Raw genomic sequence first — 576,716 nt, 5'->3', positions numbered from 1 at the left:
CCGCAGCTTGCGAGTTACGGATGATATAAAATATTTAAAAAGGAGCAAAGGAGCAACGGTAGACAGCGTCTCACAATCAAGCTAAGTATGTGGTGGTCTGTACTTAACTAAATGAGAACAGAGCTGTGCAGAGACCACAGTTTGACCTCCAACACTCCGCATTTATTTTCCCCAACATGTGTTGGCTATTTCGCCCGGCTCTGGACTGTGAAACTGAGACAGGAGGTAGAGAGGTCTGTGGTGCGTGTGAGTATGATCTAACTGGCTGTGCATACGGGGGAGATCGGAGCAGCGGTTAGCCGTCGGGGTGGAACTTCTTGAGAACGTGAGTGACATGTTTGGGTGATCCGATGCAGATTTTTGTTTTTTTTTTTTGGAGTCGAGCCGTATGAGAGGGGGCCGGGGGGGATAACCTCGAATTGTTCCTAAACGTTCATGAGCACGTTTTAGGCACAGCTCTGCGTAATTACACCACCAATCCCCACTTGCATAAACACTGGTAAGACGCGGCTGTTCTACTGTGTCAGATATTAGCTGACAAGGTAACATGGTGGCCACCTGAGAGGTGAGGCCTCTGCAGTCTGTTCTCTCCAGCGCCAAGGGGAACTTTAGTCAAGCAGAGCAGCAGTCATTTCCCCACCCTGCCCTGTTCTCTTCCCATTGCCTCCCAGTTTGCCTTCAAGTCAGCACCAGTTACTGGATTAGTCTGTCTGGACGAAAGTGGAGGGGTACAGCAGCATCCTCGAGTATTACCCCACTTTGGTATTCCCTCTGTTTTGTGACTTTTTTTGGTCACTTTTAAGTGTTACAGATCATCAAACTAATTTTAACGTCAGACAAAAATAACCTAACAAGTACAAAGTGTATTTTTCAAAGGGTTTAAATTATTCAAGGTATTATTTTTCCAATCTTTCCAAGTGAAAACTAGTCTGGACATTATCTTCCCAAGCAATCCTGCTCTATTCTAATCTCCCTGATTGCTCCGTCAGAGATTTCTCCCATTTACTTGGATTTCTCCGGTAGAATTTCAATCATCGAAGAGGAGAAGTTATGAACAGTGACGTTGATTTTCTGCGCTGTTTTAGAATTGCGGTCTGCCTCTAGTTTTACCAACGGTAGCAGAGACAGTGAACGAAGCTGTTCAGTCTAGGGCCGAAACTATTAATGGGATTAATCGATTATTGAAGTAATAACTAGACTTTTGCTGAAAGTCAACATATTCAGAGCCATAATTAAGCAAAAACTATACAAAGAATATAGACATTTGCATTTAAGAAGAAAAAAACCCAACTTTGTCTGTAAATACGTTTTACCCAAAACTCCCCAAGTGGCGTAATTTTAGCTTCACCAGGCTCAAATTATGTGAAAAATCCTCAGTTTAGGCACCTTTTGCCATCTAATTATGAATTATATTGAATCGACAGTAACAGCCATCTTGTTCGGATCGGTACTTCTCTCTTCGCAGTAGAGGATTTTTTATTTTATTTATTTCCTTTATTTAACCAGTTAAAACCCCATTCAGATCTAGATCTCATTGTCAAGAGGGACCCTGAGCAATGCACCTCTTGAAAAGGATGAATGTTTACAGCGAATTAAATTTCTATTAAGGGTCTTGGTATCAAACCGGTGCAATGCAGACGTCACAGAAAAGTTAGCGATTGGGTAAAAATGTTAAACCTTAACAGAGTCAACGCCTCCAGGAAGAAATCGTTTCTCAATCGCCGACAGTCCAGACAGTTCTGGACGAAGCAGAGCGTAGAAAAAGGGGGCTGGCTTAACCAGGCTGGGTGAAAAAGCAGTTACCCCCTACTGCCACAGAAGTATTTAAAATTGCTGGCTACTAGTTTTCTACAAAACTGTGGAGAAATTTTGCTTAACTTTTCTTTCTTTTTCAGAATTATTTTCATTCTGCCACATTGCAAGGTTTTCAATCATTCCACAGCATCTCGATCTCACAACTTTGACTTAGCCACTCCAAAATCTTCACTTTTTTTTTTTCATGCAGACTCTGACTGTGTGCTTTAGATCATTGTCCTCCCGCATAACCCATGTGTCTGAGCTTAAGGGTTATGAACTGATGTCCATATGTCAGGGTTTTCAGGCAGAGCAGAATTAATGGGCAAAGAGGAAGTCCCATTTTCACTTAAGGCCGTCCAGATTTCGAAATCAGTAATGGGGGGGGAAAAACTTTTATTTTATTTTCCTTTTTTTGTTTTAATGCACTGCATGTCCATGCTAGCCCGGGCAGTTTCCACTGCAGCGTGCTACGAGCGTTTTCCAGGATATTGATGTGCTGCATATTAGGCAGCGGACTGAATCGGCTCCAAGTGCTGTAAATATTCTATTGTCACTTTAATGCCTTGGTCAATGGCTTTGTCCAGGGTAATTCAGGCTGCTGGTGTTTCTGTCCCCTGTAGCCTCCGCCGACAAATGGGCTCACACACATGTGGACACACACACACTGAAACGGAGAAAATGAGGGGTGGAGAGGAGAGCCAGTGAGGGCACTCGCCTCTCAAACACACACAGGCACACGCACGCACAAACCCACTTCGCCTCGGGTTTTCTCTTGCCGTCACAGATGATCAGGCCCCGTTTTGGCTTTAGCTCATCTCTGACCAACCCTTGGTCCTGGAGCCAAACTGTTAAAAGACATTAAGTCAGCACAGAGATGCGCCACTGCTTCCTCTCTCTGCTAACCACAGGACACTAAAAGTGTGTGTGCGTGTGGAGGGGTGTTTCGGTGTGTGCAAGATGGAAACAGGGTGATTGCAGGGCCAAAAGAAAAGAAAAAAAAATTACACATGTGTTTCCTAAATGAGCCTCTGCACTCTCCTTGGTGAGGTCAGATAAAGAGGTGGGGAGCAGAATATTTCGGAGCGAGTCTTTTCGGTCTCTCTTGGCACGCCGCATGCCTGTCGCAGCTCAGTGAGCAGACTGTGAAAAGCTTATGTAAATGACGAACCGCTCAGATGTGAAATCAGCTCTGTATTAAATTGTTTTGTTCCACTTGTCAGAGCTGATTAGTCTAAAAGCTCTCCAAAAAGCGGCGCAGGTATTGTGTTGATTGTGCCCGTATGCGAGCACGCACGAGGAGAAGTCTACGGATCACCTCGGGAAAGAGCATCTGCGCAGGTGGCGGGGTGCAATTGCTCCGTGAAGTGTGATCGGTTATCCCGTGGCAGATTAGCGTGGTGGGTTTTGAAGATGCTGGCCGGCCCTCGTAGATGCACACTGATTGAAATCTGCCCCCGTGTGCAGCGAGATCCACTCCACCTGTCGGTTTAATAAGAGGCCAAATCAAAGGTGCAATAAGTTTAAGGTCAGCGCTCTATCTGAATGTCACAACCGGGACCGAGTGTTGTATGACCGACACTTTTTTTCTTCACATTTGGTCGCTTTACTACCACAAACTTTAAAGCTGGGGTATGTGACTTTTTAAATATTTGTTAAGACGCTCACTGTCATGACAGTGACAAACATGACCAGAATCTTTGCGAGAATCTTTGCAAGGACTGCTCTAAGCTGCTTTTTATATTGACAGCATGTTATATTTTATTTTTATTTTGTCTACAATTGCTACTCAGTGGTGGTTGTTGTGTGTCTTGTCTCTATGCTGCTGTAACTGCAAAATAATTTCCCTGCTGGGATGAATAAAGTACTTCTATTCTATTCTATTCTATGACTGCATGGTATCGAGACGGATAATTTGTAAAAAAAAAACAAAAAAAACAATTGAGCTCTGCTGCCTTCTTCCAGTGCTAACTATAGCAATACACAGCTAGGTCAGAAACAACCAATCTGAGCCAGGAGGAGGGTCTTAGTGCTGTCAATCACTCTCGTGCTTGCTCTTTGCTAAGCTATTGCTTGCTTACTGCAATGTAGCCTGCCTTGAATGCTCAGGCTAATTAGAATGGCCACCGATGATAGCAGATACACAAGATTGATTGACAGCGCTACGCTAAGACGCACCTCCTTATTCTGATTTGGCTGTTTTTGACCGGGAGTGATGCATTTCTCCAGACGGCAATAATAGCACCGGCTCAAGCTTTTCCACTGGGTCACAGTTGAATTTAGGTCTGGACTTTGACTAGGCCATTCTGACACATGAAAATGATTTGATCTAAAGCAGGGGTCTCAAACTCCAGTCCTCGAGGGCCGCAGTCCTGCAACTTTTAGATGTGCCTCTGCTGCACCACACCTGAATAGAATAATTAGGTCATTAGCAAGGGTCTGGAGAACTGATCCACACAAGGAGGAGGTAATTAAGCAATTTCATTCCAGTGTTTTGTACCTGTGGCACATCTAAAAACTGCAGGATAGCGGCCCTCGAGGACTGGAGTTTGAGACTCCTGATCTAAACTGTTCGTTGTACACACGTCTATTTGTTTGGGATAATAAACATCATCCCAGGGTCTGCCTTTATTTGGCTCCACCCATCTTATCAACTCTGTGTTGACCCCGCAGCATGATGCAGCCACCACCATGTTTTAGTGTGGGAATATGTCTCCTACATGGCTTTGTCAAACTAAAAACATGACTTTTAATAACTTTCTCTCCCCAATGGATTTATTGGTGAGCGAATAAATGGCACTTATGTTTTGGATCTCTCTTCTACCTCCCAACTACAGACTAATTTGTGAAGGTTTACGATGTAAAGTCCCAACTGTAAATATCCCAAATGTTAAAAAGTTCAAGGGGTTGAAAGAAGTTTACATCTAATTGAAAATGGTTCAAATCCATTGAACCATGGATTTACTCCCTGATCAAAGGGAGTAAAAGATTAGAAATATGTTGTTTTATCGCATCATTCTTGAGAAGCAGTATGCGCGTACGAAAATAATTTTTTGGGATTTAAGGGTAGGGTTTCAGATTTTAAAAGCAGAACGCACTTAAGGATCTGATCAGCACAAAAACAGAATTCCAGCGTCTTTAAGTGCACTGGAAGGAAAATATTTGGAGCCTTTTTTTCCCCCTCCTCCCCTAAGTTTCAGTCTTATCTTCGCAGTTGGCCCACACACTTAACATGCTTTGACCAGTCACCGTGAAACGACTACATTAGCAAATCGTGCCGCCAAAGCAAACATGCTTTTTGTTGCAGCTGACAGGCTGTGATTGTTATTACAAGCTTCTGAAAGCATTACAGGAAGTATCTCTGTTGAAATCTCTCCCGAGAAAAAGCTCCTGCTCCGGGAACGTCTTGCCAGGACTACACATGTATGTGAGAAGTGGTTTTTTTCTTTTTGTTTCTGGGTGAAGGTGCTGAAGTTGGTCATGTTTCTGCCTGGTCAGAGCTGAGGAGGCAAAATGTTCAGGCGCGCTTTGAAGAGATTTCACAGACCGATTTTCCTGAGTCTGGCACGTCGTCAAGCGCTAGTTGAGCCACAAATGTAAACACTCCCTGACTTAATGTGGACTTAATGACTGGAGTGAGAACCATGGCAAGAAATCTTAAACTAAAGCATCCTCTTTCTGGTAAAAAATGTTACACCAATTATAGGGGGACTTGTTGTGATCTGTGATTATTCTGTTAATTGAAGCACATCCTTCTCTGACTTTTGACAGGCGCACTTCCTCATCCTCCCTTCAGCTTTTTTCTTCAATTCTCGTACCTCACTCCTAAAAATAAAAAAAAAAGTCTGACAATTTCAGATGGCTAACTAGAGTAACATCATCTTTTCTATATTCAATACAGAAAAATTCTATAATCCTAAAATAACGTGATTAAATGTATTACTACAGTCATTAAATTATTAAATATTGCTAAATAATGTTGGTATATTTGGTGTTAGATTATAGAATGCAGGTCTAAACAGAATAAACTCAGTAAAAGATTTAAAATCCAATGCTTTGTTTTGCTGCCGTTCTGCTCTTTCCAACATTACACAAGTAGAACAAGTCAATATTAGCTGAGTATTTAGTTGAGCAATCTACACAAATAGCCGGCCAGAGTTTGGTTGTTTAACATTCATGCTCAATGGTTGCCAAGTAAAGCTTTAAAACAGCATTACGTTGATAAGAGTGACGGGCGGCACCACCTTAGTTTCCAGACAATGACTGTCTGTCAAACGTGGAAATATTTCCAGTCTAGTTTGTCTTCCTAAGCCAAATTAAAGCTTTAGAATTAAAGTAGTGCTTTAGAAATTTACCAGAATCTTTATTTATTATATATATTTATTTTTTTGCAAAATAAAGTCCCTTAACAAACACTTTGTTATCCACATTGTATGAGTCAATGTGGTGAGATTATGGGCCGTCTGTGCCTCCAAAGCATGCAACAGTCAGACTCCATCATTAATGCCCGGGGTTGTCAATAACAAAGTACGATTGTGTGACATCAATCAATTTTGAGGTAGCACAGTTAAGCTTCCATTTCCACTGCCCTCTAGATGCTGCCGCTGATGTTCGATCAAACGATCACCGAGGCCGGCAACAACAGTCTCCACGGCACACGTGCTTTGTCCTGTTTTCCTGAAAACAAAAATCAACATCGAACAAACAGATTAAAGTCTGAGAATGATCTAATCGACATGTTTAAAGGCAATGTCAAGAGTTGTCAAAACAGCATTTCAATATAATCGACACCAAAACGCTCTTGTTCAGAAGGTAGTCACTTCCATCAAAATGTATACAAATTGAATCATTTCCACCTCCCTTATTTGGGATCTTAAAGACTAGGATTCTGACGTTAATGAGGAATTTAAAAAGATTTCACAACGCCAAAAGTTAATGTTAGCATTTACATATTAGCAACTTGCTAAAAGCCACGTCAGCGCACTTGAAGGGCCCATTTGGACACATGGTTGGAATGAAACGTCTGGCGGCAGACAGCTACAGCCGTAGCAGAATCATCAAACGACAATGAAGCAGCTTTTATTTTCTCTTTACGAAAATCCAGGCTAAAAACCTGAAACTAGTCAGAAGAAACGGCAACTTACCTTTCCAACTTACCAGAAATACTGAAACTGAAAATGCCTTGCTCTGAAAACATTTACAAGGATCACATTCTTGTTCACACTGTTGAAAAAGCTGAATAAATGCTGTGTACTAGCTATAAAGCGCTACCTCGTGTAATCTTTTGTTGATAAGGAAACACATGCTTAAGTTCATATCTTGTATCTAAACAGCTGCTGAGCTCCCTACTTCTTATTGGTTTTAAAATAATAAAGGCAATAAAACGCTGGCCTGCTGTCACCAATTTTATTTAACTCACTTATTAATACTTCTTTACTAATCAAATAGAAAGAACACAATACCTTCAAAGCCTTCAAAGATGAGTCTTTTTCTTGTTTTATTTTGGTGTTAAACTTGATATTTTAGTATTGTGAAAAACTTTCTGGTTTTTGGAGATCAAGATTTTGTCAAAGGTACTCAAAGAAACTGAGACGCTATAATCACAAACTTGCACAAGCCCACCTACCTGGAAACCGGCAGCTACTCACCAGCTAGCTTAACGTTAGATCATTTTATAAGCAGTGTATTTATTAATTGATTATATTTGCTTCCTATGTTTAATTTCACATTTGACTGGAACTGTTTGTAACTTTAAAAATACTGGATTTACACTGTGAGGGAGCAATTACGACTAATGTCGGTAAACTCTCCCTCATGTAGAAACATAAGCGATTTATATTGTGTTACCTGGCAAAATGTTTCCCAAAAATTAGAGAGGTACCACAGGTAAAAAATAAAGTGATTCTATAAATCACTAGCTCCGGTGTTACAGCTTTATTCCACCACAGAAGCCGCATTACTGCAGTGAGGATTTTTGTTTCACACTTAAACAGATTTCATTTGCCTAATCTACTGTTTACCTCAGACCACAGAGGAAAATGAGAAGATCCAGTGCTGAAAAAAAATCTGTTAGCTCACTGGAAAAATCCCCCAGGACATTTGGGCTCTGTGTAGTTATGGTTGAAATGCTCCTAGTATCCGAAAACAATGCCTCTGTTTGGAAAGGGCAAAGGTTAGAAATGAAAATTTGCTGCACATCACTTTATCAGGCAGAACTAATTCTAAATGCAAGAACTGAGAGGGAAAAATATATTGCTTAAATGCAGAAGTAAAGAATATTTTAGGTTTATTTGACAGAAGTTTAGCAGTACCTTCTTCAGGGTCAACTACACAATTATATCTCCGATAAAGCATTGATTTTATTTTTCATCTGAATCAACAGTATGGTTTTCTCTTAACTTGTTGTACCACAACACAACCAGTTAAGAACAGTTACGGTCTTTGTGGTCGTATCTGGGTGGGACAATGCAAGACAATCCTCCATTTATAAAATAAAATGAAGGCTCACTTTTTTTTCCTTCTCTCACACAGGACATTTTGACCCATAATCAAATTTCAAGAATATGTGACCTGCAGGGGTCATGAGAATAACTGTGTGGGGAGCTGTCAGAATATCGTCTGTTGTTACGGCCTGGCACGGCACAAAAGTTTCACTTTTGCCCTCCTGGTGACCTTTTTCTCACCCTCGGATTTGGTTTATATACACAACCTCCTGGCTTTGCTGAATCAACCAGGAAATGAGAAATATGTTTATGTTAAGTAGATTTAGACACAAAGCGAAGCACCAGGGGAGCACCTTTTTCCATACGTTTTCCGTTTCTGCTGCATGACGTGGTAAACTCTGAACTCGCTCTGGGTTTTTATGGCTTTCTTTCAACGCAGGCTTGGATTGGATTTATGAAGCGCATTGTTAATGGTTTTCGCGGCAGCAGACTCTCCGACCTGAGCTGTGGATCTTTGCACGTCCTCCAGAGTTGCCACTGGACTCTTGCGTTCTCCTAGAACAACATCAGTTTTTGATTCATGGATTGAACTGCACTCCGTGCTAAAAGCTTTGGATATTGTTTTATAAAAAACACCCTGCTCTACACTTCTCCACAGCTGACTTCTTGGTTTGTATTGGTTGCAACTCAATTCATTTGGGGATATCAGAAGAATGAGGTTTAGATACAAATAAACTCCACACTTTTCAAATTCTCCCAACTATATTATGTCCCACCGCGTTAGGCTATCGCATAAAGTCAATATAAAAATCATCAATTAGTATGAGAAAAAGGGTGCGAATACTTTTGCGAGGCACTTTAAATTTCAAAACCCATTCTTTAAAAAAGCAAACCAAAAAAGCAGTTTATCTTCTATACTAGAGGTACTACTTTCCTGCTGCAGCTGTAGTTTACAGAGTGCAAGCATGTTTGTATTCAAAGAGGTGAACAAACTATCATAAATGATGGTATTAAATTTGTTGATTATTCCATGTTAAGCAAAAAAAAAAAAAAAAAAAAAAGAAAAACGCATATCACAGATGAGCTGTTTTTCTCCGGGAAGACCTTCGGAAGATGAAACAAAACAACAATCTGAAGGTATTACCGCAGCATCAGGTGATAAAATAGCCCAGCTGACAGCAGCCCAGGGCTGCCATCGCCTGAATGAATTTCACCAGTTATGAAACAAAGAAATGCAACAGAGAGTAGCTTACCTCCATATTAAGCAAAAGTGGGATAACATTTCACTTTCAAAATCACAGCAATTACTCTCGCTAGCTCCCAAACGCTTGTAGGGTGCTAACAGTGTGGTGATGCAACACGGTGGTAAACATCCACTCCATCACCAGCCACGATTCAGGTGTCAAATAAGGAAGAAAAATTGTTGAGAATTCACATCAGAAGTTTTGCACACAGCACTGAGTGAAAAGCTCATACCTGACTGAATGTGTTAAGGAAATGTGTACAAGAAAAACTACACATTGCGATATCCCTTGAAGATTTGGAAGCAAATGTGGAAGAGCTGGGAGGGGGAAGAGTTACCAAATTATCAGAATATTTCAGTCACAGCCATCCATGTTGGAAGTCATTTGAAATGATAATGCCAACTGCAGTCAATTATGGCCATATCTAAAAATAAAACTTTTTTGGAAAGACATTAACAAAGAAATGAGATATATTCTTGGATGTATTTTGTTTTTGATTGTGTCTGTTCGGACACAATCTCCTTTATACGTTCGCTGGAAAAACAGCGAACGTATAAAGGAGAAATATAGAAATTGCTCTTAAGAATAAGTAACAAGAAAATGGAAGCAGGCAGAGACCACAACCAATGGTCTTATATTGTAGAGGTATTGATATTTCTCTGCGGTGTTAGGGGTGCCTCATTTGTCATCTTCAAACTAATGCATTAAATAACAAAGGTCATTTGGACAAAATTGGAGACCTATTTGAAGGTGCTCAGTGATGAAGGATGAGCATAGTGACAACAGTGAAAACATCTAGGCCTCGATCCCAGAGAGGGAATTCCCCCTGACCAGAAGAGGCTGATCTCTGATGGTTAGCAGATGGAGGATGGCAGCACCCCTTTTAGACTATAACAACCAAAAGAGAGTGCAAAGTCTAGCTGATCCTGCATCTGAAGTATTGCGTGTTGTAAGCCCTCACTTGTAAGACCCTCTTCGTAGAAGTGGAGCCAATTGGAGACGACAGAGACCGCGCAAGCCAAGACATTACCTCTGACCAGCAGAGGCTGATCTTTTCCTGTAAACAGCTATAAAAGGGCAGCATAATCTCCAAGTTCAGCTTCCAGAAGGAGTCCATTAACCCTTGTTTGAAGGGAAACAGGCAGATCTTTGTTAAGACCACCACCATGGATGAGGAGCCATGCAGATCACAGAGAATATGTAGGCCTATATCCAGGACAAGAAAGACTTTTTGCCTGACCAGAAGAAACTGCTCCTTTTATGACAAGAGCTTCGATGTATGTTGCATCATCCAGGAGCAGCGACCCTCCACGTGGTTCTTCGTCGCTGTTGGTAAATGTTTCCATGAATTTCCTCAAATAGCATAATAAATGCACCTAAAGTACAAAGTAAAAAAGAGAGATCGAAGAAGACCGAAATGAAAGGCAAATGGAAGAAATGAGCAAGATATGGAAAGTTGGTTAGCAGTACACAGGACTGGAAGGCAATGTACTGTGACACTTAAATCAACCTTTCTGTCAATTGAGAAATACTTAAAACACTGTTCAAAAAAAGCTTTTTTAATAGTCAATTTCCTTTTTCACTCTATTATTTGAGATATGGAAGTATCCTGATGCCAGCTGTCTTCATATATTAAATTCTGGTTTGGGATTGTGTGGGGAATATTAGAGTAGAACAAAGTTGGATGTATGAGGCTGTGCTTGGGAGTGCGACAGAAAGCGAGAAAGTTAGTCCTGTGGATGTGTGGTCAGAAAGAAAGAGAGAGGGGGAAGGAAAGAAAAGAGAGGCAGTAAAGAGATTGGAGTACTACGTCTGGAGGGCTCCCAGCATAAAGCAGGTCTTTGAAAAGGGCAGACAAAGAGAAAAGGTCTCGGCCAAATACCTGAAAGAATGTTGAGAGGAAAGAGGAGCGCGGCCAGAAGGAGATAAGGCAGTTAGCCGCACACCGAGGCAGCTCCTGTATCATTGGATCAGGTTACCTTGGCCCTCATGAGTGTCTTTGCTTGTGCTCATCTGTGCACTGGTCCATCTAAGGTCGGGACTGGCTCTGCCGACATTCCACAGTGGTCTACCTCCGTTCACGGTCCAGCGAGGCCGTTGACAAAGCCGCGATGGGCGAGGCGATGTGTGGCGCCTATCGGGCGAGCCCGGGTTGCTGTGACAGGACACTGACCGTCGACCTGATCCGCAAGTTTCAGGCCCCAGACTTCAGGGTCGAAGAAGGATAAACGCCAGGCCTTGAAGAATGCCAGTCCCCATGTACCGATTTTCCAAGCTCCTCTCCTGGGCTTCAAAGCATCCCCAGATGAGAGGCTGCTTTGAAAGTGCTTTCGAGTCTGGGCTTTATCTCCATTTTGGGAAATCACCCTGAAGCTATTTTGTGAGCTCAGGTGCTTTTCAATAGAGTAACAGAGCCTCGGGAAAAAGACTTCCTAAGAGCTGTTGCAGCAACAAAACCAAAACGAGGTTTCAAGCAGCTTCTTCCTACATCAGTATGACAACGCCAAGAAACCTTTTAGGATATTAAAAGTGGATCATATGAGCATCGAAACAAATCTGAGCAGTTATTAGTTGTGATTGAGGTCTGATAGCAATTAGTCTCGCTCCGCCACACAGACTGACTACTCTAATGATGTCATTGGCCTTGCCACCTCCCAGAGGTCAAAGTGTCCATGTTAAACCATGCGTAATGGTTCCGTGTTTAGACTACAAGGGCCTGTCTGGCTAAATGGAGATGGATCGCTTCTTTTTTGTGTGTTTTTTCTGCCAGCGGTGGTGTGTGTTGCATCAGATGATACGGCCCTCAACATGATATTCGGTTGATTAAATCAATACTCCAAGGAAATGTGCGGTGGGCTCAATTTCAGTTCAATAACACGACGGGATTCAGGTCTGCAAGCACACACCCATGTTCCTGTCCACGCGCAACCGCCCCCAAGGGGAGGTTGCACATAATAAGGGACAAGGATGGCGGGTTTGTTTGCAATATGCCTCTAAAATGGGGTCATCAGGAGGAAATGCATGCCTTCACAGAGGTTTCCCTGATCATCTGAATCTCGTAAAAAAGAAGAAAAAAAATCAGAAATCTCTTCCCCTATCAGTGATGACAGACTAGATGATTGTGGTCATTTAGCACCCGCGGTTTCCAAATTATAAGGGAGGATTGAAAATCACAGACAGCTCGGTAGGCTCATGCAAAAACAGAGGGCATATGTTTCCATTTTCCTCGGCTCTCACTTCAAATTTGGTCAATGAAGAAGCACAAACAGCTGCTGTAATGTTGGCGGAGACGTGACGTGAAAGCAGCTCTAGGTGGAGGGAGGAAATTATGAAATTATTGCAGAGCAAACGGACAACGCTTTGTGTTGTATGTTAAATGTGTTAGCAGGACAGGTGCGCCCCTTAGGCAGCGTGTGTTAACAAATGCCGTATCTCAGACACACACACACAAAAAATGGGGCAGACCTCAGAACAAGGAGAATTTATGCTTTTTTATTACCTACCTGTTTTGTGGGGTTTTTTTCCTCTCCTTCCAGCATTTGCTCCTTTCTTTCTTCTTTGTCTCACCCCTGCAGTGACCCATAGCAACCCCAAGTCTAATGACCGCTGCAGTTTGCCACTTATTAAAGGTGGTCAATTAACCAGAGGAGCCAGAGTCACTTTCATTAGATGAATTGTAAAGGTCTATTTTAGTCTGGCTCTTAAACAGAAACACAAGGGAGGCAGACAGAGCGGGCGCTCGGTGCTGGACCCCAAAAGGCTTTCGCAGAGCCTTGCAAAAGTATCAAACTTTTGTCTTTTACATTTTATCACATCACAATTTTGTACTTTGATGCACTTCATCCTAATTTAAACAGTCAAACACATTGGGGGGGCATACTTGTGAACTGGAAGGACAGTTTTCAAAATTATTTATCGTGTGGCAGACACACCATTGTGCTCAGCTCCCTCTCACTCTGATGCATCCCATTAACTTCAGAAGTCCTGGAATAAGTAAAAAAAGACGCCACCTGCACTTCATTTAAAGTCAAAGAATAACATATTCTTTGAAGGTTTCAGAAGTTTGTTGGAGGACATTAGTGAACAAAACAGCATCGTGAATATTTACGGCAGCGTTATAAAACAATATGACACATCTACAAACTTAACAAGACATTGCATTCCACTTACACTGACAGGCTGCACAAGGAGAGCAACAGTAAGAGAAGCCGCCACGAGACACATCGGAGCTCTAGAGGAGCTGCAAAGATCCGTAGCTCAGGTTGGAGCGTTTGCTGCCATTATAACTTTTAGCTGACCAACAATTCTGGCTTTTATGGAAGAGTGGTAAGAAGAAAAAAATACATAATAAGGCCCATTTATAATTTGATACAAGCCATCCAGGAAAATGTGGAAAAAAGTTTGAAAGCAATTATGTGCAAAACATGTGGTAGCAAACCAACACTGCACATCACCATGAATGCACCAGGGGTAGGAAAGCTGGTCAGAGCTGAACGGAAAGATGGATGGAGCGAAAACGTCAATCATGGAAGGAAAATTGTCGAAAGTTGCCAAAATCTTGAGACTGGAGTATAAAAGTTCACCCTTTAGCAGGACAACCCTAAAACACATAGCCAAAGCTGCAAAAGAATAGCTCAAACAAAAGCATATAGGATGATACAAAGTCCAGAGAATATGTGCCAAAACTTTTTTTTTTTTAAATGATGTTTGCAAGCTTCCTCTTGGTGAGCTGCACAGTGGCATAGATGTATAGCAATGTTGCAACAAGGAGATCTGGATTTGGGTTCTGGTGTGAGGTCTGCCTGCATTGAGTTGCATGTCTCTTTACATTGTCGATATTTTTCATGCATATTTTTCAAAGAATGTGGGGGAAAAAATGTGCAAAACAAATGGATAATTCCATAAAAGAACTGCTGCTGTAATTGCCTTAAAAAGTGGTTGTATAACATGTTGATTTAGTGAGGATTGACTACAAATGGGGTAACTTTACTATAAGTTTACAACTGTGCATTATTTTGAGCTAGGTCCTTTACAGAATCCAATGAAATGTGTGGTTGCAATCTGAAGAAGTGGAAGGAACAGGCACACGAATGCTTTCGCAAGGCACAGCACATCCTAAGAGCGGAAGACGAACCTACAGAGACTTGTTTATTTTGCTTATTTGTTTTGTTGAAAGGGAATCTGCTGGTAGTTTAGGGAGACAAAAACAAATGGTTGTGGGGGGTGGAGGGTGAGGGAGAAAAAATTTTGAAATTGCTGAACAGAGCACAGAAAATGAGATCTCATGAGGGGAGAAGATGAAAAACAGAGCCATCTGCATGGAAGGGGTTGGCTCTCCGAAGACAGTCTGGTCCCGTTTCAGTCCTCTACGTCACTCCCTCTTTACTGTAAATCAACCCAGAGTGTTCCTTCCCCCTCCAACCCCTTTGCCTTTGGATTTCATGCGCGCGCACGTGTGCAAACACCAGCAGTGAGTGCGCGGAAGAAGAAGACAACGAAGAAGAAGAAGAAGAAGAAGAAGAAGAAGGGGGGAATGTTTTTCCCATTTCTGTAACGTATCAGCGTGTGTGCGTGTCTGGTTTTAAGCGGAAAGCGTCTGCCTGGTCCCAGGCCTCTGGAGTCATCAGCCTGTGAAGGTCAAGTCTGATTCAGATAGAGACAAGGCAGATTGGCATGGAAATGGAATCCGCTGTCTCCGTGCCAAACGTCCAGACTGACTGACTGCCTGCCTGCCCTCAGCCCCTCTCATCGCATCCAAGCCCTATCCTCTCATCACACCGTCCACTCCTCCTCCGCCTTCTCGTGTGGGCTGCCTTTGCATACCAATATCGGAATAACACAGCAGAGGTGGGGGGGAGGGGGTGAAACAGCTCTGTTTGATGATCGTAATGTCAAACAATGTCTCTGTGAAGAGGAAGCATGAATCCAGCTGTTAGTTGCTACAAGGAACCATCTGCTTGAATCAGGGCTGTCTCTTCTCGTTGCTTCTCCATGTGTGGCAGATTCTGCTTTGAGTCAAGTTGAAGAAGCGATTTTGCACCAGAAAAACATAAAATAAAATAAAATAATGCTCTCGCTGAACTAATTGATTCATAAACAGCTGCTTTTAAGAGATATTATTCTCATCTTCTGAAAATCGTTGTGGGAGAAGTCATCAGTGGTGGTTAACATACGGAGGATATGGCTCATTGTCCAGGGTGTCATTGTGCTAACGGGCAGAATAAGCATTTGAAAAATACATATTTTATTGCCTATTGTGATTTTTATTATAGTCTAAGCGCTGGTAAAATAAATAAATAAATCACTGCACGGATCGGCTGGCTAATGAAGTTGGCATCTGATACTTTTTCGGCTTTCAATTAAAGCTCGACTGCGTTTGATCAGCTCTCGGTCAAAAACTCACACACTTCTCATTATTTTCCCATGACACACTGGTCCTCTCTTAAGCCACTTTTAAGCAGTCATTACACAATGAAAAAATTAAAAAGAAATGCAGCCACTGAGCCAATCAATTTACAAACAGTAGCATTTATATGAAATATTTAGATGCTTTCTAAACCTTTTTGGAAGAAGTCGAGTCACGTGATGCTTCAGGGCTCTCTGCACAGGGCGCCATTTTCCTGCGCAATGTTAGCTCTGTACATCGTGGCTAATGCAGATTCAGGATCCTATTCTATGCTACTCTAAACATGAACTGCATTTCTAGATCAATATCATGATTTCCGAGGTCTGTTTGTACCACACATGCAAATTTGTCAAGCTGAAAGTAGTAGATTAAATGAAAAAATAATAATAAACATTTGGTTAAAAAAAAAAAAAAAAAAGACAAATAACTTTGTGTTACAACTTTCATGTTTTTAATTGTCGATCGGCATCAGAGGGCAAATTCTGTACCGGCTTTTGAATTGTGGTCAAAACCGGCGGACCACACTTTGAAAAGCCCTAACCCAGACTGAATCCAATCTGGGAAAAAAAAAAAAAAAACAACATTCCTCCAGTGAACACTGAACTGTTTTGAATTTATAAAACCTTAATTCTGTTTGTGAAATCACAGGAGAAAAATAAAATCTCATTCTCGTGAATCCAACATGGTGTTCTGGACATGAGGAAAGAGACGGAGGGGCTCGCCCCGGGCAGCAGTCTCACTAGATCTGCCACTGAGCCTAATGGCTGTGCTTGTTTGCGTGGGGGTGTGTGTGTGTGTCTGTGTGTGTATCGGCTATAATGAGCATGCGCTTCTGATGTGAATGAGAGCAACGAAGCGTGAGATGAATATGTGCTTGCTGGTATGGAACGAGTCCTTGCACTTCCTCGAGTGTTCGGGATTTTGTGACAGGACGATGTGTGTGTGAGGTGGAGTAAGAGGAGTGTTCACCACGCTCAAATGGCTCCCTGCCCTTCATGAATATTCACTCCCCCCCTCCCTCACCCTCAAAGTCCCACTGACATCCCACTGATGTTAGCTCGCGAATGAGAAAGCGAGTTGCCCCAGCAACATTTATTCCCTCAAAGCTTTCCCTACTGTTGCTAAAAAAGATAAAACAAGGACTATACTGGAGGTCATCCTTTAAATGCAAAGCATTGTTGGTCTGGAGCCAGTTACAAAGTGCAGATGAGTGAAATGGTTTTGAGCTCATGTGGCATTCTCAGAACTAGGCCAGCACTTAGGTCACATGTTTAGGTCAGTCACCCTTCACTAAGGGATTCTCTAATGCATCCTGTCAACCGCTGTGTAGCCACAGCGTCGCACGGAGCAGGAGGAGAGGAGGGGGGAGAGAAAGGAAAGAATATAAAGAAAGCACTTGTGATGTTTCCCGGCTGCTCCTTCTTGGTTTTAATTTCTCAGCTGGGCGTTCGCTGTGAATTTGTTCCCAATAAAATACATTAAAAAAAAAAAAGCTCGAGTCGGGGTGACATTGAGAGATTCCTTCGCAACGCCACCGGCTGAGAGACGTTGTTATTCTGTCATTACCGTTGTCAAGAAACATTTCCAGGCCAATGTGATTTCACGAATACACACACACACACACACACACACACACACACGAATGATGCACAAACTCTGTGAGCATCGTTCTGCTCTTCTCCCCCCACCCCACAGATGTTACGCAGTATTTAGGTCAGTTGGTTTGCAGATGGGTGGTCAGCGACGCCTGCGTCAGCTTGGGTTTCCACACACTGAGACAATAGACCAATCAGCGCACAGCGGCCACCCTGGTGGGACCGGAAGGGCCGCTGTTGGTAATCAAACTGGACAGCGCTAACTCAAGGACACCAAAGAGCATTAAGGTCCGGTTTCCGTATGCGAACTGTAGCTGTGTGGGCCTGAGATAATCCAGGATATGAGTAAAATACCTCTGAGATAAGATTTGTCTTGGATTATTACGGTGCCGTCTGTAATTGTTCATTTCCCTGGCAATTTCTTTGTCACATTTTGGTGTGCCACAGCTACAAACTCCAGAAACATTTCATTTTGGATTTTATGCAATAGGCCAATAGAGAATTGTTCGTAGAAGTTCTGTGGAAGGAAGATAATTTAGTTTACTTTACAAATGTTTTTGCAAATAGGTCTGACGGATGGAGAGTCTGTGGTTGTAATGTGAAAAAATTTAAATGATTGCCAACTCCCTGAATGCGTCAGACCCCAGACGCTAGCATACACTACTGTATGACAAAGATGACTAAATATGTTAACAGTTAAACCCTCTGAGCCCTACGTTTTAAGTCTCCGTCTGGATATTTTTGCGTACTTTAATTGTAGGAAGTTTTTTAAACTTTGTGGGAAAATATATCCTGAACAACTGGAACTTTCAATATCTAGCGAGTTATTTTCGCAGTTTACTATCTATTCAAAGAGTGTCCCTCAGATTAATTTCACTCTCTGCTATGGCGGGGGTTAAATTACCATAATAAGACGATATCGACTGGAAAGCGCAACATCTCCCCTTTCAAAAGCCGTTGGAATTTTTCAGATAGCACAAAGAGCGGCGAAATTACAGTACTGCAAATCTGGCTGTCGTTGCCGACTAGAAGGGTTTGAAACACTTCATCTTAGTACGTGGATTAGGTCAGCTTTTATTTTTATTTAGTGTGCTCAGTTTACCTTTGCTTTACCTTGACGATGTCAAAAATCATTTTTACAACAAAAAGTGCCAAGCACATTTGAAAATCAATAGGAAAAAGGCACACAATAGTTTAGAAAGCAAACACAGGAACAATGCTGCAAAAGACAAAGGAGCTTTCAGAAGCAAATTGTTTTATGGTTTGTCACCGTTTATGAACTTCATTGAGTTTCAGGCTTCATGTGAATTTCAGTTTTTACTAAATAATATTTTCTCATGTAAATGGTTGCATTTTCTGTTTTTCTTATTGACATTGAAGTAACTTAAGGCTGAATATGCCTCTTTTCAGTCATTTTCCTCCTGTACATGCATGTCAAACATTTCAAATGTTTTTGTTAAATTTTCATGTTATGTTTTTGTTTTTTTTTCACTCCAGCTCTTGTTTCAAGAATGTCACCAAGTCGTGTTTGGTTTTAATTTACAATTTTAGTTTTCTTACAAAATCTTGGAATCTTTATTTTGCTTGGAGTAAATGTTTTCTCCTTTTATTATAAGGCAGTGTTATTGTTTGTTTCTGAGTTTTTCCATTTCTGTTTTGTTATTTAGATGTTCCTGGTTTTTTTTACTGTCATGACGCAGTCCCAAAAATGTTCAGCTTTTTGAGTCAATCTCTTCCAATTTAATTTCAGCCTGAATTTCTTGTTCTTTTTACAAACCCGTCGCTCAAAAAGGTCAGAACATAAACGGCGCACAGCCTCAAAACAATTGAGAACAAAGTTTCGTAAACACCAATAATCCCTAAGGGAACAAAGGATTATTACTTAAAAAGTATAAATGTGCGCCTCTATTTTTCTTTTATAGTGTTAAACATCAAGGGCAGCTTGAGTGAAAGGTAGGAAATGAGAGCGACAGAGAGAACCAGAGCTTCAAGGCATAATACTGTAATTGGAAAATTGTGCAAATGCATTTTGGAGTCATGTTATATAAATGGCCCGTGCAGATAATGCCTGAGATTCGAGGCAACGGCCTAATTGAGAGTAGGAGACGGGGGGGCAGGAGAGAGGGGAAGCCGAAGGGGGCGAATCGGCTGCGGGTTTCTTGAAATTGGGTGAAGGAAATGTGGATGGAAATGGGATGTTTTCAAAGACGTGGGTGGGAGGGGGCCGTATTTCTTTAAAACGGAAGGAGGGGTTATGGGAGAAAGGGTGAGAAAGAGAAAAAAAAAAAAGCAGGGAAATAATTCCCACTTTCCTTCACACCTGTGACCCAGCAGCCAGGCGCCGTTTGCTGTTTCTCCGGCATGTTCGTTCTTTCGTGCGTTTTTTTTTTTTTTTTTCCGCCTTCGTGTGTGCAAGACTCTCTGCTTCTTCTCTCTCAGACTCTGCATGATTGATGAGTTGCGGTTCGACCTGGATCCCTGCCACGGCCCGGGCCTGATCAGGCATGTTCTGGTCATAACAATGCCATCAATATGTTCCTGACGGCTGGGAGCGATCATATACAGTATATATGTGGGTATATGTGTGTGTGATGGAAAAAAAAAATAATAAAAATTTGAAAGACATGCAGCGGAGGGTGGAATTTCCACTTCCTGCTCCTCTTGAAGGGATTAAAGCGGAGTGCTGTTTAGATATGGTCCCCCCTCGCTGATTGGGATTTGAAACACATTAATTAGCCCTTTCAAGAATGATCTACAGTATATGTCGCTGCTTGACTGATGAACTCACTTCTTGTGGTTTTTCCTGCACTCGGTTTCCATTTTCTTCGTGCCATCTCAGGTTCCCCCCCCCCAACATCCCCTTGCGAGCTCAGAGATTGACCAAAAATCTGCTTGATATTTGATGAGCAGCACTTGATGAAAGGCATTAGCAGGCCTGCATTATTTATGAACGGCCGAGTGATGCATTAACTCATTAAATATGTATATGTACATTACATGAGAAAGAACATGCCCCCATCGCATGTCATATTGATTCTGGTGTGAGTTACAGGCCTCCTGGACGGACTTTATGAGAAAAGCACGCCAGGAGGTCGAACACTTAAGAGGCCGACCTGACAGACCTTCCCCCATGATGCTCGGGAGCTGCACAGGTTTAAAGTTACTCACCTCCGCGGATCAAGAGCGGCGTCTGTGACGCGCAGGCAGATTTTTTTGCGTCGGGTGTGTGAAGTAACGTGACGGGGGTGAGACGGCGTGGGGGGAGGCTGGAACCAGCGCCAGCTACCAGTGCTCTTAAATTCTTTTCCCTCATCTGGTTTGCTGTATTCCATTTGTGGCTTCGCAAGCTGTGCCAGCCCTGTCAAAACAGAAAACGCAAGCCATGCAATGGGAGATAATGGACAACCTGTTGCCAATACAAAAAATAAATAAATAAAAGCAGCAGAAGACGACGCTGTAATTTTTGCTTCCTGGCCCCAAAAGTTCCGACTTTAAAAGGAACCTACTTTGCTTCCTTGAAAAGGTTAGCATAAGTTTATGGGCTATACAAAACATGTTTATTGCATGTTTTGCACAAAATCTTGCTTAAATAATGACATTTCAGTTTGCTCGATTCTGTCTATTTTGCGCTCCTTACAGAATGAGTCTCTTGTTTCTTTAAATCCAAATAAGCTGCTGCTCGCCACGTCGCCCCCAACTCAACGTTCACACTCGCGCATGAAAATGGCTGCAAACAGAAGCGAAATTATGCAATTGTAGATATTTGAAAAGCAGAAGTGGAGCCTTCTGTACAATCATCAAGAATGCATTCAGTGGTTTCTGAGTGGTAGGTCAACAACAAAACACTTGTCTTTTCCAGCAACCATTGTACAGCCCATACAACGGTAAAACCAGGTGAACAAATGTGATAGAGATGGCTTTGGTTGCTATGGTAACACTGCAGTGCCTGAAGATTGTGACTTAGCAATCGTGATAGATTTTTTGAAAGGGCACCTTTTCCAGACATTTACTTATTGCCAAAAAAATGTCTGGGTGTTTTTTTTTTTTTTAAGTGCTTACGTTGGTATATTGCAGTATAAAAGCAATGTTAAAGTGTGTAAAACTTTGCATAAAAAATCCCCTTTAGGCTTTCATACACTGGTTTTGATAGTTGAAAAGGAAAGTGCAAATTCTGCTCACATAAAAGAATGTAGCTTTGCTTGTTTTGGAGGCCCTAATGCCTGCAAAGAGAACAAATTTGTCTTTTTTCCTAAAAAAAAAAAAAAAAAATGAACAGAAAGATAGAAGAGCTTTCTTGGTTCTTAGATGGTATTCACTATCATGGAAAAAAAATATAAAATTGTCTTCAGAAAAACAGTGGCAGCTGTTGCTTTCCCAAGTGACTTGTTTCCTCTATGAAGACATGAGAGCCATTAAGTTGTGGGGTTTTAAAAAAAGCCCGTGCAATATATATATATATATACATTGTATATATATATATATATATATTTTTACCCCTCCAGGGGGTCTCTTTGTGGGCTCTAGTGGCCCTTATATGATAGTAGGCTGACAGGAAACGGGGAAGGAGAGGGGGGAAGACATGCGGCAAATGTCGTCGGGTCCGGGAGTCGAACCCGCGACGGCCGCGTTGAGGACTGACTCAAGGCCTCCAAATGCTATCCCCTACGCCACCACGGCACGCCCCCATATACTGTATATATACACATACATGTATAAGAACATTGTTGTTTTGGTCTATCAATTAAAATTGATAGACCAAAACAACAACAAAAAATCTGCAAAGTAGCTGTTAGTCCTCTCCTTTTGTTCATGTTTTTATCAGGTTTGTGCATCTAGACACTAAAATATTCACTCATTTTATTTAGTAAAATGACTCAACCTTGGATGGAGAGTGTCTATGAAGAGTCCACAGATTCTACGTTGGGAGCTACATTTAGCTCTGGACCGAACCGTTTTATGAATGTGCTCTGATCCTAAGCAGGGGCCTCAAACTCCAGTCATTGAAGATCCGTATCCTAGAGCTTTAAATGTCCGCTGCTCCAAATACACCTGAATCCGATGACGAGAACAGCCTCCTCAGCGTGCGTTCAGGTATTACAGAGTCCTGCTTATGGCATAATTCTTAGACTCCAGTCTGTAAAAGCTGAGCATCAGAAAGTTATAAAAAAGTTCCCCTCAGTTTTGAGACCCACTATTTGAGTCGTTCCATTTTAGGTCTGTCTGTGTGTCCAGAAGTATTGTCCAGTTGCAAAGTAAACCTCCACACCTATTTTACGTCTTTTGAAGCTGCAGCGAGTTTTTGTTGAAAGAATATTCCAAATTTAGCTTCATCCAGTCTTCCCATCTGATGCGAACAACTTCACTGTCAGTGCTGAAGAAAAGCATCCCTCACAGCGTGACGCGGCCACCGTGCTTCTCGGCGCTGAGTGTTGTTTGGTTTTCCGCCAGATGAAGTGAGTTGCATGTCGGCCAAAACTGGTCTCATGTGTTGCACATATTTATCATCTTCCCTTAATTCTTTTCTTAATTTTCTTCATTAAACACCTTACTTGTGGAGCGCACAATCGCAACTAATAGTTGTCTTAACATATTCTGAAGTGCGTCACTCTGCAGCTCCTCCAGAGTTACCAAGAACTTCTTGTCTACTTCTCTGATTAATGCTCTTCTTACCGGCGGGTGTCCAGGCATATAAATCGCCATATCTTGGAAGGTAGACACTTGTGCCATATGGTTTTTATTTTTGAATGTTGGGTTGTTTGCTACACAGTCACTCTGTGCTGGTCTGTCACAAGAGTGACAGACCCAAGAAAATAGGTCATGGTTTCAATACGACAGGATGCAAATAGGTTCACAGGGAAGCAATGCTTTTGCTGTTATGTAGCGGCTCTAGGTTATGAGAATTATTAAATAATTTACAGAGTAATCTGGGGGATGCATTTTGCTGTTGCAACTCTCGTCTGTTATGTTTCCTCAAAAACACACTTGCAGTCTGAGATGTAAGTGAAAATAGCAAGCCGTCACACACAGAAGCCCAATGGGGGGCGGGAAGGTTTTAATAAATCCACAGCAATGTAGGTCTGTGGGGGCGTCTCAGGACGGAGCCAGGAAACCAGATGAACGTATACCCACCCTGGGGCGCATACAGAAACAGCGAGGATGGAGGGGGCTTGGACAGGAGGAAGAGGGTGGGTGAGTGGAAGAGGGTGGGTGAGTGGGGAGGGAGTGTGGGATTTGTGAAGCCACAGGCACATTATGTCTCTCATTGCCCTGACTTCTTCTCTCCCCTGCCATCAGTCTCTTCTCTCGCCTACTCTGTCTCTGCTCACATCATCATCAGCATGAAAGCCAGGCCCACAAACACTGATGTGTTTGTCAGAGGAAAAAATGCCCCGTCACTTTAATAGCATTTCATGCCATCTCCGCTTTCACCGAGGACTTGGCGTTTGCTCTTCAGTCGCGCGCACAAAAAAAAAGAAACACAGACTGTAATTTCAGACAAACGCAATGCAAATGCCGAGTGCGGCCAATCAGATTTAATCATGTATGGAGAAATGTAATTTTGGAGGACACTGGGGCAGAGAGTGGGGCTGATGCGGGTATTGGTTACGCCGCTAAAAAAGCCGTGTCCGCATTCCGCAAATATGGATGTATGGAAGTCTGCTTGTGATTTCAATCTGACTAATGTATCAGAACAAAGCCATCTGCGCTACACTGACCCCTGAGGTGAGGGTCTGGGGTGAGTGTTGGGGCGGTAGGGGGATTTCAAGCGTGGGCGTCCGGCATTTGCTCCGAGACGGCCAGGGAGACAGGAAGTGCAGTCATGCCCCCGGAACTTTCTCCAAATTTTGTCAAGGTAGCAGATAATGTGAAACAAAGTAAAAATGTAGATACTCAGTTGAGCTCAGCTCTCTATACCGTCATGCTCCTTAGTTCAATCCATTATTAACTGCTGGAGAGAGATATACTGTAGAAAAACAAAACTAAGGCTGTTGTAAACTAATATTTTAATAATCGAGTATTCTATTGATTATTCTTATTTAATTGAGTAATCGGATAAAAAAAATTATAAAATAAAACATTGGTAACATAACAGCAGTGTTAACGGATATAGACATCAGTCCAATTTTTCACATTTGAGCTTCAATACCAATAACTTTTACACAGTTTAGAAAATGAACAACAATAGCTCACTTTTAAATTAACCTGAAGTTATACAAAAATCTGAAATTATATTCAATCTAATAAATAGAGGCAGGCTCACAAATACGCTTATAATAAAATGTACATCCTCCAACTTTTAGTCAATTTAAATTCAATTCAATGTGATAGATGAACTCTCACCTTGCCCAGCCATTTTGTGTCCATATTAGCGACGGGATTTTATACCTTCGTTCGTCACACACAGAAACACATCTATGTACCATCACGATGCGCTGCGCCGCCAATTTGCTGAGACCGGGATGATATGAAATTAATTTTCCGGTTCTTCCGTAAAGCTACGCATTCAAAGCACAGCCGCCAGCAGTGCTCAGTCTATCCGCTCACCTGTATAAATATTCCCGCCGCTCGCTCTGAACACCGGCCACCAGGAAGCAGCTCCGGGACGGAAAAGGCTGTCGTACTCCAGGCATCGCTCCAGTCATGTTAAGTATGCTTATTGGTCCCCGGAAAAACGACAACAACCCGGACATTATCATCAGTCAATTAAATCCAAAGTTGAAAATTAGATGTTATGCTGTTAGCACTTAGCTTTCGTCAACAACTCATAGGCCGGAAGTCAGAGCCCTGCGCAACGCAAATAACGACCCGGCTGGAACACGGCGCGCTAAGTATTGAAACATAATTTACCGAAGCTTCGGGGCAGATACATTTTCCTCGAGAAATGTTAATAATCGAGGTACTCGAATCATTCGAGTAATTGCTACAGCCCTAAAAAAAAAAGAAGCTTTTTTTCCTGACTGGCATTATATAGCATTAAACATTGACTGTTTTAGGTAAATTGGGATTGCTTCCATTTGAGAAAATTGGGAAAAAATCAACAGATATGAGCAGAATTATCAGGAAAGGAAACATGGACTCCCAAAGCCTTGGGTACAATTTTCAGGTGCATGGTGATGTAGCGCTCATCTATTGAAACGTGTATGTATCTGCAAATCCAGCAATCATAAAGTGAAGGAATGGAGATGGACTCAGAAGTGACGTTGTTTTGTTTTGAAATGTGTTGAAATGTGTGATTCAGCCCCAGAATAATCTCACATGACCTTCTAAATATGTTCGCTAAAGCTCGCAAGAGAGTCATTATCCACAGAGAGTCCTGTACTGACGTCATCACAAAGGTCAATCAGCGAAGAAGAAGCCTTTACTCTGTAAGCGACAGTCTGCAAATGCTCTCAAGCAAGAAAACTAATGTTCAATTTCTGGTTTTCAGTAATCACCTTGACTATGCTCGCTAAATTGAGGAGAAGGCTTGCATCTAAAGCCTGAGGACACCATACTAGCTGTGAAGTCCGGAGGAGGCCGCGTCACGTTGTGGGGGTGTCTTGCGGGACAACAGACTGATGCAGCTCTCAAATTAGATGGCGTTATGAGAAGAGAACAATACTTCACGTGGAAGTACTGAAGCCAAATCTCAAGTCATCAGCGAGGAAGTTCAAGCTTGGACACAAATTGGTCATCGAAATGGACAATGACTCTGTGCATGCCAAAAAAAATTCTCACAAAGTGACTTAAGGACAGGAAGGACAGTTACTTGGAGTGGCCATTACAAAGTCCTGATTTAGAAAATTTGGCAGCCTAGATGTAAGTGTAAGCAAGGTGGCGTACGAAGGTGACTCATTTACACCAGTTCTGTCAGAAGGAATGGAGTTAATATTCAATAGTGTCACACAGTTTAAAATGCAATTCTACGCAAGACTAAGGAAATTTACATAAACCTTAGAATCTTGAGATTTTCTTTCTAAAAGAATATGTTCCTTCTTATTCTAGCATAGAAATAATTTTAGTAATTGACCAAAGCACTCAGCACATTCAGCTAATTCTTCCTCTAAAATACATTTGGACACTTCACCCAGAGCTGAGTTCAAAAGACCTTCGTATAATCTGAGAGATAATTTAAGTGCAATAAGACAGGCCGTCATCCGCCTCCTCAGTCTACAGCTTTGTTGAACCTGGAACCAAAATGAAAAATACACAGCCGTTTTCAATCGCCTCATTCCACTCATAAAACAAACATCTTCCTGTAAAACTTGCAGCGTTAGCATGCTTTACCTTTAGACTACCAGAGATACGTACATGAACACCTTCATTTTGAAATTTGTAACGTAGACCTTAAAGACACTGTCTCACAAGCATCTAAATAAACAAATACTTATTCAGCCGTTTATTACTATAGGAAGTAATCATTTTTATTTGAGTTAAAAATGGCACCAATTTAAATGATGTATTGAACTTCAGGTGTTTTCAGTTGACTGCTTTTCTTTTCTTCTTTCTACTTCTAAGCACCTTCATTATTCAAACCAGCAACATTTTCAGAGTGTGTCAATGTCACCTGAAGATGACCTTCGTCTTCTTTTTACCTTTTACTCTCTATAGATTTGCATTGTTTACACATTTTGTGTGGTGAACCACGGTGCGTGTGACTAAGCTTATTCACCAATTGTTCATGTCATGTGATTTTGGCACATGACTGTCACACATTAATGTTATTGTCTAATGAAGAGCGGTGCGGTGGAGACGTCACCTCGGCTTTACAGAGAACAATAGATGATCTAGAAATGAATAATAAACCGGGATTACTCAGAGAAGCAGCAAAGAGTCACATTGTCACACTGGAGGAGCTGCTGAACCCCGCAACCCAGGTGGGAGAACAACAAGAGAGCCATTCTTGAGAGAAAAAAAAAAATCATTGCTCACAAGCCCTGTAGGGAAGTGAAAGTTGAGATGAAACCAAAAGTCAACGCGATGTCATGTGTGAAAGAAGGGAATCTGGTCAGAGTTTAGTTTATCGAAGAGAGAACATCACGCCAGACCAAGTTCCATGGGAAAAATTTTATTTATCAATATACTGTAGTTTCCAAACTGGTGGAACGTTGTTTCCATTGTAGCTGGTGCCGACAGGTTACGCTGAGAAGTGGTAGATAAGTGAATGACAAGAAGAAGAAACAAAATAACATTGTGATTCGAACAAAAGGAAAGTAAATTCAACAGGTTTTTGCTTTCACATGCAGATTGAGAGAAAAATAAATCATAATACTGTGGCTTTGAAGAAAAAAAAACCCCAGCAGAAACCACCTTACAGCATCCTTGTGCTAAATTAGGAAGGAGGGGACGACAAAGGAGAAGGGCAGCGGGAGGAGAGGGAACATCTTTAAAACAAAAGACCGCCTGGGAGATAATGAGTGGTGTAAACCAGATGATTTATTGGCGAGCGCGCCACTGTCACGCTTTCATACGTGGCCTCGTTCTTTTCTCCGCTTCTCCTTCTCCCTCCTTCCCTCCTTCCCTGCGACCTTCCCCTTTCCGGCCCTCTGGACTTATAAAAACTGAAATCAGACTCTTCTTTTTGGGACCAACATCTTTTCGCTTTTGGCATCGCCATGGGTGAAGGAGGCTCAAATGGAGCGAAATAACACAGTCTTCATATGCAGAGTTAAGCCGTGCCTCCAACATCATCATTATCATCATCATCATCATCATCATCATTCCAGCAACCTATCCCGTTTCAAAGCCACTCGGTGACAAAGGTTCAGTCTGAAGATGTAAAAATTCCTGTTGAACGGCAACATTAAAAAAAGCAACCCCCCCCCTCTCTGAATCCTAATTTTATTTTATTATTATTAATATTAATATTTTTAAAACACGTGTGGTAACAAAGACTTTTTCGACAATACTGGATGCTGCGTAAAAGACAGCACATGTTGCAATATTCAGTTAAAAGTCTAAAGGAAAAAGAAAATGAAAACAAAAAAAAACAAAGAAATTGCAAGGATTCATACAAAACACACTTTAGAAAGACGGCTATTTACAAACATCCTCCATTACAAAAATCTAATCTTAAATTCTTCTTATGAGCAGTGTTCAGGTGGAAATTAAATCTTAAACTGGGCTCTATCCATATATTTACATTTCTCTGCTTACTCTTTTTTTTTTTTATTATTATTTTTATTTGATTTTTTTTCATAATTCCTCCCGAAATTGAATAACACTAAGCGGTCGCTAGAATGAATGAAAATGAGATATGCTTTGTGGTAATTTGGTAATGACTCCCTAAGCTGGTGTAGATGAATAGAGGCGCGGTGATCCGAAACAAAAATATATGCTCTAGATGAGTTTTGCAGATGGGCGCATGCTGAGTTAAAACACAGGGACACACACACACACACAAAAAAAATCACCGGCAGCTGCTGAGGTTGTTAACTCAAGAGGTTAACGACACGCAAGAGCCACCGGAGTCCTCACCGAGTCTTCAAGCCGGGGTCGCCTTTTAACCCTGCAGCGCCTGTCCGAGGGTGATGTCAGCGCTGGTTGATGATGGGCTGGACTCTGTCGCTGAGTAAACGCTACGCACCCTAACCCTGACCGGAAACAAACCTGGACCCGTCAGTCTGGACGTGTTTGTGTTGGCGTGTGGGCGCAAACAACAGCTTGTCGTCACGTATGGCCCTCCCTATTTCCTTTTTAATATGGCAAGACATGAGTGCCAAATATTGGTACGCTGCAAAACCACAAAACCTTACCAAGTAATTTTGGTGTAGTTTCTAGTGCAAATATCTTAGTGCGCTTGACATAGGACAAAAACGGACTCACAAGCATCGTTTAAGCAAGATGTACGGGCTTGTTTTACGTCAATAATTCCTTAATATTTATGAAAAAATACTAGTTATAAGCTAAATAATCAGCCAGTGAAGCTAGTAATTCTTCATCAATGATAAGAAGTTATGTATTAATTTAAATTAAGCCCATAATTCTCGCTGAAAAGTTGTTTATTATTTAGCCTTATTTCAAATATACCAAGATATTTACCCTAAAAACTAGAACAAAAATGGTAAGATTTTATGTTTTTTTCAGTACATACAAATTGCTGCTTAAAAAGTCAGAATGATTAAAAGTTGCCAGGGAAGCCACTTTTTAAGTCAAGCCTGATGATGAGCGACTAAAAAAGTGGCGTTCCCAAGATCCAGGGGCAATTTTTTCTCCCGTGTTCATTTGGCATGAAAAGTTTTGATGACTTGATCGAACCGTACAGGGTGAGAAGGAGGCGTTCAAAACGCTGTGACTTGCTGGTGTAAAATATGGCCTTCTGTTCGGGGGGAGGTGTTCGCCTACTTTACAGCGCACGCCGCTTTTTACTTCATTCGTTCGTGTCATGCAGATGTGCAGCGGCTGTATGTTTATGACAAGGCAAAAAAAAAAAAGTGACGTTCTATGATCTGATAGAACGTTTTCCTTGGCTTTTCATAAACAGGCAACGAGATCAATGAGGAAGGAGGTGCTCAAAATACGACTTGCTGGTGTAAAATACAAAGTTTTCACTGACATTTTCCTGACTGACTAAACATCGCAGCTTTGCCGATATTTGGCACTAGTGGCTTGCCGTATATCAGACATCATTAGCTTTGACTGCAGTGCTGTATGCTCCATTAGAGGAGATGCTCAGTCCCAAAAAAAGAAAAAAACCTGTCTGTCACAGCAGCAGACGAAACTTGCACACATCCACTGAGTGAAAACTGCAAATATAAGCACAAATAAGCACCTATGTGTGCACACACAAAAACATCCGCCTCTCCCTCCATCTATCTCCCTGCCACTCCACACTCGTGCAGCTGCAGTAAAATCCCGCCTTGCTGCTGTCGCCCTGGGCTGTGTGATAGCTGGGCTGCAGTGTCCTCGCTGAATATTCCACGCAGCATTTTTATTCACAGCACAGCCGGTGAGAGAGGCCTGCGAAAACGAAAGCGCCTCGGCCAGCCCTGCCTCACCCGTTCCCACCTCCATTATCCTCTCAGGTTAAGGCCGAATCACGGGAACAATTTTTCTCCCCTTTGTTCTCCCCCCCCCAATCGGTTGGCGAGAGTGGGCATGAAGATGGCACGTAGATTAGTCACAAGCTGACTCATCTGCAGATGGCGGCCAATTGGAATGTGATGATACTGTATTCCGGCTCTCCGTCCAAACCTATATGTGGGGCATCATACCTCTGTAGGCCAGCCAATCAGGGAGAGCCATCTGACCGACGCCCCTCAAACTAACATTTTTTTTAGATGCTTCAACTGTGGCTCCAGGAGATCAAGCGAACAAATAGCAACCTGCCTGCCTGTCTGAAAGCCGATCCGACGGTAAGATCTCCGATCGGTGCCAACTGGAGCACTCAAGAGTGTTTGTTAGATCTTGTCTGTCTATCAGTCGGCGCATCACCCTCTATTTTTTATTTGTCATGCTTAGGATACAGTATCTCAACGTCAAATCCAATAAAGTCTCCACACTTCTTAGAGAAACCGGTCTGGACATGTCCAACCGCACTCAACGAGGACACACCCTGAAATACACACACACACACAAATGTGTCAGAGCAACGCTGGAGCTCATTTCAACCGAGCAGGAGGGGAGGAATTCCACGTGCGCAACACACACACACACACACACACACCTGCAAACATACACACCTCAACAGCTAAGAGTCCAGGTTAAAGTCCGTCTTAACAGATTATAAGCGGCGAGATGGTATGGGCAGTGAGGGGATGGGAGTCGTTATGACAATGGGTTTAGCTCTATACATTGTGCACTCGTAGGAAAAGTCTAACAAAATACAACTGCTTTGTGAACTTAATCAGGGTTCGAGGAAATCTCCTCCATCAAAAATAGTAAGTAAGGCAAACATCAGAGGTGCGTAAGGGAGAGGAGCACATTTTTCCACACACTGTGTAAAGATACCTGAGCTATCTGGAGAGTTTCCCTGGCCCAGCAACGGCGGGAGGGTGGGGAGGTAGGGCCCCCCACACGAAACGCGCACAGTGGCGCACACGTATACACACGTTGATGTTGGTTTTTTTTCCTTTCTTACTTGCTCACCAGCGGCAACCCCCGCCCTGCCTGCCTGCTTCCCGGCCGGTTGTGTGCTGGGATGGTGTGTTTAATTGGGCGTAGCACAAGCTGTACTTCGGGGAGCCGAGATAAGTTATATCCTGTCCATTAGCAGGGACAGGGAAGCTAAAGGTCCATCTGTTGGTCCAGTCCAGAGTCTCCGGGAGTGGTTGGGGTCGGAGGGGAGATGCATACTGGTGGGGAGGTGAGGGAGGTGAGGGAGGAGAGGAACGACGGTCGGGGTCTCTCATCAGTCAGCTCCCAACCCGCTGGTGACTGCTCAGTACGTGTTTCTCCAGATTTGTGCAGCAGGTGGTACAAATAACAAGGAGGGGGGGTGGCTTCAAGTCCCCGCACTCCCCCCCTCAAAAAAAATTCCAAGGAAAACATTCTTCCTAAGAACGTAAATCAAGCGCTCCTCTCTCCTGGCCGTCGCCGCTGGCTCCCCCGGAGCGCGTCAAACCTTGTAGTAGATGTTGGCAGGGCTCTGCGGCGGCATCTCCTGGACGATGTAGACCGGGTGACCGTAGTCCCCGCTCACCTTCTCGTAGTGGGGGCAGTAGTTGTTCTCTGTCCGCAGGGGGATGATGATGTCGCTGGGCTCGGTGCCGGCCGTGCCGCCGGGCAGCTTGGGGTTGGACAGCGTGCTGAGCGACAGCGCCGACGGGCGGGCCTGCGAGTGCGCGTTTTTCCTGGAGCGCTTGCGCATCTTGATGAGGAGGATGACGAGGAGCAGGATGAGCACGAGGAAGATGATGCATCCGATGGCGATGGAGGAGAACACGGCCACCTTGGAGCTCAAGAAGCCGTCGGTGCTGGAGGAGGATCCGGGATCATCTTGGATCTTGGGGCCTGCAGAGAGAGAGACAGAGAGAGAGAGAGAAAGAGAGAGCTTAAGGAGAGGAAGGTCACCAAAAAGCAGAGATAATTTATTCCTTTTCTGAGCTGCACAGAGGAAAGATTTTTGATGAACGGCAAACTATCATTCAGTTGTTTCCTGATGTACGTCTCTCCTTATTCCATGACTTGGACTTTACAGATTTATGTGAGCAACGCTTAAAGAATTTGATTAAATGAAAAAATCTATTTCACCATATGTTTTGCAAACAAACACATAACAGGGCTGCAAGTAACAAGTAATTAAGTTGTCTATCAATTCTTCTGACAATTAATCAATTAGTAAATTAGTGGACGATTACTTCAATAATCAATTCATCATGATTAATCCGATTAATCGTCTCAGCAGTACAGATAACCCACTAAGTTTTCTGCATTTTATCACTTTACAGTTACAAACTTTAGTGTGTTTTGTTATAGATGCGAAATACTAATAATTCGTTTAGTTATCGATTAATCTATTGATTATTATGATGATTAATCAGATAAAAATAAGCATATCCTGCTGATATTTCCTTTTATTCAATGTTAGAAATATATTTGTTGACTATTTTTGGATTAACCAATTAATAATTGGATAGCAAAAGGTACCTAAAAGGAGATTTTGCTTTTACAGCATTTGAACTGGGTGAAGATAAAACCATGTCACATATTTAACAAAGGTTTTGTTTTTATTTTAAATGCACAAATTATATATATTTTTGTACCTTTTTGGCTTAATTATGGCTCAGAATATGTTGTTCTTTCAGTAGTTGACCTTTTTTTTTTGAGTCTGTATACTCTACTTATGATTACGAAACTAGTGGACGATTATTTCAATAATCGATTCATAATGATTTTTCCGATTAATCGTGTCAGCCCTACACATAATCCCATTATGTTTTCTGCATTTTGTCACATTAAACCTGCAAGCTTTACCATATTTTATAAAGATTTTATATGCTATGCTAACACAAGGCATTGAATAATCAGAAGGTGGATAGAAATGGACCAAAGCAGATTCTGTTTAGGGTGAAAATCTTCCAGCTTTGTAGACGTAGAGACAGAAAAATTCTCCAGTTCCTTTTTTCTTTTCTTTTTTTCTGTAGCTCCAGCTCAGCCAGACAGGATGGAGAGCATCTGTTGCCACAGATCCCTAAATGGATTCAGGTCTGGATTTTGACTGGGTCACTCAAGCACATGGGTATGCTTTGATCTAAATCATTCCAGTTTGCGGCGTCAAACAGTATTTACTGCCTGTATGTCTGAGCAGCCTCACTATTCGTGCTGAAGACGAGCATCCCAACATGACGCTGCCACCGCCATGTTTTGCAAACACTGTACTTCGTGTAAAACTCATAGTTAGCTGAGTTGTGTTCATATTTTGGGATTTTTTTCATAAATATAGACAATATTCAAGTATTGGAACAATTATTAAGGTATATTCAATTTCATTCATCATCTTCTTCACACTGCTTTATTTATTTGCAAACTGCACAAAAAGAAACATCTAATTGCTGTTTTCTCGGATCGCCTCCACGAAGGCCGGATTTGTCGAGTGTACGGCTAATTGTTGCATCAACAGATTCTCCCACCTGAACGGTGCATCTTTCCAGCTCTTTTGACATCTTGGCTGCTTCTCTGATCAAGTCGTCAGTTCAGGTGTGCAATGGTGTCTTTGTAGGTTTGCCAAAATGCTTAAAATCTTAGGATATTGTTGTATAATCTATCCGTTCCATACCCCTTCACAATTATGGAGAACTCTGGTTTTGATCTAGAAGCCTGTGGTCGTAACGTGGAAAAAAGTGAAAAGGCATCAAGGGGATGTGAAGACTTTTTGCAAGGCACTGAGGAGTTGCCGTAAAAAGTGCAGCGTGCATAAAAGCTATCTGTTCTTTGTTTCCTTAATGTTGCATTTTAGCGGAAATATATGGAACGACTGAAGAAAGAGGTCGCATCACCGTTTGCTGGGTTGTGTTGCCAGTTAAATCTAACGTACCCAGAGAACTTTGATTGTTTGCTAGAAGAGACAATGCCTCTTTCCCCCCACCTGTTCCTTGTACTCCTTTATGAGTAACTTTCAAGAAGTCCCTTAGACCTCGCAGCCTCGCATTCATGGTCAGTCTGTCCTGACATGTACAGACCATACTGAATCAACTCTGAGTGCATCCCACTGAGCCCCCTTGATGTAATCTAATTGCATAAGCTCAATCAAAGCAGCCCCCCAAGCACACAGACCCAGTTCCCTCACCAATAAAATCCGAAGTCGACACTCAGCACCACAAAGATTCCCGCTCTGATCTTTTTCCCCTTTTCTTTTTCCTTTTTATTTCGGGGGAGCGATGTGAGCGAGGGGCAAGTTGTTCGACATGTTTTGCGTGTCAGAGGCCAAGCGAGCGATGGAAAAACCAAATGTGGAGGGCACATCTGAACATCTGATTTTATTTTATCCTTTTGCTCGGGGGGTGAGGGGGTGGGGGGTTCAGGATGGGATGGGAAAGGGAATGACTGGCTCCGCCGGTGACTGAAATCCGAGAGGAACCAAATCTGTTTTCCATGTATGCATGCAGCTGCTGCCAAAGACCAGCACTCACCCCCCACACCAACCCCTCGCCTCAGCCATCACTCTTTTACTGTCCGTGACCCCTCCTCACCCTTGACACCCCCGCCGCCCCCCTCTTACTTCCACAGGCACACAAAAGTCTCATACCTCAGGAGCCTGCCAGCCCCGTAATGACTGTGTCTCCACACTCTGCCGGCCCCCGTTTGCACTTAACCATTTATTGATAAGGGGATAATCGTGCCTTGAGCCTCTATCGCAGCCGAACACCGTGATTGAAGGCTACCAATTCTGCTCTTATCGGGAGAAATCGGAGGCTGAGGGAACTTCGTACATTCTGAGAGAGCCGGGGATGGAGGCTGTCAAGAAATTTCATTCCTGAAATATCAGCCCCCTCCACCCCGCCACCACTCGTCCTTCATTCCACCCTCACTTGACATAATAACTGATCCAACAGTGGCAGGCAGGTGAAAAGCCCCAAGAATACAGGGAAAAGTGACATAGGGACATCTTTTTTTTAGAGCAGCTAATATCAAATAAGCAACTATTAAGAAAAGCGCCTCTTATCACATCGGGACAGGCGGAACAGTGTGAACTTTTGAGGGCAGAGGGGGAGTTTGTGGTGCACAAAGTTGTGGAGTAAGTCCAAAAAGTTCCCTGCAAAGCAGCCACTCTTTGGAGAAAAGAAGAAGAAGGAGAAGTGGTTCCTGTGGAGGGAGGCAGTGGTGAAGAAGATGCAGGTAAGAAATAAGAAACAGAGGCAGCTCAGATGAGATAAGCTTATCTTCATTTTGGGCCATACCAAGACAATGAGTGTTCTCAAACGGCCGGAGGCGCCTGAATGCATGACATACATGTAAAACCCCTTTAAAAGACTGTTAAAATACAAATAAATATCAGTGTCTGCATTCAATAAGTATGTCTTAGAGGGGCAGTTTTGTGTAAAATCAACGTTTTTGAGCTTCACATCAAGTTAAGATGTTATTCCCTCATCAAAAACGCACCTGGATTCTTCCATGCATGCTTGAAAAAAATACTTTAATCTCCATGGCAACCATTCAGTGGAAAATGCCTGGTTGGACCCAGCGCCCGCTTTGGCCTGCAAAGGTTCCAAGCTTCTGCCTCACAGATCACCCCTCCCCCACGACTCCACTCCTTCAGACTAGCCACCAGCAATTAGCAAACGCCTGATGGAACTACGAATCTGCTGAGATTATTATATGAGCTACTTCCCAGTGCGGCGCTGGTAAAACTTTGTTAAAGAGTTAATAGAGGAGCCATGTTGTGATGACTTTCTGAAGGCGATGTTTCAGAAAGGGCAGGAGTTTTTAAAGAGACAGAGACCCAGTTTCAAGGCATTATATTAGGAAGTAAAATTTCATGGACTATAAGCTGATATCAAGTAAGGCTGAGTATGAAATACTGCCACCTGCAGGTGAGAGTTAGCACTTAAAGCCAATGTTTTTACACTTTACACAGAAAATTAGAAATACCCTCAAAACTAAGCATTAGCTCGAAAAAATGCGGGGATTTGTTGATTTTGTGAGATTTTCCGCGACCTCAAAAAATGTGGAGTGACTGGTCGATGTCAACAGATAGCAACTGCTTTGATTAGACTGATTTAAGTGCCTCTCTAATGAGATTTAAGGCAGGTAATGTAATAAAAAGGTCTGTCGTCAAGTCTCCCAGCATGCAGCACACTCCCCGTGTGACTCAGGGCGAGCTGTTTGTTTAGGGTGTGGTTTTATGTCTTTTCATCACAACCTGCATTTTGGAGAGTTTCACTCTATCCTGTCAGCAACTCTGGCTTTGCAAACACTCCAGCCTGCTGAGTTAAGAGTTGCCTGAAGCGTGTCAGAGCCATATGAGGAATAGCATACTTTGAAAGGCTAAACTATTATTTTTAATTTTCTCCCTGGAGACCGAATGTGATGAATTACTAGCGCAGGCTTCAGGATGTAGGTATTCTGTTTGAAAGGTTTTTTGATTTTTTTTCTTTTACGTTTGCTCGCTAAGCTGAATGATGTCATGTATTTATGACAGAAGTGAACAGATGAAGGGGAAACAGTTAAAAATGAGAGCGGCAGCCGAGATATCCGTGGTAACGGTTGGGAGGACCTGCCGGGATCCGACGCTCAGGTGGAAGAATCCGTTGCCACAGCAACTAGATATGCACGTCATAAATCTGGCCTGCATAGAGGAGTGGCTAAATGAAAGCTAAAATATTCAGCATATGATTTGCAACAACACGTGAAAGAGTAGAAATAAGGGTGGTGGCAGTATTATGATGTGGGGAGATGTTAACTGGGAAAAGGAAGTTACTCATGGGAAGCAGACATGTTTAAATCTGCAAAAGGAAAGCGATGTCAAACTGGGGCAGAGGTTCAAATTTCAGCAGAACAACAAACCCTGAAAAACAAAAAAACAGCTTGTGCTGAAAACAATGTAAATCTAGTAGTAGACAGAATTTAGCCCTTTGGAGTCATATTAAGCCAAATTAAGTCTGGTCTTAGTTAAATCTTGTTGCATTTCTGACTCACCAATGAAGTCATAGAGCAATGCTTCATGGGCTCTTATGTCTTTAAGGAAGCTCTTCTTACCCCTGGTTGACATATTTATCTACGGAAGTGAATTAAAGTTTCATTTTGATATGCACAAACACTGATTGCCTTTTGTTGCTTGAAAGAAAACCCTAAATAGGACGTTCATCGCTAGAGACGATGAAATGTTTTCAACTTGTCTTACGTCTCCAACTCAAAATTAGATCTGATTAGGGCTGAGACGATTAATGCGATTAATCGTCAATCAATTTAGCAATCAGTAAATCATTCACTGGAGTATACGGACTCAAAAATATATCTTTTCTGAAAGAACAACACCGTCAGAGCAGTAATCAATACACAACATATGTAGAATTTACATTTAAGATAAAGAAAAACACCTCTGTATGTAAATTTGTTCCACCAAGAGCTCCTCAAGTGGCATAGTTTTAGCATAACCTGGATTAAATTCGGTAATTGTCGGATTAAGCGCCTTTTGCTTCACTGTACGGATGTTAAGTCGAGACAAAGGGAGTGAGTTTTTCACATGTTGATGTTGACAAGTCTTTCTTTAGCTACAGATGCAGATACAAAGAATAAAGTGTGCATGAATGCTATGTTATTGCATTTTGGGCAACAAAAGACTTATTTTTTTTATTTAAAGGAATTGAGTTATTTGCATTTCTTATGTATTTCGAATATTGTATAAAAAGGCTTAAGTGGTTAAGTGAAAAATGTGCAAAATGTTCACTTTTTTTCAGATCAATTCATCAATCGTCAGAATAATTGATAGAATAATTGACAGTCTACAATAACGATTACAATAATCAGTAGTTTCAGTTCAGATCTGGGGGCAGAAGGTGGGTGACCAATACTCTGATACAGGATCAGGGGATTCCTGCAGTAAAACATGGTAGTGGCAGCATCATGTTGTGGGCACTGACGAGAGGACAGTACCCAAAGACTTGATACAGGCAGAGAAACAATTATATGGTTTAGATTAACACATACTCGTGTGTCAGTAAGGCCTAGTCAAAGTCCAGCAACAAATCCAGCCAAGAATCCGTGAAAATGTGTCGCCGTGGACGCTCTCCATCCAATCTGACCCAACTGGAGTTACTCAGCTCAGAAAAATGGGCAAATATTTCAGTTCCTTGACAGCGAAAGCTAATGGCTGGGGTGTGTGTGACTGCGCTCACCAGGGATTCCTGGCATCACAGGCCCAGTCTTACTCGGGTCGGGCAGACCGGAACTGCTGGTCTCTGGTATTGAGTTGTCCTCCGGGGTTTCCGGAGCCTCCGGGTTCGCTGCGTCTGGGTCTGTGGGAAAACAGAGAAGAAAAGGAAAAGAAAGAGAGAGAGAGAGAGAGAACACAAAAAAAAGTCAGCCTTGGAAAGCCGCATGCGATGAATTACAATGACTTGTTCCTCTGCTACAGCAAAGGATTATGCTTATTATCTTTTGATATATCTTTTATACACAGAGACGGTTATCTTCGCCTGTGTCGAAACTGTGTCAGAAGGGAAGATGAAAGCAGGAAAAAAAGAGAGGAAGGTTTTGGTGGGGGGTGTAGGGGGGATTTGCGAACGGCTGTGAAACACGCACATATCCCTGTCCTGTTGTAAAAAAAAAAAAAAAAAGTGAGCTCACATCTACATCAGCAGCTCCTTCAGCAAACACTCAGACAGGCATTTCCAACACCGACACACTCATGAGAGCCTCCCACACACACACACACACCCACACACACACACACACACACACACACACACACACACACACACCCGCCCACCCCTACACACACACACACAAACACACACCTTCAATATACTTACAATACACTCAGGCCTGGCAGAATGGGGGTAAAGTAGTTATATATTAACTTTTTATTGTTTTACATTATTCATCACGTTAAAAGGCCATAATATGCCTTATTTATTGCCCTGGCTTTAACTCTGCTAGAAGAGGCACACTTCACAGGGGGCAGGGGGGGAGTGGGGGTAATAAGAGGACCAGAAAAAAGGACGTTGTGGTAGATGAGGAGAGAAGAAGAAGGAGAAGGAGAAGAGGAGGGGCGGGATTGTATGAGCTCTGAGGGGAGCGCAGAGGAAACAGACAGTTTATCTGACTGTCTGTTGTGATTTCAGCACACACACTTTGAATGCTTGGCTGCAGCAAACAGTGGAGGGTCTTCCAGCGGGGTTTTTCTTCTTCTTTTTTTTTTTTACAAGGGGTAGAAGACAGTCAGACACTATTAAAAGATGGATTCCACAGGAGTCCATCAGATATTTCTGCCACGCCGCGGACCTTATCTGCATCTGCCCCAAGGCCCACTCAGAGGGCTGTGAGGAGAGAGAGAGAGAGAGAGAAAGAGGAGGGGGCAGAAAAAGGGGGCTCGTGGGGAGGCAATTTGTATTCGAGTCCCCCGTGGGAAGTGTGTGTGGCCAAGCACGGGCGGATGATAGGAAGGGGGCCAGTCATTCTGGCAGGAAATTTTCTATTTCCAAGCAATTATGGCTAAATCCTGAGTCGAAATGAGAAATGATTTGGGTGTGGATGGGAAGATAAAAAAAAAGGAATTGAACTATGGTGTCTCTTTCTTCTTCTTCTTCTTTTTTTATGCTGTTGCATGGGATGGTGGAGGCTCCTCTGCAGCTCCATCTTCTCCATGTCCCGACCGCAGCCTCAGCTCGGCGCTGCTGCAATCAGCGCCGAACTTAGCCGTGAGCTGTTGTGCCTTGTCAATAATTGATGAGAGAAAGACAGGAGTGAGAAGTGGGAACATTCACGCATGACAGAAAGGCGGAGGGGTGGAGGTGGGGGGTTATGCGTGCGGACAGCACTGATCTGACTCACTACGAAGCGCGCACGCGCCCAGGCACTGAGCATGTGCATGCCGCGGCCTAATGTTCTGACCCCCCCCTTTTTTTTTTTTTTTTCCCTGTGCGTGCTGTTTGACATTTTTCTTAGCTAGGCAGACAAGCAACTAACTCAGAAGTGCCAAGCTACCAAAAGGAGGGGAGAGGCTGAGGGGAGGAGGGGAGACGATGATGATGGAGTGACAGAGCGGAGAGACAGGGATGTCGGGAGACGTAGATGGAGGGAAAAACACGAGGAGGGAGAGATGCATGCGTGGCAGTGAGTCAACATATTTCTAATGAGGAAGGTGACATGGGAGAGAGGCTGCTGAACAGCAGAGGATTTATAAATGATGAGCTTCCCATTCAGGCACTTTCTCGTCCTTTTTAGTGTTTGCTTTTTTGGGGGGGGGGTTTGCAGAAAAGAAAAACAACAGCAAAAAAATATATACCCAGACATTTAAATAAGTGACATAAACAGCATGATTTTTACCATTTAATGCGATACACCAACGCATGTTTGTGCGCAACGGTGAATTGGAACCAAGGCTAATGCAGGGTTTTCGATCATTTACAAAGAAATCTTTGAAGTTTGGTGTGCAGATGTTATTCTGGCCCCCTCATCTGCTACAAAAAATAGCATTACATTTCAGCTTTCAAGTTTTCTTTTTTCTAAGGGTTTTCTAGGAATTGGTCACCGTTACTCAATGGTGACTGGACAGGAAATACACACCAAAAACACAAAATCTAAAAGTATTTTTGCCCAGATTCAAGAGCAAATATGTCTGTACTCCTGAAATAAGACAAAACTAGTCTACAAGTAATTTTTCAGCAAGATATTAGATGGTGCTTTAAGTCAATAATCTCTTCAAAATGGTGAAAAAGTTTCAGTTCACCTGGTAGATTATTTCACTCATAAAGTGGGAACAATGTCTTATTATAAGTGAGAAAAAATCTGGAACCTGACCTAAAATCAGCTCCTATATCTTGCTTAAAAGTTACTTGCGAGATAGTTTTCTTTCATTTCAAGAGTACTAAAGTATTTACGCTGGAAACTAGACAAACCTACTTGGTAGGATTTTGTGTTTTTGCAGTGTATGACCCAAAACCAGGAATAGGACCGAGGAGAACCAGATTGAGGACTTTGGCCTCTACAAACTGAGTTTTGAACAATCTGCATTTCTCTCACAATTATGCACTACTTATTTATTTTTTTCCCCCCCTGTCAAATCACCAAACATCGAAGCTTCCTTGACGTCAAAATGCTAAAAAGACAAATACTGGCAAACACACATGCATCATAAATGTGTCTCTAAAAGAATCGGTGCACATTTTATACTGGAATCAATCTCCAAAGTACACAGCACAATGTGCAGAAAGATTGGAAGCGGACTCAGGAGAGAGGGGCGGGGGATGGAGGGCGATCTTGGCGAGCAGAAGGCACTGAGCTGCGGAGACGGAGGATGTTTGAATCGAACACACAATAACATCTGGGGTCAGAACCGAGCGGGGCTTTGGTTTTTATTGTGTTTGCTAAGACAAAACACAGTGTGGCTGCAGAAGGAAGCGCCTCGGGGGGGGAGTGAATAATGTCTGTTTTCATTATTGATTAGTCTAGTGAGGGTTTTTATGTGTAATTTTAGAGAAGAGACGAAAAAAATATGCAGAAATATTGCCCTGAGGCGCGACTTTTTTAAGTTTCATCAAATAGCTAATAAAAGAGAGAAAAGCCTCAACTACCAGAACTCTCTCTTAAAATATGCATTTTATTTATATATATTATTTGTTAATGTTTTATCTGTACTAACACTGCATTAAAAAGAGAATGCTAGCAGAAAGGAAGTGCAGCCGCTCGTAAAGTGGAAATAGTGAGGAAAAGTCCCCTGAAATGCATAATGTCAAAGTACTTTCTTATATGCCACCTATTCTGTGTTAAAGTAGGCCCTCATTCTGGGAATTATATTTGACATTTTCAGCACTTTCTGCACTTACAGCAGCCAGCTGAACAGCAAGAGTAGGGTAAAGAAAAATCCAAACTCTTACATGTGGAGGATGGCCACCCTTGAAACTTATTGGAAGAAAAAACAACAACAAAACAATCTCTTAAAAGAAGCCAAATCAACGCCCTGCTTCTAATAGCCCAGTGGGCTGGACAGGCGCATTACGCATCCCAGCCCCAGAAACCGACTTTTTGAAAGTAGCGGCAGCTTGCATCTTTCCAAAAAAGGGTTTTTAGGGCACATCAACTGTGAGTGACAGCTCCGGCGGGGGAGCGTTTTTGGGTAACGAACGCACGGCTCTGCCGAAGTTGAGGAACAGCCGGGAGCCACGGCAGCAGACCCCGACTGAGAGGAACTTTCCTGGAAGTTTCCTCGAAAACGAGCCCCCTCACCCCCACGAACCCATTTCGTTTTCAGCTCCTGTTAGCCAGAGAATATGGAACTGTTTCTCCTTGATAGCTCTATGTTGCCCCGCCTGTGCTCACGCAGCGTTGTTGTCAGCCCCCGCCACGCAAGAGTCGCAATCCCAGGCCATCGGCTGCTCAAAATGACCTACATGGAGAGCAGACGCAGAGGCTGTCTGTCTCTGAGATAGCTGTGGGTATTTTTTTCAACGCATCTGCTGAATTTGTTCCCGCTCAAACCTTGCTAGCATCAGCAGCTTGTTAGTTTCTACTCCCCCACATTCTGCACAGGATACAATGTTGTCATCTCACTCTCTGGCACATCCACAGATTCCCACACACGCTTCATTTTCAATTTTTTTAATTTTTTTTTAAAGTGTCTCTTCAGTTTATTTCTGATTCAGTGAGATCCAACTCTTAGTCTGGAATCGGATCGTCGTGGTGGGCAGATGTTCCTCTTACTGTCTGTTTGGGTCAAAACAAACCCCTCTGACTGTTTACACAGCAACACATCTGTGTACTGTACTCTGTCAAAGCCGGGATGTAGAGGTCCGGATCGCGAAGCGGAGCAGCGTGGAAAAGAAAAATGCGTGATGCGAACCAAATGCCGCGTCCAAGAATATCTAAACAAAACTTGCCTGTTTACCTCCAGCGTTTTTAAGATGACGTACGCCCCGGGCCGCGCACTTACGTGGAAAATTTCAAACACGCGTTCGCAGGGCGAGAATCACAGCCGAGGAACATCAGAGGGCAACTCCTGCAACTTGGAAGTGGAGTTATTCCACGCAAGTCATCAGTCATTTGTTTGTTATTTCTTTTCTATACAACTTGCGCGTGCTATTCATTGGTATATGAGAGTCATTCAACGTGTCTCGATTCCCCCCGTGGGGCTGGGTGGGCAACGTGGATACGATCATCTGTCATAATACGGCCCTATGTAATCGTATATCGCGGCGTACACAGCGGCGGCCCGTTTTCCATCAGTGCAACTCGAAACTTTACATCCAAAATTCCTGGCCAGGAATTCGATGGCGAGCTAATCGGTTCACTTCATCACGCTGCAGAGCTGCAGAAATTGAACAGCGCGGTGCATGCAGGGGTCCTGAGTAGTGGTCGCTTCCCACAAACAGAAACCCCCACGAGTAAACCGATAATTATCGTCTCTCACTTTTAATTATGATCAAGCAGTTTTACCGCACTTGACATCTGTGAGTTACACTGTGAGCTGCTTCGTTTTTGGTTAAAGTTTCTGTTTTTCTTAGAAGTCTGGCTGCATGGAGTTTCCATGTTCTGCTTGTTCAAGCATTAGTTCTCTCCAGGTACTCCATCTTCCTCCTGCAGTCCAAAAACATGGCTGTTGGGTTAATTAGTAACTCCAAATTGTCTTTAAAGTACATAATTTTTGATACAAGTGTGTAGAACGACGTTCAAATAAATATTTTAATACAAAAGAGCAAAATTACGCTGAAATATTTTGAAAAGGGTAACTTTAATTTAAAAACATTAAATAGGTGGGGGGAAAATCTGCCATATTTGTTTGTCAAATTTGGCACATCACACCAGGGAGAGACATTACTTTTACTTTTCTCTGTCACTAAAAGTTTTTAATTAACAGACCATGGAAAATATTGAATAACTGCAGAAGTCAAGTTATCTAAGGTGCTCTTCAAAATAGGAAAATCTAGAAAACATGCCATTCCAGGACGGTAATGTGAAATGTGTGTTCCTAAGTCAGGAAATGGCTACATGAAAGTAACTACTTGTCTAAACTTGTCTATCTAGACCAGGGGTGGGCAATCCTGGTCCTCGAGGGCCGGTGTCCTGCAACTCTTAGATGTCTCCCTGGTCCAACACACTTGAATCCAACAGCTGAATCACCTCAACGAGTGCAGTCAAGTTCTCCAGAGTCCTGCTAATGACCTCATTATTTGACTCAGGTGTGTGGAAGTAGAGATGCATCTAAAAGTTGCAGGAGACCGGCCCTCGAGGCCTGGAGTTGCCCACCCCTGATCTAGACTGTCAGTGCAATAATTAAAAGGCTTAAAGGCAACTGAGGTAAACATGGCTAGACAAGGACCCATATTTATCTCACTGCCACACTCAGGAGGAAGAATATCTCCAAAGCAGGGAATTAGTTACATCCTAGAGCCATAAAGTCTCCACAGTTAGTTAAAGGGTTTTGAACATATCTTTACCAAATCTTGCCAATAATTGTAGAAGATCCTGTAGTTATTGAGAAAAAAAAATCTTATAAAGAATTCATGAAACCCAAAGTGGTCCTTGAACTTTATATGAAGATGAATTACCTTGGTTTTGTAATTGTAATATCTGAGTTTCTGCTCATTTGTATAATATTTGATATGGATTTATTCATGAACACTTTACCTATCTCCACTTCGGAGTAGATAAATCCAATTGACTGTGACACTATCATCAGATAATATGAGCAAAAAGCTCAGAAAGCAGTTAATTGTAAAAATATTGTAAGCGAGACACATTTCAGCTGCCTCATTTATGAGCCAATTATAAAATCTCAAAATGAACAATGAATTAGAGAAGGAAAAAACATGGATTCTTTGTTTCTCCAATCTTCCTCCGGACTCTGGTACTTTGATTTTCCAAATAAAAAAATAATGCACTTCTTTTTTTTCTTCTTTACTTTCATGTGAAAAGATAAATTTGAACCACTAAGCAGTGGTTCTGTCCTTTCTCTCCTTAACCCAGTGAAGACGGTTCTGACATTGCCACTGGTTCAGGAGTACTAACACGAGGAATGTGACAGTTTAAGTCTTCATTCTGAAAATTTGTCCGTCATAGTTTTTGAAGCTCTGACATTAAACACCACCCACACTTTGTGAATCTCCCCCAAATTCTTGAATTTTCTTTGCTACATAATGCTGTGATTATCCCAGTTGATTGTGCACCCTTTTCTACAGTTATTTCTTTCCCTCAGATCTCTAATAATTGTATGCTTGGAAACACACCACTGTGAGCAGCCAGCTTCTTTAGAAATAGTCTGAAAAAAAGCCATGAGCTTTAAGTGACATTCATCAAAATTAACAGATATCAACAGAAATAAATGCTTAAACTACTTCACTATATTACAGAAATGAATTTCACATTTTAGTTTTACTTTCTGAATTGAACTGCCAATTAATTGATTTCAGACGTTCAAATTTATTGTAATGCATTCGTACATCCCGGACGAGCCCCCACTGATTGAAAAATATGGCTGAATGTTGCCAATGAAAGAGAAATATCAACTCATATAACACCAAGAATGAGTGAGACGTGTCAGAGGGTGCAGATAATTTGGGTAATGGCATTTATGGTTGTTATTACATTTATGAATAACACAGTACACTGTAAAAGGAACCAGCTAACTAATTAGATTAATTATGTAACCTTACAGAAATTGGCTTTATAGCTTTCTGCCCTCCTACTCATAAGGGCTATGGCATAAGCTATAATATCACTGTAATTGCCATGTAATGACTTCAATTCTAAAACCCACACTTCTATTTTGACAGAAGGGCAACACAGTTTGACAGAAATCAAACTGTCTGTTTTTCAAAACACTTCAAAAATTTGATGAAAGTATTTCTTTAACATCAAAAGCCTGTCAACTTCATTATTTTATTCAAATTTAAATGTGATATAGAGGTCGGTAACAATTTTGAAAGAAAAATTGGAGAAAGCCTGCTGGCAAGTGTATTACGCAGAGCAGCTTTACAGTTCCAGAGATCGCGTCTCGTCGGACGCTGCTGGCGGACATAGTCACGACAGGCACACACGGCGTTAAATGGAAATGTCACACCAAAGTGAAACATGGCTTCAAGGCAGCAGCGCTTTTCTTTGTGTTCTACATGTGAGGTGAGCGCACATTTACCTTGCCCGACTTTCATGATGACTTTCATGGCTCGGCTCTTGCACACGCCTCCCTCGCGGTTCTCCAGGCCCTCGATGGTGCCGTTGGAGGTTGCTGGAGGGCAGAGGTGCGGGGGGTGGGATGGAGGAGGCAGGGTGAAGGGAAGGGTGAAGGGAAGAAGGAAAGCAGAAGAAAGAGGAGAGATGATGACACGTTGGTTAATGAGCACGTCCATAACGCACAGAACTAATCAATATTTACGACAAGCTCTGATTAGCTGTTCCAGTGATTAGCAGTTCTCACCCTCAATCAGTGGCCAGCCCTTCTCAACGCCACCTCTTATTAACATAAGATAGTGAAGTCAAATGAAAAGGAACAACATTACAGTCCACTGAGGTGGCGAAGAGGAACTTGGTCAGACCTCAAACAGTGTGTGCGAGTTTGTGTGTGTTTTCTGTTTAGTTTAGCAGTGAGGCACGGCTGCGAAAGCTCCAGCTGCCTGCTCAGTCCTTCGAGCAGCTAACTCCCTCTGGGCCACATGTGTCACCACTTGCTGGTAGTGCAGCGAGCTAAATGCCTCGCTCAAAGTTCTTGCTGCATCCATTTCGAAATTAGTGCACGGACACGCGGAGTGTCTCTGCTCGTTTCAAAGCCCAGCTCTGATCCGGCCGAGGAAGGAGAGTTTAGGGGTCCGGCGTTGTTTATCCAATGTCACGGTCTCTTCACGCGCCGCGACACAATTGGCTGTCTATTTTCAGGCCCATGATAATGACCCGGGGAGACAGAGTGTGACTCCGACCTTAGCACTGAGCAGTTAAGCACGAGGCTGTATATGTGTGTGCGTTGGGACATGAGACGATTGGCTCTAAGTTTGGAATTCCCCAAATGATCTCCATGTCCGCTTACTCTGCTACTTTCCTTCCTCTCAATTGCTTTTGTTTCTCTTCCCCGCCTTATCCATCTAGGTCTCAAATCATTCCACTTTTTATATATACATATCTGCAATGTCTGCCTCTCCCCTCCCTTTCCCTCCCTCTTAACTCAATAACCATCTCCCAGGGTGATTGCTTCAGATGGCACCATCATTATGATGACATTGTCTTGGAGAGGATGCTTATCTAATGACAGCACAAAGAGAAGCAAACTTGGCTACTGGGCAGAGGAAAGAGGGGAGGGGATGTGGGTCCAAACAATGCCCGACAAACACTGGAATACTTACTGGCATGGCTGAATCAATGATTCTATATAAGATTACTTGCTATAAACTCCTGTATCAAGCTGTTGAAATGTGGCTGTGGAGCTACGGAAAAACACACACACGCACAAGAAAAGAAAGGCTCATCTAGTTTATTCATGTCCTGTCATTCCTAAGTGTTATTAATGCTGACATTTTGTCACCTCCCCCCATCCCGAGGGATTCCAGCCTTTTTACTTCAGAGAAATTGAACAAAACGAAATAATGAACAGCACTAATATTGTGTTACGCTATCAGATGGCGCTCGGCCTCTAAATTACGAGGGCAAGCACAACATTTTGCTAGCGTAGCCGGAGTGCGTGATAATTTGCGAGGCTCACTGTGATAACATCTTGTCAGGAGCTCTTTGCCGAAATCAACCAAGCCCCCGTTTCCCCCCCTTAAATTCTGGTGTAGACTCAACACAGCTGAGTGAAGCGGACACTGAAATATACAGGAGGGGCCGGGACAACTAAGTGCCGTGCACGAACAGAACAACATTTCAAATTTATGTGCAGCATCAATGTGAACGAGCACTCCAGGCTTAGAGAGCCCGGTGAGTTATCTACATCCTATAATGTATAAAAGCTGCGGCATTATTTCTTTTAAGTAAATGTTAAGTAGCTTTACCTAAACAATACATCAAACTAAATTTGTTGGATGAGATTTGGTATGTCTGTAAGATTTTAAACAGCTGTGAGTCACTAAAGTGTTTTATCTGAATGAGCATTAAAAGACAGCTTCAGTTTTTTACATGTATTTAATTTACAATAAAAAGTGAACCTAGAGCAGGATGTTCATCACAAAAACTGACACAATTTTCAAGTTTTACCAGACATTACCAGGAAATTTAGCTTTATTGTGAAAAATTTGAGTCAAGTGATAATTTATTAGCAAGAAAATGACAATAACCCTGGCCAAGGAATTGTTGAATAAAAACAATACAGAATCTGAGATTTTTTGGTGATATAAACCACCAAACAGGACTCTTGCATATTTCTTATTACAAAATTCTGCACTTTTCTAGACTTCAGCTAAAAGATATTTGTGCATTTGATTTATATGAATATTGTTTGAATCACATTATTTTCAAATTACATGCAGCCCAAGTCCTGGATATAACCACTGAAGCCGTGGTAACAGGTATAAAGTAAGAATTGAAAATGGCGGGAAGGAAATACTTTTTTAGTAAACTAAGTTCTTTGGCAAGAGTCGGTTTATTATTTTTATTATTTTGGCCTGAATCTAGGTTGTTTTTATCCCAGCAGTGTAACCAACCAGCCGTGACTTGTTTAAAGCGATCATCCAATGACAGAGAGGTGAACAGGCCTGCCCCCGGTTGTGATAGACCGGGTGCTGATACAAGCACTATAACCTGATCTGTGATTTTACACCCAGTTTCCTCTCCTCTTTCCATTTTTTTTCTCCGTTTCCAGGGGAAAGTTACACCAGAAAAAAAAAAAAGTAGAACCTCTTTGAAGCTCAAGCTCAAAGGCGCTTGAATAATCTCACTAAGAGTGAATTTTATATCCACTCAGGGAGAGCAAATCTTCTCAGTGTTAACTTACTCCTGTCGTCTAAATTAACCATTCCTTCAGGCTGGCTGAATGGGGCCTCTGCATCGCTGATGTGGCATAATGATAAGTTGGCCCTTTGAGGCTCCTGTTTAGCCCAACGACTGAAAGGGAGCTGGATTTATAAAGATGATCGCTTCACATGTTGTTTGCATTCAGACCATGTACAACGTCACATAATTCAAGCCATTACTGTACCGCTGGAACTTCATAATCTGATTAACTGTGTCCGATCATAACCACATTTCCTTCTGCGAATCCATCGTTTAAGCGCTGCTCAAGATGGAAATCAACTGCAGGAACCAACTGTTGCGCGCACTCAAAAAATGCGCTGCAAATCTTCAAACGGACCTGGAGACTCTGCCTCGGCTGACTTCGGTTTACTCACATCTATCGTGTCAAGAGATCACGCTAAAACTGTGCCAGCTACGTTTGTCAAACTCCCTAACCCCACTCGACAACAAGGACGCACTGCCAGATTTTTTTTTTTTCATTTTTTTTTTTTTTTGGTACTTTAATCTAAAAGCCTCTCACTCCATCTTCTCTTCCTCTCTTTCAATTTTTCCCTCGTCTCTCTCTCTCTCTCTCGTTTCATCCCCGAGCGCTGACGTTAATCCAAATCTGGATTTCCAGATATTAAAAGGCCAAAAGTCATGACGCGTCTTGGAGGGAGGAAAGTGGGGAATTGGGTCTTCCTGTGTGTCTCGGCAGAGATAAAAACACAAGGGAGGGATGAAGGAATGACAGGACGAAGAACAAAGACAGGACCGGTCCGCCGCTAATGATTGAGTGGAACAAACTCAGCGGTCCAGAATACCCAAAAGAAGTGGTCATTGCATGAAGGAATGCTGCGTTTTTGAAAGAAAGCGGCTGGCTCCATAAGAGGGGGTTTGTGTGATTTAAGACCCTCTTTGTGGGTGTGGATCGTTGGCCACAGAGTGACTAGTGGGAGAACAAAAGATCTACAGCTGCTGAAGTCATAAGAGAAACCAGGTGCCAAATGTTGATGTTGGGAAATATCTACAGTACAACTACGTGAGCCAAGAGCAAAGCTCCTGTTCCAGTGCTACATATGTTCTTCTACTGTATTTTTACCTACAAGAAAACATATTAAAGGAGGTTGTTTTAAAGTAAAGTTCTGTTGAAACATTGTAAGTCAATGATATTGTACCTGCAGTAGTTAACTCGTGTAGTATAAATTCAGATTCGTTGGTAGTGGAGCCTGAAGCCAGTAGCTAAGCCCCATGAGCAAAATTTCAAAAGATGATGATGCCTTTCTTCTAATTAATGTGAAAAAGTGCAAGAAAAGCCAAAAGTGAAAATTCTGCTGCATAAAGACATCTACAGATGTCTAAATCTGGCTGAAAAGGGGGAGTGAGGTTGATCCACTGTGCAAACTGATTTTAAACATCTTTGTTCAGGCTAAATTTAGACGTGTGGGTTAAAAAGAAGTCAAATTTTCATCATATTTTTCAGGGTTGAATAAAGGCGTCCTAAAAACCCCACACTGATGTTGATGTTTGGTGGGAAGTCTGACAGGAGAAAAAGCAAACTTCCACACTCTTAAAGCAACTCCAGGCTTAAACGCAGCTGTTTATGCTAACTGTGTTTTGCTAGTTTTTTGGTCCACATCAGAGTTCATGCAAGTATTCACACCTCCCCAAATGAACCAGAGTTTCCAGGCAAATGAATTAGCGTTTGAATAAAGCAGCCTAAACAAGGGTGGTGCGAACAAATGGACTTTTTGTCTTGGTCCGATCCAAACTAGTCGTTAGCTTTAGCCTCTGCGACAAACCAACTTGGATTTATGCTAAGTAACAATACAAAAAGAGTTGCCTCTTCGACAGAGGGCTATGAAAATCCCAGAAATGTCCATTTTAACATTCATATTCGAGTGGAGACCTTCACAATCGACTAAAGAAACCCAGATTTCGCAAGGACATTTGGGGTGGAGAGGAAGGACTGCTCCCCACGGCGCTCTGGGGAGAGTAGTGGGAGACATGTTGCGGGATACTGGCGCTGAGTGGTCCAGACAACATATGCTAAGGCTAGAGCGCGGTGCAGCGGTCTATATTTATTCTCAGGTCTGCTAAATGAGGTCACTCAGGTGGTCCTGCTGAATACATCCCCACACCCGCCCCATATCCATCATGAATCATCTACTGCTTATTATTCCTGTTCGGCCCAGGAGAAGTGGGGACGAGGGGAGAGAGGAGGGGAAGCTTTCACACAGAGCAATAGGCTCAGTGTGGAGCTAGCCGCGGCGTGCACGTTTGCGTGCGCAACATCTGCCCAGAGCACAAGCGCGGGGATGGATACAGCCCAAGTGACAGACAGAGAGCAGGTTGTTTAATGAGAATGTGGATGAGAGGTGACATTCATTGGCTGCCTCTCACCCACAGCATTCAGACTCCCTCTCAGAAGAGCAAAAGCAGGGAAAACGGTAGGCGCGGTAACCACCGCCAATAATGTCTACATTTCCCCCCCAAAAAGAGAAATGGGAGATAAATACATAAGCGGGCAACAACCACCATCGGATCACTCTCGGTTAGCGTCAAGGCGGGAAGAAGAAAACGCCGCCACCGCGCAGAGCCGCTTCATTGCGCTTTTTGAGCAAAGCAGGGCACCAAACGACACACTCCATTCCAGTCAGTGTGTTTACGTATCAAACAGAGCATCGCAATAAAAATGTCCATTTCTCAGAGCTGCGATTTCCCTATCTGGGTTTTTGTTTACATTAGTCGGGCAGAACTGAAGTGCTGAGAAGCAAAAGAGAGCCTATTTGCACAAAATATTTCAATCCTGAACGAGCACAGGGAGGGTTAGATTAGGTTTATGTGCCTGATTCCAGAGATAACCCTCCCCGGCAGACCTGGCGCGCGCACAGGGGAAGCATGCGCACCCACATACACACAGACACCCCCCCCACGCACACCCCCACCCCCACACACACATGTGGACGAAAAAACACATACAGACCGGGGTTGACAGACTGGAATAATACTGGGGGGATCTGGATGTTTGCACTTTGAACCTTTTCTAATCCTGAGTATTAGGGCATGGCTAAAGCCTGATTATAGTGGAATGAAATGGATCTAAATAGATGTCCCAGCCCATCACACTTCCATTTCTTTTGTCCCAGAAATAGGAATGGAAATCAGTAATCAACCTCCAGCCCTCCCGCTCGCCGTCTCTCTCCCACGTAGCCTCGTCTGTAGGTTTGGCATCAGCCAAGAAGATTCGTTTAGACTTTTTTTATCATCTGAGATGAGTTGAGCGCTCTCGGCTTGGCTGATGCTCTTCCTCTCCTCTCTGCCTCATGCTTCTATGTCGTAATAGAACCTGGCAGACAATATAAAATTGTCACAGCTTCAACGCTTGACACGCAAATTTCTTTATGCTAGTTTGTATATCCAATATTGAATTTGGGTCAGAACAAATGTGGTTTTGAGTAATGAGGGTGGACACAGCTGATTTTCTCATCTCTCTCTGCTGCTCTGCTGCCTTTCTTTTTTCGTGGGGGGGGGAAGGTCGCTTAAAGCTTCGCCACGCGGTATCTCTGATGTTACCGCGTGCCGTCTGCTCCCAGGAGCCGCTTGGCCGCGGTGTAACGGTAAGCAGGGTAAGGGGTCAAGGTTTGCAGCGCTTAGCTGCCCGGCGTGAATGCAACTGTTGCTCTGCTCCCCTGCGTCACTCCACAGCCAGAGGGGGAGCTCCTCTCCCACATCCCGATTAGTCTGCACCATCTCACTCACACACACACACACACACACACACACCGGCTCACATTTTGTCTTGTTACAAACATCGTTGTATTTCGAAAGGCATTTTTCAACGATACAGAGGATAATTCCTAAGTGGATGTATGCTTGGGATTGGATTAATAGGTTATTTTTACATTTTTCTTTGCAGCCCCTCTCCCCTTTACTCTGATATCTCTAAATAAAAACAAGCGTCAGTGCAGTACAACTGTGTGTACTTGTTATCTCACCGTAACCGCATCGCTTCGGTGGAAGGCCTTTTGTTAGGGAATAGTAGCGAGCAAACGCCATCGTGAAGAACAAGGAACACAGCAAACAGCCAGGGGAGGATGTTTTAGAGGTCAGGTTAAAAACCAATATCCCAAAATATATTACACAGCACTGCTTACTCCATTAAGGGAAAACAGAGAGAGTATGGAGCAGCTGTAGCCACCCAAACTGACAGGCTAGGACAGGGTGTCCAAACCTTTTGTCTCTTGGACCAAAATTGTCGAGTCGAGAGGATGTGAGGGCCAGAAAGATGTCACAGATTTAATAAACACTTGTACGATGATGTTTTGTTTTTGTTTTTTTAAACTGACCCGATGATGTAATTGTGTAATTAAACAAATGAAACAGTCGGATTTTTCTGTTGTTGTTGGAAGGAAATGTGTAAACTATCGTAGAGCCAAAACTTGAGGTTTTTTTTTTTGTTTTGTATTTATTTTATTCTCTCTCTTTTTTTGCAGATTTACCTTATTAAAAGAAACATTTGTCAAGTGTTTATTAAAATGTAGTCAGCTTGGAGCAGTGTAAGCTGGGCCTGGGGCCACTCTGTGTTTGGAGCTGGACACATTTTGTCCTTGCAAAAGAATGCAAAAATGTGCAGTTATGTAAAGATTAGTACTTTGTATTTGAATAAGATTTCGGTTTGTTTCTAATCTTTCTGCCCCAATTAAAAATTTTAAAAAGCTTCCACCTGGATCAAACTGGAGTAAATAACCTGTATTAATCTGTTGTAAGGGGTCACACTTTGGACACCACTTTAAGCAAAGTAGTCAGGGCCTTGCTGTCTTATACATCAAAAATAATATGTAAGGCTGGAAATTAATGTTAGACATCAACTTGAACACTCTGTTCCCATGGTGATAGATGGTGGTGGCAGCATCATGCTATGGGGATACTCCTAACCAGAAGGCGATCCTGGAAGTCAGGCAGTCAGAGTGTAATGGGGTGGTTTAGATTTAATTATATTCACATCCAACAATGTCCCAGTCAAAGTCCACACCTCAGATCCAACTGAGAATCTGTTCTCCATCCAGCCTGACTGAAGCTACCTTACAGGTGCGACTGCAGACTAAAGATGGTCCTAGAAATAGACTAAAAAAATTTGACTTCTATTATTAAAGAAATTCTTTTAAACCACAAATAACTATCCTTGTCCTAACAATTACATGAAAGGCTATTTTGTGTTGTTTTATCACATGAAGTCCTGGTAAATTGTATTGTGGTTATAACATCAAAAAATGTTAAAAGGTTTACTGCTTATTCACACCTTTGCAAGAAACAGAAAGAACCCCTCCAGCCCAGAAAGGTCAGCAGACAGCAACATGGGCATGCAGACAAACAAATACTTGTTCACACACACACACACACATGCACCCACACACGCAGGCTGCCTGCATAGGCAGAAGATCAGGCAGGACTTAAAAGCTCCTGCAGCAGTAAAATTACAGGGTACCTCTAAATCCTCCCGGCAGAAAGCACTATGCTATAGCGCGGGGTGGAGTGAGGGGAGAGGGTGAGGTAAAATAGAGGTGTGTGTTTTTTTGCATGCGTGCGTGCATGCATGTGTGAATGTTTGTAAGCGAGGTAAAAGTGTGTGGAGCACAGGGCGAGGGAGGCCAAAAGAAGATGCAGATGCATGAGATTATTATTTTTTTCTTCTCCAGAAAAAAGTGCAGGAACAGCAGATGAGTGAGACCTGATCTGCCTGATGTGTGCTGGCATAACTGCATGTGTGTGTGGGCGTGGGCGTGCGTGTGTGCACATAGGACAGTCGTGCGTGCATATGCCTGTGAGGGGAATATGGAAGGAGGTGATGAAGTGTGGGGTTGAGGGGAGGAGGGACCGCCGAGCTGAGTTTGGAAAGAGGAGGTGGGAGGTGATCGCTCTCTGTTTAAGTGGAGGAAGCATATGTGCTTTGGATTGCATGCAGGGGTGCGTGCGTGTGTGAGAGTGTGTGTATGCCGGCTTTCTTCTCTCACTCACACTCAGAATTTCTCTTAAACGCTCCATTAGACTCCTTAAATGTGTGTACTTTGGATTCTGTGTACATCTGAATAACTCTGCTGAAAGTTGCGACGTGTGGGCAAGTGCACTTATCGCGATGCGTGTGCATGGCCCGCGAAATATGTGAGCGACTTTAAAAAAAGTGTCTTTATGCTCACAAATATTCATGAACAAATCCGTTCTCCCTTTTTTTATCTTTTTTTTTTACCGTGGATGTGCTTGGATGTGTGTGGTCCGTGGACATCAGTCAAAAAAGCAGCTCCGCATTGCCAAGTAAAAGGCTTGGGCATTAAGGCCCTGCACAGCCAGCACCACTGGGCTGGTGCTTCAAGTCTACTTATGACAGCTTTTAACCTCTGCAGAGGACCTGTCAGCAGCTCCCAAAGTGTCTTTGTGTGTAGCTCAAAGACAGGGAGTGTCTGTGCCAGCCTCCCAGTCTGCAGCCAGAGAGAGAGAGAAAGAGAGAGTGATTTGGCATCTCTCTCTCTCTCCGTGGGTGTCTGTTGTGTCACCTCCACATTGGATCCAGCGGGGACAGAGCTTTTACCTTTCCACTCTCCATTTCCTTATCCCTCAACAGGCCGCAAACCACGATCTCCCATGAGGAAGCACAAACGCTTCGCCCACGTACTGGGTTTGGACGATATCTTCAAGAGACCATTTTTTTATTATTATTTTTTTATTGAAGATCTTGAGAGGTTACATATGTGTGCCGAATTTCACAAACCTCGATCAAAGCAGCAGCCGGAGCTGACTGTTTGAAATCTCCTAGAGGGAGCGGTGGATACGTTTAGACACAGCCGCAAAGATTTCACGTGGATGTTCCCTGTTGTTGTTGTTGGACTGATGTCCAGCTATGTCCGATGTAGAGCAGACTCAATGACACAGTGCCTGTTGTTAGACTAGAGCTTCATTAGTTGAAACTGTGTGGTAATAAAATCAAAAGCCACAGCTACACCCTATTAAGCCGTCATAGTTTTGTTTAGCAATATCTACGGTGGCCCTGAGGTGCAAACCACTACAACATTAACGAAATGGAAAGGGTATGTCCCAGTTGGAGACCTGAGAGATCGCTGATTGAACAACAGTGCTTTTGATGTAATTATTGTGCCCCAAAACAATGAAATAATCACATCAAAAAGTTCGAAACGTTGTCCTGTTTTTTGTTTTTCATTTCTATATATAATAATGTGTGAGCGGTTGTGTCAGTGGCATTCATTAACTTAAAATGCTTTGCAGAACGGCACTTCACGAAGTTCGGTCCATTTACTTGTATGAGCTTGCTGGTAGATAAGCCACTTTCAATATTGCGGACGCTACAACGTATTGCAACAACGGGCCGCTCAAACGATAACTTCCTGTTCAAAAGTGCTGTCGTCCAATCAGCGATCTCTCAGGTCTCCAACTGGGACATACCCTTTCTGTTTTGTTAATGTTGTAGTGCTTTGCACCTCAGGGCCCCCGTAAATATCAGATTAGTTTTACACTGATATGGACAAAAAGGGTCAAACAGTGCTGGATATCAGTAAAATGTGCCACTCTGTCTTATCAGTGGGGATGTCACATTTTTTTCCCATGTTGTTTTTGTTTCCAACCTGATTACCACCAACTGAGGTTTATTGCATCATTTTTTGTTTTATCGCAAATATTAAGAGTTTGAGGTCTGGCCCCGCCCACTTCCTTTGGTACATTTCACCCTCTAATATCAAAATAATAAGCTGTAAGCTGTTACATAACAAATGTCAAAATGGCAGCTTTGACCCAGAGTGGGGTTTTTTGGGTGAATGTTCAAGGTTTTAAGAATCAGTACATCTGACCTAGAAGAAACTTAACACTTTTAACTTTCTGCAGCTCCAGGGCCCAAGAAATGGATGGAGGTTTTAAGCACGATTGCTCTTCAGTGTACATGCCCTGTTTAAGTGAAGAACATTGTCAAGCAAGTAGTGGATCATGAAAATGCAAACTCTGAATCATTTAGTAAACTGCATCTGGAATATTGTGTGTTCAGAGGAACAAAAACGGGGACAGAGAAAGTGGGGGGGGAAGTCATTACCATACATAAAGTCAAAATGATGATTGTGGCCCGACATGGCCAACAATCTGTTGGGTTTAGGGCATACCTCCAATAATTACTTTGTCCGTCTTGATGAGTTCTGCATGTGCACCAAATTTTATAGCTTTATGTGCCATGATCCAAGGTGGTGAAGTTTATGGGTGAGCAATTAAAACCCTTCTTTTTTTTTTTTCTCTACCTGCATCAACAACATAAATTTTCTACTCCTTTAACAGTCAAAAACTTTCTAGGAGTTTTTGAGAGAATGGCAAGGCCTCAAAAAAAAAACAAACAAACAAAGTAACTTCATCTAACTTAGGAAGAGACCAAATAAATTACACAGGCAGTTCTTAAGCCCCAAAGCCGCTTTTGCTTCTCTCAACTAATTAAAGTTTCAAGAACCTTGGCGGTACTGCGCCCTGCGTCGTTATGGGCAATACTACGTCAACAAGTTAGCACCCAGGTTCATTGGGGACGTTGTCAATCAGAGGCACATAAAAACACACACTCCTGCAAGTGCCTGTTGAAATTGCATCATTTGGCGAACAGAAGCTGACATGTTGTGTTGAGAGGAATAAGTTCAAGAGAAACTGGGTCAGACAGAGGGGGGAAAATGCATTTCACTTCTCTGTTGCCGTGAGCTAAATACGGGTGTAAAATGTCAAAATGGTGGTTTCCAGCTTTCTGTTGGGTTTAGGGCATATCTCCAAGAGACTTTCTTGTGCATCTTGAAGAGTTCTGCATGTGTGCCGTTTTTCACAACTCCACGTGAAACCGGTCCGAGACGCTGACGATGTGGAGCAATTTTTACGTCCAAAGTTGAGAGAGTTTCTGGGTACGTTCCGGCCCTACGCCGATTTATTTGAGGTAGGAAGGAAAAAATAGAATAAAAAAAAAAGAAGCACTCCAATGCATTCACATCCTTGCTCACAATAAAGTGGAAGACAATGTCCTGCATGATGCAGTCAAAGCACACACACACCCCGGCACAGACAAGTAAAGACGCACATACACACATGGTGTGGGCCGCGTGTCGGATCAGTTGGAGATAAAGGATGCAGAATAACAGGGGGACCTTGGGGAGCGGAGCAAGTCATCTGTCTCAAACATGAACAGACTGAGCGCGCTCCAACATGACATGATGTGGACAGACTCATTTTAAAGCACATCGCTTCCCGAGTCTCTCTCCAGTGACTCCTGCTCAGCCCTGCCTTCACCTAATCACTCACACATCCACTGAGCGCTCACACACACACACACACCCTCACATATACAAATGCAAGCGAGGTGTGCGAGCGGTCCTCTCGGCTGAAACCCACACGACCTGACAGGTGCACACCGAGGGAGCGCAGAGTTTTGAAAGTGGTCGATTGGTGCATTAAAACTCTGTAACCTGCTGGGGGGGCGTGGGGTGTGAGGAGCTACTGCTGGTAATGCTTTAAGCTGATGCAAATAATTTTTAAAATATGCGACGCAACGCCAGCACCCAACGCTATTCCAATATTAATTCCAGAACCATAACGACCGCCTGTAAAATTAAAGCCTGCGAAGACTGAACCGCTGCCGATGTGGAACGTTTTTAGAAGGCAGTTTCAACTTTACCAGCTATTTTAGCTGTAACGTAGTCCGTTGTGTGGAGAGTTTTGCCAGTAGCCCACACAGTAACTCCCTAATGACAGAGTAGCTAATTGGCAGTAATGGCTCTTTTCACCGATATCATCGAGCTGCAGCCCCGGAAAAAAACCCCAACAGTTTAGTGCAAATCACTTGCAGGCTAAAAACTGGGAAAGGAGCCTGAGGAAGTGACAGCGGCAGGCTTCTTTTCCCTCACATCAGCCAGTAGTTCGGCTGAAAAGGAAGAAGCGCTGGTTTAATCATACAATAACTTCAGAAGCGCGTTGTTTTTCTTTGTTCGCTATAAATGTCGCTCCTCATTTGTTAGATTATTGTTGTTGTTTTTTTTAAAAGCGGCGCTGCCGACTTCAGCACACAAGCATTAACACCCCTTAAGCGCACAAAACAAACAGGTGAACAAACACTTCTAGAGCGACACACACACACACACACATAGAGAGTTGCTCCTGTAGTCCCACTCTCTGATGCTGCATCATTTGACAAACAGCAGCTGAAATGTTGCGTGTTGAGAGGAGTAAGTCAAGGAGAAACTGGGTCAGAGAGAGAGTCAGAAAGAGAGAAAGAGAGGGAGGGAAAAAATGGCATTTCACCTTCTGATTGGTGCAAGTTAAAGGTTAGGGGAAGATGCAACACATGCTGCGGTGCAGACGCACCCACAAACACAAGCTCAAAAAGCTAAAGGTTAATATTGTTCATGTGGGAGTTGCTGCGTCGCTGTTTGTCTCGCTTCCAACCATTATGTATGTGTGCGCAAGGCTTGTTTTTGGCCAACAATGTGTGCCGCTGACCAGGAGCACACAGTTTCATCCTTGTTAAAATAAGGGGTGGGGAATCTCTGCATTAGTGTTTCATTAATCCCATCTTGCTTCCTTTTTCTTCTTCTTCTTCTCCCTTGTCACAGCTACAGTGGGCGAGATGCCCACTGTTCCTTTTATTTTTTTTCTCACAACTGCCCATTAATCTGCATCGACAATCAGTCAACATGACTTTTAAACCTGCACTCCAGCTTCGACTTTCATCCCCGTCTCCCGCCGATCCATCCTCATTTGTTAGAAGGATCTTTGGCGAGATGACTGATGGTCTTCTGTCGCTTATATCAAATTAAAAAATCCATCCAGCAGGTTTCGCCGTACACGGTGTCCTGCGAGAGCATTTATAGGCCTACCAGTCGAAGTTTTTCATATGTTGTCACTTTGCAGCCACAAGCTTCACTGTGTTTCACTGGGATTGTAGTGTGACAAAGTAGTAAATCATTTTAAGGGCAAGACAGATTATTGGTTTTTAAGCCTTTTTTTTTTTTTAGAAACGTGCACTGAAAAGTGTCGTCTATTTGTATGCGATTTCAGTAATTGCCGCCTTATTTTGGGAGGGGGAAAATGTTTCTGCTTTGCACAGATACAGACTAGCTGTAGCCACTTTGCCATTCTCTGTTAAACAGCTCAAGCTCGGTTGGTGTGGATGCGAATTGTCTGTGAATATCAATTTCAAGTCCCAGGCCAGGGCTTAATTAATTCCACTGTAGCTAATGTTTATCCAATTGTCTCTTGCAAACACCAGCAGCTTTCCTTGATTCTTCTGCATTTATGTCTATCCATTTCTCCAGTTTATCCTTGACCAGCTTACCTGTCAAGGTAAGCTTGCCAGAAGCTTGCCTTTTTGTCTTCAGAAGAAAAAAAACATCCCCACACCATGATGCCACCAACACCCTGCTTTGCTCTTGACAGGGTGTGTTCGGGTTAATATGTTCTGCAGGTTTTCTGCATATCGCATGCAGGCCAGAAAGTTCAATATTTGGGTGTCGTCTGCTTGCCTCAACACATCATGTCCACAGAAAGAAAAAAAAAAAGTTAGCCCTGCTCTGGATAAAATGTGTGGAATGCCCCTATTGGCAAAAAAAAAAAAAAAATACTTTGGAATCCCATCTGACTTTCATAAAAGGAAAATCGGTCTACTCTCAGAAACTTTAAACATCATGAAAAACGTGCATCCATTTTCATTCTATTATACTAATTGTATATCCTTCAGAGGAAGGCTTGGAGCCGGAGCCGCTGAACAACTTCATGTTTCTGATGATCTGCAGAGAGAGGGCTCCCTCTAAATGTCTTTTTTTGTTGTTTTTTTTTTGTTGTTATTTTTTTATAGTATGCCATTATGGTAGGAGATAATTAGTAAGTCACTCATGTTCGACGGAAAACTACCGTTGTCTCTTTGTTTGCACCGCTATTAAGTAAATGAGGGGTGCATGCACCATGTAGTTAGCCTAAAATGTCTATTTCAACTGACATTTAACTTTCACTGTAAAGCAAAGTGCCTGCTAACAGAGAGTACAGCTCGTATTATCCTATTACATTGCCCCTTTTGTGAATGCCTTTGTATGAAGCTTAGCAAATGATAAATCCCGGTAGTTATTTCCTAAGTATTGGTGGGTGGTACTGATATCGTCAGGTTACACATGTGCAAAAATCAGCTGACAGATGTACACAGAAGGCCTCTTTAGCGAGCTTGTTTCTCAGCGGGAGGCTCATTGAAGTTTTCGTCTTGCTTTGTCTGCAGTGATAATCGCACGAGGTGAACCTCGGTTCACCCGCTAACTCCCAGCTGTTGATTAAAAAAAAAAAAAAAAAAAAACGGGCCCACCTCCGTCCATCCATCCATCCTAGCTCGTCTTTTTTTTCTTTTTCTACCAGCCTTTCTTGTGGCTGTCGAGAGGAAAGGTGATTTGGGACTCTGGACTCCAGAGAGGAGTCGATCCACCTACAGAGTGGCGAGCCACAAATCAGCGTGATAAAAGAACCGCTGGGATGGATCGGAATGTGTTGAGATAGCGGTGGCATGTCAAAGGGCACGAGGGCTCTGAAAACCTCAACTGACTGAGGAGGTAATTTGCGAGTGAACTCCCTCCTGAGGGAAACCAGAGCTGAGGAATTGGAACAAATCAACAAGCCCGAACGGTGGCAGACGAAGTATCTGGAGCTCCCCGCCTTTCCTGCCGGTCGGTACATGTAAAATATGATCAGAAAGAAGGATGGGAGCGGGTGGGGTTTTGCATTTGCGCAAATGTTTTAAGATGATTTAGTGCGCGCGCGCCGAGTCCATCCATCGTCCACAACGAGAGCGGCTTCATTTTCACTGACCTTTTCAATCCGGCCTCCGGAGGAGAGTTACGACAACTGAGCCGGCCTTGTGTTGCACGGCACAATAACACACATCGGCGATGGCGAAACAAACAAACAAACAAACGATAACTCCTGCCGCAGGCTCGCTGAGCTACTCATCTCGAACAGGTGATGCAAAGCAAAATAAGATGAGGCGTTCGAAAGGCAAGGGGAGAGGCTTGTGCAGTGGAGTGGATGCAACACTCTCTGCTGAACTTTTTCAACCAAACACGTAGGTGAACGAGGGGATATTACGAGGGGAAGGATATCAGCGAAATCCTCACAATCTGAGCGATGGAAAACAGTCGATGGCAATCAATGACATTTATGCCTGCAGTAGCCCATGAACAAATAGCCGCCTAATTGCCCGAGCACTAGATTAGAGCAGAGAGCCCAGTACGGCTGGGGAGAGAGACAGAGGGTGTACTTGTTATGGAAGAGAGAGAGTTGATGTCAGCCCATCTGTTGTCCACTGAATCAAAATCTGCAACAAAAAAAAAGAACGACAAACAAAGACAGGGATAGGTGTGTGGGCGCACAAGTGTCCCTTGCGTGTGGTTTGATTATTTTATTTTTGGACGTGGACACCTGTGTGTACCCAAAACCCCCCTGGAGGGGGGTTTCTCTGGTACCTGCTAACATGTTAGGGGACCTGACTGGAGCCAACATTGTTTCCGGTCAGTGCAGTCCTAATGCACAGTGACACACACGTACACAGACACATGTTGACACAGAGGTGGATGTAAAAAAAAAATAAAAAAATGCTGTGGGGGATACAAGGGGAAGGGTGCAATGAAGCTAATGTGTAAAGCACCAGAGATTCCCACACAGCGGTGAGGCTTCTCCAGCCCTGACACGCAGGAAGCAGGAAAAGAGAAACTCTCCCTCCTCTCCGGTACTCGCCAAATTCCCAGTCAGGGAGCAGAAGCGGACCGCAGAGAATAAGGGCCGCTGATTGCGTCCTAATGCGCACAAAGCCCGCACATCCACCCGTGTGCGTTCACACACTGATTGCGTCCCAACCAGCTCAGCCCGGGTCTTTTCGGGCCGCTCCTCTCTCCTCGCCTCTTATATCACTTACACGGTAAACCCGCGCTGATCGGGGATCAGTGTTTTTTTTTGGCACAAGATGGTTAAAAAAAAAAAAGAGAGAGTTCAGGAGCTTAACCTCCTCTTGGAGAGAAAGAGAGAGAGGATCCGGACGCCCTGTTCTCTAACCGACCCAACCTAAACACAAATAAACAGCTACAGGAGAAAAATGTCTGGCAGACTCGAAACAATTTCCTGAAGGATCCGTCACTGCGGAGCAAAGAGACGGGAGGAGGAGGCGAACGGAGATGTGAGGATGAGAGGAAACTAGATGGTAGGGAGTAGGTTGGTTTTTAGATCACGTCGTCGTTTTGCCTTCTACGGTTTGACGTCGTCCTGTTAGGGACACAAGACCAATCCAACGCAGCACCACGCCTCCCCCATTCGATGCTGCACACTGCTGCTCAGTCGGCTGAAGAACGGCACTAAAGGAGCACCGCTATCCCAAACGCCATTTCAAAACAATTGGCAAGCAACGACGGGCAGCCGTCTGCAGGCTCTGTTCAAGCTCTTGACAGACGAGAGAGATGTGGTTTGAGCTCAGCTATTGGCCGGATAAGAAGTACACTGAGAATATGTGTTTTTGGCAGAAACCAAAGGGGAACAACCTCAAGATGTCTCGGATCGAAATGGAAAACTGCATGTGGAGATTGTTTGAGATTATGGGCTGCATTGTTTAATTTTGCACTCTTGTGTTCTGGCATTCCTAGGAAACAATACAATCCTCAAAACTCCCTGTATGGAGAGTTGAGGAGCCCAGGACTTATCTTCTCTCTCTCGTTGCTGCTGAATACTGGCGGGTAATTGGCTGAAAGAAGGTTTCCTGCACTGACATGGGGCTGGGTAATCAATCAACAACAATATATATTCCGATAGACACGTGATCAATGTAAACAGAAAGTACTACGGGTAGAATTTTCAAGAATTTCATTAAACTCCGATTCAGAACCGCACAGCATCCTGGGGGACGTAGGCAGAGGAGGAAAGGCTTTAGCTGCTCAACTTCTCACAGCCAGCTACGCGAGGTTGGTGGCATCAATTACCTCACTCTCTCTGTGGTTACCTAGCGACAACCTTGTTTTGTGTTTCAACGCCTGTGAATGTGTACAATGGCTCAAGAGGAAACTGTAGATAAAACAGGAATCACTTTGGCTGTATTTCAGATATTAAAAATAAAAAAAGCTGATTAATGATTATCAAAATTGACTGTTATATCAGCCACATTGTCCAGCCCAACACTCAATTCAGCCTTTTTGCATTATTTCTCCTCAGACCACCATGGCGTGAAAAGACTCACTAACGTGTTATACTTATGTTGATCTATGCTAGGAGCTCAACTACAACTAAAGCAGGTATTTCGTCTATATTTTTGCCCAAGTCCATATCTCAAGACCTCTCATTATGGAGTTTATGCGTTATTCCCCTAGCATAAATGAGTTCTCTTTGGGTGCTCTGGCATTCCCCACAGTCCAAAAATATGCAGGTTTGGCTAATTGGTCTCTCTAAATTGTCAGAAGGACGGAGTGTGTGTATGCATGGCTGCATCTTGGTGTTGATCTGTGAAGCACTGGCGACCTGCCTGGGGCGTACTCGGCTTAGAATGACCCTGCAAGGGTAAATGGGTGTACAGAAAAGATGGATGGAAGGACAGATGGGATAATTGTTGCTTTTTTTTGCTGCTTTTGGTTTTAAATCATTGAGTTAACAAAATGATGCTATGAAACCCTGGTGTCCTGGCTCTTGCCTAACGGGGAGAAAGACGAAGTTGCAGGAAGAAAAATTAGGAGAGTGGGAATAGAGGAAGCAAAATGCAAGTCCTGAACACTGAACCGCGGCGTCGCGGTGGGCCCGAACTACACGGCACATATTTATTTAAAGACATGTTTCTTCCCGGCATCCATCCATCACATGCGCGCGTGCTGCACCTGTGGGACTGCTGACTGAAAAGATCCTGTACTCAGCTCAGTCGTGCCTCTCTTAAAGGTGCGCTAACAAATGCACAGTGCTTACGGCAGCTCCTATTAACGCCGGCAATTCTGCGGAGGGAGGATGAGTGAGGCCACATTATGTGTTTGTTTTTTTTATGTGTGCATCTATGTGCATGCTTCTGTGAGCATATGAGTATATATATATATATATATATATATATATATTTGAATTTGCTTATGTGGCTTTGTGCTTATTTATGCCTGCGTTTTTGCGCGCGCGCACACACACGCCACATTGTGTGTTTGTCGACTCCTGTTACTGTGTTTGTGCGCCTGTGGTCGCGTTGGAATGGACCACGGACATTTTGCCACCGAGCTGAATTCACAGAAACGGGCTCGGCCCTGGCCCTGCAGAGTAGTATTTAGACTCTGTATTTATGCGTCGGACGACCACAGTAATCTCTATCACCGCCTCGTGATTCATGTTTGCTTGCTTAACTCGGAGCTGATTCGATCCCATCGAAAAAGCACCCCCCCTCCGTCCCCTCCGTCCTCTCCCACCCCGTCTCAGAAACGCTCTCTGCAGAAAAGTTCACGCCATTCTCGGTCAGAGTTTCATCAGCCACCCTTCATCGAAGCTGACCAAGCATGCGGTTGTTTTTTTTGTTTTTTCTTCCCCCTTCAACTGAGAGGATGCAACATTAAAACTAACAACCTCTATAATTATATATCCACATTTCTCCGATGAGTTTGTGTAAACAGGCCCGGGCTCCAGCTCGGGGGAGTGGACGGGGGGAGGCGGACTTCTTTTTGGCAGGCCCTGGCTCAGAGTGCCGCTGAATGGCTGTCGGAAAACAAAGCCATTTCAGAGCGTGCCTTGGAAAAGACAAAACCACGGTTCCAGACCTGGGAGAGAGGGAGAGCGAGCTCCAATCTGACAGACAGAGAGAGAGCTTGTGTGATTTGAGCTCAGCTATTGGCCGAAGAAGAAATGCGCCGAGATTATGTGTTGTCGGCAAAAGAGGAGGGAGAGCAACCTCAAGACGTCTCTGATGGAAATGGAAAAATACATGTGCCGGGTGTTTTAGATTACGGCCTGCATTGTTTTGTTCTGTTCTTGTTGCTTTTTTTTTTTTTTAAGTAGAAGAAGAACCACACACAATCGTCTCAGTCAACTCCCATCATGCACCGGGCATGGAGTGCTTAATGATGTCAAGGTATACCAAAGTTTTATAAAGTTCCAGTTTTAAAATGTTCATTTTTGCTGTTCCTGAGATTTAATGTATGTTTACTGAAAGACCAGCAAAATAGTCGGAGTGATGGGAGTTTTTACCGATTCTGTAGAGCGTTGAATAAAAACTGCTGCAGAGACCGACCATTGTGCTCAATTAACATTACATTAAATTCAAATATCACAACCTATATAGAAATAAAACCTATGGTAAAACATCTGTTTGAAGTTTTTTTTTTTTTTAGCTAATTAGATCACTTTTTTGTTTTAAATATTACTTTGTAAAAGTTACGCAACCATGTAGAAACTTTGCAACAACTACAATGATATTCAGTGGGTTTATGTTTTTGCTCAAGCTTATATATCAAAATAAATAAAAAAAAATCACATAATATCCTTAAAAATCCAGCTTGTGTTGGGAGCAGTAAGAATTTTTGCAGTTTTTCTGTTTCTAACGGTTCATGTTATACATTTTTGTTTAAAATTGTTGTGGATATACTGAGATCCGGTAAAAACGGTGCTGTTTTATTTTGATTTTTTTTCCACTTTGGGCCCTGTGACACTGACAATCCCATCCTGGCCCATCATGGAGACTCATGCTCATTCTGCAGGCCTACCTCTTAATCATCACTAACTCCAAACATGCCCTCATCGAGCAGCCTTCAGACGTCTCTGCCGCTTTCGTTTGAAGCAGCGTTGGACTTGCTTAAGAACAGAGGCGGTTTCAGCTCAGCAGATGGATTTAAAGAAAACCAGTACGAGACTCACATTCAACAACTGTGAGTCGCCTTTGGAGAGGTGGAAGAGGAAGAGGAGGAGGAGGGTTAGTCAGCAAATAACTTTGTGTTAGCAAAGAGCAGGAAACAAAAATCAACATTGTTGTTTCTCTCCGAGTTTGCTTTGCGGTCTCTCGTGGTCTGCGTGCTGAGAGGAGATCTGAGTAATCAACCAAAATGACTTGAGCACAGACCTCCCACCGCACCTTCACACACACACACACAAACTCAGAAACATAAGGGCAGAATAATATAGGTTTTTTTTTTTGGAGAGTGGAAACAAGAGTTGACATGGTGTGCAAGAGAGTGAGGGAGGTCTTGCATGCAGGATCAAATATTCTAATAAGATAAGCACGGAGCACAGCCGAGGAAGGGATGAGTGTCTGCGTTTGGAGCCGACTAATTGAGATGAATACATGAATATATCAGCTTCATCTAGAAGCGGTGGGGTGAGCCGTAACCAATGGTTACCATTCACTTGCACAGCCATGTGAGCGGCCCACTCTCGGAGGCAGAGTCCTCGTACCCCACCGCGCCCCTCCTCCCCCTCTAAACAAACTCCCCCCCCTGTAATAAACGAAAGGCAATAACCAGCGACAATAACGCTGTGCCTGCTAACCCTCAGCGAATGAAATATCCAAAGGAGAAGTAGCAGAGGCAGCCTGGATAGATTTGCAAAGCAAGCAGAAAGCCATATATTACACTGGCACACTAATAAACACAGGGCTGCATTCACTCACGAGGGGGTTAAATCCCCTTATCCCTGGCCAGACTCCTCCACCGGCGCTAGCCTGACCTGTTGGCTGGGTGCGCTTTGAAAACTAAATCCGTTAAAGGTTGCTGATTAGCTGCTTTAAGCGCAGACCAGCAACACAAATAACACCTATTGAGATCAGATCCTCAGCTACTACGGATTTTTTTTAAGTGAACTTCCTTTGATGTTAAACATTGATCATATCCAGCTCTAGAAACAAAACATTAAGAGCCCACTGCACTGAACCCCATTGGAAACCTCATGGTTATTCCACCAAATATTGATTTCTGAACTCTTCCTGAGTTAAAACATTGGTGTTGTTGTTTCTAAATGAATATGAACTTGCTTTCTTTGCATTATTTGAGTTCTGAAAGCGCTGCATTTCTCATTTTCTGCAAATAAATACTAAACTTTAGCTGGGAATTTCAGAGACATGTTGTCAGTACTTCATGGAATTAAAGAACAATGTTCATTTTACTGCGACATAAAAGTAAAATCAGAGAAACTGATTATTTTAAGTGTTCTCTTAATTTTTTTCCATAGCTGTATTTAAACATTAACATGAATAAGTAGCAGTGCCAGGCTAAGGTAGTCACATTTTGTGAAAAGTTTCACACTTTGTCTCATTATACTCACATGTATTCTGTACAATAATTTACTGCACGTGTCGTTTTAAAGAGCAAGGGAAAGGCTAAACGGGCTTCAAAATGCTTTACAAGTTAAGATTTGTAAGTGTGCCATGCATGTGTCTTTGGCCAACACCTAGTATAATTATCATGAATAAAACAAAGTCTTTTCTGACAGATTTGTGCAACTAAAGATGGAAATTTTTGCTCCTGCTCTCTTCGCAAAATAGGTCAAGGAGAAAGTGTATTTACAGATTCTCCGTTTGATGGAGAATCTGTAAATAAGTGTAAGACTGGGCCGTTCTTACACATGCATAAGCTTGGATGCAAACCAAAGTCCCTGTCCTTCTGGAAGGCGATACTCCACTCCAGTCTCAAATCTCTCTCTTCCACGATTGTAATGTTAACTTCATTCATCTTCTCATCAACTCTGACCAGCTTTCATGTTCCTGTCAAAGATAAACATCTGCACAGCATGCTGCCATTACAATGTTTCAATATGGGGATGGTGAACAAACATTCCAGGCCTCCACAGAACAGACATGTTTATACTGACATTAAAATTACGCATAGAGGCTCTTTACAGCATTCAGTATTTGAGATACGTCTTAAGGCAACTGGTTGCAATAGACTTTTTAAGGTGATTCAGATTAAGTGGATCCTGAGAGTAAAAGCACAACACACTTTCCATATTTATATGTATAAAACATTTTGATCATGCTCCTTCCACTCCATAATTATGCGCTACTTTCTGTTGGTCTATTAAACACTTTCATAGAAACTTTAGTATCTACTAAAGTTTGTGGTTGCAACTCGAAATGGAAAAGTTTGAGGAGCTGCACTGCGTACAGGGATGGTTGTCCTGAGCACAAATAATAATCTCAAGGCTATTTCATTATTATTCATTTTGTCTTTCAAAGACTACTTTCTGACCATTGCTCAATAAGGTAAAATGTCTTCGGTTCTCCACTTACATCAAGCATGCGTAAGCCTCTCTTTCCTCTCGTCAAAATGTTTCTGTGCTCTTTCACAAAGACGGGTTAGCAGATGGTAACTGTTAGCTCTTCACAACAAAGAACTTATGTAATTGCCAGTTAAAAATGTGCGAGTTATTTGCATCCCTGTAATCTGAAAATCCACATGTCTTCGACCTGACAGCTGCATTCCCCTTCCCCCGCCAAATAGTTGCGATTTAATTATGGTAATCTGATGTTATCTCTAAAAGATGACATTTAACGCTTTTTCTAATGAAATTACTGGTATTGTGCTGCATCTCAGGCTAAATGCCTTTGCGGCGTTTAATTATTTGCCTCAGATGAGCGCGTGCTTCTTTGCAGCATTAAAGCTAGGACCTGCGTGGGAGCACGCGCACGTATGATGGAGGGCCCCTGTAAATGGGAGGATCCGATGATCGGCGGCAGCAAGAGGCAGAAATTTTAAGCCCCGACCTTCAACTCCGTGCCGGGTGGACGAGGAGTGACTTGTACAGCCAGGCAACATAGCTGTTGCACTCTGTATGCATGTAGCGTACCTTCAGGGGACGTTTAGATGGAAGAGGTGTGCCATGTGGGGCTGAGGAGAAAATACCAATGATAAGACAGCACAGCATTTTCCACCAAACTCATGTGTGTCTCACAAAGCTCTGTCTAGTTGCTGTCAGCTTGTGTTCGGTAAATTAAGTGTAAACTATAATTATGAGCCTAAAATACGAAGGTGCTTTAAGCTCAACACCTTGTTGGATCTATGTTTGAGACAGGTATTTGGACCATGACAAAATCAGTCTTGCTTTTTAAAATAAACCTTGAAATCCAAGATGTATGTCATAATAAATACTTAGCTAATACACCAATGCCATTTATTCTGTTGATTTTTTGTGCTTAAAACTGTTACGTTGAAGTCAGGAAGGACGTGTCTACTGAGCTACTGTTGTGACCACAATTGGCTAATAAAGACTTCTCATCTGGCTATCTGACAAATCTTCAAACCTTTAAAGATACGAATAATTTGTAAGCACCTTAAAATGCAGTAAGCGGCTAGCTATAAGTCGCTAGCAATGCTGAAAGTAACATTTTCTCTAGCGTTTCCTCTTTCCACCTTAGTGCTACAGATAAAAATGATTTTCAGGTAGAACAAAATTATGACTGGCTAACCATGAGCAGGTAGGATCTGCTTCGGAGCATCCAATCAGCATTAAGCTTAAGATAAAGAAGATTTGTATGCAATATCTTGATATCTGTGAGCTGCTAATGATGCAGCTAGCAGTTAGCATCTGCTTCAAAACTTTCTCAAGGAGTCAAACTAAAGATACAGAAAATTTGCAACAGTTTTAAAATAGCTAGCAAAGCTGAATTTTAGCATCTGTATTAATCATTCCAACTAATGTGAAATTAAAGGGATATTTAACAGCTTCAAATGGGTCCTAAAGTGAACATCTCTAAAATAGTTTGATCAAAACTATATTTGTATATTGAACAGCGATTAACAATAACACAAAAAGCAGATTTTTAGTCCAAATATTTAAAACAAACTTGTAGTCCTTCTATTTTATCTGTGGAAACAAAAACAAAATGGGGGATCTCTTAGTATTCTGCAAAAGAATTTATAAACTATCATCTCTTCATTCTTGTGAACCAAAGATTGTCTCATCACATTAGCTGGACGTATCAGTACAACCCGAGACACTGATATCCAACATGCTTCCTAACCACAATCTGAGGAGGTGAGCACAGCAAAGAAGGTCACATCCAGCTAGTCAGATATCTTCTTCAACTTTGTTTTTTAAAAGCTGGGTCAGCACCCAGTGACTCAGAAAAATGAGCACAGCTTTTTTTCATTACTGACTTATATGCAGATGTCAAAACACATAAACGGCAACGAAGGAAATTTCACAGCATTCGCCGGAAAGTCAACCAAGCTGAGACCCAAGAACAAACTCGACCTCAGCGTTTGCTGCGAGCCAGCGTTATGTTATTTACAGAGGTGAGACGGCGTCTGCTAGTCTGTCGCGGAACTCTGGCGAGGAAGTCGGCAACGTGTCAGAGTCCGGGACGGTGCGCCGCGATGCAGAGTGACAGCTGTCAGGAGGGATCAGGCCTACTCCTGCCCGATCCTCAGGAAAATCAAGACAGGGGAGAGGTGCATGTCGAAAGGCTGTCTCTGTCTCCCGCTGCGCAGCCTCAACTTTTTATGTGGAACAGAGACTCAGCTAACCACAGCCAGCCAATCACGAAGCGAGTCATGCAACATTATGTCAATTGGTGGGCGACAGGGAAAGAAAATGGAGGCTCTGTGATGTATTGCGACTGTCTGTGTAGATATTCATTATTTGTCCCTTTGCTCGTTTTTCCTCACTCCGTTGCTCATTTTTCCCATTATATTTTCCCTTCCTGAAAGCCTCCTGTCCGGAATCACCTCGCCACTCACTTCGAGCCCCAAACACACCCCGGCCATTTTCCACACAAACAGCTCATTCGATATCCTGTGTTTAGACAACGCTATGAAATATAACCAGTTTGTTCACTTAGGCAGCAGAGGGCTTAGAAAGTGTGTGTATATATACATGTTTACATTTATGTGTGTGTGTGGGCATGTGTGGGCGCGTACATGTGTGTGTGTGCGTAAAAGGTTTTTATATCCGTATGGGAACCTATTTCTGTCTGTAATGTGGGGTTATGGGGACCATTGCTCCTTGTGGGGACATTTTCTTGGTCCATGAGGGAAATTGTTGTTTTTGGGTTAATGGTTAGGTCTGAGATGGTTAGGTTTAGAGTTAGGATTATGGTAAGGGTTAGGCTGTAGAAATTAATGGAAGTCAATGTGAAAATACAACTGTGTGTGTGTGTGCAGGCGTGTGGGTGTGTGTGTGTGTGTGCACAGGGGACATGGGGTGCTGATAGACAGCACAAGCTGGTGCTGGTCTGGACTTTAGATCAGTGCAAAGTTATCATAGCTGACCCTCCTGTGGTGTTTCCGTGACCCTCCCCGACTTTGCATTGTGACCTTTGACCCCTACCGACACTCCTGTCAGAGTAGGGTCAGGATGAACGGGACCAAGTGAACGGGGGTCCCCCACGGTGACACATACTCATACAAACACACGACACACACACACATACCATTTGCTGTTTACATCAACCCGCAACTTTTGTTGCCTCTTCTACCCCTCGTAAAAGAACCGGATCGCTGGTCAGAGGGAGCAGGCAGTCCACTGGACAAAAAAAGAGACTTCTGGAGGGTTCAGAGGAATGTCCACTCCTTATGCATCTTCTTCTCGTCTCAGATGGTGTCTGCCACGCCGGGCCATTAATCAGAGCAGATAAGCCGGTTCTTTATGGGCAGAGCAGATTTACGCCGCTCTGCTGGCTGACCGGACCCCATTCCCAGCAGAGGCGGCGGGATAACTCACTCACATCTTCCATGAACGGATAAGCCAGGGGGGCAGGAGGGGGCCTCAACAAAGACACACATCCACTCTGGACATCATGACCCGGACAGGATTCGCTCCTGAAATAGGTTTACTCAGTTTACACCTCGATCTTGTGAAGGTTTACGCAACACTTAAAACTTCAAGTTGTATCTTTAATTTGGTTTAAACTGTCCTTTTAATGGGAAGCCAGAGTGATGCAGGGCTGCCGAAAGAAGGCTATTTTCCGTCACTTGCCGGAAAAACAAATTAGCCTGCTTGACACTAAAAACACGGACCGCCCTGGAGTGGAAACTACAAGAGCACCACCCTCCACCATTACAATGCTGTTAAAATAGGCAGTGATTCTCCAGTCGGCAAGCAACAAACTGCTTGTTAAACAACCGACTGCAGCATCGCCCAGCTAAAAGCTAACCAGCTAATCCTAGCTTGTGATATTTTAGTGACTCCACTACCAGCAGACTAAGCAGAAGTTTATTCTATGCTGTTGTTTAAGTGCTTTAATCAAAAACCATACAAGAACTGAATGTAATGGATACCATTATTCATCAGTATGTTACTTTAACAGCATTTGAAACAACTGGTTTTGACATAATCTCACGTTTATCTCCTATGTAAAGCTGGAAAGGTGCTTAGCGGCGGTTCCTACAGCAGCCACACATGGCCATTAACTAAATGATAGTGTGTGCGCAGGCCGCAGCAGTATAGATAAAACATGATCCTCCTGTTGCAAAGAACAACAACATTAATGTAACACCTAGACGGACGCCACATCCGATTACGGCTGACATGCAAACGTTACAGTGTATGAGCTAATAATGATCCCCCATCAGCCGGGCTCCTGTGAGACGGAGCCGCCTCATGAAGGATTTACAACTAGCTATGAATTCACGGTCTGAAACACAGTGGAGGAAGTGTAAAGTATTCCTCTAGTTTGCATAAAACAAACATCGGTTAGACCGCCGTTGCACAGAAGAGAAAAGAGAGCGCCGCATAAAAATTAGAAGCAGCCGGAGATAAAGCTGACTTTTTTTTTTTTTTTTTGCTTTAATGTCGGAGTTAGCGGCTATCAGAATGCCAGCCCACGCACATGTCAGGAATAAAGTTAGTTAAAATATTTATGATGTAATCAGCAGACAATATGCCGAGCAGCCCCGCGAAGGAGGGAAAGGCGAAGAAAGTGACAAGAATGCCCAAGGTGGGTTTTCTTTTCCTTTTTTTTTTTTTTTTTTTGGGTGAAAAACATGTGGGCGCATTAAAAGTTCAGAGAAATATTTCCTTGAAGCCCCCCTGACATGCCGCCAGAGGAGCGACCACGAAAACTGTCGCCATGATAACATCTCAAGCTTCACGCTTCTCTGCGTTCTCCCTGCGAGGGAGACTTCACAAATATTGATTGAACTGCAACAGATGAAAAGAAAAATTTATGTGGGATTTAATTTATTTAATTTAAGCTGCACTTGTGTTTTGTTGTTTGTTCTTTTTTCATTTCAGAGGAGGATGTAAAAGAGCTGCTTTAAAGCAGAGAAGCTGCAGTCGCATTAATGTTTTTGAATACTTTACAGACTTAAAATGAGACGCGAGGAGATTAAATCTCTCAAGTGATTTATTGATATTCCCAAAATATTAGCTTAATTTGGCCACGTTTGATGGAGCGATGTAATAAGCCAAGCTTCATTAGCCGATACTGGCGGTGGGTTCATTTTTGTCTCGTGGCCTGCAGAGCATCTATTGATTTCTCACTGTGCCAGCCATTCTTTGGCATGACGCAGCTTGTTGCATATTAGTTCAGGCACTGCCTCCGTAATTTGAGGATCATCTCTAATAATTTTTACTGATTTACTGAAGAATCAATTGGAAATGTGGATGTGGTATAGAGCCGCGGTGTCCTGGGACGAGCTTAACGACACGCTGTAATTTTTAAAAAAAGAAGAAAAAATGAGCTCAGCTTGGAAGAAATAATTAAAATGAGCAAAAGTTAGATAAAGCCTTCCCAATACTGCAAAAAACCTTGTAGTATAAATTAACAGCATGGTTCTCCATGCTCATTTGCTTCCCTCTGAACATGGAAACTATGAATGTTTAGAAAGAGTATTTCCATTTTAAGCTTGGATGGGTCTAACAAGAGCCGCCGTTTGGAAACTCAAAAATACGACCTCTTTTGCAATCAGTGGACGCGCCAAACTTAATGCTAACATTCTTCGGTATCTGCAAGGTGTCTAAGCATGAAGTCAGAAGTAGCACAAAACATCCAAGAAGCTATTAAGGAAGAAGCGTGCCGAGGCATGTCGTGCTTGTTCAGACTGTGCGAGAGCAAGAACGCAAGAAGTTCAACAGATAACAAGAAGGCTGATCGGAATAAAGCGTATCAAGTAGCAAGCTGAATTTCAAAGTGCTGGCAGCCTTTCAGGGAATCTTAGGGTTAAAGCAAGGTCTACACTAGGAGTATGACACTCTGTCCTGTAACACAGAGATGTGTACTTGAACCAAAACATCTCAATCAAATGGCTGAGTCACTTCATCAGTATGCAGTCAGGTTCTCCAGTGTACTGCTAATGACCTTATTTTGACCTTATTGTTCAACTTATGCCAACATATTGCCAGGTTAAAGCTCCACGAAAACTAGAGGTTGGTAATCAGCTACAAAATTCCTGCCAGTGTATTTGTCTTTAAGAAACATTAATACATCCTTAAATTTAAAAACTCGGAGTGAGACTGAGGAGTTTTGTGGTTTGAACCTTCTTGAATCCGTCTTCTACAAAGTTGCAGCTTGTTGATTTAAGGTGCACGACAAGAGTTTTATTCAAACTCACTCTGTTCATTTATGCTGAATGATCAAATGCGTTTTACCCCTGAGTCTATCTTAAAGAAAATCTGTTCCTTCAACAGTTTTTTCTTTTTTTTTTACTTTGTTCTGTCAACCAAAGTAGTCTAGACTCCCAACGACGGTATGAGAGAGGTGGAATTTTAATTGCAGTTACACAATGGCATATTCTCATGTTTTCTCAAGTGCTGGTTCAAACTTATGACTCACATTTCCTCTTGTCAATCAGAACGGTTGTTTAACACAACCTCATGTGAGAGAGAGCTGCAGGTTAGCCAGAGTATCAACAAGTAGATGTCAGGTATGGCGACCCAAAGCAAACACCAGCGCACAGTTTGGGATCTTTCTTAATAAACTGTGACTTATGTGTACGGTTTTACGTTGCTCTGCTCACGGAGCTCCTCAGACTTCAGTAATGACACCCAGACCCCATCTCGGACGTCTGCTGGAGATACCATCAACCTTTTGTTTGAGCAGAGGAACAATCTGACTGACAAAAGAGGTTTACTCAAACAGCTCTGTATGCCTCAAACAGTCAGAAGTGAAAGCAGAGATAAAAATGGGCCTTTTTTTTTTTTGTTTCCGTTTTCAGCTTGCGGGAGTTTGAGCTAGAGGGCTTTGATGAGGAGAAAACCGAGGCTCCTCTCCTGCCGATAAAGCCAGAATCCTTTGAAGGCTGAATTATTATGCAATGTTTGATTCTGTTTCCAGTTTATGTGAGACGTTCCCCATAAACTTGATGTCTTGTTTTAAGACGTGGACAGTAAACATGAGCCCCGTCACACCATGAGGTTGTTGGGTGGACTGAATGGGCAAACGGACGGATTACATTTTTGTCAAACAGCAGGAGCGAAAGCATAATTTCTCAAACATAATTTGGTACCTTTGCAGGTTGGATGGCGGGGTGGAGAGGATTACTTTCCTAGGCACAGTCCAGGACAGAATTGCTTAGGGTTTTCATTATAGATAGCCAAAACTGAAATCAGAACATGTCTGCTCATTGCATATTTATCATCGGAAGTACTCATCTGTATGCTCTCGAGTTGCAAAGGTTTATCGATTGCATAAAATTGCATTATTGCATGTCTGGCTGCTCTCAAAAGAGCTACTATCAAGGTTGTATTTACAGCTCAGTGATCTTAAATTTTATAAATTATTTATGCTCTTTAGTCCCACTGGCTTGATCCAAGATACTGCTACTGGACTTTTAGGTTTATGTTCTGATTTTACAAAACAACAACAAAAAAGAAAACAAGGCCTCATCAATTATGCCTTAACAATGAAGCAAAAATAAGATAATTGTTGAGGCATCGCTAATTATGATCACGTTCAATCTTTTTTAAAGCGCAACATAAGATGAACAGAAAGTAAAACAGCTTGAAAACCCAAACAAAACGCTCAAGTTTCCCCGTTTGCATCCTACAGTGATAGGGAATATTTAACACCGTAATCACTTCTGACCGCTTTGCCTTAAGCAAGGCACAGAAACTCCGGTCGTTGCTATGGGGCTGCCACGGCAGCCATTAAAATGCAATTTAACAAGGAAACTCCCGGGTGTGACTGTGTGTAACTGAGTGTGAAGCACAGAGATTATTACCCCTGTTGTTCAGTCAGGCTTCTTCGGCTGAACGAAAGTGAAAACGCCAAACGTCAACAAATCGACGCGTCTTTTTGTTCCCCCCTCCACTCCACGCCGACAAACTTACAGGTGATGTAGTAGTTGACGTTCCTCTTGAACTCCAGGCCCATGTAGTTGGGGCTGAACTCCTGGAACTTGATGGTGAACTTGATGTTCTTCCCGGGCTTGTTGCAGTTCACCAGCACGTTGGGGTCGAGTACCGTGCTGCAGCTCTCCGCCTGCTCTCTCTTCACCAGATACAGCTTGTAGAACTCGTAATCTCGGCCCTGGTCCGCGCTGGGACAGATGATATCCAGCTTGTCCCCGATGTCCGGGTAGATCACGAGACCCTTTCCAGGAAGAAACCTGGGGGGAGGCAAAAAAAAAAGACAAATTGTTACTTCCAGATAAAAGGGATGGCCTGTGCAAGCAGCCACATATATCAAGCAGAGTTTATATAGTGTTAATACTTTTAGCCGAGGGAATTACGGGTTTAGATTCGTCTGAGACGGCCTGCGAGGCAAAAACACTTGCGTGTTGCGGCTTGACACGGCCTCCGAACAAGTCAAGAGTGTTTCACACAAATTCTCTGAAGATTTTTCTCATACTTGGATGTGACTCAAAGCATAGCGAAAGTTAGCAAGAAAGGAGAGAGAGAGAGAGAGAAAGAGAGAGGTGCCGTAACACAAAATGGCCGCTTCGTACCAGATTCTGCAGAAGGAATGCAACAGATTTCTTTTTCATACTCTCGGAGTTTGGGGTAAGACCTGCGCTTTAGCGTAATAACAACGATGCTGCTACTTAAGAAGGCTGTTTCTGGAGGAAAAACAGCACGCAGCGGTCAGCTGAGAGGGTTAAGGCTTCTTGGTACATCCACCAATGTCCCGCCCCACCACCACTACCACCACCCGTCATGATCATCTACTGGAGGATTAAGATAATCCATCTGACCTTACAGTACCTCTTCACGTCGATTCTGCTGCCAACTCAATCAGATCGGCTTTTGTTCTCTTTTTATTCACCGAAGGTGGGGGACAGGAGGAGGCCCGGTGTGTGTAAATGCGTGTGAAGACCGGGGGCAAAGGTACACGAGTTTGCAACGGCAGTGTGTTTGGCCAGTGCTGGAGTGTGTGTGAGTGCTGGAGCGTCAACAGAAAGGGCTGAGGTTGCACTCCTATTGGGGGTGAGGGGTTGAAATGCACGGTGGGGGCAGATGGGCTGAATCATTGTTCTGGACTTGTTTGGGGCTTAAAACGTCAACATGGTTCAGCTCTGTTGTCCCAGTTAGCCAAGCATTAACCCAGACAGCCGGACTGACCACGGGTGTGTTCATGTATAAGCGCATGTACTTGTGTGTGTGTGTTGCGATCGCAGACAGTGAGCCCAGCAGCGGGGCTATCTGCTAGATCTGCCCATGCCAGCGGATTTAGGGAGGATTTAGCAATGCGTGATGCATTTGTTGTTCTTTCTGATCCCTCATGGTATAACAAGACATCAGCGGCTGAAAGGGGTGTGGGGGGTCCCTCTCTCTGTCTGTGTCAGTGTCTCCCCTCTTTCTCCCTCTCAGAGTATAATCTCACCTTATCTGCAGCCCCTCATTTCATCATCGCACACGTCGTTTCACCACTAAATAACCTGCTCTTCAGACAAGCAGAAGAAAAAGTCACGACCTCTCCCCGGAAGAGACTAATAGAGGAGTATGTGGAGGGTAGAAATGAGCAGACAAATTGTCCCGTGGCTGGAATGAGACAATTTTACGCTTAATCGATCCTGATCTGGGATTCAGAGGATTCAAATATATTATCTTTTTTGTGTGTGTGTGTGTGTGTGTGTGTGTGTGAATGCACCACACATAACCTACCACTACTGACAGCAACACTCCTCACTGTGGAAGTTGTTACAGAAGAAAACTATATTCACTATAAGTGTGACTGCTTCCTCTAAGTCAGGGGTCTCAAACTCCAGTCCTCGAGGGCCGCTGTCCTGCAACGTTTAGATGTGCCTCTTCTGCACCACACCTGAATAGAATAATTAGGTCAATAAGACTCTGGAGAACTGATCTACACAAGGAGGAGGTAATTAAGCCATTTCATTCCAGTGTTTTGTACCTGTGGCACATCTAAAAACTGTAGGTCTGCGGCCCTCGAGGACTGGAGTTTGAGACCCCTGCTCTAAGTGGAGTTTGAGAAAACAAAAAAGCTGCAAGAAGCTTCGATCAGGTTCCTCGAACATGGAATTGCATGTCAGGAGACACGAGAAAGCTGAATGTATGACAGCAAAGTTGTTTGGTTAGAATTCAATTCTGTGTCACAGAACATCCTGAATCAGGATATATTTATAAATCTCACAGTTAAAATTAGGTTCTATGTTCTCTAGAGCGAATACACTCAAAATTGCAAATGCTAATCCTGCTAGCATTGTGTTTACCATGCAAAGTAGATGTTAAAGATGCTTCATAATTATTCTTTGTTTTGAAATAAACTGAAATCCTGTTTAAATGTAGGGCTGTGTACAGCTGACTGCTGTCCCTCACATAAACACAGTGTGACATCACCTCTGGCCTTGATGCTAATGATTAATAATGTCAGAAAGGCTTCTTAAGACTCCTGTATAGTTACAATAAATGAAAGGAATGAACAATCTAAGACATTATTTTTTTCCCCCAAAGAAGATTAATTTGAAGTTCTTTTAAGTTTTGTTTTATACCAGTTACACATCTAAGTTTTAAATGGACTAAGTTTCAGAGTTATCATTGACCTCCAGCTTTTCAGTAATTCCACCACACATCTTTAAAACCAACCAGGAAGTTGACAGATGGAGGTATAACATGAATGTGGCCAAGTGCTCCATGGGGCCCTCTGCTGGCCTGGAGACTCTAAGCAGCTGCCTCTGTAGCATGACGTCTGTTAGCTACGCAAAAGTAATTGTACTGTATTACTATTATTTACCATTAAGGCCATAAAGAGCAAAATTAGAAAATAATATTTGTCCTGGAGGAAAAACTCAGCAGATCAAAGCTTCGAGGAATCTCCCACAAAATCTATGGTTGCTACAGCTCTAGAGGGACCTCAAGGTTTTCTCATCTAATGATGTTAAACGCTGGCAAGGAGTCAGGCATTGTTCTAAAAGATTCTCAAAGAGTCCTCTTCTTCCTAGGAAAAAACCCCCATGAAAATGAACATGACCGGATTAACATTCATGGCCATTCTTCACGGAGGGGCATCACCAGCCAGATGACTCCATTCACAGAGGATAGATGTGATAAGAAAACTACAGAAAACAGTCCTTCCCGTCACCCGTATGATTATGATGCCATGATGACAGCATGTGTGGAAAGCAGGCCCCCCTCTCCCATTCCAGGGCTTGGGCGCGGGTGAGACGTTATTTCCCCGCTATTGTCTGACGCTCGCGGGTTTGAAGGGAAGTGGGGAGGCCGGTGGAGGGTTGAGGGGACGCGGGTTGCGCTAATTCAAGAGGCCGATAAGAGCGAGAACATGGGGTATCCCTTTGTCCTACTTCTAATAATTTGCTAGTGCTCAGCAGCAGCACTCTGCTTATGCCTGCTTGTTTTTTCGTGTGTGTTTAAGCAGACATATGTTTTCGTGTGGTGGTGGTGTGTGTGTGTGTGTGTGTATCTAAACGCACGCCGGGCCTGGATACACGTGCATATGTCTATGAAGACACAGACACAATCAGTCTCTAATTGGATCTACAAGATGCATCAATGAGGCATAAACATGTCTCCATAGCAACCGCAGGCTTTGTTGCTGACCCCCCACACCTCCTCCATCCCTCCATTCGTCCCCCCGATCCCACCCCCCCTCTATTTCCACTCAGCAATCTCATTCTCCCCTCCTTTATCCTTTTCCTCTTATTCATCTCCTCAACATTTCCCTCATTTGGTTTTTCTCTCATCCCCACCCGTCTCCATCCTCCCCCTCACTTTACAAACACGCACAAAAAAGAAAGAAAAAAAAAACCACCTACGGAAAACACAGGAAAGGGGCAAAAAATAAATAAATTAAAAATCAGATCTCCACTCGTCTCATTCAACAAGTAGGTTTTGTATTATTTGCTTTGCAGGTTTCTCCTTTTTGTCAAAAACCCCTCCACATAATTGCTTCAACGTTAAAAAAGACTGGCTCTGGAATATAACAACGAGCCTCATGTCCCACTCACTCCATTGTCAGAGTCGCAATAATTTAGATGAACAATTAAGATTCTCAAAATCTTAATATCCTAATATCCTTGAAGGATTTATCGCAAGCCGGCTCCTGTCATTGATTCAATTTTCCGAAGCAGGCCTCATGGTTGGCGGTTAGATAGCTATCCTAAGTGAATTCTCTGCTTCTGTTTCCCAGCCTTTGTTAACTGTCTGCTATAATGAGGCTCTGGCTGCTGTGGAGGTCTGGAAGCGCCATCGCAGATGGGAAAGAAGCGGCATAAAAGAAATAGGGCAGCAATTAGTGTTTAGCCCAGTTTAAAAGCCCTCCACTTGGCAAGCTGCAGCCCAGCTCCAGTCCAGGATGTGAAACTAAACTGGTGGGCAGGGACTTTGTCTCCTGTTTGTCTCTCTGTGGGCTTAATCAGCACCACTCCGGTGAAACACACAGCCACGCCATGGAGAGGAGGAGACGAGTGACTGAACGTTATTGTACTTCTGAAGAGGTCGAAAAGGGAAAAAAGGGAGTTTGGGGGAGGAAGGGTGGATAAAAAAGGGGAGGTTGAATTGCATCTTTCATTCTCGTTGTCTGGAGACCCATAAGACCTGTTGATGAAAGAAGTTGGAGCGCACAGAGGAAGAGCTGTGCAGATACAAATAATGTTTCTGGGAAATGACCCCGAACGTGAGAGAGAGAACCTCTATCCCCCTCGTGTCAAACGAGGTGGATCTGCCGGCACCAAGCAAAATAGAACGGAGTCATTTTCAAAACAACCAAATGAGGTTTGGTTTTGTTTCATCTGGACAGCACCGCAGCATGCTCAATCCTGTAAAGAGCTTATCCAAACAGACCTACGCTGCAGCACAGTGGAGAGAGAACAGAAAACAACGAAGCAAAAACGAGAGGAGATCCCCTCCAGCCCCCCCGGCCACCCCTCTTCTTTCTTTTTACATTCCACTGGTGAATATGAGCACATGATCTCACATATGCTACACCCCACACACACACACACCCTCACATTCACACACATATATACATGTGGAGGCACACAAAAGCACCGTGGGGTGCATCCTGGACCTTCCCAGCCCAACTTCCCAGCCACCCCCTATTCAAGCGTCCTGCCCTCGCCGACTTTCGGATAAAACGCCGCCTACACTCAGGCCCACTCAAAGCCCCTTACAGAGCCTCAATCCACCCCTTCCCCCTGTGTTTTCAACCCCCGTCCGGTCGACTCAAGCCCCTGCCCTGAGCCGCACTGGCAGGCAGCCTCTGCTGCCGGATGAATGGACCCGGGACCCGGGACCCGGGGAACCTGGGGAGAAAGAGGCTGGGATAGCGCATATCAACTGAATGGTCTTAAATTGATTTGTTCCTCCTGAGCACCATCAGCGGCATGCTGTACATTTTAATTAAAATATATTTTATCAAACTACGTACTCCGCCTCCTCCAGAAGATATATAGCCTCCGGTTCCTGCAACAGGCTGTGTTTCTGTTTTCCTCTTGCGTTTCATGTTAGAACAAGCTCACGTACGCAAGCTCCCGTCCTTACATGATCGCCAGCACAACAGGTACTTTATCCCCTCGATATTACCATGGTAATTATCACACCAGGAGAAGTGTTGCAGCACCAATTATTATTCCTCTCCTACATTATCCACAAAAAAAAATCACGCTGGCTGCTTCCCCCTGTTATTAGAGATGACACTTTCCATAAGGCAGAGATATTTCTGGCCATTTCAATCAATACATCATAGACCACTACACCCACCAATCTACTGCAACCATGCAGCAAGGTTACAATGGAGTCAGAGAGGAACAAAGGATTGTTTTATGCAAGTGTTATGCCGCTAATACACAGCATCTTACAAGAGTATTTACCTCAAACTTTTTTTTTTTAACATTTTGGCACACTACAACCAACATATTTTATTAGAATTTTACAGGATGGAATAACACAAACTCGAGCAATTGGTAAGTCAAAAGAAAGCTATACACAATTTTCCATATTTTTACCAAGAAAAAAACTAAAGAAAAGTGTACCGTGCACGGATGTTATTTCTACAATGCCACTAAATAATTCACTATCCTTACACATCTGCAAACTGACATTTTTGCATGTTCAACAATCACGGAAACTCAGTCGGACTGGACAGAAAGTGTCAGTGAACAGCAATTTTGAATTTTTGCAACTCAATTTTCACTGGACCTCCCCTCGATCCTCAAGTCTTATGAAGTCTTCCAGCTGTCCGCCAGCATTGGCCTGTATCCAGTTTTATTTACAGCGATGTGTTTTGATAATGTTCCATCGCACATAATGTGTTTTTTCTTTGCCAAATTTGTGGAGTGTCTAGCAAACAAAATTACACACTACGACGCATTGACCTGTCAAAGAAAATAACTAAAATTTGTGGTTGCAACATGAAAACATGAGAAAGTTAATACTTTTGCTTCTACTTAACAGGACACGTTTTTAAACCAATGATTACCGACTTGCTTGATCGTCTCATGCCGGTCACACTGGCTTCCAGCTCTCAATCAAGTCTGTAAATGTTAAAACGTCTGTCTCCAAGCAGGAACTGTTTAAGCCCAGAACCGCTTTTTCAGATCCAGCGAGGTAGATCCACAAAGCCTCAGATTGGAAATACTCAAACAGCAGCTTCTGAAATGGCTCCGCTCTCTCATATGTAGCTGAGATCCATTGAGCCCGGACACAGTGTACCCGTTTCATACAAGGGAGAAACACACGTAGCACTAAACTGTCACTGTTTGCACAGACCCAGCACCAGCCTGAACCGTCTCGCGAGAAGGTAGGTTGGTCAAAGGGTCTGTTCTCGTCGCCTGCAGCTAAAACGCTATTGCTTGTATACATAGCTGGCTTCTGTCAGGCCGTTGCAAGGGCAGATGTTCTTAAGGAGGCCTGACTATAAACATACACACATAAACACACACCCCGCAGTGTACACACACTGATTTCCTCACATGTCAAACACAGTAAACAAGTCGCCCCGGCGCGCACGGGCCACACACACATTAGCGAGGCGTACCAACAAACATAGGCATCCTGAAATTAAGCAAAACAAGATCCATCTGGCTCCTGAATTGTTTAGCAAAGCAGGAAGGATTTGACCCTTATTATAGAAATGGAGCAAAAACTGGTGGCAGTGGATAAACTAAGCTGGGGCCACATTGCATTTTAACTCCAGAAGGCCCCTGCCAGAAGGCTGCAGCGACTTGCTGAAAAGCGAATCACTCGGAATTTCCCCCCTCGGGCCGTCCTCGCTGGAGAGACACAAACGACGACTTCAGAAGCAAGAAGGGAAGACTGAGAATGCTGAGTTCCACCCCGCTGAGAGCCGCTTTTGTACGTGTGAACACAGACGCCCTCTCGCTCTCACAGGGTAATGCTCGCTAGCTCCCGATGGCTCAGTCAGCAGGCTGGCATGCAGAGCAGATCAGATTCAGTGTGACTCATAGCAGTTGCACACCGGCGAGCTAGAACACAGACGCGAGCGCGGCTGACACACACCTCTCATGTTCACCAAACAAGCTCAGTATGCTCGCCCTCTATCACTGTCACATGAAGGGCTAGCATCGCACAATCAGAGGCTGTAACGAGCTAACGAGATGACGTCCAGATGGCCTTGTCACGAGGAGGACAGAAGTGGACCTTGTTAAGGGGGGAACAAGCTGAAGAGGACTGTCGAGCGAGAGGGGTTGCGAGAAGTCATTAGGGAGGAGAAAGAGTATAATCTGTTTCTTCTTATGGCCTCCGTGGTTTCTGTCAGTGCCGAGTTCATCCCTCTTTAAGAGCAGGGGAGTTTAAGCGAGCGGGGGTGTGCGTGGTTGTGATTGAGTGTCATCCCTGGTATTGGTGACAGAGAGAGGAAGCCCAGACTGCTGCTCTTTGGGTCCCCAGTTATTCATCCAGGAGCCCAGGGACTGAGCTTTTCCAGCTGGGCTGCAAGGAAAGGAGGAAAGGAAAGGAGAAGAGTAGAGGAAAGATGATGTTGGCTTGGCTTGAGACAAAACCATTTGGGTCAGTTTCAGCCTGAGTTTAGCCCTCGTTATGGGACTGTTCCATGACCTAAAGACACACAAAGTCTCTCTTCCCTCCTCCTCCTTGGTTTCTTCTCTGACACACCCGCACAAACTCGAACAAACGCCTTCACACACACACACACACACATAGCCAGCTGCCTCCCATCACAGAGGAGCAGCCACAGATGGCCCCTGCTTGCTCCATAAAGATCTCTCCACAGGCCCAGTCTACAGTCACAGCCAAACCCGCCTGGCCTGAGCTCACTGTCTATGTGTGATGTGCGTGATGCATGTAGGCACACAGGCCTGAGTGGGTGAGCACGAGTGTGTGTTGTCATGCCAGCCACCCCCCGCCCCCCCAAGTCGAGCCAAATTTTGATGTCCAACAGTCATAGAGAGAGGAATCCCCGAGGACTGGGCACTGCTGAGCCTGAATATCTGTATTCAGGAAGGCAAGAGAACATGAACCAAAAGATTCCTCTAGCAAACAATACCCCCATCCTCCCTTCTTCACCTAATATTACCCACAACCACCTGGAGGAGCGGGTGGAGTAACTAAAGAGAAAAAGAATCATAATCATCATCAAACCCACACAGCTTGTGCAGATTGCTACAGAGGACATTTTATGGTCTGTATCTCCAATTCCCTTAATAGGCTCACAAAAGGCATTCAAAAGACCCTCTTTAATGTTGCATTCAATCAGACTCAACAATAAACAGGGACAAAAGCTGAAATCACAGATATTTTATCCCAATTATTTTCATTCTTTCTGACACAGATAGAACCAGTCAGAGTTGAATTCATTTTGAACAATTGTCCTTCCATCTCAGCATGCCGGAGCTGGAGGGATCGGGTTTTCTGACTGATCAGCAAAACAAAGGGAGAGAAAACTCATTGGGGGAAGAGAGGTTTGTTGCACTTTAGAGCCACAATTCGGTGATTTTTTTTCTTCTCTCTTTTCAAAGTCTTCACAACTCTCAGAAGTGGGGTGGGGGAGTGGTTCAGGCTGACCTGCCCAGCAGTATATTTTGGCACCGACACATCTGGGAATTAAATCAGTCGGTGATCAGGAAGGGGGCGTGGGGTGGGGGGAACTCCAAAACAAACCTGACACCCATTCCTAATGAGGTTTTTCTTTGAGGAATTGGTTTGACATTTAGGGAAATATGTTTATTTGCTTTCTTCTCGGGAAAAAATATTGGTTCCAGTCACATGTTTGTGCAGTCAAAATTGGACGCTAGCTAGCAAGAACATTGATTATTTAGATTAGTTTAGGCATTTTTACTTTAGTTTAGCTTAAAGCCTGCATAGAAACCATGTAAGGGAGTAAACAGCTAGCACAAGTTACTAATGTTAGCTTGTAACACCAAAATTCAAGATTTATTTACTAAGCTGGGATTTTTTTATTCATTTATTTATTTTTTCAGAATTTAAAACATTTACAAATGCTAAAAACAACATTTTGTTCTCTTTTACCAGGACAAAATAGACTTCAGTAAACAAATATTTTGATTAAAAAAACAGCTAAATTATTAGCCATTTTCAACTGAGCTTTCCCTTTACTCAGAATATCGTACCTTTTTGCAACACAATAAGCTATAAGCTAACATTAGGTAGCTAGCTCCTCAGGCTAGCTGCTTGGATACAAGCTAACAGTCATACAAATCCTAACTTACCAATTGAAATTTTAATTCAGTTCAGTCATTTCCTTCAGTTAGTTGAGCCACTCTGTTTGCCATGATTACACATGTCTCTGTACTGTCATTTGTTTGTTATTTTAGCCAGAAGTGCCTTAGCAGCAGGTTAGCACTTCTTTGCCAACAGACACAGATTGGAGCAACTCTGTCTGACTGGTTGCTTCAGTGAGATACTACGGTCAAAGAGACTGCATGAAAAATGTAAGCAATGTTTACAACTAACTTTTGAAAACCTTGTTGTACCCTAATACTTGATAATTGGAAGGTTTCCTAGCGAGAATACATGAAGCAGAAGCTCTACTACAAATACATAAATGACACCATATAGGAGATACATTAACAGTAAATAATATTTGGTCCCTCTGAGCGCATATTTGCTCTGTCTCATAATATAGGCATTAGCTACTTCCTTTTAGGACTTTATGTGAACCCTTTACGATTTAAATGGAGCTGAGTGCGTATTTTATAAGGCTGCTTGTTGTTAACAGGTGTTAATATGACACAGCCAGACAATCTGGAGAGAAACCAAAGCCTTCCTGGAAGAACAAAGGGAAGACACGGTTACGGCAGAAAGCAAATCAATCAATCTCTGCCAGAGCACGTCTGGCTCTGACAGCACAGCTCTGAACCCAGATGCAAAAAGATCGTACGCTGCAAAGTTCAGAATACTTCCATTGTTCATCTGTCAGCGTGAGAGACAATTGCAAGGGAGCGGGAGGGAAAAATGCTAACACAATATTTATCTTGTGTCCACCTTCCCTCCTGACTAGCTCTTTTTTAATATATTCCTGCTATTGTCAGGAGCGCCTCGAGATGGATGGCCAGAGGAGTCCGGTAGGTGACACGTGTCGGCTACAGGCACGGCGCAGACGCCCGCGCCTTTCCAGAGTCTCCGATCTCAGACAACGGCAATAATTCAGTCACCAACAAACAGCAGCCATTGCCGTCTTTTTTCCTTTGTGGCAGTTCAGTTTGTCGTTGGTTGGCGGCTTGTCTTCTGCAATGTTCTTAAAACAGCTTCCCTGGGAAACGGGGGGAAAAGTCAAACAGCTGACGAGATGTCGCCTCGTGAACCCTCTCCTCCTTTCACCCACTCAGCCACACTGGCAATGTGACACACGCTCTCCCTCTTACCCATTCTCTTATTTCTCCTTATCCACACAATTCTTAACATCCCTCATCAGGCTCTTGTCAGGCGTCACGCCACGCAACCCCTGTCTAAACAGGCTGCGAGCGTCTGCGTCTCGCGTACACTGACTGCCGCCTTTCAAGGCCGGCGACTCTTGATCATTTCACGTCAAGACATCTGAGGCCCCGCGACGGCCGCCGGCCTTCACTCACTCCGCTCAAAAGTCGAAAGGAGAAAACTCTCTGAAAGTCTGACACATTTCTGCAGCATGGACACATTCCTCCTAACTTAGTTTTCACTTAGCCCAAGGCAAATGAGAGCTAAAAAAGACCATGTGTGGCGCAATAAAATGAAGCTATAACAGTCTACTCCCTGTGGCAATACCTGTTCAGGATGCATGTCTGTACCTGGGCCTCACTTGAGCCTGTTGCGACTGGTCATGCGGTGCAATATGAGGCGCACGTATGACCGAGGGGAATCATCAAGTGCTCGAACAGGGACATATGCATGCATGAGAGCTCACGAAAATACAACCGCTCCCGCATAGCATGCACGCTATATAGACACGGGCATTCTTTAAAAGCCAACAGTAGCGAAACAAGAGAAGATGGGCCTCTCTGTGTGCAAGTGACAGAGTGAATTACACGCACAGCTAAAACACAGGCTTCCTGTCTAACACAGCCGCGCTGGATGGCTTTCAGATGGATTTTGGCGAGTCTTGTGCAAACAGTGAGTCAATATCGGGAGAATGGCCGATCGTTGAGGAAGAACAATTCGCAGGCGATTTGGGAAGAACATGTGTGTTTGCAGGGCACTTTGCACCACGGGCTTGTCACCGAGCCATCACCGAGGTGGCGCCTGGCCAACATGTTCCATTACCGGAGGCCTGTCAGCACGAACAGCGCCGAGATATTTGCGCGTTTCCAAGCGAGCCGTGACTGCGTGGTTCTCCTCTGCAATAATTTGCAATAATGACAAATTTTGCGTTACGAGCAAACAACAAGATTTTAAACCGTCACCACTTTGACTGATATTTATGTCTGTCGCTGGCTCTTTCATTACCATTAAGCATGTTTAATGTTTCTCAGCTGCGTGAGGGGGCTTGCCACACAACAGATGAGTGCACTAGATTTAGTGCGTCTCTCTCTCTCTCTCTCTGCTTCTCGGGCTCTTTTAACAGCTGTGTCCGCGCACTTCAGGACATACCCACATGACCGAGTGGACTGAGAGAGAGGGCAAAAGAGGGAAGAAAAGAGGGGAGCCGGAGAAAGGGAGGGGGGAGCAAAGAACGTGGTGCCAACTAGAGAGGCCCACCGTGCCTCAGTTCCATCCCTCCAGCTGAGGGCTTTGATTCACCTGATTGTCTCCAATATTGAGACACACAATAAACACAACACTTGGCCACCATTTGCAATTCTAATCAGTCCCTCTCAACCAGCCTGGACAACTCAGCCAGAGCCCTCTGGGATATCACTCATCTGACTGCAAAATAATGACACAATCATCGCCATGGCTACGCTCCGGCGACATCCCATGAGCGGCCAGCACTGAGAGGATATTAAAACATAGGAGTACTTGGGAGGACTAAATGAATTAGCCAGGAGATTAGTTGGATACCAGGTTAATGAATGTGCCCCCCCCACCCCCAATCCCACAAATATTCAAGCCCCCACCTTCTTAAAAAGAAAAAATGTAGAAGCAGCCAGTAGCCAAGCTAACAGGTCTACACCTGCGTCTGTGGAGCATGCTCCAACAGGATTTCAATAAACCATCTTCTTTCAACATAATAATTCAGACTGTGTAAACTTGGCTTGATGGTTCGACGATAAGTCAGTCAGTTGCAAACTTTAATTTGATCTGATGTAACATAAAGAGAAAGAGCTTCTGAAAAAAAAAAAGCGATACCATCATCCCACAAGCATGTTTGTGTTCATGCTTAAATTGAGCAAAAAGTTGATTTCCAGACTGTGAGCTTGAGCGTGAAGATAAAGGAGGTGTGATGTTTAACAAACTTTCCCCAGAAATCCAACATATGTGAACCTGAAAAGCCCATCTGTTTGCTGGTTTCACTCACTTGACAGCCTGACGGTAATGGATGCACGCAGATAAACGAGAGCAAAAGCGACGCGCAATCATCCACGTTTTAGTAGCTTTGATGCATCTGCTTTAGAAGTCGCCCGGAAGATGAGCGCCTCAAATTTCTCCAGGAAAAATAATAGACACATCTTATGAAAAAAATAATAAAAAATACAAAATTTGACTTGCAAATCACTCTGGTGAGTCATAACGGTGAGCATGCTCGTCTGCCCTCATTTTCGAGCTAGCTGCAAGTGTGTTTAGTCGATCCGTGCGCACACGTGGGGGTGTACCTGTGTGTGTGGGCGTGTGTGTGTGTGGGTGTGTGCGTGTGTGTGTGTGTGCTGGTTGCTTGTGCAGGCATGTGAATGACAGCCTGTCAGTGAAAGGGATGTCATTATCTGGCTGATGTCTGTGTGTGAGCTATGACCGGGGGCAGGGTCACATCAGTGGTGCGGGCCCAACACTGTCCAGACAGGAAGCATTACTTTATGATTTCTCTCCAGGACAGAAGCACTCGTCACAATCTGCAACGCTGCAGTTTGACCTCATTTCAAGAGGTTATTGCAATACACACAACGGAGAAGTGCGGGCGCTTGTGTGCATGTGGTACATTCATGACAATAGCATGATGGATGGCTATCTCCAAAGTCTTATTTCTGTACCAGGGCTATTACTTTAGAATAACAAAGTGGGGATTTTTTTTTTTTTTTTTTTGCTTTGTTCTCAGGGCCTTGAAGAGAGGAGCTCTGGTAAACCTCTCCCCTCCCTGTCCTTACCCTTTGACTTTTTCTGTGTTGCAACAATGCAGGGGGGTTTAGTTCAGTGTCCTGCAGTCTATCTGTTAGGGCGCTGATAAGAGAGGCTGATGGATAGGTTTAATCAGCCAAGCCCAAGGATCAAGACCATGGGACAGATCAATCAAAAGCTGTGTGGCTTATAAAAGAAATGGCTTTTATCAGTGTCAAGGGGCTCTAGGTTTTTTTTTTATTCCACAAAAGAATAAAACCAACATTGGCACCAAAAAAAGTGAGTAGTTCAAACAAGGGGTAGGCTGGTTACTGGCAATGTATATCATGGTTTTAAAAAGGTACAATTTCCAAACCCTTGAAAATACCAAACTTTTAATAAGATTCCAGAGAAAGCACAGGGAGTGACCAGAGTATTCTCTAGCTGTACGTGGGATATGGCAAAACCATGGCTGCACCTTCATGTGCCAGATTTCTTGACAGAATTCAGATGTGAGTTATGTCCCTTTGTCCCTTTTTAAGCCTCAGTTTGAGGTGCACAGCATTGACTGCAGCTTCTACTTTAAACAGTACAGCTGCAGGTCAAGTCTGAAGAACTTTATAGAAGAAGAAGAATCTTTAGAGGAAGCAGATTCTTAGCAAACAACTACAAGGTTTTACCTTAAATTTTTGGATTTTTCCTTTTCAACATGTTTAGAATTCCTCGCCCTGGTTAGGTAGCCAAAGAAATGCTACCACACTTTTCCCTCACTTATAAGAAAATGACATCCAGCTGTTTGACAATATTTCTGATAGCAAAAGACACGGACCGCCATGTTAAGGGAACCACTACCTCTTACTACAGCCGCCGGTAAGCTACAAGTCTCTAGCCTGTTAAGCAGCTGTCTTCAGACTAGCCATCTGAGCAGATCAACTCAATCATTAATGCTGTGCTTGATTTGTATCTGAAGTCGGAGTTTGAATCTGGAAAAGATGCTGCACCTCAGCGGAGCGTGTTCTAGTTGTACGAGAGAAAACCAGTGGGATTTGTTGATCGTTGCACTCCAAGACAATGGCAGTGGGTTTCTTTTAAACAGAGAAGGAATACGGCACCACATATATAAATAGTACCGTGCCCCACTGATTGAATGTGATCCAAGCCATCAAAAATACATACCAACAGATTGTACGGGCAACTTTCCCTACGTTTTATAAATGAGAAGGCTGGATAATGAATTGAGAGTTGGTAGGCGCGCTCCAAATTTAGCATTTTCTTGTATTTCTGTCTGACAACACACACAATAAATAAATAAAATAAATCACCAGAGCTGATTGTTACCTTGTTATATTCACAATGGAGAAAGTGGCAAAAATGTACAATATTTTCTAAACAAAGCACTTAACAACTACTACCAAATTTAGAGGATGGTTATCAAAATGTTGCTTTAGTTCATGTATTAAAATAAAAACAACATTAAACATTAATAAGAACATTATTGTGAAAACTATCAAAATAATTACTACTTAAAACATTATGTTTTATGCTTTTTAAGTTGTTTCATACATAGCATGGTATTTTGACTTAGTTATTAGGCTAAGAAAATCCTATATTAGCCATTGCAGAGACATTGGACTACACAAACAAAGGGGAACATGCATGAAAAGCTATATATATATATATATACATATATATATATATATATATGATAAAAGTGGTAGAAAAATGTCCATATTATCATAGCTGGAGATGAATCAGTCAGACATTGATCAGAATTAGCCAAAAATTCCCTTAATCGACTATAACTCATCAATGGCAAGTCAAATCCTAAACCCTACGCATTGAAACAAGGAAATCCAAGCCAATGTGCAGCATGTACTTTGAGGCACATTTTTCAGTAAATGAGAAATGGAAATGAATATCAGTCAGGAAATCCCCAATTGGTGCATCTCCAGTCAAAACAAATTGATGCTTGAACTGAAGCAAATTTCTGTATGAAGCTATAACAGCGGTCAAAACGTTCACACCAGATGCAAGAAGAACTAAAATACTATTAAGAATGATGGAGACAGCAGTGCATATGGAACAAGATAACTCACTGCTACAAGTAGGGCACAGTGATTTTAATACACAGCTGCCTTCTGTGCCTTAAAAGCAGCTTCTTATCAGAAAATGTGACTGACAAGTCTATTCTCTGCTTACAATCCTAGCTCATGATTGTAAAAGACAGCTACACATGTCCCATCAAATCCAAGACAAATTAGTAGCTCTTTCTTTTCTTCCCCCCCGCCCCCTCCTCCCTGGATGGAAGATCTTATCCAGGCAGACATGCTTAAGTTGTCAGTGAATCTCTATAACCCATACTGAACAACATATTGACTGATGCAATCAGAGAGACACACATCATTAGGCTCATTAACGGTGAACGTAAAAAGGGGAGGACGGCCTAACTGGTGCAGCGGGAGTCTCTGTCTGTTCTGATAACGGCCCGCCTTTAACAGGCGGGAGCCGGGCGAGACGCAGGCTGTATGAAGCGTGTGCTAATAAATAGCTCGTCTGGCACGACGCTGTTCTCTCGTCCGCCGTAACCGGGCCGGGCTGTGGCCTCGTAAAAGACGCTCCACGTGTTGTTTTAGGAAGCTATTACAAACTGGGCTATCTCCATTACGAGGGCTATCCGATCGTTATTACAGCCATCTGCAAACACACACTCAAACCATAATCGGCACAAGCAGACCACAGCTGACTCCTGAGTTGTTGCACAACACGCATCCATAATAACTTCTGCTTCCGAGAGTGTGTGGAGGTGTGTGTGTGGATGTTCCCAGTTGCTGCCCTCATCACCATTGCCACTTTTGGTCCAACACGTATACATCGGCTCACTTCGCTGACACTGATGCCATCCCGGCGTTGCCACCAAATAGTGAGGCCTATTTTTTTTTTTTTACTTTTTTTTTTTTTTTTTGCAGGGCTCAATCCGTGCAATGCCACTGCAATCTCCCGGCCGGAGCAGCTCACACCCTTCAAAGGCTCATCACAGGACGCAGATCTAATGCGGAGAGATGGTGGGTTAAAGCCTCAGCTAGGCATGCTGCTTTGAAGCGACTGCCCACCCCCCAAACCCCTCCAGTAGGAGCCAAATCATTTCCCTTCCATTGTGGGAGAGGCGCACTAGCAGTTCTATTTGATGGCAAGAATCACGCCACTCCATTCCAGGACAGGAAAAAAGCAAAAATGAATGAGAGTCGACCCCGGATGTAAAAAAAAGGGGGTTCTTCTCCATGATAAATACGTTCATGTATATTTGAAATCCGAATCAGCCCTGCATAATGCACAGGCAGGGCTCAGGCTTGAGATTCTTGACAGGCAAGAGGTGCTACAATCAGGGGTGTATAAATAAATCAGTAAAAACGCGGCAAACAGAGCTCCTTAAAAGCGGGGACGCCTGGCCTGTGCTCGGCGCGCAGAAGGAAAAGGATTCGCTGAGGTTTGTCTGCAAAGAAAAGCTTTCATCTTTCCAGACAGGAGAAGGAGAAGAGAGGAGTGATGTGTTGGAGGTTCGGGCCTGTCATGTTTCACAGTGGGGGGACTTGAAAGACGGATGAGAATAGCTAAAAGCTGTTGAAGTTTTTCAGTGCGCGGGTGAAAGCTGGAGATGAGATAGGAGAACGTGGAAGGAGCACCGCACATTACGATTAGCGGGCTAAAACATCACAGGGCGACAGATTACACTGCAGGGACCGGAGAGGGAGAAACCCACCCTCGGATACTCATTAAATCAAGCCAACGCGGGGCGCTCACTCTTATTCTCTCCATAGTTCATAAAGCGAGCCGAGAGGTTCTTTTTTTTTTTTTTTTTTCCTTCGGATATTGTGTTTGCTTTAGCAGCCCCCTTTCGCCGCTTTTTCCAATATCGGGGAAGATGAGAGGCTTCCACGGCCGAGCACATCATGTGGGAGAATAAACACGCACCTAATGGGGAACATGTGTGCGAGGGAGATGAAACGGGGGGTGGAGGGGGAGGCCTCCCTTCATATGAAAAAGGATGAAATATAGACCCGCGTCCCAGCGAGCTCCGATCCCGGCGGTAGGAACGCGGCGTGAAGGGGAAGCGGCGGACCCCCTGACGGGCTCCTGCACACACAAGCCGTCAATGTGGGCCTTTCTGGAGCGGGCTCCTGCAGAGGCAAGAGTCTGACAGTGACATCTCCATTCACTCTTGAATTCTTTTTCTCTTCCAAACATGCATGAACACACACCCCTATATAGCGCCAGAGGCCATGGGAGGAGGAGCAGCAGTAGGGGCATTTAAAAAAAAAAAAACGCCTTTCTCCCTTACCATGGGTCTCTGCGGGGTTTAGCATTGCATTATGGGAAGATTAGAATTAGGGGTGCCGTACTATCTGATGTCATTGTTGCTTTTGCATTGTCTGGACGGATTGTGGAACTGGGACCTGACGGCAGGCAGATTTCTCGCCCGACGTGGAAAAAAAAAAAAAAAAAGCTCAGGTTTGCAGTTGTGATTGATTAGAGGTTCCTATTGTATCTGTCTGGTATGTCTCCATTGGAAGAAGAATCAGTCAGACAATAAAAGACAAAAAGAAAAAAAAAAACTCACGGCAAACGCTCCACATATGACTCCATCCATCAAGTCAGCAATCAAAATAATTCAATTAAGAGACTTAAATCCCACTGGCTTGCAAGTCCCTGCTCCAATAGCCCAGAAGCAAACTCAATTTGCAGACAATCTATACATGATGGCATTAACTCCACTTTAAAGCTCCAATCTTTTTCTCCCTCCCCCCCTACTTACATGTCCCAAATATCAGGGGAAATTCAAAGGAAATAGCAAAGTTATGGTGTTTACTTAGAGACAGGACGACTTGGAAGACATTAAATAAACAAGAGCAACTTCAGATGCAGAATGGAATTCCAGACGGGCTGTCCAGACGACTAAGCTAATTTGCAAGTTGTTCGAAACACAAGAAACTTTGCAAATGTTTTTTTATAGCTCTGGTAAATGGCCATACATCAGAGTTGCAGGATTGTGGACATAAGACGAGGGGGAGGTTGCTGAATATGTGTGTAATTGTCCCCCCCCCCCCCCTCTACCCCCACTCACCCGTTTCCGAGGTGTGAAAGGGAATGCGGGGTTTGCGCCGGGACATCCCAGGGAGAGGCGATTGAAGCGTCAGTCACAGCTGCCACACGGGGCCCCGGCACGGACCAAATCCCAGACCCGGGCCTTTGCGGGGCGGAGTGGCCGCGGACCGGGCCTGGGAGCAGCGGGAGTCCCACAGGGCCTTTTATTCTGGCTTCTCTCAGCAGCACAAGGGGGGACCAGGATCAAGCTGGGAGTTTGCTTAGAAAAGGCTGAGCTAAGGCTCGGCAGAATGGGTTAAAAAAGGCCCGAATTTGCGCACACACACACACACACATATACACCAACACAAGCTGAAATGCTTTTCTTTGGGACTGTCTGTCTTGCCTGTGGGCATGGTGGGAAATAAGTGAAGTTTGGAGGGGAGGGGGGAAGAAAAAACTAAACTTCCAGTTAGCATCGGGAAATTTGGGACACACACACACACACACACACTCGCGGAGACCAGCACGAACAGACAGAGAACAAGAACGTATTCCCCGAGCGCCACGAGAAACATTCTATTATGGAGAAATGGGTGATTTATATTTCATGCCTTGGAAATCTAACAGTGGCAAAGACTCGAGGATTATACGCCGTGCCATTTCCACACTCTCCCTAATAGTCTCCATGTCCTGGCTCTGTGTGCCATAGATGGATTATGATGCTTTATAATTAACGTGGGGGAAGTTGGGGGGGTGGGGAGGAGGGGAGGAGGGGTCCCTTGCAGACCGCCCATCTGCCATGCTGACACACTTACTGGGGGCATCCCTTGGGAAGAGCTGGCTGCTGCCACACTATTCCATTACTTTATCATTCTATCATTCTATTATCCTACCACTCGATTCAATTACCCCGTCACTCCATTAGTGTACTCATAACACTGAACAAAGGGCTGCATGATGATCATTAATGATATGTTCAGAGCTGCTTTGGTGTGGTCATACTTCATCCAGGCTCTTCTTGGAAAAAAGAAAAATATCATCTATTGTGTAAGTAAGGCTCACTTTGGTTTCAATTAGAAAGCCAAAGGTAAAGAAAACCATGTAATATGCTACTTAATAATATAACATAGTAAAATATAATATGATGATAAAATAAGCTTTTAATTCATTGTTATGTTACCTATGTTTTTTGTATCGTAAGTTAGTTAGTTAATTAGCTAGCTAGCTAGTTTTTGTTGTAAAAGTAAAACAGCTAAAGCAAAACTTTTAAATTGTTAGTTTTAAATTACTTTCATATGTACAGGTAAATCGCCAATAGCTGGTGAATGTCTTCTTAAAGCGATAAAATTGTTTCCTACATTTCTAATAATTCTGAAAACTAAACGTCAAGCCCAATACGTACGTTTATCCTTAGTTTTAACTTCTGCAAATATCGACACAAAACAGAAAATTTGAAGAATTCCATTTTCATCTTATCTTTTTATTTTCTAAAGCAGCTATATTAAAGTAACGGAGCTGTAAGTTTTCACGTCTGCGTCTTGATTTATATTCCCACCTCAGTGCTTTCTCCAATTTTATTTGTTAATAAACATGCACTTCCTGCCCCGTCCCACATCTTTTTGCCATTAGTTGTTGGAATCCGTCAGTCCTTCCCACAAAGACCTGGCACACTTAATTCAAACCTTTCCGTGAAAGTCTTTGGAGTGCCACAAACTGGAGGGAAACAGATCCCAGGTTGCTTGTATACCAGTGACAACTCCTGACGTCTTGAAAGTTGCTGCAGTGCAGCTGGCCTTTAAAGTGGCCTGCCCGCTGTTTGGGACTGGCATCTGAGGAGGCCTGCCTCCTCCGCACACAGAGGGGTTCTGTGAGAAAGAGTTAAGTCTCCGAGGTCAGACTGGAGGAGGAGGTTACGAGTTCCCCGAGTCTGAGCTGTCGGGGTAATGGTTTTAGAGATGGCTGTCACACAGATCCGTTCCACTGTCCAACGCCGCCGCTGATCTCCACCAATCCCGGTCTGCTCGCTTTTCAGTCGCTCAACTTCTCCCTGCCTGTCCTCCTTTTTTCTTTTACTCGCTCTCTGTCTCCCTCGCACTGACACATGGAAGTAATCTAGGAGCTCCATTCTGGACTGAAAGGATGTGTGGTTGAGCCCAAGGCTGAGTTTCAACGCTCTACATTAGCTTCCTTTCCTCTTCGTTTTAATCCCCTTATTATGAACTGCTCTTATGTAAAAGACCTAAGACAGCAAACAAAAGGCAGACTTTGCCCATTCAACTTTTTTTTTCCTCCACTTCCTGTAACTCTGCATCCCTTGATTTTTTTTTTTTCCTTTTCTGTTTTTTTCTTGATTCAGCTAAATGCGCAGCCGAAGCGGCTAGGCAGGCAGTAGAAATCCCAAGGGAAGGTTTCCAGCCCTACTGGCTGTGTCTCTCTGCTTGGCAGAGCCGGAGTCGATGGGAACTTCCCGGCCGGTGCCAGCCGGGCCCTTCGTCTATTAAAGCCGGGTCGCTAACTGCCTGCAAGTCGGCCACCGTTCAGCCACTCCACACTCATCCACCACTCAGGCCCTCAACACTTTCACAGGGGCACACTGGCACGCTCCTAACACTTCCTTAATGCTCTGCTGTGGCTGGACAAAGAACAATGGGACAACCGCACGCACTTAAAGCACTCACTCACTTCTATAAGCTCAAACTTGCCCTTTCACACGAGCCAACAATTGCCGTGTGAAGAGCGAAACTAAGGCGAAGGCTCGACAATTTTCACGTTTATGTGCAATTTATTTGACATCCAATTAAACTTGCAGCAAACTGCACAAGACGGAGACCGCAAATCCAATAATGTGCAACTGTTTTGGCACTCCTCTGTCGTAAATTAATGCGGATTTCACTCTTAAAGAATTGTGGCTGTGTAATAAGCTTGGCATCGCACTGTTTGTCATAGCTTTGGGTGACTCACCACACACACTCACACACACACACACACAGGCTAATCTCATGAACTGTCACGCCTTAATGAGAGAGTACGGTGAGGTAATTCTAAAAACACTCATAGTTTGGACAGCCAGAGTGTTTGTTCAAGGGCCACAATATATAATCATTTATCAGCGACAAAGTGACATGATTAGGGCTGGGCAATGTAAGGATAAACTATGCGGAAATATTATTTTTGTAAACAGTGATTTTCTTTTCTGTGTGATCTTTACATCATTCCACCCACTGACAGCTTGAGTATTGCAACAATAGCTCTACTGGGATTACTTAGGCTTCGCTGACTTTTTAATAAATTGGTAGTTAAACATCTTAACTGGAAGGATCCGGCATGTGCTTAAAGAGAACTCACGTATAAAGTTTTAGTGGTAAAGTTGTTTCTTTTCTCAAGGGCCAATTTTAGAACCAATTTCCTGTTTTTTATAGTATAAAAATACTCTTTGCATATGTCTTGAACTATCGACAGTTCACTTCTATGTAGATGATAGATGTGTTTATACACTGGACAGTTTGTTAGTTTCTTTAAGACAAGCTAAAATTGCTACATAATGTTAAAAAAAACACATTGGATATGTCTAGGTTCAGGTAAAATTAACACCCAATGTCAAATGACTCTCCAAATAAGTCATAGTTCACGTCTTTGCAGACAACACAGTTATTTATGAACTTGTATCCTCTTTAAGCAACGTCCAAGCTCTTCAATCAAGATAAAGTAGGGACTCAAAGCAAAAGAAATGACCTCGATAAATCTAGATTCTGCTTTGGTTTACTTCTACGCAGATGACACAGGGATGAGCGTTACACTTTTTTTTTACTTGTTAGGCCAAATTAAAATATATTTTTGCTATTATAGATCCAGATGTTGCTCACTTCTATGCAGATGACACAAATATGAATACAGCAACATCATGAAATACTGAGCAAGTACTTTAGGTAAGACAGCATTGGTACTTCGACTGACTTAAAGATAACTTAAAGAAATTAAGAAATATTTTTTCAAACACATGCACCTTATAAATGGAAGAATCTTCAGAACATACTTAAATGGCGTTCATTAACCTCACTGGGTAATGTAAAAACATTTAGAAACCGTTTTAATACAATAGTGTCAAAAATGTACATTTTACAATTTTGTTCTGTTTTAGTCTTGTGTATTTCTTTATTTAGTCTTTACGTGTTTAGTCTTGTATTTTCCCAATCTATTTTCACATACATCATTTTTGTTGGCAACGAGACACATCTCAAATAGGGGCTGGTATTATACTGTCATTATCTGAAAGTTACACTGCATGATCTCATTTAAACAAAAAGTTAAAATAAAATATATGACATGTTCTAACGGTTTGTATTTAAAACAGAAAAGTAACAACTGTTTCTACCTCCGGTAAAATACCGTGTTGCTTCTTGTGGTTATGATGACGCTTTCTCTGCTATACTTTGTATTTATTGTTTTAATTTTAATACATTAGTACATAAAGACATGACTCTTTGAGTTCCGAATGATTAAAAATATGCTGAAATGGCCAAATTTGTCATCCTAGTAGATTTGGGATAAGTGTAGTAGCCAGCTGACTCACAGTGTGCAGCAACAAAAGGGGTAGCTACTTTATGTCGAACGCAGAACACTCCAATTACTCTGACATCTCGTTAAAAACAACATTGAACCACAGGAATGACAGGAAGTTTCAGAAGTTTTGAAATCGTCCAACATCAGCAATGAGCCTCGACGAGACATTCCAGGTTGAATTAAAAAGTGCCTCAAAGTATGCGAGAAGAACTGTGTCGTGGAAACAGAAACGTTTCATCAGTGCTGCAGATATTAATAGACTGAAATGAGCTTGAGTCCTTACGTCCGACTGAAAGAACAATCCTGTCAGAGCTCGCCACATTTTTCCACATGATTCATTGCATTTAGGTGTTCTCGCTGCAATATGTCCTGAAAGAATAACAACTGCAACTGTGGTGAGAACCATTAGAGAAAAAAAAATAAAATCATACAAGCATGAAAGATAACCACCCCTCACCCTCCCAAACACAGAAGTAAAAAAAAAAAAAAAAATCAGCTGCCAATCCCACTCGACCCATTTCTGGGGAATGCAGCTTGGTTTCATGTGCACCACTGCTTGAATATAAAGAAATGAATGCATCAGCGACACACAAAAAACAGAATGATCAGCTTTCAGCGACCAGGCAGCCAAAACCACCAGTGGATAAAGTGAGTCCATCTGGTTGGAACCGAGAAAAAAAACAAAACACACTGAATGAAAATGCTGCATCCCCCCCCTCTCCACTAAAATAACCTTAACACACACACACACACACACACGGCACCCAGTGCTTTTCTGAGGGGCCAGGTGCCTCATGTAGATAAACCAAATGAAGAATCTGTCGTTACACACCGCTGAAACAACAGTCACGGCGGCGGCGCAGGAGCGCCACACACACGAGGAGGGCAAACGCAGCTGTCCTCCTTTCCACCGAGACACAGGGCGCATTTACAGGGCCGAGGGCCAGTTGCTTTGCCGAGGTATTTCTTATTGGTCGGAGCGTCCCTGCTCCTCTCTGAGTGGGGATCGGGCTCTAAGTCCTCTCTGTGTGTAATGAGATCTCTATCAGAGGGGAAACATGATAGGAGTCTGAAGGAGGGTTGGGTTGAGGGGTGTGGGGTGGGGGGGCAATCTGGGAGGCAGAGACTGGGAAGGTGAGTTTCGGCAAGAAAGAATCAGGGAGGGAAAATAGGAGTGCAGCGTCACCCCGGAAGAAAAAAAAACAACCTTTTTTTTCTTCCAGTCCCCAAAGTTTCGTCCAGGCTCTCTCGCTCAACAGGTTGCGTCGGTTTCTCGCTTTCCTGCTGTTGTTTTAAGACCTGCCACTGAAATCAGTGCTACATTAAGACGGCGTCACCGTGGATCTCAGAGGCGACACCAAAGAAACCTTTAAATATTTGGCTTTGACAACAAAGGCAGAAACTCATTCTGTTTTTATAAATCCAAAGCAAAAATAATGCCGTAATGATAGCAGTTATTCTATTTACGGGACGGAAAAAACTAATAACGAAACAAAACTAACAGAGACTAATTATAGCTAAACTGCTCCAGAGCAGAGCTAACAGTAAACTTGCAGCCACATCAACCCAGAAATGACACAATATTATTTTTTCTGGTCTGGGGGAGGGAAAAAAGTAAACAGGGCTTGATAAATATCAGAGCACTAATCAAGTTCAGCTTAATCTCCAAGCCACTGGAGCAAAAGCAAAAAAAAGCAACTGATGCAAAAGCACCAGATGAGGTCAACGGCAAACACACACAGCAGAGAAGGGGAAGAAACCCACAGCGAGCGTCTGTAAGCGACGCCAAAACGCGTCCGTCTACTCGTTAGTTTTCGTTCCTCTGTGGGGCCTCGAAACCAAAAAGTGCCTGCAAACCGTTCCCGGGTTTTACAGACGTGTGAGGAGGTCAAAGCTAGAGCAGGAGGCTTTTTAAAAAAATTTTTAAAAAACTGCAGAGGTGTGTCGCCTCCCTGTTCACTGTCTGCTGATCTGCCGCCGACAGGCCGAGGCAGCCGAGGGGTCATGAGGTAAATATTAGCCGAGGAGGGTTAGAGGACTGAGCAGGAGCCCCTCTCGGCGACCTTGTCAGATTATTGTTAAATTGGCATCACTGTGACATTCCTGAGGACGCCGAGAGAGAGAGAGAACGAGTCAGTGTGTGTGTGCGTGTGTGTGTTTACGTCGTCGCTCACAGAGGGCTCCGACCCAAACGGATGGGACGTGATTAGTCATAACAAAGTGACATTTTCTGGGGTAATCCCACTCAGCTAAATGAGAGCTAATCCGATTTGTTCCGATCAAATGTTGGGGGCGCTTCTTTTACCGGCTTGGGAAAGTTGACACATCCAGTCTTCTTCTCCACGCCTGCACCCCTCTCCCCCTTTCTCCACTCTCCCCCTACTCCTCTAGTCACTCATCCAAAGTCAAATTAAATATGAGAAAGGTCTCATGCATCCTGCAGCCAAACGAAAAGTCTACAACGTTACTTCTTATTATGTTTTTCTTTCAAGTCAGCAGCGCCGCGGCGAAGATATATGTTGCCTGTTCAAGCATGCTGGGGGGAAAATCAATTAAGCAAGCCCCAGTCATTGATAATGCTGCTGCTGAAGCTGGAGTGATTGCATCCTCACATGAAAATCCATAAAGGAGATGCACATGTGAAAAAGTGCACACACACATATATATATGTATGCACACACCCCAGTGGCCTGAACCTGCTCCTGCTGCTGCTTCCCAATACTTTGCCTCATAACTCAAGGCCTGCAGGGAAGCGCTGGTATTGTTAGACCGTGCGTGCATGTGGCACAGCGCACATGCAGAGGAGCTAAGTTAATTTATTAGCTGAGGCAGCAGAGCTCCCCAAAGCAGGAACAGGAAGTGAGGCGTCGTAAATCTGGATAAGTCGCCAGATAGCGCGGCGCGCTGTACGTTTCTATAGGTGTTCTCCTCCTATTATCACCACAGAGCAACACAAGCAGAGGAGACGGAGGGGGGGGGGAGTTTGCAGCAGCAAGCAGGGAAGACTGATGCTGATTGCGGCGCATGTATCCCGCTCCTTTATTGCCTTCTCGCGGCGTCTAGCTGATGGATACGTTTCACAAGGAAAACAGGTTTGTCTTTTTTTTTTGTTGTTGTTATTGTAACGTACTCCAAGCAAACACACACACACACACACACACACACACACTGAGAGAGAGAGAGAGAGAGAGAGAGAGAGAGCAAGATAATTGTCTATTGTTTTCTGAGCGGAGCAGCAGCAGGATAATTAGCTTGAGAGAACACTTTGCAGAGTGCATTATTGTTCCACTGTGAACTTTATGAAATATTCAGCCGGCGTTGGGGGATTTTTACAAGGAGCAGAGAGAGAGAGAGAACAGATGGAGAAATGATCTTCAATATCCTCCTCAAAAGCAGCGTGGTAACCTTCGGAGACATTCTCTCCAGGTGACATCATCAATCAATAAATGTCTCCTCTCTTCCTTTCTTTCTTTTTTTTTGATTAAAAGTTTGTGGCAGCGTGTGGCTGTGTGTGTGTGTGTGTGTGTGTGTATGTATATATATATATGTGTGTGTGTTACAGGCATGGGCTACCCTGACGTTTTCCATCCTATAATTAGTTTTATTCCAAATCCGCAACAATTGAAAACAAACACAAAAGAAAAAGATCAAAATGCCTTGATTTGAAACATAAAAGACAACAATTATTCATGCTGATGCAAATTAAGCAGAACATTAAAGTCGTACTATTTAATGGTTGCTTTCATTTAGATGCATAGATTTATGGAAAAACAGACAGAAACACCCATTTAAATTCGGAGTAGTTTTCAAATTAAAGAGCTTAATGTGCAGAGCTGTGAGTGATTCATAGAGCAGTGGCTCTTCAAGTCTGAAGGTCCAAACCTGATTGGGTCGGCTCGTGTTGAACACGTCCTTTTGCTTTACATTTGACTGCAGACTTACAAAACGACCCAAACTGCACTTTTTTTAACAACACTTGGTGACCCCAGGCGCCTCCATTTCCTGACAGAAAATTCCAATTTTAAATGAAATTTACTGAACTTAAATTAAGTTAAACAACTTTTCATGCCTCAACAAATAAAAGTGCCTTTTTTCTTTGCACACGATGTAATAACGAGAAATGAGCCACAAGACACTGTTACAGCAAGAGTGAAAAATGGCTCCCTCAAAGACGGCTGAGTAAACCTTGGCCCCAATGAAATCTTTTTTCTTCTTCTCCTTTTTAATTCCACTTTCATTTTTCCACAAATCACATTTTGCTCGACATGCCATTATTTTCCGTAGCAAGATTTTCAGGACCTTTTGTGACTGAGAGTACTTCCAGCGAGTCGAGTCTGCCTGTCTGTTTGTCTGTCTCATGGGAGTCTCGTACCTTCCTATCGGCCAGCTGACCGGCAGTACGTAGCAACAGGTGGGCTCCATACTCCTCAGGGCCAGACTCTCTCTGACCTCTCATTTAAAAAAAGGATTTTTAAGCTGCATGCATCCAAGCTGGTTTAGCTTCAGGCTCACAATGTAACAGAGTTAAGACTCGTGACCCCAACTTAGCCGAGTATATTCCTAAATCGTTAAAATCACAGCACAAACAGACAATATATTGATTTTTTTTTTATCTGCAGATTGGTAGAGTTAAGGACCTTTCCAAGAGAAGAATCAATATGAGGAAGTCAGGATTGAACCCACAACTTTCTAACTGCAAGATAATAACTCTCCCTACCGAAATCAAGCAGGATAAATATTCTGGATATTTAATTGAATTCCTGAAGCGAAGCTCCAGCAGTTCCAAAAGCATCCGTCCAATACAAACTTGTTCCAAGTTGGCGCTAAAAATCTGGTGAACTGCTACTTTAAACCATTTTAAAATCCCCTGAATTCACGCTGGACGGCTTTTAAAACGTACGCAAATTCTATAAACGCAGATTAAAGCTCAACTTATCTGTACAGCGCCAAATTCCACAAAAATGGTGCGCTTGGGCGCTTTCCAAGTCACATTCAGCTACACAGAATTCAGATTCAAATAAAATTCCCTCCAATGCGGTCCAGAGCGTGCAGTCAGATTGAGATCAGTTCACAAACGGTCCAGTTCAATCCAACTTGTAGTACGGATCATGAAACACCAATCGGCAAATAAATCGTCTAGGTGACTATCTGAACTCCGACGTTTTATCAAGAAGCGGGAACAGAGCTGAGGGCCTGTTGCAACAACGAAGTGCTTCTGGATACGAGGGAAAACTTTAGCTTATGAGAAAACTCAAGTGGGAATCGGTGACATCTTAAAACCTCAATACACCACAGTACTCCACATCTAGTGTGTGTATATATATATATATATATATATATATATATATATATATATATATATATATATATATATACATACTTTAGTGTATGTATATACGCGCTGCAGCCAGAGTCAAATAAAAGCTGATGGGCCGTAGTCTTGCCATTAGAGCGGTGGCCACACACACACATATATATATACGCAGCCCAGTGAACATGGCAGCAATATTCCTACTCGCTGGCTGCACAACGAGCCCCTATGACATCTGACATTTGGGGGATAAATCGTGGATTCACTTGAATGACTAAGTTCCAGTTAGAAGCCGGCCAAAGCTACTCTCCGTCTCTACAGTCCCCTGGCCTGCTTTGAGCTCAGATGAAGGTCACATACATTTTTTTTTTTTTTTTTTGTTGCAGTTTACCCTCCCCTCCCGTCTCCCGTTCTCTTTATGAACGCTTTCCAACATCATGCAAAACGCAGGAGTCACGTCTAAGTGGGTGATAATTGTTGCCAGAGCATAATGTGCTATCAGAAGTCTGGGCTCCGCTCTGCTTCTTTTTGGTGGGAATAATGGGAATTTTAAGGAGGAGGAGAAGGAGGTAAACTTGCCTTTTGCTTTCAGAAAATAAGCCTGGTACCCAGCCAGAGCAATTAAGAAAATTTTATTTTATTTTATTTTTTTAAACCATTTGCCTCTTATAAGTGAATCTCATCTTGGATTCTCTGTTGTGGGGAGTGGAAAACTGTGAGATCTAAAATACGAGGTGGCCCTCTTGTTTCAAGGCTTATATGAAAAAAGAAAGCGAAAAACAAAAAGAGAAAGAGAGAGAGAGAGAGAGAGAAATGACTGCTTCACCTTGACACATTTAGAACAGTTTACATGACTCACCCCCCACCCAAGCCCCCCTCCAACCCCTCTTTTTAGCAAATAACACCAATTACAAGGCTGTGCGAGGAAATTAAGGATAAACTTCCCAACTTCTGGAGACTGGAGTCTGAAAATAAAAGCTGCATGTAATATTGTCATAAATTACTATAATCAACTATCCATTATTGTGATTAAAGTGAAGGCCTGCATGCTGGATATTGTTTGAGCTGTGGTTGTTGGTGTTTGGGAAATTCCCCCCACTGTGGAGTAAATATATATAAACACACACCTCCCAGTGTGCAGGACTGGTAATTATCACCAAGCAAATTATGTAGAAAAAGAAAAATTATACATATATATATATATATATATATAATTTACAATATTTAGCAGAACCTCGATGCAATTTCCAACTTTTTTCCCCAGCAATTGCAGCTCCCACCCGTGCTTGTACGAAGGACTTGGGACTTACTTGGGATTCTGCGAGCTCCAAATTATAGTCTCCAGCGACTTGGCCGAGGGTAGCGCCGACCTGCACATTAGAATAAACATCCAGAGGTAATACTTCCAACATCCGAGCCCCGCCATGCTGAGGGAATTCACGCCGAGGAGAGTGAGCCGAGAAGCCGGAGCGACGGGGGCGCTGCGTCGCGCCTGACGAGCCTGAGTGCGCGCTTCGGCCCGTGGGAAGGTGAGCTCGGGATCAGTCGGGAGCATGCGAGGTCGCTGTCAGATACATGTCCCCCTGTCCGACTTCTTCTTCAGATCGTCTTCAGATCTTCCCCTTATCCAGCTATCAATATATCTATCAATCCTCTCTCTCCCCCCCCGCCGCCACCTACTTCTGCTTGTTTCGTCCTTGACTGATCTGAACCGATGTGTGCGCAGGATGATCTGGAGGAAATGAGCGTCCTGTATGACCTGTGGCAGTTTTTCTTTTCTTTCTCTTTAACCCCGTTGGGGAGGAGAGGAAAAACAAACAAAACCCAAAACAAAACGAAAAAAGAAAAACTCCAACGATTCGATCCGGTCGAGCCAATCGGTTCAAAGCTCCCCCGCTGGTGTCCGTACCTGTCGCCCGTTTTTAGCCTACAGATGACCACATTCATCCATCAGTCACAACTCCGCAGCACGCCAGGAATCTTGGAGGTCCTCCTCATTCCAGTGTTATCTTTCACTCCTCCTCCTCCTTCTTTTTTTTTCCCTATTCTTCTCCGCAAAGGAATCGGGAGTTTCTATTGTAAATATCCCTCCTGGCTCGCAGCGTGAGAGGATTGCGCTGCGAGCAGTCTCGGTCCGCCTTCCCGGAGCGATATGCCCAGTGCGTAAAAATGCACGCCGCTCTTTGGACCGAAAGTGTAGAGGAGGATGGATCCGACCTGCGTCTGTTGGGGGTCGAGGAGTAGATCTCAATCAGCTCGGCTACATTCCCATCTTTCCGCGTTCATTTTTTCCCCCCCTCTCCTTTTCTGTTTTACCCCCCTCAAAAAAGAAAAAAAAAAATCATCTCCTTGAAAAGACTCGGGTGGACGCTTGTATGTATGTATGTGTGTGGAGTGTGTGCGTGTGTATGTGTGTATATGCAACAGCCCGAGCTCGGCTTGGTAACTCGAGCCGAGCGGAGTCGCAGGCAGGCAAAGGCGGGCGGGGACGGCCCACAGCGTGCGTTGTGGCCAATCACGGCGCTCTGTCCGAAGTTGGAAGCAGGAAGCGGAGGCATTTATGGGGACGTGGAGGGTTGGATTGGAGAAGGAGGAGGAGGAGGAAAATGGGTTAGGGAATGGTGGCGGCGGCGGCGGCGGTGTGGGAGGGTGTTATTAAGTTGACCCTCCCGCTTTTCACCCCCCAACCAGCCGCTTCGGCCGGAGCCATTGACCCGAACTGAAACGGACTTTGGAGTTATTCGTCAAAACTGAAAGCAGAAGCGAGTGGTGGGATAGGCTACTGGAGTAAAAAAAAAAAAAAAAACAAGAAAAAACTTTGGCCCCATTTAAATAAGAGAGGGGAATTGATCATAAACGAGCTACTTATGTCATAAACGTCTCAGTTATATTGTTTAATGGCTCTGATTGTGCTGACCTTGATCATCACCATCATCATAAAAAAAAAGGCAAATGTGTTTATGATTTTTTTTTTTTTTTTTTTTTTTGGCGCATATAAAGCAACTTTACAGTTTGCAGTGCAGGGGTTACAGTACCTGTTAGTTTGATTGCCTCTTTTCTCCTCTCTGAAGGGAATGATGATTAATGGCCTCTTTGGCTCTCTCGCTGTTTGTCCTCTTTGGGGGATAATGAACTGCATGAGAACTTCGTCTCCCAGCGTCAATAGACAATAGGCGGCCGGTAGCCCTGTAGTCACCGAGCCATTCATTCACTGAGGAAGAAATGCTTGACACATAATTGATCATGTCCATGTCTGTGCCCCCTTTGTGTGTGCGATTCTTTCTGTTGCCTTGCATTTATGCAAACAATGCCGCCCCCTAACGGTGGCAACAAAAACGCGTCGGGGCTCCCACAGAGAGAGGAGAGAGATTTGGAGAGGAGGGGAGAAGGGAGGGCTGGGATATTTTGTAATTGGGAGGAAAACAGACATTTTTAAGAGGTGCTCTATGCTTCCTAAAATTATGCTTCTTTTTTTTTTTCTTCCAACATCCTGTTGTCTGCAGACAGCCCATAAATCTTTGTGAGACAATAAGCTCAACACATGCTTCACGCTCCATACACTATAATTATCTGAGGGTATTTATATTTGTGTGTTTTTCCAGTGTGGGAGACCTGCTAGATTCTGTTATAGATTCTTTACCTCAGGGTAGCTGTTGAATCCACAGCAGAATCGAACAGGTTGCTGGACAGCGTGGCATTTCCTGACTACGGGGATACGCGGTACGGCGCCTTGCCAAAGCAGTTGGACCCCAACTGAGAATTTCATCAGGGTTTTACCTGACAGACAGCAAGAGACCATTCCGAAGTGAAAGGAAAAGGTCTGAAGGATTCTTTTACCAAGTAAAAACACATAAATGTGTACTTAGGAACATAGCAAGCGTGGGGACGATAATGGATGGAGCTAATGCTGCATTCCAGTTGCCTTGGAAGCTGGAACCCGAAGTTGGTTTGACGTCATACCCGAGGTAACAGCTTTCTAATTAAGATGTCAGAATTTCGACATGGCGACGCCCATAAACATTGTTTGCAGTATCTCTTGCAAACATCATTTTAGGCTTTACTTTTCATACACAAACATCCCTTTAATTTGCTCCGTTTATTGTTGCAGACGCTACATGCAACACTGATTATAGACACACTCTTACATGTGTGTCTTGTAAAATAAACACTTTTCCACCACATCAGCTCACCATTGTTGATGGAAGGAAGAGGAAAAGCTGAAACGAAGCGAAGTGGACTCTAGTCGGAGTTGCTCCCAGTTTCCCAGTGGGAAACCTGACTATGGAGGGCGATTCGGTTGATTCTTTTTCGACTGGGAAGTCGGAATTTCCCAACTGGAGCGCAGCATTAATACGTGCCAATAATGGAAGAAAATTTGTTCAAGGCTGCAACAGACTAGAAAGTCCTGTGACCAGAACTGCAAAAGAATTGCTTCGATGGCCCAGTCAAAGCAGTCAAATGAATCGAGTTGAACATCTAAGGGCAGATCTTAAAATGTACTGTGTGGTTCATCGATGCTCTCCATCTAATCTGATTGAGTTTGCAAGGGAAAAAAAGGACACTGTAGATGTCTAAAGCCCTAAAGATTTGTAGTTGCAACCACAACAATAGCTGGCTTTAGAAAGTATTGACTGAGAGGGGATTACAAATGTACGCCGCAGATTTTCAGATTAAATTTGTAAAAAAATAAATTGAAAACCTTGTGCCCTTATCCTTTTTCTTACCAATCTTGCACGACTTCTTTTGGTCTTTCACATTATACCCCAAACAACTACAATGGAAGTTGGTGGATGGAATTGCCCCAGCGTATTTATACTTTTAGGTTTCACTTGCAGTGGGAGCATCCACGGTTCGCCGCGCCGGCGACTGCTGTATCATGGCTGCATCCACAGCAGTGGCAAAACACAGTCCGGTTGCCACAGAGCGAGACGTTCACAGAACTTCTGGGATTCCTGATAACTCATCGGCCAATCAGTTAGTCACAGTTGGACACCTGATCTGCCGTGACCCAAAGAGATACCTCCGGTTTTGGGGCTCTGATGTGATGCCACAGCTGCAGCCGAAGCTCCCCAACCGATTGGGACACGACTTCAACAGGGATGGTGATGTACGCGAGTTTCCGTTTGTCAGGAGTGGTACCAAACAGCAGCTTCGTAGTCCAGAAACAGCTCAGCGGCAGTGTGCAATTTTACAGAGATTTGCCTCGGGAACAAGTGAGAGTGATCTGCAGCAGCAGTGTGGCAGTAGCACCGCAAACATCTAAGGACAAAATACCAGCACAGTCACTACAAGAGGATTATAGCAAGTGACAGATGGACTGTTCATGTATTTTTCAGAACTGTATACTACAGGCTTTATTAAACAGGGGAAACAACACAGAAGATGTGAGGACAAGCGGGGCTATTGTCCACACTCAGTCCCATTAGGAAGCTTCTTTCCACCCTTCAGACTCTCTATAGTAGCCGGTGCATTTTCAAAGAGTGAGATCATCATGTTAATTTATCTTTATGCCCCTATAAATAGCCAGGTTGCACTTTAATATCGCTGCTGCCTGAAGAGCGCAGCTGTTTGGGTCCGTTGGGGGAGGAGGGGGTTCACGATGGAAAGTTTTGTGTGCTTCTGCCCAAACGATGAGAAAACATGCCTTTGGACGAGAAATCCAACAGCTAAAACATGCCGACTGCCAGCGGCCAGATGCTAGGCAGACCTGGTGTTTGCTGACTTTTTGACCTTTGATTTATAGTTACAGAGTGCAGCTGAGGGTGATTAGAGTGTCACCATTTTGGGCATTATTTTTAATCCAAAGTGCACGGGGTTTGCTCCGTATATTGGATGAACGTTAGCACTGGTGGAAGCGATCATCCCGAGAGGGACATAAATATGCAGAGGCTATTATTATTATTATTATTATTATTATTTTTTGGTCTTGGCTCAAGGCAAGTAGATAAATGGCCGTCGAGAGTCACGAACGTCAAAAGTCTAACAGTCTTGGCTGAACTCGGCGACGACTGTATCTGTTGCAGATTTTTGGGGCGCTTCGTCCAAGACTTGTCAAGCCGTTTCGCTATAAGCCAAAAAGAAAAAAGAAAATAGTGTTCTTTTTCCTCCATGGAGAACCAGAGAGGCCGGGAGAAGAGGTGACGAGGGGGTTAGGACACACTTGTTTAAACAAGTTAAAGATTAAGATGCGTTAATGATGAACATCCTGATGATACTGTGATAGGAAATGGTAAATCTTCTCTAGTAACTGTTATCTTAGTCGCTGATGTTTAACTTTCTGGATCCTTTTTTAATTCTCTTTAATGCCCCTCGCTCAAAATTTGAACAGTCCTACTCATGCTCACAACTCTATTTTAGACCAGATTAATTTATCTGAAACACCAGTTTTCTCAATCGTCTGTATTGTTCTAATGAGGCCACTGTCTCTTCCAAAACAGCCCCTGCATGAAATGTCCACTTTACCCAAGCTGGTCGTCCTGCAGGGTTAAAAATTGCTCAGAGCAGGCAGCTGCTAAGTCTTTGTTTGTGGTGTGCATAAATGGTCACTGTGTGAGGATTACACTGAAGAGTTTCAGGATGATAAAGATAAGTTAAAGTAGAAAAGCCAAGAGCTTAAACAAGGGTTTGCAATTCACGCTCTGGGCTTAGGGAGTTATTTTCGGCGAGGGCTTAGCAACTCTAAATGTTTTTCATGTTCACAAAAAGCAACATAATACAAGTGGAGAGGAAATGCGCGATGCTTTTTATATGTTTTCATAGTGACGACCCTACAAGGAAGAGGGTACAGACACTGTAAGGCTGGAGGTTTTAGAAGCAGTTGATCATTTTTGTATGTTTATGGTCACAAACTTCCCCTCCCTGTAACTTTGTTTGCAGGGATCATATCCAAAAAGATTTTAAAAAGACATCCAAGTGGGAGGAACTAACAATCCCATAATTTTTAGGAGCTTTACAGTAAAATGTTTCTTTAAAAAAAACAACTATAAAACCTTTTTTTTTTTTTTTTACCATTTCACATTGTTATTATGACGAAGTAACACTTTAGTTTAAGGGTTTCCACGCTTGCCCAACCAGGTTTCTGTGCCGTTTTTCATAAGAAATTGGTTTGTTTTTCTGTTGAAATGTCATCTTTGATAAAAGTCTATCAGCAGCCCACATCTCAGGTTGAGATATTTGCTCAACCTACTTACCCAAATCCCTCACATTGTGAGGACATCCCATGTCCACACAACCCTCTTCAGGTAAGCTCAGATTTTGTCAGATGTAGTTCCGCTCTTGCCTGAAGCTTTCCACAGCACGGTAGTCTTCAGGTTGCATTATGGATTTTGATTCAAGCTCACTCTCACTGTGTGACGCTGCAAAACGCCTAAAATCTCGCGTTAGTAGAAATTATCACAGCGTCTTGTGTGAAGCCACACAAGACGCTGTGTTCTCGAGTTCATTGCTTATTTTCTCAGTCAAGCTATTTCTGTGTTCGTAACGTTACGTTGGTGGAGGCAGCCAGGAGTGCCTGTCTGTCGGGTCACCTGTCCCATCTCCATTGATTATCTGTCAAATGAGATCTGAAATAACTCCAAAATTAACAACTTTATTCCCTCGTTTCTTTAGTTAAGTCTTTTTAAAATACAGCATAGTAGTAGCATCTACTAGAAAAGGATTCTAGTAGATGCTACTACTTCCTCAGATCAAAATGTTTTGGCCTAACACTATCTTTTGTGCGTCATTCGTCGACTTTCTTAGACTTGTAATTGCAAAATATGTCACTTGTCATGTTACTTGTCATGTTTTAAAAATGTATGTAGATCAAATACACAAAGAACAAAGTGTAAACCAAAGTGAATGTTCAGAATGACGTCCAGTCCACTACCTTTAGTTAGCTTTGGCATATTCAGAGATATGAGTCACTGACCAGAAGCTGACGTTCAATAAAAATGCAAAAAAGTACATCAGAGATTGTATTTCCTCCACAAATTCATTCAAGTTGGTGTGTCTAAAAAGCTGATGATCATTGTCTACAATTCTGTGATGGAATCTGCCCCTGCATTTGCTTCTATCACCTGGTTTGGCAACATAAGAGCAGGAGGCAAAAGCAGGACAAAACAAATGGTAAAAAGGCAAAATTTTCTGAACCAAAGTACCTGATTAAACAGGAAAATCTTTAATAAACGTTGTCACACAGAAGGCAAATAACCACTTCACTCAATCACCCATTTCATGGCGCATTTGAGCTCCTGCCATCTGGAAAGAGATTCAGACAGCCTAAATCAAGGACCAAACAGATGGAAAAACTCTTCTCTTACTCAGGCCATTATTCAAATTACATCTAAACTGTGATTGGGTGAGACTGCGTTGTCTTTTTAGTCAGATCACTTTTTGAGGGGATATTTGTGCAGAAATTTTCCCGGCGCTCTATTTTGGGCTTTTGCCAATGTTGTAGAGTGATTGCGTTCATGATTTTCCCCTGACTGCGAGGAAAATTTCCCAACGGAAACAACAATAAAGTCATTCTGATACTGATGAAGGTTGATTATGATGTGATAGGACAAGGGCTGACAGCTATATGTGGAAGATAAGTAGTGCATAAAGTTCCTCTTGCTTTGTTGGACATCAGCTTTCACAGATGGGATGGTTTCTTAAATTACAGCGAGTCAATTCAAGTATTGGTGCTTTTAAAAAGATGGATGGAGAATGTTCTGGTGTGGATTTGCTACTTGTTGTAACTAGTAACAATACTTCCTAATAACAGTCTATCTCTCCATATTTCCCACTAGAAAATGTGATCCAGCCCAGTGTGGATTGATAATGTGTCACTTCTTTATCAAGACTCAGAGTGTCTGCGTTCCCATTAACCTTAAAATTGCGCAGTTTGACATTTCGAAAATAAATTTGCCTAGTAGAAACGTGGCAATTTCGTAAAAACTCTTGTTTTTCTATGTAAAGTTTTGGCACTAAGACGAGGTTGTTTTACGACCGTATCGAAATTAGTGTGTTTTGCAAAACTGAAATGGAAACATTTTTTTCGTCTCCAATGAGTCAACCAACAACAGGATGTTACTACTGACGGAAATGACTAAGAAGATGACAAGAAGTGAGGATGATGTGTTTTTTTTTTTTGATGACTTACTCACATAAACGAGTGTATTTACATCTGATTTTAATTGCATTTCTTTTTTAATGGAAAAACCACAATTGAGAATTTTTTTCAACAAGGTTTTACGCACATTTGTAATGGAAACATAGCTACTGACGTGTCATACATCGCCAGCAATACTGATCACTATTCCTACTTTACTGGGTATTTTTATGGCATTTCCAATAATGAGCTCAGAATATCCGACTTCTGAATACGAGGAGAATGCGGTTTCACAACAAGATGGGCTGATTGTCACGACCGAGACGAAACAATCAGGCAACTGCAAGAGAGGAACACTGATCCTACAGACACCATGCTGTTGAGTGGTGAATAACCTGCAGGTGTGACATCTCACAAGGAGTCAACCCCGCTGCTGTGAAAACGGGAAAACAGAATCAACCACCTCAGGATTATAACATCACAAGGCTTCAACAGAAAATGAATAAAAAGCCAAAGTCTAAAAAGGAAAAAAAAAAAAAAGACTTTGAAAGAACTTTAGAAAGCCTGAAAAAGTATTGATCAAAACAACTTTCAAAGATTCCCAGCATGCCTGGCTCATTGGGAGCAAAATCTAAGGAAATGAGTCGTTTCAACCATATTATGCTTGTAACAGAAACCTTCTTAGCCATATATATCCAACAGTTTCACAGACAGAGGGACACTAAAACTAAACTTGCCAGATGTTAGCCTCCCAGAAAAGTACTTAATAATAATATACAGCACTGAAACGGGAAATCCTCTCCATCTGGGATTGATAACACAGATATTTCACTTTTTTTCTTTTTTGCAAGATCTCCAACTAGCTACCAAAAATATTCCGCAACAATGTTTAGTTCGCTCAATAGTCTTTTGCCATGACTCCTAAAGCAACACAAGTCTGCTGTGTTCTCAACTTCAAGTCCAAATTGAACCCTGCTGAGGACACGGATGCTTCTCATTTTGATATTTACTCTGAAGCCATGATGACATCATTATTCCTGGATGAAGCCTCTGTTTGGCGTGTTGTTAGTCCAGCAACCACAAAGTGAAAATAAATCACAGCTGAAGTGTTTCGCTCTTGTTCTTAATCTGCTCCTAATGAATTCTGGCCCGTTTCCCTCTGTGATCCTCGGGCCAGGCGTGGTAGGAACTGAAAGTGCTGCGGCCTTGGTGGCGTTACGGGGGCCTATCGACGGGCCGTGGATTCAGGAGTGAGTGGGGACGGTCTGGCATGCACGGGGTTCAAGTGGTCAGCCATCATTATCTGAAAAACGATGGGAGGATCCGGATGCGATCAATACCCAGCAGCCATTAACCAGAGAGACTACACAAACCCCGCAGAATCGCACAAACAGAATATGACTCCCGTCCGGCTTCACGGCCGGCGAAATCTCGGCTGAAGGGAAACGCGAGGAGCATAAAGACAAACAAGTCAGATCCATTCCAAACACCAGCACCAGCTGAGGCAGTGGGAAAAGGCGGCTAATGTAAACGGGCTATTTTGGGAAGGGCTGACACTTGAAGGCTGCTGTATGAGCCGTTCATGCTGCTTTTGATTTAACAGCAACATCAGCGAGGCCAAACACAACAGCCGGGGCATCCGCAGACTTACATTTCCTGTTTGCGGTTGGCTTGATTGCTGCCCAGACGTCTTCCTCCTCTCTCCCTCATCTCTTTTATTCGTCTCAGTCATTATGACTGACAGGAAAGCTCTGATTACAGACAAATAACAGTCTGTGCTAAACAAGTCCTGCCTGATTTAACAACCCAGCCTTCTTCTTCTTCTTTTCTCCTCTCCGCTCTCCCTTTAACGAGAAGAGATGTTTCATGTGGCAGTTCTTGTTGACACATAAACACAGGGGAATGTTGATAAGAATGCTGATTAGTAGAGGAATGGGCTCCTCCTATCTTAAGCTGCCACATTATACCATCCCAGCTTATCAGATTAGATTTGATTTTAGGGAGAAATTGTGTTAGTCACTGAAGAACAAGGCAACTCTCTGTGGAAAAGAAAGTCAGAACACAGATGGTGTACATACAGTGCCACGTAGTTTTCAACATTTTGTCAAAACTTTAATATCTACTGAGGATCTTCTGAAAACATTTGAAAACAATTTTCAAAATGTCTTTCAAATTAAAACCTGAAAAGTGTGGCATGCATTTGCACTCAGCTGCTTTTACTCCGCTCTCTCCCTAAATAAAAATCAACAAACTGCCTTCAGAACTCAACTAATAAGTACATTTCTGTGCAATTTATCCTTATTATAGAAGTACGACTTAAGCCTTAGGTCAGGGTTAGGCCGTAAATAAGCATCCCAAGCTCTGAACATCTCACAGAGAACTGTTCAATCCATCATCTGAATATGGAACCTGCCAAGACATGGCTGTCCATCTGGACAGATATACTGCTCAGGTGGAACATTCTCTCCATCCAACTGTTAACTCTGCACTCTTAAAACATAATTTAAGACTGGAAAATATTAAATCAAGATTTTTTTTTAAATCATTTTTATTCCAAGTTACAAGATGTCCAATTTGGTACAAGTTACGTAAAGAAGACATGTGAAACAAGGTCCTCTAGTCAGACAAGAACAGAACATTACAAATAAATCTGAACATACCATTCACATTGTGTAGACTTTTGTTTATAGTTTTGTTTTTTGTTTTTTGGTTGAGGCGTTGCATGTTAATAATTGTTCCATCTGGAAAAGGATGCTGTGCAGCTGGAGGGATTTTTGCTCCTGCTTTTATATTTTCTGACAGTTGTTATGATGCCTAATTGTGGCAACAAGGTATATTTACAACTGGAAGCAGTTGATTAGCATCTCAAAAGCTCAAACATTACCTGAAGTGTGGCCACAAATCCCAGTGGATTTGACAGAAGGCTTTATGGATGCAGAGCAAGATCAAAGAGCAGCGAAAGAAGAAGTTCAAACTCTCTCTTCCATCGATTATTATGGGAAAACATCATGTTAACAGCTTCAACATCTCTCTGCCCGGCTTTTTAACTATGGTGCATTCACACCAGCCCTGTTTAGTCTGCTTCAACCGAACTCTAGTTCCTTTACCGAGAAAGGTAAAGGAACCTTTCTAGCCTCCACAAACGCCTCATTTGTGGAGCCGTGAATCCGCAATCGAACTCTAGTTGCAGACCAAAAACACAAACGCTGGTTCACCTAAAACGTTTTTAGGTCTCGATTCGGTTAAATGAACTCTAGCTCAGTTGCATATGTGAATACAAGCAGACCGGTGACCTCCCTAAAAGCAGGAAGAGACTATAGCGCAGGGCATTCTGGGTAAATACAACCTAAACAAACAAACAACTCTAGCAATCGCGGTAGGTAGAAATGGCTAGTACTGTTTTACCAAAGTCAAAAGAGAAATCCTGCAACCACTAAAATCTGATGCTACTCCATTTTTGTTTTCAATTTGTGAAGAAGGAAGTTGTTGTTCTTCCGAGCTTTTTGTGTCGTTTATTTCAGTGGTTGCAGCGCCACCACAAGTAGGGAGGTCAACAAGTTTTTTTAAAGGATTAGGTTTTTTTGACAATGCAATATGAAAGCGAACAGCACCAGATGAAAGTGCAACAAATGTAATTTTGGTGTCCAACTGAACTGAGTTTACTGGACTGTCAGGTGTGATAACACAAAAGAGAAGCAACAAACGCAAATGAGGTGGAACAGCAGCACTTACCAACAACCGATGGAGTAATTCAGGACATGTTACTGTAGAATATTGTTTCTGCTGAATGGATCCTGAACTATTGAGCTGTTAGGTTGTCAAGTTATTGTCAGCAGCAGTCTTCAGTCAGAGGCTTCTTCTTCTTCCTGCCCACAGCATCACCATCCACAGGGACTCTAAAGATGCTGTAAGACATCAGTTACACTATTTAATTTTCCTTTGGGATGAACAACATATTTGTAAGTTGAATTTGAACTGAACTGACAGCGATGCGCAATGTTAGTAAGTAAGCAAACTTTTTTTTTCATAAGGCATCTTTCAAAGGTAAAAAACTAACGTTTCATAGTAAAATTAGACTTTAAAATAAAAACACTGAAGCTAAAACAGAAAAGCTTAAAAGTAGAAATAAAACAGCATACAAATACATACAGCTGAAAAACAGTTTAATGATATTAAAAACCTATTTAGCCAGTTAAAAACCTCGCAGAGTTCTACAATCTCTTTTTATAGAGGGACCTAGCAACACTGTTTACAAGTATCAGCACTTACATTCATGCAGGTGACAAGACCTGACTAGTTTTAAAAGCATCAAAGAATAAATCACATTTTAAAAAACTGCTAATAAAAAAAATTGCCTGTCTGAATAAATTTGTCTTTATAAAACAGCTGCTTTTTAAAAGAATAGACAGAATCAATATAGTACAAAGATGGAAGCAATGCGTCCACAGAGTTGGGTCCAGTGCTCTAAAAGATTTAGTAGATCTTGTCAGACCTGATGGGAAGACAGATGAAACTAAATCCAATTGAATCTTCGAAGAAAGCCTGTAAGAGGCTGCAAAAGACACAGTCAGAGCTAACATGGAATGATTTAAGTCAAACTATATTGATTTCTAAAAATGGCCCAGTCAAAATTTGGGACCAAATCTAGTTGAGAGTCTCTGGTAAGATGTTGGCATTGCTCTTTTCATAGAACCTCCCCATTCAGTCTGACCGAGATTAAGGTCTTTTGCAAAGAAGAATGGGAGAACGTTTCTGTCTGGTCAAATTTATGCCATTTTCCTCCCCAGAATGTTGAAAACCATCATTTTCCTTCCAAATTCCACCACATTGTCTCACCCAAAATCCCAATAAAAACACATAGAAGTTTGTGATTGTAAAAGTGAAAAAGACAGACTTGTACTTCTTCTGGCCGCTGCATGTTGTCAACTCACTCACTTGGTTATTTGTTGGTATTTTGTAGACCTACTGCCTGGAGGCTTAGAAGAAGAGCTAAACGGATAGAGATAATATGCCAAATGTTGGCCTGAAGGTGGGAGGGGGGGTTGTTCTGTCCATCCTAATAGAATTACAAACCACTGATAGATGAGTTCTTTCTCCGGGCTGCTTGTCTGTCAAACATTAGGTCACACTCGGCTTCTAGACTCAGAGGGGTGGTTGGGTAGGAAGGAGGATGGTGGGGGATGGGAGGGAGCTAATGGCATGTAGAAGAAAACGTCTGGAGAGGTGCCCCACTCCCTGCCAAGAAAATGAGGGCAACAAAAGTGGGAAAAGGGTCTAGAAAGCAAGAGGAAAGGGTGAAAAAGAGAGGGTGGGAGTTGGTGAAAGAGAGCAAAATGAGTGAGGGTGGGGGGTTAAAGAAAGAGAGGAGAGTGAGAAGGGTACAAAAGGGTGCATTTGAATCGGCTCTAATTAAAGCCTGTGTGATGGACAGGACCTGCAGACGTGCTTGCTTTTTCTTTTTCAGCGTGTGTGTGCGTGAGCAGGGAGACGGTGTGATGATGGGAGGGGCCCGGCCCCAAGTAGAGATGTCTACTGCCAGCAGCCTGAATGGGACAAAGACCTGAATAGAAACTTCAAAGCGACCTCTGTGAGCTCACCCTCCAACTCTCTCCCTCTCCTTCGCAGTCCCTTGGCTCGGCGTTGGTCAACAAGCTCCCGTTGGAGCAGACGCCGCCTGTGTGATTCTGTTTGCCGGCCTGTTATTTTTCTTGACAGCTACAGGCGATCCCTGGCAGCTAGTTTAGATTTCAAAGCGTGTCTTATGTGGGGATGTGTGCGCCGGCTGGAAAGAGCAAACTGCAGGGATGCAGATATAATTGGAGCTGAGGATCTGACTCATTGCTCTCCCCTTTTTGAACCGAGCACTGGCTCTCTTAATGCAGCGCTGGAACCGGAACAAGTAGCCCACAGCGCTGACACGCTGAAGAAATTATTGTTGCTAAATGATACAGAGAGGTTTAGCGTCTAATTTCATCCCAGTGTCCTTACCGATTTCGCCCCGCGTTATGATCCCGCGGTGTGCGTCATCTCATTTGGCTCTGGCTCAGGGCTTGTAATGATCTCCCACTTATCACCTCTCTCGCTACAATAGATTCCCGAAGTGTCTAAGGGTGCATTCGCACCGGCCCTGTTTGGTCCGCTTTCATCGAACTCTAGTTTGATTGCCTGGAAAGTCTGGCTCGCTTGGGCAAGTGTGAATGCGCAATCAAACTCTGATGCAGACCAAAAAAGCAAATCCTGGTCTGCCCAAAAATCCAGGTCTTGATTTGGTTGAAGTGAACTTTAGTGCGATTCAATGTGGATCCAAGCGGACAAGAGACCGCTCCAAAAGTAGGAAGCAAAGGCATTCTGGGTAAATACAAATCAACAAACGTGAGAGTTTAGTGCTATCAAGAAAAATGGCTAGTAATCTTTTACCAAAGACAAAAGAGAAATTCTACAATGGCTAAAATCTGACGCCACTCCATTTTTGTTTACATATTGCGAAGAAGGTAGTTTCGGTCATGTCTTCTTCATTGGTTTTCTTGGAGTGGCACCACAGGCAAGAGCTGAACAGGTTTTTCAAAAAGTTTGCTTCATTTGACACAATGCAGTGTTAAAGCAAACCACACCAGCTGAAAATGTAACAGACGTCGTCATTTTGGTCCCCAATACACTGGATTATCAAGTGTGAAAAGACTCTAAGAGACAAGGGCCTCTGAAAATCCAGGAATTTATCCTCCCTCAGAGAAGAAGCAACTTCCTAGGAATAAGCAGGAAGAGCTAAAATTGAGGGCCAGGGCAGGGCTGAGATAAGATTTGCTTGTTTGTTTGGATATCCGTCCTGTCTGAACCCTCTTGTACCAGTCAAGCGTCAGGTCAACCATCCAAAGCTCGTGGGATCAACATGTCATTGTTGCCGCCTGGTGTTCCTGACATGTCCTCAGTGGCGTCATCACAGCAGAACATAGAACAGATTGCTCAGATCTCGGCTGAAGACCCACCAGCATCCACCTCTAATCAGAGCACCGCCCCACCGAACAACCTCATCAGGGGGCTTTTATCCCCCCCTCCTGCCGGCGGGTGCTTTGGGAAATTGTACAGGCTGTTGCAACTTTGATCACATATTTATATTCCGAGTGTAACCCCAGCAGGCAAGTCTCGCGCTCCTGCAAATGAAACATCATCTGATTGCGCTTTCATTTCACGCGAAGCGGACGAGAGCCTTTATTCTATGAAAATAAGCTTATATTCGGAGCTGTAGATAACTCTATCTGCAGACAGAATGTTATCTGTCAGCCTGATTATGTCATAGCTTTTTCAGCTGAGCGTGATTCTGTGCAGGCTATAAATAAAGAGGCTGTAAAAAAAAACCTGGAGGAGGCCCCCTCTGGCACATACACACCCCGTCACGGTGGCATGGCCTTAGAAACAAAGAGATGAGCATTATAACGCCTAATGTACGCATGCATGATTTCACAATCGGAACAAAAAAGAAAAGAAAAAAAAAGAGGCATTAGATCTGAGCACGCATTGTTGCACAAACATGTCCACAGTGTAGGTCAGAGGTTAGCTCACACTAATCACGGGCAGGAATTACACATTAAGTTTAGGCCTCCTTGCTGCCATCAGCAATCTTTAGACACAAATCTGGCTTGATCGTTCACTGCACTTCATGGCAAAACTAGCAAATTAAAGTTTATTTAATATAGCTGGTTTTAATGGAACTCTGTGCATTTTTTTTTATTAGGCTTGAGGTCCGGATTATTCCAGAAGGTTCCAGATTACTTAGTTGTGTGTAAAGTTCAGTCATCTGACCCTAAATTCAGAAGAAACAAGTTCAGAAAAAGCCTGCACGGTGATGCAGTTTGTAGAGCAGGTAGGTCCTGGGTTCGAATCCCGGGCCAGGTTCTTTCTGCACAAAGTTTTCATGTAGATAGGTATCAGCTGCCCCTGTAATTCTATAGAGATAGGTGGGTATAGACGATGAATGGAGGCAGCAAAAGTACAAAACCCTCACCGTTCATGCTCACCACGCACTGGAAACTGATGGAACACTGGTGTCCCTAGTCAGGTTTAAGCAAGTTTTACATTGCTTTGGACTGAGAGAGTCCAAGAAATAAGAACCTGCTCCAAAATGAACACCCTTACCCTTGACTGAAATATTTTTTTTATCAAACAATCATCGTGCTGGGTGATGTTTTGCCCAAACTAGCTTAAACAAAGGGAGGACTGATTTTCCTCAACTTGAGAGTTCGATGGTTGAAACTTGGACAACTGGGACAACAATGATCTCAAACATAAAGTAGACAAACATGAGGCCTTAACCATACTAAAATTTGTAGATCAATGTTTCAAATCTAAAAGAGCTTTACCAATTCTACCAAGAGGAGACAAACATCCATCTAAAAAGATACCAGAGGCCCATAGATGATGTGTGGTCAAGGTACATCTATGCAAATATTAATGGGAGTGTATGCATAAATCTGGGTCTGCATGAATAAATTCCTGATTAAATTCAGACTTGTCTGTCCAGTTTTAGCTTTGGCAATTTTTTCATGTCCAAGAACAGTTCAAATTCATCACAAAACTCCCCAAATTTATGTGACATTCATGGACATGAAGAGTGCATGTACACGTTTTCAGACTATTTCAAACCTGAAGGGACGGGGGCGGGGAAAAATCCCAAATATGAGGACGTCCTTGTTAGTAAGCAGAGCTCTCGGCTGGGATCATCAAAGCCACAGCAATTACTCCCATGCTCCTTAACTCGGGCATCAATCTGCTCTTATCTCAGCTCAATGCAGGATCAGGGAATATCAGCTCCAGCATCTGCTCCATCCGCAAACCAAGCCACTAAAAGCACAACAAAGTAGCTCTGCAGGCATAAATAGCGAAAGGAGGGGGGCCCCCGGAAGACGGACACATAACAAAAAGCAGGGTGATGAAAGATAGGCCGAGGGAGACACAGGTGTGTGTGCGTGCTGGCGTGGGTGTGTGTGTGTACGTGTGTTCTTGTTTGTCTTATTTGCCTTGAGCATTTGGGTTCAATCAAACTGGAATCTGTCCATCAGCCAGAAGAGAGAGAAAAGAAAAAGCTTCATTCAGACGGATTTCCAAGCAGTTCGCCTCGGCTCATGAGAGATTCTTCAAGGGAAATGAAGACATACGGAGAGAAGGAAAGTCAACAGCATGGGTCACGGAAAAAGGTCAAAGTTGAGCCACAACAGGCAGGAGCAGATATGAAGTTAAGACAGGCATGTCATATTTATTTGAGGGGTTAAGATATCCCCCGACTGTTTGTCTTATGAGCTTTGAGGGAACCCTCACATCAAAGCCCAGAGACACGTTTTTTACATTATGAAGCCGTTTTGCTTGGAAAAGTCAGGCGATCCTGATTCTGTTATGGGGAGCAAAGCTGCTCCAACACCTGGCTGGAGTGAGAGCTGGGCTGCATGAAGTGGACAGCAAACTATTTTTAGGGAGGATGTTTATTTTCCTCCCTGTCCGACCGAAGCAACATCTTTCATTCCGACCTCTTTATCGCAGCTGTGACCCTGACTTCCCTCCTCCTCCTCTTTCTTCTCCGACTGTTCCATCTCCTGTACCTCCTTGCCCTCTTTTGATTCCCCTTTTTTCTCTCTCCCACCTTGCCCTCGTTTGAGCCGGAATAGTCGGTCGTGGCGCTTCCTCTGAATTCAAATGCTGCCACATCTAAAGACATCTCAGTTCCTCACTTGTGTCGAGGCCTCGGCCCTTCTAGCTGCGAATCAATAATAAAGGAGTTAACGTTATGAGGAAATACCTCAGCTCCAGGTGCTGGCTGCGGGGGTCAGGGGTGAAAGGTGACCGGTCACACACCGAGCCTTGGGGCTCCCTGAACCCTGACCCCCACAAGACTGATGAACAGCGCGCTAACGAGTACCAGCTCCCCTTCTCCGTGTCTGCACTCTCTCTTCTCGTCTTTGACCACCTCTGATTCCTCTCCCTCTTCTTCCTTCTCCCCCACTTTTCTGATTGGAGACAGCAAAGAAATGCCCTGTAAAATGTCTCGTACTCCTTAAATTTGCTTAATCTAAACCTTGCAAAAGTGTTTGTACCTGGTGTTTTTTATTATGATTTTTAATTGTTGCAGTCAGAAGACAGTCAGCGCCACCCTTAACAAGGAGGGTAGAAAAAAGGTAATTGCTCAAGACGGTGGTAGTTTATAGAGTCCTGTGTCCAAACATGCATGAAAACTGAATGACAGGAACAAGAGTGGTAGGAAAAGGTGCACCAGTAACAAGGAGAACCACATTCTTGAGAAGATTGTCAAGCGAAATCTATTGCAGACACACAGACGAATACTAGATATGGACTACAAATGTCGCATTAGCCCCGTCAGGCCACGTCTGAACCAGAGTCTTACCTGGGCAAAGGAGAAAACAAACTGGACTTTTGTGCAACGGTCAAGAGTCCTGTTTTCAGATTAATGTAAATTCTGTATTTTATTTGGATATCAAGGTCTCAGGGTTTTGGAGGAAGAGTGGGGAGGCACAGAATCCACTTTGCTCAAGGTCCAGTGTGACATTTTCACAGTCAGTGGTGGTTTGGGGTGCCATGTCATCTGTTGGTGTTGATCCACTGGGTTTTCTGAAGTCCGTGGTCAATGCAGCCGTCTGCCAAGAAATTTGACAGCACCTCACACCTCCCTCTACCGACAAGCTGTATGAAGATGCTGAATTTATTTTCCAGTAGGACTTGACACACTTCCAAAGGCACCAAAAGCTGATTCAATGACCATGGTGTTCCTGTTCTTGATTGGCCAGCAAACGTCCCCGACCCGAACCCCATAGGAAATCTACGGGCTGTTGTTAAGAGGAAGATGAGAGACACTAAATCCAACAAAGCAGGTGATCTGAAGGCCACTATTAAAGCAATCTGGGCTTCCTTTACACCTACACAGTGCCACAAGCCGATCACTTCAATGCCACGGCGCATTGATGCAGTAATTCATGCAAATAGGAGACCCAGCCAAGTATTGAGTGATTAGAAATGTAGATACTTTTCAGAACCATGTTTTCCTCACACTGCGCAGTGCTCTGTCATGGTCTATCACATGGCATCTCAAATAAAACACAGCACATACAGTTTTGAGGTTCAGCCTCTGCACCTGATGAACTTTTAAAGTAGCTCACCATCTGCAGCTTCCTTAGATTAATAATCATCACCATACCACATTCAGACAAGTCACTGTTGCACCCTTACATAACCTAACCCCTATCTAGCAGTGCATGCAATACTTAAGAATAGATTGAATAAATTATGATTGGGTAAGGTGTTAAATCATGGCCAGCAGTAGAAGTGCTCTCCTACTAATGAGGCTGCTCATCCTCCGCTCTGGAGGAGGAAGGGAAGTGAGAAATCTAATAACGGGAACATTCATGAGCTTCCACCCACACGGGCACATTAAAGAAGCACATGCATGCACAAAACGGACCCGGTTCAGACAGGGTCGATACGCACACACGCATTCATCGCGCACGCGGCCGCACGCCGGTGTCATTTGGGCAGCCGCACCATAAAGCCAATTAAAGAGATGAGTCTTATTAGCAGAGGTGTCCCGGGCCTCGTACATCACGGGGCTTTCCTGGCAGGGGCCGGTGACGTGCAGGGGGCTCTCCGTCATCTTTATGAGACCTGTCTCATCACGCCCTTATGAGACACTCATCCAAACTTTTACAGACTCATGATTCAACTGGTGCTGGCTCGGCCCAGAAACCCATCTAGCCATCCGCAGGTCACCTCTGAATGGGCTCGGGGGGGCAAGGAGGAGCATATAACGTCAACAAATTTTCAACTGTCTACAAGCATAAAAATTTACATGTTTACCCCTCAGATCATATGTTTGTCATATTTCCCATTAGCCACTAGAATTTTGAAATGGTAGCCATTTTTCAAGACGGCTGCCATGACAACCAGGGTGACCATGTCAATGTAAATCGGTGAACATAATTTCTGTGGATTTAATTATGTATGGTTTGACACTAAAAGTATTTATCTGTGATAAATATTCCTAGTTTCAGTGCAAAAAATGCCTTTTCTTTGACTTCCATTTTGAAAAATGGCCACCATAAAATATTTTTGCTGAAATATTCAGCTCTCTGCTGCACCAGTGGAAGTGGAAGAGCAGAGATGCTGGCCTTGTTTGGAGCAGCACTGCATGTTTTCAGTGCGAGTCCCTCTAATTGAAAAACCGTAATCTTGTTTTCTTTCTACCTGCAGTTAAAAGCATTATTACACTCGCTGCAAAGCTCTGGCCCCTTTGCGGGGACAAGCGTGGGTCGGGTGGGGAGGAGTGGCGGCACAACCACGATGAGAGTAGAGGTGAGGAGCTAAGGTATAGAGAATCGGATTCCAGGGCAACTCAGGGTAAACATCACCCCGCTCCCAGCTGAAAACCCCACTTGTTTTCTTGCTCGAGCCCCCCTGCTCCGAGCCGTGGACCACCTGCAGCTCCGCTGATGACAGATTCCCTCCACACTGAGGACCATCAGTGCCAAAAGGAGACTAATCCTCCTGCTCCTATCCTCCAACTACAATAGGCCTGTCACTCGTTCGCTCATTCAGCATACCTTTAGCCGTTCTGCCCGTGTGTCAATACGAAGAAAACCGACAGGAGGCAGACAGTAGGTTCCCACGGCGCTCTATTCATAGCGTTCCGCAGGAATCTGCAACCTGTTCGGGCCTGTTTTGGTGAAACCTGCTCCTTATAATGAAAGGCATTGATGCTTCTTCTCATTTCACATTCACCTTGACATCTCTCTTACAGCCCACACGGCGTCTCGTCTTAATCCAGGAGTGCTTATCTTTCGCTTTTTATTCCGTTACCAGATACTGCACTGGAAGCGGAGTACAGTGCTGGAATGACATGAGAAAAGAAAGAAAATAAAAGCAACAGTTTAAATTTAGTGCAGGATGAGTATGAATTTTGGACATCTGACAGTTATTGGCCTGGAGGTTTGTCTGTCTGTGTGCTTAACTCCCGGTGCTTAATCTAATGAAGGGTCGGGTAAATAATTTAACAGGGTCAGCTGCTTTTTTTTTCTTTTTTCCTGCCTTTACAACCCGAGCAGACTATAACCAGTACTTTCATTAATGATTTATTCATGGCATAAACATTGTTGCTTCATCTCATCTCAGGAGACTATTCAGGTTTGATTCTGTCTGTAAAGAGGTTCTTTTAAAACGCGTATAAAAAACTCCAGCTACAGAGCCTCGTGCTCATATTTCTTAAGCTTCAGCATATTTTGCTCGGATTTTATGTGGCAGGCAAACACAAAGCAGTGCTTAAATGTGAATCAGAAGAAAAATGCAACTTTTCTTTTGCAAAGCTTTATAACAAACATCTGAAACTAGTGGCATGCAATTGTATACAGACTCCTTTTAGCCTGATATTCCTAAACAAAACCTTTCTGCCTTCATAAATTAGATAATTAGCAAACAGATGAACATCCATCTTGACTGTTTAGCCGTCAAGCTAAAGAGGGAATGTGATAACTCTGGAGGAGCTACACAGAGCAACAACTCAGGTGGGAGAATAGTTGTTGGTTAGTACAACCATAAGTTGTTGTCTCCATAAATCAGTCCTTTAAAGCAATTGTGTTTGCTGTGACTCTATTTTGTCACAGCATTTCAACGCAAGTTGAAGGTGCTGCACAGAACCTTCACAGAAACAACAGGATTTTAACACAGTTAATATTTCAAGAGAAAATAGCCTTTCCAAGTACCTTCTTGAAATATCACCCTTAATCCACATAAAATCATGTCCCGAGGAGTTGTCAAAATGCAAAAGAGGAGTTTCATATTGGTCAATCAAGTTAACATGAACTGCTTGCACCTCAAAAACATGCAGATGTCACCATTTAGCATCACACAGGAAGTTAAAATAAAAGGGGACAAAAAAGATTGATCAAAATTCATCTGAGTTGTAGTGATTGGTCAGAAAAAAGGGAAACACAGAAAACGTTAAGGCCAGATTTCCGAAAGAGTTACGATGACTGGTGAAACTCACAAGTCCCTGCAAAATTTGTGGACGAGTGAATTTGAATTTGCTTTTTTTTTTTTTTTTTTTTTACAGATTCTCTCCATCAAAGCTGACTTATCTTCAGCTATTTCACAACAAAAGTATGGGCAGAGATTTCAGTTTTTCTTTTGCAAATCCGGTAAAAAAAAACAAACCTGCAGCTCTAATCGCAACAAAAGGAGGTCTATAAAAAGTATAGACTCAGGGGAGCTGAATACAAACACATGCTGCATTTCTTTCAGATTTTCTCTCAAAATTATATATAAAACTATATATAGTTTACCTTCCACTTCACAATCATGAGCTACGTTGTGTTTGTGTATCCCATAAGACCTAAATAAAACACATCACGGCTTTTGGCCGGAACATGCGAAGGGCGCTCAGTTTAAAGCAAGTTCAGTAGTCATGTCACATGCTTTAACTTGACCACCCTTGTGATAATTATCCATCGTATCCATTTACAAGCATGTGAGGATTTTGGAGGACCAGTCCCTCCTGGAAGCCTCAGAGGTTTCAACATGAAGCCGGGCTGATGAAAATGAGGACGTGGAGGTTATCAGAGGTAAATAGAAGCTGGAAGCCCCAGCTGGGTCTGTGGTTGTGATTAAAACCCGGCAGCACCCTGACCTCAGCCACACAATTTAACCCAAGTCATCTAAACAAATGCACTGCCGTGGAAACAAAAGCAGGAGGGGGGGGGGAGAGAGAGAGAGAAAAAAAAATCATTATTTTGGCACAGAAAGAAGACACGTGGAATTAACTATGAGTGAAACTGGTTCAGGAGCTAGGACCGACAGCTCAAAGGACAAATCAAACAGAGCAGCAGAGGGAAGTGCCTTTCTGCACCTCTTGTACGCCCCGACAGCCGACATGTGACAGGCAGCCTGACGCGGTGATGGACGAGCCTCTTCATGTGTTATGAGATGCAACATGAAACATGAAGGGGAGCTCTCTGCCAGGTCCCATTCTGGTGCTCCTGCATTGATCTGAGGCCCCCTGTATTAATCATGCACTTAAAAAAAAAAAAAAAAAAGAAGTCTCTGCAGCTTTCATCCTTTCTTCTGCCACCTCGTGAGCCCACTTTTATCAAATAACTAACAGCGCTGTGTGTCTGAGCACAACAAAGCATCGCTCCTGCTAAAAGGCGCCTTTGAGATGGAGACTGGGTGTCTGAAAGCACATTTTCACCAACTGCAAAAGATCCATGTAATAGAGAGCAACATCATCTGTGGGAGCGTTGAATGTCAGCAGGGGCTTGGAGTGCACTGCCTCCATGCGTCGAGAATGTAAATTACATCAGAGCGGCCTGGTACAGGTACTAAATCTGGGTTTGAAACGAAAAAAAAAACTGTTTATCCATGAGTAAAGCATGCTAGAATAAAATATGTTTACTATTTGCGAACTAGGAAGTTGTGAGATAAAAGATCAAATCTAATATCGCTGCGGTGCATATAAAACTTACTGATAGGTGCACCAAAATAGGATTTGCATCTAATTAAATGTTTCACATGACCAATTTAGCAAATATAAAGTGCGAAATAAAGGGAGAGATCCATTGTTTTAAAATTATAGTGCTAAATATTTTTATTTTAGCCTGACTATTGAGCACATCAATTGGACATCCTGGTTGGTCGGGCAGCTCTTTGGCGAGTGGCTGCTGGACAACTGTCAGGTTAGCAACCTTCCCCGTGATTATCTAAGCCATTTCAATGTCAAAAACAATATTTTATTAGAGTTTACATTTTAATTCTTTGAAATTTGAGTTTTCATTTTTCAGTTACGTCGTGTAGTTTCAGTTACCAGAATAAAAGCAGTTGAAATATATCATTGGGGGCAAAATTTCTAGTTTTTTTTTTTTTTTTGCTAAATATTAGCAGTGCGTTTGAAACTTACAATTTGAGCAGCTTTAATTTCCACACATATTTCCAAGTGCATTGGAAATGTCACATTCTGTAGACGACTATAGAGGCATTATGGCTTTCTACAGTCCACAGTGCCAAGCTTTTTTTTCCGTGTATCATGATATTATTTGGCAACAGAAGCGAACCGCTGGCAACCGGCGATAAATGCGCACTTACCCGTGATGGACGCACAAAGCTAACCAGTTAGCGCATATTAGCAGCTAGTTAGCAGTAGCCTCAACCGCCGTTAGTCACAGAACGAAGTCAAGATGTCCGCGTGTGACTCAAGTCGTTGCCCGACAGGAAAGTCAAACTGGAGGTTTACAAAACTACTTAAAGATTAAATAGTCCTGCCACAACAGAATTTAAGACCTGTGATTAACGCATCAACTAATTTTTTAAATCCAAGACATTTTAAGGCTTTAATTTCAGAGACATGAATTTCATGCTTTTTAAGACTTTTCAAGGACACAGCGGGCACTCTTGCACAATCACGACCGGTGGGAATAGACACCAGGCCCCACAGCTCAGCACAGATAAGTTGACATGGATTTAATGAATGCATAAAACTGAAAATGCTTGAAGATTTAGCCTCTCTGCAAGTCACTAAACCAACTTGTGCAAAGCCGTTTCTGGGCCTTAAATTTCTGTTGCATGAAGTGTTTCATTTTCTGTTACCTGTAAACAGACATTTCAGCTCAGGAGTATGATAGGATTACAGTTCAGTCTTGTGGGGGTTTTTTAAAAAAGATGCTTGCTTACTGGTGTCTTCAGAAAGTCCGTCTCGCTGAAATGGCCATTTCAAAGGAACTTCCTATTGAGCACAAGGTGACAAAGATGTAATCAAACTGATGAGCATGTTTTAAATAGGCCAGACACCTCCTTATGAGGAAACCTCACCATACCACGATGCCTGCGCCACCATACCTCAGTGTTTGGCAGCGCCATCTGACATTTCTTTGTTTTCCTTCCTCCAACTTTCTTTATTTTTTAATTAATTTGATGTTCTGTATATTTGGAACAAACCATATCGCACCGATGAAATAAAACTGCCTTCTTAAATAGCTACAAGATTTTACCTGGAGTTATTGTCCACACACTGCTTTCCGTTAGAATTGATTAAATGAAGTCAGTAGGACAAGTCATGACTGAGTCTGATGGTTTACTGTAACTCTGCCACTCCTAGCAAATTAAATAACATATACAGAAATATTTGTTGCTTAAAAATAGTGAATGATAAGGTTGCTGTTGGATTGTGGTCATTATTTTTAACAAAACCTTTTGAAGCGTTTTTTCCCCAACGATATTCTAATTTACTGGAATGCACTTGTACGTCTGTGAATTTGTTGGCTAACAAACGGTCTCAGAATTTCTTCCACTAAAGGCAGGCCCGGTTCCAACCCGATAGCAGCTTACAAAAACGGAACGAGAACCATTTAAAAAGTAAGATGTACCACAGAAGAAATGTGTTGATTTTTATTCAAAAGTTACTGTCTCCAGACAAGTACAAATCAGAAAAAAAAAACAAACAAAAAAACAAACAAACAAGAGTGACTGAAAAGGAGGATGGGATAATAGACGATAACTCGAGACTGTAGGCAAGAGTGCAGGAGAATAAAACAGAAATGTCCAAAAAAGCAAGGAGAGAAATTAAATTTTGTATATGTACACATGATCTAATAAGGATTTATACCGATGTAGTGGTAAGTAACAAACAATAAACAGTACTTTTTTTTTTTGTTTCCTTAAAAGAGTTTTGTTTTTTACTTACATAAAATAATTAGGCAAAAACACGTATAGGCTGTTTATCTACTTTATCACATTACATCCGACCACCTCATAGTTCATGTTCTAAAAGCCAATTTATCCACCTCGGACATGGAAGATTACTGTGAGAGAAGGTGACCTCCACGAGCATGTGTTGTTTTTTGTTTTTTTTTTGTTGTTTTTTTTTAAGGCTTAAGCATGGAATGACTATAAAATAAACGACCTCAGTAGACAAAACATTTCATTGAAACTCGTGTTGACAAATATATGTCAAAATCTAAGCTTTTTGTCTAGCTGCCACAGCGCTGCTGAATAACGTCGGAGTTCAGTACTGTCTGAGTGACCGCCTTACAGGTTGAGACGTTTGAAATCTAGAAGCAACTTTTTTTTTTTTTTTCCTCCATTATTATTATTATCATCATCATTTGTGACAGGACTCTTTTCAATGCTGAGAAAAAACCTTAAAAGCTCAATTTCACAAGTTCTTTTTCATTAGTTATATCCAAACTAATTTACACGTAGGAAAAAAGGTAGAAATTCAAAGACGGTATCAAGACAAAGAAGAAAGGAAAAAAATATATAGGAACTTAAAAATACAAATTTAAAAATCTTCCTCGACGCATGGCTTCACATGCTTTCTTTTCTTCTTTTTTTTGTTTGTTTTTTTAAAGTTTTACTTATACATTTCTCAAACTTTCGGGCTTAAGATTTGGAAAAAAAGAACAAAAAAACAAAAACAAAAGCACATATATAAAATCAGCACCGATTCATATATAACTTTTATTTAAAATGCGGAGATACCCATTTTAAACATTATGCTGTGAGAATTTAGTTAAGAAAAAAAACAAAAACAAAGAGGTTCGGGGCCGGGGGTGTTTTCTTTGAGCTACCTTCCACAGCGACACTACTCTTTCTTCAAGAGGGGAGGGCAGATTTTTCCATTTTCCTAATAAGGAGCGAGCAAAACCTCTGATTGTTTAACAGGGAGTCTGGAACTCGGGAGTCTGGGAATCTTCACAGCATGAAAGGGATCTGAACTGATTCTACGCGGCATCTCGACATCTTTAACCACCAGTGGTTATCAGGACCTCAACTCAGACCCAACAACGGGGAGAGGGGAAAAAACAAAAACTGAAGAGATAAGAGGAAAATAAACTTATAAACAAAAAGCGGAGGGGGGAGAGGAAGAAAAGCACAAACAGAAGGACCTCCATCCACTTGGCTAACACAGTACAAGCAAGCTACTACAGTCTGTTTATAAATTACTACTTCACACCTGGTAACTTACTACAATTGTAAAAAGGGTTAGACATTAAAAAAAAAAAAAAAAGGTTTCTTAAGTTAAAAACACACCAATTCATCCCCATGTTTAAAAAAAATAAAAGAAAAAAAACAAAGGAGGGATAAGAAAAGCTATTGATTTTTTTTTTTTTTCCTCTTCAGACACGTCTTGCTTTCTACTAAGTTTTGGAAGTGGCCTGTTTAACACTAGCTTCGAACAGGAAGAGCTCACCCAAGATTATAAAAGTAAAAGTTTCTGAAACAAAGTCCTCTCTGAGCAAGCAACACTGAGTGTGGGTTGTCATTGGTCCACGTGGAGTACAAGCCAGAATGTGTTTGTATTTTTTTTTCTTCTTTTTTTTGTGTGTGTGTTTTGTTTTGTTTCTCTTTTTTTTTTCTCCGTTATTTTTATTTTATTTTTTCTTACAGAAAACACTTCTGTTTTCGCATCTAATAATTCTCTTTAAATACAAAGCGTCTCTTCTGCAATCCCAGCGTCAGAATCCTCTGGAGTTTAGCTTAAAACATGGACACCCCGAGGACCTAGGAGAAACACATACACACAAGGGTTATTTCTTTCCAGATGTTGGTTTTTTTTTGTTTTTTAAACTATATCGTTGCAACCACAAAAGCGATTGTGTTTTATGTGACATACCAACTCAAAGGAGATTCTAATTAGAAGGAAGAGGAAGCAAATGCTCCATTTTTCTTTCCAAAATAAATCAAAATCATTATAAAACACTTTCATATCAAATGTTGTAACTTCGCTTCAAATTGTTGTTGTAGATGCTGAAAACTGTAGGCAGGAACTATCTCCCCTGTAGCAGTCCGCCTTACGGCGACTCTGAAGAAGCCTCTGACTGAAGACTGGTCTTATGAAGAGGATTCTCAGGGTTGTTCTTCATTGGAGCTGGAGAGCGTGTGAATGGTACTTTTTTCTTTTTTTTTAAACCGCACCATGGATTCTCAATTTGGTTGCAGCCTGAATTTTAACTAGGCCATTTTAACAGACTTTTTAAAAAAAAGTTAAAAAAAAACAAAAAAAGGTAGGATACAAACAGTCGGAGGTTTTTTTAAGATGCACAAAATCTGACATAAATTTAATGAGAGATATGACGAAAACTATAACATGAGTAAGAGAGAAATAAAAACTATTTAAAAATTAGACTGTGCAATAATGTGAACAGGAGCAACTTCTGCCTCTATCCAGGAACCTGGATTTATCTTCTTCCCATCAATTCTAAAGAGCCTCTCTGTCACAAAAGTCTCTAGTTTGGTTGCTTCCGAAACTCCACTTCTTGGAGTTTTATTTTGAGCCACCAGAGTAAAATAGGGCCTAAATATCAAAGCATGTTAGCATCATCAAATGTTGGTAAATACATTTTGAAAACCAGGCATCCTTGTGATGCTCTACTTTATGTTTGTAAGTCACATAAAACCCTGATAAAACACAATGAAGTTTGTAGCATGAAACAAACTTTTGCTAGGCACTACATATTCAACAGCTCTGCCACAAAATAAGAAAAAAAAAAAAAAACACGGTTAGATGCGACTTTCTGACTGAACAGACTAGTAGAGTTGTCAGAGTTCTTCTAGGGTTAAATCTGGCTCCCGCTGTTTGTTTTTGAAAACCCAAAACTACACAAAAAAAGAAGTAATGACTTTAGAGGAACGATACCGTTAACGTTTTCATGACTGCAACTGGCAAACGTTTGTCATAGTTACAGTTTGTTTCTTTCTCTTTTGTGTCCCTCTAAACTGATTACGTTCAATTTGTGCTTAAAAAAAATAAAATATAACCTCCCCCACACCCCTGCCTTTTTTTTTTTTTTTTTTTTGCAGCCACAACAGAAAGAAAAACTGAAGCAAAGAGAACTTATTTGCTGATGTGATTTTAAAGATTCAGTTTTAGATGAAACTAACAAAAAAAAAACCCCTCTACATTAAGTCCCCATGTTCCCTTTCTGCCAGCTAAAAGGAGAATTGCAGTCTGTAGGTTGTTTGCACTAGCATTAATCGCAGCACCGAGACGCCCAATAATGTTGCACTTGGCCACCAGCTGGTCAAATGAACTTTTCCGAAGGTTTCAGAAGACATCGCTCAGCGCCGGGAGTGTGGCCAAAAAAAACGACTCCACTCCGCTGGACGTTGTCCAATCAAACTTCTCGTTTACAAGCCACTAATTTCAGCTTCGCATAATGAAAATACTGGGATTCGTTTGCCAAGCGATAAATAAAACACAGTCTAGAGGGGATGGGAGTGGGGGGCTGGGGGGGAACTCTTAAAAGTTTACCGATTCATCCATGATAGAAGCGGGGTCAAAGTAGTCCGGCTTGAGCTCAGACCTCTCGCGGCGGTTCTTAGACGGCGGCTGAAAGAGGAGAAACGTCGAGTTTTAGAGAGAGGTGGGGAGGGAGGGGAGAATCAAGGCGAGCTCTGCGTCAAACCTCCTTACTCATGAGGAAAAAAATTTTCAGAATCAATTTAGACAATATTTAGAGCTGGAATGCACTTACCGCTTGATGCAGCTCTTCCCAGCAAACAGAAATATTTACGCAGGGTGAAACTTAGATGTGGGTTTTAAAGTAAATCTGCATGCTCTCTGTGGCTCTGCTATCAATCTTAATGTTGTACCAACAGCTGCTACTGCCAGCACACAACATAAATCAGTGCTTCTCTACAAGTCAGCCGCTTCTTGAAGGGGTTTCTGTTGGAAAATGTTGCAGTCGGTACACCGAACAAAAACATTTCCATCAGAGGAGCTGATGGAAATGAAGAAAGGACAAATGTTGTCAGGTTTTAACACGCTAGGAATATTTTTTATGCAATTTTTTTCACCGTTTCCGAGGATCTCTGACGTGCCAGTAGGTGGCAGCAACAACAACAAAAGTTCAAGAAGCCATTTGTGGCTGAGGTTTGAAGTTCAATATCAGCAAAGAAAAAAATAATAATAATTTGAAAAACCTGACAGCAGCTTGGTGCTAAAATGGTTTAATCTCCAGAAATGTTCAGAAATATTTTATGGGTGTTTTTTTTACTTTTAAAGTTTCTCAATAGACCAACCAAGAAAAAGTGGATGATTAAAAGTTCTTGCTTTTAAGAATTTGCACTTCTTTTCATAGACTAACTACATCTGTGTTCAGCCGAGTCTGGTGTCGGTGCATTCAAGTACTGGCTCCGACGAAGCAGCGTTGAGGTGGTTTCCTCAACATTTATGATTGGAGCTGCAGTGGTCAGACTTTTATGGCTCATTTTTGATCTCTGTGCTGCTTTTGCCTCATTTGTCCTGAAGAAATATAGTGCAGGAGGATATAAAAATGTTTTCTAAAGCCTTCCTGCCAAACATTTTGCAGACTAAACCGTTCAAATTAGAGCTGAGCGATAAATTGATAAATTAAAGTTTTGGTTTAATTTTAGGAAAGTCTGGGTTTTTCCCCCCCTCCCAAGCAACAAACTCCTTGGGTTTCCACAGTTCAGAGTTATGTCAGAACACCCAGGGCGGCCATCTTGTTTGACAAACAATTTTTACAGCTTCTAATTATTTGGACTTGGAAATCAGATCAAGTCTATGACAAAATACAAATTGGACTAAGATTTTTCTTTTTTTAATAAAAAATAAAGTCATAATGTTATAGCTGTAGTAACAGGAGAATAAAGTCACAATGTTAGAAGAATGAAGTACCAAAAAAAATGTAATCAAATGAACTTTCTGTTTCTCCTGAAAACAACTTTTTCTCACAATTAAAAAGAAATATTGTAGTCTGGCTTTCATTCTCTGCTACAACTCACAGGAGGGACAATTGAAATAAAGGCTCCTTTTTGAAGACATGTTCTCTCTCATTTGTAATTTATTTTTTTTAGAAAACAAAAAAAAACATCTAAATCACATCTGGTGTGAAAAAGAAATAAAAATCTGACTTTTTTTTTTAAGCCATATCCTCCAGTCCTGGTCCACAGACAGCACAGCTTTGCTGTACTCGCCTTTAACCTTCCTGTCATCTGCAGAAAGTCTCGCTCTCTTGCACAACAGGGGAAACCTGTGGTAATACTGAACAGAAAACCCATTTAAACTTTTTAAAGTTTGTCTCTGCTTCCTGTATCTCACTGATACTGAAAACGGCTTTCAGTCTTCTTCCTTCAAGTTAGTGTGGTGCATTCATGGATCACCAATCAGGCTAAAAGTCAGATATTTTCTTATGGAATTTCTTTGAATAAAAGTCTAATACAGATTCGGGTCACTTACTGAAGGGAATTTTTAAAAAAAAACAAATGCTACTAGAAAGCAGCAATGTGGGAAAAAAAAAAATCGTAAAAATAAATCTCTCAAGTTCAGTTTATTTCTACACTGTCAGCAACTCTTTCCTTGCGTCTTACCAGATCGATGTCCATGGTGTCAAAGTCCATGTCTTCGTTGAGGTCGTCCATCCGCCCCTCCGATGACATCATCACGTCCTCCACGATGGGCTCTTCATCCTCCTCCATGAGCCCGGTGCCGCGCCGACTGCTGGACAAAAAAAGAAAAGAAGGAAAAAAAAGTCACATGGTTAGCAAACCACAGCGGCGACCTGCGCCTTTCCGCCCAGCAGCTGGCCTTCGGGGGGGGGGTCTTACATGGCATGCTGCAGATTGGTCCTGAGCTTCACGTAGTTCATGGCTCTCTCTTGCTGCTGGCGCGCCTCTTCCTGCTGCCTCTGGGCCAGCATCCACGTCACCTGGGAACTGGACGCACAAGGGCGGATGAGTTCCTCTTACCTCTGGCGCTTTAACTGGAGATGGCACTAAATGTGTCAGGCGCGGCTTCAATTTCCCGTTGGCCGTGCGCCCGCGAGGCGTTCGAGGCAAATAAATAAGCAGAGCGGGGGCCGGCCGCTTGGCAGGCGGCGGAGTGCAAACAGTTTTGCGATCGGTTTTGGCCTCTGAATTAAAAAGCGCGGACAGGGAATGACTGAGCAGAGTCCTAATGCATCCTGGCTCCGTCCGCTCGGCCAGCGAGCGAACCACCAAACTGAATCGCTGCCCTGGACGCAAGCCTGGGTGAATTAATAAGGAAAACTTGCGGTATTGAAGGGTTGGGTTTCTGCACTGTGGATATGGTGAATTTATTTATTTTTTTTGGTGAGCACAAACAAACCGCTGCTGAAAGGTGATGTTTGTGGCTGAACGTTTGGGACAGAGTCTTTTATTTGAACTGGAAGCAACAGCACAGATCAGACTACTCCCTCCTCCCATCACCCCCCGACCTCTGCCTGAGCCTTTTACATTACAGACCGTTATCTGTTATCAACCCTGTTTAGACAGCGTCAAGCCACGGAAACTTCTGACAGTTTGACTGCAGGAATAACCTTTAACTCTGTGATTTTAGAAGGAACAGACGTACACGAGTAAATAAATACTTAAAGTCGGCTGGAAGAAGGCGTGGATCAGGAATCTAATAAGAGATTTACGTGGACTAATTTTCTTAACTGTATTTAGAAAAATTACATTACCTTTGACAGGTTTATTCATTTTCCCACACCCAGGGGGATTTTTAGTTTCCACTGATTCGATGAAATGCACCCAAGTGGCACAGGATTATAGATTTGTTAAAAGTGTCTGAGAACGTCTGATCCTACGTTGAGCTCTGTCCCACTATAGTCGGGGGTCTGTTTTTATTTGATCTTTCCTAGATTCAGATTTGCAACTTCACTTCAAATTCATGTGAGACTTTTTCACACTGAGCAGGCTTAAAACATGGAACCTGAAAATGTTGTGGAGGAAAAGGAAGTGGAAGGAAGGAAGAAAGAAAAGAAAGAGAAAAAGAAAGGAAGAGACTAGGAAGAGAGCTGAAAGGAAGGAAGGAAGGAAGGAAGGAAGGAAGGAAGGAAGGAAGGAAGGAAGGAAGGAAGGAAGGAAGGAAGGAAGGAAGGAAGGAAGGAAGGAAGGAAGGAAGGAAGGAAGGAAGGAAGGAAGGAAGGAAGGAAGGAAGGAAGGAAGGAAGGAAGGAAGGAAGGAAGGAAGGAAGGAAGGAAGGAAGGAAGGAAGGAAGGAAGGGGAAAGAAGAAACGAGACAAGAAAGGAAGACAAGAAAGAAAGGAAAAACAGGCAGTTAAGACAGAAGGAAAAAAGGAGACGGGGAGAGAAAGAGAGAAAAGAAGGCGACAAAGTAGAATTTTCCTTCTTCCCTATCCCTATCCAGAGCAGGAAACCATCACATCCATACTTTTCCACCCTGATACATACTTTGCATAACGTCATAATGGTTTATATTTTCCAAACTCAGAGCGACTCCTCCCATGTGGGACAGCGATCGCAGGACGGCGCGTGAAACAGAAAGCAAACCAGCAGTGGGAGGTGGAGGAAGTGAGGGGTGTGTACTTGTAATCCATTGGAGTCTGGTGGTGCTGAGGCGTCTGCGGATGGTGCTGTTGGTGCGGGTGAGGGTGGGGTGGCGGCTGCTGCTCATGGGGGAGCGCGTAGCCCCCCATGTAGCTGTCATCCCGCCCCCTCTTGGGGTCCCGCATGGCAGTGGAGGTGAGATGAGGGGAAGGCAACATGACGGGGGTCTGAATGCTCTGCTGCCAGACATCGCCGCTGCTGCTCTCCTCTGGAACGAGAAAACCGCCACATGCTCGACCCCGGTCAACATTTAGAGGTCAGCGAACGCTAATCGATAAAAGTTGGCATTCTCAAACCTTCCGGCAGCTTCCTCTTTGCCGCCGACGTTCCGGCTGTCGCCGCCGGGGGCTTCACCTTCTTGGAGCGGACCGAGGAGCCCCGGCTGGAGTAGCCGCTCATCACAGACATGGTGTCGTCGTCGCCGCCCGCCTGCAGCGAATTCCTGTAGGAGATCAGCGGAAGCCAGCAGTCCTCTCGCTGCAGAGCCATCTGGAACGTCATGAAGCGCTCCAGGTACATGTGGCTGACGGGGGAAAACAGGAAGGGCATGTCAGACGCATTGAGAGCGACCAACTTGACACACAAGACCAGGTGCAGGTTCCACCAACTGGGGCAGCAGAACGCCAGTTGCTCTGTTTGTCAAAGACATCTGCTGCGCTCCGTATCTAGAGCTGCAGATCTGGAACGCAGCAGCAGCAGCAGCAGCCCGACGTTCAGCGGGAAAACAAGCAGCGAACTCTTACACAGTCCTTTTGTCTTGTCTCATCAGCTTGGAGGAGAACTCGCTGAGGATGTCTAAGAAGGCCAAGTTGAGGGGAGGGCCTCCCTCTCCCTGAGGACTGGGCTCCTTGAACGCAAACTCTATACCGTCCCTGGAAAATAAAACGCAGGGAGAGGGAAAAATACAACGCTGTGAGCAAGAAATATAATAAAAACAACTGCTCTTATATAATAATAAAAAAAAAAACAGTATCACTAAAAACATTGCTTTTCACTTAAGTGAAGATACTCACGGCTAAAATTTTATAAACATCTAGAAATTACATTCAAATAACTCAAATTAAAAGTGCTTACTCGACTACTGAAATGCTAGTCAACTCATTTAGTCAAGTGATCATTAACTGGAGTAAACAGACTAAAAATGGCTATTTGCTGAAAGAACAAACACCATCAGAGAAGCAAGTAAGTTGGGTTGAAACAATTAATCGTGATTAATCGATTGTTGAAATAATTGCCAACTAATTTAGTAATTGATTAATCATTAACTGGAGTACACAGACTCTAAAAACGGCCATTTGCTGAAGGAACACCACCCTCAACAGTGATTACACTGAAACTACACAGAAAAAAAATATAGAAATAATAATTTAAAAAATTACAAATAACTTTCTGAAAATATGATATACCCAGACTTCCTTAAATGACATAGTTTTAGCTTTTATGTGTTCAAAATCTGAAAAAAATAAATAATAAAAATCCCATTAGGCTCCTTTTGCTGTTTAATTTTTAATCAAATAAACATTAGATGACAAAATTTCTTTAGCTGCAGATGCATCCTTTGCATATAATAAAGGAATGTTATGTAATTGTAATAATTATGTATGCATTGTAGGCAATAAAATTTGTATTTTTTTTATTTAAAAAAGTATTTGAATTATTTGCTTATTTGCATAGTTGAATGCATTTCTAAACTGTTGTAAAAAAAAAAAAAGAAAGAAAAAGTCTCAAATAAAAATAAAGCTGCAGAATGAGCCAAAAAATTATTTTTTCTGACTCAACTAATCGCAAGAATAAGCCATAGAATAATTTATTACAAAATAATCATTAGTTGCAGTCCCCATAAAAAGGTCTGGTTCTTTTTATGCGAACCTTCAATGATAAATTCTGTTGGAATAAATAAAACACACAGTTCATCCTTCACTATAAAGACCAGACTGTTTTTGAAAAGTGCATTTGAAAAGTCAGCCTCGGTTTTACACGACACAAACCTCTCCAATACTTTATAGGGAGCTTAATAAACCAGACGTGGATTCCCAGCTAGCGGTGCTCAGAACCGCTCATATTTTAGACACGTTTACAAGCCGCTTAAAACCAAAGTATTTTAAGCCGAGCATTCCTACAAAGAATAATCTCCTTTTTATACTCTTTGTTTATAAACTCCAACTCCCTGTAATTCTATATTTATTGAAGAGGTCTGGGCATTTATCACTTTGGTTCGGATTACCGTGATTCCACTTTATAGGGCTCAGCTGTCCTATTACATTGTAAAATGAATTTTGTTATGTACTGGACTGCATTCTACTAGTTGCTGGGATTTCCTTTGAGTGTTGGCCTGAATGTTACACTGAGAAGCTAAATAATCCACAGCAAAAGACAAGGTGTAGGAAACCCTTTTCTGATTCTGAGCACACCGCTAACCTAACAACAGACTATCGTACAAGACAAGATTCCTATGTGTGTTTCAAGTCAAAATGTCAAACTGCTTGAGGCTCAGATTTTCTTCCCCCCCCCCCCCCTTCCAAGTTAACTATGAATTCATAATAGATATTTTTACAGATTCAAATGTGGGATCTGTAAAAACCAAAGAAATCAAAGACGAATGGAACGTGAGGCAAATTGATGGATGCAAGACCCAATGAAATTTCTTTCATTATTTACCGAATTCCGTTTTATTTTTCTGAATTCAATTTAAATCATGTTTATTGACCTAAAAGGTACGTAATTATGGCATGACTGAAAAAAACAACACAAAAACAAAAAAAACGAACAAATCAATAGCTAGAGTTCACCATTTACTGTTTTTCTGTTTCACAGTCTAATGTGGTCCAATATGGTTCAACAGAATATTGTTTTTACAAAACACTATGTGCAAAACTAAAATTGTTTTATAGTAAAAAAAAAAATGCTTTAGAATTAACTTAAACAACATATTTGTCCCATAAAAACCTATGATAGTGAAAATGCGTGGAAACTTCCATGATGATCTGGACGTTTGTTCATGTTTTATTTATTCAATTCGTCACAGAAATCTCCATTAAAACTAATGTTTCTTGCCGTTACAGTGATAAATTATTGAAATAATCATCAACTAATTTAGGAATTGCAATTAATTACTGAAAACATTAACAACTAAATTGTTAGTTATCGATTAATCGTCAAGTAGTGTGGCGTTTCCCAACCCTGGTCCTCAAGGCACACTGCCCAGCAAGTTTCAGATGCTTCCCTGATTTAAGACACCTGATTCAGACATTTGCAGTTCAGTAACAGCCTGTTAGTCAGCCATCAATTGAAATCATGTGTGCTTGAAGCAGAGAAACACCTAAATCAGGGGTGCCCAAAGTCAGTCCTCGAGGCCTCCTGCAGGTTTTAGTTCTCTCCCTGGTGGTAGTAACAACCTTTTCAGCATGTCAATGTTCTCTTTAGGTCTTCTGATGAGCCATCATTGGATCCAGCTGCGTTAAACCAGGGAGGGAACTAAAACATGCAGGATGCCGGCCCTTGAGGACCGACTTTGGGCACCACTGATCTAAAACATGCAGAGCAGTATGCCTGGATGACCAGGGTTGGGAAACACTGAACTAGAGTATAATAACTCAAAAAAAGAAAAGAAGAAAACCTGCATTGCAAAAGGTAACACAGCAGAAGGCGACATTTGTTGAACTTTCACATACAGAATCAACAAGAGCGAAGCAGCAAGGACAGAACGACGCCTTACTTGTGGAGCATGGCGATGGCGTCTCGGGTTTTCACTTGGTCGAGGCCGAAGGTCAGGGAGAACCGGCGCGCCAACTCTTTGATCCCGCAGAACGAGGAGGAGGAGCGGTCGAACCCGTGACCCAGTTCAGACAGCATTTCGTTAAACAGCTGCAGCCAGAGTACACACGAGCAAACAAACATTGAACATGTCCAAATGTTAGATAAAATACTGAAAATTAGAAAAACTGACTAAACGTTTCGAATCGGTTTAATAACAATTGCCGAGCCAAACCGAGCTTGTTCACCGACCTGCTGCAGACTAAGAATCAACGTCTTGGCACACTGGATCTTATCAATTTGTCGAGTCTTACTCATGGTCTCCTTGATGATGTCACCATAATCGTTGTAATACTGAGACACAGAAAACCAAACACCACTGATTCAGCTTTTGTTCTTGCAAATTCACATTATTATTATTATTATTATTACTATTACGATGAAGAACAAAGTAAAACTCACTCTCATGTACTGCTTGAAGATGTCCGCTCCAGTCCTCATTTCTACCACACAGTAGATGATGAGCTTACAATAGGCAGCCAGGAGGTTCCTCCTCTTGTGCAGAGCTTCGATCTTTACCGCCTCGTCGTCCTGCTGGCCATCTAAAAGCAAAAAACACCAGAAGATCATAGGTGAGGAGTTCACCGCGGCAGCTGCAGGTGATCTAGAAACTCGGATCTTAATTCGTACCTGTGCTGTTTGTGTCGTCGTCCTGGTCGATGAAGACGTGGTTCAGGATGAAAGACAGCAGTTCCGACTGTAAGGAGTCCTCTGGCGAATAAACCAAAGGCTCCAGGTGTTCCCTGCCTCCCGAGACCATCTGATGGCTGAAGATGAGCAGAAGATCACACAGGATGGTGAACGCCTGTTGGAGCAGGATGAGAAAATGTTACGCACAAGAACATCTACAAGTCGAGCGGAGTTTATGTTGCAGGTTTTCCTCCCGCCCCGCGTCACCTGTTCTTTGACGGCCGTGTTTACGTTGGTGAGGTAGCGCTGGCACATCATACAGAAAGCCCTCATCTGCTTCCTGAGGTTGACCATGTCATCCTGACAGCAAAATAGACCCACTTTATTAAAGATGTTCAACATGTTTTTCCTCAATTTAACTTCAAAACAGAGACTGAAAGTCCTCACCTTTCTGGAACTGCCCTCGGACAACTTAGCCAGCTGCCACAGAATGACGTAGTGGGTGCACTGCAGCGAATGGATGACTATCTGCTCAGGAGAACAAAAGAGGCAATAAAAGACAAAGATGATCAATAATATTGTATTTAGACTCCATAGCACCTTGTAAAAGTATTAATAACTCTTAAATCTTTTCACATTTTGCTACAAGAGCACAAACTTCAAGGTACGTCAGCAGAATTATCATCTTTGAGAATCTACAGACTCATCCTTTTCAAAAGAGCTCAAGTGAAGTCAGATCACATGAAGAGCGTTCTGGTGCCTTGGTTTTCAAGGCCTACCACACATGCTCAGTTGGATTTATACCTGGACTTTGACTGTGCCACTTGAAAATATGAGTTAGCCTTAGGTCGGACTCTATGATTAGGATCATTGTCCTGCTGAAAACTGAACCTCCATCAAGTCTGCCGCACGACAAATTAAAATGAGTTGATCATTTTCATTCTGATGATTAATATTTTTACAGGGAGATTTTGTTTACAGCGACATTACAATCCATTTTCATTTATGGTTTCAGTTGTGTGTTTTTGTTTCTTTTTATTTATCATTTTCAGTTATTTTATTTTGGACATTTTAAAGGTCTTCCATTTAAAATGGAAGACATTTTAAATGGACTCTTAAGTGTTAAGAGTTGTTTACAAAGTTAAGTTTGTTAGTCTTTGAGAGGGCAAACTTGCATCATTATGCCATTATCAATATATTACTTGAAAACTGTATCAAAACGTCAATATTATCGTTTATCAAAATAATTTCTTGGACTATTTATCGTCTAGCAAAATGCTTTGTCATAATTTGAGTCATATTCCAGCCTCTAGTTATGCCAAGTTTTTTGGTTTACCTGCCTTCTCGCCTGGGTTAACTGTGTCTTACTAGCTTCATTTTTGAAAACCATTTCACAATTATGCGCTGCTTTGTGTTGGACCATCACATAAAAATGCATTACAGCTCGATAAAAACGGGAAAAACGTAGTGGAGTGTGAATACTTTTGAGACACGCTGTGAGCGGCTGTGGATGTTTCATTACCTGCTCAGGCATGTCTCCATTCTCTATACCCGTGTTGAGCAGCTTGAAGTTGCTTGTAAAGAGGTCCCACCCTGACAGGTCGTGGGCACTGCGACAAATAAAACACCACCGTATGTTAACGATGCTCTAAGATGGAGGAAAGTCGCATCGGTACGGCGATGTGGTGATGGGTTCATACTTGTGAAACGCGGTGATCCTCTTTAGAGTCGACAAAACCTGATAAGCATCATCTTCATCCGCATCTTCACCCTGGAGAGAGATTTATTATTATAATTAAACTATGTAGAGAGAGAGAAAAACAAAAACAAACAAAAGAAAGGACTAAATCGTGTGTAAACTCGAGGCATGGGGATCAAATCTGGCCCGCCGTAGCTTGTACCTCCAGAATGCAATCAGATAATTGTTTGCTAAAATATTAGTCTCTTAATCAAATCAAAGCCATTTTAACTATATACTGCCGAATTACGTCAATCCATGATAACGGAAATTCGCGCAAAATGAACACATTACCGCACTTCTTCACGCAAAAGCATGATTGTGAGATTATTGGAAATTTTCTGCAAAAATGATCAAAAACATTGGGTTTAAGTGACTGCCAACTCCAACCTGCAGGTGGCAGTATTAATTCTACGATGCTGCCGTTTTACTAAAAGTGAACTTTTCATCCGCCATCAATACGGGGAGTAACGAGGAGTGACATCTACCAACATGCATAAGTGCTAAATTTGTTGAAGATATTTCTATTTTAGCTCCACAAAAATCAATGATTCTGATTGAAAATCTTTTAAATAAAATTCACAGAAACAATTTCAAAATTCTAGAGGAACTGATCAATGTGAAAAAATGTCGTTTATTAATATTTTAGCAGTTTGTTCATGGATTTTTAATCCATATGTTTGAGAACATTCATGAGCTGGATGTGGCCCAAAATGAAAATGAAAGTTTGACTCCAAAAGCTCTAGATGCTGATAAAAACCGCCGCCAGGTAGACGCGGCTCCCACCTCTTGTAGAAAGTCCTCCAGTAGCCGGCTGAACTTGTCCACCAGCTCGTCCAGGAGCTGCGAGCGAGCGATGTCTACCCTGTTGAAGATTGTGAACTCCTCGTTGCAGAGGGCGTGGTACGTCTTGGAGCACGACTCCAAAACTTCAGTGTCTGTGTGCTTCTCCACTATTTCCTTGATCTGACGCAGCAGGGCCTCCAGGTGCTGAGGAGAGCGGTAAACAGATCAATAGCCGACGCTAACCGCATTTTCTGGAGGAAGAATCTATTAGTAACAATAACAAGAGGGAAGCTGGAACAATTCGCCTCGGGCCCGGCGGTACAAAGCAGGATTATTGGATCGGTGAGATAACACGAGCCCGCGTGTTTTCAGTGTCCCAAACCATCGGAGTGATCGTTTATCCTGGAAAACAAACCTGCCCCGGAGGAGGCTGGGTTTTTATTAAAAAGGAAGGGATCGATACATGTAAAGCGGAGCCGCCCGGGCATCTTTCTTGGAGTAATAAAAAGATACAAATGCTTTGATAAACAGGTTGGTCCGTTCTCCCCTTCCAGGCTAATACGGTTAAATTTGACCTTTGCGGGGAAATCTGATGAGAAACGATTCAGCAGGAAGAGCTGAGAGATTCCCACACACTTGCTGCTGATGAATTTTAATGCAGTAAAGTGGAGTGATGTAAAATACCAACAAAATATTGGGTCTCGAGTTGAACCTAAAGTTTTTATTTTGAAGCTCATGATAAAGATTACTAAGAAAAGCACAACTGGGATGAATAAAATGTTTTTTGTAAACACTGGCAGAAAAATTAAACAATACACGGTTACAAACATAGTTAAATTAGAAAAAAAAAGTTGGATATTGTTGACATCTGTTTTTTTAACACTTAGGGTAGACGTGTCCTGTTTTCCCACATATTTTTTTATACATGACATAAAAAAACTAGCATTCTGGTTCTCACCGATTAATCATCTCATCTTTTGTGCATAGATTAACACATTAAAGTTGTACAGCTGATGAAGCTGATGTTGTGACATTTTGTTAAAGTCACATAAGCCAGAAAGTCTAAATAATTCTCCTTCGTCTTACCTTCTCCAGACGTCCTGTGGTGTAAATCTCCAGGTCAAAGTACTGAGGCAGCTGTAACAAGTTAGTCACCTTCTCTGCGTCGACAGCGTACTGCAAGGAGGGGGTAGAGATACATTCCAGGATATTGTTATTATTTTTTGCAACGTTTGTCGGAATCATTCTTGATAGAAACAAAAGTTGGATGCGGAGCTACCTTGGCAAGTAGAGGCGGCAAAGCCACGGCGAAGAGCTCTGTTATTCGTGTCCGATCGTCCAGCTGGGTTTTCTTCTCTTTCGCCGTCATTACCTGATCAAGAGTTGGAAACTAGTTAGAAGACTGTCCATGACACTGGTTTGCTTTTCTACAACCGTAAAAGCTTTGGATGGAAAGTCAAAGCAACTAAAGATGGCGGCAAGCGTGACATGTTTAAAGTGTACAAAGAGCCACTCTTTGTGTCCATTCGCCACATTTTAATAGACTGAGATTAGCAGCATTCCTGGACCTTTACAAAAATATGAAAGAAAAAGAAAAGACAGAAAATGGAGGGAAGGAAAGAATGAAGGCAAGGGAAAATAAAAACTGAAGGAAGGCAAAAGGGGAAGGAAAGAGCAGAAAATTAAGAAAGGGAGAAGGAAGGAAATCAAGGGAAAGTAAAAGTGGAAGGAAGGCAAAAAGGAAGTTAAAACAAAGGTAAAAATGAAAAAAAGAGAAGTAAAAAAAAGAAGGAAAGAGGAAGGTAGGAAGCCAAAGGAATAATGGCAAGCAAAAAGTGAAGTAAAAAGAGAAGGAAGGAAAAAAAAGAAGGCAGTAAAATAGGAAAAAGAAAAATCAAGGCAGAAAAAGGAAGAAGAAAAGGAGGTAAAAAAAGGAAGAATGGTCCAAAAAATGAAGGAAGTTTTAGAGCTTACAAAAAATTAAAGAATGTCCAGAAAACAAATATTCCACATGCTATTATTTTCCCACATGTGTATTCATGTCTAGAAAATACAGAATCATAATCTATTGTCAGGAATATGAAAGAAAGCATCCCTCCTACCCTCTTGCCTGTTCCTCTTCCAACAGGTGGATGGCATTCAGCAGCTTGACGCACAGTGCACAGCATGATTTCAATCAAAGCTGTTTCTTGTCTATCTGTAAGAGCTACACGCACCCAAACAATCAGCTTCATTTGGACGACATTTCTGCTTTATAAATGCTTTTAGTGCAGGACGTTGTGAAGGAAAAGGAGGCGTACCTTCCTCTCCTGGCATGGGGTCGTCCAGCAGTAAGCTGATCATACACTCCCAGTCTTTCAGTAGCTCTGCACCACATTCCCAGAGGGAGTCCACCAGGTAAGCCGCGTGCTCATGGAGCTGAAGGACGGAGAGAGTCAGCCCCGCACGAAGCGGATAAATGTGCTGCGACCAGAGAACGGGAAGTGAGAAGCTTACCTCGCTCTCCAGGAAGAAAAAGACAGTGGTCTTAATGAGGTTGGCATTGGGGCTTTGCCGGCCTCTCCTTTTCGGGGCGCCCTCCTCCTCTGGTTCTCGCTGACTGAACAATCTGCAAGGAAAATCCTTCGTTAACAGCAGCGAGAGTCTCGTATCTGTTTTTTTTTATATATATATATTTTATAAATACAGAAAAACAAGCTCAATAAGTTCTGACGTACTTCTTGTAGAGGAATTCTCCAGCTGCGACTGCAACCGGCCTGTGTGCCGAGTAGACCAGGTGGTAGACGCTCTCGCAGTCCTCGGGCGTCAAGACCTCATCCGTACTACTGCAGAGACGAACACGAGCAGCTTTACCAAACAGCTCACAGCTACCCGAAGCTGCAAGTTTTAAAAAACTTTTTCCACAACTTTAAGTCCTTTTACCAACATGCCAGCAAGACAGGAGTTTTATTTCCATGTGTGGAATGGTTTCTACTTAAATGTAAGACTTTTTAAGAACGTTAAGAATGGAATTCTGCGCCAGAGATGCAGAACATTCTGTGGTGACATTCTGCATTGCCACAGAAACGTGCAAACTTCGTCCGGCCAACTGAGAAATAAATTCACACTTATCCACGATGGACGCAAAAACGCTAACAAGCTGGCTAGCTAAAAAGGGAAGCCGTCTCGAGCCACAGAACGCAATAATGTCTGAGTGTGACTCAAACTTTTGCCTGACAGAAACGATCCACAATTTGAAAATAAATAAAAACATAAAACAGAATGTACAAGATGGTATAGTCCTGCCATGACAAATTTAGGACCTGTGTGACTTTGTTTGATTGAATTTAAGACATTTTAAGGCCATTTGAGTGGATGGCCCAGAATTGCATCAATTAATTGGTCAGATATCAGAATCAGTAAAAACTTTCCTTGATTTACTCAGACAGGTTAAACACTGAAAAATCTGATTTTTCCCCTCTTCATTAAACGCATCAAAACAAAGCCTGGTTGCTGTGATTATTAATAAAGAGCAAGAATACAAAAATATTCTCAGCAATACTAATTTGGAAATGACTAATAATCTTTGTTGGTATTTACTCTCTGTTCTTGCTTCAATCTTTACACCAAAATAAAAACAAATCAAAGTCCAATAATAATTTTAACATTTAAACAGCTGCAGGAATAACTGATGTTTTTCTGTTTTAAATAACAAAAAATAAATAACATGACAGAATTTTTGTTTGAAACTTATGTAAACCAATTAATTTATTTCACACCTGCCCATCCCTACATGTTAAAACTAACAGACTTACTTTAAGACTAGTGTGAGCAGTTTAATCGCTTGTACTGCAACATCATATTCCTTATCAAGAGTCATGGAGACGATCCGATCCTAAAAACAAATTAACATAAAGAGAAAAATCTGGTTTAATAAGTCATTCATCACAATAAAAACACAGCAACATGTGCTGTGTTTTTATTTTCCCCATTCTTAGGAAAACTAAAATCATCACTGCAGTTTTAAATTCGTCCAGCAGGTGGTGCTGACCTTAAAGCGGCTGGTGAAGAGCTCCAGTCTTGCATTGAGTTCTCTGTTGTGGTAGAGGCCCTGCAGAGCTGTCAGACACTTCAGACGTACCTCCCCTTGCTGGAATCAAGTCAGAAACAGCGCGGGATATTCAAACTTTTTTTTTTTTAAATACACACGTGAAAAACATATTTAAACCTACAGTCGACAAGTTTACCAATAACAGCAGCAAAGATGAATCTGAAGAGCACGGTACCTTATCATGCATCGTCCATCCCACGTACTTCAGATAGCTGTCGTTGAGGAAGGCATCGCTGTACAGTTTCATCCACACACCGATCTCCTCTATGCAGATGGCCCTGATTTCTGCTATCGAGTCTCTGTGGGCACGAGAAGCCGTTCAGGAAAGTGGATGTCTAGATTTTGAGTTTGTCTTCTCTGCGACAAAAAGTTTTATTCAGAGACGTACCGATATCGATGAACGAACACTCCTTTGAAAATTGCATTCATCATGTTCTCGATTTCGTCCTGATTTTCTTGGAGCTGAAATAAAACAGAAGAATTTTTTTTTTTTAAAGTAAACAACAGCAAGTCAAATGGGAATCCTAAACAACGATAACTGGAGGGATTGAAACAAACCATGTGTGACGGTTCGCAATGTCACACCTCTGCAAGCTGAGCTAACAGATGGGTGCCTGGTTGTATGGACGCTGTTGTATAACAAACTGGAATCGTACGCTAAATAACCCTGCAGAGCAGCTCAGCTCTAACACCGACTGAGTTACAGTTTTGATCTGGGGGGAGGGGAAAAAAAAACTTCATCCAGTCAGCAACAGGCTTTTATAAATAGAATCACTCTCCACTTCCTGGTTGATCAGAACAGTAGCATTTGTTTTTGCTCATGCCTCTAAACTGATTGCAAAGGTAAACAGGCACTTCAGCACCAACTAAAGAGCTGGAAGAGCGCTAACGGAGATGGACAACCAATCAAAACGTTGAACTCCTGAATTAGTTTTGTTCCTAATCTGCCTAGTTCATGGCCAAAAACGTTTCCAAACTGGAAATTAATAACATAAAAGATCCTCCAGCCTGGATATCTGGCTGTGGAAAACCACACATCTTCTTTTTAGCAGTGGGACTGAGTTGGTGGGAAAACCTCACAAAGGTTTTTTGCTTTTTAGATGTCTTTAGCAAACGTCCATCACCAAATGTCAGAGGAAATGTGATAAAGTTTAACTGGTGAAACTCAACTCATGATTCACGAGCTGATCTATAGCGTCCGCAGTAAGAGAGAAACGAGTAAATGTTGCATTAGTATTAACACATTGCTAGGAGAAGAGTAGTACACGACCGCACTTTATTATTCACCCACACACTTACTCTCAAATTACAGCTCCACATTAGGGCTGCAACAACTACTCAACATGAATGATGCCAACTGCAAAATAAAAAAATACATTGATGCAAAATATAACAGTAAATTCATCTTATATGAGTATATAGAGTTTCGGGGGACGAGATCATCTTAACAGCAAGGGAAATTCACTCCTTCAATAGCAGCACTGCATTTCAACAATATCACATGATCAAATAACTACTACATGACCACCGAGCTCCCCACTCTCCCACAAAAAGTTGGAAATAAATATTAGGGAGGTATTTTATTTCTCCAATCAGACTGATACCGATATATTTTTTAAAATCACTAGTATCGGTCGATACAGATGTTGGTGCCGATATATCATGCATCACATTTTTGTCTTTCTGGAAATGTTGCTGAATATTTTCTTTCGTTATCAACTACAGCAGCAGGGTAGGTTGCAATGTTGGTTTTTTTTTTTCTTCCCCACCAACAACTGGTGTCATCATGAGCCAAATTAGCATATGGAGGGGTAATGAAGGGAGGGTTCACTGGTTTGTCATGTTGCTTCAGTATTTAGTAGCCGACTGAGGCGTCACGCTAATTTGTCCATAGGAGAACACGGTGAAGCTAATATGTACATAGACAGCATTAGCTTGTATCCTTCCGGTGGTTTACTGCTTCACTGTGGCAGATGCAGGAGTACTACTGACCTTCTAAAGTTGCTGTTAAACATCAGTGTTGCAGCCTTAGCTTGTAGCATTAGAGCAGCTAGCATGCGGCATCGTTTAGCATCTCATACCCCGACCCACTGGTGGGTGACTCAATGAATCACACAGGGAATCACCCAGAAAACTTGCTGAGTCTGGTGGTAGGGGAGCTAAGGAAGTCCACCAGCGAACCACAGAGTTTAGAGTAAAAATGTTAAAAGCTGACAGGAAATTTGATGAGGCAACGATGCATTATTGACGATACTTAAATATTTGTTGTATTAAGTCTTGTGTTTTCCCAAATCCTAATAATCTGTTTAGTAATGTTTTGCTTTTCTAGTGATGATTGATTATCCAAGTGAATGCAGTATTTGAAAGAAATACTCTGGATGAAAAAGACCTGTCTGTATGTGGCTCATCGGTATTAACTTGACCAAATAGCAAAAGCAGCCACAGAGCCAGAACAAGACTCATTATACTTTGGTCAGAAAGATGTATGAGTTCACTTCAGTCTCAAGCTCTCAAAGCGAAACTCTAATGCGCGACTATAACTTGGCCGGTATATGGATGCGCTTTTGAAAGTTCTCGTTGAGCGTGCGTGAGCAAAGCCAGTGGTGAGGTTTTTATACTTGACACGTACGTTGGCGCCCAAGCGCCCAGTTCAATATCTCAACTATAAACCTAGCTGTGTGGCCACACTTTCCGAGGTTCATGCTGAGCGTACAGGAGCAGAGAGAACGATGAGGCTTTTCTGTTTTACATTTACGTTGGTGCAGTATTTGCTGAAAGGAGAGCCTTCATACTTGCACAACTGCTCTGGACGAACACCTTCCAAACAGACCATTTTGAATGAAAGGTGACCAGCTACAATCCACACCTAGGTCGGTGTGTCAACTATAAACTTAGTTTAACCAACCTTTACCATCACTGTTAGTGGTGTATTACAAAACATTTTATAAACAAACAAGTGATGTTTAGCCTGACAGGGCAAGTAACGTCTGCCATGCCTATAATGGAGGAAACCCAAGCACAAAATACATGCAAAACGAAACTTCCCGAACAACAAGAAGTAACATTGAAACAAACTGTTTACTATTCTATTGTACAGTGTTTTACCTATTGCTACTTCACCAACAACTACTACTAATATTATTAATTATGTGGTCTTATATTTGCATCTAAACACCTGGTGAGTCTGCGGTGCTCACCTCTTTACGCTTTTGAAGGAGAAGCTCCAGCCTGTCGTTTGCTCTTTTAGCAACTATTTTATTCCTCTCTGCTTCATACTGGCGCTGGGTGTTGTCCATGTTAATGCTCAGGTTTAGAGCTACATTCACCAGGGCGGTCATCAGCTTCATAGCTGTCAGGAAAGACATAAATGACAGAGACAAAAGTTGATGCAAAGCAATGTGTGTGAATCGCTGTAGAAACACCAAAACTCTTTCTGTACAACACCAACTGTGAGCCATGAAACACCTTGTGTATATGAAAGGAACAGCAACTTACAGATGTATATAGAAAAAACCGGTGACGGGACTAGGCCAATTTTCAGTTTGATTGGCTCGGATCAGTGAGAATCTCAAGAATGGCATCTTTAAGCTCCGCCAGGTTGTGCTGACAACTCTTGTATGTGGAAGTTTAAAGAAGTGATTTAAAAAGTTAGCTATTTTCAATGTCAGTTATGTGTTTAAAAATTAAGTTAGACATAACAAAGGCAAAAAGGAAGTTGTAATTTGTACTAGTCGAGTCAATTCTGTAGTTCACTCAGGCTACGAGAGTGAGGACTTCAGCAGATAGCATTAAGGCTGAGTGTTTTATAACAGTGCTTCCATGTTGTGTTTATGAGTTTTAGTCGTCGTCTGTAGAGGTAGAAAAGTTTAACTTTTGGGAAATCTATACATTTAAATATAGATACCAATGCTTTTGTTGCTAAACTGTGCTAACAGCTAAAAATTATCCTAAAGCAAGTTCAGAATGTGAACTCCATAATTATTTTGTGTTTGTGTTAAACCAGTAGTGCCAACAGTTGGTCAACAACATGTTCTACATGTTTTAAACGTCTCTTTGGTTCTGCAAGTCTGAATCGAATGAATGGGTCATTAGCAGGCTCCAACAGAACTTGATGGTATGATGAGAAGAGTTAATTAATTTATCTTAATCAGCTGCAGCAGGGTCATGTCAGTCTGTGGGACTGATGTTAAGACGCCTCTGCGTCTTATTAGTAAATCCCTGCTTTCCAACATCTGCTTTCACACACCAGGTGAGATGTCTTCCCTATTCTTTATGCAAAGATGAGTTGACCAATAGTGGGAGAAAAAAAAATATTCTGAATGTTAATTTTATATGTTTTTCATATTATTCTCAATAAAAAAAATCAAAATTGTAAAAATTATTACTCCATATTGACAAGTCAAACCTTCACAGAAACCAGAGGTCAGAAAACTGTCAAAAGCTTTGGTGCAAAATGTAAATAAATCAGTTCCTACACAAAACAAAACAACAAAAAAGCTTAATGTAGGGAACTTGTTGCTTTGATTTTCTTTTCCTTTTTCCAATGGCTAGATAAGTATTGCAGTTTCAATCATTTCAATAATCAGGTCAACATAAGCCGAGCAATACACTTAAACTATATTTTAATGTTATGTGCACAAATAGATTTCTCTCGGTATGTCCAGAAATGTCAATATGTTTATTTTCGTTGTTAGCATTTCGAGTAATAATAAAACTAGCTAAAAACAAAAATAGTTAAATTTTCTTTTTGCATTTTAAATCCAGCAAAGCAAAGTTGGTTGATGTTAAACAAACATCAACCAACAGCAAGTACTGTGATGCACTTTTAAGGTATGACAAAAAAAGAAATCGGCTTAGGGACATACGAATTAATGTGTTAATGGGGATGATCTAAATTTTGCTTTATTTTTAGTCAGAAACTGGACTTCAAACTGTGTTTTACATCAAAGTACCTGCAGCTCATTGTTTTTTCCATGCATTAACAGTCTTTAAAACAAAGGAAACAAAAATCATGAGACCAGACTATTTTAAACCTGAAATAGCATCAATCAGAAAAGGCCTGACTGGTGCATCTCTGCTTCCGTTTCATCACTTTGGCTTTTAGAAGAAACTAATTTCACCATAGCAAAAATCAAGCTTACTTGCAATTTTGTAAAAAATGAAAGTGTATATTTTTTTAAACTTACCTGCCAGCGTTGAGGTGTGTCTGAAGGCTCGGACTTGGGAATCTGATAGTCCAGTGAGGAGGGAGATGACCGTGTCCATCATGTACTCATCATAGATGATACTGTATTGACACTGACGCACTAGCACGGAAATGAATTCACAAAAGTTTGTTTTGAACTTCTTCCACTGGGGCCCGGCTATGGTGAGAGGATAGTCGCCGCTGTCCTACAAGGGAGACCAGCAAAACAAACATAATTAAAAACTACAAAAGAAAATCGGTTTTCTGCTCATCTTGGGGGGGAACAACAAAAACAACAACATATAAATTAGTGGAAAAAAAAACTATAGTAATGATATCTGAGATGCTTTACCTCGTCGAATTCCTCTGTCATTCGTCGAATGATCTCAGAGTTCTGCATATTGCGAAACATTTCACCACTCACCACGCCTGATGGATAAAGACTAGTTAGAGCACATTTACTACGCTGCCAAAGGGAGGAATAATTTAGGAAACGTATATTTGGCATTTAATGACTTTTGAACTTAAATACCTTTACATCCTGAGCACTGGATGAAAAAATTGATGAGATCTAGCAATGCAACATCTCTGTCATGTTTGTAGGACTCAATCCACTCATCAACAACAGACTGGGGATAAAGAGGAATAAATACATTTAAAAACATTAAAATACTGCCAGAAAACAGTAACTATTATTGTTCTACTATCATATCAGGGGTTTTTTTTTTTACCTGCATTGCACTCCTGCCCACTTTCACCACCTCAAACAGCATCATGTTTTCCATGCCATTCTCCTGATGGTGGCCATTTATGCGGCCTGCTCCCTTTCCACCTTTGCCCTTCTCCCCTGCCGCCTTCTTCCCTTTCTTCCCACCCTGCAGAAAGAACAGAGCACCAAAATGAGGTACGTTTACAAATACAACTCTACACTTTTGCTAATATCTAATGAAAAATCTGTGCTTTCCATACCTTTCCTTTAGCTGTAGTTCCACTTCTTCCATCAGGATCCTCAGAGAAGTCTGTGTCTGAGGAGAATCTGGTATCTGTGTCCCTGGAAGAGGCAGAAAAAGTAACAGATTAAACATTTATATCAACTTCAACATTGCCTGTAGGTTTGGGCTAGTCACCACTACAAAGACATACCAAGGTTTTAAAAAGGCAGTTTCAAATTTCCAATTAGATTGTTTCTAAAGTTGCATACTGTGCATTAGCTCAGTATGCAACTAAGCTAATGCACAGTTGCATACTGTGCATTAGCTCAGTATGCAACTAAGCTAATGCACAGTTGCATACTGTGCATTAGTATGCGACTGTGCATACTGTTGCAATTCATCACTGATAACCGAATGTAGCTTTAAACTGCATTTGGCTACATGGTTGCTATTCTACAGTGGAACTGTAGTGTATGTTTGTTAATTAGTGAGCATCATACACCAGCCCAAGTCAAATTGTGTGTATATATGACAAACAAAAAGTAGTTACTTACTGAGGGTAGGCGAACTCTGGTTGTATCTCTGGTGCTGCTATCATTTCTGTAACATCTTCTGGTTAACGTCAACTTTACAACTGACTTAAGATTATTCTCAAAAAGTGAGACGGGGGAGGTTGCATGTGACCTAGAAAATAGTCAAAAGAAAAAGCTTCAAAAAAAGCTATTTAAGCAATATTAAGAAACACTTCAATAAATAGCGTCAAATCAAGAGAAAACTATAATGTGATAACATTAATCGGTCTCTGTAGAGAGAAACCAATTCTTAAAGAGGAGGGGAAAAAAAAGTTTCACATGGTAACAGGGGGCGGACACAAACTCTACTGTCACGCTTGCTGTCCTCCTATTGGCTGCTCTTTCCTCGGTTCTTTTGGTTTAGGGATAACGTCATGCAGGCAAGCAGAGAGTTTCATCCTCAAAGACCAAATATGGTGCTGTCCATTCCGCCCAATACATATGTAAACCAATGAAAGGGCAGGCTCAACATCAACAGGCCGCATTGCACGGTTGTGAAATAGACATCCATACATATCACCTTGAAAAGTAGGCAGAACTTTTTGGGTGTTTTGATTTTTTTTCTTTTTCCCTAACAATGCAAAGAAATGCAAACGCGTCCTTTGCAATGAAGGGCTGGAATTAAAACGCCAAGAGAGACAAAAATGTTCAGTCCTGGGAAACGCAAACAAACTCCACCCGTGCAATTTGCCGCTCTGGGAGAAGGTCCAGTGCAACTTACATGAGGTATATAAATTACATAAACAGGATCTGAACAATTTAATGAAACGATTGGAATCAACTCAGAAGATGTCGATGTTCTACAGCCGCAAAGCGGCGCTTATAAGAAGATATGTTCCTTAGAAAATACGAGTAAACATCCAAAAAAAGAAAGAAAAGCGCAGGGCAAACTATTGAAAACATGCGTTTGGTAGCAACTTATCTCAAAACAGTATTTCTTCAGGTGTTACGATTACGTGCGTTTCCCCGCTCGTGATGGGATCGTACCTGACAAGTCGACACGGTTTTATGGGTGTAGACTGAAAAAGTGGCGCCAAATCGGGCTGCGCCGCTTACAAAGTTGTAACAGAGAAGCAACAGAGTATCACGTCGAGAGAGGCGAAGCCTTGAACCAGGTCTATGTGAATGGAGGCTAACAGCGATTTCAAAAAATCACCGTCTCAATTCTCTCCAACCACGCCGACGCAGCTGCGCTCTTCGTCGGCTCCTGTCAAAATTGACACCGGTGCGCCGCTGGTGCTAGCGCCACCAGCTAAGGAACCGAGGATCTCGGTGTCTTTTCCTCGACGTCAGCTAGTTCAGATCTGATGAACTAAGCATGCACGACTCGGCAAAAACTGGCTGCTTGTTGTCGAACAAGCAAGGCGGCGAACATTTACGAATTATTTCAGACAGATTTGTCACCTAGAAACTCGGTCGCTACGTCTGTAAGACCACATCATAACAACAAAACAGCGTAAGCTCTACTGTACTAGCCTAAGCTAAAAAAAAAAAATTAGCCAATACACAATGACGCTAATCAACCATTTGAACGTGAGAATAAAGTCCGCTTTTCCCACATAACACTTACAGATAAAACGGGTCCCAAAGTAAGCACATATTAATAGTTAAACGGCATTTAACAAGCGGATAACAAGTACCGCTAGTTAGCCATGTTAACAGCTAGCGCTAGCCTTACCTAAAAAAAACATCACGTCCTTGCGTCCTCCATCTTGCCTCGGGAGTTCCAGTACCGTATTGCATAAGCACCAAACACTTTGTTTACAAATAAATTGCGGGTAAATGTGTACGTAAAAACAACAGAGCGCTCTTTTGTGCTACAAACTGTGTAATTTCAGCAGTTGTGCCGAAAATTAACTCCGCTAGCCAGCTAGCGACCAAATTAGCTCTGTACGGCGAGCTAGCGCAGCGACTCGGTTCACGCAGACATCCGCGCTCTGTGCTCCTCCACAGCTAGCCTGGCTAGCAAAATACAAATCAACTAAGTTCCACATAGCTCTCCGCCATTTTACAGCTAACTTACCTTGTTGTAAAATGTAGTCGGGGCACAATCGTAACTTTTATTATTCTTAACCAGTCTCTCGCCCAATCCCGCTACTAATCTGTTAAAAAAAGAGTTTAAAAGTCGCGGTCAGAGGCAGTTTCGGACGTTCTCTCACCCCGCTCGCTCCGTAGTTCGGTTTGTTGTTTCGACGACCTAGGAGGAGGAAATCCTGGTGCAGAGCTACCACCTAGCGGCCACATCGACCCCTTTAGCAACAAAGCCGATGGCCTGACATCTAGTGGCCACCGATAGGTACTGCACCCGTATTTCAACGGGGGCCTGCACAGACAGGAAAATTTAAAGCGCACAATTGAACAGAATGAATATAGACAGGCTTTTAACTGATTATAGCTATTTCAAACCAGTAAGACTGGTTATGTACTGGATCACCTGTATCACCCCCTTTAAAACAAACTAGAATTTTAAAAGGTCCACAACAATATTAGGAATATACAAAAATATCACAACTCATCAGCTCTTCATTCAATGTATGTAAATCAGCTTACAACACAGATTGCAATAAATTTACTATCAATTAATTTTGCTGACCTTATGTCTGCACTCCAGTCAGAGTAAAAGGTCAGTTTATGCCACTAAGCAGCTTTAATGAATTTGCTGCCCATGCCCATATTATATCAAAGCATCTAATTTCAAATCTCATGTGTTCAAATCAACATATTAATATATCCTATTTGGAATAGTTGTCACATCTCCTGCCCAATAGGCGCACGTTGGCTTGGAGTTGTTTGAAACTGCAATCACAGTAAATAAGTTGAAATTGAAGCTATAAAAAAAAAAAAAAAAAAAAAAAAAAAAACACAAATGCATCTCAAGTCAGATTATTAAAGATTTATTTAGTTCATTTACAGAAAAGATTGCATGATGAAAAATTGACATCTAAAATCCCATAATGTCTTGATAAAATCCCATCTCAGTCTTCAAATCCCACCTCAGTCTGTGCAGTAGCTTATGCGATGTGAGAGGAATGAAAGTGAATGAAACCCCTCAGCCACTTAACTTAGGATAAAGCAAAATTAGAGTCGTCACACAAAACTAGAGAAAGGAAGAAAACCATGATTGCCCAAAACGTGTATTTACATGCATGTTACACCGATTAAAACAAAGACACAACAACATGTATGTATAGTACAATATACAACTATTTACTATCCAAGCGATTGTGAAAATATTGGTTTCTTAAAATATATATGTATAATTAAAATGCATTTACAACAGTAAGTATATTACAGGGAATCTAATATACACGTATCATCAACTAGTACATTAATTTATTTGTTTCACAACCCCTCATATGCATACATATACATTCATACACATATACACACACTTTTTTAGGCCAACTAGGTGCTAAAGCATAGTTTCCTTATGAGTGGGAAAAAGGGGGAACGCAAAGCCATCTACACATATAGGTAGTCAAACTGTCAGTTAAAAAAAAAAGAAGTAATAACCACCTTTTAACCCATTGTGTCTATGTTGCTATTCTTCGTGAAATCTAGAAATTCCCTCCTAGAAGAACTTACCTACCACACCTGCTTTAAATTATAACATTTAGAACATAAAGCAGCATCCATGATAGACAGCAGCTTATATTTTCCCTTAAGCGATGTAGGCTTTGATTTTTTGTGTGATGGCTCCGCAGCAGATCGGACACTTGACGAGTGACTCCGAGCACTGCTTGCAGCTGACCAGATGGCCGCACGGGATGAAGACGATGCAAATATCTCTGTCCATGCAGATTTTGCACCGTTTTTCCCTCTGCAGCTTCATTAGTTTCTCCATTGGGTCCTCATCTAAACAAAACGGGTTAAAGAAATTATACGATGGCCAACTACTTGCATGAAATTCTACTACAAATCAGTACATTCTCTGTTGTACAAAAAGAGAAATCCACAGAATTGCAAGTAATAGCACGGGGTTCCAAAAAATAATAATAATAAAAATAGTATGGTGATTTAAAAATATTTTCTACCGGCAGTTATTATTGAAGAATCTAATTCATTTCAATGGATAGTAACAATCTAGTTTTTAGGTTTTTAATTAATTTTCAGGCTTTCAAATTAAATTGCACTATATAAACAATTACCTTTTTCATTGGTTGAAAATCCATTCTGGTGACTTGAAGCCTAGAAGAAAAAATAGGAAGTCATTTTCAGCACATGACTAAATTGATGCAGAGAAACAAAAATAGTGCAGATAATAATAAAACCATTCACATACATAAAGAGATGCAAGGATCAGTAATTTATTTTGTTTCAAAAAGAACACGCTAGATAGTAACAATGCTACGCTAGACAGTATCAATGCAGCATAGTGTTCAGGAATGCGTTAAAGTAGCAGTAAAGTTGCTAATGACAACGCGTTCCAAATAACTCGTACTGGGAGCTAACCAATAGCATTAGATACGCATAAGAAAATGTACAAGATTTACTAAAACCCAACTACAGCAATAAAAGTTACATTTAAAACTAATATTACAGTATTGTTAATATTTTCCAATCCAAAATTTCATTCTTTGCCCAACTCAAATTTCAAGGTCTTGTAACATCTGGGACATCTAGGAACAAAACATTTACGTACTTGGCTTTTACTATCTGTACATTTCACTAAACTAGCACAATGCTTGTTAGCATCCATTGGACAATGTGGTGGGATTATTTTACGAAATTGAATGGCGTTAGGACCTTTAATGAAAAATCTAGTCCCGAGTTATCCTAATCTCTAAAGCACAACTGTGATACCTTTGTTTTTACATTTGTTTTGCAAAAAAAAAAAAAAAAAAAAAAAAAAGACAAAATTAGAAATCTGCTTTGTATTAAGAACCAAAAGTCCAGTTTAAAATCCTGAACTAAGATAACCTAGACAATAAAATTTAGTTAATGACTAATTTATGAATTTTGACAGTAACTTAAAAACCCAAGTTGTGATGTGAAATTGAAATTAAACATAATTTATAGATGTATTAACATGAAAAGCTTAATTCTTTAGAAATTCAAACAGTTTTTTTGACACTGTCATACAAGATAAGGTTTGGAAGCTCAAACATATGTCATCAAAGAGTGCTTTTTTCCCCTCACAAATTTATCCAAACATGGAAAATAATAAAATATCAAGCCAGCGTTCATGTTGTATCAGATAATCAAACACAAAATGGAAAATGAATAAATAAATACTCACAGCACTACTTTGTTCATGTCTTTTTAGGTGAATGCTGTTGACAAATGCAGCTCCCTTTTCTTCCAACAAGAAGCTGCATCTAATCGAAAGAGAAAAAAGAAAACACATTTAAGCATTAACAGAAAGACAGCAACAAGATTATCACTGTGGATGGTAGGAATACAGCCAGAAATAAAACGTTTGAATTTACCCTGGGTATTCTTTAGCATGTTCTTCCCATGGGTCTTCATCGGGCTGCCAGCCTTTTAGACCTCCACCACAGCGGAAGCATAACACCTGGTCTTCTTGCCCTAAGAAAATAAAAAATTAATTTTTTTTTTTTAAAAAAAGACAACATTTCTATGTCAAAGCCACAAAAGCATTAAAACACTTTCTCTGTTAATATTTCATATCTGTGCTCTACCTGTGCTGTAGAAACCAGCTCTCGCGAGCCTCTCGTGGTCGACGGGGTGCCGAACATGAGCGAAGCTACTGAGCCTCCCCTCGAAAGTCTCCATATTTCCCCCCTGGTTCACGTTTTGATCTTCCCACATCGGCTCATCTGCGTTGTCCAGCAGCGGGGCGTTCCCTACGTCGTGGCCGAGGATGAAAAAGCAGTTGGGGAAGTGTTTGGCGTGTTCTTCCCAAGGGCGATCTCCGTTTTCCCAGTTGTTCAGCTTGTTGCCGCAGCAGAAACACTCCACCCGGTCGGCCTGTCCCAAGTAGTAGAAGCCGGCTTGAGCCAGGTCTCTGGGTCTTACGAGCACATTGGAGGGCCAAGAAGAAAAGCTGTCCAGACGGGCCTGTTCACTCTTCATGTGAGGTATCCTAGGGTAGAGGGTCTCGTCAACCACTTCACCGGTGGACACCCGGTACTGCATATCCTCTGCAACTTCGTCGTAGATGAGAGGGGTAATATAATTCGGCTTCATGCTGTTTGGGTGGCAGCACACGAGGAACCGGCATGATGGAGAAACCTGCACAAGCAAGAAACATATGGCTACAATATCAAAAATGAGACAAAAAAAAAACAAACAAGTTGTTCTTACTGTAACCAATAAATATATTTACCTCCTTGTGCCTTTGCACAGGTGTGTCTCCACTATGCCAGTTCTCCACAGTCTGATTGCAGCTGAAACACTGGACGCGGTCTGCGTTGCCGGTGAAGTAAAAGCCCGCCCTCGCCAACCGTTCAGGCGGGACTTGCCCAGCCAGGGTGGATCCCCGGAAAGACTGGAAGCGATTGTCAAACTTTGAGAAGTCAGGACAGCCGTCTGACTCCAAATTGCTGTAGTTGCCTTGCTCAGACATAATTGGGCGAGGAAATCGCTGGGTGGGTCAAAGTTTGAGAGGGGCAGGATGTCTGAGGAGGAAAAACACAAAGTGTTGGGTAATATGTAGGCTTTGAAATGTGCCCTTTAAGAGAGGCAGCTGAGCGTTCATCACATGCAGACGCTGAATAGACCACGTGTGGGATGGGCATTCCAAAGGGAGTAACTCTATTACAAGGCAGTAATAATAACTTTTCTCAAAGGGCAACACCAGCACCGAGGGAAACCTTAAACACTTTTCCTTTCCAGGAATACATATGCAAATAGTTACCATGATGAGCACACAACATATTTTATGGACGGAACGGTACACTGTGTTCTTGACACTCAGGAAGCTGGAAAACATGTTAGGAATTCCTGGCAACAATTACGTAATTACGTTAGAGGCACGAGGACATGCCTCTAAATCATGATGAGACGGTCAAACCTATTAATTATACACAAGCATTGATCAGTTTGGGGATGGTGAGAAGCTGCTGTAAGAGGCGGTGTGTTTACTTTATTGATTGTGATCTTTGCCCTGCATACGTGTCGAAATTCCTCTCAAGAAAGCTGTGATCAGATCAGGAAGCTGTCGGCGACGCACTTAGATTCTCCTGCCCTCCCCACCTACGCTTTGTTAAAACCGAAAATCGAAACTTTTAAAAGGTACTTTACCACCATGTGCCAGTAAACGCACGCCCACATTTTTGAATGGACATTAGCTTTAAAACCGTTTTACCGTTTTAATTTTGAAGTCGGAGACGAAAGCAAACTTAATCACCGTCACCTTAATCCCGTTCCACGGGACATATTACGCAAACTCTGAATTATGTGAAACAAAGCAGAATATCCTCTTAAAAGTATTCACAGCAATGCGTTCAGCTGAAGTTCTCTGTTTGGACTTTAACCTTGGCTCCCGTTTCTAACAGTGCCCTTCAAACCGGAGTGGCAACAGCAGCTATGTTTGCTAGTTAGATTAGCATGATGCTACTTTACGCAAGTACGCAGTTCCGAAGAAAATCTCAATATCTACCTTTTTCACGTCTTTGGGACGCGTCCGTAGTTCCTTACTTCACTCGGTCTTAATGATATCACCACCCACAGCGAAGAAAAAGGACTGCTGGAGGCCGTTTAATTTATAACCCCCTCTGATCGTGAGGAACAAGGTATGCAGTTCCTCCCTTTCCAGAGCGCGGCAGCGTGATGACGTCATGAGAACCGTTTGAGTGGAGTTTTTATGCTTTCATTATTTTAAGCGAGCGCATTTACTCAGGACCAAAACTGACCGCACTCAAAAGATGAGAGAAATGTTTGACATTAAGTTTGCATATAACTGAAAATAAAATTTAAAAAAAATATATATATAAAATATTTCAGAAATTCAAACAGTAAAACACATTATGTAGATTCACTATAAAGTGACATATTTAAAATAGTGATGCACCGATATGACAATATGGCTGATAATCAATATGTACCGAGATTGTTTATATATTTCACTACGCTTTTGAAACCTTGAAAAAAAATACCACCACTAACTTCACCACAGCGTCTCTGCTTCAGTTAAACAGTAACTGCATTTAATCATATTTTCAAATGTGATATTTATTAGATGTGTCAGAGTACACCTTTAATTGATAAAATTAACCATTTCAAAAATTTCGTCAGTTTTTGGGGTGTTTAAACATCAGGTGGAATTTATCATGACAACGATTAATCTAAATCTTATTGTGACGAAAAAAATATCATGATAAATGGTAAATGACCTGCTAAAATATTTATCCTTATTACCCTACCCCTCCAGAAACAAACAGCAACAAGATGGAAGTAAATAGTGGTTGATAATATTGGCCCAATGTTATTCATCGGACCAATACTGATATGGTAAAAAAAAAAAATACAATGCAGGGTTGCATCATTGCAGATTGTTGTAAAGTGAGTCTGTGAAATATTTAATTAGACAAAACATAAAAAAAAAAAAAATTCTGTTTCTGAATAAAATTATATGAAAATGGCTTTTTGCATTGTTTAGGTCTGATAATAAAACTCGTTTCAAGATGTGAAATATTTAAGCATGACGACAAAGGAAAAATACCATTTTACACCAATGTATATTTCAGCCCTCTAACAGAACCTGAGTTTATTTAAATTCGACCATAAATGCAATCTAACTACACACATATTTAGTCCAGTTATACTTTATTAAAAAGCTGTACTTTTTCCTCTCCTTTCAAATTCAAATAGTAGTTATAGATTTGTCTGTGCCTGTGGGGGACGATTCTTGACATCTGTGTGAAACTAACACCTGCTGTATAAATTTCACTGAGATGACTTCATGAGCTTTCTTAGAACAAATAGTTTCGGTTACAGGGAACATTCACAGCATTCTTAAAATTTTTATTCATTGCCACACTTTCTAAAGGCTGTAGAAACAGATATGTGGTGGACGGTGGCCATGAGGTTGAAATCGATGAGGCAACACCCATTTTGTCACCGGCTAAAAGTCATTCATGGCCGTTTCCCACTAACGCCTGTTTGGAGTGTCTTGACTCAACTATGCACTAAGTTGTTATAAGGGTCTTCCACTTATCGCGATAACTGATGTTTGAAAAACCTTCATAGGTATTACTAGTAAGACAGGCATTGACACTCCCGCTGTTCAAATCACAATACATCCATTGTCTACCGAAACAGCTCTTCAGGTACGGCCTTGATAAAAAATGTTTAGGTTTCAGGTTGTATTAAAACAAAAGTACAAAATAAAGAAATGCAAGTTTTTTATTCTGTTGTTAGAACGATACGTTGGTTAATACAGTTAGTACTGTACAGTATAATCTTACTTGGAACATCTTTGTTATTTTAATTCTAAGGCAGATTGATGCAAAAATGTAGAAAAAAATACCTGTTACGCTCCCACACCTGTACACTGGTGGGAGCATAGGGGCCATGGCAAAAAATGGCACTTTTTGTTCCTTCCAGAGTAACAGAAGTCTAACAAGCTAATATAGGCTGGTAAGTTAGTCATAGCTTGCCAGTTGTAGTTTCAGCTGAAGTTTGTATGTTTTTCTAAGCAAAACTAAATAAATAAATAAAAAAACACAGAAAAAGTGTTAGTCATCTTTTAGCCAGCTGACCAACAGTGCACAGCAGTAAGAGGGGGAGGGACAACATTGCGGACCATTACTCTTTGCTCTGTACGTCCAAGGGAAATGCCATTCATGCTGGGATTTCTCTCAACGAAAGGACTTTAACCACAGGGAACATTCTGACAGAAAATATGCAGTCCTGAAACCGAAACTTAGCAAAACCACAGGATACCTTAATACTGGTGATGAATGAAACCCGCATTTACTTTTCAAATTGTAAAGTAAGTTTTACCTTTAAGCTCTGGCTGTATTTGATAAGCAATCTAAAGACAAAAAGACAACACCTTTTGATAGTTGCCACCCACTGCTGGGTGGTCAGAGAGTTAAAACTACAGATTTTAGCACATTACGATACATAGCAGTAGATGTATCTGGATAAAACAAAAACTGATGTTCTTTGACAACTTTTGAGCTGCCCTTAATGCAGTCATATTACTGCATTAAGTAATAAGACTTACTTAATGCTTGTAATATGACTGAATGGTGCTGCATGCAATACATAATTCCCACAAGTCTGAACAGGAGGTGAGCTGTGTCACTGAACGGCCATCTTGGTAGGCAAGCACAGCGTAAAACATGATGGACCATGGCTTCGAGACAAAAAAAAAAGGAAGTATAGTAACACTTGATTTTGTTGACATATTAACAAAATCGCAGGTGTAGGGATTGACCCCAATGAGACGGCAAATGTGGCTTGTTTATTGTTGTCATAGCAACCCCATAGTAGCACTGTCATGTTAGGTAGACACCTACAAAGATGGCCGTCAACTACAAAGTTCCCGGATGTGTGACGTCAATTTTAATTGAGTGGAATTTCAATAGATTGCGTTGGATTAATTGAGACTGAATTTGGACCAAACTGGATTCCATAGCTGTTTGTTGTACATTCTACCTTATTGATGTGTTTATGGTCAACCTTGACTTCAGAAGCTGTACTGTAAGTCACCAGGAGTTAAATTTAGTACTTTGCTGAACAAGAAACTTAAGACAATATACTTTAGAAATTGCCCCTTGAAGATATTTAAAAAAAGAATGGCACCGAGCACAAAGCCATGTGTGACTCCATTACAAAATAGAGTAATAAAGACTGAGGAAAAAAACAGCCTCAACAATCACAAAGTCACATTTTTTTTTATTTAGGTACAACAAATTTATTCCAACCAGATTTCATCGCCACTTGATGTTTCGTTTTTGCCATTTCTACACTTTAACTTTCACAGAAAACGCACTGTGCTGCTGCAAAAACTGTGCTTAGACACGTCAGTCTCAAAGCCCCAACAGGAGGTACTGATCAGCCTCAAAAACAGTCCAATCCCTTTTCAACACCAATGCCTCTTTCACATGTCACCGACCACACCAAATAACAATGGGCCTGCTCAAGTAGGACTGAGTGAGATGATGGTTTTCATCGGAATGCGACGGTAGCGGTTTGAACCAAACCACGACCAGCGAGTCAGAGAAAGCATCACCCCTCCACGATCCGGCGGAGTATGTTCCCCAAGCCACCCTTGGCTATCTGGAGGGGGGTCTTCTCCTCCTTGTTCTCGATATAAATGCTGGCACCGTGTTCTACCAGCAACTTGGCTGCTTCCAAACGCTCTTCATCACACGCAAGATGGCTGTAAGAGAAAAGATATACAAATTGGTGCCTTCATGTTTTCATAAAAGTCAGGTAAAAAACTTCAACTGATGACATATTGGTCTGGCACATGTTACGGCTTTCGTTCTACATATTTAAATCCACGCCGGCTGCGACAATTTTGGACAAATGCGTTTGCACACGTACAGCGCCGTGTTGCCCTGCGAGTCCTGGATGTTCGTTGAGGCACTCTGCTTGAGAAGCAGCTGGATGAGACGGTAGTTGCCCTTGGCCGATGCTCTGTGCAGGGGAGTGGAGGCCAACTTGTCCGTGGCATTGGGGTCCGCTCCATTTTCCAGCAGCATTAAGGCGATCTGCAAACAGGAGACAGAATTGTCTCGCATGCCAGTCGCAGGTAACCCCGTTGTAAACTTTGCTTCCCGTTAAACGCGAGAAGCCCGTTTCCTCATCTAAAGTCTTGGCGCCCTCAAGAGCCTCTTTCGAGCGCCACTTCCTAGAGGAAATTTTAACCAACAGCGTAGGATGTGAGAGCAAAACTAGAAGGTGGCTTGGCCGAGACCAATGGGAAACTATACGAGAAGTTTTCCACTGGTAGTAATGGAAAAAAAAAAAAAAGTACCTTACATAATGTCACTAATTTATTCAATTTACTTTATAATGTGTTTTTTTTCTTTAAGCTGTCGGAATGTCGTTTGGAACTGGAAGGAAAACTTTACAATGTTTTGCTACAAAAATAACTCCAGGTCTTTTCGGGTGAACATCGATTTTCAAGTTCTGCAGATTTCTCACTGGATTTAAGTCTGGACTTTGACTAGGTCATTTTAACAAAAACATGCTTTGATCTAAACTTTAAACCATTTTAGTGTATTTATATGCATGTTTGGAGTAATTCTCATAGTCCTGCTGCAGCAAGAGAATATTTTCGAGTCCTTCTCTAAAACCATCCTATATTTAGCTCTGCCTACCACATCATGATGCTGCCACCACTGACTCACTGCGGCACTGTGTCCACAGGATGATGTGGAGTGCTGGTTTATCTTTGTCCCATCTGATCAGAGCACTTCCTTCCACAGTGACTGCTGGTTCCTCTAAATCTCAGCAGGATTTGTTTTGGTTTGGCACACACTAAAGGCCAGAATCTTTTTCCTTTTTTTTACCCCATCCAGGGGGTCTTTTTGTGGGCTCTAGTGTCCCTTTTTACGAAAGTAGGCTGACAGGAATGGGGAAGGAGAGGAGGGAAGATATGCGGCAAATGTCACAGGGGCCGGGAGTCGAACCCGCGACGGCCACGTCGAGGACTCAAGGCCTCCAAATATGGGTGGCGCTAACCGCTACGCCACCACGGCACGCCCGCCAGATTCTTTTTAAATGAACTAACTCGGCTGTGGATCTCAGCAACTCTTCCGGTTACCACAAGCTGTCTGTTCGTCTCCTGGCTTGTCATTTTGAGAGGGTGGCAATATATTGATAGGCTCTCACTTTTATTTCCGGACGAAGGAGAGCGCACCTTATCGACATCGTCTCTCTATTGTGTGCATTTGTGGCATTTATTTGACCCAACACAATGCTATTTTTAACTTGATTTTCTATTTTTTCTTTTTTTGCTTACAGATTGCTTTCTCTACACACTCATCAGTTCCATTAGTAAGGAAGGACAGGAGAACTAAAATATTTAAGCCGATTCAAAACAAACAAAAGTGAATATATTTTAAATAAGGCCTTTGCGTTCTTACTGTTCAATTTGGAACTGATTTTTACAATCATTCTCATCACATTCGAGACTTTCACACGGCACAGTAACCTGGTGGAACTGTAAGCTGTTAATGGTTCAATCCCAGAGAGAACACCTTCCATTTAAAACGGTGAGAGTTTTAAATTGTGTATTTCTCCTGTGATTCTTTAAATTGCACCGAAGGATAAAAGTTACTTGTCGTCTTCATGCCTGCGTTACAAAATCCCACACAGTTCACATTACAAAGGTGTGGCTGGACTACCTGCATTATTAACCCAAACATAATAGAAGCTGCTTTGTTCACTTCATGGAATGTGAATTCAAAATAATTGTACTCAAATCTAAAACATTTAATCTGTCTGCATCTCGTCTTTCAAGTGCTGCCAGATGTACAGTAGCAGAATGATTACAACATGATGGAAGCTTACAGTCTCATTTTGTTCCTGTATACAATAACTGACAGGTTGGAGCTTTTTTTTTTTTTTTTACAAACTAAGTAGGCAAAACAAAATGTTCATAACTAGTGTTTATAATATGCAAAAAGAAGTTAAACAGATGTCTTTCTCACTCTTTATTTAAGTGTTGACTTTTGAGAACTTCACTATCCACAGTGACACTTTAACAATATTTGGGTGATATGATTTACAACATTTAATTCCCCTTTGGGATGAAAAAAGTATTTGAATTACATTGAATTTCCCTCACATCCTGATTTATGGTTGTGGTTAATCATAAGAACTGGTGCAGGGAGGCCTGTATCAGACATAGCTGTAAACTCACCTCAGCCGTAACGTGATTAATAGGATTATTTTTGACCCCTGATGGGTCAGCCCAGAGGCCTTGTCAGGAAACATCAGGGACTTAACCCAGCCTAGAAATAATTGGGCTGGGTTACATTTTAATACACAAATAGAATGCCTTTACAATGGTTTAGAGTAAAGCCTTTTCCATGTCTTGAGTCCAGATGTAAACCCAATTAAGAATCTGTGACAAAACTTTAAAAGATACACAAATAAATACATGCTGGTAGAGACGCACGAGAGGCTGTAAATGTAGCATTTGGCTCAAAATGCATGCCACACTTTTTGGATTTTTATTGAGAACCACTTCAGTTACTCTATTTTAAGTTGAGCCATCACACCCAACCCCAACAAAATACAATCAAGACTGCAGCTGACTAAACGTGACAAGACAAAGAATGCAAAGGCATAAAATTACACTCCCATACACAAGTATGGAGTCTTTCGCATTTTTTGCAACTGTTAGTGCACAAACGACACTGTACCTCGTATCTGCCTTTGGAGGCGGCATAGTGCAGAGGGGTGCATCCATTTTGATTAACTGAATTCAGCTGGGCTCCACTGCCTATCAGAGATCTCACTATGTCCTCTCTTCCTGCAGATGCAGCAATGTGCAGAGGACTCCACAGGGCCTGGGGAGTGGAGAACACATCACGCTGTAATAACATCCATTTACGTCAACTTAACGGTAACCCGTCACTGGGGGGGGGGGGGGGGGGTGTGAGGGACGCGGAGAGAATGCATCACAATTTAAAGCTTAGCTCACATCATCCTGCAGGTTGACCTCAACTCCCAGGCTGAGTAGGAACTCCACGATGTTGGTGTGTCCAGCAGAACAAGCCCAGTGGAGAGCGGTCCTGCCGTCCTGAAACCACAGACAGCCGTCATTAGCTCCATTCCCTCGCTAGTCACAAACGATGCAGCCCAACAGAGTACATAAAGACGGGGACGCTGACCTGGTCCGTTTTTCTGACAAGTGTTTTGTCGGACAGCATGGACTGTTTTAATTTGTCGAACTGCCCGCTGAAGGCTAAATTGCAGACCTCCACGTTAGACACGGAGCTCTCCATCACTCAGTGTGTTTGAATGCGACGGGAAAGTTGTTGAACGCCGTGCAGGTGACCGAAGTTGTTGCGTTTGAAAGCTGGAGGATGACTCAGGAAATCATGAGCCTCACATCCGATGTGGGTGCACGTCGGTCTCTTCAAAATAAAAGATAAAAATCAAGCCTGATGAGACGCTGATCTTCTACACGCTTGTCGTTTTAATAGGCTTGTAGATAAATTTGATTTGATAAACGTAGAATGTATCGATTCTACATCTATAAATGTAAAAAAAAAAAATTGGTTATTATTATTAATTATTCCTCGTAAAGCATATTTATTCATAGAAACATTAATAATTGGGTCAGGGGAGGGGAGGCCTCTAAGGGTGGGGGGTTTATGGAGTGGCCAGATGGCAGCCACTGATAATTGGACTGCGACGCCAAAAACTAAGACACTATAATAAAAATATATACATAAGTATATTCTAATAAAGAAAATTCAATAGTCTTTTCACAACTAAATAAACACAATTGATCAAAAATGAATAAATAAATGAAGAGAATAAATAAACAAAATATCATTCCTCAAATATCTTTTTTTCTACATTTTTTAAAAATAAATAATTGTCAATATGTTTAAAAGACAATTTACCGGCACCCTCGAACCATCCACTCTAGGTGGCGCTACTGACTTTGGCTAAAGCGCACATCTTATTTTGGTAGTCACGAAATTTGCTAGGCGGAAGTAAAACATGTAAGATGGACGCACTGTTAGCTGAATAAATCAGAGGGGGGGAAAGATAATATACAATTAATACGTATAAACTCTTACCGTTTCCCCTTGTTATTTGTTTCGCTTTATATATGAGCAGACATGGCGAGCACTCTGGTAGGTTTATCAACATGTCTACAAGTTTATTTTAATTTCTTTTTAGTCAAACCGCTAACTAGCTAGCTGTTTTTCTGTGCGCGTGCTCCTTTTTTTTTTTTTTTAAATATATATATAATTTTTTTTTTTGACAAGTCTAATAAGTACTACATTCATCGTGCTTACTTACTTCTTAATGTGTTTACTTCGCCTTGTCTCTGTAGGATTTCCGGACCCATGCTGACCAGTCTTGCAGATATGCCGAGGAGTTTGTTAACATTTACTACGACTGTGTGGACAAGAAAAGGAGGGTGGGCATTTTGTTCCCAGAATGAAAAATTCACGCATGTCCCCTCGAGTTATAGTATACCCTGCATGCCGACGTGTGGGTATGTTTCCGGTGGAAAAACTGCAGTCTAGAGACGTGTTTGTAATCAGTTAAATCTGCTGTTATCCCTCAGTGGGGAGCAGCGGCGTCCACTACTCATCTTTGTTTCAGATCTGTTAACAGACAAACGGACAAAATCTTTGTGTATAAAGAAACAAACATTGAAATAAGTTAATCTTTTGTTGCTGCATTATTATTTCACACAAAAAATATGATGAAATTTCCATCTATATAAGCTCTCTGTACTTTGTTTAAATCCTTTTCCCCTTTAGGATGCCACTACAAGTTTACAGCAGGATAGATTGACTTTTCCTCTTAGCACAATCTAGCAAAATATATATTTTTTCAAAACTGATTTAGGTCTGGGGAGTGAAATAGCAGTGGTAGAAGTTTATTTTTTGTCTATGATTAACTATTTCTGTATTTATATTTGCCATGTTTTGAGTCATTTTCAATTGATCAACACAGTCCAACAGATTTTTTTATTTGAAATCTCACATTTCAAAGAGTTGATGATGGTACACCCTCCATTAAAGTGACTTGCACCCTTTTTATTAGTCCCATTTGAATTGGCAAACAACTCACATTGACATTTATTATGGTAGAGCAGGCCTTTTTTTTTCCAGGCATGAAAAAGGTAGCATCTGATAAATATGGCTCCTCACCTAGCCAAGTTGCAAAAAAGACTCTTTGTGCGCCATCAGATTTATACCTATGAGGAAACAGGAAATTATAAATTACAAGTTAGATGTTAATAAAAAATTGTAAAAATTAAAATGTGTCAATTACATTTATTTTGTAGAGATTAACTGTGCTACTGCTGAATTTGTTCAAAAAAATTTTTTTACATTGAATAAATGTGCTAATTTATTGGATGTTGAATATAAGTAGCTATTAGAGTCGCATAAAAAAAATCAAATTCAATAGCAACACAGAAAACCAGTGGTTCAGTCCTGTTTAATAATTCTGGATTCAAATTCATTTTTAGCATTATTATCTTGAGATTACCAACACTTTCAGACCCAGTGCAACAGAGGAGACCAATTTCTGTTTTAAGATGGTGCGGGTCGCTCGTGGCTGCTGTTATTGACTGACTTGTGTGTTCCAGAACCTGACCCGGCTCTACCTGGACAAAGCCACGTTGGTGTGGAACGGCAATGCGGTTTCAGGACAGGACGCTCTGGGAGAGTTCTTCGAGTCGCTGCCGTCCAGCGAGTTCCAGGTTCAGACTCTGGACTGCCAGCCGGTTCACGGTCAGCGAAGTTTAAATAATTTTAGGTAAAAAAAAACAACAACAAATAACGTAACATCCTCATAACATTGTCTTTTCTCAGAGCAAGCAACCCAAGGCCAGACCACGTTGCTGGTAGTGACTGGTGGGATCGTCAAGTTCGAAGGGAACAAACAACGATTCTTCAACCAGAATTTCCTCCTCACAGCTCAGGCCTCACCAAACAGCGATCAGCCCGTCTGGAAGATCGCCAGCGACTGTTTCCGATTTCAAGACTGGAATAGCTGAGCCTCGAAGTTCTGTGTTTCTAAACTCGGACTCTCGGCAGCAGCTACGTTTTCATGAGGCTTTTGTACTTTCTGTAAAGTAAAACTGTATAAATTGAGTGCCAATAATTTTATCTTGAAAAGTCAGACACGACAATAAAGAACCTTGAAATGTTTTAATTTCAAACATTTGAAACCACAAATTACTGCAAAAATTCAAGATGCTTAGCAGCCTGAATCAGGATATATTCTATTTCAGGAGGATTTCTTTGAGTGTGATAATAATGCAGATTCGTTTTCCCACTGTGATTAGGGTTCTGTCAGAGTCTGTGTGAATGTAGCTTTCATCAAAAACAATCTGTACTTGGATTTACACTTGGACTATTAATATTGTGTGAAAAAACCATTTACACAAAATAAAGTGTAAGTTTTATATTATTGTTTTTATTGTCCTTAATTCTGCAATGTTGTTGAGTTCAAAGTTTTCTAACTTGCAGGGCATTATAACTCCAGCTCACCTCAGCTGCTTTTGCTTTGGGTCTGTAGGATTGTGTCCTGACCTTTATTTATTTATTTTTTTATCTTTTCACTGTTCTAAGAAACTAAATACCAGTTTCCTCTGTAATTGATTACAATCAAAATGCTGAGGAAACAAATCCAGACTTGTGAGGAAACCCACTATAGCAGTGCTTGTTGCTCTTTGCCAGGAAATACCAGCAACTTTTAATAAAAAGCAGGTGGTTATTAGATATTTTTGTTGTTTTTCTATGAGTATATGCAAAATAAAATATGCTCTTTTTGGGTGTATAAATTGTAACTTAAGTAAAATGTATGATAAACAAAACGTAAATTTAGTGTTACACACTTAAAAGTTACTGACATTATGAGAATGCCTGGAGTTGTTATTCACAGGAAAGGCTGAGTGATGTTAAAAATTATTTAAGAATTAATTTTGTTTAAGTATTTTAGATTGTAGCTTAAGTATCTTAGACAAATCAATTTGAAGAGACACGTCAAGTTTGAGTTCTGAATGTTGTGATCTCAGGTTTTAGCACCAACATTTCCTCATTTTATAGCCTCACTTTTTGTTATATTTCAGATTGTTTGCAGATAATCATGTTGAGTTTGTAAATAGATATTCAGTCCAACATGTGTTCTTCTCTTAAAACTTTACAAAAGCTCAGATTTTAGCCCAAAACTATCGGCTAGCCTTACTTAAGTAAAATCACAACAGGATTGTGTTGCCACCAGTGCAGAGTTTGTCTAACTGAGCAGCAGGATTTGTAACAAAGAAGCTGCTTCTGCTAAAAAAAATTTTTTTTTAAAAAAGTTTCTTCTGTACGGCAGAACTATCCCTCTGATTTCACCGCAGAAGCTCTATTCTAACTCATGTGAGTCAATACCAACGCATCCTGTTGCATCGATGTTTACAGAAGCTTCTGCTCCGAGGGAGTGGGCTTATAAACATTTCCATGAATAATGTTACATCTCCCAAAAGCAACAATCCAGGCTTTATGCAGCATCTGATTATTTTCCATCATGACGCAAAAGATCTATCGTCTTAGGAAACTTCCTGAATAATAATAACTTCTCTTGGAAGTCATGGTCAGTTCTCAAAAATTGAAACAGAAGCCAGCGAATTACTGGACCTCACAAGCACTAGGAAAAGATTTGTGCCACCAGTGACACAGGAATTTCCACAGAAAAACCACAAACTATTCCAACTACTCTAGAGACATGTACAGAAGAAATCTATAAAAATAAAACAGTATCACTTCCAAAACATCTGATAATAACTACACAGCACAGCCTGTTTGTTCCTGATGAATGCTCCTGCTTACCGTTCACCTGATCTGGTCCACACAGTTTATTTAGACCAAAAGATAGATCAAGTTGAGCTTAAGCTTGGAAACGTGAGCCAGTGGCTTCTCAACATTCAGTTGAAAGTATGCATATTCTTCAAATTCATCAACATTTTGCCCTTTTACGACCAACGAGAACGGCACATTTTATTGGGAGTTAAATAAATTGGGTCAGGTCGACACAAAGTAACACGCGGTTGTGAGGTGGAAGCAAAATGTGAGGTGGTTAATTATTTTTAATTTTATTTGGCAACAATGCACATGTTTTCAGTCTCCCTGCATCAATGCTTTATAGAACAATGTTGCAACTTTTCTTTTCAGTACGTCAAATGTACTACCAAATGTTTCTTGTATTTATGAGTTTTGGTGACTCATGAATACAATCATCCTGTGCCAAGTGAATAAAGCATTAAAATAGTAGTGAATGACACAATGTTCGACTACTTAAACACATAGATACCAGTTGCTTTCTTCCTTGATATATAAAGTTAACTTGTGGAATATTTCAATATTTTATGATTGCTAGGGGGGGAAAAAAATCCTGTGTGAAAGAGTGGAAAAATACCAAAACACAAATATGAAAAAAAAAGTGTTTATTTCTGAAATGCTGAACACACACAATGTGGTCATGATTGGAATAACAAATGTAAGTTGGCCTAACAAACATCTGGAAAGTATTTGCCATCGTCTTAAAGTCCCAACGACGAAAACCGTCAATACAACAATAATTGGTAAATATGTAGAAAAACACTCCGATGATGATGAAGTGAAACAAGACTTCTGATCCGCTTCATACCAAGTGTATATATTGAACTGTTACGATACACAGACTATTACAGTAGGCCAGTTGGGACTATTGCCAAGAAGTGTCTTCATGTTAAGCACATCAGCTCTTAAATAAATTAGGTGCCCACAAGAATTTTGTCATTTTAATATTCCTATGGAAGCAAAACCCGCTCATTTGACAATTCATTTCACGCTTTATTATATTTACTTGTCTTCCTGAGTGACCTTGTTTACATATTTTGGTCTTTACAAAAAGAAGCAACAGTAGTTGACCAAAAAAAAGGACAAAAAACTCCCCAAACAAAACAAGATAAGCAGACGTGATCATTAGCGTAAAAAAAAACAACTACCCCAACAACAACAAAAAAAACAATGATCATTGTCTGTTTATCTCTAACTGGGCATAATATTCAATAAATATGTAAACTTAACATGGCAGTAAAGTTGTTTTTGAAACATTGGTTTTTTTTTCATATTTGGCTCTTCCTACAGTTCTACCACACAAGTACTGCAGACTGAAGGCACAGTAACGGCAATACTCCAGTTGTACAAAAGCGCACACTAAGCCTCTTGGAGGATGACCTATTTGTATTGGAAATCACAGCGATTAATTAGAAACATATGGACAACAGTGGGGTTTTTTTTTATCACCTAAACCCCAGATGGCGGTAGATTTAAGCAGATGGCAGTATAGTGCTGTGAAAGTCTCTGACCCTTTTGATGAAATTAGACCCGCTACTTCAGTGCATCTCTTAAGACAGCTGTAGATCCTACACTCATAAATAAAAAGCAGTACATATGGATCGACAGTAACGACTATGTACAGGTCCAGATTATTCCTTTCCTCTTAAGTCCTGTGGTACGCCAGCAGCTTGAAACTGGGTAGAAAACCGAACCAAAGTGTGCAGAACAGAGCCTTTCAGGCACTTTGCTAAACAACCAACATGGCTGCTTCCGACATGGAAACCCCCCCCCACAGAACCTTGAATCTCCTAATGCGTCAGAAAGAGATGGACGGAAATCATTTTGGAACACGGTAGCCTGCAGTAGCGCACGTTTTTAAATCAGATGTTAGGGACTGGGGATATTTCCTGCAAGCCGAAAAGTGAACTCTTCCAGATTCGTTTCCCTTTGTGCATTGGTCTGGCAAAGCTAGGCTAACTATTTACAGGAACAAATATTGACTACTGTGGTATTTAAACATGTCTATTTCCTCCCATACATTCTTTCTATATCGTTGAGATAGTGGTTCTTCAGCTCTTTCCTCTTCAGCTTGAACGCGTCTGTGACCAGACCGGTCTCTGGGGTCCACGGCTCGGGACTCAAATGCACCTTTACCGGAACTTCAAACCGCTGGAGTTTAACTAAAAAAAAACAAAACAAAAAAATTCATGTTTTAGCCACTCTCCTAGCCATAAAACCACATTTTACACAGCTAATAAAATTGTAAAAAGCCCATTTTGGTTTGCTGGCCTGAGAAGCAAGAGGAAGAAAACATATTTTTCCCCTTTTTGTCTGCATATAATAGCATAGAAATGATCAAGGAGTCATATCAAAACAGCGAAAAAAAAAATGCAAGTCTGTAGTTATAAATGTCAAATCACAAACAACTTAGATTCAGCAAATTTCTATTCTTATGAGTTGGATTTGTATCAGGAACCAAAATAAAAAAATAATGAATCCAGACTCAGACATCCTGTCAGCTAACTCTTACTTTTAGCTGCGGCCTCCGTGATCTCCCTCAGAACTTCTTTTTCCATTTCAGGATGGTTGCAGATTTCCTCCCACTTTCCCCCGATGCCTCTCTGCTTGGCCAGCTCCGTCAACTTTTTCTGGTTAGGAACCACAAAGCCGATCACGTAGTTCTGCTCACTGCAGGAACAAACGGCAGGAACAGGGTTAAAGTGAAGGTCGCCGTTTCATTTTCATACAATAGCCGTCCAACGGCACAAACACTGAAAGATCAAGCCACTGAAAATTATAAACATATTTGTTGGGGGGGAAAAAAAACAAAAAAAACTTCCATTTATTTTTCAAACACTACTCTGCTATAAAAAGTGCTTTACACAATATTTTCACCATACACAGAGTTTAAAGATATAGGCTATGTTTTCATTTGCTTTTACTACCGTTATCTCTGCATCTACATTTGTGTATGCAAACGTACTAGGAGTCAATCGGGATTTCTGTGTGCCGTTCTGGCAGCAGAGGGACGACTGTTCCAAGAGAACGTCACATCTAAGTGAGGTTAATGGCTCATTCAGCCATTTTATCATGAATGAGGCTCTGTTTGAGCCAGGGTAGATCAACCAGACACAGAATCTGCTCCGGCAGGTTGTGTGTCAGTATTATACGAATAAACCAAAGCTCTACAGTATAAAGTTAATGTCAACCTAAAACAACAGGTCTTTAACTTATCTATTTGACCAATAGGGCTGCAATAACAATATATATCATGACAGATCACCATCGATAGAATAATTTAATAATTTCACTGAACTCCGATCCAGAACCGCATAGCATTCTGGGGGATGTAGGCAGAGGAAAGACTTTAGCTGCTCAACTGCTCACGGTCAGCTAAGCAAAGTTGGTGGCATCAACTAACTCACTCGCTCTTTGGTTACCTAGCAACAACTTGAATAACTTGCAGCACCGGTTTAAGGTTTCTGCTTGAAGAGGAAAGGTCATGGCGACAGTTTGGCAGTATTTCAGATATTTAAAACTAATCAATAATCATGGATATCGACTTATGAAATGCGTTTCTCAGCGTCGTCCAGCCCCATTAACCAACTGACTATTTTTAAATTCAATTTAAGCCCCAGTATTTCAATATTGCTGGTTGAATCTTCACCCATGACATAGTTGAGCAGTTTCCATGTTCTGCTCTGTTATGCGGCTCTTTTCATGTGAACGTACAAAGAGCCTGAAGCTTTTTCACGACCGGTTACACAGGACACCTGGGTTACACAGGACACAGCTAAACCTGTTTATTGTAAACACAAAAAGTCCTAAAAGATATGACACCATGGAAACATACCAAGAAAAAAAACAACTGTCTTGTTTGCAGCTAACAGGTACATAATGTTCCTGTGTGCAGATCTGATATCAGCACACATCAGATCTGTAGCTCACCTGTTGGCGTAAGCGCAGATGTTGTCGATGAAAGCGCAGGTTTTCAGAGCAGATTCCACTTTACCGAGAGACACGTACTCCCCCGCCTGCAGCTTCACCAAATCTTTTTTGCGATCTTCAGAAACAAACATTGGGTGTAAAAGTCCAGCTTCTCTTTTCACAAATCAATAAGCGGTGTGTGTGTGTGTTTTGCAAACAGAACCGTTGAGTGAAGCAGACTGGGCAACATACACACCTACAATCATCAGACAGCCATCCGGGTAAACCTCTCCAATGTCTCCGGTGCAGAACCACCTCTGACCGTTCTCGTCAGTAAAGTAGTCCTGATCGTTGCCGTCTTGCCTGAAGTAACCCATGGTAACGTTGGGACCGCCAATCAGGATTTCCCCTCTTGGATGTGGCTTGTCTTTGCTGGTGTAGCCCCCTGAGAGGTAAAACAGAGCAGGCAGATTGTAACGCGTCATTCTCCTGCATTGAAAAATAGTTTCTGTTGTGCCGATAACAGCATGTAGCAACATGCTTCAGAGTTCTACCTTCAGCCCAGTCTCTGAGCTTGATCTCACAGCAAATCAGCGGAGCTCCAACACGGCCGGTGCTGATGTCTGCGACTGCAAAACCAGATAGTTACTGGGTTACTCGTTTGTCTTCTTCTCAAGCCAGTCATACATAAGAAACTATTTTATCTGTCAATTACTGCAAAAACATGAATCTCAATACAGATGGCAAATGAATTTCAAATAATGGGATTTCTGAAGAGTTACCAGCCAATCGCGCCTGCTCTGCCATCTGTTCCACAATTATATCCCTGCTATCTTCCTTAGATTCCATGATCCCATTCAGTCAGTAAACACTACTGAGATTACATTCCGCACAACTGGAATGTAATCTTGTGCGGATTCTCAGTGAATTTAGGGGTTCGCTGAGAAATCAGCACGAATTTTCTTAATATTTCTTCATTTTGGGAAATCGGACGATGCATGTGAAACAGATCTTATCCAACAATCTTTTCTAACTGTGCAAATGTCTGAAAAATCAGCCACTGATTGACTGACAGACCCGTTCACAAGGTCACGTCTTCAAGTGTCTGATTAACAACAGACACCCCACTGTTAGCAACTTTGTCGCCACATTTTGCATTTTTTCCCAAAAAGAAAAAAAATGGCATTGGTTAAAATTGGAATCATCCAGAAAACGGCCATCATTGCACCACTACCAACACCATGACTTCTGAAAGTGAGTAGTTGCAGTTGATTTTATTTAGAGCAGTCAGAGTAAAAGGGGGCTAACATCAGCAGTATTCAGTTTCCATGCACCACAAATCTGGAAGAAACTTCCAGAAAGCTGCAAAAACAACCAATCAGTTCTGTCACTGTTTTTGATGATGACACTCGATAAAATGTCATGCTTGTTCTCAAATTGGTGACTGACTTTTGTGTTTGTGACATTTTGGTTTTGTGTTTTTATGATGTAAAGCACTTTGAAGTGGCTTCTTGCTGAAATATGCCATACAAATGAACTGGACTGATGAAATCCAACTAAATGCCATCGTGGTTTGTTGCTGAATACATGAAAAACACTTTTGTACGTTACTTTACATCTTTGCTTGTAGTAAATTTTGTTATTGAACATATTCCTAATTTTTCCACAATTAGTGTAGTGCATTTGGATGAAGGCTCCAAAGCCTGACCAGTACTTAATGCTGCGTTATGTTCTTTTCCATTCCACATTGTGTCCATGTTTCTTTTTTTTAATGATTTCTGGCCAAACACCAGCCTCTGTTGTAAAAAACCAAAAACAAAACAACAACATACCTTCCGTGATGGTGCCGGCTCCACAGGTTTCGGTGAGGCCGTAGCCCTGGCCCACCGGACAACAGAAGCACACGTTCATAAACCTCTGAGTGGCCGAGGACAGGGGAGCTCCGCCGGACAGCATCATCCTCACTCGCCCACCCAGCAGTTTCTTCACTTTCCGGAACAGCAACCTGCATAGACGCGTTACGGACCGTTTGGATTTGAGGCTAAACAACCACCACATCATGTGCCAGGAAAAAAACGCACCGATAAGGGTGAGGGGGGATGGGGGGGAGAAGCGGTGTTTAGGTTTCTTACATGTTGCAGAGAGGTGCGTCATGGCCCCTCTTGACCTGCTCCAGTTTGTATTTGTAGCCCAGAGTAAACAGTGTCTTCTGAAGGTAGCTCATTTCCTGCACTTTGCTCATTACATTCTTGTTGATCCGATCCATGATTTCCTGTTTCAGCGGAAAAATGAGCGAATTAATTTTGTTGGAAAATGAAGAATTAAAACAACAACAAAAAAAACAAACTGGAAAATAAAGCTGTAGATTCTTACCGGCACCGCTGCCATCAGAGTGGGTTTGAGGACAGAGGAGTCTCCTTTACTTCCTTTCTTTATTCTGGTGGACTAAAGGCGACAGAGGCCAATGAACTGACAAGATCAGCAGGAATTTTCTGACTCAAAACGGGCGAGACTACTCCTAGAAACGACCTTTCACATGATTACGAGATAAAGCACACAGCTGCGTCACACTGCGAGCCATTTTTACCTGATCTGACAAAGTCTGGGGGGATGAGTAACCAATCCGGCAGCCGTATGTTACACAAGAGATTTCCGCTGTCATTTCCAGAACATGAGCCAGGGGCAGATACGCGATGTAAGTGTCATCAGGTCTGTCGAAACACACACAGGTTAAATCCAGTCGTTACTGATCATCCTCTCTTCCACTTATTTATCTTAACAATGAGGAACTTTGACCTCCAGTTCCCTAGCTAGCCGGTGGTTTGAAATGCACGCTGTCACAATAATGCAACGTTTGAAATCAGCTGAGTGGTAAACAGGGGTCACTCTAGGGCAGTTCACCAGATCTGCCACTCTGAAACATCAACATATTCGGAAGCCTGAAAATGAGTGATGGTGATGATAACTGGTGAAACTTACCCAAGTCCAGGGATGCGTTCACACTGGCCTGTCATCCCCGCGATCAGGTTGCTGTGGACTATCATGACCCCTTTGGGTCTGCCTGTGGAACCGCTGGTGTACATCACCACGGCCAGATCGGAGGGCTGTGGCGTCACAATTTCTCTCTCCGCTGCAGGAGAAGTAAAGCAATCACTGTCTTTTACAGGCAGAAATTTAAAAGAAAAAAAAAGAAAAAGAAGTGTAACAACTTGAGTAAGTTGAAGAAATGCATACTGTTCTCTGGCAGGACGCCCAGGTCCCGCACCGCCTGCATGCTGTGGATGGAAAGACCTTCTGGGTAGCCTTCTGTGTTCACCTTCTTCTGGTCCACATAGATGATGTGCTTCAGTTTGGAGATCTGCGGTAGTACTTTCTGTAGAAACAAAAATATAACAATCAATGCGAGTCATTCAACATAAACGTTAGTCTATTTTCATTGGCGCAACCCTAATAATCATTGGCCGATTTATGTCGCCCGGTGATCTCTGATCGACCCCTGATTGACTCTCTGCACTGAAACTCCCAATTCAGCGTTAAGGCCTCGATCAGACGTTAGTCCCACTTTGAAGCACAACCCTCTTTGCAACCCGAGTCGTTTGGTTTACTTTACAACTGGACCTGTTTGGTCAATCGCAACCAGTTCTTCTATGATCCATCGCTATCCTCACTTGGCACATTTCCAGACCACAAAAAACAACCAACTGTTGGCATTTCTACCTGGGGAAAGTACAGCATGTTACAGGCGTCGGTGTCCAGCGCCGTTTGGAGAGTTCTGTGCCGTTGTGTACAAATCAACATCCTGCATCTCTGATCCAGGGTTTCCACTAATTTAAAGTTTAAGACTTTTAATACTGTAATAGTGTAAACTTAGAACATGAATTAGTTATGATAATTTACTTTAATAACTTCTATTTCATTCAATCGATCATTTAAGAAAATTGAAATCCAAGCACTTTATTTTAATATCTTTCTGTGGCATGGAGAAACCTTCATAAAAGTTATAGGTTTTAGCCAATTACTGATTTCCCTGTTTTAAGGCCAAATCTGGTAATATCTGATATGATGATAATGTTTAGATTTTAATAATGTAAACACACAACAAGCCAGTTTCAGAAACACAATTCTTCTGCAGGTTGGAGTTGAGGGCTTACTTTCCTGCATTATGGTTTAATAGCAGTGTGGCAACACACCACTTTCGATTAAATACTACAAATAATGGAACAAAATTAACGTCACCTGTGAAATCCCCCGCCCCCAAAAAGCAACAAAATTTCTGAAATCCTTTGTGTATTTCAGATTTTTTTATGGGTCAAAACTGAGCTAAATAAATGTAAGACTTTCTGAATTTGCAAAACCCGTTTGAGTAAAAAGTGACTAAAACAGCTGACGTATTCCAAATTATTTAGAAATGTCACTACAATATTAATTTTTGTGATTTCAGAAAGGAATGCAATATTTGTTATCCCTGAATAAATCCACTCAAACTCTTCCTAGACTGAAGCCCCACTTGTTTTGGAATATGGTTATAGAGTTGCTAAATCCCCCCTAGAGTGATGTGAACATTCTGATATCATGCTTGGAGAAAACCCTTACAATCAAGAACAGTTTAGGACCTTTATTTAAAGTCACGACTAATCTCACTTCCGCACATACTAAAGTGTCTTCAATTAATTTATGCACAATAAACCACATTATACTCCTGTTTTCTTCTAGGTCTCATGAAGATCTCCTGATGGCCTTTAAAACCACCTAATTAGACACACATATTTTCAAGCACGGCTTTAAACGAATCAACTCACTTTAAGTTTGCTTTCAAGCAGCTCCATGCTGGTGACCAAGTGAGTGACTCCAGTTTCGTTCAGTCCATATGCAATTGCATCTTCTCCCAGCGTGGCGTAGAACGTCACCACTGCAAACACGGTGAGTTAAATACAGCTCGGTCCCCCCCCCTATTATTTGTATGCATTTTTCATGACATCAGCTTGCAGTGGGCTTTCCTTACATGGGAAGTTGTGCCTGAAGCATGCCTGAGCAGTTATCATCCACTCCGCTCTGGTTTCGCAGAAAATGGCGATGGTGTTTTTGGGCTGCTGTCCCAGAGCTGCCAGTCCGTTGCCAAACTCGCTCGCTACAGAGTCCAGCTCGTTGTAGGACAGCCACCTGTACTCTCCCAGTATCAGCTACACGGGGAAACAATTAAATGAAACTTTAGAGACGTCTCCGAACAGCTAACAGTGGAAAAATTAGACAGTCTGACCTTTTTAAACACTTTGCCGTTGGGCTGGATCTCGTTCTCTTCGCTCAGCACCTCCCTGGTGCCGAGACAATCGGCTGGTCCGAAGCGCTTCACTGCATGCTTGAACAACTTGTCCAGCGTGTCCTTCCCTTGGAAGTCCTCTGTGGCCAGGGAATCAAAGTGGTCCACAGAGCGGTACGGCCCCTCTGGGGACCCTGTGGTGGAGCGGGCCTTCATTCTCGCAGACTGCGTCCTTTTTTGGCCGGCTCCGGTGATGAAGTACCAGGGTAAGAAGGATATGAGGGAGTACAGCCAGATCACAAGGTGGACTGGAAAGAGGAGGATTGACTTGAGGGTTGAGTCTGACTGGGCGCCCATGATGCTCTCTGGGTGCGTTTAGAAGGGAACTGAAAATCAGACCTTGGTTTATCAACCGCGACTGGACGTTCCTCCTGGCACAGGAAAGGACCGCAGACAGATTTTCCACAAGGTCTCACAGGCGCAGAATGAAGGTTTCTGGTCCAATGTCCCCACAGATTCAGCTAAAACCAGAAACAAAAGGAGACAAGAACAAGAAAACACTTCAATATGAAAATAAAATGTAATTTAAATGCTAAAAAGTCTGATTTAGTTTGCATCATTACAAAGTCTTATCTTATTTGTCTTTACTGAGGTAGCAAAATAAAAATAAAAAAACTGTAGTATGGGTAACTTATTCGTATTAAAATTGGTCAAATTTCCCCCCCACCATCGCTGGGCATTACTGACCAGCTATTTAAAAGCACGCTCCTAATTTCTCTTGTTTTTAAAGACATTTTTTTTTTTTCCAAACTTCCAGAAACTATAAAGGAACGCCACCCATGTCTCCAATTAAAGTAACGCTGTCATAAAATGAGAGTTCACAAACTCAAAGCAGCATGTCTGTAAAGCTGTTGCCTGCAGGCCAGCCGCTGGAACGAAATGATAATCATCAGCTGATATCAGTTTATGAGTTGTGCCACTTTATAAAAAAAAACAGCAAAATGTTAAAAGGTCATCATATCCTTCAAAACACGAACTTGACAACTATTTCTAAATGTAACTGTTTTTTTTGCTACGAGTCTGTGGACCAAAGTTTTAAAAACCCTGCTACTTCTACATTAAATTAGAAGCATTCAAGCTACGTTACTTTGTCAGCACTTGGGATAGTCGGTTCATTTGAACAGTTTGAGTAAATGCAGTAATGCTGTTATTTTTACACAAGATTATTATATTGAGAGATTCTTGCACTGACCCATATCTAGATTTAGTAAAGTGCAATCATTATTTTTCGATAAACTGATGATGTCCAACGCCTCCACCGCATCGACCAGTAAAAAAAGGGGAAGTTTTCAACGATGCCAGTTCTATTTTTTTTCCAAAAAAAAAATAGAACTCCAAAAAAGAACTTTGTTTTAAAATCCAAGAAGTGAGAAACTCACTACAAGTTACCAACAAACCTAACACAACTACAAGCAGAAAAGACGGTTCTACATTTTTCACAACAATCAGTGTCATCACTTACCAGATTCTTCCCTCACTCTGTAAAAATCAGTCAACCTCTAGCTTTAAGTAAAGCCTTCTTGAGTCACAATTGATCCCTCCCTTTCACTCAAACACCTGCTGTCTTTCATGAACTAAAGAGGCGGGGGTCGTCTGAAAGGTCATAGAGGGATGAAGCAGTGTGGACACGTCGCCCCCCACTGGCCTGCCTGGCTGCCGTCCAATGACAACAGCCCTGCGGGCTATGCTGGAGGGGATAGAGCGACAGACAACCAATGACGATGCTCTGGAGGCTCACCCCACTCGGTGGTCAGTGGAAGGGTCACTATAGGTCAAGCTCAGCTTGACAATGACCTCACCAAAGCGGATATAGAGGAGATAAAAACCAATGAAAGGGTGATTTAAAAAAAAAAAAAAAGGCTGAACACACAACTAGGATGGGCAAACATAAAAATGCGTGCTGGAATCTGTTTAAACAAAGGGTTAATTGTAACGTGTAGTATTCATGTGGTTGCTAAGGGTGGAGTGGTGTGTGCTTCCAACTGCTTGGAAACGTTATCTTGAAATTTGCAAATTTCCACACAGTTATTGCTTCGACGCAATATCTGGTAAGCTATTGTACGTTAGGTTCCCTAAAATCATAACCGGCTTTAAATATTATATTAAAAGAGTTCTGCACAGACTCTCGTTGTTCTTGATGCTCACTACTGAAACAGAGCTCACAGAGAGCGCTGCGGACATTGGTGTGGAAAATGTAGCTTAGCTGCAACCAGCGTCGTCATCATAACTTGAGGTTTTTTCTGTATTTTAAAAATAAATGTCGCCGACACACATTTTGAGACCACATGTTGAAGATGTTTATTAGAGATTTGAATCAGATTTCCCCTCAATTAGATTTTTAAAAAAAAAAATAAAAAGTATTAAATAAATGCATCAAAAACTAAGACTGTTTCAAAGATTTTTACACAACTGGGAGCGTCCATTTTTCTGTGGCACGGGAAGTGAAGCTGGGGCAGCTGCTTTGCAGAACTCAGCCTCTATACATGTGGTGCATTGATGCCACCACTGGTTTCGCACTAGCACAGATATCAAACAGAAAGCACTTGTGCTTATGTTTTTAGATGTAAACATAATCATAGTTTGAAAATTAGCTTAACAAATTAATTCAGTTTCAAACAGAAATAACCTAACTGATTTAGCTTTAATGTTAACATGGCAAAAATGACCTCTGACATATTTTGTTCTTAAAGTGAATAACAAAAAAAAAAAAGTTGAGTCTTGCCACCATTTCAACCCCTTTGACCAATGCTCTACCTTTAATAACGCGTGCCCACTCCAATGTGGATCATCATTTCATAAGAAATGATATGGATCTGTTCTTGCAGCATCAGCCTGCACAAACTGTGATCCACATTTCAGTGAATCACACCTCTAATGTACGTCAAACAACATTAGAGGTTGCCTGACCTCTAATCAAACAAGGTCAAACAATTCCTTAAAAAATTAAGGAATTTTTTAATTCCTTAAAATAAAAATGGCTGAGAGATACATGTGCAAAAACTGCAACATTCAAATTCCAGAATCGTATTTGTCTCATTTTCTGACCCATATTATAGCACATTTAATTTTCTTACACTTAAATATAGACAGCATACTCATTTTAATGCTAAAATCAACAGGAGAGATGGGCAGGTGGGGGTGGGGCGGGGGGAACCTACGCAATGATGGGACGTGTTCATTTTTGGAGAATGACGCACCTGTGGAAACAGCATGTTGTTTAGCGTCAGCCTTTGGTTTCCTGGCGACTGATACCGTAATATTTAAATAAGCTCGTTAACATTATAATATTCTGTTACATCAGTCTCTTCACTGACATAATACCTGACGAGTGATTTAAAACTGTACATAACTGCAACACAACAGGAGCGCGTGAATAAGCCCTCACCACTGTAATATCTGTTATCCGTTTTAGACGAATATAGTCCAGAAAAATAAGACTTTTAAAAAAATATATATATATTATTTCTCTAAATGGTGGTTACGAGTTGCTGCGTTGTTTCCGCCTAAACCCAATCTAGTTCAACATCCTCATAAAGTTGCTAGTACAATAAGGTCTATTAAAAGAAAAAGCTGTGGAAATTGGGAACATTTTTGACCAACAATAGGGAAGCAGCAGACAAAACGTTGACCAAAAAAAAAAAAAAAAAAGCCGCCTCATGTTACTGGTACCATTGAGCAACCCAATTGCAAGTTTATACCGAGGAAGTGTTTAAAAGCTGGCCAGTGTGGCCCTTACAAATCACCCCAAACACGATTCAACAAACGGATAAAGGCAATAATGAGCTTACGGTTTCAGTTTGAGAGACTGATATCCCGCTTAACCCGGCATGTTCGGCACGGTCTTACCTCGCCGGCGGCAGCGGTACACAAGGCGTCCGTCCGGTCCTTGTCTGAACCAGAAATGACCGAAAGTTACCTTTTTCCTTTGACGCCTACGTCATCTGATTCCATATTTCTGAACCAATCAGAGACGGCGGCGGAATTTGCCCCAGTTTGTGTCTGTTACGTCTTGCGAGAAGATAAATACAACAGGAAGTCGGTCTGGCCTTAGTCAAATGTTGACACTGAAGATGTTATTTCATACGGTTCTTATGAAGTCGTCATTATTTATATTGACGTACAAGCGAAACGTTGATAGCCAGTTTTAACCTATTTTACGTCTGTAAATTCAAGTCACAACCACATTAGAAAATGTGAAGTTCCCCAAATGACCCAAAATGTGTATATTTATGTTTCCATAATTGTTTTGTATTCTACATTTAGCCTATATACATTTACAAATACGTTAATTACTGGCTATGAATTCTTATATTACTCATTTCCTTTCTCACAGCCTTATAGTCATACAATCTACTTTAATTTTTCACTAAGATATGAATATGTGTATTCTGATTTTTTATAAAGTGTTGTTCATTACCACTGATAGCGAATAAAAAAAATTAATTATTAAAATGCTTGGATTAATATATGCCTTTGTGAAAAAAAATCTGACTTCAATTTAACATTTCTGCATCTCATCGGGTTAGGGGGAAAACACACAGCAGAAAAATTTATATTACGTAATAATTACAGAATTATTCAAATGGGCTCAAATTTGGTCAGGACAACGTCGCCCCCCAGTGGTTGGCAAGTACAAGCACTTTTTTTCCTGGAAGCCAGGAAGGAAGTGTTTGAAAGCAACACCGAAGAGCATTTCCTAATCTCATTTTCAAGACTCAGAGCAAAAGTAGACATTGAAATCAAATCCAGTGTTTAATATTTCCACACCAAACAGCGCTTCGCCTCCATTCTTCTGTATAGTTAATGTTTACAAAAAACAATATTTGGTGTGTTTACCCAGCTTAGAAAGCCTTCAACTGTCCCTATCACGGATTTACAAAACAGATGAAGTCAAAAGGAAAACTGCAGTTGAGTCTAAAAAAAAAAAAAAGGTATTGGTATTTTTTCCCCCCTGTAACACAGCAATTAAATATTTAAAAATGAATTTAAAAATGACTTAGATTCTTATGACACATCCTTAGTTTGTATACAAAACAAAGTTTGTTAGTGTCCCGTTCAGCTCAGTTCTGCAGTGCCACCGAGCCACTAGAGAAACACGTCACAAATAGAGGTGACTCATGTACGTGATGTTGATGAGAGTTTAGAAACAACTGCGATGAGAGCTTCGTGAGAAACGTATCCCCTCCTTGGCCCAAGACCATATGCTATATATGCTATAAGTGCATCACAGGCAGGGGGCAGTGTTACCGCTTATAATTGAGAATATGACGAGGAGATGCGCTTCTTTTTATACCAGCAAAGCCCGGAGAGCAGCGGACCATGACCAGCCACCACATAACTAGTCGTAGGCCAAAAAAAAAAAAACAACTTCCAGTCAAACTAACCACCCACAATCCACCAAAGCATCATCAATATTCGTTAGGTATTGTATTTGATAGCATCTCACAATCAGTTTTCTTCACCCTCACATTAATCACAACATTAATACATTCAGACAACCTTATTTCTGTGGCCTTATTTGGTTCGAGGTAAAGCTTTCAAGTGAGTAAAGTGTTGAAGGAAGAGGTGATTACAAGTGGAGCACTGGCGGCCATTTATTGAGATTACCATCGATAGTAAACCTGCATGTATGTTTATGTTCAAACAAAGTGGTGATCCGGTGCATCTCCAAGTCCCCCTCCAGAAGTGCTACACCGCCCTCGCAGGCTGCCCTGCACAATAAAACGTTCGCACCTAATAACTGTAGCCCACACGTGTCACAGAGTCGCTGCACAAAAACATCAAGTCTGGCTGCTGCAGCTGCGTGGGCTCCAAACGCAGCACATGGTCCCGTCTGCGAGCTCCTTCGGGCGACGGAAACCTATAGGCACTTAAATCTGAACTTGTTTCATCGTTTGCTTTACGACTTTTAAATTAAGTTCGGCCACAGCAAGCTGCAGTATTGACGCTGTTCTTTTGTTGTTGTTGTTTTTTGTTTTTTACCGTGCGGAAAGCTGAGAGGAGGTAAAGCTGCGACTCAAACTTAGCTGCTACGTTTAAACCGAACATGTCGACTGGTACGAAACAAGTGAAGAGCTGCCCCATCCCGACCAGGGTCCTCACCCTGAAGGACTGGTCCCAGCTGCCCGACTGTTACAGCCAGACACCCGGGGGGACCCTCTTCTCTACCACGCCCGGAGGTAAGAAAACTGATTTCAGCTGCTGTGTTTTCTCACGTTGCTTTTATTTGTAACTGTTACAAAGTGCAAATGTATCCCCCTCTAGAAAAATGACACTTAACTTGAATAATTTAAGTATTAATCTCGCTCATTCGGTTTTTACTCAGTTTTTTTTCTTCCTATGTGCTCTCGCGATAACACAATTAATGCAAAACACTCGTGGAATGAAAGCAAAACATAATTCTGACAAATGCAGACGCTTGTCATAAGCAACTGTCCTAAAATCTTTTCTCTGCACACTTAACAGTTTTCTTTATCTGTTATATCTTTCTGGCTAACGTCATCCAAACATTTTAATACAGCCTTTCTACTTAAAAATGCTTAATCTTAAAGTATTCTTCTCAAACGCGTTTGCTTTCACGTATTTAAGCAATCGGATGCTTAAATATGACTCGTTTCCTCCTGCACAGGTCCTTTTAAAACGGCTCATAAACCGTCCTCCAGCATGAAAACAAAAGGAAGTTTCAAACTCGTGACTTGCAGAGGGTGTACATTTGCGGCTCAGATCAGAGCCATTTGATTGGCCTTTGCGTCTATGGTGCAGCTGGAGGCCGTCCAATCTTTTGAGTTAGAAGTGCATAAAGAACATACTGTACGACTTGAAAAGAAGGGGAAGTGCAGTAAATGTTTAATGCGCAGAGGAGCCATTTTTGCGTGGACGGCACAAGTTGTGCAAGAGATTCCACCACTGTGTTTTGACTTGCATTCCATCTCATATTTCTTCTTCTTCTTCTACACAGTCTTGTCATAAACTATATGCTGAACAGTCTCCTCCTCTGCTTTTTTTTCCGTTTTTTTTTTTTTTGTCCAGGATGAACGGTCCAAGCCCCATTACATAACATGTTTTCTCTCAGCCGGGCTGATACTTCGCAGAACAGTTCAAACTCCAGAATAACACCAGCTGCAGACCGCTCCCAACGCCACATGGTGCAAGTTTTCAAAACAGGTCATCTATGACATAATCCGTGGGCGCCTTTGACCCTTAATGTACAGCTCTGTCATAGGTTGTCAACATGTTACTTTTTCATTAAGCTGGAGGGTTTTTGAAAAGAAATTTGTGGATTTGACTGCTTAGGGGGTTAAAAAAAAATGCAAGGGAAGCGAGCAGCAGCATGTTTTCCACTTTTCTTTTTGCCTCAAAGACGACATAAATCCACATTCCCTGCTTGCAAAGATGCGGCGCAAGTCGACTCGTCGCCAGTGCGAACTTCCACCACAAGGTCATTATTTATGCCAAAATGTCCCCCCTCTCTCTCTCGTCTCTGCCAAACGCAGGCACCCGCATCATCTACGACAGGAAGTTCCTCCTGGACTGTCGGAACTCCCCCCTCGCCAGGACGCCGCCGTGCTGCCTGCCGCAGATCCCGGGAGTGACCGTACCGGCCACACACGCGCACCACACGGGGAAACTGCAGGACCTCAAAGAGGAGGCCGAGGAGGAAGAGAAAGATATCGGAGGTAAATATTTGCCCGTTTAGCTTCTGTTTTCTGAACGCGTGTGTGCCCTTTTTTTTTTTTTTTTTTCGGCTCCGGAGGAGAAGCAGCTCATAAAAACAGGATTACTGTTCTGAGCTGTTGACTTTGAAGGTAAATACAGTGATGGTTTATCTAAGATGTTGAGATGCTTTCAGGTTAAATGTGGTTCGGTGCTTTGAAGGTTTTCAAATGGTTAAAGTATCAAAATTCACTTTTATTCCCCTCCCTTCTGTCTGTTGGTAAACACAGCATGCTGATAAGTTCTACAGTGTCTCGCCTCTCTGTTGTCCAGTAGGGCGTGACTGCATGGGGTGATTTTATCTGATGCAACCTCTTTTTTTTTAAAAATGCTAATTGTTTTTTTTTTTTTTTGTCCGTTTCTTTGCAGATGACAGCCAGTTTGAGATGGACATCTGAGTCAGCAGTACTACCTCCTGTGGAGCGTTGAGTTAAAACGCCTTATAAGTTGTAAAGGACTGTAAAGCATTACATACAAAGCTTTTTTTTTTTTTCACTTTTTTTTTATTTTTATTAAAAACCGAGGAACCTACAATGGAAAAAGTAACCAAACGTAAGGCGTTTTTCACCTTATAAAATTGGGTGTAAATTGTCTAACCTCGGATGGATTGGTTGGTCGCTTGTTTCAAAGAAACTATGGAATCAAGTATGAAATCTGTTTTGATTGAAACTTTTTTTTATCTTTTGTAAATAAGAAACTTGTACTACGTTTTAAGTTCAAGGATTATGGTTATTTGATCAAAGCATGTATAAAAGAGGTGTTTGATACATGGATCAGTTTGCTTTTGTTGAATTCCCTCCAAAAAAAAAAAGAAGGGTGGGCTATCAGTACATGCCATGCATCTCCCTTACAATTGGGAGGGGGGTTGGGTTTCTACTGAAAAAAAATCAGCTCTTACTTTGTTTTGTATGGACACGATGTGTGAAAAATAAATGAGTAAGCTGTCATCTTGTGTGTGTTTTCTGTTTGCAAGACTGATTTTCCCAGTTACATTAAAAATGGAAGGTCATTAATAGGAGTATTTACTGTCGTGGTTAAGCTGAACACCAGTGTACATAACTCTGTCCTGAACTTCCCTCAAACACATTTCTAAGGCCTTCCTTGAATACAATATCTCATTGATTTGTCATGGCTTGATTTGGAACATGGCGACTTCTCCAATATTTTGGGGGTTGTTTTATGCACGTGTGAAACCCAGACGGGCTGAGTCAGTGTAACAATGTTGGCTTTATTAGGAGGTAGACGCTTAAGGCTAAACATAAATATTGGTGCCAAATCTGATGCAGTTCTTCGGAAAAGTATTTGCACGCTTTGAACTCATTGACATCTAGTCAAGTTACAACAGCAAACCTGAATTTATTTTTCTCTTCCGCCACGATTCTGTCCAGTTTCACATCTGATATGCGCACACAGTTGTGCTTAATTTTAAAGTGGAATATATAGGAGTTTCTTTTGTTGTTGCTTTTTCCAGATTTCTTGCAACATCTAGTTTTATTGCACAACATATATTTCCCTTCACATACTGCTTTTAGTAGCTTATGTGACCATCCTTCCAAAGTGTCATGAAATATGAGCTACTGTGACATTGAACTTTCAATCCTTGCTTCCACATATCATATATGCATTGATTGGTCCAAGCAAACAGCTATTTGCCAGAGTATTGATTTATACAAATCTGGGTCAACGGGTACCGTACATTATCTACAGTTACTCATTCTACTATGATATTTCTTTTACACTTGGGCATGTTTCAACCACTCGCTCCAGTGTGTTTCATCGGGATTCAGTGTGATAGACCAAAGTAAAACTAAAATGGGAGAAAGCTAATGATTTCCCTGTATTTAACTGTCTTTTCATCATAATTAAACAGCATCTCCCTTGCTGTTTCTTAAAAAAAAAAAGCATTCACACTGGTTCATCTGATCAGAGGACTTTTTTTTTTAAGCAATCACTTTTCTATAAACACATCGACTGGCCCTGGTTAATGCCCTTTTAGCCTTTTATTAAGCATATGGTGGCAAAATACAAATGCACACCAGACTTTTTCAGATTTTTATTTAAACAAATCTCTATTTTTGTCACCACTATACACTATACTCTGTCGGTTTATCACATAAAATCCAATTCAAACACAGCAAAGTTTGCAGCTGTGGTAAGCCAATGGAAAAGTTCAAAAGGTAGGAACGTTAATGCAAATGAGCGCACGCTCTCTATGAAATTTAAGTGGTTCAGCTTCGAACTCCCCATTATCAGACATATCTAAGAGATGAGATACAGCGTGGCGTCTGTGTGGCAGATCATGGACTTAGTTGAAAGAGCATTTTTAGGCACCTTGGACACACCCAGGCCCGTCTGTGCCACGGATTCTGCTGCTGACCTCGAATCGTCGACACGATCAAGGCCGGGCCTCCTCGCTTGTCCCAGATCTGTAGATCATATGCACCGACAGAGAGGGGAAGGTCGGGTCTTTAGGAATGTGAGCAGCTGCTGCCTGCGAGCCAGACATGACCACAACGCAATCTTTAGGCTGTTTCACCTCTCAGCTGTCTCAGATTTGTAATGACACACCACCTATTCTAGCATTAATATTTAATTCAGCTCCATCGAGGCAGCTGTGTGGATTTTGTCGAGGTCCATCCCTGGGCTAGTGGAAGCAGACAGGCGCACTCCTGCATCATGTGACTTGGTGATATACGTCAGGCTGCCCAGCTGCTCCTGCCTCATGGCCTTACAGGCCTCACCCCTAAGCAAAATTACAGCTAACAAGTGACTCGCGATTCAATATTTTCATGCTTCGTAACAAGATTAAAAAAAAAACTCCACTTAGAATTTTACCATCATGGGAATTATTTGGAGTTGAGAAGTCATTTTACATGTGCTGTACTGCTATTTTATTCAGTGAGAATGCAGGAATGAAGCAAAGGAAAGGGTCAAAATCCACTTTCATTAGCCAAAGTTTGGGTTTGTTTGGCATGTGAACAAAAAAAACATCCGATGCCAGTTGACTTCGATAAAGACCATGAGATGCTGATTTGTGCACTTCTTCGTGCACAAATGTATGAAACTGCAAATGTAAGAAAAGCCCCTTATGTTCTGGTGCACAGCATAGCAAGACTACCTCTGCAGTAATTATTGGCACAGATTGAAGAGATTTTGTTTGTGTTGTTTTTTGGCAGAACAAACCTTTTCTCCTGATCTCCTGTAATGTAAAATGCCCTGAAGTTGTCCTCTACATATAGACATGTAGACATGCTGACAGACAAGACACATGGAAGCTTATAAATTGGATTTATCATCTAGATTCACATGCCTGGTTCAAAATCCCATGCATATGTTCCCTTATAGCAAGCTCAATGTTTGTGCTGTTTCTGGCCACATGCAGATTACTTTTTAAAAAAAAATTGTTTGTACAATTTGGTTTTGAATTCTTTGGGCTGAAAGAGAGAAGATCGAAATCCAAATCATAAATAATGTAGATAAATATACCTTGTTCCAGTATAATCATTCAGTTAAAACCGATGTGTCAATTTTCTCTGAGCATACATATTTATCTAATTTGTTGTAATAACATAAGGACTTACAGTCTCTTCATTAAAATAAGTTACCCAACAAGTTGATTATTGCTAGATTTGAGGTTGGTAGGAAAGTTATAGATTTTGTTAGAGACTGATAAACGTTTTTTAGCAGAAATATAATTGATCTGCCCCTTTTGTGAGCCTTTCGAACATTCCTAAACTAGAATCATAGATGAATATGCTCTGCTTTAATGTTCAGAGAAACCAGCTCCACATGTGCTACAAAGGTTACCATCGATCAGAGACACGTGGCCAAATCTAAACTTCCAGAAAAAAGTTGTACTTTACTTTGTGGATGTTCAAAGTGCAAATAAATTTACACAAAAACTAACTCGTCAAAGTCATTCATAGCATTTATTATCTAAGTTAACATTGCTTTGTTTTTGTTTGTTTGTTTTTTTTTCTTTCGTTGCAAAGTCATGCATGATATGCCCACATTTTTTCTGGAGCAGCTGTGAGGGGCTGCTGAAAGTAGGAGGGCCTCAGCCTGTGTCCGTTTCACCGACCCTATGTCGGCGACACATGAGCTTATCAGTGCCCACACAAACTAGAGCAGCAAAGAAACACTCAAGTTCCGACTTTATGTAGTTTAAGATGACGATTTACATCATGAAGAATATGAAAACCAGCTGTACACTTGGATTATTTTGGTCTTGATCATGCAGCGTACTGCCAAGGAAACATTTCAATCCCGCACTTTCACAACATGTTTTGGAAAAATCTCTGCCTCGTACTACTGTAAACAACACTGGAGATGACCATGTGTTTCTCTCCATCCCCGCCCCCCATGATGAGTCTAAACGAACCCCTTAAACTCAGGTTCCTTTGGTTGGGTAAAGTACGGCTTAGTCGAGTAGGCTCTATTTTCGTCGGCCCCTCCGTGTTGAGGCTCAGGAAGTGGGGTCAGGCTGGGTTGCCGGGGCAACGTTACAAACAGGCACTGGAAATACACAGCCTGCTCCGTGATCTCCACAGGGGGAGGGGATGGGGACTTGAAGCGGAGCACATGCTGGATTCTATAGACGAACACATTCCACCTTACGCCCAGTGATCAAGCACGCTCCTGGGAGCTCAGCCAGTGGGGCTGCGCTCTGACTTTAGCTTGCGAAAACATTTCAGAGAATAAAGCGATTCCTCGATTACCGCTGCACTTTGAAATCGAACCCAAGAGACAAGCTGACCACAGAAACTTGGATGGCAGATTTGTTTTTGAACAGCAAAATGTTTTCCCATTTTTTACGTCCCTGGCCTCCCCTCACACACAAGTTGATATCTACAATATCTAAAGAAAAGAAATATGACACACACAACTTTTTAAGGAAATACTTTGCTAGAATTGCATCACTTTGGCATAGTTACTCGCTTGGTGAAACAGTCTCCCTGGCCGTTGCACAATCTCTGTTTTGCTGCACAGGGTACAGTGAGACATGTTATTGCTTAATATGCAAAGAGCGCCTTTGACCATCATCTTCCCCTTTCATGAGATTACCTATTGGACAGTCTAGTGTCATAACTTTAGGTTTAGGTACAAAACAGATTCTATAAAATGTATATTACCCATGTTTATTGTGCAACTTTATCATGTATTGCAACATCGTCTGGTGTTATTGCAGAACAGACATTTTCCTGCCTGCACGATCCTCTTTCAGGAGCTTCTGCCTGTTAGCAGCATGTTACACACACGGACGAAAAATGTTGCTTCGCCTCTGACCAAAAAGCCCACAACAGTCATTGAAATAACTAGAAATGGAGACAATAAATACAAATTTAAAGAAAATTAACTGATGAAAATCAGACGCTGTGTTTTAACAGAATCATTAAAAACCCCCCAAAAACTAATGAAACAGGACTGGGTGAAAATGACGATAGCTGTAACTTGATATTTTCCCACGCAATCTTTTGAGGAAGACGCTTCAATTAGGTGAATTTTGTAGCCTCTCCTGTAGGAGAGGTATTTTGGACTTCGAGGGCAAACTGCTCCAGTTGTATCACGTTTGAAGGATTCCTTCCCCAGATATTTCAGTTCATTCCACAGATGTTCAACAGGATTTAGAGCTGAGCTCAGATCAGAATAGTCCAAGTTATTCCTGAATGTTGCGTGTTTTTGGTCATTGCCCTGTGGCAAGATTCACAACCTGCAACTGAAACCAAGCTTTCTGACACTGGACATCACATTTTCCCCCTCAATGCCTTGATAGTCTTGACATTTCATCGCACCCTGCACAGATTCAAGATACCCTGTGCCAGAAGCAGAACATAACCAAGCCTTTGCTTTGAAAAGTTACTGTTCTTGTCTTTCAGTTTCACAATTATACACAACTTCTTGTTTGTCTATTACATAAAAATAATCAAGAAAAACACACAGAATTTTGGTGTAACTAGACATGCTAAAAAAACACCTTCACAAGAGACTAGTCATAAATCCATACCAGAGTCTCATTTATCATAATCAACAGGTAAATTTAACAGGTGGCTATTTTCTGTATGTTTTGCATCCATATCAGTGTTAAGATTCATTTTGGGAGAAATAACTCTTGTCTTTTAGGATGTATTTCACTATGTACATATAAAAAAAAGGAAAAATACAGAAGAACCTGCTTTGTTCTACTTCCCTTCCAACCAAAAATACAGTAGAAAAATACTGTAGAATATACCTGGATTTATTTCAGCAACATCTTTTTGTAATATTTTAAAGAAAAACAAACTTTAATGTCAACAACAATAATCTAATCTTACTGTTTCGCCATAATGTGTCTGAGTAACTTCCAACCAATAATGTATAGAACATAAAAATAGCAAAACATGTTTTGCTGCAAGCTGTGAATGTGCACCTTTGACACTTGGACTTCACTGTGCTGACACTGTAGTTAATGTAGGTCAATAAAGTGTCAACACTTCAGTATTATTTCTTCCAGACCGGGTTGACATCCTGTATATGTGAAATCACATGAGTGTTTACTTTAGATGAGTCTCTGCAAATATGCACAGGTCTCCTTCACTCTAACTGTGAGCTGCCAGCTCCAAATAAAAGAGCACACACACACACACACACACACACACACACACACACACTGACAAATTTCAGCTCAGCACTGAGGCCCATGGGCGATCACTCTGCTGTCATAGCAAAAAATAAGAATGGCATCTAAACAGGCTGCTCCTTTCCAAGCAAAACATAGAAACCTTTGCAGAGACACTGGAGAATCAGGAGCCCAAATTTATGTAGAGACATTCTAGGTCTCTTCGTTGATGTCACATCATCTTACTTTATGTTTAATTATTTCCATGTTTGAAAAAGATTTTTCAGTTCTGTGTGATGTTCAGGAAAACAATATTCAACAAGTGTTTTAGCTGTACTGCACATACTCAGTATATGCACAGAAAACCCTCGTCTGTTAAGTGTGAAACTGAAAAGTTAAACAGCAACCACAAAGCATATCTGACAACCTTACATGAGGAACGGCTGCTTCTTGTTCGCGATTCAATGGAAAGCTCACCTGGACAAGGCTGACCTCTGCTGGTAAAGAAGCGGTAGTGCATGTTACTCAAGCAACTCAACTGTGACAGTCCTCGTCCTGCGATTTGGGAAAAAGTATTCTTATTCTCCCTAGTAGACATTACTCTGATACAAACTAATTAAATTTAATTGAACTGAAAAGGACTCTCTGAGACTGTGACGTTTAATATGTACTAAGTCCAAAATACTCCTGAATATGTTGCAGAAATAGACACAATGGACAAGAATACAAGATGTCGTATTCTCAGAGTAAAAATTTTTAAACTGATATTTTCTTCTACTTCGTCAGTGGTTTAGAAGATAGTGATAACGTGCAGGAAAACAAATCTTTCTTCCTTGCAATAGTTCCCAGGCCAGAGGAGATAATATTGTTTCTCTGGCGACACCCCATGGAGGAAGCTAGGTTCATTCGCTTCTGTATCCTTCTATACTTTCTGACCTGATCAACGTCGAACCACCAAGTTGAAATTTGAAATCTCCTTTGACTTGATTAAAAAAAAAGGAGCACTAGGTTCATATCACTAACCCACACTAAACTCTTTACATGGAGTTTATCATTCGGTAAATTTCTACCTCACATATAAAACTATATTCTCTACTTGAAGCAAAACTATCATTGAATGGTTTATCTCAGAAAAAATTAGGATTCAGACGTAGAGTTGTTAATTGTGTTTCACTTGGCTGAAACACAATTAATAGGTAGGGTATATCAGAAAATAAATATCCTACCAGTTTTTTTTAAGTTAAAATACACAGAATTAGAAATGACTTTTGATCATAGACTGGACATCTGAGGACGTAGACAAACACAATCGTTGATACCCACCTGGACACAAGGCTCCAGCCTTTTACCTCGCATAGGCAATACGAGAAAGGAGGTCTGCTTGTTAGCTCCACGACTGCAACGCTAGGATCAATGAACTCAAATGATGCCATTATAATATAAAAATTTAAGATAGGTAAAGGGTCCAATAGAACTTTCCTCTGGGAATCAGACCAAGAATTTGCAAAAGGATATTTGCAAATGTATTTGTAAAGATATCTGTAAAACTACTCCAGTGCTGAACTGGTTCGAATCTTACATAAAGAACAGGGATTTCTTTGTTTCAATAGGAAACTTCTCATCGAAGCGGACAGAAGTCACATGTGGGGTACCCCAAGGCTCAATCCTAGGACCCCTCTTATTCAATATTTATTTGCTCCCACTAGCTCATGCTATAGCAAGAAATAAGATTAGCTACTATAACTACGTGGACGATACACAGCTCTACATTACAATGTCACCAGGTGACTCTGAACCCATCCAATCACTGAACAGATGCTTAGAACAGATAAATGTGTGGATGTGCCAAAACTTTCTACAGTTGAACAGAAACAAAACTGAAGTTATTATCTTTGGATCTAAAGAGGAACGATCTAGAGTCAATGCACAGCTTCAGTTATTACAACTAAAACCTAGCGATCAGGCCCAAAACATTTCCAAGACAGAAGACTTATGTCTCAGCCAAATCTAGAGAAACTCATCCATGCGTTTATCTTCAGTCACACTGATTACTGCAACAGCGTCTTCACAGGTCTGTCCAACAAATCAATCAAACAGCTGCAGCTGATCCAGAATGCTGCTGCTCGCGTTCTCACCAAAACCAGGAAGATAGAGCACATAACACCAGTTTTAAAGTCCCTCCACTGGCTCCCTGTAGCTCAAAGAATAGACTTTAAAATACTGTTGTTAGTTTATAAATCACTGAACGGCTTAGCACCACAATACATTAAAGATCTGCTGTTGTTGTATCAACCTTCCAGACCTCTCAGGTCTTCTGGTTCTGGTTCTGTTCTGCATCCACAGAACCAGAACCAAACATGAAGAAGCAGCTTTCAGCTTCTATGCACCACAAATCTGGAACAAAAAAACCCTGCAAAACAGCAGAAACACTGAGTTTCTTTAAATCTAGACTAAAGACTCAGCTGTTAAGAGTTGCTTTTGAAACCTAATCCTGTGTTGGACTCATTTTTTCCCTAGTTGTGAACATCTGCTAAACTGGCTAACATAGTCCTCTAATGGTTCTAATTAAAACTTATTGACTGGATGAGACATAGAGCCTCTGCTCCATATGTGAAGTAGAAGAAAGTGTTATTGTTTTTTATGCTGAAAACCTATTATATGCAGCCAGCAATACAGCAACAAAAGGTCATGGGTATGTTCCTCCTATGAGGAATGTAATTAGAGGAAATCATATCAGCCTTGATTACCCTTGAACTCTCTGCTGGAGTCCTGACTGAGTAATTCTCCAAAATTTCTCTAGTTTTTTGTAATTTTTGGAGAAGAAAAAAAACCTCATTGTGTGCATTGTCGATTTCTTTTGCCCTTCGTCCTGTCTTCTCTAACCTTTCTAAATCTTTCCCTTTCAGTGGTTGTGGTGACGGAAAATAAAGATGACACCACAGAAAAGAGCTGCCTGAAGAAACTCTGTTGCCGCTGCATCTTGGAATTGCTGTGTTCTGCATTGGATGAGTCTTAGTCTCCCGTAAACCAAAAACTTAATCTATCTTTACCCCTTATCTGCCTTAAAACCGGGCTCTGTTCCCAAATGTCACCAAGACCTCAGCTGCTATTTAGCCACGGAGGCTGATGTTTAGAAGCTTGAAATATATCAGTTTTATTTTTCACACTTTTTTTTGTTTCACTCCTTTTGTCTTTTATTAAAATAAGTTTTTGCTATAATTATTTACATGGTCATTTCTAATTATTTGGTGGATTGCAGTATTATGCATAAATGTAAGTGGAGTGTGCAAGAAGCATGCTGGGCAGAGACTATAGATCAGTACCAACTTTAGAAACCCCGATTTGTTGAACTTTCGTTCAGCAGTTCCTGGCCAAACTTCATCTGGTAAAAATGTGTCATGCAGCCAGCAATACAGCAGTACACAATCATTAAAAACAAATGAATATTTTATTGTAGACGTGCTTGTCTCACACTGAGAATATGTAGAAAAATCTAATCTTTAATTTGAGGGTAGTGAGCAAAAGATTAAGAGCTAAGAACTCTTCCTATAGGCTACGTGTAAACGGTCTAATTCATAGATCTTCAAAGGAGCGATTGCGACCTCTAATGGAGTCAGTGAGACACTGCAAGGTGACAGTGAGAATTCAGATTAATTACACATTTTTTGTGAAAAGTTCTATGTTATGTCTTTAAATACACATCAACATGAATGCAACAAATAAAAGGTTGGTAAAAGAAGGCATAAAATCATACATTTCAGAAATCCACAAATTCACCCAGTGAGCAAAAATTGGTTCACGGTTCCCAGGATGAAAAATGTTGGTGGCCCCTGTTCTAGAGAGTTCTCATTTTGCATAGTCTCATGCAAAATGAAAAAATGCAAAATTTCTCATGCAAAAATTTTGCGTTTTAATTATGCAAAATGAGAGTTCTCATTTTGCATAATAAAATTGAAAATTAAATATTTTATTCGATTATCCAATTGTCAGAACAAGTCATAGATTACCCGACTAAAATAATCATTTGCAACAGCCCTAATTACACAAATGGCGTATGGAGCCCTGGCGTCCTCTTCTGGACAGCATCACGATCATCAGTTCCTCTCAACCACAATTTGAAGATGTTTGGCTGAACAATGAGGACATTTTGAAGGTTACAGAACAGATCTTAGCAGGGTTTTAATGAAAATATGTTGAAAGCTAATGCTGAACTGTTGTTTTAAATTTACCAATGTCCAACATAAGTTGTGTTTTATTCTCGTAATTTTATTAATTGTTATATACAGTACAGACCAAAAGTTTGGACACACCTTTTAATTCAATGAGTTTCCTTTATTTTCATGACTATTGACATTGTAGATTCACACTGAAGGCATCAAAACTATGAATAACACATGTGGAAATATGCACTAAACAAAAAAGTGTAAAACAACTGAAAATACCCCTTATATTCTAGTTTCTTCAAAGTAGCAACCTTTTGCTGTGATTACTGCTTTGCACACACTCTGCATTTTCTTGATGAGCTTCAAGAGGTCGTCACCTGAAATGGTTTTCACTTCATAGTTGTGCCCTGTCAGGTTAATAAGCGGGATTTCTTGCCTTATAAATAGTCATGAAAATAAAGAAAACCCATTGAATTAGAAGGTGTGTCCAAACTTTTGGTCTGTACTGTATATATATATATATATATATATATATATATATATATATATACACTAACAAATATTAGTACTAATACTAATATTAGTAACAAATATTAGTACTAATATTTGTTAGTACTAATATTTGTTAGTACTATTTGCTAATATTTGTTAATATTAGTACTAAGTAATATTACTACTAATATTTGTTAGTACTATATAGTGTACTAACAAATACAAGTAAGATATAGGAGCTTGTCGTAAGTCACCAATTCCTTAATATTAACTAAAGTAGTAGTTCCACTGGCAGATTTTGTCCATACATGATGTAGGAAAGATGGCTTATGAGTAAAATAATCTGCCAGGGGACTTTTTTTTTAACAGCTATGTATGCAATTTGTGTCAAAATACTAATGAAACTAATACTAATATTAATACTAATTAGTATTAGTATTAATGATATTAATACTAATGATGCCAAATTTCTATTACCCTTATATTTAAATCTACAGAGGCAAAAGCAAGAAAGTGAGCTTCTACTGATTAACACAAATGAGTCACTCATCTCCGCTTTTTCCTCCCGTGGTGTTTGCATCGTCATCCACAGGATGCTGTGGATGTGGGTCTGTTTAATCTTTCATCAAGTCAAATGATCAGGAGTCACAGGAGTTTCTTCTTCCTGACGTTCGTTCAGTCATCGTCCACGTTTTTGATTGGACGCTGTGACCAAGGGCCGTGTCAACCGCCAATCATGTGATTTTTCTATCAGAGCTTTTTTTTTTCTATTATTGTTAGGCACGCCCTTCTAAATGACGTCACGTCCAGCCACGGCTGTACGCACTGGGCTTCAGGAGGAGGGGTCGCTCATTGCGGTAAAAATAGTAAAGAAAACAGCACGGGAGAGTGAGTTTGCTGCTAAGCTAACACCACTGCGTTCATAGAAATATCGGAGCCGTTTTGTTTCAAGGTAAGCGGTTCATTGTTTCCGTTAACTTCAATATTTATGTGTTTAGGAGCCTTTTGAATTTGAACCTCTGGGCAGGGTTATGGCCTGGATATGCCGTGTTATGCATGTCTAATATTGACAGGCTAGCTTAATATTTGATACGGGGCTTAAATGTGATTATTAGCTAGAAATACAAACAAAGCTAACATGGAGACATTGTATAAGCGCATTTTTAGCAATTTTCAGTCAAATTAGTGTTGCTAAGCAGCTAAACAGAACAATATCATATATCTTGGTTTCGTTTATCTTAAATGTTTTATTAGTAGATTAATTATAGTGAGTGAGCAAATGGTGAAATGTGCTCACCCACTTGTGTGAAAAAATATCTGTGGTGATGCCTCCTAATGAGCTCCAAAGGGGTGTCTTGAAATACAGCTTACCTTGTGCCTTCATGTCCCTGGAGACTGGGAAAAGAAAACATGGGCTGCTAAGTTACAGTAGCTGCTCTATTTCATGGGAAGCTCTGGCTTTGTTGTAAAAGGAAACTGCCTCAGCTTTTACCTGGGTACCATGGACCTGGGTTTATCAGTTTCAGTGATGACAGTATCGGCTATGACTGGGCCTATTCCAGACGGCTTCACAGATCCCCCAGATGAACGTTCCTCTCTGTGTGTATGTGTCTTTTTGTGATCTTATCACCAAGATCCTGTTGTGAAAACATGGTTTGAGGTAACCTACACACACCTGCTGTTCGGAGTGGAAAGACATAAAACAGGTGACACCCATGCAAATGAAGACGAGACCAGTCACGTAGATTAGATACGCAAACAAAAAGCAGTACTTTGTTTTAGTCAAGAGTACTGAATGAATTCAACCTTTTTTTTTTTTAGCCAAATTTACTTACTTATTTTATTTGACCTTTTTGTAACCAGGAAAGTCCCACTGAGATTAAAAACTCCTTATTCTTTCTTAAGAGAGTGCTGGCCAAGAGGCAGCAAAGGCTATAAATCAATTGCAAATAGTTACACGTCATACAAATAATTATTAAACATAGTCACAAATTAAAGAAGTCATCTCTAGTGCTCTCAGTCTGGACTTAAATGGGCTCAGTAAAATAAATTCAGTTAATTTCTAGTCCCTTTGCAACATATATTCTTGACTTGAACCATTTTTATGTAAGACACAAAACAGTGGGCCAAGAGACAAACTTTAGTGTTGGCACAGATCCTCATTGGTTTCAGATATTAGGTCTTTCTTTTGAATGAAGCTCCACCTCAGTGTTTAGCCTGTAATCTAACACCAGAAGATGACCAGTGTTTTTGTTTTTCTTTTGTTTTCTGCATTTGACTTGTTGGCATAGCGAAAGCAGGAATTTTGTGTAATACTGTCACTGTGGTGTGAAAAATAAATAATCAGAGAATTTCTTTGGATACAGTTTGAGGTTTTTTCCAGCAACACTTTGGTGCTGAAATGTTGAAACTGGACTTGTGCTTGTTATTAGTATCAAGGAGCACCAGTATGGAGTAAGATAACTGTCAAAAAGATGTACGCGTCTGAATCTAACATTCATATTTATATTAGTATTTCAATGAAAGCAGACAATGTCGATCAAGATGAGACTTTTATTGATTTTATTAATTGCGTCTTGTAGTGTATAAATCTGTCCATCACTAATCGTTATCGGTCATGCGCGTTTGACTTTTAGTTTAGCTTTTTAAGAAGCTGACAAGAAATCGATTCATGTATCTATGAAAAACCTTATTTATCATATATGATGCTATAATATGTGTACTTATACATTCTTCTGTAAACAAGCGAATGTGTCGCGGCAGTAGAGACATGAGCAGTAGAGACGTGAGCTGGGACACTGGTGGAAGACAGCGACTTCATTCCTCCCTGTAAAAAGTTACAATTATTTATTTAACCATCACTGTTAGACTTTCAACAATTTTTTGATGTTGGAAGTTGTTACTCCTGAGAAACAACTAAAATGCAACTATTTTTTGCATCAATGTTGGGGAAAGAAGAGTAAGAAATGTCCAGTAACAAAACTGTATTTCATGCAACACATTGAGACGCTGCATAGCTTTTTCAGGCTGACAAAGAGAGCGAGATTTTCAGCACATAATAATAGAAAGGCTAAATGTATCGCAGAGTAGTTTCATATAAAAAGAGTGCCATTTGAGTTTTCAACTTAAATGACTGAAAGCCTTTGTCTGTGTGATTTGGGAATGATTGAGTTTAGGAAATCTCGGAGCCAGCGCTTTGTTTCTTGGGAATACACACATGGGCTGCTGCTCTAGTAATGTCAGGAGCGCTACGATGTGTTTATTTTTAATATAAAATGCTAACACCAGTTTTGAGTCATTTTGCAAAATCCTTGTACATATATATATATATATATATATATATACTGAATGCTCATAGACAGAAAGCCTAGAGAGAATATTTTGTATGCTCTTCTTACATCTTTTTATATCAGCTTTATAGAGAAATATGAATTGACTATAATCAGAGATTGGTAGTCAACTCCAAATTTCAGGTTGTGTATCTCCAATCAATGTCAAAATGACAATCTATAAACGCTCTAAGCATTATTAGTGCAACAGTGATGATTTACATATTTTGGTATCAATAAAAGACGTTTAATCGTTTTTAAAATATTTGTTTTTGTGTCTTTTACCTCTTATAAACACCATACCTACTCCAAACATTGATTATGTTTGGAGTAGGTATGGTGTTTTTGGAAAACGCCACCCTGTTTTCCATTACATGACTTCATGTTTCACAGACGTACCGTGTTTAAGAGATAAGCATGTATTGTACCAATCATCTTGGGATATTTCCCAACAGCCACAATAAAACTAGTAGCTGATAATACGTAAGAAGTAATTAGAAATTGTATTTTGAGCTAAATATTAGCAGTGTTAATTTTTCCAAAGCAGAAAACAAATACACACACACACACACAAAAATAAGGGTTTTCTTTCACTATCTTTATTTATGTAACTCCTGACACAGACAGTAGGTGGTTAAGATAACCAGGAGGTGTTTACAGTGTACATACAATGTGACGAAGAAATCCCAGGAGGAGAGGCAGAGATTCAGATTACCATCTACCCCCATTTCTTCCATTGTTATTATTGTTGTACATAAATGTGGCGACGGACATCATGGTGGCTTGTGATGGTCCTCGGATCTATTTCATCGCAAGCGATTAGCGGTTAGCTATAAAAATCTACTTGCCTTCAACCTTTGTTCCACTCGAACAAAGGTTTTTCATTCACGTGGAACGAAAAACCTTCAGGTGTTTGTTGGACTCGCCAAGTAAAGCTTAATCATTAAAAACCTTTACCTGGAATCGTGTTTATGAGTTTTCTCCCTCATTTGCACAACGTTTCACACAGCCCTCGTAATGCGAAATGTGTGATCTAGTTGGACTTCTCACATTTGTGTGTGAACGAAGAGGGAAAATGAGGTGCGAAAGTGGAACCGGTGAAGGCCGTCTATTTTCACATTCTTTTTTTTTTTTTTTTTTAGTCCCTCCTGTTCTATATGGTTCATTTCAGCAGCCTCATTTTCTATGCTGAAGTCTTTGTGAAGCGTAAACTAATGGTACTTATCTCTGGTGGAGTTGTGATTGACCACTGAGCTGTGAGACGCCTTCTGCAGTCGTGAAAACAATCTGCAGGGATTTTCTCTGCTGCATGTGGCTGAGTTTTCATTCTGTGCAGGAGGAAACTGGTCAGAGAAAAGGTAGTCGGTGATCATAATGTGTACTTTTTTCTGTGCTGGGAAACGGTTTCATCATTTTTGTCCCTTCCTGAGAATGGTAAGATGTCTTATCTGGGCTCAGGAGAATTCATTACCTAATGTGTCTCTGGAGGTTTCCTAACAATCCTACAGGAAGACAGGGCAACGGAGACAGCTGATACTCGTGTTTGCTTTACTCCCATTGTTTACAGCAGAATGTACAGTAGGTCTAGGTGGAATCATGTCTCTCAAGTCTTGCATAAGAATGCTTGAAGTTCTAACAGATTTTTTAAACAATGTTTTAATATATCACAAGTGTAGTTGCAAAAAATAATATCTAGTAGTTTTGTGATGTATATTATCGCTGACTATTTGGTTCCATACAATGATAAGTTGTATTTTATTGGGATTTGATGCGACAGGTGTCTAGGAAAATAAAACTTTGGCGTATTTACTGGGAAGACTGAACTGATAATGAAGGTTTCTGAGCAAGTGCTTTTCTTATGGAACTGATAACGGAAGTTTCAGAGGAGATCTCTGGACCTTATCAAAACCGAAACTCTTTTGAACTGAGTTTGATTTAGGGGTAGAAGTACCAATTAACCAGAGTGGGAGAAACAAAGAGAAACTCCCTACAAGGGAGAGATGGGCACCAGACATCGTGTACATGGAAGGAGCATTGTAAGTTTCACTTATTCTTCCGTCTTCTTCCTCTGTCTTCTCTATCTCTCTCTCTAGCCTGATCTGATTTTTCAAAATAAATATCTAAAGACAAATGCACATTTCTCTGATTGACTCAGTGTTTCACTAATTATCAAAAGAATTTTCCTAAACACAGACCAACACTAAGTTGTGTTTACTTGTGAAGTGGAAGAAAATCAATTCTGAGCAGGCAGAGACTGAAATGTTGGCCCATTCTTCTTTGCCAAATAGCTCAATCACAGTCTGATTGGCTGGATATTTACTGGGTGGGTACAACAAAATGTGAAGTCTTGCCACAGATTTGTAATTGGATTTGGGTCTTGACTTTGACTGGGCTCTTTTAACCTAGCATGAGAATGCTCTTTGTTGTGCGTTTCGGGTCATTGTGCTGCTGGAATGTGAACCCCAGTCTTATGCAGATTCTGCACCAGTCCGCATGCCACTGGGGACCAGGCCCGCCCATTCACGTATCCTGGTCCTGCCGAGTCAGACTACACCGAGGAGTGGTTATGTCTGAGCCGTCTTTAAATGCAACGTGAGCATTCACATGCTAACGTCTGTTTTACACCTGTGGCCCAGCGAGAGGAGGTGATGCAAAGAAGGATTTTACATAAAATCAAGAAAATTGTAGACAACCTTTAGCATCCTCTTCAAGAGACAGAGTCTTTAGTGAGAGGCTTCTTCAAATTGGCTGTAATACAGACTGCTACAGGAGATCTTTCCTCCCCATCTCAACATCTACAATCACTCTGAAGAATTTTGAATTAACGTGTTGCAACATTGAATTCAATAATCAGATCAATAATCTTTTTGAATTGAATTAAGTTATGCTGTTGAATTCAAATAATGTTAGCTAAATGATTACCAGTTAATCCATGCCGTTATGTCATGCTAATCTTCGTAACAAGCTTATTAATTTTCTTATCTATGTTACATCCCTTGCTGGTAATTTACTGCCAGGAATAAACACAATCCTGTTGCCTTTCTCTGAAGAACTATGGAAAAAGAAGTTACTTTTTTTTGTTACAATAGAGCAAAGTAAGGGAGGCGACATCAGAGCAGAGGCCAGCAGCAGGGACAATGACTCAGGGTGTTCAAGGGTGAGGAGGAATTAAAACCTGCCGAGAAAAAGAAAACGTCTGTTGGAGGAAAAACCAGCGAGGTAACAAGGATAGGGTTTTTACAGACATTTCAGGATTGCTCTCATTCACACCCCAACATATGTTTTGTACCTTGCATAGGCAGCATACTGTTCCTGTTCAGGCTCTGCCATTAGTTTAAATGGGTGAGCTGGCCCTTTAAGAATACTAGGAAATAACTGTTCAGCCAGTGTGTTGCAGAGGTGGCATAGTATGCTGCAAGAGACTGAGACAGCAAGATGTTGTGTTCTGTATCTGTGGTCAGATTAAGAAGTATTCCTTTAAGTACTAACTAAATTCATAACTGGATAACAGATTGAATTTAAAGTGGAATTATTTACAGTATTTTGCAGTGGACATTTATTTTATAATGATGTAGTAGGATATTTACAGGTTTCATATTGAGGGAGAGTTATTGCATTCCTGTTTGTATGCCGAGTTTGTTTATTTCAGTTTCAAACCTGCCATATTAAAAAACAAGTCCAATCCATTGAGGCGTTTCTGACTTTTAGCATGGGGTGTTTAACCGACCGGATCGTACGAAAGGTTTCCTGAAGCCAGTACTGTACAGTTTCCTTTGCAGTTTATTTCTCACAACATCGTCTGATTTAGCATTTAAAGAAATGGACGTCAGAGGTCAGAAACATTAGATTAGTAGATTTCTGCTATCAGTGAGCTAAAGTTTATTCTAATATGAGCGTAATTACTCAGCATTTTCTGGTGACACATGTACATGTCACTGTTTACGTAATTGTTCTTGTATTATTAAACAATGTTATTTTACTTGAAAGGTTACATAAATGTTTATTTATGTATTTTATTAAATAAAAAGCCTGTTTACTATGTGACCCCAATGTAAGCCACAGCAACCCCAGCTAAATCCCTCTGGAACTGGACCTAGTCTTTAGTTTTCTGCAGTTTCCAACTCTAACTAACTTCCACATTGTGGACAGAGAAAAGCGTCAAGTTAGCATGTTGTCAGCATGTGTTTCTTAATGGGGATGGTGTGTTACCTGTTTTCTGAGTACCGTAAACGTTGAACTGGACTTCTAGTGGTTTTCTTCTTTCGACAAATTTGTATTATACTGGGGCAGCAGTAACAGCCTCACTTTTCAAACATTTACTTACAAAACATGATGAGAGTCTTGTATCATTTTCCTTCCACTTTATAGGTCGAGCATGTGTCAACCTATCACATAGAATCCCAAAGAGACACCAAATTTTGTGGTTGTAATGTGTACTACATGTGGTCTAAAAAGTTTGTCTTATTTTTAAAAAGTGACTCTTCAGCCCAGAGATGAATTTCGAGCAGCCGCCTCCGTACCCAGGCAGTGGACCTTCTGCTCCAGGCTACCCAGGGCAGGGCCCACCTCCTCAGGGCTACCCACCCCAGGGTTATCCTCCACAGGGATACCCAGTAAACATGGACCAGCCCAACTCAGCCTACCCTAACTACCCCGCTGGTCCTGGAGGTCCCTATCCTGGCCCAGGACAGCCCCCATTCCAGGGATATCCAGGCCAGCCACAGTATGCCTGGCAGGGTGGACCCCCTCCTGCACCCATGTATGGGGAAGCCCCAAAAAACACAGGTGAGTGGTGTGCAACAACTGCTATAGTGTATATGGGATGTATTGTACTGTAATAGTCTACAGAAGATATTTGATACCATTGATGATATAGGAAGCACAGAGCTGAGTGGACTAGCATGTTAAAGGCTCTGTGATCGCTTAGATGACTGTTTTAGAGAAAGTAAAGTGGACACAAACAAAATGTATAAATCATATTAATAATGTAGGCTATTAAATATTACCATCCCTTCATTTTTCCTGCATGATTTTACTTAAATTGCATTCCTGCAGTACGTTTCAGCCAGGAACATTAGCGTTTTGTCTCTAGTGTGATTAAAGGGCATGTTTGGCCCTTTTTCCACATTTGTTGCACCTTCTTGGGCAAATGGGACATTTTCATTAGGCTGCCGCTGTTTCCCTTTAGTTATCCACCGAACAGGCTGCGCAGCACCACATTAATGAGCGCTGGTGCTGCGGAGCCCTCCGAGTCACAACAGCGTTATTAGTTCGAATGGAGCGTTGCACATGCCATGTCTCATTTTACATATGCTCACCAATATGGCCCTGCGACTGCACCTGTTGCTACTGCAGAGACGTATTAATGGCAGAACGACAGCATCGCCCTCTAGCTCACCTTTTCTAGTTTTCATGTATGCAGAGAGACAGAAGGCCTAACCTGGAGCCTTTTAAAGAGGGTTCTTATGTCAAATGACTATATGACACATGATGACATATAGCTGGACAAGACACATTTTTTCCATTTTCTTCTAACAGCCAAAGTGTTAGATGTATTTAAGCCTTGTCAGTGATTTTTATTTTTCAGATCATAAATTTTGACAAAGAAAACAATCCTTGATTGAAACGTTGCGATTGTGATCAAGAACATGAACAATTAGAACTAGGATGTTTCAACTCGTCTGCAGAACACAGAAAAGATAACTTGTTTTTATTACCCATCATACAGTGTGGGGTGGGACTTAATTGAAGATGCTAAATAAAACTTTAAAAAGCTACTCGTACCATTTTTCAGGAAATGGCTCAAACCGTTTCCTGGAGCATTTCATCAATCTTCTGGAGCAAATGCAGTTAATTTGTTGTACTTTACTTTCTTTCTTAAGTTACATCCTTAGTTATTCGAGTCACCCATTACAGCTTTTTGTAGTATGTTGTGTTTCTAAACTCGTAACTTTGAAACAAGGGGCTATCAATAATCGGCCTGCTGATGTGGAACCGATCTCATCTACTTCCACAAAGGTCTGAGAATAAGTGATAAATTAATAAGTTGACAATTATCACCCCACTGTTGCCAACGTAGTGTCTAAACAGTGTCTAAAAAAAAAATTGGTTCAAATTGAAATTGGTGGGTCAAAAGTAAAATTAGAAAACTAGGGTGCACCCCTATCTGAAACAAGTACGTATTAAATGATAAAGCCAATAAAATAGATTAACTTCTGTATCTGAGCATAAAAATCAGGTCAACAATTCAGATTTAATGTTCTTTTCTAATTATATCTTTACTCTCTGCTAAAGAGTTTAAAAGCTCCTTAAGAATCAGTTTATTGGTGGATTTTCTCTAATCCACACATGATCAAACAGGCCCAGATATATACCATATTTTCCAGACTACAAGTTGCACAAGTCAAAAAAATTGTCATGAAAAGTTAAAAGACAAATAAGTCACACCTGTCATATGACCAGCCAATCTGGAAATTTAAAACGTGCTGCTTATAGTCTGGAAAATACGGTACACAAATCCCCACTATTGTCATTCAGGTGAAACTCACCTTGATTGTGTGATTTTTGTAGCCATCAGCAGACTTCTGACATCATTCTGACTGGACATGGATCGCTTTTCATGGCAGACGGTTTTAGGTTTTTCTCAGCCGGTGTGTTTAATTGCTTACACCTGGCTTTTAGACATAGTCCGCTGAATTTTAATAGGTTTGATGTCAGAGCTTTGGGAACGCCATTTCAGGAGCTTATTATTAACCTTCAGCTTAATGTTGAACTCTATTTATTCCTACAGTCTCACTTCATTAAATTTAATCTGTCGCAGAAGGGTAAAGCATTGTTAAACAATGGAACAAATTGTTTCATTTAGCTGTTTGGAGCTCCAATACTTAAACATTTTTTTTATAAATGCAAAACAGAAAAATAAAAATCTCAAAGGTACATTTAATTATACAGTTTATGGATCGTCTATGAATAACTGTTTCAGCTCCACCAAAACGTTTAAACTGCTCACAGAGTGCAGGTAGTCGGGGATCCTCCGTGTGTAGTCAGGCTTGAGTTTAGAATCAAGGTAAGTTAATTCATCGTCCCCAGTGTTAGAACAATATGTGCAACATAAAGTTCACCGTAAAATATCCCAAAGAGAACAGAGAGCATAATTAACAGTGAGACGTTTTATAAAAGGGAGTGGGGGTGTAACTGCGTATGCAGTTAAGTCAAGATAAGCATTCTCTGGTTGATCAGGCTTCTCGCTGTGAGACATTTAGTTCAAGACAGGAGTTGTTAAATATTGGCCTGGCACTAATAAGATCGTTGCGTCGTTATCAGAGCCGCTTTCCGTTTACGGTCTGACCTGAGGTGGATCAGGCTGTTAAAGGCTGGATGACTGTTTGGCTCTACATAAATGATTAATCGCACAAACAAGGACGGGGAGATGCATTTATTCAGCACCTGTGTTGGATTTTTTTTAGTTCCCTGTTGGGAACATCTGTTAACTTCATACATGTCTAATAGTCTCCTCTAATGTTTCTGATTAAAAACTGTTGACTAGATGAGACGGAAAGCCTCTGCTGTACATGTGGAGTAAAGGAAAGTTTTACTGTTTTATGCTGAAAACTCATTATATGTGGCCAGAGGTACAAAGAGTACTCTGCTCCTGCTGGATTGTGGATCTCAGCTGCTATGGTATTGCCATGGAGATGTGCCTCCTTTGAGGAATGTAATTAGAGGAAATCATATCGGCCCTTGAACTCGCTGCCCGAGTCCTGACAGAGTAATTCTTGGAAATATCTCTGGTTTTCTGCTATTTTTTGGGAGGAATGGGGAAATAAAAATAAATCACCAATTGCATTCTCGATTTCCTTTGCCCTTCCTTATCGTCTCTAACCTTCCGCGTATCTTTCCCTCCCAGTGTATGTGGTGGAGGACAGGAGAAGGGAAAACACAGCGGACACCTGCCTGACTGCCTGCTGGACGGCGCTGTGCTGCTGCTGCCTCTGGGACATGCTGACATAATGTCCTCCTTCATTTGCTCGGCCTTATTAGTCTCCTGTAAGCCGAAAAACCCCATCAACCTTTCCTCCTTTCTTCTTCTGCCTTAAAACCTGGCTCCGTCTCATCTCTTCCCCCTCACCTCATCGTCTCTAATATTTCTCAATAAACAACAGCTCCAGTCTCATAGGGAAGTCTTTCTGCTTGGGCTCTGGTCGACTTGTCCAGAACTTGCCTTGTAGCGGTCTGTAACGGAGCTTCTTAACACCAACATTGTATCTGAGGCTCTTGTTTTTTTAAATTGCGCACCTACACACAACCTTCACACACACACACACACACACACACATTGAGAAAGATGCACATTGTACGTGCTTGTTCCTTCAGTACACACGGATCTCAGGCGTAACTAGTGTGATGCTCTTTGGCACTTTACAATGATTACCTCTGCAAGAAAGAAATCCTGCCTGCCTGCCTGTTGAACCCTGACCCCTTCCCCTTCGTCACTACTCCTCAGCTACCTTAGCAAACAAAGGACTACTCTCCCATCAAGGGGCTCTGTTCCCAAATTTCACCCAGACCCTGGCTGCTAATGAGCTACGGGGGGATTGATGTTTAGAAGCTTGAAATGTATCAGTTTTATTTTAACTTTCTTTTTTTTTTGGCTTTTGTGAAAGTAAGTGAAATGCATTTTTAAACACAAAGGTAATTTTTTGTTGGATGCCTGTTAACTTTTTAATGGCTACAATGTAATGTTGTGCTTTTATTATTATGAAAAAATATTCTAATATTATTTGTCATTTGGACCTTGGAAATATATCTGGAAATATCGTTAAAAAAAACAAAACAACTGTACTTGCTCAACAGAAGAAACTATTAGTCTGTGGATGCCTTTTTTTTTTTTGCTTTGGATGAGATTATTTCATTAAAATAATTTATTGCTATAATTAAAGACTTTGTCGTTTCCAATTATTGGGTGGATTGCAGCAATATGTATGGATGTAAGTGGAGTGTGCAAGAAGCAAGCTGGGCAGAGACTATAGATCAATACCAGCTGTAGAAACCTGGAAATGTTGAGCTTATGTTCGGCGTGCACTTCCTGGTCACACTTAATACATCTGGTAAAAAAATTTCAAAAGCATTAAGAATAAATTATTTTACTGTAGATGCATAGGTATCTAGAAAAATCAAATCTTTAATTTGAGGGTTCAGGTTTGGACTGATAAATTGCAATAGAAAGAGGTTCATTTTTAGTCAGGTGAACCATTCCTGTGTAGAGTTGACCAGTCATGATAACTCATTTTCTTTAGGGTTACGTCAAAGGCCTTTTGCAGCACTTTGATTTTGTTTGGCCCCTGACCACAATTCATTAATGCAGGAAATCTGGCCTGCAGCTACAACCGTTTGATTCAACTGCACCTTTTGTTGATTTTTAGGATGAAATTTGCACTAAATTTTTTTTTCTTTAAAATATATCTTTTTAAAACGTTACGTACAACACTAAGTATCTTATCTTCCGAAAGTCCCTGTCGCTTATTGATAACCAGTTTTGCTGTAAATAAAAGGTGTGTGTGTTTTTGTCACGTCTCTGGGTAACTGAAGCTTGACACAATAGATTAACAGAGTGTAAAACTCATCATCATGCTGTGGAGATTCTTCAGCAAGGACAGGAAAGCTGGTCAAAGTTAATGCGAAGATGGATGGAGCTAAATTAAGGGACCATCCTGACAAAAACAAATACAGACTGCAAGAGTGTGTGCCGACTTTAAACATCCTCAGAATTATATTGGAAAAGTTTAGAACAAAGCAGACTGGGTAGTCCCTAGATATATTGAGTAACTTTTTTGGGAAAAAATTTACTTTTATGTGTGCGCAAATAACATTGCTTCTCTTGCTAGACTAAACTTTACTGAATCAACGTTTTATCTAAAAATGCCAGATACAGACACACGTTTACGGTTTATGTTTAAGTGAGACTTCTTGTCTGTACGCCAGCTTCATTGTATTAATGTTATTTTCTTTCTGCTGAACCTGTTGGAGAACAAGTCAGGATACAGTAAACAGTATATGTTGTGACTAGAAGCGTTTCTCCTGGCTTTAGCATGCTAAAGCCAGGAGAAACACTACCCACTAGAAACACTGCCCACTAGAAACACTGCCCACTAGAAACACTACCCACTAGAAACACTACCCACTAGAAGCATTTATTTGATACGTTTTGTTTTGGAAAAGTGTTTCTTCCTAAATTTACTTTATAATTTTATAAATTTAAATTTTTTTTTAGTCTCTAAGATATCAGACTTTGCACCTAATCCATAATTTTAAAATTTCACATTAGAGGTTATGATCAGTTACTCATTACTTTAGTACTTTTTTAAACTCATACTTAAGTAATTTCTTGGACTTTTTAGCAACTTGTAACTTTCACTTGAGTAAAAATATGTTCGAGTAGAGCTGCTCTTATAAATAAATCTTTTGTACTCTACCCACCTCTGTTGGTAGCAGTGTGGCATTGCAGCAAGAAGGTCCTGTGTTCAAATCCCAACTTGAATGGCCCAGTCAAAGACCACACATAAGCACACCTGTAAATCTGTAGCAAGACTCAAAGCTGATTTTCACCAACACTCTCCCTCCAATCTGACTGAGTTTGAGCTACTGTCCATGAATGTAGAAATGGATTAAAATTTAAATTGCAACACACATTGTTGGAGACATATCCCGAAAAACAAGTAGCTGCAGCAAAAGGAGGCTATATAATTGACACATGTACCCCAGATTGTTCACGTTTATTTGTAAAGACTGCTGAAACCAGTACATTGTTTTCTTTCCACTTATGCACCAAATGTGTGTTGTTCCATCCACATAGTTCCTGAGAACAGAAGTTGGGGGCTACTGTTTGCTAGAACACGTTCTCCTTGTTTTAAAGGGGCAGTGTTATGTTCTTTGAGCTTTACATCACATTATAATGTTATTCCGTCATCAAAAACATACCTGGAGTGTCGCTTTGAATCTCTCATGAATGTTTCAGAAATTTTTAATCTCCCATGGTAACCATTCAGCTCACCCTAGGAGGTGCAGCTTCCGAGCTTCCGCCTCTGTGAGGCCAGCAGCCATTAGCTGCTTACAGGAATTAGCTAAGCTCACTACTTGCATTATAGGAGCTACGGTACTTCTCAGGGAAACGCTGGTAAAAAACGTTGTGATGACTTCCTGGATGCGGAGTTTCAGAAAGAGCAGGACCTTCTTAAAGAGACAGAGGCCCAATTTCGTTATAAAATCAAATTTCTTTTAAGTGATATTTGATATTTAGCATTTTATAACTGAAGGTAACACAGTTACTTGATTGTGGTATAAAATGCCACAATGTGCAGGGAAAACACATAACACTGTCTCCCTTTAAGGAAAACCGACTCAAAAATCTATCGTTTCGTTGACTATGATGCATAATTAACAAAGACAGAAAACTCTGGCTTGCGAGCGCATCACCGGCGTTTCAAAGATTGCTTTTGAAAAGCAACTAATGAGAGTGGACTGCTGGTGCCTGAATGACGATGGTGCTCCGTCCTCGGACACAAGAGATGAGATGAAAGCTCAGTTGAAGTAAACAATTATGTTTTATTGATAAGGTTCTCAGAAGAGTCTCGTTTCAGTGAATGTATAAGATTCATCCTCTGATAATACTGATTTGGTACATTATGACATCCAGCACGAGTCTCCTCACAGTGAGAGGGATCCATTACTGCTACTGCTGTTGGGATCTAGGACAGAAAGAATCTGCTTCCAAACAACAAACAAACAAACAAACAGTAAATAAAAAGAATAAGAAAAACAAACTTTGGACCGATATCGTAGATAATGGAGTATCAGAGTGCCACAAAACTCTAGAGTAGTAAGAGCAGCTAAAGGTTTCGCACATTACAAGCCACTTCCTCTTAGAAATATAAAACTTGATATTCTGAACAATATTCTACTGTGCTGCATAAAGGTAAGTCTATACACTGTACATCGAAATATACTTCGAAAAAACAGATTTCACAGTTTTAAAGACTTTATTTAAAGTATAAACTGCTTTTTAAAACACCTCATTACATAAATTACTCTTTTTGCCAGTTGACTATTGTTTCCCTGTCAGCAAACCAAAAACAAATACAAAAACCAAAAAAAAAAACAACCCAAAAACAAAACATTTATTAAATATCTTACAAAACAAAAGAAGCTCGTCCATCGATGTTCGTCTCGATAAGAACTGGTGACTCATTCATGATTGTCATTTAGTACTAAGAATAAATAAATAAAAAAAGAAACGAACCAAATAAATACTAACTCAGCATGTCTGTCGGACTTGGTGAGTGGTGTGTGTGTGTGTGTTTGATCGCGCTGTACAGAAGTGCCTTGGTGAAAATCTCACAATTCTACCGCGACTGAAACGTACAAAACTACGGCATCTACGGTATACGCAACATCCTGAAGTTTTTAAGTGTAGTCTGACACATATGTATGGGGGGTGGGGAGGGTGTGTGTGATTCTGCTCCCCACCCACCCCCCCGGTTGCAAAAGAAACAACGTGGTGCTATGCCACTTTCCACAGATATAGCTGTCGTTTTTTTTTGTTTTTTTTTTAACTTTTTGTTGGGTTTGTTTTCTTTCTCTCTCTTTTTTTCTTTCTTTTTGAGTTTAGGCTTCAGCTCATCATCAGCTTGGATGTTCATGGATGCCGTTGTCCTGTTGCTTGGCTGATCGGCGGCGGAACTGGACTGGTGGTGGACGGACAATGGGAGGCCTGAGACAGGGAGACGGCTCGCGTTGGCGTCGCTGTTTTGTGATGCATGTCGGGTGATGGCTGCGCTCTGATGAGGCTCGGTCTCTGCTTTGGTCCCTTCGCCTTCAGTTTCTTTATTGGAGACGAGACAAGCCGCGATTAGCGGAGGCCGCCGCGGCGCGACCCCGCCCTTCCCTTCTCCCTGCGTTATCGTGGCTGTTCTCGATGTGACCCAATAAATATGGGCGAAAATATCACTATCTTTTTTAAAAAGGGGAATATTCTTATTGGGTAAGCAACAGTTATTAGAGTTCTTCAGTGCTTTTCTTTTTTTTTTTTTGTCAGTTGATCAAAGTTTTTTTTTTTTTTTTCCAAAAAGCAAAAAAATTGACTAAACGTTTGTTTTTGTAGTTTTTTTTTTTGCCTGTGGCAGTAAAATTAACAATACGTTTTTCATTCTTTTTAAAAGTCCCTGCAGCGTTCCGTGAGTAACCCCGTTTGTTGGTTAGTTCTCCGTAGGTTTTCAGAGGAGTAAGGTTAAGGAGGCTGGGTAGGAAAAAAAAAGGGACAAAATTCGGAGGTGTCGGGAGAGATGGGAAGAGTCAGCGGGGTTCGGGTGGGCTGTTACCTCCTGCCCATCTCGTTCTGTCTGAGAAACTGGACGTTGTTGCTGCTGTCGGCCAGTTCTGGGTATTGCTCCACCGGCAGCACGTAGTAGCCGTCGTAGCCTTGGACCCGACCCGTCGTTAGAAGCTGCTGCCTCTCCCCTTCGGTCCACAGGCGACTGCCGCCTTTCCCGTCCCTCGTGCGCTGCTGCTCCTTGGCCCAGGCCCCCGCCAGGGCCCTCTGTCGGGCCAGCTCCAGCAGTCTTACCTTCTCTTCGTCCACCACATCCACAGAGAGCCCGTAGCGAATGCTCAGCACTAGCGACGGGACGGCGAACTCCACGGTCACGCCTCTCCTCGACCGGCCGCTCACAGTCACGTTGATGCCACTCTCCAGAGACTTCCGCCCGTTCGTGAGCCCCAGGGCCAAAAGGTCGCTGTCGGCAGACCCCACTTTCACAAAGTAGTGGCAGTCCTTCCCGTCCTGAGTGTAGTGAGTGCCCTCCAGGTACTGGGCGCCGTTGAGCACCAGAGCTATTTTGCGGCTGTCGTCACTGGCCAGCGGCGACACGCCGGCCACAACGCGGCCCTCCTTCAGCGCCAGCATCACTCCGCGGCCGATAATGGGGGTGCTGGTGCCGAACCAGTGGCCGGGCTTGTCTTTACGTCTGCGGCGCTCTTTGTTGAGAAGGCGGCCCTCGAGGGCCATGAAGGCCTGGTTGTGGCGCTCTGCCGCCTGCTGCACGCCAGTGATGAGCTAAATGACCAAGAAACAAAAACGGTTACTGGAACCTAACATTACAACTCAGAGCAACTTCGAGACAAATGGACTTTACATCACTTTGTGATGCCAACACCACAAAATGAAATGTATTAGATTCAACTAAAAGAAGAGCAAAATTGCGAAGGAAACAATAATCTATGGTTTTCTACAAACACCAAATGTAGGGAAAGTATTTTTGATATTTGCTTTGATATTCCGAAACAAATCCAGTCCAATCAAATGTTTTCAGAGAATTTAGGTTTCTACAGAACAGTGGCTGGAAGAAAGCTAAGCCATAATCAGTCAAATGAGACAACTATTGAAATTCTTGGTCAAAATTCAAATTGCTATGTGAGATAGAAAACTTGTCACTCCAATGCCTGAACGCGACGCCAACATCTCCTCTGATGGCAGATTATGGGGATGAGTACCGTGGCTGAAATATCAATATATCTCATGCAAGTGTTTACATCCGTCACCGCCATGTTTTGTTTTTAACCGATGAATAACGGTGAACAAGAATATCCACATGTGATTTTAATCACACTTCTTATTTAATGGAAACAGTGCAGTTGTAAAATCGTGTTTTTCCAACATTAGCAGAATATCGAAAAAGATTTGTACGCATTTGTGACGGAAACGCAGCTAATAAAAAGGTTTAGAACCAAAGCATAGGTTAGTCAGAGTCCAAAAACTAAATTCAATTGAATATCTTTGGTATGAGTTAAACGTCACTATTCATCCAACCGGATTGAGCTTAAAGTTATTTTCAAAGAAGACAGCAGAATGTTCACTCTAGATGTCGGCACAAAACAAAGCGCAAAAACATTTTAGCTGTAATTGCAGCAAAAGGTGGTTTAGAGTATAAATGCACAGCACACTTTTAAGATTTTTATTAAAAACAAAAATACAACCATTTATCCTTTAGCTTCCACTTCATTATTTTGCATTAGTTTACAACATAAAATCTGGAATAAAACAGTCATTTCTGTGGTTGCAATCAAACAAAATGTGAGTAGTGTTTTAAGAAACAATTTTTTTTACTCAAAATTTGGTGAAAAGAAAAGTTGTATTTTACAGTTACTGTAAAAATATGCATCCATTTAGTTTTTGGATGGTTGACTTTACCTGCCCATTCTCACAGTGCTGGGTGGCCTGCAGCTCATACGGCGGCTCCACAAAGTAGAGCGAGTGTCGAGGGAATCCTGGGATTATGTTGCTGAGCTGAAAGCCAAACATCACCAACCAGCTCTTCACATCTACAGCAGCAGACGAGACACAAAACACGCTCTGCTAAATGACACAGTTAAACATGATAGGAAAGGAATCATCAGTTTTATCATTTAAAAACCCCACAAAAACTCAGAGTGTCGTCTCTGTGACTCACACAGAAACCGCTGTGTATTCCTGCAGATTACTGACGTTATCAAAGCTGAAGTAAAGTTCAGTTTATGTTTAGTGAACTGAAATTAAAAGCCCCCCAGAGTTAAATATCCCAAGATGAACCTAACAGATCTGAGGCATGTCTGAACGTTACATTGCAGAGAAAAATGCCTCGTTATCCCAGAAAAGGATAACGAGGCATCGACACCCAACAACATTCTCTACCTGTGACGTAGTTTTTGACATCCAGCATGTCGCTGAGGGGGTTGTTGTTTTTGAACATGTACAGATTAAACGGGGAGAGGTCTTTTCCTATCTTGGGCCACATGCTGTAGTCGGGCGAGGTCCAGCGTCCGGCCAACACGTCGTAGTCTCGTTGGGTGAAGTGAACCAGCTTGGTCAATGGGTCGTACAGACCGCCGTGGAAACCCACCACCAGCTGGAACTCTGGGTTAGAGTCGAGGTACACCTCACCATAGGCTGTGTACTGCACCTGGGTGAAGTGAACAGGAGAAACGTTACTTTGTGACGGAAATACAGTATAAGGATGAAAAAACCCCAACAGATTAAACAATGTGGAGTTGTACCTGTTTGATCATCTGCCCGTTGCTGCTGAAAACTGCCAGTGGGGTTCCTGTGTTGTCGGATGCAATGTAATATTCCTCTCCACTGCTCACCTCCATTGCAAACAAGTGGCCCTAATGAAGAGACGATTCAATGTTTAAGTCACAATGCTCCTCCAAAGATAAAACGAAATGAAATAAAATAAAACAGATGGGGCTACATTGTTCAGCCTGCGTATCCCAGAGAGCCATTATCAGAATTCCCTGATACTTAGCATCCTGGAACCTCTGGTAAAGATGTGCAAAAAGCCTTAAAATGATTTCATGCTTATGTGTATTTTAACCCTACAGTAAATCCATTTAATTGGGAAAGAAATCTCATGCTTAAAAAATATATAGAACTGCAAGCTACTGTTGTGTAGCTTGCACACAACAGTTATAAGTCTGGTGAACCATTTTTCCTGTTAATTTGGTAGTTTGACCCAAAAACCCAATCTCTGTTTTCTAGATTTTAGTAAAAAAACCCCCAAAAACTAGTATTTTAAAAACTTCATCATGTCAGGCACTCTCAGGATATCAGAGTACTTAGAAGAGAAAAAGGCCCACAGCATCATAGGTCCTCTACTATACTTAACTACGGCATGAGGTGTTTTCAAAAATTCATCATTTGTTCAAGACAGTAGATTTTGTTGCTGAAAAGCTAAATCTTATTCACCAGATTATAAAGTTTCAATAAAAGTCCAAGCACTAGTTTGGTAGTTGCAGACCTTTACGTTTGTGACTGAATGACAGACGAGGCTTTTCCCCGACATACAGGTAGGATCTAGTGGTTGCTATGGCGACCTTAAGAGGCCACTCTTTACTGCAGTGAAGAACTCTAAGAACTCTTAAGGTTATAGTTGTTCTAAACTTTTTAACTTTTGCTTTAGCCAATTTTAAGCAAAACAATGTTTTCTTGAAGACATTACTTAATTCATGAAGCTGTACATTTATTGGCTTTACTTGAATGCTAATGTTTTGTAGTCTTTCATATTTTAAAGACTGGCAAAGAGAAATGAGCCTATGTCACATTTATTACCCAGGGAAACAGCAAGTTGAGGATTACAAATGAACACCTCCCAACACCTTTGATCAACCTATAAGACTAAAAAACTCCAAATTAAAAAATTTTTTTGTTGCCTTTATCTGTAGGGTTGATCAGGCCGGCAAATTACTTTGACACTTGGGATTTTTGTCACCTCCAAAGATGATGCTTATGCACCAACAGACATTCAACGTAAAGACTTTTAGGTCTTTAAGTCGCACATTTACAATGCGTGCTAATTGTTGCACATGGTGCTGTACTGAAATACAAAGACACATACTGACATTTCAAACATACCTGCAGGTCATAGTAGAGCGATGAAATGTCAGAGCTGGAGTGGTTGAAGATATGCGTCACCCTGGTCGGATGGTTCAGGTCAGCGTAGAAGAACTGGAGATGCTGTCCCAGGCTGTTCCGCGTGGACACCCTACGGCCAAGCCCGTCGTAGTGGTACACCACGCTCCAGCCTCCTGGTCCTCTGTTGTAGGCCCTCAGGAGCTGGCCTTTGGAATTGTAGTCGAAAACGTCCGAGCCGCGCTGGCTGAGGAAACCGTCCTCGTCCAGGCGGTACTGGACGTCTCCTAGGCGGGTGATGCGGTCCCTGAGGTCGTAGCGGAGGGGAAGGATCCGGGCACTGTTGCCCGGATTCAGCAGGTGGAGGTTGCCGTTCAGGTCGTAGCTGTAGCGCCAGGTGGACCAGTCATTCACCTGTGCAAAACGGTGAATTATTCAACAGCTTTTAGCAACATTGCAGGCGTAATTTTCCCTGGAAACATAAGGGGGAAGAAACTCAATATGAGCAAACAGAAATTCACCTTGACACCGCTGAGCTGTCCATCTCCATCATAGTCATAGCGGTACTGAGTGGTGTTGGCGTAGGGCCCAATCTTTAGCTCTCTCTTCACAACCCGGCCCATGCTGTCATACTGCACCGTCATCCAGTACATGAGTGAACGAAAGATCTCGTACTGGACCTCCTTGATGCGACCGTGGGTGTCGAAATGCTTACTCAGCGTCATTACAGCTGTGGTGATGATTTGATTAATGTCATAATAGATGACCCCGAATTTCCCAAAGTGCTCCACCTGTGGGAAAGAGGGAACTAGTTAGGGAAGAGTCCGCAGAAGGACAAAAGACACATTTGGTGCCTAAAGAAAGACAAAGATGCCAAGCTGGTGATAGACGCACACCTTTCCAGAGATCTCATCGTATCGGTAGAGGTCAACAGGCAGCGGGGTCTCGCTGATGACGGGCTTCATGCTGGCAATGCGGAAGCTGTTGTCATGGTAGGTGTAGTCGAACCTCGCGTTCACCATGCCCTCCTCGCTGAAGCGGTAGATCTGCTTGTCGATAAGGGGGCCCATCTTGCGATAGCGGATGGTGCAAGAGAAGCCGCCGCTCTGCAGGTTGACCATCTTGAGGACCCCGGCCGTCTCGTCGTACCCGAACGTGACGACGGTGCTGTCGTACACAATCTCCGACAGCTTGGCCAGCTTGCCGTACTTGTAGAGGACGCGGCGGCCGGTGCCCATGTAGTGCGTGGCCTGCGGCCGGCCATCCTCGCTGAAGTCGTGGATGATGGAGGCGTTGCTCTCTGGGGGGTTGTAGGTGTTGCGGATGTAGCCGACAGACACGTGGGTGAACATGGTGTGGCGCGCAACGCTGGGCATGGTGACAGCTGTGACCCGACCTGAGGCGTCAAACTCAAAGACGTACTGTCTTTGGCTCTGCAGCAGCAGCACCATGGACTGGAGGAAAAGAGCAGAGCGTTGAAATACAGATTAATATAATAGCATTATCAATGGATGACTTGCCTCCTGTGAAATAGCACAGGGGGTAATTTGCACCTTGGTGACCATAAAAATGATGTATTATTTCATTCAATTCCCCAATTCAAATTACTGTTGCTATTGCCTTTCTTGGCAAAACCTAACTCCTGCGTGACTCCTTTAAAGATAAATGTTCTTACTTTATCAAGGTAACTGTAGCTCCAGATCTTCCCGTCCACAAACGACCGGGACAGGATGCGACCCTGGGAGTCAAACTCGGTCTTCTCACTCATGCTACCCCTCTGCAGACCCACAAGCTGTCCAGTGGGCGAATAGGAAACGTTGACGACTGCCAAGCTGCTGCTTGGCAGCCACATGGCCGGGCGGCCCTGAGTGTCGTACATGATGCGCAGAGTGAACTTGCGGTGATCGTCGTAAATCTTCTCAGTGCGGGTGTTGCGGTCGAAGTCGATGGAGAGAAGATTGCGTCCGTGAGCCTAAAAGAAAAGCAATCAACTCACTCCAGCAGATGTTTTTGAGGTTCGAAAACAAGCAAAGTTTTGTCCAAAAGTTTTATATCGCTTCACTATTTCACAAAAACACCTGGAATTACATCGTAATTAGTAATTGTGGCATGACAAAAATATCTAAAAGTTTAAGAGTTGTGAATACCTGGGCACTGAGTGTTTAAATCAACCAATCATTCACTTTACAAAATTAGCAATTACCCTCAGCTTCCTCCCAAACACGGTGATCCGGCCCTTGGTCTGCTCTTTGCGCAGACGCCACTCAATGGAGTTGAGGCCGTTGTCGGTGGGCAGGGTGATGTTCCTCCGGCCGATAGTGGGGCTGACGGAACCTGCCAGGATGTGGGGCTCAGTGTGGAAGCTGATGCCCATTCCGTTGGCATACATCACTCTCAGGGTGCCGTTGTTGCACAGCTGATAGCTGTTCCTCACCTGGTCTGTAGGGAGAGATCAACAAAACAGAGTTTAGGAGCAAGGACTACATTCTGCAACCAGGGGTTCTTGGAACTCGCCGCAAACACATCTAGCATATCAAACGGCAAATATTGATTGCGGTTAAACGTGGCCCGAAATGGAATGAGAAAAAACGACCAATATTTACGGTTAGAAAACACATCTTGATTAGATGAGAGGAAAAATCACATTTGATAAGGCTAAAGGATTTATAAATTAAACATTACAGGATCTTGTAAATGTGAAAATGGTGTTCATTGCTTAATTATTATAATTTTTTCTTAAACCACAGACGTTTAGTTTGTTTTCACACAAAGAAATGTATGGTTGTTTACAGAACTCAGGTATTGGGTCAATTCTGTTGGGACAGAAGTTGGATTGTGCTAACAAATCCGTTTGGTCAAAGAAATAAAAAAGATCCTCTCATCTTTTTATAACCTGACAGTTTGGACTCCATGATAAGATTTCATGATAAAATAATAAAATTGTACTGTGTACTAATGTTAATGTCAGTTGGTTGTGTTAATTACTCCAATTCACACTAGAAATAACTATTTTGTTGAGTAAAGTTAACAGATTTTTACCTACCAAGTATTTATCACAAGCTACTTCTAGCTATATTAACATTTACACTTTGACCAAAGAATTGACCATAACATCAATATAAACAGGTAAAGAAGCTTTGTTTAGAGCCCCACTTTATGCTTTCTTACAACAGTTTTTTTAACATTGTATATATTTTTTTGTCTGTATTAATTTAAATTTGGTGCTTAGATCAAGCTAATGCTAGCTCTGATTAGCAATGACACAATGAAAATTGTTTGTAAAGTCAGTACGCGAAATACCCCTATACACTGAGTATGAATTTGGTTCAAATTCAAATGGTTACATGGTCATTTTATTTTAATGTGATACTTTAAATGTAGAATAAAACTAGAAATAAAAATGATTCAGTTCTGAACAGTTTGAACTGTTGCCAAGGAGCAAGATTGTCCTAGATTAGAATCCTGGCTGGGATTAACATACTGGGATCTTTCCTCCCACCTTAGAAAGACATGCATGTTTTCTACCTTTAAGTCTGAGTGTGTCTGGTTATTCTGTCTCTGTTATACTTTGATTAACTGTCCAGGATAAACTCTCCTCCCACAACCTTCACCAAATGCTGCTTTTTTTCTTTCTTTCTTATAACGTTACATTGGTCACGTCTTCATATTTTCAGGTGTAGCACCTGACCTAATATATTGGCTCAAACCCAGAAGCTGGCGTATCAAACAAACCAGGAATGTATCGTTCCATACCTGAGCCAGATAATAAAAGTCACTTTTTTTTTTTAACCCAGCAGTTTTCAAAGTTTAAACCTTTTTTGATAAAAGCAGCCGTAATCAATCGCTGCTTTTAGGTTAGCTTAAGTGGGTTCATATTAAGCAAGAGGACTTGTTTTCGCGCGCCTAAGCAACCAATCAGAAATGATCACACAGAAAAAGGCCCTTTACGTCTGCTGGTATCTGGTGCAAGATTTTCAGTTAAGGCTCATGTCAAAAAGAAGACGATCCAGTCTACAAAACAGATGGGTTTCCATGATTGTGTCCTTTAAAGTGAAAAATAATTTGAATGAGAGCCTTCATGCTGAACTGATGTCCTTATATAATCTCTTCATCTTTACAATTTATTGTCTTTCTCACAAGAAAGGAATGAGATAAGCCCGTCCCTAATGCTGAGGCTAATTTTCCCCTCTGATGTTTGGAAACAGACGTCTTGATGACAATGATGGAGATAAAATTGTTTTCAGCTGATTTCTCCCGGAGATGCAGAGTTTGGATTTTTCTTTATTCAATTTACAGAAAGGTGAGAAGTTTTTTTTTTATTTGACACTCTGCCATAAATGACAGTAATCCATAAGGCCAATTTGTAATAAAGCTCCAGGCACACTTTAACAATGCCTCAAACAGACAAGTGAAGCGGGGTTTTTTTTTTTTCCACTGACTTGGCAGCACCAGCCTTTTAGATAAATCTTTCCTGCTCGCTCTGTCTGAACAACCTCGTAATAAAACGGCGGCGAGGTTGAGGGAAAGACAGAGAGGGGGTGAAATGAGAGCCTGAGGGGCCGGGGAGAATTCACTGCGCAGGAGTTAATGAAGAGCGCGAGGAAGAGCGGAAAGCGAGGGGAGACGGTTAAGTGAGGATGTCAGCGGAGAGCTGAGCTGAAAACCCACACAGTGTGGAGGAAACCCTAAATGACTTAAAAGCGCGGCGAACAACACTCCGCCGGCCGCCGAAACGCAGGTGGAGCGCTGCTGACTGCATCTTCAACCGATCCGGCTCGGCGTCCGCGCTAGCAGCATCACCATGGCTCGCGCCGGTCAAGGGGAAGAACACAATTATTCTTCTTCCTCCTCTTTTCTAAACACACCAAATAAGCTCAGGGATCATGGGGACCGGCTGAGTGCGCGTGTGAAGAGAGAGAGAGAGAGACAGAGAGAGAGCTTGAGGGATGAGGAGGATTCACTCAACGTGAGTTAATGAATTTTGCTGGGATGACATTCAAAAGCTGGATGACCCAGATGGGATTAACAACTTATATATTGGTAATTTTTTTTTTCCACCATAAGAGGGACTGAGAGGAGAAAGACGGGGCGGAGGGGAGGAAAATAATCTCCCGGAGCGCGCACATAAATGAATAGAAATTAAAATGGGAGGCCAGCATATTTACCATCACAGAGGGGAGGCTGCGATTGTGAAAGAACAACTCTGTGTGACTCGTCGTTACTTAATTAAAGTCTTCTGATTGGACTTTTTAAGGCTTGAAAGAAATAAATCTGAAGACAGAAAAAGAGAATTCCTGCTGCTGCGTTTAATCGGTGTACCTTGCACCACTATGTACGAGGCTTCGACCGAGGACAGGTTGGTGATGACGGTGACGTCGTCGTCTCGGCTCGAGCTCTCGATGTCTATGTTGATGGAGCGCTCGATCTCGCGGTGGAGACTCGTCACCATGCCCGTCGGGTACGTCACGTTGGTCAGGCGGCCCTCGCTGTCGTACCTGGGGGGAAAAGGATATGATTTAAAGGTGTTGGCAAAAAAAATGTACTGCTGAAGGAAGTGTTGGTAAAGGTTTTAGATGTAGTATTCAAAGCGAACACTAGGGGGCAGCAGGATAACATGTGAAATTTCAAAGGAAAACTGAACACACACCAGAGCAGGGCATGCACATTTACTTTAGATCCTCTGCTGAGACTTACTGATAGAATGTTGTCCATCCGGTTTCATCAGCCTTGGTGGCCAGCAGGCCCGTGTTCCCGCTGTAGCCCATCAAAGCCACCTCCTGGCCCATGGCGGACACGCTGCGCAGCCCCCCGGTCGGGTCCAATCCGAGGGTCACCACCTGATTCTCGGGCAGCAGCACCAGCCTGAGCAGGCCTGCTCCTCCTCCCTGTCCTTGGCCGTCTCTCCTGACCTTGACAGTGTTGTTGCAGTTGTCCACCAGCATGACCAGCTCGCCGTCCGAGCCGTAGGTGAAGTTATAAAGGGGCTCCCCGGTCACGAGGCTGACCGTCTGGATGTGAAGCCCCTCGCCGTCGAAGACGTACAGCTCCTGTTCCCTCGGTGACGCCACCTCGTACTGTGCTGACCCAGCGAACCCCACGCTCGAGAGGGCCGGGCCCGGCCGGTTCGCCCGCACTGCCCTGATGCGTATGTTGTTGAGGTCGGCGATGAAGAGGGTGCCATCGGGGGACACGGCGAGGGACGTCGGGGAGTTCAAACCCGCATCGGGGGCGTAGCCGTCGTCGCCGTAGAAGCAGTTGCAGTTGACGTCGTTCTTGCAGTCGCAGTCGGAGGCGGCGCCGGCCAGGAGAGAGATCTCTCCGTTGGTGTTCACCTGAACCCGAACAGAGAACAGAAGAGAGCTGCGTGATCAAACGGAACGTTCTGCCAAAAGCAAGGTTCAGTTTGAGGTAAAGTGAAGTAGGAGTACTGTAATCTGGAAATCTCAGCTTGAACCAGAGGAGCTGCCAGGTTTAGCAGCCAAAAATATCTTGAAAGAAGCAAATTTATTCTAAACCAGCAGGAAAGACAAACAACAGAGCTCAAGGTTTCTCCAGGGCATACCTGTCTGACTCGATTAATCTTCTTCTCGTCTGTCTCAGCGATGTAGAGAGTGCCGGTGTGGGACAGGGCGATGGCTGTGGCACTCTCCAGGGCTGCGTGTATAGCCAGCTTACTGAGGCTGTAGTCAATGCCTGGCACTTGGCAATGCATGGGCCGGCCAGCAATAATGCTCACCTACGGGAAACAACATAAGAAAGAAGACTCAGTTATGGGGTTGTAGTAAAATGCAAAAGTATTCATATTCCTTCATCTATGTGTCAGTTTACCTCATCACGACCAGAACCATTGTTGGAACTTTATTTGGTAGAAAGCATATTTCGTTTTCAAACATTTTTACAAATAAATCCCCCCCCAAATATCTACATATGGGCTGCATTTCATGTATTTTGACATACTGTAGGTCTGAACCATCTCTACCTTTGCACATTTAAAAACGTCACTCCAGAATTGCTCAATCTTAGTCGCTTTGGATGAAGAGTGTCGGTGAACATCAATTTACACGTCTTGTCACAGATTCTCGATTAGATTTGGGTCTGTATTTTGCCAACACATGAATATGCTTTGATCTAAACCATGCCATTGTAACTCTGGCTGTGTGTTTTGTGTTGCTATCCTACTGGGAAGTGAGCCTTTGCCTCCCAGTGTATAGTCAATCTCTATCTTCCAATTATATGGCAAAGAAAAGTCTCCCCACTGTGATGTTTGTTCTGGAAAAGGTTCTGTTTTGATCTCATCTGACCACAGTACTTTCTTCCATGGGTTTGTCCCTTAAAAGGCTTGTGGTAAAGTTTAGGACTTTCTTTTAGCAGGGACTTTTTTACACACTATTAGATGTGTGCAATGCATTTCTTAAGTGCATAACCAATAGTTGTCCTTTTGACAGATTGTTTCTCTGAAACTATTCCAGACTTATCATAGGCTTCTTACCCCTTTCTCTGAGTCATGCATTGATCTCTGTGAAGTACAACTGGTTTGGATTGAATTTCATGCAGGTGGACTCTATTTATTAAAATATCAACTATACTAACTGCACTGAATTTTGTTTAGGAGTAAAAGAGTTACAGCAGTAAATAATACATGCCGCTCTTTCTTTAAAAAAAATTCTAATCCATTTATCCTATTCGTCCTACAGTCATACACTTCTCTGTCTCGACTTCTTAAATGGCTGTAATGTCAAACAGTTCAAGAGCTTTGAGTGTTACTACAAAGCTCTGTACATCGAGGGAGGTTGAAGGTTCTTGGAACTAATAAAGGGGTTATTTTGCCAATGCTGCAAAACTTGGAACTTTTACTTCTAAATTGGCCCGAGAAAGCCTAATTGGAACAAAATCTTGTCAGGACACTGTGGTGAGTGTTCATCCTTAGGGGCTTCTATGGCCATGTTAGCACAGACCTGGTGGTTCTCAGTGATGCGTAAGATGACATTGTTTTCCAGGACGTAGAGAGAGTTGTCCATGGGGTTCACTGCCAAGTCCGTGGGCCACTCCAGACGGACCTGTTAGGAAGAAACAGAGTATATGTATGTATATATATATGCATGAGACGGTCACTAAAGCCAAGATTGAGCAAAGTTTCTTAATTTTTCTAAGTGACTGCAGACGGGTTCTCTTTCTTCTCATCCCTTCATTGATCCATGGACTCCTTAATCCCTCCCTATATCAGTCTCCCCCCTGACCCCCCGGGTTGGCTCGCGTCCACAGAGCCTCACAGCTCAGCACTCAGGGGACGCTACATCATCGTCTATCACGGCCATCAATCACCTTCACTCTCTCCTCACCTGGCTGACGTCCATGCTGGTGTCACAGCTCAGCGGCCGGACGGCAGTTAGATCGTTGGCGCCAAGCAGAGTGGAGATGATGCCATTCTGGTCCACCTTGCGGATCATGGTGGCGTCCACGAAATACATCAGGCCATTTTTATCCACAGCGATGCCTGTCGAGCGCAGAGATGAACACCCCGTGAGTGACGACTCATAACTCAACCCCGGCAGACATTTTAAGTCAATTAAACTCCACTCGGTGTGGCAGCCGGGAAACGGATGGCAGCCCTGGCAGCTGGATCGCTCGCTGCTTCAGCGGATGAGGAGGGATGGGGGTGGAGTGGGGGCTGGAAGGGGGTTAGCGATGGAACGGGCGCTGAACTGTCAAGAAGTGTTCGTTTTCGAGGATGAGTCATCAGGATGCAGAGATGAGCCCAGGCCCCCTCTCAGAGGGCAATTGCGGGTTGTGAGCGGGGTCGTCTGGAGTGGAAAGCGGTTTTTAGTGCACTTTTGCCTGCCCTGCTTTTTCAGTCGGTGCGTTTTTTTTTTTAGTGACCTTGCCATCTGTTCCTACCTCTAGATTTTATTTTTTGCTGTTTCCTGAGCACCTTGCTTGTGTGACATGGGGAACACCACATGAGTTGTACACCAAAATAACTTTTAGATGCAATGAGATGTAAAACTGGTGAGTGGCAGTAAAGCATAGACTGTTAAGTATTGGGCGAAATACAAACAAGAGTTCCTGCACAGTCTGGAAAACTATGGATTTTGATTTTAAGGTTTTCTGGATAAATATGTAAAAAGAAATGAGGACAAGGCAAAAATATTAGAATTTCAAGACTGTTTTGTAGATTATATGTTTTTCAATTTCTGCCCTTTTTATTACCTTCCTTCTTTCTTTTCAGTTTTCTATCTTAATACAACCTACTTTTCTTTATTGCATATTTCCTTCCTTTTTTCCTCCTTCTCTCCTTCCTGTCCTAACTTTCTTATATCATTGTCATTCACTTTTTCTCGCTGTTCTTTCTTGTGCCCTTATTGCTTTAGTCATATTTGTGTTTCCTTACTTCCTTCTGTCTTTTCATTCTTGTATCTTACAACCTTCAGAGGGAGGCAGCACACATTTCTCTGTGTGCTGCCTCCCTCTGTTTTGTTCCTTTTTTGAATCCGTCCTTTATTTCCTTACTTGTGTCATATCTTAGTCTTTAGTTTCCTGCACCCAACACCCATTCCTCTTCCTTAATACTTTCCTTTCTTTCTTTCTATGTAATTGCTTCCTCCCTTGGGTTCTTCTTTCCTTTTAAGATTATTGCAGGTTCCACGTTAAAATCATATCAAACTTCAGACCTCTAGATATCCAAAGATCTGGAATTTGTAAATGGAAAATATGTAGGAACTGCTTAAGACGGAAAAAAATTTGACGAACAAAAATGAAGTTGATGTTTGGTTTATGACAGGTAAAACAGAGCGACTGTTGTCCCTCCCACGCACTCAAACATACACATACTGTAGAGTGGAAGCATCCTGCAACCCCACATTACACACTCTGGTGTCGCTGACGAGAAATGTTACAGCGTGACACGTTTGACAGTTTGGTGTCACAGAGTGCCGAGATCCACTGATCCACAAAAATAATTCCATTATAAGTTTAACATTAACCTGGTTTATAAACCGCTTCAGTCTCTGTCCTGCTTTCGTCGAGTCACAAGGCGGTGCTTTCATGTGAAAATATAGGAGGATGTCATTTCTTCTGAACTGAACTACAGATCACTGCATAAGCCAATGTTTCCCTAAGCCAAATCATTTGTGGGGTATTTTTTGAAAAAAAAAAAAAAATCTAGATTCCTACGAAGGAATGGAATTACTGAAGCAAATATGAAATGAAGATGTTTGTAAAAAGTGGCCAGGTATGGGTTCTACCTTTGGGGCTCATTAGCGTAGCTTCAGTGGCTTTTCCACCGTCACCGCAGCGCTCGTCGAAGGGTAAGCACTGCTCCCCCGTCCCCGCCACCACCTCGGCGTTGTCCGACAGCAGCCGGCCGCCCGTCAACGAGCGAACCCTGTAAATCCGCCTGGAGTTGGTGTCCGAGATGAACAGCGCCCCGGATACCGGATCCACCGCCAGGAAGTACTTATGGGTTGGATTATTGCTGAAGGGAGAGGAAATATAATATAACAGGACAGCTTTTAGCTGAACGTTTTCAGCTGTACTTTTCAGCTCTTTGCCCACTTCACAAAAAGAAAATGTGGTAACACTTTATTTGAATGGGGTGTGAATAAGACTGACATGACATCTGTCATGAACATGACGAAGTCTTCATGAATGTTTATGACTGATGTCATGAAGTGTCATTCAGTAAATAATGACACTTTTAATGCAAAGTTGGCACTTTTAATGGACTTTTAATTCATCTTTCAAAGCAACGGTTTATGTATTTTCTTGGGATTTTAAATCACAGTCAAATGTAAAGTGTAATAGGAGGTGAAGGGAAAACTAAAAGCGTTTTTCAAATTGCTTCACCCAAAACCTTTGCAATGTTCCACCTGCTGTAACACTTTGTAGAACCACCATTCCCTACAAGACTTTTACGGTACGTCTCTGACCACATCTAGAATGACTATTTCTGCCCAATATTCATTAGAAAAGTAGTTTGACGACAAGCATTTGTGAGCACATAGGTTTTCGATTCATTTAGATTGATCTCTGGACTTTGACTGGAACCTCCACTCCATTCTCAAGTCTTCCAAGTTTCCTTTCAGGATTGTCCTGCGCTTAGCTCCATCTGTCTCCCTGTCAACTTTGACCTCTCTTTGTTACAGTGTTTTTTTTCCAGGTGATGTGTACGGATAATTTCCCATCATACAATTTGAGCGTCGGATAGAAAGCTGCTATTGTCTGAACAGAGCTTTGTCCCCTAATGGCAGACAACAAGTGGGACTTATTGGAGCTTTTTTGTTGCCCCAACAATGGCTGCCTTCTTTGCTCTTTTTCCAAGAAGGCCCTTTTTTTTCACCTAAGCTGTGGATCCCTGTAGCTCCTCCAAAGATACCGCAGTTATTTTTTGCAGCGCTCAGAACATCCATCGTCTTGGTAGGTTTGTAGTTGTGTCGTACTCTTTTTCTTGTTAATCCATTGTGAGATGTTCAAAGCTTCGGATATTGCTTGACATTTTTAATCCTTCACTGTCTGCTGTGCTCCTAACAAGCCTCTGGGTTATAATACACGTTAAAGACAATTGGTTGACCTCAATTTTAGTTAGGGGTGTTAAGAGTAAAACTACACTAACACAAAACTAAAAAGCAAGTAAAATTTTCCCTCACAGCTATGCACTAGTTTTTGTTGATATATCACATGAAACAAATATAAAACACACACAAGTTTGTAGTTCTGGTTTGACAAAAATGTGGAAAATTTCAAGGGGTGCAGGCATTTTTATTTACAAGACACTGCATGCATTCCTCAGTATAAGCTATAAGTTTTAATTTCTTGACAGAAGTGTCTCACCTGTGTCTGAAGTCTTTGTTCCTTTAAGAAAGAAGGCAGAAAAACACAAGAGAATGTATATTACTTCACACAATCTGCCGAGAGTTTCCAAAGCCGAAGGTGGTGCGAACGACGAGATTGCAAACATGTAACAGCGCTCTGGAGGAATGGCATCAAGCAGCGTTTATAATGAAGCTCACGACTTCCTATCCGCTAGTTCTCGCCTTTTTAGCCGTCATGCTAAACAACACACATTAGGTGCTAAGCCCTCTTTGCCTTCCGCTTCTTTTCTTCCATGTAACGGGGTCGTGTTGATTTTTTCTTTCTTTCTCACACTTCTCCTCTGCGGGCGTCGGATTTTTACCTCAACTCCAGGATTCCCGTCGTGTTCATCGACGGGTAGACCCGACGCACGAAGTTGAGGTCGCCGACGTACAGGCTGCCGTCGGTGCCCATCGCCAAGGCGACCGGTGCCAGCAGCTTGTTGCCGTCCGCGAGGCCGTTGCAGCTCGGGCACGAGATGCTGCGCCTGCGTCCATTTCCCATGATGCTCGTGATGACCGGGGGCTGCTCTGTCACAAACACGTTCTCGCCGCTGCCTTTGTGCAGGATGCCTGAAAGAAACAAAGGCGCAATAAATAAATCCCACTTTTAATCTGAATGCATTCATTCGGTGTGGTGGAAGATCGGGGAGGAGGGAATCCAATGTTATGGAATAAAAAACAGTTTCTGCTAAAATCCCTAGTGGTACAATTACTTCCGCCCATGCAATCTACTTAAAAAGTTTCCAGGAACTCCTAATTAGTAATCCGTCACTTTCTGTTTCCCTGGGGCATAAATAAGTCATGACACAGAGGCTCATTTCTTTTAGCCACTGCCAAGTAGGCTGGATGAGGACCCATATTTATCGTGCCACACGCAGAGAGCAGGACGGCGAAGGAGGCAAACAAATCTTCAACGCTTACTGTTGGAGAACGGCGGCGTACAGTGGCGTCTGAGAGTCACCGGTTCTCCATGGCGACCGGTGGACGAGATCTACGATGTCTTCCAAACTCCACAGAGTCTTTTATCAAACTTTTTTAACAAGAAACTCTTAACTCAACTGGAGTAAAACACGATAAATATGTGGAAAAGTAAATCTTGGTGACCGTTAAGTACAGTGAAGGGTCTGTGATGCTGTGGGCCTGTTTCCGTTCCAAAGCAGAGAGGCCATTTTAGAGAACATTTCATTATGAACCCTGGAATCCCATGGTATTTAAAATAAATATCTGCTGGATTCTAACAGAGAACTAAAAATCAGTCACTATTGACATTTGAGTGTGATACGGATCCCAAATATGTGAAAAAATCAACACAAAATCCTCCTCCTTTCATGGCCATCTCAGTCACCAGACCTAAATTCTGCAGGAAGCCGCTGCATGTGAGCAAAAAAAAAAAAAAGTCTGTGGAGATTTGGATGATCTACTTAAAGATTCCTTCCTTTGTACACTCCAACCCAGTGAAATGTTTTTAGCAGAACAGCTGTTGTTTTAAATCAAAAGCATCGGGCTGCCAGCATGCCAGTAAATCTACCCTCAGTAAAAAATAAAAACAACAGTTTTTTATTAACATGCTGCTGGATTTTTCTTACCATTTTTTAGCAAGAGATGACGCTTTTGCAATAACAACCTTTAATTTAAATCAAGGAATTGTGCATATCTTTGCCATAAATTTGTTCAACACTCAGATTGATTTACAAAACCTGAAACTGAATATGGCTGGATTGCTTTGCACCGATTCTATCACATATTTTTGCATGGGATTAGGCTTGTCATGATGACAAATTTTTGCCAAACGATAAATTGTGCCAGGAGTTATTGCGAAGAACGATAACATTGTTGTCTTGAGACCATGTTCACATTCTTAAAGATCAACAAACTTTAAAATTTAACTGGATGACACCTTAAGTATCCAAAATAAATAAAGAAAACTACAAAAGCAAAGAATAAAATGAATTATGAAACCTCTATAAACAAAAAATGTTGAGACCAAACCAGACCGAAGACTTTTGTCATCCAGAAAAGAGAAAAACAATAAATCACGTACATGAAAATTATCTTTTAATTTATCGTGCGATTAGTTGATTTATTGCTTATTGTGACGTATTATATCCATTTTTACTTTTTTAAATCTTGTATATTATATTAAAACAAACTCCGAATTGGCACTTCATTAATAAACTAACTCCCTCATGCATGAAAACGACTCTCCTGATTGGCTGTTGAACAGCATTAGCTCGGAAGGAGTTTGACTGGGAGAGACAAATGCAAGCACCTCCTGTGAAAACCCTCACTGAAAATAAAAGAGGCATCGTGAAATCTAATGTGAATCACGCGAAGCAACATCCAAGACAAGAAGGCACACAGTGATGAAAACCTCCAACGCAGGCGGGAAGCGGCTCAATATAACCGAAAGACCAAAAAGGAGAGAAACATCGTCTGCAAAGCCTGAAGTCGAGGGTAAAGCCGAGGCGCGTGTGCTTCCACGTACCGCTGCGGGTGTTCAGTATGTGGTGCTTGTCGAGCGACCAGCCGCCCAAATTGGTGGGGTCCAGTTCGTAGCCCTGCAGGATGGTGGTCCTCTTCTCCCAGAGGATCAGGCTCGCACACGACTCGTACTCGTAGCCCACCGACACTGCTTGCGAGACACACACACACAAACACACACAAAAAAGAGACTTTACAGGTATGTAATTATGAGATTAAAAAAAGAGCAAAAAAGACCAACACTGTGAAGGAAGCAGGAAATATTATCCACCAACTTCATTCGAGCAAACTATTCCGAGTTCACTTAAAAGGTGAAACACACACACACACACACACACACAAAAAGGCTAGTTAGCGCCCGCACCCAAACCTGTTCTCACACCTAGCTAACACCCTGTCATGTTGATAAAACCTTGTTAATTGGGAAATATGGCCCTGCAGGCTTGGAAAACCTCGAGGCCAGGGTTTGTCGCTGCGGTGAAGACTCCGCTTATAGAAGCACTACATCCAAAGCCCTGCCCAGAACTCATTTGAATATAAGCAGCAACCGTATGGGAAATAAGTTGAGATCAGGCAGATACATTCAGATTGCTCATAAAGGTGTTTTGGTGCGAGTGTGCATGTGGTGTGTGTGTGTGTGTATGTGTGTGTTCCTGCTTGTTAAACAGAAAAGTCTGTTAACACATCAACTCCCTCTTGAGTCACAGTCAGAGTACTATTTCCAGCACATTTTCAGGTTCGCCACAAACAATGCTGATGCGCGGTGCCTTGCAGAAACTCTTCACACCACTTGAACTTTTTTCCACATTATGTCACCTTTCAGCCTTAAACTACAAAGCATTTTTCTACCAAGTATCTACAGAAAGTAGTGCATAAAGAGAGAGGATAATAGTAACAAAAAAACTGGACCAAACTCCTGTTGAGCTGTTCTCGACGACTTTCTGAAGAGGTTGTAAGGATGTGGGGATGTTTTTATCAGACTTTACTTCCTTTGATATGCAGCTTCTCCTCATTGGACCTTCAGATCTTATTATATCATTGCTGGATAAATGACAGCAAAAGGAAAGAAGTGCTTAGTTTTGGGGTTGGGAAGATTTGTGAGAATCATAACTTCGGTGCAAAACTAAAAGAAAAAACACAAATCAAAGCCAACGAGGCCCTCCCAAATAGTGAAAAAAGAAAATAAAAAGATGCACAAATATATCCTGACAAGTGACTCTTCATATCCTAATCATGTTTGTTTTGTTTAATTTGGGCAGCAATTTAATCTTGCTTCCCAATCTTTAGTCCTTTCAAAACCAAAAATCAAATCTGAAACCAACAATCTAATCTGAAACATGTGGCATGCATCTATGTGCAGTCTTCAACAGGCTTTGTTTGAGATTTTTTTTGTCGTCCAGTGAACCCATTAACCAGCTTCATGCTGAAGAAAAGCTTCCACACAGCATGATGTCGCCGCCACCGTGTTTAATACGGGTGTTGTTAGAGTTACAGATGTCTGAAGGTCTGTGACTCTAAATGCTAATTTAGGTGACTCATGAATAACAACTAGTTGCACTAAATTTTATTGAGGGGCTTACGAACAAAGAGGCTGAATAGAAATACACAGCACATGCTCATATTTTTATTAGAAAAAGTTAAAACAACATAAGGTGTATTCTCTATATTTAGCCACTACTTTGTGGTGGTCTGCTGCGTGAAGCCTGGTCATATACATTGAAGCGCGTGGCTGTAAAATGGCAAAAAGTTACAAACTAACTGCTGCAGGACACTGCATCTTCACAGTTTAAAAGAAACAAAACCCGACCTCATCTTCTGCAGGAAAAGCAAAAAAAGATTTTTTCTCTCCCTTTTTTCTTTTCTTTTCTTTTTTTGACTGAATCCAATTTCCCAAACAGCACGCCTGCCATGCCACTACAGTCCGCAGCGAAGCCCCCGGATGTCCGCGGCTCCCGCGTCTTGACAGTCGTGTTTGGCTGACGGCGCCTGTGAGTGACTGTGACAGCAGAAAGTAATAGCGGCGAGGCTCCCCTGGACTCCTGCTTGCTGCTCCAGTAGTTAGCGGCTAACTCGCCCTGATGGCTAATAACCCTTCACCACAGTTACGGCTGGCTGACTGAACTAAAAGCAGCTTCAACGGAAGAAATAGACGTATGGAAGAGGGGAAAAGGAAGAAAGAAAGAAAGAAAGAAAAAAGAGCCATTTCTACTGTGGCCATGCTGCTGTACTTTACTGGCTTTACTTGCTGTATTATCTCTCCTTCAGGCTTCCTAATTAGCTCCTCTCCTTCCATCACCGCCGGTGGCCCCCTTCATGTTAAACCGTTTAATGTATTCAACGAGTGCCGGGAGAGAGAGAGAAAGAGTGAGACAGAAAGCCGCCTGTGCCACTCACCGACGGCTTCGGCCAGACCGTAGACCCTCTGCCCGTACGCGTCCGTCTTGTCCCAGATGTAGGTGTAGGCCAAGTTCGGGGAGGCGTGGAACCACTTCTGGAAGAGGTGGCCCTCCACGGCCACCATCAGGTGCACCTTCAGCAGGCCCATCGGCACTACGGCCGGGGTCATGGTGACCTTGAGGAGGGAGCGGTAGCCCTGTGTGCGGGAGCTTAGGTAGCACAGCTTGAGGCCCGTGCCGGGCACCTCGATCTGCTCATGCAGCACCTGGGGAAACAAAAGGGAAAAACCACAGGAAAGAGGGGGGGATTAAAAGGATTAGACGACGGGAGAGTAATGGGGGTCGCGCTTCCAGTGATGGCTGAAGGACAAAGCGAGGGATGAAATAAAGAAACTGGAAAGAAGGGAAGAAATGAAGGGGATGGAGGCTAGGGAGAGGAGGGGAGAGAGCGGGGGGGGGGAGACGATGGAAGTGGGTGGCAGGGAGGTAGGAGCTACAAGAGACAAGCGTATAGAGGAGAGCAGGAGGAGCGCGAGGGGACCAGGAGGGAGATTAGCCGGCAGCCAGAGGTCAGTGGTACTGCACCTGTGTCTCCGGTATGATGGGTTTCTCCCCTGGCTTGGAGCTGAAGAAGGAGGAGAGAGGGGATGCAATCACAACAGGGTCAGGCCTGACGAAGCCGCTCAGATCGCAGCCTGGGATCGTGTTCTCCTCTGTCTTAAGCACCACCGTGTCCATTGCATAAAACTGGCTCCAGGGCAGCCACACGGTGCGCTCCTGGCTCAGGAAGGGCGCACGCTCGAACCGCAGGGTCAGAGAGGCGCCGCCGTTAGCTATCAGGTCAAACCTGGAGAGGTTCGTGAAAACAGGATGGGAATGAGGCACAGATGGGGAGCGCTGTGGTTGTGGTGAACAGTCATCTGAGCTCAAAAACAAAATCGGGGGTTTTCTTCTTCTTCTTTCAATATAGTTTGAGAAAATCGACAACAAACAGACCTGAAATGGAGACCTAGTGTTGTTTTGAAAGGCAACAAAGTCAGCTTGGACTAAGAAGAGACAAAAGAAAGTAGAGACCCAGAGATGGCTTTAGTCTAAAAAGTTAAAAATGTGAAGTTAGAAGACTATATAGAGTGAAACAAGCATTTTGTCAAAGCTATAAAAGAAATCTGCAGGATGACAGGTATTAGGGTCAAAAAAGGTCGTACACATTTCTACTGGGAAATATCGAGAGCTTTCAAAAGTCTGGAACTGCTGAAAGAAAACCGGCGCCCAGACAGAAACCAGGCCGGACAGAGAGGTTAGAGCACATGGTCATTCAAGTAACAAGTCCATGAAACTAATCACTGCTGCTGCTCCTGCTGCTGCTGAAACGCAAGCTGTGGCAAGATGTTAGCACGCTGTCGGCTGCGTCTGGAAGGAAACACTGGGAGGAAAGGAGAACGGGAACACGGACACAAAACAACAGTGCAAAGACGGGCACAGAAGCATAGTCTCCAAAAACAAGAGTTCCTGCAGAGGGAAGAGAGAGACACGTGAGACAAGAGGACTTTTCTCTAAAGCACTCTGAGCCGTTTACTGCACGAAATGTGCTGTACAGATAAATTTGCCTCGCCTAAATGAGCTCATAATGATTTTACGTCATAAAAGCCCAGATTTCTAATTGAAGTGCATATAATTGTTACCTACAATGCAAAAAAAGGGGAAAACCTTACCAAGTGTTTTTAGTGCAAACATCTTTGTATGGTTGAAATAAGACAAAACTAACCAATAAGTAGATGTTCAGCAAGATATAGGAGCTTGTTTTAAGTCAGTAATTCCTTAAAATAGATGAAAAATGACTAGTTCCACTGGCAGATGTTTTCACTTATAACATGGGAAAAACATCTTATTAGTGAAATTATCTACAAATAGAAGTAGTTCTTTTTCATCACTATTATGGAATTATTGACTAAAAACAAGTTCATGTACCATTAAGAACATCTACTTATAAGTTAGTTTAGTCTAATTTTAAGTGTACTAAGATATTTATACTAGAAGCTGAACCAAAAACAATTAAGATTTTTTTTTTTGCTATGTATTTATTTTCTCATAATATATCGATCAGATATTTGCTGTTTTCCCAATAGAGACTGTTTTCTTACTACCTGAGTCTTAAGTATCCTAGTCTCCTCATAAGATCAGTACTCTAATCCAGCATAATCCAATCTAATCTAATCTAATCTAATCTGGTCACACTGACAATGTGAGGTAGATTCCGGATTTGAACGGCGCTGCTGTCGTACATACATTCCGTCCTGCCGCGTCAGCGTGTATCCGTAGTGTGGATAGTTGACAAAAGACACGTTGACCCCCACCAGTGGGGTTCCGTCTGTGGTCAGCACCTGACCCCGGATGAGGGACGCCAAGCTGGACGGGGGACAAGAAAGGGACAGAGTGAGGAGGGAACCTTCACCCCCCCCATCCTTACACTCCCATTAATCTGATTGGATTAGCACGGCTATCCTTCAATCATTCAATTTACTCCACCACTTGCTGCTCTGGTCCTTCCTCTACTCGTTAATTATGCACAGTCAGCGGCCCCTCTCCTCCCCCCAGCCCACCACTCCGTGTGTCAATCACAGAAACAAACCGTGACGCTGCGAATTAATACGTGTGCGCACGCAGAATAACCTCTAAACATTTTTTATTTATTTTTCTTTTACTTTGATGTGTTATTTCCACTGTTTTAATCCGCGGATAAGAATCAGGACCACGGACAGCGCTTCTACTCCACTCATCAGCGAGATCAGCGAGAGGTTTCTGTTTGATATCCGAACGACGGAGCGGAGAGTGTCGTTTCCATGTGGCACAGCTATTCACTTTCATGTCTGGCCTTTTAAGAGAGTCACTGTTGTAGCCTTGATCTCGCTGATGAAAAGTCTTTTCATCCAAATAATTAATGCTGACAATAAAGAAAAAAGAAATGTCTAAATAACGCGATGCTCGCCATAGCTGTGGGCAGTTATGCGGCGCCTTGTACAAACGACCCACAAGCTCTAATGGGTCTTATTAGGATTTTTACATAGCAGGAGAAAAAAAAGTGGATAATTAATAGTCCACTTTTGGTGACTTCAGCTGCGATTTGTTGCGCCTGGTTTAATAACAACATACTTTTCAGATATTTATTTTCAAAAAAAGCTATGTATTCACAATGTGTGGAATTTCTGTTTCATTAAATAAAATCCCTCAAATATACATTAGAGTTTATGGTTGTAAGGTGACAAAATGCTAATTAGTTCACATGGCATGGATATTTCTGCGAGACACTATATAGAGTGTCAGTATATAATATATTATATAACTCGTATATATGTAACTTGTGATAAATTAAGTTTGATTTTCCAAATTTGTGGAACATAGCAACCTCGAAAATGTGCTTTTTACTGGGCCTGTCGTGATAAGCAATAAATCGATTAATTGCACAATAAGTTTATAAACACAATAATTTCCATTTGCATGATTTAACATTTTTCTCTTTCTGCCAAAACCTGGAAGACAAAAGTCTTCAGTCTTCAGTCTGGTGCTTTGGTCTCAACTAATAATTATTATTATAATTTTTTTTTTTTTGGAAGGACAATTTGGTTTTCAGAGACTTCTTGACTTACTTTACTTTGTTATTTTGTTTATTTATGTGTTTATTTATTTAGGATATTCCAAATGTGTTTTGGTTTTTCCGGTGTTAAACGTTCAATAGAATCTAAGGTTCATTGATCTTTGAGGACGTGTTTTTACATTACTATGCCGTTACCATTGCATTGCTTGAAAATGGTCTCAAAACAACAATTATATTGTTGATTGCAATAACTTGAGACAATTTATCGATCAGCTAAATTTGTTATCGTGACAGTTCTACTTTTTACATACTTGGTTTTTAAGCTGATCACTTTCTTTTGGTGAAGAAAAGAAAGTAGAAATAGCATAAAATATTTTTATCCCCTATTTTTAGCATGAAAATAGGGGATTTTTATACTAATAAAAATCCCCTATTTTCATTAGCATGAAGCAAAAAATATTTCCTTTCTGCCACTTATTGGGGTTAAACATATTTCGCTTGGGCTCCCTGCCGTACCTGGAGTTGAACGGGTTTTCCCCGGGGATGATGTGGGTGCTGTCCCGTCCCACCAGCATCTTGACGCGGTCGTAGAAAGATCTAACTCGAGGCTGGGACATGGGGTTCTGCTGGATGACCAACAGGGGGTCCCGGGAGCCCCGACACAGGGGGCTGTTCTGACAGGGACTCTGGATGCAGCAGTCTGGATCCATGCAGTCCGTCAGTCCGTCTGAAAGAGGGGCAGAGGGAGCCGTGAGGTCGGCAAAGAGCATTAAGCTTTCATGAATCCTTCGTTAAATATTCTTGTAATCTAACGCTGGTCTCTCTGCAAAAAAAAAAAAAAAGTTTACGTTTGTCGTCCCTAGAGACGACGCCTCTCCTGAGATCTCTATCTTTGACCCATTTCTTTTGTCATTTATTTATTTTCTCTCTATCATCCATTCTTTTTCTCGATATCTTTATTTATTTATTTTCCTTCTTGTAGGGGCACTTACGAACCGCTTCACCGCAAAATTTTCTACCGCCGCTCTTTAATTCACCTCCTTCGTTGTCCTTGTTGTCAGCGCAGGAGGTTTCCATGGCAACGCTGCATCCGGGGCCCCTCCAGCCTGTCTGGCACTCGCAGTGCCAGCTCTGCTGACCCATGGTGCACTGGCCGTTCCCGTTACACAAGTTGGGACAGCCGTCTGGGTGAAGACGACAGGAGGAACGAGGGGTTGAGGGGGGGAGAGGTAGGAGAAGAGAGAGAGAGAGAGACAACAGAAGGATACTTGTTTCATAATTAACGACACACGGATGAACAACCGTCGAGATGCCGGCTGGTTAGGAATCCGTTTAAGTCAGCGGGTCAGGCTTTTACATTTTTTTTTTTAACTTACGTCTTTCGTTGCGGCTCTAAACCGAAAGGAACGGCTGCTAATGTCCGTCCGTGTGCGGACCGAGGTGGATAGATGACTTTATTCGCTTACTGGATGGCACCCCACCCGATCATCACTCTCCTCCCTCTATTTATGATTCAGTGTGGGTAATGGGATTCTGATGGCCTGAGAGTAATGCTTTCTCATGAGAGAATGAGATTATGTTTGACGATGTGTGTGTGTGTTTGTGCGTGTCTGAGAGTTGGGGTGCATGTGTGTGTGTGCAGTCTATGAACTAATAAACCTTTACTTAAGCTTATGCAAAAGAACCCCCTCCATCCCCTCCGCCCCCACCGCAGAATCAGAGGCCCGAGAGCCAAGCAAGTCTGGAACCAGCAAGGCGAGAGCTCTCCAAACTCAACAGTGACTTTGAGGCAAATAAAGAAGGCAATTACAGAGGACAGTAATATCTTCCTCATAGTCACACTATCTGCTATGCTCTGGTTTTAATAGAGGACAAATATGGAAATTATATTTCATCACAAGACACTTTATTAGAAGAAGAAATGATACCAAAAGCATGGGCTTAATCTTCTTTTTTTTTTTTTTTCCTTTTTAGTTCCTGCTCAACTTGGTTAAGCATAAAGACTGAAATCAGGTGAAGCACCACTCTGGATGTAACGTATTAGAATGCTATTAAAACACAAATCAGAAGTGTAGCTGGGGAAACTTTGTAGATTTAATCAATGGTACGTTGGGGACCGTTTGTTTTACCCTCTGCAGTAACTCCTTTGACTTCTGTTACTCTCTGCAGGCAAACCAGAAGAAAACATCACGAGATGTTAACTCAGTGTCCTGCATGTAATCGGTCTTGTTTGTGCTATATCGGGCGGGGTTGTGTTGAGCAGCTTTAAATAGTCGGCAAGCAGAATCGAGAACAACGCCGCCTTTGATTTACCGCAGCAGTTACAAGATGGAGAGCCAATGGGATTTGCTCAGTCACAATTACTGTAAAACAAAATCCAAACTACGCAAAAATGCTTAAAAGATCATTTACTCAACAGATCAATGAAGCTTCGAGGTTGAATTATTTTAAATCAAATGTCAAACTCGATGTCCGGCCTGCCATCGCATTTCATGTGACCCTCTAAACTCCAGAGAGACGCATAAATAAAACCTTTAAGGTAACAGTTGTGTGTATAGATGTTATTTTATCAGATCAAAGAAGCTTTTCAAAATTCAAATTGAGAAATACTGTATTGATCACAAAGGGAAATTATGTAAGTCATCTTTATATTGCCAAATTACATCAATCAATTTTTTAGTTCACATAAATTCACGCAAATCAACTGATCCCTGCACCTTTTTGATCTAATGCGTAATTGAGTTTAATGCAAATTGTTTCTAAATTAGCTCAACAAATCAGTGATTTGATAAAAAAAAAACAATAAAAAAAAACCATGAAATCCTGAACAGACTCATCAGTCTGAGAAGATGTTAAACATTATTTAACTTTAAGAAGTACTTATCAATTCACTTTAATACTTTAATGTAATTTAACATTTAATAATAACAAAATCTAATATTTTAATATTAGATTTAATATTATTAATAGAAACCCATTAAGCTATTTTGACAGCTTAACGGGTTTCTATCAGTTTGTTCTGACACAACCGGCCCTTTGTGCACCTTCGCGATGTTGATATATCCCAGAAAGAAAAGAAGTTTGACTTTCTTGTTTTAAATGAACATTTTCTATCTTAGAGCTCTGTTAGTACAAATCTGTTTGCTTGATACCAAAATAATAATACCACTAATAATCCCCGAGATTATTTAGGACTTGTCTACCGGAGTTAAAATAATGCCTAAAAAGCAGTCTGCAGAAGCGGCACTTCAAAAACCAAGCAATCCTTTTAAAACAAACTTGCTGTTCTTCACCTTGAGCACTTTTATGGCTTTGGCAAGTCTCTTTCTCCCTGTTTTTAGTCTATATGCTAATCTAAGCAGCCTAACTGCTGGCTCCAACTTGATGCAGACAGATATGAGATTGCATCAATGTTTCTGTCGAACTCGTGGCAGCGTATCAGCTAAAGCATATCCCCAAATGTTAATTTAGTCAGTCAAGATTAGTCATGTATTAATTTCACTTGGCTATGTCCGTAGAGGACCTGCTAAATGACGTGAAATAAATACTCGGAGCTATGAAAGCCCAACAGGAAAGTGTTTAAGTTCGGTTTAATAATTTGACTGCAGGCCCAGACAGCGACAGACAGAATTTTTTTTTTTTTTTAAATAAAAGAAAGCTTTCAATACTTGCTTGGCCTGTCTAAATCAAACATTTTTACCACTGCGCATTTCCCTCATTAGAATTTTTCAAGGACAGATGTGACACAATGTCAATGTTTTATTTTTTCTTCCCCCCTTAAAAAAAATAATAGAGCCCTAAACAAACTTGTCATAGTGATTTCCTCACCAATAAATGAAGGAACGGGACGCAGCACTCCAAAGTCCACCCATGGGAGATGAAGTGCACAGACAAGGTTGACTGATAAAACAATACACACATGCACAAAACGCACTCAACTCACACACACACACACACACACCTGGGAGATATGACCCGGCATTTCTCACTCTGTGGCGTCGCGCCCGCCACCGAGCGAGGACGGACAAAATAACCCAGTGAGAGATTATGAATATGAAATGCTTTTTACCGAGTCCTGCTCAGTAGATTAATGAACATATTTTCACTCAAGTTGCGCTGCAGGATTTTGCCCTCCGACAAATCGCTGCATCAATAAAGCCATGCATTATGAATACAAATAGCGCAATCTAAACCAAGGCAGCGGCTAAATTAACAGGAGTTTCATCCCGATTGGCGCTTTATCACGTCTCAAACCGGCCGGGGCGGCTGATGGGGGAGGCGAGTGGGCGGGGGAAAGTCAAGAGAAAAGGGGCTTCGACAATAACTGCCATCTTGTTTTGTGGGGTGGGAAGGCCCGGAGCGGCGGAAGCGGAGCGGCTCCAGCCGGGGTTTCAGCTCAAAAAGAGGAATCAAATCAAAGGTTTTATCTTTAATTATTAGCATTCTCGGCATCAGGGGACCGCTCATGATGGTGCATTAACAGTCAGGCTGGAATAGATTGTCCCCGAGTATTGAGCTCAGGGAACAAAGGCAGTTAGCAGTGATTGCCTGTTAAATGGAGTTGCCATTTAAAGCAGCCAAATACTTATGAAGCACCCGGACAGGACAATCCATAGCGGGCATTGATTGGCTTGCCTGGGCAGGCCTCGCATAAGGCTCCTCTCTCTTTAATGTCAGGACCCAGTCAATACTCCCCCCATACTAAGTAGAATAAAGTGGGATTTCAGAAACTATTAAGCCCACCCTCCTCAGTAATGTAGTTGGACTCTGATGAAATCCCCTTAAAAAGGAGAAGAAATTGCCTTGGGTTATGGGTCAGCGCACACACACGAGCACACACACACTTGTTTGGTATGCAGTATCTGTGGGACTGGATGATGGGGTATATAACTGGATAGATATTATGTGAGAATGAAGGGGGTGATTGAGGAAGAGAAAGGCTAGCAGAGAAAAGAGTGAAGGAGAAGAAAGAAACTAAGTCGAGACGTTGTAGTAAAAAGTTGCGGTATCCCCCCCCACAGTCCCTTTGCGCCCAACTCCGTCTGCTCTAAAGGTCACCCAGTAGAAGGTTACTGCTATAAATCCACCGTCGCATCCCATAGACGGGCTGGATAACTTCTAAAACAAACCTCCGCTCATCTACTTCTCCTGTCCTTAATAAGCTACCCTAAGAACCTCAAGAATGTCCCTTTGTGTTTTGTTTCTGTTTTTTTCCCCCTCCGTCGTTCCGTGTCCTGCTCCATCTTTAACCCGGCAATTTACCTTTTTCTCTGAGCTGGCTCTTCATAAAACAATGAGAGCTGTTCCATTAAGTGCAGAGGGTTGAGAGGACACTCTCAACGTTGCTCCAGGGATCCGCGCAACCTGACGGAGGTTCAGCTGCGGGGCTATCTCATAAGCATTCTCGCTGAGAGAGTGTGAGAAAAGTCACTCTGGACTCGCAGTCTTCTCTGTTTGCCTCGATTTCTCGACCTTACGCTGTTGCTCCGAGTATCCCTTTGTGTGATCTGACGGACTACGTAACCTGTAGTTTTTTTTGCTTCGACCTGGCTTGATGAAACAAATCGAAGGGCTGGAATTAACGCCAACGAAGCGAGCCGACACACATGCAAGTGGGGTGAATTTATTAGCCGCTCCACCATGGCTGCTGCCACAAATACTCAAAATGTAAACACACACACACACACACTTAACAGCTCTGCAGTTTTTTTTTTCTGACACCACGTTAACGCCTTGCATCAGTGGCCTATGAAATTTACCAATTACCTCAAAAGTTCGCCACGACTTTGATCGTTTTCTCCTTATGTGTGAAGCACTTGTGTTTACGCGATACAAGGCTGGAATAGCTGAGTGTTTGGTGCTTGGTTTGTTCAGGGTTTCACACTGGACACACAAGTGTGTCTCAATACGTTTGAGTATCATTGAAGAGTTTATTTACATCACTAACTTAATTCAGAATGTAAACCTCATTCATACTTTACAGTTCCACTGTGTATTTCAGCTTATTTTGATCATTATGGCTCATAGCTAAGAATATTCTTTTTAGAAAATTACCTAAGACCTTTAAAGAAAACTTTTTGGCCTACAAAATCACAGGGATTATGGCTGATTTAATAGTTGCCCCAAATAATTGATTCTCTCAGGCAGAACGTGAGAACCAAATATTGTTGCAAAAGAAGTTGGCTACGCACACGGTGCTGTAGCCTAGCTCATTATGGGAAAGTTTTGTGGAAGGAAAGAATGTGCCCATTTAAAAGTTTGAGTTAGATTCATCGGGTATAGGCTGTGCTTCAAGACTCACCATACACAAAAGTAACAAGGACTTGAGCCATAAATGTTCAGTTCCTTGTGTTAAGTCAATCCCAAAGTAGAGACAACATAAGACTTGTCATAGCTTAGCAAAGGAAAGAAAATAACTTAACTGTTGCTCAGTGGTCTAAAGCAATCTTTTCAGATGGAATTAAACGTTGCAGAGTGGGGAAGCACCGAATTTGAGCTGCTCGAGGTCCAATGCGACATCCCCACTGTCGGTAATGATTTGAGGAGCCAAGTTATCTGCTGGTGTTGATTGGTCCAATAGTAGAAGGACCAACACAAGTCAGTGCAGCCACCTGCCAGAGTCTTTTAGAGTACTTCATGCTTCCCATGGCTGACACGCTTTACTGAGAGAAGGACTTCACACCTTCCACCTGGTTTGATCACCATGTTTTCACCCTACATGCCAAAAACAACAATATGTTCAGTTCAGAGACGATGAACCAAAAAATTGAGAAACAGCAGACCCAACAATGCAGACAAGCTCAAGGCCTGAGCTTGTTTAGAGCTGATAGCCTTAATGCTCGTTGATTGTGGGGCCTTGATTTTCCAAATGAAATGCAAATTTCGCTTTTATCTGAAAAGAGAACTTTGGATCACTGAGTTCAATCCCTTTTACTCTTTAGCCCCCGGTAAGATGTTTCTGAACATCTGGTTCAGACGTGGCTTGACATAAGGAATGCTTCAGTGGCACCAGATGTTCTAGAGACTTCTGCATGTGCTCTTGAATCAGAAGCAAGTATGATAGAAGCAGCATTCAGCTTCTAGGCACATTAAATCTGTAACAAACTTCAGCAAAACTTAAATTAAGACTAAAAACTCACCTGTTTAGAGTTACTTTTGAACCAAGATAAATGGAACATTTGACGTGTATTGATGATTCTAATGATGACACGTGTATAGATCATAATCTGATATGATATATGTTATATGTTGTGTTTATGATGGGTTTTTACAATATAAAGCACTTTGAAATGCTATATTGCTGATGTATGCTATACAAATAAACTTGATAGATTGACTGATTCGATTACTACAACTGCAGTCCAGATGTTTGAATCTCCCACAAACTCTTTAGTGGGTTTTAATTACCTATCCCTATTGCATGTTCAAACTTTTTCTTTCCATTTAGCTTCCAATTGGATTCGGCACCATGTGAACAGCTGGCTTCCTTAGCAACCACCTTTGGCTTCGTCGCTGTGTAGGTCAGCAGTCTTCCCAGTGATTGTTGAGGCCATAAAACAACATTTCCACAAAGTCTTTGTTATTCGTCTCATATAATTTCCACAGAAGCTGAATTTTTGAGGTTTTTTTATTAGCTATGAGCCATAACTATCAAGTTGAAATGAAACGAACACTAAAACTATATCACCCTGCGTGTAATGAATCCATACAACATCTGAGGTTCACGTTTTGAATTGAATTACTGAAATGAATTGGCTTCTTAACGACACCCCAACGTAATGAGATGCACCCGTACCGGGGGGTGGACACACGCCCCACACACATGCACAACCACACACCCACGGCACAGGCCCCCCTCGGCACTTTTGGGACCACCACACCAGGGCTCTACGGTCACCCCACGACACACGAAGGGCTCAATGACAGCTTGGACCCTGCTGCAGTGCACTGCGAGAAAACAAAAGAGGGGTGGGAGAGGGGTAGTGCACCGCACGGAGGGGAGTCGTCATTGAGGCAGGCACCTCTGGTCTACCACGGACAGATAAGCACCACAGAGTCTACGGAGCCAAGCCAGGCCAATGCAGCAGCTAGCTTCTACCACCACAGGCTAAGAAACAGAAACACCAGAGTCAGATACGGTACCTGCTTTGTCAACCATGCTCCCATGGTCTGCAGTGGGAGAAAACGTGCAGAAGGTAAATGTCGAGAGGGAGAGTATGTTGTCTTTCTATTATTATTATTTTTTTTTTGCTTTTAATTTTAAAATAAATGCAAGCAACATCATGCAGAGCTGAAATACAGAACAGGCAGGCTGCGATAAGTTAACACTGAGGATGTCTGGTGCTGGTGAAAGTGTGCTTTTTGCGCTCAAGCTGAGGCCTGACAACTCTTTCATCTCAGGCTGATGCTGCAGTCAAAGCTGCCCTACTTTCTGATAGGGGGGTGGGATGGAAACGGGGAGATCATAAACCGCTATTCCCCCGTGCATATGTATGTGCTGGGGCGTGCGTGCGTGCGTGTATGTAGGTGTGTGTTTTGGTGTTTGTTTGGCGGGCTGCAATCACAGCGCCTCTGGTGACAGGGGAAAGGAGACTTTGTGTCTCGGAGTACTGTGGAGGAATCAAAGGGATCTGACAGTCATCCATCCAAAGTGACATTGATGTCAATATGAGACAGTGATTGACTGACAAAAAAAAACACACACACACACACACACACCCTACGATGACTCTGCACACACACGTACCCACGCGGAGAATCTGAGAGTTATTTTTTGATCACAGTATGTTGCAGAGTTTTGCCTTTCATAACACAACTTTGGTTTTTCAAAGGCCATAGAAGAACTAAAACTCCTGGGTGTGCAGTTGAGAGGCAGACTATAAACAACTAAACCCTGCTCTTTTGTAATCCTCCCACCCTCACTCCTCAGAAGTTTATTCCTCTCCGCTTCGTTTCACCCGCCCCTCTCTACATCAGCCTTCTCCTTGAATTCCCTGTAGCTTTTGCTTGCGCCTCCACCTCTCATTTCCAAATCCCTCTAACAAAATGGAAGGAAAGAAAAAAATAATAAGGAAGCTGCCACTTCAGTCTGACTGGATGTTTTCTGTGTTCACCCACGGTGTTGGAACAGACCAAAACAACCCCCCCAAAAAACAAAACAAAAACGAACACACACTCTTGGGGTGAGGAGGTACAGGAAACACCTACCGATGGTGCAGTGCTCTCCGTTCCAGCCCTGGTGGCACTGGCACTTGCCATCCTTGCAGGTCCCGTGTTTGATGCACAGCGGGTTGCAGACGCGTTGGTCGCAGCCGGCCCCGGTCCAGCCTTCCTCGCAGCGACACGCCCCGCCCATGCACACGCCGTGGGTCCCGCAGTCGACTGAGCAAACCTCTGGAAGCGGATGAGACAAATTTGGGTCGCACACGCACAACTTTTCAGGTTGCATTTTGTGCATTACGATGTTTTTTTTTTTATTTTGATCATGAGTCTTTTCGGCTACCCAGAACAGAGCTGGAATTGACGCCCTATGAGACAGCGGTCACCGAAACCAAATTCATTTCTCCTTTCTTCTGTTTTTCAATGAACATAGGGGGGTAAAAAAAAGAACCCTAAAATGATCTCAAAAAGAGTCAAAAATAAGCCAAGTTAGCTGCTGATTAAATCTCCCGTCCCGCACCTTTAATCAAAATGGGCGATAATATCTTTAAGATAACGTTTTATGTTCCAAGCCTCTTGTCTGCGATGTCGCAGGCAGCGGCGGTGCGTGCGGTGAGATGTGACGATTCCGTCTGTGTGCTCGGGACCCCCCCGGTGAGCAGACGTTTTGATACACGTCTGCGGAGGAGTCCCGCGGTGGCAGACGCTGCTGTCTGTGTTAAAGTTAAGCAGTGCCACTCACGACGAACGTCGGGGAGCTCTGTTTGTGAGAAGCGAGCGGCGTTCTCACGCTGCCGCCGAGGAGCAGGCAGCAGCATCTGTTTCAGTGGAAGCTTTTACCGCTGGCTTTACTGAGAGAGAAATGTGGCTGCTTTCCCAAAAAAAAAAAAAGTACAGTGCCTTTATTGTGTGACAAACCAGCAGAAAATAATTAGAAATTTTACATATATAAATCTGAAAAGTGTGGCATGCATTTGTAGTTAACCCGCTGTACTCCATTGCCTTAAATAAAATCCAGCGGTTTATTTACTGCAGTTGTTTGAGGTTTGTCTCTGCTAGTTTTGCGTAAGCTTATCGCTTAAACTGGATCAACATTTCAAATATTTCCATGTATTCTTAAAGGGACAGTGTTATCTACTTGAAGGCTCATAGTGCCATTGCATACCACGATCAAGTAACTGTGCTATAATAATGCTGTGTATGTCAAACCTGACTTTATACAAGCTGGAGATCGCAATTTGACATCTTGAAATTGGGCCTCTGTCTCTTTAAGAAGCACCTGAGCTCAGCTCAGTTCCACCAGGTGTTTGCTAATCGCTGCTGCTGCTAGTCTGGAGGAGCTGAGTGACAGATTCACAGAGGACGGGTGCTTTGTGAGGTATGTCATCTTTCTATGAAGAATAATATTATAACATAACATAACATTGATTTTACTTAATATGTAATAAAGTAATGGGATTCAATGGGATTTGACTAGGTCATTATAACACAAGTATAAGTGTGGAACGGATTAAATCTAATCAGTTCCACAGCAGCTCAAGCTGTGTGATTTGGGTCAATGTATTGCTGGAGGTTGAACCTCTACTTCAGTCTCAATTCTTTTACAGCTGATGAAGAAAAACATCCCCACAACATGATGCTGCCACCACCATGTTTCACAGTCAGAATATGTTTACTGTGACACATTTACCTACAGGTGGACTCTTTGTAGTAATTAAAAAAGTCCTGGAAACAATTGGTTGCATCTTACTTTGGGTGTTCAGACAAGAAAATAGAGGCGGGGCAGAGATGAATCTCAATTCACAAAGCAAACACGTACTGCACTGGATAAGTCTAAGTCTAAAATCTTCACTTTCCCCACTTTAAAGTAGTGATTTAAAAGTTTTGCACAAGTTAATTTCCTTCCCTACTTTAAGATTTGGAAGGGCACCATATTAATAACACAAACATCCCCCGTCTCCATACTGTTACTGTCAGTGAAACAAAAAAAAAAAAACTTCCCACATTGTGTTCCAACATGCTCCAACTTGGCTTGATCGTTGTAACAGTTGCTGATTTCTATTTCGCAGCATGTTTTAATTTCAGTGGACTGCATCCAAGCCCAATTTGAAAACCAGAACAGCATGGTATAAAATGACTAATAGTCAAGTACCCTGGGAGCGGGGAAAAAAAAAAAAAAAAAAAAAAAATTCGAGACGTCGGGACTGAGTAGGCGGTTTCCTAAAAACCCTGACCCCTCAGTCTTCGCTTGGAGCGCCAGTCTCTTTCAGCCGTTCGGCGCTGCTGCGGCGGCTCCTACTCACCCATGGAGCAGTCGGGCCCCATCCAGTTGGGGTCGCAGCTACACAAGCCGGTGTCTGGGATGAAGGCGCCGTGGCCGTGGCACTGGTCCGGGCACTGTGCCCTGGGCAGTTCGCAGTGGAGCCCTCCCCACCCCGGCTTGCAGTGGCACTCTCCGTTCACGCAGATGCCGTTGTTGGAACACGTCGGGTCCAGGCAATCCACTGCATTAAAATGCCAAAAAGATACGACGGCGTTGGAAAAGGGAAGAAAAAAAGGGAACAAACAGATGAAGGGAAACTGAGACAAGCTGCGAAATCGCACACCAGGGCAGATAGTAAAATGAGTTATCAAAGAAAAGGCTTGAACAAGGCGAGAATTTAATTGGTTAGGCACAGAAGAGGATTATAAAAATGAAGGAAAACATCAGCAGATGTTTTAATAAAGCAATTAAGGCGCACAGTAAAGAACAGCTAAAAGTATAATGGGAGCACGGGAGGGAAAATCTTATTCTGTGGAAAAAAACCCCTGACATTACTCAGACAGAGGGGATGCATTTCTGACTGTATGCGGGTGTGTGTGTGTGTGTGTGGCAGTACACAGGGGAAAATGTGACACTGTCAGTCTGCCAGGTTGACGGGCAGCTGTGAGTTTGAGCAGTGAGTGAAAACCAATTTGACAAATTACCTCCTCTCGGCACAGCGCCCACCCACCCCTCTCCGGGCCGGCTGTCATTGCTCTGTCCCGGTCACACTTTTTCTTTTTCTATTTCTCTCCCCTCCTTGTCTTGTTGTGTGTGACACCAACCCGCCCCCCACTGTCTTTCTCCCTCTCTCCTCTCACCTCAGGCATAGCTGACCCGGCTGCACCCTTTTTTTTCTCTTTGTACACAAATTAATAAAAACACAAGCCCGCACATAACCTCCGGCCTCTCCATTTCTGTTTGCCCGGCAGAAACGGCGGATCACACTTATCGATTTTCATGTCGCCGGCACTTCAGGTAAATTGTTTGAGGGACTCTGCCGTGATGAATATCAGATATGAGAGGAGTGGAGTGGGGGGGGCAGGGGAGGCTGGATGGATGAAGAAGACGCTGCAAAGTCGCTGACCTTGTTCTCGGGCCCTCTAAGGTTTCTTTTGACTCCTTTTGTCATTTGACTTGCTTCCTCTTTTCTTCATCTTCAGCCTCAAAAACTCACTTTTTTCTCTCACTTCTTAGATATTCACCTTTCGCCGCCCCGACTCGCCTTTCTCATCCCTCTCCTTTGCCTCCGATGATGGAGAATGTGCCATGCAGATCCATCTTAACAAGGATCAATAGAAGCGAATTCAGCTCTTAATAAAACCTCTGATGTGTTCAGCTGCAGTGTGATACTTCATCTTTACGTATAGCGGGAACGAACACTTGCTCAGCACAAGATTATGCTGTAATTTGCAGACTATCTTTAGTTAGAAGGGGTCACTGGTTGAACTTGAAGTTAGCAGGAAGGCTTTTCTGCTCACTTTAGATGCAGATAACACATCGTGATCAGTTGCTCTCGTTTTTTGTGTTGTTGTAGATTGTTGCTCAGACGTTAATTTGCAACGTTGCTGCTTCAGAGTCTGTCAAAAATGTGTTATTTGCTAATGCTTTGCTAGTAACACCTGATTCGCTCAGTGGTTATGATGTCATCAACGCAAACCCGACCAAAGCATTGGGTCCTTCGAAGGTCGATGTAGGTCGGGTCCTTTGTAGAGCGGCTATGAAAGTAGTTGATCTGGCCTTCTGATTAATTGCCCTGCTTATATTTCCTGTCACCTAGCAACCGTAACAAATGCTGGTAAAAATGGAGCTCGAAATCTTGCTGAATTTCTTTTATTACTTCTTGAAGTCTTTTTAATTAAATAAATAATTGCAATAATTAAATTAAGTTTTTACAACGTTATGCTAAAAAACATGTCTTTGCAGATGACAAAAGCCTAACAGCACAATTTCTTAAGCTCTTAATTTGCAGATTTGAATGCACTTGTACTTAAATCTAAAGTCCCGTTCTGCTTGGGACAGGAAAGTCTTCAAATAGGTTTTAATAACTCAAATTTAAGACTTTTAAAGACCATTATTGATGAAATTTAAGAACTTCATCAGGAAATTACCAGCAGAAAATCAGATAGTTTGCAAAGCAACCTGGACCCCCATGCTAAGGTTTTTGCACAGAATGCTAGTAGCCTCATATGGTTTGGCAACAGAAGTGAACCGATGGCAAAGACTAATGTCATTCAATCACCTGGTGTTAAATTTGTACTTACCACATCTTTGATAGACGCAAAAGAACTTGCTAGCTAGCTAGCAAGGCCATATTAGCGGCTTGTTACCAGTAGCCTCAACAGTCTCGAGAAGATGTTTGCACGTGACTCAAACTTTTGCCTGAGAAAAATGTTCCCAAGGTAAAAAATAAAAAACTGCATAAAGCATGAGACTAAATAGTCGTGCCGCCATAAAATTTAAGACCCGTGACTGTCGTATTTGAGATTCATTTACATTTCAAAGAAATGAATCTAAGACCTTTGAAGGCCTCAATTTTAGATGCATGAGTTCACAACACTTTTAAGGATGAGCGGACACCTTGTCCAAAGACGCGCCAGATCCTTCCTTCAAATGGGTGGTGAAAGAAGGATAAATTGTTGGGCCGCATTTTGGTGGGTCCTTCGAATTTGTTCTCAGCATCGCTGTTGTGTCATCAGCCTTCAAATGAAGCCTTCGAGGGATGCAGACTCTAAATCTGGACACAGCCTTTATCAGTTTTCTTAGGGACCTATTATTTGTGACATACTGCTGCGAGACATATTTTCATTTTCAAAGATCTTTGAAATAACCCAAGTTCCTTTCAAACGTTCAAACAGATTATGCACATTAGAAGACAAAGTGCCCACCCTCACCCTCTGCACAGTTCGGCCCCTTGTAGCCGATGGAGCACACGCAGTTTCCATCGGTGCAGGTGCCGTGGCCGCTGCAAAGAGGGTCTATGCATTGCGTGACGGGGATGTCACACTCGGGTCCCTTCCAACCACTGTAACACACACAGGAACCCTTGTCGTATTGGCCGTTGCCGCTGCACAGCACCGGGCAAGCAGCTGGAGGAGAAGAAGAGAAAATGAAGAAGAAGGAGGAGGAGAAGAGAAAGAAGGAGGAGGAGGAAAGATTAAATCATGCATATGAGGAAAGAAAGAGACAATTAGCAAGCCTTTTTGTTGTTGCTGCTGGTTTGCGGGGCAAATCCACACTCAAGCACACAGGAGCGTGAATAGAGTGGTTAAAGGGGGCGGAGAGCGCCAATGACATAAAGAGTAATTACAAGTAGAGGTAACTAAACTATTCATCAGAGCTGTCTATCCCAGGTAAGCGCAGAGCCGGGGAGTCGTTAGCTCGGGGAGCTGCCATTCGTCATCAGTCATCTTGTCTGAGCTTCACCTAAGGCCATGCGCCATGTTGCTGCTCTTAATCCTCTTTCGGCTCTCGCACGGAGACCGAGGATGTGTCTTCACATCTAATTAGGCGGCGGAAATGACAAGATCTTCCCTGACGGGATTTGTACACAACTAATACCTTTGGAGCAGTCCATGCCGTGGAATCCGGGGAAGCAGTGGCACACGCCCGAGTTGCACTCTCCGTTGCCATGGCAATTGCGCGGGCACTCTTGCACCGAATCTGTGAGGAAGACGAAGTGAGACAGAGAGAAAGAGGGGAGGGTTCAGAGAGTTCGATGCCAAGCATCAAAGCATTTCATTAAATCATTGGCACCGTTCATTCTTCAGCGCACTACGAAACTGAAGGCGCGCCAAGTCACCATGTTGCACAGACATCAAACGCAAACACACTCCTCCAGGATTCCCCGCGTTGCCTTCCCCCCCTCTCTCTGTTTCTCGTCGGACTGTATGGCGAGAATACACTTCGAATCATTTTCTAAAGACGACCTCCATGAACCCTTCGCCTCGGCTCCACAGGCTGCGTCAGAAAAAAAATAACATAAAAAAATTTAATCCAGCCAAGTTTCACCAGGAACTACTTTCACAACTCTCGAACTTCCCTTTGATTGTGAGAAGACCGACCCAGACGGGCTGGAAGGTCAGATGCGTCTTGATTCGCTCGTCCAATCGAGGACGCTAAGAAGTTTCTCCCAAAAGATTCTTTTTCGGAAAGTGTTTGGAACCGAGTTGGAGGAGGCAAAAATCATTTCTCGTCACTTAACTGCTCGTCCCTGGCCACTGTCCACTGACATAAATTTGGTTAATTTCAGACTTATTATATGAATTTGTAAGGACTCTACTTCCTCACTTGGAGACGAATGCATTGGAGCGTCAGTTTGGTGTGCTTCCCAGGGGAAGTTCTTGTGGTGAAAATGCTTCCTACATGCAATTTCTTTTTCTCTAACTTGCAACAAGAGGAACAAAAAAAAAGTGGTTTGCTTTCTCGCCATTCCGGCTTTGCCTTTCTTACTGCGTTTATGCCTGACTCCTGTCTGGATTTGGTTCATTGATGCTTCGTCCAGGTTTGGCCATTTGGCACTGACGGGCAGAGTCAGCCGGACTCGGAAGCCGCGGTGTGTCACACACGACTCCAGCTGCTCTCCACCGCCTTTTAGTGCCTCTTAACCCACTTACGGGAGGAGAACCGTTTTGGTGGGAAGTCGCAGAGTCGATGGTAATCACGAAGAGGGTGTTTTGGACTTTCATCCGTCTCTTCTTCCTCTCCATTTTTTCCAGTTCGCACTCCTCCAACAAATATGAGTACTCAGCCCTTCCACGCTTCCCCTCCTCTGTGTCCCAAACCTTTTTTGCCCCCCTAAATGTGAACCCCTTGTCTTCCTCTTACTCTAATGCCACCCTCTCCTTCACGCCACTCCAAAGCCCCTCCTCCCTCCTCTCCTTCAATCCACTTCACTGCATTCAGGTTTCTCCCCCTGCCATTATGTCTCCCCCCGCCCACCTCCCATTCTTACTACTTGCTCTAATTCCGTCCCTGCCACCTCTCCATCTCTTCATCTTTCCACTACACTCCTGCAGCAGAGAGCACTCTCTCTCTCCTTTATATTGACAGTGAAGGATTCTTTCAGTCTATCCGCCCCCCTTGTTCTCACACTCATGGCTCCCTACACATATGAAATCATTTTGGAAGCTCTGAAACCAAATTCGTTCACTTTGCACAGTTTCATATTCTCTTTTCACATCGTACCGGCTGATCGGACGATACGGCTCATCACAGGCAAGCCTAATAGCGAACGAGGCGATTAATATCTTATATCTAAACACCTGTGGGTGTCCTTATTTTTTCTGAATGCATATGTTGGTTAGAGTATGTTTTCTTGGCAAAAAAAAAAGGGAAAGAAAAATCTCTCCAACTCACTAAGTGGTCCATCCTACGTAGTAATGCTACTGTAGGTCTATAGCTTTGGCAGTATTTTGCAACATGCTGCTGCTGGTGAGTGTTTTTTACACACTCGAAATGTGTGAAGTCATTCAGGCATTGCAGTGTCACTGGAATTAAAGCTATCTCCTAAATTGTGACTGTTAGTCACGTTTCAGCTCCCAAACAGCTGCGCTACATTGCGACATTTCCCCACCGCCCTCCCTCCACCTTCTGCCCACAGCAGTAAGACGTCGACTCTCTCTCTCTCTCTTTGTCTCACCCATGACGTTTGTGCTGAAGGAGACCGACTCTCTCTCCCGGCCGTCGTTGTAGAAGGCCAGGTGCCAGGCGCCGGCGTCCAGGTACTGGACAAACACCGCCTCGTTCAGGACCACGGTCTGGATGCTCCTCCTCTCCCGCGGGGACTCCACCACGCTCCACTTCTCCTTCCCGTCGAGGCGCTCCATGTAGTCATACTGCGAAGAGGTTTTTGTTGACGAACGGTTACGTTCAGTTCAAGCGAAATCTGTTTTACGAGCGTTTTTGTTTCTTTTTTTTTTCGTGATTTGACAAAAGGTTATAAGCAGTAAATAACTCATCTGAAGTAGATAACTGTTTTTTGGTGTCTTCGTTTAGCACGAATCCAAATTAGGCGCTCTCAGAGGCTGAAGTCAAACGCTTAGGGGCTTAGAGGGGCTAACACCAAAGCGGACTTCTATTATCCTCAAGCAATTCCAGCGTCAAAGCTGTTTGTTTAAGCGCTATTTTGAGACCTTTTGTCACATTTCTTTAAGCTGTAATTTACATAAAAACCAAGGATTATTTATATAGGAAATGGAAGTTGGAGGTGATGTGCCACTAATGATCTGCCTGCGAGAAACGCGTCCTGAAAGCGGAATATGAAAAGGATTTTCCGTCAGTGAAGCTGTTAGATATAAAAGTGCTCTAACTGGAGACTAATTGATTGATTTTTACATCGCCGTACGTATCTATCAGAGGTTCTCTGACAGGATGCGCTTTATATGTTCCCCTCTCTCAATTTGTGTTTAACATAGGAAGATAATTGGAGACGCACTCCCTCCAGTGACCAATCGATTTGCAAAAATAAAGACAGCTTAAAGCGTTATATATTAGCATTTGCATTTACTGCTATGACGTCAATACACCGGTATTGATTTAGGACGGTAAACTCCTCTTTAGTCAATTAGAGCAGCCTTAAACTTTAGCTGTCAGAACACAACTAATCTGGATTTATACTAACTGAAGAAACTTAAGACACTAACTATTCATTGCAATCATTTTTTATGTTTAAAAACATGCAACATACACTGGCTGTGTTTTGATTTCCCCACCTTTTTGTGTGTTTTAATCCAAGTTATTTAAGGACATCTTCTCCCAAATCCCAATCTGCTCTGTTTGGTCAACTGATTCATCAAAAAAATAAAAAATAAAAAAATAAAAAGCCCTGAGCCACCTGCTCGTTTCATTCGTTACAGTTTAACAGGCCAGCTGCTTGGTGGGCATGATGAAAACGTGTTACATGCTGTAAACATGTAAGCCTAAACTACGTACAAGGGGTTTCGGTTGCGTTAGGAGAAAGGAGAAGACTCGGTACGATGCGGGGCCTTGTTCTCTCTGGAAAACTGTTCTTACTTCAGTGCAATGGACTCAAACTTAAGCTATGTCAGGCAATCAAGCAGTTAACCGAGGGAAATTATCCCTATGCTATAAAATCTATTTAGAAAGGAGCAGCCACTAATTAACAAGAGACAGTTGAAGTTACATTACTGTGAAACCTAATTAAGCGCAAATCTTTTCTCTCAATTATTTAGCTTTCGGAGTTCATAGCTAATGTTTTAAACGGCAAAGGCAACAAAAAATGTTTTTAATGAGCATTTATTTTATTAAACAAGCTCAATACCCTAAGGAGACCCACTGTGAAGTTTCCGTAATGAGTAAAGGAACAGTTGCATCCCCAGAAAGGTGCTCAGGATGAGTTCGATCGAGCGGATCGTACCTGCGCGTGCGATGGGGGCAGGCCCTTGCGAATGTAAACTCCGAAGAGGGCGTCCTTCCCGAGGGAGATGTTGAACTTGAGGAACTGCGGCTGGCTGAGATAGAGGAGGGATCTCCAAAACACTCCTGGGGGGACATCCTGGGTCACCCGCCTGCCCACCTCGATGTTCCCGGTGTCTATGCTGCTGTTTCTGCCTGCCCACGAACCTGGACGGGAGAGAGGACAAAAAAAAAACCGGGGTTGTTTCATCTGTCATGACAAGCGCAATTTAATGGACGGCTGATGTAATATGTGATATCAGAGTTTATGGAAACACCATTCTTTCCCAGAAGAAGATTTGAAGAAAAACTGACCTAAAGCATAGAGTTCCACGTTAGAGACAGAATGTTTTTAGTACTTGAGTAATGGTAATGAAAATGTCCGTTTTATTTATATCTTGAGCCTTTTCAGATTTCGTCACGTTACCTCCACACTGCAAAAACACCAAGTATTTCTGGTCTAGCTTCCAGTACAATTGAAATAAGACAAAACTAACTCACAAATATCTTTTCAGCACAATATAGGAGTTGTTTTAATGCAGTAATTTCTTAATATTGATTAAAAAAAATAACACTAGTTCCACTGGCAAATTCTTTCAGTTATAAAAACTATTTTCCCCACGTTAGAAGTGAAATAATCTGCCAGTGTAACTAGCACTATTTCATCGATATTAAAGAATTATTGACTTCGAACAAGCCCCTATATCTTGCTGAAAAGTTACTTGTAAGTTAGTTTAGTCTTATTTCAAAACTACTGAGATATTTCCACTAGAAACTTGACAAAATTACTCAGTAAGGTTTGGTGCTTAGCTGTGCAAAACCTGCAATGTATTTCAGCGCGATCTCATGTATGGACCAACACACAGTTTCACTTAATTGTTAAGTGAAACTGTGCTAAAATAAACCAATTCATTTTTATTTTTTTTTGTAATTTCTTCACTAAATACAAAAAGTGAAGCGTTTCGAGGTTGTTCAGCTTTTTATGTCGAGAGACTGAAAGTTTTGTAAATTGTTTGTTGGTCTTTGCTCGAGCACCGGTCAGAACGGATGAAGAGATGTCTGTGAAAATCGCATTTCAGGTTTCAAGTCTGAACTTTGACTGGGCCGTTCTAATACATGGCAACGCTTTGACGTAAACAATTCTGTTGTAGCTCTCGGTGCATAATCAGAGTCATGAGGTTCAATTTTGCTCCATTTGTCTTCTCAAGAAAAAAAACAAAAAACTGACCAGCATTCCAGCAGCATGATCTGTGTTGTGTTCACAACATTATATTCAGCATCATCTTGGTTTCTTCTCTTTATGCAGATCTAAAAAGAAGCGGATTCCACACTTTTTACGTATTTGTTTGCAAAAACAAATTTTAGCAAATCAGGCATTATTTTTTCCTTCACTGTTACCCAATACTTTGTGTTGGTCCATCACTTAAATTCTCCACAACGCTGAAGCCTGAGGTTGCAGGATGACAGAATATGAAAAATTCAACATATCACACAAAAACCTTTTATTCTGTCACTTTTGACTCCCCAAGTCTCGTGTAAAAGAAAAACAAGTCAAAATTCCCAGAAATGTTGTAAGCAAACACCGCTTATGCTAGCACGCAAGTAGGATGACAGCTGTAGGAATGTGTTTTACACAAAAACACCAGATATGTTAACTTCCTATATGCTTTCTGTCTTCTGAAGAGTTGTATTGCTCACGTCTTTCATATGAAGCATTAAATCAAATATTATCTGCTGCTTTTCTAACATCCTGCTGCAGCTAGATGTGCCACACGGCTAGTGCTGGTTTGCTTATGAACAGGAACGTTGTTCGTTTTTTTAACTCCTGCGACTTTTGTCCTCTATTGCAGTGTTACTACTGAAAACGTCCCTGCTGTGAAAACACCAGCAAAATAGGAAATTGCTTAAAAGCACACTTGAAATCCTCAACAGTCTCTCTCAACAGGTCACAGGCGGAATGATTCGTAACTGTCCCTCAGCGTCGCAAGACCTCAATATTGTCAAGAATGTAAGGAAAGCCCTTTAACGCATATGAGAGAAGCCTCATAAGCCTTTTGAAGGATGAATGGCAGAAACCTCCCTAAGCAAAACAACTGGAAAACCCTGAAGTTGTTTAAAGCAGCAGAAGTCTCTCAGTACCTACCAGTATTTTGTATCTAAAATAATGAAATAAAACTATTTTTATGCTAATATCTGATTTTATTTTTAGCTTTTTAAAATTGCAGTGTTGTGTGTTACAGACTTCTTCTGTTTTTGATTGATTTATTTTTTTTGACACACTGAAGGGTTTTGAATGAAACCAATTTTTAAATTCATAAAAGATAATTTTGAAGTACTTAAATGATTACAAAGAAAATTTCAAGCCAACAAAAGGAAATCCTCCAAATCATGGATTAACGGTGATCAACCACATACTTTGGCTCAGGTTTACTAGCTAAACCCAGGCGTGTTTAATGAGAAATAAATATACCTCAATAGAACCTTATTGACAACATGAAGTAGGGTGCGGAGCCTCAAACAGCAGCACATCCTGCTCCGATTTAAAGAAATTGAAGAAAAGACGAGAAACGAAGTCCGTCTGGGAAGACTTACAATTTCATCTGTAAGGCTGAGTGACTCCAGAAAACTACACTGACAGCCATTATCCACAAAATGGAGGAAATAGGGTGAACCTTCCCAGGAGCAGTCAAATTATCAAAGAGCACATCAACAACTTCACCAAAGAACCAAGAACAAGATCTATAGCACAGAATGTCTCACTTGCCTCAGGGTCAGTGTTCATGATTCAAGGACAACAAAGACAAAAGAGCATCGTGGTCGGATTCACAGGCCCACAATTCTGTGATATTAAAGACTCAAAACTTCTTATTACAACTCATCAATTGAAAACATTTTTTGCTATTTATTCAAGTTAGCAGAAATTTGTAAGAGGGCAAGAATACTCTTTCCATCACACTGTAGGTTTTCTTTATGCTTGTTCACCAGTTAGCAGCAATTTTGATCTTTGGATTCTCAGCTCTCCCCACGCAATCTTTTGCATCTGGGCCCAACATACAACTTTTTTCCTCAAAGCCCTGCAGGACCCGTCGCCTTCGCCATCTGGGGCTGAAATGACAGAGGGCTGACGGAACCTCAGCGAAAAGACTTCAGAGCGCGCCGAAAAAACACAGGAAAACACACTCGGCATCCTGCAATCGGGTCAGCCATCTAAGGGAGGAGTGTCAGAGTGCAGCCAGAAAAAGACGGAGTGTGAGAGCAAGTGTGCGCGTGTGAAGAAATGAAAGTAGCAGCGAGTATAGAGCGGCAACAGCAGCAACAGCAGCACCTGGCCTAGATGGCTGGGGAACGGAGCACGACAAGCTGCTCATTAATGCCGACTGTACAGACACGGAGCAAGAAGCCCCCTGAACACATCTACACGCGCGCGTGCTTCAGAGCCACATCGAGCAAAGCGAGAGAAGAACTGATAGGAAGCCGCATGGGGCCCTTTAAAGAGAGAGGAGGAGAGAGAGGGTAGTTTTTACGTTCTCCGCCGAGTGAGAAGACAAACTGGGCTCGACACAAACTCGCTGTGTTTAAAAAACAGGACGGCGCATCCAGTGCTGCGTCACCGGCCGCATCAATATTTCAGATGCGGGTGTGTTTGAGTGGAAGAAGAAGAAGAAGAAAAAAATCTATCGAATTGTGTGTTACCAAGCAAATACGGCTTTTTTAGGTACCTCACTCCCCCAACTCCCCGTCTATATTTCTCTCGTTTCTAACTGTAGTGAAAATGTGGCCAAATACCGGCTCAAGCCAGTTTATTCATGCAGAAGACGGATTTATGTTTTTTTTTTTTTAAATGGGTCGAAATATGATTCTTGAAGAGGACTGCTAAGGACAGGACCGATTGGAGCTCCTCACAAGAAAGCAGTGCGCATGTTCAGTAATTAATGTAGCACATTGAAAATATTGCCACAACAACAACAAAACACATTTTTAAGGGGGAAAAGAATCATCTCCATCCTTCCCTTCCCCCTCTTCTGCGCTTCTCGTTGGTGTCGTGGTGTGCTGCGGGCAGTTCATACCTCTGCCTCCAGAGGGCAGTGTGGCCACGTCACTGTTGACAGGCAGACCGGCTCCCAGTCCGTTGTTTAACAGAGGGCCGTCAGAGGGCTTCAGCTGCCACGTCAGACCCAGCAAGTTGATCGCTGCACACAGAGACACGGAGGGGAGGAGAAGCAGAGAAACATGTGAGCGAGGCCAGAGAGGAGGACCGGAGGAGGACTGGCAACAAACGACAAAAGCTCATCAGCAGAACAACCTTCTTTTAAGAGGGAAGCTCCCTTGACTTGGGATGCCGTCAAAAGGTACCTTTATTTCAGGAATCCAACTCGAAAAGGTGGGGAAACTCAGATATTACATCGACTTATTTCACACAGGCTGATGCGTTTCGAGCTTTTGCCGCTGTGAATTTCGATGACTGTGGCTTACAGCTAATGAAAACCCCCAATTCAGCTTTCTGGAAAATTAGAATATTACATAAGAATGATTAAAAAAAAAAAAAAAAAAGGACTTTGATAACAGAAATGTAAGCCAAGTGAGAAGTATTTCCATGTACTGCACAGTATCTAGTCAATACTTGGAAGTCGTGCTGGGAAATGAAATGTCCATACTGCTTGACAGACGTGATCTCTAAGATGCCCTGGACTTTGGACTCTCGACTCTCGGCTAAATGTTTAAATTTCACGCCGTTCCTCGAGCACCTTGGATTCTGTCTGACATTTGATGACGACATTTATCCAATAAGTGGACTTTAAAACACAGCCACTGGTTCAGGTAGACAATCCGAGTCCAGCTCTGCCCCATCTCCAGCTGCACCTTATGAAACTACATCAATCGGTTTTACTTCCTAGCTCTTTCAAGGCTCCAGCTGTTTCTGTTAGTTGTGCACATTTTTTCCTTCCACTTAACTATCCATTCTTGGATGTAGTTCTGTATAAAGAGCCAGCTTCTTTGGCATAACGTAACGCAACATAACATAACATAATGTCACAACACAGCATTTTTTCCCCCCTTTTTTATTGGTCTTATGTAATATTCTAATTTTATGAGAAGCTATATTCCGGGATTTTTTCCTGCGAGCCATAAATATCAAAATTAACGAAACAAACCCCTCAAGTTTTATGGCTTTACAAACGAGTTCCGCTTTTTGACTTGAAAGACTAAAATAAATAAATTTTTCCGACTTATGGAGACGCACCTGTATGTGACGGTGCAACACGTTTCACAGTGCGCGCACACACACACACACACACACCGCAATTAATGAAACACGGCGGAACGCAGAAGCTGAGTCTGTAGAGATCACACAATTAAGGAATCTCAAACGTCTCCTTTCTGTCGAGTTCCTTCCCTGCCTCAGCCTCTCTTTCTCACTCTCTCTCCCAGAGCGTCCTTCGGCGTCTGTTGCATTTTTCTTTTTTTTCCCCACTTTTTTTTACATTTTGGAACCTTTTGCACCGTCTCGGAGGGAGCGGGTGACAGATTCCTCTCTGAAGGGAACACTCCATGGCTCTCCTCTACATTCTCCTCTCCCTTTGTCCTCTGTTGTGTTATTGTGTGTGCTGCATGGTGGCACGAGGCTCCTCGAGTGGGTTCGCTCTTCACTTTGTCAGCTCTTTACTCTCCCCATGTCTCTTCCCTCATCGCTCCCCACCACCCCCAAACCCTGCAAAACCTCTCCTCCCACCACAAACTACGAGATGAGTGAGGGGGAAAAAGAAAAGAAAAAACAAAACGCCAAGCATTCTGTCGCCTTACTAGTTCAATAATGTCCTCAGTGAGAGGTATGTTTCTTTTCTTTTAGGAATGACTGTTTTGATCTCCAAAGCTCAGTTGATTGAGATGCATTGTTTGAAAGTGACTCAGCATTAAAAGGCACCTCCAGCTCTGTGAGTCCTGTGGGCTCGGAGGGCATGCGGAGACGTGAATGCGCGGCGGCGATAGAATGCGATACTGCGCCTCTTCTCGGGATGGGAGCAGATTCACAGCACCTGCATGTGGAGCCCGGGAATCAATTTCCGTCTTGTCAAAATCCTATCTGCACTTGCCGAGAGGTTTGCACACACCGGGAGGAGCGTAAAAGTTTCAGGAGGCGGGGATGCAGATTCGGGATTTGCTATGGGGGGAAAAACTCCTTTCTTTCTTCTCTCTCTTGGTTCAGTGTTTTTTTGTTTCCTCCTATTTTGTGTGTTTCATCACCCTCTCTCCACTTCTCTCCCCTCCCCTGCTTCCCGGTCAAAGGAAAGCGCTGACACCTTGGCTGCTTCCCGGCCTACACTGTCAGCTCTTTTTTTAAATTTATTTATTTTTTTATGGAGTGCTGGGAGATTGGAGGGGTTGCGAGTGGAGAGGTGGGTTTGGATAGAAAACAAGAAACAGAGAGGGTGAGGCGAGAGCGCCCCCTGTCTCTGTTCTCTCACATCCAAACTTTGACCTCTCCTTTTTAATCGCACCGGCCTTCTTTCCTTTCCATCTTTTTTCTTTGTATTCCACCCTTTTCTTCTTATCTTTGCCCTGTCCTTCCTTATAGATAACACACACTCATACACCCCCACACACACGCACACACACACACACACACAGATGGTATCACAGAGAGCCGTCGATAGAAAGATTGCCTATTGAATCAGTTGGAGACAGTAAGCAATTGTGAATCTATTGTGACGCCGTTCTCATTCTAGGTCACCTCCAAGAACACAACAGGCAGACAGCTCACTGTGTGCGTGTGTGGGTGTGTGTGTCTGTGTGTGTGTGTTCGTCTGGTTTATGTCTCGGCGACGCTACGAATACACATGTATTTTCTAAAAAGAACACTGATATTTTTTTTACTCCTCTTTCAGAGCCTTGCAGACATTCATGCCTCCAGGACAATTTGGAAACAGTCAGTGATGAAAGCGTGGAGAATTAGTTTAAAAGCGGAGTTAGAAAATAAACACAAGTGCCAAGCTTTAAACATCTAACAGGGAACTGACACGGCAGTCAAAGGGATGATTAATCAGAGATGCAGGTAAACTCTGAAGGAGATGCAGAGATGCACGACTCGCGTTAGAGAATCTCGGCAGGAAAACGTTTTGTCCGGTCTTTATGGAAGCCTGCCCAAGAAGAGCGCCGTTTGAAAAAATAAAAATAAATCTAAAAGTTATGTGAGTAGTTTGCCACAGGCCATGAAAGAGGCAAGGCTAGCATGTTCAGGAAGGTGATCTGGTCAGATGAGACCAGAATTGATCTACATGCAGAAAAACAAAAACTGCACATCAACCCTTCAGACATCATCCTCACCATTAAACACGATGATGGCAGCATCATGCGTTGTGGAGGATATTGATGGGAAGATGGATGGAGATAAAGACAGTAAAAACCTATAGCACCGAGACGAGGTTCCTTGTTTGCACAGCTCTACAGATATGCAGCCGAAGCCACAGCATGCGCTCGGACGGTCTGGTCAAAGTCCACAATGCAAGTCTAGTCGAGAAACTTGGAAAAATGAGTTTTCAAAAACTTTGACAGCCCTTGAGCAACGACGCAGGGAAGAAAAGGTCAAAGTTTCAGTCTCAAGTTTTGCGAAGCTGCTTGAGACAAGGATGGTTCCACAAAGTATTTATATTTATACTTTCAAGCTTTTTGTTTGTGAACCCCCCCCAAAAAAATCCCTGTCAAAAACCATTTATTGTTTTCCTTGAACTTCAACATTATCCGCCACTTTCTGTTTGTCACGTAAAATCCCCCATGAATCCCATCAAGGTTTGGAAGCCACAGAATTCCTTGTTGTTTGCTTTGGGAAGGCAGCAGCAGCAGCAGCAGCAGCAGCAGAAGAAGGTTGACCAACAGATGGCACACTTACTCCTCCGTGACAAAAGCGCCAAACCCAACGCTCCGTCAACAGGTTTCTTTGCAGCAAGACACAAGAAAGACAAAGAGAGACCAGACACTTGTTATCATCTTTACCATCCTCCTCCTCCATGGTTGCAGCAACATGTCTGACGACGTCTGAGCGTAATTTAAGAAAATAAAAAAATAAATAAAAACCCCCTACAGAAACTCATGTATTTAGCTGTGTGCCGACGTAATTTTAAGCATTTTTCTTGCTGGTTGTAATTGCCATAATTACTGTTTTCCTGCTGCATTTCGAGCCTTTATTAAGTGCAGTGCCAGTAAAGCCCATCTCAGTTCAAATCCACTGAACAGGGGATTCAAACTGTCTTATCACGAGTCTCTCTTTTCAAACTCTGCCTTCTTCATGTATTCAGCTCAACAGATGAGGACACAGCACAAAAAAACAACACATGTGTACACGCAGGCATACGGGGGCAGATCACCGAGCAGCAGGTATAGCAAGCAAGCGTGTTGGATTAAAAATAGATCAGCTACTTCATGGAGAGTTTTATTTTATTTTTTATTTTTTTATGTTTTCCCGATTTATAATTCAGCAAGGCAAAGTGCTTGGCCTGTATCATCTGCAGAAGGCAGAATTTGAAGGAAAGAAAAAAAAAAAAACTATGGCACACCGGGACCTGTGACAAAAAAAAGAAGAAAAAAGAGAGAAGACAGATGATGGTGCGGATGAGGGAGGAAGGAGGTGGCGGATCGTGAGCTGGCAGAGAGGTTAGTGGTCAAGGATTCTAGGAAAAAACTAGAGATGATGCGGCAAAGAGATGAAGGTGCAGCCTCCTCCCCCGTCGATGACCAAGAGGGGAATTACCGACTTTTTTCTCCTGTAACAGATCAGAGGATGATGACACAAATCCAGCTCACCTGTGCATGTCCCAGCAATATTTGTATGTTTCAAAGTTAAGGGGTGTAAATTGATTTCTGCTTGAGTGAGGGGGGAGCAAACGAGAACCAGTGACAGAGAGAGGTGACTTTGTGCACTGGAAGTCCACCAGGTGGAAAATATTGTATCATCATCGTCATCATCATCGTCGTCATCGTCGTCATCATTCTGTTCTCTGGAAAATGTGGAAATGCTCAAACTCTTCTCTCGTCTGTCGCCTTTCTTCTGCTGCTGCCTCTTTACACGGCTGATCCAACTGAACTACTTGTGATGCTGCTAATTGCGCCAAAGATACAGCGCGGCCTCTTGCATGTATTTATATGTAATCTCTTGCATTGCATGTAGAATTACACAAAAGGCACACTTACGCATGCACACTCACACCCACACGAAGAGCATGTTTCCATTCTCTCCTGGCCATCCAGATAAATGCATATTAACTGTTCTAATTCACCAGTAAATTAACAACTCTGACCTCAATTAGGACGGTAATTGTAGCACAGACCGGCCCCTCCCACTCTCAGCCTGGCTTCTAATTGGTCCAATGCTCCACCCCTTCCTTCCTATCTCTTAGGGGCTCTCTATTCTTGGCTGGTTCAGTTTGTTTGCAACCTAAACCACACACACACCCACCCATACACCCACCCCACACACAGAAACTAAAAGAGCTCACCTGGAGAGACCGACTGATGAAATGGATGGATGAACAGATGCAGGGCTAAGAAAGGATAGACATATTGATGAATGGAACTGGGGGAGGAGGGGGTGTGGATGGATGGATGGATAAATAGATGGATAAAAGAATGATTAGATGATTGGATGGATGATTAATGCATTGATTGATGGATGGATCGATGGATGATTGGGTTGACTGACTGGATGGATGGATGGATATTCGATGGATGATTGGATGGATGGACGGATGATTGGATAGACTGATTGACAGATAGATGGATGTATCGATGAATCTAATCCTTAGACGATGCGATTGGGAATGATCTTTGTAAATATTAACATCTTATCCAGACCTGACATGCAGAAATCAATTTCCCTCCAATAGCAGCGGCTCCCGCTGCCGATATCAGAGGAAGGAAAGGAGAAAAAAAAACAACACGCTGGGCCAGGTTGTCAACAGTCAGGCCTTTTGGGATATTACGTAAAATTTACCTCATGAAATCCACTCATGTAACCTATAAATAAGTCAGCCCTCACTGTCGACTGAGCTCTGAAGACGCTCCTCTTGCTGAGATCAGTTAGAGTCTCAGACAAAAGGACGGGGGCGGCTGACGGCTGCCTGCTGCCCTTGGGGGGTCACATCGACTCCGAGAGACAAACTGTCTGCCAGCGTATACATGTGTGTGTGGGGGTGTGTGTGTGCATCAGCGTATGCATCCCGCAAATTGCACGGTATTAACAACAAGCGCGCAAAGCTGCGAGGCCCGATGGGACCTCCTCACCCAGCTGATGCAACTGAACTGTAATTGACTGCAACACAAAAGGTTATGTGAGTCGCTGGCAGCTCTTACCTGCACAAAACGAGAAGAAAGCAACTTAGTAAATCACAGCTGAAAAATGGCTTCTTTACCGGCGCTGAAATATTGACAGGACCCGCCACCACGGCTGTAGCCACATGCGTGCAAGCATGCATGCATGCGTGTGTGTGTGTGTCTGTGGGTGATTGGTTAAATGAAAAGAGATGTGCATCTGAGTGATGTCCTCCTTTCTGAATCCTCATTTCCTTTTCACATATCTGCTCCGTGACGCTCCCCCCCTCCCCACATCAAGCCGCTCTGCCTCACCTCATCCCAGCCCACCTCCAGTCCTCTCTCTCTCATCGATCTGTATTAGAAACAGGATATGAGGAACTATGCTATCTTATCACACATCAGAAAGCGGCAGAGAATGAGTGAGGACGAAAAGACAGAGTGCGTCTTGGAAGGCCAGGAGACGGAGGAGCTGAAGAGAAACTGAGGGAAGGGACGGAGAACAAGCAAGTGGGGAAGAAAAAAAAATCTTCATTCGTCTTCTGTTTTAAACACAGAACAAGTCGAGCACCGTGGGGGCCTAATTGGACTAACGATCGGGCCCAGATAAGACCTGTAGAAAATGGAAAAAGTGAATTAGGAAATAAATGAATGAAGCAAGCTGAGGCACGGTGGTTTAAGAACCGCAAAAGCAAAGGAAAAATAAAAAAGCTGCAAACTTATCTAAAAAAGTAAAAGTCAAGAGATGAATGTTAGAACCCAAAACAACTGTGCACCCTACGTTGTATCCCCTGACCAGAGCAGATGACCCATTTATCCCTCGCGGTGCAGATGGTGTAGCACCTTGCGCCGTGCCCTGCCCCTTTTTCCTGGACTGGCAGCGCGCCGTACGATCCTAACCTTTATCAGCGCGACAGGCCCCGCTGCTGCTGACACACGCTCCACGTAAAGATCCGTATGCCCCGATCCCCGCGTCCCGCCATATGCCCCAGCAGTGCCTTCACCTCCCAAAAATAAAAAATAAAAAAAGAAGCCAAACACGTGGCCCGCACACGCCAAAGATGCACATGTACACGGACACCTACGCTGGCATGAGCGACACATCCTGACCTCTCACTGTTCCACCTTGGATCAGCAGAAGGGAAGCCGCATGCGACGTGAGAGGGGACGGAGGGGTCAAGGAGCCGGCTTTGGAGAGGAGCCACGGACTCGACAGAGCTCCGCTAGCGGACACATATTCCGGAGATTTGTTTTTTTTTCTTTTTGGCTGAAACCTTGAGAGGATAATAATAATACAAATAAAAGGCAGTATAAAAAGTTTGCCTTTAACAAAGTGGCTGCACTTTTCCCTTAATGTTTATTGCTTTTATACACGTCTAAAAAAGGGATATAATATCATCAGCTACAGAGGTTTGCTTCACGGAAAAAATAAATAAATTAAAAAGCTGACAAATTTAATAAAAAAAAATGTCTGAAAGAAAATATTATTTAGTTGGACTTCTAATAAGATGCAACAATAGGGTACTACCGTAGTGAGAGAAATTCAATTATTTGGCGACATCAGCTTAAAATCCTTTTACAAAAGTAATTATGTGACTGATAAAACTCTTGATAAAGTTGAAACGGTTAAGTATTTCTCTTTAAAAACCCGTTGATATTAGAACGTGTAAAAACACGTTATAAATTTGGTCATTATATTTTCTAAATATTAGTGTCATTTTTTTTAACCGGACAATTATCACATTACTATATCTTCTTCTCACATGCAGCATAAGCAGCATGTGATTAAAAATGACCCAAAAACTGCATTTTTATTCTGCTCTTTATTTCTTGTAACCAGCTGCTACTGCAACTGATTACATATAATAACATTGCTAATAAATTACACGAGATTAAACAATTTTTACACTTTTGCTGTCAAACATCTAAAGTATTGCTAATATCTCAAAACAAACTGTTACTTACTTGGAATAACTTGCCAAATTACGCTAACAGAAGACTGTATGTAGACTACTCCACTACTAATAGCTCATTATAAACAGCTGTCTAAGGGTAATAATATAATTTAGTAATGGCATCACATTATGCAAAAACTACAATTTTGGTGTTGATAAATAGCTTATTGTGAGCAGCTACTGTAAACAATAACACTAGTAATTGCATAATATGAACAAAACTCAGGCACTTTACCCAAATGAACAACTGCTGTTAAAATCCTTGCTGCCACTGCAACTGTTGACTTGCTACAACTTTAGCAACAAACCATTCATCTGTTTTTGATATCCAACAAAAAGTTGTTGCTTCTCGGCCATTTTTATGTAGTTATTTAGTAGCAAAACGTTACTTAAATATCAGTTTTCTTTACAATCAAAGAAGTACCTTCATTGTTAACAATTAATTAAAAGCTGGTGCTACTAGGACATGACATGTAATTTAGCTAATCACTTAAAATTATTACAAAATTATGATCAAGTCGTTACTGTCCCATTGCCAAGCATATGCTATGCTAATAGTAAGACTGCACAAATGCTGCCTATATTTCCAATTCAACTACCCAGAGGAGTCAAGGTTTTATTTACGGCTCTACCTATAATAACTGTGACATTAATATCGATACATACTGTACCTACCAAAACAAACTCAGTCATTTGCTTTGAAAATACTTTGAAAGGCACTTTTAATACAATAGTTAGTAATATATGTATTATTTTGGATAGAAATGTTCATCTTTAATCTTTTTTTCTTCTCTCTCCCTGTTTCTTACACTTGACTGAGTTGCTCTGCTTAACCCAGCACGCGTGTGCGAGACCTCTGAGTTGCGGATCTGAATTTGATTATTATGTATTTACTTTGCTAACTGCACAGCTGTGAACGATAAAGCCATTAGCATGTTATTACGGGAAGGAAACGGTGATGGGAACTCGCCCGAGTGAGGCACTTCTCGCCGGGAGGAGCGGCGGGGCAAGTAAGCGATTGTGATCAGTCTGGAGCAACCAAGACGGCGGTGATGGATGGGAAGTGGTCGGCTTCAAGGCGTGAAGGTCACACTCGATGACAGTGTTTGTGCGCGTGTGGCTCTATTTAATCAACACACGGAGGAGGCGGGAGAAAGAGAAAGAGAGAGAGAGAGAGAGAGAGAGAGAGAAGCCTTTAAAAAAATAAATAAAATAAATAAATACGTGGTGTGAATGCACGCGCGCGCGGGGCCCTCTCATTCATCAGCGTCGACGGTGCCATGTTGGGGGTACACCACGGAGCCGGACAAATTCACCAGTCACACATTCATTTGAAACACTCCCGCAAAAGGTGACACCGGCGCCCGCTAGCAGGAGTTTACTCATAGAAGTCAAGGGCGCACCTGTACCTGTGTGTGCGTGTGATTGTGTGCATATGTATGGGAATGTGAAAACAGTCCACCCGGACTCAACTAGCCTGACAAGCCTGTCATCTATCACACCTTTTTTTCCCCCTTTTTTTTTGTTTACACACTCCGTCTTCCAAGACTCCTATTCTTTCTCCCCCCTTTATTTTGTTTTTTTTATCCTTCCCAACTTGTTTTGACGTAACTGCTTCTCTCCCCCCCGCCCCGTCCGTCCTCTGCAGTCTCCCTCCGTCCTTTCATCCCGCCGTCGTTGCCGTCCCTCTGTTCTCTGCTGGCTGTGATCAATTAGGAGACATTAGCACCACAGTTATTCCAGGTGACAGAAGCCCTGGGGAGGCCGCGTTCTCCTTCATCTCTCCTCTGTCTGCCTCTCCCCCTGGTTTCTCCTCTCCACACCCCGGCCTGTCCCGTCACTCACGCTACGCGTCCTCCTTCTTCTCATCATCATCATCACCACCACCATCTTCCTCTTCCGTCTGCAGTGCAAACAACACCTCCCTAACACTTGAGCAATCTTGCGACCTCACGGCTCAGGGAGCAGACAGCTGCGGATCAGCCCGCGACCCTCTCTCCGTCTGGCTCTCGGGGCGATCTGTCCTCCATTTCCTATCCGTGTTTACGCTCACCCCTGACCTCCAGTGTGCGCTTCATCCCTCTCTACCTCTCATCTCCCTCCTTTACATTCTCCGGGTTGCCATTCACAATGATGGACCCGTCTCCTCGCCTATATGCCAACCGTTCACCTGTATCCTAGCAACCACCTCTCCTTTTGGCAGGGGTCCTCCACGCGGAGCGAGCAAACAAGACGCCGAGGGAATGAGGAACAAGCGCTCTCGTTTATCCTCCTCCCTCCATCCGTTCAGTCATTCCTTCATACGTAAAAGAGGAAGGCCACACTCCACTGGAGTTTGGAGCGAGAAAAAAAGAAGAAGTACGTCTGCAGGTCCTCTCGAGTTCTCTGTAATGCTGTAATGATGGAACGAACAAACTCAGAGTTCTTTTTCTCTCTCTCTCTCTCTCTCTTTGCAGTGTATGTGTGTATGTTTATCTCAATCCCATGGCTCCATCTGAAGCAGCAGGGTTGTGCCTCAAAGAAGTGTTGTCGACTGTACACTTGAAGCACACCTTTCAGAAAAGTCCCTCGGCGCATCTGGGGAAGCTTCTTGGACAGATTATTTACAGTAGAGCATAACTGTGAAGCAAATCTAAAAGAACTGAATCCGTTTCCTACGTGTCGGCCGGTGTTTAGAGCTTTCCATCCGGGTTTGTGCTGGGGGGGGAGGAACCCCCACAGCATGATGCGGCTACCACCGTGTTTCATGGTTCTTAGTTGTGTCAATTATCAGATCAGGTTGAATTCAGTTGTTTGACTTCGACCTCTGTAAAAGCAAAACTGCACTTAAAGAATTGTGATGGTCGCTTCTTCCACTGTTATATATTCCATTAGTACTTTGTAGATGTGTCTTTACTCTTTCTATTTGATTCTATCTCATAAATTTATGATCGCCTGATGAACGATTGTATTATATATTTTTTCTGTACTATTTAGGTGGAGGCTTCATGTAGGCCCATTGGGATTTAACCTCTTCTCACGTTGTTATTATTTTCATTAATATCTTTGATCTGCATTTCATTTGTGCAAAATGAACTAAACTAACCAAAATCATGAATTTTCTCCCCTAAGAATCAATTTGCAGATAGATTAAAAAGTTTCTTTTGTCCAAATCACTTTATTGCTCATTTGTGTTGCGTTAATCTTCTGAGCTTCGATGGATTCCCAGGTTTTGATAGGTTTGTGATTACTGAACGTAATGGGTTGGACTGGATTTTATTTCGAAGTATCAGAGGAAGGAGGGAAGATGAACAGAAACACACAGAACTCTGATATTTATCTGCAAAAAAAAAACACTATTTCTACTAGTGGGCGTATCACGAAAAATCCCAAGGAAACACGTTGAAGTTTGCGGCTGTCGCATGACAACATGTAAAAAAAGTTAAAAGGGTGTACGAATACTTTTAAAAGGTGTGGATTTGAAAAATAAGAAGGAAAAGAAATCCAGACTATGAGGGGATGTGAAACATCGCGCGCGCACGCCAACACACACACACACACACGCACACACACGCCAACACACACACGCCAACACACACACAGTTTACGTCGAATTCCAGCGGAGAAGGACTGATGCGCATCGTGCGCACTTTCACGCACACAAAACAGGAAAGTGCTGCTCAGGCACATGTGTCCTGATGTAATTTATGAGCGGGCTCCTGGGCGGATGCCTCATAGGGGTCCTCTTCACGCTGCATGGCTCTGGGTGCTCTGCGCAAATCCCAGCAGCGATCGCCTGGGCCCGCGCACACCCACACACACACACACACCCACATGCATCGTACACAAACGTGGCACAAAGACAAAAAAAAAAAAAAAATAGAAACCCCTCCTGTCCCCCCCACTCCACATTATGAGTAGTGAACTCGCTGCACGATTAACGCTACAAAAAGCAAGGTAAACACAAGGGTTTCAGGCTTGGCAGCACCGCTACCGCTCTGTTCGGCACAGACAAAACATTTCCCTACAGTTGAACGGGGACCTTACAGTTAGCAACAGAGCAAAAGTAAAAATAAATAAATAAACAAAATAAGACAAAACCTTCTTGTTTCAGCCTTGTTCTGCCTACTGAGTTGTATCCAGGTGGACAATTAGGTTTGTTGGTAAAGCACAGATCTCCAGCAGATAACGCGAGCGAGAATGCACAGAAACTATCGGACGCGCTCGATCCTATTAAAAATGCAACAGTGTACTGTATTTAGATAGTCTGTTAGCCGTCTTGTTTGTGCTATAAATACACCTAATAATAAAGTAATCTCTTGGCTTGGCTGACAAGCTAATACTACTAATTATTAAGACAGACAGGCACTGCTGTTAAAAGGGTTTCTCTGGCATGCACACAAACCCTTATGCAATGTTACGAAAGAAAAAAAAAATTAAAATAAAATAAAGGCTGCAATTAGTCTTTGAAGCAGACACTCTCCATATTATTTCTCTAATTAAGTCTACGTTTAATAATTAGAATTATGTGTTTTGATGAAACAAACCATTTGTCATTGTTAGCAAAGATACTGTACGCTTCCAGAGAAGTGAAATATTCCTCTGGCCTTAGGTATCTGTGGGTTTCCTTCACCATCCCAGCGGCGGTTGTGTGGCTCTGTACGTGTCTGTCCAGTGCAGTGTGACCGGGCAGAGATCAGGAGGGGATGGATGTGTGTGTAGGGGTGTGTGTGTGCGTGCGTGCCCCAGGCCAGGGGCCTTGATCTGCCTTGGAGGAGGCACACCGCTCTCAAGGGCACTCCGAGGGGCCACACAAACACTCGCAAAAGTGGACAAGTTTGTGCGCAACCCTGCATATACGCGCGCATGTGTGTGTGTGCAAACTTGCAGTACTCATTATTCTTAAACTTTTCCACATTTTGTCATGTTTCTTTAACTAACGTTAATGCATTTTCTATTTGGGGATGGGGGTTGGGCTCTGCAGTATTAGAGAACGTTGCTTTGTTGTATTCACACACCTCATCCCGTTTCACACCCCACAGCCAAATGGTAATGCTGTTCGCATGCTGTCGCCCGTTGTCTTCCAGTCCACATGAGGTCAGCTCAAACTCTTTGATGCTAGAAAATCAATAGAAAGTGACTCCCCTATGTGACGCTGCGCCAAATCTCCAAAGACACAACAATTTGTGATTAGCCACTAGACTGTACACCAATCCCCCATTTAGGAGAGGGTGGGACTGGGTGCCACTCTATATGTACGTAATTCATGCAAATAAATGAGAAATGTTTTGCAAGGCCTGTCGTGGCCTTGCAAAGTGCATGACTTCTCCCTCTGCAGAGATTTTTCATAAAACAGTCAAGGACTATAAGGCAGCTAATTTGGGATTAGCATTCTGGTTTTGCAGTCTATCAAGTCTTGGACTGGACATTTCTTTATTATTTTTAAAATTGCCAACAAAAGAGTGGATGACCTAGTCAAAGCTCAGACATGAATACAACTGTGGCTACTTCAGCACCAAGCGTCGCATAAATCAGAAACGAAATATATTGAATTCAGTGGTCGCAGCATGACAAAAACGTGAAAATGTGCCGGGGTATGAATACTTTTGCGATGCGCTACATTATGATAGGCAAATTGTAGAGTACAAAAAGGTACGCTATAGGATTGTCTATAAATAATGTAAAATTATATTAATAATTAATGTGGAGTCAGTGAGGGGTTCTCTCTTTCTGCTGATGCCTCTGATTCCTATGATCCACCCATCTGTTGACGTTGGTCTCTGGGGTAAGAGGCCAATCAGGGGCTTGGTGTCACATCTGCCTCCTTTCTCACACACCTAATGACGCACACACACACGCGTGCGCATTCTAAAATAGACACACATATAGACGTACGTCTATATTTTCAAATCCTCCTTCTTTTGCCTCCCTCCCTCTGTCTCTCACACCGACGGATAAACAGCACAGGTCTGCATTCTCTCGGCCAGTGAAGGAGGTCAAAAAAATAAATAAATCCATGCCCACACATACTCCCACCTACACACACACACACACACGGCGCAATACTTTTCTCTTTCTTCCTGCAGATCCAGCGGTAGACAGGCATCAGATTTTCTTCCTGATGCGCTCTGAGTGTCTGCCATTCCTTCAAGTATCGCACGCTGGCTTCAGATCAGTGAAAAACATCCAGGTTCCTGCTGGGTCTGTTAGGATCCCCACTTAGACTGATACCTGCTCAGACAAACAGTCTTGGTTATTTCTGCGGTGTGTGTGGGCGTGTGTGTGTGTTTGTCTCAGTGGCTGTTTACCAGGACTGAGAGGAGGCCGAGGCATCTGTTGAGGCCGATTTTGACAGAGCGGCACAACAAAGCTAAAGCGACAAAAGCTCACACGCCCCAGACTCTGCTTGGTGTTTGTAGCGGGCCGTTAACTTGACACATTTTTTTTTTCTTCTTCTTCTCTTATTCCGGCGTGGGAGGGGAAAAAAGATAAAAGCAAAAGCTGAAGGATTGTAGGTTAGCACAACACAAGCTGGACCGAAGAACTCGAAATAAAAGAGGTGTTCAAGTGTGACAGAGGCTGGATTCTTTCACTTTTCCAGCATGTTGGTCATTTGTATTCAGTACCATCCGGCTACTGACACAACTGGTGTGTAAAAAGCCTTAAAATAAACTCGTTTTTTTTATTGTTTTATTGCCGCAGCGCAATCTCACACATTTTTTAAACAAATTTTTTCTTTAAGTTTACACTGTGTTACAAAAGAATATTTTTTGGAAGTTGTTTCAACTGAATTAGGACTACTTTGCACCACTGAATCCTAAAAATGACACCCATTTATCCCCAATCAGGTGAGGTTTTCATTCTAATTTGATTCAGATAAATCACATTTTTTTAATTTCCATTAATATTTCACATTCAAAAAAGGTTTTAGGAGGAAAAAAAAGTTCTTTAACAACTTGTTACAATTAAATGTTACAAACTTGGATGTCTGTAAATTGAGTGATGAGGATAAGTACATGCAAACTGAACATTACGTCTCCGTCTCTTTTCTGTCCTGATGGAGTCTCTCCTGCTCTTCACTCATTGATCCCAGATTCTCAAGGAACCGATCCAGATGGGAGAACAAGTGACACATTTTGATGCTCATGTTGCATCCGTTGCTCAGAAAGTTGACCTGATTGAGCAAAACCAATGTGATTTTTGGATCCAGCTCATCAAAATGACCCTAAAATAGTTGGAAAAAACCCCACAGACAATTCTTTGGCTGTTGACCAGTTAGTGGTTTATCCAGAGGAAAAAAAAATCAACACGCTAAGAAATATTTGTTTAAAAGAAAATAAACAATAAATGAATACTGTAAATATCACATGACTCAAACTTGAGTTTCTGTTAGCTGCTTTTCAAAATGGGTAAGACAAGAAAACATGCCATCCAGTCAACGCAGACGTCCTGAACGGCACGAGGAAAGTCGCTTCGCGTCTAAACTTGCTCAGATCTGCAGTCACTTTGCTTTTTAGTAATTACATATGACGTATTTTGTCATGAAAAACAATATGTTGTAGCCACTGTGAAGTATGGTAAAGGACCTGTGATGCTGTGGGAAAGTTTCTTTCTTTAAAGGCTCAGAGAACCTTGTTAAAGTGAATAGTATAATGGACTTTTTATGAAACGATGACATTCCACATTAATATCGGGTGGAAACAGTGAAAAAACTGAAAACGGGACATTATTGGGTCTTTCAGGGCGATAAAGACCCACAGTGCCAGAAGATCTAGATGGACTGTTCTAAGATGGGTTGCCATCTCTCTCACTAGCTGCGTTTCCACCGATCATAAAATTGTGGAAATTGGAATCACGGAAATAAATTTGCTTAATGTAAACGCGCCGATTTTGTAAAAACTGAAGATTTTCTGCTAAAACATTTTGCTGCTAGGATGAAGTGGTCTTTCGGTTGTATAGAAATTAGTGTACTTTGCAAAAGTGAAAATGGAAACACTGTTTTTCGCCCATCATGAGTCACGTGATCAACAACCGAATGTTACTACAGGCAGAAAAGACATAGAAGACAACAGGAAGCGGATGGAGGATGATTGATTGGCATGTTTTTTTAACCACTTATCGTGAACAAACTTATTCACGTGTGATTTTAATTGTGTTTCCTATTTAATGGAAACACGATAATTGCAAAATTGTGTTCTTTTGACATTAGAGGAATATCAACAACGTGTTGCGCACATTTGTAATGAAAACTCAGCTACAGTATGCAAATCTAAATGCTGTACAACTGGCAGAAGGAAGGTGAACAAAGTGGTTCTTGCCATTAATTATGCAGCACCACTGAATTTGTTAAAAACACTTATTACAAAATGCAAGATAGCTTTTGTCATTGAATAAATGTTCTCAAACTAAAGTACATTTTCTATTTTAATATGTAAGTCGGATTTGGCTACTGCTATAAAAATGCAGTAAAACTTCATTTTACACGTTGAGTGTTGAAGTTGCCACTCACCAATGAAGTAGGACAGTAAGATGGCCAGCAGGGCAGCGGCTGCGATCGCCGTAACTGCCGCGCATTTCCAGCTGCAGTATTTGGACGGCTTCTTCAGCTTGAAGGCTGAGCGAGAGAAGGTGTTCCTCGGCAGCAGGCGAGGCGGCGGAGAGTACACCGTCCCCGACGTCAGCGGGTATCCGGGGGAGGAGCTACTGAAGAGCGGGGTGGTCCCTGATGACGTCTTGAACAAGAAGTGCCTGCGGAGACGTCAAGGGGAAAGACAGTGACACATTTAACAAGTGGAAATAGACTCACGTGTGAGTTTCCATTCAGTTTTGTTTTCAATCCGACAAGCGTATTTGTGAGGACATCCTTGAACTGCGTCTCTGGTGAAGCTCTCGCTTTGACCTCCACTTGATACAATCTTGTTTCTTTTGCCCTCGTTTTTCTCCTCTTCGCCCTCACTTATGATGTGTCCCGTCTCTGCCCTTAATGGCTGGACAGGATCAGGACTGCAGCGCTTTCTTCTCTTCCTCGTGGTCCAGGTAGGGGTCAGAGTTCAGAAAGAACATCAGAGAGGGATCTGAGCCCCCATCCTTTCACTCAACATCATCTACTATCCTCCACTTTCAGTTTGTGCGTATGCTCACACATTGAAACTTCTACAACTATACTTATATTGCCTTAGTGTGTTGTAGCCCACTTGTAATTAATCACCTTATTGCTCTGTTTTATACATTTTAAAAAAATAATTTAACCTTTTAAAGAAAAGCAGCGGTCACTTTTAGAGGTATTCCACATTTAAAATCTTGTAAAGAGACAGTGAAAAGAAAGGAGGACAAAAACACGGGTGAAACCTTTTTGTGTCATCTTTTGCAACGCGCCCCCGCAGCGCACATGTGGAGAGGCCGTGGGCCCCCTCCCACATCCATCCCCACCTCCACGCACACACAGACCTCAGGTGGTACGACAGAACAGAGCCCTCAGGTGAGTGTGACATATCACAGGAGGAAAGGTCACCTCCCTGCCTCAGAGACGGAGTAAAAAGGGACTTTGCCTCACAGTGTTTTGAGGAAGTTGTCTTGTCTTGCTTGTCCCCCTTGGGATCGTGTGTGAAAGTGAGAATATGCGTTTTTCATCAAACCCTCTGAGTTTCCTCTGACCTTGGGGATGAGGGCTGTGAAGGGGAAAACACTGCGTCGAGTTTCCTTGCTTGAAAGGCAAAGAACAATATTGTCAGAGCTAATGAGTCATTTTTGGTTTACTTCAGAGTATCTGCATTATCTCCGTTGGGCTCGCCTAAAACTTCTACATGCCTCCAAGGGTAAACATGTTTTTATTCGGTGCCCTCTTTAGCTTCTAAAAAAAAAATATATATATACTCGTCTTGACACAAAAAGCTATAATCTTCAATAAAATGATGACTTGATGTGTTTATTCATCCTGTGGGAAATCCAAATATTCCATGGCATGTGTGTTTATGTGGCAAAAGATGTCTTTCATTCAATTGCTGAGTCTATGAGAAGGAAGTACAAGTCTTGGTTTCAGTCTATTCCTTTTGTGGTAAATTTTCGGTTCGTAAAATAGGGTTTTATTTGGTTGTGTTGTTTTTTTAAAGAAATAATAAATCTGAATCTGAATTCATAAAAATTACACATACATGGTCAAGATTCGTTAGTACTTTACAGAACACAATTCTTTAGAGAGAAAGGATGGGAGCCAGTTTGGTCTCTTTCATTGTAAGCATCAGTGGAAAAGATGAAAAGCATTTAGATTTTTAGAGGCAACCAAAATTGATCGGATCAGAAAAAACACCTTCCATAAACTGTAGATATATATTTTTTCCAAGCACATGATAGAAAAGCCATCTTTTTTTTAAAATAAAGCAGCTAAGCTCAATGAGGATGCAGATGATAAAACCCAACATATACATATACAGCTCCGGAAAAAATTAAGAGACCATTTCAAAATGATCAGATTTCTTATTTTACTCTCTATATGTATATATTCGAGTAAAATTAACTTTGTTCTTTATTCTATAAACCACTAAACAACATTCGAAATTCTGAGCAAAAATGTAGTATTTATTTGCAGAAAATGAAAAATGGTCAAAATAACAAAAACGACGCAGTGATTTCAGACCTTGAATGATGCAAAGAAAACAAGTTCACATTCATTTAGAAACAACACTAACATTTTATCTCGGCAAGAGTTCGGAAATCAATATTTGGGAGTTGAATTTTGGTTTCAGATTATGGAGTTAACAACGTAAAAATACCTTGATTGGGCCTCTGCTGCTATTGTACGTGTCACTATTTCTACTTTGAGTGGCAGAAAATAGAGAAAAATGGTTTCTTTTTCTCACAGCCCTACCTTACTTCACTTGCTCTGTGGGAATTTCCAAACAGAAGAGCTAAACCCTAAACTTCTTGACTCACTCTTGGTAAAGAGATTCTCATAACTAGAATGAGTTATGAGGGCTCCGAGTCTCTTTTTCCTCTCCGTCAACTGGATTTGTCACTCTTCTCCGCCTCCAGTCCAGGACTTGTGACTCATGTCTGCCTGAATGTGTGTCAGGGCTGTCCTTTTTCTAATGCAGCCCACTGTCACTAGAATTCAGACTATTGGCTGTCCTTTGAGAAGCAGGGAAACAGAGCTTATCTCTGCTTTGAGCCCCTCCGCTCCCCCCTATCATTTTGATGCCTTTAATCACCGCTGTTAACAAAACAGAGAGCCTGTGTGTCTTTTTTTTTTTCTTTGCTAAAAACAGGTAATGGGCTCCGAGCATGAAGATTTGTTTTGGGAGCACTGCTCCACTCTCTCTATCAATTATTCAGTCTGTTGGTGCTGGTCCTCCTTCTCCCACTCTTTCTGCATTTTATACCACTGATTGTTGGATTGCTGTCCCCCCGGATTCCCCTCCTTCCCCGTTACCTGACATACCTGTCAGGTGTGTTGCATGAGAGAAAAGGGGAGAAAGGAGGAACAAAAACACACCTGACAGACGGAGGCACGGGGAGCATGGGGAGACGGCAGGTAAAGGAAATATGATGTTATTGTCTAAAAATACCCCACCCCTCACCCTTTTTTATTATGCATGCAAAATTCATATATGCTGCCAAACGCAAGGATGCACATACGCGTGGGGTGTGCGCACAACAAAACGCGCGCCCACTTTCCCCAAGGTCAAGCAGCTTGTGTCTGCTTGAACTCATTTTCACAGCCATTGAAGCACTCTGTGATGGCAAGGCCGGCGCTAATTAATTACAATCCTCCTAACGCGCGGCGAGCGAGCCGGCGAGCCGCTCGCATTCTGCGCGACACAATGCATGCGATTTTTGATGTGCCGGTATGCATTTGAACTCGCCCAGCGAAATCGTTTCAGTCCAAGGCTTTGTTGTTTGTGTGCAGACGGCGCTCGGCGAGCCTGTGTGGGATGGGAATATGTCTACGGTCCGCACTAATTATGAGCAGGAATGGAAAGTGTCTAATGTGCTCTGGGGAGGTAATTGACATTGATTTATGTTGCGGACGGCAATGGAGGGGTTCTATCATAGCAGGCAGCCAACAATCACAGCTCTGTATCATTAGGCAAGGGCTGGGCTGTGTATTTATGCGTCCGTGTGTGTTTTGTGCATCTGTTTATTTATTTAGCCTATTACATTTTTTTCGACAGTGGTCCAGTATGGAAATGCCACACATAATTAGAGAAAGCTGACAAGAGACCCCTACCTCCCAGCTCCGGCTCCCCTCGCGTCTAACTCTTTAGACACACAAATACTCCGAACAAACAAAAACCTAAATCACACACTGACAAACATTTACACTGAGATCTAGAGGTAAGCACCCACGCACGCACGGGCGGCACAAATTTGTGCGAGTTTTCTTCCGCCGGCTTGTCCTGCTACGGCAGCCGGAGGTTTAATTTGCATCCCCGCTGAGCAACAAGTGACGTAAAGGAAGGAAGATGGAGATGGAAGGCTACGCACTGGAAGACGGGCAGAGAAGAAGAAGACAGGACGTGTTTTTTTTTCTCAGCCCCACGCCTCCCCCCCCAACGCTACGTCCCATCGAGAGAAAACGAGGACCTGGACAATTAACCACCGAACAGAGAGCATGCTGGGTAATTAGCGGCAAGTCAAAGCTGGCATTCCCCCTGAGCGAACACACACACACACGCTTTTACACAGCCACGGAAACACGGCTCATTTTCTCAGCTCTGGCTAATACGAGGATGGCAGCCTGAGACGCATCAACACATGTCAGATGTAGAGAACAATTAAGGGAGGTCGACTTGTTAAGGGAGTGGCCATGAAAACACTCGGATCTGAGAATTAAACACAAATCTCTCTGGGAGGGGAATATGGTGGAGGAAACCGCTGACAACTGTTACCTTCTGTAATTACAAAAAAACGAGAGAGAGGAAAAACAACAAAAGATACGAAGAAAAAAACCCCAAAACAAGCGGAAGGTGAGAACTGTATGAGGGATGTTTATTCAGATGATGCTATTGACGACAGACAAAAGCCAAAATGTGCTGCCTGTCATGGATTGGGTCTCCAGACTGAAAGCCCTGACGTACTTCATTCAATGTTACAATTTCCATCAGGAGTTACTGACCATTTGCAAGTCTTGTTAGTATAACAGCTATTTAGTGAAGAATTGTACAAATAATTCCTCAGTTTCGTCAGTTGAGTTCCTCAAAAGGTATTCATGTCTCGTCTAGATACAAAAACCGTAGAGAGGCAGCGGATTAGATGAAGAGAAATGTTGACAATTCTGTCTGAGGGCACGGCAAAAACCTTCTGACCAATCTGAAGACACTTTGAACAGAGGTAGTTCATTCGGGTGACGGGAAAAAATTTTGGTCTACGCAAAATGTGAGTCGATTTTGGAACTTCGGATGAAGTCCTTTGGTAGTGCAGAGCAGGGCGTTGGGTTTGGGAATGACAGGGTCTTATTTAATTTAAATTAAATTTTTTTTGCTTTTTGCAGATGATGTAGTAATGCTTGCATCTTCAGGGCATGAACTTCAGCATGCACTTGAGCAGATCGGAGACGATTGCGAAGCGAGTGGGACCAGAGTCAACTCCTCCGAGGCCCTAAAAGCCCGACCGGAAAAAGGCAAATCCCACCATGCAGTTCTACTGTGGAGAATTTTAATTATCTTGATGTCACGTTCACAAACGATCGGTCAGGAGATGAATAGATAACCCGAGGCCTCTTCTGCAAGAATGCGGGTACTGTTCTGGTTTAAAACAGCTGAGCTAAAGAGCTAAGCTCTCGTTTTGCCCATCAATCTCTGCTCTCCCCCAGTGGTCATAAGACATGGATCATAACGCAAAGAAAGGCATCTTGCAGATCAGCAGCTGAAATGTCCTTCTCGCAGGTCAGCTGGATTCAGAGACAAGATCTCTGCTGCATCTCTGCTTAAAAAAAAAAAAAAAATCAGTAGATTTGGTTCTGTTCGGGATGCCTCCTGGATCCTTCGAAGGTTTGCCAGGCAAGTCCCACTGGAGGAAGGCCACAGGGTGGACCAAATACATGCTGGAGGGAGTATAAATCCCTTCAGGTCACTGCAGGGGCTGCACAGGATACACTAGAGAGAGCTGACGAGGAAGATTTCTGTGTTCCCCTACTGGACCTATTACCTCTGCAGCCCACTTTTGGAAAAGGAGATCACGGATGCATAAAAAAATAAAACTATGAAAAGCAACTATCAATTTCATTTGATCAGGTTTCCAATAACTCACTCCATAAACCCAACAACTGGCCAATGCCCAGACTATTAAGAATAGATTAGCAGGTTCAATCTCTCTTGAAACTTTGTTGCATAACTTGTAGTTTATTGGCTCTAGATCAGCATAAGTTGCTTGCTTTAAAAGAAGAAAAAAAACAAAACAAGGCATGTCTACCCCTGTGCCATAAACTAAAAGGCGGTTAATTAATGCGTGACACATGATGATTAAATGCATGACTTAATCCAGAATGTGTCATGAAACTGCTCTTCCTCGACAGATGATTAAATCACTGACCTTTTGTGATTAATCTGCTGTTAACATCAGACTCTGACTCATGGAATGTAAATCTACAGCTATGTATGGCCAACATTTGAATAAATTTCACATCTGTCTCTCTGCTGCTTTTGGTAGTTGGGAGGCAGTGCGGACGTCATCTCGCTCAGTGCCGGCGTCGCGACTCTCGGCGTGTGGACTGGGAAAGCTGGGGATCAAAACAGCAACTGTCTGGGAAAAGAAATGCACCTTTCTCAGAAGCCGACCTCCAGCTGACCAGCTGTTGGACAAGAGAGCAAGGAACAATGCTGTGGTTACTGCTTCCTAATATTGAAAAGCCCTTTGTTTTCTCTCAAAGATATGAAGGTAACTCTCAGTTATACAAAAGCAACGAATAACTGTGGCTCAAACGTCTGAATGAATGTGACTCTATTGTAAAAAGTGCTTTAATTGCCCAAACCATGGCAGAGCAGATTTAAATGATGTATAAACTGAGACAACCATTTGTCACTTTCAGTGCTGAACAGTGTCTGCTTGGAGCTTAGCTAAAAGGCTATTTCACTGGGGATTTTTTTTTTTAAATTTCTGAACATCCATACGTTTATCTTTATCTTCACTGGTCAACCTGCTTGAGTTCTCACTAAAACCAGAAAGATAGAGCACATCATCCCAGTCCCAGCTCAGAGAATAGACTTCAAAATGTTAGTTAGTCTGGTCAGTTTGGTTATTTAAGAGCTCATGTAAAATGGTGGTAATTTGCTTTCACTTTTGAAAATATGTTCATGATAAATATAAACAAGTGTTTTTCAGTGTAGATACAAATCCGTACTGCTGCTGCACTGGTTATGGTCTCAAGCATAAACAGATTCGCTTTTGGCATTAAGCTAGAAAAACAAAAAACTTTAAAAGAGAATGCAGTTGGAGGAAAACAAATTTTTTTTCCCGATTATTAGAGGAGCGGAGAAGAAAAGCCGAATATTAATTTTAAAGCAAACGTTAAGAGAATGCAAGGTCATACTGTTAATAAGCGTTGCATAACGTTAAGGAGTAATGGCTGCACATTACAGGAGCGGCTGCACAGCTGAGAATAAATCTTTTCTCGATCCTTTCCCACAGGTTGGATCTTCTCCCTGTCGCCTCAGTAATGCATTTGAAAGTAACCCACCCTCCCTAACCCCATCCTCCGCCGTTCTCTCCAGATAAATTGAGATGCTGCAGCCTTCTCGGGGAGCTTATTTCTCCCTTAGACTTGTGGCCCACAGTGGAGTGGGCAGTGGGGTGGGGGTGCTGGGGAACGTCCTGAGATCACAGAGAGAGATTGAACCTGGCATCAGCGAGACAAAAAGGCTCCGAGGGACCAATTGGAAATCAGGTGCTTTCTCACAAAATGCTGCAACACATGTATACACATGTGCACTCGCCCTCACATAGAAAAATGCGCTCTTCTCCTCTTTTTCTCATTCTGCCTTACAAACACACACGTACGCACACCCTCGATAGCGGGAGCCATCTATAGTCATTTATCTCACACTGGTAAATGTATCCATGTTCCTCGGTTCCCAATCTCCCTCCTCAGCCTTTCTATCTTCTCTCACACACACTCCCCAAAACAATCTCCTTCAATCACCACTTCTCTCAATTTCTTTGCCTCTCTCTCCCCCTCTTTATCTCTCCCTCCTCTACCGTAAACCCTTTCTTTCTACCCCCACTTCTCCGCCGACTTATATTTCTCTGCTATCTTCCCGCTCCCCCGATCGTCAATTTCTATCTCTCTCCGACTCTGCCAGTCATCCGAGCCCTAGAGTGCTCTTAGGTGATCAATCTTCATCCTCTCAGGGCTGTCAAAGTATTGGGTCAGGCCGCACGTACATACACACACCCACACACACGCACGCACGCTTTCACCACAACGAGTGGACATCAAATGCCAGGATTTACATATGATCACGACAGGGGGGCCCAGTCTCAATCGCTGGGAGCACACATGCTTGGATGTAATCACACAGTAAACACAAACGCACTCAATCACATGGCAGTGGCTCCCTCACGCGAGCAGGTTGCTCATCATTTCCTATAGCTGCCGGTTGTAATGAGATGGAGGACGCCTACTGCCAGCGCAGGGTTGCTGTGACTTTTTGGCTCTGCGTTGCTGGCTCCGACCCAATCACAAGCTCCAGCAGCTCCAGACATTCCCTTCTCGTCCTCCGTCGCAGCCAGGACCACCGAGCGGCCGGGGCTCGATCCAGGCCGGAGGGCGGAGCTCTGGGCTCCATTCACAGCGGCAGGCTCCGAGCCAAGCCCAACGCCGCCACCTGAGCATGGACAAACACTGCCTCTGAGGGAGCACGGCCACTGTGAAGTGGGCAATCGTGTACACCCTCGGAAAGACAAAAAATAAATTAAAAAAAGTAATTCATACTTCAGTTTTGTTTCAGCAGAGGCCACTGAACTATTCCTGACAGCAGAAATGACAGATAAAACTGGAACTCCTCGCAAGATCCCGCCCATCACCACGCGCCCTCCCACATGGTGATATACAAATCTGTATCTAAAACTCTACTCCATTAGCAAGATGTCATCAATCACTCTGTAATACATTTTTGTAACTGCTATCCGTTTTAATGCGCACCATTGACATCTATACTCACTTGTAAAACGCTGCCATCACTCCATTCAAGCAGATTAATAAACTGGTACAAATTAATCTACAAAACTATCAATGGCAAAACCCCTCCATACCTTTGCCCTCTTATCAGTATTTCCAACGATACTCCCATTTTATGTTTTTATAAACTCATCACTCTGATGGATCTAAGAGTTCCTACATCCTGAGGCCGGTTCTCGTTTCATTTTGCGGCACCAAATGATTGGAACGACTTGCAAAAAATGGCTAGAGCTCAGTACGTTCACATCCCAGTTAAAACCACAGCGTCTGATTAATGCAGCTGTTCTTGGAAACTGTTCATATGTGGATTATAATACATTTGGTCAGTATGAATATGGTTGTACTTTTATTTTTTTCTATGATGTATGATATTCTGCTGTATCATATTTTAACGCTTTCTGAACAGGTTGTTGTTGAAAATGAGAATTTATTTTCCATCAACGTACCCGGTTAAATAAAATAAGTAAAAAAAAGAAAGAGAAAGAAAGACAGAAAAAGTCTCCGAATGATTTGCGCATCCCCACGGCAACGCGGGTCCTGATAAGCAACTGTGAGAATCGTTTTTTCTTTCCTAAAAGGTGTTCTTGTTCCGACACCGTGCCTCTTTGCCGATCAAGCATAACAACACACTGCTTCAGCACTGGCTGAGCTTTGGCCAGATATCAGTGTGGCTGAATTAAACATGGCCGGGCCTCATAAATACTGCAAGGGGCCAGCACTCGGGGGAGCTTATCTGGACCCATCAGAGCTGGAAGCTCCAGTGCCCAGCAGGAGAAACACAGCTACGCAGCTTGCAGAGCAAAAACGTTAAGAGACGGGCGGCGAGCATGCTAGCAGGGAGGACGGCAGCGTCCCTCGAACTGCGTGCCTCATGAATAGTAATACCCCGCATGAATGCTCTGTTTGCCCAGTAAGTGTTCTTTGTACACTGGCAAAGGCACACGTGTAGCGTGTGTGAAAATGGTTTGTATTTCCTGCCAGCTCACTCCAGGTAGCATGCATAATGGCTTTGATATGCGTAGCTTTTTGTGTCAGGCTTTGTGACGGGGTAGAGAGTGCTTCCGAGCGACACGCTCAGGAGTCACTTCCTTTTGTGATCCGGGGGCTTGCGTACGAGAGGTTCCTCTGTGAACAAAATTGGGTAAATAATCATTTAGAAATTTCCCTGTGGGGTGTTAGAAAGGAGAGCCAGGCCTTCTGGTCTCCCTCCTGACCCCTGAGTTCATATCATCGGTGCTGCAGCCACTTGTGATGGTTCTCACACCTGTTTACTTATTCACGTTTATGCACAGCATTTTGTCATGCTACGACAAAAAATGCTTATTTTCGAAATAATTGCATGTGATAGACCATGGGCGTCAGACTCATTTTCATTTCGATGTATCCCCAGGGAGCCGATTGTGGCAGAAGATTTTGATTAAACTAACAAACTGTTAAAGTATTATAGCTTTCACTGCATATTTCTTAAATTCAAGTGATATTTTTGTGGCCCTCTAGAATCATGAGGGCCACGTAGTTAGTTGTTAATCCTCAACCTCATTCAAATTTGCTTAGCGCACATTTTTAAAGTTGCCATGTCCACAAATTCTCCCACCTGAGCTGTGGATCTCTGCAGCTCCTACAGAGTTACTTTGAGTGTCTTTGCCGGTTAGCTCTGTCCTTGGTCGGCCGGTTATTTTAAAAAGATACTGGGATTAAATGAACACAGGCTTTATGTACTAAAAGGTTTCTGAATTGACTGCACTTATTATTATTTTTTTGCTAAGTACATCTGCACTTCTTTTTGTTGTTTTATTGCAGACATTACATTAACACTGGCAGTTGCAATATGACAACATGTGAAAAAATTCAAGCACATTACTTTCGTTAAGAGCAGCACCGTTGTCAGGAACTGCCATATTACCGCAGTCCATCCTTTCCAGAGCTTGGGCCACGTTCTGCATAACTTTGCTCTCAGAGTTTTGTGATAACTTTGCAGCCTGGTGTTGTCTGGTGTGTTTTAAATGGTATGGATTTGTACCGCAGCTGACACGGAGTCTGCAGCTCCCTCCTTTGCATAGTTAGAAATTAATATTGACTGGAAAGTTCAAAGAAGAGCTTTCATCTTAATTGCGTCACACCTTTCAATTTTTTATCACACGGGCTCTGCTGGATTTTAAACGCTTTCTCCAAGACGTTGCGAAATACAAATTCACCTGTTCAATAAACCCGTTTGCGTGGTGCAAACTGCAAACTCATTTTAAGCCCCCCCCCAAAAAAAAGTTAGCTTGCACTTAGAGAGCTAGTTCAGAAGGGTTCGGAGGAGACAGTGTTGCTATGAGGCCGTCTTGTTGCCAATTAGAGTTACAGTAGCTCTTAGCAGTGTCTGCTAGAACCACATAGAGGTTTTTAAGTGTTCTTTGGCAGCATTTTGTTAAGTTTGGATGAAGAATTATAAAGCAGAATGTACTTGTTGAGCTAAAATGTCTTTAACCTTCAGTTTGTCACAACTTAATACCAGGAGTGGAGCCACACATCCAGCTCAAAAGTCCAGATTAGTTTTAGTTACATTTTGAGAAAAGTAGGATTTTCCTCTTTTGACAAAGAAAAGGAGTGGACTGATAAATCACAACCTGTGCTTTGAAGACTCTGTAATGTCAGAATATTTCTGTCCAGTTTTGTCTGTACTGTATATTTCTGCTTTTAATGTTTGTTTAATTCTAAAGTGGTCCTAATAAATAGTAGGTTTATTCAGCTTAGGTTTGATGAGTCTAAGTAGTTCAGATCTTGAACTAAGGATGATAAAATGTGGTTCAGACTCATTACAAAAAAGGTGAAAAGGAAAAACACATTTTTGCCTGTGATTGATAGAAGGTGTCAGGTGTCAGCTCCAACCTTCATTATTGGCTGACGGTCAGTTGCTGCATTCTTACACTTTTTATTTTGTTTCCTTTTTTCCTACTGAGAACCTAAAATGCAGTTGGTAGAGGCATCAATGTTTTTGTTTCACAACATGCAGTCCTCATTAAAACTGTCAAAGTCAAAGGGCAGCTCAAACAATTCAATTCTCATTTCACCCTTATGTATTAATAAAGATGCACTAATCAATTTTTGTTGGGGGGGTTGGGGAGTGCTTTCAGACAACCAGTTTTGTAAATCTTCTGATTGCGATTTTCCTTGGCAAACTACAAGAATATATAAAAATAGATTTAAAAAAAAAACGTAGTTTTTTCCTTGTCTTCCCAGTGTCAGTGGTCTTTAATTATTTCCACGAGAAGCAGAGGAGGCACCACAGCATGTGTGTGACGAAGCAGATGCTGTAAAATCAGCCTTTACGTTGTCTACTTTAAGTCTCACTCTCTCTCGTTCTTTCACAGCCTCAGTGAACCGTAGGCATCTCTAAACGTGTAGAAAAGTTTTCTTTTTACATTTCTGCATTTACTGTGGTTTCATTTGTAAACACCTCCTCTAGGCTAACGTTTGCTAAAATTACAAACTTTTTTTTTTCACTCAGTGGCAGCATCCACACTGAAGAGTGTTGAAGTCGGTGTGGGGTAGCAGTGGTTACATATCGTCACCCTCCTAAGATAATTGGCTTTTGTATTTTTTTTGCCAAATAAAATCACCCTCTTTTTATTGCCAAAAGATAATTTAGGCTAAAAAAAATTGCTTTTGGTAAAACAAAAAGATTACCGATATGGTGCTTTCACTGACTAGTAAATGATCAGATCTTTGAGTTTCTGACTGATCAGTCGGCATTTAAGTAAAAAAATAAGCTGAAATTCATCTGATCAACAGCCAGACAAGGTTGATTCTCCTGATATACTGACTGTTTTTAGCAAACGTTGCCCTGTCGGCTGCAAAAAAAAAACAAAAAACAGAAGAATAAAATAATACACATTGATCATCCGACCTGGTTTCCAACGGGACGTTGCTGTTGAGCACCCAGCTGTCCTGTAGCTGGACCGACTCCGGGGTGGTGGGTCCATCTCCGGTGCCCGGAGCCGGGGCGTGAATGGGGTTCCGTCCCCCCCTCAGTGTGTTTCTGTTCAGGCTGTTTGCAGACTGGTGGGACAGGTTGTGGTGGTTGTGTGGAGGCGGCAGTGGAGGCTGCAGCGTGGACTGACTGTGGTGGTTGGAGGCCCCTGGAAGACAGAAAAAAAATTTTTAAAATGTTACCAGAATTCTGAATGAAATCCAGAGATTATATTCTCCAAACTGGACACGTGCAAAATTACAACTGACCTGTTATTCTACAGGTGTTCATTCATGTAGGTGAAATATAAAACTCTCGGGCAAATTAACACCCAATTATGAAGTATTTTTCAACAATCATTCAGACAAGGTGTCATATTGTCAAAACAATCGCTAACTCACGCCGACAGACGATTGTAGCAACAAAGACACGTGAGAACTTGATCTCCTCCTATTTCCTTTCACAGTTTCGATACTCCATTCTTTTTTTTCATCCCCCCATGAACTCTTCCTCCCCCCTTTTCCTTTTATCCCCTCTTTTCCTGCCCGGCGTTTCTTTGTCACATCTTAGCGGACGCGCGCGTGTGAGTGTGTGTGAACAATATTAGAGCACTCAGCGCTGCATGCGCCCTCATCTCTTGCTCTCAGACTTGAGGGAACATGTCAGCTTGAATCCAATAGCAGCCCCCTCCAACAATGAGCTAATGGACTGTTGAGTGAGGGAGCTGAAAAACAAACCGGCATGACTCAGACAAGAACACCCATTCACACATCACCTTTCTCCCTTTTCCCTCTCGCTAAAGCGGCGGCGGGGCGGGGCGGGGGCTTGGGGAGGCTTGTGCCCATCTCCATTGTGTGTGTGTGGTTTGCTCAGGAAAATCAATAAACCACATACTATACAGTATAAGAGGCAGCCCGACACAATTGCCTCACTTCACAGGCTCTAGCGAGCGTTTTGTTTATGCGCTCGGACTCGGAGCACAGCTGGCCTGAATTAGCTTAAAATGTACGCCATTAAAAAGGCCCCTAAAGAGAGCAACTCCAGCACAGGATTCCTAAGCGCCTAATATTGAAGTTCTGATGTTTCACGCCAGAAATCTTCACTCTGGGTCGTTTCTTAAAGTATAAACACAAAATTTGTTTATATTTTCTCGACCGTTAGTCTGCAGATGTGTAACATGGGAAAGTACTGACTTTAAAGGAGGGAAGGAAATATTAGGAGGATGGATGGATGATAGATGGATGGACAGACGGTTGGATAGAGGGTTGATTGGATGTATGAATGCATGGATGGATGGACAGATGGAGGGATGTATGAATAGATATATGGATGGACAGATGGAGGGATGTATGAATAGATATATGGATGGACAGATGGAGGGATGTATGAATAGATATATGGATGGACAGATGGAGGGATGTATGAATAGATATATGGATGGACAGATGGAGGGATGTATGAATAGATATATGGATGGATAGATGGATGGACAGAGGGATCCATCAAACGACGAATTGATGGATGGATGAATGGATGGATGAACAGATGGATGGATGTATGAATAGATGTATGGATGGATGAATTGTCAGATGGATCAAACGATGGATTGATGGATGGATGTAGAACTAACAGAGAACTTCAAAATAGAACTACATAGAAAATAAAACCTCTTCATCCACATTCATCTAGAAATGTAAACAGACATATGTCTAATTCCAAACTTTCTCCACACATTTCCAAACTGAAATGGAAAACAAATCAAACAAATCAAAAGTCTCCTGCTGGATGTTCACCTCATGAAAATTTGCACAAAAATTCCCAAAGATTTTCCTTCCTCTGCTCAGGCTCGACTTTCCTACCACGCTCGAGGAAATGCGACCCGCTACAGTTTGCACAAACTTGTTGACAGCAAACAGACAGACTTAGAAATGAGCCTGCGAAACATACTCTGTCACGGCACCGCCTGAGCAAAAGGGAGGAGGAGTGGAGGGAAACGAAAAAGAAAAGAAAGAAAAAAGTGTCATAACAAAGTGTCCATGCTTTTACTTCACTGCTGTCTGAACAGAAATGTTACATTATTGGAAAAAACACACAGAGTTATTGATGTTGCAGCTGGCGTTCAATCCTGGCTCCGCAACACAGTTTTCTTTGTCTTTCAGCAACTCTACATGTTGCACTTTCATCATCTTCTTGCACTTCTAAACGTGGAATACATCACAATGACTGTTTGTTTGCACATTGCCTCTCTTGTACTGATCACAGATCCGAGTAAGCGCGCATATGCAGACATACATGTGCGGCGAAGACAACCGAAGCGGCTGCTTCGTCAACCTGCGAGATCACACTTGCCCTCCTCCATTTCTCATCTCCTCTGGAATTAGACACGAAAAGCAACGCTGTGTGAGAGGAAGAGAGACATGCGGATGTGTTGCATTCTCCCAAACGCCCTTCTGCTTGGATTTCGCGAGGCTTTCAAAGAGGCAGAAAGGGTGGCGTCTTTGCAAACCCCCAAGAGTGTTCAGTCCCACCGAGGATATAAACTTGAGATTTAAATGGGCTTGAGAAAAGTATCCACACCTCTTTTAAATTTTTCCCATTTTTTCCCATAACATTTTGTTTAAATGTTGAGGTTTATTTTAGCTAGATGAACACAACACAGCGCCTCAAGCTCAGTTATAAAGCAAAGCACATTTATTTTTCACCGATACAGAGTTGAGTATTTACTGAGAAACGTTTAGGAAAAAGAACTTTACTTTTACCCAATTTCATTATGGAGTATTTTTTACTTGAATAATCATTTCTGGTTACTCTAAATGTTTTAACGAAAAATTCAACAGACACACCTGCGGTTTTTGTTAGTTTTATTTTGAAATAAATTGATTTGGAATGTTTTTTTTTTTTTGTCATTTTGTAATTATGTTTTTTGTACGAGTTATTAAAATACCAAAATTTGGTTCATCTGGCGATGTAGTCTTTAAATGTTGAATGATTGATGTTTTCATCAGGTACTCTGTACTCGAGTAGACGTTTTACCAAATATGTTTTACTCCTGCTTGAGTATTTTCTTGGGCAGCTACTTTTTGCTTTTACTCGAGTTAAAATATGTTAAAGTAGTGCTGTTCTGAGTAAATGTTTTGGGTACTCTACCCACCTCAGGTCTGCTATAACATCAAAAATAAAACTTTCCTGTTTTAGATTAGTTTGGATAACAAAAATTGTTTCTATTTGCTAAAAATTGAGAGCAATAAAACAGAAATGTACACCACTTTTATTAATAACTAGCAGACTTATCGGAAACACTTTATTTGAAGGGGTGTGCATAAGACTGACATGACACTGTCATAAACATAACATAGCACACATGTCATGAACATGAATGACTCTTCATAAATGTTTACGACTGTTGTCATGAAGTGTCATTCCATCAATAATGTCACTTTTAATGCAAAGGTCCACTAAAAGTTGCATCAGAAGTTCATCAAAAGTGTAAACTTTGCATTATTTAGTAAGTAATGACACTTTCAGTGCAAAGTTTTAATGCAAAACGTGCATTAAAAGCCAATTAAAAGTATCAACTTTGTATCATTATTTACCAAATGACACTTCTTGACAACAATCGCAGACATTCATGAAGACTCATAACAGGTGTTATGTCATGTTTGTCACAGTCTCGTGTCAGTCTTATTTACAACCCTTCAAATGAAGTGATACCCACTTATCTTTCACACTGCGTGACCTGTTGGTTTGTGTATCCTTCCACAAGCTTCTCATTATACTTTGATAAGTATAATGACTCACTGTAGTCATTACAATGTAGGCTCATTGTAGAATAATGAGTCTACAAATCATTATTCCTGATTTGTAGACTTTCTTGCATATGCCTTTTCACCTCTTCCCATGAACTTTATGTTGGACTAATATCGGTCACTCGAATACATTCAGTCACGTTGTACCCAATTTGAAATCACGATAAGGGTCACCGTCCACTTTGAAGACCCATCTGCACCCAAGATTAAATTTTCTTGCTGATGTCTTCAGATTTGTTTCTCGATCCCATCTATTTTACATAACCCACCAGACAGCACAGCAGCGAAACATGACGCAGCAGCTTCCATGTTTCTCAGATGGTGGTCTGCAGCCATTATGGTCAAACACTTCCATTTTTAGCCTCATTAAACCAGAGAATATGTATTCAAAATTAATTTGTAAACTGCAGTCCAGCGTTGGCGTAACGGCTTCTTCCTTTCTGAGCGGCTTTTCAGTTCAAGCTGTTGCAGGACTAGTTTTACTGTAAGTAGAGACATTCTGACAGCTTCAGCCAAGCATCCTCAGCACTTACTCGGACTACATCCAGTGTGGGTCAAATCTGTACTACCTTGTCTTTTCCTGTCACAGAAAATCTCAATAAAGAGCATCGAAGTTTGTGACAACACATGGAAAACGCTTGCAGGCATTGCAGTTCTTCATGTTCTAATGAGCCTCTTCCTCATTTTTCTCCTTTAACAGTATTTAGAGTAGATGGGGAGGCGAGGTGGGGGCAGCGAGCTCCCACTGGCACCGCAGCTGCACTGGAAACCAGTTTACAACATGACCTGATTCCTCCGCGGCACCACTGGGACTCAGGTGACACCAAACACGGCCAGTGAAGAACAGATGTGGGTGAAAGGAGAGAAGAGGGGAAGACGAATGGAAGACAAAAGAGAGAGAGCGAGAGAGACGGGGAACTGACCTCTGCTCTGAAAGAGAGTCCCAAAACATCTGTCTGAACATGCAAAGATCCCCGTGGGAGAAAGCGATCCAGGCCCATGCGTGCACACGCGTCCCGTTGCGTGAACATACCTGCAGCCGAAAACACCTGCGAGGAGAAGCTCCGTCTCCTGCATCATGGATGCGGAGACAGAGCCAACTGACAGATGCTGTAAATTTTTACACCTTGTTGTGCCCTCCTTCCGCTCCTCCTCCCCGTAAACTCGTCATTTCTTCACGCGGGAATTGCTTCCCTCCCTTTCATCTCGCTTTTATTTGCATTTTGTTTGTGTCCTCCGTTGAGATCTGAAGCCATTTTGGGATGAACCTAGTTTGTTTGATGCCTTTTAAAAATAAACCTGACTTGACTTCAGCTCGAGCGCGACGCCTCAATAAATGCGAAGTGCAGCGGCTCCCGCTACGTCCCATTTCCATAAATACATTTGTTTTAGTAACAATGCGCGGAACAGCAGCGACAACAACAACAAAAAAAGCTGCCTGGAAAAAGCTCGCACACACTCACACACCTGCAGGCGTGGAATCAGCAGACCGTCGCACGCAAAGGCCCTCATCCACTCACTGCCACAGTTCAAATTGCTTAAAAATGGAATGCCTTTCCTTTTTTGGTTTTCTTACTTTCATGTCATTTTAAACATGTTTCTATATTAAATGTAAACAAGTAATTTACTGCTGTTTACTCATGAACATTTTGGCACTTTTTGACCACAAACCTGAATGGGTTTCCTTGATATTTTAAATAGAAATCCAGAAGAGTTTAGTTTTTTAAGTGGAAGAAAAATTACAGTTTTTAAATATCAGAAAATATTTATCCATTTGTACTCGGCTCACGTTAGTTAACACAGTAAAGCCACAATTTTCTACAATCACAAATGTAATTCCTGTGGGGGTTTTATTCCCCCTTTTACCATTTGTGCACATGTAGGAATGTATATTTTTTTAAAAGTTTTGCCATGGATTTTTAATTGGATTTAGGTTTGACCCGTTCAAACATACGAACATCCGTCGATCGAACGCAACCCTCTGTAACATTCCCGATTGTCCCATCTGAGTTGCGGATCTCTGCAGCTCCTCCAAAGCTACCATGGATCAGCTGACTAATACTCTCCCTCCAGGCCTGTTAGCTTAGCTGTAAGTGTGTGTGCTTCAAGCAGCTGCTCAGTTTGCTTCTGTCTTGGGCCGACTGTGGTAGGGAACTGCACTGCTTTAGTATTTCCGAGTGGAGAAACTTTATCTATCAAGTTCTGTAATAGAAAAATGAAACTTGCTGACACACACACACACACACACACACACACACACACACACACACACACACACACACACACACACACACACAAAAACCCTCCAAGTTCAATTATGCATGCATCAAAAATCCTGCAGAGGCTAAATAATGAATGAAGAAAGGAAGTCCTACTGTTATTTACTTCGTAACAACAGAACCCTGCTACACAGATAAACAGATAAAGTAATAGTATCTCTTTTTTTCTTACCACTGAAGAACTTCAAAAATAGATCAAATATCTTATTCGGTGTTTAGTGGAAGCATAACTTTTCTTTTGAGTGCTCTAAAATGTGTATTTAATATTATTTCAGCAGGAAAAAAAATGTATGTCAAGAATTTTTTTTTTAAATGTATCTGTAACAAAAAATAAATAAAACCTTTGGGCTTGCCGGAGGAATCACAAACATACTGAAGTCGTAAAGGCAGATGGTTTCATACAGCGCTGGCTGACAGGCCCCTGAATAAAAACCGCAGCTCGTTTTGGCCCCGGAACTGAACCAGGACTCTGTCGGACGAGCTGACTGACTGGCGCAGTTCAAGCCGCGGGCGGGCTAATGGGAACACCGTGGAACCCGGTTTGATAAAACACCAAGTGTGCAACAAGGAAATTGAGCAATTAGCGAGCAGCCAAGCAGATCGCATTTTATTTCATTCCTGGTTTATCTCTCTTTCTTCTCTTGTGCAAAGCAAACTCTGGTCGTGAAAAGGGAAGAAGAAGAAAACGATTCTCTGTTTTTGTTGTCACCTTTTGTTGGGGGGGGGGAAGAAGCGAAGAGCCGCCGCTGAAGCCTGACCCACTTTATTCGGTCCAAGGTCTCCCCAGCGACTGGGGAGGAAGAAGAAGAGGAGGAGAAAGGAGAGACTATATAGCAAGTGAGCCGGTGCGTTTGGCTCAGGCTAATCCCTGGAAGTCCATTATTCTCGCCAATTCGACGAAGCGCCTCGCCTCGCCCGTCGGAGGAGCATTAGCCTTCCGGCTAACCTGCCTCCCCGTGAAAACCCCCACTTGCCCACAGACACACACTTTCAGTGCGAGGCTCGCCACACCATATTAATCTCACAGTGTGCGCCTGTGTCTGCATGCAAGTGTGTGGCCAGCTGGCAGCGGGAAGCAACCGAGGCAGTTTGTTTTGCAGCCCTGGATGAGCAAACTGTTTATTGACATTTTCTGTGGTTAACAGAGAGAAGTCACAGAGCATGGATGCGTGCGTGTGTGTGTGTGTGTGTGTGCACACAAAAACGCCCATTCAGCAGATATAAAGCAACCGCTCTTCCCTCCATCCCAACTTTCTGTAGTTCTTCAGGAGAAAGACAAAAAAAAACAAAAAACTGCAGCCTTCATTGTTTCCGCCATGCACCTTCCCTCCCTGCTTTTTGCTATGCAGCCTGTGTTTAAAGGTGGTATATTCCCATGTGCCGCTGCTTCCTGTGTCCTCTGTCAGAGAATGTCACACGCTCCTCATTTGTCATTCTTCTCAGAGCTCACAGGATGAGCAGGGAAGGAGAGCTTGAGGTGAAAACTCAGAAACTCCTACGTGCTGACAAAAGGGGTTTATTTGTCACATGGATTTTTCTTTACTTTTTTTTTTTGGGCTTTATCCTAAACAGACGAATGAGCTCATATTAACATAAAGGCATGAAAAGAAAGATGGAGCCAAAGACATACATTTACACATGTACACACACACACACACACACACCAGTATACATACACAACCGCCTCTGCCTTGGCTAGTCATCTTTGTCTAATTAGGAGGCAATAATCCGCTAGAGAAGAGTCATCAAATTCAGCCAAAAACAAACACTGCATGAACACACACACACACACAAAATTGCATGTTTGCATTTCGGCCCCCCCCCATCGCACACGCGTGCATGCATGCAGCATTTCCACACATCCCACCGTTATGCAAATGTCACCCTTACATAAGCGCCATTAAGAAGAACACCATTAGGCAGAAGAAGCAGAGGATTGTGTCTTTGTTTTCCTTTGTTTCTGCAGATTTGTTTCAACAAAGCCATTAAACATTCATCGCTTCTGCAGCGACTTGAGGTGGCTTCCCTGGCAAGCCAGATAGCTAGCCACTTCAGAAGAGGCACGGAGTTAAAAATAGCCGCGTGTTCCCCATGCATAATGAATGGCCAGAGACTGCGCTAACGCGAGCTCTTTCCAGGAGCGATCTGCCACGCTCCGCTTGGCCGTCTCTGCGCCCCCGAAGCCCCCCCACCACCACCCCGCCACCTACGCAGGCGTTCCGAGGAGGGAGCTGTTCCCAGACAGGTGCTCCGAGCCAGACAGTATTCCCACGTAAACACCCACGGACCAGTTCCCAGAGGACAACGACGTTCTGTTCCCGTTCGCTCTGACACGCTTCGCTGGAAACACAAGTCGGGTCTGTCCACCTGTTAGCTTAGGTAATGGCGGACCGCTTTAGTGGAACACACACGTGCAAACAGCATGCGCCTTCCTGAGGATTATCTCGCTGTGGTCAGTTTCTGCCTGGCTTGGTAAGGCTCATTTCCTGCCCAGCATCCCCTCTCCCCGTGGGGCAACGGCTAACACACACACACACCCCGGCGCTTTTGCAGCACGTGCAGACGCCGTTTTCTAGGTGTATGTTTTTCCTCTTCGCGCCACCCATCTCTCCAACCCCCCATCACCGCCTCTGCTTACATGCCCAGGGTGTGCTTATGTAGTGCCAGACCGCCACTCTAAACTCATTTAGGTCGATTTTAATGGATGCCCAAAGCCAAGAACTTTCTCCACACCCATTAGATCCGCAGCAGTCCTGTCTGGGAAACACGGCAATTTGCAATTTCATCTTAATGTTGCTCTCCCTCCAACCAAATATCGCTCCTTCACTCTCTAAGCTCTCATCAGTTAACTCTCTTCTTTTCCCTTTCCATTTCTTCTCCACATCTTCGACTTCCAATGCATCTCCTTTTCAGTCACTTTCTCCGCATGTTTTTCTTTTTTTTCTTTTTTTTTGCCGCCGTGCTTCGGATGCCTCTCGTCTCGCTCTCCTTCTGTTGCTTTTTTTCTTCTTCTTCTTCTCTCCTCCATGCGAGATGTCTCATTAAACAGCTTCAAAAGTCAAAGTTTGACTTTCTCCATCTCTGCTCCCATTTGCCTCTTTGTGGCTCCTTTTCGTGCTTCTCTATAAGTTTTTTTCTTTCTTTCTTTTTCTTCTTCTTTTCCTTTCGCTCGCCGGCTGCGCGTACGTGCTGAAAGAAGCGCCCCAGAACACAAAGTGTGGGTGTACGCGAACAGGAGCGAGAGGAAGAGAGACTGAGGCCTGCGAGCCTCACTCTCCCACTTTGCCAGAGTCTGCCATTAGGGTGTCAGTGGCAGAGTGAATTTATTTGCTGTGCGGTTACTGGGCTAATGATTGATGTTGCCCCAGCAAACAGTAAACCAATTAGAAGGCTGATGTAACGTCATTTTAAAAGCCTCCTAATCACGTTGCTCTTGAACCTGGGACCCGGGCCTTCCCTAATGAAGATTTATACTGGATCAAAGGAGAGCCTAACGCCATTAACAATAGATTGTATTCCACCAAAAATCACATTAGGACTTCTCTGCCCGCCCCGCTCCCTCCCATCAGGCCTCTGCTAAATATATCTGCTGATTACAAGTGCAGATGCACAGAGGGACGGAGCAACGATGGCGAGGAGCGGGAAAGGGGAGGCGGAGAGCCCGAAAGTTGGCCCCCGCAATTTGTTTAGGATAAATGCTCGTAATGACGAATGAAGTCGTCGCTGCGGATGCTTTGCCCGTGCGTTTGAGCGTGCCAGGCAGGAAAACCGTGGCAAGGCGCCGATACGCCTGGAACTACCAGCAAGATCTAGTCTGGTGACGAACTGAAACACTCTGAGCCAGGGAAAGTAACTAGTTTGTCTCTGCAACACTGATCCTCCTCCCGGCGCTTAGAATTCATCATCCCCTTACCTTTCGCTTTCTGATGGATTATTAATGTCATATGCAAAATAAGGACAAGCACACCAGCTCACTGGCGTCTGTATAATGCTGAGGAGCGGGAGGGTTGCCTTACCTTGCATCATTATTTTCTCAGGTGATGGTTTTAAAAGGTGGCAGGGCGACATTTTAAAAAGGCAATACCTTTAAAAGTCAACTAGTTTTTGTTTAGAGTTGTCATAAGAGACATGCAAAAGGCCAAGGCAAATATCAGCAAATATTCAGGATATTTTTTTTTCAAAAGTTTTTTTTACTTTTTCCAAATCTAAATACCGTTTTCAGTTAATGCATTTTGGGGGTGCTGTGGTTAAGCACAACCCACAAATGGAGGCCTTAGTCCTCGACGCGGCTGTCACAGGTTCGATTCCCGGCATCTCTTCCTCCTTCTCTCATTACCCGCTTTCCTGTCAATTCACTGTCAAATAAAGGCCACTACAGCCAATAAAACTTAAAAAAAAAAAAACAAGGCATTTCATTCAACGTACTGCTTGGTTACGTAAGTTTGGTGTCCAAACATTTTTTTCATGGCCATGTCATAATACATTGTACTGTATATTTTTGTACCATTCAACAGTAAACCAAGCATGCAATGTTATAATTAAAGAAATAAAGTGGTCATATTTTTGTGTCATGTATATATCATTGCATCCAAAACTTGCTGTTAATAAAAGAACGGCATCCAGTTCAATTCTTTTGGGATCAATAAAAAAAAAAGAAGTAAAAAAAAACTAATTTATTCTTAGCAATAAGATCAGGATTTGGGTCACCCCGTCTTTAAAAACCCTTTCTGCATTCAGCAGAGTATAATAAATTAATTAAAAGCTGATATTGGTGCAGAAATGTCTGCTTTTGAGTAAAAGTCTCTACGTAAATATAGATGAGGCCTCATTTACTAAGAGCACAAAGTGTGGTTCTTACAGGACATCTACTTTGTGTTGTGCCTTACAGTTTACATCATGAAGAAGTTTTTAGTGTCAATAAAATTAATTTAATTAAACATAAGAAAGTCTCCATCTGATTCATCCACCCGTGCAGCATTTCTTAGCTTTGCAAATACAATAAATACAAATTTACAGCGATACACTGAGCATGAAGAATGTTTTCCAACTTCAAACTTTAATAAGTTTAGCTTGAAGGCCAAATTCAACTCAGAATTTTAAAAAAAAATCCACATATTACATGTACAGTTATTCATCTTGTGGGTTGTTTTTATGCAGCCCACTATATTGGCAACGTTCGTGCAAAACATTTGTCATCCAAACCAGTTTGGTTGTTGTGTTAAATCAACCCAGAGCTGGATTTGATCTGATGCTCCATCCACAGGCACTTTATGGAAACTTTATGGTAGGAGTCCTAATGTGAAATGTGAGAACTTGAAAAATGTTCACCGACTGAACTTAGAATTGGTTAGATGAACACAATAAACAGCATAGTTTCAAGTGACATCACGACTCCTCAGTTTCACACTCCGGTGTTGTATTGTACTTCACACATTCACATTTAAATCAAACCCTAGTTTGTGTGGGTCAAGAACTTGCCATGGGATTTAGCAGCTCTAGCACAAATGTCATCTTCTCTTCCTCTTCATCTTCCTAACTAAAGTGTTCTTCTGCTTTTGCCTGGACCTACATTGTAAAACCGCTCAACTGTGATGCCATTGTCTTCTCTGGTGCTTGTGTTGCTGAAAGATTGTTCTGAAAACATCTTGACTGAAGTCTACCGATATTTGAATAAAACCTACTTCAACACATTTATTTTCTAAATAATGCAAACAGCATTCTGTTTGATTTCGAGCATTACAAACATATGCTCCCATTAGCCGAATGCAAATAAAAGCAGTTAAGCTATTAAAGCAAGGATTAGCATGTTTTTTTTTTTTCTTTTTGCAGAACGGAGGTACAATGTAAGGACAGAGGATTAGGATTGGCTATGAATGCAAACACAAAACATATGGACAGGTAAAGAGAAATGTGGTGGATTGGAGCACTGGCTTACCCGTGGAGGCGGACTGAGCCCGGAGCAGGTACGAGTCATCTCGGTGGGGCTCCAGGTGGGAGTGGGTGGAGTTTTTCTCCAGCAGGGGAACCTGGCATTCCCTGATGGGTGGGGACGGACCGGGGGAGGGGTGATGAGGGGCAGACGAGGAGGACGGGAGGGACGGTGGGAGCAGGGTGGAGGAGGAGGTTGGAGGGAGTGGGCGACCTGGAGGGTGGAGGGGACAGGAAGAGAGGAAGATGTTAGACAAACCAGATGACTGACTGAGTGATACGAGGGTCAGGGGTCAAAAAGGCAAAATGAGATGCGGACATTTTGAAGGGTATGAAGCGAAATCCTTTAAAGGAGCAGTTAATCCAAAAAAAACAAAAAACAACCCCCCGCCCCATAAAAAAAAAAAGACCAAAAGATGAATATCAAACGAGAAGTGAGAGAAATTTATGAGAGAATTCCTGTTTCAAACAATTAGGACATTTACTATTGTTTGGCTCAAATCCGAGATTTCTAATGTGAACCCGCTCGATCTACAGTAGAAAAATCCAACTTAGCATCAAGAATCACAATGCAGCTTTTATGACACCAAGTCATTCAGTGAAGCAAATTTTCTTTTTCCAGACCTTAATAACAGGAATGTGAAGCAGGCTCTATCCAAATTCAAAAACTTGACAAGCCTGATTTGAAATAGTGTAGTTATAAAACGCATTAGCCGTCTTTGATTCTTCTCTTTTCTGATGCAATGAAAAGTCAATGCATTGGTATCTTCATCACATTTTTAGGATTGTGTTTCTTTCTTCTTACCAGGCGTTTCTTTCTACTTGGAGGTCACCCTGAGCAGGCGCTCTTTCTGGCACACAAAGCCTTTTTACCCAACATCCTGCACGACATGAGATTTACCACGATAAGCTAATGCCCCAATGTTGTGTTTTCTGTTTCTCTCTGTGTTTGATTTCCTGTTTGCAGAAATATTCTTGGTTTGTGAACAGATTTCTCCCACAAACGACCTAATTCGGCCTAGCAAACGTCAATGACCAAGCGTGCGCTCAACCCCTCTGTGGGCGCAGTTTGACTGACCGTAATTACCACCGCAATTACGGATGGTCACTGGATTCGTATACAGCAAACACGGCCCAAACACTTCTCAATATCTTTTGTGAAGCTTTATATTTCCATCTCAATTTGAGGAGGATTGAAGAAAAAATATTCAAAAATTCACAAAGCAGGACTCCTGGTAGCTCCATTAATCTTCACAGCGAACACAAGGGGACACCCACTCCCCATTCACTGGACACACGGGCAGGCAATGGAAAACTTGCTTGAGGACAAATAACATTCTTTTATTTTACATGCCACCAGTAAGGCACAATGACCAAATGGAAAAACAAACAGAAAAAAACTCTACTAAGCATGATTTCTTTTACATTTTCCCTTGTTTGCACAAACATGAGCTGTCTCCCCTGTCAAATTTCACACAGTTTCATTTCGTCGCAAGTGGTGAGAAAGAATTGCTAGCGAGAACCTTCATCTACTGTTCGGTCGTCCTCTATATGTGGCTAAGACAAAGGAAAGAACAGTGGAGTCTTTAAATAGTTGGAGCCGTGGGATGCGTGGACACAATCAGGTTGTCCCATCCACCAGAGAGACGGATGGAGACAATTCGCACTACTCTCCAAAGGTTTGGAATCAAGGACAAAGACAAATCTAATAAATTCTATTTAGAGACAGCTCAAAATATAGAATAATTATGGGCGCCATATTTGCAGCTCAATCAATCAACAATATGGTAAGAATGAGGCCACTGAGTCCAGCGAATCCACTGAAGGACTCGGGTTATTAGAGCCACTAATTAGGTAGTCGACCAAAGACTAACTTCTGTCTTCTGCTGATTTTGCAGTTGAAATTATAACTTGAGGGGCTGCCGATGCGTTCAAATCACCTTGTTTTTCCTTTAAAGTTCCAATAAGTTTTCCACAATTGTTTATTCTTTCATTTGCAAGTGGACAACCTCACCCGGACACTTTTCTTTTTTTTTTTTTTCGTTTCCCCCAGTCAGACAAAATCAGTCAGAGAATCAATGATCTTTACGAAAAGGTTGCAAAATTGAGTGGAACTTCTATTTCTGAAGCGCCTCTTTTTGCGCTATTGATACTTTCCCAGGATACGGAACTGGAGCGATTTTTATTTGACGGCCTTCGCCGTGCCATTGCTGAATATTGACAGAAATGACACAAGTCAAAAATCTGCAAAAGAGCCGTGATAGATGGCGGACCTCTCCAGACGACTGTGCGATATTGCTCGCATCAGGGAAAAACTACCTGGTCGAGGAAGGGAGGGAGGGACAATCAATGCAGACATCATTTGAGAACCAAAACATTGGGACGTATTTGTTGGCTACCTTCCTCGATTGTCCCACGTCAAAATGAAACACATAAATCTCTGACATATCTACACGCACGAGTCTCTGTGTCCTCCTTTCCTTCTGCGAAGAACTTTTGGAGAGGAACAGAAGCGGACCGGTACGCTTCTGTCCTTGCTGTCCGAGCCGCTCCACCTTGGAGCTTTGCATCGTGGAAACCAGAGCCAGGATCGATCCGCAGCCCCACGCTAACTGCACCCCAGAGAGACGCCCGCCTTGTCTTCTGTTTAGGTATGTGCGTGTGTGTCTTGGTGTTCGTCTGGGCGCGTGCGCGTGCACTGTGTGCGTGTATTCGGTCAATCTCATCAGAGCAAACAGAGAAAAATGGATAAACAGTGGCAAAGCAAACACTGCAAGCTGACAGGAGCGAAAAGGAGATGGAAAAGCTAGGAACGGTGGGAGACGGATGAGGAGGTGTGAAGACGTTAAGGTCACAGGAGTATCTAAGGGAATAGAGAAACACAGAAATATAGAAATACTGAAGAAGAAGAAAAAAAATCAGCGAGAAGGCAAAAAAGAAAAAAAGATGCCAGCCTGGAAGATACACTATATTGCCAAATGTATAGGCAGATCTTTACACATGAATTTAAATGACTTGCAATTCTTTAACATATATGCCTTACTGCCTTTTCGTTTTGGGTTTTGAAGAATTCTCTTAAGGGGCCTGTAGTGCCAAATGCATTGATAAAGCCTGTTCAATACCCTGTTAAAATATCCATGAATTCTTAGAACCAAATAATATTACTGAATATCTTTTCAGTCCCTCCAGGATTTCATATTTGTGGCACTAATTTGGAAATACTTGCGATACATGCGCTTATTGACGACAGTAAATGAGACTTTTTATTACTCGCTGTATAGATCAAGGTCTATAATCTGACATCAAGTAAATCCGAGGGAGCTGTTTAGGACAAGTAAGAAGGTTTTTGACAATTTTTGAGAAAAATCTGCAATAAACTCCCAATTATTAGTGCAAAAAAGTGCGGACATTTGTTGATTTTGTCTGAATTTCCGTGATAATTCTTAAGAAACCGGAGGGACTGATTTATATAATTTGGCAGTAAGCAGATTAAAAATTGTAATAATATTTAAGCACACTTAGTGTTCAGTCTAGAATCAAGAGGGTTACATAAAAAGCTACGGTGGGCCGCATTTGGCCGACGGGCCTTGAGTTTGACGCATGTACCTTAATGTGTTTGTCCTTGCCCACTTCGTAGGTAAAGCAGATTTAACCTTATGGCATCGCTGTCCACCAGGTTTATCAGAGTGTTCATGGGAATGTTTGTCCACTCTCCCAGGCGCATAGGTGAGGTCAGACGCTGACGTTGGATGAGAAGACGTGGCTTCCAGTCCTCCTTCTAATTAATCCCAAAGGTTCTGTGAGGTTGAGCTCAAGGCAGTCAGATTCACTCTACACCAAACTTGTTCATCTATCTTTGTGGCCTTTGCTTCGTCTAATTTTTCTCATGCGAATGCAAGTCAGAAAATTAAAAAGCAAAAAAAATATGTTTTGGTATGCTTCTTTGCTGGAACCACGGGGCAAACGCAAAATCTCGACTTCATCCTTCATCCACCAAAACTTAGCACAATGCAGTCAGGTAAGGTCCCACACCTAAACCAAGTTTGTAATCCCAGAGAACTCGTCTCGGTTGCTTCAGCGTATGATAGCTGCATGCACAACACCACTGGAACACTTTGCACTGCATTTCCTGTGATGTAGAGTGTGCCTGGTGTTCCTCAGCTTATCTCAAAGATTCAAGACGTTTACAGATCTGTAGCTATTCCCTCTGCAGAAAGTTGTTGATTTGTGCGAGCTGCGCACCTTAGAATGAACTCCACTTTGTCGCAGAGTTGCTTCTGTTATCACTTTCCTCAACTTTGTTTAATATCTAGACTCCCCCGGCCCCCATGCCATCCTAATGAGCCTATCGAATTGAGCTTCTGACAGCGACCCAGTCCTTATCCGTTTTTATAAACATCGTCTGAAATCTTAGGTCCTCGATCTTACGCGGATGCGTTTATGGAAGTCACTGGAACCTTTTAATTCAGCAATTTGGACAGGTGTCCCAAAACGTCTGGCAATTGGAAGGAAAAGCATTAGAGGAAGCAATAAGAGGGAGCTGACCAAGGAGAAAGCAGGAGGGAGGGGGAGAGAAAAAAGTGAATGAGCTATGGACAAGCATGGAGAAAAAGTTGATCACTCAGTCCTCAAATGATGTTGGGAAAGGATTTTAGCTATTTGCATATTTCACGCGGCCCATAATGGGGCTATTGGTGACAGCAGGCGATGAAAAATGCCTCTGTTTAAGACTGTTTTACTGCTGTTGCTCGGCTTTATCACAACTTTGTGAGTCTGGACCCAGTGCACGGCGAGGCTATGTGTATGCGACTGTAGTTATTAATATTTTAAATCACTTTAATTACAAAAAAGGAAAAATTGCACTAGTTGGCCAAAAGCAATTAAGGGAACTTTAATCTCCTTAGCAATTATGCTGTGGGGCATCCTTAACGCAGTCATTTCTGCCCGCTACATTTCTAGAAAGGTCAGTGAAAATTGCTTTGTGTTATTAGAACAAAGACTTGGCAATGAGCTCACTGGGTTCTCTTGACAATTTGTTCACCGCCATCCTTCAACCGCCTCCCCGGCCATCTGTATACAAGCTCTCGGGCCTCCACTCCGTTGCCCGTTGTCTCTCGCTCTCAGAACCCGCCGTTCTCTCGCAAGTGTTGATTGGTGCGAAAAAAAAGAAAAGAAAAGAAAAAAAGAAGTGTGTCATGGGGTGGGGAAATCAGAGTTTCTAGCACTGCGCTAAAAGCACGAGAATCCCCTTGTTGAGTCGACAGTGAAACAGAATCATCCTTAGTTTGGGGGAGCAAGCCCAAGCTTCTGTCAGGGAAGAGTCGGGTTTGCCTGTTGCTTCGTTCAAGTGCTTTCCTGATCGTCGTTCCCTTCTCGCTTTGTTGTCTTCTCGTTTCCCCAAACCTGTCCTTCCCTCCTGGCTCAATCTGTCCATCTGTCCGGCCCATCTGGCTGAGGTGAAGAGCGCTAAGCCGAAGAGAGGAGAGTGGAGTAGAGCGAGGGATGGAGCGACAGCTGGAGCCCAGTCAGACAAGGAGAAACAAATTACCCCTCTAACGAGAGTCATTCATCATCTCTTCATCTCTCCCCACCCCACCCCACACTCTGTCCCTCTCTCTTCTTCTTCTTCTTCTGCTTCTTCTTCCACACCTCTCTTTAAGATGCAGAGCACCTGGATGACAAAAACCACATCCGCCACAAGGCTCTTCTCGCCACTGCTCTTGCATTAGCTGCAACTTGTGCATCTAGTACGGCTTCCAGAGATAATATGGTCGAAATCAGGAGGGGGTGGAGTGCATGAGGGTGGAGGTGGGATGGGGTGGGGTGGGGCTGGGGGGTGGAGGGGCTCAACATGATAAGGCTGATGTGAAATGATTGAATGAGCAATGCATCGAAAGGGAGAAGACACATACCCACACTGGCACATGGAGAGGCTCATTACCATGGCTGCTGTCATCACAGATGTTGGACTGAGGGGGAGCTGTCAGTCAGTGTGTGCGAGTCTAACTATATATGTACGCGCGCGCACGTGTGTCAGTCTTGCGTGGTATTCTGAGGGCTATTTAGACAGCTGCTGACACAATGAGCCCTTTTCTCTGTTTATCTATACAGTCCAGTCACTCTCCCCCTCTCTCTTTTTTTCCGCAAGCCTCTTCCCCCTCTCTCTCTCTTCCATTTTTGTTTTATTTAGATGTAACAGTGAATCTTGCACACCTGTTGTTGCAGAGCCTGTACGTGCAAACGACGAACGCGCGCCGCCGCCGCCTCCTCCGCCGGTGCTCGTTCGTCCCTCGCTTTTTGCCTTTTCCTCCGTAATCAGCTCGGCGGCGGCAAATGAGAGGCGCGATTAGCAAAGAAGGGAAAGGACGGCCGGGTGTATGATTCAGCAGACGCATTTTAATTAATAAAGTTGAACTGGAAGCCCAAAGACTCGATTGTATCGCCGGTTCTTCTTTCTTTGATGTGTAACAGAGCGTCTGGGATCCTCTTCTCGCCTGGAGCTCTCCTCTTGCTTGTGCTCAGTTCCTCTCTTTCATCTCGCCTGCATCAATTCATTGCTGCGCAACTAGAGGGGCCCCAACTTCCCATACAGGCAGATCCTCCATGCACACTGGCTGCCTTGAGCTGATGCTCAAGATGCCTTCCTTTGAATAGGTAAAAAAAAAAAAGGTGTTATCCACACTTGCAGCTTCGCAGTGCTCTCTGTTCTGCATTACATCATTTGCCTCTCTGACTTTGAGCATTTCCATTCGAGTTACTGAGCGATTTTCACTCGGAAACAACTAAGGCTTGTAAATCTGATCAGCACACACAAGTGCATCTTAGAAATTAAAGTGTAGAGATAACTCGGTCAGTTTTGAAATTAGGTACAACCAGCAATTTCAGCTGTCAGCGGTTCACTTTAGCAATCTTTATTTCTTTTTTAGCCTGCAGTTAACAGCCGCACACTTAAGAAACAGGGACTTGAGACTAAATTAAAAAACGCAGCTATTGAGACTTGCCTCTTTTTACAACAGGAAAGATGAGGAGCTCGACTGTGGCGCACGTTTATTGGTAAATAAACAACATGCTTTTTTTTCGTCATTTTGCTCTTGAGAGAAAGGCAATAGTTTAGCTATAAGCTGGAAGTGCAAAACTAGGATAAGGCATCAGAGGAACGTCACTAAACAAAAAAAAAAAAAACAACCAAGAGCATCACTGTGCTGCAAAGCTATAATTATCTTATCTTGATAACGTTGCCCTCATAATTGTTGAGCCAGACTTGTAATTTAAATTAAAAGGGGATTAATTACACCGCCCTCGGGAAAGGGTACAATTGAGATCCATGCCAAGGTCATCTTTTGAAGCAATAAAAGGCTCGTCGCCTCTGCCTGCGACGACTGACACTCTTGTCATCTCAGCCATGAATTCTTTAAGATTTCCCTTTAAGCAGTTCTTTTTTTTTTTTTTTTTTTACCTGCAAGCTTTCTGTAGCTTAATAAGGCCCGTCTGTCGCCAAAGCCATAACGGCGAAGGCCGTGAGCATGTCTATGAGATGCGTGTCTGATCCGGTCAGTCGGAACGTTGTTTTCGGATCTCTGAGAACTGATGAACAAAAAGTGCAAATGTTGCGTTAACAGCATCTAAAGCCTGAAACCAGACATGTTTCTTGCTAGGTAATGACCACAGCGAGGGGGAATTCACTCTGAAGATTAAAACATGACTGAAATGCTTTAAAATAAAAGCAAAGGTTGCTACAAATTCTTGGAAGGTAGTATGACGTTGTATCAGAGGACTTGCTGAATACCATGGTTACATATTTTTTCTACTCTGCCTCAAAGATCAGGGGGTGACTGATTGTCTTAGTTAGTTATTTTTGCTTTGGAATTAAGTAATACTTTGTGTTGATCTTTGTGGAACTATGAAGAATTTCCTGTAGATGCACTTTCAACTTTGAACATAAAAAAATAAATAAATTCTTCTTCATTAAAAAAGTGAGCCAGCAGGAATCAACGTGCTTCCCGTGTGGCAGTGAGGCAAATGAAATCGTAACACTGTTGATTTAAAAACAAAAAAGAGCATAAGTATTAGCAGTGACGTGAAAGGATTCAGACAAGTATCTGGGGAAAGAAGCAACTCTTTAATTACCATATTATCCAACGCTTCTGGCCTTTTAAAGGCCTGTTGCTGTGAATTAGTCTCCTACCGTTCATTTAGATCGGGGTGGGATGAGTCGCGTCGCGTTTCACCTCCTCACTAACGGGACCCCGTCAAGTTCTGCTCAGTGAAGACGATGAGGCCGACCCATCGTCACTCAAACTCCTGAACATACAGTACAGACCAAAAGTTTGGACACACCTTTTAATTCAATGAGTTTCCTTTATTTTCATGACTATTGACATTGTAGATTCACACTGAAGGCATCAAAACTATGAATAACACATGTGGAAATATGCACTAAACAAAAAAGTGTAAAACAACTGAAAATACCCCTTATATTCTAGTTTCTTCAAAGTAGCAACCTTTTGCTGTGATTACTGCTTTGCACACACTCTGCATTTTCTTGATGAGCTTCAAGAGGTCGTCACCTGAAATGGTTTTCACTTCATAGGTCAACCTGCCCTGTCAGGTTAATAAGTGGGATTTATTTTTGCCTTATAAATAGTCATGAAAATAAAGCAAACCCATTGAATTAGAAGGTGTGTCCAAACTTTTGGTCTGTACTGTACATGTCTTAGTTTGCTCGTTAGCAGCTTTATTACAAAAAAAAAGGTTGAAATTTGAGTTGAACTGCTGCTCCCCTGTTCATTCTCGTGTCTCTTATTTCCCAACTTTGAATCGCCCTCATTAGCGGTCATTCTACAGAGCCTGCAAAATCTTTTTACACACGCAAAAACGTATCCACACAGACTAAGATGAGATTTGTGTGTACATTTATCAAGGTGAATAATGTGCAATGGGAGTTTTTTTTTGTTCTTTTTCTTTTTTGTGCTGTTCCAGGATGTTCTTCATGTTCGTCTCCTGGTTCCTCACTCAAGAGTCTGTCTTTTTTTTTCGATAAGAGGAATAAAGAGGACAAACCTGACCTGACACAAAGCAGTACACGCAACCTTTACACCCCGGCGGACAAATGCAGTCCACGATCTATATGCGTGTGCTAATTGAAACATGCCTCCCTGTTGTATGCAAAGGTGTGCGCGCGTGTCTTTCTACTTCTTTTGCAGCTGGCTACAGCATTGGGATGCCACAGCACACTCGTGCTGTCCACTGTCGGAGATGCCCACTGTGTGACTCGGGGCAACCGCGGTGGCTGCATTACCATATAAATTACATCCATGTTGTTGCTGCCGCTGAGGATTGATGGTATTGTTATGGATTCTACGCGTTGGACCCTCATTGAAAACAATCAAACGAAAATAGCCTCCTCTCCCGTAAATACAAAATACGCGCACGGGCCTTTGGAGCAAACACACTCGCCTAATGGCGCGCGGCACGCATACATCGTACGGCGCGCGGGAGAACACATAAAGCCGGAAAACCTTCAACCCAAGGTGCAGATGGAGAGGCACCTATCCTCTCAAGCTTCCATTACCTCTGAACAGCTGTCTAATGGCTGAAAGGCGCCCGGACAGAAAGAGGGGAAACGTTGGTGTATAAAGGTCTCTGTGTTCATTTGCATGTGTTTAAAAAAAAAAATGGCTGTGCACATCAGCTTTCTTTTTGTTTTTTTACTGCAGTACTCTTAACTAGCCTGCCACAGTTCCAACACAGAAAAGAAGTCTCTTAGTGAGCCAAAAGATTCATTGTAGATGCATATAGCATCGCACAAAAATAACACCACTCTTCCTTTCCTAGTGAATTAGCAAAATAAATTAAATTGGTTGTGTTTCTAGGCACTGATCCAACTTTGAAGCACATTTCACACATTTTCAACAGGGCTTTCGGAAGGCCATTTCAGCAGCTTAATGCTATTTATACTGCTTTTATCCAATCAGAAAAACTGATCTAATGCAAGCTTGGGGCCATCATCCAGATGAACATTCAATTGTGCTTTAAGTGTATAGCTGTTGATTTTAGATAGAGTAAAAAATGTCTTCTTCCTTTGTCATTTTCCCACTGTCCCTCGCAGAAAAACAGCCCCACAGCATGATGCCACCACCACCATGTTTGGCAATCGGTAGTCTGTCTGTTGGTTTGAGACCTTCATCTTGGCTTCTCCACACATTCAATTCAGTTTATTCACATAGCAGCAAATCAAAATAAAGGCTACCTCATGTAACTTTACAAAACAAACTGGTCCGATTTACATACAGATACCCACATTCTTCTTGTGACCAGGGCAGAAAGACCAAGGTTTTTCTTGTCTGACCATAACCTTTTCTCCAGGATGTGACTTTGACTGAGGTTAGCTGCTAAATTGAGTCGGTTTCTTTGTGGCTCCATAAGTTCGGAACCAATTCCTGTTTCGTGGGGCGCAGTTTGGGTCAGATGGTTGAAACTTTAACTGAGCTGGGTACTCCAGTGATCCTCAAATACATCTGAAAAGTGCTTCAAGAACAAGCAAGGCAGGCGAACATAATGGGTTCTGGACAGGCCAGTCCATTGAAATGAGTTTTACAGATATCGCCCAGATCGAATGTCCAGAGACAAGCTGGGTGTGATGTCTACTGCAATCACATGGTTGATGTGCTAAGGGACATTTAACCAAATATTTGAGTCTGTATATTTTATTTTGATCATCTGAGTCAGAGCAAATTGAAAATATTTATTCGGATTTATCGCCTAATTAAGAGTTTTGTATGACAACCATGTCCTTGAGTGCATCTTTGCCAAAAGTGTCCATTTAAAAAAAAAAAAAAAAAGTGAAATGTTTATAAGCATTTTTTTTAAAATTTGAAAATAAAATGACTATAACCGCGTTCTGTGTTGAAATGTTACGGAAAACAAAAACAGAGAGCTGTCTTTCTTTCATTTATGACCAGAGTGCTTTCATATTTTGTCACCTGCAGTAAAGGTGAAAGTTGACACAAGGAAAAAAAAAAAAAAACACACCAGAAAATAGATATGAATGACGACACGAACACAACAAAACAGAAACCTTCTGCAACTTTTGACATGGCTTGATAAATAATTAAGATTTTAAGAGACCAGAGTGAAAATTGGCATTTGTAATTTTCACTTACAAATCTGAGTGAGGATGGAATATTTGGAGTTTTTCCATAACTCAATATGCAGATTGTTAAGAGATGTGATGAAGAAAACGCCTGATAATAACAATTAAAAAAAAAAATGCAGTGGGCATTTTCTAGGAGAGATTTAGCATTGTTCGGTATTAAAAAAAACAAACAAAATGAAAGTGTTGCACTATCTTAATGGAAGTCTGTTTAAACCCTGGTATGATTAAAGTTAAATCAGAGATTAAGATGAAGCTGGAAGAGACGTCTAATGAAGTTTGAGGCCAGAATTACTCAAGAACAAAAAGCTCGTGGCGCTGCTCCAGACAATTCCAGGGATAAACTCTTAAGAGTTAGTCACTGAAGCGCAAATCAGATGTTTACTACAATTACAGACACCCTAAATTTACTGCCCGATTATACTCTACAACAGCAATTCACTGGTGGGTAGAAAATACAGATACAAGGACCACAATTCAGAGGAAAGCAGAAAGACAAAGACCAGCAAAAACAAAACAATCATCCAACATGAGAAAACACAGTCATCAAGAGTCAAATGCATATGGAATTGCTCATAAAAAGGATTATAAACTCGAGGGCTTCCAGAAACCACAAGCCTAAAGTGCAACAGCAGGCTGTATAGATACCCGTGCCTTCACGTTCACACACAAGCATGGGTATCCACGTAAATACCTATTGAACATAGCAGGGCGCCTCTGAACCACCTGCCAATTGCTGCAGTTGTTACGGCAATATGGTTCGGCACAAAACGTGAGCGAAAACTGGAGAAAAACTGAAAAAAAGAGAAGAAAATAGAAACGGAGGGCAAGAGATCCACGGGAGGAAGAATGCAAGCAATTTAAAGAACATTGGTCTGGTGTGTGGATCTTTTGGTTTGCGGTGTTGTGTTGTTAAATGCCCTGCGACTGTATGATATGCATCGACGCGAGTTCACCGATTATTAATTGTCTGAAGTGGCGTGATGTAAATCAAAAGTGTGTCGCGTGCGGGTGAGTCAGCGCTATCCCCTCTTGACGGCGGAGCAGCAGCCCCCGCTATCCTCCGCGATGGGATCAGCCAAAAGGGAGATGATGCATTTCGAGCCAATGGATAATGACTGCACTGTGGCCTGTTGCTGCGAGAGAAATCCTCTCCTCCCTTTGATGTTCTGCAGTCTCTATTTATAGTAAGAGCATGAAATAGGGATTGAGAGCTGGAGAACGGCACAGTGAGCCACATTATGTTCTCCGTAGCTAGCTTTCTGTCGAGCGCCGTGCGACTCCAAACAAGAATAAGATCGAGTCGGCTCGCTCCAGGCAAAGAAATTCCGCCTCTTTCTTCTCTTTTCTTTGCACCTCTGCTCATCCTTCTGCATGTTAGCACCCGGCGTCTCGCGCCGATAGTCGTGGACTATCATAGCCTCATTGCGATGGTGGAGTCTGGAGTCGTCCGAGCAAGAGCGGATGTCTCCGAGAAGCAGAGGAAGGAGAGAGAAAAGAGACGTGGCACTGTAAGACGTGTAGCCTACAGCATCTTTTCGGTACCGTACCATGGGTGCAGCCTGAGCTGACCAAGCACACCAACAAAAACATGCTAAAACTTTCATGCTCAAACATTCCCAAAGCAGGTTGTCTCGCTGCAGCAGAGAGAGCCACACAATTTGACGGATTAATATGTAAATGGGCGCTGAAACTGTGTTGATAAAGCATTGTGGTTAGTTTGTTGACGGTAAACATGTCAAAGGTAGATCACGAAGTGAGGCAAGGCAAATGAAGGCAGGATTAATAATATACCACTATTTATGCCCAAGGTTGCTCTGCAGGAAATCAAAACGAAAGACGTTAAAATAACAACAGCAAAAATAAAGGTTCAAGTTTGGAAATGCTAATTTAAATGTAATCTTCAAATTACTTCATGAAAAGTTTACCACATTTCTAAACTCTAAAAATAATTGGTTAGTGTGAGATGTTTATTCATTTTTACTGGGTCATTTTTACATACTGCGATACAGACGAAGCAGCACAACTTCTGTCAGTAGAAACGTCCATCCACTGGCCACCTGTGATTGGAAGGTCAAAGGGGGCTGGTGTCTATCTGCAGCAATCATTGGGCAATAGGCACACACACAAACGACCACGCCCACACATACTCACACCTCAGGATAATTTAGAGAGACTGATTAACTTAGCAGTCGTGTTTTTGAACTGTGGGAAGAATGCAGAGTACCCAGAGAGAACTCACTCAAATAGAGGTAGAATAGGCAAAGAAAGTACCCAGGCCAGGATTTGAACCCGGAGCCTTCATCACTACGCAAATGCTGCAAGGTAACATTGCTACCGACTGCACCACAGTGCAACAAAAAAGAAAACAAAAAATCTTATGGGTAATATCAGATCTGTGACATAATGTAGATCTATGTATATGGCAAATAAATGTAAAGAATATTTTAATATGCTCTAATCTATAGAAAGACTAATACACCAACATTTTGACAGATTGACTCGATACTCTAAGCTAAATGCTAAGAGTGGCGGAGCGTGCATTGGGATTTAACCGTCTGACTAATGTGCTTGCTTAGGAAATCACTTGGAAACACGGCATTGAGCGTTGAAGATGGTCAGGTGGTTATGAATGATGGAAAGTCAAAGAAGATGCTCCAATCTGACTTTACCAAAATGTAACATCCTTTATATTTGTGTGTGTTTTAAAACACACATAAATGTGAGCTCATCAAAGAGGACTATCTATCTATCTATCTATCTATCTATCTATCTATCTATCTATCTATCTATCTATCTATCTATCTATCTATCTATCTATCTATCATTTTCTGCGGGGGATATGCAACTGTCTTGCAGTCTTACAATTAACACAGCTTGCATCAGCTGACATCAGCTGACTCTGAGGAATATGGAACTCCCCCGTGCTAATGGACTCAACATGCAGTTGTGCTTCCAGGTGTATGCACGGGTGTGTATCTTGGAGTGCTTGTTTGCGGTCCCATTTTGCACAAACACTCTCTCGCAAACGTGATGCAACCCTCCGGGGGAGGAACCTGCAAAACCTCTTCAGCTCATAAACAGTTCTGCCAAACCAAGCGCAGGTAAAAGCCCCCACACGAGGCATCGCTGGCGGCGCACGGCCCAGTCAAAGGCTCGGCCTGATCTCAAAGCCTTCGCCAGGAGCTGCTGATCCAAGAGACAAATAATGAGTGGCAATCTTTGTAGGGCGAAGCCAAGTCAGTCAATGTAAGATGGAAGCGCTGGATGAGATTTTTAATTACTGCATGACCCGGGGTATATTAGCGAATATTAATGAGGATCATTAACCTAGAGGTAACTAAGACCCCACCGCCCCCCACTCCCTTAACTACAACTGATACCACCTCTTCTCTTCTACCGTCTGCTTCTGCATCGTCACCGTGTGAATTTCTGTTTGCATAACACGTGTGTGTATGTTACAAAATGGTTTATTCCGTCCTTTGTAATGCACAGCGTGTCCTTGAAATGCGAAGATGCTTTTGAAGTCGGCCTTCTTTCTTTTAAGAAATTGCAAAGCTGGGATCTCAAAAGGGAGAAAAGAAACTCATCAGAATCCACAACCTTGACTCGCAACTTTTTATTTTATGGGGTTTTTTTGTGCGCCGAGCGAATGCAGGTGCAGTCGGAGTGGTATTTTCATCTGTCTTTTGGGCGGCGCAGACAAAATAAATGATCATTTCCAGCGTGGATTAGGGAGAAGCAGGACAGAGGAAGAACCCAAGATGAGGACAAAGACGGAACAATCTCAGTTCACGCACGCAAAGGTTGAGGCAATTTCGACACGTAAGGAAGGGGACGTGCAGGAATTTAAAAAAAGGAATAAACTTTGTACGCATTCCTATTTAACCACAAGAGGATGGAGCGGAGGAGAAGAGGTCCAATTTTCAGGGCCACGTGGTGCAAAAAGTCGGGGCCAGATCTGATCTGACGTCATCCGCCCATCACTTCAGGTTGCTGATCCCTCCTTTGCCACTACCAGAGCACAGTGTGTCTTTTCAGTAACCACATTTGTCAGCTTTAGTCGAGTAGTGCCATCACACTGCGGTCCCAGTGGTACAGAGGCACACGCTTTTATCTCAGAAGAGGGCAAACCAACCGTATTTGGCTTGTAACGTTTGCTGAGCACAAACACACGCAAGCACACCCCCACACTCACACACCGCATTTACGAACTCATTCATGCACACTTTCCTGCGTCAAGACACACAAATGTGGCCGTATCTGCTTTCCCCCACATCTCGCACTCAGTCCATTTTGCTCCACTCTCCTGTCTCAGCAGTTTATCCTTTCATCTTTACATAACTGCGGGGCCCCTCGGTGGCTGGCTCTTAAGGCAGTTGTTCCGCAGCGTACACATGCATCGACCGTTAATCCGCAGTGCAGGCCCTTCGCACACCTGAGGCTCGTTTCCCCCTCCCCACTTCAAATCCATCTCCTGTTTTCTTAAGCCAGGTAACCAGCTAGGATAAAAGTACCAATCGGATAATAACCGCATGGGCAGTACAAAGGGATCCACTTCCAAAGATACACACACACACACACACACACATGCAGTGCTTCTATGCAAAATATAGGTCAGCCCAGCTCCTTTGCGGTGTGAATTGGAAGAAAACAAAATAAGTCCATGTTTTGGAGAGTTCTGGGAGGTTGCACGCACAATGAAGGCAATCATTTGAACAGCCAGCCATTCCATCTGATGCTGGTACAGAATAAGTGGGCATAATGCTGCTCTCTGCAAGCCATTTACATTATACTGTACAGTCTAATGGTAAGTGTAATATGGCTGAACGCACCATAGTTTTGCTACGTGTATGAATATAGGCTATGGCAAGTGAGCCTGGGGTACATTTTATGTAAATGTTGTCTCCGAACGTGTGTGTCAGCCAATGTGTGTGCACGTGCATCCTCCTTCAGTACATAGCGGATTAATTGCCATTCCCAGTAGTCGTCAAGAGTGCGCAAGACTCCTGCGGGACATCTGCACCTTCATTAGACTCTACTGATCATCACGGCGCATTACCAAGAGAGGCTCTGTTCTCATCTTTCATCGCTCCTTCACTTCACTTACTCCCTCGCCTCTTTCCCATTCCGCCATTCCTCAACATTTTTCACACGAGGCGTTACTCCTCAACCGGAGCCTCCAGCGCTGTTTTCTTTAAATATTTTCCTCTTGGCATATCTGGGTTTATTAGGCCTTATGCTGAGAGAAAGGGTTGGACTGGAAAGAAAAAAGGGAAAGGAATTCCATTACACTTATGAAACACACTGGTGCTGCGCTCCAGTGCCAGTCCAGATGATTTATTCTGTGAAACTGAGCAACAAAATTTGCCTTTGCTTCCAGACGTCGCCTGATTAGTGAATATGAGTAATTAGAGAAATGCACGTCAGCCCAATTTTGCAATATTTGATAAGAATGAATACAAATAGAAGTGGGCTACACTACATCCAACACACTCACTTGACCTTGAGCATACTGTATTGTCCCAAACATCCCGGTGGTACTCTTGACACTGTACGTTGAGGAAGCCGAACAATACTGAAGTGATGATAGATGGAACATAACAGAAAAATCCGTATAAATGTATATGTCTCGGAAGCTTTTGTAGTTTCTTTTCTCCTTGTCCGTTTTTGCAAAAACATTTTTACCATCATTCCCCAACATGCAACAATATGCATGTTGGGGCATATAGTAAATATGCCCCAGCTCCACTGTGACATATAGTAAATATGGAACGATCCTGAAGGGAGGTTGTAAAAACGCCGCCAGCCAGGGCTACAACCGCACGGTTTAGACCGAAGCATGTTCACGTCTTGGAATGGTCCAGTGCAAACTTAACCAAGTGAGAATCTTTGACAAGACCTTGGAATGTATGTTCAGCATTTTCACCATCTAATTTGACTCTTAAGATCTCTAAAGACGCAAAGCTGTTCGTTACATCATGCCAAAAGCTTTGCAGATATACGCTCCAGCAGAAGTCGGATTTGCAAAGTATTTTCCCTCAACGATCGTAATTTCAAAGCACCCTACATTTTTTTGCGTTTTATTTATGAACATGATTGAAACCAACGCGTTCCTTTTCTTTCACCTCACAATCACGCGCTAGTTTAAAATAAAATCCCAAATAATAAATGACATTTATTTTTATATATCTAATGTGGACTAAATTAGAAATTTCCAAAGTAAGGAATTGCTTAGAAAGACTTGATCTTTTAAACCCGGAGTCTCCCACTGGTTCATTGTGAACCTCTTGTCAGGGATCACAAAGTTTCTCTCTCTTCACAGTTTTCAGTGTTTGTCCCATATTGCCTCGCAGAAGCAGTCAGCATGTGTAAACGCCTTTTGCAGCACAATTACGAATAGGAGTTTATGACAGGATTTACTCTGCAAGCTGACGATATTAAACACTGAATGTTTGTAAGTGCAGCTGCAAATGCTGCTTATGCATGCAGTTTAAACTGCTTGTACTACTGCTTTTTTTTTTTTTTGTTGCTGTATTAGTTAGACAAGACCAACTTTTTTTTTCCTCCACTTTTTAATGGTGGACACAAATGTAGCTACACTCTGCTGCTTCATTCTCAGGAGCAAGCGAAGGATTGTTGCAGCTCTGGAAGCAATTTTCCAGTCCAAGAGGGAGTTTCTTGTCAAAATGCAAAGAACTGATACATAATTAGGCACCGTTTCTAAAGCATCTCCATTGAAAACGGGTTATAACTGGACTAGAGCGCAGCTGGTCCATACCAGCCCCCCAAACCGCTGCTCCACTGTGCATTCTTCTGGATCAGTTTGTCATGGCTTTATGATTTTATTGCCTCCCCTCTTATCCTTCAATATCTCTGTCACCATCCCTCCCCACTCTTACCCTCCGCCCCCCGCACTTCCTCTCCACCCTCATCTCACACTTCTTCTTCTTTTTCCTTCCATTTTCATTCCCATTTTCCTTCCCATCAGCCTCCCTATCATCATTATCATCAGTTAATACATCTTACTGTCTTCATCCCAGCGCAAGTGTTTCCTTTACCCCAGGGGGTAGGTTCGCTCGCACTCCACAGACCCCTACAGACATGTAAGGCAGCCCTCCACCCACCTCCCGGCCGCCCCCCCGTCCCTTTCCCTCCAACTCCTCTGACACATCCCGCTTCTTTCCAACTCTTTCTCTCCCCTCCTTTCTCCGCAGTGGATGAGAGACGCCAGCTGGAGGAAACAGAGAGAAATGGGCCCAATTACAGCATTGGGAACTGAAAGTTGGCTAATTAACTCTAATTCGCTAACAAACTGCTTTTTCACCAAGAATCATCTCTCTCCGTCACATGGCATACACATACATAAGAGCCCCGCGTTTGTGCTGCCAAAAAAGAAGGCGCGCGCAAAAAAGACACCGCCGCCACATCTACAGGTACACACAAAGACGCTGGAGGGGGGGCGGCAAGGGAAGGGAAAAAAGAAAAAGAGAGACATATCCCTCCACAAAAACCAATTCACTCACACTATACTCACACACATTACGCTCACATGCCCACACCAAAAGCACACAAGACCCACTTGCTCAGCTGTATTTACTGCGAGGGCAATATGTTGATTACGTTAGCGAGGCTGATTATTGCACAGTGACAGTAAAGGAAACAAATGTCTTTCATAGGCAGGCATCTATCTCCACGAGAGAGCTCCCAGCTATAGACTCGAGCGGCAAATGACTGCGCCCGCATCCAGCTATGACAGACAAAAAAAAAAAAAAGGGAAGAGAAACCGGGAGCGGGAACAGGAAGGAGGAGGGGAGCGAACAAATAGAAGAGAGTGATTACACAAATGAGGTGCAGGGAGGACAAAGGCAAAAAAAGAAGTTAGCAGAACCCCCAGATGGAGAGGAGGAAACGTACGAAGAAAAAGGAGGCAAGGGAAAGAAACATGGATGGCAGGGGGGGAGAGAGAAGAGCTGAGGGAATGAAAGAATAGTGGAGGTGTGCAACGAGAGCTGTACAAAGTGTACTAAAACTTCTGAAGCAGTTTTTCCCTTAACAGATGTGTAAGAAAATTGTTGTCAAGAGGAAAAATGACTTGGGGTAAAGAACAAACATATATATCTTTCAAATGTGTACAGAGAAAAGAAATTGATTTGTAGACAAGTCATTAAAGAAGACTTGTTAATTGTGTCAGAACAAGAATCCCACTTGTTCAGCCTCCCTGACGAGGGCTAAATCTACGCAAACACCTTTTAATGCACAAATATACGCAATTAGGCACGCAGCAAGACATCTTTAGTGATTCACCGATCAGAGTTTTGTGGCCAATTAATGAACCCTGGTTTTTTGTAAGGCTTTCTTCTGCTGATTTAAAAATTAAAGACAAAATGATTAAGAAATTTACACTTTGTATCTTTTATTTAATTACTAATTATAGCAGAGTTAAGATAGCTCACTGTGAACCGCGGTCTCTGTGTGAATTCCCTAGGGAATAATTATGCTTACTTTAATTCTGAGATTCACAAAAAGACTGCCAACGTTTCCAGAGCCTGCATGTTTTATAACTTACAGAGTTTGAAAGTTCAAGAATATGAAACAAATTAAATTCAGCCTTCCTGTTATCGTCTGCAGTCCATTCCAGGTGCATGTTTGCTCTTTCAGTAAATCACCCGGGCTGGTGACATCCAAAACAAGCAACCAAAACGGCAAACATGCCAAAAGGTAAAATGACCAAAGCCTTCCAAGGTCTCCTTCTCTGCTGTAGTAACTTAAACCAAGAGCTCGCATGGCTCCATAGAAAACACTGATAAAAACAGTAACATTTTGTACTTCCTTTAACTTCCTTTTTAAACACTTCCCTGATACCAAACATCACTAACTTTGAGGCTTTATGCTTACGTTTCCCAATATTTTGCTGCTTAAGTTCTCTCATCCACTGTCCAGGGGGTCTGGACAAAGTTGGAAAAAGAAAAGAAAAGCTTCACATGGCATCAGCCAAACAATGGGTAGGCAGGCATTTAGCATGCCATAATATTCAGGCGCTTTCCGTAGCAGGTGTCTCAGACAGATTCTTAATCACAAGTCTGTAGACGGTGACATTAGTGGTGCCAGAAGCTGCATGGACATTACAGACGGAATGGCAGAGCTGGCATAAATGTGTGGCCATTACTTTGCGTGATCCACTTTGACAGAGACTTGAATCCAGCTCTGCTGTTCACTGCTTGGAAAACAATTAAATTGCTGAGTTTCTCACCAAAGCCACCAGTTACCATTCAGTTAGACATCAGGGCTTAAAGTCGGTCAGCTTCTCAATTCGTTGCATGACCGTTTTGTAAAATCATTGTCTGCACCATGAAATTCCCTTAATTTAAGGTGAAACACCGTTACTCATATGCTCTTAATCATTTTTCTCCTTGTGGATATGAATTGCCAAAATGAAGCTAACAACTCAGACACATTGATAATGAAAACTACTGAACACTCACAACACTTGTGTAAAAGTCATCAAATAGCAAAACGAATCAACAACCGTACAATCTCATAAGTTCTTGGCTTACTTTTAAACTGTTATTGTCTTCCCACTAACATTTAAAATGTTAGTGGGAATTTTAAATCGCCATATTTATTATGTTAGCACCACCAGCAGCTAGCATTTTCGGAAGCTAACACAGAAACAGGAAGTGTTGATTCCTATCATTGCTAGCAATAATATTTTGTCAGCAGTTGTGAGAAAAAATAAGTTCTTTGCAGCTATTGTTTATTTTTTTTAGTAAATTTTCTTTTGAATTAAGTTGCTATAGCATTTATTTAGCTAATAAAAGGAGAAGCTGCAGCTTTAGTAGCCTCCCCCCTTCACATGCTAATTCGTACAACACCGCCAGTCTACTGAGTGAAATGTTGTCTTAAAAACCATTATGACTGAGTCACAATATGATTTATTTATAAGAAATGTACTTAATACACATGTGAACAGAGACAATGTACATAAATGTTGCACACACCCCCACACACACATGCGGGTTTGAAAATGTTAGTCCTCAGATTATCTAACTCTTTCTTTTAAACTCTTCTATTTGCTTTCCTCACTTCTCCATCTTTTACCAACTTTCACTCTGTTCTCCTCCACCAAATCTCCGCTCGCCGTCTTCCTCTCCAACTCTACCTTTTCCTATTGATTTTCCCGCAATGAGATTGATGGTTCGCCCTCTTCTCCTCTCTCTCCCTCTCTCTTTCTCTCGATCTGTTCCTCTGATCCACCTCCTTTCCACTTGCTTCATCTCTGTCCCACTCTCACACCTCATTAGCACCGGTAATACCCTGAGTAGTTGAGGACGCCGTGCACGGCACAAGCGTGCGCCACAGTGATGACCACGCAATCTGGAAGGGAATGTGTCTGGGAAAGGGGGAGATGAGTTTCCCCATCTGATCCCATTTCTCCGTCTGGGTTTCTGCTCTCCTTTTGCACAGCAAAATAAATAAATAAATAAATAAATCCGATGAAAATGCAATCACAATCAGTTAGGCCCCAGACGAGCATGGACACATGCACACGTTCGCACAGACATGAACATGCAACATACTCTCTAGCCCACAACCGCCAGGGAGCCATGCAGAAAATTGTTTTGGACACGGCGATGAGGAAGAGGGGGCTCAGGATGCGGTGAACGATGGTGGGGGCTTTTTAATTTACATTTTTAATGCAAAATATCATTCAAAGAGGGAAAGTTGGGCATCTCATTATATCGCTTCTTTATTACACACAAGGAGCATCAGTCTCAGGATACCGTGTCCTGGAAAACATGCACGCTCACACGTACATAAACACATGCGAGAACAACCTGCGGAGCCCTGCAGCCATAATCAGCGAGTTAAAAATTGGGCCGCTCCTCAGACCCCATAAATCAGGAATAATCTACTCTGCATCCCAGATATCATCACTCACAGATAATCTGTGTCTTTGGGTGCCCACCTTCCACTTGCAGCCACGCAGGAGGAGTCCCTGTGGAAAACAAGCGCTAAGAAAAATAGCCAGTTCTTCGAATGGGACGGTGGGAATGCAGTTGGCTGCGAGCGCGTGGAAAAGTTTACCTGGACTTTTTCGTCGCTTAGCTTATAGGCAGGTAAGAACAGAAGCATGCGCATGAGAATGCAGGCATTTGAACACAATTTAATGTCGCCTTGGAGGTGCAGTCGAATTGTCTCGTTTTTTTTTTTGTCAGACGCTTAGCGAGACAAGAAGTGTGTCCAACTGTGCGAGGCCTTCTAAGAAGTGGCTTACCATTGTGTTTTTGTTGCCAATCCACACTTCTAAGTGCTTTTCAAGATCTGAGCAACAAGTTGAAAGAAACATCAATCTTCTTTTTTTTTTCCCCTCTCTCTCTCTCTTTTTTCTTTTTCCAACGGGGGAGGAAGTACGCCAAAGTTTGTTTTTTTTGTGCTCAAACTTCAAAAGAATTAAAAACATCACAAAGCTGCAAAAAAGAAAGAAAAACTTTGGAGTTGAATAATGATTCTGCTGGATTCTGTTAAAGATTTGTTCCTGCAAAAAATAAAACTATAAAATAAATGTGAATGTGGTTGTTCATCTCTAAAAGCTTTAGGTCACTGATCAGACAGGTCAAGAGTTTGAGTGCTACTGCGCAGTCACTGTCGGGCCCCTGAACAAGGCTCTTAACCCTTTCAGGCCCTTGTGCTCTGTAGCTCAACTGATCTTGAACCCATCTACCCAATAAGCGGCAAAATAATAATATAAAAAAAACGCTATATATATCTTGCATATCAGCCATATAAAGCACTGGGGATCACAACAAGTGCAAATACCCTAGTACATTTAAAATAAGACAAAACTAACTTATAGGCATTTTTTCAGCACAATATAGGAACTTAATATTTATGAAAAGGTACTAGTTGTAAGTGAAATAATCTGGCAGTGGAATTCTTGATTTCCATATCAAGAAATGTTAAATGTCTTGATATGGAAGGGTGCCAAGATGAAAACCATTGTTGCAAGAAAGCCATGAGGATTCCTTTTCTTTTTGTTTTGCAGTTTGCCACAAGTCATAAAAGGGACACAGCGAACATGTGGAAAAAGGAGATCTGATCAGAGCTCAAGGTGAAACGCAGTGGTGGCAGCAACATGTTGCTTTTAAGGCAGACAGAAAGCAGGGCAAAGCTGATGGGAAAACAGATGGAAGCTAAATGCAAGGCAATCTGAGAGAGAAAAAACAACAAACAACACTGACCCGAGACAAAGGTTGGACCTTACAGTAGTACAATGGACCCAGCCAGACAGCTAGAGTTACAGGATAATGGTTTTGATGGCGGCATATACGTGTTAGAGACTGGGTTAATTAAAGTCCAGATCTCAACCCTGTCTCAGGACAAAGAATCAAATGTAGCTATTGTGCTAGACCAAGCATATTCACATTGCCGTAAATCACAGTAATGACAATTTTGCAAAGAGGAAAAGGCAAAAGTATCACTCAAGGTTTGGCAAAGCTCTAACTGCATCACAATGTGGTTGTGCAAAGATTTAGCTCAGTATACAAATGCATACCGCATTTTTTTTTTTGCGGACAAAAAAATATGTAAAAACACATCATGTTGCTTCCACTTCACAATCATGCACCACTTTGTGTCAGGCTATGAACAAAACGTAAAAGCTGCAAGGGCACCACATACAACAGAATGTTGTGCATGAGGGAAGTCTTTGCATTTTCAATATAATCAAAGATCTATTCAAAATAATAAAAAAGTAAGATGTTCAGACAGTCTTGCAGCATCGTTTTGGCTCATTTGAATGAAGCACTTAATGCCTGCAGTAATTACCCACATATGGGGTCAAGACCAGTGTTGCAAAGCCAAAAATGAGACTATATGGCCTTGGTAGTCCCCCTAGACGTCCCCATGGCAACTTAAGTCAAAAGCGATCATTGCCGAGCCATCAGCCTAACATCTAGGCCACCATCATTATCAGACACCTGAAGCAAAGCTAGAGGAGATGCCTCATATAGCGTGCATCTGTTTTCTTTGCTTTTGAAGTGCGCACCAAAAAGTCACTTCGGATGATCCCGGTCTGTAGTGCAGCGCCATCAAGGAAGCGTGTGATATTCCTTCTGCGACACGACGACGACGGCGACAGTCATAATAAACTAAGTTTGGCAACAAGGCGATCAAAGAGTTCTGCAGCAGATGGTGTGGACCCAACAGGGCCCTGATCTCAAAATTGTGGAGTCGATCTAGGATAACACGAGGAGATGAGAAACACGGCGCCGCAGTAATTCCGAGCAAAATTGTGACAAAATCTTCAAGTCGTGTGGGACAGAGTGGCATGGCACAAAATACCCGGCGCCACTGGAACATTAACCGGTAGGAGTCGGTGCTGATTACCTCAAACTCAAAGCTGGTAAACATCAACCTTTTTTTTTTCTCTATACGTGTATTTAAAACTTCCCCCCTGACATGTAGTCATTTGCATTCAGCACCTGCGCTCTTGGCATGATGAGTAGCTATTTTCGAGCAGCGGGATTCAGGCCTGCAACCCCCCCGATAATCAGGCGGCAAAGACCTCCTTGTCAAAAAAGTGTAGTTTCACAAAGTAATGCAAACACACAGCTGGAAAGTGAACCCTACGCTGCCCCTTCTCTCCTTCCTCCGTCTTTTCTTTCTCCTTTCATGCTGCTTTTTGTCCTCCACGAGTCTCCTGCAGTTCTTAAAGGCTGAGACGGCACTGTGGGAGTCTGATCACTACTGAGTCCACATGCGCGCAACCAGACGGACACACACGCTCTCAGTTTCCTTTGTGCTGTGAAAAAAAAATACATTTTATATATATAAATATGAAAAAAAATGCACCTTTGAAAGTCTGTCAAAATGAAATTGCTGGCTGCATTAGAAGCCTTTGAAGGTATTGAAAACTCATTTCTGCAATCGTCCCCCGCCCCCAGGGCAGGTGGAAAGATGTCTCTGCTAGCACGAGCATGTGTCCACTACGATTTCACCGGCTGAGGTTAGGCGATGTTTTCCGTTCTTTTAGTCAGTTTTGCGCTTGATTATTGTTGTCCTAGCCGCAGTTTGTTGCGGAGCCCTGCTGTTGTTCCACCATCCCTCCCGCCTGTAAAGCACCGTGACTTCGTCTGGATAATCCTTACCTCTTTCTTTTCTTTCAAACTGTAAGCAAAGTCATTTCTCCCTGAAATCTCCCCCACTAGGGGAGATGGGGGAAAAAAAAAACAACTTTCAAAGCAAGCCAAACAGTGACTCACACACGAACATGCAGATATTCCTCTTTGAAAAGAAACACTCCCGCAGAGGGACATCAAGAAGCTCTGAACGGACATAATGGCTTTCTGATAATTATTCATAAAGGTGACTTTTGTGTGAGTGCCGCTAAGAGGCCGAACGCAGCAGCATGGAGAGAACCCAGAGTCAGGTCATCAGCATGATGGCTAGACTGAAAAAGACACACACACACACACCCGCATATATATACCGAGCATTCACATCCTTTGACCTTTCCCACATTTTATGTTACAAACTTCAGGGCTGTAGGGGGTATTTAAGTGTGACAGATCAACACAAATGACAGACGTAATTGCAAAATGGAAGAACGGTGTTTTACGGAAAGAAGTCTGAAAAAGGAGGCGAACATTTAGATTCACCTCCTCTTCAATCAATGCAGAACTGCCCACAGCATATCTATTAAATACCGTGCTTACCTCTGTCTGCGCATCTAAAAATGTTGCCAATTTTTCTTTGCATAATAGCAAATAATTCTGAGCAAAACTCAATGGGAAGAATCTGTGAACATAGATGTTTAGGTCTTGACTAAGATTCTGCTGTTGGTTTAGGTCTGGTCTTTGACTTAACCCAGTGGTGTCGATGTCGGGGGGCAATCATCTGCATGTTTTAGTTCTCCCCCTGGTTTAACGCACCTGGATCAAATGATGGCTTGTTCAATGGCCTTAGGAGAACACCGACATGCTGAAAAGCTTACTACCACGAGGGAGAGAACTAAAACATGCAGGATGCCGGCCCTCGAGGACCGACTTTGGGCTCCACTGACTTGACCAATCTCGATCGATCAATCGATCTTCGCCATTCTGTTGTACCTCTGATTGTACGTTTAGTGTCATTGTCCTTCTGGGAGGAGTCATTCCATCTTAAATCTTTTGCACAAGGCTTGTGGCAAACTGAAAAGAAACTTATGGTTATTTCCTAACAATTGCTTCCGTTTACCTCTTTTCAATAACGTCGACATTTTTGAGTCTCAACAAATGTTCCCACCTGAGCGTTGGTTTTCTGCAGCTAAGCCAAGGTTTCCACAAGCCTCTATGTTATTTCTGACTCTACTTGCTCGACACGTCACTTGCACACTTCTCCTTCTCTACTTGGCTTGAACTACACACACACATTTGTTCAAAGGGTGTGAATACTTTTGCAAGGCATCGCTCGCCGCCACGCTACCAAATGAGTCACACATGCATCCATATTCCATGACTCTGCCTCATCATGACATTTCAATTAGCTGCCGAGGACAGTCTGGTCCCACACACTGCTGGCCGTACCCTCCCATCTGCGGTTTGAGCAGTCAAACGGGTAGGGGGGGACGGACGGACAGAATGACGGACAAGCCGATGGCCCGCCGCGCTGATTAATTCAGAGAGATGGGGACAGCGGGAGGATGTCAGTGCTCTGATGGAAATAATCAAAAGAGGCACTGAGCTGTACTTTTCCCAGAACTGCAATATGCTTGACGGAGAAGCATATGGTTATATTCTATTTCGGTTTGTGTTTGCATTACATCTCGAGCTCCTCGCGGATATAAGTCTCAGTCCGTTCTTTTGAAAACAATTTTCCAACTTATCTCCCCCCACCAGTCTGTTCTGACCAGCCTCCTCCGCTTGTTTTGTTGCAGTTGCCGGGGATAATAGCTGCCTCCATACTGCAGCCATTCACAACAACAACAACTCTCCCCGAAGGAGCTCGTGGGAGAGACCTTTCATGATCTCTCCCATGAGAATCATCTCTAGCCCCCACCACTCATACTCTGCAAGTCACCTCTTCCCAGTACTTCTCCCATCTCTTGTTTCCAGAGAGAAGCTTCGCCGTTCCCGTACGGAAGCCGTTAATGAACGACTGCGGTGGAAAGCGAGGGGATCGATGAGAAATGGCAAGGACAAACTAGACTTTTCCCTCTGTCCATCCATTCAGCCTCCCTTCTGTCCGGACCTCTCCTCATCTGTTTCCCATTTTCCCTCCATCTCCCTCCCTCCATCACCCTCTCTTTGGTGCAGGATAGTAATCCCATTAGGATCAATATTCCAGGCGAGTGAGCATCCTTTCACTGCAGCAATTACAAACCTTTAGAGACATAAAGGAGAGCATTTCTTCACAGCTTAGACCATCAATCAACTATTTAGCTTCTGAGGCGAAGGATGTTGTGTCTGTGCGTGCGCACGCGGGTGCGAGTTGGGGTGTGTAACTCGGACGCGTTGCCAGATCGAGCAGCATTGTTCCGTCTGAAATGACTGTTGGGATTTTCGTCTTATATATCCTATTATGGGTGCATGAATACATGAGAGAGCTTCTTAATGCACTCTTCCCATCTGACGGCGCAACAAGCCCCCGTCGTCTCCCTTGTGAATACAGCATGTATTAGCATTGTGCACAGTGGGATTTCACAGACGGGCTAAGCTCGAGTGTTTAGCAAGGGGTTAATATTCATGCCTTCACATTATCTCTTCCACATAAGACTCTTCTTCCAGCTGGCTTCCTCTGCTGCAACACTTCATCACCATGCTACGACATCAAACATGGAGGATATGGTTATTTAACAATCTTTGAACGAGATTCCATGACACTTCCGATTGTACTCCTCATAAAAAATAGGTTTCTTGCTAACACAAGTGCCCCCCCCCATTCTCTCTCTCTCCCTCCATCCCCCTCTGAACATACCTCCCTCTTCCCCTCTTCCTCCATCTCTAATGAGGTGGCATGACTGACAGCGATGGCATATCACTTCTCATCTTGTCAGCTCTGCGGCCACTTGTGCCCCTCAATGTCACAGGGCTGCTCTTTGCCTCGAGGCCCCCCCAGCTTCCATCTATCTGGTCTAAAAACCCCCCCACCCCATCTGGCACGTTTTGCCCCGAGAAAGACGTCGCCTTGGCTCGGCTCGGGCCACATCTGGAGGCGTCCTCGGTGGCAAGGCAAGCGCGCAGTGGCGATGATGAGTGCAGTAGGATGGAAAAATGCAATTCATTTAAAAAGCTTCATATACGTTCTCCGCAGTGGAAATTGAATCTGTGTCTGGCTTAAAATCTGTTAGAGGGTGTAACAATTTAATCAGCTCTTTAGTGGAGCAGAAAATAAATATATATATATATATATATTAAAAAAAACTAAAATAAAAACACTCCATACAGAAGTGTTGGTGTTGCGGTTTGAGTGAAGCAATATGAACCAAAGAAAAATGTTTTGTGTCTACCAACAAAACCCAGAGAAATGACAGATCCAAGTGGTTCTCTATTTTTATCAACAGTTCAGTTCAGAGCTCCATCATAGCCTGTGGCTGCCACTGTCAAAATGATCATTCTAATTCTTTCCCATGAAAAAATTCAATTAGGCTATCATTAGACCAGGCTGATGATGAGGTTCTGTTTATCGTTAACTGCACATTATTCGATTCTTCATTTAACAGGCAGCGCCTCATTTACTGATGATCCATTTACTCAAATGCTTCTCTGAAAAGTTTCTGTTGAGTGAAAAATGTTTGAATGTTTTTTTATTTATTTTTTTTCTTAAGCATCGGCATGGGTCATTACCAGATTCAAGGTATGCCAACTTTTACTTATTACATCATGGCATTCCTGTAGTTTACTGTCCTTTGATTGAGAAATCAGAGAAATAGTTTTCCCAGAGTTTTCCCCAGCTGTTTGGCGAATTGTTGGCGCAAACTGAGAGCGGTTAGCTAACTGAAAGAGAGAGCTCCTAAATTTATTTTTGGTCCATAGACATAAATTTCTTCCCCTATTGTTTCTAGTGAGATAACACTTTAAAAAAGTTTTTTTACTTCATGCCTAGATGCTTACATGTACCAAGGCATTTTTTTTTTCTACAAAAATTGCGTTGTCAATGTTTTCAAATCAGGGTAGCCACTGGTATCAAAGTAGACAAGTTGTGTAATGATTTGTGTATAATGTTGAGAAGGCCATGAGCCCTAAAGCACTCAGCTCTGGATAGGTCTCCAAGCTCGAAAGCCTGTTTGAGTGATCAAACTGGAACTGTCGTCACAACTTTTGAGATTTAGGAAATCTTTTTTTTTCTGCAGTAAAAAGATCCTGGGGATGAATCTCAGCCTAAGATCTTGTTCTCTCTGAGCATGTGTGGCTTCTCTCCCTGGGTACTTTGACTTCCTCCGCAGTATGAAAACACGACCATTCGGTTGCTGGTTTCTGTAAATTCTCTTAAGGTATGGGTTTATGTGTGTATTGCTGTTTATCCAGTGGTCACCCAGCCCATCACCAAGCAGGCACGATCTTTCACTTGACACAAAACCGAAACATTGAGATTTTTTTTTTTTTAGCTTTCACCAAAAATATTGCTTAAATTGAATCTCGTCTTGTTCTTGTAAACCCAGCATCGTGTATTCTCTCACCTGGTGAGCTGTTAACCAGCAAACTGCCTACCTAAACAGATATCTCCACTAATTAGCCATGCAGTCGTAGCTTTCTACACCAGTGTCGTCGTAGTTTGTTAAAGGTTTTGGCAGCTGTAACAAAAAAATCTTTGAACTAAAATCAATTAGGCCATGTTATCCCTTTTTGTTTCATGATAATTGTATTTTTCGCTTAAGGTTGTCATTTTGTCCAAGCCCATCCCTTGTTTTAGTTGTGATGACTTTAAATAACTTTACATGGACACACACACAAGCAAAGGATGTCTCTACAGAGACCAGAAATGGGAAATGGAGCCCAGAGCGTGCATGGATGTCTGAAAAAGCCCCAGTCAAAGCAGCAGAAGGGGCTTGATAGCACTTGTGGTGGTGGATTAACTGTTACATCCATAGCAGAAAGCTTCAGCAGCATAGAGGATGGCTGAGCCTAAAGCCGAGCCCTCTTATTGTAAGGGATTTCTATTTTTTTTTTTTTTTTTACCAACAATAGAATGGGGAACAGATTGACTCCTATAGGGCCAGCACTATCTGTTCTTGTTTTCCTCCATTCTGTTTATATAAATCTCTGAATTTAACATCCCAAAAATGGAATGGTGCATAAACCCCTCGGCCCCCATGCAACCAAATGTGTCTTTGCACTTTTCTCCTCTACCTTCCTTTGTTTGCCAATATATTATTTCCTTTGGCTCTCAATAATGTATGCACATTTTTCCTTTGTTTTTTTCCCCCCCACAAGAGCTCAAACTCATCCTTGCACCAATTGTTCCTTCGGAAAACGACGGAGAAGGAGAATGCACAGGGAGACGCTGGGTTACGGACGTATTTCCTTGAAATCAAACTGAAACTACTCGCCTTTCCTCACAGATTGTGTCCCATGGGACATCGGAACCGAAGGCGAGCTGTGTCTGTTTACTCTGCGGCACGAGGGAGGAGACCAAATCAAACTCGTCTCAGCGAGGGGAAATTGTGTCTCCTTTCAAAAGAACGGCCTGTGAAGACAAATTCGTACTATTACAGCCTCACTGAGCACCCAACTCATGTCCTCAATGCTTCCAAATCCAGACACTACGTTAACACACATATAAACTGCACTCTGGCCGTCGAAGAAAGCAGAAGGTAGTAAGGACCGCGGAAATGGTCACAGCTGGGTACGATACTACGCAGATGACATCCTCGATTTTCTCCAGACAATGTTGAAATTGAATAAGCACCGTGGAAGCGTTCATTGAGAGCAATTCACAGCTTTAAATTTGTGTACAGCGCCGTCTGACAATAATTGTTATTTGGTTGCCTTGGAAAAAAGAAAAAAAAGAAGGGTAGATAACACTTCTTAGAAAGCGAACAATAGCATTAGAGTTTGTTTATTTCTTTTCACATTATCCCAATTATAATGTCAAGAGAATCAAGCCTGCAAATCAACAATTCCTTTCTCTCTGACAATGGGCCTGTGAGATGTTTTGTGAGAGAAATAAACGCAGAGAAATATAAAATTAAAAAAAAGAAGTAGTGACACATTCAGTCCTGTGTTTGTCTTTTCCTGCTCTTTCTTTGATGTACTTCAAATGTGCTGGTGAACAGATTAGCGATGACAGACCTGCAGTCTTTGTGGGACGGTGCATCTTTGTCATAACGCAGGTGGGTTGACTGAGGAAAGGGACAGAAGAGGGCCATGAATGGAAAGATGGGAAGAAAGATGAAATGGACAAGAACATTTCAGAGAGGAACGGGGATGGCTCGGAAGGTAAAAGTCCCTGTGATTATGTGAGGAATGTGGCGACGGTGGCAAGAAGGCGAGGAGGCGATGAGTTTGTAGATGTAAAAGGAGGAACAGGTAAGGAAGCATGCTGACTCAACGTAAAGCAGGGGCTAAAGGAAAAGAAAAGACATGGATGTGTGAGTCTGCTCTTGAATTGCACATGACAGGAGGAGTGGCAGATAAGAAATACCAACTACGAATCACTTGGAGAAAGATGTAGGTGGAGTTTTTTTGGAACAAAAGACACACGAGGCAAAACAAGCTCCTTCCCCCCACTTACCTCCGATTTACCCACTTGCCAACACATCCTTAGCCTCTAAGCAAAGGCTTTGGACATGGCGACAGACAAAATCGCAGCATTACGTGATTATGATGTGCGGTTAAGGTAAGCGCCTGATGGTTGCCGAGTGTTATTATGTGAAAGTGTTAGACAGTTTAGGAAGTGGGCTTCCTCCTGATTGACAGCCCAATTAAATGGCTGTGGGTGTGTTAAGAGCAACTGCACACCTCTCAGAGAAGAGACAAACAATACCAGCCCGGAGACACTTGAATGGGGAAGTGCTTTAATGCACAGACAGTGGGAACCCTATTGTGCTGCCGTGTCCTGTGCCTTCTGTCATCTTTCTTCTTCAGATTTGTCACGTGTGAAAGCTGGGAGTGGGTGTACAGGGAGTGCACAATCAAAGAGGATGACTTGATCTATTTGATAAGAGTTTAACTTTCAGTGCTGACCCGTAATGTGCCTCACAAAGGTATTCATTCCAAATTAACCCCACAATTTGGAATTTCACAAGTACAAATTGAAAAACCCACTTGTGGCATGGACTTGTACCCAGTCACCACAGAGTCAGAGCAAGTCTTGCCACATGATCTTAATTGATTGGTTGCTTTTATTTCTTCCGTCAGTAACACCTCTTGCAGAACAAATGAAAATGGACAGAGATTGCATGTAAAATAAATGACTTGAATTAGCGTCAGCAGAAAACCTCTTGTTGCTCATTATAGCTGCAACTTTACCCATCTGATTTAGGAATGGACATTTCTAAGATGTGAATAGGTTTTGATTTCAACCATTTCATTCTTGCTCGTTTTAGCTCTGGGTGTATGCTTAGGGATTTATGGCTTTCCTCTTGCCACTCCTCCACAACAACTATATTTGTAGAGGCTAAGGCTAATAACTGATTAATGATTATCAAGAGATGATCCCATCTGAACTGTGAAACTCTGCAGCTCCCCCAGAACTACCATGCTGCCTCTTTAATTACTCTCCGTTTACAGCAGTCAATTTAGGCAGATGCCCATGTGTGGTGATTTGTACCATACTTTTTATATTTATTAGATAACGATTCCAGTGAAATACATTAAAAGTTTGTGATTGTAGCATAAAACAGCCTCCCTGTAATGAAGTCTTTGCTCCATGACCTGCCTTGACAACCACCAGAGGACCAGAAATGGACAGGAAGCCTGTGGGCAGACCAAACAAACCAGATGCCACACAGGTGATTGATTAGCCGACCCGACCTGGACACCCGTGTCAATGACATTGACCAGGAAAGCACATGAAAGGGGAGGATGTTGGAGGGCGCGATGGGCTTCGATAATACTGCTAGAAGGGGCAATTTATTTCGAATGCTTGACACTTGCTCAATAATTGATGAGCTTGTTTGATATTTAGAAAAGACGGAGAGAGCGGGAGAGAGAATGAATGACACAAACATTAGCGTCTGCCCTAACACATCTTCATTTATCTTACATTTATTGCCGTACATGCTCTCTTAATCCACAATCAATTGACGGGGGAGCTTTTTCTTTCTAAAACGCTAATTTGTTTACCCAAACAATGTCTAGGTCTGTTTACACATCCATTTCTTCAAAGTTTTGGCTTGCAGTGCGTAATTCGACCTTCTTTAGCTTCAAACTGACTCATATTTAAATTGAAGGGCCTGACGACGCAGCTGTAAATATCAGACGGGCAAAGCCACCATGATGTCACCTGGTTAACCATTAGTCATCACCATTTTGGGGTTTGTCGGCCACAAGAGGTGGGTTTGTATTTGTTTGTTAATTATATTTGGAAGCAAGGAGAAAATGGGGTTTGGAAATCAGAAGCTAGAGAGTTTAGACAAGATTTTCTGTTGAAGTCGGGGTTGAGTTTCAACCAGGAGACATTAAAGCCACCTGAGACTCAAGTACTTTCAGTCCTCTAAGATGTTCTTCCAGGATTGTCGCTTTGTGTGCCTGGGTTGACGTTCAGAGTTAATTTTTCACTCCCCGTGTTGTAAAAACAACCATTTGTGATCTTATCTGGCCACGGCGCTTACTTCCCAGTGTGTGCTGTGTCTCCCTACATGGTTTTTGGCAAACTGGGAACTTTTTTACGGTTTTCCCTCAAGCAGCTCTTTACGCGTTCACCTATTTTTGGACGTTCTCCGAAGAAAAACAGATTCCTTTGCTGTCTGCTATTTCCCCTTACAGTTAAGTAATAATACAATAATTTAATTAGAAGATTACTCGTGTCACAGAGAGAAGCGCACAATGTTTTCCTTTATTATCTAATACCAAATATGAAATAAAAGATATTAGCCCTGGAAAAAAAACTTCCAGGACTTTACCGCTCAACGTAAGTGCAAATAATTAACCAGTAGCCTTTCTTTAGAGCATTGTGGGCTACCACTTAGTCTGTGAAAATAATCGTCTTTGCAGCACTAAGAGCTTTTTAAGGGCTAAAAAAACCCCAGATGATGTCAAGTGTTACGTCACTGTAGAAAACACATATTTATAGAACAATGAGCAGCTTGAAAGCTGTAAGTGTTTCAGTCCTGGAAGTCACTATCAAGATGATTAAGTTAATTATTGAATAGGATCAAACATTCTTGGGGTTTGACCCTGATTTATAAGAGAGGGAGAAGGCAAAATGTCACCTTCTGCTGCACAGATTATTCCCTTTTTTTAAAAAAAAAAAAAAATCTGTTGCGACCCGCAATTGTAGCTCAGACTTACTTGCCGAGTACTGCTGAGGTGATTTGCACCTGCTATTTAGTCAAAGTTTGCTTCACAGGAACGGGAAGCAACAGATGTGACTCTGAAGTTTCAGACAGTAAAAAAACAAACAAAAAAAAACACATAAGGTGCCAGAATCCTTTTTATTTTCCCCAAAATCCGGGTTAAGTCGAGCCCTCGTGTAAGCCTTACATTTCTGAAGTAATGTGCACGTGTTACTTTTATCCGCAGTTCTTCCTCGCTCTGTTTCTCCCTCAGTGTCTGCGTGGAGGCAAGCAAACCGGTGTTGGCCAATTATTGCCGGAGACGCATTGTCCCGTCTATACAATCAAGGCTACCTGATGAGACCCCTGGAGACATGAGGGGAAGGTGAGATTGGGGAGAGTTGGAGAGGAGGCGAAAGCAAAAAAAAAAAGAAGGTACAGGAGCTGGAGAAGGAGGAAGAAGAGGGTGGAAAATGGGCGGCAAAAAACAATGAGGCAAAATCAGAAGATAAACGAGACACTATTTCAGCAGCAGGATTTATGTACTGTCAACATTACCCTCGCTATTAGTGGGAATCCAATTACTCTGCACCTCTCCTTCCTCTTTTGGCAGGGTACGGGGGCGGGGGAGGAGGCAGAAGGAAAGAGAAAGAGTGAAGGGTGTGCAGAAATCCGGACAGAGAGAGAACAAGAAGAACGTCCGCGTGATCTTCTCTGTTTATTGTCAGAAATTGAAAATTAAGAGGGGGGGAGCAAAACGAAAACAAAAAAAAGAAAGAAAGAAGGTGAACCGGACGCGCTCAAAAACAAAACGAGAGAGGCAGGAGGATGCAGCTTGCACAACAGCGTGGAACAAAAGAATAACATAAAGTCAAAAGAGATGACGGAGGGCTCCTGCACATGGAAGATAGTACGACAGAGGAGAGAAATTATGAAGCGGAGAGGGAGGGGGTAGAGGGGAAGGGGAAAGGGAAGAGATTTAGAAAGACCGAAGCTCCCAGTAGATTTAACTGCATGCAGCTCGGCTTTTAAACGGCTGATAAATTATACATGAATGATGCTGAGACAATAATTATGAGCTGTTTTAGTGCAGAGGAGTGGGATGAGGACAGACAGACAATGGCGGAGGAGGCGAAGGGCCGGATGTCGGCCAAGAAATCTCCACGCGAGAACCCTCCGGAGAGCGCCGGGGTCCAGGAGCCGAGGATCCGCCGCATTAACATGATATAATGAGGGCCGCGCCGCGTTTGAAGGGAAATCTTCACTGAAGATTTTTTTTCCCCGAGAAGCGAATGCGTACGCTGTTGGATTTGTTTTGGGGTTTTTTTAAGAACAGTGCCCGCAGGTTATAGCACCTGGAGCAAGGCCTTTTGGCCTTTTGTTTATGTGACCTAGCCTGAAGCGCATTTCAATGCCAGGAATCACCGGGCGCACAGTGATGCTTTCATGATGTATGCTCCACTGAAACCTGCTTCAGTCCACATTATTTATCAGTGTCCTTTTATGCCCAACTCTCCTAATAGTCATTACAAATCTGCTGAAATGTGGGGAAAGTCGTTTGTGTGTGGGTGTGAGAGAGAAATTTGACATCTACTAGATCATTAAGTGCAATGCGATAGTATTTATTCACAGGCGGATTTCTATAAACTTAATTGTTTGAGATCATCACAATGAAAATTTTATTTGTTAAGGGAAAACAAAAAAAACAAAAAAATATATAAACCTCGCCCGATGTGGAAATGTTGTTTTTTCATGCCACAGCATTTCATTGGGACTTAACATTGGACTTTGCCTGGGAATTTAGTTTTTTCTTTCTTTTGGACTTTCTGCCGTACTTTGGATTTTTGCGCCCTTGAATAACCCAAGTGTGCTTAAGCTTAAGGTCATAAACTGATGGCTGGATAATGTCCTTGAATATTATCTGACAGAGAGCAGAGATCATGGCTCTATCAATTAAGGCAAGTAGTCCAACACCTGACACAGCAAAGCGGCTGCAGACGACCACAGACTGATAGAGTCAACGTAATGTTTGTTTTTTGGATCTATTCGCTTAGTCAGTATCATCAAAGAGGTTCTTTTTAAGTGATTTGTTGACTTTGCATGTATGGCAATAAGTGAAACTGGCCCAATGTGTGTGTATATATATATATATATATGTGTGTGTGATCACAGTCAATTGATAATATTGGGGGAATCAATCAATGTTTTCACATAATAAATGAACTGAGAAAAGTTAAAACAAATTTTTCTGTGTTCCCAAGGTCAGTTTTTTTAATGCTAAAATTATCCGGCGTTTTGAAATACTTGGCTGGGATGAAAAAGCAAAAAGAAAAGAAAAGAATAAAAAAACAAGAATTTTGAGGGGGCAACTTTTTTTCCCCTGAACTATAAGGACGTGTGGAAGAAAAAAAAAAAAGGCGAGGAAGGAAGATAAAAAGAAACTGAAACCCAGCAAAAACAAAAAAAGGGATGACATAAAATCAAACATCTCCCTGTCTACACTGTCCATTCACAATCGTTTCGGTGCTCACCGCCCTTCAGTCAGAGTGTGTATTTTGCGTGTGTGTGTGTGTGTGTGTGTTGTCATGAGCCCTTCATCTAGTTTCGCAGGGCTTGTTCCAAGGCTGTACGGGAGCAGCCGGCGTTCGCAGCAGCACTGGTGTGCCCCTAAGCACAGCCACTTAACCCGGGCTAACTCACTCACTCAATACACTCAATACCCAGCCGGGCAAAAACAGGGGGAAAAAACCCGCAACAGCAAGCTGCTTAGCATAAACGCTAAAAATAGGCACTGCCCGTCTTTAATGCCGTGTCCACAGACCGTGCACTTGTCATATCTGCTGTTGCTGATGGAGAAAATGCGTGTGTGTGTGTGTGTGTGTAGGCGCGTGGGTGTGTCTGTGTTTTTGATCATCAGTAGATAGTTAGGGGCAACACCACAATGGGTGGTTCAATTGGCTCTGAGGCAGAGCGTAGCGTAGCTCTAACTGCTCCCCTCTGTTTTTGTCTACAAACACTTCGCCCCAACCCAACCACCAACCCACACACACACACACACACACACACACACACACACACATTTAAATGAAAGGTCAATTTCTTACCACACCACTGGTCTGCCCAAGAAACCTGAATTGATTGATTTGACTCAATTTTACTGCAGGCTGAGCGAGAGGAGGCGAGAGCGGGAGACGGAGAAAGAGACGGGCAGGAAATGTTGACGGTGCATTTGGCCAAACATACAAGAAACACCAAGACTGAGCAGATCTGGACCCATTCTCCCTTATTTGGTTCATGTTTGCAGACACATAATGATTTTGAGGAACAGTCAGAGGAAAATATAATAATTCCTGAGTAAATTAAGCTGAGTTTGTGCAGTTCTCAGTCGTGCGACAAACTTCAACAAACAAGCACAATAAAATTAGTCGAAACACATTTTTCACAATGTAAGCTGAGAAGTGGCGAGAGAGAGCAAGTCTTTCAGCACCGAAAAATGCAGACTACACTGACTGCATCCTTTCCAACTTATGCAGTCATTCCAAACGTAAAAAGATACATCTTTATCGCCGCTACTTATCGTTCCTAAAGTGAAGTCGGAATCATATGATATTTCTCGGCAGGTCGGATGTGGCATGAAATGCACATGTTTTCCCTTGTAACATGTAAAAGAACATCAACTCTGCTACTATCTATTATCATCACGGGCTGAGACACAAACAGCACGCACCTCGTAAAGCTGGCACCGCCGAGGTGTGCGAGAAGAGGTGCAATCGGATCGCTCTATTCCCGTCACAACGTCAGAAGAGGGTTGGATTTTGTGCGAACAGATGGTGTTTACCTAGTAGCAGGTTGGTTGGATCACCTAGCCACCCCCACCAATGTCGATAATACCATTTTAGCATCGCCGGGTATGTGAGGGAAGAAAAAAAAGAAATGCACCCATGCTGGGACGTGCAACATTTTTTGAGCGAAAACCGGAAAACGCACCATTCCTTTCATTTGAATGAGGGCCGATAACGCGCCAAGCCTCTGCTGGGAGAGGATGGAGATAAACGAGGGGTGGCGAAGTGAGAGAGAAAGGGAACGGCTTTAGAGGGAACGGCAGAAATGGAGAGATTCGTGTTTTTCGCTTTTTTCTTTCTGGTTTGCAGTTATGTAGGTCACTCTTTTTTCCCCCCTTCAACGATGGTGCGGGGGAATTTGCAAATCTGACATAATAAGGTATTTTGGCCTGCAGTGATGCTTCTGATGACGTGCCGTCTTTCCCGCTCATTTTCGCTGCACCACTGCACGGCTGACAGAACGCAGCTGTACCTGGAGAATCCAGGGGACTTGGCTTGGGGTAAGGGAGAATGAACGACTACGCCACGGCTGATGTGTTCTGTTTTGTTTTTTGTGAGGAGAGAGAGAAAATAAAGACATTTGAATGAAAAAAAAAAAAGAAGGATCTGTGTCCATGAAGATTTGCATGTCCCAAAACACACCAATTCCTTGATGGCTGCGGAAATTTTGGGGAAGACAAAGTGTGTATGCTTGCTGTTTCATGCTTGCCTTCCTTCAGAGACGTTTCTTGCAGCATTGGGAGATCCGAAGTAGAACAAAAATTCCCTCTCTCATTAATAATTCACCTGTCACTTCGCTCATAACGGCAAAAACGAAGGGAAACTAGGGGGAAAAAGAAAGAAAGAAACTCACCGACGAAACCGCTTGACCTGTCAGTCTTGATACATCAGAAATTGTGCACATATATGCAAGTCCAAACTCACACACTCACGTCCACCCCCCGCCCACCCCCCACCACACACACACACATAGGGGCACAGGCAGTGCTCTCCAAGGACCAGCTTGTGTTGCTAAAATAAGGCAGTGTCTGGAAAGAGGTGGATTCCCCCCGGAGGGGGGCATGGAAGAGCACTAAAAGCTAAGTGGAGATGAAAAAAAAAAGTAGCCTCCAGAACTGGAGGGAGAGTGAGAGGATGGAGGTGAAGGGCATTGGAGTGATGGAAACAAAATCAAGGACAGATGGAAGAAGGTCCAGAGAAAAAAAAAAGAAAAAGAAAAACACATAAATCAAAGTGAAACTTTTAAGACGCACTTAGGATTTAACTTTCTAATAAAATAACTATCATCTCAGATCCATTCATTAGTATAAATTAAATCTGGCCATATTTTTTGCACCTGACAGGAAACAGGATGAAACAATAAAACCACTGTGTGCCTGTAAAACCGCGTATAAATGCAAGCAGAACAAAACAGAAGCTCATACAGTGGCCTCCTATCCTCAGACACCAGTACAAAATTCATAAGGTTAGCAAACATGTTTGACAATGTCATCGCATTCATCAGTCGAATGCACTAACTAAGTTGCAATGTTTACATCCCCTGTGCTATTAGAAGGATATTCGAGTGCGTGGCATGTGTGTGGGCCGAAGACCTGAGACACTCAGCTGAGAAATGGACTCAGTAAAACTTTATAAATAATTTTTATGAGGAACCCACAGCAGGTTTATTGGTTACATCCTCAGTGCATACAAACTAATCCCTTTCAATGACACACAGAGCCCTGTAAAGTGTATATTCTTTCATCAATGATTTTTTTTTTTTTTACAATTTATCATACTGCAGCTACAAACTTTATTTATTGCAGTGTTGTTATTTTATGTTGTAGAATAACGCAAAGTTGCGCATTAATAGTGAAGTGTCAGACAAATCCTTTCAAAGTTGATGATAAAAATCAGAACAATGTTGTGTACATTTGTGTTCAGCCTCCTTCAGTCTGATGACTTAAAATAACATCAGATTTTACTGGTGGATTATTTGGTTCACAAATTAATCCACCTGCATAGGATTTCATCTCAGTGCATATATAGTTGCTCTGTGAAGGCAATATTAAGTATTAATATCTCTTGAAGACAAAAAGAAAACAAGAAAACAAACCAGGTATCTTTGGCTAATAATCAACACACTCTGTGCATGGAGGTAATGTCTGAACACACACTCTTCATAGTGAAGCATGGTGGTGGCACTATCATAACATGGGGATGGAATGGGATACCCTCGATCGACGTATGTATACGTGGTAGAATGGCCAAGTTCAAGGGATTAACAAAGAGTTGAATACAAATACATATTTTACTCTCCAAATTCCTTGTTCCATAACCTTGTACCTTTTTTTTGTGTCCTAGCAAATGTGCAATTTCTGTTGCTCTATCACATCAAATCGTCACGGAAAGACTTTAACGTTTGCAGCTATAAAATGGTTTAAGGCGCTGTTCATGGTATCTGCACTGACATTTGGTTTTTAGCTGAATTGTGTTGTTTTTTGTCAAAAACAGAAACCAGTGCTAGTCTCAATTTGACTGAGATGCACATTAAAACATCACCAGGCGTCACAATTAAGCAACATATTTATCATCATAGCAAGAAATCCTCCACGTCAGATCTTTAAAATCAGGTTTGGTGGACTGCTGTTCGACAAAAAAAAAGATGTCCCTTTTATTTATATATATGTACATTCATAAAATAAAATATAGAGGTATGCTATAAAAAAAATACATCCTTGAATGTCTGCCTCATTTCACTGTGGGAAATTCCCAAATCCATCCTTGACATGGGCCATGAATCATTCAGCAGCTCTACATATTCACACACATGCATAAAAAAAGGTGGATATTCAGTAAAAAGCAACACACAAAATCTTGTTCTTTACCACCTGGTGTGGAAGCCGTGGAAACGCATCGAACATGGCGTTACTTTGGCAACGTGGCTGAGAGCTTTTTAGTTTTCGCCTTTCTGCTTTTTTTTATCTTCCTGCTTTTACATGTCTCTGCCTCTTCTCTCCTTCTCCCTTTTTAAAAAAAATTTTTTTTTGCCCGTGAGTCTCTGCATCCCTCATCCTCTCCCTGCTCTGTCTCCGTCTCTCCATCTGCGGCTGAGCGTATGTACATTCCTTCTCCATCAGCCGTTTTTGGTTGGTTGCTGCACCAGGGAACACCGCAGGGGGGTCTGAAGGAATGAGTAAGAAAAGAGAGAGGACGGAGAAATACGTGGTGTGGTGGGACGAATCGTGTTTTCCTTGTACCTGCGCGGGCAAAGAACACGCTCCAAAGAAATTACAGGGTGCAGGGAGATTGTGAGGCAAACAACCAAAAAAAAAAAACCCAAATAAACAGGAGAACAAGCAACATAATAGTGGATCTGAAAATTGCCAGCATCGCAGCAGTTTCTTAAAGTGGGATTGCTTTGTATATTTGTATTGTTTTTACGCATGTGTGCATGGATCTACTACTCTTAGAAAACATGTGTCTGCTGGCTGGCGATGGAAAACCTTAAGTAAGAGCAGCTTTTTAAGGCCCACTTGAAAAACAAACCCACCTCTGAGTTTCCATTTAGCCATCAATCATGTGCCACGTTTCGACTTTCCATTTCATTTATTCTGCACTTAAGTTTTTATTTGCCGCGTATATTTAGTTAAAGTTGAGACCGCAGGCTCTAAAATAGGACTAAAAAGCTAAATGTTTGTACCTGTGAACCACAAACTTTCACACATTTTCTGAGGATTTGATAGAACAGAACAGTAGCGCCGTTCACACAACTGTAAAGTTCCAAAACTTTTACGCCTTCCAGTCGTCCTGAGTCAACCCCTTGTCTTTTTGTCGTGATTATCTCTCCAGATAATCACAACTTGCCTGTTTTCACCAACTTAGCACATTCAGACTGAATTATTTCACCCAATCTTAAATTTCAAAAATAATTCTTTATTTCCTCTTGAAAAGAGCTGGAGATCTCTGCAGCTCCTCCAGAGGTACCATCACCATCTTGGCTGTGTTTCTGTGTTTAACTTTGAAGTTGCATCACTGTCAATTTTTTTTGGCTAATTGAATGACCAGAGCTCTGTGAGATGTTGAAAGCTTGAGATTTTGTTTTATAGTCTAAATCCTGGAATAAACATCTTCACATTTTTACCCCTGAAATGTCCGCTGTGTTTCTTGGCCTTCAAGAAACACACAGCGGACATTAATTTTTCCTGAACAAACACCTGATGCCTTCACAGAAAACCTGGATTTATAAACCTGGATGCGACTTCTGAAGACAATCGGTTGCACTGGCACTTATTTAGGTGTAGCAGAAAAAACTGCTGAACAAATGATTGCCACACTTTTCATTTGTTTATGTATAAACACTTATGTAAAAATTAGGGTTGGTCTGCCACATGAAATCCCAATATTTTATTCACTTATGTTTTATAATGTTAGGAAATGTCAAAAATGAATGAATGATTTTGCCAGGCACTCCTACATGAAGTGAAGAGCGAGTGATTCTATCCTCAAACTACAGCTGCACGGCGTTTCAGCGGCGAGGCCATTTTGTTCTCCCATCACACGGCGTTGCATCGCACTGATAAAAACCGGTGTGCGTTATCTCCCAACCCGTACATGTTCAGTCACATTCGGCTGGGCAGAATTGAATTTCTCGCCGGTATCCATCAACTCATCCGTTTCTGAAGACCCGCAGGTTATTGTGATGCCCTGTTCTCTCTCGTTCTGTATCTGCAAAGAAATGCTGTGTCACTTGTGGTGTTATGTAACACACTGTGTGTCTGGCCTGGTGCCGACGCTCACATCAACGCACCAATGTGACACCTGATCTAAAGTCAGCATAATGTTCCTTACTTTTGCAAATTGACCAGATCCAACCCGCTGTTTCCGTGTCTGGCTTTCTTTCTGACCAATCAGCTCCATGCTGAGTAGGCACAGCTTCGCAATAAAAAAAGTTGAGGTGTTTATCTGCTACTGAGTGAAACACTGAGCCTTTAGTGGAGAAAAACCTTTGTATGGAAGGCTGCGATAAACTCTGGAAATGCTCTTAATCCAACAGTTGGTCTAATAGCTCTAAGATATAGCAGAAACCAGATAGGTACATGCGCTGCATAAAACTAAATTTTACTGTTTTAGGTCCGTTAAAATATATTATATTTCCCTAACACCAGTATACTGAAAGACAGAATGTTTCCAAGCTAACAACAAGCTAAAATGTGTCCAAGCTAACATATTTTAGCTTGCTGGAATTCAGAGGGCAACACAAACTAAGATTACTATGAACACGATTTCGTTTCAGCTTATTGAGCAAGCCTAGACGATGAAGTCAGAACTTTTATAGCTTTTGAGGTTATTTTGCAATATTTGAATAAACAGACTGGAGGCGAACCTCAAACACGAGTAGATTTTTGTGCAAAAACAAACCAGAAAATAAAATAAAAAAATTCAGTCAAGATATTATAATTGTAGGCCTCCAAAAGTTTGGCACAACTTTCCGATGCCTGAAGGTTTCATGTTCAGCTATTCAAACAACAACAAGCAAGAATAAACGCCATGGGAATGTCCAGCCATCGTACTGATGGTGATAGTGTTTCACACAAAATGTGGAAATCAACTCTAATATCAAAGATAAGGACTTAGATCCTGCACGTACATGAACTGAATCAACAATCGGTGAGCAAGAAGCCTCTACTCGGAAGAGTAACAAAAATTGATTATAGCATCAAACAAAATCAACGTTTCAGTGTGGCCGTTGCAAAGCCTCGATGTCGATCTCATTGAAATTTTGTAATCACAGCTGAAAATGTGTACGAGCAAGACGGCCTACAAACCAGACTCTGTCGGAAAGAATGGGCCAAATAATTTCAGCAGGCAGTTTTGAAATGCTTGAGGAGGGATTCCCAAAACATTTTTACACAAGTCATACAATTTACAAGACGATTCTACCACATACTACAGAATATGGTTTTAAATTTTACATTTTAAAGACGGTTAAAAATTCTCTCTGTCGTTATTCTGGCATTGAACAGCTCGAGATAATTGGAGCTTACCGAAACGACTAAAAACAGGAAATGTTTAGTTTGATTTGAATTCAAACAGCGAGGGAGGAAAAAAATGGGTTTTTATTTCTTTTACAAGCATGTGTAAATATCTGCTTTTATTTGCATTCTCCAGGGACAGATTTTGTCAGCGAGTGTAGTTTTTCTTTGGAGGGGCTCGGGAAGTCATCTTCTTTTAGTAAGTGACACTAATTGACACGGCGAGAAATATAAAAGCCCCACCGAACCTCGTTTCTGTTGCCAGCTGGGTAATATTCTCGCTGTATCCCTGGTGCACAGTTTCAATCTCACCCAGTCGATGACTGAGGGAGATATGAGCACACCAGGGCCACGAAGACGGCGGCTAGGAAAGAAAAGAAAAAAACGTGGCAGTAAACAACCTGTTCACCAAACCGCGCTCATTGAGGGCATGTCTGCAGAGAGAACGGAGCCAGACCCAGAGATGGGGATGAGACGAACCGGAGAGCGTTTGAGGTTTGAGGGGCATTGCTCCTACTGTCTCCTCTGCCTTTCTTTTCCATCCGCAATCCCCGTCGCCCTCTCCTCCCACCCCCAAATCAAGCCACTGTGTGTTTGAGTGGGTGAAACACTGCCACAGTCCCTATAGCCTCCCGCGAGGCTCGACTTCAAACAGACTGGGGAAGCACTGCCAAGGGTGTGTGTATCTCTGTAGTCGGCGCTCGCGCTGCGTCCGCCTGCACAGACGCTCCCCTATATCCGTGCATTCATCTCGCTTTCATCCCCTCGTCTGGTGCGTTTGAGTCACTTGAATTACATGTGCTCGAATTTAAGAAGAATGCCATCAAAGGAGAAGGCTGGTTAAATTGAAACGGGCCACGCGCCGCGGAATCACACATTCACAGACAGGCGTAATTAAACAAAGGCCTTCGCGTCTACGGTGGAACGCGTGAAGGCCTCCCTGTGGTGAGAGACATATTAAAACCCAGATAAGACCAAAACAATTATGAAAAGCTCCAGATCCAGACCTTTTACCCCTCCTCCCCCTGCTCTCTTTCCCCTGGATATTATGTGTGTGTGTGGGTTTTGCACATGTTCGGGGTTTCCTCCACCACCTCGTGCGGGCTCTAAACGGAGAGAGCACGGGCTCCTCTGCTCGCATTGCTCTGATGTCTCATGTTTTATTTAACGCTTGGCAATTGTTGATGAGCAAAAGCAGTGGGGACCTTGAAGCAGTTCGCCGCACTAAATAAAAAACACTTTGAACAGTGAGATGGCAATGACTCAAGCCTCATTATGTTTGAATACGTGGCGTTATGTTCAGTAGCAGTGATTTGTGCAGTTAACAACGTTAAGAGCGCCGGCAAATAAAAGAGCAAAGGCAGATCTGCCGACACCGAAGGCGCAAGGTGGAGGGGATGATACCCTCCGATTACTGGTTTAGAAAATTTGATATTTTGTGCTTCTCCTGGGAAGCGCGGAACTATTATCCTCCTCTCTCTGCCACGTCTCCTTCACCATTCTCCCGTCCCAGCTCATACGGAGACTCGTGGCTGGGAGGGAACCCTTCCCCACCCGTAAAAAACATACTGCACCCTGTTAATAAATGATTAAACGTCTCCATCCTCAGACGCATCGCCGGCTGCGTGGAATGAGGAGAACACTTATATCATCTTGAGCTGGGTTGATTTTTGCTCCTTTTGAATCATAGTGGAGTTATCTTCACTTTTGGAATAAATTACTGGAAGTCTGAAGTGTAAACATCCGGTAAATATATGTTTGTCTATTAAATAATAATGATGGGTTTTAAAACAGAATCTCAAATGGCAATGTGTCATTTGTTTTTTAAAGTTTGGTTTGTGAGGGTACAAAACGTGTAAAAAACTTCCCACCCACCTGCCCATCCATCCATCCATCCATCCATCCATCCATCCATCCATCCATCCATCCATCCATCTCCTCTGCAAAACGAAATAGCAATTCTACCTTCTGGATAATCCTGCATTACACCCCTAATCCTCATCCACATGTTCACACACACATACATATACGCAAACACACACCCCCCCACACTTGCTATGACATGCACGGACACACAGACTACTCAATCGAAGGACTGGCTCACATCTGGATGTGCAGCTGGCTCACATCGAGCTATTGTAAAATAATACTACACACCGCGGGTCTTTTTAACGTCTGATTATATTTGCTCGTAATGAAGTCACACGGTTAGTGTTTCTCCTGCTCTATTGCTCGCAGATGGGGAAGGGATGGCGTCAGCCACTGGAAAGTCTAAAACAGGCCTAACTGCAAACGAATAAATAAAAAGCAACCAGAGAAAACAAAGCAAAGACGTTCAAAAGCCTCGTCTGTGGCGTGTGTGCCCGCGCGCAGCTGGTACACAGAGAGCAGAAGGTGCGAAGAACGAGCGCAGCAGACAATAAAGCAGTGTACGCAATAAAGGCGGCGCGTTGGGCGAGAAATAAACAGACGAGAGAGCGGCAAAGCGGAGACAAAGCGAGTGCGCGGCGATCTCTGAGCGGTGGTTGTCATTAAGAAGTGGCTCCGGGGTCCAGCCACTTGGCATTGATTTGTTTAAGATCCAGAGCTCAGCCATCAACGCGCTGCACATCCCAGAGTTCCTGTCAGAGTTAACAACTGGCCACGTGGCTCAGAGGCCCGTCTTGTCTGAACATCGCAGCACAGAACGTTTCATTAGAAAGATCTGGATTTTATATATTTTCTTACACCACTGGAGAAAAACAAACAAAAAAAAAAAACACCAATGAAACCCAACTCCACCCTGAAAAATGTGGCATCCTCGACACTTGCGCATCATCGTGCACCTCCAGCTTAAGAGCCACTGAACAGAAGCCATAGCAAATCAATAGCAATCTACGGTCAGCCTTGGCAATCCTAATGGAACCGCGCGATAGCTGGCATTTGGCCCCGCACGCGCGCACGCGGTCTCTCTGATGCAGCAAATCCCAAAAAGCATGAGCCCATGCTGGGGAAAGGTTTGACAGCCACGAACTGAGCCTTAACAAAAAAAGAGTGTGTAAACATCACACACACTCGTACGCACAGAGACGAATGATCTGTGTGACATTATTTGGGTGATCGAGGATGATCGATGGGATCATTTCCCTGCCCCCCTCAGCCCTGCTGCATGGCCCATCGCCCCTCATCTCCCCCCTTAAGCACCGGTCATTAGTAACACGCACGCACAGACGCAGTTTCTCTCGAGCGTCGTGCCCAAGGCAAGGTCACGGCACTCTTTGATTCCCCAAAGCGCCCCTTCGGTCTGGAAGAAGAGGCCTGAGAATGTGGCTGTCGGAAGTGTTGTGGAAAGACCCGCTGAAAGCTGTCACCGTTAAGAAGGCACTGACTGAGCCTCGGTGCTCCAAGTCTTTACAAAGTCTTGAGAGTTTTCAGTCCAAAGATAAAAAAAAAACAAAAAAACTAAACTGTGGAACCTAAATGAGTAAATTCCCTCCTGAGCTGTAAATAGGCCTACGCTGGGACTCCGTGCTGAAATGGGAAGCCGCGGCGTTTCTTTGGTTTTAATCGACTCCTCGTGGAAGCGGGAACATTACCTCGGCTTAATTGAGGAAGAAGTGACAAAACATTTTACTTGAATGTGTCATCCAGCTCACAAAATTGATGGACTGCTAATGTACCTTTTTCGGATGAGCAGTTTTAGTGTGTTCATCAAAGTAATTTGAAAGTAATAAAACTGGCGCGAATTAATCTCCGCAAGAGGACAAGCTCCAAGTTCTTTGTGTGATTTAAGGTGCACGTGATTGATTGTAATTTTCTTAAAAATAAATGTGACAGCAGAACCATGGAAGGGAAGAGCATGTGCGTATTGGGAAATGTGCTCAGGTTTTCTCCTTCCACTATTAAGGGATCGAGCTGAAAAACATTTATTTATGGTGTGTGGCGACTAGACGTTGGACGGAACTTGGCAGAAAATACCAGTTTCTCGGTATTTGCCCAGAAATGCAGAGCAAAAAGGTCAAACTTTATCCAGTTTTATTCCTGTTTCATTCAAAGCAAAAATCATTCCTCCTGCTGTGAACGTTTATTATTGCAGGTGTTGTAGGAACTAAAAATCTCAATCATTCCGAATTTTGAATCTGCCACTTCTTTCCCCAATTTTCTCAAAAACAAAAATCACGCAGTTTTTGAAAGCATCAAACACATTTGATCAATGTTAAGTAGGTAGACTTTGATGCATACATGTAGAGTATTATTTCTTTAATAGTTTGTTGGATTCAAAATATGAACCTCTACCTCTGTTAGTAAACCCGCAGAATATTATGTTGTTTGAGTTTTCCGTGTTGTCTTTGGAAAACAGAGTATTTGTAGAAAATTCAGATCAAACAGTCCTATCCTAATTACTATCGACCAGGAAACATCTGATCGGTGGATCTGATTGGCTCTGACTGTTGACCTTTCCAATCAACAATCAGCACATCTGCCAAAATAATACTGCCATTTGCAACATTTACGGATTGTAACATTCAGAAATGGATCAAAAACCTGAACAACCCCAGCGCTCTATCAACTAAGCAACAGAGACGTAGAGTAGCTCTCTACTGGAGTTGCCCAGCAACAAGTTGGGGAGGAGGGCGCTTTCTGCTTCATAGAGCTGAAGAAACCTCTTGTCACTCCTTCAGTTTCTTTGGCATCTAAACAGAGGGACTTTAAACCAGAGGGGAAAATGTACTGAAACCATTTTGAAAGTACAACCTGTTTGAAACCTCGTGACACCTTCAAGGCCTGTCCGTGTCTGGCTACTGGAAGACAACACAGCTACGAAAAGTTTCAGTTCCAGTGAACCTTCCCACCAAACAACTCCTTTTGCACGCTCATAAAATAATCCCGCAGTTGACCTACTTATTTAATTTTTTTGCAGAGACAGCCAAGCAAACCACCTGACGGAGTAACTACTCTTTGAAACCGCTGTGTGCATGAACCGCTGTCCTCAGCCAATCCCTTAAATTCGGATTGCGTCGTGACGTGACAGCGAGGGGAAGGAGCCCAGTTGCCGGCAGGGCTGCGAGGAAAAGCTGTCTCTTCTCCCGCCTTTTTTACGGCTAACACAGTTGCGTGGAGAGGAGTCTGCAGGAGAAGGGAAGGGAAAAAGATGTGCTGGAGAGAACAAGAAGAGGAGGTAAAGAGAGTTCACCAAGCCTTTTTGCCGTCGCTTTGGGGAGAAGGATATTAAAGATGAAGGGGAGGTGCTGGCGAAGGCCGAGATATCCGAAGAGGAGCGGGAAATGCTACGATGAGATGAGGGATGAAAACGGGGGGACGGTTAGTCGGGTTTGGAGTTTACAAAACAGCAGCGTGATGAGTCAATGAGTCACGGTGGCTGCTGCCGCTCCAGAAGCCATAATGAGGCTGTGCAGATGAGCGATGGCGTCTCCGCAACTAAAACTCCTTTCCAGCAGAAACGCGCGGATCAATTTGTCACTTCAGCCCGACTGTACTCGTGACACTTTCATCTGTCTCGTAGTTAGCTGTGGCGTGGATCGATCACTTAGAGCGCCGGCGTTGCGTTGCTAACAAATGACACGACGCCGCATGCTACAAAGCTGCGCTGATTGAGGATATGATGGTTTTGTGCTTAAAGGGGGGGGGGAAGAGAAAAAAAATTAAAAGGTGAACAAGCATGATGAATAACTTTAAGGAGATATTACTCTTCAGTATTAATATGCGGCGCCAAACAAGTGAAAGGATTTAAATTAGCAGCGATGTCAGCTTTCTTTTCTTTCTTTCTCTCTCTTTTCTTTTTTTTTTTAAATAAATTGGCTTTTTGAAATGAAAGCAGACAAACCACAAAAGAGAGAGAGAGAGAGACGCGGAGACAGCGTCAGGTGCTGATGGAGGGATTGTTAGAGATACAGTACGAGGGGAGTGGGATGTGTTGTGGTGTAGGTGACACACATGGCGCCGCCACATGCAGATGGTGCACATGGATGAGCAGCCAGGGTAGTGAAGCATAAAAGCAGCCAGCTCGCCGATCAGACACACAAACACTCAAAATGCACGCTGAGAACACCGGTTAGATTGCCAGTCCTTTACTCACCCAAATCACCACGGTGAAAATTAATACCTCTGTACGAAACCCCCCGCCCCCAAAAAAAACAGTCACACGCGGCCTAGCAGACGTGCATGCTCATTCTAGAAATCAATAAGTGCATTAAATATTTAAACGGGGAAAATGCATCTACAAACCGTGGGAGGAGAAATCTTTTGCTTTTAAAGAACATTCAACGGGTAAGAAGAAGAGGAGGAGGAAGAGAAATACTAGCATTTTAATATCTCAACAATTTCCCCTTTCCTTTTCCATTTTACTTTTCTTCAAGACTTACTTGCAGGCTGAGATTGAGCCAGCTGACTGCTTTTCCATTAGCAAGTCACACGCGCAAACACATAAGTGCTTACCTGATGAGAAACGGGATAGATTGAACTCTACAAAACACAGCCCCCCACCTCCCCCAAACTACCCCCCCATCTACCCCGCTCCCCCCATGCCGCCGCCAACCACGATTTTCAAACATGCACAAACAAATTGCACGCCACAGTCGCCCGCTCGGCCGCTGACGGTCGCTCGCACAATAAAACGTGGCGCCGCTGGGGGAGGACACAGGGGGCTGAAAGCAATCTTCCCACTGACCTTGAGTGGGGAGGACAAAACGAATGGTGAAGGGAAGGAGGATGGGAGGGAGGGTAGAAGCCAATGTGAAGAAAACGGAGCGAAATACATAATCTGTCCACCCCAGTGGAAGAGAAACAAATGCTTTCACCGTGACTGAGGACGCATCACCCTCACACATCGCCGCCCCTCGCACACACATTTCTTTGGACTTGGGGAAGGCAGAATGGGGAAAGTAAAACGCGAGGGGGGAAAGTAATTTCCTTAAAGAGGTGGGAAACGGTGAAAGATGATGGAGAAGAAGATTCAACATGTGCCAGTCAGGCTCTTCTTGGCCGATACGGAGTTCCTTTAAAGTCCAGCCTGCTGATTCCCATTTTGACATTCTCTGATTTGTTTTTGTATGGAGTACAATATAAAAGAAAAGAAAAAAACCCAACAACAATGTGTTGCGGGTTTCTTTGATGGAGACGACGGCTTTGAACGGAATGTGAAGGAATCATCCCAACTTATGCACCAAATCAGAGTTTTTGAAACTAAACATTAAACATGCTGTTGGCTGATCATTCCTCCACTGGGACCAGTAGGAGTCCTTGTCTTACTATGCATCATAGACTGATACATTAGCTCAGATATGTATATATCTGAGATCCTTTTTTAACTAATGAATTGACACTTTCCTGAATAACTTGCTGCATTCAGTCTGATGCTGTTCTTTTGTCATTGTACAGATCTAAGTCCAAGATGGCTAGACGCACTTTCACTAAAGCGGAGCTTTCATTAAGGTTTTTTTTATTATATATTTAAGTGATTAAAAAAAAAAAGAAGAAATAGACTTTAATACAGCCACAAATATTTTTGATTTATATATTACAAAAATATCAAACAGTACAGCTTAAAATGTAGAATGTTGTATTTGTGTTGCGTCACACTTAGAAACAGAAAAAAATAAAATAAAAATAAGCTTTTCTGTATTTCACATGCGGACCACTGCCCTGATGGCTCACTCTCACCTCTGACTGATCGACTCGTGGACATTTAGACGTCACAGTCGTCACAGAACGTTCTGGGCGGGAACAAGAACCGAGCGGCGACAGATGGAGGGCGCAAAGTCAGAGAAGTGGGGGCAGAAAGAAACATGGCTGCTAGTGACCGGTGTTTCTAGATGACTGTCATTGCTCACTTTTGAGTCAGCTTCACTGAGGCAAAGTCTTAATGACTCAAGGCCCACTACTCTGCATAATCAAGCTGTGCACACATGGGTCTGCGTGTGTGCACGCGTGTGTGTGTGTGCACGTACGAGCCACTAGTCTCCTAACAGAGAACTTTATTACCATCTGTTCCCACACATGGCTATTTGTTTAGCCGTGACATGCACGTCTTCTTCAATCGCATTGCTATTTTTACTCTTTCTTCCCCTCAGAGCCTTTTCCAACTCCTTTTCTTCCACCTTTTTTTTTTCTTTGGCAAACTCTCCTCCACCTGTGCCACGCTCCCTGCATGGACCGAGGAGGAGGGGAAAAAACGGACCATTATCTCAGCTGTTCCCTAACTGCCTCGAAACGCAACCTCGCTCCAGCCATTTTAATCAAGGCTCGTGTGTGTGTATGCATGTCAGACTGTGAATCTGGGTTTTGTGCGCCTCAGTTCCTGCAGAGGCCATTAGGTGGAGCTGGTGTCTGAGTGAGTGAAAGGGAGAGATGCAGGATGGACAGCTGAGTGGCTTACCCTTCCTCTGCCTGTTAGCACTTTTTTTTTTTTTCCCTTCTGGCTTAAGGTGTCAAACATTTGTGCTGTAACTGAACTGCTTGTCTCATCCATCAGCGGTGCAGAGAGCAACACGTAATGCTCCAAGTTTTAGCTTTAATAGAAAAAGAAGCTCAATATTATTGAAAGAGTTGAAGGGAAATTTGCTTTCTTATGCAATGTAAGCAATGACTAACCCGGGATGTACAGCTTACTAGTATATGAGAGTTTTGTTAATGTAGTGGTGGACATGTTTGTAACAAAAATCCCAAATGGCATCTCTAGTGATTGATTAAGCTGAAAACTCAGATATCTTTGTGTAAAATTGATTCATAAGGATCGAGAATTTCAGGAGTGGCTGTCCTGAATATTGTTTTTTGAATAAGAGTCAGAATTAACACCAATGATCATGTTTTTCAGAACTGGTGACTGTTTGATGTTTCTATCATGTGAAGTGCTTTGAACTGCGTTGTTGCTGAAATGTGCTGCACTTATAAACTTGGCTTGACTTGACCTTTTTTGTGTGTCATATCTCTTTTTTGGTGGGATTTTTCTATCCACTGCATCCTATTTTGTTAACCTTTCACCTGTAAGGATACACAGCTCACTTCTTATTTTCCTGCTTGCACCATTTCTACTTTCAAACTTTTTAACTTTTCCCCCCTGTAAAGTCTATAAACTTTGTGCTGTTTGATAATTACCTACATTCACATACTTTCTGCCAGACACACCAGTCGAACTTTTAATGGGTCACAGGAGATTAGGCTTGTGTCACTTTTATAAAATCACAGTTTAATTTTCAGGAAGTTTTTTGCCCTTAAAGTGTTCATTGATGTGAAGACATTGCTTAAGCTCCAATCTTTACATTGGTAGAGTTTCCTATTGTGCTGCAGGTTCTTATAACAAATCCCCGAATGCTGTCAGTTGTGATCTGTGTTGCTAATTCCTTCCTTGTCGGTAGTTGGATCCGACCCGGCACGAAAAGCTAATGGAAAAATGATGAAAACTTGTTTCATATAAACTTACTCTGACTCTTTACATCTCGTTGCTTGAACTTGTGACAGTGCAATGACAATAAAGTTGAATTCTATTCTATTCTATTCTAGATCTTCTGTGAATGTGCCCCGAATGGGATAAACTCCCCGACAATGCCATTCACAACGCGACAGACCGCGCTCGAATTTATGAACAAACACCCAGACACGCTCGCACCTGTGCTTCCACAGATCCTGTTGGCAGTTTTTTTGAGGAAAATTGGGACGGTAGCCTGGAGGAAGGGCAGGTGTCCACAGATGGAGCGCTCCTTGCCTCTCTCTTTCGCCTGCACAGACGGACTCAATCACACCTATTTCTCTCTTGCGTACCCCATGGCGGCACAACGAGGGACTGCGCGCCTGTGTGTGTGTGTGTGTGTGTTGCAAAAAAGGTGAACCTTGTGAATGGGTACATGCGTCGACTGTTGGTCTCCAGCACTGCAGGTTCTGCGTTTAACGCGAGTTATAAAAGAAGTGTTGACCTTCTGTTGTCTGATCAAGTGAAAGTACAACTTGAAGTGAATTCTCATTTTCAGACATTATTGCTTCATAAAAGACTTTAAAAAACCTCCACAATATTTCCCCTTCCTGCATATTTGATGATAGCTGAGCACGTGCAAGGCGGCCTGCGGAGAGAGACTGCCTGTCTTGGATGGCGGGGGGTCCGGCTAGCCGGTGGGACCACCCAATCTGTAAGGCAGGAAGCAAACTGCAGATCTGTCATCTGTCATCATAAGCCCACCAGTCAGTACCCTCCTAATTAGTAGCCATGGAAACCATAGCTAATTCCCTGGTCTACCATGCCAATCACGTCCTTGTCTGTGGCGGCAATCAGAAAAGGCGCATTTATCCACCGCTGGGCCCAGATCCCTGTAACAGACGTGTGTGTGCGGGTGTGTAAATGTGTCTGTGAGTTGGTCGGTTGCCTTTGTATGCATGTGAGCTTGTCAATTTGCTGCCTTTTTCTTTCCTGAAACAATGTCTTTTTCTGTTTTTAAGGAGAGGGGAAAAAAACACACCCTTTGCTTGTGTGGCTTTGTAAATTCATGATGTTTGTTAAGACTGCAGGCAGATGTGTCAAAAGCTGAGAGAGGGGTGTGTGCCACATTGTGATTGTCTGTGGGAACTGTTTGATTAGCTTGTCGAGTGCTAGCAATCCCCCTTCACACCCACAAGGCAATCAAACAACACACGTACACACACGCAGAGAGAGATATGTTGCAGACACACATAACCTTTTTTCCTCGGAGGTCAGGCTGCTCAGTAAAACAACACAATCACGCTAAATATGAGCCCTGCTGTTCCCAGATAAAGCGGCGCCCTCGCACACGGAGTCACCAGCGCATCTGATCCCATTGAATTTTAAATGAAATCGACTTCTAATCTGGAAACTTAATCAAATAATCAGCCCCGAATCAGAAAGTCAAATACGCAGAAATTACCTCGTAAATATTGAAGCGCGCGCAAACGTGATCAAATGACGTATCGACGCGGAGCGGAGGAGACGTGCGGGTCCCATCCATTTCCCCCATCAAGCCCGCCCGTCGAGTCATCACAACCCGTCAATCGGAACGTGGCCACTGGAGACGCAATTGCAACACACTCATGCCCCTGTGGCCGATTTGAAATCAATGAGCAGGGCAAGCAAAAAAAAAACAAAAAAGAGACTCGGTGTGAACAGCTTGCACTGGCATTCACAGATTCCAATCATAACTTCAAGGGCACATCAAAGCTGCGTTCGATTCAGATGTATGCCGTTTGATCCCCAACCTACACACACACACACCCACACACACCCTACGCACATTCTCTCTCCTTCACATACACACCCCTACACGAGCCACCATATGCGAATGTAACCTACATTACAGCAAGGCACTCAAATGAAACATTTATAAGTTGAAGGGGGAAAAGAAAGTGTCAGCCCACCGCAGAAGAAGGGATTGGCTTTAGTGAAGTTGTTGGTCTTTAGTCGGCTGCATGGACAGGATGTGGGAGGCATCGGGATCTGATCGCTGGGGGCGACAAAGAATAGTCTGAAGGGACTCACCTGTCTCATGTGAGAGGGTTTTGGTTCTCCCCGCGTTGCTCGCGTGATGCATCGCTCCGTACTTGTCGCTCATTGTCATGAACCCTCTGCCCTTATCTCCTCTCCTCCACAAAACTCCACTCCTTTCTTCCCCCGTGAGAGTCCTCTTTTCGTGATTCTCAATCTTTTTTGCCTTGCTTTCTCCCGTGCTACAGAGTGCTCTTTGTCTCTCCCTTGCTCTTGTTCGTCTTCGCCCTTCTTCTCCTTCTCCCCTCCTGTCTGTTTTTCACTCGGTCGCAATCCGCCAGCCGAGTGCCAGAGGAGAGACCCCCGCTCTCCTGCCGCACACGTGTAAGCTGTTGCACTGCAGAGATGCACGCCTCGCAACCAAAACACGCAAGGGTAGAGAGAAGATGAAAGAAGAAAAGAAAAGAGAAAGAAAAAAGGGGTGCTGGAGATGAGCGCAATGCCCGCTGATCCTTTTCCAGGAGACTGCAGGTTTTCCCGTCACCTTTCTCTCTCCAGCCCCAACTCCTTTTTGTCGCTTGATCTGTCACAAATCGGGGTCAGCTCAGGCGCAAGGGAACAGCCGGAGGAGAAAACGCAGAGAGCGCCTTTCAGCCGGTGGCAGGCAGAGCACAAGACGAGGAGAGATGCGGCTCCATCCTCCATCTGCCCACAGCTGAGACTGAGAGCAGACTCAACACACACATACACACCCGCCCTCGCTCTCTCTTCCCTCTCTCTCTTTCTTTTTCCCTTCTCCCTCCCAGCAGCGTCACACCGCCGAGATGGAGAGGAAGGGATGACGGCGGGAGCCAGCGAACGAAGCAGGGAAGAGAGGAGAAATGGGGGTAGGAGAGGTGAGACAGCGAGAGAAAGCGAAGGAAGGAAGAGGAGGAGGTGGCAACGAGGGCGGGAACGCACGACAGAGCTCGCAAGTGCCAGAGAGTGAAACAGTGACAGGACCGTGGAAATGTGACAAATCAAAGAGGCAGAAGGAAAAAAAGAAAACAACGACAATAAAAAGAAGGAGAAGAGAAGCAGGTAGAAAGGGGATGATGATGGGGTTGGGATGAGGGGAAAGGCAACATGGAGGGAGGAAAGAGGCAAGGTGAAGGTTGAAGGGAGGAAAGGCGAGGCGGCGAAGCAAGGATGCAAAAGCAGGAGGCAGGGAGAGAGTTAGGAGGGGCAGAGGACACTGCGGCGATGAAGCCAGTAATATGTCAGCTCTCACATGGACATGCTCTCACATCCACACAGTACATAGCCACACAACCTGAAAGAACACGGCAAACACTCTCTAGCTCTGTGTACATCACTTATGCAAAATGAGGAAATAAAATACAATTTCCCTCTCTCTCTCTCTCCCTCTATTTTATTTTATGTCTTGAGAATCTTTGCGTGTCAAAGCTTGCGAGATAAAAGTCCTCACTGGATGCACCATGCCGTCTGCAGGAGGGGTTACCAGGTGAGTGAAGGTCCTCCCAACGCCCAGCAGAGGGCACACGTCTTGTCACATACAAATAACCAAAAAGGCTGAGGTCATCCAGCTCGTCATGCTATATTAATGTTTTCATGTGCCGTATAAATGAAGACATTCATCAACATTCTGTGTGTTCAATTTACTTAGGTGCTCAGATAATGGGGGATCATTCATCATGTGTATATTTAGAGGTAATCCTGCTCTACATGGAGCTGAAGCGTCTCAGTAGGAGAAATGTTTATTGTTATTCCACATTAAAAAGTGGATGATGCTGGTTAAAGTATAATAAAGTTACAATAGGAAAAGAAAATAAATCTTTTACTTTCTTTCTGTTGGTCTTCTTCTCTCAACAAAAACAAAAACGCACACAAGCACCCGAACACATTCATGTGATTTAAGCAAAAAATATTAACATCTCTTATCACATTTAAACAAATAAAATCCTTCACACACACACACACACACACCGGTGACCAGTAGCGTCCCGAGTTCACTTCAGAATAATGATGTTAACGTTGAGGTCTGTGCAGGGTTTGATTTACATCTCGGACCTCTTAAAGCCCAAACACATCAACTCAGCTAACCAAACACTACTAATTGCTCCTCAGATTCATGGAGCTCAGCGCTGAACTGCAGTATGTAAGCTGTGGTCATAGTGCTGATTCCTTAAAAAGCAGCTGAAGATTTTTTTTATTCAGCCATTTAATCATTTTTTGTTCCGTTTGGATTTTATCTCTATAAATACATTTGGAACAAAAAGACAACATATTTATCTTTTAAATGTGCTTTTATAAATAACTTTCCTACATACACAGTCTGATGTAACACCTTTTACAGGCGTTGTTGTTTGGTGCAATGCATTCCGTCCTTCAAAATGCATGCAGTAATACTTGTAATCATTAAGTCCGAGTACATGAGGTTGTCTCTAATGGACCGGCAAACTGTCCAAGGCTTAACCCGCCTCTCAAACTATGTTGAAAATTCATGCAAAAGTTTTGAAATCCAAGGACTTTGCAGGTATACATGTGACGATTTTCTAACATTTAGCTCCAGTTTGTGGACAGCGTCTACTCTACGCTTTGTGTGTTTCCATCTCATCGTAACGTGGAAGTGAAACCACAGAGATCGTGGTTTATTTAGAAAAATAAAAAAGGAGCTCAATGTAATGTAGTTTTATATTTTCTGGCAAAATGTTTCAAAACAGAGCTATACGTGGAAAGGCAGCATGTAATTGGATAAACAGTCGGTATCTTGCGGATCAGTTGACCGCCTGAGTTTAGTTGTCCCCAAAAATTAGGCGGAAACTGAGAGGAGATCCCGCTTTTTCTCTTATGGCTCTTAAGTTTTGGAATTGGTTGAAATATCAGACAGGCGCCTGTTTTTCAATCTCTTTTAAAAAATATATTTCATTAATAGCGTTTGACCCAGTGTGAGTTGATAAGGTCTTTTCATTCTCTTTGTTTGATTTTATGTGTGTTTTTTTAAATGTGATCTTTCTTTTTTTAATGTCTTAACTTTTATGTCTTGACTTGTCTTGTTTTTCTACAGCGTTTTGGGCAAATTTCTGTTGATTTTTTTTGTTTTGTTTTTTTTAAACATGCTTTATAAATAAATTGGATTTGGATTTACCTTGACTGCATAAATCTGGATAAGTTGGTCGGAGAGCCGTGAGGTTACTGGTAGTCTGACTGGTAGCAAGATCAAAGCCAACTACTGCTGTAATAAAAAACTTTTATCTCAAAAAATACCACTGCATTTGAAGCAAACATTGTTTTTTTATTGCTTAACCAATTACTTTTGCATTAGAGAATTATTTCTAAGGAAAAGATGATTATTCATATGGAAAATGGCGAAAGTTACCCACCAAAATCTTCCAATGTAACACGAGAACAGATGATTCTGGAGAGAACAGCCTGATTTAAAAAAGTAAGACAGCTTTTTTTAAAAAAAACACTGAAAAAAAATCATATTAATATTACTTTCACAGCTTGGTAGACAGTAATGTTCCCTAGAAATGCTTTATGTTTCTGTTTCTGACAAAATGAAATGAAAGCGAAAGGACAATGCCTGAGCCACTTTTCTAAAGGGCCACTGACAGCCTCATTTTCAGTTTCTTCGTGTGACACCCAGACACAATCTATCATCCTCAGCGTGTCACACAATTACTCCCGCGCAACACGCCAGAGCCACCCCCGGTGCGCTCGTTTGCCCGGGGCCGCTCGCACCCACGTCCGGGCGTTTTGCATACGGCAATCGGGAGCGGCGCGCAACAGGGGCCGGCTTTCTCCACGCGGCACCCAAAGCTGCACAGATTGGATTTTTTTTTTTTACAGCAGGAAAGGGGCAGAAAAAAGGGGAGGGTGGTCTGGGACTGTGACTTTGGCATAGTAAATGTTGTGGGCGCGGCCCAGGTAGAATCGGGTGGTGTGTCGACGGTGGATTTCTAGATGAGGTTCGCGTCGATTCGTCATGATAAAAGACCCATCTGAGACAGGAACAAATTGCTTTCTTGACAACACCCTGTAATACTCCATCATGCGCACGCTCACGCACACATATACGCGTGTACGAACACGTACAGTACATGGTAATGCAATGGTACTGGTTATTTATCAATGCCATTCAGCGTCATTATACCTGGCACATCTATATAAGCATATATATTGGGTGTATATAAGGGCAACATTGAACCTCACACTCTGCGCGATTCACCAGAGTCCATCCATGCTGCAGTAATTGAGCGTGGAGGACATGGGGCTGAGCGGAAAACAGGTCAAGGGAAGCTGAAGAATGTGTTAAAGGAACAATGAAAGGGAGCTTATGGAAAGGTCACAGGTAAGATGAGCAAGCATCACGTAATGGCCCGACATCAAGTCAAATCTCTGTGTAGGCAATTTATGCAGATTTACATTCCTCTCTTCTTCTTGTATGCTCCGGGGAAAATATGGATTTGAAAACTCAAAGCAGCTGTCAGTGCCGGTTATTTCCAAGATCCCGCCAATTCTTTTGCCGTCTCGTCTTCAGCTCGCAACTTCCTTCCACAGCTCTGTCGCCTCTCTCACTCTTATCCTATATCGCACTCACCCCAACCCCTCTGCCGCCCATCCATCTACTTTCTGTTGTTTTTTTCCCTCTCTCTCTCTCTCTTCTACCTGCCTCCTGAAGAGAAACACAGAGGGATCGCAGGTGAGAGAGGGAGGTGTGCTGTAAGGTGCCCCATGGCTTGAACATGGTCATTTGTCATGAGGCTGAAAGCTTAAGAAAAGACTAGTTAACCTTTACAGCTGATCCCCATGAGGCGCGGGGGGAAAAAAAAAAAACACAGGCCAGCAAAACACCTCCAGGAGAAGGCGGGTTGCGCCCGCTGCGCACGCACGCTCACGCATTGGACGAGGCTTTCTAGCATATTCCCCAGGAAATCGATAGTGGTGAAACCTTCCTACGGGGAAGTGAGAGGAGGTTACCATTTTTACACCAATCCTTCCCATCCAGACTCTTCCTGTTTTCTTCAGGGTAAAGTCTTCGTGGACATCCTGACCCCCCCCCCCACCCCTTATTCCTTGTCATCCCCACAACCCTGCCAGAGTAATTAATCACCTTGTGCTAATGAGCTATTAACTAATGACAGACTGACATGCCTCTCCCTGTGTGTGCGTGTTCGAGTGTGTGCGACTGTGGTAGCATGAGAGTGTTGCCAGCGCCACCCTCTGCACACTAATGTGATTAATAAGGTTAAGCTCTTATTAGGCAGGGAGCACAAAGAGTGTGTGCACATGTAGCAATACACATAAAAAAATACCTAGCATGAATGAAAAAGAAAGAAAAATAAAGATGTTTCTTACATCCATAGAGTAAAGAATTTAAAATGGAACTAGGACACGGGTCAGTGGTTTCTTTATATATATATATATATATATACACACCAGCTAGTTCCTCCACCACATATATATGTATGTATATATGCATGGAGGAGAAAGTGCTGAAACCATCCTTGAAAATCAAAGCAAAGGGAAAAATGCTCCTTGAAAACACTTTAGATATCTTAAGGGCATTTTCTTTTTTCTATGGTTTCACAGCATGAGATGTTTACCATGTTTTTCCAAGTAGTCATGGTTTCAAAACCACTAAAATTCAGTGTCATTCCAGTCCTGTGGTTTAAATTCCTTTTAATGGGATGCCAGCAAATTTGCAGGGGGTTATCTCTGGCTGTAAGGAGCACAAAGTTGCATCGAGTGGCTCTCTCTCCACTAACCATACGCTGTTGTCAGATGATCTGAACTTTTCTTCTTGTTTTGAGGAGGAAAAAATAGGATCAAGTTTATGGTTTACTGTTCTGGAAACTAGAGAAACACCACATATCACTTTTTTTTCTAATATCTTTATTTAAGAGGCTATGAAAGTTAGTATATCTGTTCTCCACAGAGTCACTAATGCAGTTAATATCTTACATCAAATGTTTTTACTGTGTTTTTTTATTTTTATTTTCTAATTTTCCATTAACTGGATGAGCCAAAAAGACCTTGGATATTTTTCAGAAAGGATACATTATAATTATAAGTGCTGCATATGTAACACATAATTATTTCAATTTGTTGACGCCTTTCACCTTTTGCCTTGATCTAGCTTCACCTGACACATTCATCAGGTATTGCTGACACTCTGCTGTGTTCTCTCACTATGTCCATATGAGATATTATTAATAATTGTAATAATTTGATGTCTTTATTGAAAATTGGCAAAATTCTACCTTGATTGCCCACAATCATTTTCACGTCAGTTTAAAAAGTCAAGTCAAAAACCAGTTTGTCTTTGTTTAATAATATTAGCAAGGCACTATTTTTGCAGTGGCTGCCCTCTTGCTTCTGCTCATCATATCAATGAGTGATGTCTTAGCAGATATCAGGAAGCCTTCTAGAAGAAATACGAAAATAATATTTCAGTATTAATAAAACTGGAGATCAGAAACTGGACAAAAATCAGCGCCTCTTCCATTACAACACCAGTAATTTTACTCATTGTATCAGAATCCTGCGCCAGCCAAGTTCACACCGTTGAATTTAACTACAGCGGAAAACAAAAGCTGGACGCTCATGCATTATACGATAGCTGATGTGACAACAGCACGGAGAGGAAATCATTGGTTTCCGAACTGCGAAAAGGCACACACCAGAAATAGTTGAATAGATAAAAGAAACTTTAACGCCACAATGAGAGACAACAGTTTGAAAAGAACAGAAAAAACCCCATAAAAAACAGCACATGGTGTTTTACTTAATCAGATGTTCTTGGCCTTTAAAGGCTACACTCTTCAGTTCCAAGAGAAATGTAGTTACAGCCACATGATCAGATACTCTAGAGAATAGTTGCACTACATAATAGGGACTCTTTCCTATCTGGATAAGTGCATTTTCGTTGGGACGTAGATGCATGTGCCGGTGCATGTAACGGTGCTGCACGAGCCGCAGTGTGTGTCTGACCTAACGGTCTGTCCCTCTGGAGGAGTTTTGGCACATACCGGGGGCTCATTTGCATTCTAGCAGCTCTCACCATTTCTTTCTTTTCTTTTTTTTCTGTGGCTTTAGAAGTGAACAGCTGCTTAATGGTCATTGCTCTTCAGAGACAGGACATTGGGAAGCACCGAGGAGGTTATCCAGGGTTTTTTGCACCACCAAACACACGCACGCACACGCCCACACTTATTGCAGAAGCAAAACACCAGGTAAAGCCTAGTTCAGCTTTGGTTCTGAGAGTGAGATGTGACCATTTAGCAGATGTTTTCCTTTGCAAAAGGGACTCTGGTTGCTTTCCACACTGTTGAATTTAACTACAATGGAAAACAAAAGCTGGACGCTCATGCGTTATATGATAGCTGATGTGACAACAGCATGGAGAGGAAATCATTGGTTTCCGAACTGCAAAAACAATGCTATCGCGATGCTACAAACGGGGGAATGGTTATGTTAAAAACCCTGTTAGAGGTGCATATCGTACTGGCACACAGCAGCTGAATGTTCCAAGCAACTGATAGTGGGAATAATAGCAATTCTGTACACCACTGAAAATCACTGAAATCTGCTGTGCTGAGGGGACGCATGGGCGATCGGAGCAGTGGAGGGTGTTTGTAGAAACCTGATTTAAAAAGCAAAAGAGAGGATTGTCACTGGATTTTGGGGGTGGCTGAGTGGGGGAAGCAAGCGCGTGGCAGTGGGGCGGCGGGGGTGCTTTTCCCCCTTTTGTCTCCGCCACACCCTCAAATTTAAACCCCGCAACCACAGACACACTGACTCACGTCCAAGCACAACTACATGAAATGGCTTTTATCTCCGAGCTCATTTGACTGTTTCACTCGCAGACACACATGGACGGGCTGTGTTTCATGAGATGCCAAAAGAAGGGATTTGCTGGAATAAAAGGGGAAGTGAGAAAAGGTTATCACCCAGTGCAAGAAGTGTGGCGAGCCACCCCGCTGCCACGGGCTCCTTCTCCACGGGAAAGTTTGCCTAGAGCAGAGGTTAGCGAGGAGATTACACACAAATGCCCCCACGGTTTTAAAACAGGCTTGCTTTTCTGTAAATAGAACCAAAATGTTTCCTTACGACATTGTTGGGTTTTTTTTTTTGAGAGAAATTAAATATAAAAAATTAGCTACCAGTTCCATCATTGCCAAGGCCTGCAAATTTTTTAATTTGTATAAAGTGTCCACCAAAAGTATTCATGTCCCTCCAGCTTTTTCCCCACTTTCAGTGTTGGATGAAATTTCAAGTGAAAAAACCTTCAAACCAAAACAAAAACAAATTGTGATTCTGAAGTGGAAGGAAAAACACAAATGGTTTTGCAAGTTTACTAATAAACAGGTTTTTCATATGAAGAGACCAAACATAATTTCTTTCTGTTCATTCAATACTTTGCGGACCGAATTTTTCCCCCATTATTCTTGGAAAAACAGCTCAAGCACAGCCAGATCAGATGTAGAATGTCTGCATCAGCTTTTAAGTCTTGCCACAAACTCTCTATTGGACTTAAGTCTGGACTTTGACTAGGTCATTCTAACACCTGAACATTATTTGATCTGGATGGAAGGTAAATTTACACCCTATTCTCCCATCTAAAAGGATTTTTTCTAGGATTGGCCTGAATTCAGCCACAGATGCTGCCTCCTCCATATTTATTTCATTGTGTGTGGGGGGTAAAAATTAAGTGGCGCACTGTTCATTTTTTGACACATATTGTGTTTTACATGTAAGACTCTAAAGTTATTTCTGGTATTTTCTGAACTTTGTTTTTTTCATATTTTCCCTGTGTCGCTTATGAGGTTTGTATCAAATGTCCAACAACAGGTTGATTTCATATATGTGCCACATTTTTAAAACTGGTTTCACCTTTAATTAGCCAGATCACAGTCACTGAGAGGACAAATATCATCAATCACATAAAATCCTAATAAAATGCAGTCATGCCAGAGTCATTTTATAATGTGGTTTAATACAAATGAATTGTTTATAGCTGCTTCTCTTCTTTTGTGGTGATCTCCACAGGTTTCCTCAACTTCTGCCACAGGTAACGTTGCGATTTGTCGCTCTCTGCATTATTCCTCTTTTTGGTTGTAGCTTGTGAAAGAGAGCGGTGACGGGTTAATCTGTGCTTAACCCAGGTGCACACAGTTCGACATCAAACACCGTCTCTTTGATGAGAGCCTTCCCAGCTTCCTTCGCTACTGTGCCCGGACACGAGCCAAGAGCATCCGTCCCGCACTGTTAACTACTAAAAAAATGGAGGTCGTCGTGGCGTTGACATGCCAATGAAAAGATTTGTGTGCTCAACCACAAAACGTGACATCTGGAAAGTCTTAATTTTTTTTTTTGTAAACATGGCTAAGTGGATTTTATTTTGTCTGTGGTTGTATTTTAGCAAACTTTCAATAAAATTACAGAAATCTCTTAGAAAGTTGTCTATATCTAATCCAAACAATAACAACAGTCATTTTTCTTGTCCTTACTTTAACCATTTTACTGAATTAAACATGTCAGACAAAAATTACTATCAGGGTTTATTAACCACGCCTTTCCACTGTGATTGGCAAGCCAGTGGAGGTGCCAAAACCAGAGTCAGCTGCTGACAGGCTCCCAACACAAAGCGCCTTAATGCAATCTGACAGTCACACTGTCATGTGTGACACAACTTTTTCATTTTGCAGCTGTAAATATTATCACAAAACACTGGCTTTAATTTGCTGCTCGGAAAAGCCGCTGATAAAAGACATGCTTCTGGCTTCGATGTTGGTAGAATATTTTCATCATGGACTCTGGATGACACTTCATTCTGATGCAAACCACAATAGCCTTCCTGGAATATACTGAGGGAGTGGATCCAAATATTATTATTATGATTATTACAGATTGAAAAAAAGACAAAAAATGAAAATATTTATGTTTATTTTTTAACATCCACATAAGTATTATCGACATGGACAAAGTATTAGTGAATGTGTGATCATATGTGTGGATGCATCCCTCTACCTATTCATCATCTGTCTTCACAAATTAATACTCACAGTTTTTGGGAGGAAAACATGAACTTGAAATATGTTCACCAGTCTGTCCACCATTTTAAAGATGAAGGAACACGACAGACAGGTTGGGGATTAAGCTGTGAAACAGTTTAAAGTGTATTTATGTTATTAAGAGAACATTACAAATTTGCTCATTGAGCACTATCAAATAGATCATCCAAAAACATCAAAACGAAAGCATTATTTAGGGAAGCAGCCGATAACTCAGGATTACGTGCAAAGATCAAGAGTTTGGGTAGAAGGATGAGGCTTTATTGGAAGATTGATATGGTTCAAAGAGAACCGCTAGAAGGACTTTCTTGCAGTCCATGCAGCGGGCACAGCAAACATCTTGACAGGACCAAAACGTTTTGTGGTGGAAAGCTAAGACCACACATCAGCCTGACTGTGACGGTCTTATGGTAAGCTATTGTGGTGGCAACGTCATGCTGTGGGCGATGCTGTTGGAGGCTGTAAAAGATATGAGACAGTAGCACAGGGTCTGCTTTCAAGTGGGACAAATTCTCTAAAGAAATTCTCTAAAGAATTTGTGTGTTAAAATGAGTCAAAATCCAATAAAAAAAAAAAAAAATCCGTGGCAAGATAAAAAAAATTAATAAATTGGGATTCACAGAAGCCCTGCGACAGACTGGCGACCTGTCCAGGGTGTACCCCGCCTCTCGCCCGGAACGTAGCTGGAGATGGGCACCAGCAACCCTCCCGACCCCATTAGGGACAAGGGTGAACAGAAAATGGATGGATGGATGGATGGATGGATGGGATTCACAGAAACCCCTCTGCCAATTTCACTAAGGTTGAAATTGTTTTGCAAAGATGAACGGGCAAGAAATCTTGTGACATGCAAAGCTGGAAAAGTTCTACTTCAATTATTTGCAACAGTAATTGCAGCTTAAGGTGGTGCCAAAATCCTTCAGAGTGTTTAAGAAAATGAAAAGATTTACTGATGTCCAATAAGGTAGCTGTGTATAAATGGAACATTTCATTTTGTAAAACATTTTGAAAACCAAGTTTCAGTTTCCTTCCATCATACACCACTTTATGCTGGTCTATCAAATGAAATCCTGATCTAATAGATTAAAGTTTGATGTGACATGACACAATATGACTGTGCACTTGGGGTATCGATACACTGATGAGATAATGTATTTTCTAAAGCAAGCAGGCGTAAGCTGCGCAAATGTGGATGATGAAAACGATCGGGGGACATTTGAAGGATTGGGAGAAGGCAAACAGGAAGACAAAGCAGGTCGACATTAAGACCCACATCCTCTTGGCATGGCAAACACAGCATGTGTGGGGAGGTGAATAAAAACCTGAGTAAACAAAACAAACCACACAAAGGGAGATGGTGAGAGCTTTATCATGCCCAAATTACAGCCTCTTCATGTGTTTGTCATTTTCTGCTTCCTGTCCAAAGATGATGATTAAGATGATGGTCCTTCTGTGAGGACTTTTGTGAAACTCCAACAAAGCACACGAGAGAGAAAGAAAAAGATCGATAAGCACAGGAGCGCAGTGCAAACACAAAGCCCTCATGCGGACTTTATGTCTTAAAACACATGCAGCTAAATTTTCAAAATGGGAACTCAATTAAAGCAATTTTTCCATCTGTGCGAATGGACGAAAACTACGTCAAATTACACTGGGCGGCAGTCCAAAAATAGCATCGCAAAGACTCATCATTCAAAACCCCAAACGTTTAGCTTTGAATGGATAAGCCAAAACATGCTAATATCTGATGCTAATATTTTCGTGGAGTTTTGATTTGATTGGGAGAGATTACCCTGTCCTTGGGTTTAGGAGAATGGTGGCAGTGTGTGTACAGTGTAAACACTCACACAGCCATAATGACCAATGCTTGAACACACTTTCTTATTAGCCAGCTATTTTTTTAGTTGGACACAGAATAACTAATGTAATGTAATTAATTATAGGAAAGTCACTGGTGGAGCACCACCTTCAACATTCACTTACTGTTAAAAAAAACACCTAATAAAAACATGACAATAGTTTAAATAGTTAGTTTGGGGCTCTTTTAACACCGTACAATACAAATCGACTTTTGTGTCAGCTCCTCTTGCACGAGCTGCTAGCTTAAGCGTCAGGCGACCACATGGATTTATACAAAATAAACACCTAATCTATAATAATGTAACACAGCACCATTTCAAAAATCCTAACTACTACAAACAATCTAAATTATATGGTGTAGTGATACAACATCAAAATAAATATAAAAACGGTAATACCCTGCATTCTAATATTTTGTAGGAATTAAAATGGCATTAAAAAAATTGATATTGCGCAAACCTATTGGATAGCATGAGTGAAAATTATGTGAGCTGGCTCCTTACTGGGCAGATGGGAGAGATTACACTGGCTGAGACACACAGATCAATACACACAAGCAATGGGCAAATGAATTCCTTGTGACAGCATATGAAAGACCGCAGAAAAATTGTGAGAAGATCATTTGGCCTCAAAAGGAAAGCACTATAGTCTGAGTGGGAACTCATTATCAGGTGGATGCTTTGCATACTCAAAGTAGTTATTGCTAGTCAATAAGCACTTTCTCTCGGAAAGTCCTCAATGCACAGAGTTTGAGCGAAGGCCTTGAAATTTCTCGATAGAGCGGAGAAACAGAAGGGGGGAAAAAATGGAGGGACGCAGAGAGGCGTGAAAGAGGCAGAGGGGGAAGGAAGAAAGGAGAAACAAGTGAGTTTGGGGGTTTCCGTCATTATGATGGATAGATCGAGCGAATAGGGGCTCCCAGAAGGAGAAGTATAAAAATAGGAGAGCATGTCTCCCTTGACACCGGTCCTCTCTGCCTATGTATCAAATCGAGAGTCTCCTCTTCCTCTTCCTCCTTTCACCTATGGCTCGGTCCTCTTTACTCTCCACCTCTAACAGCTTCCAAGACATCGTTCTCCTTACATCCCTTCCTCCCTCCTTCCTGTTCTCCGCCTGTGTACTCATCCACCTACACCCAGCTCAGACAAAAGCACAAATTTCTACATCCCACTTGGTTTCCACTTTATCACAGTCAGCTGAAGAGGCTTTATTTTATTTTATTTTATTTTTCCATGCACATCCCAAAAGACACACTAATGCAACACAATGGCTTTCTTTTTATGAAAAATCTATATTTACCCGGAGGGATTGCTCGGAGACCCCTCTGTCCTTTTATCTTGACTGCCTTGCCCTGCTTTGTATTCACTCCGATGAAGAGATTCAACACTTTCTAAACTAGTAGTCTGTGAGGGATACTAATGGAAGCCTTTCGGAGCATCCCTTTTATTGTTCTGTGCGTTTCAAACGCTCGACAAACCAAAAACAGTGCTGGGACCGCGCAGAGGGGCACCCGGCAGAAACGGTCCTCGGCTGCCTTTCCCTCCCCTTTCAGTTTTCACCCCAGCCTCACTCCCATTCTTCTTCTGTCCTCCTCAATATCTGTCACTTTCTCATTCATTAACCACACCCCTCTTGCCATCCATCCATTCCACTTCCTCTCTCTGGAGAGGAAAAACAAACAGCTGTCAGGGTCAGGCTCGCAGATGAATTCCAAATGACTTTGAAGGGCAGAGAGCCCGACCAACTTTCTCTGGAGGAGAGGCTGCTTACGGATCCACGCGCCTTAGCATGGGTGCATAAGCAGCGCGGGATAAGCAGAGGCCGCCTCCTTGACACCAAGACGCACGCGCGTCACAAGAGCAGAGGGCAGCGGCGTTCCGAATCCGCGCTGCATGTTTATACAGGCTCCCGTCAAGGTTAAGGCAACTTGTGTGCTCAGAGAGAATCAGGAGTTGGTTTCGAGCACACATTTTGTCGAGGCGTGCGAGAAAGTCTGTGAGCACAGGTGACAAAAGCTTGCTCACATGGAATGAAGCAGACGATGTAAATAAAACAGAAAATGAAATGTCCACAGGTTCCTTCACGTTCTCCGACGCCGACTTGCTTCTCAAATCCTCCTCCAAACTTCCCATCGACAAAGCGAGCCAGCTTCTTCTCCTTCGCCCGCCACCCTTGGCTCTATTTGCGGCTCTCGCTGGGCCAAGATGAGTCGATGAATCATTTTTCATCTTATCAGTCATGTCTGTGCCGCATCTCTCCATCTTCGCTGTTTAGACCGCTATATCACTGTCTGTAGCCGTCCATCCATCAGGAGTGAGACAGACTATTACATTATTAAGTGGAGCTAAGCAAAAGTTCAATCAAGACGCGTATCTCCACTCTAATTTCTGTTCTCCTGTTCATTTATTGAAGCAATCTCTTGGTCTTTGGCATCGAAATTTTGTTTTACTTGGATTTCGGACAGCAGTGGCTCACGGGGGTAGAGGTTCGTCTTGTGTCTGGTGAATTTCCGGTTCGCTCTTTCGGTCTCAGTCACTCTACCGTTGTGTCCTTTGTCAAGATATTTCGAGGGCTTTGCCTCCTGGTGGTGATGGTACAGACTGAATGGCAGCCGCACTCTGCTTCAAAGCAACTGTGGCTACAATGGTGCTTACCACCGTCAGTGTGAGGGTGTGTGTGTACGAATGTGTGAATGACTGATCGCAGTGTAAAGTGCCAAACAAGTACAGACAGTTCACCATTTTGATGAGAACATTTTGCTCTGGTAGCTCTGGTTAAATGTACAGGATCATGTTGTCACTGCCATATTTATCAAAGGTGATTGTGTTTTTAGAGTTTTGGGCTCAACATGGCGTTTTTAATATAAGCTAAGAAAACAAAAAGTCTTTTTCTCTGACCAGAAAACCTTCTGGAAAATTTTCAACAATAGATGATGGATAAAGTTTTTTTGTTTTTGCTGTTTTTCTTCCACTTTACATTAACTTTCTGGAAACTGTGTGCCTTCAGTAATCAGTTTACTATAATTTTTGTTTCAACACAAAACCACTTGGATTAAGTTTAGGAAACAATATAATGGCTTATTAAAATACAAACTTTTAATAACAGAGTTTGCCAAAACTTTCCCTTATTGCCTGGAAAAAATGTTCTGTAATAGCAAAGAGTAAGGCTGTTATAATAACTATGAATAAAATGGGATGACTGCAAATCCCAAGGACTGGTTGCAAAAATGATATGACTACATTTGCTGTTTTTTAATGTCATTTTCACAGGATTTTTATTGTAGTATCATAACTTCAAATCTTTGCTCATCATGGAACATGCTGGATTTGGAAATGCTTGCGGCCTTTGACAAACTCAGAAATTCAGTAGAGAAGACGCAACAGCTGGGGTTTTACTAAAGCTATTTTTGTTAACTACACTAACTGTTAATCTGGCTGTTAGTGCCAGATTAGCAGTACCATTTTGATGGGAACAGGACTATATAACATCATTGTATTGCTGTTATAACATTGTAATTCTTAAGGAAAAATCAGAAGAAGCTAAAACTGATGATGCGGTTACAGAAACTGAAGACCCGAATTTACTTAAAATATGGAGATCAGAGCTTCCCCTATATGTATGCTATATTAAGGTAACTAAAAATCAGACTTATTTATGTTTGTGAATTTCTAAGACTGTATCTAAATCGCAAACGTTTTGAATTCAGCAAGTTTTTTTCAAAAAGGTTGTCGAAAAAGTTTCCCATTGTAAAATTTGTATTTAATTTGACTTTTCCGTATGTTACAAGGTCAATAAGGCCTCTGTGCCAGGCGTGGGGGCCTTTTCGATGCATATTTGTTCCTAAAATGTCAATAAAGCCACAAGTGCAGGAGAATACAGTCACTTAATGCTTGTGCATTTGTTTGGACTTCTTTCAGTCACTTTTTCGCCCCTGATACCATCAGATTATGACGATTCAGTGGCGACATGGCATATTAGTATTCATTTTTTTTCAGCCAGACATATAACTTGTACTTACATCTCATGAAGCGGTTTCAAAAGCGACTGACGAAATATAATTCAAGACTTTAGAATGTTTGGCTGCGCGTCGGGGTGTGCGTGCGTGCTCATGCGTGCGCATCAGTCCTCTCAACTCTTTGAGTTTTGGCAGCAAGATCAGAAGAAAACGCGTGTTGGTGTGTTTGCGAGTCTGCGCGGTATTGTGTGTGTGTGTGTGCGACACAGGGGGAGTGAGTAGGCATGAAAGTGAGATTCTGCTCTGAGACGTTTGATGTCGAAGAACAGCGTCTGCTGTCTGTCTGCCAACTGCCAACCCTCTATCACCGTCCCAACACATGGCCTCCGCAAAGTGTGTGCGTGTGGGTTTCCGTGTGTGTAAGTGGCCTGATTAGGCAGGGACTTGGCTATGTGACATTGCTACAGAGCTACTTAGACCCATAATGTGCACCTCACTGTGTCACAGCGAGAACGTGTGGGCCTAAGAAGGCAGAGAGGGATTTTTGTTTTGAATCACAAGGCAGGGACAAGGCGAGATTTGAGGGAAGGAGGTGAGCATGTGATATGTGTGTGTGCGCGTGGGCGTATTGGAAAGGGTGAGTAATCTCTCACTTTTCATACCTCTCATCCCACACCAGCAGTCTTTGGATAGGTCCTTAACATACAGTGTCAAGTATACTTAGGGCTAATTGCTAACTGATGTGTGTGTGTGTGTGATTGTGTGTGCATCTAAGCAAAAATGTATGCATGACAGTGATAATGTGCACACAGATTATGGAAACCGTTGCGTGTACTAGAGGATTCCAGCTGTGATTACATCAGGGTGGCTCACAAACATGCTTAATTCAAACTTCTTCATTTTTTTTTTAAAATTAGAGTACACAAACACAAACCACAGGGTTTCAATGAAGTATTGATGTTTCTGGAAAACGTCTAAAAGGCAAAACAGTGTAAAGAAACACAAGAAGGTATTTCCTGTCACATCGTCTACTTCTGAAATAGCTGAGGAATAAAAAAAATCCAAGCGTTTTTATGTTTTTCGCAGAACACAGTTTATAATTGTGTTGATTCATTTTCATTCATGGTACATTGGTACATGTATTCATTCATCCACGAGTCCAATTGTCCGTCTGTCCGTCCTTCCAATCGGTAAATCAATTCTTAGCCAAACCACCCATGAATCCATCCGATTGTAAGTCTGTCACAGATATGTTTTGTTTGCAACATATTTTAAACCTCACCACTATTGAATTGTCTTATTTTTATACCTTATATGATAACTTTAAGTTGTCTGGGATGTTTTAAAATGTGACCCTGAAGGATAATTAGTTAAAAAAAATGTGCTGGAACCCTGAGTCTGGGGGGGGGAAAGAAAAGGAAGCAAATAGAAAAAGCTCCGTTCTATATTTGGCCTAAGAAGGCCAAGACACGCTTTTATGATGACTTCTAGTCAGATGGCAAGAAAGGATTCGGCGAATGTGCTTAGATCTGAAAAAGCGCTGAAAGAGAACTGAAGGAGAGAGGCAGAATGAGATCTATGTGAAACACTTGTCTGTAATTTGCACATAGACACACTCTTCTTCTTAAATTTAGACACAAGCAGCCAAACAAGCAAAACCAAAGACTGAAGAAGTAAGATGAATGCACAAACCAAAAGAAAAAAAAATATAGAAACAACAGTACTTGGATATTGGCAAGGCAAAAAGGCTGAGAGATCAGATGAATCCACTGAGCAATGACAGACAGATCTTCCTTTCGTACACTTCCTGACATTTTCACTCTGATAGAGCCAGATATAGCTTTTCTGCCTCCTCACAGCTCACAAGAAGTCATGCAACTGTGCACACCGCGAGAGCGAACAGTTGAAGACCAATGGGGAGTGAGCTATTTTTGAGGAAAAAACAGAATAGAATATGGTAAGAAAGAAGAAAAAAAAGTGGAGTTTGAGAGAAGAGGAAGAGGAGGGTGGGGGTTTAACTGTCCTGTGGCAACAGACAGAGAAGTGCTGCTGTCGAAGTGATCCCAGCACTTCAGGTGGCTCGCATTCAGTGGAAAATTTCAAATGCTCAAAGGCTTGTGAATACGAAGAAAGACGAAAACAGATTCGGTATAAAAAAAACCCCCAACAAAAAACAAAAACAAGTCAAACCAAGATGGAAAGATTACGAGACACAAAAGACGGTACAGACTAAAAACTGCATCAAACGGAAAATAAAAAATAAATCCTGCTGCCGGAGCTCTTTCGCTTTCCTGGCTTTTAAAGCTCATTATTTGCAGTGTCATATCTCTTCCTGTCTACGGATTGAAATAAACAGGCAACAGCGGTCTACCAATCGGCAATTAGTCAATTCCTCTTTTTGAAAGGTTCAGAGGGCTGGGTAGCAATAATTAAGCCCAGAGGTGGCCGATGCATACTAAAACTCATCCGGCTGAATAATTGCAATTCAGTACATCGCTGCAGTGTTGACTTAAAAAAAAAGATAAATAAATAAATAAAAAAACTTGATGGCTACTTGTGCTCAACACAGAAATATGTCAACATGAGCAAACTTGACAAGTAGGAGCGTAATGTGAAAACCGGCTCATGAAACGAGACGATATCCTACACAATATTGGGTTTGTAAGAGCAAGACAAGAATCCCTACTTTTCTGAAATAAACTTAAGGGACATCACATCAGTGTGGATTAATTCAGCTACGGTTAGAGTTGTTTTTTTATACTTCTTGTTTGCGGCCCTTAATTGAAATTGAAATGGTCGTTTGTGTGCTTTCAGAAGTAGAAGAAAGGTTTCAGAAGTCTCCACCCAAAAGGGTTTCTGTTCAGCATTGAACTATCTAGATGACATTTAATTAAATTGTTTTAGATTTTGAACAGCAGATGATCAAATGCTGTTCAGATGGCTTTTTAGTGATGACACAAGTCTAACTTTAGGTTCTCAGCAGCTAGTGGTTGTTTTCACAGAGCTTACAAAGTATTTGCATCTCATCTGTCACCGTTTCTTTCTTTCTTTGTAAAAAAAAATAAAATACGGTACTTATCCTGACAATAAGGTTTTACAAGTCAACTCTGTCGACACAGCAAAGGTAAGACAAGAGTCTCAAACTGTCACCACAATGTTGGATCTTAACCTGTGACACTCAGCGTGGTTTTGTTTTAAATGTATCTTTTGGAATTGTGGCCCAAAAACGCAACACTGGTTTCATCTTCATAATATTTGTCGTTGTACTTTAGGAGAAAGGGATTCCGGTTTGCAACTCTATTTCGTGGTCCAGAAACATGGAGAAATTGTCATCACGTCGAGCGCAGCCACTTGTTGGGAATTCGTCTTTACTCTTACAGCTGTCATCTTGGCAGCCTCCTTTAGTTCTTTCTGTCTCGTCTTTTCTTCAATTTAGGAGAAACGTACGGTTCTTGGAAAGTCATTGTTGTGGTGGATTTTCTCCAGTCGTTGGGAACTGGCTTAGGTGAACTTGGCTGTAGTGTGAGTCACTTTTAATTATCAATATGTCCAGATAAGTGCTTTATACATTCAGCCCAATTACAAGTCAGTCCAGTCACTGTGCCATACCAGGTAAGTAGTGCTGTGCATGTTTTTTTTCCTGTATTGTCCTAACAACTTCGCACAATGAGATTTTTTTTTTGATCCTTTGTAGTCTCTCTGCAAACTGTGCAATTGCTAAATGAAGGAAAGGCAGAAAAGTCAGGAGCCTCCTTTTAGAACAGCAGATCTCCAATTCCGGTTAATCAGGATCAACGCAACTGATTACAAGTATGAACTTGAGAAGACTCAACACTGAAATTTTATGACAAGACGCTTCGTATACATCAGTTTAAGGGTGTCCACATTTTCAGTCAGGGCATTGCACCTTGTCTATTCTTTACTCTTTTTTGCAACAATACATTTGTCACGTTTCAGTTCTAATGTAAAGAACATGTGTCACATTAACAGAGGAAAAGGTTTTCAATTTAGGTAAGCCTGGCATTTTAACCGTGGCGGTGACACTTTTGACAGCCACTACTGATACAATGCGCTACGCTCATAATGCTAATCATAAAGTTGACTTCAAAAGACAAATTCAGGCTGAGAGCAACTGGATACCGACTTGTGAAACAGACTTCATTTAAACAAGAAATATCATGTTGCGTTATTATTGCTAGATCTTATGTCGAAGGATCTCATTTCACCCCTCCTGACCGATGTTATTACTGTGACACTTTAGCTTGAGATGTTAAAAGATCTTGTTGTTGCTTATTCTGTTTGGTGTTTATTTACCATCATGCCAGCGGATTTCAGAGCTGCTGCTCAAGTGCTTCATGTATTACAGTCTGTGGGCACCGAGGAGAGCCAGAGTGAGAAAAATTACAGATTTGTAGAGGATTTGTACGGCCACTTTTCATCCTATAGCATTTTGTTTTCAACCAACAGCAGCACTTTAGAGCAGTGTGACAATCCCACACAATGTTGCTGAAATGGACACAATTTGTCTTTTTAAAGCAGCTTTGGTGTCTTTCCTGGTTGACGGCTTCATTTTAGGTGGATTTCTCTTATTGTTTCCACTAATGGGATTGTGCAGTAAATGTAGCATCAGTGTCATTTCGTCTTTACTTAACTTGTATTGTTGCCTTTTGAATTACTATTCCCTGACTTCCTGTTTTTACAGGGACAAAAATGACACAGCAAAGACAGTCTTTTCTCTTAGCCAAGCAAGACGTTCAAGTAAAAGGCAGATGTTTGTTGATTTCCGGAAGTCAGAATATGGCTTTAGGGGAAAAAATAAAAGATAAGCTGTGCCATATGTAGAGTTAAAGCAATAATAAAAAGCTTAAAACATCTGTGATAAACCAGGCTTGATTTGAACGGCTATCCATCTTCTTGTCCATATAGGAGGAGCGCAGTAATGAGTAAACCTACTTTTTGAGAAGCCATCCCATAGTGACATCTTGGGATCATAGTAACTATGTATTTGAGGTCTTTTAAAAATATCTTACCAGGGATGCCAATAATTTTGAAGGGCACTGTGTATAAATAGAAGTTAAATGACCATGAGAATAACCTCATGGCCCAATGTGGAACTTGTTTATTATATACATATATACTGTATGTACAGTTTTATTGATTTGAGTGACTGGGTAACTTCTACCCCTAAAATAGATAGTTATGACTTTCATAGGGGCTACAAAGGCTGTGTGCTGGTTGGCGGTGGTGACCCATCGATCGCATGTAAAGGTGACCGAGATGCACTATTGATTTCAGACAAGAAGAGCTGATCCATGTCTGCATGGAGCAGACTAGGCTTTTAGCTTAACAAACATTGAAAGGAATACAGTACAAGTGAACATGCCTGTTAGCAAATAAAATCAAGACATCTTGAAAGAGGCAGAACCAAACCAGCTTATGGATTGAAATCATCCCTTTCTTCTGTATCCAGGGCTTTCGCTCGGCTGCCTGTACAACTGATTCTCAGCTTAGTCATAAAGAATGTTCTGACAGGGAGATTTAGGACCAGCTGAGAAGCCAGTCTGTCTCCGTGTTCGGCTCAGGCGAAGGAAGCAATAAGTTAGACGTGTGCCTGATGATTAACACAGCACCGAGTGTTAAGTGGCAAAACAAAGAGTATTTGCACAATCGGAGGTTAGAGACTCTAATATGGATTTATTCATCTCATCTCTTTCCTCCCGTTTGACTCGGTGCAAAACAAAGCCAACCTATTAAAGAGAGTATTGAGTGGAGAAGAAATGGTTTTAACAGAAATATCGACATCAGAGTCGCCTCTTTGTTCTGTTGAACGGTGTTTTTTTTAATCGAGGTCTGCCACTTTGCCTGGGATCCTGGCAGAGCAGAGCGATTAGGCTTGTGTGTGTGTGACTGCAAAGAAACAACAAGTTGACAGTTTTAGACTGAATAATCCTGCATCGAGTAGTTCTGTCTATAATGAAGACCACTCCCAGTAACTTGTTTGTGGGTTTCCTTTTCATTATCAAGGACGTTTTGTCACATTACAACCACAAACTTTACAATTTTCTTAGCTGAACATTTTGTGACAGACGAACAGAAAGCAGCAGATAGCTGTGAAAGTGAAATTAAAAGGATCTGTGCTTTTCAAAAAAAAAAAGAAATGTCATTTAATCTCAGCATAAACACGGATGTTCTGTGAGTCAAACAGAAGATTTTTTTTTTGGGAAACGTTCATGAACAAACAGTCTCCTGAAGACCAAGAGACACAACAGACATGTCAGGGATAAAGTGGTGGATGTATCAGTTAGGGTAGGATTGGAAAATTATGACACAAAAGCTTGTCAGTTCATAATTGAAAAAAGTCCATAGCCAAGAAACCCGTAGCTACAGTCCACCGAACCTGCCGAGAATCCGTTGACATGACAACTGACAGACAGGAACGCTAAGGTTTAGTTATGATGGAAAAGTGGCAAGAAGAAAGCCGTCATCAAACCGTTTGGTCTAAATTCTGTTCTGACCACACTGTGAAAATATTCTAAACACATCCAGTGAAATCAAACGGCGGCTTACATCAAAACCATAAAAAAGTGACCCAGTCAAAGTCCAATTAAATCCATTTCAGAAACCTAAAAAAATAAATGTTTGCAAACCCTTTGCCTCCAATCCTGCTGAGCTTGAGCCGGTTTGCAAAGCGTCATAGGCAAAGATTTCACTGTGTAGACGTGCAGAGCTGGAGGAGACAAACATTTGAAGCTCTAAATGCAGCAAAATGTGGTTCTCAAGAATGTTGACTGAGGGGGACAGAATGCAGACGCACGTTGCACTTTTCACGATTTGCATTCATCAACTTCACAACGGCGCACTGCATTACCTGCTGATTGTCTATCTATTACAATCCCGATAAAATTAATTGTGGTAAAATGTGAAAAGGTTCCTGGGGATGTTTTTTCTCAGAGCCCTGGTGGGGGGGAATGATGGGATTTATCCACAGTTTTTTTTTCTACAAATGTAACCCTGCTTGCAATGGGAGACAATAATTGCCCAGCTAGAGCTAATTAGCCAAGTTTCCCTCTAGCCCCCACTCCCCTTACCACACAAGGCCCCGAGCTTCCCTGAATGTGAAAACGGCCATCAACAATGACGACGAGAGAATAACACGAGTGCCTCCAAAGGTGTATCATGGGAGTGTGTTTGTGTGTGTGTGCCACACGCTGCATATAGAAACCTGCCTGTGTCCCTCACCGAAATGTCACACCTTGCTATGAGACTATCTGGATCTGCCAGGTAGTCTGGTTCACACATAAACAAACGCTGGCCGGCAGAGACAGGCGAGGCAACGCCGTGGCAAGCCTCGCCATGCTGCGCCGTGCCCCGCGGTGCTGCGCTCCACTCGGTGAGACAGCATGAAGCGCAAATCAATATGGGTTAGAACGCTGTAAGGAGCTCTCCGCTGACTTCTCCTCACTGCACACACGAGGACAAAAGCCCCCCACCCCAAAAAAGCCCCCATACCCCCAAAAAAGCCCCCCCAAAACGCAGCGTTGCTGCTGGATCGCACATCTTCCTTAAAGTCATGGGTGAAACCTTGTGGGTGGGTGATAAACAAGCTATGGCTATCCTGCCAAGAAAAAAAAAAATGACAGTGCAGTGTCTGCGTCACGCTACCCGTGGGGCATATTCATCAAGCTGTTTGGAGAAGTGCACGGTGGAGGAGTGGGGATAGGCTGGGCTGGAATCAGCCTCTCTCATTCCACCTGCCACACCTAGACGGAGTGTCACGCGCTCACAAACACGTGGTGACAACCCTGGCGGCAGGCTTCAGCCCCCGCAGCAGTTGTGCGCGTCCCACAGTGCACGGCAGGACTCCAGAGATTATCCCGCCGTTTGCAGACAGTCACAGAATGTTAATCCCTGAAGCCATCTTCTTTACTGTTCGGATAAAGCAAAAGTCTTCGTAGGTCTTAGCAGCCTTTTTGATTTTTTTTTTTAAATCCAATTTTTTAAGTCTGTGTTTTTAGCGCAATCTACAAGAATCTTCCCAACATTAAGCACTCTTAATAGTTTTCTATCATCCGCCGTTACCCGGATAGCCGCCCCGCCCCGAAGATCTGCTGATCCCCGTTTCCTACTCTGAAGTGACAAGGCCTCATCCCCATTCTCTGTTATCCTTTCTCCGCGCTCCCGGCCCAGCCCTCGCTATCAGCCCCACATTGATCTTCTCATCCCCAAGAACACAAAACACCAATCAGCCTGTCATAATCACTCAGCTGGAGGAGGAAGCGCCGAGCGCCAAGTGCAGCTGCTTCGTGTTGAACAAGAGAATGTGGGGATTTTTTTATTTATTTTTTATTTTTTCTCTCAAATAACGGTGCAGGTCTTCAGCCGAACATCGGCTGGATGGGTTCTATTTTTAAAATATGTAAAAGACGAATAAACGGCGGCTCGTTTGCTACGCTGTTGACTTCATCCTGTTTCTGGTGATGCCGATTCTCGTCTCTATTTGTTTTTTGTTTTTTTTAAATGCACATCAGAACAATAAAGTCACAGCAGCTGGAGCTACTCATTCTAAAAAAAAAATGACGGGGAAAAAAAGTATCTTGAGTATCTGCTCCCCCACAGCATCCTTTTTTTTTTTTTTTTACTATTCAGTCTGATTTCTTTTTCTTATAAAAAATTTACTCCACAGTTCATGTTTTTTACTGCTTGTCCCACAAGGTTTTTCCCTTCTTTTTTTTTTTTTTCATCAGGACACCACGTCTGCTCACATCCGAACAATAAAAAGTAGTTTATGATCTGTCAGCGCTCTCCAGAATGTTGCCGCCATCGAACTGTGCTTTTCTGTCAGGAAAAACACTTTACCTATTTTATGTTCACACAGTCGTCTGTATCTTTCTACTACAAATAATCTGGCACATCAAAAACCTGTGACTCATGCAGAGCTAAAAAAAAAAAAACTGTAAAACTCCACACTTACACTTAAAATCAGATATTTAAATACACTATATAAAAAAACTTGTGTATAAAATAATATTTTTTTTCTTCACTGACCGACATTGAATCAGACTAAACCTTTCAAGTTTTAGGTAAATTGGGATTACCAAATTGTTTTCTATTAGTTACCAGAATACCAATGTTTATTTTTTTAAGACAACTATCAAGTTATACAAGATTAATATTCCAGATGTTGACATTATGGTTTTGCAGTTCACAAATATTTAGCAAATTAGATGGACACATGTGGGTGTGTTGGAAAGCCCATCTCAAAGATGTCGCATCGTGGAGAGACTTTATGAACATTCTAAAAAATAAAAAATCAGCCAGGTTATCAGAAAGAGAATGATCCACAATTCTCCTCAATCCCTCAGCGCCGGACATTCTGAAGGAGCGACGGTCATCCGCTCTGATGCCAAGAGATGAATGAGTCTTGGTGTGGAAAGTGCATGTCAGTGCCAGAACAAAAGCAAAAGGCTTTCTGAAGATGCTAGCTGAAGCTGTGAAGAGAGCGTATCATTATCGACAGTGAAACCAGTCCGGTACCAACGTGGGCTGAAAGGCCACTACAAAAATGAAAAAAGCCATTCTTTTTTATAAAACAGAAGCAGATTATTGTAGTCGGCGGTTCGATGAACACACATCTCAAATGTCAAGTATAAATGCATCGTGTTGCATGTGAATGTTTTACTGCTGCATGAAATGGCGCACAGTGGTATAGCAGCATCTCGAGCTTTCAGGAAGAAGAACGTTCAAATTTGAGCAGAAATGGGTCTTTAAAACTAAACAATGACTAGAAGGATATTTCCAAATTTGATAAAAAGCACATAAAGGAGTAAACTCTCTATTTACTCTCTGTTGTCTAACACCAATCTCTAGCAGCATAGCTACTAAGTTTATCGTTTAGCTGTTTGTCAGCAGTGCAGTGACGATATGCCGTCCTGACCGCAGACAGAATTGAGCTGAAAATGGGTCATAAAGATAAAAAAATCTCCAACTAACTACAGAATGTCCGGAAAACTACTGAAAAACCTCACAAATGTCCCAGTCTGATATAAGTGTAGGAGCCTAAAAAAAAAACTACTTTAAAAGCAGCCGCAGTTTGCAGGACCAAAGTAAAAAGAAAAACATAGCCCGTGGAATATTGTATGCTTAATTTAGCATTGTATATTGAGTCAGCTGTGCACATTATTTTGCCAATCAAAGCAAAGCAAGCCTGTGTCATGTGACCTGCTCAGAACAGCTGCTGTGGGGACAAGCTGCAACAGAAAGCAGCTAAAACACTCCTTGCTAAATTTTATGACATTCAATACAATTATATTAGTCATAAAAAGCAGGAAAGTCTTTTCTTTAGGTATCCTCTGCTCACTGAAAGTGTATAGAAATCTGTCACCATCATCGTTTTCAGCAAGTCAAATCAAAAGAGAATCAAACATGTTTGCATTATTAGCCCAGATCATCAGCAAACATTCTTTTTTTCTTCTTAGAAATCAATCGTATTTTAAAACATAAATTGTATCTATAAAAGTCAAAACAAAAAAACCTTATTCAACCAAGTCTGGTTTTTTAAGAAAAATAGAAAAAAAAGGGTAGACTAGTTCATCGATTAATGTTTAAATGTTACTATTATTGAAATGTCTGGAATCAGGCAGATTAGTCGCGGCATAACTCACACTAATACCGATCCTAACCCAGAATTGAAACGATAGTAAAATTTTTGCCAAGACATCGTGTTCTAGCTCCAAGTCTCTTCTCTTGTCTCGCAACACACCCAAAGGTAAAAAAACAAAAAAAGAAGTTTCACTCAGCTGTTAGGCCGTCTGTCTCTCATGTCAGGCTGGATGACAGGGTCACCAATCTGTTCTGCAAACACCAGGAACCGTGGAAAAGCAGAACGTTTGGAGATTTTTGCAAAGGTGTGCTCGAGTTCTTATGAGCTCTCGCACTGTGTGAGTCGATAGGGAAATAAAAGTTTGCTGTGAACAGACTGGAGCGGGCAGAGCTGGGGCTTGGTACGGTCGCTAAGGAGGTGAGGTCGTTGCAGGGACTAAAAAAAAAAAGAAAAAACAAAGGAGTAGATTTATGTGAACTTAAGAATGAGAAAGTGTTTAAAGAAATAGAATCGTTTGGAAAGTTATTCATTAAGCTAATGTGATCTGTTATCCAACATTGGGGGAAAATAATTAAGGAACTTTTGCAGATGCATTTCTAAATCAGGCTGTTGACATGAAAATCATTCCAGGTCACAAGCTAAAAATCCAAGCCAAATCTTATGATAAAGTGGGTTGACCTTAAGGATAAGTGCTGAAAGTGCTTACTGAAATGTATTTAATAAGTAGTAGTAGGAATGTTTTTTTTCCCCCCAGTGATAAAACAAAACTGGGGGATCCTCCAGTGATCCTGGAGAATTTTCCTTTGTGTGGAAACTACTTGCACAATTTATCAGGTCTAATCTTCCATGAATATGTTATTCTTTCTCTGGTTTTGAAGGATTTTGGGGGACTCATCTATGCACCCTGAAATTCAGTTCTTTCAGAGATTTCTAGTTCTGTTCAAGTCAGGTGGCTGACTTTGTCTTCCTTCTCTGGAACTAGTCGAGTTTCTTTGGCTGTTTGCTTGAGACCATTTTTTCCCCACAAAATTTGTTCCAACTTCAGGTGATTCTGATCAAGAAAGTCTGTCTAAATGACTCCATTCATTGTTACTTTACTGTCTTCTTGACCACATGTGGAAATAAGCCAGATGCTTTCATGCTTTTTTTTTTTTTTTTTTTAATTACGCTTTACTGTACCGATTCTCCTAACATGATGTATGCAATAGAATTAAAAAAACTCAACTTTGGTCTCACCTGGACACACGTTATTCTCCTCGAATTTTACCGACTTGACCAAATGTTTCGCAAATTTTAAACGGGATTCAACACGCTTTCCTTCTACAGGTGAGTGGGCTTAGTGGGACAAATTTAATTTGCTAATCCTCTGTCTCTAGGAGTGATCCTTGACTATTGAAGAAACATCTTGTAAGCAGAACATGGTCATGGTCAATTTATGTAGAAATTATCTACTTTCTGCCTCTCAATTATAGCCCCAACCATTGGTGCCTGAATGATGGAGCAAATGGAGCAACTGCTCCTGCAGCCATGCTCACTGGACCATTCAGAAGTTCAGTGACGCATCTGTAACCACTGCTACTAGTATGCTTGGCAACAACGCATAGGGCTGTGAAGGTCTTTGAGATCATTCGGCTTTAACTCGTCATGGCATGCTTATTGTGTAACATCTTGGGAATTAGAAACCATTTTATGTTCCATAAATGTTTGACGTGTAATACTTATTGTCGTCGCATATGCTGTCCTTCATTTTAGAAACAGCTTGTTGCTGAAAACCTGAAAAATTCAAATACGCCAAAGTGAAATACTACTTTAGTAATTGCGCTGGGGTTACAGAGAAATGAGTTTTCGATTTGTGCGGTTGGCCGTTGACAGGACTGTGTGCTCTGCTTAGTGTTAGAAAAGAAGAGAGGATTTGTGTCAGTGGATTCGGGAGATGTCGAGATGAAAAAAGGCAAATTGTTCGACATTGCGCAAGCAAGCCAATGTGGTTTTGGACAACTTTTGATCCTCTAATAAGGTGTTTATTACGTCGTGTTACAAAATGATATAGATGGTGCCTTTTAAAGTTCTGTACTGTAAGAACTACTTACTAAGTTATCTGTCTGTCTGTCTATCTATGTCATTTGGTAATGGTAGATAACTGGATGTATTTTTTTTTGCTTCCACAGATGAAATGTTATAAAGCAAATTAATATCAGTAAATATTACATTTCTTTCTTTCTACAGCAGACACATTCCTCGTCACCATAGGACTGTACACATAACTGCTAGAATAAATGAAACATTCCTTGCACTTAATAAAGTTTTTCCTTTGCCATCATCCATATGTGTGTGCATATTTGAGACAAACTAGTGCATTTATGTTCTTGTATCTATACAGTTACATAAACTCACAATTTATTTTATGGTCAATGTGCTTCAAGAAAGTAAATTAAATCTCTCTGCGTGGGCCATCTCTGCCCAACCTTGCCTCATCTCTTTGATAATACCTTCATCAATGCACAGATTCTTGCATTTACCGTAAGGTCATGACCTAAACAATTTAAGTTAAAATGTAAACAAGAAATTGAAACCAGCCACCTCAACCTCGGTTGAAAACACATTCTGATGTACTTTTGCAATACAAAAGTACATCGGAATGTGTGTTTTTTTTTTGTATCTTTACTTCAAGTTTCATGTCACTTCTCTTCTGCTCTCGCTTACTTTTACAATGTCCTGCTGATAAAAGCCGAGAGAAAAACTTCACATCCAAACATCAACACAAATTCAGGCTTCCAGAGACAAACGATTTTGAGTAAATACAGCCGACTCTCCGATAGAGGAAAAGGGGAACGGGGAGGGGAATAACCACAGAAGTACCCTCTGGGAAATTTTCTCTGATCAAGTGCAAAGAGATTAACCAGTTGGAAGTGTACTAATGAACGGGAGATCATAATGAAAGGAGCTTGTAAATGTAGCAGAGGCATGTTTACAAGAAATGAAGCTTTTCCTGCCTGGGACCCGACGAAACACACGGACTAACGCACAGGAAACATTTGTTTTCCCGTTTCCCAGCAGACACCCTGACTACAGCAACCAGAAAACTCGTTGGTTTGGGATCTTTTGCGAGTACATCACAACAATAGAGCCTTGTGCAATCACACACGAGATAATGTCTGAATCAATCTATTAAAGGTACACTATTAAGTCATTAGTACAAAGGTCACTTTTCTGTTAATGTTTCTGACATTTCAACACACGCCTGTTAGAGAGACATACAGAGGCACTGTGCGCATTCGGCAACCGTCATTTCTACACAGTCAAACGGTATTTTAAGAGAAGCAAGATGTCTCCATGGAAAACTTTTTACACTCGCACATAATAACAATGAATACATTTTTGGCTTTTAATAATGTGTGTGAACTGTTATTTTTTATCAGGGTAGAAAAAAAACAGCATTCTTTTTATGAAGAATTTGTTGTCGACGTTTAAATAAATATCTCTAAGGAATTTATGCCTCAAATGTGTACTTGAAGGTCAAACCCTAATGACATTCATACCCACCGTCAAGTAAATGTAATCATTTTTTAATACAAATCTTGGTTCTGATCAAAACAAACTGTCATAAAGGTATGTCAGTCATAACACACTGAGACCTCAGATTAACGGAAAGCTGGCAATGTCCAAAATGGCCTGCAAGTTTTAAAAACAGTCAGCTGGCGCCTAATCACCAACTTTTACAAGGATTGCAGTAAGTTTTTTTTTTTTTACTGACAGGAACAGACAAGATAGAGAAATACTCACAGGGGAAGTACATGGAAGCGACACACAACACAACGTACAATCCCATACAGATGGCAAACAGATTTAAAAAGGTTTGAGGAATCAAAAGGGGGAGTCTACAGTCAGATGCAACTTACTGATCACATAGTCTCCAAATGGATCCTCATTCTCTTCATCATCAAGGTAAACTGAGAGAGAAGAGACGGCAGAAAAAAAGAAAAAAATAAGAAAAAGGATAGAAAATCAAAACAAAGAAAAAGCCTGTCTTAGGCAACCAAAGCAACAGTGAAATAAAAGAAAAAATATGACACGGAAAACAAACAAACAAACAAAAAACCAAAACAAAAAGAATACATGTAGGTTTAAAGAAATCAAATGAAGCCCTACCCTTTCATTGTCTACTCTTTTGCTCCTAATGATGTACCAGCTTTCATGGAAGAGGAAAATTTTGATCACTGACTGGCGAATTCGCCATTTTCTCTGAGAGCTCTTTCATCCTCACCCTCTCCAGCAGGACTGAGGATGGTATGAGAAGCCATTAGAGCTCACTAAATTTTCCATTAAGGCAGATGCATAGGTGTCAACAGGTTACAAGCCAAATGCTATGGGATATATTTTTTTTTTACCCCATTCTGGCCTCTCTCTTCGCCGATGATAATGCCATCACTCCAACCGGACCATCACAGACATTGTCCGCGTTCCCATCAATAACCTTTCCCCTCTCCATTTGTTAATCATTTAAGTTTTCTTTTTCTTTTCTGCTCTCCATCACCCCAGGCTCCCATCCTTTAATGTGAGTTAGCATCCATCTGCAGTGATCAATATCCCAAGGCTTTTGTTAAATGCTGCTCTTATGCATCCGAGACTTAGCGTGCGCGTCCGCCCGAGAGTGCCTGTTGTTTCGTGTCCGGCGTGCATTACCAGACTTCATTTCGACATCAGGCTCTATTTGAGGCTGCTTTTACTCAGCCGGAGACGCTAAAGAGGGACAACGCGGCCTCCCCGGCCTCGTCTTTTGTTTGCGTAAAATGCGAGAGCGTGTACAAGCGGCGCGTTTTAGCATGTCGAATAGGCCAGCCGCTATCGATCCCCGAGCGCCGGACATGTTTCAGACTCTTGACATCAATCAAAGACACGGACACGTAGAGATTCCCACTGCGTGTGTTTTGTCACTTCTCTTTCCTCGTTCCAGCAGCTCTTAGTGGACGAAAAGTCCTTGAACCAGTGGGCGTAGAGTTGAAGGTGTTCAGACCGCGCACACACACACACACACACACACACACACACACACACACACACACACACACACACACACACACACACACACACACACACACACACACACTCATGCACGCCTCCTCGGTGGTGTGTATTTGTGAAAGCGAGCTGTCAGTGCTGCTCTCACACACCATTCATCACAAGCTACTAATTCTGTTAGACCATTGTGGAGCCTTTTGCACCCCACGTTGCTCTCTGAAAACTCAATCAGAGGCTAATGCCCCCAACCCCTTTCTGGCGCACACGCACGAGCTCTCACTCTCGGCTTCCGCCTCGCTCGCGGACGCCCCGGGGGGACAGCAGCGGTCTTAGAAGGCCACACCAGCTCGGCTCCGTAAGTGTTGCTTGTGTTTGATGGACAGGAGAAGCCTGACCTTAGTTACTGCTGCTGTGAGGTGCTGCAGCTCAGATCTGACCGGTAGAAGTCTGAAAGGAAACAATGTCATTCAGCACTTATAAATTTTACAGTGTGTAGCCTTATTACGTTGAGGCAAAAATGATTAAGATTCATAAATCAATCGGTCCGACAGTTTCATTATCTCTTTAAAAAGAGATTGCGACTTATTGACCTTCCCAAAGAGCGATCTTTATCAAATATAAAGAAAAAAAGAATAGTTCAAATAAGAAATATGTGATATCTATGCAAAAAAAAAATAATTACACAGAATTTTAGAATACAATTTTGCTGTTAGATCTTTATTACATTCAGATTAGAGAATCTCATACTTAGTTAAATAGTAAGTTAGTCACATAAGCTTTGAAATATAAAGATTGTGACTTATTATTTACATGTTTTTTCTGAGACACGTAATAATTCCACTGAATAAAAACTGTTTAATGTTGAGATTTACAAATATTCATGAATTGCTGTTGTAAATTCTGTAAAACAAAAATGAAACCATTGATTAAAAAAAAAACATACTCAAAAAATAAAATATTCAAGAAATACAACTGACCAGGTTATCCACTCATATTTTAAGGACTTCGGATATCACCTATGTTACTTGGACTAGACCTTTGATCCGGCAAAGGCATGTTGATGGAGAAAAAAAATGCAATGGAGAAAATTGGAGAGTTGGAGAAAATCAGTCCTTGCAGGTGAAAGGTCAAATATGAGGTGTTCATGTCCACAACAGAATAACTGCAACATGTATACCAGGGAACACAGCATGTTGTGTTCAAATTCTTAACAAAGTCATAATTAAATACCGTCTTAACCTCCTTGATTACACAATAATTGATTCTGTGTCTCATTTTTTCCGGGCAACAAAAAAAACTTGTCAGCCAAATTGAACGAGTTTTAATTTGAAGTTGCTTCTTCTGTGATATGCTAAAGAAGAAGAAATAGGACAGCGCAGGCACAGGGACTTTGCCACCTGTGGCAGCAGATTTGATTAGTTAATCAGAGGAATCGCTTTGCTGAACTCTGCTTTTATAAAGCGTAATTACAGTGCCAACTTCAAAAAAAGAAAAATGACAGCCGAAGAAAAATCCCACTGCAGCTGTTTGGAAATTAAGAAACTTCTCTTTTTCCCCTCCTCCCTCTCCTTTCTTTCACATCAACTTCAACACCACAAAAATCTTAGAGGAAAAGCACCAAAAAAATAAAAATAAAACATTGGATTGTGAAGCGGGCATCGTGTGAGGGCGGGAAAACGGGCACAATTGAGCATGCCCAGATAGGGGGGCAGGGAAAAGCCAGAAAGGCCACACTAAATTTAGCGCCACCTTTTCATTCTCTAATTATAAGATTAATGCATCCTGCTGCGTAACGTCACAGACCTCGTGATTTATTATCCGGCCGACCAGATGGAGAGATTGAGCCAAGTGAAGGAAATACGAGAGGGAGATGGTCTGAAAGCACCTAATCAGCATGCATGTGTAATTAGGCTGGGTCTTAGCGACGCAGCGAGTCTGTGCAGAGCAAAACACAACACTGAAGTCGAGTCGAATTCGTTCCGTTTCCCTCAACAGGTTGCTGTTTAATTAGCAGAAAAACGCTGAGGCATACGGATGCCTCCCAAACACGTGTACATATTGGTATATATTCAATATAGCTACGTTGATCGAGGCCTTGACTTTGGGTTTTTAAAAAATAAATAAATCAGCATTAAAACTTGATCTCACTTCATCCATGCGTGTATTAATCATTCTCCCTCCAGGTCAGCACAGATTGGAAGTGGCCATCAGGTTCTGGCTGTGGGAAATTTACAAGCCCTCCAATATTCCTGCCTGTGTTTCCAGACGGGCATTTTATGAGGCAGCACACAGTTGTGACGGTAAATCTCTTCTTCCTCCATGCCAAAATGAAATCACCCGATGCCGCTCTCCGTGGCCCGTATTCGTAGGTCTCAGCGAGCTCGTGTGCGTGTGTGTGTGTGTGTGTGTGTGTGTGTGAGGATATTGCCTGCTTGCCGCTGCCAAGTCAACGCTCAAGTCTCTTTATTTTAATAGTGTCTGGAAGGGGCTGTAAAAGATTTCGTTCAATATTCAACAATAAAGCTGGATGTAAGGAAACTCTGAAATCCCTGCGCTGCACTTACAAAACTAATTTGATGGCCTTAACATGCTTCTCTGTAATTGGAATTTAGCAGTAAGTGAAAAAAGAAGAAAAAAAAATAACAAGAAAGAGAAATATAATCAAGAAGCTTAAGTTCGGAGACTGATGTAATGTATATAAATCTGCAGAATGTATGCCTCAGTGAAGTACATGTTCATATTAATTGATGTTATTTCTGCACGTTTTGCATCCTTTGAAACTTGTTGCACGTGATGATAGCTGTGACCGTTCTCACTGGGAGATTATTCAATAAAAATAACAAATGCTCCACAATCAAATATTTATAGAATGTAGTTTTTAAATTATTGATGCAAAGCAGCTCATTACCGAACTAGGGCTGAGGTTGAAAATACTGTGCTTGGGAAAAGAAAAAGGGAAAGTTTAATGAATGGACCCTGAACACAAATACTGGGGTTTTGCTATGTTCCGATTTGCATTTTAAGAGAATAAAGGAAGTGAAAAAGTAAATTTACTCAGTGTTTCTGCTCATTCTGACTGACTGGTATGAAATGTGCTTAAATTACGGCAATATAATTGCACAAATGAAGCATATAGAGACATGTAGAATATAAAGTGTGTAATATAAAAAGCAAAGACTTTTAAGTAGAAAGTTTTATGCAGAGTAAGTAAAAACTCATCAGGTGAAAACAACCTGAATTTCAGCAAACACATTTCACTGTGTCATTATTACTTCAATAAAAGCTAGGACCAGGAGTAGACGTGTGTTCAAATTGTGCACATAACAGAGTCGAGTATAGTTGGAACCATTTACCTTCATGACCAATGACTCTTTCATTAATTTGGAAGGACATTTGGACCAGTTATCTTTTACAACAATGTTGAGGTTTTTGAAGTTCTTATGCAATCAGTAATGCAAGACTCTCAGCAAGACGCGTGTTTTTTATTCTCATTGAATAAGTTGGACTTGGACATTGGAACAAGTTTAAATTATTTCCATCCACAGGTCATTCTGTTATAGATTTCAAATGGGCGATGTTGATTTTGTCCCTTTTCCCATTTTGTACTTTTGGTAAAATCTCTCCCCCTCCAGTAAAAAAAGGAGCCGTCTGCAACAAAGTTTCATACTCATCATGCCTCAATTCACACTCGCCTTGCAGAGGTTTTAAAATGGGTTTGACAATTTTAAGACAATCTTCTAAAACCAATCTGCTGCTTAAAATTTTGGTTATGACTCCCAAGTTTTGCTCGAGGGTATTTTGTTTCATCAAGGGTCGTAGTAGTCCAAGTCCAAGTAAGGTTTCGAACCATTGAGGGCAAAGTGGGCTTGAAGCCTCAGATGTTTTTCCATCACTCTAAGTCAAATTTCAACAGTAATAATTGAAAAAAACATCTTCCATCAAATCAATGGTGTCTAAGTTACCTCTAATCGTGCATCGCTTCAGGATAGGAATCTAAACATGTAGTTTTTAATCCTCAAGCCTGCATCACTACTTTGATATTTTCTTATATTTATCAACAGTCCTCTTGTAGTCGTTTAACATTTAATTCAACCTTCATAAAAAAAAAAAAAAGAAACTGCTAAATGACCTGGCAAGATAAATAAACTGATATATAGTAATAAAGCGCAAGGTTACGCAATGTGTTTTAATAAAATATATATATAAAATAGAGGTAAGCTGGTGCTAAACGGCAGCTAATGAATATGAAACTATGGAGCGGTTTAAGTTTCTCATGAATGAGGGGAAAAAAATGGAGCGGGGTTATTGATAGGTGGATTGGTTCTGCATCTGCACCAATCAAAGTCATAAAGAATTACAAACCATGTACTCTGTGTGCTGTAGTTTGTATGCTTAATTTGATTGTTTGTTTGTTTGTTTTTTGCTCAATATGATAGTGTGCATCACATCCAAGCTGTCCTGCTCTGGTCTTGCCTGTCCAAATTACGTTTTTTCCCCCGTGTTGTTTGTTCAGATGCAACTTAAGCCGTGCTGCCATTCCCCCTCGCTATAGACACGAAGCTTCCTTTTTATCAAACCTTTCAGACAAGCCATGCTTGTTCTGTCTTTTTATTTGCTTTTATTTGTTCCTCCATACACTTTATATTTAATATACTAACTAAAGCTTGTAGACTCCGAGACGAAGCTCTTAGGACTTTTACAATTTCTCTGAGCGTTGCATACCAGCCTGACATTGGGGGTTAACCTTGCTGGAGCATCCACTCCTGAGAACGCTGGCAACTGTTTATAGCAGGTTCCACTTGTAAATAATCTCTCTCGATTGGAAAATAATGGACTCCATCTTGTCAGGACATCATCCCATAATCTTTAACAGACTGGTGAGCTAATACAATCACTTATCTAAGATTACTCCAGATGTCTTTCTTCCTCCTTTACTCTGGGCCGACGTAGACCTTAGAGCTCCATGTTATCCAAGTGCCTGAACTTCTCTTTTCATTGAGGTACTCACACAAATTGAAGGCTAGTTATGAAAGTACACACGATGGATATCACTCCGTTTTGGGAATTTTGACACACTGTTGCTGGAATTTGGCATTTGCCCAATCTAGAGACGTAAAACCAAAGAACATGTTGGGGAAAAGTGGAGACTATTGCCAGCAAACTGCTGGGCGTCCGTTTGGACAACTCAGCACACATCTCTAATCAGAAACCTCTTAACAAGGTGAACCGTATTCTTGCTGATCAGAAGCATCACTGGTTGTCACAACCTTTTAACTGCTACCATCAAACAGAAAAAAAACAGTCCTTAGTACTGAAAGCAATTAGTTTCTTCAACACGTTGAGTTTCTTTTTTTCTTTTTGGCGAGTTGGTCGTCTTTCATGGTCAGCTGGGGTGAACCGGTAGGATTATTTGGTTCCTTTTATGGCACTTTAATTTTAATTAGTTTTAATTAATTATGTATGTATTGTGTTTTACATAAGTTGGATAATCATGGCGGATGTTTCAGCTGTGTGCAGATAAACCATGACTTGTTGAGTCTGTCTAAATAATTGTCTACGGTTAAGTGTATTTTGAGACTGTGGGTCTTTTTTTTGAAAAATATGATTAGTTTTTGTTTTGTTGGTTTGTTTATAAGTCTGTAAATTGCACATGTCGTGAAATCACTCCAAATTGTATCTATCGAAGACAAAAATGTACTGTATTCTATTCTAAGTATAGTGAGAAAGGGGAAGCCCATCATTTAATCCATCATTGGTTTTAATTCTGGACCATTTTTCTTCTGAATTAAATATCTTCTGAAGACAATTGGTTGCAGAGAGGGTGAAAGGTGCACATTTTAAATGACTTATAGACATCTAAAAATACTTAATGCTGTTTTTTACTGAAAGTTATCTAAAATTCCCATTCAAACTCACAATTATCCACTGCTTTGTGTGGATCCCCCACATGAAGTTCTTACAAAATCCTTCATCACTGAAAACGTTTCAATAGCACTCTGGAAAAAAAAACAACCTGATTAGTCACTGATAAAAACATGCAACACATGCTCAGCTGAATTCAAAAACCCACAGAAAAATATACATTCGTCTCCGTTGACGGCGCTCTACATCAATAATGTGACTTCAAGTTAAAAAAGGTGTTTATGTGGTGCTAAATGTGTTGAGACTAGCAAAGATGCCGGCCATGTATTGCAGGGATCACACTTTTTAAATCTGTTATTGACCCAGGTTGTGTTTTGTTTGTTTCCCAGGCTTTTCATGTCTTTCAAACAGCTAAAAATAGCAAACGTAGTTGGGGAAGTTAAATGATATTTCTCCTTATGATGTGCTCTTCATTTGTTAACATCGTGACCTAAACTGTTTTAGCATCCAATCAAAAAATAAAAAATGAATGAGTCAGAGGAAATGTTGGCACAAACATTCTCTCCAGCCCACACTTCTTAGCGAACACACTTCTAATTAGGGCGCCGCGGTGTACGTTTCGGTCGTAAACTCGGCACAGGTGTGTGTTCATCCACATGTATGCTTGTGCCCTCAAGGGGAGCCCCGTACTCTTAAACTAACACCTGTCAGTCCTCAATGACAAGAGCATAACAAGAGATTGTGAGAGGCACAGTGTGAACGAAGACAAGAAAGAAGAGGAAGCTTGAAATTACGAAGAAGGGAGATGAAAGGAGGGTGAGATGGCAGGGAGGAGGAGAAGCACGGGAAGGTGAGACTTCTGAAGATTGCTGCAGACACCACGAGATGAGAGAGGTGCAACATGACGTTCGGTGTTTAGGCCCGTCATCGTCTTTTTGATTTGCCACCATGCGCTTATGATGTGTTCCTCTGTCTGCTGCTATTATTAGACCCTCAGATCATTGTGCTGATATTTTGACATTGGGGCTCGAGTTGCACCTGTTTCGCACTTCCTCACATGTGAAGAGTTCGGGGCTCACACACCGTTTCCCTTCTCAAGACAGACAAAGGAAGAACAGGCAGACGGAGAGTGACAGCCTCGGTACGATTAAAAAAAAAAATGTTTTTTTGTTTTTACACACAAACACTCGGAACCAGAACGCGCGCTCCGGTCACATGCTCCGCCTCTATCTAAGCTAAATGATCATCTCTCGGATGGGAGAGAAACCTTCTTCTGTGTGTGGCATCCCTGTTTTTTTCAGAGATTTTATTCAGATTCAGAGGAAGATTTAAGGGCGAAAATATGAGATTTCCTTATTCCGAGTGACAACTGTTTATGAATTAAGTTGATCAGACAGAACACAGGCTTTTTTTTCCTTTTTTTTTTTATCAAGCTGTTGCACTTTCCTCTGATCTCCTCATGCTGCCAGACACGCGAACGGAGGGGTCTGACTTAAATGCGTCGTCTTTGAAGCCTTGAAATGAGCTTTAGCATGTGAGTTGTTGGTTTCTCTTAAAAGTTCTATAGAAACCTTTGAAGTCCAGAGTTGCATTTCATTGGTTTTGACACATGCTCTCATAATTGTCCATCTATCCCACATCTGTGCTCACTAAGCACGGCCCGTATGAGATTGTCAGGGGATTAAAATCTTGGGTAAAACCATTATTTTAGATTAAACTTTCAATCTAAAGTGTAAAATATGAGCGAAATGCCTTTATTTATAATAATAATATTGCTAATATTTGCTGTAGAAAACATGTAGAGTAACATTTATTGTGATTTTAATACAGTGAAACAAAGATTTTAATTTTAAAATGTGATGTGAATGTAATATATGTCTTTAGCAAGTTCTGCTCTACAGTTTAAATGAGTAAAAGAGCTGATATTAGTTGGCTGACTGGAACTGTAGTTTCTTTTTTATATTTACTGACCAAACAGCATCATGACACCATTGGAGAAGTTTAAAGCTAATTTAGCTGAAAAATCAAAAATACTCCAAGTTTGAACATTTTATGAAGCGCTGATGAATCTCTCATCTGAAAATGAAAAGAGTGCAGCAAAACGGACAAACTGTAAATTATTCACCCCAACCGACAGGCCGGGCAAGAAGAGGAGCAGCACAGAGCTCCATGGTAACTCGAGAGGAGCTGCAGAGAAACACAGCTCAGGTAGACAGCATCTGATCCACAAATCTGGTGAGGTTGTAGTGTCGGAGTCTGTTTTTCAGCTATCTAACGAATAGTGTGGAGAAACAGGATGGAGAGACACAGAGCTGCTTCACTCTGTGTTTCATACGGACGAAGGAAACTCTGGCCTCTGCTCTGATGTTTCATTTTAAAAGGGACTTTATAAAATAGGAACACTACAGAAGAACAGAAATATCCTTTATTATCCCACAGTGAGGAAATACTTGAGAAATTCCTGACAGAACATTGTCAAACTCTCAAAACTACAATACTGCTAACCAATCAATGCTGACGTATTTATAATAAGCTGATATACCTACGTTTGTCTTCTTACCAATGGCAGTTTTAAAACATAATAATTATTAAGAGATGAGTTGCTCTATTATATTTTTTAAACAAAATAGCTGCCTTAAGTTTAAGCGATTAGAATTATTCCGAACCTCACAGATGAATGTTTCTGGTAAGCAGGAGGAAAGTGTTTGTGCTGGTTTTCCCCTGACCTGACCAGCATTGTGCAGCAACATCAAGGGCCCCACAAAGCCAGAGAAAACTCCAGCCACTTTCTTTAGGTTTGAATTGATTTTAAGCCACATGAATAGTATGACAGAAAATGTTTGCCGTTTTGAGAAAATTGTATAACCTTCATACCAGTACGTGGCCTATAGTCGATATGATGGTAATCCTGATTAGGTTGATGGAGGAGAGTGACTGGATGGTTGTGGGGAGTTTTATCTTTCCAGTAAATAAGAAGACCAACAGCAGACGCTGAAAACTTTGTCAATACGTCACAGAGCCAACACAGAAGGGCGCAAGGAACGCCGCACTCCACGGCGTCAGTTACGTTTTTTGGGGGAAATGAGTCAATTCCCAGTTAAACAAGCAAACGCCTCACAGAAAGCTCCCATCATCTATACAGATGACTGCTATCAGTCATTAGTCATCCAACCGACAAAAAGGTCTGGCTTTGGCAGGAATACGAGTTCTCCATAAATAATTGCATTTGACAACATTTATTTATGGAAACCAGAAGATGAAAAGAACACTTTTGATCTCCACGCTGTGACATCATATTGCAGGCGAGCGATTATCACAATGCGGAGCTGGATTAAGCTGCTAATTTTACAAGGTCTGCAAATGTCGGCGACAGAGTGGCGTTCTCGTGGCCCCGAGACAAAGAAAAGCGGCGCGGCGTCTGCAGCTGATATCTGCAGCAACGAGATTAGTCTGGTAATTAACCACAAAGCAATTATCGGTTGGTTGGATGAGAAGCGCGTCTCTCGGAAGGTGTTTCTTGACGTGTTTAATAGGTGTTGAGTAGTTTGATCAGTCAACAGAAGTTGTTTCTGAGGCCCGCCGTCCAACGGCGGTTGATCCAAAGCTGATGCACGCGCCAGCCGAGAAGTCAATTAATTAGACTGTTGCTCTTCCTTTCATCCACTTTTCATTAACCTCCATTGACACGTCGGCGGAGCTGGTGCACAGGTTTACGACTGCGTCGGGATTAACGAGGAAGTGGGAAGCCGGCAATAAACAAAGTTGCCAGAGGAAGGAGATTTCCCTGGATACCTCACACTTTCAGGCTACATCTGCAGTAACTCATATCCATGTTAAGAGAAAAACAAAACTTTCAGCACTATGTCAGCCGGTAAAACATGACTATTGATGTACAATGCCTTGCCACACACGTATACACATATATGCGCCCTGAACTGTTCCGTATTTTCTTTGTTACCGCCACAAATCACAATGGGTTACTACTGAGATTAAATGCGGCCGACATAAAGTGTATGTTTATAAAATGTAAGGAGACGGATTTCTATTTAGAAACAGAAACACGAAAAGTTTGGAATGCTCTGATACATATCGATAATATCTCGTACAATCAAATGAAATAGTGAAATATGTCCACCTACGGACAATTCAGTCTCTTCATAAATACAGCTGATCTGTGAACGAACATTTGTGAACAGACGGTGACATGAATACAAAAGGACAGATCAGACACGTCCAGAATAGGATCTCGATATACAGTGGCAATAGTGGCGCTTGAGTCTGGGTCGCCAGCAGAGCAGAGGAGCACCACCAGGGAGTGCTGTTCTTGGTATAAAGTTGAGTAAAATTTGAAAGCAGAGCTGAAGATACAAAATGGAGTTTCGCACAACTGCAAACCTACCAGATATTCCACCTGAGCTGCAAAGAAAAAACAAATGTAGAAGGAGCAAAAGGTCCATGGTAGATGTGCAGCATGAGACTTGACAATGGGATGGAGGTTCATTTTGCATCGGAGCAATGATTGCAACATAAACGGCACTATGATGTAATGTTTTAGATGGAGGTGTTCACACCAAACCTAATTATGATCCGAGGTATGATAGAAATCATTTTGAAAACCAATTTTCTTGTTCTTTACCTTCACAATTATGTTTTATTTTGTGTTGCATGAAAATACCAATTAAATAAGTAGAAATTTGAGGTTGTAACATGAGAAAATATGAAAACTCAATGAAGATGAACACTTTTGCAAGGCAGATGCTGCTAAGAACAGCAGTGCAAGTCAAACACCGTGGATAAAATAGCCATGCTTAAGTGGCGTTCTGCATTTTTTACCATCACAAGATGAAACTATAGGTGCTAGAACGGAGAAACGGCAAACAAAGCTCTGTCAGTACAAACCTTTTGTGAAATCACCAAAAGACATCGAGATCTGTTACGCTCCATTATTTCAATATCCAAAAAGAGTGAAACATTTATGTCGGGAAATCAGAGAAGAGGAGATTTAAGAAATGGTGCACTTTGAGTACTGTGTGTGCGTGCTATTGAACCAAAAAAATAGAAAAGAAAAGAAAAGATGTTTCTCTTGGGTAATTCCAAGTAATCATGAACAGATTCAAACAATCAATTTAATGGTTTTCTGTCGTCCTCTCATCAAAAACTCCTTCATTTGACACAGCGTACTTCTTTTCTTTCACATATAACATCTCAACAATGCTTCAGCTTCTACTGTTTTTTGTTTGTTTATTTTTTTTTTTCCTACCTGACTCATCATCAGACTTGTTGTCATTCTCGGAGTCAGTGAGGGTGAGGGCCGAGTTCTCACGGCTGGACACGCCCGAGCTGCGGCGAGATTTCACACCTGCGCGCCCGGCCCACAGCTGAATGGCTCGCTCTGGAGACAAAGGCCCCTCTGGGTCCGAGTCCGCGTCTGAGCCGGCGCTGAGGGAGTAACCCCTCTGGAGGAGGCCCAGGTCAGGACAGTAGGGAACGGCAGCGGGATGCGGCGGGGGAGTTTGCTCACAAACTCCCAACTCAGCGAGGGTGAAGTTACCCCCTGCGAGTGAGAGGAGAAAATGGTGAGAGGAAGAAGAAGATAAGAGAGACTTTAATGCAAAGAAGGACTCAACGTAAATGTCATAAAAACAAAACTACTGCACAAGCAAATATTCGTGAAAAGCGAATGCACACACGCCAGATCTACAAAACAAACCCCACAATCACACGCAGAGAAGCACACTAATTATGAAACTACGGAGGCGGAGGATGAAAATTGGGCTTTGTTGTGGCAGGCAGGAGGGGGAGAGATGACGCAGCATGAATCAGGCACAAAATTCAAGCTAGCTGCTGGAAGAAATGTGTACTGGCCTGCAGGCCTGTTAGGGCTGGCTTTGAAAACCTGCTTCCCTCGCTTTCCTGATCCACACTGGCTTTTGCGAGATCAAAGAGCTGCTCACTTGAGTCCTCTTGGACTGTAGTGGAGCCGCTTTAGTTGCCTTCTGGGTTTGATCATCTCCCCACCTAGTTGCCATCACACGCAAAGGACCCCGGGGCTCACAGTCCGCCGCGGCGCTAGTCCCCTAGAGCCCATCGCTCTCTTTTTCTCCCCCCCTCAAGACAAACTGGCTTGTCACATCCAAAATAAATATATAAAATTATCCAAATTAAAGCACATCAAAGTAGATCAATAAACAGCACTGGAGCCCAATTAAATCCAAGCTGAGGAAAAAGCAATTAAGAAAAAAGGCATGCTCAACCAATTTATTCTCCATACTAATTAAAAGAGTATTGTGGATGCAATCGCACGCCATCAGCTGTCGGGGTAAAAGGATCAGGGGAAAAGCAGTTGTGATTGACTTCATTAGCAGTTTGTGAGGGAAAGCAAAGGAAGAGGCGAATGAAGAGAGGTTGCCATCGTGGAGGCGCACCGTGCGATTCCGAGCACCGGGGATCAGCACAGCTGTGCAGCTCGGTTTGACTGTGACTCGTCAGGCGTGCGGACGCAATCACCGAACGAGACGCATCAGAGAGATGAATATCGTCTCCTGGATCCTCATTGCTTCCGCTTTATACTGAAACTCCTGCGTTGCGCTGAAAATGAAACTTAGCCAGGGAACTGGTGAAAGGCCCTTTACTTCTACTCAGGCAAACAGATGGACTAGACTAGAGAGCAGAGACGAGTGAATAGCTCCACAGGTGGAAACAGTTAATGCGCCGCAGCTTGCCAAGCTTCCAAATAGCTACAGTGCAAAGGCGTCTAAGCATCGCAAGACGTGAGGGAATATTACAATTTTCTCTTTTTCTTTGCTTCTTTGTTGTCTGTTCCTCCCACTTATCACCAGTGATAACAAGAGGAGACCTCTTCACTACATGGTAAATAAGGACACTACACTACGGTGTCTAACTACAGCCCATACCTGACATAAGATATCGAAGAAGAACAGGGGAGAACTCCAGGATGCCTGAGAGAGTAGAAAACATGGGTTGTTTAAAATCAATTGACAACGTATCTTCAACCAAACTACCCCACCTTCACAGCTAGGATGCGTTTGTTGACTGGAATGGAGAGATTATTAGATGGTCTGAAAGGGAAAAATGTTTTTTCTTTTTCTCCCTGTCAGTGAATGTGTCAAGCCTACACAGGCCAGGGTTATGCTGACGCCAACACTCTTTAGTGTGGAAGTTGTTCCGGAGGCTTGAAGTGAGCTTTTCACCGTCAGTAAGGTGTTTAAAAAAGGAAGTCAAAGGAAGAGCTGTAAGAAGCTTAATACAAGGACATTATAATTTTCTACAAAGACTGTTCAGCGAGGTTCTCTGCTGTAACAGATGGCCTCCGCAGCAGACGTTTCTTTTCTTTGCCATGTTGTACTTTCTGGGCCTTTGGTTGGTTTGGAAATTATTTTTTGAGGTACCACAAGACATCCACATGTGTGCCCTTCAGGGTGATTTGTCAGCTTCACAAGATACAGTATATATGCAAACTAATCAATTTGTAATAATTAAAATAATGCAATTTGTTTGTTAGACACTTTAAAGACATCAAAGAGACTTCACAAGAACAATACAATGCAAGAATATGTAAAAAAAAATGAAAAGATGTAGAACGAAATAATATAAGAAAAACAAGAGATCACAATGAAAAGGCGAACTTGAACAGATGTGTTTTGATTTATGCTTTGCTTTTGTTTTAAACCAGTTTTTTTTCATCATTTACACCAACCATAACTCTGGTTCTTGTTTAGATTTTTAATTACTGCTAATTGTAATAAAGTTATAAAATTATTTTTGAACGCTGTTAATTATTGTGCAAGAGGAGAAACTGAGTTTGGCTACAATTTGTATACATTTCTGAATTTTGAAACAATCGAATATTCCTATTCTATAAGCAGGTTAAAACTTTACACAAACTTGAAATCAGAACAACGGACCCCAGACCTTTGATTGGTGTTACCCTGGTTTTTCTAAAGACGGTCCCATCCAGCCCCATCTCGCACTAAACCACAGCCACAGACAGTTCACACAAATGTTAAGTTGTCCCATGAAGACATTTTCATACTGATTGCGTATGCTCGTACAGTTTGCCACATGATTCTAACATTACATCCCACAGGAATTTATTCTGTAGAATTAACATCCTAGTGATTGCGCATGTAGAATCCCATCCCTCCTCATCAGCATCTGCAGTAGATGTAGCCCAACATCGCATGTACTCAAAGAAAGATGGATTTGTGTGAGGGGTTGGAGTAGGCACAAAAATCTATCTTAGTCATCCTACAAATAGAAAACCAATTGCATGTTTGTTACAAGATATTATGACAGATGTGGAGAGAGGAAAGTATGGCTTCGCATTCTAATCAGATCATGACTCCTAAAGTCACGCATGTGCCTCAATGTGTGTCTTTTGAACCCTGGGAGCTCTTTTAGTTGCCATTTAAGCAACACATTGCATCTACATTGTGTTAGAATTGCTGTTATTTCCATAACATAAGCCTTTAAGCTTTTTTCAAAGCTTTTCACCACCAAGTTTCAAAAGGCTGGACCTCTGCATGATGAAGGAGGCGGGACACACTTGAGAGCAAATTTACCTCGAGACGAAAATGACACTGGGTCTACATCTCAGTCCAACGCTCCAAAGAATGGTTTAAAATGGCATAATGGAGGAGGATTGTTGTGATGATGTAATCAAAACTGTAGCAGGTTCTTAAAGAGACAAGCAGCTATTTCAAGGTGTCAAATTGTGAAGTCAAATTTCTCTCTCATTTTTACAACTGAAAGTAACACAGTTACTCGATGGTCCTATAATATTGCACTATGTGCCTGGAAAATTCATAATACTGCTCTGAAAGGCATAAACATTTGCTGTGTGGTCACAAAAGATTCACAGTGTCCAGACAGTTTAGATGTGCAAGGCCCCGCCCACTTATAGAGGCTTAGTTTGTTTTAGTTTAGTCCTGATACATCGGTTTCCCTCGTCACTTTCTCAATAAAATGTCAGGCAATCTCACAATCTAATAGGAGTCAAAGTGCTTAATTATGATTAACTTGAACACACCCCTGATGAGTAAATTAAAATCCTCAGGTCATATGAGCAAGCACGTCGGCGGAAAAGATAAAAAAAAATCTGACCTTTCACAGAAGGTAAGTTATCATAATTAGTGTCAATTTTTTAATTTAGCAATTGCTGATTCTCTAAGATAAAGGAATATCTTTCACATTTGTTCTGCTTGAACCTCCCTAAATATTTCTTAATCTCTGAGAAACAATTAGGACGGCGGGCGGATTTAAGGTAGCAGACTTAAAAATATGTTGGAAATCTATCTGGAGAAGCGGTTCCCGCGTGGCTCTGTTGGTAGAGAATATGCAGCATGTGGCCGAAGTCCACGACTCAGTTGTCCTGGGTTCAATTCCCGATCTTGGTCCATTTGCTGCATGTCGTCCCTTTCTCCATCCACCCTATTTCCTGTCTCTCTACTGTTCAATAAAATCCATTAGTGCCAAAAATCTATCTAAAACATCTTGGCAGATATTTGCCACATTGAAAAGAAAAAAAATTGAAATGTACAAAACATAAACAGAACCAATCTAAAAAGAAATGTGGTAATGTCAAGGAATATTAGTTTAAACACTGGAAAACAAAAAATAGCAATCTGACAGAAATGTATTGAGTCAAGGACTAATTATCAGTGTGCGCTGAAATGAGAACAGAGATGTGTGAGGATAGTAATTAGTACAATCATTCAATTTAAATTGAGAAAAGGTTTTATTAAATGAAATAAAAGTATGAAAATGTTCAGCGCTGAGTAACAGACCCAGGAAGTGGGTTGTAGCTTGGAATGAAACAGAAAACTGTCCCAAAATGGCAAAGTTAGGGTAATATATACATATATATAAAAAAACAGGATTAAAAATATTTATATACTATATGACATTATGTGTGGTAGGATGACTTTTTTGTAAATATGCAAAATATGCATCTGTATTTGTGCACAAAGACAGACTACTCACAATAATGAAAGATAAAAACAGTGAAACAGACATGCATCTGCAGCAGAAATGTTATTTAAAAGCTTTGCTATATTACATTGATGGGCTGCTGTGGTAGACGTCTATTGTCATCTGTGCAACATAACTTAACCATGAGGAATTCCAACTTCAATGCAAACTAACAAAGCAAAGCAAAAAAAAAACAGAGCAGAACAAAGGGAACAGCCAGCCTCGACAAACGATTTGCTGTGAATTAAAATAGGTAGCCTTCATTGTGCTAAGACTACACTATTGGTTTGCAGGTGAGGTACGATTTATAGTAAAGAAAAGCCGTGTTAGTTTGAAAACAGCAGGAGTTCAGCTTGTGCCTGATTGCAAAGAGTCGGTTCTGCTGTTAGTAGAGTTCCTAATTTGATCGTGATTATTTTTAAAAGATGGTAGCCAGTTGTGAGGGCTCTTCAAGCAATTAGGCACTAAAGGTGCTCTGTGGAGCCAAGGGTAATACCACTGCTACTACTTTTTAAAAAAAACTCTTAAGACTTGTGTATAAATGAATAAAGTAATCAACAGGTGTCTTTGATTTATTATGCGACTTGTGTGATTCAATCTTTCTTGTGAAAATGATATGCCTATAGCGGTTTTGAGGCTGGTTCAAAAATATGTATCAATCAAATTCTTGTGTAAAATCTGCAGGGAGAGTACTGCACACCCTTGGTATTCTCCATTCTTGTTAGCAAACCCAAATGAGGGCAAATATTCCCACACAAGAAATATTATTTTTGTTAGATTTGTAGCAAGTGGATGCTTAAATGGCAACAGTATATTTCTAATAATTAGCTAGCACGAATTAGCGCATCGTAGCAACTCTAAGAATGGTAACACGGGGCTGTATCATAGCTGATTTATTATTGCTAGACAGAAGACAATTGTTGTTTAATTATGTCCGAAATTTAAAATGTCAGCCTCTATATTTTTGCTTATTTTAATTGTACGCACTTCTTTAAATGTTCTGCAAGTGAATATATTCACCCATTTATCCATAATAACTCAAACTTTTAATATCTAGCAAGTTATTTTTACCGTCTATTAAAAGAGCGCCCCTCAGATTAATTTCACTCCCTGCTACAGTGGGGGTGAAATTACCGTAAAAACACGATATTGGCTGGAAAGCACAACGTCTCCCCTTTTCAGAAACGTTGGAATTTTTGCCATGTAGCGCAAAAGTGTGGCAGAGTTACGGTACTGCACGTTTGGCTTTATCGCCAGCGCTTTATCCGTTTAGGACTTACAGGTTTAATCAAAACTGCTAAAGAAAAGAAAATATCCTAAACATAAACACTGCACAGTTTTACTTAATAAAAGAAATGATTTAAAAGGCACATTTTTAAACAGGTGCGCTTTGAATGACGTAAAATTTCAATAAGTGGTCAGCAGCATTCACACGTGACAAAATGATAAAAACAGAAGAAATCCATAAGATTGCTAATACTTTCCTACGTTTTTCTAAACACCCGGTTATGATCGGTGGAAATAAGCTTCAAAACTTTGGAATAAAATATATAGGACAATAAAAACAGAATATAGTTTCATTTGTCATTGCTGCACAGTAACACAAACACAGAATGCTCAGAAAAAACAGTTCAGATTTTTTTTTTTTGCAATAACACAGCATAGTTTCTGCTGAAAAAATATGACTCTTCCTTGCATTATGTAATATAAACATTCTACTTTCCTTCATCATAATGAAAGGGAATAGGCAACAGCAATGTTTACTCTACATTGTGAGTCATTGTACAAGTGTTTGTAATCTGATAGCCCCTCAGAAAAATAGGTCATGTTCCAGAGAACTTTGAAGAAATGTTTAATATGCAGAGATCTCAATCTTTAATGTTTCTGTACGTGGAGGAGACACTAGTAGTTATGAGTCTTGTGTTTCTGTTTATTTACCTCTGGAGGACCCGCATACAGACACATTTTTTTGCTTATCTCCCCAGTACTAATGTTTCCGTCTTCTGCACCTGAGACGCATCATCATTTGGAGCATTCATGCATCACATGCTTATCTCAGAGAAATAAGCGACGTGACGAGGCGGGGGGAAAGACGCATCCTGTCGGAACCGTACACCTATGCAGCAGCATGTGTGGGTATAGCTGTGGCTGATAGCCATTAAACCAAATGTCCTTCCCTGGATAAAAATTCATTATGTACATGTGTGGGAGTGAACGTGTGCAACATTGTGGCATGTGTGTATGAGTACAACTGCTCGCGAGTAGACAGCTTTGAGGGAAAGAGGGGCCTATCATTAAAAAATCATTCGTGCTTGTTAGCAGTTTGACAGGAAAAGTATAGGCAGCAGGACTCTGCATTATGCTGGTTGACTTTCTCTCACCCCACTGAGTAATTCTGCAGAGGATGTAAAGCGAACAGAACTTGTGGATTTCATTGCCTGCAATTATGTTGCTTTTCCCAGATCCAGTAGCTCATAGTCAAGGCCACCCTCGGACATGTCATTTTGAGCATTCATGGGAGTGCTTGCTCAGAACAAGTTCTGATTTGAACTTAAGTGCCGAAGCTAGTGAACTGATTTGCACCTTGGTGGAGCATGCATCACAATCAGGAAGCAAATGCTACTGTGCACAGTGGGTTTTCCAGCAAAACCCTGAAATAACCAAAATTACTGCTAATAACAGTAAAAGCCTTATTTTCTTTGTCCCAGCAAAAGGCAATGCTGAAATTCATTCATAATAGCTGTCAAAATGCGTCATTCTTTTCCCTTAATATTTTCCATTTTCATTTGCTTCCAATTCAAAATTAATCTGCACTGCACTTTAGTATTCCCAATATAAAGAAACTTTTCATTTGTGTTGTCTTTTATGTGCCACAAAAGTTATGAAAATAGACATATATATTCCTTTCCATAATAGGGAGAATAAATGAAGAAGTGTTTTCACTCACATGAGAGAAAGGAAGCAACCGGAAACACTGGCGGCAATTTGGGGAGCAGCTAAAGTTTTGAAACTTAACTTCTTTTCGCTTAAGTGTTTAAAGTATTCACGCCCCTTGAACCGTCTGCACTCCTGGATCTCTTGTGATAAGACAAAGAACACGTAGCAATTAATTCTCATGTGTTACTACAAATTTAGATTTGGATTCATCTTTTAATATCACTAACATTCTGACACAGACAAACTGTATCACTTTGATGTTCTGACTTGAGTCTGAAAGAGACTCTTCAGAGTGGACACATGCAATGAGTTGGCTCATATTTAAAGTAAAAGCTTTTCCTTTAATTACTCAAGTGGTTAGAAATAATTTTCAGCAAAAACTGCATTGTCTGAGATATCCGTTTTCCTAAATGGTGCCCCTTTTATATTGTGCAGTTATGTGATTTTGCAATCTACATTAAACTTAATTGACTAAAAAATTTTATTCCTACATTTGCAGTGTCTCTGAATAGTTTTGGGTTCAACTATAACATGGAATATTGCTGCTGCACAATATTCAGTCCGACCTGTTCCCTGGTCTAATTAGGTGACTTTGCAAAGAATTTTAGTCATGAGTGCAACAGTTAAGGTGGCTGAATACATGTTCAAGGCATGTTTTTCAGATTTTTGTTTGGAAAATATTTTGAGAAGCTTTTTTTATTCTTCCTCTTTACAATTAGGTACTGCCTTGTTGGTCTGTCACCTAAAATCCCAGCAGAATATGTTGAAATTTACGCTCGTAATAAATGAATGATTAACTTCCCATTTGCACTTAATGCACTTTAAAAGAAATTAAAAAAAATGTCACTATGCTTAAGTGGAAAACAACAGCAACTGGTAGCCTAGGAAGGCAAACTGTTTTGTAGATATTATTCACGTTAAATGCTACAAACTTCTGTTTTTACGAACCTATCAAAGACATAAAAGCATAAAAAATTGATTTAACCTTATGCTACATCCTTTCTTCTTAGGAACAACCTCAACACCGTTATGTAAATTTTGACCATTGCAAAGTCCCGTCGTGATATAATCAGGCAACATTACATAAATTTCATTTTATCACACAACATCCAAAAGAATGCATGTTTACACTGCCTGCCCAGAGAAAGGTCACAACCTATATTTAACTAAGCAAATAGACAAGAGCCTCCCATTGGAAAAGAACAGCAGTGATTATTATGTTTCAGATGCCAAGATGTTGTTTAACTCAAAGTAAAGCAATGGGTAGCTTTTTATTCCTTGTTAGAATACGCGTTCTTTGGTCGGGGAAAACATGCTCCTCTGTTTCAGAAAGGTCAAATTATTGATCTGCATCGGGCAAACAAAACAGGAGCAAAAAAATCTATGGAGTCTGTTAAAACTACTAAAACAGAGGTTAGAACAGCTCAACACATTAAGGAAATCTTGAATAAAGGTGTGAATACTAATATTTGCCGAAGAAGGTTTCAAGAAAATTAAAAATCTGAAACAAGAAAGACCAATCGGAGAAAAAAAAAAAAAAAAGCAATACTTAGCAGGTAAAATAAGAGCTTCCCCATTTGCACAAAGCAAAGAGAATTCAAGATATTACAACAGATAAAAAAAATAAATTGGGTTAATTGAAAAACAAGGCTTTGATTTGCCAGGGACTGTAACGATGTAAGACTGGAGTGCTGGAGAAACAGGGTTTGATTACCCTGTTCTGCTGAGATGAGAGCATTAGGTTGAGAAAAGTTACACCTTTCCTGCTTAGTGGGCATCAAGTGTGCCTGTGTGAGCAGTGTTATGATATTGGGGTCGATTCAGGACTGATATTAAGAGTAAGTTTTAAATTCTTAATGTACCTGAACAAGAGATAATAAGGACTTTTAAAACAAAGTTTACTCAAACACCTAGAATTTTATAGGCTAGATTATTGCAAAAGTAGGTTTCACATTACGAATGGAACAACTAGAAATAGGTGAGTATTGAGGCCAAATAACAACATGATTCTGTAGAGGACATAGAAGAAGACTGGCAGCACTGCTGTGACACTAGGGTTAGCTCAGTTGGCTATAATAGCTTGTTGTTACCACAATTTGGTATAAACTGAATAATGATCGGAGCAGACGATATATATAACTCCTAAGTGTGCGAGTGCCCATCCCACAATGCACCACAATGTTTATTTTAGCTGGGATAAAATGTATATCTTGTCAGATATAAAATTATATCCGATTCTGACAGTATATCTTTCTTTTTTTCTTTCAAACCATTAAACATAAAAACATTTCCTTCATTAGAAAGGTACAAGCTACATATTATAATATATTATATTTTATTATAGTAATATTGTGGTTAGAATTCTGAATCATACCAGAATACAGCATAGATCATTTTCTTTTCATCAACATTATTTACGACGGATGCAATTAGACACGGTGTAAACAAATCAAACACGATGAAGCTACTGTTCAGGAACAAATGCTGCCAGCTGCCAAATTCACACATCTGAAAAGATCTAGATTGTGACTTTATTGTATATGAAAGCAATGACAAATGTTTTACAGCTCAGTTTGCACAGTCAGCCGCTGTGCTACACCGTGAGGTAATGATAAAGATGTACTTTCCCTTTTTTAGTGATAAGGGCAAAAAGAAAAGGAAGGAGTGAAATAGAGTGATTCAGGCTGATGACAAAAAGAGGGCTCATAAGACAGCAAAGGAAAGATGAACGAACGCCTCCTTAGTGGTAAGCGCCTTCCTTTTTCTTTTTCAGGGAGATATTCAGAAAGGCGAACAAACGTAGACAGAATCCCAACTGAAGAGGGCTGTGAAAAGTAGAAGCAAGACAATACGCTGGATTTTATGAAAGCTTCAAGATAAAATGTGAAAAAAAAAGAGAGTAGCATCCTAATCGTGAGTTCAGTAGATGTTACATAAAGGTCAAGGTTGAAGAGATAGTTCCTGTCTTGAAGTAGTGTTGTGCAGAGTGTTTATGAGCAGTGCACAACTTAACTGCAGTGGACAGCTGCCAGAGCAATCTCAGTTTGGAGAATCAGAAGGCGGCTCTTACGTGGGATTCAAACCTGCAAACTACTTAGAGCATGTCTCACTGAAGAACAAATCTGCAAGTTCAAACATTCTAGATATTTATTAGAAAAAAAGCTATATTGCCAGTGATTTCTTAACCGATCTGCAAACTTGTTGCTACCCACAAGTGGCCATACGGAGGCTGCTGAATGTATCTTGCCACAGATTGATGGTGACCCACTGTTAAAGCAGAATCATCCAAGCAATCACAACAGCAACATGCCTTTTTGTTGTAGTGAGACAGGACATCTGAGCAAATTTATACATAGATGAAAACCCTGTATGAATGGTCTTGTACAATGTTTTACAAGACCATTGTTTTTTTCCCCAATCGCAGCATCCTTATGGTGTAAAGCTTGCAAAGATGTAGTGTTGCATAATTGTTTGTTGATCTAATGGATTTTTGTTTTCTCAAAAAGTACACAAGTGAACAAAACATCATTTGCTAAATTAATCAGAAGGCAGATAAATATGTCAGTTTCACTTTCATTTCTTTATTTTACTTTATAATTTATTTTTTTGACTGAATCTAACAGCAAAAGTTTAACTTTGCATTTATTGTGTTTGAAAAAGGGGAATTTAGTGTGAAGGCAAGGCATTAAGTTTCACACAGAGGCCTGGAAATTATAATTAAGGTCAGGCAACAAAATGTTATGATGCACTAAATTGCAACCTGCAGAGTGAAAAGGCGCGAACAGAGAGGCAAAATTAGAGCAATAGTGAATAACTCAGAAGTTTTTGTTCTAGTTCAGCCTTTACATGCTTCTTTTATGTCTGGACTGAGTAACTCTCACTCGTCTTGTAGTATTTGCAGAAACACAGTACATATCCCATAGCATGTGGCATGATATCAACACACTCATTAGCAGGCCAGTAACGACCTAGCAAAATGACGTCCAAAACAGGACAGCTATGGTCAAACACTTCTTACACCTCGCATACGACTTCGGCACTTTCTGTTCCTTGCGGCGCCACGGGCAGCTCTTGCACCTCCTACTCAGGATGCTAAAACAGGTGTGACAAATGTCTTGCAATCCTGGACAAGTTCCACTCCTGCCCAGAGGCCATTGGTGTGGCTTGAACAAGACAGGACATGACAGGACATGACATAACACCATGCACTCTGGAGGAGTTGTCACCGGAGAAACGAAGCTCCAGGCAGTGAAGCCCCTTTCATCCCTGAAAAGTATGGTACAGATGTACCGACTGGGCATCATCTCAGTTATTAACGATTGAGTTTCACCCATCTACATCAACAGATTGTTTTGTATATTTGATGTCGTTTGCTTTTAAGAGTTAGAGGATCTCCTAAAAAAAAACCACTACACCCAATTTACCTGCCTTTAGATGTTAATTGTGTTCATTACAGTCAACTTTATAATGTTCTGGTGAAAACAGACCAATATAAAAAAAGAAAAAAAGAAGAAACAAAAAGTGAATCTTTCTATCCGGTAACCCATGTTTACCAGCTTATCTCAGACCGGGTCCATAAATGCAAACATTTTAAAGCGCATGACATTCTCATATCTCCCTCTCCCTAGAAACCTCCCTCAGCTTATCAGTGGGTTGCGGGGTTGGATAAGGGAGTATTGCAAAGTTTTTTTTTCAGCACAGCTGTAAGATGTAATCTCCCCACTGAGCCCTGACTCTGCCCCAAGGTCTTCTCTCTGTCAGACATGTCTGAAACCCTTGTCTTAGAAGGTGTGCAGAGGACATGTTTATTAGAAGGCCAATCCAGCTCTACTTGCTCATTTCTATGTGGACGAGCAGTGACTCTTTTCTTGGAGAGTGAAGCTCTGAGCTAGGTAGGTCAAATGAGGTCATTCTGAGTTGCTTATTGTTTCAGTCACTGACTACAGCTCATGATTATTCTTCAGGAATGAAATATAGACTAACTGGTAAAAGGAAAGAAAGCTTTGTCCTTTTTCTTCTGACTTCCTCTTTACCATAACAGACTGGTACGTCACCTCAATCATTACATATGCTATCTGCTATCCACCCACCAATTTAATGCTCTTTGCTCCATGAGGAGCAAAGGTGCGTTCACACCAAACGCGTTTTGAGAGTCAGGAAAGTCTGGTTTACATTTGAACTCTATGCGGAGGATCGGACGTGCTGAACGCGATCAACGCATCAAAACACCACAACGGCCCTCGACAAAGTCTTTGAATGTACCCCGGACGTGCCTGACGCTCAAAACGCATTTGGTGTGAGCGCACCATATTAAAATTAATTTTCATTCAAGGTTGTGATTCATCCCCTTTTCAGCTCAAGCACCTGACAGACGCTAATCTTCATCGTGACGTCTTCACACCCACCCGCAAACCTTTCAGGTAGCTTACAGGGGGGAGGAAGTCCAGGAAGTTCACAACATATGCAAAAGGAAGCACTGAAATCTAAAATCCACTGAAGTTAAAACAACCTTGGTATGTTGACATTCGGCAGTTGTTGTTTTTTCTTTAATAAAGACCTCGTGCAGAGTTGCAGAGCCTGGATGAAGACTGAAGTGTTCTGCCTGGATCTGAGACTGGATCATCATCTCCAGAATCGTGACATACACTCATATAGGTGGTACAGACTGTGGCCAACTAATAACGATAATAAAAAAATGATAATAATCAAAACTTCCATCCTTGCTTTAAAGGCTGTTTTTGGTCATAAAATGAGTGAATGAATGAACAGACTTAGACTTCCAAAGTGACGAACATCTGTGATAACTGCTATTTGCACTGACACACGCGTATTAAAATGCTGCAGCTTGGGAACCTGTTTAATTACAGCCTAGAATGCGAGGGACTCCACTGAGAGGAGGTGAGAGAGAGAGAGAGAGAGAGAAACACTTGATAACTGTGACATTTAAAATCTGCCTCATTTATCAAAAGCTGCCAAGGCAGAGTCAAAGAGGGTCATTACATAGTAAACATAGATTAACTCAACTCTCACAAAACTCACAGAAAGTGGTCTGAAAAAAGATTTTTATTCGGAGAAAATTGCAGATGTCAGCATGCGCCTCCCCTGGAGTCTGACAATTAATTTTCTTGCTTTTTTTATATTTATTTTTGTTTGTTTGTTTTTTTGACTAATATTTGTTTGCAGCGTGGAAAGCGCTAAATAGCTGCCACCTTTAAAATGGATCCCCTCGGTCGATGGCTCTCCTAGGTCTTATTTTTTTAACCGGTGTTCTCCTCTACTTGCAGGCACCTGTGGTCAAAATACTAACATTTGCTTGTTCTTTTTATTCACAGTAGCAAACACAATAGTTCGACATATTTGGTCCGAGGTGTTTCTGGCCGGCATAAATAATGTGGAGTTAAATCACAACCTCCTCTCACAACCACCACTTCTTAAGACAAATGTGTTATTGCGGGGAAAAGGTTGGGGTGATTATTCAAACAAGATTGCCATGACTTGATTGGAATCCAAAAACAGACCGTTTAAAGCAGACGACGCTTTCTAAAATATCTTCTGTATGAACCTACGGAACCAGATTCCGGCATAAAACGGGACGTTCGGATGTTACGGCGTGCGTTGAAGGTCGGCAGAACGGAAGTGCGTCGTCCCCAGGATATTCTCCGGCAGCTCGGCCGAGCTACTTCTGCTGCAACAAGATGCTTTTGAGTGTCAGCAGCTGGCAGAAGCACAGAATGCCAGGGAGAGGACAAAGATAAAGAGGGATCGGTTGGGAGGGACTTTATTTAATCTCAACGTCATTTATATTTAATAGCGTGCAGCTGCTTTGTTCTTTCTTTGATCATCGGCAGGCCAGGTTGACGGTAACCCCACGGAATGCACGGACACAAAAGAGCATGTGTGCATGAATACGGGCAAAGGAGGACACTAATCACATGATCTATTCTTCCAATCATTTTTGGCTTTTGTCTTTTCACAATCCGGTGTGTCGGTCCCCTCTTATTACCGTCTGCTGTCATGCAGCTTTTTGTTGCGCTTCAAATGAACATATGCTCCTTCAAATCCATCATCTAGTTCTGTGGCACAAGGACCAGGTTCAAGCCAAGTCACCAATTCACCTCATTACTGGGAGAGTTATTTTTTTATTATTATTTATTTTAAGCTGGATCCTGCTCTAAGCTAGAGCTCTGTCATGATCCTTTGTACTTTGAGCTTGCTGGTCATTTGTTATGATTTGTTATTTGTTATTCTGACCGCTTCTGTGTTTTGCTGTTGTTACCCGAGTGTCTCTTTTGAGTTACTCTTTTCATTGAGTATGTTAGTGAATCCTTTAATGCTCCGTTTGCTTTTTCTTGTTTTCCCAGGTATTCGTTCTGTCATTTCTAACCTTTCCTCATCTGTCAGCTGCCACAACTTCAGTTCATCAGCTTCAATTGTTCCTTCAGCCAGTAATCACCATCACCCTGTGCATACTGAAAATAATTCCTGGGTTTGTTCAGTCTAAATATCCACTTGGAAATAATCTTGCCTGCCTCCTGCCGGTTTTTGACTCCTGCTGACCAGCAGAACGTTAAATTTAAGTCGCTCGATTATACATAAGGAGTTCGGAAAACTGAATTTCCTTGAACATAACATTTCCTTTGCCACTTTCTTGTCGAAGTTTCCCTTAAAATGACTGTCACAAGCAGGACGCTATTTGAATAAATAAAAGTAACATCATGTACTCCAAGAATCTGAGGAAATAATTAAAAATACATCCCAACATATCTACAAGACCACAGATAGATGAACCATAAGTGCTTTAAGCCAAATATTAAATCAATTCAAACAACTTTCTCTGGTAGCTGCTGAAAGATCACTTAAAGTTCTAATTTCAAGTGTGCACAAATTTGCTGTGTTGCTAATTTGGTTCCAACAATACCGACTTCCAAACCGCGTATGAGTTTTTGATCCGTGGGTTTATCAAAAGTTTCCCCGCACAAATGAACCGACTCAATCATTTTTGTTTGCTAAATGCTGCTGCTGTCACCGCAGGCTGGTCCTTTTGCCCCTTTGCCCCATCACACCTTTGGATTTTTGTCTGCTTGAAGCCCGACTTTTCCCAAATAAAAAAAAAAAAAGTGCTGACTGCCGCAAGATCTTTCGTACCGACCATCTGTCAATTCATACAGCGGGGGGAACGTTTCACTGTTTATCCTGACTTCTTTCTGCCATTTTCTACTAGTGCAGACTTTTCAAAACAAGGCTACACCAGGCACATGTCTTCAGCCTTCAAAAGTGATGGAAGCGTAAATCAGCTGCGGCACAAAGAAAAAGAAAAGAAGAAGATAAGAAAATACTTGCAGAATGGAAATTGCCAAAAATAATACCTCAAGAAAAATAATCTCACATTTTGTTTTGTGATCGTTTGGAGCCAAAATTGACGGATGCATTTGTTTAGCTGCATAGTCCTATTGTATGCGATATGCTAGTTTTTGCTTATCAACAGATGATTCCGTTTATTTATTTATTTTTTTGAGAAAAAAATTAATTAAACATTGCGGGTGCCTTGCCTAAAACGTCAGTTTTCATTTTAATTTGCATGACACAATCCAAAATTTTGAACATTAATAAAAAAAATCAATTTAGCACCTGAAAAAATATGTCATTGTCACGTCTTTCCCTGGTATTTGTTCCTAATATCACTCATCAGGTTGTGAATCATTAAGACTTGCATCACTATTCTCAGCTTCTTTTAATATCGCTGGGTGCTGTTATCAGATCTAGCTTTAAACAGTGTGTGCAACTCCAGATTGCGGCGCTGCTTAAAAAAACACTCATCAGGATGATGCGTTCACAAACACTGACAGTTTGAAACGGCAAACATAGATTATATTTGAGCAGCTGTACAAAAAAACAAACAAAAAAAAAACGAGCTTAAAGAAAAGGCAGACATAACACACAGCAAATGGAAAAATGATTAAGGTGTCCTGAAACAAAAAGTACCAAAGACTCTAAAATTGCACACCTCAGGATGTGTTTGAGGGAAGGACGAGATGACAGAAATAACACCTGAAACAGTTTGCTGCCTGCAATCCCTAATGCCAGAAAGTGTAAGTAAAAAGTGCCAGCATTAAAGCAAAGTGGAAAAAAAAGAGACTGTTTTAACTTTTGTTGGATCTATTGGAGGTCTGGAAGAAAAGGATCGATCTTAATTAACAGATGGATTCAAAGTATTTGTGTGAACCGCTGGGATTTTTGAAAGGCATTTTTTAATGAGTTCCCAAAATGTCTTGGTTTCATAATTGTGGAGGAAGGAGCTGAAATGGCACGTGTTTGTCGTGTGAAATATAAGCGTCCTACTCATGCGTTTCTTCTATTTTCCCAGTGTACGTCAGGCACACTATAAACAGAGGCTGCAGTATTCAATGCAGTTGTCTCCCAAGTCTGCCTCTTTTCCTAACCAGTACATAACTCTTCATGTTTTCATTTAGTATAAATATAAATCGGCTCATCCCAGAGCCTGAATATAATGGCTGGTTTAAGAGAGTCCAACACCAAAATTAAGGTATTCTTTCCTAAAACTACAGCGATGTCAAATCGGCTCATTTAAGCCCAAACCTAGGAAGCTTTAACTAGCTTTCAATTAGAAATAACTTATCAAGGCAAACATGAAATAATCATTTACACAGGAAAATGAAAAAGAAGACGTTTGTCTTGGAAAACCCCCCAATGAGAACAGATCCATTAGACAGACTAACATATTTATAAAAAATAAAATCAGAGTAGAAAGTCAAAATATGATAGCTGTTTTTTGTTGTTTTCTTGATTTTTCCATTTGTTTTTACTGCCTTTCTTGCCCAATTTCAGTTGGGGACGGGAAAACCTTTACATGATTGATAGTTAACGTCTTACAAGGGAAGGTCGAATCACATCCTACCTTCATATCTAATGCAATTAGTCACCGACTTCAATGTAACCAACTAGCCTACAAGTCTAATGATGGCTTAAGAGATTTTAAAATAACATTTGCACAAACTGGTATGACATTATTGCGTCTGGCATTGTATTTAGACAGTCGAACTCTGCTGTTGACTAGTGTGAGTTTACTACTAAGTGACGTTACCTGCTGCAGAAGACATAAACTCCCCATAACCATTTGAATACAACCTTATTACAAAAATGTACAACTATCCATTGAAGTGGTTTTTGATTGGTGAGTTTGATTTTTTCTACCTTTTTGCCAATTTTATGTGGTGAACTCTTCCTTAGGAGGCAGACACATTGTGAAAAGATTCAGCTGTTAGCAAGATTACATACATTTGCACGTATTTGTCATGAATGGAAAAGATCCAAGAAATATATAATTTTTTTTCTGTTAATTAAGCTTCCTCCACAAACCTGACAGTCAATTGTCCTTTAGCTCAGTGTAAACAAAAAATTAGTCACTAGTTCACGCAATACCATCATTGGATTGGAGTCAATGTAAAACAAAATAAAGTTGTGACTGTTTTGATTTATGTCATTGCTTAGATAACATTCACGTACATGCATATTTTATTTAGGGGAATCCCAGTAAAATGGGCTGGATACAAAAGCACATCACAGATTCAGATTAGTAAAGAAAAAAAAACACCTCACAAATATTCAGTAATTTGTGTCTCAAATTAATAGTATTTAAAATATTTGAAAGTTTGCTGTTGCAACAAGAGAAAACTTCAAGGGGTGCGGATACATTTGCGAGGCACTGAATCTCTCACCCTGTGCGCTTGTTGCCAGGTCCGCAGAGAGCCCTCAGAACAAGAAATATGTGATAGGAACACCAAAGCAACAATACAGGAAGAGCAAGATTGAGAAAAATAGATGGGAAAATGTTGACAGAGGAAGCAGAGACGTGAAATGTGTGACAGAAGAGCAGAGAAGGGCATAAAAGAAAGTGAGAAAAACAAAGAGCGCGAAAGGGAGTGAAGGGCGGAAGATGATGCTGAGAGTTGTCCAGGCAGGGAGACGGGCAACTTGCTGGTGGAGCTCTCTGTGTGGTTTCGACCCCTGGGGGGAGCAGGGGGGGCAAAACAGCAGAGGAGAATGAAGAGGAGCTCATTTGGTTCCTTCTGACAGGAAAGGCCAAAGCTACCAGGGACTGCGGCGGCTGTCATAGAGCCTGCTGCGTGGGGATGGACTCAGAAGCATGGCACACCCCAAAAATGAGCTAAATGGGAATCACGCAGTGCGCTGGGGACCGAAATATGTGGCTAAAGAATCAGATGTATAAAAAGGTGAAAGACAACAGATAGAGATGGGAAGTATACACAGTAGAGGGACTGCTTTTCAAATCTTTTTTTTTACCAGATCGCTTTACAAATAACTGATAACTCTGACTGAAAACATGCCAAGTACAGAAGACCCGTCTCCATTTTTAAAGCAAAGTCCAATAAAAATGTGCTTGGGTGTTCTGAGAATGAGCCCCCATGCCTTATTGGCATCACTGATGGCTCAGATATTTTTTGTTTTGTGGTGTTAAATTGTGAGTGCCTCTAATGAGCTTTCCAGGCGGCTGCGTGTTATGTTTGAGGGAAGAATGTGTTATTTGGCTGTGCTTATCCAAGCAGAGTAGGTAATAAGAGCGTAATGGGGAAACGGCGGAGTTGAGATACTATAAAAAGAGGAGGAGGAGGAGGGGGAGGGCGGCTGGTTCGTCGGGATACACCGCTGAACTTTTACTGGGATCTCTGAGATGACGTCTACGTTTTTAAACACGTAAACGACGACGGAAAAAAAGCCCTTGTTTCGAAATGTGCACATTTAGACCTGAAGCTTAATGTGGGAGCTTCTACTGGATTGGGCTTTTAACCACACGCGGTAATGTCATACAGGCAGTTAGGCACCCACATAAATGTTTAAACCGGTTTTCACCTTGACACAGCTGCTGCTGCTGCTGTTGTAATGCAGGAGTTCATGAAACATGAGCATTTAGCAGTTCGAGCTTGTAGAGTTGTGTTGATCTACATTTGTCACCACTGTACAGGCAAAGAGAAACAGTCCCTCAATATCGCTGCGTGCATTTTTCAACAAGACCGCCAACCTTCACGAAATGCATCTCGTCTATATAACGCAAGTCACGAGCATTTCTGTCACAACATGTGTGAAGGATTTGGAACTCATAAAAATGTGTTACCTGGGAAATGTACGTATATATATTTTCTTAATGCTTGTTTTGTGGATTTTGAGTTTCTCGGATCTAGAGCAGAGTAATATGTGTAACATCGGATTTGCAAATAACATCTTGGATGCTGCATTTGGCAGAGTATTGTATATGAAGTTTGTTATTATTATTAGAATAGAAAAGTGAGAGAACAGAGGGAAAAATATCCTTAAAGTCAACAGAAATCAAATTAAAACGTAAAGCTAAGATTATTAGCTTTGCAATAAAAACACTGGACAACTTTAGAAATTAGTCTTATTGCTTTTTTCTAGGTTGGCCATGTCTCTTTATTTGTTCTTAGAAATTATGTTAACATTCTTTAGAAAAGTGTTTTTGAGCCCCACTTTTTAACGTCACTGAAATATAAATGTCCTTATGCGAACGTTTTACCCACGTTTCAATCACATTTTCCTGTAGCACAGATTCATTTTCAAATTCATTTTGCTTGAGTAGGTAGGTGTTGCATGTTATACATGTGATAGACAGCTGATCTGTCCAGGTTCTCACCTAAACAGCACTCAGTGGGTTTAGATAATAAATGCGTCAATGGATCATCTGTTACATCTTCTCTTTTTTTTTTTTTTGACCGGTTTCATTTTGTATATTAGCTGTACTTAGAAACATCACAAAACCTTGAGGTTTTACCATCCTTTTGATTGCCCAGATTTCTAATTTACAAGGTTGATGAAGTTTTTATGAGGTTTAAAATCTCCTCATTAAGTCTGTTATTTTTTATTTTATTTTTATTTTTTTGCAGGTCACTCTACTTAAAAACGTAAACGTAAGCTGCAATGACGAAAAATGTATCACGATGTTGCTTGAATGGGGGGGGAAAAAAACCCCATAATTTTTTGGTATTTTTAACTAATGAGCTTTTTCTCCACTGTTGGACACAGATGTTAAGTGATTTATGTTCAATCTGTCAATTAATCACATATGCAGAAGATGATTTGAGGGTTTTGCCGTAGACTAATTATAAAACGCTACTCTTTGAAGAGAAATAAAGATTAGGCGTCATTTTCTCATTCAAAACGGGCATTTAATATTAGAATACCTTTCAAAAATTACTACACCGAAAACACAAAGAAAGATTGTATTGGAAAATAAGCATAAATATGGCCCCAAATCACTCAAAAAAGACTCTCCAAGAACAAACTCCAGATGAGGAATTGTTTTGATTTAACTTACAGACACAGATGCTTGATTTGTTTAGGACATACTTTGAAATGCAAGACACCTTCTGGAGACATTGAGGTGCCTTCTTTTTGGGACTGTATAGTTTAAAAACAATTTTTGTTATCACTTTTTTCTTGCAAAAGATTCTTTTAATCTCAAATGGGATTTTCCTGGTGAAATAAAGGTAAAAAAAATAAATAAATACTTGGATGCTCTATTTTACAGCCGAAGCAACAAGAGTCAACAAAATACTGTGAAGTGGATTGAGCTACTATGAGTGTGAAATAAAAATGGGCTGAGAAAAGCTTTGGGTTAACTTCCCAAAAAGTTCAGAAACACCCAACTGCAAGGAAATTCTAACTGAATTAAAACTGAATGTCATTTGTTAGTTCAGCTCCCGTCAGCCATGAAAACGTAATATTGCCCACTAGTTTAGCCACTAAAAGTTACCTTAGATTAGATATCGCTTAGCTTTTAAATTAACAAAAAGAAAAATTATCCTCAAGATGAAGAGTTGGGGATTGATTCTACCAAGAAGCTATGAATATTATTTTCCTTTTTACCACTTTACCTAGAAGTTTCAAGGTGCAGTAGTAGGAACGAGAAGACAGTGTCTGCCTAACTCCCTCGCTTTTTCGTGTTCTGGTTGCAAAAATATCTTGGAATAACAAGAAAACTCTTGTCGGCTGCTTCTCTCCTATCACTCTTTCACACTCCAACTCCTTCTCTTTCTCTGTCCTTCCAGCACTACTCCTCCTCCCATAGTGTCACAGTCCATATGGTGCTGCAACACTGTTGGTCTCCTGTGGCCACACTTCCCACGATGCATCTGTGGCTCTGGGCTTTCGATGGAGCCGATAGGCTGAGAGTACTGAGGTATCGACCAGCTATCGCCCGGTGTGAGGTCAGCTCAGTGCAGCGCTGGAGTGTGTCCGAGCGGCACACACCACTGACTTTCAGTCTATCATGGACTCTGCCAATCAATCCTCAATTTTCTGCTCTTACCTTTGCCTCTATAGAAGTATGTCCTCGTGTCGTATTCCGTTCTTCGCAGCACATTTCTCCCTTTGCGGTGTGCTGTCGAGTATTTTGTTCCCCGAACTACCATGAGATTGACCCATTTCTCCTAATTTCTTGCAGCCACACCAAGTGAGACATCACTGGTAAGTTTTGTCCTTTCAGGCTGCAATAACAGTATTCCGTAAGGAAAATTGAAATTTTTTTAAAATTAATATTCTTCTTATTATTTGTGAGCTGTGTTTCACTGTTTTTCTACTATGCTCCATATTGTTGTGTTGCTGTGAGCTGGCTTCCTCTCCTGTCTGTTTCCATGCAGAGAAAACAGAGCTTAGCAGGGATCAATCCCATTGAGTCTGACTCTTTTCACCAGCCAAGGATCAATACTTTCTGTTTCATGTCCCCCCTCCTTTCCAAAGTACACACAAGAACGCGTGTACACAGAGACACACACGGGGACAGTCTAAAGACATGGCTAAGGGAGCTGACCCAACCCTTCAGAGATGACCTATCGGCCTGTCGGCTAACTTGCTCACCGGGGGATACAAAAGTTCATTATGACAGTTTTGCTAGTGCTAAATATCTGCTTTAGGCCTGGTGCTAAAATGCAGTAGGAAATCTGATTGTTTTTGCAGCCAGCTAAGATGTGCTGACTTCAAAGAAAATAGAGGTTCAACTATCTCATTGTGTGAGTCAAGATGTACTTAATATTTGACAGAACAAAATTACTGCAACTTGTTTATCTACACATGCTGGAATAAAAAAAAATATCTTCCAGCATTGACGGGATAAGAAATTAAATTTTTTAATGGAAGCTGCTACAATCCATTAGTTTGCTTTTTATTTGAGCAAACTTCTTTGTGCTTATGCTAATATGTTTTGCTTGAAAGCCTCTCTTTTATTCTTTTGGATATTTTTTGTAATGAACTTTTTAGTGTTGCTTCAAATGGGTCACCAATCAGAGCACCACTAGGTTAGTTTAGCATGAATTTTCCATCATTTATACCCCTGTCACGCTGATGCACATCTACTTTGTTTCCATAGCAGCTGCATTGCTCTGCGCAAGTTATGCTCCAGCATTTATACAAATCTGGTAATGTGGCGCACGTAAGCTGATTGCCAGCCTGGCTACCAGAGATCTTTTGGAGATGCAGAAAGACTCTCTGGTGCAAACATTGCAACTCAGAGATGCCATGGACGTCACACGCATCCACAGGTACCACTGGGACAAAATTTAAGGGAGTGCTGCCCAAACGTTGCAGCAATGAACAGAGAGTTTCTCCAGATATGCAGGAGCTTCCTTTAACTAGGTATGCCAAATACTTGATGTGGCAAACATAAATATTTGACCTCTTGAGAATGCCCATAAAGCGCCGAACCTTCATGCTCGTATGTCATACATTCAGAAAGTATGAAAAGTAAGAAGAAGAAAAAATAACATCGGAAACTTTGCCTTTCTTAGTCTTTGCAGTGACACTGCAAAGAATTTCAGCCCTGTATTCCAATATACACCCCATTAAAAGGATTGAAAGCATCTGATTTTGTGTTTAACAAAATGTGCTTCACTTTTTACATTAAGACACAGGAAGAATATTATTTTACTTACACCTACTTACATGGCAAGATAAGAAGCAGCACGACAGCCACTTCAAATCTGAGTGCACTGGGTAATATTTACAAATGTTCTCTGTTGCTTTTCAATAAAAGCATCATATTTTGTATATGTTTTCAATGTGTAGACATAATGTATATTACACATTGGCACCATATTGTATCCCGAATTCAAAAAGCTTACGGGCAGTACTAAATAGGCTGTGAAAGTTGCTGGTGAGGGCAAACTTATAGACATTTCATTAGAATAAATCCCTTAATAAATCCCAATTAAGTTTTTAACAATGCATATCAAACTGGCTTTTAAATAGCAAAAAACAAGCTCTGTTTCCAGGTAATACCTTCTGTCCAGCACAGTTAGGATTAAGCTTCTTATCTGACTGCACAATTATGCATTTCAGATGGATTATTTGCTCTGCAGACCCACCTTGCCTGGAATACTCATCAGACTCGTGGTGCACCAAATCTGTCACGCAGCCGCCATAGTGAAGCCTCTGCTCATGATCGAAGGCCTTCAGCGTCTCGCTGGAGCTGTACGACTTCTGGGTGGGCACGCGGCGCTCGTCTGCATCGAGTGAGGAGGTGTTGTACTGGGAGTCTTTGGTGCAACGACTCCTGGTGAGGGAGCGATTCCTCCGGTCTTTTAGATCCATGCTGATGTTGGGATAAGTACGGCGATCCTCTGGGGTAAACGTTGCAGCAAAGGAGCGACGCGTCAAAGTCAGGGAGGGAGGGGGTGGAGAGGCCTCCTAAAGTGCCCCACCCCCCACAATGTCCGCTGATATTTCGGTCACCTGAAAAACAAAGGAGGAGGGGGAAGTGGAAAGAGCAGAGGAGTGAAAAGTTAGAGTAAAATTAACAGAGGTTCCGACGTGACTCACTCTCGCCTTCCACTCCCAGTGGACCCCACAGGGAGAGTTAGGTAAGAGGGAGCACTACGAATGGATATTTGAGCAACCGGGCAAATATACAACACATTGGAGTATTGACGCAGGATAAGTAAGGCTATTGTGGGGAGAAACAGAGCTGCCAGCCCTGTGGTCCACAGAGATACTCAGCCATCGACCGTGCTGATGAAAAATAGTCATCTGGCATACAAATCTATTCCATAAAACCAGTGAGTGACTCAAACACGGTCCAGTCAGCCTGAACTGAAGGAAGCCATGCACGAATTTCCACGAAAGCGGCTGAAAAAGACCGGGCGGCGTAACGGCAACGCAGGCAGATAATCTGCATCAGAAGAAGGTAAAGGCCAAAGAAGGAGAAACGCTGCCGGATGCAACACGCAGGATGGAAGGAGAGGAGAAATGACTTAAGGGCATTGGAAGTCTCTTCCTCATTATCAGAGTGAGAATAGATCTGGCTCCCTTAGAGCCTGTAAGGGATAATCAAACACACCCAAATGCATACACGCACACAAACGGCACACAACAAACACATGGTGACGTGTATTTAAAGATCTGCACAGAAAATGGTGTCACCTGAACTCGCCGCGGCCTACCTCCCGACTTGCAAAGACATGCCTGTTTTTGCAATTACCTCAGCATTTATTTATTGTTTGATTTGTTCGTTCTAGCAACGCCAGCAACCATTTAATTTCTAAAACCATATCATTTATGAATGCAGGCTATAAATGAACATGATGCTAATAAGCCATGATGCTTTGTCGAGCAGCCTTGAGCAGTGCAATACGCGCGGGAGCTGAAGTTCAAAGAACAACAGCGTGAGAACCAGCTGAAATTGACAGGAACACTTCCAGCGGCTGCCGGGATTTGATATTCATGGCAATAAATAGGTCATTCACGGTTCTATTACTTGAGGCTGAGGAAAGTCTGGTCCACCCACTGCATTAGAGCCGAGCATTGTGTTTTCAATCTCTCAAAGCTTCTCAGTCTGGACAGCACTCAGCAATATCAGAGCGGGAGAGGGCATTTCTGAAGAACAGTCATCAGCTGATTTTGAATATGTTATGTTGCTAATTGCACGCTCCAATAGAAGAAGAACAAGAGCAGCGACAAGAAGAAGAAGGGAAAAAAAGCGAGGTTTTAGAATGCGAGTCAATCTATTCTATGAGGGCTCATTTTAAAATGCTTGGAAGATAGTATTGAAAAGTGCCCTGCTATGTCCATTGATTAACAGTAGGTATTAAGTCTCATAAAGAGCTCATTATTCTCGGGCATCCATCACACAGGCTATTAGGAGTTCAGCCTTAATGTGTTTGTACCTTGTAAGGAGGACGAGGAAATAGAGTGGGATACGGGCTCAGGAAATGCAGAGACACTTTGACTGGTAATATCCAAACAATGGACGAGCGCACGTAGAAGAGCCGCCGCAACAGTCAGCAGTCATTGTATGTTGAGGGAATAATTTGTTTTGGCTGTTTTAAAGTATTGGTTTAAACTTTGGGGAAGCAATATGAGCTCATATTTAACAGTAAAATAAGCTTGCAGGCTGAGCTCGTTTCCCAAAAGTGCAAGAAATCGACTGGTTGCGTTATTCAGCTTGATGTTCAATTGGATTGTTTGGACTACAAAATGACAATTATTCTCAATAGTGTTATAACTGATTTATGACAGCATTTTAATTCTTTCCAAGCCCATCAATAGTAGAGGCACAGTGGCAACCTCGGTGTAATACTCGATAGAGGAGGACAATGAGAATTGGCTGCACACACACCCCTATACACACACCTACACACACCCTCAGCAGCATCTCCTTCTCTAGGAACACTAACTTGCATTAGGGTCCTTCCTATCAATCCCTCACAGCTACAACAAACAAAGGCTTTCTATAAGAGTCCTCTGCCTTAAAACAGCAGCAATACTAGGAACTGGGTTGTTTTGCTGCTGCTTTAGTGGAAAAAACAATAAATCAATTAATATTTATGGAATAGTCATTGCGAAAACAACATTAAAATGAAATATGTTTGCATTGTAAAGGATATACAATATATATAGCCTATTTTACAGTCCCTTTGGGGGAATTAGCTTTGGACTAAAGTGCTGTCACTTTAGCCGCCCACACAGAAGATCAATAAAAGGAAAATAGAAATAGACAATAATCCACCAGCAACCAGGCTCATATACAAATCAGTCAGTGTAGCATGCACCGAGCAGTAGCCATATTATAAATGTTTTAATAAGTATTGTTGATGTTGCGGCTGAAAGAAAAATTAGTGTGCTACCTAGGATGACGTAAGATTTTTTTGTTTTTCTTTTATTTTTTTATTGATTGAATTGCTTCATCAAACCACATTACTTGGCTTGCCAGCCTACACTACTCTCAAATTTTTGATAAGTTTATGCATTCAAAGAAATTTGGTAAGTTTCTTTCTCATGTTTAACTGCAGTGTATCTGACAAAACCAGGGTAAACTGTCACAGCTAGCTAACACACCTAGCATGTGACAAACACAAGTTGACGTGTTTGTCATGCTCTCGTTCAGGCCAGGTTAAGCAATTGCTGGTCTTTTGGAAATATCTAAAATCAATTTTGCCTCAGAATAGTGTTGGGACCTGGTCATTTCTCAAAGGCTTCGGAAACCAATTCATTGATTCTCAGTGTAATCAGGACAAGCAGGATTCCCAGAGGGAATATAGTACAGCTTCAGCTCTTGTAAAATGTGGCTGGCGGTAAATTTTTCAACAGTTTCCCTGTTTTTAACAAGTAACAAGTCATTTATTATCAGTCTATACATTTAAGAATATGCAAAGAAACAAACCTGTGCAGCAGCTTTCCAAGACTTTTGATTCCCAGTGAAGCTGAGGATTCGCCTAAGCAATTATGAGTTTTTGGACAGCGCAGGAGACCAACCTCTTTGCTGTCCAAATAGAACATTGTTAATTTCCTTGTTTATATGCTGCATGTGTAGTTGTAGCCATAAATAAGCCATCTTGATGTCCATGTGGGAGAACTCAGTGGTACTGTTGTTTCTTTAGGTCAACTTTAATAGGAGGAACACGCATCAGGAGCAGCCCCTTCTCCACAACAACCATCCACCATCTTCTACTCATCATTGAAGTCCATCCTTATTTCCATAAAACCAAAAAAACTCCAATGTGGTTTTGGAATCTAAAAACAGTAAGGCTCCGAAGGCAGGTGGATAATGCTGAGACTGACTGCTCTGACATGGGAAAAATGAAACCTAGTACTATTTATATAGAGGACTGTAAAGGACTGACACAAGGCCGGACTGGTGTGATAACAAGGAACCTGGAACCTTGTGTGCAGGAAGCACAAACCAAAGCAAAAAATCTGGCACTTCCATGAAACAGTAGCAAAGAAACCCTCAAAAATAAACTTTTCTAAACCGAGCAGCAAAGAAAGAGCATAGGATTGCATCTTAGGATTTACCCTAAAGCACATATACTGTACACATAAACATCCAGGTAAACCATTTAATTGTAGATTTGCTTCTTAGCATGATTGGAAAACAAGATGAAAACTTAAGAGATCACAATAATCGGTTGTCAAAAATGGTCAGTACAAAATAACCAGAAGTGTAACGGCACTCATCTTTATTGTTGGTTTTACTCTCTGACCAGTTGTGACTTTATAAAGAGAAGACCGATGCCTAATGTTGATTATTTTCACTCAGTTGATAATGCATACATGGTGGTAAAAACACACACGTGTGTCCACACAAGCAAATACATGTCTTTTTCTTCATTGCTCAGTTTAGAAAGGTTTACACAAATTATGAAGAATGAAACAAAAAGAACCAAATGAAATACTTTAAAGATTCACCTTTGATAAGATGGTTTAAGATAGCAACTCAGTGGGTAGTGATGAACACACACACTTTTAAATCATGACTTAGCGGTTCCAATGTTTGAGAATCATGCAATGCTGCTTGTTGTGTGTTTTACTTTTTAAAAATTCTTTCCAGTGTCACATTTTTCTTACCTTCGTCAAGGTTTTATTTTATATTTTCAAGTCTTGATCCTGGGTGAGACAGTCCAAAGACTCAATAACCTTTTCTCTACCATTTTAGCTGCATGACTCAACTCATGCTCTTGTTCGTCTGAAGGTCCACCGGAGCCCACGGCCAGCTTCCATTTCCCATAATGCTGCTGATATCTCTCCCGATCGTCACACTGGGCGTTTATCATGTACCCCTCGCTCTCATTTGCACAAATTACGCAGCACACTTTGTTGTCGTGCTACCTGTCGGCTACACTCATACTCATCTAATGATCCGGACAGTAACGGCTGACAGATGGACAAGCAGATCTGCCATTGAAACAGCGCACAAACATTAGGCTGAGCTCACAGGTAGTTTCCTTGACAGCAGAGAAAAGAGTTGCACGAAGGAGAAAAGAGACCATAAAGTGACCGTGAAACCCAGGCAGAATGAGAACTGTAATTGTACGGTGAAGGTGAGAACGGAGAATTCATTTTCAAAATTACACAGGTGACGTTTGGAAAAGATAACGGCCTTTTACTTTTTCTTCAAATAAACGATATGTGATGAAAACATAGTGTCAGTTCACTGTAACTACAACTCGTATTCGGTTAATAGGAAGTTAATGACATAACAGGATTATAGAGCTTTCAAACAAGATGGTTTTTCCCTTTCAACTCAAGCTGGATTGTGAAATAAAACAAGACAGGATTTTATAGGAAAACTGATTCTTGAAGGTTTTAACAGACGCATGCAATAGATGCATGTTTTTCTGTCGTTTAAATTTATGTACGCCATTTAATTCATAACTATTTGATATAAATTAGATTGCATTAAAAATCAGGGGGTGGAGGGGAAAGAAAAATTTCAACTGCATATTTCATGCTCACTAAAATAATGTCAAAGGAAGGCTTCACACAGGGAAAGGAGCATCTCTCAAATACGTGCATTGGTGCATTCATGGCTCAACATTGCCTCAGGTACTTTGTGTTTTTATTGCATCATGCCTCCAATCTGCCTGAAGACACTGCAGAGGCACCCAGCTCTGGGGAGGATGCTGATCTTAATCAATCGGGCCTGTCTCTGCATATTATTGCACTGCATTTGTAATGGTTACATGTACATTGGCAGTATACCCAAATACAATTAACTGTGAAAGAGCTCACACCCAGCCATTGCTCTCTTTATTTTTTTCCATCCATCCATCCATCCATCCATCCATCCATTTTCTGTTCACCCTTGTCCCTAATGGGGTCGGGAGGGTTGCTGGTGCCCATCTCCAGCTACGTTCCGGGCGAGAGGCGGGGTACACCCTGGACAGGTCGCCAGTCTGTCGCAGGGCAACACAGAGACATACAGGACAAACAACCATGCACACACACACTCACACCTAGGGAGAATTTAGAGAAACCAATTGACCTGACAGTCATGTTTTTGGACTGTGGGAGGAAGCCGGAGTACCCGGAGAGAACCCACGCATGCACAGGGAGAACATGCAAACTCCATGCAGAAAGACCCCGGCCGGGAATCGAACCCAGGACCTTCTTGCTGCAAGGCAACAGTGCTACCAACTGCGCCACTGTGCAGCCCATTTTTATTTTTTTTTCAAATACATAAGCATGAAGAGGACGTGGGAGGACGTGGGAGGACGTGGGAGCACGGGCATCGATGAAGCTTAGGGGCCATCACACTGTGGGACACTTCCTGTCCAGATGACTTCCAACTGCAGCCAACTTGGAGGATGCTCAAACAGCATTTAGTCACTCTCAACATACGGTAGTACAGAACCACCTACCCTGAATTTTCATAGACTACGAAAAAGAAGACAAAGCAATGGTGTTACGACTAAAAAACAAATAAATGAAGGACATTTCTGGACAGATTTTCATCTGTTTTGTGCTGTCTTGACAACTTTTGTGTATTAGAATTTAACTGACGCTTGAAGTACAAACAGTCTCAGGCTTTTCAGCAAAGCCTAAAAACAGTCATTTAAAAAGGTAACACCACAAAGGAGTAAGACAGAGAGACAAGTAAACGTGGTCTGTCTGTGTAGGAAGATGCAGATCCTACACAGGCTATAACTCGATCACCGTTTTTTAACCCATCATGTTTGTTGGTGTATCTAAAGATGAGTCTTTAGTGGGGCTAAGCATACATGATTTAAAAGAAATGTGTGAAACATAAAGTCCTTCAATGTCTACGAAGTGTGTGTGTTGTTTATGATGTGCTGCTGTGACATATACATTAGTGAATGTTTCTCTGGTTGCAGGGAGTACAATGTAAAGGGTTTTATAGCCTGAGTATCTCAGTTTTCTTCTTTTTCATACTTAAAGATCGTCTGATCACCTTGGGATGGATTTCAAGTTCATATGTATATGAGTACAGAACAGTGTATATACACAAAATTGGCCCCATGTGGTCATAAAGCATAAGCTGAATTAATAAGAAAAAGGATCAAATCTGAAAACATATCCGTCACTTCAAACATCCAGCTTAAAAAGTAAATCTTCATCAGCACAGACAGAGTGTTTGCATATCACAGCATGAGATTATGAATAGTAACCTCCAGTTATTTGTGAAGCATTATGTACATTTTACAATATGTCATATGTGGCATTCATAGCTGCATTGTTCATTGGCCAAATTTGTTTTAACATAACTGATCAATTGGTAAAAGTTGTAGTATTAGATGAATAGAAAAGCAATTCTGTAAAGATATTTACTTACTGGCTTGTATCTTTGTATTACATTGTCGCACTAGAAAGATGGATAACAATTTGTCCTTTTTTCTTAACAGCCTGCGTGAAGTTGATCTATTATTTGGACAATTTTGACTTGTCTCCTTGTTTGAAGGGTTTTAAATGACTTCTCTGTGAACTAAATGAGAATTTTAAAATTGTCCCGTGCAATCTGAAGGTTCAAAAACAAGAGACTGTAGTGTAGCCCTTAAAGTTCTCACCTAGCTCATTTAATTTAATTGTAACAACAGCATCCAGCTAAAAAGACTGCAGGCTGCAAGCCTGCTAAAACGCAGCGTGGCGCCTTTCCATCAGAAAATTCACCCATTCTTCCAAAACTCTGTCAACAAGAGATGAAATTGTTCATTTGAAAACCTTTTTTTTATACTCATCCTTGTTTCTTCATTTATAATATGAATGAAATTTGTATTTGTATAGCAGAAAATAAAAAAGTGGCCTTTTGAAAAACCAGGCCTTGTTATCAGAAATGACAAAATTGGAGCTCTGAAGTATTTGGCTTCAATTTTCTGCTGCTTTGTGTGTGTGTGTGTGCGCGCGCACAGTCGCTCAAATTAAGTTGTTTACACAGTTTGTTCACAAAGACAAAGCCTGGAAGAGTCTGAATGACTGGGAGAAACAAAAGAGTAGACAGAGAGAGCTGTGCATGGAGAGGTCGCATGAGAATAGAAGGGGAAAAAAAACTAATCCTTGAATCAGACTTGTGCTCAATTACAGATCATCAAAACAGTGGTGCGCATCTTGACTTGAGGAAAAAAAGAAAAATAAAACACCCAACTGAGAGTACAAATATAGTCGAGATTAAAATATTTGTCAAACGGTTCAAGCTAGAATCCAGTTACAAATTTAGATTTGCAAACAAAGGCAGCATCCACTTCACTTTACTTCTCCTCTTAACATGTACATCTTTACCCCTAATGTAATGCAGAAGGGAAAGTTTAATTTTAGTTACCAAAAGTGCCATTTATACTCGAAAGCAAGGGTTGTGTGTGCATTCCAGGTAAATCTCTTTAAAGACACTGTTTAAAGAGAATGAATTTGTCCTATTTCTAACTAAATGTAGAATTGCTCTCTGAACCCAGTTATTTCCTGCATAGCACACGGTTCACCCCGCCCCATGTGAGCTTTTTCTTTTTTTTCCACTCGACTCTGAATAAAAGTGTTGCTTTTTCCACAAGAGTCATACATCACGCGATCTCGGGCACCTCTGAAAGTGCATACATGTATCCTTACACAAGCAAGGCAAGGCAAAGGGATGGCAAAGGGAAAAGTGTGAATGGCTTGAATTCAGCTGGAAACCGAGTTCCATTCTGGACCCAAGAGCTTCTGTGAGCCAAAGCGCGAGGAGAGCAAAGGGCAGGAAACATTTCATCTGTCTCTTTTCCACACGTCTAACCAAGTACCTTATAGAAGAAAAAAATAAATAAATAAAATAAACTCTTGCAGACGTGTGATTTATCACTTTATGCTACTCTCTAACACATCAAGAGCTGTCGATTTGTTCTCATAATTCCTGCCTTGGCAGAGTTCAATTATTTCATGCAGTCTGGGTTTAAATGTCAAAGAGTGCCATAATGTGCAGAAAACCATGCCAAACTTCCCATCCTATTTTTAGCTTCTTGTTAGCAAGTGAGCACATAATAACTTTTTTTTTTCTTTTACAAATTAGGCTTCCTCTCATCTGCACTGGCACAACAATAAGGTCACTCTAAATATAAAACAAGATGCAACGCTATGTAATGGAACCAGTTCTAATACGTTTTGTGTCCCTGAGAGTTGGTATACTTCCAGAGAATGGAAGAACAATGGCTTATCTCCAATTCACAACTGAAAAGTTAATGGGACATGATTTTTTAGTGGTCCCATCGTTCTTTTTTCTTCTTCTAAATATACCATTTTGGAAGAGCATTAATGTTAGGCCTGGATTTTTCCAGAGTTTGTAATAGCAAAAGTAGCGCATCATTTTGAAGTTTAAAGTCTGTATGTATTCGGTCCCCTATATTGTGATGTCTCTAAAAAATCCAAAAGAAAGGTTCAAGTATAAAACAATATTCAAAGCGTTGAGCATCTCAAAGAGCACTGTCCAGTCTATCATCTGAAAATGTAAGCGGCCTGGCCCAACTACGAACCTACCGTCACGTGTCTCTCCACGCGCAATGACTGTACAATCAAGGGAAAACACACAAGAAAGTATCTCCTTTAACAGGAAAAAAATAAAGAAAAAAATTGTTGAAAGAAAGAATAAATTTAATCTGAATTAAAAAATTTCAATTTAAGTTTATTGAGAGAGCTGAATACAACTGAATGCCATACCATTCAGAAATGTATTTGTATGAAAAAATAAAAAAATAATGTACAATTACCACATTGTGTCGTTTCGACACATACAATGCATTACATCAACGGTTGTAACATTTCAAAATATGAAAAGGTCAGAGTGGTTCTAAAACTTTTGCAAGACACTACATTAACTGTATCTTTTATGCAGCTATGCATCTGTCTTAGCTGTGCTGAGTATTGTACGTGAATGAGGCTACCTCCCCCGAGATCCTCAAGTCTGAACGCGGTGGTTATGAAGCACCGCTGAGGTCAACCAAGAGTGCAGGTTACGAGTCAGACATCCCAAGGTTTGCTTATATGACTCACGGTTACGGTCTCTGCAGGGAGCCGAGTGGATGAAAGCTGCCGCGCGGATCGGAAACCGTGAGCGGATCTTATCCACCTTCATTTCTCTCCCCCTTATGCCTCCCATCTCATCCCCTCATTTGCCGAGATGGAAATGAATGAAGGCAAGAATGGGAGGCTGTGGAGATGGGAGAAATCCATCCCTTTCTCCTCCTTGCTCTCGGTGCCTGTGTAATCTCCAGACTGGGCTGCAGAGTGCCACAGAGCCTCTGTTTATTAGACTAATCCTTAAATCCACATTCTGCAGGCCTCGCGAACGCCTCGCAGAGCTCTAATCTGACTCAAAACAAAGGGATTAGAGACGACAAGGTCCCTCTCTCTGTCTCCCTGCGTCTGCCAGAGTGCGCTAAGGGTGACGCACACATGTTCTAGGAAACACACTTGCACTGTTGCGTTACTTCTGCCTCCCTCTCTCTCTCTCATACCCACATTTGCTAAAGACTGATTGGCACATGCATGCACCCCCCCCCCCACCACCACACACACACACACACCCACACGCACACACACACACACACCCCAACTTACTGTTAACACAAGCTGGCTGTAACAAGACAGGCAGTTAGAGCCAAAGTGCAAACAAACTGGGTAATTACACATAGCTCAAAAACTCATGGGAGAAATGACGGACAAGATGAGAATGAGCTGTGGGAATGGGACACGACTGCAGCAGGGAGGATATAGTTGGAATAACTGAACAAACAAGCTTCCATTATGAAGTCGGCCTGTTGCAAAAAGCAGCTGAGGTGTGGAATTATTTTACTCGCCAGCGAGAAATGCCAGAGGTCCACCTAAGGGGCAACTGGCTGTTACAGTTTTTACACAGAATAAAGTGCCAACAAATCAATATTTGTCGAGTACTTATCTATATTAAAGGACCTACACACTAGCAGCGCGGCGCAGCTAAATATTTTTCCAAATTTACGCCTTAGCTCAGGCTTTTCCCAAAACCCATAAAAGCCCATTTCAGTCAGATGTCAAAGTTGGCGACAGGTTTACAAGAAACCGCTCGCCATCGACTCGGCACAGTTCCTGGCACAGTTTCTGTTACACTTCCATTCTGCTTTTTCACGCAATACGTCGAAGCAATAATGTACAGAAAACACAACGAAATTGAGTTCACTCAATTCTTAATCCCCATTTTACTCTAATCTTTAGTAACACTGGCTCCATTTTGCAAATGTAGCATGTAATAGTGTCGAGACGGGAGCTCAGTTTATTTTCTGGCTACTTTCACACGATGGTTTGGCTTGTGATGAGAAAAGTTTAGAATTACTTTTTGTCTTTCTCAGTCAGACACAAAATATGGAGCAAGGCAGAATACCGGCCGGGTTTAAGGTCGCAAACATCGTGTTGCCTTGGTCTGCATCTTCTGCCAATTTAGAAGCTAAGCATCCAAGATAATCGTTTCAGTCAGGTAAACATTTAGCTTTTAAACAGCTAATGTATTTTAAAATAGAATCAAATAATCTGGTGTTCAAAGCATATACAGTATTCCTTGCTAACCATGACCATCCATTTTTCAGTCAAAAATCAAACCTCGACGTATAAATCAGAAAAGGTGTTCCTTACATGAGATCTGGAATGACTTTGAAAAACAGGTAGGACACGCTAACAGTCACTAGCCAAACAAGCTAAGAGCAAGGTTGCCTTCAATGTTTTATACATTTTAACTCCAAATCTGCCTGATTATTACATTATGCCACTGACATGGAAGCCATTATTGATCTTCATAGAGGTGCTAGCATGAAATTACAAACTTTTTAAGCTGGAGGTCCAGCTGCTGGTGGATTTTTTCCAACTTGGAATGCCAAAATTCCAACTTAAGGACAAATGGATTAGACCGTTAAACCTCAGTGCAGTGTCAGTGCACACACTGATGTACACACAGCAGGTGCATTAGTAAATGTTAATGCCCCTTTCTGTCTCACTCATGTAGTTTCTTAATCAGATATGTGTGAATGGTTATCTTTCTAAGTTACAATACTCGTCCTCAAGTGGATTTGTTCTTTTGATGCAAATCTGAACATATTTTAGGCTTTTTTTCTTCTTTTTTTTCAGAATGAGTTGCTGCTGGCTAGCGCATCCAGCATGCCACGAAGCCAAGAAAAAACACCTGCTAGGTCCAAAACAGCCAAAAATCCTTTTAAAAATTGAATCAGCAGCGATAAATCTCAATTTAGTCAAGATCAAAACCTCGTCATCATCTGCATTTTAGAGCTTCAGTATGCTGTAAAAAAAAAAAGAGAGAGAGAGAGAGACGGAAATCCTTCTCTGTAATTCTATAATTCATAAGCACTTGTTAATTTTCTGCTGACTGTGACAGTCTTGGCTGTGTTTTATAGTCACTCATTATAATGTTAGTTTTTGTCCAATTCTCTGTGTGATTGTGTAGAGCGCAGCAGTTTCAGCTGAAGTATAAAAAAAGAAATTTTAAAAATGTTTTTGAGCCATCTGCCACCCTGAAGCTTACACCACGGCAGGAAAACAACATTTTTTATGTATGTTTCAAATGACTAGAAAAAGATAAGTTTTAGTGACAGAAAAAAAAATAATAAATACATTTTTGTTAAGGCTCATCGGAGAATATTCAATCCCAAAGTAGCAAGCGTGTTTTAACTTCAGCTATAATATAAATGTGTGATGCTCTCATTTTATTTCTAGCAACAGTGTATTTGCTCTTATTATGTTGATATTCTCTTCACTCTCACCTGGCATATGACCCTGTGGAGAACCTTCCAGGTACATTGAAAAGATGGACACATTTTTATATTCATTCAACCTCCTACATGTGATAGGTTCTTTTTCAAGGAGGGGGAATATTTATTTAACATATATTTTAGAGCTTATCAAGCTACCCTTCAATAAGATATTATGCAATCTGAGGATCCCTGGACTCCTCCAGCTGCTGCATTCAAACTTTTTGTAATTGTTGATTACCTGTGTGCCATTTGAATCAATAAGGTGGAAAACGGTAAGATTTTAAGCTACTTTTTTTCTTATTTTTATTGTTGCCCACCCATGTAATTACATATATGCTATGATTTCTGCAGCAGTTTTTGTAAAGTTGCCTTTCGTGATAACTTCATCGTAATGCATAGAGCACACTGAGACGTTTTTAAAAATAACATCCTGCTGTTTGGCCTTATTCTTCCACATTATCTCGTTGTACTGATTGTAGTGTTATCATTACAAATGTATTTTTGAAGCTGAAAGCTGTTAAGCCATCAGAATGTCATCATTTCTCCATATTGGTAAACCATTTTTTCTTTTTTCAGGACAGTTTTAGTTATGAGACAAAAAATCCCCATCACTTATTATTCTAAAACTTTCATTTATCCTTGTGAGTATTTCCACTATACTGTATGAAACCGAGTTATTATGTCTTTAGAGGAAAGTCGGTGAATAAGTGATCATACTCTCACACTGCGGTGACGTCAACTGAGGCCTCACTCAGTGGCGAATTGCAAGTGAGAGAGAACATCCTGTTGAGAAAATAAAAGCCTCGATTTACTGCCATGCAATTCAAGCAGGTTATTTTGTCACAGCGACTACAGTTTAAGACTTATATAGAATCCCTACTCACCCCACAGATAGGCCTACTTGAAACAACTTTTAAAGGGATTCTGCAAATGCAAACTTCCACGTTCTACTGTATTCCTTTTGAAATGAGAGGAAAAACATCTAAAAACAGTCCAAAAAATATCCAGTCTTCTAGACACTTGAACGCATCTCCAAGGGAGTATAAAACACTTGCACATGCAGCAGCACCTCATTTATTGGAAAATCAAGTGCAATGTATTGGGATTGTGGTTTCAGGGTTTTTTGACATCCTAAAATACTTGTTTTCTTTCCTACGACACAGATGCAACTATACACAGATGTTTTGCATTAAACTCCTATGTCAAGTAAAATGATAGAAAACGTGCTCTAGATTATTTTAAACCAAAGTGATTGAGTCACAACGTGGAAAGCTGGAAGGATGAAGTCACAGCTGTAGACACTCATACAGGCTAGGCTCCACATCCGAAAAACGAAATTCGAGAAATGCACGGTGGCTTGAAGATGGATATTATCAGAGGAGGGGGTCACACAGCCAACGCTGCCTGTTCTTTTATTCATTGGGGGAATTCCTCCTCATCTTCATGCTGCGTAATGTCACAAACGCTGCAAAGCTTTGTCCGTGCGAATGCATGTGCCAGGGCGTTCACCTAAGCCCCAGAAACTTGTGCAGCACGGGGAGTCAGGGCAAACTTTGCTGCGGTTCTGTCAGTGAGTTATTAAAACAATCGAGAGCTGACAAGCCCTGCATTGTGTCGCAGACGGAGAGGGCTAGGGCTTAATAACTCAGTGTCACGCCTTGACATTCTTACCATCTGTCTGGGTAAAATATTCAAATGTGCAATAAATGTCACTGGGGACAGACGGTGACAGTGTCTAATTAACACTATGACAGAGGTGACACACTGGAGGCAATGACTGGCTTTTACTGTACAACTTGCATCGCCTCTGTGTGCGTGTGCACGCGCGCGCGCCAGAACTCCACACAGAGGGGAAATCTTGAAGAGCACAGTAGCTTTTTATTTTTTCCTGTCATCCTGTCTCTTTAGAGGAAAGTCGGTGATTGTTTAAGTAAACAGAAAAGTGTAGCGGTGAGACACATTTTTAAAAAGTGTAAATGACAGCAGCTATAGGGCTGTGCAACCCTGCAGCGGTGAATAAATGCCAGAGAAGATTCATTTCCTCAGGCTGAAATGTCAAACGGGGGGGTGATGCTAGAAGAAAACCAGGTTATCGGCCTTAAACCAGTCTCCTAATCAACTCCGATAGCCTACAAAAAGCGAACAAGTCGATTGTTGATTTAGTTTATCAATTTGAATGTTTTTGGGCAACAGTTGTGGGACAAGATGAATGTGAAATTGTTATATTTAAGAGTCTATTTTAACCAGAGTTCACCAAATATGACTTCTGATCTTAATAGGGGCAGTTTGTGCTTTTTTCTGCTTTTTTTCATTCATGATTTCCTTTGGTTGTTACATGAGCTATTCATATTAATCAATCAGTGAATGAAACAAAAATTAAAATAACTTAACCATAAAATGTGGGTTATTTTTTCATCAATTTAAATTCCTTTTTAAAATAATAACATAACACCACATAACATAACATTTTCCTCAGTGCCATATGTTACAGGTTGACACTCTGGCCCATCTTTTAACTTACTCCCGGTAGCGTATCAAAACCACATACTTCGGCTCCTGTAAAGTACTTGCGCTGAACTCAACATCAGCAATTATTGAATGTCAGAAAAAAAAAAAAAAAGTTGAATTACAGTGATCATCCTGTGATTACTACAAGTCTGGCACCATGAGTAAAAAGGGTTGCAGTGTTGATGAAGGTTCCTGTGGCAGCAGAAGCTGGTGAGTCAGCACCAATATGTCACTCACAGAAAGAATTGCAGAGTTCTAAGATTATACGCTACTCACCATTAAAAACTGCTTGTCACACATGCAGCATGAAGGATGGAGGTCTCTGCGTAGACCATTTTTCTGATGATACTTTACACCGTATTTTGTGCTTTGTTGAAATTTAAACCGCATAATGAGCTAATTGCTTTAATGGCTGTGTGCTTTGCTATGCTATCCTATCAACAGGATTTGCTTTAGCTTTCTAACACTTAAACACGCAGCTCTTCTTCCCCAGTTTCCCTCTCTGTGCGCTCTTTTCTCTCTTCCCCTCTCTCGGTATTCTGTGAGAGGCTATTGTATGAAGCACCTTTAATGGGTTTGTCAGGAATATATTGGACTTCAGTATGAGATTTGACATGCTGTGTATGTATGCGTGTGTGGGCGTGCGCCTGCGTGTGTGTGCCTTTCGGATTGTCACGTAAGGTCCAACATTGTGGTGCTTTTCCACTTGTGCTGCTGCACACACTCACACTCCAAAGCCATTAGGATTCTATACAAAAATCCTGAAGCTGAGAACTTTTAAAGCTGGGAGCGTTGCAATCGACAGGCTGGTCTCCCACCAAGCTCGTCTTTCAGCTCTCGATCTTTGGTACGGCATCGTTCTCAGTTGGAGCTACAGCAACACTTACTTTCACATGCACATTTTGACTCTGTTACTTGATCCGCTCTCGCCAGCCTACGTACACACGGGCGCGTGCGTCACACCAGTGTCTCTTGGGCCTACCAGTAAGCTCGTGCCCGTGTGGCTCTGCATTACCAGCGCTTGTGTACGGTGAATGCCTCTAATGTGTACCAACTCATCGTCTTGGAGTGTTTGTGCCCTTGGGGGCCAATAGAAGACAGCTCTGGCCTGCTTCAGCACCAATGACATAGCTGACTGGTCCCATTTAACATGCTAGATTTAGCTTCATTAGCGAGGATGTGGCTGGAAAGGCACACAGAAGAAGTGAAATGAGGGGTAAGAGGCGGAGACTGCTAGGCATTTGCAAAGGCCACTTTGCATTAGAGCAGGACAAAAAAAAAAAGTCAGAGCTGTCTTGTGAAGATAGTTCATAAAACAGGCGTATCCACAATGGCTGCCCAGCAGAGAGAAATCGACGAATGTATGAAATTAATCCAACAGCTGGAGTCACACCAAATCCGAATTGCAGTGAGTGGAATGATCACTATTATTAATATTACACGGTAAAACGTAAAATCTGTCAAATAAAAATAAAAGAAAAAATACAGAAAATACTATAAATAATATTTATCTAGAATCAATGAGAAAACGTCCACAGCAAAAAAAGAGGACTTCAAAGTAAGAAATACCCCAGAAAGTTGTATTTCCCAAAAATCTTTCAGAATAATGAACTGGGAATTTATCCCAAAAATGGACATAAAAAGGGAATGAGAGGAAAATAACATACTGCAATTAGATTGTCGAGTCTATAAGAGTTCATCTCTATCAGCAATGAATGTTGAAAGACCGAAACAGCTGCAGATTCTTCTTTCGCAAACAGTTTAACTTCTGTTGGATTAAACAGAGAATGACTGAACAGTACCTTTCTTTAAGTCCTGCCATAGATTCTACATTGATTTAGGTTCATACTTTGACTGGGCCAGTCTAAGACCTAAATATGCTTACCTAAACCAGATCTGGTTGTATGTTTAGGCTCATCGTCCTGCTAGAAAGTAAATTCCCAGGATTCAGGGCGATGCTTAACATTTAGGTCAAACAGTTCAACTTTGGTTTCATCTGACCTTATTATCATATTGCACACGTTTATTGTGTCTCCTGTATGGCATCTTCAAGAATAGCTTGCTTCTTGTCGCTTCTATTTGAAGAGCCAGACTGGCACACAACTAATATTGTCTTGTCAATAAACTTTCTCACCTGAGCTGCGTACCTCAGCAGTTTCTCCACAGCGTTACCATTGGCTTCTCGGCTGCTTTCTGATTAATGGTCTCTTTCATCAGTCCCTCATTATAGACACGCCCTGGTAGAGTTGCATGTACCCTCTCTAACTCAGCATGCTTTAATCTCCTAAAATATTGCATCCCTGAAATGCCTGGTGCTCTCCGGCAAAGCCTTCAGGAAAAAAAGGTTATATATTTATACTAAGATTAAATGACACACAGTAGCAGCCTAATACTAATTAGGGAACTTCTGAAGGCAATTTGGTTGGATATTATTTATGAGTATAAACTTGAAAACCATGTATCTATTGTGCCACTTTGTATGGTCAGACTGTCGCACAAAATCCTGATAAAATCTACTGAGAAAAAGTTGAAAAGTTAAGGGGTATGAATACTTTTTCACTGCACTATAAAGACATCCATAACTGTGGACGTGTGGCGCAAAGTCTTATGCAACCGCCCAACTCCTGATCCTTTAAAATCTTAATTCATAAAATGTACCCCGTGTTGGCATGACAGAAACAAATGAGCTATCACATCCAATTGGAAAATTTGTTTCTCTCTTCTATTATGGCGAATAAGTCTGCACGATTGAAAATAAGAATAAATGACTTGTCAAGATGGATGCCGTTTGCGGTGACGAGCCAGGGAGAGGCCTTGGTAATTAATGTGCGGCTGCCGGAGAGGTCAAGTAGGATTGGCGGAAGCCGCAGGGGGGCTGTGGCCGCAAAAAAACCCCAAAAATCTGTCATCCAGGGAAGCTGAAACAGAAACGAATGGTTGGTTACGGCCAGTTGCGCATAAGAAGAATTTCATGCTCTCCTGTGTACTTTCTCCCTGATCTCTTGTGCTTGAACCTTAATATGTATGCTGCTGCTTTTAAAAATGAAGAAATAAAAAGTCCTACCAGGGTGCTCGGGGCCAAATAAACACACACACACACGCACACCCCCACAAAGAGGATACATGTGTCAGCGTGAGTGCTTGCGTGTGTGTTATCGAGTCTTTGTGTGCTGTCTCTTGGAGCACATCTCCCCAGAAACAGAGGCCTCAGCCGGTGAAAGCCACCCTGCAACAAATGGTGTGAGGTCATCACACTCAGCCCTGGCCCTTGCTCTGGGTCAATGTCCCTATAACTGTTGGTGATAAAGGGGTTACCATGGCAACCGCTGGGAGTTTTTCAGCAAATCAGAGAGGAGAAAAGAGTCCTCTGGGTGTGCATGTCTTGCAGCAACTAGACTCTGGTGATTTATCCTCTTTCTACACCAGAACAACACTAAACCATTAGGACAGAGCAAAAAGAGGTCTGGATAGGAGGGAGCACTGTCTCACACAGTCCCATCTATAATGATCAAGGTAATTTATTTATTTTTTTGTCTAATATAGTAACCTACAAATGACACTAATTTTAGTCTTTAATAACAACTTCAGAAACCATTGAGAGGGAAAAAAGGCAACCAGCGGTTCAAGTGCCACCTCAGTAATTAAGCTTTCCAAGTACTGCAACGTTGCTAAACTATTTTTAACGTTTTGTTAAAAAAAACAACGAAAGACAAAAGTTTTTCTCTGTTGGTTTACATCAGAATTATAGATTTTAAACCTTTTAAATTGATTAGATTAACAAAAATCTCTCTTAAGGTCTGATTTAAAAAAAAGTCAAATGTTTCTTAAACTGAACCATAGCATTCAAAATGGCTGCAGTCCAATAAAAAAAGGAAACCATATTTGCACTTCCAACAATTTTGTATTTCATTAAATCTTTCACGAATACTATGGAAACGCCTCATTTCGTGAGCCAATTGCTAGAATATATGAAAGCACAAACTGCAAACAAATACATACAAATACATGAACATCAACTAAGTCCTACTGTTTTTTACTGCCTTTCAACTACGCCATACTAGAGATGGTCATGAAATTGACTCAACAATTTCTAACTTCAGTGGCAAAGGAAACAAAGCATTCACTTACCGGCCACTTTTATAAGGCCACCTTACAAACATCGGATTCATTTTTGTGGATTCAGAGATGGTGTTCTGCAATATTTGGCTGCACCGAGTGGCTTTTTGAGCGACTGTTTCCTTTCTAACATCTTCAACCAGTCGGCCCATTGCCCTCTGACACCAACAAAACGTCTCCGTTGGTATTGCATAAAGTTCCCAGTAGATCAGCGGTTTCTGACATACAACACAACATGCGACATTCAAAATCACTTAAATCCCATTTTCTATGTATTCTAATGCTCAGTTTAAACTTCAGCAAGTCATCTTCACCATTTCTAGATGTCTACATGTATTAGGTTGCGGCATTGTATTGAAAAAAGCAATTGAACAGGTATACTGTATGTAGCAAAGTAGCTGGAGAGGTTAAGAAGCCACTACTGCTCGACTTAAGTTCACTCTTCCTTCCTTCAGGTTATTCTTGACTTTTCTGAAGTCTAACTTCTCTTTCATGTGTTTTTTTGTTGTTGTTTGAAGTAAAGCAAAGTGTTTTTTTCCTGTTTGCACTTGTTTATAGAATATCTCAGTTAATTTTGTTACACCTGCCTTTTGAGCATCTGATAAAGATTCCTTGCAAGCAGCCCAAGTACCACCAGCGGTGCTAATGCCACAGCTTGAGAACCGTGGCATTAGGCCGTATGATAAGCAAAATCAGTGGGAGAACTTGCCCTTTTTATCCCACGCCTGCATCAGCACTTTAGAATCCCGTGTTTATGGGAAAAGCTCTGTGGGGCTGCCTCTAAAAACAAGGTTGAAGCTCTGCTGTAAAACCCAACTCCGCAAGACTGCACGGATTTTCGAAATCAGCGGCATGTAGGGACATTTATTAGAGCCACATGAGATCTGAAGACATTTCTGAGACCCACCTGAATTTCTCACTCTGATTAGTCTGATTAGCCAGCAGAGGTATGTGGAAGAGTCAGGGTTGTTTTTTCCTCTTCTTCTTGTTTTGTTTTTTTTTCTTAATCCGGAATGCTTTTCTTCTTCAGTTAGTGTTGGTGTTTTTTGTACGAGACGTGGCATGGAGTGGGTAAAACAACAGTGGTCGGATTCTGGTGGCAATAGCCACACCGGTCTTGTACAGTGCCTTATTGATGAAGATTGGACTGGAGTGTTCTCCCGCCTCCTCCGCACAAAAGCCTATATTGGATTTCACGCTGGCTGCTCATTCACCAGACACTGCAGTGCATTCCTAACCAAAAGGCCTGGAGGCAATACGGCAGCTTTATTTGTTTATAATGTTTAGGGCTTCCCGCAAATGGCTTGCACTGCAGTCGCAATAACTGTGCATAGTTACATTTGGGCAATCGACTGAGCTCGTTTTGACATGAGCGCCGCGGCTCAATTCATTTGGAATGGACTGAGAATCCAATAGAGTCTTCTCATTTGGAGGAGGAAAAGGGAGAGGAATGGAGAACTGTGGTTGCAGGAAAATGGGAAAATAAAGAACAAAGCGAAGAGGGGAAAGGTCATTGTGCTTATGCAATGATGAAGAAGTGAAAACCGCCGCTGATATACTTCTGAAAAGTCATGCACAGAAAAAAAAACACCCCTCTTTTCGCCCCCTGTAGAATATCATTGACAGATAAAATATAGATACCATCTCTTTGCTCTTACTAAACTGCCCTCTCCAAGTCGCACCAGTTCTCTCTTTCCTGCTGGCTGCAGCGACCCTCATAAATCTATGAAAAGCCAACTGCCAACTTTCACAACTTCAGGTCCATTAAGAGATATGACAACATCCAAGACAAATTCCCAGGAAACACTTGCAGCAATGAAACTCTAATTTACTGAACTGATGACAGACGATGACACGGAGGTGACAAGGCAGGAGAAATGAAGTTAGCTGTGCTGCAGCAGCCAGTCCTCAATGTGACACACAAATGACATCTGGTAGTGAACTGGTGTGAGTCACGTCACTTCTCCAGCGCGCCGCCGCCTAGATTCATCGCTGCTTGTGTGCATCGGCGTGCGTTGTGTGTGAAATCTTCTTCACTTGCCTCCTTCTTGTCCTCTGCCAGCTGCTCAGCTTCTCACTCCATTTGCTCCAGACTTTGCACACATCTGCCCAGTAAATTCATCACAGATGCAGGCAAACACTATCTGCAGTCATAAAACACCCACTGACCGTTGGTCAAAGTGAGGCGGAGCAGCAAAGGCACTATCCAGTGATGGGGTTTTTTTTTTTCTCTTGACAAAAACATGCACCCAAGATCTGGCGTAGAATTATGACCACCTCCCTTATACTGTGTTGGTCCCAGTTTTACTGCTCGAAATAGTCCTGACCTGTCCGGACAGGGACTTTGCTACACCCCTGGAGGTGTGGAGGCGTACCTACCACCAAGATTTAAATTGTTCCACAGCTTTTTGCACCCAAGTTCACTCACCATATGCAGCAATAAACCTTGGATTCCCATTACTTTGTCACTGGTTTAACCCTTTTTCTTTTATTGGAGAATTTTTGATAAACGTTGACCACTTCAGAGAGAGAACCTGACACATGAGGGTTCTCTCTCCAAGATGCTCTGGTCCATATATCATGTCAACGCAACTTGGCTTGTGTCAAACTCAGTCATGTTCTCACATTTGTCACTTTTCCTGCTTCAGAGGTCAACATGAGAACATTTTCACTCACCTCTGCGTCCATGCAGAGACGGGTGTAGACGGAGGATGGATAGATGAATGTTCACCCAATAAAATGTTAAAACAAAGAGGTATATTCAGTGTTACTCTCGGCATCTGTCTGTAGTAACAATATACGTGTTGTTTGTAAAAGCACAGCTGGGTACTGAAGTCCGGATTTTCACAGCTGAATTTCACAAAACACAACATATTCAAAAATTTGGCAGAAAAACACCCCCCCAAACGTCTGCTTTGCGGTTATTTGGGTCAATTGCCTTACAAGAGGTACAAGAATGCAGCTGGTTTTATTAAACATGGAAGACATGCAATGAGTAGCAGATTTTGACATGGATTCTGATGCTCTTTATTAGCGACGTTTCAGATGCAAGTTGCTCATTGATACCGATGACCAAAACAAGCGACTTGTTGTGGGTCGAAAAGCAGGAGCAAACGGTGACGACGATTACCATCAAAACTGCTTTACTGCTACGATTATGTCTATTTGCAACTTGTATTTTCAGTTGCCTTCAATGATGTCGCCTGTCCCCATCAAATGGAAAAACTGACCAACTGAAGCTAAAAGTGATTGATTTGACAGACAAAAGTTTGGATGGGAGCTTTAAGAGAAGCTTCTAATCACATGTCTAGGATTTTGTGACACGAACAAACATATCAAAAGTAGCTGGTGGTAAGCAAGGTCAGCCAATTGGGGAGAGAAAGGAGAAAATCCACCTTATCTCCTTAATTGCTTTTGCCTTTTTCCCTCTCATTAAGCTCATTAGACATTTTATCTTTGAGTAATGTAATGTCCTTGCAAACTTCAGGTGACGTCTCAGACATTCCTTGTCTTCTACGTGGAAGTAGCAAATAAAAAAATTTTCTGAAGCCTTTAAAAAGGAAAAAAAAAAAAAAAGAAAGATTCCTGTGAAGTGAAGGATGAAAGCCAGTGGGAGAGCGGGTAGAAAGCCAGAGTGAGGGGTTTTATGCAGTCTCCGGAGTGAGGCGAAGAAAAGAAAATGCAGGGGAAAAGTGTCCTCTAAAAGAGAATAAAATAAATAATAGCTCATTGATGCAACCATTTCCCCTTAACCTCAAACGGCAAACTTCAGAGTTAAGACAGGTAGAAACTGGGGAGTTTTCTTGAAAAAGAATGGAGGAAAAAAAAAAAAAGTAGAAAATCTGTCCTCTGCCTTTTCAGCTCCTCTACCTTACACCTCCCCTTCCCTTTACTTTAGGCTCTTCAAGCAGGAGCTTCTCTTAGAAAATTGACAGTCCTTACACTGGAATTTGCCTCTGTAATTAACCTGCTCATTTGCTAATTTGACTGTAATCAAGCCTCTCATCTTTCCCAGCGGGGGGCCAGAACTCTTTGAGCAGTAGCAGCGAGCTCGGTGATGAGTTACATGAAGTGCCTCCGCTCCTTTACTTCACCTTCCCAAAAAGCTTTTGAACGAGCAGAAACGAGCAAACGAGTGCAGGTAAGAGAAAGAAAGAGAGAGAGAGAAAGAGGAGAAAAAGACACATAGAGGAAGCTGACACACAGTTTAGAGTGAAAAAAAGCCAATGTGCAGTCGAGGATGAGAGTTTCCTTCGGGCTGTTCATGTCTGTTAGAGCTCCCGCTTGTGTGCCTCAGCCCCCGCAGCCTCTGTTAGGCACATACACAAAAACATTTTCAAAAAACATCGAATCACAGGCATAGGTATTCTCCACTCATAGCCATTCAAATCAAACAATACAGCTGACATTTACATCTGTCAGGACCCAGCATGTGTTCTTTTCTTCTTCCTGAATGATCAGAATCCACAATATCTCCTCTCAGTCTTTTATTCGCAGAGTCTGTGTCTCCGTTCGAAAGGGAGAGAGAAACTCTCGCTGGTTGCCGCGGGCAACAGAAACAAGAGGTTAACGGCATCGGACCGGCCAATGGTTTTGATGTAAACGCCGTGGTTAACAATTAGGCGAGCACGAGAGAGGCCGGGCCACGCACAGGGCACCATTCACAATTCTGCCGGCTCGTCCATTAATGAGGCTGATTGAGCCGCACTCCAAAACGCAGCGCTTCAGCTGGGGAAACGTGATGAAATTCAAGATGAGATCAGACGTTGATTGGGGTGGAAGATTGGTCGCCGCGGCCACCTGAAAATCTGTCCATAGGACGAGTTTTGCTGAAGTGGCTTCCAGGTAATCTGGGCATTGCACTAAGCGGCTCAGACTCCTCTAAAAAGAAAGCGTTAGTTTCGCGGCAAGTCAACTGTACTCCTGTCTTCCTAAGCTAAAGGTTAAGGTTGACATTCAAATTCAAACCAAAGACTTCTTTGCTAAAACCATATAAATGCGCAGGAGTTTCCGCTAAAGGTATAATCCTTTCCTTAGGAACGACAAACAGGTATGATCAAAATGATCTTAATCCAATTGAATTCATAAGCAGAACAGACTTAAAGAACCAGAATGTAATTACACAAACTCTTAGATGTGCAGCAGCTCCTCTTAGATAAATATATGGTGGTCTGACTTTAATTAGCAGGGCAGACAATTAGAGCGAGAAATGGAGACAGACAGTGATAAACTAGAAAGATTATCAAAGAGCAGCACAACAGTTGGTTTGACCAAAGTGAGTGTGACCGAGGAAGTCTAATCATGCAGGCCTTTTTCCTTCCTCGTTTGCTACATGACTAATTAGTTTCAAATATATAGTGCTGGTGCGTTGTGGAAGTATTCATAATTGTTAAATGTTCAAAGGTTTGTGATGTTGCGAACACAGGGTTCAAAGTGCCTCATTAGGATGCGACAGACCCACACAATGTAGTGGCAGAGCTGTGTAGTGCAGGAGGAGGATGAGAAATTGTTTTCAATTATTTTCATGAAGAAAAAGCGCCGCGGCGTTCCGACCACATTGATCTGGGTTCTGCTGGAGGTTACTTCCTGTTAAAAGGGAAACGCTTCTTTCCACCTTCACTACGTGCTTGTTCACGATGAACAGCGGAGCAAAGTTAAGTGACTCAATGCAGCTGGACTTCTTTAGATTGAAATAGACTCACAGCTTTTGGTAATTGCCAATATAAACCGAATTTGACTGCATCATTTATTATTATTGGGAGTGTGAATGTCTTCGTCTAATCGAGTGACGTGAGATAAATTGTTGTGAACTGGTATAAAATAAATACATTTAATAGGAAAATCAAAACTTTTCATGTATTATGATTATGATCCTTTATGTCAGGATCTTTTCCCATTTTTTCTATTTCTTTAAGGCATAAAAAAGGTGGCAAAACAAATTTTGTTTAAAAAAAAAACTAAATTATAGATTTTTTTTTTCTGTGTAATTTGTTGCATTTTTCTCCAAATACAAAGTTATTATTTGGAAAATACATCATTAGCATTAGTATTTAGGGGTTACTTGATGTCACAATATTTATTTTTACCTGCAAGAGTAAAGTGGAAGTAGGGACTGGATATTCCTCAGTTGCTTATTTCGTCTGCCATATAGGATTTCTCTTTGCATTTACAGTGATTGGCCAGTAGGTGATAGTGTATTGCATGGTTCAGTGGTGTCCACTTCAGTGGTCTGTGTGCATTTATAACATAAAAATCCACAAGAAACACTAGAGCATGGCTTTTTGAGTTAAGCGTCATGAGGACAAAAGACCACCTAACCTTGGAGAAGCTGCACAGCCTCATGGCTCAAACGATAAAAGCTGTTGACAGGACAACTATTAGCTGTGTGTTCCACAAACACTTATTAATTTTCTCCACATGCGTTGGGTAAAAATCCCGTCCCGCAAAAAATGCGACATTTGTGGTTGTAACGTAACAAAAAGCAAAAGACAACTATGGTTGTGAATCGTTTTTCCTTTTTTCTCTTCCCATCGTCTCATTCCCCCTCTTTTACTTCTCTGTCCTCTCTCGGCAACTGCTCTGCTGTGACTTCTACTCCCCGATGTCAACACACCAGGTGTTGTGATGGGTGAGGATCAGCGCCACTGATTGGTCTCAGTCCAATCAGGTGTTCCAAGAGGTGTCGAAGAAAGACAGTAAGCTCTTAATGAGACTAGCACAGTGACATACTTGGACCGTGCGGCACACACATTCGACAAAAAACAACACACACATGCGCGCACACATGCGATTAGGCGAGACACACCACCTGGCGCTGACACATTAACCCGCGGTCGGTAATCTAAGTCTAGACGGGTAGCGAGGTTCTGTACAACAGGACATAGAAAAGGATGCAAGCAGCTCGGCCTCAGAAGGTAAGGCTGCACACTGAGGTCTAATGACGGGAGGATTTTGCTGTTTTGTGTGTGAGGCATCTCCATGCAGTTGCCATCCCTACACAAAATAAGAAAAGACACAAAAGGAGAGTGGTTGGTTGGCATGACGACAGCGCCGGCTCAAAGTCTAACGAGCTACAGGGCCCAATTATGAATGTTTGGTCGGATGTGCATGCATGTACACACCCACGATTGTGCATGCCCACGCACACACACACACACACACACACACACACCGGCACACAGAATGGACGTTGATAATATCCCTACCAATGTCATAAAGGTGAGCTTAAGAGGTCTCTCCAAAGATAGCTTTCATTCCCACCCTGCCACTCCCTCAGCACCCTCCACAGTCCCATAATGCCTCACACCTCGCCGCTATGTGCTGTTGTAGAAGAAAAATGACCCCTCAAAGGACCTTTCCCTAGTTTTGACCTGCTAAAATGTTTCTGGCGAAGTGCTCTTTGTTTCTTCTTCTAACAAGAGCAAAAAAAAAGAAGAAAAAAAAGTGCTCACTGAAACAAGGTTTTCTGGTTAGAAAGAAAAGAAAAAAAAACACTGAATAGGTTTTGATAAGGGAAAAAAATACTTGTGCACAGTTACTCTCAATGCTACTTTCAGTTTCACTTGTATCTCTCCAGCAGCAAGTTAGCCGTGCACTCCTAACTTAACTTAACGCTGCACAGAAACCCAACTCTTGTCTTCCCTGCAAAAGGCTGAGCCACATCAGGGCCGCATAAAAAAATTTCCCTGATGAAGCAAGAACTAAATGAGCTGCGTGTTGCTGCTGAGAAGTCAATAAAAGTTGATGGATTTTCAACCAGGGAACAATTATGAGTTTTTGTCGTAGGATGATGTTTACTTCAGTAATTTGCTCTTGCGAATATATATAAATATACTGTATATTTCTATATCACCTTCTAATTTCTGTATATATATATATATATATATGCGTATTACTATTCAGATTTTTTTCTCTCACTGGACAGCAACAGAGGTGTACGAATGCTGGACCTGTGTGCCTCTAAGTTTGCACAGCAACAATTCTGAGCGTTTTTCCGAAATCCCTCCACCCTCCAAGCCTTCCAGGGCATTTGCTAAAGGGGACAGAGGAGAGACATCTGAACTCACTCACACACTAGCGCTCCTCTGAGATTATCACTATTTTTAGATAAGCGCCCCCTGGCTGTGCCTGTGCGCTGACATATACCCATGACTAATCCACAACCTGCAAGAAAAATACACACACACAAAAAAAAACAGTCCCTGAAAGTGTCGTCCATTGATAAGGACAACACTCGAAACATACTTTTGAATACGTCACTGAAATCTTTGACCAACAACGGCAGCCCCGCCGAGATAAACCACAGTACAGTCGCACGAGCAGCGTCAGCAACTAACCCTTCCCTCTATGCTCTCACCTCCGCAGCAAGGTTCCACATCTAAGTTTCAAACCCTCTGAAATATTAATCGCCACCAAAAAGGAAAACTTTTAATACACATGAAACAAGACCTGGCTACCGCTACCCATGTAGCGTTGCTCTCCATCACTCTGCTCCCTCTTTCTCTCTCTCTCACTGTGGTTCTCATGAATAATGAAGACCTATAGAATCCAGTGGATCAGATTGTCCCTGCAGTCGGATACAGCTCTCCTGTATTGATCAAATAAGACTCCTTAAATAATTAACAAGGACTTTGTCATGCAAATGAGTGGCCAGAGCAGCATGTGGGTCTCTGCGTGCTTTTGCGGCTGCTTCCTGAACACATTGGGAGTTTGGGGCGGAGGCTTATGTAGAGCGGCCTGTGAACAAGGCCCCCCTTGCTTGCTGGACACTCAAAAGTTTACATGCACTCAATAACATCATGAATCTGATGAGTTTTAGGCCTTTGAAATTATACTTAACCATTTTTTGTAGTATTTGTAGTTTTTATATAGTGGGAATGATATAAAACAACTAGCTTCAGTGAGTATAACATAGAAAACATAAAGTGCATGGACTATATTGTGAATCTTCTTGGGTAGTAGAGAGTTCTGCATAAGTTCTCTCTGGGTACTCTGACTTCCTGGCACAGTCCAAAGAAATCACTGTTAGGTTTTGTTTGTGCGTGGTTGGTTGTTTGTCTTTGTAATTTCCAACAAAATATCAGTGGTGTGTATGTTTACATTTGAGCAATTATGCATGCATACATTTGACAAATAACAGATTAATCTATCGCAGAAATCCACACTTAAATACAAATGTTTACCCAACTGTTACCTTTCAAATTGTTAAAGTTGTGTGTATTTATCTGGAAAAAGAAAGGTGCAAACACCTCACTAAAAGCCCAAATAATGTATGCGACATTTGGGCCCATGAAGAGTGCACACAAAAACTTTTCGGTATGTAATGAAGAACTTTATCTAGTTCTGAAATCTTCATCCATCCCTCATCAGAAGAGAAGGACAAACCCAACGGATTTTGTACCCATGCTGAAACCCCTGTTTGGAAACCACTGGAAAGAAGAAATAAGATAGCTTTCATTCTTTGTGCGTCTCAATTATCCGTGCTCTTGAAGAGTTCTAAAACAAACGAAACACTTAAAAAAGAAAATACGATTTGTGCCTCATTCTTCCAAGGACACTCTTTGTGGTGCAAATGTTTTTTGCAACAAACAGTTTGCTTTTATTCAAGCCCTCGTTTTTGTGTGTGATGCAAGAGGTTGTCTTCCCTTTTTTTTATTTGTTCCTTTATGTTGTTTGGAGTAAAATCAACAGCAATGCTTCCTAAAGCCACATTCCTCATCGTGTACTTTTTTTTTTTTTTTTTTTTGGGAGTCCTGGCCATGACTTTTGTTGTTACTGTTGTTTTTAGATTTCATTCTTGCAAGTTTGATTCACCGACAACAATATGCGTCTCAGTTTGAGTTTTCTTATCCTTTTATACTTGAAATATTGGTGAACACAAAAACTTTGACTTCTGCCCATTTAATCTACTTTCAATTCCATGGCAACAAGCACAATGTACTCTTTCAATCTTTTTTCTCATTATGCTAATTAAGACCAGCTCATAAGAATCACACCAATAAAGGCTCTTTTCTCCGTTTTGTTTGTGTTTCAGGCCACTTTGCCTTTGTGCTTCATTCCGCTCAATTAATCGCGATGTGTTATGAGCATAAACACAGGTGTAGCCCCCTTACCACTGACGCACTATTTGCCTATTGAATAATGTTAAAAGCTGATTTCATTCCAAATTAAATGTTAATTTCTCACTCCACAGAGAAGCTGCAATGCAGTTTATGTGAGTCTTATGTTAATATAGCTGCAGGGGTTTGCTTATATGCTACGTATTTGATGTGAATGCGTGCAGATGTCTGAGTTTCCTCTGGAAGTAAATATACCAACATGCCTTGTGTTTTTGTGTGATGTTGTGTTTCAGGGACTTTAAAGCCTACACAACTCCCCATGACCTCTCAGAAAGCTTCACAGGGCAACTTTTCCCACCGAGTCTCGTTTTTGCACTCTGCTTTGATCAGCAAAAATGATTTTTTTTTTTCTTCCCCTTCAGCTACAGTCTTTGTCATGTGCTGCTTCACAGTAGCCACATCTACATCGTGGATTGTTTCACTATTGAACATTTGATTTGAACTCCATCACAGTCCTGAAAGCTAGCAATGGCAATTTATTTGAGTTACTAACAATCGGCAAAACAGCGTGTTGTGAATGTCTCATTTGGCGCTTTCCAATTAATTATGCAAAATGAAATTAGCCCTTGGTCACTCTGGAGGAGCTACAAAGAACCACATGACATGTGGGGAAACCTTTCAACAGTACAACCAGCTGTGAGCTGCACATGCAAGTACTTTTGGGGACGATTCGTAATAAATGTCAAATAAAACCTTTAAGAGATTCTTTCTTTATTTGCAAAAACTGATGTAGGAGCCACAGTTGACACGTGCTAGAGTCAAAAATGACTATTTTGGAAGACCTGAAACACCTGAACACACAATTGCCACAATGAGACACGTCATGCTGACATTTGTGTTAAGCCACTGTTGACGGATGCACCAAAAGACAAAAATATTCTAAAAGAAAACACGTAAAACACAGCAAAAGATTTGAGGTTGGAGGAAAACGGCGCCAAGCAAACTGAGCTGCTGCACTTACAACTGGTACTAAGATTTGGTAACAATTTAGTATCTATAATGATCTATAAAGTGAAAAAGTGGTAGAGAGAAATCAAAGATCTAAAGATGCGGAACCAATTGCAGCAAAAAAGGAACGAATTGTACGTAATATTGACACAGAGACAGCTGGAGATTTTTCAGATATTTATTAGTAAAACCATGTTTCAGTTCGCATTCATTTCACCATTATATGCCACGTTTTGTTGGTTTTTTAACATAAATTCTAATAAAATACATACATTGCAAAAACATATTTAAGTTAAATGCACTTAGCTCATCTTTTAAACTCCCTTTGCTATGAGGTTTTTTCTTTGTTTGTTTTACATAGAAAGTAAGCATATTAGTACTCCAATGTTTAACTCTACTAATTGTAAATCATTCGGACTATTTTTAAGTTTGTAAGCATTTATTTAACTCTTGAAAGTTGACTTTACTTATAGTTTAAGGCAGGTTTTGAACTTTTGTTTCTTAAAAGACTACAAATGTTTTACGGGATTCAAATTTGAAGTTGTACTACATATACAGCCTCCATTTTTTTTTTTTACATGCCTGCATTTCCCCACTGTGCATAACCAAACGAGAGCAAAAACAAAACTGTACGGCAGATTTGGAGATTCTCATTGAATAAGGTTCCATTTTCTTTTCTTGTCTTACAGCTCATGGTGCTTGACTGGCTTTCAGTGTTACTTAACGGCCTCCAAAATAAGCTTCTTAGCTGGACAACCTTGGCTAATAACATGAAATTGGACTGGAAAGGGGCAGTTGACATTTACGTGGATTTTTATCAATAAGCATTGTCATCCCTGGATACCCCATGTTTAACAGCAACGGACCCTGATTTAATTACTCCTTTAGTCTCACGCATATCCACTGTCACTCACACACACCACAAATGTCAGATGGACGAGAAAGCGGGATTAGAGTGATGTAGGGTATTTTTTGTAAATGCCACATGCTTTGTCTTTTTCACAATGCGAGAATGGCCAACCGACATTTGGCAAGTTTTTTTTTTCGTTTTTTTTTTCTTTCATTTTTTATTCTTTTAATAAAGATGCTTCAATGTCAAAGTCACTCCATGTTCTTCAATTCAATAAAATGTCAATCAATAAAATGTGGCAAAAATGATCAACAATAAATTAGGCTTAGTTTTCACTGGTTCTTATTTCTCGTGGTCCATACGTGCTGGCAGACATGCGCTTCTTTGTTCACAACTGCAGAACCTCAATCAGTTTAGTGACTGAAATCGCTTACCTCCCATGTCTATTTACAACTCATGCATGCCAACGGGGACTAAAAGCATTCTCATTCCCCTCAGCTATTCTTAACATGCTCACTTGTTGGCTTTAGTACACAGATACACACACATACACAGACATATTCACTCAGGCCGCACCGGGGGAGGGCAGGAAAACTTTCCCCAAGCGCAGCGACATCTCCTCAGGACAGGAAAAGTAAATGAACGAGAGTGATTTGTGCGTAAGTGCAGAGGCAAACACACAGTGTGTTTTCCTGTAAAGCTTTTTTTTTTTTTTGTCAGCTCTGCAGGCTGTGAGAACACATGACCCATACAAATAGGAAGCCCCAGGGCTGCCTTCCTCTAATATGTTGCAGCTATCAGCAACAGATGACAGAGCTAGGAGGAGAGAAATGCATACAGAAACAAAAGGTAGGTCACCTTAGAAACAGCCGGACAAAATACAACCAAGGGTGAAAAATGATAAACAGGCAAAACGGAGTGGCATGCGCACTGTGGAAATATGTATATCGCCATAAGTTTGAGTTTGAATATGCTGAATGAAGGTCTGAATATTTGGAATGAATAGTCTGGATGTATTGCATAAAAGTTAATCTCACGTCAGCAAGTAAGTATGGCATTTTGATCAAATGTAGGACATATTCGTATGGGACTTCTAGTAAATGTTAGTTTCTTATAAAACGCTAACATATTGTTGTCTTTTCAAAAAATATTTTATTTCCTAAAGAGCTTTGATTCATCTATTTTTTTAGTTTTCCTGTAAATTAGAGCCTCCACAGGGAAACAGACAGATAATGCTATAGTTGTTTGAGTTAAAATCCACCTGCTTGAAAGTGACGCAAGGTTTTTCACACACACAAAAAAAATAAAACAAATTGCAAAGCTGTGAATTGTCATGACCTTAAAGAATTTATATTGAAAATCCACTGCACACTTTCCCTTTAACAGCATATGTACACCCGTTCATACATTAACTGAGACTTTTATGTACCCTTACCAGGGTTTAGCAGTGATTTTAGAAATTTAGATGCGTTTAAAAGTGACTGATGTAGTGAATATAAAAATAACTAAATCGGATCCGTAATGGCAAATCAAAGCAAAGAGGAAATATGGGAATGTTTAAAGACACTTAAATTACTTACACCTAAAAAATATTAATTAATAAAAATTCAACCAATTTTGGTTGTTGAAAAATCTTATTTACTAAGCAGTGCAGATTCTTACAAAATTACATCCGTGTCCTCATATCTACCAAGATTATGTCCCAGACGACTTTCGTTGCACATAATCAGCATTTGATAAACTACATGTACATATTGTTCACAATATATTCAATGTGTCAAACTTTATTCTTAGACTCTTTTCCACTTTAGCTAAACTTTTGTTATATATTTTAGAATAAATCATTCTACTATTTTGCCAGCTTTACATTTAAAACACTTCAGTGCCGCCAATAATTTATTACTTAATGCCCTTCTCACTCGAGGTTTTATAATTTTCAAAGCGTGCATTAACATAGCAGCAGAAAACGCTGAATCTGTTATTGAAGTGAACACCTCAACAAAACAATAACTTCAGCAAGATTTCTGATTAAACACAAACCTACAGTTATGATAATCATCCACATTACCCATAAGTCCTTGAGGTGACGCATGCCTTTTCCATACATCCACGTTAATGACAATGTGATAATCTCCTGAATTATCACAAAAAGTCACTTGCTTGCAAACCTTCTGAGTAGCACACAACTACAACTATCATACACTAAACCACATGTAAAAATTTAGTTGTTTTTTTCCAGTCTACTTCCATTTAATATCTGTGAACAAACTTTTTTTTCTTTCCATCTAGTTAAACAATGCAGTTCCACTTATTTATCTAATTATTTATAGACCTATTAAGGTTGCAAGTGATAGTGTTTGATTTTCCCTAAGCTTTTGGTGCATTCAATTTAACTGGCACAACTCGGATAATACAACTTTATAACTTCACCACAGATTTATTAAAATTCCACAGGAAGTCTACAAGGTTGTGTTGTGAGCCGGTTATTTTCTATTTCTACATAACCTGAGACAGAATATTCTACACTTAGCTTTCACTTCTGTTCTGGTAGCGCTGTAATTCACTGCTTCTCACCCACGTTGACTTTTGAGTGCATCCTCCTTGCCTTTGAAAGAGGGCTCTTTCACTTACAACTTAATTTTAATGTAGAAATTTTATTTTATTTTTTTCATTTATTTTTGAAAAAGCAAGGTTACAACTGTCTGGGAAAACTTTAATGAGAAAAGTTCAACAAATGGAGCTGGTGTTTTTTTTTTAAAGATTTTTGATTGATGAGAAATCATGTAAAAAGTCGCCATCTTACAAAAAGATGAAGCTCTTACTAGGATCTTTCTTCAGAAATGAAATTTTTTCCTTTCATGTCGCAGGCTACAAATATTTATTACTGACCGATGTTTCCCTATTGTCACTCACAATGGGGAAACTTCATTGTGAAGTTTCCCCATTGTTTATGGGGAAACAATGGGGAAAACTAAACAGTTATATAGTTTGCAAAAATATAAATGTTTGTAATGCAAATATTTATATTAATGTTTGCATTACATTAATATAAATTGGACATCCCTACATGTTTGCTGCCTGTCCCACTGTACACTGTTTTCATGTACAAAACCCCTCTCAGTAAAAAATAAAATAAAATAAAAAACTATACAAACATTCACTATTGATATGGAAGCAAGGAAATCATAATTTCCGTTCAATAAAGAATAAATACTGAACTGGGAAAGAAAGCTTTTAGTATTGGCACATGATACCAGGAGCAATTTTCAATTTGAATTGCATCTCCAAAATTTATTATCCCTGAATTAATTTGAAAGCCCAGTGGAAACCCTGTAGTCTAGGCTAAATATGTGCATGTGTTTATTAATGTTTCTCTGCAATGTATCTCTTAATTGTGTAATCTTTGGACGTTGACGGTTGCGGCTCTTTCGGAAAAAAAATAAACCCCGTGATCTCAATGGGTTACATAAACAAGACACAACAACTGTCCATTTCGTTTGGCAGCAAATTCTTTGATAAGACCAAAAGTGGAAGAAAAAAATAAATAAAATCTGACTCGTGATGGTGAAATGACCAACTCTTTGCTCCTCCACAGCCAGTGATTTGTTTATTTTTGCTGAAATGCTGTCGCAATAATCCATGGCAAATAATGGTTTTTGTAAATAATGCATTTGTTCTACCGTAAAGGCATCAATTATTAGCATTATTGGTCCCATTTTGGCCCTCAAAAATTTGATAACTCTTAAAATAAGTGTTTTTACTTAACTGCAATCCTGTCAATAAACTCCACATCAAATTACAATCTCTGAATCAGGCTCTAATTAAAGGCAGCTGGGAAGGTAAATACCACACTGATGAAGACTCGCAAGGCAGCAACGCTTGTTTATCATGCAGGTCAGGTGAGCATGTATTACTGGGTGATAAAAAGAGCAGAGTGGATGCATATAATAATCATATGTTATGAATAACAAAGAGGTGAGAGAGACCAATTAAGACAGGCAGGGAAATAAAGGCAGAATACGTAAACGAATTAACTCCGTGATTGACGGGAAGTTACAGAGCAGGAAAAGACGCAGCGGGGAGAAGCAAAGTGGGGTTGGCTTTGACTGACTAAAGGAGAGGAAGAGATGGTGCCTGAGACTTCGCTATGACAACCTTTTTTCAGAACTCAGCAAGCTCTTAAACGCACAGCTGAAATGTCAGCAACAGGAAGTTAGAGACTGGCTCATGCAAAGAGAGACACATCTGTACTGCACAGGCAATCCAAAGCATGCGCCAATAGAAAAGAAAACATGGTTCGACTAAATCAATATCTCAACTAAAGTATAATTCAGAGATAGTGCTATTAAAAAAGAAAAAAGACTTCATTATATCCAGCTAATCTTTTTCTTCCAAGCTTTCAGTAATCGATTAATTTTCTTTCAATGCAGCTAATGAGTACAGATTCGGTCTTATTTAACACATTAAGCCCAGTGCTTCTAAAATGATCAAACAGAATAATTACCACGACACTTGACTTTAATAAACCTAAGAGAAAATGATGATACAGGCATTTCCGCTCCAAGTTTACGTAGACGCCTGAATCTGTGTTTTTGTGCTGCGTGTGACAAAGGTAAGAAGCACCCCACCCGCTTGAGCACCTTTTAATGATTATTGATGAAGTTGCTCAGTTAAAGAGAAAAACAATTAAGACCCTGCCGGTACAAAGTCCGCACAACTAATGAGCACGAGCGTGCCCGGACCTGCTCGTCTTCGCGCTGCCGACTGCTGTGTTCGCCCTAATGGAGGCTGTACTTGTTTTAATCTCACCTGAATCCTTGAGGCGTAAGGTAGCTGTCACTGCCAATGTCTCTACAGGCGTTAAACCTACGGGGCTAAGGCAGCGGCAGATGGGCGGCGGGGACGTTACGAGTCCCTTTGACTGTGCAGCTCACTGGAGCCCAGGGTGGTGGCGTGCGCGGGCGGCTTTTGACATCTGCTGTTTACACGCGGGCGACCTAACCCTGACCCTCTCCCGCAGGCCTTTGGAGAAGCCGACGACATCATCAGTCTGCTTGCAGCAGAGTATCTGATGAATTTGTATGTTTTGCAGCGGCGTAATTTCGTCCAGGGCTCCCGTCTTCTCCGCATCCGTTTCCAAATCCCAAATGGAACAGCAAAAGTGTCGACACTCCCTTCAACATGTCACGTTTTTGTCTTAGTACCACCACAAGACAATATGATTGGTGACTCATGTGAATGACCATTACAAAGAAGTAAATAACTGTGAATTATAAGAGACATTAAACAATTGAAAATCTTAACTGTTGCATGCACGTAGCCCTGTCAAGATAACTCTTTTTGCTGGATGATAAATTGTCTCAGAAGTTATTGCGATAAACAATAATTTTGTTGCTTGGTGACCATTTTCAAGTCATATAATTGTAATGAGATAATAATAATGCAAGGACACATTCTCAAAGATCAATAAACTTTAAATTCTGGTGAGCATTTAACACTGGTTATGCAAGATAATTTAAGTATCCAAAATTTAAAAAAACTAAACGACAGGAACGTCAAGTAAAGTGAATTGCTAAGTGCCTGTAAACAAAATTATCCTTCAAAAAAGGGTCTAGTTGAGACCAATACGCCACACTGAAGACTTCTGCCATCTCGTTATTTTGTAGAAAGAATTCAAATAGTAAAAATAGCAAAGACGTTCAAGCCTGGAGTGGCTACAGAGCATCCGCGAACAGAAATGTTCAAGTCGTGCCAGAGACTCTCAGTTGAATTTGGGGTTGGACATTGACTGTGGCATTCTAACATAAATATGAGATGATCTAAATAATTTTGTTGTAGCTTTAATTTTATTTATATAGTTTTATTCCAGGATTGCCAAGAACTCTGGCCAGCTGCTCTGTTCCTGCTGAAGGAAAAGCATTACTACAGAGGGGAAGGTGTTTTCAGAGTGTTTTGCACTAATAACCTTCCATCACTCAGCTTTTCTTTTTGTTTTTTGTTATGCAGGCCTTATGTTTCATGTTGTTTTCATCCAAAACAGTCCCCTTCTCTCTAAAGTTGGCTTTTACTTGTCACTCTCTTGAAAAGTCCAAATTTGCGGAGAACACAAATAGCAGCTTCTCTGAATCTCTTGTTAGGTGTGGAGTTACGCCAGATTTTGCGTCGGATTTTATCCCTGGCTTGTCTTTTATCAGGCATTTTCTTTCCTCCACCTCGGAGGCCTCAAAGTAGCTACCAAACAAGTTATTTAGGGGTGTCAACATAAATGGGGCTGAGTTATTTTCATCATATTTCACAATGACACTTGAAATGAAATGCTCTGGAGAAGGTCTATCACATAACATTCCACCAAAAAGCACATTGAAGTTTGTGGTTTTAACATGACAAAACATTAGAAAGCCAAAGTGCTGAGCAGTTATTCCACCTCCTCTTACGACTTCCTTATTTCACTTTCTAGTGTTTCTAACCACTCAATAGTATCTGTACAATTTAGAGCATAACCACTGGTGGGCTGACCTCTCACACGACCAGCTGTTTCGCCCTCTTTCGTCTGTCTTCTTTCATCCTCCGTCTGATTTTCTTTACGCCCATCTGCATCCGGAAAATAGGGCAGGGAATGATGTGTCTGGAAACTAGCATGTGAGTCTTTGAAAAAAAATAAAATAAAATAAATATAGATGGTGAGTAATAGAGCTAGAGGGGCAGGCAAGAGAGAACAAACAGCATGGTCCTCCAAAGAGCAGTGTCTGAGAAACATTAGCTTTTCCTCTCTGTAGGTCTGTGTGACACATACACAACATCAGGCGTGTCTGGGGGATTAACAGGGCTCATATGTGGGATTCAAGCCACCCCACCATCCCCCCCAAAAACCGCCAACACACACGCACACATCCAGAGCAGGCAAAAATCCTCCGCTGGATTTGTGAACATCATTCCGTTTTTCTTAGAGTCCGCTCATTCCCTTCATTCTGAACCCCAATCTCATCTAGAAGAGGATTTGTGAGGGGCCGGGGGGTGAGGGGCGAATGTCGTCCCCTTCAACGCAACAAAATCCCAATCGGACCGAGAGCGGCCTTATTCCAAAAGCAGACGTCCATTAAACCGAGGTATTACTGTAATACATCTGTGAGACAACTCCATCTCTCGCCATCTCCCTCTGCCTCTGCCATTCAGGCTGAACATCAGTGGGAGTGATGCTATTAATATAGATTCCGCCACAGCATACAGATGTTTAATTTCTATGTATATCGGATTAAAATGTCTTCCAGCAAAAATCGTATATGTTTAAAAGTAATAATAATAACAATAATAATAATAAAAAGAAAACCTAGATTGGTTTATGATTAGGTTTTGCGTCTTGTTCGGGGCCTGGTGTTGGATTTTATTAACCAAATGAGTGTGTAATACGGTCTGTAGCCACTTTTAGCTGATGGGCTCAGGAGACAAGAGATTTTGGCTCCCGCCCCCCTCGTCCTCCCCTCTCCCCTGTGTCTGTCCTCCTCCCCAAAGACTCGATCCAATTACCAGCCTGGCACTGCTTGGCTCAGCACTGACTCTGCCAGCCTGTGTCAACCATATCTTTATATGTCTCCTATGAACTTCTCTTCTTTTTTTTTCTTTCTCTCCAGTCAGTCCACCTTTATCTTTGGCTTGCTTCTCGTTTATCCCAGTATGTGATGCTGTCATGCTCCATCAGCCTACAGCGGGGTGTTTTTTTTCCTCCCCCATCTCTCTGTTTTGCATCATGATGTTGTACGTGTATGCGTTTGTCATCTAGGCTCTAGGAGGGAGTTTCTGGCTGATTATAGAGATGATTTATAGGAGCATCCTGTTGGAGGAATTCCCTGATATCCTCTCAAATCACATTTTCTCTGATGCGTTGTCTACCGATGACTCTCGCACGCCACACGTACATTACAACATGCATGCACTGTGAATTTGCGTCGCTCACGAAAGCAAAAGTGGAGCTCAGGTGTTCACATCCGGCGTCTCAGCCGATTCGCACGAATGTCGATTCCAGACCGAGACTTTGAGGTAACCGACGTGGCATTTAGGAACCTCATAAGATCATATTATTGTTTTAAAAAAAAAACGGAGATGCACGGGGAAATCAACTCTACACTGGACAACGGCCGTTTCCATCGAACGTCTGTTTTGAAACGTCAAAAAAAGAAGAAAAAAAAAATCTTATTTTTTTCGATGAGTGAAGACATCATACAAAAGAGCTACCAGGTCACACTGACACCAACACGTTATTGTTGAAGAGAAGACTCGTCGAAATCATCTATTTTCACTGTAATGCGCTGATTAAAAATGAAATCAGATGAAGCACAAAAGTTGTAAGCAGCCTCTGGAAAGAAGAAAAGAAAAAAAAAACATATTTCGTTTGGGGGCATATCAGCTGCTCAGTCAGGCTCCCAGAAGGAGTTGGACATGAGCAGATAACAGGAGGCTGAACGCGTTTTATCCTTTTGGGACCCACTGGATTAGAGAATCTCAGTGAGATTCTACAATATCCAGAGGAGACACACACACACACACACACACACCCACACACACACACACACACACACACTGCTTTTAATAAAGCTAACCACAGTGATTATGGTCATCACTAATATGAAATGATGAAGGCAGCCTAAAATGTCAATTATGTAATCATTTTGTCTTGGTTTTGAATTAATAGTTAAGATTTTGCCAAGCTGCAGATCTGTGCAACGGTAACTGCTCTCTCAAACGCAGAGCGTGAAGTTTGGCTCTCATCCATATGTAAATAACTAAAATCTGACCAATAAAAAACCTTTTGTCTCTTAAAAGCACTATTATATAATTAAATAGCCAAATTATTATATATTAGAACGTGGAGATTTGTCTGAGTGTTATAGTTTACATAGTTACATAAAGTTTCTTTAAAGTGTGGCATTACATATTTTTAATACTGTGATTTTAAATTCTGCTCATTGTTCAAGGAAATTAAAATATTTCTTGCTGAAATGTGGTCTATTCAAGGGGAGAGGAAAAACATCACAACTATTTGTGTTCATTGTAAAATCGCATTCTCAATTACATCACAACTTCTTTACACAAGATAAAGTAATAGAAAACAACCAAAGAACAATTTTGTAATCTTGTGCCAAATGCAAATGACTTTTACTTAATCTTTCAGTGTCACTTTGCACTCAAAGTGAAATTTGAAAAATCATCCTATACTCGGGCGACCATCATAAATGGACTTTCTTCCAAAATAATTAGGTGGGAAAAAAAGAAAAGGCAAAACCAAAGCATGTGTACAGAAATGTCAAAATTCAGAATGTGTCATTGAGATGATACAACGATCTCTCTGCTTTGTAAGATCTTAAACATTTTCTAATTCTTCATCAACTAAAATTGTCTCAACTAGCAACAGAATAAGTTCACTAACATCACCTTTTGACAGTCACCGGACAGGAAATGGACAGAGAGAGTAGGGGGCAAGCATGCAGCAAATGCCTCAAGGTACATCTACACCACGCAGCAGCACGACTACAGCAGAAACTTAGTGGAAACCTCAGTATTCATATTATTTATACATATGTGTATATGTTCCTATTATCATGCAGTGTTGCCACAAAGAAAAAAAGCAACTGGCTTAATATAGCAGGTTAATAAAATTGAAGTCATTTTCAATTCAACAACCCAAATAAGCTACAGGTGAACAATGAGTCATGATGACAAATCCAAAAGAATCGCTGGACAGGGATCAGTTTTACAGAGAAATCCTAATTGTATTTACAGTATCTATTTACTCTACAGAAAATAGCCTACAGATTATTTTATCGCAGAACAAGTGAAACAGTAGTCAGTTTTCTATTGCTTGGCTCTGACTCTTACTCTGACCCGACAGTGTAAGATCTGAAGTTTTCTTTCTCCTCTTCCCTGAATGTATGAAAATGGAGACCTTGTGCTTTGTCGTTGCGAGTTTAGCAAACATCAGCTAACTGAGATAAAGGCTTGATGTAAAAAAAAAAAAAAAAAGGTCATTTATTGTAATTTCTTCAGTTGGATCCTAAACTAAATGACAAACTCTTTAGCAAAATGATTACATCACTGTACCCTGGGGCACATTTTCTTCTTTTATGGTTGATAATTCATAGTCTTTAAAAAAAAAAAGAACATTAGAGTCGCACAAAATCTGAACTGAAGACCAAATTTCCAACTCAGTTCAGATCATTTTTATCGCACCAATTCAAAACCAATGACAGCACAAGGCTAGTCCGAGAGCATCTAGAATCCATCTTGGTCCAAGTTAAAGTGTAATCAGTCTGATTTATTTCACAACACTACAACCACAGACCAAGATTCAGATCCAATTAAATGCAGGACATCTTCTATCTTATGATGTAATGTAGTAAATGTCCCATTAGGCCAGTTGATACAAATGTAGTCTGTGTAAGGAATGGGTCACTACTTTTGCAAGTATCATGAGCGACTTTGCGGAAACAAACTCTTAGATAATAATATATAAAAAAATGCTGTGAAATTAATCAGTAAAAACCTGAACAGCACATCTCTAAGTTCACCTCCATTACTTGCTCCCTTTTCCCTCACTTTTTAAACTGACTCACAACACAATCATTCAATCTTAAGCTCCAGAAAAATACTTCCTACATTTCACAGCCTAGTTTACTGAATCTGTGTTACATTTTAAAAAAAAAGTAAATCCTTGCACTTTTAATAACAAATATCTGAATTTGAAAGAAAAAGAAAAACAGCACTTCCTTTGAAGTAACTCTTTATTTGTTGTGATGCATATAGCTTCACTTACGTTTCCCACTTACAAGCATGTTAATGATCAAGCGCAACGCTACAGACTGCTGCATGTCTACGCTGTCTAACAAAGATTATGGGCAATTTAATTCAGATCCAAGAGGAATGTGCACTTAATTTAATCGACATGTTTCTGAACATTTCAAAACACACCAAAAAAAGAAAACAGGGATCTGTATTTAAAGTCTAATCTGTTCTCTTGCTATTCATTACCGAAACATCCCTGATACGAGTTAAATAGGCGTAGATCAGAGAGGTGCTCTGCTCTTTGCTGAAGGCCAACATATGCCCAGTGTTATGTTGCATTTGAAATCAGCTAGTGAATGCAAAAATCATGTGTTTGGTAGATAACATATAAAGATCTGTGCGTGCTTTTTAAATGTCCCCGGTTGCTTCAGGTAATTCGCTCCCCATTCGAAGAAACATTCAATACAATGAAGGTTTTTTTTTTCTCCCTCTCCTTTCATTTCTTTCTCAGACTCTTATCACCCTTTTTTAACCAGTCTGCAGAGAGCAGAGGAGAAAGGCCTTGAATAGTGATGAATGTGTGCCGTAATGCAACTTAAGTTCAGCTGAGAGATTCATTAACAAACTCTGATGTGTGTGTGTGTGTGTTTTTTTCCTTTCTTTTTCTCTTTCTTGGCCGCATCACTCTCAGCACAGGGGTTTTTTTGGCTGATGTTAAAAAACATTATCCTCTGTCAAGGTTACGCTTCCCCTCATTTCCCCCGATTCCTCTGTTTCTTCTTGAAAGTAATTGTTTTGCGCTATGGCTATGTGAGTTATTAGTTGGATCCTCTGGCAGGAGTGTGGGCTAAATGGAATGGTGTCAAGAGTCTGGCTGCCCTGCTGTGTGGGAGGATGACTGGGAGTTAAATAACAACAGCCAAGAGAAAGCAGTGCGTCTCTCCTTATTTTTATTTTTATTTTTTTCTGCTTTGTTTCGGATTACTTGTGAATTAGTACATGTGGCCATAACAGTTCCCCCCACTTTCTCTTTTTTTTCTCATTACAACTCTCGAACATTGGCTCAACCTCAGTCTAACGCCGGTGTTCCTGCTGCAACATAGACTTATTCTTGGTCCAGAGAAAGCGAGGCTCTTGTAAGTGTGAAGTTGTGTGTACCCGCGCGAAGTGGGATGCGCTGTGATGTTAAAGGAGAGATGTTTGCCGTGACAGCTGCAGTACCTGGAGGGTAGGAGAAGGATAAAACAGTGAGGTGCATAATTTCCGTATTTAGGCTGAGACACTGGGAGGAAAAAAGAAAAGGAAGAAGAAGAGCGCGGCGCAGAGGAGGAGGATAACAAGCATGCTAATTGAATGGAGATTAAAAACGAAGAAGAAATGAGTTAAGAGACATTCGTATGTCATCGGTACGTTTCATTGCTGGAAAATGCAATCCTCTCTTGGTGTGGAAACAAAGAATTTCGCAGCAGTCATGAGGCATAGTTACAGTGCCCTGGTAATAATGCAGCTTCAACTTTTTCAAATTATATCAGGTAGCAACCGCAAACTTTGATGTATTTTACTGGGATTTTAGGTGACGTACCAACACGAACCAGAGCAGAAGGAAATTTATCATTTTTAACTTTTTTTTACTTCAACAAATCTGGAAAGTGTGGTGTGTTTGTATCTAACCCTCTCTACTCTATTAGAGTATAAAATATAATCCAGTGCAACCAATTGCTCAATCTCATTATTAACACAGCTGTTCTGTAAAAAGCATCAAAGGTTTGTTGAAGTACAAAAAGTGATGAAATTGCATCATGAAGATCAAGTAACACAGCAAGAATAGGGTTGTGGGGAACTTTAAAGCAGACCTACATAATTAAAAAAAAATACCTACATGGAGCAAAAATAAGATCTAAATTCAACTTTTTATCCTGCATGCAAAGTGTGTGACAATGCACATCGCTACTATGCAACAGTGGTGGCAAAATCAGGATGAAAACCAGTTGGAGGTTGCAAAAGAGGCATGAATGTTCATCTTCCACCAACATAATGACCCCGAGATTTCAACAGAATGCTAAATCAAAGGATATTCACAGGTTAGAAAACTCTGCAGAAAAAAAAAAAAAACGGCCCAGTCAAAGTCAAGACTTGAAAGTCGAGGTTTATAATCAAACCAGCCTGATTGAGCTTTAAAAGCCGTAAAAAATGTACATTTCCAAAGTTGGTAGAGACATATTGTGACAGAATGACAACTTGTAGTGACAGGTGATTCTATAAAGTATCGCCTCACGAGGATCGACTACAAACGAAGGTCAAAGTTTTCAGATTTTACTTCTAAAAGGACTTGATAACCTAACCTTAGGCTATGTTTCCTCCCTCTTAATTAAGCACTGCTTTGTGTTGATCCAGCAGACAAAATCTCGATAAAACACATCAAAATTTTACAGAGTGTGCCGTAACACGACCCGCTATTCAAAGGGGTTTTAATACTTTAGGCGCCGCGTTAAACAGTATCGCGCGGCGTTGCAAAGATTTAGCATTGGCATTTCACTCACACGACTCATTAGAGAAAGTCCAGGACTCAAAGCTGACAAAGCGAACTAAATGTCCCTGTGTCTTTTGTTCCATATATTCCATTTCCTGCTTGCCTTGCCCACAATCCAATCTCAACCGATGACATTTCAGTGGCTCGACCAGGGTGTTTTATGCCCAGTGGCAGCTGGTCCGGCCCTCAGACACTATTCATCAGGAAGTATTGACTTAATGAAGAAAAATTGTAACAATATTCCCTGCTGGACCAGATTTCCTTAACGCATGACACTCTGTCCACGTAATGCGAAGCCGCGTCCTGATTTCTCCCTTCAAGCATCGAAACCGCACAAGGATCCGTTGATGCGTGCTACGCAGCTCCTCGTCTTCCCATGTCAGTGTCTGAATTGCTTGTGCAAAGAGAGCTGCCCTATTAAAAGCTACAGGAAAAAGCAGGCCGCCTTTGTCCCATTACTGCGCAGCGGAGCTGATGTTAGTGAAGCTGGCAGCCATGGATGACTGGGAGCCACCGAGGCCTTGGTCAGCTGACATTATCCTGCCTCTCAAATGTTATCCAGCCCTGCAGCAGTGTGTGTATGGGTGTGTTTTGCGTGTGTGTTGCATGTCCTTGTCCAAGTGCAGCTAAGGGATGGCATTGTGTCTGCAGGTAGACGAGAGGAAGGGAGAAGGAAACATGGAGACACAGAGAGTGTTGTAATGTGAGTGGATCTAAACTCTGATCCTCTTTTAGTTGGTGGAGTGTGTGTATGTGTGTGTGTGTGTGTGTGTGTGTGTGTTTGAGGGATACAATCAGGGTAAATATGACGTTTCAACAAAAGCTAAAGATTGAAAAGGATCAGCTCAAAGGCAGCGTGAGCCAAATAAAAAATGGGAAAACAACTCAGCTGTTTTCATCATATCTATGCATGTTTGGGTTTCGTGTTGCTGTCGCCAGGGTAAAAAGCCACATCTGGTGCCAGATTATACACAAGTATTCAGAACCGAAAAAGAATAAATAAATAAAAATCGCCAGAGGTATGTCGGGTCATCGACCATTAAAATTTTGCCACAGCTGTAACGCTAGAGGTCCGAACAGAGCAAAGAAGGAGCAGAGATTAGCTCCGTGCGCTTTACTGCGGGGATGAGGGCTGAAACCCTGGCGCATGGTCCAAATGGGTCAGCACCACAGAGCCAAAGCCCTCCTTAACCTGCTGGATCAGGGAATCAACCATACTTCACAGCTAAAGCAAAGAGCACACACGCACGCACACACACACCAACTCCCACGGACACAAACACTCGCACGCTTCGGAGATCCATCTCACAGTCACACCAGGTGTAGCCAATCATATCACTTTAAGCATTCCCTCCACGGCACTGATGCGAAAGTAAAAAAAAAAATCAAAATTAAAAAAAAAAACAGTTCACTGCATCATAGCAGTTGTAAAATAGCAATTGCCAAGCTTTATAGACTGAATGTCATAAAAACAAACATCAATTTCTTTAAGAAAAAGAGCAGTAATAGAGTGCACTTAATATTCTGCCTTACAGACTTGTTTATTTTCATGTGGACTGGAGCATTAGAGATGCCATTATAAGGCAGCTCAAATTGGCCCGCCGAGGCTCGGTCTAGCCCGTGTAACAAGCACCGTGGTTCTGAAACATTTATGCAACATCGCCCAACATTACAGCTTTTAGCATTTGCCACAGAGAGTTGTTTGGTCCCCGGAGACGATCGAGGATGCTGCGAACGCGCCGAAGTCGTTTCCTGTCAGTTACTTCTTTCCATCTCCAGCCGTGCGGAACCAAATGAAAGAACACAATTTAAACCCCATTCCCACCCCGAAAAAGCATCCATTAACTTGTTTGTGCTTTTTAGAGTTTATCACTAATTAATGCAGAATTAGCGCGCTGATTGTCCCCGATAACGTCTCATTGTCAGGAAGAGATTTTGAAAATAGTTCCATATCCAGCGAGCGACTGAATCCATCGAGTGAAACTCTTGCCTCGAGGAGAAAAATGAAGGCGTAACAGGCATATAATAATAGTCAGCAAACTGGAAGGTGCACAGACAGATGAGCTCAACCTTCAGATATTTACGTTTTAATTCTGTCATGTCATTTGAAGGGTCAAATTTTCATGCAACTTCAATGTATCTCAAAAGCAGAAAGCGGATTCACAAGTTTGAATTTAGTTCAGAATGTCTGGTTATATAATACGCAGCTGGATCACACACTTGCTGCAGTATGTCTATATTTAAAAATTATTAGATCGAATTTATTATGAGCCAATCTAGGAGTTCCAAAAAAAAATAAAAATAAATCACTTGTGGCTCCAGAGCCACAGGCTGTAGACTTTCCTATGGTTTGAGTTTGGACCAGACGGCTGAAACTTAGATGAAACTGGAACTTCCAACTTGACTAATTTCAAACCGGTTTGGGAACGAGGGCGACCGTAGCACAGCTCCCTTGCAAGAAGGTCATGGGTTCAAATAATAGAGCTTGTATGTTCTCCTGGTACCCCCACAGTACAAAACATGACTGGTAGGTTAATCGGCTTCTCTAAATTATATTTAAGTGTTAGCGTGAGAGTGCATGTATGGTTCATTGTCCTGTGTGTGTCTCTATCCATGGTGAACCTCACCTCTTGCACAGTAACTACTGGAAAAAGGCCTTGTGATGGACAATGGATGGATGGTTTTGGAATGGCTTTCCCAAAACACCCAGATTTGCAAACTAAGAAGTCTCTTTTATGCAACAAAACTAATTGAACTTAACTAATATTCTCTTAACTAATATTCTCAAATATTCAGGCTTATCTTGGCTACAGAATATATGTTTAGATTTGAGACTGGTTGTATCATTTTGACCATAAGTGGGCTGAAAGAAAACACCCCAAGTCTTTCATTTAAAGTTGCTTGTTCTGTGATCTTTCCATTCAGAGAACATAATGGAATAACAGATTTTCCCTTGAAATTTGCCAATAATGCCAAATGTGAACTTTTCACTGGAGCTGCAAGACTGGCTCAATGCATGTCATTATCATATACGACTTAAATGACAGTCAAAAAAAAAAAAAATTCAGAATTAGTTTTTATTACTTTCAAAGCATCCCTCAACCCCCCGTGGGTCAGAGTTTCCAAAGTTAAGCTCATTCAGTTTCCCAACAAACTTTCTTCTGAAATCCCAAACTGGTTTACCGTAATCTCACTTTGCTCAGGCAACAACAAAAACAAGCGCATTCCTCTAAACAGCACTGATGCCGGGCTGAATTTCTTTTGCCACTAATACACCAAAGATGTGCATAATGTTGGGTAAAAACAGGTTAGACAAGTGATAAATGCAGGAGGGGGATAAAGAAAAAAAACAACAAATTCCCAATTCAACCTCTATTTTTTGGGGGGTAGAAACATAAAAGAACCAATCCATTATCCGAGCACCACCCCCGCTGTGTTGATTCCCTTCAGCTATTAGCAGCTTAGGACACAAATAGATCACAGAAGATATTAAAAAGCAGCAGGAATCTAACAGTTTAAAAAGCCTGTTGTACGGAAGTAAAAAAAAAACAACAACAAAACAATATATGAATGAAGTAAAATTAGTCAATCCCTTTCATTTTAAAGGCCATTGGTAAGTTTTGGATAAAGTCTGGAGGTTTTTTTTTTTTTGCATTTGAGATGAGAATTAAGGAGGATTAAGAAAAAGAGGAGATATGACAAAAACAGGTCATTTCCCCCCCTTTTCTAGGCAAACATGACTCAAAGTAATCAAGAGCAATGTTTTAACCCTGCTGAGCCAGTAATATGAAATTCTAGGCTTAGACAGCAGCAGTGCAGAAGCCGGTGCAATAATAAAAACTCCGGAGAGAAATGCAATGTTGTTCATAAGAGTGCAAATGCACAGCTATATAGCAGGGATTGTTTTCAAAGCTGTGCCTTACAAATCCCAGACAGAGATTTGTGCTTGGAGGGGAATAAAACACTGCAAGAGGAAGAGCTGATATCGGTCGGTGCCGTCATTTAACTGACAGCAGCGCAGAAGTTGTACGACTCTTACATAGGTACAAATTTGACACTTGCCCTCAAAAGCATTTGATCTTTTAAACATCAATAATAAATATCTGAGGTTTAATATCGGCCAATACCGATCCGATAAAGAAAAACTGCTGAATTTACTTAAAAGTTGTTGGTTTTTTTATTGTTATTTTTAAACGCAGACACAAGTGCACTGAATTTACATATTTATTTGATAATCCTACACCAGTATGGTACACTTAAATACACCAAAAGCATTACTAGCTTGGTCAAATATCTTAAAACAGCACAGCTTTAATTTTTTCAGTCTGTGAAATCCAGAGTAAAACAGCCAGTATAAAATAAATAATAAGGAAACTGAAACTGACAAAAACAATAGGTTGATTAGCTTGGTCAAATACGTAAAAATAAACTGCAAGAAACCTCCTTTCAAATGGTTCAGAAAGTACAATTAGGAATTCTATGAAAGATATAAAAAATTAAAGCATAATACATGATATACATACGAGATGCACATTTTCAATGCGGGGACTCATAATGAGCTGCTATACACACACTATCCACGATGAAGAAGATAAACTGTTTTGTTCTTTTGGAGATACATTGTCCATACTGTAAGCACAGCACATCTATTGTCCTAGTAATTATTTAAGCCAAGCTATTAGCTGCATTTCCACTGACTGTATAATTACTCAAATTGGAATTATGGAAATAAATGTGCTTAATGGAAACATGTCAATTTTTGAAAAAAAAAAAAAAAAAAAACACTTTTTGATGAAAATTTGTTGGTTGTATCAAAAATTTGTGCGTTTCACAAGGCTGCTGTGGAAACGCTTTTATCACTTCCGGCTCCTGATCTGACTTCGCATTTTAGAAATCTGCTTTGTGGTTGGCACCATCCTTTGGCCCTCAGTGTTATTGTTTCAGCCGGTGCGCACGCGGCCACAAAAACGTGGCCATCTCACAAATGACTGCAGCGACGACTGGGGGGCAAGACACTAAAATGGACGTCTTTGCGGTCGAGCAGACGGCACAGAGGGCAGGGGATCGCCGCAGACAGAGAAAACTTAGAGGCCGCACAAGATTTGGCTCTTGGCAAGAAAATCACTTTCCAGCAGAGAATCGACATCGAAGGAACAATTATAGCTGCAACAGAATGGTTTAGATCAGAGTATGTGTATGTGATTGAACCAAGGTGGCTGAGTAAAAAAAATACACCACACTTTTCAGATTTATTTTCAAACTGAAAACCTTTTCTTCCACTTTACAATTACACACTACGAGATTATCTGAGAAGGAAAACAACATCCTGTTTTCTCTGTAAATTTTATGTTTCGCTCTTCATGTTTCGTAACCTTTAATTTCATTACTCCATTCATATCCTGTTTTCAACTCAGTTGACTGAGCTCCTTATTTTTATCAATTTTTCATTTTTTGGGGGGACCGGCGGGGGGATAAAAAGAATCCGTGTTGAGGAATAATAAAATGCGAGCAGTCATATTAAACATGAGGGAGTTTAAGTGATTACGTCGGTGCGCCTCCACAGCCCAAATCCACGAAAATCCACGCTGCTAAATCCATGAAAATAGCACAGTATGCGCATGTTTGTTCAAAGACGCCTTCTGAGTAGGAGCTCAAAGCCGTTTCTTTTCCTCTTGGTCAAAATTGGGTTGAAGCTCGCTCTCACATATCCGACACTGTCCTCACAGCAAATATTTGAAGTGAGTTCTGGGTTTTTTTTTCTTTTCTTTTCGCCAGACACATTTCCAATTTAGTGTCTAATCACGGAGCTGTCAGCATTTTAAGGGGAAGAGTCAGAGTACTGCCTGCTTCTCATGCAGGCTGTTTTGACAAGATCAACTTTGGTTTGACAACATGTCCCAGCTTTAATTTCACTCAGCCAATGATGCATTTCATTTTCTAAACCCTCAAGCATTCAGCGGCTGATAACATTAGAAGCTAAATCTTATTATTTCAGCAGGAATTTATTAATTGCGAGAAATATATCCTGTTGTGTGGACATATTTGTCCCGTCATCAGTAAGAGTTTAAATGTCTAATAAGAGGTGAGAGAGCCAGTTCGTTTTTCAAGGTGCTGTACTAGAAAAACAACAACAAAAACGCATTAAATTCCTGCTTTTGCAGGAAACAGCAGGGTAATTAATTGTTTATTAAGCACATAATCTGGACAGAGCATCACTGCCTTTCTAAACAAATAACATAAATTAGCACAGTAATGATTTAGCCGCACAATTATTTCAAATGCCGCGACAGATTGCCTAATTAGTCACTTTATATTACTCGTATCTTTATACAGGGGAAACCCCGATTTCACTGACCTGCACAATCAGCTAAACTGCAGCCTGCATTAACTGGTGGCTGAGGGTTTACAACAGGTATTGCAGCGGATCAGTTTATTTCATCTTGTAAACTGTGCGGATGGGCTTGCAAATTCAATTCTTGTTCAGCTTAGTCGACTTAAATCCAAACTGATTCGGTCAGCATTTTCCTGAAGCCCAAGCGAGCCGTGTGGATGAGTTAATTAAGCAGAGGTCCGACTGAAATGGAAACACTCCAGACAGAACGACTCAAGCAATCCGACATCAAAATGCTAAAAGTAGCTAGTGCACGGTTTGTCTATGCTAGGAAGTTGCATTAAACAAGACATCAACAGTTGTCAAGTTGGTAGAATTTTCTTAAGGCCTTCGTTTGTTAGTCATTATTTGTGCGACTTCTTTTCAGCAGCCTGACATGAACCGACGCATGATCAAAAATTTCACACAGATTTAAAAATGTACTGTAGGCCACAGGCTGGGACACAAACATCCGTGCTTGTGTAACTTGTTGATGATTTTTGTTTAGAAAGATAATGTTGTACAGCCATCACAGGTATGACTTAATAATAATAAAAAAGGAAAATATCATGAAAAAGCCAAGTATTTTTGTTACCAAATCCAGAGTGAAATATTTCAAGCCTTTATTTCTTGTAATTGTAATAAATTATGGCTTAACACAAAACAAATGCACCGAATTTAGTGTTACGCAAGATTTAAAAAGAAGGAATATTTTTAAACAAGAAACGGCAGATTTTGAAGTATGTTCATTTCTATACACTCGATACTTGGCTGAGTGAAGCTTTTCCAAAACCTTGAATGAATTTTGTTGAACGTTGCTCGAGGTTGTGGTTATCCTCGTTAATGACGTACCTTTCACTACCACACTTTGTACTTCCACTCAACTTTCCTTGAATATACTTGGATACAGCCCTCAGTGGACAACTAGCTCATTTAGCAATGACCTTTTGTAGTTTCTCCTACTTGTGGAAGGTTTCTCGATTGTCTTCAAACCGTCTGTCGAGTCAGGAGTCATCCCCATGAATGTGACCCAGACTGAAATACCATTTCGGTTAGTCTTTCAGGTGTTTCCAGTTGATCAGCTGATGCCACGAGTTTACAAACTTTTTCCACAATATAAAAATTTTCTGAGACACTGAAATTTGGGTTTTTGTTGCTTGTAAGTCATAGTTATGAAAACTACAAGAAACAAAGGTTTGACATATTTCACTGTTTTAATAAATTTATGCATCACAAAACTTTCACTTTCGAAAATTAATGATAAAAAAAACATTCTACTTTTTCACAATATTCCATTTCTTGAGATTTTTGCTGTACAGTTTTAATTATTTCCAAAAAGACATCGTCTCCTGACTAGTCTCTCAAGTTTCATGGTAAATATTATAGAGCTGCACAATATATAAAATTGCAATCTTTATCGTTATATCAATATTTGCAACATTGCAATGGCAGAGAAAATCTTAGAAGCAAAATCTGATGGAATCCTGTAACAGTTTCATTGCCCTTGGTGCCTATAAATATAAATCTTTTGTGATCGTGACGCAAAAGCTCAAATAAGAGGGGTGGGAAACTGGTGGAGAAAAAAAATAGAAATGCATCAGAAACCAGCCGCTGAGTCATGATCAATATTGTCATCACAATATTCAACAATAGCAACACAATTACGTTTCTCTTGCAACTCTGGTGCAGTCTTAAGAAATACTTACTGCTTTTTTGGGGTTTTTTTTTTTGCTTCCAGAACACGATAAAGCATAAAAGGTGGATAATAAATGAAAGAATATACGTATATAGGGCGCTGTATATGAGAAGCGCTACCCATAAATGGTTGATAACAAAGCTGATCATTTAGGACCTGAATTTCATGTCTTTTAATGTTTGTGGTCACCGCATACAGTAACAAATGAGAGAAATAATAAGAAAACATGAATTCTAATAAACATCTTTAGGCTCAACATGCATGCTGATATCGTTTTTATGATATAATACAGATGAAAAATCGAGACTTTGCAACAGTTCAGAGCAGGACAGCGGGAATGGTTTGGATATCATTGCACGTGCATTTCTCACACGCACGCCCCCGCACGCACACACACATCTCTCACAACTAAAAATAAATCTGCACAAACACACAAAAGCATGTCTCAGAGGGCTCATTCAAGCAGAAGCACAATATTATCCTTACATCAACATGTTTCATAATGGTTCACATGTGAGTATGGAGGCCGTCATGCATAAACAGTGCAGACAGGTCATCTCTCCACGCGCACGTCGGCTTGAGGTCGGTGTTACAGATCAGAAATGCACACAGAGTATTGAACCATTGTTCAGCTGAACTGCTGTGTTGCAGATGAGGAGTTTCACCTGAGATGGGTAATAGGATGGGATTTCACAATAAATGACATCGCCATCGTTCATCCCCCTAAAACGGCTCTCTTCTGCTCTCGCAAATGTTTGCGTTAGATAATCGACTCTGCTTTTGTTAACAACTGAGCAGGATAAAGGGCGAAGTTCTGAAGGGAGGGATCTCTATAAGTAGCCGAGCATGTCAAATAATGTTTAGGCAGACATAATTCTGCACAGCATACCGAAATGAAATGCATTTGCTTTATTTTTTTTCATTTTTGGCAAAAACTGCAGTAGTTGTCTTATTAAATAAGAAAATTAATGGCGAGGAAAAGCTTGTCTGTAAGTGTGAAAGTATACATTTCCTAGCCATCTTAGGGAAAAGCTTTGCAAAATAAAGCGGAAAAGATTACATGCAGAAGTAACAAACAATATGATCACAATCTGGTTGAGTAGCTTGCAGTTTCATGACAGATTCTACTGAACTTTACAGGAGATAAAGTTCTTGCATCATTAAAATACGCTTATTTAAGTTATTGATACGTTTTCGCTCATAATTTTTTTTTTGGCTTAAGAACATTAGCTAAACTTTAGTAGTAATTATATTATTCAAAAATGTTTGCATCGTTAGGAATTTAATTGATAAAATAGGAGGTCATTCTTGAATTTTTTGACAATGTTAAAGCTGTAAAAATAGACAAAGTGTGACAAAGTTTGCTCATCTGGCTTAAATAAAATCGTGCTTAAGCATGAGAACAAAGAGCCAAGACCATTCATTGTTTGTCAGATTATAACACAGGGAGGAAATTATTGTCATGATCTCCATAAAGGTATCAGTTTGACTCTTGCCACACTTAAAAAGAGGAATCCAATCATCTTACACGGTAAATTTACAATTTGACTTCACCACGCACTAAATTATCTATGGCACTTTGCTGGCAACAAAATTGTACCATTTTAGTTTAGGCAAGTGATTTTAACGTAATGGTCCAATTGATGTAAGGTGATATACAATCGTATTACAGCCTGTATTTAGAAAAAAAGGGAAATCAGTTTTGCCATCTGTAACAACTGGTTTTGTCAAGGCTGCTAAAAACGTAAGCTAAATGCTTTCGGCTGTGATAATGACAAATCACAGCAGTTCTTCATAATTTATGCTCATAAAATCAAAAACAGCTCGTGGATAATATTCCATGACTGCAAAATTTGTGTTTTTTTGTGTAGATATTTTCCAATTTTCTCATCACACATTCCAGTGATGTGGTTGCTTTTACTGTAAGCCTTTAATATTAAGATGACTGAATCATAGAGTTACACGTTTAGTAACTCTTCACACTGTCACTTTAAATAGAACGTTACCAGTCTTAATTCCCCGTTATCAGTCACATTGAAATGACTGAAGAAACTATAAATAAAATGGCCGCATCTTTCTGTAGGAAGGAGGTTAAAGTTGGTGGGTGGAGCTAACTACAGGACAGAGAGTGCAAAACACTAAAGACTGTGACAGAGAACCCACAACCAGTGGGTGAACAACCCTAAACATACCGCCAGTGCCACAATGAAATTGTTTTTTAATGAATATCTTCATGTGATAGAATGGCCTAGTCAAAGTCCAGAACTAATTCCAATTGAATTGTGGCAAGACTTCTTGAAAATCAACGTTCACGGACATCCGAACCGACTGAGCCATTTTACGAAGAATGGTGCCGAACCCCGATTCATTACGCTGAATTTTGCAATGAGACGAGGCTGTGTAAGAGCAGGAGGAGAGAAAACATAGGAACCCAAATTACAGCCGGCTGCGAATGCTCCCTATCACAATAAATGAATTCATTTAACAAGGACGTGTTCAGCCACCCTCTGTGCTTCGATGAGTTTAACTATAGAACAATTTGTTGAAGTGTTTTCAAGTAACACAGCTTCAGATGCAGCTTGTGGTATTTAGACTCTACATCATTTCGCGGCGCTGGCCCGGGACTGACAAAAGAAGCATTTTGTACCTTTTGCAGAGCACCTGCATGTGCACACGTCTGTGCACAAACCCAGCTGTAGCATACAGATAGGGTCTGTCCCTTTCTTCCTCCGTGCTTATTAAGACATTGAAGCTTTTAGCACCTAGCAGCACTAATCCTATAGCCTTATGCTCACTGATACCAGAGCCAAATGGCCTTTCACAGAGGTTCTCTCAATCTCTGTATCCCCCTTCCTCTCTCTCTCTCTCTTTTCTGCTCCGTCTCTCTATGCGAGTGAAGCATCTGTGACTGTTTGTGATGAATGGACAAGCCGAAAGAGGAGTAAATGTGAGACACTGCACCACCGAAGCCAATGAGGAGGGGTTTAAGTGAGGGGGGTGGGGGAAGACGAGGTAAAAAGGGGCAGACAGAGAATGAAAGAGGCAAACACTAAGAGAGGGATGTCAGGAAAGGGATACAGGGTTACAGATGCACACGGATGGCATACAAAAGCACTTACATGCACTCTGCCCCTGTATTTACGTCCTGCATGCAGATTGTCCGCGCGCTCGCACCTTTGTGTGTTTGTGTCGCTGCGCGCCCTACGCCATGTGAGCGTGGACGCGTGTGCAAGACCGAGGTAGGTTAAACTTGTACTCGTGAAGTGTTCCCAGAAGAGATTAATCATCCCGTGCTGGAATGCTGCATCTCGGTCATAAATCATCACCTGACCTCTCCCTCTCTGTCTCTCTCTCTTTTCTCTCTGCCACACAGAGAGAGGGAGAGGTAGGTGTGTGTGTGTGTGTGTGTGTGTGTGTGTGAGGAGGGTGGGGGATGGGGTGGGAGTGAGGGGGTGTGAACGTCGGGGTAAAAGAAGTGTCATTGAGGATCTGCAGCAAACAAACAGCCTTGACAAAAAGCACAAACGGAAGGAAATTATCACGTTAGTTTCCTCTCTGGATCCAAAGTTGTAAAAACCGATTGAAGGGTAAAAGAAAAAAACTAATTAAAAATGTTTCAAACACAAAGATCTCTGATTTAGATGAGCAAAAATTAAAAAAGAAAAAGATACTTGGACACAAACAAATGACTTTAGCTTTCAGCAGAATCAACAGTTTCTAAAGTTTGATGCTTCCAGATGCTAAATCCCACCAACCAAAGCAATGCTTCATTTCAATGACTACTTCATGTTTGATTGGATTAGCTCTAAGAACAGTCACAAGGTCACTGGCTAAATTATATCTTCAAATTATCTGCACTTTGGATATTTTTTTTTGTGTGAACTTCAGCTATTTAATTAGTATTAAAGCTCTAAATGATGAAGAGCCTCAAGATCATTCTAAATGAAGGATGGTTAAAACCCAAACAGACATTCAGGACGTTCTCAGGCTTTAAGTAAAACACCATCCTTTACACCTAAGCTACAGATCAAAAACCTGAGGACAAAGACAGGCTAATCGAAGCTGGAAACATATACAAACAACATCTATGTGTCATGATATGAAATAAATGTCAGCTATGTTCTTCAGAAACTGCTTTTATGAATAGGTTATATATACGTTCAAATATAAGGTTCTAAAAAGCCATGCAGATTATTTTAAAATCTGTGTGTGGCATGGTGACTTCATTTTGTTTATCTAAAATTACAGCTGAAGCCAGCGCTCGGGCTATACATCTCATTCTGTGCATAAGAAGAGCGAAGATCGCCTGATTTTCTCTTCTTGACGGATCCGATGGACATGATGGTGACTGCAGCGGCGCTGCTCATGGCGTCTCGGTTGTATTTAAAGACGCTCCCTTGGATACGGAAAAGCAACTGGACAGACTTGGCTGTTCTTCCTTGTTACAACCCATTCGTCAGACTGCATGTGTGATCTCAGAGTATTGACCCCCATTGTCAGAAGCTTCATTTTCTTTATAACCACTTTGCCATCAACAGGCTGCAGCCATTCCCTAAATAACTCATCTCCCATTCACTTTGGCTGAAATTTGCATTTACCCATTTTCTCTGCTGCTCGTGTTTTTGCGATTTCCCGCCAACGTGCTCTACCAAAAATGATTCAGTGTATTATGCAAATTTACATTCCTGGCAATAATTTATCAATTCCCCAGTGAGGGAGTCTGGCTGAACAATTCAGAAAAGCTGAACTCATTGCATTTTCTTTTGAAAACTAACAACAATTTTTGAATGTCACTGAGAATCAGATTTAATGCTTTTTAATGCCATTTATGGCCTTAAATTTGACCATAATTTTTTTATGCCTTTTAATGCACTGCAGAAACCCTGTGAATAACAATTAATAATAAATGAGCTAAATGAAGGAACACATGTGGATGCATTTCAGGGTAAAACCTTAAACACATTGTCTCCTCCTCTAACATGGTAAAAAAATATATCTAAAGAAATCAATCAAGACATCGAGAAGAGAATTGCGGACTTCCACAAACTTTGTTCAATCTTGGGTAAAATTTCAAGATGCCTGAATGCGTTCAAACAATTGTAGGCAAGTATTAACAGCATGGAATGCCAAGTCATATGTTTCAGGAAAGAGAGATGTGACAAATATAAAGGTGTCCCTATTCTAATAAAATGTATAGGCTTTGTGAGGATGCTGGCAATAACAGCAGTGGAAAATGACATAAAATCTCTGGACTGGCACAGACTGAAAGGCCGCTCAGAATAAAAGTAGCAATTACTGCAAAAGCAAATAAATAAATATCTAGTTTCCACTGCTTGCTTTCATTTCATATTAGCTTGTAAATATTTTGATATTAGGAAAGTGCAACAGGAAAAAAAGAGAAAAAGTTTTTAAGTGCTTGGTTCTCTGTCCGACTTTTACACTAGAAAAGATCCTTGCGCTCATTGTCCATTCCTGCTTCTAGCTGCAGGGTCAAGAGGTAGGTGGGCTAATGTTCATCTCCAGACGTCACTGGGCGATTGGAGTTGAAAATGGAAAACATGTCACACTTTTCCAGGTTTTTCTTTGTAAAAAAAAATAATAATAAATTATAAAACAAACAAAAAAAAAATCATGTATTATTCATCTTCCACTCCACAATTCAACTGGACTCTTTGTTGCTCTTTCAAGTTTTTAATACTTTTGCAAAGCATTGTATGTTTTATTTAAGCCACAAAGAGACACTGACCTAAATTTTGGTTCGTCTTTGCACAGTACTAAGAAGTAAAATATTGCCAAACCCTAATTGCACCACAGTAGAAATCCCACGGTGTGTTATTGAAGGACTTTATTATTAACAGTAACATATGCCCGCTCTTGCTAGGTAGTGACTTGCTAACTCACAGCTTCTTGGCAGGAACAGTTGTTTGGGAAATCTAGGTTTCCAGCTGCTCCTCAAACGCTTCAGTCTGGACTTCAGCCAAAACAGGCATGTGAACAAACGTTTGCATGAAACCTTTACATCCGTCCTCTGCGAAAGAACAGGAGGCTCATTGGACATCAATGCTAAACTGTGCATGTAACAAAGGAGACATAAGAGGGAGAGTGAGAGGAGGGGGAACCTTTACCTGGTTATGTTCAAGAACAGGAAATTGATTCTTTAATATTAAAAATTCAACAGCTGAGTTTCATTACTTTCTGAACCTATTCCCTTTCCCTGGTGGAGTGGGAAAATATCACAGTTTATTAAATTACTCCACTGAAAAGTCTCCGGGGATGCCATCTTAACTCGCGTCCTCTTTCACAAGGCCATTTTAGGCTGTAACTAGACATGTCTACTTAGAAAGAGAGGCAGAAAGGGAAAGAGAGAGCAGATAAGCCACTGAGGAAGAGAAGCCACTTTCTATATGCTGATTACATCGGCTGCCACTAAGAGTTTGAGTTATTCTGTTGGTTAGGAAATGCATGGAATCAAACGGTACCACAAATAAAAGTTAGATGAATACTGTAAATGGTGAAAGTCACAGTAATTCCACACCAGCAAAGAGAAGTCTCTGTGTGTGTGTGTGTGTGTGAACGTACCCAAGTCTGGATGCCTATGCATCCTCCACGATTCAGTTTTGCAGCAAATTTTTACGGAAAACAGCCTGAGAGCACCCTTAACAACGAACAAGCGTAACTGCTACAAAGGATGAATAATTGTCATTAGCAGCTGTTCTGACCCCACTTCTGTTGCTGAAGAGCTAAAGGTTCAGGACTTGGTTCTAAAAATCTGTCCAACGACCAGGAAGGCTCAACAAGCCGCATCTTCCTCGACTGTAGATGAGAAAATGCCCACGTCTCATTGCATCCCTCGGGAAAGGGATGAATAAAAATGTCTTTAAAAAAAGAGATGTTGCTTCCCTCATCGTACTGACAGGAAGTGTGACGCTTCAACTGTGGCAAAAACAGAGCTCATGAATTTATGATCTATAAAGCTTTGATCTGCCCATTTTTTCCCCTTGCAGCTACCCTGCTGTGTCATTTATATCAGAGTGCAATGCATATGCAAGACCCGTACAATACGGTTTAATATTTACATCTTGTATAGGCAATTAACATTTTTAGCACTGCAAGCAATGGACATTAAAAAGCAACACCCAATCACTGTCATCCCAAATCTGGTCATTTGAAACTTGGCTATACTTGGTTCAGCCTTCCTGTTATCTACTTGCTCTCTCAAAGTCTAGATAAAACAGGTCAAGGCATGTTTTGACCTGTTCAAGACATTCAGTTTATTTTTAATTATCTTTTTTTACATCCCTGAGTAACGGCGTCTACAACACGGAAGGTTCTGGTGAGAGCTACTTGGTGACACATTTACCACTGACAGGAAAAAGATCAGACTTTGTAGTTTCTTGCTAAACATTCATCAGTCAAATCTGATCACAATAGGCACACTCCAGTCAACAGTCATTTTTTCGATGCAGCTATTTTCAAAATGATACAATTAGCTGATAGATGCATAACTGCGCTGAAGTAAAAATGTCTCAATGCATTAACAAAATACAACGTCACAGATGACAACCTCTCCTTCTGTTTGCCGATTGGCCCTGGTGAAATTGTAGGAATCTACTTCAATGGGAGAAAGGACAGACTGAGCTGTGAGGAGAGATTTGAAACTAGCAGAATTGCACAGGAAGGCAATGGCCAGGAGCTAACTCGTATCCCATATCACTTTTTTGGCTGAAATGTTTGCGTTTCCTGCGCGTGAAACTCTCGGATAATGCAATCTCCTGTAGTTTCTTTGAAGTGTGACACTTCTTTTGTCCTTAAATTGTTCACTTTCGTAATTATTTTACATGGTTTAATGGCCAGATACAAGAACTCGACAGAAAATTTGCACACAAAAGCAATAAGACATCTGAAAGAGCTTAGCAGAAAGGGGATACTAATAGCTTAAGAGGACTTTAAATGATTACAAGAAAGTCTGTCTCTTTTAAAGATATTTAAGAAAATTAGACAGGATTTAAACTCTGAACATCACAATAGTATTTACTGAATTTAAACATATGGCCTACAGAGAGGTTCCTACCCTCTATTCAGAAGCATATTTTCTACTTATAAAAGGCATGTGATTTAAAAACTCCACTTTTCTCAGCTTAGGTTTTGTCAAGAAGCTCATATCAAAGCGCCATGAGCCCATGAGGAGGCTGAGTTAAAACCAGTCGGTCAGCTGTCAGACAGAAGAAGTAAATATCATCCTGCTCTACCATCACTTCCAACACAAATACCCACAGGATCCATGGGTATAGTAATCCAAGATGAAGGGTGCGCTCTACGAGCGTCACTTTCTCTAAAGCAAAGCTAATACACACTCATATCAGAACGTTAAACCTCAGTGGTCGTTTGAGCAACACAAGCCCCCCTTCAAAGAAAAATATGCAGCCATCAAAGGTCACAAGAGGGTGTGTGTGTGTGTGTGTGTGTGTGTGTGTGAGAGAGGAGGGAAGGAGGACAGACTGGAGACAAGTTTGTTGCTTTCAGACTTCAGAAACTGTTTAGGAAAATACCAGAAAGTGACTTATTCAGAACAATGCAGAAAAATGTGAAATCGTTCTTCTTCGAGCTTCAGATCCAACGTTGGTTATTGTGTCTAGTTTCCTTCCTACCACTATGTGTCCTGGCAGGCTTTCTGAGCAACATTGTTTCAAGCGATAAAAAACAAAAAATATGCAACCAAAGCTCCTCTATAATGTTGATTTGTTACATTTTTAATTTAAAGTGATCATCATTTTTACATAAAAAGTCATTTAATGTTTTTTTTTTTAGGTAATTACAATGAAGCCCCAGAGTATTCGCCGCCCTGACAGATTTAGATTTAAATACATCTTTTGATTTGACGAGCATGTGTTACAGTGGCCCAACCAAATCCCTGACTTCAAGCCAACAGAAAATTTGTGAAGTGAGCAAATGGAGGCCGTCCAACCTCGAAGACTTTGAGCTTATTTCAGTGGGAGGATGTTCAAAAATACCAGAGGAAATAGAGAGCCTCAGCAATTAATCGTATTCCTGTAATGCCAATCAATGTTTTTCATACTAATTATTGAGACATGTATAACTATGCATATATATTTTAAATCTCCATGAAAGTAGATAATTGTTTTTTCCCCAAAATCAATACCAGCTCTGAATGAAAATGGCTTCAGATTCAAAATCTGGCAGGACTATGAGCTGCTGAGGGCTCAGCTGTACATGCGGCAACAAATCATTAGCTTCAAATATTCCAGGCCATATATTGTGGTATTGCTCATCTAACTCTATAGATATCCTAAAACTCCCCATATATCCTTAAAGAAAACTTTCTAATTCTGCCCTTTTATTTATTAAAATAAATGTGAGTTTTACTATCTAATACAGTTTTCCACTATGTTATAGTATGCCTAATTCTGTGCAGAGTAGAAGTATACATGATTTTATATGTTAAATTAGATTTTAATGAGACAAAGACATTTAAAAAAAACTGAAATAGCTTGCTAGCTTGGAAAGCAGGTGGCATCTTTATCACTAGCTGCTAACAGTCAGCCTGCTGATGTGTTCTCACAGTGCTACTATCATTTCATCACACAGTTTAAAAGAGCTGGAAGCTTCTTAATGCTTTTCCTAAACAGTGTTGTTAGGTAACCTGATACACTTACTGGCTGATCTACACAACCTTAGGAACTGCTTAATTTGTACACTTCAACCCAACTTGGATAAAGACTTGACTTTTGATGATTGACATTTAACTGTTGTTAGTTTTTTTTTGGCGATGCGCTTTGGAACATATGTTTGCTATTGAAACAAACTTTTATTTTACTTGTTTAAACAATAGTCTCGTTAACATAAAGTTGAGGCTCGAAGGCCTCACCTTCACCTTCAGGATCCATGATAGTAGCTTAAAACTACTTTTGCTTGATGGACTCGGATGCTGACCACAAACGACAGAACTACACAACAAACTTAACTTTGACAAGGATTATCGTGCCGTTTTAATCGTATGGGATCCTCCTTAACAATGAACCAATGTCTATGATATAAATGATTTGCCCAGTGATCAATAGGTTCTTGTAATTCTAGGCTTCTTAATCCCCACAGGATGCTGTTCCTGAAAATGCCCCGGCAAGCCGTCTTAAAAGAGAAAAATTATGATTGAAATGTTGAAATCTGACACAGGGGGAGTCTCGGATCAAACAGAGAAGTAGACAGATGGGACACGGAAATGAAAGGGGGTTGGGGGAGTGATACACCGAGGCACAAGTGGTTATCTGATCTGCATTACAGGCCATCCCAATAAAAACCTTTTCTTGACACTGTTGCGTGTCATGCTCTCCAAAATCTGCTCTCAAGGAGTTCAGAATGTATATCATTTTACTATCCTGAAGCAATATTACTGCAGGATTTTCTCTCTTCTTTTTCTATCTGGATGTGGATTTATGACACTGGGTTGATTGTATATCTGGCTCAAGAAAACCCTGAGCTTGTGAAAAGCTGTGTAGGTGGTGGGCAGACTGAGTGGCCTTTAATAGAGCTGTGCCGCTCAGTTTAATACTTTTTATTTAACGTCGTATCCTGGCAATAATAGAAGCTGTATAAACAGTATTAGACTCTTTCGCTTTCGCTCAACTCGCTCCCTTTTTATTTGTTTTTAAAGGTCAGTGTTCTTTGTTAATTAGCAGTGACAATAAGTTGGGTTTTTTTCTACATGTTTCACTATCTAACCTTTTGTTTGAAATGGTGAAATGCTAATCTACTGAGCGACTGCAGTGTGCCGGATGTGTAGAGAAATGTTTGGCTCCAAGTGAAAGCCTTAAAACAGACATAACCTCTCACTGAAAAAAGTAGTTTGAGTCAATTCAATCTACTGGAGAACAAATTGCATGATTAAAGATATTCATTTTTTAACAAAATCAACCCAGGACTTATGTTTACATTGCCACTAAGCACAATGAGCCGAGCAATTTCTAAAGCCCACATTTGTGCAACTGCCAAAAAGCTTGGGGTTTAACAAGTCTTCCTAGAGAAATTGTGATGCTGTGGGCAAAGCAGCATAGGAACGGGGGGGCTCCAAGTTTTTTTTCCTTCTGAATTTATGTATTCAAAAAAATGTTCCTTTGTAAAATTTTGAAATTATGAGACATTTTTGTTCAAGCTGCATCTTTAAAATGATGTTCAAAGTAGCAGGCATACAAGATAAAATTCACATTTAAAAAATACATAAATAATTAATGTGTTTAAAGGAAATTATGCTCAATAATAATAATAATAATAAAACATTAGGATATTCTCGGTGATGTGAAGTAGCAGCATTCTAACGTATCACCTCGGTGTTTTAATTGTATATTTGCCAGATAACTGATCAGGCAAATATTTAAAAAATGATGTCAAGCCTCCTCTTAACCTAACTTTCTCCACAAATCACATCAAACGTAACAGCAGCAAAATGTATTGAACATTGAAGCATACCCGATTGTTTGCTTTTGGTGCATTTGTATAAATTACATCACCACATGCAGGTCTGGCAAGGTTACCAAGATGTGTCGATTAATTTTCTTGTATGAAAAAACATACAAGTTTTAGGGAGAACCTTTTATGTTAAATGACAAATTTCAGACAAACTACTTATTGTATTCTTAACTATCACTGTGTAGTCGGATTTTATGTGTAAGAGAAACTCCTTTGGCTAGCGTTCCCAAACGGTCGCTCTCTAGCTCAGGGGCTCACATCCTAAGTCCAGCCTGGCCCATCTCAGTCCCAAAACCCGATTTCAACAGAAAACCTGCAGGGTTGGCTCAGCAGGAGGTAGCAAAGGAGAAGCCTGAAATTTCCATGCTGCTGCTACAACAGATGGAATTATTATTATTTATTTTTATTTTCAACGTATCTTTACAGGGATGCCAACAAGTTTGTCAGCAATGGTAAACTTAAAAATAAATAAATAAATAAATAAATAAAAAATAATCCAGTCATATTTAGATTTTAAACTTGGCAGACAGAAAAAATTCTCTGAGTCGCAGGTGTGCAGCTCTCCTGGAAAGTCTTACTTTCTTTTATCTATATAACATCTCCGCTGAAAAAAAAAGAAAAATGAAAAAAGAAAACCGTCTAAAAATTCTGCTGCCAAAATAAAATTGGATGGATTTAAAGCATTGTAAAACTCGGTTATGCTGCTATGGTTGCACCACCGGTAGCAACAGTTTTTTTTGTGTTTCACACCCTGCAGGAATGCCCAGGTAAAGTGAAATGAAAACGAATGTTAGCACCATGCAGCAAGTTTATTTTTTCCACACACACAAAAAGCAGCAAACCTGTCAAAACATAAAAACCCACAAAGCCTTCAAATGTAGGGCACCTTTCTGCACTCGAATAATTACACCTGAGCGACAAATAAGTAGGTTTTTTTGTTATAACATCCATTAACTAAGAGCAGTACAGTTCCAGTTGGCAGAATTAAGAAAAATAAAATAAAATAAAAAAACAAAAATCAGAGTGGGGTTGAATTTGTGTTTAAGAGGGACTTTTGACTGTACTCTGTCAACAAAACCGCATCAAAAACAAGAAAAAAAAAAACATTCAACCCACGATGCTAGTTCATTTTCAAACACTAAGTGGATTTTGAATTGATGGGGAAGGACAAAATGTATTAACTGGGCTCTCAGCACCAATGCAGGTCATGGCTGTACTGTGAAAGTGGCATTAGTGAAATTGGACCCTTGAGGTTTTATATAATGCTGTTTTCCATCCGTGATTATACACACGCACACCTTGGGACAACAGACATCACAGGGGTCACGCCGGATATCAATGACCGCAGCCCCGGCAGACCTGGATGCGAGACCGTGCGCTTTGTTTGACCGGTGCGGACGTGTGTACGCTTGCTGATGCCCATGCGCGCCGTTTGTGTTATTGTGTGAAGCCGTCAGTCTTTAATCCCCTAATCTGCTGAACCCTGGAAATCACTGCAGTCATCTGTCAGCCAGGTCGGAGTGGACCACAGAGCTCAGAGCACACACACACACACACACGCCAGAGCACACACACACGCGCTTCTGGATGCTAGTCATTTATTCAGCAAGGCCAACCTCATTTCAGCCTAATGAAGATTGATGCACCTCTTTCCGGGCCTCACAGGTGTTGCAGCAAAATGCATGTATAAATATGTAACCCACATAGAGGAAGAGAAACAAAGACAAAATACTGAAACTAAAAGCTATTCACTGACTAATAATACTCGTGTGTGAATAAGCAAAGCTGAGACGCACCAATCAATTGGCCAGTGATCAGAATCAGCTGGTTTTGGCAACAGCCGCTCTGATCAGTAATTGGCCTGGCAGGGCAAATGGCGTGAAAAATTAGAATTATCATCAAAGGACATTAAAACTAAAATCCCCCACCGTTTTTAGTAAATATATGTGTCAACCACCTTTTATATGTTTAAAGTGCAAGGCTAAATCTCGTACTTCCTTCATTTCTTGTAGAATCCAAAACTGCCTCAATCAAAGATCTGATCTGTGGCACTTTCTCTTTTCTATACGATATAATCTTTAAAAAAAAAACAAAATTGGTCAAACTTTCTGGCTCAGGCCTGAATGAAAACCGAAAATCAGAACTTGCTCAAAAAGACAGCAAAGAAAAGATACCTGACAGGAACGTTACAAGAACAAGCACCTTCTGAGGACATACAAGATCTGCAGCATTTAAGGTAATCCTGTTTATCAACTGTGAATGTCCAGCTCAGACATGAACCCGTAGCGCTCGGGGTTTTTAAGTCAAGTCTAAACATAGCGGCCCCATTAGCGCATATATGTGTGTGAGTGTGTCTGCGTCCGTGTGCGAGTGCCAAATAGGACACCCTGAGGGATTGTCTGGAGATTGCGGTTGACACGGCCTGCTGCTCTCTAGTGTGAGCTCCTATTAGCACTTAAGTCTGCATATGCACACACAGCACACCGCCCGCCATGATTAGCACACCTTGCTGATTAGGGGGGAAAAAAAGACACAAAGCGGGAGGTGGCCAAGTTTGGACAGGACATATGGCTAGAGAGCAACATTTGTTTCCATTTGCGTGTGTTTAAAAATCTCCCAGCATGCAAATCTTAAGAGCTTTTCGCTTCCATTTTGATTCCTATAGCTCTTTCAAAAGTTCAACATGAAGGTATGGAAAGAAAGGGGGGTGAGGGAAGGTGCCATCAAAGGGAGTTAGAGATCACACAAGCGCAGACTGGCTTGAAGAGAGCTCAAGGTGGAGGAAGAGATAAAGGGGACGCAGAGAAAGAGAGAGAGAGGAAAGAGTGTTCCAGCAAGATTGAAGTGTGAATGTCAGTGGGGCGTCTCATCAAGATCTTCGTGGCATCTGTGTGTCTGCGTGTCACAAGGTGCCAATGGCTGCCAGGCTCTAGCGTCTACAGCTGGTGTGTGGGCCTCAGCCTCTGACACCATGCATCCCGGCAAAAGTTTTTCCGTTTTTTTTTTCCTTCTTCTTTTCCTCCCTCGTGATTCCTAAAACCTTATGCTTGCGTGTGGCAATATATCCTGGAAGAAGGAAGATGCACATACATATGATCAATGAATATTCATCCCAGATTTAACGGTGTCCCGCAGTGTTATGTTCTACTGCAGCTTATGGGGAAAGAGGGGGTAGAGGAGAGGGGGATGCCAGCTGGGCTGTGGCTTTCTGCTTCTCAGTGTCACCAGAGAGAGAAAGAGAGAGAGAGAGAGAAAACTTAGATCACGTACTGGAGGAAATAAATCAAAAGCGGAGCAAAACAGGCACATCTGCACAGCCTTCATGTGTGATTTAACTCCACATAATAACTCTATAACGTTTCACAGTGAGTACAAGGCAGGGCAAAGAAAAACTAAATGACGCATGCAACATATTGCAAAGAGGTGAACGACGGCTTTGCCAGGGCGAGAAGGAAGTCAAGAACGCGCAGCGGATCCCGCGTTCACGCCGATGTCGGATGAGTATCCGAGCAATTTCTACCCAGAGATACAACACACGGGCGATGAGGTGTACGACGTCCAGGTTCCGCTTTGCACCTGTTCATCTGTGTCCATACTAGCTAAAGCAGAATTAAAATTTTTTTATAAATTCACATTTATCTCCTTTTTGCTTCAGCATTTCTCATGAACATCTTTCAAGAAGCTAATGAAGGGAATGAGAATGCTAACGTAAAGCATAAACTTTGACTTTTAAGAGGATTATAAGCCTCAGCACTAGTTTTTTATTATTATTAACAATTTTAGTAAGTATTTTGATGTCAAAACTTTCATCAGCAGCATAAATATTTCAGTTCTTGACTGAAAACCCACAGAACAAGCGAGTAAAAAAAGTCCCTACAAATATATCCTTAGGATTATTGCTTGGCTCAAGTTATTTATCTAAAATAAATATCTAATTATCTAGTTTAAAAAAAACAGCACATCGATATGTTTTATCTCCTAATGTTCCGTGCGGTTTTTATATTTGCTGCTGCGGAAGGAGCTCCCTCGTGTGTTTAGTTGTGTTTGGGGTGGGCTAAGGGGGGAAGGGAGTATTGCCCAGGGCGCCAATTACACAAGAACCACCACTGCAATCTGCCGATTCAAACCTATAGATCCACACGATAAATTATTAAACAAAACATTCTTTTTGAGCACATTTAGCTGGACAGGGATTGAACGACTGAAGGACGCATGCGATGCAATAGTAGACCGTCGGACGCAAGGCATGCCTCACGGAACACCTTGACCCTTTTAGAGAAAGCTGCGCTCTGGAATTACTCATCCTGCGCCTCCTCACATATTCCGTGTGATGAAATGTTGCGCGGAACAGACGCAAACGAAAACTCAGCTGCGCCTACTTTCCACTCTCTTGCCACTTTTGACACATTATTCCGCCGCAGACGCCGGCCGAGGAAATCCTCTGCGTCCGCATGCGAGCGCAGCGGATACCCGCAGGAGGGACCACAGCTGCTCTTCCGATGAAAGGCACCTCAATGTCACGGCTCTGCGCTCTGTCAGAGAAACCCCCCCCGCTGCGGTCATGTGAGACCACAGAGCGGCATACAAACAAGCGGTGCGTAAGCATCGTTTCCATAGAAATATAGTTTTTTAAAAAAATGTGACGTACCTGTTCGCGGAAATGTGCGGCACTCACCGCATAATCCTCCTTTTCTTCAACTTCCAACTTTTCTTTTCCTACCTCCCAAACCCCTCCTCCGATTCCTCGATTTGAGCCGCCGGGCGCTTGCCGCACGCACTTGTTCACTGAATAGTTTTCTTTGCGCTGTCTGAGAACTAACGGAGGTGGCAGGCTGGAAGCCTCCGGTTCAACATGCCACCGGATTGCTGGAATCAGACGGAGCAATCCATTCCGCGGCGGAGACAGTGCCCGATGTAGCCAAAAAAGAAAAAAGAAAAAAACAGCTGCGCGCAATGAAATCAGATGAATAATATTTAATAGTAATAAAAGAGACACGTCTTTCCGTCGGCTCTTTTCTGGAGTGGAGGATACAGCGGTGGGGGTGCAGACTTGCATGCTCTGCAAGACAACTGATCGGCGGCGGCGGCGGCGGGGGCAGGGATGGCTGCGCGCAGCGGATCGCAGGGAGCGACCATGGATTCGCATGCAGCGCGGAGAGCAATGACCGGGGCTCGCGGAGCGCGCGTTCACGGCCGAGACAAGTCAGTGGTCATTAACGGCCGAGTAATCCACTGTGGGCTGTCTGGCTGCAGCTGCATCCCTGCAACATGGCACGAAGGGGATCAACAGTGATTAAACACCTAAAGAGTCTCAAATTGTGCTGCAATCAATCTTTCAGAGGTCCCTTCCAATGAATCGGCTTGTTGCACAAATAGGATACAATGACATGATAAAAGCTTCTACATGACTGTTCATTAAATGTTCTACAGTTTTGTCATATATTGACATCTCCACACATACAGGAAGTTGTCTCCAAACCCAATTTAGGTGCTAAACCCACACGTTGTTTTTTTTGTTGTTTTTTTTTTTCTTGTACAAATTGCAGTAGGTCCCAAAGTACCTGAGCTGCCGCTCTTGGCACTTAGAAGGACTGTGGACATTAATTATTTGCAAGAAATATTAGAGCAAATGAACCTTTACTGTTAAGCACCAGCAACATAAAAAAATTAAAGAGTTGATAAATCACACTGATCTTTGCTTCAAGCAGATTGCCTAAAAGAAAAGCACAGTGTACAACGTTTTGACGGCCACAAAAAGGGGGTTTGTATAATCATACAAAGTCTGCAATGTAGGTCTGAATTGGCAGACTGCAGTAGTGGCACTCATGTAATTGGCGCCATGGGCAATGCTGATGTAAAAAAGGGCCGATAGCGAGAAAAAAAAAAAGTCTCATTTACTGTTTATAACATCTAACCCAACTTATGTTTAAGGTTAGGATACCATACAAATGAATCTATTTGTGCTGCAACCTACCCATCAACCAGGACAGGAAAACTAGAATATCCAACAAAAAAAAAAGTATTGATCGCAGAAACTGTGAAGAGTCTCCAGAGGAGCTGCAGAGAGCCATAGCTCAGGTAGGCGAATCTGGAACCATTAGATGTGCACTTTACAAACATTAGCTTTTTTTTTTTCTTTCTTTCTTTGCCTCAAAGTCTCTTTTGCTCCAAGTCTTGTTTCAGCCATGTATTCAAACTTTTCATTAGACGTAATAATAATAATGGTAATCTGTTGGCTAATCATGTTCCCCATCTCAAATTCAGGTTCCCGCAACTTTAGGATGCATCTCCGCTTCAACACATCTGACTCAAATAGCTAGCTCGTTAGCAGAGCTCTGGGGAGCTTGGCCGCTTGGTGAGGAGGGAGTTTTGCCATTTGCATCAGGTGTGTACAATCAGGGACACGTCTGAACGCTGCAGGACACCGGTGCTCAAGGACTGGAGTTTGAGACCTTTGTCCTCAGTAAAGTCTGCCAATTTTACAATGAAATTGTGAGTTCTGATTGAGGGTCCCTGTAGCAGACAAAATATTTTTGCAAAGGTCATATCAATTACAGAGCTGATAAGACTCCATTTGTCTTCCCAGCAACAGAACAGAGTAGAGTGAGTTCTGGAAAGGGGAAATCTGGCTGCTTACAAATAACACGGGCAATTCCAACCCATAACAAGTTGTTTGTTCATTTCTTCAAAAAATAATTAAACAATAAGTTTATTTTTTTATATAAATACCAAATGTTATTCTTTAGTATGACCAGATGCATAACAAAAATGACATTAATCAGGTGTGTTAATCATTAACACACATTGCGTGTGTTAGTGTCTGTGTGTGCAAAAAGAGATGCGTTTTTTAAAAATGTATCTATTTTTGCTTTGGCTATATGTTTCATGCAAATCAGACATTTGGGTTCTGAAGACAAAGATGATGAGGATCAAATAGTCTTATTTTAAATTCTGACTTCTTTTATTTGGAAACATGTACATCTGTGCAAAAACAGAACTCATGATTCAACCAATCATGAGGTGCCGTTTGGTTTTCATAATATTAAAGTCTAAATCTTGCCGTCACACTGTTTTAAAATCTATATCAGTCAAGATATTTTGATAGATGAATAAAGATAGTAGTTTTTGTAAAACCCATCCAGGTCCTCGATTAAACGGCTTGTCCACCAGAAGACAACATTTTTCACCTGTCCTTTTTAAAAAGGTCATTTTGAACATGGGCTCAGATCCCAAAATTAGATATGAGCAAAAAAATAACTTATATATATATATATATATATATATATATATATATTTTTTTTTTTTGTAAATTGCAATTATAAAGGTTTTTTTTAAGAAAAGATTAATTTTACTTAAAAAAAAAACAAACAAAAAAAAGCAAAGCAAACAATTTCAGGGTCTGGAAAATCCACAGGGACCTTTCCACTGGTTCAGGAAGCCGCTGCTAAAGTCCAGCCTTGGGCACATCAAATAAGTTCCAATCTTTCACATTTGTTTTAAGATGCTGCAGCTGCCTCAGCACTGCCTAATAGAAAAGTTTAATCTTACTTTAATAGAGCTTGAACATGCCTGCTTTGGGTGTTATTGCCCTCCTTATATGGCTTAGCTCCCATTACGGTGGTCGCTTTTTAAACAGTGCACCCACTGCACTGCAGGCTACCGCTCACATTAGCACAGTGCCTAATGGGCTTTCTCTGTATTAGCAGCAATAGAAAGGTGCAATAACAGAGGCATGCAATTATGCACAATAACTAGGGGAAACATTGTTAGCAGTTACCCCATTGCCTCGCACTCTCCAAGCTGTAAATGCATATTTCCCAGTGGAGGTATGATAATAACGCCTGGTTATTTGAAAACACCTTGTAAGGAGAACCTTGTGGCTCTTTTGATAAAGATTTCATTTCAGAAGCATTTTTATGCATAACTGGGGATTGGCAGGGGACTTAAAGCTCCCCCCCTCCCCATTTGGCTTTATTTATTTATTTTACTCGTTCATTTTCTCCCTCTCTTTAGCAATCCATCACGCCGCAGATTCATTGATTGAGACCAAAAGAAAAAAAGGATATTGGGTTGTAAATGTAAGTACAATCTTGAAGACCTGCAGATGGCACGCCTAAACCCTGAGAGTAGGGTGAAAGGAGAGAAGGAAGGAAATCACGGGATCTCCAGAGGGCAACCAGGTGCAGGATGAGATGAAAAATGCAGATCAGGGGAGGCGTTGCTGAACGGCTCTAAAGTTCCTAAGCGACAGAAGAAAAAGAGGCACCGCCGACTTGGACTCCTGGTGCTCATCCTTCATCGTGATCATGTAGGTTGTCGAGGGATGTGCAGTTTCACCAAAGTGTCCTCTGGGCCACAAACCATATTATCAAGAATCAATAATAAGACAAAACAGAGAGGCACCTGATCATTTGCCTGAAATGGCTTAGATTCACCGAAGACGGGTTCTGCGGGAGTTGTGCCCTGTGAAAATGTTAATGCACGTTTAACCTCGTCACATTTCGCCGGACCACAACATGAACTTTATGTGACAGATCGACATCAAAATGTCACGTGAAAGGAAAATGATACGTGGTTCCTGTGGTGTTGTGTTTGTGATTATCTCACTTAACTTCAGGATTAGTAAATAAAATCCAGCACAGTCAAATGCCTTTAGCGTTCCCTATTAAATACAGTTTTCGTGGAGGCCTTAGAGATTTTCTTTCTGGAGAACGTTACTGAACAAACAACATCATGATGTCAATGATACATGGAGGTTTATTGGGTTTTTTTCCTGTTTGAAGTGATAATTTAGCTGACAAAAATAGAGGTTCTCGCTGACAATTCTGTGATATATAAGAATTCTTCATATAAACGAAAATAACCAAAGATAGAAGTTATTGAATATATATCTACGCGGTGACAGAGGTGTGATATGAAAAGCCGACTTGGTTAATTTGTGTGTTTTAATATCAAGCCAAAAATTTATGAGGTGAGTTATTCCCAGCACTCTGATGGTGGGTAGCGCCTGCCAGAGGGATAATGAGTAAAAGATTTATCACAATTGTTTATCACTGCAGTTCTCAGCAAAACACATTCGCATTAAGTAGGAAAAACATCTGAAGTCTGAGATCCAAATCTGATTTCCATGGTGTGGCAAAAGACCACAAGTTATTCTCTTTAAAAAGAGAAAAGAAAAAAAAAATCTACACACACACACACCTGCTTTTTCTTGTTCAGTAGGTCTCATTTGCATTACTGGCCAACCAAAGATCAACTCCCTGCTCCCACTGATGAAACTCCACACAAACTCACTTTGGTTGATGTTAACTACTACACCGCAGTGCAGCTGAACCACATGTTGTGTCCCTTTAGCTTGCAAATGTGTATGTTTTGTGCATTGGGTTAATGGAAAACTCTGTACAACATCTGTAAAAAGCAGAGCAGATGGGAATAAATCTGTGCAGACTTGAAATTTTCTACTTTTCTTTGAGGAGCTTGGATGCACCAGTTCTCTTGCACACTCCAGCGTACTCTCAAAATCCAAAGATGATCTGCTTTTTACTACGGATTAAAACTGACCTATAAATCGAATGAATGTACGTCTATGCTTTTCCTTCTCCGTGTTGGTCTTGCAGGTAGGCTGTTCATCAAACTCCTGTTGACAAGCACTTGCAGAATAGATAATTTGGGTAAATTATGCAGAGAAAAAAAAAGCCTGACCTAGTTTCATCCCAGCTGTCATTCCCCATTTTTCTTTTTCTTGTTTTTTTTTTTTGTTGCTGTTGTTGTAATAATCAATGAATCATCAAATTTGATCCTTGGATTAATCTCCTCTCAATAGCACTTTTGAGGAAAACATAGTCCTGGGGCAAGTTGTAAAAAAAAGATATATATTTTTTTTTACATGGAGATGTGTGAGCTGACCTTTCTCCATTATGAGCCAATATTAGCGTGAGCCGTTATAACCCATCAAAGCATATTGCTTAAAGCCCCAGCTAAGGGCTCTTTGAACCACAGTGCTATCTCTTAATATCACAGACTGCAGAAACTCAGAGAAGACGTTTTTAACCTTGTGCAATATCTTCTCCTGCACACATGTACTACTCACTACCAGTCACGGCTCCGGTCTCCATGGGAAACTCTCGGAGCAGCCAGTGTTTGTTATTGTGCATGCACGCCTTTTCTGGAACCCGAGAAGAAGATGCATTGTACTGTTAATTACATAATCAATTTGATTAATTCTGAAAATGCAAATTAGCTAATTAAAGGACCTGGACTTATAGAATTACCACTGATTAGCTGCCTAAGCACTCCTGCTGCCCTCTGGATACACCCTTATTAAGCTACATTAACTGTGTCTTTCTCACCATGGCGATGGCACAAAACATAAATTACAGCTATTCAAAATAGTAAAAAATATATATGTTAAAAGAAAACCTAATGCACAGTAGGCTTCCAGTCTGCCAAAACGAGCAAAAAACCAAGTGTACTATTCAAGTGTTGATGGGGACAATATCTTTGGGCGAATAGTCTCTGTGCTAACCTTTATTGCAGAAGAAAAAAAAGACGTGATTTGAAACCATATTAGCAAGCATCTGCTCATTCTTTCCTGTTGTATTTTTCCAAGTCCATCAGCTTGTTTGGCTCCTCATTAAAAAGCCCAGAATTGATATTTCCACCCTTGAAATCCCTCACCCGGAGCTTTGCCGCTGTTGCATGTTGGGGGGTAACAGGTAGATCAGGGAGAAGAGAAGAGAGTGGCAGAGGAAAACGAGGGAGGTTGGCTTGAGCTGGCACAGAAGTTGACAGAAATTACATCAATTAACAAGTGTGGGGAGGGGAGAAAGGGGGTTAAATGAGCACTTAAAGAATATTTGAGGGGAAGGGTACGCGTTTTATGCCTGTGCGACTCGCTGCATCCGTGTCTGCACCTCGGTACGTGTGTGAATGTGTGTTTTGGAGGGAAGCATTAGATCAGCGGGAGTCTAGCAGCTTACTGGCGGCTTACAGAGCAGCAGGGGGTTTGAGGCAGGGGGTAGCAGAGGAGGACAGGATGGGGGGCGGAGGGAGGCGAAGACATGAGAGAAAGGAAAGGGGGGGACGCTGGAGGGCTAACAGAGGAATAGGGCACAGCTGGTTTTTAATTGAGTCTCCTTCTCTACTTCAGTGAGTGTATGTGAGTGCGCAGAAATACACACTCACTTATTTTTACTCAGCAATTTCCCAGCTGATGGCTAAAAAATAAAAAGACTTCAGACTTCTGCGTGGTAGCAGCTTTCAGAGAGAGAGAAAAAAACATTCTCATGTGCTTGGTTTTGGTTATGTGACTTATAAATCTCTCCACCAATAGAGGCATCTTGACATCATTTTGTCAAGCGAAGGCAGACTCTCTGAAGCTACATTTTATACTTTTATAGGAAATTGGGAGAATCTGTGTCACAAATTCAACCTTTTTTTTTGTCCGCATGTTGGGTCAATCAGTTATTTCATAGTTATTTCATGAAACAAATCGCATTTTGTCGATTTTGTCGTTTCTGGGTGGGTCTGAGTTTGCAGCTTTGACAGAAATGGGCCAAAGAATGAAGATGCAGCTTACTGCACCGGGTCACTTGACCATTGTGCGGGCAAGTAGCCAAAACAGTAGCTCATATGACAGCTCAGATGTCCTTGATTTACATGAGAGAGGATTCTTTTTCAACCGAAATTTTTTCTCAACTGGAAGCAGGATTTTAATTAGAAAAAACACCAATCTTGTTGGGATTTAAAAGCGAAAGCAATTACAGACTGAGCTCTAATGAACCACTTTTGAGTCAAAATTACACACTCGTTTTGCTTTCCGATGACAAATACTTAATGTGAGCAAAGAACTAGAGGGGAGACTAAAAATGAACTGGTAAAGGGCAGAAAGAAAATGATTTAATAGTAGGGCTGCACAATATATCACAAATATATCATCATTGCAATATAATATGTGTGGAATATTCATATTGCGAAGGACTGTTTTCAGCGCAATAATTGTGGGACAATATATTCAGTGTTCTGAACTTGTTAATGCAATCTTTGCTTGTTGGACAGCCTGATGGCTGCAGATGTTCACATCGGACACAAGCGACATTGCTCAAAATGCTAAAGGTCAGAGTGACAGAAGCACAGATGGGAAAAAAGAAAAGAAGAAAATAAGCACAAGGTGTGTGCTTTAAGTGTGGCACTCTTTAGTATTTGTGATGGTCTTTTTTGAAGTAAGAAAGAAAGTAGGTTTTGAGATGCCCTGTTGTCTTGACAGTCGGCTATGAAAAGCGACTCTTTGCTATAACTGTTTGAGAAGCAGCACTCAGGATTTTTATGAAAAAGACTCACTGACAAAAAGATAAATAAATATATGTTATTTGTGATGGAAAGTACCACAATGACGACGATTGTCGTTAGCAATGGTAAAGTTAGCATCGAGTGTGATCCTTCTGTTTGGTGCTGCCTGGATCTAAAAATATATATGTAAGTGTTTCTTATCAAGCATAAATAAAATCAAGAAGACATAGTTTATGTAAATATGTAGAACATATAGCCGATATAAATGTATGTAATTACTATGCAAATTGGCACAGCTAGGCCTAACTGGGAATACATAACTCCGACCATTAGACGGCCTACTCACGAGGTTAGCAGTAAAAGTAAGAAAGCAAAAACGGTGAGCAGCACAGCCATCTTGTAGAACTTTTTACAGAATGAGGTTGTGAAGCAGCTGAACCGCCACCACAAACTTCACCACTGTTATCATGTATAACGCATGTGGGGTAAGACGGCAATTTGACAACCATGTCAGCATTTTTACAAAAGAAGTATAATATCTACCTATTTCTTTTGCTCAACTGTATGGATATGCGAAAACTAAAAGTTAAAACAGGAGTTTATCTTTAAATATCTGCAGTATCATTACAGTCTGTGCAGTTTCACAGTAATTGTGCTGCACAACAAAAGAAAAGAACCACTAATCAAGCAACTTACTAAATCTCTGATTCAAATTAAAGCACCAAGTTCGAGCCCTGCGTGCATTAACCTACCTTCAGTCTGTGAAATGTTTTCTTTTATTTGAAAAAATGTGCCCGTTCCTGAAACTACACCTTGTTAATGTTTTTGTTCTGCAAACTAAAATAAGAATTAGTCTAAATGAGTAGCAATGAGGATAAATACACCAGCTAAAGTTTTGTGAAATTAATACTTTAGCAGAGCAGCTGCCACGTCAGCCTTTGTCACTGATGCAATTTGTGCCTTTGTGTAGCGGCTTTGAAATTACCCACTTAAAGATGAAAAAGTAGCAATTCTATTTCAATGTTTATTCCAGTGATAAAAATGTGATATTAGACAGCAAGAGGAATTTGCCATATGCACAATAAAAAATGTTTTAAAAGCAAGTCTCTTTGTGAATAAAGAAATACATATGCCATTTACGAACCCAGCTTTATAGTGCTAAGTAGGGACGTATATAGACACTATTATAATTGCATTTGCCAGATTTTTTTTTTTTTATGAACCTCATCAAGTCACTTTTCTTTTAAATATAATTTAAAACTGCAGCTTGTTTCTGCTTGGTTGGCTCCCTTCAGTACACCCAATTATGCATCAGCTATTCCTCCTTCACACTTCCTACAGCCATGCTATACCCAGTTTACCAAACAAGATAATGTCCTTGTTTGATAATGTTCAATTGATAACACATTTGTATTTAGTAAGTATATTATATATACCCTGAAAATATACCCACAGATTTTATAAGTATCTTTAGGCTAATGGAAGTGTCAGTAGAGCAAGGACACTTAAAAATGTAAAACTGTGCTTTGTTTTTTTGTTTGTAATACCAGACAAGTCAAACTGTATGAAATATTACCTCAGCACATGCAGGAAAAGATGATATTTTAACCATTTAGCCATTTTTGGCTCAGCTGACCTGCAGGAAACAACAACACTAACACTATCCTGCAAATGTCTCATCCTTTAGATTAAAAAATTAATCATTAACAGCAGCAAGTATGCACTTTTGACCAGCACCATGCCAATGAGTCTAAACTGAGCCACACGTACTTGTTGTACCCAACATCCTCCAATCCAAATGTCAAAACAGTTAATCTACTGCTTGAAAACCATGTCCCTGATGTTGTGGTGTATTTGACTTAAAATTAGTTTAAGTAACTGAAATATTGGTAATTATAATCACCAACGCTCATCCAGTACCGTTTGAAGGCATAAAAACTGAACATTGGCCAGAGAGGAGACCAAATAGTTGCACAGATTTTCAGGCAGTTCAATTTGCTTTTTGGACATTGACTATTTTTTAAATAAATTCTGTGACAGATTATTCACAGAAAAAGCAAGTACTAAACAAACTTTGTACTTAATTCAAGTCATTGGGTTAAGGTTTCGTAGCCAACCCTAATTATTACACTCTGAAAAATAGTAACCTTTTTTTTAGCCTTGGAAATGATTTTAAGATAACACCATAATGTTTTGGTAATTAGAATTAGGTAATCATTTGACACTTAATTAACGACAATAAAAACAATCGAAAGCAAAAGAAAAAATGTATGTTGTCAGGCCGCATCCCGTGAAAAGCAGGAGATTCTGCAAACGTGTTGCCAAGGAATATCAAGGTCTTCGGTTTACATTAGGAAAATACAGAAATGGCTAAAAATGTTGTCCCACAAAACAAGACTTTTCGACTCTTGGTGTGAACAGATAAAATAAAAAAGCTATAATAGCTGTGAACTTGCAAACAACAGGGAATATCTGCTCAGTTTGACGAGCTGCAAGAAAATGTGTCATGTAGAAAACACATTTGGATGCACGCACTAACTAAATCTTTGCTTTTTCTTGGCAATATGTTTTCTTGTTTCTAGTTAAAGCTCACTTGTGTTAGTGCTTTTATAGATTGTATGTAACTATGTGATCATCCACACAATTATCCTCACTTGCGGGATCCATTTGTCACGTTTGCTCCGGCAGTAATTACGTCTTCTTGGTAAAATAAATCAGACTGTATGTTTTTATAAGTGTCACTGTAATTTATGACCATTCTGCGGTGGTGTACTGTGTGGGTAGAACATGGTAGGATGAATAAAGAAAACGCAGCTGGCGCTTTAATTGAAAAAGTCAGAAAATTCTTGGTCCTTGGTTTCCCACTTGTTTATTCCTGACCGCGTGTGAAGGCTGTCATGGGGGCCCCTTTTCTGCTTTATGCATGATACGGCAATTTGCATAGGCACATAAATGATACGCAAACAAACCCGCTAAGGTATGATGAGCAAATTCTGCTTTGTCTCCGCTGCTCTTTCACAGCGAAGCCGACACCAAGCGACAGCCGTCTCATTAGAGGCTTTAGCCCATGAGCTAACAGGCCACAGAAACAGTGGGCCATGCCACGATTGCTAATTATAATAATAACAGTAACACTGCCTACGGATGCTATACTCGCTTTTCTTTCAATTAATCTTTTCAGATTCACTCCAGGGAAGCAAAGTGGTAAAAGACACAGAGAGGGGCGGGGGGTGGTGGTGGCAAGCTGTGACATACTGGCTCTATAGGTGGCAAATGATGTGTTTATTGGACAAACATGTACTTAATCAGATGGCAGGCTGCATAATGGGCTGCTTTTGAGTAAGAATCATTAAAAGTCAACAATACAGCTGTTGTCACCAATATTATTGTGAGCCACTGCGGTTGTCTGCCAATAAAGTGGAAGACACTGTATTAGGCATACAAAAAGGATCTCTTCGTCCCAATGAGAAGGGCTAATGTTTGCCCAAGAAGATGTGGTCTTTGAGTGCTACAATAAAGTGGCTGTGCAGGCGACAGCGGCCGAGAAACAGATGTGAGCGGAAGCCGTGGCCATCTGTGAGATATTGCTTTTGATACTCCTTAACTTTCCCCCAGATCAGAGTTCAGCCGCTGCTATTTCTTGTTATTGTGTTTGGGAAAAGATAGCAGTTATCCACAGGTGTCTCCCCGTCACAGATATTGTGTGGCTTCTAAATCCGTACAAGAACAAAACTATACACTGAATCATAGTCTGACTGTGATAATGTATTCAGATATGATATGTGAGTCTTGGAAAAAAAATAAAATGTATAATTCATTTTGACACTTTTTTTTTTTTGCTCGCTGTCTTAGCATTTCTTGGCGCATACTATAACAAGCTGGGTGAAACACCGTTCTCACTCTGCCGAGGTGAGATTTCAAAACAACAGCAGTAACTTCAGCAGCATATGTTGCCAACATTGTCCGTATTGTTGGAAAAAAATCTCTAAAGATTTCCGCGCTGATTAATGCATGGCTGAAGGATGTGAATGCAGAAGAGAACCCGTGTGGTACTTTAGCAAATTGGGAGGCACCTGATGTAAACAGGGCTATATGAAAGTGTAATTTAAACGTCTAATTCTCATAAAGGCCCCCAGAGCAATTGTCTTTACAGTATTTAATGAGCTAGTTCAACTCAGAGCTCCATAAGTCTAGCAGTTAATTTGTGTGGTTCAGACTCACCAACCACTAATCAGTCTGTACATCTGAGATCTCGTGCAACCGCGAGTATGAAAATAAAGCCCCAAAACATCCAGCTTCTGAACAGAGCAAACATCTATTCCATTAAGTTGTAAAATAAGGACACTGAGCACTGTTAACAGTGTATAATTGAAATAACCTTTTGAGCAACCCGCCTGTGAGGTGCCATCAATGAGAACGATCCATTTTGTGAGTGTGTGTGTGTCTGTGTGCGCATTTTCAAGCCAGCAAAAAGTGTGGGACTTAACCTTACTGCACACTCTGGTTTTCTCCCAAGATGCTTTGCAGCCATTGTCCAGATGTTAAGGGGCAAAGCCATCAGCAAGGGCCCCACTTGAAAACTGAAGAGCCAGTGCTGAATGTATGCACAGTGGATAGAAAAGCTTTATGACATTACACACTGATAGCTAACGCATTCAAACTCCTTCTGCTGAAGTCTTTAATAAGAGCCGATTCACCATGAGCAAGGATAAAATCTGTTGCTGTAGGGTGATTAGTCATACTCTACAATGTCTTACAAATGTGTTCTTAACCCTTGAATCTTTCCTCCTGCCAAAAAAATAAAATTTTCTTAGTTTTAATTACTGTTACGGTCATTTGAATCTTGGCACTTTGTGTGCATAGTTTTCGAACGTTACAATTATGCATTATTTTGCTTTGGTCAATCTACCCAGTTGTATGAATCCAAATAAAATAGAGTAAGTTTGTGGGTGTAGTGTAGAAAATAAAAAGTGAAAAAAGGTTAATGCCTAAAGCCTAAAAATGTTTAGGGCCGCAACCAGCCACATCTAAAGTACCGAGTTTCAGATATGATAGTGTTTCTGCCTCTTATAAATGTGGGGAAACATTGCTTCAACTTGGTAATTTCTGTCAGAAATAAATGTCTGCCCAAGAAAACAAAAATGATTTCTGCTAAAAATAAATTAGTTTAGCTCTCAGTGTGAACACTTACCAATTTTCTCTTATCTTTGTTTCTTAAAAACATAAGTCCGAATTTGTTTACACTAATTTCATATAGCCACTGCAACTGAGTGAAAAAACAGTTCTGGCACCTCTTCTATTTCATACGGCCATAATTGACAGTTGCAATAAAGTCAATGTGGCAATGAAATTAATAAACAAAATGCAATGAAACACTGTCTTCAACAACTACAAATAAATTGCAACAGGATGCAGGATAATGGATTCCTAGGAGAAAACATCCATTTATTTAATCCAAGAAAGCGACAGAGGGATTATTCATACGCCAGAGGAGAAAAATATACATATATAATGAGGTAAATCAAGGCAACATCTTATTGACATGATCTCAATTAATTTACATTTCAACAGAAATCAAATTAGCAGAGAAGGCAAAATCCCTCTTTGGCACCTGTGTCCCATCGGACTGGCAAGGACAACAAGGCTGACTCCAAACTGTGCAATTTTTAAGAGCTTAATTAAAAGGAGTATGACAACATGATGTATTTCAATTGTAGACCTAAACTTAATCTGTTTAGAAAGAGGGCAACACACATTAGGTAGCTATCAATTTCAATAGCTTCCCAGCACAAAAACTTGAATATATAAAGTTTTTTGGTTTTTTTTCTAGGGCTGGTCTATACTTTTGTGATTGGGGTTTTATGAGGTCGTCTTCAGGAGTCAGTGTGAGTAAAAATTGTTGTCACACTGCTTTCCATCTTGTAATGTAATGTTTTCGGGGAACTGTCAAATATTAAAAGTATATAAGCCACTTTTTATTGTACCTATATGGGGTGATGGGTGCATAAACTATTAAGTTCCATGATGAGAGGATGATTTTTGCCATGACGTCACAGCTACTATATCCTTTCTAAAAATTAAAAATCAGTCTACCGTCTCGAAAGTGTTAGGTTGTGATGACTGTCTTGTTTTACTCATGTTCTACAAGTCTTGCCATATTCAGTTACTTTCTGTGTCTTAGTTATTGTTAGAAAGATGTTGCCATATTAATTGTGTTTAGTTTTATTTTAGTTTATTCTTGTATTCTGTTCCTTGTACATGTGAATGTTTTTCTCTTAGATTATCATCAGGAATCTTCCTTTTGGTTACAGATCCTTGAGCATAAGTACAACTCTCTTTGTGTTAATTAGTCTCTCTTCCTCAGTACCATGTGTCCTCTGATTTGTTCAGCTGGTACCTTTGCCATTTTCTTCTCCTATCTCAGTAGTATAAACTTCTGGTCTTTCATTGTTCAGTGCTGGATTTTTCCGTTCCATTGGCTGCTTCTCTATAAGTATTTCTATTTTTAACTAGCATCAATTACGCCTTTTTCTAACGGATGTGTCCATTTCAGCCCTGCTTCACCCAAACAAAATATAATATTAGCTCGATCCTTAAGAAAAGTTCATCTGTTAGACCTGGGATGAACCTTCATTAGTGCTGATAGAGCACCTGCATAAAGAAGCATGACAATATGTAATTTTGGTATGAAGTGGCACTTTGCATCATTTGTGCAACATATACAACAGATATGTCATCCATAGGCTGTGGAAATTTTAAACATGTTCAAAACTGTGGGGAAACCTTGAAAACAGAAAGTAATAAATGTATTTGTAGTGGAAAGTACTCCTTGCAAAATGTAGAATATTATGACCACCTAGTCAAAATCACAAAGCAAAAGTCATTTCATATTAAAATTTAGGTGTCCTGCTTCCTCAAGTTAGTTTTTCTTCTTTACATCTGAGTAGTACAGGTAAAACGCTGCCTATATACAGCAACTTCTGAAAAATACACTTCAGAATACCCAAAATATGCCTTGCAAAGTTATTAAGAGTCTTTGCTGGTTTGTAATCCCTGCAGAATCCCTTGGACCGACATTTATTTTACTTTAAGTGTCTGTCAGGCAAATATGAATACTTTTTACGACCGAATGTGCTTGGCAGAGAAAACACAATATTGGTAAGTAAAGTGCATGTAGATTCCAATTTATGTACCTTGATGTCTGAACCCATTCTCATTTACTGTCCAAGCGTGCATGCAGGGTGCATTGTGTGCAGGATAAAACACCGTTTGCTTGTTTGTATTTCTTTGTTCCTAGTGCTGAATTTACCAGATCGTAACCCCATGGAAATAGGCCAATTTTCTTTGCGAGGCATCTCTTGACTGCTTTGAAAGAGAAGATGGAGATTCCCTCTGGTTCCAGCTTGGCCAGTAAATGGTGCATGTCTCCTCCTATCAATCACAAAGCTATACCAACAGACAGCTGGCTGCCTAATATACACCTCTATCTGGAATATACGCTCCTCACTGAAAAATCACTGGAATCTCAGTGCGAACTAAAAAGGTTTACAGAGGGCTTATTTAAGTCGCAGATTGGCCCACCTGAACAGCTAAAGGTCTGAATGAAAGGACTTCACTTAAAAAATGCCTCTATCCCCCTTAAACTTAGGCACCAACATCATGGAAGCGTGGAATTACAGACCTATGACATAATTAGTTTAAATCAAAGTAATCTATACACTTGCATTTTCTCAGACGTCAGACAAATTGTACATTTTGATAAACTCGTAAAAGGCTTTTTTTTTTTTCATTTGTACTGTTTTTACCTATTTGTCTGTGGTCATGGTAATGATAATTTATGTTTTTTGAAAGGGACTTTATTTAGATAAAGAGGTTTAGACCAGGTATGACTTTATAGTTTTTCACATTACATGTAATGGATTTGACAAAATTGTGTATTCAACTTTTTAACCAAATTTTGTTATCAGAAAACAAAAAAATGAGAAAATATTTAACAATTCTATGAGATTTTGGTGAGCAGGATGAAGAACAATTGCATAACTTTAGCATGTCTATAACTTGTGTTTCTTTTTTTTATGAGAACTAAAAGGGCTGACATATTCAAAACATTTTCCGACACAGAAAATTATCCTCACACCGAGTTGGCTGAGATTAGACAGAGCTGTCACCTCATTACACTCAGTTTACATCTCGGGGCTGACATTTTCTCTACGCCTACTGACTTTTGTGCGGGAGGAGATTTCATTAGACTTCCCCAAACCAATAAATAGAATCCATCGCATTTGACTGTGCCTAATATAATAGTATGACAGTGGTGTGTAGTCATGCTGACATATAGGGCATAAAAAAATGGTGAAGTGCAAATTAAAAGACAAACCTAAATTTTGGGCAGTTATTGAAACATTGCAGTCTGAGTAAAAGCAGCACATTGGCACTTCGTTTAAACGAACGACAATAGTTGCTGTATAGTCAATGTTACTGATTATTAAATTGTTAATTATCCCAGAACATTAATTAAACTGTTTGGCTTCCTCCAATGAGAAACTGCTGTAACATGTCAAGATGCCAGGGAAATGAGTCATCCCAAGATCTGAAAACACAGGCAGGTTCTTTTGCCCACAATTTCCTCAACCAGCCAATACCAAAGCTGTACAGACCTGTGGTGCCTAGTTACAGTTGCCAAGCTATGACTGGGTAATCTCTGTTTAGGTCAGAGTGCGGCCAATTAAAGAGCAGTGCCATGTTGACTTCAAATCTTCTTTGCATCAAAAGGTTGACGTGCAAAAAAGAAAAAAGTGAAAACCTTGCTTATCTTCTCCTCTTTGCAACAGAGCAGTTAAGAGTTAAATAAATAGATGATGCACTTGAGTGGAAACATGTAATTATAAAAGTCCAAATTGTTATTTGACTTGTCTGCAATTCAATAGCAGCATTTCTTTTGTAACAACGCAAGGTAAGGCACGACAAAACAAGATGCGTTGCCCAGACAAAGACATAGATTCGTATTGACTGTCACACCTAAGCCATATCACGCCGTCATTATTAATCTTTCACTTAAAATAAAGACACAGGCAGAGGAAACAAACAGCAATTTCATTGCCGTTCTTATGAAGTGTGCACTTTGTGTGAAGACACAATGAACACTCAGTCAATCAATACCTCCCCTCTCTTCCTGCTTTCTCCTGGTAATATATTGGAAATGGAGTTAGAAAGATTGATTCTGTACACAGCGCTACCGGCCAAGGAAAATTAAATGAAAATGTAAATGAAGACTGCAGTGTTTGGTGTGTTTTTCCCTCCCTCAGTCTGTTACCCAACTCGGAGGGCTTTTTAAGTTTGGTCAATGTTTCTCAGCGGAGAGAGAAAAAAAAGAGTAGACAGAGAAGTAAAAACAGACATGCAGCAGCAAAGAAAGGGTAGAAATTAGACTCTTTAAACTGAGTCGGTCTTTACTAAGAAGAGTTTATGTAAAATAGCCAGGTGTTGCAGTTGGAGCTGAAGTCACAGGCAATGATTTAGGAGGAGAAACAAGTCTGACAGTGAAAATGGAGAATTTTTATCTTTGAAAGTACAGAAATCTTTAAACTAAAAAAAACAATCTGGATTATGAATCTAAATACATACAAACATGCACACACCATGAACATAAGAAGACAAAGAACATACATGACGGCTAGCTTCACTGGGCTTTCTGGAATAACTCTTTATCCAACACTATGTGTATAATTTGGCTAAATTGTACCAGAGCTGTGATTAAATTAAATCGTACAGTATGTACAGCTGACAGATATTTACATCCTCCTCCTGAGGCCCCCTGGCCTCCAAACTGAGACATGTTTGTAGGCCACCTTACTCACACACGCAACTTTTTAGCTTTGCTCACAAGTTTTGGTGAAATGATTCACTTGTGATCGCTGCTCAAACCATTGATTTTGTTGTCCTTAAGCCACTTTTGTGCCTGCTTTAGCTGCATGGTTACAGTCATTTTTCATTTGAAAGATACATTTATATTTAAGCTACAACCTTCTGGCCAATTTCTTGAGATGTCAATATTTTTCACATATTATTTGCTTGTTTTTGAATTGAACTGGGTTTTCCTGCAGCAAACGTTCAGCAAGCCTCTCTAAAGATACACTTGTTGTTAAGTGGCATTACATAAAATGAACTGAATCAAAGTTATATCTTAGTGAGGATTTTTTATGAAACTTAGGCCAACATGAATGACTTTGTACATACATGTTTTTTTTAATATGAAGATTAAAGTCCAAATATTGGCATAAAATTCTGATATTTATTAATTTTGACTCAGATGTTCTGAAACATCTGAGTCAAAATGATCTCAGATGAGATATATATTATATATAAGATATATATTATATATAAATGATATATATTTTCATAATATATATTACAAAAATATATTAGGTCTATGTCTTAGGCAAAATTCTCTGCATACTTCTGTCGTGGAGAAAAAAAAAGAAATATTTTATAACAGCATTGAACATTTTCTGCGGCTCATTTCAGAACTAACGTCTATCGCCATAAGCTCCAGCAACAGTCGTCTCGCTCTGATGTCTGCTTCCTTCTCTGTGTGCCTCTCGTAATGTCTAGTCAAAGTGACTGAATCTGCATTTATTCCTCTGCTTATCCTTTTTGCCTTCTTAATGACCGAAATGGCCATGTTGCACATCTTGAACATGATCTGAATACCACTAGGTCACAGTGACATGATGGAGTATCATCAATTATTTGGTCAGCCGTACAACTCGCAGCTAAATTGTAAGCGGCCCTATTTTTATTGGTGTCTGTTCATTTTTATTTGAAGATCTTTATGATACAACAGAGTAGTTGTCTGTGTCTTGTTTACTCTGTTAAGATCTACTCTTTTTAATCATTTTCCACCAATCTATGTCTTTTCAATGATTGCTTAATCCTGTATAAGATCACAGGGAGGACTGGGGAGTGGCATAGTGGGACCTGGTTAAAATCAAAAACAGTCATTGGGTGAGGAGTTGGATGCATGCTAGTCTGCTTGCCTATCTTCACAATGCTCACAAAGGGACGTCTGAAACAAAAAGCTGTTAATGTACAATCAACCTTTAGCTAGACACATCGTTGCTCTGCAAAAACTACGCCTCAGGTTTTAATTTCTGTCTGGGCCTTTTCTTGAAGAGCATGCATGATTTGACACTGTAGGGGGGACTCTGAAGGAAATTTAGAGGTGAAAAAACAAAACATACAGACTCCAAGCAGAAGGATCCTGGCTGGGATTCAATTCTTGGACTTTCTTGGTGTGAGGCAACAGTGCCAAGGCGTACACCACTGCCCGTAAGATTCATTAATGAATCTATTTTTAAAAGCTTGCTGCGCGAATCTGACGAGGACTCCAGCAGATTATGGATTATTTTAAAAACATCTACTTTGAGCAAGACTGAAAGAATTTCTCAGCCGAGTTGAATTGGGTCTGCAATATAAGACACATAAACGACATCAAAACGCCATGTCAGATCCAGCTGGAGATTTCACTGTCAGTCCTGTACAAAGATATTTATATGTTTTGAACTTTTGTTGTTTTGTCAAAATTTGGTCGCATTTTGGGGGATTTTAGGTGACAGATTGGCACAAAGTGACTGGATCCGAGAAGAAAAATTACACATGGTTTTTCTTTTTTTTTCCACACTAAAAAGGTGTGACATGCATAATGCATTTAACCTCCTTTCTGACACAGAAACTCAGGTGGAGATGCAAACATCCACAATTCAAGTGGAAGAATCTGGTCATAGGTCAGCTGTTAAAACTACTATGAGGCATGTTTAGCCTTCATAGAAAAGCAGAAAGCTGTTGATAAACAAAAGCTAAAATAAGTCCCATTTAAAGTTAGCCACAAACCAAGTAGGCCCACGAAAAACGTGCTAGAAAGTGGTCTGGTCCAATAAGAACAAAGCTGAATATTTTGTTTGACATACAAAAAGCTATGTGTGTTTAATTAGTTTTCTAACTAACTGCACGCTATGAACACGCCAACCCCAAAGTGAAACATAGGAGCCAAAGCTTCATACTGGGGGGAACGATCTCTGTTTTTAGGGACAGAGAAACTGATCAGAGTAGACAGGAAGATGATCCGAGATAAATAAGGACAATCCTAGAAGAAAGAAAACATTACAATTATACAAAACAGCCATTTTGAGGTAAATTGGAATGTTTTAGATCAAAGCATATTTGTTTGTTAGAATTGCGTACTGGCGCCCTCCATCCAGCTGAACTGAGCCTGAGCTGCTTAGCAGGGATTAATGGACAAATATTACAGCCTTTAGATGAGCAAAGCTGACAGACACATACCCCAAAAAGACTTACATTTGTAATTGCAGTGAAAGTAAACCTAAAAAGAAAAAAAAAAAGAAAAATTGACTCCGCGAGAATGAGAGAAACCACACTTTCCAGATTTTTATTTATGATGTATTATTTTCCTTCCACATCACAAATATGCACCACTTTGTGTTGGTCTATCACATAAAGCCCCTCAAATGTATTGAATTTTAGTGTTGCGCTGTGACAACATTATGTAAGAGTATGAATATTTCTGCAAGACAATGTAGAATAAAAACATGTACAGATAGGTTATATTTTTAAAATGCTGCCTCCATTCCTGATTAGACAGGGTCCTTACTTCATGCCCTGACATTAGGTGTACCACCCTTTAATCTTTTATTTGCTGAAGTGCAGGGCCTCCACCACCATCCTAACACTGTTCCACTAAAAGTAACATCTGCAGGATGATAGTCTGTTATAATACCTCATCTGAAAGTGTTTGTGTAGATTAAAGCCCCTCAATATGGCTTTGTGTAAAGCCTTCCTCCCCATTTAAAACCTGTATAATCCCCAGCGGAAAGCGACAGGCCTATAATAGTGAAGCACAGATCCCCGGCATTGATGTATACAATAGCGCTAACCTCACACATCTCTATTAGTGTGCCCACTGACACAGACATTACAATCCCCAATGGGAAGTCAACTAAGACAAACAGTTGAGAGCAGCAGACCCGACGTTCATGCTTCAAATAAAGACACTCATTTCTCAAAACACAGCAGGTGGCAATGCTTCAAATGTGATAGGGCATCTGTCTGGTTTTCAGCTGGTCCCATTTAATCTTGTGCCTATTCTGCAGAAACTTGCTACATAAAAAAAGAGAGCCTAAAAAAGTGCATCTGTCACAAAGAGAGGATGTGTGTGTGTGGGGGAGAGGGGGTTAGGGTTAAGGGGGGAGTCTTTGTAATGATGCTGGAAGTCTTTGGGAACACAGTCGTGACACACATTCGTTATAAGAGCACTGATCTGTTTATGCCGAGCGACTGAGAGAGTGATAGCGGTGGTCCACTGGAATGTGACGCAGACCTGTGCATCTGTGTGGGGGCCACGGGTGTTGGTAAATTGGCAAAACATCTGTGACGATATAAGGAAACTTTTATCCGTGGCGAGGACATGAAGGAGTTTGCGAAGCCCCAGAGGGAGACTGAGGGCTTCTGGTTGAGTCCAGGCATCCTGCTGTGTACACTACTGAAGGAGCAGGGAGATCAGAGATGAGCTGGAGACACTCTTTTAGGACTGCTGGCCCCCATTGAGCAGGGTGGAGCAAAGGAGGATATATAAGGATGGGGTATTTGTTTCCTTCCTCAAACACCAGCCTACCCACTCTGATTCCCTCCGGTTTCTCCCCTCGGTATTTCAGCCAAGAAGGAAAAAAGTGGGTGTTTGCTCGAGCTAAAGGGAGGACAGGATAGTTTCTGCCACATTTGCTAGCTTGGTCCAGCCAAGCAGAAAACAAATCACATTCCACAGAGAGCTATGTGTCCTGTTCCCATGGAAGAATTCTCTCGCTTTGTGCCACTCGACAATAAATCACACCGCAACCCCTCCTCCCCCGGCGGTTTTAGACATGCCACCTTTGGCAACTAAAACAAGTGCTTGACTTACTCTGATTTATTCTTGCTATGGCAAAGAGAATGAATGGAGGTCCTAACAGGGTCCATGGGAATGGTGAATACGAATCTTGCTTGCATGAATTTGTGCCTGCGTGTGTGTGTTCAATGGCAGCACCATTCAGATTTGAGAACACATCTACTCATTTAAAACACACTAAGTTTGTCCAAACTATTGCCCCTTGAGTTCTGAAATGCTGTAGATATGCAAAGAGACAAAGACAAAAGTAGGACAAAGGACGTCTCTGCTATTCTAAGTTTAGTCCACCTTGGTATTGTTTTGCTGCCCTGCAAGCCTTTCGGAGACTGCCGCAGATGTGCTATTCTGTACTGTGATTAAATTTAACCCCAAACTTGAAAAAAAACTCCTACAAACTCAGAATGAAGCACCACACACAGAGTCATGAGTATACATATGTTCACATGTACTCTAGAAACAGACAGACAATGTGAAATGGGTCTGAATGAGAGAAAATATTGTAGATTTTTAAAGATTACAAATTCATCAAAGATCCAAATGACTGGATTCCCATGCCAGCTTGCATGGGACTGGTAGTAAGAAACCAGTAAGAACCCCATTAACAGACGACCCACAGAACCACACCACCTCTTGTGGACATACTAAATCTGTGCCTTGCCTCATACTAGCACATCTTACGTTGAATTATTTGTCTCTTTATCTATAGTGTGTTGCAAAACTAAATATACAACTTGGACTTTCAATGTTTTATTGGGTTATTGTTTGAAACCAGGATAAGTAGTGCATAATTTGAAGGTGAATGACAATGTTACGTTTTCATTTCTGTTTTACAAATACAAATCTGAAAATTATTTTCAGATTTGTAGGGCAACCATGAGACAGTATTTTGTAGAACTATCTTTCATCGCAAGTGTCTTTGTATGCATCTCTTATGTACCAGGACAACTGTGTTTTTTCTAGTATTTTGGAGCCTCCATGAGGTTTTCCTCTTCTAGAATGGCCCTGTATTTTTGCTCCATTCATATTCATATCAGTGCTAATTGCCTTCCCTGTCAACAGTAATATATTTGTTACATCATGATGCGTTGGTATGATGTAAAGGTGAACGAATGCATGGATTTTGATTCCACTTCATTCTAATGTGCTACTTTGAGATTGCCTGGTAAGTAAAATCTGTATGAAATACATTCCAGTTTAAGGTCCTAAATTGACAACATGTGGAAAGGGTTTATGAAGTCTTTTGCTAGACGCTGCATGTATCATTTTGACTCTCTCTCTCGCCATCACAGTCGAAGGGTTTAGTTCACCTTCGCCTTCTACCCATCAATTTTCGTGTCCATCATTCCTCGTTCTGCCTCCGAAAAAATGTACACAGCCTGCAGGTTGTGAAGGAACACCTGCTGAGCATCGTGTAAACAAAAAAACACTGCCACGAAACTGAAATGCCGTGAAGCAAAAGTGAGCAGGGCAGCTTGCCTGTTAGTTCATTTCAGATGGAGTTAAATGTATCATTTTTCCTTGCCCTCTCTGACTCTTTCTAGCAGGCTGCCGCGCAGCTAGCACAGCGCAGAAGGCAGAGTGCAGAGTCTCTGACCTATTTAGGAAACTGGCAAGAGAGCAGCCAGGGAACATCAAAATACTTCAAAGGCTCCCTTTGAATCCTGCGTTATGCCCAACATAGTGTAAGAGTCTGTGCATATGTGCGCACAGAGATACACACACCTCTGTGCAATCCACAAACTTCATCAGTGGGCCTGCACAATTTTCCACACACACATACAGCCGTCTCGATATATTCTGTCTGAGCTCTTCGTTTGAACTGTGTCCCATATTGCCAAATGCGGAGAAGTTGGATAAATCACATTAAATACCGGGTCTGCCACCAGCACTATGACTCAGACTGTACCTTGCAAACTCTGGCCCTGGCTCAGCTGGGTGGTATTTATAGCATCCCTGTAATATGACTGCAAAGGAACTTAAAAAGAAGATTTAAGAAGTTTCTAATAGCACTTAGCAAAGGACAATACTTCAATTTATTCCCATGTTTATGGCGCTGATTTCAGCACCACAGACAGCTCCTGAGCTACAACAGCCGGTCAGGACCTGGACAAAGTTCCCACAATAAGGCAGAGGAATCTTTGAAAGTCACTGCAGAAAACCGCGTGGGCGTGAGTGCGAGTGCACGCACGCTCACTTGCAAACCAGAGGCTGATCCCAGTGTGACATTCGTACTACAAAAGCATATTTATCGCTTTGACTCTGAAAGTTTAATGTCTTGTGTGTGGTGTGTGCGTCTGGACCGCTTTTGTACTCTTGCGACTTTAAACACTTTCACCTTAGATCGTAGATCGATAGAAACAAGATCAAGAGAGGCGTTCAACAGATGCCAAATACAGACTGCAGGAAAAGGGCACATGAATGGAGGAAGACTTTAAACTTTTTTTTTTTTTCTCCCCACTTACGCAAGGGTTTGGGTGAACGCTTTTGCCTCCAGGCCAGTCTTCAATGCATTTATTTGTGTGAGTTCATGAACAAGAAGTGGCACACACAGTAATGCGTCTCTGAAGGCTGCAATGCCTCTTAGCTGACTGAAAATGTGTGCAAATGTTGTGGGCTCGACTATTTACTATTGCTATTTATTACATTTAGTGTCGAGGTCTGTGCGTAAACCAGAATGCATAAAAGACAAAGGAGGAAAGAAGCCATTACAGGATGATTTTTGCAAGTTAACTGTAAATCTATTTGTTGCATTGTGACACGTGGGCCTTTCTTTATTTCTTTAAGCAGCGTTTCTGTGCCCTGAAGCGGTGAATAAAAAGCAGACAGACATTTCAGTATAAAAACATAAACAGCACCGCTCTGTTTCATTGCTACTTGGGTGTAGGAAACACTGCATTTGTTTTGAGGGTCGTCTACCTGCTTTAGTGGTTAAGGACAGTCAAAGAGTGGCAAAAAGCTGTGAATTGAAGTTTTTAAAAATAAAACAAATATGAATCCCCAAGCCCAGAGTATAATTCGGTGTAACCCTCGTCTTTTAAAAATCGGTTCATGGAGTCAATCTGTGTGAAGTTAATCTGATCTGTTTGCAATTGTTCTGTAGGTTTGTTAGGATACGTGCGTGGACACACACTTTCACACAGGCCAAGGAACACAGAAGAGAGGTATTTTTTCTTTCTTTTTCTTGTCTTTTACTTTTTAGATTTCATTTGGTAGAAAAAAATAGAAAAAAGAAAGCCAGGGATAGGCTTTGGTTTCACACTGACTTTATGTTGGCCTGTCACAAAATAATTGTAAGTGTTGCAATATACTGTATGGACAATATATTTCTGGTAACTGGAACATCTGCTAATGGACCCTGCAGTTGGAAGGAATGAAGCTTCCTGCTAAGAGGGATCTGGGACAAAGTGGGGGGTGGTTACACAGCCTGAGGCAGCAAAACTAAGGGGCTAGGACACAAGATAAGTGGGTACTCTGGGGTAAGTGTCTGGGGTCATTCTTAAATTCAGGACACCCAAAGTAAAAGGTCTGTTGTACTTAAATAAGTACAGAGGAGAGATTTCAAGGTAAAAAGGTACTAAAAGTAAAGCATTTACAGTGGCAATGCATTAGCTAAGTCATGATCAGTACCTAAAATACCAAAATGGCCTTATCTAGTCACTATGAATTTACAGCTAAATCAAAAAAATAAATAAATAAAATCCCGGCATATTGTGGATGAAAATAAATACTTTACACTGTGTCGATTCAAGCTACATTTTACTAAGATTTAATGCCAATTTTGGACTGTTCAGCTGATGAAATAGGAAGAGACAGCAATGAGATAAGGGATAAACTCAGACATGACAAACATCTTTGATCATCAGTCAAAAATGAAAGCAAACACTAAATATTTAGTTCTACTTAGAGGTTTACTTGTTAGAAGGGTTGCAAAGGAAGTTTATACTTTTAATCCTCCATTTGAATAGTTTTTGTATTAGGGTGGAATGGTTAGATTAAAACTATGGTGAATTCTAAAGGCTAGTAGGGATGCATCAATATAAAAATTTGTACTGAACTCAATATTCAATATGAATATTAATGACCATTAACTGATATATTTGTAATATTCTAATCTGCAGATTTCTGTAAGAACAAACTAAAAGAGTTCCAGATGAACATTCAATGTTCAGATGAGGCAAAAATAAAACTCATCAATCTTGTTCCCAAAATCTGCTTCAGCTATCAGTTTATTACAATCATATGTATGATCAGGTGAATATAGACTGTTCAGGCATAGAAGAAAACTTTAGTCATTCTAGCTGATCTAAAACCGGAAAAGCTAAATATGAGTCAATGTAAATGAAAAAAAGACTATGATAAGATTTGTATGCAAACATCTGGTTTAAATTGTACACCTCCTCCTTACATGCAACTGACAATGCACAGTGGAGCATTTGACGATTGTGTGGGACATCTTTGAAACCACATTATTTGCGATATTGCTTTCTAATCGGAGCACAAGTATTAGCAAGATTTAATCATCTTTTAATAAAATCAGTTATTACAATTTTAATTGCTCCCCCCCCCCTTTGAAATGAAGCTGTTGATAACATGGCATGGCTAAAGACATAAAAGCAGGAGTGGTGCTTTGCTGAAAAAAAAAAAAAAGTGATTCAAGTATTTCTCAGATTACTTGTTAGATGGATAAAATGTCTTTTGTGAAATGTACTACCTTGTCCAACACTTGAAGAAATTGGTTTCGAATAGCAAAATGGCATGGATCCTCACGCTGCTTTCATTTGGAACATTGTGATTTGAGTACACTCAACGAAATAAAATAATGAACTCTCAAAAAAAAAAAGAAAAACCAAAGTAGGTGATCTTTTCAGAAGCCTGACTGAAACAATTAGGTCCAGGTCTTGACGCAGCTAAAAGCTTAAAGCTAAAAGTCTTTAGATCTCAGAATGCAGGCTCACATGGCATTTCAGCTGCCATGGCTGGTTGAGGGGATAGTGAGAGATGTAAGCAGGCATGCAAAGCTCCGCATCATGGCTCCGGGCTCCAAGGTAGTCTTGTCTCTCTCTCTCTCTCATTCTGGAGGACATGGAAACAAACAGGAGTGATGCAATGCTAAACATGGATGAATAAAAAACACTGAAAAATAAATGATGCTGGATGCACTTGCTTTCAGCTCCAAGTCTGCTATCAAACTTCTCTTCTCTTTCCTCTAGACACTGGCTGTCAGTGTGTAAGGTGGACCGTATAGCCAATCGTGTGCAAATCCAGTCTATATGCATACCAGCAGACTCATAAACAGGCCAGTTATTCCCATGACAAACTACACGATAATGTATTCTGTAACCATGCGGGTAGTTTACTCCAACATCAACTTCCAGCCTTAACTCACTTCCAGTGGGACAAATATATATTGAATCTTTGCATTTTTTCTCAGCATAAAGTATGTGTTGCATGTTTTTTGAACAGAAAAATAGCGCATTGCAAAAGTATTCATAACGCTCAGGCTTGTTCCCATTTTGTCACATTACAACTAGAGATAATAATTTGTCTTATTTTAATGTTATACGACAGACCAACACAAAGTGGGACATAATTAGGAAGTGGAATGAAAATGATACATGGTTTACAAAATCTTTAAAAATAATCTCAAGGTTGTGGCATACACTTATATTCTTAGTAGTATCACCTTTTAATACAGCTACAGATGTAAAAGTTTCTATCAGCTTTTCTGACTGAATTACTTTCAATTCTTTGCAAAATAGTGTTAAGGAAAAATGATTATTTTTAGTGCTTAATACAGTTAATCTTACGACATGTGTAAAAGGTATATTCAGCACTCTTATTTGGAACAGCTTTGTGTCGAGCATTTGGGATTGAGCAGATGAGCAGGCATTCAGACAAACAGGGGCCAAAATGCAGATCACTCAATGGGGCCTCCCTGCTGTGAGGCCAAACCACGCAGCCATAAAATTAGCATTCCCGGCAGGGCAGAGAGACTTTAGATTTCACAGGTATCTGTGAAGTCTTATCTCAAGATTGTTCTGTACTCAGAATGATCGTGGGAGCCAGGGGGGGTCAGGGCAAGCGGTCCGCTCTGTTGTTTTGCCAGAGACCAGATGGCCCTTTGATCTTTGCTGTAGATCAGGGGGAGTTCCAAGTTTCTCTGAGTGCTTAAGGGAGTTTCCAGTTGGTCAACAAGAGGAACGCCTTGAGTGCATAAATTAAATAGAAAAACACCTCCTTACTATAAGATTACGTGTCAGGAGAAAAAATACAGAGAGCGGCCAACATTTTGCCTTTTTTACATCGGCTCTCTCCAAAGACGCGTCTTTGCTTTTTTGTTCGTCTTCGTTTCGTGTTTGTCTGTCTTCCCCTTGTCTGTCTTTGTTTGTATAAGATAAACAATGTATATCTCTGTTACTCTGCAGCTTTGTTGATTGATTCATGCGTGCTTTGTATGGAATTAAACTCTGTGATCTGTGACGTCAACGCGCTTTGTTGTTGTTTCACTTTAGCAGCACGCCGCCGCCTGCTGAGGATCCGGGAAGTTTAAGGAGGAAAGAGCCAAACGTTTTGTCCAAAGTTAACATTAAATTATCCTCTTTTAACAATAGCAATCCAAAGATTGGATGGAGAGTGTCTGTTGATTAAGATTCTCAATTAGTTTTAAGTTTGGTCCACTGTAGTTTGAAGTATTTAGTAGCATCTCTAACTTTGAACAGTTTCCCTGCCCATGTTGCACAGATACCATCACCACTTTTCAGAGTGATACATTGTAATACCAACAGATAGATCTTAGATTCACATCACAAATTACCATAATATGCCTTTAAATTGAACCAAAATTATTTTAACGTGCTCCATTTATCATGATTAATTTTACCAAATGACAAAATCTATTCATAGATGGCTTTCAATTCTCTAAACCATGTTAGGTTTTTTTTTTTGGTTAGTGCTTTAACTCAAACACGTATCATTGAAATGTTCCTTCATCTCAGACCTTTTATGTTCAGAACAAAATAAAAATATACGAATTTACTTTTAACTATTTTTAATAGCTTTTGCCATTTTTATTCTGCACAAATAAAAATATACTTAAATATTTAAGGATTTTAGCTTTTAACTGTGTCCAATGTTTTAACAGAACAACAATATTTTATCTCTTACACAAAAACTTCTACTCAAAATAGAAAAGTGAAAAAGGTGTAATGCTCCTTTAATGCTGTGTCTCTTTACTAAGCTTCACACATAGGGAGACATTACTTACTACTTACTAAATTTCATAAGCTTTTGTACGAGAACCGTTCTTAAAAGTGCAAAATACAATAAGTTCATTCAGTAGTCCTTCAGGTGTTTCTTAGCTAGCTCAACACAGAGTTCGCTAGCATTAGCAATAATTAGCCACTCAACACTAATCACAAACTGTATAACGTGACTCACTAGTCGACTATCGATTCAATAACATTTTCAACTCTTAAAGGATACTAGTGCATATGTATCAAAACACATTTTTACTGACCTATGATATAGAAAAGATGAGACACACAAAGCGCTTCCTTTAGCATCTAACAGGAAGGTTTATTCTTCTTCTGTGTGCCCAACCTTCTCTACGCCACCAATGTGATAGACCCCACTCCTAGCGGTTGCATGTGGAATCGCACCAAATAACTGAAATGACACTAAGTACTTATTACAATGAGAAATTAAAAATAGAAAACGAAAAATAATGTTGAGGTTCCCATTTTTATACTTAGTGTTTTCATTTACTTATAACTTGTTTTCATCACCATAGTTGTTTAGGTTAATTAAAGGTGCAACTTTTTTGGGGGGGGAAAGCATTTTCTTACTCTGCTCCATCAAAGTAAGATGGAGCAGAATAAAAGTGTTTTCCACTTTGATTCATTTGGCACAATTATTTATTTATTCATTTATTTTAAGACAAGAAGAGGAAGCTTTCTCTTGTTTTTAGCTCATATTTTATTATGCTATTTAATTGAGTTGAATTTTGTTACTGTTTGCATTTTGTTTTTGTTTGTTTCATCAAAACAGGTTTCTCTTGTAATTTCAACTTGGCTCTTAATGAGACTATTTGTATAAATAAATGTCAAATAAATAAAAATAAAAATAAGTGGATGGACATGTGTTGGTAGCTTAGTTGCTGACCTACCATTTCCCCCACAAAATGGAAACAATACTTTTGTTTGACACTTTCATAAAGACAATACAAAGAATAAATTGATAAAGTCATTAAATAGCATTTAAACTACAAAGGACAACCCCCCCAAATTTTAGAAATATTAAAATAGGGACATTGGGGACATACAAAACACTAGCAGAGAAGTGTAAAGGGTTCAAGTTGAGAAGAAAAACAGAGGTGTGGGGGCGGAGAGGGAACTGCTCACAAATGCCAGCTGATGGAGTAGAGCCTGAACGAGAAGGAACACTGAGCTATGGGCGGTGGAGATCAGTTCTGCCACAAAGAGAAAAGCAAGTTCCCCCACACGGAAAGTGTCAAGCACATTAAACAAGGTCCTCATAGCCAATGTTTCTTGCTGGGCTGCTTTCCCACATGTGCTGTCACCATTTTAAACCTAAACTACATGACACTGCTGAGGAACTGACACAAGCAATCCCCTGCAACACGTACTAGAAAGCCAAATGCCCTCTCGAGTAGCACTCATAATTTGTGTCTGCGATTGATTTTGCAACCAGGTCATACTGCAGCATAAAAAATTAAAAAAACTTGCATTCTGGTGCTGATAATGTCCTGTCCATGGCCTACAAGAGAGAACACAGCATCACCCCATTCCTTATTATTATTAACCAATTTGTTTTCATCATGACAAGATACAAGAAATATCCACCACTATTCTTCTTGCGTGTTCTTGTAAAGAGGAGAGCAAAGCTAATGAAAAAGGTCAGTTTTGTTGTGCATATCATGGCCCGGTGATATTCTGTGTGCGAGATGAAGAGCCTCAGGCAAGGTTCCTATTAGCAGATGCCCGCAGCAAAGTAAGACAGTGTAAAAATAAACCAGAGAGCGACAAGAGGGGAGATTCTACTTGAATTAACATAGAGGCTGCTTAAAATACAACATGCACAAGTGTTTGTGCAAGCAGCTACATGCTGCTCTCAATTAGGAAAACAGCATGGAGGTTAGATGGTCATGGAATAAAACTGCATCCTCTGACTTTAAAGGTGGGATGTGAGAATATGATGTTTAGTCTTTTTGAGATGCCTACCCTGAGGTAGATGACATTTTATTTTCCAGGTATGGGGGAAAAAACAGATTTGTAATAAATCTGTATTTTGTAGTGATGTTTAATACATACAACTGATGGGTAAATCACTTGGTAGGATTTCATAAAATCATTTATAGCACAATTCGGAGGAGACATTCCTGATGAAATGCTGGTTAAAGTATGATTTCTTTATAATTAAAAAAGTCAAAACTCTACGTTCTGCACACTGAGTTCTGAAATATGACCAGCCCAATTCGAAATGCCAGCTTTTCCTCAGAGTGATTATATTGTTGTTAAAAAAATTAAAGGTCTCTCCGTTTTAGCGTTCGACATAGACCTGAAGGTTTTTGGTCAGGACTGGCTGGCATTAGGAACGGCCCATAATTTATTCAACCTTGACAAAATAAAACCACAATTCCACCTTTAGAAAATAACCTAACCTGTAACCCTCATCACCATCTTTCCTTGTAGGCGTTGTCTCCTTTTGGCTCTTAGGTTTGGGGGATATTTTAGTCAGCCCAGGATGTTTTATTTGAACAATTCCACTCTTTAGTCTGAAGATGTGCTGGAAATGAGAAACTGTGGCCATATTTTAACCAAAGGCAGTACGTTGCAGTTTCTCTCGACACCCTCCCTGACAACTCTTGCTTTTTTTAATATTTCTGGAGAAATGTGCAATTTTTCCTAACATCGTTGTTGTCCCACATTTATTGATGACTGTGTTTACCCTGCTATTTTCCAAATAGATTGTTTTTATGTTGTAGTAGACTTGTGAAATTAGATCAGTTTGATCCTTAGTAACCCCTCTGCAAACTATAGCTCCAGTTAGAGGTGTAAATAAGGATAGCCAAGAAAATCTACAGCTGTGTCTGACTTCTGGTTTATCAGATGCACAACAATTGATGGCAGGTGTTAACACAAAAAAGACTGGAAGCAGAAATAAAATCTGAAGGTGTTTTAATGAAGTTAAAATGAAGTTAATGAAGTGTTAGTTTTAATTATGGACCAGAAACAGAATGAATGCAGCTTATTGAACATGTAAAATTCTAAAATAATAAACGTCATCTAAATGTTATTTAGAAAAAATCTTTATGGAGTGATATACCACCGTCTAATTTATTCACATCAACCGGTATTTTATTGATCACCCAAAATTGTGACAAAATAAATTAGCATATGTTCTTCAGACAACTTGTTCAATAGATCACAATCAGACTTTTTAACAAGTACAATTTGTTATTTGTTACTGGACAAATAACGATGCGTTTCTTGATGAACACATCATTATTGCTGTGAAAACTTATCTTCTCAAATTACTCTGTGTATGTCCACAGCCCATATTTGAAAATAAAAGGGGGGAAAAAAAGACTGCAGCCAAAAAAAGTCAGCTGTTTGCTGAAATCCTACCCACTACCAGTATGTATTGATCAGAACCAGTCAGCATGGCTTGTCAATAGGTAATTTCATTACACGACTAATAAAAATGAATCAATCAATTAAGAGCTATAATCTGACAACCACTAATATGATGCACCACAGAGGGCAATTGAATTAATGAACCACCACCCACTGATGAATCTATATGAACAAAGTGGGGTTTTCTGGGCTCTAGCCTACACACACACACACACACACACATTGAAGCAAATGTACAGCTGCCTCAGACACAGTTGTGAACCTTAACAATGTTCATGTAACTATGCAACATTGCTCTACCGATCACGATCCTACAATCGCACATATGCACTATATCGCCAAAAATATTCCCCTTTCCTGCCTCAGAAGGTTAAAATTGAGCGACATCTTAATCCGCAAGGTTTCATATAATGTAAGTCCACCCTTTGAAGCTGTAAAAGCTTCAACCCTTCAGGGATCGTTTTCCACAAGTTGTGTTCATAGACGTTTTGACCATTCTTCCAGAAGCACATTTGTGAGGTCAGACGCTGATGTTGGCTCGCAGTCTCGCCTCTAATTCATCTGAAAAATATTCTGCTGATGACTTAATGACTCTCTGCATCTTGCGTGCTTGCGCAGACACCGTGAACGCCAGTGCATGTGTTTTGGCTAGTTCTGTTAGACCTGCTGACAACTTCATTCTGTGCATTTGTGAGTTATGAGACCGTTTTATCTCCTTAAGAATGAGTCAAAAGAAAAAGAACGTAAAAATTGTTATTTACACATATGTGGCACCACGATTGCACAATAGCTGCTCAAGCAGCGGCCGACTGGTAGTTTATCCGGAGCGGTTGTTCAATCCTGGGCCTTACTTAAAAAGTTAAGACCCTGCTCATAAGAGTAGTTGTGGAGACGAGCCTGGTGTGTGTGTGTAGGCGTGTGCGTGTGTGCGCGCATATGAACAGGTGGAAGTTAGCGATAAAATCTAAACGCTGACTCAGCAGCCAAAGTTGAAAACTACAGCTGATCACTTATATTCGCCCAGCAAGACATGAGGATGGAGGTTTACTATAATGAATATCATCATTGCCATGATGAGGCAGAGAGAGCAGAGGGACTTTCAGCTGAGTTATAGTCGAAAGGCCTGGCTGTGATGGAAAACAGTAGGAGCCCTCTCTCTAAACCACTAGGAGGATTTGCATCTTGATGAAGAACATGTTTTTTAGCTCAAACAAAATTTAAGTATTTAATCTTAAAGTAGCTAAATACATTAAAGGTCCTTCAGATCATCTCATTGCATCTGTCAGTCGTACTTCTGGAAAAAGAAAAAGTGTTGCTCAATTAACCTGGAATATATCTACTTGTGCCAGGAAGACATTGAAGTAAAATCAAAAGCTGGTTTCCCTCTGACTGGAAACAAGATATTTAAGATTAGAAAAAATAAAATATTTAATTAGATAAATCTTCAAAATAAATTTAAAAAACTGTTTAATTGTTGAGGTTTATGAGTAAGGCATCCATTTTGAGCTTTAACGTCTAACATTCCTAATCATAATTCCAATCTATGCAGCTTAAAAAAAATCAAAAATAAAACAATCAGCAACAAAAAAATTGAAAGCATAATCAAATTGCATCCTTTATCCAACAGTGCCAGAGGACATAAATGTTTCTTTTCGTTGTTTTTAAGATGTTGGATATCAAACTTGGACAACTCAATATTTTTTTTAAATACTGTTACTTTACATAAAAAGTTTCATGTCCACCGTTGTTACAGTTTCATCAATGATATTTAATTACAGTCAAAACAGAAATCAGCTCTCATGTTAAGGACATTTATATGTGTTCGATGACATCTTTCTCCTGCATTTTCTTTGTATATTTGTTGTATATCAGCCATTCATAAAGCACTAATTAATGAGAACAAACAACCTCCTTTAACCTGTTAACATGATGATCTCGACAGTATGATGGGAGGACTTGTTTAACTTTTCAATTCAGTAATTGTTGACAGACTATGAATTATTAAACAACCTCTCCTACGCATAGACAGGATTGATTAGAGTAATCTTCTATTTAAGATGTGACCTAAACATGTAATTGTTCATAACCAGAAGCTGTTAGGTGAAACATTTTTATCCTTTGATCTGCTTGGTCAGTAATTCAACAAGTGAAAAAAACATGCAAGAAAGAAGAAAAAAAAAGTCCCACTGAGGATCTGTCTCACATGAAAGTAAGCTGCAACTGCGGCAGGTTTCCGTCAAAAGCGTTGTGCTTGTACTTTGAGAAGGATCTCTGATGCAATTTTTAAATGCTGCATTATTTATCACTGTAAAATATAGGCTCATTCTTATGGCTGTGCAACCATTTGAATAAACATTAGCTTTTCATTTAAATTATCTTCGACACAAAGCTATGTTTTATTCAAAAGGTTACCTAACCAAACGTGCCAAAATGCGTTTAAAGTTGAAATGTTTTCTTTCCCCTTCTGAGGTAATGAGGGCTGTGAATTACAGGCCTACTTCGAACACCGGTTGTTATTAAATCTCACCAATGGCCCTTTCATTTAGAGCAATTCAATTATTAGTTATGAAAGAATCTCTCTTGCTGTGTGTAGACGGTGAGAAACAGATCCACTTCATGTACAAACATAATTTCCTGGAGGTTTAAGTGATTTTAGGCCATAATCTCCCTTCAAGTGAAATATAAAACAGATGTTCCGTTTGCTACAATATTGCTACAACAATATTGCTGGATTTCCTGCAAAAAGATACAAGTTAAGCCAAGAGTGGCGGAAAAAAAATATCTAGCTGCTCTTTTTAGCAACTACCAGTCTGCTTTACTGTTCTTGTTTCACTATTATTTGTGGACGATACTTTCAATTGTTCCCTTTTTAGTGTTTTTCAAGTTAAAATATAATCATTTCACAACTTTACTGTCTCCATTAGGATATCACTTTTCTTTTGTGATACACATCAGTGCTGCACTTCTTGTGGATTTGCTGTAGAGTTTATATGGCACACTAGGGCACTCTGCAAATAAAAATTCCTGTCTAGCATAAGCTGGATTTAGGTTTTTGAATCAAGACTACAGGCTAAAGAATAGAGTCACCTACAGGCCCCTCAAAAGTACTCCTAGTCCTTGAACAAGATCAACTTTAGTTTATCTCACTGGGATATTTTGTGTAACGCCAAAAAAAAAAAAGCGCTGCATTACAGTGAAGGGAAAAGAAAACTTCATTTGAACTTAAAGTTCAAATTAAGGTAATTTGAAAACTTAATTTGATGGCCAATGGAAAAATTTGGGTTCTCGGTTTGAATAACAATGTCCTGGTCTCAACAAGAATAATAATAATAATAATAAAACTTTTTAGCCTTAACTACCAAGGTGTAAACTAGATATGCAACATTTTAATAAAATAGAAAACCCATCATAGATGCAAAACATAAAATGGGTCTCTCATTAAAAGAAAGAATCCAGTTTCCCATTTTCTTTGGGTACATTGTTTTCTATCTTTTCGTTTAGTCATTTTCTTTAGCAGATTTCCATCAAGAACAGAATCCGAGTCATTCTTCCTTCGAAAGCCTTTGTGTGGTTTTGCCAAATTTAACGACTGTGTGTGAGTACGTTTCTGAAAAAAACAGTTACTGGCTTTGGAGGAAAACAAACAACATGGCTAATAAAACCTGACCGTTATTCCATAGTCTGACAAAATGTGGAAAAACTGTTGACAGAACTGTTCCTTACACTTTAAACAGCCATTGTTTCAGAGACACTAAGCACCCACTGGAGATTCCAGTGCATACAGAAGACCAAATCAACAGGAGGCAGCGTAAACGCTTTACTCCTCCAGTCCTTTGCCGTTTCTAATATCACTGTCAAACTTTGTTTCCCTCAAACTCCACGACTCTACAGTTCAATGTGGCAAACCTCCCTATCTTCACACACAAATGCACATTGCGCATATATAAGTACGTCCCGCTGTGGCACAATCAGTCCGCACCACCCACTGGAGCAAAAAGACAACAAGACATGATGTCGCTCAACCCTGACTTTGCCACACAGGGAGGCAACCGGGTTCATAAGTGTTGTCAGTGCAACACTGCAGGGTGTCTTTCAGGTGTCACCGGTGATGGAAAAAGGTAACCTACCGCCCACACCACTGCATAACTGAATATGGATTGTTTCATGTTCCAGGCAATGCTCTTGCTGCTTAGGGTGCCCTCGATTTACCATTGATGTCAGAGTGACAGAAATAGGCAGTGGCCTGGTCTTTTTATTTATTTATTTTTTTGCTCTATGAACTAATCAATTTCTACTTCAGAAATGTCTGATCTTTCCCTTCTTCCAACTTTGATAGCGAGTCCAAGCGACGGGGACGGTGAAGGGACCCATGGCCGTCAGGACTCTGTGCGAAACTGTCTCACTGAGCGATCTTTTCTCTGTTGTACACTGGGAGCAATTTCATATACATCTGCTTGCCTCTCGATGAGCCAGCCAGCAAAAAAAAAAGAAAACAGACAGCTTGGAGAACGAGAGCTGATAAACGGCCCATTAGACAGGTAATTGCCAGAGTATTCTTTAGATCTTAATTACATTACACATCAGTAGTGATGCCATCTTGTAATAAAGAGACAGATGTTTAACATATGAGAATTTTTTTTCTTTCTTTTTTTGTTTTTGGGGGTGGGAGAGGTATTCACAAAAAAAAAATCATATGCATTCATATGAATATCATCATGTGCATTATCAGAAGTATCAACTTATTACTCTCTTTTCTCTTGAGGCACAACTCTTTATGGTATGAAATTTCTCCAGATGAACAAAGTATTCTGTTGAGATTTCAGCACTGTTGCACTGCATAACGTCAGCAAATATGACAGCTGCACATTCGCGCTAAAGCGCGAAACACGCCGTGGATTTAAATCTGGTTAATCGAGAACTCTAGAAGGAGATTTAGATGAAGTTTAATATTGCAGCTGTAGACAATTTCTAACTCTTTGGCCAACCTGAAAACGTTAACATGTGGCAGAAAACTAATATCGCACAACACCCTGAACATATTAACCTCTAAGATTAACACTGGTGGCGCCAGCATTTGTCTTGATCTATGAGGGCTGGGTTTAGACTTTCTTCTTTTTTTTTTTTTTCGTCTAGCTGTAAGATTCATTGAACTCACCATGTTGCTTTTGAGTCCTTGACTTTCTTTCGGTCCACCGCATCCACAGTCAACGGCAGCCTTACAGTGTGAGAATGCTTTTCTTCAAGACAGCAGCTGGTCAGAGTTGATGTGAAGACGGACGGAGCCAAGTACAGTTGGATCCAAGAGCTGAAATGGAATGGCTTTGAATTAAGATCGAAACAAATCCACGTGCTACAATAACTTAGTCACTATTCAATGAAACCATCTTGTAACAATATACTCCACTTCCATGTCGCCATGTGGTTTAACAGTACCACCAACGTAGTTGACGGATGAGGCCTTTCTTTTGCTCCGGAGGCACTGCTCTTTGCTGTGAAACTCCACAAGGAAATATTCTATTGAAATTTCGTCATTATTGCATCACATGCAGTCAGGAGATTTATCAGCTGCACATTCATGCTCAAATACTCCATCCAGACAAATCCTATAGTTGTTCTCCTTGATTTAGATCTGGTTACCCGGCTAATACACAGAACGCAATGACCCACATTTCAGGTTCAGGGGTATAAAACGCCTTCGTTTCTCATTCTGTAATGAAGTGGTACATTTTTACCTTAAAAGTACGCACATCCGGACAGTGGCCCTTACAGGTGTCAAATTGGAGTTTGACTGCTATTTAGTGGGTGCATGTGAACAATGTACACACCATGTACACATCCATATTAAATCCAGGAAATCAATAGACCTACTGTAGATCACCACTATTTAGTGTAGAAAAAACATCCCAAATGTTTATACTCCCAGATAAGAAGGAGACTTCCTCAATGTTCCTTCCTTTAAACTGTGCAGCAGGTCATGAGGAAACAGTTTTTTTCCTCTTGCTCTCACCGTTATGACTGAAGTGTTTGTGGCAGAGGTCGCTTCTGGATTGCCAGTGCAAATTGTTCACACCTTCTGAACGTGTCTTCACCAGTACATCAGCACTTCCTACATGCTTCGCGAATGAAACGCTTAGACTCAGTAGAGGGGCGGATGCAGCACAATGTTAGGCGAGGGTTTCACCGTGTTGCCTATTGTGATGATTCACAAAAAGAACATAAACACAGATCTGTCTTACTTCACGTTATTGGTATCTCAGTCAGTCTAAATTGCATGGTGAGGACGATTCAATTCCTATATTCTTGAAACAAAATACAGAAAACAACAGAAAAGTAGTTTGTAGTGATGACAGTTCTATTCAAAAACGACCATTTCAGTTACTGTTTGCAAGAATGTTTTGCATTGGAATGTTTGTTTTTTTTTGTGTAGATTTTTATAACCCGTTTGTCTTTCTCCCTCTTTCTCATTATAACCCTAAACTGTGAAAAAACAAACAAAATAAAATTGTGATGATGCAAAATTAAATGTAATTTTAAAGAATACCTGGGATTAATTTAAGCGAGACTTCTAAATCTGACAAATATGACTGTCAACAGGAGTCATTTAATACAGTAAATTAACTATGAACTACATTTGAAATTACATAATATGATACGATAATTTAGAGACATTTTTATTATTATTTTATTTTTTATTTATTTATTTATTTTTACAAACACAGCCATCAAGAAATCAGGAAGCTTTTTAAAAGTGTGGCTTCTCTTACTATATCTGGACATGTCGACATTCAATATCAGTTTTATGCTAAATATATGCTAAATTTTTAAAAAAATACAAATAAAAAAGAAAACTGAAAAATAACCGGAGGCAGTATGGAAAATTGCCTCTTTTTTTTTCATTTTTAGCTTTGCCGTTCCCTCATCAAAAACATACCTGAAAGTGTTGCTATGATTCCTTCATGCATGTTTGAGAAATTCTTTAATATCCCTTGGCAGCCATTCGGAGTTGTCTAAACGATAGCTCATGCAACGCGCCGTATATTTTCAGAAATGGTTCCGCTATGGAGCCGCGCCCTCGCGCCTTCCCCACTCCACTCCACCAGACCAGCTGGAGCAGCAATTAGCACGCGCAAGTTCCACCAGGTGTTTCCTGAGACGGTATGGCAAGCCGTTTTAGCACGAAATCGGTGTTGCATTTTGACTAGACACAATTACATTTTGACAATTTAAGATAGGTGCATTCACGTTCTGACTAGACGGGGGGGAAAAAAAAAACAAAATCGAGGCTTAGTTTGATCGTTTTGATGAGTCTAAATTTCTGATAAGGTTTTCTTAAAATGACGTCACCGGATTCATCATTTGAAAGGTCAAGCCTCTGTAATTACAACACAAGATTTGTCAAATGTAATTATGACATGTCAAAATTAAATTTTGATATATTTGAAATGGGAATTGGAGGGCTCAGTGCTGCCACTGAGCCTCCTAAACAAGTTGCCTGCATAGTTTTGAGTATCCTGCACAAAATTAGCAGAAAATACCGCAGTGTGGAAAGAGTTCAGTAGAATGGAATATGGGGAGAACACAAACCTTTGTGAACTTGAAGAGTGCTTCAGAAATCTGCAAAGATTTTCCAGGTAAACACAATGCACTTCAAAGTGGCTTTAAGAGTTCAGCAGTCTGATGGCAAGTAGGAAAAAGCTGTTTCGGAACCAGGCGGGCCTGCACCGGATGCTGCAGAACCTCTTTCCAGAGGGCAGCAGGGAGAACAGTCCATGGTGGGGGTGTGAGGGGTCACTGATGATGTTTCGGCCTCGGGACATGCATCCTGCATCGATGGTTGACCTGACACTTCGCCCTTTTGCCTGAGCTGGGTGTGGAAGGTTGTTGCCGAAGCAGTTTCTCCTTGTGTGCCTTCTTCTCACTCACATGAGAGTTACCGAACTCTTTTGCAAGCTCAACCAGGAAGTCCACCCGTCTCTCCTGCACCCCAATGCATGCCTGATAAAGCACATGTGCATTCAGTGCTGCCATGTCAATCATGTTTGCCAGGTTTGCTGACCAGCTGTCACATAGTGATGGAACCTTGGTCACCCCCCCGCAAGATTATGACTGAAATAAATGCCATTAGTTCTTGTGAACTAAATAGGTGAAGCAGTCACCTATTTATCCTCCACAGCACAAAAGGCTGCATGCAAATTTGCATGTGCAAAGTCTCCCAGATTTCTTTTGCTTACACTTTTTGCATGATTTTTTTGAGGTGGATCAACACAATTAATTTGGTTAGTTTATTTCTAAACTGTCATGTTATACCCTCTTAGCTTTATTTCAAAGAAAAACATTACTAATTTCTTTTAGAAAAACCTTTGCATATTTCTTGAAACAGATTGTATGTTTTGCAAACTCTATGTACATTTGGCAAAATGACCTGGATAATGCAGCACAACATCATGGATCAGCTGCAAAAGGTAACATCTCTCCAAAAACACTTCATGTATGCTTCAAAACTAAACTGAAGAGCACTACCTACAGGAGATCTGATCTCCTGCAGGTATCATAGATACCCACCCCCAACATGGACTATTCACATTCCTACATTCTGGCCTGACGGTCAACGGCCACATTTACAATTGAAGAAGAATGCTAATTTGAGCCATCAGAGTCGTCAGGGTGGACTCAGGGCCTTTTGGCCCTGTTCAGCCATTCTGGGGAGAAATCGAAAACCCAGCCATTCTAGTGTTAAAACAATAAAAGTGTCGTCAGCCTATTTCCAAACTGAAATTGGTGCATTTCAAAAACTTTTTTCGTCATGTTATTTTTCATTGTTGATCTTGATGGTGGTGCAAATGAGCAGAATATTTCATAACAAAAAAAGACAGAAAAAAACAAGGAGAACTAAAAGGAAAATAGCAGGGAGATTTGCAGAGCATAGAACGCAGCAATAACATTCACAGCAACGAAAACCACAAGATGATAAGAAAAGTTTTCAAAAACCCTCTAATGTCACAACAGGACCAACAGCAAGTTCTTCCTGCTGTTGATGAGAGTAGCTGCAGGTATAAGTGAGAAGGGGAATGCAAATGTTTAGACTGGCTGGGAGATGTGTGTCAGTACAAAACCTTTGCTCTCTTACCTCTCACTCTCTAAATGACCCAACTTAATGTAGATAGAGAGCAGGACTATTGGAAAACTGATCTTTAGACAGATGCGTCTTAAACTGAATTTAGGACACAGCTAAAAGTTAATGGTTTAGAGACGATCTGCTCCAGAAGGAAGGTGAGTTGCTGGAGCAGATCCTATTACTATCATACCATTATAACTAAGAATTTACCAAAGACTGGCTGGCAATTATGAAATAGAAAATCCTGGGTCAAAGCCTGGATCTTAACCCTTTTTTGACAATGTAGGCTTTCCATGCAAGGCACAACTGAAATGTCTGTAACTGCTGAAAGTGGAGAAAGCTGCAAAGTTGTCTAAGCCAAAGGGAGTAACATTAGCCACATTTTACTATTAAGATCTTTTATAATCAGTAAAATAAGGTAGTTTTTGTTAAAAACCAATTTAGATGTAAATATGTGACTATTACTTCATAAAAAATAATAATGGGAGAGCCTAAGTTTTTCCACATGATTATATTTTTTTATGAATGAAACTATAAGTAGCCAATGTTGAACGTTAATGGAAAAAAGCCTAAACGGTTTTCAGCTTCATCTTTCAGGTTTCAGTGAGTTACGGAAACTAGACAGTTCAACACAGTCAACTGACTGACACCTGGAGAAAATAAAATGCTCTAAATTTGACCTCTTTGTTTTTTGGAAGCACACTGTATATGCCAGAGAATCGAGGTAATGCACTGAAGTTTCTCTTCGTATTTAGTCCGTCCTTAGGTGGTAATGACATTTTGAGACGAGTCAATCTAGCATGTTTCTATTTCCTGGTCTCTCCATGTGGGGAATCGTCCTGATTGGCCTCATGCTGCAAGAAAAACCTTTAGTTTGCTGATGCAGTTGACGGTGAAATTGATTGAAATTGATTCAACTAATGCAAATTCTAAGCATTAACAAACTTCTTCTTCAGAATGAAGGACTAGAATAGAATAATGGAGAAGGATAGGGGGATGTTGGGAGGGGAGCTGTCTTTCTAAAGTCCACATATCAAAATGGAAGACAGACCCAAAGGATATTTGCCTAGTCAACTTTGGATTCCTCCTGTCATTTACCTAATCTTGATGTTCACACTCCAGTGGTGTGGATTGAGGGACAAGGAGATGGGTGATGAGAGGATGAGAGACAGAGAGAGACCAGGATGGTGATGGCTGTCTGTGGACGGTCCCAGGAGTGCGGGGAGAGTTGTGGCTGGCTGGACCAGGCTGGCCGGAAGCCGCAGCATGCCTGACAAGCCGCATCGGAGCCACTGACACATCTCTGAGTCTGAGCACTGACTCAAGCGGACACTGCAGGATGCAACACAGTCAGAATCTCAAACACACTCAACACAGTCATCCAGGCAGAGCCATTTGAATGACAGTAATATGTTTTTTTTTTTCTTTACCAAATAGGAAAGGAGCAAATTCCTTATATAGTGTTTTTGCAAAAGTATCCGTGCCTCTTGAATGTTTTCACACTTTGCGACATTCCGATCACAAACCTTAGTGTGTTTTTGGGGGGGGACTTGTTGCAAAAGACCAACACAATTAATGAGTTAATTAATCAAATATACAGTCTGGTGTGCATTTGTGTTTAACTCCCTTAGCTATGATGCCACTAAGTACAATCCTGTGTAGCCGAATGCCTTCAGAGGTCACGTAACAAGCAGTTTACATGTGTGTAATTTGATCTCAGGATGAATACAATAGTTCTGTGAAGGCCTCGGAAGTTTGTTGAAGAACATTGAAGGACAAGCAGCATCTCAAAGACCAAGAAATGCAGGACCCAGGTAAAGCTGCAGAGAGGTTTGCAACAGGGCAAGTTATAAAACAATATCCAAAGAATCGAACGTCTGACGGAGAATTTTTGTATCTATTATCTGAAACTGGAAAGACTGGATTTTTTTTTTTTTTGACAAAACAACTATAAGTCTAGCACTCTGCAAATCAGATTTTTATGGAACAGTTGCAAGAACAAAACCATTGTTGTAAAAAGCCAAGATTTCTGTTTTCAGTCCTTCTCAAGTCATATAGAGCAAATTATTTTCTGGCCAAGACATAACCTTTGGCCTAAATGTAAAACGCTGTCTGCGTCTATAAACTAACATTGCACATCACCATGGACACACACTATCCACTTGTTAAAACATGGCAGTGTTAGCACTAGGCAGTGGAAGTCTATTCCATTAGTAGGGAAAAGGAAGCTTGTCAGCACTGATGGAAAGACGTATGGAGCTAAATACAAACCAATCATCGGAGAAAACCAGAGGTACAATGAAGCAGTCTGAAGAATAATCATGCACCAGAATGACCTAGTCAAAGTTAGGGCTAAATGCTATTGAGGGTATATGGCACCTTTCCATCCAAGATGATTAAGTTAGACATATTTTGTAAAGATGAATGGACAATTTTCTCTAGATGTGAAGTGTTGATAGAGGCATACCCCCAAAATGTTTGCAGCCATAATTGTGGTAAAACATTTTTAAATGTGTCTGTGGGTGTCCAAGCGTACACTACAGTTCTTATGATTCATCCAGCTGAGAAACTGTAGAAAATTTTGGTATCACAAACAATTTCTTGGCTTCAAAAAGTCTGTTTACTGACACACAAAAATAAAAAAATGATAAAATAAAAAGTTGTCTCTTTTATTAGCTATAAGTGCGGTTTCTCTGGAGCGAGAGAAAGGTCCCTCCAAATAAATTTTCTGGCACTAATTTTTCCCTTTCACTGACAGTTTTTGCAAGACCTTGCAATACGTTTTGCATTACCTTGTGACAATCTACTTTTGTACTCGTATAAAACAAGTTTTTACCATCTCTCTGGGTGCTTCATCTTCCTACTAATTTATATAAAAGAATATTTATTTTGTAGTCTATGTCTGTGCTTTGTGGAATGAATTAAACCTTAAAGAAACAACATGTATTTTACAAAATTTGTTTTTGAAAAACCCCTAAAATGTCCAGCACTTTATTTTTAAAACTGTGACTTTATAGGCAGGTAATATTTCTGGTTCTGTGGGTAAACGTATAGATAACGCTGTACTGCTTCTGCTCGAGAGTTTAATCTTTTTTTTCCCACCCCTCCTGTTTATATTTGTAACATTTGTAGATAACTTAAAGGATCTCTACCACAGCCTGTTTATTTCTGACAGGCTATGCCTAGATTATAGTGTCACACCTCTCACTCTGTGCAGCTACAACTGCTACAATTTAAACCTGCGGTGTTTCCACTACAGATGTGTTATCAGCGCTCTATAGGAGATTACTGACATTAAAACTCAGTCAGCAAAACCATCCCCGGGCATAAACTGCCACTGCGCGTAGAGTGTTGAAACAGTTGAAACAAATGTGTCACAGTTATAATCATAGCAAGCGGAGCGCAGCCATTTCTATAGCCGCGGTGACAGCTGTGTCATCCCAAGGCTGCTGTCACAATCAGAGCCGTGGCCCGTTTCCTCCTGCCGCCGCTGAAGAAAGCCGGTGAAGTGTCTGCTCACCAGCCTCTGTTTTAGGTTTTGCGTCTGTTAACCTTACAGAGCTGTACACTGCGATGCTTTAGTATTGATATCGTGGCGTCTGTAATTACACATTATGTGGCGTACTATTCCGTAAAATACCGTGGGGGAAAAACCAGGGATCAGTTCATATGGAGCCACAGGAAACGTATGATGCTTTCAAATGAGATAATTATAAGTGTGTCATCCTGCCGGACGAACTCCTGAAGTGAAGTTCTGGTAAACGTTTATCAGCAGGTTAAATATCAAATGCAGCAGGTAACTCAGTTGGTGTCATCGTAGACGGCTTGAATGGAGTTCTGTTGTTGCAGCGGGATAGTTTGTGAATTTGTTGCAAGAATTATTATTAATTTAAGAGAAAATGTTTAAATAAGCATGCATATTATAATCATTACTATTGCTCTCAATCTCAGAAAAATGCACTCTCAAAGGTATTATGTGATTTGTAAATCGTTAATATACATAGAGTTAAATAATTAGATCACCCAAATAAAACGAATGCTTACTAAAAGTGAAAAATACATTGAGAGAGAAAACGGGGAGGGTCGAGATCTGTCTGTGACGGCTCTGCCAGGCAAAATATGCCAATATGAAGCAGAGACAAAACATATAAATGAAACATACTGGCAGTACAGTGCATACAAGAGATGTGAAATGGTAAAAGATTTATACCTGCAGCTTTCATTATGCTATATATGCATGGCAGCTATTTTGTACATTGAGCTCAGGGTTGCTCACCTTGGCCAGTTTCTGACCAGGAGCTTGGACTATCTTGCATATCCAAGTAAAATTACTATGTATCATTTGCCTATATACTTTCGAACAAGTAAGACTTTTAAAATCAGCGTAACTACGAGACTAATAATAGAAAATAATACATCAAAAAGGAAAACCGATCCTCACCTAACAGCTTCGCCTGCCTTGACATCGCTAGTAGGTTTTTTTGTTTGAGAAAATGACTTTAACTGCCTCCTTTTCTTTGTTGATTTAAATATCTTCTTTTTTTCTCTTTTTCTTTTTTTTTTTTAGAAAAGGTTTGGTTTAACCGGCAGAGTGCAAATTGCTCCCACTCACTTTGCTGCACTACTCCTCCACCTGGGTTCCCTTCAATCTCTGGAAACATCTTTTCAGACATCGGCTTGTGCTGGGAGATTCATTTGGGCCTGGAATTGCAAACATCGCCGCAATATTGAATCTAACCAAGCCAGACTGCAGCAAAAAAGGACACTTGGAGTGAGCAAAATTGGATATTCTAGTAGTTCAATAAGTTTGAGGCCAGGACTGGACAGAGGCAAAGGCAATTATACCTGGTCAACACTGAAGTTGGTCAAACCCCGAGATTGCTTTTAAATAAAACATCGCACCGAAATGGCACAATTATTGCAAACGAGAGCTGATGAAACCTATTGGACAGACTGTTTTAACTTTACCTTCTTACATATCTTATGACCTGGATAATTGAGAACATTCACAGTCATTATTTCCCTCCCACTGATTTTCTTCTGGGGCCTGACTTTGCTCCCCCCACCCCCTTCCCTACACCACCTACCAGGAAGGATCATCTTTCCTCGGTAGCATTTCTAAATAAAGATAATGTTGCGAAGAAAAGGTCAACACTGTTAATTATATGCTCTGCGAGACGGCGTGTCCCTGCAAAACCGGAGATGTTGTCCATAAACTCTCTCCAACAAAACTGAGAAGTTTGAATCTTTAATGCCTGCCACCGCTGCTCCCTGAAATCACACTCTGGGAAAAACCGCGCGAGTGTGATTAATTCTAACCTACAGCAGGAGAAATTTTGAGTCCAAAGGATACGGCCTTCAGACGGCTGCTCTTGAGGAGGAATTACAATGTGAAGAGTGTAATTTTGATCTTCCGCCTTTGCTTAAATCGCATTTGTTTAATGGGCTTTAATAATTCAGACTCATATCTCCGTCAAGCAGGCCTATGCTAATGATCAACTATATGTTTTATTGTGATTACAAGTTCTGTCAAGATGGAAATGGAGGGGGGGAGGATGTCTGTTACAATTTCTAAGACGAGTGAAATGGCTAATCTGAAGAGACCGAGTTGCCGTTGAACATGGAGGCTTGTTGTTGACAATCACTTCACGCCACGCAGCGAATGGAGAAAAAAAAAAGAAACACCTATCAAATTTCTAATGAGTGCCAGGATGATTAGCATAGTGAAAAGAGCAAAATCGCTCCCTTCGCTTTGATGAGATATTTACAAAAGTCTTGATTGTCATAATTTTGGAGACGATTCAGTCTCTTTTTTTCCAAATGCCAGGTTGCATTAAAATCATCTCTCGGTTGTTGTCCGTGGTTGTGGCAGCTGATGACAGCGGATGCACGAAGGATCCTTCATAACAAGGGATTTGGCCCAATTCCCCCCCCCCATTTTTGTTTTTCAGAGCCTTGTGTGGAATCTATACGTTTCAATGGATTGCGAGATAAAACAGCGAATCAAAAAACAAAAAAACACTGCATTGTGCGTTAATGGAATGTGTAAGTGAATCCTGAAATGTGGAAGCGCATATTTAGTGCACTTACCAGGAGCCGAGTGCACTGGCTGATATTATTTGTTTGCTCTCGGAGTGATCTCAGGCTACACTGCTGCGCCGTGGGGAAGGAGCTTGATGGACGTCGAGGGTTGCTTGGCTGTGGCCTACTGTAGTGGCTGATCTGTCTGGGATCAATAGCAGCTAATTACAGCCCACATTGATCCAGAGGGCGCACTAATTTAGAGCCGAGCCCGGGCCCTCTCCATACAGAGCCAGTGAAGCAAGTCCAATCCCAGCCCTCTGGCCCCGCAAACATCTCACTCAGCACTCAGTGGCTCATTATCTCCGAGGAGCAACTGGTGCGGCATTTGTCTGTCTCCTGGGATCCGTTTCGACACTGAAGGAGGGGTGGATATCTGTTTTGGATGTTCTAGATTATTAGCTTTATCCTTTTTCATCCTTTCCTTTTTTTTGGGAAAGGGGGGTGTACTGTCATATAATTGGGAAATATGTCAGGGATTAAATACTATTTCTGCCTTTGAGCAAAGTAGCAGCTGCATTTAGTACTTTATATGCAGCCTTGAATATGCTTGTGATTTTTTCCTCCATCAGGAAGATTTATATATATATGGCAATGTGTACACATTCAGAGGAAAGATATGTTCATACTTATAGGTACTTACTTAAACAAATGTCAGAGAATGTGGCTTAATTCACAAAGACTAAAGTTGTTTGCGTCAAGCAAATCATAAAAGAAAATTAAAATGCAGCCTGCTGAAAAATGCTGGCTTTACAAAAAAGTCTGTCTCAATTAATGTTCTTTTCACATGAGGTATTCATATCCTTTGCAAACCATTTCTCTAATCATAATAAACCGTGTAAACCATTCAATATCCATTTGTTGCTTTTGGAAAACCGTAGCCGTGGAACACGACATGGTGCTTCGCGTTGGAGAGTTTAAAAAATAAACCTAAAATAAACTAAATAGTTTCACAGAGAAAATCCTTCCTTAGTTTGCAACCTGTGTGAGCTTCTAACACACATGTTTGCATTTATACTTTGACATGGACCAGTTTAATCAAGCATATCATCGATTATTTATATTGTCAAAACTGTAAGCTTAAACATTATCTGTTGCATTTTTTTTCAAATAATGACTTTTTCAGCTCATCTATTAAAGCCTCAATGTTGCAGAGTTTCTTCCCTTATCTGCAGCGTGCATATATGAGCGCACGCTTCGGCTCGTCTGGATCCAAGATCAAGGCCGCGGTCTTTTCATCCCGTGCCCGCCTCTGAGGAAGCTTTGATCTGACATATGAATGGCACACCTCCAGTCCTCCCGTCGTCTTGTTCTCGCGCGCCTAAATCTTGGAAACCGACTGCATTTGTTTGGTGTAATTTTAGCACGCTACTTTGCGGTCAACGTGGTCAACACACCTGAGGAGCACAAAGTGAACTGATGAATGAAAAAAAGCTCACCCGTTGCTTTTAAAAAAAAACAGGGCAAAAGCAGGTACTCTAACCGCATAAGGCACATCTTCCTTTCAGCCCTGCGACCCGAACGTTATAGATGTTTTCAGTTTAAATCAAGGTCCGCTCTGGCCTTTCAGTCTTGGCACTTTCAACACCATCCTACTCCACGAGATTGCTTTGCGTCTATTATAGCTCTTCGGCACTCTTCTAGATTTATTCAAGACTCTGCTGTCCACCTACATCTAAAAGATAAAGGGCAGTCAGAGAACAGTGTACACACCCCGGACAGAGAAGACGGACAGTTTGAGGGGGCGGTGAAAAACCAACATTAACCAGAGGAGAAGGCCTTGGGTCTTTCTTATTCCCTCACAATGGACTCTTTACATTTCTCCCCAGGTGGCTTTGCCACTTTGAAATGTGTCTCCCAAACAGTGTGCATGCTGTCCATTCCAACAGATGATGACTGGGGTCAGTAAATCTCCCCACCACACGCTATAAATCTGAAACTACCCCCATGTCTGCTAGAACAGCGATGCCCTTTTGGATGAAAGGTAAAAAGTCTTCAAGAGCCAATGGCCTTCCCTCCCAGCTCCTTCTGAGTTTCAAATACAACATTTTCAGTCACACACCTGTCTCTTTTCTGTCCTGTTTTCCATCTGTCTCACACAATTTCTGTCTCCTGCTCCAATGGCCACATCGCCCAAGGCTATCCTAAAAGTCCACATTCGCCGGCGTTAAATTCAGCTGAGGGGAAGCAGTGGGTGTAATTGCCTTTTGTACCACAGTGTTGCCATTTATCAGCACTGATTAGTACATGTGTGCACACGGACAAGCATGAGCACAGGTGTACACACGGACACTATTATAGGGGAAAGCTTGTCATTATTTTGATAAGGGTTTTAACATCTGCTATCCCACTGTGCCACGCAGAAGCAGAAATGGAGTTGCTATGCTATTAGGACGTGATGGATATGACATTTACCACAGTTTTTAATCCCTTGTAGATTTTTGAAATATGCATTCACCTTAACTGGCCTTGATAATAGAATTATTTTTAGCCCAAAGGTTGGAAAATAGGAGCTGGTAGGTTAATAAAGCTATCATTCTGAACGAGTCTGACGTTTTTGTTCTTCCAAAGCAAACCTGCGAAATGTCCCTCGGCATTACGTACACGTCAGGTTTATTACCATTACATGGTTGGTGGAAATACGGGTTTACATTGCACTTTGCCGGGGGACAGTATATGGTATGTTAAGATGAAAACACAACTCTAGTGGAAACCACAAAATGCTTAGGGACTCTGTAATTGGTGTGCGGTGTTTACAGCTAATTGTTCATTTAACCTTTTATTTGAGTACAATAGCGTTTTTTAGAGTATGCCAGACCAGCTTTACAACTGAAAAAAAAACAACAAAAAAAACATATTGATACACATTAATGCCAAAGGAGGCACAGTCAACTATTGAGTGTATAGACACAAACTTACTTCTCAGAATAATAAACAAAATTTGGGGTTTTCATAATCATCAAAATTTAAAAAAATAAAAAGCCTTGAAATCGTTCACTCTGTGTATAATAAATCTAAACAATACATGAGTTTTCCATTCTGAAATGATTGACACCCCCCACCCCTCCACAAAAACAACTTCTTCACAATATAAAATTTTTTTACATGTACCTTCATGCATAATGTACTTCAAATCTACACCATATTTTCCACTTGTTCAAGCCTGAGAGGAGGATGCATCTGCTTGGGTATGAGCTACAAGACTTCAACAAGAGACAAGCGTTGAAAGAAAGTTTACATCGTGTCTCGCAGGACACCTTACGAGAATCCTTTCCATAACAAAGCTCTTCATTCCCTCGCTGACATGAGCTGTGCCATGTCAGCAAAGTGTGAGGTATTGTTTACAATGAATGATTTATGAAACCCTCTCATTCCGAGTCTTTGTCACAACATTGTCTCTGAATGTTTGTCTAAATATAAATGAGCTATTTTATGAGAAACCCGGGATGCAAACCCTAAGAATAAAAAAAACAAAATAGCCTTGTCACTGGTGTTATATTAGGTTTTGTTACGAACAACTTTGACTTGGTGATGCAATGTTAAGTTAAAATCTCCTGTTTAGTTTTTTAGTGTGAAGGTTATACCTCTTTTTGAACTATTCTAATACTGTGCAGAAGGCCACATTTGACAATGACTTTTCCTATTTTCTCTTTTAACACAGACTTACGTCATTCGCAGAAAGTATAACAAAGACATTTCTTTAGCCACATGTATCGACACAAGCATATGTCACCCCGTTCGAGATTTTGGCTGCCTGGGCCTGAAGAGGAGGAACGATGCAAAGGTCAGCCTAATAAATGCAGAAGAGTCAGAAAAATTAAGACAAAGGAGGCCGCTGACCGGGTATTTGAGAGAGCCTGTAAAAGAAGGAAATGAAACGGAATAGTGACTCTTTCCTTCTGGGTCCTCCGTGCACATCTTGGATGGGATCAACGGCTGTGACGTTTACAGCCTGCAGAGTAGGAGAAGATGCTGTGGAAGCTAAACCCTGGAAGGAATAAAGCAGGGCATTAAAGCAGATTTCTATAAAAGCTATGGGTCATTCAAAAAAAAAGAAAAAGTGCCAATTTGGTGTTTTTGATACTCTGTAACTCACTGAGATTCACAACTTTCAAACAAATTTTTTAATCCTTAGCTAGAAAGTTTGGAGTCTGCTCTTCCCCTCAGTTCTTATGAGGAGAGTACACTAAGAAATTACAAAAGCAAGTAAAATAGTAAAGACATATTATTGAGGTTCATTCCTATTATTAGGAATTGTATTACTAATACCCAGTCTTAATTGTGGTCTTAAAATCTAGTCAAACAATATGAATGCAGTGATGTTCCACCTTTTTGGATCACTTGTCCCACATATTAATATGCAAATACATGTAAAACATTGTAAAATGTACATGTTTTGGGGTTTAAAAAAAGAAGAAAACATGTTTTGGGGTTTTTTTTCATGCCATGTCTTGTATAGTAGGACGTTGGAACAGCCGTGCTAATGGAGCCGACTCATTTTAATGCATGTGCTAATGCATTTCTGAATTGTTGCTTTCTTCCACTCCACAGACAAGGCACATTTTACAACTTGGCGAAAACATGTTAAGCTAGTAAAGAGGTAAATAATGTCTGTGCTGCACTGGTGAATCTCTCTGTTGTTTCATCTTAAAATGCTATTTCCGGTCGTTTTTGAGTAATGCTGTTCCGCACTCATACGTCCACCCTTGAAAGCATCTTCATCCATGAGTGAGGATGTGCTATTTTTTTTTTTTTTTTTTTTTTCGTGGAACACCATTTTTGCAAGAGGAGCCGGAGACAATGAAATACATTTCCCCATGAAAAGATTGGGATAGAAATAAAGCAGGAGGGCATACAGAGCTCACTGCTCTTCATGTGTGTTACCATGGGGATTAACTGCACTGCACCCTCCAGGACTCTAATTGGCTGAAGAGGGTTCCATTTGGCCTCTTAGAATCCCACTCACAGTTTCTTTCCATTCGGATGGTCCATCTAACCACTTCACTGTCCTATTCACACGAAAAATAGAGTTCTTGGATGCACCGTTAATTCACTTGAAGGACAACTTCTTCATATTTTCTTTAAACTCATACATGCTACTGTGCCTCGGTGCACGTAAGAACACCTTGCCATCTTGAGATTTGATCAATTTTTTTTTTTTTCCTTTGATATTTACGAATCAACTTTTCTACATTTTGTCTCGTTGCAAGAAAGTTCGCTATATTTTATTTTGATTTTGGGTTATAGTTCAACGCATATCAGCTCATATTGATATAAGATGATATTTTTTGTTTGTTTGTTTTCATTTAACTTGAAAATATTATAAGTATGCAACATTTTAAACATAAACCCCAAAACAGCTGTGGGAAAAATAAAAACTATAACCAAACAAATTACAACCATACGGTGTTAAAAAAAACAACAACAAATAAGACACTCATAAGGTTGAGACAAAATGCAGTAAATAATGGAGAGATTTATTGAAATAAGTCAAACAATTTAATGGGGCATAATTTAAAGAGATTAGAAAATATTTCATATAGAAATAGCAACCAGGATAAACATTTAACTCCTTAATGTTTACTAGCACAACTCAACCCAAACTTGCCAATTTTTTTTTTGTTTTAAGAAAGAAAAAATAGAAATGAAAGGTCAGCAATGAAAGTCCAAAACCTGCAAACAACCTGAACATTTCTCTCAAAGAAATGTTCCACATTTTCAACATGAGTTTGACGAAAGATTCATGTTAATACCATCCAAATTATGTTCATTTGTGGGGTGGATTTGAATTATTTTAAATTTCCATTTTTATGGGAGAGCAACAAGAAAATAGAAATATCCAAATTCCAACAATCAACTTGCAAAGTTTCCCATGAAAGCTTCAGGCGTTCAGTTGTTCTCTGTTGGTTTCACCAATTGAATAGTAGCTTACTAACTTATTAGGAAGTTATTGACAATTAAGTTCTCATATGAAAAAACAGTTATTTATATTAATTTACTTATTAAAATAAATAAATATTAATTAATGTATTTTATTTTAGCGGCAGGGTTAAATATCTCTTTACACACACTCTACGTCCAGCTCTATCCAGTGAGCTATTTAGCAAAAATACTTTAAGTCATATAAAGTTGGTAGGGACATAACCCAAAGTACATGCAGCTATAACTGCAGCTTAATGATGTGTTACAGTTTTGAATTAAAACATATTTTATATAAATACATACCCCACTTCTCACAATATAGTGAAGTTTGTGGTTGTAACATGACAAGATGTAAAAGCTTTCAAGGAGTAAGAATACTTTCGCAACCCATCGCCCGCAAAGGTCAATCAACACATTTCATGAGGCAAAGGTCAATGCCACGAATGCAACTCTTTCGCTCATAAAATGTTAGACGATATGATCACTCCTTCTCCTTTTCATTTACAACCTCACCTTCACACCGCACTTCAGATTGTATTCGCAAAAGGTTATTTCACTAAATCCGCTCACATAGCCCTTTCTATTATCAAGATGAACTGCTGATGTGCCTCAACGCCGGAGACAAATCTGCGAAGTCAGACAGCGATCTGAATGTCTTCAAAAGAATGCCCTAAGTCAGATAAACGCTTTTATCTTAGTTGTATTCTCCCAAAGTTCTCAGTGCTGACAAAGGCGCGCGGGCTTAGTCTAAAGTTTTCCTTCCTGCTTGACACTGGAAATATTTCAGAGGCGAGAGGCGCTGTTGGCCTTCTCTCTTTTGTAAAAACCCTTAATTGTCGCGTAAGAAACATCCTGAGTCATGTCATTTTATCCCATTTTGATTGGGATCGTTGTCTCTGGAGCCCGTCACAAATCACCTTTCAACCTGAGACTGGAGATTATCTAAGAAGGCTGAATGTAGGACACTCTTCTTACCTACAGCAAAAAAAAAATAAAAAGTTTCTTGTAATTGTGGAGTTTGGCACATACTGTCTAGGAGCTTAGTCACTTCTATTTCCTCAGTGGTTTGAACAAGTAGCTTCAAATGAAATCCTTCCTAAGATGTTTGAAAAAAAACAGTTTGAAGTCAAAAGTATCTACTTCTTGAAGATGTCATGAACAGGAAAGTAATTTGATCACATTAGACTAAACTTTAAATTAGTGACCAACATGCAAAACCCCACATTTGGAAGCACATAGTACCTTGGACACACCAACACAGTGAGAGCATCATGCTGTGCAGACACTATTTTTCATCATGGACAGGAAAGCTGATCGTAGTTGACTGGAGGATGAGCAGGGCATAAAATTAATCCTCCAGTTCTGGGAGACAACCCATTTGAGTCTGGAAAAGATTTGAGACAGGGGTAAAAATTCGCCTGTCAACAAGTCCAACAAAGGAAATTTTCAGCACATTTTCCAGATTTCTATATAAAAAAAATTGGAAAACCATCTGTCGGTTTCTTCTTGCTGCCTGCAAGGCATAGGCGCACGCAGTACTAGTCTATCACATGAAAGCAAAATAAATTCCTTGAAGTTTAAGTTGGTAATGCGACAAAAAATGAAAAAGTTTAAACACCATGGATACTTTTGAAAGGTGCCATATCTTCCCTTCTTTTAACCCCAAGTGGGTAAAATCTGAAACATTCTTCATGCAATCAGCCGGCAATTAGTGCCAGCTTTGTCTTCATTATGGCTTTTTCCACGGAATAAAAGAGTGTTTGCCTGTCTTGCAACACAATCAAGGGAATTCATTCCTTAATAGTCGATCAAATTATTTTTCACCGTCATACTTTGCATGCAGAGAGTCATTCTCCTTTTTTATTCACTGTTTTGTTTTTATTTGATTTTCACTACGTTAGTGTCGTGATGATAAATGTGCCCATGATTGCACGTCCGACGTTCATTCTACGATACCTTGCAAAGGCTAAAATTAATGTTTGGATAATTTATGTCACTAGCAAGAAAAAAAAAAAAAAAGCAATGCAAGTTCTCGCAATGCATCCGTAAAGTAAAATCTAAAGATTTGAAATTTATTTGGGCACCTTTTGAGCCTTTTCAGATGTGACCATAGTGATAAATAGTTCATCCTATTCCAAGAATACTACCATACCAACAAACTGTTGTCGAGGCAACATGACTTTCCAGGCTTGATTAACAACTGGTTAAGCCGGGGCAAAATCTTTAAAAGGGTTGGATTGGCATTCTAGCAGAAAGCGTGAAAAAAGAAACGAGATGAAACTGTCACAAACAGACTTTTTACTGGACTCCATGCATTACACTCAAAAACCTTATTTGGTAGTAGATGTTGAAGATGTGTCTGATCTGTATCCACCACTATAAATAGATATAGCTCATGAGACAAGACCACACATGATGCATTTATCCAGTTGAATTACGAACCACCATTTGGGCTTTTTGACTGCTTCTCCTCATGGACAAATGAGATTTGACTAGAACTTCCCACAACCACGTTGTCGCGACTTCAAAGTGTTTTGTAAAATAGATTTAATGCTGCATTTGTCCTCTCTGAGAACTTATTTTACCCCCAAGTTCTTAAACCATTTTTTATGTGTCCTGTCAGTGTAGTACTCAAAATTGTTGTCTGAGTGCAAAGGAGATGCCCGACAAATTTACTTTCACAAGTGGAGCATTGGAGCTTTTGCTACAATTCTCCACTTTAAGTTTATTAAAGGTTTATTTCTAATCAGTTGAAATAAAGTACACCAAATGTCAATAAAAGTTTAACTTCTCGGTCAGATGGGTAAAGTGAGGATCTCAAACCCTGATTTCAATATTTATTGGGAATGACCTGGTCAGAGTGAGACATCCTCAGTATTGATCCTCAGCGTCCTTTCAGGCTATTGATCCAGGCTGCTTTTGATTGACCTATCTTGTGGATGTGATCAATCAAAAAGAAAAGGGGAACATCAACTCCTGATCTCTTGTTGATCCGCATCTCAGTACAAAAGTGTGTTACTAGAAATATTTCTAAACTAGTGTACTTGTGATTATAATGGTACTGACATTATACACACAACAAACATTTTTTTTCTTAACAGCCACTTATAAATAACTACGAGACGGTTTAATTTTGATTCCAGGTGTCCCATTGCTGAAGCCTTCATGTCTGAGCGACTGTAAAAATAAGATATAGAGGAGAAGCACATTTTCTGACTAAAAAGAATTGAGAAAATGCTAATTCTCTCTCAATTTGTTAGTTATATAGAGCGCTCTATCATGGGAATTATGATATTTACAATGTTTCAGCATAGCGGTAGGTGTTACTAAAATTTTTTTGTAAAGATCTTACCTTTATTTTTGTGATTTCCCATCTTAGCGGAGGGAAAATACAATAATGCAAGACTATCTAACAAAAAAAAAGGTATTAAATAATTTTTCTTGAAAACAGAGCTCTAAGAACTCAGTCGACAGCATCAGCGGTTACTCTCCCTCAGCAGCAAAAGCTCTTGTGCTTTTAAAGACTAAAATGATCATAATACAACTGGAATTTAAACTGGTTTCATAAAAAAAAAAATTGAGAGATTAACTATGCTTTCATTTAAGTAGAGAAAGTGGATTCTAGAACCACAATGACAGATAGCAAGATTCTGCTGCAGTGAAGCGGTTTGATCTGCCTATCAAGCTACCAGACACTCTGACCTGAATGCAGTGATATGGAAATTTTCAGCACTGTCTTCTTTTCTCTGCTCCTTTGTTACTTGAATATATCCAATCGCCTTAAAGCAGAAACACTGAGAGACTGTGATGGGTTCCCACAAGTGACCTTGGTGTAATGATACTTTCCTGCTCGGTGGAAATGTCTTGTCAAAAGCTGTCAAGAGAACAGACCATAAAGCAAACCAGCGGCAGGGTTGAAGGTATAAAAAAAAAAAAAAATTAACTGAGGGTTACAGCTTACAGCTGATGAAATCAAAATGGCTTGTCTGTTTCAGGAGAAACTAAGACAAAAGTGTGGCAGTAAGAGTACAGTCCCCTTTAAATCAAGATTTAATGCACGTAAGAGCAAACGGAACCATAAGATGTTTCTGTGGTTTGGTTTTGCTCACTTTTAAGGAGCAAAAGGAGGGATTCTGGCTAAATTTAGAGTACACAAGTTTTGTGTTTCTTGGCTGTCGCTCGGCCACTGCGATGTTTCATAGGATTGAGGTCTGACGACTGGTTAGGACAAACCAGGTTTATATTAAGCTTTGATTTTAGTCATCCGGTTTTGGCCTTGGTGTTTGCGGATCTGTCGTGCTTTGAGACTTGTATGTTGCCCTGAGGGATGAAGATGATCATCCACTGGCGCCATAATAAACAGAAGTCTTTCTTCATGTCATAATTAGCATTTTTGCTCAGGTTCTAATCCAAATCCAATTTATTTGTAAAGCACATTTTGTCATATCCCACGTTGTTTCTGTTATTTTCCTGTATTTTATTTATTTTCCTTTGTTGATGTTTATTTTCCTCAGTTATTCTTATTTTCACCTGATCAACCTTGTCATGTTTTACTCTTCTTAGTCTGCTCTTAGTTAGTTTTGTTCATGTTTATTATTTATTTCTGGTGTTAGTTGCAGTTTCATTTCCTTGTTCCCCTGTTCTTCCTTTCTCCAGTTTCTGCCAGTCTCTCTCTCTCTCTCTCTCCTCAGTCTACCTGTTTGGTCTCATCTCACAGCTGGAACCCATTACTAATCAGTATTTAAGCAATGTCATTGGATTCTGCGGTTGTCTACCTCATGCTCTCCTTTGGTCTGTTCTTTCTAAGGTTCATCATCTGTTCCATAAACCTACTGCCATCTGACTGCTGTCGGCATTTTGAACCTAAACCTGTACATATATTGCACAGGTTTAGGTGCAATAAACCTAAACATTACAACATTGACTAGCAATGCTGCCAAGCATTTCCAAATCCCAACCTGGTATGTTTATCATTTTTATGTTCTTCCTGTGTATGCAAGGGTTCTCTACAGGTCTCCCATAGTCCAAAAAAACATGACTGCTAGGTTAAATGATTAGTTTAAATTGCACTTAGATCTTAGTGTGTGTGTATAGTTGTTTGTTTTGTCGCCCTGTGATGGATTGGCAACCATCGTGTACCTCGTCTCTCACCCAGTGATCACTGGAGATGGACACCAGCTCTCCCTGTAAGTATCAGTGGGTTTAGAAGATTAGTGGATGGATATAATCAAGCACATTTGCAGAAAAGTAACCAGTACAAATTTACAGCTATGTGCTGTGCTAACATAATGTTTTACTTCTTATTGTACAATTTTTTTCCCCAATTAAAAACATAGTCACATATTTAATGTGAAACGTTGCTTTTTTTCACTATCTTAATTTAGGTATACAATGCACTGAAACAGTTAAAGTGCCTTATCCCAGACAAACTGATGTTTTATCGAGATCACAAGACATAAACTTCTATATGGTTGCAATTGATTGCTTTTATTTCCGAATACAAGCGCAATTAATAGACAAATGGAATTAAATTGTTACATAAGCTGATTTTCCTGCCCTGCTTCCTCTGTTCTCTCCCAGTTCTCGACTCTAATAAAAAGCATATACAGCTTGCCCTTAAGGAAATGTTTCTTTATAAACTTAGGGCAATAATTCACACAGGCTCCCTTCAAATTCACGCGGCCGTGAAAGAATGAAAGGTATTTTGCAAACAATTGGCCCCTCTTCTCCTACTGCGCACCGGAGTAAGAAAGTATGGCGACTAAGTGAGCTGTGACAATTGTGCAAGCGTCAGCAGGCTTTTGTGAAACCAGTTTTCCTGGGAGCTGCAGAAGTTAGCCGGGATAAATGAAGACACGGCAGTCGTTCCTTGGCTCCCGACTCTAATAGCGTGACACAAAACTCAGGATGCGTCCAACACAAGACACCATATGGCATAATTGCCGGCAACACACAGGGAGCGTTTTGAGCCGAAATGCTGAAACACTCAAGAGAAGTTGCATTACACATCTGCTCTCAGGTGTATTTGTGCACGCGTAGGCAGAGTTGTTAAAATCGCATCAAGCGTTATCTCTTCAACGAGAAATCCTCTGGTACCCAAGCATGAGTGATATACGGATCCACCCACAGAGGCCCCAGCCCCATCCATCTTCAGTGTCATTGGCATTCTAAATCTCTCAGTCATGCCTGCATCTATAATGGCCCAATTACTGCCGATGGGGATCCCACTCCCTATCTGACAATTACATCTGTTAGAGTTTGAGAGCATTAATGCCTAAAAAATATCAATTAAGGTGATTGATCAGGATGTTAATATCCTATTAAACAGCAGTCTGGGGCAGTAGAGCATTTCTGTTGATTAGGATGAAATGAGTAAGACTCTCTGGGACGAAGTGACTGTAGTTTAGTGGGCCAGTTAGATTGCTGATCTAATGAACGCAGAAAATGGCTTGCGGATGCATTTTATTGCCAGGTAAACGTGGACAAGAACAACTTTAGGTAATTGGTACTCAAAAGGCATTTCATGGAGCCATAAAAAGCAGAATGGATGGAGAACTTTCTGGTCAGCTGAGCAAGAGTCCCACAAACACATTTACAAGATGTTAATTCAAAACGAGAACACTCTGAAATCTGCTGAGCTAAAAACGACCCGATCTAGGTTGCTTTGTGAAAGCCATTCTGTGCTCGATTTACCATAACAGGGTTGAGTCATGTTTGGCTGAGAATATGTTAGATTTTCCATCTGAAATTAGATAATGTGACTCATTGCATATCTAATGGGAAGACTGCCATGCAGTGGGCGGAAAAGAGGAATACCGTAATCTGAATTACTAAACAAGTAGCGTTTGGGTTAAAGTCATAATGTGGCCATTAAACCATGAGTTGGTCATTTTTGAAGTATGAGCAGATACCAGGTCCTTTTTATGTCACAGCATCGACATAAAGCTTGTCTGGAGAGGGAAGCATTAGGAGCTCTTAAATTTTTCCAAGTAGACTGCTGACTTGATTAACACCAGCAGATGCCATGACCCTATAAATTATTGCTAACTTTGGAAACTTTACACTGACCTCAAGCAACTGGATTTTTGTACATCTCCACTGTGGGACCCAACAAACTATAATTAAAATTGCACTACTTCTTTCCCACCAACATGAATCCAGCATCTAGGAGAGATATCCCAGCAGTTATTGGAAAGCGAGTTGCATAAACATCATCTGAAACGTTTCTTTTTTTTACTTGTCTTCAATCAACATTCATTTCCCAATACCGTTAATTGTATTCATGGTTTATGTAGAGTAAGTGTTAATATTTCTTCCTTATAAATGTACTTAACTTTTACCTTCTGTGTTCAAGTTTTTCTTTTTATTTTAGCTACATGCAATTGTTGATTAAGAGTAATTTTTCTAGAGTTTCCATGCCATAGTCTGATGTCGACATTGTAAGCTGTAAAGATGAGAATTTCTGAGCTTCGGCCCACTAAGCCAGCCTTTGAATAGGATATCTGTTATTTAAGCTCCTCCAAGTGACTGAACGTGCTTTAAATTACGACACGGCTTCTTTCTTCCAGAATGATTGTTTGAAAATATAAAGGTTCTCTTGGCACCGCTAAAGCTCTGCTAAAGCAATTAAATTCAAAAGTGTAATTTCATACATTTTGTGTGTTAAAAAATGTCCCCCCCCCCCCCTTTTTTTTATTTTTATCATCTTGTCAATGATCACCGGCCTGCTGCACTCATCCCTCTGTCCTCCCTCTGCCATTTCCCCCCCTCCGTCGCCTTCGTTTTCTTTTTTTTTTATTTAAAAGGCTTTCCATTCTTCCCCTGGCATGGCATCACACACTCATTTCATTTCTCATTTACAGACTGATAATCAGAATGTCATTACAGTGTCCACACTGGGCTGCTGGAGGGGTAATTGAGCAGCATAAAAGGCATTTGAAAGAGGGATGAATAATAGAACTGGAGATGAAGTGGGTGGAGGGGAGTGAGTGGTGACTTGGAGCTAGGCCTGCTTTCTCAGGTGGCTGGCCCATATCGGATGGCATCCTCCCTGGCCCTATGGTTAGCCATGTCTATGTCACAAGCTCTTTCTTTCCTTTTTTTTTTTTTTTTTTACCTCCAGCACATTAGAGGCAGAGCTGGCATCAACACTCACGGTAGAAAGGGAGAAAATCAATAGGAGAGTTTCAGAAGGTCAAAGTCAAGCATGAACAATCACTTTACATCTTGGAAGTCGCCTTTATTTAGACGGCAAAACAGACCACAATTTTGTCCTTGTACCTTATTTGGGAGGGACTAAGTTCTAGCAGTTCCATCTACAGACTAAGTTCACTTTTCTTTTTTTTTGCTGCCTGACTTCTTTTAAGAAAAACTAAATGAAAGAAACTCAACTGACGGGATTGATTTAATGATCAAAAGAAAAAAAAGGGAATGATTTGACTTAGCCCTAGCTTGAGTACTTCCCCGCAGCCTTTAAAACATGCTCATTGTTGATCATTTCCGGTAGATGTATAGACACATCCGTGCTCCGTGTTTGTGTCCTTTGCTTGCCTCTCCCTGCTCCTGTCCTCCATGGCTGTGGTGTGGCAGCCTGGCACTGTGCCAGTCCCGTTTGGCAGAGGTGGTACATTTCCATCTCATTCATCACATAAAGACAGATAATCAGAAAGTCATTACAGTAGCTTGACACCAGTGCTTGCCCTGGGAAGACAGAGTAATTGAACAGCACAGAAGGGGAGACAGCGGACTGAGCCAAGGCCACGTGGTAATGAATGTAAGATGTAGATATAAGAGGAGTGGGGGTCTCAAAGCAGAGGGGTGTAGATGGAAGGAAAGCGAGCTGGAAGTTCAGGGAAGATAGTGGAATATGTAATATTGAGATTTGACATTCAGACGTGGGAGGGGAGGAGAAGCAACACTGGTAAATAGACTGTGTTCAAACTATGATCAGGCAGAACAATAAAAAGCACCTGTTTAATTGAGAGTTAGTCCCCTCTTGTTCCCTCAAAACAGTTCTAGCCAGTCAAGGAATGGACTCAACTTGACCCCTGAAGGTGTGCTGTGATATCATATCAAGCGGCAAGAGGTCACTAGCAGATCCTGTAAGTCGCATAAATTGTGAGGTGGGGTGTCTATAGATTGTAGTTGCTTGTCCACTGCATTCCAGAGATATTTAGTCGGATTGAAATATTGAGAATTTGGAGGCCAAACCCAAAACCTGCAGAAGCTGAGGGAATTCCCTGGATGGCAGCAGAGGTGACTGCCCCAAATTTAAAGGAGTGGGTTGAGAAGTGACTAAGAGGGAGACTCCATTGAGTTAAAATTTGTCTGAGGAAGCTAAGGAACCAGGTTGCTTTCATAGGGGAATTCAAGGGGGTGATTCCCCTAAGAGGTTTAGAGAATGGGCTGAACTGACAGAGTTAAAGGGTAAATTTGAGCATGGTGAGTAAAGGCCAGAACACACCATCTAAGCGAGCGACTGAACTGGTGCATGGACCTTTACCTTTAGAATGCTTCATGAGGAGGTCAAAATAGACGGGATAAAATTTCAGATTGGAGCAAGTTAGGTCTCTGGATGCATCAAATTTATTGGTCAGAGAGGTGAACTCCCCTAATCTGAGGAACCCTTTAAAGGCTAGATGGAAGGTTCTTGACATGAGTGCTTTGTCTTAAGAGGAGTAGAGACTGGTGTCATGAACCAAGAAAAGGCTTTTGACAATAGGAACAGTGATGGTTTTCCTGCAGTCAGGGTGAAGGAAGCTGAATTTTCTGATATCTTTGAGGAGAAGCCTTACGGCTAAATTAACGTAGAGGCTTGGTGTTGAACGCGGTCGGTGGAGTCCGGACTAAAAATGAATGCCTGCCATCTGAGAACGGACATAAGGGGGCTTAAAGCTGGGATGTTTGACAATGGGTTGTTGACACATCACCCTTGCATAAGTTTTTAAACTCTTGATGGAATGACACCAGAGTATAAGGCAAAGAAAGGCATGTTGACAAAAAGACTTTTAGCAAGTTATATTTCTGGGAAACATTTGGCTTAATTTTTCAAAACAATTAATACAGTTACAGTTTGCACTCATCTAGAAGCTGCTAGCTGGTTGAAGAGTTTCAGTCCAATATGAAGCAATCTGACAATCTGTTAGCCTACTTAGGACGGTTGCACCAAGGTGCATATTTAAAGAAGACAAGTCAACCAGCCGAAGAGTTCAATAGACGTGAAGCTCTGACTGATCGACTTGGAGAGCGCTCTCACTGAAACTACTATTATGTTTGTGTGTCATTCCCTTGATTGGACTCATTCAGCGACTGTCACAAAGCACTGAAACCAGCATTTCCTCTCTGACGTCTGAGCAGCTGTAAGAAATGCAGCTCTTTTTTCTGTTTGCTTATCCACTGCCATGCAGAGCCATAGGAACGCCGTGATTGCATAACAGAGGGCTGATGGCCAACATGGTCGCGTCACTTATTTATGTGATTCACCACAACAGCAGTGGGCTTTACAGTCAGACCTATATGTTTAGGTATCCGGGGGGGTCTGATTCCATGTGATTTAGAAAGAACATGTTTGTTTCTAGAACACAGTCTAGGAATGGCAAAAGGAGCATTAAAATACAAAAACACCTGCAGCACATCTTTAGATTTTTTTTTTCTTCATGTAGCAGTTTATGAGCAGATATAACAAACCTGCAGGTAAGTTTAACTTCCTGGGATAGTTTTCTTCAAAGTCAATGAAAACAAAAAAATATGACACAATGCTCTATCGGTAGCCTATTACACAACATACATTAATTTAATACTGTTTCTTTTTTGTTGAGGGCAACAAAGTTCCTTTTCAGAGTTGAACAATTTTACAAAATTTGTAATATTGCAGAGATAAGATATGCCTCTTTCACAAAACACTTTAAGATGGCATTACAATGAATGATATAAACATCAGTAGAGCCGATGTCGATGCACCATGACATTGTATTGCACTTCTGACTTTTTTTTATTTTTATTTTTTATGCACAGCTAGGCTTCCACATGTGACTTATGAATGACTGCATGAATATTAGAAGTGGTTTGTCTTTGTGGGTTTTGGATGGGAATGTTTTATGAAAGATGCAATAGATTCAATAAATGTGGCATCAGTTCTTAAAGTGTACAATTATTGCCATGCCTTGTGAAGAGGTGCAGCAAATAGCATCAAGTAAAAACATTACGTTTCTTATGGCTGTTGCACAAATACAAAATTAACATTTTTGTTTGTTTTTATATTTATCATGCTTCCAAATTTCCTTATGATACCCTAAATTAAGGAGTGGCTAACCAGGTTTTTGTTTTAAATGTACTAATATTTCAAAGAGGAAAAATGTCCCTGAGCAGCACTGATCCTTTACCAGAGCGAACGCTCCAAGAAAGACTTGGGTTTACGCCCAGGCTAGCGCCCAGTAGCCACTAACCGGTTATGGGTTTCAGCTCATATTTAAACTGATTATTGTTTATTGAAAGTTCCCAGAAACCCTGAAAAAGTCACGTCTAAATGACAAAAAATAGAGGGACTGCCTTTAATTTAGATGTACCGATAAGTCAGACAGAGCAAATTTTGTAAAAAAGAAAAATAGCAATCATTTCTCACGTGGAACTTTTCCCCCCCATTGAATGAAAGGCATTCTAAAGGGTGAATTTTTCTGTTGTATCTTATGAGAGTTACTCATATGTTACTCATATGTTACCTGAATTATTTTAAGGCTTTTCTCAAAATCTATATCAAGGGGGTCAATAGAAATGAAGGATGCTGTATAAACTGCTGTAAGGTGTCTTTAGCCTCCACATGAGCTCAACCAGTGGTGTAAAACAGTGGCTCTCCGTCTTTATATTTTTAGTAGCTGGATATGTACATTCTATTAGAGCCCATTACAGTAGCATAATAAATCATCATAATGTCTCAGTTTGGCTGTGTATGTAGAAATACTAAACCACTAAACACCTAATGGAGAGTTTTTTTCAGAACAGAATAAAATTACAGCAAGTCTCCATTACAAATCTTCACATTTGCATGGGTGTGAACAAAACACCGGTAATCGGACACCAAGGCCACCTGGTAGTGACAATAATTCACAATGTCCAAATAAAAGAGAACTAGCACAAACTATCATACTTGGACTGCCTACAAGTACTTTAGCTAGTTTGCATGTTTTTAAGCAAACCTTTGGTGGTGGTTGCATTGTTGTTGTTGCCTGTAGGTGTGCGAACAGGTCTTTTTTTGCTGAGTAGGATTTATCATTTTTTGTTTTGCCAGTTTGAGTTACCACAATCTCTTAAGAGTGGCTCGCTCTCAAACGTTATTTGCTCACCCTCCTCTGCTCAGCCTCCTCTCGCCCTTTATTATGCGCCCGGATCTTTCTCGCCAGCACATACTCCATCCATCAATACTGCCAAATGGAAATAACTGCTTACCAGGGCTCTTTGCAATATGTTTGGATAGAAGAACAGAGTTGTCCTAACTGCGAGGTACCAAGATTTTATCGCTTCGAGAAACATAAAAGCTCCTGCCTGAGACCCTGCAAAGCATGAAATCTTGAATAAGAGATTATTCCAGATGTTTGTTTTTGAGAGACACTCGGGGCTGCGTTGCAGGTCAGCAGGGTTGTCACCTAGATAAATGTTGTTTTCTAGGGTCTTCAACTCCTGCTTAAATGCCTTAGTCACAAAGTACCTCCACTCCTGTTGCATCACGTCTCTGAGACAGACAGAGAGAGAGAGAGAAACTGTCTCATCATACTGTGGAGTATTGTACAAAGTGCTTCTCAAAGTTCCTTGAAAGGCAATTACTGTCTAGACTTGATGATTTTAAGATGTAGCAATGAAGCTGAAGAATTGCTGAGATTTGTCAAATGTGTGTTTTCCAAAAGGAAGGCACGTTTTACATTGGTACAACAGACTGATAACTGTATTGTCAAAAATAAATGTCACATTTTTTGTTACAGTTTCTATCCAAAACTTCCTTGGGGGTTGTAGCAACCAATCAGTAACACTGTTTCAGGCAATAATTGAGGGTTTATGAGAATTATGACAATAGTGTTTTAAATGTAATGACTTTCCTAGACCCAGTGTTAAAACATGAATGCCAGTGGAATGGTTATGTGTAAAGACTGCCCACTCAATTAAATTTACTTAATACAGATTTCAGCTACAATTTAGCATTAGCAGAAGACAATAAAATAACAGATAATTCAAGGTCTTCTTGTTGAATTGGCCTAATATTTGGCAGCGCTCCATATATTATGCCTTTCTATCCAATAATCAAACCTTTTCAGAAGATGAATTTCAATCAGAACCCTCATGCACAGAGTGTCCTGGTTAATCCTGACCCAAAATATAAAAGAGCAGAGTTTAGTTCGTTTAGACTTCAAGCATAATTTGGTGATCAAAGCTGTGCCTCGTTAGCATCTAATTACATTTTTATTTATGAAGCTGCTTAGTGTTGAAGCTGAGTTTTGTTGAGGTAGAAAATATTGTTTCTATCATTTAGATGAGCTTTTTTCCCCCCGATACTTGGATATGCAATATATTGGTAAATGTATAGCATGTGTTTTTGATTGAGCTTGTTGGGGCAAGTGCTGAGGCGCTAAATGTGGCTCCTCAAGTTACCAGGAGCATCATCCTTCAGATTTTAAGAAACACATCCCTTTAACTTTCAGTGAACATTTTGCAAGTCTTGGGTATCGTGCCATCTTCTGAAGTAAAATGTTTTATTCTCCAAAACATCCTCCCGACTCACCTTCTTGACATAAGGTACAAAGGCAAAAGATGAGAGAGAAAAAAAAGCTCTCTGATGTTCTATGCTTTAGGGTATTCTAAAAATAAAAAAAGACAGAGAGAAAAGTTAAATTAATGCATGTTATTTACAATTCAAAAGTTTGCCAAATAAGAATAAACACAGCATTAAAGCCCCTCTTGATATTTGTATTCAGGTTCCATGGAAAATGATGCTTGGAGACAGCTGTGGCACACCACCTGCCAGGTTCTGACCCTGGCTCAGAGCTCAGTCGTATCCAACCAAGGCATGCTGTTTTTGGCTATAGACTCCCGGTTCCTCCAAGGGCACCTCAAGAAATGATAAATCTATTAGTGTTTGGGAACAGAACGGATTTATTACGTTGTGCTCACATCTGTTATTTTGTCAGACATTTTCCAAACCACCATATATCATTATCATTCACCGTCCAGACGTAAAATATGTTCAGCATATTTAGTGACAGTCATTCGCAGTGGCCTGATATGGCCTTATTCTGTCTAACTAAAGTTGGTTTTGTTTATTCCCTGTTCACGTGATATGCAGTTTATTTCAAAGGTCTGAACACAACCACTGGTTATTTTTGCACTACTGCAATACTGTAAAAATGACACCGTGTTTGTGCAACAAGACTGGATACTTCAGTGTTATAAGTAATGCCAAGGAATGCTTCATCTCAGCTGTGTGGGTGGTAACTCATGTTTTTGTCCCAGGGCTTGAAGAAAAACTTCACCAATTTTTAACATCAAAGTCTGTTTACTGGTGTTGGGAATTACTACTGCATGTATTTAAGAAGTTGTCAGAAGTTTTTTGTGGCCCCAGAGGGACTTGCATGCAGTCTGATATATAGCCTCAAGCAATGTTGGCCTAGTCTGAAACCTGAAGTTGAAACAGAAAAAAATAAAATAAAAAATTAATCTGAGTTTTGCAGGTTAAAAAGTAGAGAGGTGAACACGTGTACCAGCTTCGTATTACGGCTTGAAGCGTAGCCGCTGCTGGCTGCATTGGATGGTAGATACACACAGATCAGAAATGGCCTGTCCATCATGAACACAAAATTATTGTTTTATGTTATTGGAGTAATGCACCGTTCCCTTTCAGATTAATTCCCTGTACATTTTTATATACCTGTATACCTGTACCTGTTACATTTTTATATACCAGAAGGTCAAAGGTCGACGTCAACAAGCAGTGGAAAGCGACTAAGGTGAACGCTGAGATGCACCTGCAGTGCCTTGCAGGAAAAGAAAAACTAATAATAAATCACTTCTTCACATCTTAAGATTACAGTTTTTAATTTACTAAATATCTTAGTAAATCTCAAATAAGACTAAATTAACTTACAAGTAGCCTTTCAATAAGTTACAGGAGCTCGCTTTAAGTCAACAGCTCCCCAATATTGATGAAAATGTTCTTGTTCCTATTGCCATATTAATCTAAGCTACCCAGTTTTTACTGTAAAAAACTGGGTAGCACCTTATTTGAAGGGGTGAGTATAAGACTGACATGAAACTGTCATAAACATGACATAACACCTGTTATGAACATGAAGGAGACTTAATGAATGCTTATGGTTGTTGTCATGAAGTGTCATTCAGTAAATCATGACACTTTTAATACAAAGTTGATGCTTCTGATTGGCCTTTACTGTAAGTTTTAATGGAACTTTGTATTAAAAGTGTCATTATTTACTGAATAATGCAAAATTGACACTTTTGATGAACTTTTAATGCAACTTTTAGTGCACCATTGCATTAAAAGTGTCATTATTGACGGAATGAAACTTCATGACAACAATCTTAAACATTTATGAAGAGTCATTCATGTTCATGACAGCCTTATGTCAGTATTACGCACACCCCTTCAAATAAAGTATTACCGAAACGGGTTTATCTAAGAAACGTGAATGTCTCTATTTCATTAAATCATTAGGAATAAATGTCTGTATTGCCAAATTTAAGGTAATTTAAAAGCATTTTTCTCCCCTTTTAAATTGTTCCTTCTTTTGTCATAAGTTTCAAATGATCCGATACATTATGATATAAAAAAACATGAGCAGACTCAGTCCAAAACACAGTTGTCATATGATCAGAATGCGTTTTCAAAAGGAAAGCTTAAAATTTCAAATCAAACAAGCATCATTTTACATGTAAATGTGAAATGCTAAAAGGCAATAAAAAAATAGTCAAGTTAATGAACTAAAGCAGTGCACTGACACACTCCTAAGAAGCCAGCTCAAAGGCAAATCCCCCGGCAGCCATCAGGTGTAGCATATATCTCGGTAATGAGTTATCCCTACTGCTGTTCTGCGTGAACTAGATCATCACAGAGCACAGATGTGAACACAATGGCAATTCTTCCTGAGAGGACGGGCTGGTAAGCTTGAAGAAAGAGAGTACCGTTAGGTTGGAACAACCCAACTATTAAAGGACTATATAACAGCTGCATATAGACAATGTTTTCTCGAGGGATATTACCATCCATGGATCTTTACAGACAGGTAATCAAGCTCAAAACGAAGCAGCAAGATCTGAGGCACTGGGGCAGACTCCGTTCTATTCATCACTTATAGGGTCATTGTTTTTTAAACTGCCAGAAAAGCAGTGCTGACGGTGTCTTTTGGTTGGCTGCTTCGTCTGCACTATCAGCCTGAAACATTCATTTACAGGTTAATGGTACAGTGGATCATACAAAACCAAAAGCTCAACAACTTGTACGATAGACGATAGAAGCTAAAAATGTGTCAAGTACGGTTCTAGATTTATACGAGCTTTAAAAATGTAATGGCTGTGGAAATATATCAAGAGCACTAACGAGTTAGGTGACATCAAAACAGTCAACTTGAAAAGGTTTAAAAGACAATAGATAAAGAAAGAAGTTCAAAGACAGGCCGTAGGATATAATGGACGAACGCTAGATACAACTAAGGAGAAGATATATCGTATCACTCGAAATGCTGACGAGCTGCATTATGCAGAAGATTCTCCAGAATGGCAATATTCCCAAAATGCAGGACTTTATCAAGCTGCTGCTGGGGGTGTCTTTGAAGTTGGAAAGCAGGAATCAGGAAGTTCAGTGCGATACACAAACTTAACAGGCCCACATGGTCCAAGTCTACTGTCTGACGGTGATGCGTGAACAAATTTAACAAGCCCCAGAGCACCATTTTGTTTGAGATGCTGAGTCAAGTGCACGACTTCAAAAGAGCTGTGATGCTAAAAGTTACAGTGCAAAAGAGGAAAGAAAAATACAGGTACAAACAGGAAAGTACAGGTCAACAAGCCAAAATCATTTAATTTATTAAGTAAATGTAGAAAAATAGCAAATCAGTGTATTTAGTCATCAAGACATGATGACTTCCTGCTGATAAAACTGAACATCAGAGTGAGGATTTAAGCACTTTGTAATATGACATTGGTGTTGGTGCCAGTCTGGCTGAAACTGGTGATGTACTGGGATTTTTATGCCCAGCCATCTCTGAGGTCTAAAAAAAAAAGAATGACCTGAAGAATGGAAAATAATTAGTGTGCAGAAACTGTATGGACAAAAATGCCCCTTTGATGTCTAAGGCCAAGAATGAGGAGAATGGCCGAAATGTTTTGAGATGATGGAAAGGCAACAGTAGCCGAAATATCCATGTACTACAGTAAAGATATGTAGAGTACCATTTCTGATAATAAAAAAACAACAAACCTCGAAGCAGAGAAGGTACCACTCCTTGTGCCATCTTTTTTAGGCAAAAAACAAAACAACCCGTCACCCCCGCAAAAAAACAACAGATTAGAACAAAATTTATCAGTCTTATCAGTTTTGATTTCAGCTGCAACACTCAAATGAAACTTAGAGTAAAAAATACTGGCATTGAGTGATCAATCAGACTTTCCTTGGGATTTGGTGGAAAAGGGAGATTGACATCTAGGATTTGCAGCCAACCGATTTGCAGCAACTTTGTCATGCTGTGTGTCGATATCTGCCAAAATCTCTCGGCAACGTTTGTTACATCTTGTTGGAAAATTCTGAAAGCAAAAAAAAAAAAAAGGTGTCCAGCCCAGTACTGAGAAGGTGTAACTAATAAGCATAGATCATCAGCTGTGATTTTGGAAGGAGTCATGTTAGGAAAAGCCACAGGGCTCTTCAATCAAACGGATTCTCACTTTTGAATACTTAGAATTGAATCCAGTCCTAAATATGGGATTGGAAAATTATAACAAAAGAACTGAGTTTATGGAACAGGACAACATGTCTTCAGGCAAGTTTCAACAGGTTTCAAGATTAATGGGGACAGCACATTATGAGACGCATTATTTATAAACCATATCAAAATATTTAGGAAATATCCATCCATACTTGATACTTCTCGTTAGCTTGCAGCTTCAGGTCATTAGAAGACGAGTTCTTAGTGAAAATTCTGTTTTGAAGAAAAAAATTTATGTGGCTTTAAGATTTTGGATAATGTGAAATGACAATCAGTGAACTGTGTTGCGTTACAGTTTGTAACATGTCATCAATTTTAGTGACGCAATTGAGACTCCGTACCAGCAAACGCCTGATCTAAAATGACTCGCATTAGTTTAAAAAACATCACGTCCTGATCGCTACACTCCCATTTAGCACAAAATAAACAGACATGCTATATTTTAAAGATTATGTTTTGTGATTAAAAATGTTTTAACTTTATTCATTTGCTGAAAAGAAGAAAAAAAAACTGCCTCCCATTGGTCGTCACTTTACTTTGATCTGTGTAAATGTTTGGTCATACTTTCATTTTTGCTGATGTTTTGGTCTTACTTTCTTGGTATGCAGAAGGAAAACCTTCACTGTTGGGGCTATCATCATATTTTAATCTACAGTTGTTAAAGGTTTTAACTTCTCTAACGTTAATCTGTTAGATTTGTTTGATAGTTCATCCCTGACTATTTTAATTGCAATTACTTTCTTATAATCATGCAAATTCACATCTATTTTTCACCCAACATGGGATTTCAGCCAGGTCTTGGTCATAGTTAACTATTTTTAAGTTTGGTCATTTGGCAGCGAACAGAACCTCATTAGCAGAGGAAGGCACAGATTCTTGTCTGTTTGGAAGGGTTTCACTTTTTAAATACAGGTTTGATTCTTAAATATAAACTAAAAAGATAGATCTCTCCATCCGACATTAGAACTTTATTTTTATCACACCCACTTTACTCCATTTTCTCCTCCTCTCAGTTCATTAGCACCGGCCTAGGTGTGAGGCTTTTTATTGGCAGAAGTAGGTGTGTCTGATTTGAAGAAAAAAACCCTAAAAGAACCCTGTGAATGAAAAGGACCAGTGCATTTAAATGAGATTTCCCTCCCAAAAAAATAAAAATTATCCGCTCCTAAGAGAAAAATCTGGGGTTTTTTTGTTCTTTCCTGGATTTTCTACCAAGCAGTAACAGGTTATTTTTGGCAGTAATCATCCATGTTTTGTTAAACAGCTTAAATTTCATCTTAAAACCCACTTTAGAATCTAAAAGCTCTATTAGGCAAACTTAGAAATCAGAGCCAATACAAGCAGAAAAGCTGCATTGAACCTTCTCAAACCACTGGCAAAGCATGAATGTCCAGCTACATGAAGGGATACAACTCTACAGCATGAATCAAAGTGATCATATGCACTTTATTCAATGAGTAGATTTTAGATTTAAAGAAAGTTTAATACAAAGCTATCAAATTCTTAATTCTGCTTATACATTCTGTACTGTTTCCAAAGGGTTAACATCTTTTTTTTAACGCTTCTTAAATAAACCAGCAGTTAAAATTATTGCGATTTCTTATCAGCCTCGCTATTGATCTCAAAATTTAAAAAAACCTTAAAATCTCAAAACTTGTTGCTTCACCAAAAGGCAGAAAGTTTAGAAAAAGTGCTAGAGTCAAGTGAATAAATGATTCAGACCTATGAAATGCTTACGATTTATCGTCAGCTGACTTAAATTTTAAAGCAGTTAATTGAAACCGAATAACAGAGAAGTGGACATAACCTGTAAATAAGACTCAATTTTACAGGAAATACAACCAATTGCTGTCCACACGTGCCATTTCTCTGAACCCAAAGTCCAGTTCTTCTCACAGTTATTTTACGTCATATCCCTTTAAAATTCATGCCCTTTCATTTCAGGTCCTGCAGTCTTTTACAATGTTGAAGTTGTGCAAACCAAAACAAAACCAAAACAAAAAAAACAAGCCGTTTCAAAACTCTTTTTTTTAAGGTGTGTTTTTTCATCATCCGTTTTTCTTCCGTAAGTTTCCTCTGTAAGTGCTTGTCGTAATATATTAGTGTCCTCGACCAACTAACGTTTCAATTTGATGTCAAGATCGATGCTTTTGTGCTACGATGCGATAAGGTCAAAGAGGGCTTGGAAACCTCTGGATAAACCTGCGGCTCTGACACTGTGGATCACGGCACACACCCAGCAGTCAAGGTTACACAACAGAAATAACAGTGCGTGTTAGAAATGCTCCCATATATTTAGCACGTCGAGCCGGTGCAAAGTGATACACAAAGGATTTCCCGAATCTTTGAAGTAAAAAGTTTCATTGGGATGCAGAACAAACACTTGTTTGAAAATTAAAACGACTGCTCTTCATGTCTGTTTCTTTTTCTCCCCCCTAGAATCCCCTGTTGGTTGCATGCAGTAAAATGAAAGAATCCCTCTGCAGACCCCCTCCTGTTTTAGTTACAGCACTTTCACTCGGAATACTTTTTTTTCCACCAGCATTTACAAAGAAATCACAGAGAACGCCTTCACTCAAATATGGTA

General features: G+C 41.4%; 9 protein-coding genes and 1 long non-coding RNA gene across 21 annotated transcripts; 4 read left to right on the top strand and 6 right to left on the bottom strand.

Annotated features, from left to right (window-relative positions):
- Positions 1 to 27,510: 27,510 nt before the first annotated feature.
- efnb1 (ephrin-B1) lies at positions 27,511 to 107,961 on the bottom strand. The gene is made up of 5 exons (XM_028008297.1): positions 107,717 to 107,961; positions 77,708 to 77,985; positions 46,689 to 46,781; positions 38,737 to 38,856; positions 27,511 to 32,413 (listed from the first exon to the last, which is right to left on the bottom strand). The coding sequence occupies exons 1-5, from the start codon at positions 107,959 to 107,961 to the stop codon at positions 32,019 to 32,021; spliced, it is 1,131 nt and encodes a 376-aa protein (XP_027864098.1). The 3' UTR covers positions 27,511 to 32,018.
- Positions 107,962 to 130,535: 22,574 nt separating this feature from the next.
- On the top strand, positions 130,536 to 136,338 carry LOC114138948 (uncharacterized). The gene is made up of 2 exons (XR_003594354.1): positions 130,536 to 131,195; positions 135,259 to 136,338. It is a non-coding gene; the product is annotated as an uncharacterized LOC114138948 (long non-coding RNA).
- On the bottom strand, positions 132,887 to 160,829 carry stag2b (STAG2 cohesin complex component b). 4 transcript variants are annotated; one of them, XM_028008464.1, is made up of 34 exons: positions 160,753 to 160,829; positions 158,576 to 158,705; positions 158,059 to 158,140; positions 157,821 to 157,964; positions 157,622 to 157,718; positions 157,442 to 157,518; positions 157,091 to 157,295; positions 155,102 to 155,253; positions 152,293 to 152,366; positions 152,080 to 152,203; positions 151,845 to 151,943; positions 151,609 to 151,688; positions 150,532 to 150,639; positions 150,311 to 150,422; positions 150,115 to 150,232; positions 149,917 to 150,020; positions 149,094 to 149,186; positions 148,901 to 148,990; positions 147,815 to 148,018; positions 146,991 to 147,061; positions 146,813 to 146,900; positions 145,738 to 145,818; positions 145,558 to 145,650; positions 145,291 to 145,465; positions 145,063 to 145,202; positions 144,853 to 144,954; positions 144,563 to 144,711; positions 141,591 to 141,719; positions 141,144 to 141,370; positions 140,827 to 141,055; positions 139,084 to 139,191; positions 138,847 to 138,976; positions 136,766 to 136,843; positions 132,887 to 135,015 (listed from the first exon to the last, which is right to left on the bottom strand). In XM_028008464.1, exons 2-34 carry the CDS (start codon positions 158,617 to 158,619, stop codon positions 134,992 to 134,994), a joined length of 3,831 nt encoding a protein of 1,276 aa, XP_027864265.1. In that variant the 5' UTR covers positions 158,620 to 158,705; positions 160,753 to 160,829; the 3' UTR covers positions 132,887 to 134,991. The 4 variants fall into 4 exon arrangements, with proteins under 4 accessions (XP_027864265.1, XP_027864263.1, XP_027864267.1 ...); XM_028008462.1 differs by having other exon boundaries at positions 160,617 to 160,807; XM_028008466.1 differs by having other exon boundaries at positions 138,847 to 138,973; positions 160,617 to 160,807.
- Positions 160,830 to 161,471: 642 nt separating this feature from the next.
- xiap (X-linked inhibitor of apoptosis) lies at positions 161,472 to 166,326 on the bottom strand. Its single transcript, XM_028009710.1, has 7 exons — positions 166,158 to 166,326; positions 164,883 to 165,174; positions 164,236 to 164,788; positions 164,023 to 164,122; positions 163,833 to 163,911; positions 162,742 to 162,781; positions 161,472 to 162,448 (listed from the first exon to the last, which is right to left on the bottom strand). The coding sequence occupies exons 2-7, from the start codon at positions 165,120 to 165,122 to the stop codon at positions 162,255 to 162,257; spliced, it is 1,206 nt and encodes a 401-aa protein (XP_027865511.1). The 5' UTR covers positions 165,123 to 165,174; positions 166,158 to 166,326; the 3' UTR covers positions 161,472 to 162,254.
- Positions 166,327 to 169,382: 3,056 nt separating this feature from the next.
- Positions 169,383 to 173,604, bottom strand: psmd10 (proteasome 26S subunit, non-ATPase 10). The gene is made up of 5 exons (XM_028009711.1): positions 173,359 to 173,604; positions 173,169 to 173,267; positions 172,888 to 173,034; positions 170,057 to 170,223; positions 169,383 to 169,889 (listed from the first exon to the last, which is right to left on the bottom strand). Exons 1-5 carry the CDS (start codon positions 173,470 to 173,472, stop codon positions 169,736 to 169,738), a joined length of 681 nt encoding a protein of 226 aa, XP_027865512.1. The 5' UTR covers positions 173,473 to 173,604; the 3' UTR covers positions 169,383 to 169,735.
- A 568-nt stretch (positions 173,605 to 174,172) lies between these two features.
- Positions 174,173 to 176,853, top strand: nxt2 (nuclear transport factor 2-like export factor 2). The gene is made up of 4 exons (XM_028009713.1): positions 174,173 to 174,336; positions 174,540 to 174,626; positions 175,812 to 175,956; positions 176,038 to 176,853. Exons 1-4 carry the CDS (start codon positions 174,322 to 174,324, stop codon positions 176,220 to 176,222), a joined length of 432 nt encoding a protein of 143 aa, XP_027865514.1. The 5' UTR covers positions 174,173 to 174,321; the 3' UTR covers positions 176,223 to 176,853.
- Positions 176,854 to 178,642: 1,789 nt separating this feature from the next.
- acsl4a (acyl-CoA synthetase long chain family member 4a) lies at positions 178,643 to 191,272 on the bottom strand. 3 transcript variants are annotated; one of them, XM_028009709.1, is made up of 16 exons: positions 191,123 to 191,272; positions 187,616 to 187,737; positions 187,217 to 187,524; positions 186,962 to 187,139; positions 186,759 to 186,868; positions 185,194 to 185,332; positions 184,939 to 185,089; positions 184,547 to 184,670; positions 184,333 to 184,404; positions 184,092 to 184,231; positions 183,792 to 183,964; positions 182,514 to 182,588; positions 182,216 to 182,404; positions 181,981 to 182,095; positions 180,563 to 180,720; positions 178,643 to 180,212 (listed from the first exon to the last, which is right to left on the bottom strand). In XM_028009709.1, exons 3-16 carry the CDS (start codon positions 187,430 to 187,432, stop codon positions 180,055 to 180,057), a joined length of 1,998 nt encoding a protein of 665 aa, XP_027865510.1. In that variant the 5' UTR covers positions 187,433 to 187,524; positions 187,616 to 187,737; positions 191,123 to 191,272; the 3' UTR covers positions 178,643 to 180,054. The 3 variants fall into 3 exon arrangements, with proteins under 3 accessions (XP_027865510.1, XP_027865508.1, XP_027865509.1); XM_028009707.1 differs by having other exon boundaries at positions 187,217 to 187,737; XM_028009708.1 differs by having other exon boundaries at positions 187,217 to 187,737; positions 191,065 to 191,172.
- Positions 191,273 to 193,062: 1,790 nt separating this feature from the next.
- Positions 193,063 to 195,936, top strand: eif4ebp3l (eukaryotic translation initiation factor 4E binding protein 3, like). 2 transcript variants are annotated; one of them, XM_028009497.1, is made up of 3 exons: positions 193,063 to 193,455; positions 194,770 to 194,952; positions 195,359 to 195,936. In XM_028009497.1, the coding sequence occupies exons 1-3, from the start codon at positions 193,323 to 193,325 to the stop codon at positions 195,385 to 195,387; spliced, it is 345 nt and encodes a 114-aa protein (XP_027865298.1). In that variant the 5' UTR covers positions 193,063 to 193,322; the 3' UTR covers positions 195,388 to 195,936. The 2 variants fall into 2 exon arrangements, with proteins under 2 accessions (XP_027865298.1, XP_027865299.1); XM_028009498.1 differs by lacking the exon at positions 193,063 to 193,455 and adding an exon at positions 194,297 to 194,440.
- Positions 195,937 to 206,944: 11,008 nt separating this feature from the next.
- Positions 206,945 to 218,506, top strand: LOC114139486 (cysteine-rich and transmembrane domain-containing protein 1). 2 transcript variants are annotated; one of them, XM_028009461.1, is made up of 4 exons: positions 207,039 to 207,191; positions 212,658 to 212,787; positions 214,044 to 214,353; positions 217,475 to 218,506. In XM_028009461.1, exons 3-4 carry the CDS (start codon positions 214,062 to 214,064, stop codon positions 217,576 to 217,578), a joined length of 396 nt encoding a protein of 131 aa, XP_027865262.1. In that variant the 5' UTR covers positions 207,039 to 207,191; positions 212,658 to 212,787; positions 214,044 to 214,061; the 3' UTR covers positions 217,579 to 218,506. The 2 variants fall into 2 exon arrangements, with proteins under 2 accessions (XP_027865261.1, XP_027865262.1); XM_028009460.1 differs by lacking the exon at positions 212,658 to 212,787 and having other exon boundaries at positions 206,945 to 207,191.
- Positions 218,507 to 221,145: 2,639 nt separating this feature from the next.
- tenm2a (teneurin transmembrane protein 2a) lies at positions 221,146 to 503,282 on the bottom strand. 5 transcript variants are annotated; one of them, XM_028008947.1, is made up of 37 exons: positions 502,785 to 503,281; positions 434,129 to 434,495; positions 410,053 to 410,346; positions 311,579 to 311,785; positions 299,496 to 299,727; positions 286,943 to 287,181; positions 270,268 to 270,390; positions 266,163 to 266,368; positions 264,426 to 264,621; positions 262,346 to 262,447; positions 261,679 to 261,873; positions 258,786 to 258,986; positions 256,531 to 256,716; positions 255,466 to 255,492; positions 248,361 to 248,507; positions 247,840 to 248,050; positions 246,018 to 246,137; positions 244,317 to 244,578; positions 243,730 to 243,997; positions 241,340 to 241,483; positions 239,175 to 239,424; positions 238,832 to 238,852; positions 237,247 to 237,476; positions 235,345 to 235,499; positions 234,961 to 235,062; positions 233,568 to 233,741; positions 232,700 to 233,337; positions 232,325 to 232,500; positions 229,209 to 229,444; positions 228,681 to 228,977; positions 227,902 to 228,459; positions 227,527 to 227,796; positions 227,009 to 227,419; positions 225,652 to 225,762; positions 225,290 to 225,557; positions 224,810 to 224,940; positions 221,146 to 223,675 (listed from the first exon to the last, which is right to left on the bottom strand). In XM_028008947.1, the coding sequence occupies exons 2-37, from the start codon at positions 434,352 to 434,354 to the stop codon at positions 222,938 to 222,940; spliced, it is 8,352 nt and encodes a 2,783-aa protein (XP_027864748.1). In that variant the 5' UTR covers positions 434,355 to 434,495; positions 502,785 to 503,281; the 3' UTR covers positions 221,146 to 222,937. The 5 variants fall into 5 exon arrangements, with proteins under 5 accessions (XP_027864748.1, XP_027864750.1, XP_027864749.1 ...); XM_028008949.1 differs by lacking the exon at positions 270,268 to 270,390 and having other exon boundaries at positions 222,938 to 223,675; positions 502,785 to 503,282; XM_028008948.1 differs by lacking the exons at positions 255,466 to 255,492; positions 502,785 to 503,281 and having other exon boundaries at positions 222,938 to 223,675; positions 434,129 to 434,354.
- Positions 503,283 to 576,716: the final 73,434 nt, after the last annotated feature.

The sequence above is a fragment of the Xiphophorus couchianus genome, chromosome 23, assembly GCF_001444195.1.
Source record: "Xiphophorus couchianus chromosome 23, X_couchianus-1.0, whole genome shotgun sequence".
NCBI lineage: Eukaryota > Metazoa > Chordata > Actinopteri > Cyprinodontiformes > Poeciliidae > Xiphophorus > Xiphophorus couchianus.
Note: the sequence above shows the minus strand (reverse complement) of the source record. Positions and strands in the feature narration are given on the sequence as shown.

Excerpts from the sequence above, each read along its gene's own strand:
- psmd10 (XM_028009711.1), bottom strand. The coding sequence starts at position 173,472 with ATGGAGAGCTCCGTGTCTAACGTGGAGGTCTGCAATTTAGCCTTCAGC. Across the intron at positions 170,224-172,887 it reads CCTCCAAAGGCAGATACGAG|ATCGCCTTAATGCTGCTGGA; the intron begins GTACAGTGTCGT and ends TCCTGTTTGCAG. Across the intron at positions 169,890-170,056 it reads TCGCAGGGCAACACGGCGCT|CCATCTTGCGTGTGATGAAG; the intron begins GTACGTGTGCAA and ends TTTCTCTTACAG.
- stag2b (XM_028008464.1), bottom strand. The coding sequence starts at position 158,619 with ATGATAGCAGCACCAGAGATACAACCAGAGTTCGCCTACCCTCA. Across the intron at positions 157,296-157,441 it reads TGACAGAGGAATTCGACGAG|GACAGCGGCGACTATCCTCT; the intron begins GTAAAGCATCTC and ends TCTCCCTTGTAG. Across the intron at positions 136,844-138,846 it reads ACACCATGGACATCGATCTG|CCGCCGTCTAAGAACCGCCG; the intron begins GTAAGACGCAAG and ends CTCCTCTTTCAG.
- nxt2 (XM_028009713.1), top strand. Across the intron at positions 174,627-175,811 it reads GTGTGGACAAGAAAAGGAGG|AACCTGACCCGGCTCTACCT; the intron begins GTGGGCATTTTG and ends TGTGTGTTCCAG. Across the intron at positions 175,957-176,037 it reads GGACTGCCAGCCGGTTCACG|AGCAAGCAACCCAAGGCCAG; the intron begins GTCAGCGAAGTT and ends GTCTTTTCTCAG.
- LOC114139486 (XM_028009460.1), top strand. The coding sequence starts at position 214,062 with ATGAATTTCGAGCAGCCGCCTCCGTACCCAGGCAGTGGACCTTCTGCT. Across the intron at positions 214,354-217,474 it reads GGAAGCCCCAAAAAACACAG|TGTATGTGGTGGAGGACAGG; the intron begins GTGAGTGGTGTG and ends TTTCCCTCCCAG.
- efnb1 (XM_028008297.1), bottom strand. The coding sequence starts at position 107,961 with ATGCTCCCGACTGATCCCGAGCTCACCTTCCCACGGGCCGAAGCGCGC. Across the intron at positions 77,986-107,716 it reads TGGAGCTCGCAGAATCCCAA|GTTTCTTCCTGGAAAGGGTC; the intron begins GTAAGTCCCAAG and ends GCCTCCCCCCAG. Across the intron at positions 32,414-38,736 it reads TGTGATGCCAGGAATCCCTG|GCCCCAAGATCCAAGATGAT; the intron begins GTGAGCGCAGTC and ends CTCTCTCTGCAG.
- acsl4a (XM_028009707.1), bottom strand. The coding sequence starts at position 187,573 with ATGGGCGCCCAGTCAGACTCAACCCTCAAGTCAATCCTCCTCTTTCCA. Across the intron at positions 182,589-183,791 it reads AGCCGGCACCATCACGGAAG|TCGCAGACATCAGCACCGGC; the intron begins GTATGTTGTTGT and ends CTGGTTTTGCAG. Across the intron at positions 180,213-180,562 it reads CACGGAGGCCGCAGCTAAAA|TTAAACTCCAGCGGTTTGAA; the intron begins GTAAGAGTTAGC and ends GTTTTTTTTTAG.
- xiap (XM_028009710.1), bottom strand. The coding sequence starts at position 165,122 with ATGTCTGAGCAAGGCAACTACAGCAATTTGGAGTCAGACGGCTGTCCT. Across the intron at positions 164,789-164,882 it reads CTGTGCAAAGGCACAAGGAG|GTTTCTCCATCATGCCGGTT; the intron begins GTAAATATATTT and ends TTGCTTGTGCAG. Across the intron at positions 164,123-164,235 it reads AGCTGGTTTCTACAGCACAG|GGCAAGAAGACCAGGTGTTA; the intron begins GTAGAGCACAGA and ends TTATTTTCTTAG.
- eif4ebp3l (XM_028009497.1), top strand. The coding sequence starts at position 193,323 with ATGTCGACTGGTACGAAACAAGTGAAGAGCTGCCCCATCCCGACCAGG. Across the intron at positions 193,456-194,769 it reads CTTCTCTACCACGCCCGGAG|GCACCCGCATCATCTACGAC; the intron begins GTAAGAAAACTG and ends TGCCAAACGCAG. Across the intron at positions 194,953-195,358 it reads GGAAGAGAAAGATATCGGAG|ATGACAGCCAGTTTGAGATG; the intron begins GTAAATATTTGC and ends GTTTCTTTGCAG.
- tenm2a (XM_028008947.1), bottom strand. The coding sequence starts at position 434,354 with ATGGATCTAAAAGACCGGAGGAATCGCTCCCTCACCAGGAGTCGTTGC. Across the intron at positions 243,998-244,316 it reads CCATCATACCGGAGACACAG|GTGCTGCATGAGCAGATCGA; the intron begins GTGCAGTACCAC and ends TTGTTTCCCCAG. Across the intron at positions 228,460-228,680 it reads GCTACAGTTACCTTGATAAA|TCCATGGTGCTGCTGCTGCA; the intron begins GTAAGAACATTT and ends CTTTTCCTCCAG.